The sequence below is a fragment of the Mobula birostris genome, chromosome 2 (genome assembly GCF_030028105.1).
Source record: "Mobula birostris isolate sMobBir1 chromosome 2, sMobBir1.hap1, whole genome shotgun sequence".
NCBI classification, from domain to species: Eukaryota; Metazoa; Chordata; class Chondrichthyes; order Myliobatiformes; family Myliobatidae; genus Mobula; species Mobula birostris.
This window is the reverse complement of record NC_092371.1, coordinates 41,812,840-42,343,078: the sequence shown is the minus strand read 5'-3', so window position 1 is coordinate 42,343,078 and position 530,239 is coordinate 41,812,840. Positions and strand designations below refer to the sequence as shown.

The following is a 530,239-nucleotide window of genomic DNA, read 5'->3' as shown; positions in this document are numbered from 1 at the left end:
TTGCTTCTCATTTCAGTTTTTAAAGTCACAGTTGAAGTCATCAAATATAGAATCTATACCTTCATAAGATGATATTACACATATGGAGGGTGGTATTTTAAAGAAGGATGGAGCTCTACTAATACTTATATGCAATTTTTGTTTACTTTGGTAGGGTAAAAAAAGGAGTAGGTGTGATATGTGCAAGTGGTGCATGGCTGCAGTGAGGTAGGAAACAGTCTTTGCATTATCACTTTTGGATCAAATGCACTCAGACAAAAACAATAACTGTATTTTTCTTATGATGTTAAAGTATTCTAATAATGTGGAATTGCATCCAGTTTTTATTAAAGACCATAAGACCATTTTGATATGTGTCAATTCCAACTCATAAATATGACTGCATGGGAAAATAAAAAGTCACAATTACATCGTCACGCAAGTTGTGACTTAAGCACATCATTGTGACAAATTTTTGTATTCCAGCTGACATGCTCTTTGCCAAACTTGCGGACAAATGGTTGGATGATGCACAAGGTTTTCTAGTGAATTTCACTAGAATCCATTTTCGATATGCACATAAAAATTCATTAAGATAAATCTTGGAGCTTCATATGTTAAAATATATTTTTAGCAAATTCTGGAAGTGTATTCAGTTTTTTGGTTCAAATCACCAGGGATTCTATTTAGCCTGGGCTTTATTTCTGTGCACAATAAAGCATAGTAGAGGATAAATACATCAAAAGATCTTGGAGAATGTAAGAATGCACCTCAAAATGTTGCATATTGTAGATGATTAAGATACACATGGTTTGAAAATCAGTCTTCACTTTCATGTCAAAGTAGCCTTTCCGATATCTTCTGGTTTGGAGATGGCTTTCATTTTGACAACAGCAGATTACCAAGAATAAACTAGCTAGTGGCATGAGTAAACAACTAATCTCACATCCTTCACGAATTATTTTTCTCAAGCACAAAATGCTTTGTTTTCAGCTACTTCAGAAAACATTCTGTGTTCAGAATTGGTTATTAAGACATTTTTTGAAGAACACTCGTGAAATTTTAATAAAACCAAAATAAAATCCTTATGAAACATACAGAACTGCAATGCCATAATTAATTTGATATTTTAGAGTAGATATCGTACTACGTTTCAGTTTGGTTGTTTCCGTCAAAGATAAACACAAAAGCAGCTGAATGATGTCAGTAGTTAATCATGTTTCAACAGGAAATACAAACCCAAGCCCAAAAATGGACAGTATCAAGCCAAGTAAAATGTTTATCAAAGGCTGATAAATAACTTTTTAATACGCCATTTATTTAGAGGGTTATTGCAAGCCACAATGACATTCTACATAGCACAATATTTGAAAAATATACCACAAAGAAGGAAATCATTTTTTTTCAATACATGTAAGTTTGGCATTGGGTTTGACAGGGAAAATGAGAAGAGGAAACTGCAAAGTTCAAAATCCCTACAAATATTTGGCAGAAGAGGTTTGACTTTTGAAGAATGCTTTTCCCTCTCAGTCATGTCAAATGATGTTGAGAAAAATAGAAGTTTTCCACCAGACAAGGTTTAATTTTGTAGATATATCAGGCAGTGGATTTTATCTTTAAAATGTAACTGTAAAGACTTTGCAGGGAGTTTAACTTTTCCCAACCTAGTAGGAAGCACAGGACAAGAACATAGAACATAGAACATAGAATAGTACAGCACATTACAGGCCCTTCGGCCCACAATGTAATGCTGACCCTCAAACCCTGCCTCCCATATAACCCCCCACCTTAAATTCCTCCATATACCTGTCTAGTAGTCTCTTAAACTTCACGAGTGTATCTGCCTCCACCACTGACTCAGGCAGTGCATTCCATGCACCAACCACTCTCTGAGTAAAAATCCTTCCTCTAATATCCCCCTTGAACTTCCCACCCCTCAACTTAAAGCCATGTCCTTTTGTATTGAGCAGTGGTGCCCTGGGGAAGAGGCGCTGGCTATCCACTCTATCTATTCCTCTTATTATCTTGTACACCTCTATCATGTCTCCTCTTATCCTCCTTCTCCCCAAAGAGTAAAGCCCTAGCTCCCTTAATCTCTGATCATAATGCATACTCTCTAAACCAGGCATCATCCTGGTAAATATCCTCTGTACCCTTTCCAATGCTTCCACATCCTTCCTATAGTGAGGCGACTAGAACTGGACACAGTACTCCAAGTCTGGCCTAACCAGAGTTCTACAGAGCTGCATCATTACATCGCGACTCTTAAACTCTGTCCCTCGACTTATGAAAGCTAACACCCCATAAGCTTTTTTAACTACCCTATCTACCCGTGAGGCAACTTTCAGGGATCTGTGGACATGTACCCCGAGATCCCTCTGCTCCTCCACACTACCAAGTACCCTGCCATTTACTTTGTACTCTGCCTTGGAGTTTATCCTTCCAAAGTGTACCACCTCACACTTCTCCGGGTTGAACTCCATCTGCCACTCCTCAGCCCACTTCTGCATCCTATCAATGTCTCTCTGCAATCTTTGACAATCCTCTACACTATCTACAACACCACCAACCTTTGTGTCGTCTGCAAACTTGCCAACCCACCCTTCTACCCCCACATCCAGGTCTTAAATAAAAATCATGAAAAGTAGAGGTCCCAGAACAGATCCTTGTGGGACACCACTAGTCACAATCCTCCAATCTGAATGTACTCCCTCCACCATGACCCTCTGCCTTCTGCAGGCAAGCCAATTCTGAATCCAACTGGCCAAACTTCCCCGGATCCCATGCCTTCCAACTTTCTGAATAAGCCTACAGTGTGAAACCTTGTCAAGTGCCTTACTAAAATCCATATAGATCACATCCACTGCACTACCTTCATCTATATGCCTGGTCACCTTCTCAAAGAACTCTATCAGGCTTGTTAGACACGATCTGCCCTTCACAAAGCCATGCTGACTGTCCCTGATCAGACCATGATTCTCTAAATACCCATAGATCCTATCTCTAAGAATCTTTTCCAACAGCTTTCCCACCACAGATGTAAGGTTCACTGGTCTATAATTACCCGGACTATCGCTCCTACCTTTTTTGAACAAAAGAAAGTAATTTCTAAAATGAAAATTCAAAGTAACTTTATTATCAAAGTACGCATACGTTACTATATACTACGTTGACATTCATTTTCTTGCCCTTGAAAGTATGTCGTAGAATCAGTTCAGAATAATGGTGATTGAAGTTAGCCACACAGTTTCAGGAACCTAATGATTGTAGGGTAATATTCCCCTCATTCACACCTCTTCATCCAAAGGATGATAGATTGAGTTTGAACATACCTGGACAGGTTATGAATCAAAGCTCAAGATGAAGTTACATATCAATCATAAATGCATTGAATCATGGGATTTCATTCTAAATTCACTTTCTTAACTTTGTCTACGAGGTGTTGTCAGGTGCTGAGGTATAATTTCTATGCAATTATACATAAATGCTTATCCGGGGAAGTACTTAAGAGAGATAGAATGCTCAATTATTCCCAAGTCCTAGGAAATTGAAGCCAACTCAAATTCCCTTTAAACCCCTTTGAAATTCCATTAGGAAGATACATCCTCGATGAAATTTCTGAGAATTCACAATCCTCTGAGAGAGGAAAAAGTTTCACATCATCTGTCTTAAATGGATAACCCCTTAGTTTTCAACAGTAATCAACTGGTAAAATAATAGAAGGGTCTGTTAATACTAACATCAAGCAAAATTCCTCATCAACTCTCTCGATTTGGACAGCCAGAACCGTTTCATTCCAAAGTTTATCAAATCCTAACTAGAAATGGAGCAAATTTAATGTAGGTGAGTACTTTAAGACTGGCAATTAGTCTACACAAGTAAGATTACTTTGTTTTTCAATTCCAGCGACAAAGAGACTTATTCTTAGAGTGTATTTATTGTGGTTCAGAGTGGTACGCCACATTGGTTTAATAATGCACCTTACAAAGAGGTGATTGAGCATAGTTTCATAAGGAAGGTCCCTCTCATGACTAAATCCAGTTTTAACATAGCTTTTATGCTAAGGTGTAAGTATAGGAATTGAATTTATTAGGGTCTTACGCTAAGTTCAAGTTCCACTTGATGGTAATTTGATACAGGCTTGATTGTTTCAATGATTATTTCTATATGAAGTCATGCTCTTTGGGAAATTAGCTCAAATATATCCCTGCACAATTCACTAAGTGTTGCTGACATTTTCCCGGACTTGGATGTCTCCTACTAACGTCAGAGGTCACAAACGGTACACTTCCTTGGTCGCAAACTATGATCTTTATTGAACACTCACAGTAAGATTGGCAATACATCTTTCTATTTCGTTGCCTTGGGCTCTTTTCAAAGGATCTCCACTGATCATTTTTCTCAATAAATAAATGAACAAGTATAATGTTTTTTTGTATTATTTATTTAATTGGGTTCTCTTTATCTAGCTTAAGGACTTACATGAAGATCTGATCACATTTTAGGTCATATTTATGCAACAATAGAGAAAATCCTACAGGGTTTACCAACTTCCTGGCACCACTGTACTTCTGCTCCTGTTGGAGACCAACGTATTCATGCATGGTATCTCTCTACTGACGTAAAAGAGAAATCTGCCCACATGCAATGTCTCTCTACTTGTGGAGAACACAATCCCACAGTCCAAGGATGTCCCGGTTGGTGGGCTAATTGGTCATTGTGGGTTGGTTCATGGTTGGGCTGGGGTTGGGTTGGGGGAGTGCTGGGCAGTGTGGCTTGAAGGGCTGGAAGGGCCAATACTGCGCTGCATCTCAATCAATAATAAATACATTTCTCTTCAGTACTGAGGCAGCACAGGCCATCAGAGTTTGGGCTTCAATTATGACATCATCTGAATTAGAATCAGCTTTAATATCACCGACATATGATATGTAAAATTGGTAAAATATGGTATTTAAAATTATGATGGGGATAGATAGAGTTGACGGGGATAGATAGAGTTGACGTGGATAGGCTTTTTCCATTGAGAGTAGGGGAGATTCAAACAAGAGGACATGAGTTGAGAGTTAGGGGCAAAAGTTTAGGGGTAACATGAAGGGGAACTTCTTTACTCAGAGAGTGGTGGCTGTGTGGAACGAGCTTCCAGCAGAGGTGGTTGAGGCAGGTTCGACATTGCCATTTAAAGGAAAATTGGACAGCTATATGGACAGGAAAGGAATGGAGGGTTATGGGCTGAGTGCAGGTCGGTGGGACTAAGTGAGAGTAAGCATTTGGCACGGACTAGAAGGGCCGAGATGGCCTGTTTCCATGTTGTAATTGTGATATAACAGAGAGCTGCTCACAAGCAGCATCCCGTTGTTCCTGTAGAATCACAGGCTGCCTGTGGGTTGTATCCATTGAGGACAAAAGAGTTCACAATAGCATCTTGCTGCTCAATTAAAAACAGCAACCTGCTACATCTTCAACCTCAGTTAATGAAGCAATTGATAGAGGAGGACCTTGGCATCCTTCTTGACATCCTTCTTGACATCAATATTGTCATGCTACTGCAGAGGAGTCTAAATTGTCTATCTTCTTCCAGTTCCTTAGACTCTTGCTCTATCTCCCCCCTCTAAATGCTTCTCTCATCTGTCCTCTTTTCAACGCCTGTCCATCGACTTAACCAACCCCATCCCTAATCCCAACTGACTTCTTCAATTACCTCCAATCCCAATCAGCAATGGTGAGAGATTCTTAAGAAAAAGTCTTTGCATGTATTTGCTAATGGATCTCACATGCACAACGCCTTCAATGTTAGGGTGCTCACCTGTTTGCCCCGTAGCACTCACATCTACTGTGATGAAATGCTTTCAAAGGTTGGTCATTGCCTGGATCAACTCCTGCCTAAGCAAGGACCTGGACCTGCTGCGATTTGCATATCACCAAAATAGGTCTGCAACAGATGCAATCTCACTCACTCTCCACTCGACCTTGGATCACCTGGACAACAGCCATATCTATGTCAGGCTGCAGTTCATTGATTACTGCTCAGTGTTCAACACTATCGTACCCTCAGTAGTAATCAACAAGCTCCAAAACCTGGGCCTCTGTACTTACTACACTGCCAAAGATCACTATATGAGATCATTCTTACTCTATTATGAGTCAACATATAGATGAGGAAGCGATGACCCCCTCCTATTAGACTGTTTGTGGTAACCTATTCTTTATTCTTTCTACTTCTCTTCAAGCATTTATATCTGTGCACTTGTCATGCTACTATGATACTGTAATTTCTTTTGGGATCAATAAAGTATCTATCACTCTATTTGCAAATGGATTTTTGACTTCCTCATCTGGGGATCAAAGTCAGTGTGGATTGTTAAGTAACACCTCCTCACTGACAAACAACACTGGCGCACCTCAAGGATGTGTGCTTAGCCCACATCTCTACTCTCTCTACTCCCACAACTCTGTGGCTAGGCACAGCTTAAATGCCATCTATAAATTTGCTGATGACACAACTATTAGAACACAGAATATAGAAATCTACAGCACATTACAGACCCTTCAGCCCACAATGTTGTGCCGACCATGCAACCTACTCTAAACTGCCTAGAATTTCCCTACTGCACAGCCCTCTATTTTACTGAGCTCCACGTACCTATCTAAGAGTCTCTTAGAAGACCTATTGTATCTGCCTCTACCACCTTCTCTGGCATTGCATTCCATGCACCCACCACTCTCCATGTGGAAAAATGTACCTCTGATATCCCCCCTGCATTTACTTCCAAGCACATTAAAACCACACCCCCTCACATTAGCCATTTCAGCCCTGGGAAAAAGCCTCTGGCTATCCACACAATCAATGCCTCTCAACATCTTATACACCTCTATCAGGTCATCTCTCATCCTCCGTTGCTCAAAGGAGAAAAGGCCAAGTTTACTCAACCTATTCTCAGAAGGCACACTCTCCAATCCAGGCAACATCCTTGTAAATCTCCTCTGCACTCTCTCTATAGTATCCACATCCTTCCTGTAGTGAGGTGACCAGAAATGAACACAGTACTCCAAGTGGGGTCATTCTTTACATTCAAAGTTGATGCTTTCAGTATTGTTCAATTACATACCCACATATTAATCAATAGAACTGTTGTCACTCATGTGATCAGCTGGGGTGGTATCCAATTACAATAATTGCGGGACATCCTCATCCAACCCTGGCCCTCTCTCCAGTAGCAGGAAAATCTTACACTGTTATTCTTCCCCACTGAGCCTTTGCGTTGGCTGCACCAAACATATACTCCTGAAGCTTGGAATGTATCGGTCGGCAGCATACTTCCACGGACATTTTAATGTGCTGGCAGACCAAAGGGAGTCTTTCATCGACTTGTTGATCTACCAGCAGCACTTGATGTCCATCGTCGTGTGTCTCACCCGAGAAACAGCCCATAGTTCAGGGAGTCCTCTGTCACGCCGCTGCACGGGGTGAATCATGACACAGGCCCCTGCAACTTTCTCCACACACTCTTCACAAACCCACAGTCCACAAAGAGGTGAGATACTATCTCTTCTCCACTACAGTCATCCCGCAAGTTGTGGGGATGATGGTCTGGGCACCCGGGAAGGATCTGACTGGGAGGGCTACTCCCACCACTAGCCAGGCAAAGTCTTGGTGCCTGTTGGTGTGTTTGGTGATGAAGTATTCTGCCACATAGTCTGGACAGCCTGTTCGGGGAACCACTCCACTATGTCCACTGAGTCTTTCTCCCGTAGTGTCTTCAGGATGTTCCACAGTGACCACTGTCTAAAGGGGCAGAACAACATTTTACGGTACCAGTGACCTACCTGTAAGGGGTCTGTACATTTTCCCTGTGACTTCTTGGGTTTCCTTCAGGTGTTCCAGTTCCCTCTCACAGTCCAATGACGTACCAGTTAATAGGTTAATTAGTCATTGTAAATTGTCCTATGACTAGGCAAAGGTTAAAATGGGGGCTGCTGTGTGGTGCAGCTCGAAGGGCTGGAAGGGCCTTTTCTGTGCTGTATCTCAATAAATAATGGACTTGTGGCCAAAGGTGTTGGTCCGGTACATAATAAAGTGCATGAGTACCATTAACAAATAAACATTGCCTTCTGTGAACAGCACTGCTTTACTTCAAATATTAAAAGGTTTGTTTAGGCATCAAGGTACAATACTTACTCCTCTTGCTGTTCCACCGCAGCCAGTCTGTCTGCATCAGGATCTGTAGCCAACACAATCCGAGCCCCTTCTTTCTCTGCCAGCTTGATTGCAAGAACCAGCACACATTCTCCCATAGTAGTTAGAATTTTGAGATGGTGACGAGAAGGCATGCAGGAGTGAGATAGATCAGCTGGATCAGTGGTGTTGCTAACAGCAACCTTCACTCAACGTCAGTAATACCAAGGAATTGATTGTGGACTTCAGGAAGGGGACATCAAAAGAACACACACCAGTTCTCATTGAAGGATCAGCAGTGGAAAGCATAGCAGTTTCAAGATCCTGGCTGTTAACACCTCTGAAGATCTATCATATTGATACATTTTTAAAGAAGGCAGGACAGCAACTATATTTCATTTGGAGTTTGAGGAGATTTGGTATGTCACCAAAGACTCTCACAAATTTCTACAGATGTACTGTAGAGAACTAACTGGTTGCATCACCATCTACTATGGAGGGGCCACTACACAGGATCAGAAACAGCTACACACGGTTGCAAACTCAGCCAGATCCTTCTTGAGCACTACCCTCACCAGCATCAAGGACCCCTTCAAAAGTCGATGCCTCAAAAAGACACATCCATTATTAAGGGCTCCCATCACCCAGGACATGATCTATTTTCATTGCCACCATCAAAGTGGAGGTACAGGAGATAAGGACACACAATCAACATCTTAGGAACAGTTTCTTCCCCTCCTCCATCGGATTTCTGAATGGACAATGAACACATGCACATTTTTTTTTGCTCCTATGTTGCACTACATATTTTATTCTTGTATACTGTATCTATTTCTTATTGTAATTTATAGGTTTATTGTTATGTATTGCAATATACTGATGCCGCAAAATAACAAATTTCACAACATCTGCCAGTGATATTAAACCTGATTCTGATTCTAATTTTGGTGGAAGATTTGATTTGATAAATAAGAAACAGGGAGTGGGGAGGATAAAGGAGAAACATACAAACCTGGAATTTTTCAAAAACCTGGAACAAGCACCTAGCTCTCATATCTGGTATCCTCAAGTCCTAACTATTTTGTTTTATTCATTTTTTTTACAGGATGTGGGTATCGCCAGATAAGCCAGCATTTATTGCCCATCCCTAGTTGCCGTTGAGAAGGTGATGATGAGCTGCCTTCCTGAACCACTATAGTCCCTGAAGTGTAGATACATCCGCAGTGCTGTTAGGGAGGGAATTCCATGATTTTGACCCAGTGACACTGAAGGAACAGCAATATATTTCCAAGTCAGGATGGAGAGTGACTTGGAAGGGGATTTCCAAGTGGTGGTGCTCCCAGGTATCTGCTGTTCTCGTCCTTCCAGATGGTAGTGGCCATGGGTCAATAAGGTGCTGCCTTAGGATGAATAAAATGTCTGTAATGAATATAATCATAGTAAGTGCACTAGTTGTGATGCTCCAAGATTTCCTGAATTCCAAAAGGGGTTGTAAAACCACAAGTAGAATCCCTATCCCACTCTCACTCAAGAAAACAGGGAGATATAAAGCAAGAATCTATAGAATCTAACATCTGACATTGGGAATATGTTGGCATTTATTATTAAGGAATTAGCAGCAGGATAATTAGAAAACTGTATATACAATCAAGCATTGTCAACATGGTTTTATAGAAGGAAAATCATATTTGACAAATTTATTAGAGTTCTTTTAAAATGTAACAAGTGGATTGATTAACCTGGAACAAGTAGTTATACTTGGACTTGCAAAATGCATTTGATAAGAAGTCACTTAAAGGGTTATTACACAAGAGCATATGGTTTTGTTGGTAATATATTAGCATAAGGAGAGGATTAGCTAACAAACAGAAAGCAAAGGTCTGGGATAAGTGGATAATTTTTGAGTAAACAGGCTGCAATTAGTGGAATATTCATTATTAATTTATTACTTAGTGTTTACAGTAAAGGATTAGATAATGGGATCAAATGTATTGTAAAACTCAATAATCCAGCATACTCAAAACTCCAAACTGGCAGATTTTCCAGACGAATGGATGTTATTCCATTTACCACTCCATCCAATTAACATTCCATCCTATGCCATTCCAGTTTGCACTGTGTCCTGATGCAGGGTTTTGACCCAATGTCAACAATTCCTTTACTCTCACGGGCACTACACAACCCATTGAGTTCCTCCAGCAGACTGTTTTTTGCTCAAATTCCAGCAACTGCAGTCTCTTGGCACCATAACATTCCATCACCTTTTTAATTTGCTTTTTTTCCCCAGGATGTTACGTAGTAATATTATGAATTGTCTAGCGAATGCACTAAGTTTAAAGAAAGCACGAGGAGACAAACTCAGTGACTTTGAAGGGCGCATGAAAATGGAGCACTGGTGAATATCAAGGAGGTGCTGGAAATGGAAGCAAACGAGCTTCAAGGGAGTACTGGATTCAGCATTCGTGTGCCAGATGATGAACCATCAGGATTTCCAAACAATAAAGGATTATTAGATAGTGGATTATTGGAGTTTTATTTTACTGTGCCCACATTTTCTTCCAGTACAAACAGAGATGAAGAAGAAATTAAAAATGACAAAAGTATGCAGATCATTTAAATAAATATGAACATATGATATTATCCGCTTTGGCATGGCGAGAATAAAAAAAAAACCAGAACATTGCTTAAATGGAAAGACTCTGAGAGAATGCTATTTTATAGTGGGAATTTGGAGCATTTGTACATAAAATATCGAAAGCTAACAAGCATGGGATGCAAGTGATTATGATGACTAATTAAATGCTGAGTCTATTGCAAAGATAATGAAGTATAGAAACAGGGCATTCCACACAGAGTGTTGGTGGGGTGGCACCTAAGAAAACTGACAGGCTTGGTTTCATTATTTACTGAAGAATATTTCCACATTAGAAGCATTTCCAAGAATCTAATAGGTTGATGAAGAGTTGGCGTGTGAGGAACCATTGAACAAACTGGAGCTGCCTCATTGAAGATTGGGAGAATGAGATGTAATCTTATTGTACTATATAAGATGCTGAGGGACTTGATAAGGCAAATACAGAGATGATTGTTTTCCCCATCATGGGTCAATTTAGAACTAGCGAGTTTAGTTTCAAAATAAGAAGTAGCCTGTTTAAGATAGAAATGAGAATTTATCTCTCTCAGAAGTTCAAAGGTTTGAAGTAAGTTTATTCTCAAAGTATGTACAGTGTCTATAAAAAGTATTCACTGCCTTGGAAGTTTTCATGTTTTATTGTGTTACAACATCAAATCACTGTAGATTTAAGGTGGCTTTTTTCACACTGATCAACAGAAAAAGACTCTTTCACGTCAAAGTGAAAACAGATTTCTACAAAGTGATCTAGATCAATTACAAATATAAAACACAAAATAATTGATTGCATAATTACTCAACCCCTTCAAGTCAGTATTTAGTAATTGCACCTTACAGTCTTGAGACTGTGTAGATAGGTCTCTATCAGTTTTGCACATCTGGAAACTGTAATTTTTCCCCATTCTTCTTTAAAAAAACAGCTTGAGCTTTATCACATTGCATGGGGATCATGAGAGAACAACCATTTTCAAGTCCAGCTGCAAATTGTCAATTGGATTGAGGTCTGGATTCTGACTTGGCCACTCCAGGACACTAACTTTGTTGTTATTAAGCCATTCCAGCATAGCTTATCTTTGGGTTCATTGTCTTGCTGGAAAACAAACCTTCTCCCAAGTTGCAGTTCTCTTGCAGACTGCATCAAGTTTTCCTCCAGGATTTTGTTGTATTTTGCTACATTCATTTTATCCTCTACCTTCACAAGCCTACTGCAGTAAAGCATTCCCAGGCATGATGCAGCCACTACCATGCTTCACTGTAGGGATGGTGTGTTTTTGATGATGTGTGGTGTTTGGCTTACACCAAATATAGTGTTCAGTCTCATGGCCAAAAGGCTCAATTTTGGTTTCATCAGACCGTAGGACCTTCTTTCAGCTGACTTCAGAGTCTCCCACATGCCTTCTGGCAAACTCCAGCCAAGATTTCATGTGAGTTTTTTTCAACAGTGTCTTTCTCTTTGCCAACCCCCCAAAAAGCTGCGATTAGTGAAGCTCTCGGGCAACAGTTGTCGTATGCACAGTCTCTCCGATCTCAGCCGCAGAAGCTTGTAGCTCCTCTAGCATTGTCATAGGTCTCTTGGTGGCCTTCCTCATTAGTCTCCTTCAAACACATTCACTCAGTTTTTGAGAATGGCCTGCTCTAGGCAGATTTACATCTGTGCCATATTCTTTCCATTTCTTGATGATAGACTTAACTGTACTCCAAAGGATATTCAGTGACTTGGAAATTTTCTTGAATCCACCTCCTGACTTGTGCTTTTTGCGGAGTTGTTCAGAGCATTCTTTTGCCTTCATGGTGTGGTTTTTGCCAGGATACTAGCTCGCCGGCAGCTGGACCTTCTAGAAATAGATGTATTTTTACTACGATCATTTGAAACACTTTGATTGCACACAGGTGATCTCCATTTAACTAATTATGTGGCTTCTAAAACCAATTGGCTGCACCAGCGATGAGTTGGTGCCTCATATTAAAGAGGAATTTCTCGAGATCTGTTTTCACTTTGACACGGAGGAGTCTTTTTTTGTTGATCAGTGTCAAAAATACCAAATTAAATCCACTGTGATATAATGTTGTAAAGCAATAAAACATGGAAACTTCCAAGGAGGTGTGAATACTTTCTATAGGCTCTGTATATGTCACCATATATTCATCCTGATGTTCATTTTCTTGGAGCCCTCATTTTAACTACAAAGAAACAGAATAGAATTAATGAAAACCACACACTAGACAAACAACCAATGTGCAAAAGATACCAAACTGTGCAATACAAAAAGAAAGCAACAGTATATTTATAATAAGTAAATAAGCAATAAGTATCATGAACTTGAGATGAAGAGTCCTTGAGAGTGAGTCCTTAGGTTGTAGGGACAGTGCAGTGTTGGGCTGAATGAAGTTCAGTGATGTAATCCCTTTGGTTCAAGAGCTTAATATTTGAGGTGTAATAACTATTTCTGAACAATTGAGAAGCTATCATTTAACAATTATCTATCCCACAGAGCAATGGAAGTCAAATTATTAAATATATTCAAGGCTGAAATTTTCAATGGTCTTGATGAAAGTTTATAGGGAATGAGGAGGAAAGTAGAGCTGAAACTAAAATCAAATCAACCATGATCTTACTGAATGACAAGCCTGGTTGAGAGGTTGTATGATCTACTCATGTCCTTTATATTAAGTTCATAAAAGAACAAAACTAACTACAATGAGCTATTACGGGACTTGGCCTTGACAGGGAGAAGCCTGGTGGGAGATTTAAGTTAATGGGCAAACGACAAAGGAGAAAGATATAGGAGACGAGTTGAATTAAAGGACTCAATCCATGAGTTCCTGTTAAACATTGCTGGCAGTGGTTGGAACATCAAATTCTACTCCCAGTGATTTAACATTCTTTTACGATCCCTGCTTGGATCTTAGTCTTTTTCCTGCTCCAAAATTGTGATTCTGTAAACTCTTTATAATGGCACACCTCCTGCATTTACATGTCTTCTTGGTGCTTCTTAAAAGGCTACATATGTTTCCGACTCCATTTTGAACCTGACTTTACCATCTTTAAATTAATGCAGTTAACCTTTCTGCCTTTGAACAAAACTTATACAGACTGATCTTGTGAAAAATATGGGCTACAAACTTAATAGAACTTTATATTGATGTTAAGTCTAGTTTGCCTTAAAAAAATGTTTGTACTAGTTCTTGAAAATCACTGCAGAACTAACTCTGTCTCAAGTACAAAAAAATCAAACCAGTTTTTGAATCAGGTTTGCTCCAGACCATAGCTGAAGTGAATATCCTCTGTTTCTGTAACAATTGCACATTGGATCAAAGTCACCGCTTCATCCTTTGTGTGTTACACAGCTAATGTGTAACTGTAAGCTTGTTTATGCCACCCGGGCAGTAATAGAATGTTAACATTTTACACTGATACTCAAAATAATTATAAGAGGTTCAGAATTATTTGTAGTGTGGCTTCAGAAATGGCTAGCTCACAGAAGTCAGAGGGTATTAGCAGACAGATCGCATTCTGCCTGGAGGTCTTTGACAAGTGTTATTCCACAGGAATCTGTTCTGGGACCCCTGCTCTTTGTGTGATTTTTATAAATGACTTGGATGAGGAAATGGAAGAGTGGGTTAATAAGTTTGCAGATGACACAAAGGTTGGTGTAGTTGTGGAAACTGTGGAGAGTTGTAGGTTGCAACTGGACATTGACTGGACACAGAGCTGGGCTAAGAAGTGGCAGATAGAGTTCAATCCAGAAAAGTGTGAAGTGATGCACTTTGGAAGGTCAAAATTGAAGGTAAAGTACAGGGTGAATGGCAGGACTCATAGCAGTATGGTGGAACAGAGGGATCATGGGATACAAGTCCATAGCTCCTTCAGAATTGCCATCCCATGTTGGTAGTGTGGCTAAGAAGGAAAATGGTGTGTTGGCCTTCCTTAATTGGAAGATTGAGTTCTAGAGCCATAAGACAGTGATACAACTCTAGGAAACTCTGGTTGGAAGATTGAGTTCTAGAGCCATAAGACAGTGATACAACTCTAGGAAACTCTGGTTAGACCCTGCCTGGACTATTGTGTTCAGTTCTGTTCGCCTCATTACAGGAAGGATGTAGGGAGAGTGCAGAGAAGATTTATCAGGATGCAGCCTGGATTAGTGAACATCGCTTATGAGGAATGATTGAAAGATTTAGGGTTTTTATCCTTTGTAGCGAAGGCGGATGAAAGGTGACTTGAGAGAATTGTATGAGAGGCATAAATAGAGTGGATAGCCAGTGTCTTTTTCCACTCACCTTTTTAATGTGAGTGTAAGAAAGTTTAAGGGAAATATCAGAGGTAAGTGTTCTTCCACAGAGAGTGGTAAGTGGCAGGAATGCACTGCCAGGGGTAGTAGAAGACATTTAAGGGACTCTTAGATAAGTACATAGATGAAAGAAAAATGTAGAGTTATAGGCTATGTGGGAGGGAAGGGTTAGATTGACCATGGAGTAGGTTTTATGCAATAAATTGGTACAACATTGTGGTCTGAAGGGCCCATACTGTTCTGCACTGTCCTATGTTATCATCGTTGTCGTCGTTGCGGCTATCCCTCGAGGTCGAGGATGATGGTCTTCGTTCTGAAGAAGTGGCCCACAGAGCGAAGAGACCTGTGCATGTATTTATTTAACATGTACTTGGTGTTGCACTCCAAGAAGCACACGATACTTCACAAATCAACTAACTGATTCCAATAACGTGGAAACCATGGCGATTGGGGCTGATGGATTTGTTGCAGTCTTCATCCGCCTTCACAGCCGTTGAGTTCGAAGTAACTTCGTCCACCTGTTCCACCATTGAGGTCTTGGTTGGATTGTTCTTTGTCAGGGACCTCACCCTCGACCTTACCGCCATGGGTGACCCTACCAGGAGCATAGTTCCAGACGGCATCACTCTCGGGATCACAGGGCCACACAAGCTTCTCCACCACGACAAGGTGACAATCCTACGTTATAACTGTGACAATAATAATATACTCCAGAGCCCTCCACAAACTGGTGAATTGGTAATCTGGTTTAATATTGTCACATGTAGCAGGATACAGTTAAAAACTTGAATTGTATATTGTTCATACAAATCAATTCATTTTAACAGTATATTAAAGTTTAAGGCAAAACAATAAGAGAGTGCAGGAGTGAAGGTGCAGTACACATAGACAACAAGATGCAAGATTATAATGAGGTACATTTTGAGGGCTAGAGTTAATCTTATAAGACTAGGAAACTATTTAATAATCTTATAACACTTTTCTTGAGCCTAGTGGTACGTACTTTCACGCTTTTATTTCTTTTGCCCAATGGGAGAGAGAAGAGAGAAGGTCTGGAGTGAGTGGGATCCTTGATTGATCTGGCTGCTTGACGAAGGTAGTGAAAATTGTAGACAGACTGCATGGAGAGAAGGCTTATTTCTGTGACGTGTCCAGAACTCTACGCAGTTTCATACCGTCACGGGTAGGCAGCAGTTCACACACTAAGCTATGAGGCAGCTGGATAAGATGCTTTTGATAAAAATAGTGAGGGTCAAAGGGGAATTTCAAATATCTTTAGCCTCTTGAGGAAGTAATGGCACTGGTGAGTTCTCTTTGTTATTCTCCATTGTTTTGCTGATATTGACGAAGAGGTTGTTGTCAAGACAATATATCTCCTTTCTTTCATCTGATTCATCACTATTTGAGATATGGCCCACTACGGTGCTTTCATCATGCAAACCTGTACATGAAGTTAGAGTAGAATTTGTCCACAAGTATCTTCTTAACTTGTCCGGTCAAGCAAACCTTCAGAACACCTCTGCACCAACCACATATCATGAACATCATATCTTCAGGCTCAGGTCCTGAGCCTCATATCTTTCCAAAGACCCCTCAAATTTCTGCATTCTTCTATTCTGTTAAGAGCCTTCATGAAACCTATCTATTCTCAAGCCTCAGTTCACCTATCTACTTGCCTTTCCTTTAGCTCAGTTGCAATTTTGCCTCCATCAAACACTTTTTTATGTTCTCTACATAGAAAATATATTTATATTTGATTATTTTTAGCATTATTTAAGCACTGGCTTGCAGATATTAACTTAATTTCCCAATATATGGATTATATATGGATACCTCCATATGTAACTGGATCCTTGGTTTCTTCAACATGCAGACACTAGTCAGTATGGATTGGCAACATCTCCTGCATAATCACCACCAGCAGATGCACCACAAGGCAGTGTGCTTAGCCACCTGCTCAGTTCATTTTATACGTACAGCTCTAAGGCTAAGTATAGCTCCAATGCCATATTTAAGTTTATTGATGATACCACAGTTGTTGGCTAAATTAAAGGTGGAAATGAATTGGCATATAGGTGGGAGGTTGAAAATATGGTTGAATGATGTCACAACACCAACCCCCACACAACATCACCAAAACCAAAGAGCTGAGTTTTGACTACTGGAGGAAGAAACTGATAGTGTATGAGCCATTGCTCATTAGGTAATTGTAGGTGGTAAGTACCAGTAACTTTAAATTCCTGGGCATCATTATATCAGATGATCTGTACATAAATGCCATTTCAAAGACAGCATAGTACCACCTCTACTTGCTCAGAAGTGTGCGCAGATTTGGCATGTCATTTGAGATTTTGACTTCTGTGGATACATAGTGGAGTGTATATTGACTTGTTGCATCATAGTCTGGTATGGAAGTGCCAGTGCCCAAGAACAGAAACAAGAACATAAAAGCTACAAAATGTGATAGATACAGCCCAGTTTATCACCGGAAAAGCCCTCCACATCATTGAACACATCTAAAAAGTGCACCATCTTCTAAGCCATGCTCTCTTCTCACTGCTGCAATTGGGCAGGAGGTACAGAGGCCTTAGGTCCCATATCACCAGGATCAGGGACAGTTATTACCCTTCAGATATCTAACTTCTGAACCAGCTTGGATATCTTCTCTCTCCACAACACTGAACTGATCATAGAACACAAACTATGGGCTCACTTTCAAGGAGTCAGTACTATTTATTTATTATCACTGTATCTGTTTCCTTTTGTATTTGTATAGTTTGCCAGTTTTTGTAGGTTTGTAGCTTTTCATTGATTCTATTGTACCTCTTTGTTCTACTGTAAATGCTTGCAAGAAAATTAATCTCAGGGTAGTATTTAATGACACATACGTATTCTGATAATAAAATTACTTTGAACTAATCAGTCAACAATAACAAAAGCGGGAAACTATGCCAATTATTGAATCATGAATGTTATTGCATACTTAAGAATATTGTAAGGTTGTAAAACCATTGTGAAGTTGCAAATAAACACAGCCAATACAACTGCTAATATCGAACCTATGGTGACCTGCTCTACCTAGATTTATCCCTGCTATTTTGGTTATTAAATTTCTTGCTGGACATGTTGAAGTGCATGGAACTTTTGGCCCAGGTGTAAAAAGCAATAACAATGAAAAGACAAATGTTGGGACTATCTAGCAGGCGAGGTAGCACGTATGGAGCAAGAAACAGTTACCATTTCAGGATGGTACCTCCTGTACCTATTAAAGTGGCCAATGAGTGTATGTTTGTAGTATTCGGCGGCCATAGCCCATCCACCTCAAATTGAACATGTTCTTCTACAAACCATTGTTGCAACATGTTGTTACTTGAGTAATTGTTGGCTGCCTGTCAGTTGGAAGTAGTCTGGCCATTCTCCTCTTATCTCTCTTATTTACAAGGCATTTTTGCCCACACTGGATGTTTTTTTTGTGTGTGTTTTACGCCATTCTCTAAACGTTAGAGCAGGAATTCCCAACCTGTGGTCCACGGACCCTATGCTAAATGGTATTGGTCCATGGCATAAAACAAGTTTGTGAACTAATGCTGTAGAGACTGTTTTATATGAAAATCCCAGGAGATCAGCAGTTTCTGAGATACTCAGACCACCCCATCTGGCACCAACAATCATTCCACAGTCAAAGTCACTTAGATCTTAATTCTTCCCCTTTCTGATGTGTGGTCTGAACAACAAATGAACCATGCTTTTATGCACTGAGTTGCTGCCATGTGATTGGTTGATTAGATATTTGCATTAATGAGCAGGTGTACAGGTGTACCTAATAAAGTGGCCACTCAGTGTAGAAGACAGGCATACTCAAACTTGCAGACAGGGGGGCAGTGGTGGAGGGAATAAAAAGAATGTTGATGAAAAGGTGGAGATCAATAAGACAGACAACATATTGGAACTGACCAGGAAAATATGTTAAAGGCTGAGCCAGATGTAAGTTGTGGGAAGACAGAAAAGATTAAAACTAACCCTGCTGGGACTGTAAAATACAAAGTGTGCTGGTGGAAATCTGAAATGAAGAACAATGGAAAAGCCAAGGAAATCAAGCAGCATCTGTAGAGTGAGAAAAGTAAGTAATATCATATCTGGTTAGTGAACAAATCCAAAAAAAAAACAATACTAAAGAAATGAAATTCCCTTCTGGAAATAGTTAATTTTTAGAGACAGAGAACACTTCTGATGAGATGATGATGTGTGTGAAAGCAGCAGCCACTCTGGGGCCAATCAAAGGTGCTTTTTAAATTGTAAAATTTGTTTTTTAACAATTCAAAGAGCATTCTACTCCAAATACTTTGGGTACTGCAGTGCTACTCCATCAGTGAGCTGCTGGTTGATCAGAGTAGCTGGACTGGTGTCGGTGGCAGAGTGGGCCAAGGTGTCAAAAGGGTTGGCTGAGTTGTCCCAGGAGCTGGTCGGGATATCAACGGAGCCCATTGGGATATCAGAGGAGCCCCCCCCCCCCATGTGTCTGAGGAGCCATTTTGGGTGTGAAGGAGCTGACCTGGCTGAAGGCCTTGTTACTGCCTGCACGGAGGCATCAGAGTTGGTGCAATGTAACCATGGGAGACTATCTTGGACATTCCACTTGCGATTGTAGTGAGAACTAGACCTCCAGCCTCAGTCCTGCCTGCTGCTACTGACCAGGTGAGAGATGCAGAAGTGCTACAATGTGGTTGAGCTTGGCTGGGGACTGGCCTCTCCCGTCAGTGCTGCCCTCCCATGTTCGAGCGTGGAATGACAGCGTGTATCGCGTGCATCAGTACACTATCTGGAGATTGTAACATTGATTACTCGACATTGTCTTAGACAATATAAGTTTCTTTTTCAAGTGAATATAATTCTTTGCTCAATGCTACTTGCTATTTTGAATGTTTTGCACCTTGGCCCCAGAGGAACACTGTCTCATTCAGCTGTATCTGTGTATGGTTTGAATGATAATTAAATTTGATTTGATTTTTAATTTACTTGGATAGGATGTCTGATCTAGAGTTATCCCACATGCTCATAATTAACTTCCAAAAAGTTTGGCTTCATGAGTCCTGAACTCTGCCTGAAATGTTGAATGTTTATTCATTTCCATAGATGCTGCCAGACCAGCTGAGTTCCTCCAGCACTTTTGTGTGTGTTACTCTGGATTTTCAGCACCTACAGAATCTCTGGTGTTTACCCTGACACTCATATCACATTCTCCTCACAATCAGAAACAGCAACGTAAAAATTATTTGCTGCCACAATGCAGGCACTGTCAAGGACTTCCACTTGCTCAGGCCTCATTTAAACTGCAATCAAGATTTGAAACTTACAGTATATCATTGACCATCAAAGATTATGATTTGTTCCCAAGCTGCATAAAGAAGCAGCTTGGCAATTTTCTGTTCAATGCTATGCAAAATTTCTGGAAGCAAAGCAGTAGGCTGACCCTATAGTAGCATAATTCTGATCCAGTGTGTATGGTGGCTCTCTGAAATGTGTCACCATCAAGTTCTCTTCTTAATTAAAGAACAGGTCAGCACAAAAATCCTTTTGGCATATTGAGTCTTTGTCATCACTTTCAAAGAGTAGCTAATTAACTCCAATGTGTATTTTTTTCCCCTGATATATTTGTTTTTCTCTCTCAAGTATTTTTCCAGTTCCTATTTCAAGGCTACTATTGAATTTGTTTCTATTATTCTAACTGCCACATCAAATCTTAATTCCAGCTGCATAAAAAGGTGTTTCTGGTTCTTCTCCCAATCGCCTCAAATATCGTCCCTTTGAAATAGTTCCTTTTTTAAAATCTGTTTCATATGAATGCGTCACAAATTTTAACAGATGTATCAAATCTTATTTTAGCCACTGTATTCTCTGATAAATAAACCCTGTTTCTCCAGGCTGTCCATTTATCTGTAATCCCTCATTCCAGAAAGTCTGCAGCCTTTCCAAGCCTTCAAAAAATATATTGCCAAAATTAAACCCCACACACTAATTGAAGCCAAACCAGTGTTTACATGCAGTATGAGCAGAATTTTCTGCCTTTTGTACTTCATGCCTCTATTTATGTTGCTGAGAATTTTTTTGCCTTATAAACTGCTTTGCTAATATTTCCTGCATATTCAAAATTTAGGCACAAAACACTTCATATTTTCTTTTATCCCTTACCTCACCCCCATCATTTAGCATACACACTCTCATCTCATCCTTCCCATCAAAAAAGAATCACTTTATTGTTAACTCCATTGAATTTGCTGGTAAAATCTCTCACCATGTACTAATTTACCAAGTTATTAAATTTCATGGTCTTGTGCCAATTTTGAAATTGTGCTGGGGAATCCAATAATGTATATCAAAAACAAACATTCCAACGCATTATAGACCAGGTCAGACTTTACATATGTACTCCAGCCCAAAAGTAAACATGTATTCAAAACAATTTTAGGTTTTGTTTAACTATCAAAGCTGCATCTTTGCTGTTACTAAGTGTTTTATTCCATCAGATTCATTAATCTGATTGCATCAGCTTACTTTTAATAAGCTGAATAAATAAGACAATAAGACCATAAAATATAGGAGCGGAATTAGGAGATTTAGCCCATCAAGTCCACTCTGCCATTTCATCACGGCTTGTCCATTTTCCCTCTCAGCCGAATCTCCTGCCTTCTCCCTGAATCCTTTCATACACTGACTAATCAAGAATCTATCAACTTCTACCTTAAATTTAGCCAGTGATTTGCCCTCCACAGCCACCTGTGGCAAGATATTCTACAGAATCACCATTCCCTTGTTAAAGAAATTTCTCCTCATCTCAATTCTAAATGGACATCCCTCTATTCTGAGGCAGTGTCCTCTGGTCTTAGACTCCCCCACTATAGGAAATACCCTCTCCACATCCACTCTATCAAGGCTTTTCAACATTCAATAGGTTTCAATGAGTTTCCCCCTTCATTCTTCTGAACTCCAGAGTGTACAGGCCCAGAGCAATCAAACACTCCTCATACGACAAGCCTTTCAATCCCAGAATCATTTTCATGAACCCCCTTTAAATCTCTCCAATGTCAGCTCATCCTTTCTTAGATAAGGGGCCTAAAACTGCTTACAATACTCCAAGTGAGGCCTCACCAGTGCTTTATAAAGCACCAGTCTTAACATTACATCCTTGCTTATAAAATTGCTTATGACGTTCCCTCCTTATAAAATACTAGTCCTCTTGAAATGAATGCAAACAAAGTATTTGCCTTCCTCACCACAGACTCAACCTGAAAATTAACCTTAGGGAATCCTGCACAAGGACTCCAAAATCCCTTTCCATCTCAGATTTTTCAATTTTCTCTCCATTTAGAAAATAGTCCACACTTTTTTTTTCTTCTACCAAAGCGCATGACCATACACTTCCCAATTTTGTATTCCACTTGCCACTTCTTGGCCCATTCCCGTAATCTGTATAAGTCTTTCTGTAGCTTCTCTGCTTCCTCAATCTACCCCCCACCCCAGTTATCTTCGTATCATCTGCAAACTTAGCCACAAAGCCGTCATCCAAATCATTGATATTTAATGTAAAAAGGAGTGGTCCCTAAACAGACACATGTGGAACACCAGCAGTCACTGGCAGCTAGTCAGAAAAGGCTCCTTTATTCCCACTCTTTGCCTCCTGCCAATCAACTAATGCTCTATCCATGCCAGTATCTTTCTTCTAATACCATGGACACTTAATTTGCTTAGCAGCCTCATGCAGCACCTTGTCAAAGGCCTTCTGAAAACCCAAGTACACAACATCCATCAACTCTCTTGTCTATCCTGCTTATTAGTTCTTCAAAGAATTCTATCAGATTTGTCAGTCAAGATTTTCCCTTAAGGAAACCATGGTGACTTTGGCCTATTTTATCATGTGCCTCCAAGTACCCCAAAATACATCCTTAACAATCGACTCCAACATCTCCTCAATAACTGAGGTCAGACTAATTGGCCTATAATTTCCTTTCATCTGCCTCTCTCCCTTTTTGAAGAGATAGATTGACATTTGTGAATTTTAAGTCCTCCAGGACTAGGCCAGAATCCATTGATTCATGAAAGATCATTACTAATGCCTCCACAATCTCTTCAGCCATCTCTTTCATAACCCTGGGGTGTAGACCATCTGGTCCAGTACTTTGTTAAACTTTTCCATAAACTCCATATGTACTATATCAATGAGAGTAACATCATTGAGTAATTAATTTTAGTAGTGATATTAGTATATACTTTGTACATATTTTTGGCTTTCAGGTAAGAAGTTGCACAACCTGAGAGCATTTTATCCTTTTAACAAAAATTACAGTTAGCACGGTCTTCATTTATTCCCACAAGGGACTGAATTTTCTTTACAATCTACAGCCTACTTAACTAGGCAAGTTTACATATTTTCTGCAGACCCAGCTGAGAACCCACTCCACCTGAATTTGGCTTAATAGCTCTGTTGTATTTTTTGAGCCACCTGAAGAATTTCCCACAACTTTAAAACATACAAAATGCTACTGAACTATCACATGACTAGATATAGTTCCGTGAACAATTAAACAGAATATGTAAAAAGTAATAATGTTACAATATGAATTTTGCAGAAATCGTTCTGCTTACAAGTTGAAAACAGACTTCAAATGTCATAGTTACAATCATTCCTATGAGTTATGTGGCTCTTTCAAGTCTTTTTAAAAAAAAAAAAAATAAATCATTGAATTTGAACCAGCTAATTGAATTCAGGGCAGCTGACACTTTCATGTGGACTGAAATGAATTAGTTATGTTTTGTATAACAGATCTAGGAGACAAACATATACTTGAACCGATTCCAGAAGATACTTGTGCCTGAACTGAACAGTTCAAGCATATGTCCAAACTGAAACAACTGTAATATTTGTATCACCATAAAGTAGAACACTTCATTGCAAATGCAGCAGTTTGATTTTAACATTTTACATTGACAAGTCTTTTTGTTTCCTTTCCATGCCTTGTGGTGCGTTGGGTAGCAACTTGGCTGCTTCTTTAGCATTTATTTTTTACGAGGCTGAGCTGCGAGCTCGATGCTCAACCCGCCGTGGGTGGAAAGCGTGCAGGGAGCCGGCCAGATTTGATCCCGGGACCACTCGGTTCGAAGTCCTTTGCGGATGTCACTACACCACCTGCCAGCTTATTGGCAAGTTTAATGTGACCAAATTTTAGAAATAAAGTACATATATTTTTGTCATAGAGACCTTTTATATTCCAAGTCTACTCAGTAGTCATGTTTTTAATAAGACCTGAGAACAAACAGACATTAAGCCCTCTGCAGACCATCCTTAGTTGGAGGATTACACATAACAAATATGGCAGAAGTTGCCCAAAACAGTTCAACAATTGGCCAACAGCCAATGGATCCCTCAATGCCAGTACTACTAAGAGCATATAACATAAAGTAGAACCTAAATATTGGAAACATGGTCACAACATTAATGTTTGTAATAAGTACATCTATATGAAATTCAAAGTGATTTTACTTATCTAAGATTTAATTCACTGGAACTCCTGGATATTAATATTACTGCTTAGCATGAAACACATTTCTCAGTCCCTTATTTTTGAACAGTCATTGTTTTTATTTTAAAACAGTCAATTGATTGATTTCAATAACAGGGAAAAAAACAACATAACTGAAGCACCTTCAATTACTCCAAAAGACTGAGGTTTGGTAAAATACTGAAAGGCTTTTATTCGCTGTACAATACAACCTCCACAGTGAGTGTCTGCCCCCCGACTGAGGGGGAGGGGCAAGGCGAACACCTTTATACAGGACTCTGTGGGAGGAGCCACAGGGGCAGTCAGCAGAGGGATGTGTCCAGAGAGGTAACCGAGTTACAACATATATACATGGTTTACCACATTCACCCCTCCTTTTTTTAAAAAGAGTCCCGCGGGGTGAAGTGACTGACAATATTTACAAGAAGTATATTTACAGGTTAAGTCTATCAGGCGGTCGAGTCCGTCGCTGTGACCTACGTAGCACTGGTGATGGCGGTTGTGCTGGCTCCGGCCTGACTTCAGGTGCCAGCACGTTAGGCGTCGGTAATCCCTCGTGCGTGTGCGTCGCGCTCGGTATGGGAGAGTCGTGTGGCGTCTGTATAGGGTTTGGGGTGCACGGTGTCTTGTAGGTACATACATTGGTGGGTACGGGGTCAATAGTCACCATGGAGTGTTCAGGGTAGGGGCCCGGAGCTCCTGCGGGCGCCAGGTCGCGGATGGAGACCGTGTCCTCCCGCCCATCAGGTAAAACCACATAGGCATACTGAGGGTTCACATGAAGTAAGTGAACCCTCTCGACCATCGGGGAGTATTTATTGCTCCTCGCATGTTTCCGAAGCAGCACTGGCCCCGGGGACGTCAGCCAAGTTGGTAGGGTGGTCCCAGTGGTCGATTTTCGGGGAAAAGAGCCGCTCATGAGGGGTGGCATTGGTGGCTGTGCATAACAGAGAGCGGATGGAGTGGAGTGCCTCAGGAAGGACCTCCTGCCAGCGGGAGACCGGCAGTCCCTTTGACCTGAGGGCTAAGAGTGTGGCTTTCCACACTGTGCCATTCTCCTTCTCTACCTGTCCATTCCCCCGGGGATTATAGCTCGTGGTCCTACTGGTTGCAATTCCCCTTGCCAGTAGATATTGGCGCAGCTCGTCACTCATAAACGAGGACCCTCTGTCACTGTGGATATAGCATGGGTATCCGAACAGAGTGAAGAGCTTGCGCAGGGCTTTTATAACTGACGTGGTAGTGGTGTTGGGGCAGGGGATGGCGAAGGGGAACCGCGAGTACTCGTCAATTACGTTAAGAAAGTACACATTGCGGTCGGTGGAGGGAAGGGGGCCCTTAAAGTCAACACTCAATCACTCAAAGGGGCGGGTGGCCTTGATGAGTGGTGCCTTTTCGGGTCGGTAGAAGTGCGGTTTGCACTCTGCGCAGACTTGGCAGTCCCTGGTCATCATCCTGATCTCCTCAAGGGAGTAAGGCAGGTTTCGGGCTTTCACGAAGTGGAAAAGCCGGGTGACTTCCGGGTGGTAAAGGTCTACATGTAGGGCATATAGCCTGTCGATCTGCACGCTGGCACATGTTCCCCGGGATAGGGCATCGGAGGGCTCGCTGAGCTTCCCAGGCCTGTACATGATGTCATAGTTGTAGGTGGAGAGTTCGATTCTCCACCTCAGAATTTTATCATTTTTGATTTTGCTCTGCTGCTGATTATTAAACATGAACGCGACTGAGCGCTGGTCAGTTAGCAGGGTGAACCTTTTGCCGGTAAGATAGTGCCTCCAGTGCCTTATAGCTTCCACTATGGCCTGGGCATCTTTCTCTACCGCAGAGTGCCGAATTTCAGGGCCTTGAAGGGTACGGGAGAAGAACGCCACTGGTCTTCCTGCCTGGTTGAGGGTAGCAGCCAGCGCAAAGTCGGAGGCGTCACTCTCTACTTGGAAGGGAATGGCCTCATCCACCGCATGCATTGCTGCTTTGGCAATGTCCCCTTTTATGCGGTTGAAGGCCATGTGGGCCTCGGCAGAGAGGGGGAATGTGGTGGACTTGACCAGGGGTGGGCCTTGACTGCATAGTTAGAGACCCATTGGGTGTAAAATGAAAAGAAGCCCAGGCACCTTTTGAGGGCTCTGAGGGTATTGGGAAGAAGGAGTTCCAACAGGGGGTGCATACGGTCGGGGTCAGGGCCAATGACTCCATTCTCCACGACACACCCAAGGATAGCAAGTCAGGTGGTCCCAAATACACACTTATCCTTGTTATAGGTGAGGTTGAAAGATTTGGCCACTTGGAGAAATTTTTGGAGGTTGTTGTCGTGATCCTGCTGGTCGTGACCGCAGATGGTGATGTTATCCAGATATGGGAACGTGGCCTTCAGTTGGCACTGGTCCACCATCAGGTCCATTGCCCTCTGGAAGACAGATACACCATTCGTGACACCAAAGGGGATGCGCAGGAATTGATAAAGCCTGCCGTCCGCCTCGAAGGCAGTGTAGGGGCGGTCCTCCCGGCGGATGGGGAGCTGATGGTAAGCGGATTTTAGGTCTATGGTCGATTACACCTTCTACTGTGCTATCTGATTGACCATATCCGCGATGCGGGGTAGAGGGTACGCATCGAGCTGCATGAACCTATTGATGGTCTGCCTATAGTCCACGACCATCCTATTTTTCTCCCCGTTCCGAACAACCACCACCTGCACCCTCCAAGGACTTGTGCTTGCCTCAATGACCCCCCCTCCCTGAGCAGCTGCTGCACCTCCGACTTAATGAAAGCTCTGTCCCCCGCGCTGTACCTCCTGCTTTTAGTTGCCACGGGTTTACAGTCGGGGGTCAGGTTGGCAAACAGCGGTGGGGGAGGGATCCTGAGGGTGGAGAGGCCGTAAGTGGTGTCGGTAGTGTGGCAGTTGGCATGATGTTGGGTGGGATGCACGGGTCGGTGTGTGTGTGTGGTCAGTAGCGGGGTACGTGACATATCTCTACAAAACAGGGGATTTATGACAGTAATTGGCAGGAGGGGCCCATCATACTTCATTGTCACGCTTTTCAGGTGTCTCTGGAAGTCCAACCCCAACAGCACAGGGGCACACAGTTGAGGCAAGACCAGTAACTTAAAGTCCCGATATTCTGTGCACTGCACCACTAGCTTCGCTACACAACCCCCCCGGATGTCTGTTGTATGCGACCCGGAGGCCATGGTGACCCTCTGACTTACCGGCCGTATCATGAGTCCACAATGCTGCACCGTGGCCGGGTGGATAAAACTCTCCGTGCTGCCTGTGTCAAACAGGCAGCTTGTCCTGTGCCCCTCCACCAGGATGTCCATCATTGACCTTGCGAGCTGGAGGGGCGCGCTTTGGTCGAGGGTCACGGAAGCCAGGGTGGGGTCGCTGTCTTGGTCCGGCGCGGTGGGGTGGCCCGTGAGCACCCGTTGGTCGTAGGCGGTGGGAGGTGGCGCCGACCAAGATGGCCGCCCCCATGTCTCGCACGTGGTGGTGGCGTGCAGGGAAGATGGCGGCAGGCAAGATGGCGACCCCCATGTTTCGTACGTGGTGGCGGCGTGCAGGGAAGATGGCGGCCCCATGTCTCGCATGTGGTGGCAGTGTGCAGGGAAGATGGCGACCCCCACGTCTCGCACACGGCGCTGCTCGATCCCGCTCGCGGTTTTGACTTACAGACCTTGGTGAAGTGGCCCTTCTTTCCGCAGCTGGAACAGGTAGCTTGTCGGGCCACGCAGCGTTTCCGGGGGTGCTTCTCCAGTCCACAGAAGTAGCATTTCGCGGACTCACGACTGGCTGCAGCCGAGGTCGATTCGCCAGCGGGTTGCGGGGTCTGCGGCGCCCACGAGGCCATCGGGGGATCGCGTGCCTGGAGAGCCTCGGAGTTACGCAGAGCGGCCTCCAACGTATCAGCCAGCTCGATCGCCGAACTTAGGGTAAGATCGGCTTTTTCCAGCAGCCGCTGGCGCACGTACACTGACCTGGTCCCCGTGACGAAGGCGTCTCTCACTAGGAGTTCTGCATGCTGCGCCGCCGTCAGCTCCTGGCAATTGCAGACCCGCACGAGTGTCTGTAGGGCCCGGACAAACTCAGCACTCGATTCCCTGGACTGTTGTTGCCGTGTCGCTAAACGGTGCTGAGCATAGACGCTGTTTATCGGCCGCAGGTATTGTCTTTTGAATGCGTTCATCGCGCCATCATAGTTTGGCTGGTCTCTGATCAGCGAATAAACCCGTGGACTGACCCTGGAGAGTAGAACTCTGCACTTCGCTACGGGGTTGGTCGCTTTAATCTCCTCTAGATACGCTTCGAAGCAGGCCAGCCAGAGTTCGAAAGCATTTCCAGCGTCAGGCATTTGTGGATCGAGGTCTAATTTGTCTGGTCTCAGGGCCTGTTCCATGTTTTAAAATGTACAGTGAATAAAATTGAAGCACCTTCAATTACTCCAAAAGACTGAGGTTTGGTAAAATACTGAAAGGCTTTTTTTCGCTGTACAATACGACCTCCACAGTGAGTGTCTGCCCCCGGACTGAGGGGGAGGGGCAAGGCGAACACCTTTATACAGGACTCTGTGGGAGGAGCCACAGGGGCAGTCAGCAGAGGGGTGTGTCCAGACAGGCAACCGAGTTACAACATATATACATGGTTTACCACAATAACCATTTTTTCAATTCTTCGTAACTTTTTCAGTGCCTTATTCTAAGCTTTTTTTAAAACTTGTTTTTCATTCCTAACACAGTCAATACTTATTATCCTTCCTGAACGGTGCTTTGAAGTAAGGCAACACTGCTTCAAACTGGCAGCAACAATGGTGAGTCCAGATTTCAAACACCCAGACAAGGAACAGTGACAGATTTTCTTCCTCTTAGGACATTTCTTTTACCACTAATGGTGAAGGAAACTACAACAATCTCATAAATTGTCATTCTTACCTTTTCCAATACAGAATCTATTTAATCATATTTAATATAGGCATCCATTAGTCTCGTGAGACCATGGATTTGCGCCTTGAAAGGTTTCCAGGGCGCAGGCCTGAGCAAGGTTGTATGGAAGACTGGCAGTTGCCCATGCTGCAAGTTTTCCCTCTTCACGCCACTGATGTTGTCCAAGGGAAGGGAACTAGGGCTGATACAGCTTGGCACCGGTGTTGTCACAGAGCAATGTGTTGTGCCTTGCTCAAGGACTCAACATGCTGCCTCAGCTGAGGCTTGAACTAGCGACCTTCAGATCACTAGACCGACGCCTTAACCACTTGGCCATGTGCCAACACACTTAATATTTAATATACTTATGATATTATAGGAAGGGAAAAAATATCAGCCATGATTGAATGGTGGAGCAGACTTGATGGGCCAAATGGCCTAATCTTGCACCTATGTCTTATGGTCTAATCATTTAAATTTAAATTCCTTGTGTGCTTTGGTGTGATATAAGCTAATGTCCTTTGATACCAATGTTGTAAATCAAGCACTATGCTTCCTTAGATTGCCTTCCATTTCCAGTCTAGGTCAAAGAGAACAACTGGTACCTCAGGTTGGTTAGTGGAACATCATATTGTACAGCAATTAAAAAGACTGCAGAAAAGCTTAGCTTAATATTTAAGGGATTGCAATAGTCATGAAATGCATTGTAGAACAAAGTTATGCTAAATCTGTATGCAAGCATCAAAAGAGATTTAACTCAATTTCTGGAATTCATGCTGGATACTACACATAAACAAATAATTTAGTATTAGATATCTACTTTAAGGATTCTACAAAAGAAGGTCATGCCAGATGAGCTGGCAAAATGGATTCTTTATTGTTGAACTATGAACTGAGTGGTGGAGATTAGAGGATTATTGGTGGCTTCATTAGTAATTACATAATTGCATAAGGCTGACTGTGATAGACAGAGGGAAAAGGCATATAATAGACATGTCCCCTCCCCAAGGAGTTAAACCCATTCAAATGAATGGGGACTATGATAGGTGGACAACACCGGATGTTATTTAGCCCCTCATCCCAGGATATTACTGAAAGCCTGAGAAAATAATGGTGAATAAGGGCAGAGTGAGTGATCAGATAAGCCGCCAGCATGATCCATAAACCCACATTGCAGTTTCTTCCTTCAGGCAGTTAATCTGATCAACCATTCTAGTTACACCCACCCCCACCCCAACGCTCTATCTATAACCTCAGACACTGCAATGCACTGTAAACACTTTAAACCACTTTTATAATGATATTTACATTGTACATTTGTGCTGGTATTTATGCATATTTTATTCCATATTGATTTCTCATCCTCTGATGTTTTCATATAATTCTTTATAATTGTTTAATGTTGTTTGTGTTGCATGCTGTGCTAAAACACCAGAGCAAATTCCTAATACATGTAAATGTATACAGCAAATAAAGTTAATCCTTTATTAACTAGAGGAAGTGGGGTGTGAGGAAAAGAATTAGGCATTAAAATGCCATTACTTTCCATCATTTCAGCCCTGAGTCATTATTGATCGAGACTTTTAGTAAGTGAGTGATGGGCTTGTGGTATACTTAGTAGCGTTTGAGACTGGTGATGCAGTAGGTAGCATGCAGCAGTTAAGGAGGAATTCACTTATATTAACCTCATACATGACCTCACTGAAATTCTTTATTCATTGCAAGTTTGGTTCTTGAGTGCCTGTATTACTAAGAATGCTATCTTATCAATGGATCACTGCCTAGAACTTTTTAAAAATCTTCTAAAAATGAAAATACAATTGAAAATTGACAACACAGAATAAAATTTTGACTACTGGAAATTTCAACTGTGGCTTTTCAGCAGGATTTTCATATGCCTTATTACTTTTTCCTGTACATGACTCCTACAAATAATGTAACTCTCATATAACTTCAAAAATTCATCTCCTGCATAACTCTCACCCTCATTAATCTGAAAAAGGCTTCTTAGTTGCTCCCAGAACAATCAGTTATTACTAGTACCGTTCATCAGAAACCGTCACTCTTTTGCTCAGTGTGATACACTGACTTCCTGAAACTTTAATACAGCCTCACACATGCGCCTAACCACTCTAGAAGTTAAAATCATTGGCCTCTCTGCTCCTGCCTTCAGGATTATCACAAAATATTCCAACATCATCATTCTATGCATCTCAAAAATGGAAACTTTATAGAAGAATCTGTGTGTTCCACGGTGCACTTTGAATGTAATTAAAATGCAGCAGAGCACTCTGTTGGCCCAGCAGTGTACTTGACTGACCCTCCAAAGCCTGTTGCTGGGTTTTGTGGTGAGGTTAATAGCATACATTGTTGTAGAAGGTTAAGTGAATAATATTAGATGCACAATGAATGTGGTGATCATAAAGCAGCTGCCTGAGATGCCATCCTCCTCCAGTAGTTTTATTACACTAATATCACAATGTTAGAAGTTATTAAATTTTACTAGAAAAGATGCTGCAAGACCACACCAATCTTAGAAAGTTTTAACAACTGATGCAGTAAGGTGGTGTCTTCTTTAACATTGCATGGGCAAAACAATTGTTAGTATGTTTTTTTTCTTCTGTTTCTGTCTCTCTCACTCGTTTCCTCCTGATTTGCCATTGAATTAAGTATAACAATAGACAATTCCTGTTCAATTACTTTTGGATCCATTAAGATGCATAGCTATAATACTGTGCAAAAGTCTATAACACTTTGGATTTTCAATATAGTTTCAGAGACAGGGTGGCTTCCACAACACCCTGTTTACTATTTACTGCTCTTTATCATAAATTTTTTGATATTTAGAAACTTTTCATTTCATTATTCTTGAAAGCATCTTGACTTTACAGAATTTTTTTTTACACATGCCTAAGACTTTTGCACAGATACTAAGATATATAAGATATAGACCTGGACAACAGCAAAACATACCTGTATGTCAGGCTGCTATGATTGATTACAGCTCAGTGTATAACACTATCATCCCCTCAGTACTAATCAATAAGCTTCAAAACCTGGACTTCTGAGACAACAGACAGCATGGATCAGTAATAACACCTCCTCCTCAATGACAGTCAACAGTGGCACATCCCAAGGATACCTACTTAGCCCATGGCTCTAGTCTCTCAACACTCATTGTTGTGACTAGACACAGCTCAAACACTATCTATAAATTCACCGACGACACCACTGTTGATAGCAGAATGTCAGATGAAGTTCAAGGTGAATTGTCATTCAATCATACACAGGAATGTAGCAAAATGAAACAGCATTCCTCTGGGGCCAAGGGGCAATACATGGTACCATCAGTTACACACAGCACACAGCATGTATACCACATATAATCATGATAGCAGAAAAACATACAGTTACCAAAAAATATAATAAAATAATAATAACATAGCCCAAGTTCCTGAAGGTCATGGCTTGTAAATAGCCTCTGACAACCAAGTCCAGCTCCTGGCCTTCACGTGTGGCTTAGCTACTTAGCCCGATGGAACTGTTTCCACAGACAGGAGAAGGGGCAAAGGTGGGCTTCTGGCTCCTTAAAACCAGTCGCTTCAGGCAGATGGGGCTTGTCAACCATAATTAGCAGCACATCTAGGAGGAGAAAAACTCTGATCTCAAATCTCCACTGCCTTGCGGCTACATCCACTCATGGGGAGGGCTAAACCCTGAGGGGAAAAATCCAGAGAGGGAGTCCCAAAGGCAGTCCTACATTGAGTTCAATGCTGACTGGCCACTCCTGTGATTTGATTGGTACCAAACTATATTGGTCTTTGCTGTTCTTTTGGGTTCATCAGATGCGTGGAGAGGGGGAGCTTGCTACTTAGGCATATTGTACTGCTCCGGCTTGTGTATCTAGACAGCTGGGACACAGCATCCATGTTCAACCCTGACCAACAGAGGCCTCATTATGTTTATTGCAACTAATAGTAATTTTTGAATCTTGCACTATACTGCTGCTACAAAAAAAAACAAATTTCATTACATATGTCAGTGATGATAGATGTGATTCTGGCTGTGAGTGTTTACTCCGTTCCCACAAGTTTCGGGTCCATCATCAAATGGCACAAAACATCTTTAATTGTATCAATGTGATAATATTTAATAGATATCATTTTTTTTTGGTTTGTGTGTTAAAGTTGGTGACACTCTTGTTTCATTTACGTGGGTACAAATATCAAAACATAAACTTGCAAGAATTTAATGACCCTAGGAAAACTTGTGTTCGACTTTCACATGAAGTCCCCTGCATTCACCTCTCACAAAGATGACACGGATTGCATTTATCTTTTGTGACCATCTAGTTCCCAACATCCTGAGATAGCCCATCTGCTGCAGTTGCTCTTTGAGGCATCCAAGCAAAAAAAAACTGTGATGTAATCTATATTACCAGTAAGTTTATGCGAAACTTAAGTGGCAGTTGAAAAATACTCAATTCATTTTAAAAAAAACTAATATAATATAAAATTAAAACTAAACTTATGTAAATTAATAAATCATTAAAATAAAGTAAAATTAAATTGAAAAAAAGAACATGACTTATGTTGGTGAACATTGGTGGTTCCATTCAAATGATTGAGGCTGTGCTAGATACATGAGCTATCATTGGCATAAAGCTGATACCAGATAAGAAGTGTACCCAGCCTCAGAACTCCATACATAATGAAACATCCACACAATGTGAGTTTAGGGTTGGAGCAGGAAGTTAGACCTGCCCACAGATCACTTTAAATGTGTTCTACTTCTCCACATTGATATGCATAGAGGCAAAGCCCCCAGTATTCTGAAGGGTAGTCAGAGCTTCTGTACAGAACTATTGGCTCCATACCAGTTATCATTTATTTATTATCAAAGTATTAACAAAAAAAATTAAAGTCTGTCACGAGCCTTGTGGCCCATCAGGCCGGTGCTTATGCGGGTTTCCGTGACGTGAAGCGACTGAAAGTACAAGACTCCCCCCACCGCCCCAACCGGATAGGACACCAGCCTATCGCAAGGTTAACCCCCAGCATTTTTTTGCCGGTACCCATTCTCAGCTGGGTAGACTGGAGCATTGTGTGGTTAGTGCCTTGCTCAAGGACACACATGCTGCCCCGGACGAGGCTCAAACCCACGACCTTCAGATCGCTAGTTCAACGCCCTAACCACTTAGCCACTCGCCATACATTATCAAAGTATACAACTCAGACATTCTTCAATTCTCTGGGTAGTCATGAAATCAAGAAAGAAAAAGAAAAGAAAGGCAGCATGACCATTAACCCCCAAATCCCCCCTCCCACACAAAAACCAAGTAAAACCAATCCGGCACATTGACACCCCCCCCCCCCGCCAAATCCTCCTTCCTGCAAAAAAAACAAACAAAACAGATCAGGCACATCAACCCTCGAATCCCTCCACCCACACAAAAATATGAATAAAAACGGATGAGTCACATTTACCCCCGCCCTCTCCAATCCCTCCTCCCACACAAAAAAGTGAACAAAATTAATCTGGCACATCCAGTCCATAGATTTGTCTCTAAAGTTCTATCACTTACCAAATAGCTTCATAAATTCAATGTACCATACTTTTATACCAAGAACACGAAATGTCTATAAATTTGTGTGGGTTGGTGCATGATTGCTACTGATCCAAAAGCAGACCTATGCAAATACTCTCTAACTGAATTTATTATTGATAAACAAGATTTATAATTATCGATGAACTGCACAAGAATATGATTTGTGAATACACTGTAGTACTTTGAGCACACTTGGAGTACTGTGCTCAGTTCTGGTCGCCTCACTACAGGAAGGACGTGGAAACCATAGAAAGGGTGCAGAGGAGATTTACAAGGATGTTGCCTGGATTGGGGAGCATGCCTTATGAGAATAGGTTGAGTGAACTCGGCCTTTTCTCCTTGGAGCAACGGAGGATGAGAGGTAACCTGATAGAGATGTACTGTACAAGATAATGAGAGGCATTGATCGTGTGGATGGTCAGAGGCTTTTTCCCAGGGCTGAAATGGCTAGCATGAGAGGGCATATTTTTAAGATGCTTGGAAGTAGGTGCAGAGGAGATGTCAGGGGTAAGTTTTTTTTTTACGCAGTGAGTGGTGAGTGTGTGGAATGGGCTGCTGGCGGTGGTGGTGGAAATGGAAGTGATAGGGTCTTTTAAGAGAGACTCCTGGATGGATACATGGAGCTTAGAAAAATAGAGGGCTATGGGTAAGCCTAGGTAGTTCTAAGGTAAGGACATGTTCAGCACAGCTTTGTGGGCCGAAGGGCCTGTATTGTACTGTAGATTCTCTATGTTTCTACTTTGATTTGCAGTGGTCTTCTAATTATTTAAAAAAAAGTGTTTATGTGGGATTGCCTAGTAATAGAATTAGATTTGCAATCGATACACACAGACCAAATAATATTGTTTGTAGCATTGCTTTCCTAAGCTGGAAGATTCCTCATTTAATAATATCATCTTGGAGGAGTCTCATGTATATCTGAGAAAGAGAGAGCGGTAGGCTAGATGACAGGATGATCAGAACTCAGGTATGTTTACATATCTGGCCACTGATAATCCAACCCTGGCTAATATTTCCCCAAAGTCACTTAATCTTCTCTCCTCTATTTCTTGTCTAGCCAAAAAAAAAGCAACAATGAAGTGAAAAAGACAAAAAAAAATGGTTTTGAGCATCTTATATTTTAACTAAGTGGCATTGAACAAAACAGAAGATTATGAAATAAACTACTTGTTTTCATAAAAAGTTTTTTTTAAAACAATAACCAGGAAACTAAAAGAAAGATCTACTAATGAGAAACAAAATACTACAGATTCTGGAAATCTCTGAAAAAGTTTCATAAACATGAAATGTTAATTCACTTGCTCTTTCCAAAGCTGCTGCCAAACCTGCTGAGCATTTCTAGATTTCTGGGTCAGTTCTCTTAATATTTAAGGAGTTAACAAGAAATATTTGCTATAGCACTATCTCAGATGAACATTATTTGTACAATTTATCATCAGTACTTTATTGTTGTTATATAAGAAGTTTGTCGCTATTTGTTTACGCTCATGTACTCTCTGGCGCGGAACTCTAGCCACATCACACCCTCACCCATTCTACATAAAAGGTGTCTTCGCAAATTTTGCTTGTATAAATGCATGTGATAATTAACCACATCAGTATGCGCACAATGGTAAATTTTAGAACTGTTATTCACTTTCACATGCCAAATCACAGGTTCCTTCTAAGATTATATACAGGGAATATTTTACAACAATCTGCACTGCAATATCACCATCAGAGCACTTTATAGTACATCCTTCAGCATAAGCCAATATCAATAAACCCTAATGGAGATCTATTGAATGCAAATTTAATTGCTAGATTAGGAATGTAGCATTCTCATCTATCACTGACTCTCCATGCTTACACCCAATTGACTGTCCAGAGACTCTGACAAGGGACTTTTTAAAAATCCTTATTCTGTGGTGAAATGTCTCCAGCTGAGGTTGAGGTTGCTTAATCCCAATGTAACAGCTAACATAAAAGTACACTACCCTTTATCTGTGCCTCTCTAAACTATGGATCCTATGCATACTCATGACTGCCCCTGGGTTCAATCTGCCATTGATCCAGTGAGGCATGGCATCTGGTGATTCACCAGACATCTTTGCTCACAGCACATGCTCCGGAGGCCCTCCTGCAGACAACTTATGATGTCTGACCAAATCACCTTTCCTGACTGCAGTAACCCTGGTGCCTGCGATGACTTCCCTTTGAGGTAAAACCTTGCTGCCAAAACTTCAGCTTTCCTTATGCTCACAGCCTCTCCAACCACCTGGCCTAAGCAAGAAGATTTCAGCTCTTTTCGATTTGCTATCTGTAAGAGGTGTTTTTTTTTGCAATCTTTCGCACTTTACACAATCATAATAACCTTCCAGTTGACCAAACAAAATTTCAGTAGTTATTAATTAATTTTAGTTAAATTGAGTTTGCAGTGGGAGAGAGAGATTCAATATAACTGTACATTCATAATTTACATTTTCAGTGGAAATTACAAACCTACAATTTTCTAGTATCAGCTCCCTTTTCAACCTAAGCTAACTCCATTTTGGCATATGAAATGCCGTTGAAATAGAAGTTACTCAGCAATCTTTCTGAACACTTTTCCGTTTCCCAATTGGACTCCACTCTTAGACATCCCATGGAAGCTCGCTAGATTCCCTGGCATTTACCTCTTCTCTCAGTTCCTATGGGAAATTAGACATGGAATAGGATGTGTACACCTTATATATCTGCATGCAGGCTGCTCAGCTCAGGGATTGAAAAGGGAAAGTCGGAGAAGTAAATTTATTTTAAGACATTTTAATATTTTAATGTTTTAAACTATTTAAATGTTTTAATGTTTTAGATGATTTTTAAAGAAAGGATTTTTTAAATTTTTATTCATTTAATTTGAATTCTTGTGAATGAGAGAGACATACAGCTCAGGATGGTATGCACATTTTATTTCATTAAAGCCTTGAGGTTATGCACTTTTCAAGGTCCTGCTGCTTCTGATCTATTTTAACAAGCAAAATTAGCACTTCAGATTTAGTCAAAGTTAGTTCTAAGAAAAGCAAAATTGAATAAAGGAGGCAGATGCATGAGAAAATCTGCAGATACCAGAAATCCAATATCTTTGGAAAAGAATAAACAGTTGACATTTCGGTCTAAGACCCAAGCCTTGCCTGCTGAGCTTCTCCAGCTTTTTGTGTGTGTTGAAAGGAGGCAGATATATGTTTGGGCAAACTAGGTAATCTGATAGAAGGGTCTCGGCCCGAATCGTCGACTGTTCCTTTTCCTATAGATGGTCCCTGGCCTGTTGTGTTCTACCAGCATTTTGTTTATGTCATCTGATATCAGTTCATCGCCTGAACTCACTGCCATCAATGCCCACACACTTGCACTTTCTTTTTCAGGATATGTAGATCTGGAACAACCCAACACCCAAAAAGGGTTCAGTGAGGCAAAGAAGGTGTCAGGTACCAAAACCGAAGGTTTTACACTTGAAAATGTTCTGACTGATTTTGATCTTGGTGTCTGTCAAAGTTTTTAAAAACAATTTAGAATATTTTTGGCTCTGAGAGATAGTTAAATACCATTCAAATATACATTTAAATTATCTTTATTTAAAAATAAAGCTAATTTAAAACACAGGCTTAAAATACAGAATGAAATTAAGAAAACTTAAAATAAAGTAAATCACATCAAGATACCTACACTTACAGTACATTTTTTTTGCTAACACTGGCAAGTTATTTACAAATGCATAATATATTTGGCTTCTAAATAGTTGTCTTTTCCTAAATTTAAATTTATTTTTGCAATCTTCCATTTGGACCAGTAAACAACTTGCAACTATTTTCTGTTAAGCATTTTGGAGATACATAAAGTAGGAAAGTGATCAGCAAACAAAATCTGTTCCAATGCTACCCACGTAATTAAATGACCCACAGTGTTGTCATTTCAGACTGTAAACAGTAATTACGTGTGTAATTGTTTTCAAAGTTAAATTTATAGCTACACATTCATGCAAAACCATACCAGCCTTCCTCAAGAACTACGCATTTCATCTGAACAGAGGAAATTGGTATTTCCTCCCCTTGTACTAATTTCATCTTGCAGGTCTTAGAGTGTAGCGAGCCACATGACGTCTGATCCCCAGATGATGTCATGAGAAAATGATCTTCAGTAGATTTAACCACTTTCAAATAGTCACATACAAAAAGTCCATTAATACTGAGACAGGATGTACATTTGATAGATGCACTCGAACATCATAGCAGCATGTCTAATTTGCATATGTTGTTTTGTGGTTTGATGTTTATAACCTAATTTCACTCTTAATTTTTACCTCCACGAGCGCTACTTTTTCCTGGTTATTTTTAAATCTTGCTAAAGTCTTGGAGAATACTGAAATTACAACATTCACTGATGTATTTCCATACCACTTTTTTGTTAAAAGATGTTGCTGATGTATTTGTCAGGGCCACTTAACTAGGTCATACATCTCCTTTTTCAAAAACATATACCTTGTCAATTTATATGTGTGGGACGCCCTGAAACTCGGTGCAGCCACCACAAGTGCCCAGTGGGGAAGGATCACGGTATAGGTTTCTCCACCCGTGGGAGTGGGAGGGGTCGGGTGGCGGGGAGTGTACCCCTCAACAACGATGTGGTAAGGTGAACAACTGGAGTGCCACGTAGGTGGCCGTAAGTACAGATATGTACTGACTATAATGGGAACGTATGTGAAGGATGGAAAGTTATTGAATGGTGTATTGTATATAATTATATTTTTGAATAAAGTATATTTTGAAATATTAAAAAAATGTGTTTTGATGCCACATAAGTTACAGGGGAAAAGCAATAGCTGTAATCTCAATGTAACATTCTCAGTTCCAAACTGAAAAAGTTGTTGGTTTAGGCTTCATATAGTCCAGGCTGATCATTTTAAATAGCTCCCAAGAAGCATTGTATTAATTGATATGCTGTCTCCCCAAAGAAAATGCCTAAGGTGTACTATAAATTCTTTTTTCATACAATATCTTCACAAAAATTGCAGGTTGTTGGAATTACATTTTAGTTCTGTGTGTATACAGTGTATGTTGCCCATTACTTTAATGGTGAGTCCTTTCTTGATTCTTTGTTTACCATGTACTGTATATATTAAGTTTCAAAGAGTCATAGTCATACAATGTGAAAACAGGTCCTTTGGTCTAATTGATCCACACCGAATAAGGTTTTTACCTAGTCCTATTTACCTGTCCAAGTACCTTTCAAATGTAATCAATGTACCTGCCTCAACCACGTCCTTTAGTAACTCATTCCATATGCTGACTGCTCTCCAGGTGAAAAAATTGCCCTTCACCTTCCTGCTTCCTATTAAATCTCTCCCCCTCACCTTAAATCTATGCCCCTAATTCTTAATTCCATAACATTAGGAACAATACTGTGGCCATTCACTGTATCTATGTCTCGCATAATTTTACACATTTTTACAAGATCACCCCTCATTCTCATATGCTCCAATAAAAATAGTCCCCACCTGCTCAACCTCACTCCATAACTTAGTCCCTTGAGTCCTGGCGACATTATTGTAAATCTCCTCTGCACTTTCCAACTGGACAAGGTGACCAAAACTGAATTGTCTACCAACATCTTGTACAGCTGCAACATAACATCCAGTTACTATAATCAATGCCTGACTAATGAGGGCTAGCGTGCCAAAAGCCGCCTTTACCAGCATGTCTGTTTGTGACATCATTTTCGGGGAACCACATACATGTCTTCCTATGAACCCCTATTCTATAACACTCGCCAGGACCCTCCAAAATACAGTACCTTGCACTTATCCAATTTAAACTCCATTTGCCATTCCATGGCCCACTTACCCAACTGATCATAAGACCATAGGACACAGGAGCATAATTAGGCTATTAAGCCCATTGAGTCTGCTCTGCCATTTAGTCATGACTGATTTATTCTCCCTCTCTATCCTATTCCCCTGCCTTCTTCCTGTAACATTTAACACGCTTAATAATCGACAACCTATCAACATCCACTCCAAATATACCCAATGAATTGGTCTTCACAGCCACCTGTGGCAATGAATTCCACAGATTCACAATTGTCTAGCTAAAGAAGTACCTCCTCATCTCTATGCTAAAGGGGTGTCCTTTTATCTTGAGACTGTGTCCTCTGGTCCTAAACTATCCTACTATTGGAAATGTCCTTTCCATATCCACTCTATTCAGCCCTTTCAAGGTTCAAGATGCCCCTCATTCTTCCAAACTCCAGCAAGGACAGGCCTAGAGCCATGAAATGCTGCTCAAGAGTTACAAAATACACGTGGACTAAGATGTTAACTGTCCTGTGCTATCACCAGTGGGATCATCAGTTGATCTGCCACCTGTCTTCAGGAGTTTTGGCCCGCTCATGATCAAGACTCCCTCGAGGTGGTGGTGCAGCGGTGCTAAAGCACCACTTCCCACTGGTGAGCTTAAAAACTTGGCATCTGCCTCTATCAGAGTTGTTGGTCACTTCCATCCAACAGATAGTCTGCTCTTCAGGTGTCTCTGCAACTACTCAAACATTAACCCTTTCATTCCCAGGATCACTCTTGTAAACCTCCTCTAGACCCTCTCCAATACCAGCACATCCTTTTCTTAGATAAGGGGCTCAAAATTGCTCATAATACTCCAACAGTGGCCTGAATAGTGTCCTAAGTAGCCTTAAGATCCCTCGATAAATATTGAAACCCATCTTCACTATCAACAACACTACCTATCTTAATGACATCTGCGAATTTACTAAGCATGCCTTTCTAAGCAAGCATTGATATAGATGATAAATAGCAATGAACTTAGCAATGAACCCAAAAGAACATCACTAAACGTGGCCCTCCAGTTTGAATTGCAACCTTCCACTATTACTCCAGCTTGCTATAATTCAGAGTAAATTTTGCAACAGCTATTTGGTGTCACATTGCCTTGAATTCCACATGCAATGGGGGGAGTCTTCACTTCACAGTTGTGGATTTAGAAGAATGAGGAGGTATCTCATTGAAACCTACCAAATATTGAAAGGCCTAGATAATGTAGGCATGCAGAGGATGTTTCCAACAGTGGAAATGTCTAGGATCAAAGAGCAGAATAGAAGGATGTCCCTTTAGAAGAGAGATGAGGAAGAATTTCTTTAGCCCGAGTGTGGTAAATCTGTGGCTTTTTTTTTGTCACAGACAGCCATGACAACCAAGTCATTGAGTATATTTAAAGTGGAGATGGATAGGTTCTTGATTCGTAATGGCGTCAAAGGTTGTAGGAGAAGGCAGGAGAGTGGGATTGAGAAGGAAAATAAATCAGCCATGATCAAATGGTGGAGCAGACTCAATGAGCCAAATGGCCCAATACTGGTGCTATGCCTTATGGAAAAATCTGACGTGGCACATTTTCATGGTGTTCTAACAGGCTCATTCCATTGAAAATTTGACGGGAAAGATGGAAGGGAGTTGATTTTGCATATTCCAATCCCAGCCAATATTCCCCTTCATCTTGTCATATAAATATTATTCCAAGTAGTGAGGAAATTCCAGACCACTGGGTTTGCTCTGTGCTTTGGTGGCCATGAAGCTGTCAATTACTCCAAATAGTATTCTGCTTTTCCCTGAACCCCAATATTGGCACTAAGCATTTCCTACCTGCTATCAGAAGCTATAGGAAGCTGTTTCAAAGAATTGAATGTGGTTTTTTTTCACCTCCCCAAGTCATCTTGATATGTGTCATTCATGGATTTTGGTCCACTTCAAGCAAGAAAAATATCCTACGGAAGGCATTTTCTTGACAATAAAAACCTCGAGACATGTGAGGACAATCATACACAGGAAATACTCCAGCCCATTCTGTGAGTCAGCATTGCAATGCGATGTGCCTGTCTATGGTGGCATAGTCCTTCAAATACAATTTTTAAGATCAAAACTGGAAATCTAACATAAAAATTTTATGCAATGTGGACTGTGAAGTAAAAACTTGTTTTCTCTGAACTCAGATTGTGAGGGTACAACCATTCAATATTATGTTAATGATTACACTTACCCTTGCATTTCCTAGTGCTACAGAATGTAACTGCCAATCGTCCCCAGACTGAACAAACCAGATGACTCCATCCCCACCCCACCGGCCCACCACCTGCAGAGATTGTTACTGTAGTTTTATCAGGGAGCTGGCCTGCATGGAGTCATAGATTATTTACAATGCTGAAGGAAGTCATTCTACCCTTTGATTCTGCAAGAACACACTACTGGAGCAATTCACTCCTCAAAAGTGTTGTAATTCTTCTTCAGAATATATTTCCCCTATTCCCTCTTGAAGGCCATATTGCAATCAGCCTCCAACACAACTGCAGGCAGTGCATTCCAGATGCCAATCAAATGCTGCATAAAATAGGATTTTTCCTCATGTTTGTTTCATTTCTCTTCCCCTTTATTTTATACAAGTGTCCTCTAATCCCCAGCCCCTCCCCCAACAGGATCAGCCTACCACTATCCACTCTGTCTAGACCTCTCATCATTTTATATCCTTCTAGTGCTCTCAGTCACCTCTCTAACAAAAGCAGTTCCAGCCTCCCTATAATCTATCGTTGTAAATAGTCACTTGTCCCAGAACTATTCTTGTAAAAACTTTGCTGGATCCTTTTTAATAACTTTAGGCTTTCCCATAATGAAGCAACCAGAATTGAACAGAATCCTTCAGTTAACATCAGACTGGAATTGTTTTGAAAGTCACTCTGACTAACCTATTTTTTTTATCTACCACATCTCTATCAATGAAGCTGAGAATTGTGTGTGTCTTTTAATCATTTTCTCAACCTCTTCTGCTGCTTTCAATGATTTGTGTATAAATATCTCCAAGTTTTTCAAATTCAGCACCTTTCAAATCCTTGGAGGAAGAATTCAAGGTAACAAGAGCCAGAGAAGTGCTACAGTATAGGGACTCAAGTGACCCGAAGGTGGCTAGAACAGGGATCCAAGTGAGGACTGGCAGGAAGTGGAGAGCAGAGGAAGCAGTTCAGGAAGCAGAGGCAAGGCTGCATCACAGGAGGCTGGTGGGAGTGGTCACACGAGGCCGAGCTGGGCTAGGATCCTTTCCAACTCCCCAAATGGACACCAGAGGGAAGGAAAGGTGTCGTCTAGTTCAGGAGGAGGTGAGAGCAGTAGTGGAGGAGACAAGGACCTGCAAGGCAGCGGGAATGAAGCAACGGAGCTTGGACAAGATGGGAGAATGCAGTTGAGAGGAAAGTGACCTGGGCTGATCTTCGGAAAGCCGAACCACACTACATCCAATTTCTCATCCAGGCAGTGTGCGATGTGCTTCCAAGCCTATCAAATCTGCACACATGGGGCAAGGCAGAGTCATCTGCGTGCCCACTGTGCTCCAAGTGAGGAACCCTGGAGCACGTCCTCAGTGGCTGCGCAAGGGCACTTGGTGAGGGACGGTACCAATGGAGGCATGATCAGGTCCTGAAGACCATCGCTAAAGCCATCAGCGCAGGAGTTGAATGGGTGCAGTGGTCCGGACCCTCCAAGCAGGCTATTGCCTTTGTCAGAGCTGGGGAGCAGCCAATACCTGCCAAAAGAACATCTGCAGGCATCCTGACCTCTGCAAGGGACTGGCAGCTGTTGGTGGACCTTGAACAGCAGCTGAAGTTCCCCAACCATATCACAGACACCACCCTGCGACCAGACATTGTCCTTGTGTCTGAGTCTACTAAGCAAGCGGTGCTGCTGGAGCTGACAGTCCCATGGGAAGATCGCTTGGAAGAGGCCTTTGAAAGGAAGCTCGCCAAGTACGCAGGACCGGTCAGCAACTGTCAGCAGGCTGGATGGAGAGCGAGGTGTCTCCCAGTGGAGGCTGGTTGTAGGGGATTCACAGCTCGTTCCTTAGCTAGACACTTCAGAGAGGAAGAGGAGAGCCATCCGCAGTACCACCAATGCGGCAGCGAGGGCCTCAAGATGGCTGTGGCTCAAAAGAGGGGAGCCATGGAGTCATAAGTAGCTAGCCATCTGGACACAAGCTGGGGTCTGATCAGCCCCGGCTGGGTCACCTGGAGGAGGTTATATGATGTTGAAAGACCCGAAACACCCGATGATTCCAGGAGTATCACTGAAGATGTGTCCAGAGGCATCAGTAGATGTATGTACACAGTTAACTTCGCACTGAAGTGCATCACTTCACATTTCCCCACATTAAACTTTATCTGTCATGTGTCTGCTCATTCCTCATATACTGTTGTAAATTAGAACTATAGCAAACATTAACAAAAATGATTACTGAGATGAGCAACCACAGCATTGCTATTTGCAAAACTGGAAATTGTGGTTTGCACCACTCATGGCTTAGCTATTAGTACTATTTTTTTAAAAATGCTAAACTCTTGACACTGTTTTCTGAGAATGCTTTCCTCGAATCAAAGTTCAAAGTAAATTTTATTATCAATGTTAATATATATCATCATATACAAACCTGAGGTTTATTTTCTTGTGGGCATACTCAGCAAATCTGTAGAATAGTAATAATAACAGGATTAATGAAAGATCAACCAGAACGGAGCATTTTTTGTGGATGTGCTCCATGGTTGGGAGGGATTTACTCATGACGTACAGGGCCGAATCCACTACCTTTTGTAGGATTTTCCGTTCAAAGGCATTGGCGTTCCCATATCAGGCCATAATGCAGCCAGACAGCACACTTTCTACCATACATCTATAGCAATTTGCCAAGGTTTTTGATGACATGCCAAATCTCCACAGACTCCTGAGGAAGTAGAGGCTCCTTAATTATGTATCTTCACACTGACTATATGGGTTACCATTGTGATGCTTCAGTTTACAATAAAAAAATTATCCAAGAGGATTAATCTGGTTAGCAACCAGTGTGGATGAAGGGTCTTGGCTCAAATTGCTAACAGTTTATTCCCTTCCATAGATGGAACCTGACCTGTTGAGTTCCTCCAACATTTTGTGGTTGTTGCCCTGGATTTCCAGCATCTGTCGAATCACTTGTGTTTAATAACCAATGCAATCCCTGAGGCATTCAATAATTTGCTTCCATTTTCTACTGATATCATCATGGTTGTCAGTCAAATTCGCCACCACTAAATTTACTTGCTTACAACTTTGAGTCCATTTAGCCCATAAGATCCATGTTAGCTCCCAACTGGGCAATCTTGTAAATTTGATTACTCCCTCCTTATCTCCCAGTAGCTCTGCAACTTATGCTCTCTTGCATGCTCATCAACACCTCTGAGTTTATTTTTTGCCATTCTCCTACACTTTGGTGTTAATTTACAATAACCAACAAACCAATCAGCACTAGTGTGAGAGAAAATGGATATCTGGAGAAAATCCAGATATGGGAAACATGCATACTTCCAAACAAACAGCATCTGATATCAGGATCAAACCTTTGATGTGTATAAGACCCTTCACAAAGAAGTTCAAACAAAAATGTTTTGTCAACAATCCCATGCCATTGCACTGCTAATGGAAGGAGACAGTTAATGGGAGAAGATCAGGGGATAGACATGGGACCAGGGAGGGAAATGGGAATCAAAGGATAGAGATTGAAATGTGGCATAGAGAAGTCTAGAGAATGGAGAGGAACAAGAGAGAGAGGATTGGGGAGAAATAGAAAACATCATGATAACATACAGGAACAGCAGTTTGAGGGAAGGTAAGATGCAGTAGAGAGGATGAGTATGGTCAAGACAAGATTAGGGAGAGGATAACAGGGTAGAGATAGTTTGGCTGGGGTGTGTGATAGGGTCATTGAGGGGACAAATTCATGTTTGAGAGATGAAGTGGATGAAACTGAAAATTGGTCCAGGGTTGAGTTGATAATTTTCAAATGGCACAGCAATTGCAAGATAGGTCAGAATTTGTGGAATTACCGATTGGATTGTGAGTTTCATTCCTGACTCTGACAATCCCCGTGTGAAGTTTCCATGTTCTCCCTGTGACCATGTGGATTTCCTCCAGTGCTCCAGTTCCCTCCCATATTCCAAAAGGTGCTGGTTGGTAGATGAATTAGCCATTGTAAATTGCCCAGGGTGTGTGTGGAAGTGGTAGAATATGAGGTGATTCGAAGGAAATGTTTGATAATAGCTGGCATGGACTTGATGAGTTGAAGGACATTTCTTCCATGCTTTCATGAGCCAACACCTGTAACTGAAAATTTTTGGTCACCCCACTTCTGAACTCACCTAATCCAAATATGGAAGGCCTGTTTGGTTAGCTAACAGATATAGGACCCATGCGTACACAGTTCCAGTACAGGCACTCTAGAGGAGCTCATTTCTCAAAACTCTTTTTGAAGCCAGCAAAGTACTGGACCCTGTTTGGTTATCCATCAAAGCTTTCAAGGTCTATAAATGTTTCTGAAAACTCTTGTTTCTCAGAATCATACTAAACTTACTAAAATGACTAAAGTATTAAAAACTTCTCAAAAAATAAATTTAAAGTTCTATTAGCAATCATTATTTTTTAAATAATTAAAACAAAGTAAAGAAATTAAAAGAAAGAAATTCCCACATCCTTTTATTCAATTGAATTAAGTGGGGCCTATGGTGACAGTATATTGAAATATATAGACTATAAGATATAGGAGCAGAACTAGGTCATTCACCCAATCAAGTCTGCTCCACCATTCAATCATGGCTGATTTATTATCCATCTTAACTCCACTCTCCTGCCTTCTTCACATAACCTTTGACACCCTTACTAATCTAGACTCTATCAACCTCTGCTTTAAATATGCCCAATGACTTGGACTCCATAGCTGTCTTGCCAATGAATTCCAAAGATCACCGCCCTTTGGCAGTTGAAATTCCTCTTCATATCCGTTCTAAAGTGACATCTTTCTATTCTGAGGCTGTATCCTCTGGTCTAGGACTCCCCTTCTATAGGAAACACCCTTTCCATGTCCATGTTATCTTAGCACTTTAATATTCAATAGGTTTCAATGAGATTCCCCCTCATTCTTCTAAACTCCAGTGCGTAAAGTCTAGAGCCATCAAACACTCCATACTCTTCACTACAATATATTCCATCTACCACTTTTTTTGCCCAATTCTCCTAATCTGTCTAAGTCCTTCTTCAGACTCCCTGTTTCTTCAATACTACCTACCCCTCTACCTATGTTCATGTCATCAGCAAACATGGTCACAAAGCTACCAATTCCATCATCCAAACCATTGACATATAACCGTGAAAAGAAGCAACCTCTGCAGATCACCATGAGTCACCAGCAGCCAATCAGAAAAGGCTCCCTTTATTCCCACTCTTTGCCTCCTACCAATCAGCTTCTATATAGTACAACAATTGAAAAGTAATTTCAGGATTTCCATGTTTGACTATGCATGTTTAGAAGCCTGAATCTTGCTGACGTTTAAGTGGGTTGTATACATACATCTACTGATGCTTCTGGACACATCTTCAGTGATGTTCCTGGAATCACCAGTTGTTTAGGGTCTTTCAACATCATACAACCTCCTTCAGGTGACCCAGCCGGGACTGATCAGACCCCAGCTTGTGTCCAGATGGCTAATGATGGAAGTATGAAGCTGCTATATTTGTCAACTAATTCAGTACCACAACATTTCTTCTCCAGCTTCCTTGTCTGTAATCCTTTACTTTCTCAGAATCAGACCTCTTTGGTGAAGAAGAATCTGTTGGAAAAATAACATGGTGACTCTTCAAATACCAAAATGATTCAGCCCCACAGTAAGATGCTTAAAAATCACCAAGGATATTTTATTCATCCTTTTAGCATATACTTATTAATTCAAACAGTGGCATTTACCTTTGCATCAAATCATGAGTAAGGTTCATTCTAAAGATTCTTGTGGTATATATAATACAGGTTAAGTACATCTTATCCAAAATGCTTGGCATCAGAAATGTATCAGATTTCAGATTTTGGAGCTTATAAAGAGTTAGCCTGGGACTACCATCATTTCCAGCCCTGAATTTATGTACGACTGGAAAACAGTCTTTGCCTCACAACTGTTCATCACGTATACGCAGCTGTTCAGGGTATTTGATTTTCATCATTGATGATCTAGGCAAACTCATCAATGAATTTTTCTCCTGCTTTGTGATTAGCAGATGCTTTGTCACTGCAAATCTTTAAAAATTTAATGCCGTGTCTTTTCTTAAATTTCTGCAAGGAGCCTGCTGAATATTCACAATTACCTTCAGTTTTCAGTTCATCATGATAGACCTTTGTTTCATGATCAACATACTGTTAAGCAGCACACGTTCAATCCGACACTGGCAAATCCACTCTTTCAATACATGATTGAGATCTTATCTTTGCTTTATGTTTTTCTATTTTTCATTACATATGTGAGGCCACTCCTCAGAGCTGCCCGTGGTGCACAGAGAGTTGTGCATCACCTAGGAACCTTCCCAGCACCTTGAGGAATTCTCAATTTGTGATGTTATATCATGCTCAAAAATTTTTTGGATTTCAGACCTTTTCAGGTTTTGGAATTACAGGTAAGCAGTACTCAACTAGTCATAAAAAACAATGGTTGAGTTACGAAAGAGAGCATCACATGATTACCTACTGCTCCGGATGCAATACTGCTAATCAAAAGTTCTAGAGAGGCAGTCTGTGAGGAGCCATCAAATAAAGAGGGCACATTTAATTTGAATTCTTTGTACCTCCTATTTGTTTATCTGTAATGCGATGCTTTTGCATGCTAGGAAACCAAATCCAAATAATTTATACCCAGTAATACTCTACGTAAAGGTAGAGATTAATCAAGGACAGTCTGCATGGATTTCTTAAGGGAAGACTGTGACTGGTTACTTTTTTGAGAAGATATTACAAAGAGTTAATGAAGGGAAGTGGATTTAATGTTGTCTACATGGATTTTACCTACCTACTGCCTGTTACACTACTGGCATTTAGGGCAGCAATGAAGGTCATCCATCTCTGGCAGTGTTCAGGGCTTCCTTCATTATGTCAGTAGCTCGGTTTTCACTACTGTCAGTCATGCAGGTTCCAGGTGGAGACTCAGGAATACTGTTGCATTCAGACATAGAAGGATTCTTCACTGCTGTATCTGTAATAGTTTTGTTTTACTAGTCAGGGTCATTAGCCCAGAGCTGAAGCCCAAACCTGGAGGACCGGTGGACCACTCTTAGTCTGGCCTCTAGCCTTTGACCTGTTTGACATGAGTGACACTACCAAGAGCCAAAGCATAAAGCCCTGACTCCAGTCAGCATAATTCAATGGGTCATTGAGGCATGCAAGCCTCCAAACCATGGCAAGGTTGTGGTCCTCTTGGAGGACATGGATTTTAGCAAGGCATTTAATAAAAGCCAACACGGTAGATTGATGAAGAAACTAAAAGACCCTGAGATAAAGAGTGACTAGTTGGACTAAAATTTGGCTAGGTGGGAGAAAGCAAAGCATATAAGACCATAAGACCATGAGACAAAGGAGCAGAAGTCGGCCATTTGGTCCATCGAGTCTGCTCCACCATTTTATCATGAGCTGATCCATTCTCCCATTTAGTCCCACTCCCCCGCCTTCTCAGAACAATCTTTGATGCCCTGGCTACTCAGATACCTATCAATCTCTGCCTTAAATATACCCAATGACTTGGCCTCCACTGCTGCCTGTGGCAACAAATTCCATCGATTCACCACCCTCTGGTTAAAAAAATTTCTTCACATTTCTGTTCTGAATGGGTGCCCTTCAATCCTTAAGTCATGCCCTCTCGTACTAGACTCCCTCATCATGGGAAACAACTTTGCCACATCCACTCTGTCCGTGCCTTTCAACATTCGAAATGTTTCTATGAGGTCTCCCCTCATTCTTCTAAAAGCCAAGGAATACAGTCCAAGAGCGGACAAACGTTCCTCATATGTTAACCCTCTCATTCCTGGAATCATTCTAGTGAATCTTCTCTGTACTCTCTCCAACGTCAGCACATCCTTTCTTAAATAAGGAGACCAAAACTGCCCACAGTACTCCAAGTGAGGTCTCACCAGTGCCTTATAGAGCCTCAACATCACATCCCTGCTACTATACTCTATTCCTCTATAAATGAATGCCAACATTGCATTTGCCTTCTTCACTGCCGACTCAACCTGGAGGATAACCTTAAGGGTATCCTGTATGAGGACTCCCAAGTCCCATTGCATCTCAGAACTTTGAATTCTTTCCCCACTTAAATAATAGTCTGCCTGTTTATTTCTTCTGCCAAAGTGCATAACCATACACTTTCCAACATTGTATTTCATTTGCCACTTTGCCCATTCTTCAAATCTATTCAAGGCTCTCTGCAGACTCTCCGTTTCCTCAGCACTACTGGCCCCTCCACCTATCTTCGTATCATCAGCAAACTTAGCCACAAAGCCATCTATTCCATAATCCAAATCGTTGATGTACAATGTAAAAAGAAGCGGCCCCAACACGGATCCCTGTGGAACACCACTGGTAACCGGCAGCCAACCAGAATAGGATCCCTTTATTCCCACTCTCTGTTTCCTGCCAATCAGCCAACGCTCTTTCCACGTATGTAACTTTCCTGTAATTCCATGGGCTCTTATCTTGTTAAGTAGCCTCATGTTTGACACCTTGTCAAAGGCCTTCTGAAAATCCAAATATACAACATCTACTGCATCTCCCTTGTCTAGCCTACTAGTAATTTCCTTAAAAAATTGTAATAGATTTGTCAGGCAGGATTTTCCTTTAAGGAATCCATGCTGAGTTCTGCCTATCTTGTCATATGCCTCCAGGTACTCTGTAACCTCATCCTTGACAATCGACTCCAACAACTTTCCAACCACCGACGTCAAGCTAACAGGTCTATAATTTCCTTTTTGCTTCCTTGCCCCCTTCTTAAATAGCGGAGTGACATTTGCAATCTTCCAGTCCTCCAGAGCCATGCCAGAATCTATAGACTTTTGAAAGATCATCGCTAATGCCTCCGCAATCTCCACAGCTACTTCCTTCAGAACACGCGGGTGCATTCCATCTGGTCTGGGAGATTTAACTACCTTTAGATTATTCAGCTTCCTGAGTACTTTCTCTGTCGTAATTGTGACTGCGCACACTTCTCTTCCCTGCCACCCTTGAGTGTCCGGTATACTGCTGATGTCTTCCTCAGTGAAGACCGATGCAAAATACTCATTCAGTTCCTCTGCCATCTCCTTATCTCCCATTACAATTTTTCCAGCATCATTTTCTATCGGTCCTATATCTACTCTCACCTGTCTTTTACTCTTTATATACTTGAAAATGCTTTTAGTATCCTCTTTGATATTATTTGCCAGTTTCCTTTCATAGTTAATCTTTTCCCTCTTAATGACCTTCTTAGTTTCCTTTTGTAAGGTTTTAATAACTTCCCAATCCTCTGTCTTCCCACTAATTTTTGCTTCCTTGTATGCCCTCTCCTTTGCTTTAACTTTGGCTTTGACTTCTCTTGTCAACCACGGTTGCATCCTTTTTCCATTCGAAAATTTCTTCTTTTTTGGGATATACCTGTCTTGCAGCTTCCTCACTTCTCGCATAAACTCCAGCCACTGCTGCTCTGCTGTCTTCCCCGCCAGTGTCCCTTTCCAGTCGACGTTAGCCATTTCCTCTCTCATTCCACTGTAATTTCCTTTAATCCACTGAAATACCGACACATCAGATTTCGGCTTCTCTTTTTCAAATTTCACAGTGAACTCAATCATGTTATCATTACTGCCTCCTAAGGGTTCCTTCACCTCAATCTCTCTGATCACCTCCGGTTCATTGCACAATACCCAATCCAGTACAGCCGATCCCCTAGTGGGCACAACAACATGATCTAAAAAGCCATCTCGCAGACATTCTACAAATTCTCTCTCTTGAGATCCGGTGCCGACCTGATTTTCTCAATCCACTCGCATGTTAAAATCCCCCACAATTATCATAACACTGCCCTTCTGACAAGCCTTTTCTATTTCCTCTTGTAATTTGTAGTCCACATCACTGCAGCTGTTTGGAGGCCTATAAATAACTGCCATCAGGATCCTTTTACCCCTGCGATTTCTTAGCTCAACCCATAAAGATTCTGCACCTTCCGATCCTATATCACCTCTTTCTAATGATTTAATATCATTTTTTACCAATAAAGCCACGCCTCCCCCTCTGTCTACCTTCCTATCCTTCCGATATATTGGATGGGAGAATTAAACCTTGGATTTTGCAAACTGTTGATCCTTTCTATCTGTGTTTAATTACACAGTCTCAGCATGAAGTACAAAGAAATGGTTGTGTTTTTATTATTATTACCAAATTCAAAATAAGAATCATTCAAAATGTGCTCAGAATCATATGCCTATAAAGAGAAAATATATATAGTATTCTTTAAAAGGAAATTTAACATTGGGGCAATGTAAAAATCAATGCTACAGAGTAATAGTACACAATAGTTTTGTGAGTCAGGGCCATACTGACCATTTTTTAGTCATGCATATCTGGATGTTCATATGTTATATCAATATGTGAAGATAGAAATGATACTGTTTATTAATGGACACGATTGTCTTTACATGTGACTAAAAATATAAATACCAAATTAGACTTGGAGGAAGGTGAATAATGGCATTCCATTGAAACTGGCAATAGGGTGATTGTTTATTTTTTTACCTAGAGGCCATCACTGCATTACAAACACCTGACATGGATAGTCCTGGGTATGAACAAACTTCCCTAATATTAACACATTCAAGTCTGATGTATATACCTACATGTATTCTTGCAAATAGTAGAACTAGTCTCTGGCTGCTGTTGCGTGACTGAAAACACCAGAGCAAATTACTGGTAGATACAAAGCAATTTCTTTATTCGACCATACAGAAGGTACATATGGAGACGCTTTTGGTGGAAAGGTCTGCTGGCCCAATGTGGGGCTCAATATTTATTTGCTAAACACAAAGGACCATATTTACCAAGTAAAGACAATGCCTTTTTTGAAACTACATACAAACGTCACACCCTCTGATTTGCATCCATCCCACAGACACCAGCAGCGTCTGGACTAGGATTCTCTGCTTTTAGGAATGCATTGTCCCAAACTGAATCCACAATATATTATCAAGGAACAGAAGATTGGTAGCCAAAGCGATTTGCTAAATGTAAATGACCTAAACCCCAAAATCACTCTAGCACTCATTATTTCCACTTTTAGTTATTATTCTTTATCATCAATCTTAGACCATAATACTATAAGAGAGAGCAGCAGAATTAGGCCATTCTGCCCATTAAGGCTGCTCCGCCATTTCATCATGGCTGATCCATTTTCCGTCTCAACCCCATTCTCCAGCCTTCTCCCCATAACCTCTCATGCCCTGACTAATCAGAACCTATCGACCTCCACCTTAAATACATCCAATCTAAGATGCTTCCTCAGCTTTTGTGGCAACAAATTCCACGGTTCACTACCTTCTAGCTGAAGAAGTTCCTCCTCATCACCGTTCTAAATGGGCACCCCTCTAATCTGATGCTGTTGCCTCTGGTCCTAGACTCCTCCACTATAGGAAACATCCTTTCCACATCCACTCAGTCTAGGCTTTTCAAATTCAATAGGTTTCAATGAGATACCCTCTCATTCTTCTAAATTCCAGTGAGTACAGGCACAGAACCATTAAATGCTCCGCATAAAATAACCTTTTCATTCCCGGAATCATTCTTGTGAACCCTCCAAACCCTCCACCAATGTCAGCAAATCCTTTCTTAGATAAAGGGCCCAAAACTGCTCATAATATTCCAAGTGAGGCCTCAGCATTACATCCTTGCTTTTATATTCTTATCCTTTCAAAATGAATATTAGCATTGCATTTGCCTTTCTTACCACTCACTCAACCTGCAAATTAAACTTTAGGGAATCTTACATGAGGACTCTCAAGACCCTTTGCACCTTGGACTTTTGACTTTTCTGTCCATTTAGAAAGAAATCTTCACTTTTGTTCCTCCTACCAAAGTGCATGACCATACACTTTCTGACACTATATTGGAAATCAGGGAGGGAGGAGAAGATGGCGACGCGACGCAGCATGCGCGGCCGTTCCGAATGAATATCGATATGTGTTAACTAGGGGGCCGTGCATCAATCCAGATTTGATGGGGAAAGCTGTGAAAGCGCAGAGGAACATCTGGAGTAACTTCTGAAATGCCTGCTTCGCTGCCGCTGCTACTGTGCGATCGAGAATCTCTGGAGATATAGGCCCCAAATCCTCGGCTTTGCGTATCACCTGTTGCTGGGGCCGCGGTCGAATTGCTCGGTAGAGATGGTGCTCGGTGCATCGGTGTCGGAAGTGGTTCGAGGCTTGGAGTTTTTCGGGTCGGACTGTGGTCGGATGCTTCCAGGATGCTGCATCAGCAAGTTGGCACTGGAGGTTTACCGTCTGTGTGAGATGATAGGACTTCGAAAAACTCTGAGACTTTTACTGTGCCATGGTTTGTTCTTATCAAATTACGGTATTGCTTTGCACTGTTGTAACTATATGTTATAATTATGTGGTTTTTGCTAGTTTTTAAGTCGGTTTGTCATCTGGTTTCGTGATATCAATCTGGAAGACATTTTTATCATTTCTTAATGCATGCATTACTAACTGACAATAAAAGGGGACTGCATGTCCTCATAATCATATTCCATTGCCACTTCTTTCTCCATTCTCCTAATCTGTCTCAGTCCTCCTGTGACCTCCCTGCTTCCTCAACTCTACCTGCCCCTCTACCTGTCTTTGTATCACCCACAAACCTGGTCATAAAGCCATCAATTCCATCATCCAAATCATTGACATATAACATAAAAAGGAGCAGTCCCAACAAAGACACCTGCAGAGCACCACACATCACCAGCAGCCAGCCAGGAAAGGCTACATTTATTCCCACTTTTTGCCTCCCAAGAATCAGCCAATCCTCTTTCCATGCTAGATCTTTCCTGTAATACCATGGGCTCTTACCTCGTACAGCAGCCTCATGTGCAACATCTTGTCAAAGGCCATATGAAGATCCAAGTACACAACTTGCACAGACTCTCCTTTGTCTATCTGACTTGTTATTTCCCCAAAGAATTCCAACAAAGTATATGCTTTTGATGCCATTAATGTCACAAGTGCGAAGCATGGGTGGACCCAAAAGCAGGACATAAACATGTTTTGTAGCGTTAACAAGAATAGAGTTTATTAATCATTACTAGGAAAGCAGGGAAGCAAGGATTGTTCAGAGGGAAATCAAGGAGTGAGCAAAGCAGAAGTGAGAATAATCGTGGCTAGACTCGGACTAGGACTTGGAACTCGGAACATGGAACTTGGGGCCCGGACTTGGAACTCAGAACATCAGAGTCTGGACTTTTCTTAGACACAGGACACAGAACACTGAGATGGGGCTCCTCCTTGGACACCGGACATAGAGTCAGGACTCTTCTTTTAGACACAGGACGCTGAACACTGAGAGACAGGATTCCCCAACTTAGAGTATCAGAAAACAGCCAAACCTACTCAGTGGAGACGAGAACATGAAGAGACAGTTCCCCACTCAGGGTAGCGGCAAACGGCCGGATCTACCCAGCAGAGACAAGGACACGTGGAGATAATTCCTAACTCAGAGTAGCGGCAAAATGTCAGACCTGCTCAGCAGAGACGAGGTCACGAAGAGACGGTACCACACAACAATAGACCTTGACACGAAATGGCTCCAAGTAGAGGCAAGCCCTTGACACGGCCCACGAATTATAGACAGCGGCTCTAGTCACACTCCAGTGGATAAACATGATGGACCCCCTCTGGCGAGGTAGCTTAGCGGCTCAATCGGGCAAGGTAACTTAGCAGGCTGGCTCTGGCGAGGAGAGGTGGCTTACTGGCACTCACTTCAGGGAGAAGACTTGAGTAGCTCCGGCGATGTAACTTGGCTCATTCCAGCAGGGTGACTTGCTCGCCTTGCTTCAGTGATGTCCGATGATGATCTAGCGCCGAGTAGCTGTAAGCCCGACACTAAATACTGCCCGTCCAGCTGAGACTCAAGTGCCTTTAATTACAGAGCCCAAGAAACACGGGGAAACAATGAATTAAGGAAAACAAGGAGTTAACGGTCCTGATCGTGACACAAAGTAAATTTAAAGGAACCCAGGGAGTAACCGATCAGAACCGTGACAAGTAATTAAAATACAGCGGACATATGGTTACCACAGTGAGTGATTTATGTTTATTTTCTAACATGGACTTAAGGTGAGAGGGAAGATACTTGACAAGAAACTGATGGGAAACCTTTTCACTCAAGGAGTGGTCAGTATATGGAATGAGCTGCCAGAGGAAGTGGTTGAAGCAGGTATATTTACCACTGGTTCATAACCTAGGGATATACTATTCATTGAATGATCTAGGCTTAGTGTCCAAGCCACAATTTCTAAGATTAGCAGTACAGTGAATATATTGGTGGAATGGGCAGATGCATGGATAGATTAACATGGAGAAATGTGACATGATGCATTTTGGTGAGACAAGGAAAGGCACTACATAGGAAAGTAGATTGTTCATAAAGGGAGTGCAGGAGCACAAGCACCTAGCAGCAACTGCACAAATGATTGGATGTGGCAGAGCAGATTAAGAAAGCTGTTAATAAGATTCTTTAACAACAGAAACGGAGGGTAAGAAAGCAGGGAAGTTATGCCACTGTTATGAAATGCTGCTCTGATACCAGCTAGAGTATTATGTTCATTTCTTGTCAATTACATTACAAAAAGGATGTAAAAACATTAGTGAGTACCAAAAAAAGATTTTCAAGAATGATTCCTGGAATGAGGTCTGGTTAGAGAGATTGGGTATACTTAGACATTTTTTTGTGGAGACTAAACAGAGATTCAAAGAATCAAAATCTAATCTGGTTTATTATCACCGGCATGTATCATGAAATTTGCTAACTTAGCAGCAGCAGTCCAATGCAATACATGATAATATAGAAAGAAGAAAATAAATAAATGAACAATTCAATTCATTTATTAATAGATTAATAATCATGCAAAAACAGAAATAATATATTTTAAAAAGTGAGGTAGTGTTCATGAGTGCAATGTCTATTTAGGAATCATATGGCAGAGGGGAAGAAGCTGTTCCTGAATTGCTGAGTGTGTGCCTTCAGGCTTCTGTACCTCCTTTCTGATAGTAACAATGAGAAGAGGGCATGCCCTGGATGATGGGGTCCTTAATAATGGACGTTGCTTCTTTGGGGCACCGCTCCTTGCAGATGTCTTGGGTAGTACAGAGGCTAGTACCCAAGATGGGGCTGACGAATTTTATGACTTTCTGCAGCTTCTTTTGATCCTGTACAGTAGCATCCCGCGCCCCCCCTCCCCCCGCCAGCCCACTATACCAGAGAATGATCCAGTCCGTCAGAATGCTCTCCACGGTACATCAATAGAAATTTTTAGCAACACACATAAAAGTTGCTGGTGAACGCTGCAGGCCAGGCAATATCTCTAGGAAGAGGTACAGTCGACGTTTCGGGCCGAGACCATTCGTCAGGACTAACTGAAAGAAGAGCTAGTAGGAGATTTGAAAGTGGGAGGGGGAGGGGAAGATCCAAATGATAGGAGAAGACAGGAGAGGGAGGGACGGAGCCAAGAGCTGGACAGTTGATTGGCAAAAGGGATCTGAGAGGATCATGGGACAGGAGGCCCAGGGAGAAAGAAAGGGGGAGGGGTAAAGCCCAGAGGATGGGCAAGGAGTATAGTGAGAGGGACAGAGGGAGAAAAAGGAGAGAGAGAAAAAAAAGTATACATATATATATAATAAGTAAATAAATAACGGATGGGGTATGAGGGGGAGGAGGGGCATTAACGGAAGTTAGAGAAGTCAATGTTCATGCCATCAGGTTGGAGGCTACCTAGACGGAATATAAGGTGTTGTTCCTCCAACCTGAGTGTGCTTTATCTTTACAGTAGAGGAGGCCGTAGATAGACATGTCAGAATGGGAATGGAACATGGAATTAAAATGTGTGGCCACTGGGAGATCCTGCTTTCTCTGACAGACAGAGCGTAAGTGTTCAGTGAAACGATCTCCCAGTCTGCGTTGAGTCTCGCCAATATATAGGAGGCCGCATCGGGAGCACCGGACACAGTATATCACCCCAGCCGACTCACAGGTGAAGTGTCGCCTCACCTGGAAGGACTGTCTGGGGCCCTGTATGGTGGTGAGGGAGGAAGTGTAAGGGCACGTGTAGCACTTGTTCCGCTTACAAGGATAAGTGCCAGGAGGGAGATCGGTGGGAAGGAATGGGGGAGACGAATGGACAAGGGAGTTGCGTAGGGAGCGATCCCTGCGGAAAGCAGAGGGGTGGGGGAGGGAAAGATGTGCTTAGTGGTGGGATCCCATTGGAGGTGGCGGAAGTTATGGAGAATAATATGTTGGACCTGGAGGCTGGTGGGGTGGTAGGTGAGGACCAGGGGATCCCTATTCCTAGTGGGGTGGCAGGAGGATGGGGTGAGAGCAGATGTGTGTGAAATAGGAGAGATGCGTTTGAGAGCAGAGTTGATGGTGGAGGAAGGGAAGCCTCTTCCTTTAAAAAAGGACATCTCCTTCGTCCTGGAACGAAAAGCCTCATCCTGAGAGCAGATGCGGCGGAGACGGAGTAATTGCGAGAAGGGGATGGCATTTTTGCAAGAGACAGGGTGAGAAGAGGAATAGTCCAGATAGCTGTGAGAGTCTGTAGGCTTATAGTAGACATATAAGCTGTCTCCAGAGATAGAGACAGAAAGATCTAGAAAGGGGAGGGAGGTGTCGGAAATGGACCGGGTAAACCTGAGGGCAGGGTGAAAGTTGGAGGCAAGGTTAATGAAGTAAACGAGCTGAGCATGCGTGCAGGAAGCAGTACCAATGCAGTCGTCGATGTAGCGAAGGAAAAGTGGGGGACAGATACCAGTATAGGTTTGGAACATGGATTGTTCCACAAAGCCAACAAAAAGGCGGGCATAACTGGGACCCAAACGGGTGCCCATGGCTACACCTTTAGTTTGGAGGAAGTGGGAGGAGCCAAAGGAGAAATTATTAAGAGTAAGGACTAATTCCGCTAGACGGAGCAGAGCGGCGGTAGAGGGGAACTTGGTTAGGTCTGGAATCCAAAAAGAAGAGGAGAGCTTTGAGACCTTCCTGATGGGAGATATAAGTATATAGGGACCGGACATCCATGGTGAAAATAAAGTGGTGGGAGCCAGGGAACTTAAAATCATCAAAAAGTTTCAGAGCGTGAGAAGTGTCATGAACATAGGTAGGAAGGGATTGAACAAGGGGGGATAAAACAGTGTCGAGGTATGCAGAAATGAGTTTGGTGGGGCAGGAGCAAGCTGAGACAATGAGACTACCTGGACAGGCAGGTTTGTGGATCTTGGGTAAGAGGTAGAAACGGGAAGTGTGGGGTATAGGAACTACAAGGTTGGTAGCAGTGGATGGGAGATCCTCTGAGCGGATAAAGTTGGTGATGGTGTGGGAGACAACGGCCTGGTGCTCCTTAGTGGGGTCATAATCGAGGGGTACATAAGAGGAGGTATTCCCGAGTTGTCGCTGTGCCTCGGCGAGGTAGAGGTCAGTACGCCAAACTACAACAGCACCCGCCCTTATCAGCGGGTTTTATAGTAAGGTTAGGATTAGTGCGGAGGGAGTGAAGAGCAGAGCGTTCGGAAGGAGTGAGGTTGGAATGGGAACAAGGTGCGGTGAAGTCGAGACGGTTGATGGCCCGTCGGCAGTTAGCAATAAAGAGATCCAGAGCGGGCAGAAGACCAGAGCGGGGTGTCCATGAAGAGGAGGGTTGAAGATGGGAGAAGGGGTCATCACTGGGGGTGGGAGAGTCCTTGCCAAAGAAGTAGGCTCGAAGACGGAGCCGGCGGAAGAAGAGTTCAGCGTCATGGCGAATGCAGAAGTCACTGAGGTGTGGGCGAAAAGGGACAAAGCTGAAGCCCTTACTGAGGGCTCTGCCTCAGAGAGTGGAAGGTCGGAGGGGATGGTAAAGACCCAGCACGGATGAGAAGTGGGATCAAAAGGGGGAGAGGGAGGGAGACTGGTAGTGTCAGTGGAGAGGGGAGGGTTGGGGTGAGAGGAAAATGGAGCCTCTGAGGGCCCAGGAGCTGACGGTGGATCTGAGGGAGACGGGGTTGCAGAGTAGTGGTGGTGAAAAGGGAGACGGGAGTCACAATAGCAGCACATAAAGACCAGGCCTGGAATTCAACGCTGGAGTCGCAGTTGGTGGTTGCGCAATCGCTGTGAAGGTGTCCATGGTCATTGCTGGGGTCCAGGTTTTGAGTATGCCCTGGGATGCTGGAGTCGGCGAGATGAGTGTGCCCTGGGGTCCTTTTTCTCCCTCTGTCCCTCTCACTATACTCCTTGCCCATCCTCTGGGCTTTACCCTTCCCCCTTTCTTCCTCCCTAGTCCTCCCATCCCATGATCCTCTCATATCCCTTTTGCCAATCAACTCTCCAGCTCCTGGCTCCATCCCTCCCCCTCCTGTCTTCTCCTATCATTTTGGATCTCCCCCCCCTCCTGCTTTCAAATTTCTTACTAGCTCTTCTTTCAGTTAGTCCTGACGAAGGGTCTCGGCACGAAACGTCGACTGTACTTCTTCCTAGAGATGCTGCCTGGCCTGCTGCGTTCACCAGCAACTTTTATGTGTGTTGCTTGAAATTCCAGCATCTGCAGATTTCCTCGTGTTTGCGAATAGAAATTTTTAAGTGTTTTAGTTGACAAACCAAATCTCTTCAAGAGATCCTCAGAGATCTTGACACCCAGGAACTTGAGATTACTCTCTCTCTCTCTCCACTCCTGATCCCTCTGTGAGGATTGGTTTGTGTTCCCTCGTCTTACCTTTCCTGAAGTCTATAATCAGCTCTTTAACCTTACTGACATTGAGTGTAAGTATCATAGAATCATAGTCATACAGCCCTTTGGCCAAAATGGTCCATGCTGACCAAGATTCCCACCTAAGCTAGTCCCATTTGCTACTTTTGGCCTATATCCTTCTACCTTTACTGTCTAAGTACCTGTTCAAGTACTTTTTAAATGTGGTAAATGTATGTGCCTCAGCCACTTCCTCTGGCAGTTCATTCCATATACTGACCATTTCTTGGGTGAAAAAGTTTCCCATGAGTTTCTTGGTAAGTACTCTGCCTCTCACCTTAAACCTACGCCCTTGGTTCTTGATTTCCCAACCCTGGAAAACAGACTATACATATTCACCTCTATAAGATCACCCCTCATTCCCCTATGCTCCAATTAAATCATATAAAATGATAAGTGATCTGGAGAGAGTGGATAGTGTGAGCTGTCCTTTTTGGTGAAGGAGTTAAGAACTAGTGGTGGTGGATTAAGAATAACATGAAGAAAAGCATTTTTTTTAAAGCACAGCGTCTGAAATATACTGAGTGCAAATGTGCAGGAGGCGGGCTTCATTGTGATCTTCAAGGGGGGAAATTAGTAAATAGGTGACCAAAAAATATTTGCAAGCCCATGATGAAAGGGCCCTGAGCTGCAGCAAGAGTAGTGCTGGCTGGGAGTTTGCGTTATTATGATGGGATAAATGGTCTTCTTCTGTGTTATACCCATTTTGTGATTCTATGAACAACTTCTGATTCAGGAAGAAACACAGATATACAATTTAATCCTCTCACTTCCCCTCCCCTCTGATGAGTACACAAAGTAGCTTCAATGCACTCACATATTTTTGCTTTCATTTACCAGAAGTAGAGAATTAAGCCTGAATGACTGAAGGCTGCATGTTCACTCATTGGATGTTGTGCATTTAGCAAATATGACCATGTTACATTATATCACATAAAGGATGTCAAAGTTAGTGACAGTAGTAAATGGATACACAAGGAAGTTCATGCAACATAAAGGATGGATGGTAAATATAATTGGTGTAAGCAGTGATAGATGGAGATGGATAAATTTGTGGAGAACTTGTTAAATTTGCATAATTTTTCTATTGTGAATGATATGTTTCTGATTATCTGGATTATCCTTAAATATCCGTACCCAGCACCACAGAACACCACAGCACAGAAACAAGCCCTTTGTCCCATCCGTTCTGTGCCTAACTAATAATCTGCCTAGTCCCATCAACCTGTATCCAGACCATGGCCTTCCATGCCTCTCCCATTCATATACCTACCCACATTTCTCTAAACCATTGAAATCAAACCTGAATCCACCACTTCTGCTGGCAGCTCATTCCACACCCTCACCACCCTCTAACTGAGGAGGTACCCTCTCATGCTCCCCTTAAACATTTCACCTTTCACTCTTAACCCATGACCTCTAGTAGTAGTCTCACCCAATCCCAATAAAAAAATGACTGCTTGCATTTACCCCATCTATACCCTTCATAATTTTGCATACCTCCATCAAATCTCCCCTCCTTCTTTTACATTCTAAAATCCTTACCTATTCAAACTCTTCCTGTAATTGAGGTCCTCAAATCCTGGATATGTCCTTGTAAATTTTATCTGCATTCTTGAAATCTTATTGACATCTTTACTGTAGCTAGAGAAATAATGTATGAGATCATGAAAGGGCAACGTAACTTCATTGGACATGTGATTAGGAAAGAGGAGTTAGAATGCACGGAAATTATGGGAAAGATTGAAGGGAAGAAAGCAAGAGGAAGACAAAGACAAATGGTGATGGAGACAGTAGTCTGAGAACTGGAAATGAATACCAATGAATTGATCCACTTGACGCGAAACAGGAGTGTGTGGGCCATGGCAGTCAAAATGCAAACTGGGCATGGCACCTGATGATGATGATGATGACTGTAGCTAGGCAACCAAAACTGCACACAATACTCAGAATTAGGCCTCACCAACATCTTATATATCTTCAACATAAAATCTCAACTCCTGTAATTCAACACCTCGATTTATGAAGGCCCATGTGCCAAAAGCTTTCTTTATGACCCTATATACCTGTGACACTTTCAAAGAAATATGGATCTGTATTCCCAGATCCCTCTGTTTTACTGCACTCCTCAATGCCCCACCTTACAGTGCCATGTTAGTCCTACCATGGCTTGTCCTCCCAAAGTGCATCACACTTCTATGCATCAAGTTCCATCTGCCATTTTTCAGCCCATTTGTCCAGTTGGTCCAGATCCCACTGTAAGCTTTTATAGACTTTCTCATGTCCACTACACCCCCAATTTTGATGTCATTCACAAACTTGCTGATCCAGTTAACCACATTATCATCCAGATCAATGAACAACAGAGCCACCACTCATCCTGTGGCATGCCACTAGTCATAGGACTCCAGACAGAGAAGCAACCATCTACTACCATCTACTACCACTTCCTGTCTTCTCCCGCAAAGCCAATGTCTAATCCAAATTACTACCTTATCTTGAATGCCAATCGACTGAACCTTCTGGACCAGCCTCCCATGTGTGACCTTGTCAAAGGGCTTGCTAATGTCCATATAGACAGTATCTTCTGCCTTTCCTTCATCAAGCTTCCAGGTAACATCCTCAAAAAACTCCATAAGATTGGTTAAACATTGCCTACTGTGCACAAAACCATGCTGATTACATCTATTGAGTCCCTGTCTATCCATAAAATGATATAACTAGCTCTTTAGAATACCTTTCAGTAATTTACCAACTGCTGATATCAGGCTTGCCACCCTATAATTTCCTGGCTTATTCTTAGGGCCTTTCTTAAACAATAGAACAACATTAGCTATCCTCCAATCCTTCCGCACCTCACCAGTGGCTAAAGATTTTGTTGCACTATTACAGACTGTTAGATATGATGTTTTGGCCATCACTGAAGGATGGTTGTAGTTGTGAGCTGAATGTCCAAGGTTACACATTGTATCTGGCGGTTAGGAAGGTCGGCAGAGGAGTTGGCGTGGTTCTGCTGGTAAAGAATGGCATCAAATCAGTAGAAAGATGTGAGATAGGATCAGAAGTTGTTGAATCCTGGTGGGTTCAGTTAAGAAACTACAAGGGTAAAAGGACCCTGATGGTAGTTATATACAGGCCTTTCAACAGTAGCTGGGATTTGGACCACAGATTACAATGGAAAATAGAAAAGGCGTGTCAAAAGGGCAATGTTATGATAGTCATAGGATAGTTCTACATGCAGGTCATTTGGGAAAATCAGGTTGGAAATGTATCTCAAGAGAGTGAGTTTGTTGAATGTCTATGAGGTGGCTTTGTAGAGCAGTTTGTCTTTGAGCCTATAGGTGGATCAGTTAAACTGGATTGCGTGTTATGTAATGAGCCAGAGGTGATTAGGGAGCTTAAGGTAAAGAACTCTTAGGAAACTGTGACCACAATATGATTGAGTTCAACCTGAAATCTGATAGGGAGAAAGTCTGATGTCACAGTATGTCATGGTCCAGTCAATGAAGTCCACATTCCGGTTCACGGTCCGGTCTGTGGACTCAGGACTCCAGGTCCTCCAGCCATTCCTTGTTTGAGTTAATCATAGGTACCTGATTCCCTTGGGGTTGGAGTATAAGTAGCCTTGGGGTTGAGTGTGAACTGCTGGTTTGTTTTGTCAAGATCCTCTGGGAGCAACCTGCCAGTGGAAGGCTAGAGCAGCCAATTGCCATCTTTAGGCCGCGTTGGGGAACCATCCCCTCATGGAGCCTTGCTGTCAGTAGTTGGAGCTGTCTTTGCGGTATGGATTCGGCTGTTTCCCGGGCCAGCTGAGTGGCTGCCTGCTACTCTGAGCTAGGTAGGGATCCGGCTGTTTCCATAGCCAGCTGAGGTTGCTGGCGGAACTGAGACTCGAAGCTACCCCGGAGTAGAGATGGATCTGTCTGTCGTTCTTTGGTGTTGTTTCTTGTCCTTGCCTCCGTGGGGTACGCCAGGCCATTTTGCCATCGCCCTGCGGGGGGCGGGGGGGTCTTGTCTTGTCTTGTCTTGTGCTTGTCTCCGTGGGGTAAGTCAGGCCGTTTTGCCGTTGCCCTGTGGGGGGATTTGTCTTGTCTTGTCCTCGCCTCTGTTGGGTAAGCCTGGCTGTTCTGCTGTTACCTGACGGAGGGACCTGTCCCACCTTGGTGTGGAGATGAAGTCCTGGTTCTATGTTAATGTTCGGTTCCCAGTCTGTCTCTGAGCTCCAAGAACCCAAGGCTCAAGGATCCCACAGCCAAGCTCAAGAACCCAAGACCCTAGCCTGCAGCCAAGCTCAAGATCCCGAGACCCCAGCCTGCAACCATGTCATGTCCTTGCCTGGTTCCGGGGTCCGAGCCCAAGGCAAGATCCAGGTTCTGGGTCCTTGACCTGTGTCAGGCCCGGAGTCCAAGCCTTGTCTCCTAGTCCTTGTCCCGCTTTCCCTAGCCGAAGTCTGCGTTCTTGTCCTTGCTCGTTGCCTGAAACCTGTCACGTCCCTACTCTAGTCAAGTCCTGTTCCTTGTACTTCAGTGTCTGTGTCTTGCATTTGGGTCCATTCCCAGCACCCCACTGTCACACAGTATTGAATTGAATTGACTTTATTACTTACATCCTTCATGTACAAGAGGAGTAAACATCTTTATGTTACACCTCCATCCAAATATGCAATGTGCAATTTGTAGTCATTTATAATAATTATTATGTACAGCAGGATAGTCAATATAAGATAGAACAACAGTTGCATCAGCATGCATTAATCAGTCTGATGGTCTGGTGGAAGAAGCTGTCCTGAAGCCTGTTGGTCCTGGTTTTTATGCTGCGGTAATGTTTCCCAAATGGTAGCAGCTGTAACAGTTTGTGGTTGGGGTGACTTGGGTCTCCATTGATCCTTTAGGCCCTTTTTACACACCTGTCACTGTAAATGTCCTGAATAGTGGGAAGTTCACATCTACAAATGCGCTGGGCTTTCCATACCACTCTCTGCAGAGTCCTGCGATTGAGTGAAGTACAGTTCCCATACCAGGCAGTGATGTAGCCAGTCAGGGTGCTCTCAATTGTGTCCCTGTAGAAATTGTGTCCCTTAGGATTTGGGGGCCCATACCAAACTTCTTCAACCGTCTGAGGTGAAAGAGGCGCTGTTGTGCCTTTTTCACCTCACAGCAGGTATGGAGTACAGACCACATGGAGTAAAATGTACTTCAGTGGAGTCAGGAAATTACAGTGGTATGAGAGAGGAGTTGGCCAAAGTAAATTTGAAGGAGATGCTGACAGGAATGACAGCAGAACAACAATGGCATGAGTTTCTAGGAAAAATGAGGAAGGTGCAGGATAGATGTATTCCAAAAACAAAGAAATACACAAATGGCAAAATAGTACAACTGTGGCTGACAAGGGAAGTCAAAGCCAATGTAAAAGAAAAAAGTGGGAAGACAGAGAATTGGGAAGCTTTTAAAACCCTACAGAGAGCAACTAAAAGAATCATTAGGACGGAAAAGATGTAAAATCTTTTATTATCCACTTTGATATTTTATATTTCAAGTATGTAGAAAATAAAACAGAGATGAGAGTGGATATAGGACTGTGAGAAAATGAGGTCAGAATAATTCCAATAAGGGACAAGAAGATAGCAGATGAACTAAATGAGTATTTTGCATCAGTCTTCACTGTGGAAGATACTAGTGTGTCAGATATTGAAGGGTGTGAGGGAAGAGAAGTGAATCCAGTTACTATTACAAGGGAGAAGGTGCTCAAAAAGCTGAAAGATCTAAGGGTACATAGGTCACCCTGGTCAGATGAACTCCACTCTAGAGTTCTGAAAGGTAGCAGTAGAGATTATGGAGGGATTAGTAATGATTTTTCAAAAATCGTTGGACTCTGCCAGAGGACTGGAAAATTGCAAATGTCACTCCACTCCTTAAGAAAGGAGGAAAGCAGCAGAAAGGAAATTATAGACCAGTTAGCCTGACCTCAGTGGTTGGGAAGATATTGGAGTCAATAGTTAAGGATGAGGTTATGGAGTACTTGGTGACACAGGACAAGATAGGACGAAGTCAACTTGGTTTCCTTAAGAGAAAATTTTGCCTGACGAACCTGTTGGAATTCTTTGAGGAGATTACAAGTAGGATAGATAAAGGGGAGGCAGTAGACATTGTATATTTGGACTTTTAAGAAAGCCCTTGACAAGGTGCCACACATGAAGGCGCTTACCAAGTTATGAGCCCATGGCGTTATAGGAAAGTTACTGTCATGGTTAGAGCATTGGCTGATTGGTAGGAGGCAGCAAGTGGGAATAAAAGGATCCTTTTTTGGTTGGCTGTCAGTGACCAGTGGTGTTCCGCAGGGGTCGGTGTTGGGACCATTTCTTTATATGCTGTATTTCAATGATTTAGGTCAAGGGTCCCCAACCTTTTCTGCACTGCAGACCGGTTTAATATTGACAATATTCTTGCGGACCGGCCACGGGCACCTGTGTGCGCATGCATGACGTGCGTATGTGATGTGCGCATGCGCGTACGTGCCAATTTTTCTCACACAAATCAGTTTTGCCTTCATTTTCTCGACTATACTGTACATACATTATTTCTACTTTATATAGGCTGTGTAATTATCATATAATTCCTGCTTTTACTATGTTAATGTTATTTATTTTCGGTTTTATGTGTTATTTGGTATGATTTGTTAGGTTATTTTTTGGGTCTGGGAATGCTCAAGAATTTTTCCTATATAAATTAATGGTAATTGCTTCTTCGTTTCATGCTATTTCAGCACAAAAGGTTTCATAGGAACGCTTTACCTTAGCGGGGGAAATACGGGACAAACCAATTTAACCCAATATACGGGATGTCCCGGCAAATACGGGACAGTTGGCAACCCTATGTTCAAGTTCAACAGTGCGTGACAGGGAGTGAGGAAAGGTGCAGCTGACTCATATCGTTTCCTCACGGCCCAGTAGCACATGCTTTGCGGCCCAGTACCAGTCCGCGGCCTGGTGGTTGGGGACCGCTGTTATAGGTGATAGAATAGATGGCTTTGTGCCAAGTTTGCAGATGATATGAAGATGATGGAGGGCAGGTAGTGATGAAGAAACAGGTAGGCTGAAGAAGGACTTACACAGATTAGGAGAATGTGCAAGAGAGTGGAAAAGTAAATATAATGTTGGAAAATGCATGGTTATGCACTTTGGTAGAAGAAATAAATGTGCAGACTATTTTCTAAACGTGGAGAAACTCCAAAAATCTGAGATGCAAAGGGACTTGGGAGTCCTTGTGCAGAACACCCTGAAGGATAACTTGTAGGTAGAGTCTGTGGTAAGACAAGTGCAATGTTAGCATTCATTTCAAGAGGTCTAGAATACAAGAGCAGGGATATGATGTTGAAGCTTTATAAGGCAGTGGTGAGGCCTCACCTTGAGCATTGTGAACAGTTTTGGGTTCCTCATCTAAGAAAAGATTGCTGGCATTGTAGAGGGTTCAGAGGAAGTTCACAAGGATGACTCCAGGAATGAAAGGGTTATCATACGAGGAAAGTTTGATTGCTCTGGGTCTGGGCTCGCTGGAATTTAGAAGGAAGAATGCTAACATTGCACTTGTCTTACCACAGACTCTACCTACAAGTTATCCTTCAGGGTGTTCTGCATTGAAACCTTTCGAATGTTGAAAGGCCTAGACAGAGTAGATGGGAAAGGATGTTCCCTTCGAGGGGGAGTCTAGGACAAGAGGGCACAGCCTCAGGATAGAGGGGCATCCATTTAAAACAGAGATGCAGCGAAATTACTTTAGCCGGGGTTGGTGAGTTTGTGAAATTTATTACCATGGCAGCTGAGGAGGCCAGAATGTTGGGGTACTTAAGGCAGAGCTTGATATGTTCTTGATTGGATATGACATCAAAGGTTACAGGGAAAAGGTTGTGGAGTAGGGCTGAGGAGGGGAAAAATGAATCAGTCATGCTTGAATGGCGGAGCAGACTCGATTGGCCAAATGCCCTAATTCTGCTCCCATGTCTTGTGGTCTAAAGTCATTTTAAATATGTATCTCTGCTAGGGCTCCTGTAATTTCAGCACCAGCCTCCCACACAGTCCAAGGGAACATCTTGTCAGGCCCTGGAGATATATCCACCCTAATTTGCCACCTAGACAGCAAAGACCTCCTCCTCTGTAATCTGTATACAGTCCATGCCATCACTGCTACTTTGTCTCATTTCTATAGATTCTGCGTCCGTCTCCTGAGTAAATACAAATGCAAAAAAATCCATTTAAGATCTTCTCCATCTCTTTTGGCCCAATAAATAGAGGACCAATTTGTTTCTTGCTATCCTAATATAACTGTAGAAGACTTTTGGATTCTCCTTCAGCTTGTGTGCTAGACTAACTTCATGCTTGCTTTTAGCTCTCCTGATTTCGTCCTTGAGTGTCCTCTTACATTTCTTATACTCCCCGAGTACCATATCTTCTTCTGTCTGCCTTTATCTGCTATGGACCTCCTTCTTTCCCTAAACTAGGTCCTCAATATCTCTCAATTACCAAGGTTCCCTTAACCAGTTATCCTTTCATTTTGTTCTGACAGGAACACACAGACCTTTAAAATTTCATTTTTTAAAAGTCTGCCACTTACCAAGCACACCTTTGCCAGAAGACAGCCTGTCTCAGTCCACACTTGCCAGATCCTTTCTGATATCATCAAAATTGGCCTTCCTCCAATTTAGAATCTCAACCTGAGGACTAGGCCTATCCTTCTCCATAACAAATTTGCATTATAAGGCATATATTTATCTATGTGTATTCTGGATACCGCAGAAAGGAGTTGAGTCAGCAGGTTGTTTTGTGAACTAATGCCTTGCCACATTCATTAACTCTGTGCCAGCTTCTGTCGAAACTACAGCTAATAAAACCTGCCTATAGTGTAAAATATCCATCCCTCTATATATTCTAATTATTGCTGTACTTTACATTTACTTTTAACATGACTTATCAGCCACTGAGCCATACTGAAAAGAAAACTTACAGTTTTCGCTGCTAACCTAGACCAGCCTCAGGTGGCAGTCTTTGGGGAAAGAGAAGACCGATGGATCTCCAGCATTTTGCCATTATTCTGTGAATTTTTTCTCGATATCGGATATAGGCAGGATTTAGCTCACAGCTGATCCTTCTCTGAGATCATCACATTATTAACAGGCACATAATGAGATGTTAGAAAACCCAAAATATGCATGCAACTACATTCAAGGATACTTCAATGTCTTCAAAGTAGAACAAATGAGGAGAAAATTCACGAGCTTTAACAAGAAAAATATATTTACGTACACTACATGTTCCACTGCTTTAACAACTGTTTTTTCATATTGGGAAAGAATGATGAAATTATCAAGGCCAATCAGATGAATTTTCTTCAAATTCTCAAATAAATTTTCAGCCTTCCAACTGAACATATGAAACACTACACCAAAAAATTGTAACTTTGTGATTGTGGGATCTAAGTCAAGCTTACAGTATTCTTCAAAAATTTAACCAAAAGATACATGGTTAAAATATGTATGATATGCTGGTAAAGTAGTTTTCTTACCCACAGAGATCCTACATCAATCATTCATGAGAATACCTACATACTGAGTTATAGCTGTTTTGTGATGTCTCATTACTAGTTATGAATTTCCACTTCCTGATGTTTTAAAACACCTTCATTAAACTATTAGCAGTTCTGAAAAGATGCTTCTCCATCCCTATGGTCCATAAATGTGCAGCATACCTCCTTCTAATCATCTTCAGGATAAAAGTATAAAGATAATTCACAATATTCAAAATTAACAGTACTTATTCCTCTAGTGATTTCATTTTTCTCTTAAGATTCAGAGAAGTGGTAAGTGATTGCTGATAATTACTGCCCATAAAAATGGTTGATTCATTGTAATTCTTTAATTGACAAGAAGCTGAAGTTGGTTGCATGAATTTTCAATTTATCATTTTTTTATTGTTTAGATTTGCCACAAACCATGTGTACCATAATGAACAGCTACATCGCATTGGTATTAGAGCATCAGACGCAAAATGCTAGAGGAACTCAGCAGGGCAGGCAGCATCTATGGAGGGAAATAAACAGTAAATGTTTTGCACTTCACTGGGACTCATCAGGGTCTTCATCAGGTCTTGGCCCAAAACAATGACCAATCCCCTGCATAGATATTGTTTGAACTGTTGAGTTCTTCCAGCATTCTGGGTGTGTTGCTCAAGATTTCCAGCATCTCTTGTGATATTGGTATTGGAATTTCTTGTTTCTTTCTTTCTCTTTTTCATTTTTGGATATATTTTAATTAGCCAATTTGATTAAATTGTCAAGCAGACCATCTCATGGGCATTGGTGCTACCAAAAGTTTATTCAACTCACTTTCTAATTGAACTTTGTATTCAGATGAGGCAACATTCTTGTTAGCATAACAATAAAGTTTTGCCATATAATCCAGCTTTATTTCCATAATTATCTACAATAATAATAGAGTATTTTTAAAGTACAGGACTTTAATTGAAATATACTTTAGGATATATTTAATGAAATTGGCAGCTAACTTCAAAATATAATGGACTGAAGTTCTATACTCAGGCCCAAAAGGAGTAAAATTCCATGACAGATGTTTGTTCATTTGTGACATCATGAGTAAGCACCAGTTCTACATTGACTCATTCATGCTAAACACCAGAGTAGGCCTGGAGCCAGTTTCCAACCAACGTCACACCCCACATCGGAACGCAATGTTCTGGCAAAAAAGCAAAAGCTTTTGCTGGCAAACAAAAACAAGCAAAAACAAGTCCAGAGAATCTTGAGTGGAGGTTGAAGCTAAGTAGCTTTAAATTATTTCATCAGGCTTTCATCATGCCATCCTCTTCTTTCCACAACTGCCTTTGACTGGAAGCACCGGCATGTACAAGTACAAAAACACATTTTAATGGGAACTTGGGCAGATCAGTTTCATTCCCTAACATGATCACTTAATTAGAGTCAGCTGGACGAGTATGGTCAGATGATCAGTACAAAGCTGACTCACTGAGGGAGGAAAATCCCACTGTTACACCAGATCACTCACAGAAACTTTCCTTTCATGACTTGTATTTTAATTCAGAAAACTGGGAATGATAGACTACATATACTGTATTTCCACAAATATTTTCAACTGAGGAACGTCTTTAAGAAATATTTAGAAGATTCTTGCTTTATTAACATCTGGTTGCCCAGTTAAATGTTTATTATCAATAATAACATCGCTCTTTTCAGTGTCTCTCAAATGAAAATTGATCCCCCAACCTATCCTCCCCAAAAGACCTGTATAAAAGGATGGTAATTTTTCATCTTTCTGTCAAATGCACTCCATGCCACCAAACTGATTGCCTGAAACTCTCTATGTCCCACCCTGTAACTGCTTCCTCAAGACCTAGGCCCAGATCCTGAACCTCAATATCTCTATATAGACCTGAGATCTATCTGCCTGAAATGCACCTCCCCAGTGATGCTTAATTATGCACTCCCTCCACCATCACCATAAAAGAAGCATTATCTCCACTCCCAGAACTGACCCAATCACTCGATCACTGCCCCTGATGAAACGGCCTTCTGCGATCTTTAGCCCACCCTGAGAGTCAATACATCCACCACCACAATCCCTGGTACTCCTCCACCCTTCCATGGTAAGCCCTCACCATAGTCTTCACTGTAGCCCAGTACTCAAAAGTCCATCCCAATCCTCAGCGATCCATCAAGATCCTTGGAATATTTAACATTCCCTCTAACCATTATCTTCAATAATACCATCACTCTTGGCATTTGTTGACCTATCCTTTCATATCTTTGCCACCCCAAAAATCTTGGCAAGTCTCCATTTATGGTATCCTCTGCTCAGTCCTCAGCACCTTTAACTCCAATCCTCATTCTTCTGCATTCTTGGTCCCTGGCCCTAGAGCCTAACATGTCCATGTCCACATATCCCTAATTAGCTTAGACTTTGTGCCCTACTATACCAGTCACAGTCCCATATTGTTCAATGTTCTTTCCTCTTCCATCCCAAGACTTCAATCTTTCCAGGATTCCACGCTGGACTCTTCCCTTGGCTGATCACAGGTCTGAATCAGTTCAGGGCTCTCTCCTCAACTTAGCCTCAGGACCTTAGTAGTCCAGACATTGCCTGCCTCCCTTCTGCTTCTGCTTCTGTTCATCTCTGTTAGTTCTGATCACCCCTCTCTCCCTGCAACTTTGTAGTGGGAATATTTAGTGGGGACTTATCACCAGAACAGTTATTGGTGCCTTGTTACAATGACAAACCATTTGGGAGCTCTAAAATTTCCGGACAACTGCAGTATATTGTGATTATTAGCCCATACAGTGCATTTTATACAAACTGAACATTTCAGTTAACATTGTTTGGTAGACACATGTGTAATATTCTCTATAATGAAAGAATTTTGTTTTCCTTGTATTAATAACAAAACGGCAATACCTGTATAGTCAATGTCAAGCTGAGGATTGATGGGGGTAAACATTCCTTCGGCTTACTTAGATGGTCCATAGCGCCATCTAGAGGATTTCTGAAAGAACATTGTGTTAGGATGGTCACGTGTGAGCTTCAATTGCCTCTTGGCATTTTGGGTTATTAACTTGACTCCCACTCCTAATCATTATACAACCAGTCAAACCAGAAAAGGTGTGTGCGTGTATGGCAGCTGTCAGGTAAAGAATAAAAGCCAACTCAGCTATAATGAAGTGCTTAACTTACGGTTAATTATTTCCCTGAGAGCATAATCAGAAATATGACCTCAGACAAATTACATGAGAGTCAGCAGTACCTATGGCCATAGACCCTTCTGGAGTCATCTAAAAAGAACTGAGAAAGTACCAAGGAAAATAAACATCTTGTATGTTCCAATGAATGCTCAAAACAAGGTAAATGAAATTAGTAAATTGGTTTATTTTTGTTATGTGTACACAGTACAGTAAAGTACTTGTCGTACATACTGTCTATACAAATCAATTCATTACAACCATGCATGGAATTAGAAGGTAACCAAAAATGGAGTACAGAATGAAAACACAGTTACAGTGAAAGTGCAGCGCAGGTAGGCAATAAGGCACAAGGTCATAGTGAGGTACACTGAAGCCAAGAACCTACTTTTTTGGACTAGTAGACCGTTCAATAGTCTTACAACATCAGGATAGAAGCTGTCCTTGGGTCTGGTGATACTTGCTTTCAGGCTTTTGTATCTTCTGCCCGATGGGAGAGAGAAGAGAGGAGAGAAGAGAGAATGTCTAGGGTGGTTGGGACCTCAGAGTATGGTTTCTCTGAATATGCTGACTGCTTTACAGAGTCAACAAGGAGAGTAGCCAAAGTCTACTGAGAGAAGACTAGTTTCCATGAGGAACTGAGCTGTGTCCACAACTTTCTGTAGTTTTTTGCGGTCACGGACAGAGCAGTTGACATCAAGCTGTGATGCTTCTGAATCACTGGATGTTTTCTAGAGTGCATCAATAAAAATTGTTGAGGATCAGAGGGTACATGGCAAATTTCTTTATACTACTGAAGAGATAGAGGCAATAGTGAGCTTTCTTGGCTGCGGTGTCAACATCATTGGACTAGGAAAGGCAAGGTGATGCTCACCCCTAAGGACTTGAAGCCCTCAACCCTCTTGACTTCAGCACAGTTGATGTAGACAGGAGCATGTGCTATGTCTCGCTTCCTAAAGTCAATGAGAAGCTCTTTTGTTTTGCTAACAATGAGGAAAAGGTTGTTTCATGACACCATGTCACTAGGATCTCTACCTCCAAGCTGTACTAGGATTCATTGTTATTCAAGATACAACCCACTCTGATGGTATCACCTGCAAACATGTAGATGTAGTTGTAGCAGAATGCAACCATGCAGTTGTGAGTATATAGGGAGCCAAGCAAGAGGCTGAGGATACAGCCTTGTGGGGCACCCGAGTTGAAGATAATTGTAGCAGAGATTTTACTGCCTATCTTTACTGATTGTGGTCCATTGGTCAGGATGTCAAGAATCCAAATGCAAAGGGAGGTACTGAGTCCTAGATCTAGGTGTTTGGAGATGAGTTTGTTTGGAATTATAGTATTGAAGGTAATCCTGTAGTCAATAAACAATAATCTGACACCAGTGTGTTTACTGTCCAAATGTTCCGGAAGTGGGTGTAGGGCTATGGAGATTTTATCTACCATAGTCCTGTTTCAACGGTACATGAATGACAGAGGATCAAGGTTGTCAGGGAGGTGGGAGTTAATGCATGTCATGAACAGTCTTTCAAAGAGCTTCATGATGGTGGATGTCAGAGCCAGTGGGCTGCAGTCATTAGAGTACATTACTTTGTCTTACTTAGGCACCAGGGTGATAGTGATCTTCTTAAAGCAAGTAGGGACCTCAGACTGAACCAAGGAGAGGTTAAAAATGTCTGAAAAAACCCCTGCCAGCTAATCTGCTCAGGATCTAAGGATGCGACCTGGGATTCCATTTGAGCCAGATGCTTTCCATGGGTTCACTCGGCGGAAGACTGATCTTACATCTGAAACGGTGACTTTGTGTTCAATTCCAGTGGAGGCAGTAGGAAGGGTGGTGATATTCCAATCCTCATCTAGTCAAGACATGCAAAAAATGTGTTAAGCTGATCGGAAAGGGATGAGCTTTGTTGGCTATGCTGCCTCACTTTGTTTTCAATAGGTTTCAATGGGTTTCAATAGGTACATTTAATGTCAGAGAAATATATATACGATATATATCCTGAAATTCTTTTTCTTCGCAAACATTCACAAAAACAGAGTGCCCCAAAGAATGAATGACATTTAAATTCTAGAATCCCAAAGCACCCACCCCAACTCCCCCCACCACGCACAAGCAGCAGCAAAGCAATGACCACTCTCCCACCAGCAAAAAAAGCATCAGCACCCCCCCACCAAGCACTCGAGTGTGCAGCAAAGCATCAATAAAGACACAGACTCGCAGTATCCCAAAGGCTACTCATTCACCCGGTATTCGACTTACCACAGGCTCTCTCTCCCTCTCCCTGAAAGGGAAAAGGAGGTATTACCATTTCACAGCACGTGGGGAGACATAACAAAACAACTCACTGATTTATGGTGTTAAAGATCTGTTGTGTCGCTTTTTCCAAGCTCTGTGCCCAAAGAACTCGGGTCCATGAGCACACAGCCAGCTCGCCGCTTTCAATCTTCTGTATACTCCCATGACACATCAGGCCACAGCACTGGCCTCGAATCAACCCGTCTCCAGAGCCATGAAAATCCAACACCCTGAAGGTGCACTAGTCTTCCAGGCTATGTCCTTAGCGTATCAAAAAGCAGCTGGTTGTGAGGCCCTGAGAGCAGGTCCCATTTCTGCAAAGAACCAAAGTCAGTGTGTAACTCCAGGTCAGGGTCTTCAAAAGAACCTTGAAAGGGAAAAAAGGAGATACGTATCAAAGATAGAAATAAATCTGTTTCCAAAGATTGTAGCTTGTTGTAGCATATAAGCCCTGTCATGGCTAGTCTAGGACTCAATTTCGGACTGGTGTTATCTCTTGGCAACCTCGAAGCCTTTTAATGGAGGTCATATCTCAATTTTTTGTAAAGGTCAGGGTCACTTGATTTGAATGCTGCAGTTCTAGACCAGTAGGGAGCAGATCTACTGGTTCATCCATGGCTGCAGGCTTGGAAACACCTGGATTGTCTTCTTTGGTGTAGTCTCCACATACTTGCTGATAAAGTCTGAGTCTTTGTACATTCACCAATTTACGGACTTATACTGTCGCAAAGATCAGCACCATACTGGATATTCATGTTTCAGCTTATTCGTTTGCAGGGAGAAGCAGCTCAGCTTGGTGGTCTGATTTACTAAAGTGTGATCAAGGAGTGACTTGGTAGGCATACCTGCTGGATGTACAGCAGTAGGCAAGGTGGTATAGGTCCTGGAGGGACAAGGGATGTGCTGGTGTGTTTTGGTAACTCACTCTTAAAGTTGGCCTGATTGAGATGACCAGAAATGATGAAGAGGGCCTCAGGCTATCCTTTTTCAAAGCTGTTGATCATAGAGAATAGCTTACTGAGTGAAAGTCTCATGTCTATCTGGATAGGATGTAGACTGCCATCAGCACAGCTAAAGTGAATTCCCATGGTAGTTAGCATGGGCAGTATTTCACCATTAGATATTTCAAGCTGGGTGAGCTAGAACTTTCCAGGACCATAACATCTAAGCACTACATGGTGTTGATTAGGAAGCAGACCCTTCCACCTTTAATTTTGCCCAAGTACGCTGTAGAATCCATCTGGTGAATTGAGAGACCCTCGGGTTGTCTGGCACGTTCAGGTGAAGCAGATGCAAGCAATGTTTTTTGGTGAGACATAGCATACAGCAGCCCTTCAGTTCTCTTATGACAACTGCACAACTGCGGAATTAGAAGAATAAAGATAGATAGATAGATAGATAAATATACTTTATTGATCCCGAGGGAAATTGGGTTTCGTTACAGCCGTACCAACCAAGAATAGAGCATAAATATAGCAATACAAAAACCACAAACAATCAAACAAGAATATACAAACTATGCCAGATAAATAAGTCCAGGACCAGCCTATTAGCTCAGGGTGTCTGACCCTCCACAGGAGGAGCTGCAAAGTTCAATGGCCACAGGCAGGAACAACCTCCCATGACGCCCAGTGTTGTATCTCAGTGGAATATGGCCAGAGTCCAACAGCAAAAAGTTCAATATCCGGTCTATGAACATGTTCTTCAATCGTAATATAACCAGGATTGCACCATCCATTGTTAACCAGAACAGTAAGCCCTCAACTCCTTTAAGCGTACTGCTCTCAGTGCACTTCCGGTCAGCCTGAACGGTCTGGAAGCCATCCATGGAAAAGTTTTGATCAGATATGTCAAATACACCATATTTAAGCAGATGTTGTGGCTTCTGTATATGTGTAAATCCCCCTGCGTGTGTGTGTGTGTGTGTGTGTGTGTGTGTGTGTGTGTGCGTGTGTGTGTGTGTGTGTGTGTGTGTGTGTGTGTATGTTTATGAATTGGAGAAAATGCTGCATTTCAATCCCACTATATGAAAATGTAAGAATCATAAGGAATGATGGGAATTGCTGACAATGGTATCTACGTCAATGGACAAAAATCTATGTTAACTAGATCTGAAGTATCACAGTGATTAGGCAAATCCACATCAATTGAGAAAGTCAGCAAATCTTGATCAACTGAACAAGCAAAATTCAAAAATGAAACAGCGCGATTTGTACATTTTTCATTATGTTGAATATATGCATTTCTAATATTGTCAAGATTTCCCATGATTATTTTTTAATGGAGAATTTCAGTGGTGCCATGATTCTCAACTCTCAATTGAAATGTTGTCACATTCCCAAGATACAATCTTAATTCCATTGTGTAATGAGAAGATGTTGCATTGTCAGTGATGTTTAAATGGACACCAGCCCAACATCTTCAAATAAGATGTTGTAGTGATATCTGTTTCCTCTTTCGGAGAAATATAGAAAGAACCCACGGCCACATTTTCAAAGACTGGAAGGGAGCACCCTCTAGTGTTCTGGATAATTACTTTACCCAGCTTCACAGAAGAAATCAGATGATTTTATCTATATCATTTTGCTGTTTGAAACCCTGCAACATTTATCCCGTTAACATTTTAACCGTAGTTCGTTGGCTGTAAACCTTGGCTTTGGGGTGTCTTGGAATGCTGATAAGTAGCGTAGATGCAAGTCTTTCATGTATATTGTTAGTTAATTTCTATGTTGTTAAAATGACTTATATGTTTTATATATTGACTTGAAGGTACTTGTCTTACAAATAATTTTTACACATTCACAGTTCATCAGAAGTTTTCTGATGACTCTGCCATAGTTGGATGCATCAGCAAGGGAGATGAGGCTGAGTACAGGGCTACGGTAGGAAACTTTGTCACATGGTGTGAGCAGAATTATCTGCAGCTTAATGTGAAAAAGACTAAGGAGCTGGTGGTGGACCTGAGGAGGGCTAAGGCACCGGTGACCCCTGTTTCCATCCAGGGGGTCAGTGTGGACATGGTGGAGGATTACAAATAACTGGGAATACGAATTAACAATAAACTGGACTGGTCAAAGAACACTGAGGCTGTCTACAAGAAGGGTCAGAGCCGTCTCTATTTCCTGAGGAGACTGAGGTCCTTTAACATCTGCCAGACGATGCTGAGGATGTTCTACGAGTCTGTGGTGGCCAGTGCTATCATGTTTGCTGTTGTGTGCTGAGGCAGCAGGCTGAGGGTAGCAGACACCAACAGAATCAACAAACTCATTTGTAGGGCCAGTGATGTTGTGGGGATGGAACTGGACTCTCTGATCATGGTGTCTGAAAAGAGGATGCTGTCCCAGTTGCATGTCTTCTTGGACAATGTCTCCCATCCACTACATAATGTACTGGTTGGGCACAGGAGTACATTCAGCCGGAGACTCATTCCACCGAGATGCAACACTGAGCGTCATAGGAAGTCATTCCTGCTTGTGGCCATCAAACTTTACAACTCCTCCTTTGGAGGGTCAGACGCCCTGAGCCAATAAGCTGGTCCTGGACTTACTTCCATCTGGCATAATTTACATATATTATTTAATTATTTATGGTTTTATATTGCTATATTTATATTCTATTCTTGGTTGGTGCAACTGTAACGAAACCCAATTTCCCTTGGGATCAATGAAGTATGTCTATGACTATACACTGTATACTTTCATCAACAACCCTCATTAGAAGGAGTGGTGTTCCTCTGTTCTTCCCTGAAATCATTCTGATATTTTGTCATGCTATTTATCCTCATTTTCTTCAGTTACCCTGACAAATTTCTTTTCCATGCAATATGATTTATAGTACCTCTCTAACCAACATTATCAATTGCAAGCCTGATGTGGTGACATTGGGCCAAATAATAGAACTTAATTATTTGCTATGGGCAATAATTCTGACCAACAATTCCAAACCCTTCTAGAGCAACAGCATTAACTGTCTGAAAGACTAGTATAGGACAGTGCTGGACCTCAACTGAAGGTAAATAAGCAGGTAATATTGAAAGCGTGATTCAAATTCAATTTTCAACATAAAGAACATCAAATCCTACTTCAATCCATTAGTTTAATTCACATTAAGTAATTTGAAACTTCCTAAGGAACAAATCTGAATTAGTATGGTGTTGAAATAACTTAAGAATAACCTTGAGAGCAACAGACTCTATACGGTCATGTCATTAAAGACATCCAATTATTGCAAATTAGCAATCAGCAACTTCCATCAAAGGCATACATCTTTCCTTTTATGGATATAATGCACAGTTTGTGAGTGGACCTCATCAAGATCCAGAATCCTTCATGAATCCCCTGTCCCCATAGATAGTTCTCAGTCACCTCGTACCCAACTCTCAATCTCAGAACACCACAGCTCTTGAAGCTCCTCCAAGGTGGATACAACTTGTATTCACTGCTTGTGCCATTATGAAGATGCTTTTGTATGTCTTCCGGCAGCGTATGTAGGGGAACACTTTGGATCTTGTGATCATAATTCTATTAGTTTCAGAATAACTATGCAGAATAGGACTGGTCCTCAGGTTGAGGTTCTAAATTTGAGAATAATCAATTTGGATGGCATCAAAATGGACCTGATATGGATTGAGATAGGTTGTTTTCTGGCAAAGGGATGCTTGGTAAGTAGAAGGCCTTCAAGAGTGAAAGGCTGAGAGTTCAGAATGTGTATTTCCTGTTAGAATAAAAGGCAAAGCCAACAGATTTAGGGAACCTTAGTTCTCGAGAGGTATATAAGAAGAAGGAGGTGCATAGCAAGTATATGCAGCAAGGTAAAAATGAGGTGACTGAGGTGTATAAAAAATGCAAGAGAACCTTCAAGAGTGAAATCAGGAGGGCTAAAAAGAAGGCAAGAGATTACTCTGGCAAACAAGGTGAAGGAGAATCTCAAGGGCTTCCACAGATCTATTAAGAGCTAAAGGATAGCAAAGGACAAAACTGGTCCACTTGAAGATCAGTGTAGTCATCTGTGCATGGAGCTGAAAAGAGATGGAGGAGATCATAAATGGATTTTTTTGCACCTATATTAACTCGGTAGGCAGACACAGAGTCTACAGAACTGAGGAAAAATAGCAGCGATGTCATGGACAGTATCCAGATGCAGTGGAGGAGGTGCTTGCTGTCTTGAGGCAAATTAGGATGATAAAAGGTGTCCCCTCAGATCATGTGGGAGGCTAGAGCAGAAATTGCAGTGGCCCTGGCAGATGTAGTGAAAACAACCTTAACAATGTGTGAGGTGCCAAAGGACTGCACGATAGCTAACATTGTTCCATTATTCAAGAAAGGCTCTAATAATAATTTGGGAAATTATAGGCCAGTGAGCCTGAGCCTGATGTCAGTCGTGGGTAAATTATTGGAAGGTATTCTAAGGGACAAGGTATGTAAATACTTGGATAGATAGAGTCTGATTAGGGATAGTCAACAGGGCTTTGTGTATGGTAGGTCGTGTCTAGCCAATCTTTTGGTTAATTGAGAAGGTTACCAAGAAAATTGATGAAACATAGAAACACAGAAAATAGGTGCAAGAGTAGGCCATTCAGCCCTTTGAGCCTGCACCGCCATTCAGTATGATCATGGCTGATCATCCAACTCAGAACCCTGTACCTGCCTTCTCTCCATACCCCCGATCCCTTTAGCCACAAGGGCCATATGTACCTCCCTCTTAAATATAGCCAATCAACTGTTTCCTGTGGCAGAGAATTCCACAGATTCACCACTCTCTGTGTGAAGAAGTTTTTCCTCATCTCGGTCCTAAAAGGCTTCCCCTTTATCCTCAAACTGTGACCCCTCGTTCTGGACTTCCCTAACATCAGGAACAATCTTCCTGCATCTAGCCTGTCCAATCCCTTTAGAATTTTATAAGTTTCAATCAGATCTCCCCCTCAATCTTCTAAATTCCAGCGAGTAGAAGCCTAGTCAATCCAGTCTTTCATCATATGAAAGTCCTGTCATCCCAGGAATCAATCTGGTGAACCTTCTTTGTACTCCCTCCATGGTAAGATTGTCTTTCATCAGATTAGGGGACCAAAACTGCACACAATACTCCAGGTGTAGTCTCACCAAAGCCTTGTATAACTGCAGTAGTACCTCCCTGCTCCTGTACTCGAATCCTCTTGCTATGAATGCCAGCATACCATTCGCCTTTTTCACCGCCTGCTGTGCCTGCATGCCCACTTTCAATGACTGGTGTACAATGACACCCATGTCTCGTTGCACCTCCCCTTTTCCTAATCGGCCACCATTCAGATAATAATCTGTTTTCCTGTTCTTGCCACCAAAGTGGATAACCTCACATTTATCCACATTAAATTGCATCTGCCATGAATTTGCCCACTCACCTAACCTATCCAAGTCACCCTGCATCCTCTTAGCATCTTCCTCACAGCTAACACTACTGCCCAGCTTCGTGTCTTCCGCAAACTTGGAGATGGGGCATTTAATTCCCTTGTCTAAGTCATTAATAAATATTGTAGACAACTGAGGTCCCAGCACTGAGCATTGCGTTACCCCACTAGTCACGGCCTGCCATTCTGAAAAGGTCCCGTTTATTCCCACTCTTTGCTTCCTGTATGCCAACCAATTCTCTATCACATCAATACCATACTCCCAATACCGTGTGCTTTAAGTTTGCACACTAATCTCCTGTGTGGGACCTTGTCAAAAGCTTTTTGAAAATCCAAATATACCACATCCACTGGTTCTCCCCTATCCACTCTACTAGTTACATCCTCAAAAAATTCTACGAGATTCGTCAGACATGATTTTCCTTTCACAAATCCATGCTGATTTTGTCTGATGATTTCACCACTTTCCAAATGTGCTGTTATCACATCTTTGATAACTGACTCTAGCATTTTCCCCACCATCGATGTCAGGCTTGCCAGTCTATAATTCCCCGGTTTCTCTCTCCCTCCTTTAAAAAGCGGGGTTACATTAGCCACCCTCCAATCCTCAGGAACTAATCCAGAATCTAAAGAGTTTTGAAAAATTATCACTAATGCATTCACTATTTCTTGGGCTACTTCCTTAAGCACTCTGGGAAGCAGACCATCTGGCCCTGGGGATTTATCTGCCCTTAATCCCTTCAATTTACCTAACACCACTTTCCTACTAACATATATTTCCCTCAGTTCCTCCATCTCACTAGACCCTCGGTCCCCTACTCTTTCTGGAAGATTATTTATGTCCTCCTTAGTGAAGACAGAACCAAAGTAGTTATTCAATTGGTCTGCCATGTCCTTGTTCCCCATGATCAATTCACCTGTTTCTGACTGTAAGGGACCTACATTTGTCTTAACCAAGCTTTTTCTTTTCACGTATCTATAAAAGCTTTTACAGTCAGTTTTTATGTTCCCTGCCAGCTTTCTCTCATAATTTTTTTTCCCTTTCCTAATTAAGCCTTTTGTCCTCCTCTGCTGGACTCTGAATTTCTCCCAGTCCTCAGGTGTGCCGCTTTTTCTGGCTAATTTGTATGTTTCTTCTTTGGAATTGATACTATCCCTCATTTCCCTTTTCAGTCACGGGTTCACTACCTTCCCTGGTTTATTCTTTTGCCAAAATGGGATGAACAATTGTTGTAGTTCATCCATGCGATCTTTAAATGCTTCCCATTGCATATCCACCGTCAATCCTTTAAGTATCATTTGCCATTCTATCTTAGCTAATTCACGTCTCATACCCTCAAAGTTACCCTTCTTTAAGTTCAGAACCTTTGTTTCTGAATTAACTATGTCACTCTCCATCTTAATGAAGAATTCCACCATATTATGGTCACTCTTACACAAGGGGCCTCTCATGACAAGATTGCTAATTAACCCTTCCTCATTGCTCAATACCCAGTCTAGAATGGCCTGCTCTCTAGTTGGTTCCTTGACACGTTGGTTCAGAAAACTATCCCACATATATTCCAAGAAATCCTTTTCCTCAGCACCCTTACCAACTTGGTTCACCCAATCTATATGTAGATTGAAGTCACCCATTATAACTGCTGTTCCTTTATTGCACACATTTCTAATTTCTTGTTTAATGCTATCCCCAAACTCACTACTACTGTTAGGTGGCCTGTACACAACTCCCACCAGCGTTTTTTTGCCCCTTAGTGTTATGCAGCTCTACCCATATCAATTCCACATCCTCCTGGCTAATGTCCTTCCTTTCTATTGCATTAGTCTCCTCTCTAACCAGCAATGCCACCCCACCTCCTTTTCTTTCATGTCTATCCCTCCTGAATATTAATATCCCTGAATGTTGAGCTCCCATCCTTGGTCACCCTGGAGCCATGTCTCTGTGATCCCAACTATATCATATTCATTAATAACTATCTGCACATTCAATTCATCTACCTTGTTACGAATGCTCCTTGCATTGACACACAAAGCCTTCAGGCTTGCTTTTACAACACTCTTAGCCCTTATACAATCATGTTGAAAAGTGGCCCATTTTGATTTTTACCCTGGATTTTCCAGCCTGCCACTTTTACTTTTCACCTTACTATTTTTTGCTTTTACCCTCATTTTACACCCCTCTGTCTCTCTGCACTTGTTCCCATCTCCCTGCCACATTAGTTTAAATCCTCCTGAACAACAGTAGCAAACGCCTTCCCTAGGACATTGGTTCCAGTCTAGCCCAGGTGCAGACCGTCCTGTTTGTACCAGTCCCACCTCCTCCAGAACTGGTTCCAATGCCCCAGAAATTTGAATCCCTCTCCCTTGCACCATTTTTCAAGCCACGTATTCATCTGAAATATCCTCCTATTTCTACTCTGACTAGCACGTGGCACTGGTAGTAATCCAGAGATTATTACCTTTGTGGTCCTACTTTTTAGTTTATCTCCTAACTCCCTAAATTCACCTTGTAGGGCCTCATCCCATTTTTTACCTATATTGTTGGTACCTATGTGCACCACGGCCACTGGCTGTTCACCCTCCCACTCCAGAATGCCCTGCAGCCGCTCAGAGACATCCTTGACCCTTGCACCAGGGAGGCAACATACCATCCTGGAGTCTCGTTTGCGGCCGCAGAAACGCCTATCTATTCCCCTTACAATCGAATCCCCTATCACTATAGCTCTTCCATTCCTTTTCCTTCCCTCCTGTGCCGCAAAGCCACCCATGGTGCCATGAACTCGGCTGCTGTTACCTTCCCCTGATGAGACATCTCCCCCAACAGTATCCAAAACAGTGTATCTGTTTAGGAGGGAGATGACCTCAGGGGACTCCTGCAATACCTGCCTACTGCTACGCTGTCTAGTGGCCACCCGTTCCCTTTCTGCCTGTGTAGCCTTTAGCTGCGGTGTGGCCAACTCACTGAACGTGCTATTCACGACTTGCTCAGCATCGCGGATGCTCCAGTATGAATCCAATCGCAGCTCCAGCTGCTCAATGCGATCTGCCAGAAGCTGCAGCTGGACACATTTCCAGCACACATAGTTGTCAGGGACACTGGAAGTATCCCTGATTTCCCACATGCTGCAGGAGGAACAAACCACGATGCCAATCTCAGCTGTCATGACCTACCCAATACTCTACAGCCTCGCCGCCTTTTTTGCTTCAAATAAAACACTGCTGCAGACCGTTCTCCTTTTAAAGGAACTTACCTAGCTTTACCTCACTTGGAGTGAAGCTTGTCCTCAGCTTCTGCTCACTGAAGCCTCTCGAGACAAAGCCTTCCTACTCTGTCTCCCTCTACTCCGTCGCCCGCTACAACATTGCCCGCTCCATCAAACTGCCCTCTTTTAAATACTCCCGCTGCCTCCTGGGCTGACTTACATGCGCTTGCGCAGTCCTGCCTCAATCAACCGCCGAGAAAAATGGCCGACTTCCACAAACTGCTGTAAGTGAAGGAAAGGCAGTGGACCTTGTCTACATGGACTTTGACAAGACCTTTGACAAAGTCCCACATGGAAGTCCAGCCCACTAAGTGCAGATTCTTGGAATTCAGGATGAAATACTAAATTGGATTCAACATTGGCTTAGTGGAAGAAGCCAGAGAGCATTGTAGATGGTTGCCTCTCTGACTGGAGGCCTATGACTAGTGGTGTGACACAGGGATCCATGCTGGGTCCATTGTTATATGTCATGTATACTCAGTAGCCACTTTATTAGGTAACACCTGTACTCTTGTAAATATTTAATCAGCCAATCATGTGGTAGCAACTCTATTCATAAAAGCATGTGTACATGGTCAAGAGGTTCAGATGTTGTTCAGACCAAACATCAGAATGGGGGAAGAAATGTGATCTAAGTGACTTCAACCATGGGATGATTGTTGGTGCCAGACAGGATGGTTTGAGTATCTAAGAAATTGTTGATCTCCTGGGATTTTCACAAACAACAAACTGTATTGTTTACAGAGAGTGGTACGAAAAAAAACAAACAAAAAAAAATCCAGTGAGTGGCAGTGAGAGATGGCAGAGCAGAATGGTTAGACTGGTTCAAGCTGACAGGAAGGCAAAAGAAACTCAAATAACCATACGTTACAACATTGGTGTGCGGTAGAGCATACAAAATGTCAAACCTTGACGTGGATGGGCCACAGCAGTGGAAGACCACAGACATATACTCAGTGGCCACTTTACTAGGTACAGGAGGTACCTAATAGCCACTGAGTGTAGACCTATAAACACTGAATAAGAGATGTCATTATTTATGCTACACTGCAACTACCTTGAAGCCTGAATTCAGTAACAGAGCAGTTCAGTGGATTTTTCAAGACAAAGTTCATAACCCACTCTTTACTAAAACTAAAGGTTAAGGCCATATACTTTGGAACGTTTAAGCAATGTAGCATGTTACTGTGGCATCACAGGATATGCTTCCTTTTAACAATGATCACAATGAAGCTACATGGTGAAACGAATGAACTCAAAATTAATATGGAACGTGCATCAACTGTCCTTTACTTGCATATGTCATTATTTTCAAATTGGACATCCAAAGTTTCTATTGTATTCCTGCTTTTGATCATATGGGATTGTGCCTAGTTCTGGAACCCAAAGTGAAGCATGCAATTTCAATTTTAGTTTCTATTTGTGATATTTCTATTTCATTGTCACTCGTTACTTCTTTTCCATTGAAGTAGAGAAGTCCTGATCCTTCACTGAGCTGTATTTCCAGCAGCACTACAATTAAAAGTACTGCATGGACCCGGAGACCACTCATGAGCAACAGAAGATGGAGAACTGAAAAGCAAAACAAAGGAAGGAACAGTCATCTTTTGGTGTTCTCCCAGCAATATTTGGGTCCTTTTATTAGTTGACCTTTTACCTCAACAGTCATATAACATGAATGATCCCAGTTTAATATGCCTTCATTTAAATATTAAATACTAGCTCATTTGTCACATTCATTGAAATGTGTCATCTGTGTCGATGACCAACACAGTCTGAGGATGTGCTGGGGGCAGCCTGCAAGTGTCACCATGCTTCTGGTACCCATATAAATTGTTTCCTCCCTTCTTGCGTGTTTCTCCTTCTTTACTGGCTGATCTTCTTCTCAACATGTTTGCCATTATTGTGCTCCTGCTCTAGGCTGTGCAGAGAATATTTCTTAGGAATTTCTTAGGATCAAGGATAACTTACTTCCACTCCAGTTTTGTGGAATATGAGGTCAGAACCACAGAGTCTTCCACAAATGGTGTAAGAGTGATGGGATGGGTCATCTGTGAGATGGTCTAATCTTTCTACTATTTATGTGGGCTTTTGTATACTTCCAATGCAAACCCACAAGTTCCTTATTACCATGCTGAGAGCACATTCTCTGCTCTGAGTGGACATGGGTAAGGATTTTCAAGGGTCAGTGGAGATGTTGAGAGCTATTCCAAGATGCTCTGTGCATATATTTGAAGCTTTTCTTCTACTTGTCTGTTTATCCTCACTACAACAGAGTTCAGAGTACACTGTCTATTAGTGTGGTGCAGGGAATGTGAAGGACAATGCCTGTCCAATGGAGCTGACTGTAATGCTGGGGACATTGGTCTGAATGTTGACGTTGGGTTGCTTACCAGTCCAGAGAATTTATAGGATTTCTCAGAAACTGTGGTTGGTGGTATTTTTCCAGCAGCTTGAGGTCCTAATAGGGTAATTAATATGAACAGCTCAATTATAGTATCACCATGAGGTACAATCTCCCAAATCCATTTGAACACCACTTTTATTGTCTCCTCTCATCCCCAGTTTGAGGGAAGAGACCCACTTCCTCCCAAATGGTGATAAATCACCTTTCATAAATACTCAGACACTCTGCAAAATCCTGAAATTCCTTTAAATCTTGATCCCTTCTGCAAGCACTGAAACCACTCCATAATCATACCTTGTCATGAATGTCAACACCCACTTACCACCCTCTTTCAACAGAGAAAGCAAGGTGATTGCAATGGGAAATCTAATGTGACATTTGCCATACAAATAGTCAAGAGACGCATACCCGATTTTGTAAAAGCAATGACAATGCTGTTGCAGTGCTCAGTTTTTGTGGAATGGGAGACTTTTACTCAATCTTGTTTGTGACAGAGAATCCTTCCATCAGTAGCACAGAATGATGCAAACCTTCATCTCAGAAATAATGCTATTTCTCTGGTTCTGTGCATATCAGGTAAAAAGGTCCCCTATTCTGCAAAACAAGTGGCAAATATCATTCAGCAAAATCTTGCTTTACAATATGAACTCATGAAGACACCTTACTATAAACACAAGCCTGATCCAGTTTTAGAGTCACAGTCCTGCAAATTAAATTACGACCAATCCATTGTTAGAGATAGGACAATCCATAATAACTGTCTGGATATAAATTACAGGATGAACAAGCAGAATAACTTACTTAATAGATATAGCCATTCCATACAAACATAGCAAACAGAAACCATTAAGTGAAAAACACCAGAAATATACTGAATCAAAAGAGGAGATTGAAAGACTATGGAAAATAAACAGGGTATACATTGTAATATCTATATATAGTAATATCTACAACTGTATCATCCCAAAGTCACAACACAATAATATTAAACAATTAGGCCTACACAAGAATATTTATGTAAATCTCCAGAAAGCCACAATACTAATTACTACTAGAATAAAGTTCCTAGCAATTGGGAAATGAGTGTGCTTACTTATGCCCATACCTCAAATTATATTGGCTTGAGCAGAAAAAAAAACAAAAATATAACAATAATAATAATAGCTTATTTATAGGAGCACTTTTCATACAAACAGTATAGTTCAAAGTGCTTTACAATGAAAATAAAAGACAAAATGTATTTAACAACAAGGTTAAATACATAGGTTTTGAGCTCGTGTTTAAAAGACATAGACTGCCATTTAACTGAGTAACAAATTATGTATTTAAATGAAATTCAGGACAAATTAGAACACTATCAAAACTACTACAGTCCTATAAAACTGTGTAATAGTTCCTAATGGTTATCAAAAGAGGAATTAATGCAGTGTATGCTGCCTTTCTTTTGATTGACTCCAAATGAACAAAACCAGCAGACACTAGTGCAGATAATAGACTGGCTTCAAACAATGCTTTTGATGACTGCATGCTCAAAATCTTCATTTCATTGTAATATTCAAGATGATTGTTGATACCTCCAAAGTCTCCATGGTCCTTAAATTGTTGAAGTAGTGAAATCATTTCATTTTTACTCGCAGCCATTTCAAACATTTCCAAGCCTGAACGCTTGAAACTGTAGTGAATATAACAGTTCTGAATTGTCTTACTACTTATTATTCGCCATCAATTACAAAAATCACTGCTTTTTGGACACAAACAGATTCAAGTGATGCTATTTAAAACCTGTTCGCTCTAAGCTGTTTAGTGTCCTAAATACACAAAGGGAATCCCAGTTATATTCTCCTTTTTTGTTTGTTCTTTCAGAGTTGTCCCAAATCAACAGCTGCCCTGATTATCTGATGGCCCAATTAACCAGAATCCACTGTACTTGTGGTTTCTTAGATCCATCTCGTTTCTATTACTCGTACTTGGCATTGTCAATAATTATCTGATGTTTATGTGAATCTGTTCTTTAGGGGTGTCTTTTCCATCACTTGTACTAGACATAGCAAGCACATTTCATGATTAATTCAGACTCATGAATTGATTCTGTGTTGTCAGGATATTATACAATTCCATTTTTACTTGCATTCATAAGTCTAAGTATTGTAATTAGAAGGCTGAAGTATGTATTCAGTATGACATTTTTTTTTCTTCTCTTAAACACATGCAAAACAGATTTGGCCTCTTTCAAAATAAAAACAGTTCCTCCTGCATCTTGTGTTTGTTCATCTGGATTTCCAACATTTTCAGCATCTGCAGAATCTTTTGTGTTTAGTATTAATTTTATCTGAAATCACTACCTTCAAATATCCTTTAAAAATAGGGCATGTCAGAGGCTCGGGAATAAATATTATATAATTCAAGAAATTTTGATAAATCATATCTCCTTTAGCTTCTTGGAGTACATAATGCATCTTCAGCTGAAATTGCTAACAGCCTGCATTAAAAAAATCCAGGGTAAGTTTTTTTGAGTACCAAGGTCTTTATATTAAAACTTCAATAAAGGCATGAAAACTTGGAGACAAATACTTGAATCAACAAATGAAATTACTTAATCATGAAGTATGTAAATAAATTATTTTAGCATGGAAAAATGTATACATATACTTAGAAAAAAGTACTACTCTTTAACTGCTCAACACTCTCAGTAGGTGAAAATTTCATCTGCTAGAATTACTATCCATCATGATATTGGCCCAGGTATTTTTCACACACTATTTAGCCTTGCAGAAGATACGATATTTGATAATGTTTTGCACCGCTATCAATGTCATCAGTGTAAGAGATTCCCTTTTCCATCTTTAATCTTATAAACTAGAATTTATTTGGGTGCAGCTTATTCACTTTCAAGATTCACTGACAGTTTAGCTGCAAGTATGTTCCATTACTTTGCAGCAGCTTTTGTAATTTAAACCAGACATTTAGATATTTGGTCTGCCATCTGTGGTTAAGCCACTAAAACAACATACCAATCTGACTAACTCTGCTGACCCACAGTGACTTGTGTTGCATTCAATAGCTAAAATACTCATGCAGGTAGGATCAGTAGACACTGCAGTAGGCGCCAAGTTTTAACTGGAGGAGTCAATATTGTGGAGACCAATGACCAAAATGTGCTAGAAATCTGCCCCAGGAGCCAAATGCATGTCCATGTTGGATTAGGGTCCAGATTGCTGATTTTATTGTTTTTTTTCTTGCATAGTTTTAACTTTCTTTACACTTAATTTTATGTTTGTATAATCACCTGGTTGTGAACTTTTAACAACTTGTAATATACATGGTCCTATACTACTGTAGTTTACTTGACTGCAAAACTGGAAGTGTAACTCAGTCAGTACCTGTCCAACTTTTGTATCGAAACTGATTTCTGGTTTGCAGTATTAAATAAAAACATACGCTTAAATTCTTTTGTTACTTCTTCTACTTGCCTTGCTTGTTGGTACAGGCTGACTTTCTCTGACCTGTACATGATGAACATCTAATGAAACAGCTGTAACTATAAGATTTTCATCTTTCATGACTTCTAAAGAACCTTCCGAACAACATCATCTCCAAATCTAACATTCATGAAAGAAGACATTATTTCCAGCGTATCATTAGAAACACTATTTCTTTAAAGATCTCTCTGATAATGAGTTTTCAAAGCTATTTACAATGGTGATATGTGACCTGCTTACGGGCGACCTTAAGCTACATTTCTCATGCTGGAATGGTTACCTCCAACAACATCAAGGTCAAATTTGTCACTGGAATATTCAAAACAGCAGATGTGACTTGCAATATGCTGCTCACTGCTGCATCAAAGAAGAGACACGGGTGATTTGATTTCAGTAAGAAACAGATCACTTTTTCACCAATGGGAGTTACAAAATGGAGACAAAAGAGGCTACAGATGCTGGAATCTGGACAGCTCACAAAAGGCTGGAGTCACTCAGCAGGTCAAGCAACATTTATGGAGAAAAATGGACAGTTGACATTTCAGATTGAGACCTTTCATCTGGAGTGAAAGACAGAGGGGAAATTTTCTGTAAAAAAAAAGGTAGGGGGAAAGGATGAAGCAAGAGTTAGAAGGCAGAAGGGGGAGAGGGTAAGTGGTACTAGTGCCCGAAGGTGGGAGGTAATCGGTAAAAGAGACAAAAGGCTTTCCAGGACTTGCTAGCTTCTCATAATTGCAAACAGCCACTGAATGCACCCATATGCCCAGAACAATTCCATTCAATACACCCAACTTTTTTTATCACAGGAAATGCTTTTGCTCACACAACATGCAGGCCTTGGTGGATCTTCATAAGCTGTTACTTGTAGTCAGTTCAAAGTATCTTGGCAGGACTCACAATGAACCCATCCTTAGGAAAAGCGAGCTCTAACTCAGAAGGGAAGATGCCACAAATCCAGAAATGGTGTTGGAGTTGAAAATTGTTCTTCTTTCTACAGAAGCTACCTGACTTACTGAGTGTTCCAGCTCCTTCTGCTTTTATGTACCATTTGTAACTTGGCTTCATTCATTTGGTGAGAATTACCACCTGCCAGTAGATGGCAATAGATACACAAAGCAAATTCAATAATACCTACATCAAAATATAAATTAAACTGAATTTCTATTTTGTATCACAATTCTGATGTTCCTAATTATTCCTTTGATAGTACAGTCAATTTCTATCAAATTGTAAAGAAAGCTTTTGGTACATTGATGTTTAAAAATCAATGTATTGAGTATAGAAGTTGAAATGTTATGGACATTGGTGAGGCCTAGATTGGAGTATTGTGTACTGTTTTGGTCACCTACCTACAGGAAAAATGTCAATAAGATTGAAAGAGTGCAGAGAAAATTTACAAGGATGTTGCCAGGACTTGAGGGCCTGTATTACAAGGAAAAGTTGAATAAGTTAGAATTTTATTCCCTAGAGTGTAAAAGAATGAGGGGGATTTCTATTCGATAGAGGTATGCAAAGTTTTGAGGAGTATGGATAGGCCAAATGCAAGTACCTAAGAAAAGTAAGATAATAGCCTTAATGACTTTTGATTATGAAGTGCTTTGAAAGACTACAGTCTTCAACCTTGAAGCAACCTTGAGACAACCTTGACCCACTGCAATTCACCTACCACTGAAACAGATCTATGGCCCTGGCCCTTCTCTCATCTCTGGAGCATCTGGACAATAAGGACACCCATGTTAGACTATAATTTATTGACTACAGCTTCAACTTCAATAGTATAATTTCAAGCAAACTCAACTCCAAACACCTAGACCTGAGACTCAACACCTCCCTTTGTAATTAGATTGTTGACTATCTGATCAATAGACCACAATCAGTAAAGATAGGCAACAACACCTCTGCCATGATTATCCGCAATGGTGTCCCACAAGGCTGCACCCTCAGCCCCCGTTCTATTCCCTATACACTTGTGATTGCATGGCCAGATTCTGCTCTAATTCCAAATATAGGCTTGCAGATACTACCATGATAAGTCATGTCTCAAATAATAATAACTCGGAGTACCAGAAGAAAATAGCAAGCCTAGTGACATGATATCATGACAACAACCTATTCCTGAATGTCAACAAAACAACAGAGCTAGTCATTGACTTCAGGAAGGGGAGTAGTGCATGTGCAGGTATTTACTTCAATGGTGCTGAGGTTGAGAGCTTTAAATTCTCACCAGCAGCCTAGTCCAACCACATTGACATCATGACCAAGAAAGTTCACTAGCACCTCTACTTCATATGGCATATCCCATGTGATCCTCACCAATTTTTATCAATACACCATAGAGAGCATCCTATCTGGATGCATTAATATCCAGATGGAGTAACTTAGTCATAAACATGAGAAGGTCTACAGATGCTAGAAATCCAAAGCAACACACACAAAATGCTGGAGGAACTCAGCAGTTCAGAGAGCATCGATGGAAATGAATAGATAGTCGATGTTTTGGGCTGAGACCCTTCTTCAGGACTGAGAAGGGCAGGGGATGATCACAGAATAAAAAGGTGGAGAATGGTTTGTACCTCTCACAGTCCAACCCTACATCCCCGTTGTGAGAGGTGGAAATGGGCAAGGCTATCCAACAGGGCTCTGGTTAAGATGTATAGACCAATCCCCTGTACAATGGATATAATGGATTGCAGAAACATTGATGAACTTCAACATACCATTGACTTTGGACGTTGGAAACAGGAGGTCATCAATGGGCAATGCTCCACTGGGAGCTGCTGGCCTAAGAAGGAAAAGAATTAGTTTGGTATGACAACTGCTCTGCACGTGACTGTAAGAAATTACAGAGAGTTGCGGGCACAGCTCAGTACATCATGGAAACACATCCACGGACTCTGTCTACACTTCTTGCTGCTTCAATAATCAAAGACTTCACCAAATCTGGATATTCTCTTTTCTTTCTCCTCTAGTTGGACAGAAAATACAAAAGCCTGAAGCACATACCACCAGACTCAAGGACAAGCTTCTATTCAATTGTTATAAGACTATTATACAGTTCCGTACAACAACAAGATGGATTCACCTCACAGTCGACCTTGTTATGATTTTGCACTTCATTGCCTAATTGCACTGCATTTTCTGTGTAACTGTAACACTTTATTCTCCCTTTTTATTGTTTTATCTTGTACTGCCTCAATGCACTGTTGTAATGAATTGATCCGTATGAAAAAGATGCAGGACAGATTTTTCACTATTTTTCAATAATAGATTTACCAATCTAAAAAATTCTTGCAGGAAAATTAATTGTGTTCATAAATACATTTGTGAAAACAACCTACCAGTCTCTTAGAGTCATGGGACACTACAGCACCAAAACAGACCTTTGGCCCATCTATTCTGTGCCAAACTTTGCCTAGTCCCACCAACCTGCACCCGGATAATAGCCCTCCATACTCATCCCGTCCATGTACAATACTGTGCAAAAGTCTTGGCACATACAGTATATATGGAAATCAATTTCTCGAACTTCCAGTAATGTCCCCCCTTTTTTTTCACCTTTCCCCATCCCCGTTCCCTCTCTCACTTTATCTCCTTGCCCCCCTATTGCATCCCCCCTTTCTTTCTTCCATGGCCTTCTGTCCTCTTCTATCAGACCCTCTCCAGCCCTGTATCTCTTTCACCAATCAACTTCCCAGTACTTTACTTCACCCTCCCCTTCAGGTTTCACTTACCACCCTATGTTTCTCTCTCCCTCCCCCCACCTTTTAAATCCACTCCTCTGCTTTTTTTCTCTAGTCCTGCCAAAGGATCTTGGCCTAAAATGTTGACTGTACTTTTTTTTCCATAGACGCTGGCTGGCCTGCTGAGTTCCTCCAGCATTTGTGTGTGTTGCACATATATATCGCTAGGTTGCCTAAGACTTTTACATAGGACTGCAATAATTTTATGTATTGCACTGTACTGCTGCCAGAAAATGAAACCTCATGACAAATATGAGTGAAATAAACCTGATTCTGATATGGGTCTCTACAGACACTCTCCTGAGGTTATGGCCTGCTCCAGCTGCAGTGATGCCTGGCTTCATGTCTTTGTAAAACTTCAGTTCTGAATGCTATTTGCTTACATTATTGTCTGTATGATTTCTTTTTCTCTCTGAACACTGTGTGTTTGACCGTCTTTTTTTAAAAGGATTCTTTGGAGTTTCTTTGTTTTGTGGCTGCCGGTAAGGAGACAAATCTCAAGGTTATATAATGTATACATAGTTTGATAATAAATGTACTTTGAACTTCTGTGGACTGGGAGTGGAAATGGGGTAGGGAGAGGGGAATCATGGTTGGGAAAAGGGGAAGGGAGAGGAGAGGGAGCAGAAAACAGCAAAGAGACATTCTGTAATGATTGATAAACCAGTTTAGTTGGATTCAAATGACTTTACCAGGTGTCTCAGTGCTGGGTTGGCTTCCACTTGTGCCACCTCCCACCACTGGAAGCTCTCTGCCACCTGTCCCACCCCACCCCCGGGCATTCCACCTTTGCAATTCCCAACATCCTTTGAATATTATTAGAATCACAGAGCCCAGCAACACTGAAACAGGCCCTTCGGCCCTTCTAGTCAATGCCAACCTGTTTTTGTTTTTACTGCCTAGTTCCAACTACGTGCACCATAGCCTCCATACACCTCCCATCCATGTTATCACCCAAATTTCTCTTTAGTGTCTCAATCGAACCCACATCCACCACTTTCACTGGCAGCTGATTCCACACTCCCACCAACCTCTGAGTGAAGAATTCCCCTTCAGACTCCCCTAAAATAATTCACTTTCACCCTGAACTTATGTCCAATGTGGGGGTGAGTGGGAGGATGGGGTGGAGAGGGAAGACAGTAAGGGGAGGGGGTGGTTAACTGCAGAAAGGGAAACAGAGCAGAGAGTTTATACTTAATGTCTTTCAGGAAAAGTACTCGTTTGAACTTACTTGCTGCAAACCTACTATCCGTACCCTGTACATTCTCAACCAAATTATTGATCTAGATGACAAGTAGCAATGTTCAAAGTTCAAAGCAAATTTTATTATCAGAGTTCATATACGTCACCACATACAACCCTGAGATTCGTTTTCCTATAGGAACACTTAGCAAATCTATAGAATAGTGACAGGATCAGTGAAAGATCAAGTAGAGCATAGAATTCAATAAACTGTGTAAATGCAAATATAATTAAATATCAATGAATAATGATAGCAATGGGGTGTAACCTTGGGAAACCCCACTAGGCACGGGCCTTGAGTAAAAATAACCAGCCTCCCACCATCACTCTCTGCTTCCTACCATCAAGCCAACTGTGCATCCAGTTAGCCAGCTCTCCCTGGATCCCACATGATCTAACTGTCCACAGCAACTTACCATGCTAAACCTTATCAAAGGCCTCACTGATGCCCATATCGGCCAGAATCCTGGGACAGAGGTGTCACTGATCAGAGGGCATAGATTTAAACAGAGGACAAAGGGGTTTAGAGGGATCTGAGGAAGAGATTTTTCACTCAGATGGTAATTGAAATCTGGAACACACTGTCCGAGGTGGTGATGGAGGCAGGTCCCTTCACAACATTTACAAAGTGGGTGAGCATTGAAACTGCTGAGATACAGTCGGCTATGAACCAAGTGCTGATAAATGGGACCAGTGTCGACAGTGAATGGATGGTCAGAACAGGTACGGCCGTCCAAAGGCCTGTTTCCGTGCTGTGTGATCCGACACTCCAGACATGACAAATTAACGATGGTGGCACCGCAAGGCATTGATTTCAAAATTCCACACCCCTCTCCAATCTGAAATTGGACCAGACTGAACCCCTTTGTCACCACTGTAAATAACTTTGCTCCTGTTAGATTTACAAGTTCATTTTCTGCTCCACATTGACGAATACAGTACTGTGGAAAAATCTTAATAACTCTCTCCAAATATCTCTCAAATGTTGTAATCAAACCTATATCCACCACTTCTGCTGGCAGCACATCCCACGCTCTCAGCACCCTCAGAGTGAAGAAGTTCCTCTTCATTTTCCCCTAAAATATTTCACCTGTCACTTTTAACCTATGACCTCTACTTCTAGTCTCACCCAACCTCAGTGGAAAAAGCTTGCTTATATTTACCCTATCTATACCCCTATCAAATCTCCCCTCATTCTCCTATGCTCAAGGGAGTAAAATCCTAATCTATTCAAACTTTCCCTAAAACTCAGGTCCTTGTCCCAGAAACATCATTATAAATTTTCTCTGCACTCTTTCAATCTTGTTGATATCTTTCCTGTAGATTGGTGACCAGAACTGTAGACAATACTCCAAATTAGGCTTCAATAATGTCTTATACAACTTCAACATAACATCCCAACAACTGTACTCAATACTTTGATTTATGAATGCCAATGCATTAAAAGGTCTCTTTATGGCCCTCTTCACCTGTGATGCTCTTTTCAAGGAATTATGGATCAGTATTCCCAGACCCCTCAGTTCTACTACACTCCTCAGTGCCCTACCACTTACCATATAAGATTGACCCTGTTTTGTCCTCCCAAAGTGCAACACCTCACACTTCTCTGCATTAAATTCTAGCTGCCATTTTTCCAGCTGGTCCAGAACCTGTTACAGGCTTTGATAGTCTGCCTTGCTGTCCACTACGCCACAAACTTCGTATCATCCACAACTTTGGTGAGCTAGTTTAGTACATTACCACCCAGATCAGCAATATACGTGACCAACAACAATAGACCCAGCAGCGATCCCTGCAGCACATCACCAGTCACAGGCTAGTGGTCAGAGGCAACCATCTACCACCATTCTCTGGCTTCTCCCATGAAACCAATGCTTAAACCAAGGATGTTCTCCTGGCTGAGGTCTACATTATGAAAGTTCAGAGTCTTGGGTAAGAATTTAGGATTGAGAAAAAGAGAAAACTTCTTCTTCCAGAGGATGTTGAACCAATGGAAATCACAAACATAGAAGACACTGTATGTATTTATGAACAAATATTACTACATGGAAATGCATTAAAAGGCATGAAAAAGAGAGGTAATGTAATTTTGATAAAGATAACCATAAATCTTATTGAATATAACAGCAAACTTGAAGTTTTGAATGACCAATTCCCGCTCCTATATACTATGTTTCCCTTCATGAAAAGGTTGTGACTTCTCATCAATTCCAAGAATTCCACTAGCACTTTGACATATAGCTGGGGTAATATCTGCCTACTCAGTTGGATGTGAATCATCCTATTCACCATTTAACTAATAAGAAGGGATCAGAATCAAGATTTATCCTTCAGTTAATGATTTTTTACGACTTTTGTGTATTCTGAGAAACTCTTGTTACTGGCTTTAAAGCTGTAAACCTACTATTTCCTGCAAATTGGTTTTATTTCCAATTTGCAGCATCTGCAAAATTCTTTCGTGTCTTGTGTACAAATTGTCTATCTTGTCTGTCTGCAAAAGAAGAGTCAGTATTTCATAAATAATTCATTGTGCAGCATTTGTCAGTTTTCCGATGAAGTAAAAAATGTGACATGAATGCAAACTACTTCATACACATGCTTCTGATAATAATTACTTGTCAGATTCATAAATCAGGCTCCAAGTTTCTGTGGATTATTTTCAAAGTCATGAGAACATGGTGATCATCCAACATGATATCTAATGCACGATAAATTAATGTAATTATTATTTGATCAAAACACTAGCCCTTTCACAAATAGGATTTGTATGCAATTTTTAGTTGTGGATTTGGACTTCAGTCAAAGAAGATATTAACCAAAATTAGAGTACAATTCATTGGGCTAGCATCCTGACAAGCTAAGAGGATTGGTTAAAGGACAGAAAACAGAGGGTCGGAATTAATAGTTTTTAGGTCAGGAGGCTCCAAGAGATGGGATGCTGCAGGGGGCAGTGTAGGCTGTGAGCATGATGCATAGAATTTAGAGGGATATAGCAGAGCTAAATGTGTTAGCAGATATTTGATGGAATACAATATGGTAAAATGTAATGTAAATCTACTTCAGTTGAAAAGAAATATAAAGTTTTTTTACATATAGCAAGATATTTAATGGTGTTGTTGCTCAGAATGACCTGTGCATCTTTGTATACAAATTACTGAAAAGTAATATTTAAATTTAGCAGATAATTGGGAATGTAAATAGAATAATAGCTTTTATTGTGAGCATCTGGATAAAAAAAACAGAGATATTGCTTCAACTACATAGAGCCCCGGTGTGGCTACGTCCAGAATGTTGTGCAGAGATCTTCCCTCCTTGGACTCACTTTACACCACACGCTGTTGGAGCAGTGCTGCCAGGATAATCAAGGACACGACCCACCCAGCCAACACACTTTTCGTCCTTCTTCCCTCGGGAGAAGGCTCAGGAGTTTGAGGACTCGTATAGCCAAATTTGGGAACAGCTTCTTTCCAACTGTGATAAGACTCCCGAATGGATCCTGACCCAGATCTGGGCTGTACCCGAACCTGCCTCCCAGTTTTTTTTTGCACTACCTTACTTTCTCTTTTCTATTTTCTATTTATGATTTATAATTTAAATTTTTAATATTTACTATTGATTTGTACTCCAGGGAGCGCGAAGCGCAGAATCAAATATCGCTGTGATGATTGTACGTTCTAGTATCAATTGTTAGGCGACAATAAAGCATAAAGATGGTCTTCCTATCTTAGGAAGGATAAACTTGCAGCAGAGTGAGTATAGCAAAGGTTTGCCACATTAGTTGCTGGGTGGATTTTGCATACGGTAGGTGATAAAGCAGACTGTCTGTCTTCATTAGAATTTAGAAGAATAACAGATAATTTTATTAAATATAAAATATTTTTGAGGATTGACAGTGTAGATGTTGATCTTTCCCTTGGCTGAGGTGTCTAGAATGAGAGTCACAGTTTCAAGATAATGGGTCAGCCAAATGTGACAAGAATGACCTCCTCACAAAAGTACAGAATGTGAAAGGTAAGACACAAGGCTGAAGTAGTCACAACCATATTTCAGCTAGATATGCTAAATAACAGATTTGATGAGCTTCCTTCTAAGCGTCTGGTCAATTCAATTCACCTCAAGAAATGGCTAAGTACAAAAGCTATAGGACCCGATGACATCCCAACTGTAACACTGAAGACTTGAGCTCGAGAACTAGCAACATCTCATGTTAAGCTATTTCAGTAACGTTGTTACAATGACATTTATCAAAAAATATGAATAAATGTCCACAAAACAAAAAGTAGAAAAAAATCAATTTTAACTAAATTTCACCCAATATTTACTCTTAATCATCAGCAAAGTGAAGGAAGTTGTCAATGCCAGTATTAAAGTGACCCTTTTTCAATTATAGTCTTAAGATTGGGCAATAAATCCTGGCTTCACCACAAAAATGAATAAAATATTTCTTGCAAAAAAGGGCTGTGGAGAATCATTTGCAGAGTATATTCCAGACAGGTATCAACACGTTTTTTGGATTTTAACAGGATCAAGGATATGGGATTTGCGCAGGAAATTGACTGATGTAAGATCAACAGTAACTTTTGAATGGCAGAGTAGACACAAGGGGCCGAGGATCTTATTCTAGCTTCTATTTCTGATGCTCCTTGGTTTGCCCTGTCATGAACACTATATTTGTTCAAAAAAATCTCAAATTGTAACAGCAGTGAAGTAACAAATTATTTGTATATTAAGGCAAGACATTTCCAGTTATTACAGCAGTTCTTTAAGTTGCACAATTTACAACATTTTTACACCTTTGAAAACTTACTGGCTAGTTTTTGACTTCAACCATTTCATGGAGGGCCTAATTCAATGATTTGGGTAAGAAGATTAATTTTGCTTATGGTAATGTCAGCTTGAATACATGAGGGGAGGGGGGAAGTGGGCAGTGAAGAAATTGTTGGCATTTCTCTGAATGTCGTGAGAATCTTCTTCCCCTCTGCCATCTGATTCCTAAATGGACATTGAACTCTTGAACACTACGTCACTTTCTTAATATGTATTATTTCTGTTTTTTTGCACAATTTTTAATCTATTCAATATATGTATACTGCAAACACGAGAAAATCTGCAGGTGCTAGAAATTCAAGCGGCACACACAAAATGCTGGTGGAACGCAGCAGGCCAGGCAGCATCTATAGGAAGTACAGTCAACTTTACGGGTAAAGACCCTTCGTCAGGACTAATGGAAAAAAGAGATAGTAAGAGATTTGAGAGGGGGAGGGGGAGACTCAAAATGATAGGAGAAGATAGGAGGGGGAGGGATGAAGCCAAGAGCTGGGAAGTTGATTGGCAAAAGGCATACAAGGCTGGAGAAGTGGGAGTATCATGGGACGGAAGATCTTGGAAGAAAGAAAGGTGGGGGGAGCACCAGAAGAAGATGGAGACAGGCAAGGAGTTATTGTGAGAGGGAAAGACAGAAATAAATAAATAAATAAATTAAGGAACACATATCAAAGTTGCTGGTGAACACAACAGGCCAGGCAGCATCTCTAGGAAGAGGTACAGTCAACGTTTCGGGCCGAGACGTCGACTGTACCTCTTCCTAGAGATGCTGATGAAGGGTCTCGGCCCGAAACGTCGACTGTACCTCTTCCTAGAGATGCTGACGAGGGGTCTCGGCCCGAAACATCGACTGTACCTCTTCCTAGAGATGCTGCCTGGCCTGCTGCGTTCACCAGCAACTTTGATGTGTATTGCTTGAATTTCCAGCATCTGCAGAATTCCTCGTGTTTGAATAAATAAATTAGGGATAGAGTAAGAAGGGAAGGAGGGGCATTAACTGAATTTAGAGAAATTGATGTTCATGCCATCTGGTTGGAGGCTACCCAGACGAAATATAAAGTGTTGTTCCTCCAACCTGAGTGTGGCTTCATCTCAACAGTAGAGGAGGCCATGGATTTCTCTAACTTCTGTTAATGCCCCTCCTCCCCTTCTTACCCCATCCCTATTTATTTATTTCTCTCTTTCCCTCTCATGATAACTCGTTGCCTGTTCTCCATCTTCCTCCACCCTCCCCCTTTCTTTCTTCCAAGGCTTTCCATCCCATGATACTCCCCCTTCTCCAGCCTTGTATGCCTTTTGCCAATCAACTTCCCAGCTCTTGGCTTCATCCCCCCCCACCATCATTTCGGATCCCCCCTCCCCCTCTCAAATCTCTTACTATCTCTTTTTCCAGTTAGTCCTGACCAAGGGTCTTGATCTGAAACGTTGACTGTACTTCTTCCTATAGATGCTGCCTGGCCTGCTGCATTCCACCAGCATTTTGTGTGTGTTGTATGTATACTGTAATTGAATTATTATTATTTTTCATCTATATTATGTATTGCACTGAACTGCTGCTGCTCAGTTAACAAACTTCATGACACATGCCGGTGATAATAAACCTGATCCAGACCCAAAATGTTCACAATTCATTTCCTCTGAAAGATGCCTCTAGACCCACTGAGTTCCTTCAGCACTTTTTGTTCCAGTTTACACCACCTTCAATTTCAGGTTTTAGTTTTTTTTTGGGCGGAGGTAGTAAATTGTTTTTAACAATCTTATTTGAAAGCTGTCAAGCTGAAATAGAAACTTTGCATTTTACTTTTTGCCTCATTAAAATCTAAGAGTTTTGAGAATACGGTATTCAGCCATCCGTAAAGAACTCAGACTTCAATTGGTTGTGTTAGCTTGGACAAAGGTATTATTTCATAAAGCCGAATATTTCAGAAAGATATTTGGATATATTATCACCAATGGCTACGTCTTTCCGTCTCTGCCGTGAGTTGGACTGTGGTCGGATGCCGTGAGTCGGATCGGGTTGGGCAATTCACTCTTCACAGTCACCTTGACTCATAAACATCTCCTCCACCCTATCTTTGGAGCTTTGCATTTCTGGACGGCTGGATGTGCCGAACCATCAAGTCACCTCAGTGTCGGACTTCACTTCGAGACCGGCGAATGACCCCGTGCACAGCACAGCCAATCAGCGCCTGCACCCGTATCTCGTTCAGCTTTCTGCCCACAGCAATCGACCCTGGCAACAGAAATAGAACTACAGCTCCCGGCAGCCCCCACGAAACGTAGTCTATCACGTCTAGTCCGAGGGAAAACCGATTTCATTATTTTACCACTAGAAGCCCTGGGTGATAAAATCTATATTTGTGGGTTAAAACTAAAGTCTGGTTTCGTTGTTCCGCGAAGCGTCCTGTAATCTGAGAAAGTGACTATAATTTGGAGCAGGCCATGCAGACGCAGAAGGGCCATTTTACTGCGTGCGCTGATTGGTGGGCGGGCTATTTCCGGCCGGCGGGTCGGGGTGCCTCTGATGTCAGCAAGTTGAGATGAGGAGGTAGGAGAGAGAAAAAATACAGCGTCAGTGAGGCCCACAGGGGAAGGTACAGCGTAGCTACATCAGTCATGGAGCAGGAGTTCACGGAGATCGACAAAAACGGAAGCTGGTCGGCGCTTTATCAGGTGAGGGCGTTACGTGGGGCTGGGGCTGGGGCTTGAGTACGAAGACGGGCTGGTCACCCTTGATCCTCAGCTCTCGGGTGGTAGGTTCCCTGTAAAGAAGGACAGGCCGGGGGTCCGGAGTGCAAGCCGCGCCTCGGTGCCGTTACTGCAGGCGGATGCTAAAAGCATTATCTCCCGCCTGTATGTGTTTTGTGCAAGAGTGAGATGCTTGCGGATTGTTGAGGTCTCGTCCAATTAATTACCGCTGTTAGCAGCCACTTCTGCAAATTATTCAATAACCATTGCAACAAGAAGCTGCCACTGTTTCTTTGGTGATTCGCTGACTCGCACTGTTAATTTCTGACAAGCGGACTTGGATGTACTTACCGTTTGCCGAATCGCGACAATAGTTTTGCCTTTTGCATACTGAGTAAAGGATCACGAACTGTAACAATTGTTCTCTTGCTGCCTCAAACTTTTACCGCTGTATAACATCAGAGTTCATTTTTAACCGAATATTTTGCGATGATTGGTGTTGTATAAAGCAAGATAAAAGTTTTAAAATTTCTAATCGAATTTTGCCCTACAGCATCAGGGGTCGTCTCCACGACACACACGTTACTTTCCCGGTGACACTTGCCTTACTTTTTTATGTGAAACCGACCGCTGAGCTACAAAAATTTAATTGCTTTTCGTGAAAATGGAGTAATTGTTTAAATCTAATGTAAGACATAACGGTTTCCTGTTTCTGTAAGGTTCAAACTGGAAGAATAAATATCTAGGAAAATTGTACTTAATACGCAAGGCCCCAGAATTCACACTTGCCTCTATCTTGACTTTACTATATGTGCCTCTATGTATGTACGGGTCAGTATATTTAGAGCAATGATATTTAGAATTTTGCAGATATGCTGTGTTTCAGAGCAGTATCTAAGAGCTTTAATATATTTTCTGAAGTTGTTAATATAACATTCCAAAACTTTGTTCTATTTTCTGACACGAAGATACATGTACTTGTGATAATGATACTGAAAAATAGATTTAATGCCCTGAATTTTGGTGTAATTTGGACCATAAACTTCATAAGTTAAAATGGACCAAGAAATTTCATAACTCCTTGTTTTTGGAGGGGGGTATTTTTTTGTTTGCAGGCATCACCAATAACCTTCATTTGTTAAATCGATTTATAATATCTTAAACTGCTTTGCAGATGTATGAGCAAACATGGTGGGCCAAACGCAGATGTAATAAGCATTAATAATTATATTATTTACACTTAGATTATTTAGTTTAATAAACCTAAGACTATAGGAATAGTTAACAATATTTTCATGTACAGTGAAGGCTGGTAGCATGAGAAGAGATTAAACTTCTGTGAATTTTAGACAATAGTAGCATCTAGTAAGTCAATGAGAAATAGACAAGTATGTATTATTAAGAACTGAGGAAAGTTATAGAATCCAGTGAATCTGATTTCAGTGTCTTAGTTCCTTCCCTAACTATGGATTCATTAACAATTTCAATGCCAGATGAAGAAAGATGGTACATTCCAAAAGTCATTCTTTTTAAACAAAAAAGTGATATTTAATATATTCCTTTTTATAAGGTATATTTGTATTTTTTTTTCCTTGCAACATAGGAGGAGAGCATTTGGCCCATTAATCCCATTTCACTGTATATTTTCATATACATAGTAACAAATTTATCTATTAATCTTGCACCAATTTGGGTTGTGGGAGGGCAACCCATCTACTCACAGGTGAAGCGTGCAAACTTCCTATAGAGCTGGAGTTCTGTGGAGCAGCACTACACACTGTTCTACTGTGCTACCCTTGTTTCTTAGTTCTTGAAGATTTTCCCATACCAATTGTCTGGATTAATTCCAGCAGTTACATTACCTTTGGAATTGTGTAATCGTTAAGAGAAATGCAAAGTTTAAAATTTTATTTTGGAGTAAAACATCCTGGTAACAAATGTTTTTGTTCTTCCTTCTGCCCAATTCTAGTCAAATCCACTAATATATTTCATGATTAGCTGATAAATGTATTGAGTCAACCAGGTGCTGTCTAACTATTTAGCAATAAAACATCTTCATTTCTGTAACATTTAACATGGTTAATATAGTGATGTCATTTTAAAAAGGACAAGAACTTCAGAAAAAAGAATAATCAAAATGGGTTCACAATAAATTTATGCGGAAGAGGATTTGGTAAAATGTCAATAGATAATAGGATTAAAAATATGACAAATTTGAGCAGATTACTCATTACGTATCTGCCCCACTTACCATTCATTTTTTTAAAACTTTACTTTGGTATGTTTTTATGTGCCTTTATTGGGTGGGTATACTTCACACACCCTGCATCATAGCTCTATCTGCAGTTTTTAATGGTGGCCAAGACCCTATGTAACCTGCTTAAATCCATCATGTTTACAAACTTGTTTGTATTCTCTGCACTAATTTTATTGTGAGACCACCTTGATTATACCATTTTCCCAAACTCTCGTACTTTCTAAAGTTCTTTTGAATTTTGCTATTTTTAATTAGCTTTCACTTCAAAAAAAATTCTAATAGTCTTACCCAGGAGAGGAGTTTTTATTAGTAGCATTATTTATTGTTGGATGATATAGGAAATTGCATTTTTTTTCTAAGTGAAACAGGACAATTTTAGCATTGCAACACGAGCTGTCATTCTGTACTCTTTCAACCATTTGTTAATATAGATAACAAAATGCTTGGCTAATTTGTTTACAGCAGGAACTTGCCTGAACAGCATTCAGTGTGAGAGCTTGTCCAAAACTGCATTGACTAAGTCGCTTTGCCTTATCTAAATGTAGTTTGTTCAGAGAAAAAAAATCAATAATAGCAGATTAATCTAGGAAGCCTGTGAATGTCAAGCCATGATAGCTGAAAGGAAATCAAAATTTGGTGATGAGCAGCGATGTTACATGTAACACTTTGTGAAAAAAGATGGTAACATGTTTACTTTTAATTGTGACCAAAAACAGTTCTTCACATTGTGTTTATTCTAACCATGTGAATGAAACATATTAGTGCATTTTAATATATTTGTACATTATTGATCCCGGGGGAAAACCATTTTCCCCCGGGATCAATAAAGTATGACTGTTAACATCGTGGGGCCCTATTCTTGCGTTTCTGTTGCCACCTCAAATTGTAACAGATAGTCCTGGAATCATTTTCTTATTCACAGTTCATTATGGGTATGTTTTTCATCCAGATCATTCTCAAAAGCCAAGAGTTTATTTTGTTTGTCTTTTAGGTCTGTTAGGTAGGTTAACATTTTGCTATTTTTCTGAGTAAACTAGATTTTTTTTTCAAAAGGAACTCCAGAGTTGTGTCCTGATGGCAGTGTATATCTAAGTGTATTCACCTAGAAGCACAGCTTTTTGTTGAGACTGGCTAACTTCTATGTCTTCATTTGACTCTATCATGGAAATCAATTCCTTTCCTAAAGGTCAAATAAAACTCAAACATAAAAAATGCCATTCCAATCAGTAGCTATGGTTCCTACATGTAGATCTGAATTCACAATTTCTATGCAAAGGACACGCGTAGTGGTGAAGAATGGTGGGAATATACCCATAAATCCCGGAATTTGTATCTCTCCTGTGGGTTCTAGAGTGGGAGATGGTCAGAGGGAGGTAATGATCCTTGGGGAGAAACTTGGCCTTGAAAACATAAACTTGGGGGTTTCAAGAGCCAAATGTTGGCTAGCCTTCACAAAGATAGTGGACTTGGGTAACATATGCCTGCATTTGGTATGTTATAGCAATTTGCTTTTTTTCTAATATAGCAAACATCTGAAGTCAGAATGGAGGCAATAACTAAATGTTGTAATGCAAGGCTAAAAAGGGGTTGAAGAGGTGTCCTGGAAAAAAGGGGCTAGGATGCTGCAGAGATTTGGAATGGGAATTCTAGAATTTGAGGGTTGGGAAGTTGAAGGTAAGGCCGTCCATGGTGAAAGTATTTAAATATGAGCATGGTCATAGAGGGTGGCTGCAGAAGATAATAGACAAGGAAGAGCAAGCTATGGCAGGAAGATCTGTTTGCTGACTTCAGCTCCAGAGACCTGGGTTCAATCCTCACTTCAAGTGCTGTATATCTGAAATTTTCATGTTCCCCTTGTAACTGTGTTTTTCCTAGCTGCTCTGGTTTACTTTCCATGTCCACTGCAAATTCCCCTATCTGAAGGTGAATGGTAGAAGCTGCAGGGAATTGGTGACATTATGGTGAGAATTTACCAAAAAAAATCAGTATAAATGGTGGTTGATTGGTGGCATGGACTCAGTGGGTTGAAGAGCCTGTTTCTGTACTGTCATTTTGACACAAAGGAATTTGAAAATGAGTGAGTTTTAAAAATTTGAGGTGCAAGTTAATTGGGAGCAAATCTGTTGTGGTATGATTTTTGTCTTGAACATGTATTGGGGTTATTAGTCTAAGCCTTTAGATTACTTATCCATTTTAACTATAGTGCTAATGTTCCCATGGCATCCCTCCCCCAGCCATGTTTGTTCCATAATTCATTGTCAAAAGAAGGAAATCTACTGAGTTAATACTCACCTGTGCTACCACTTTGCAATGTTTACTGGGTATTCTGGTACACTTATTCAAAAGTGATAGCACAAACAAACATTAATTCTTGTCTATTGAAGCCATAATGGTAGTTATTAATGCCCTAAATATCTCTTAATCTGTTGCAGCATGTTTGAAACATCAGTCCCAGCAAATTGTATTTTGGCAGTCTTTTGTTTACCCAAAATTTCAACTGAATTTACTTAGATATTTCTGGAAAAGGCAAGTTGCTCATCTCTTCACTTGTGCAAAAACTTGGGAAAATGTTAATTCAAAATAAGTACCTTCGCTCTTACCCCATTTGACTTTTGCTTCCTTCCCCCTCATTTAGTGATGTGAAACTTTGTTTTTAAAGTGTTAATGCTCACATGAAAGTTCTGTGCTTTTTTTTTCCAAATCTTTCCCTTTCAGTTTATACTTCATTTTAGGATTTCATGTTTGCACAGTATGTGACACAAGTTTCTTATTTTAATCCTTATTTGCGGAGGCAATTGTTTTTTGTGCTGATCCCATATCCCTTATAGTAAAAAAGATATTAGTCCTTATCTTGAATATACTCCATGACTGAGCTGGTATGTGCCCCTTGGGTAGTGATTCCTATCCTGTTTGTCATTATAGGTGCTCTCTCTTACACCAAATTTGAAGATAGAATGTAATATTAATGGTGAGACTCTTTGCAGTGTGGAGGATCAGCAAGATCTTGGGGTCCATGTCCATAGGACACTCAAAGCTGTTGCACAGGTTGACAGTGTTGTTAAGAAAACATATCATGTGTTGACCTTCCTCAACTGTGGGATTGAGTTCATGAGCTGTAATGTTACAGCTATATAGGACCTTATTTAGACCCCACTTGGAGTGCTGTGTTCAGTTCTGGTCACCTAACTACAGGAAGGATGTAGATACAATAGAGAGAGTGCAGAGGAGATTTACAAGGATGTTGCCTGGATTGGAGTGCATGCGTTATGAGAATAGGTTGCGTGAACGTGGCCTTCTTTTCTTGGAGTGACGGTGGATCTTACAATAGAGGTTTATGAGAAGACGAGAGCTATTGATTGTGTGGCTAGCCAGAGGCTTTTTCCGAGGGTTGAAATGGCTAACATGAGGAATCATAGTTTTAAGGTGCTTGGAAGTGGTATAAGGGGGATGTCAGAGGTAAGTTTTTCACACACTGTGTGAAGTGCACTGCCAATGACAGTGGTAAAGGCAGACACAATAGGGTCTTTTAAGAGACTCTTGGATAGGTACATGGAGCTTAGAAAAATGGAGGGCTACGCAATAGGGAAATTGTAGGCAGTTTCTGGAGTAGGTTATGTGGTCAGCACAACATTGTAGGCTAAGTTGCCTGTAATGTGCTGTAGATTCTGTTCTATGTTCAAACAGGATGCCACCAACTCAGTAGTTATCCTGTCAAGCCCATTAAGAATTTTATTCATTTCTTCCTTCTTTCTTTTTCAATCTTTTTTATTGAGGTTCAAATTGATAAGCATAACAATGATAATGATACAAAGAGATTGGGATTACATTAATAACGGTTAATGTATACAAACACAGACTCCAAGTAACATATTTAATTTAAGCCTCCCAATCTCTTAATAACTGAACATGAAAAAGATTCAAAAAAAGTTTTTACCTCCTACACTTTAAAAAAAAACAAAACAAAGATTGGGCTGCCATATTTCATCAGTTAAGATCATTATTTGTCATTAACTCTGCTCCTCTATACACAAACAAAAAATATTAAAAAGGATTCGGAAAAGGTCAACTTACATCATATGAAAATGTTGAATAAATGGCCTCCAAGTTTCTTCAAATTTAACCGAAGGATCAGTGGTACCACTCCTAATTTTTTCCAAGTTTAAGCATGTTTTAGTTTGGGGAAAACCATTGAAATGTAGTAGGGGGATTTGAATCTTTCCATTTAAATAAAATGAATCTTCTGGCTATTAATGTAACAAATGCAATCAAACGACAAGCTGAAGGGGATAAATGACTAAAGTCTATCATTGGTAATCCAAACATTGCAGTAATAGGATGAGGTTGTAAACCAATACGCAAAACTACTGAAATAATATCAAACAACAGGAATTCTGCAGATGCTGGAAACTCAAGCAACACACATCAAAGTTGCTGGTGAACGCAGCAGGCCAGGCAGCATCTCTAGGAAGAGGTACAGTCGACGTTTCAGGCCGAGACCCTTCGTCAGGACTACCTGAAGGAAGAGTGAGTAAGAGATTTGAAAGGGGGAGGGGGAGATCCAAAATGATAGGAGAAGACAGGAGGGGGAGGGATGGAGCCAAGAGCTGGACAGGTGATTGGCAAAAGGGGATACGAGAGGATCATGGGACAGGAGGTCCGGGAAGAAAGACAAGGGGGGGGGGGCGGGGACCCAGAGGATGGGCAAGAGGTATATTCAGAGGGACAGAGGGAGAAAAAGGAGAGTGAGAGAAAGAATGTGTGCATAAAAATAAGTAACAGATGGGGTACGAGGGGGAGATGGGGTCCTCTACTGTAAAGATGAAGCCACACTCAGGTTGGAGGAACAACACCTTATATTCCGTCTGGGTAGCCTCCAACCTGATGGCATGAACATTGACTTCTCTAACTTCTGTTAATGCTCCACCTCCCCCTCGTACCCCATCTGTTACTTATTTTTATACACACATTCTTTCACTCTCCTTTTTCTCCCTCTGTCCCTCTGAATATACCTCTTGCCCATCCTCTGGGTCCCCCCCCCCCGTCTTTCTTCCCGGACCTCCTGTCCCATGATCCTCTCGTATCCCCTTTTGCCAATCACCTGTCCAGCTCTTGGCTCCATCCCTCCCCCTCCTGTCTTCTCCTATCATTTTGGATCTCCCCCTCCCCCTCCAACTTTCAAATCCCTTACTCACTCTTCCTTCAGTTAGTCCTGACGAAGGGTCTCGGCCTGAAACGTCGACTGCACCTCTTCCTAGAGATGCTGCCTGGCCTGCTGCGTTCACCAGCAACTTTGATGTGTGTTGAAATAATATCAAAAACGTCTTTCCAATATTTTTTCCAAAAGAGGACAAGACCAGAACATATGTGTCGAGGAAGCTACCTCAGAATTACATCTGTCACAGACAGGATTTGTATGACCATAAAAATGAGTTAACTTACCTTTGGACTATGAACCACCTTAAATTGAATCAAAGTGTGTCTAGCACACATTGAAGAAGTGTTAACTAGTTGGAAAATTTTCTCCGATTTCTCTGTGGGTTCTCTTTCCCATTCATTCTTAAGTTTATCAGACATACCTAAATGTATTTTTGTAAGTAAATCATAAACAATTGCTATTAAACTCTTCTGATACGGGTTTAAACTTAAAATATTTTCTGTAATTAATTTCATTTATTCATTTCAATGAAATCATCCTTCACTTTTATAAATGAGATATTGGCCTGCTTGGTTTCTCCTCATAACAAACTGCAGTCTGAAAAACCATTCTGATGAATCTTCTCTGCATTCTCCACAAGTATGGTTTTTTTTTCTTGGATAGGAGACCAGACCTATAAGCAGTATTCCAGAATGTAATGTTTCTATCATTGTACTCAAATACACTTGCAGTAAATACATACTTTTTCCCTTTTCAGGATTGCTTACTGAATTTGTATATTTTGTGCTTTCTGTACCTTTTAATCTCTCACCATTCAAAAAAGACCTCTGCTTTTCTGTTTTCTCCAGCAAAGTGAATGACCTTGCATTTCTCCATTTTGATTAATATGGCTCATTAAAATAACTTTTTACTGAGAACATTTAGATATAGAAAACATACATAGAAAATAGGTGCAGGAGTAGGCCATTCGGCCCTTCGAGCCTGCACTGCCATTTATTATGATCATGGCTGATCATCCAACTCAGAACCCCACCCCAGCCTTCCCTCCATACCCGCCGACCCCCGTAGCCACAAGGGCCATATCTTACTCCCTCTTAAATATAGCCAATGAACTGGCCTCAACTGTTTCCTGTGGCAGAGAATTCCACAGATTCACCACTCTCTGTGTGAAGAAGTTTTTCCTAATCTCGGTCCTAAAAGACTTCCCCTCTATCCTCAAACTGTGGCCCCTCGTTCTGGAATTACGTTCTGAATATAATTACATTTGGGTAGATTTGGGGAAATCCGTGATGCCAGAGATGACACACCTCATTTAAAGATTTTTTTGTTTAATTTTGTTTGTTATGAAGACTTACTGTTTTTGATTGAAGTATATTTTAATTGGGTTTGCTATGTTTCTCTGGTCCAAAGCCAAAAGGAAGCTGTTGCTTGGCATTACAAGAAAGCTGTATGCTACCTTAGGTATGCTGTCAAGTGTTTTTGGGGAAGGGGGGGAGAAAAGGTATTTGTTTCTGTTGTATTGGAGAAGGGACAGATGCTAAATAAATACATTTTACTCACTTTCTAGCCCTCCATGCCTTCCAAAGTAACTGTTTTTCCAGGCTTTGGGGTGGGGAAAGTAACAGGCCAGATGGTCTGCTCCTGCTTTTATTTCATATGTTCCTAAGTAAGAACTCAAATGCAGCATTAGTGACTAAATTTTGTAATGAGTAAATCCTACAATTTTTAACAATGAGGTTATTTATTGTCATTCATTCAAGTTCTTCATCATACTTTAGTTGACATCTTGAGTAATGATTTGATGCTTTGAACATTCCCCCCCCCCTCCAAAAGTAATTGTAAAATTTACAAATGGGGACACTTTTGTGTTCATTTGCTGTAGTACTTTGGATTGCCATGGCCCCTTTAGAGATTTGTACATCGCTTCTCTGCAGGTGACTTTGGTACTACTTGGGAGTGAAGAAAGCTTTTTATACATTGGTCTTCATCAGTCATTAGGGCATTAAATATAGATATTAGGAAGTCATAGTGCATTTGTACAGGACACTGAGGCTGCACAAAGTATTGTGTTCACTTTTGGTCACCCTGCTATAAGATATGTTATTCAACTGGAAAAAGTGCAGAAAAGAGTTACAAAGATGTTTCCAGGACTTGGGTTGAGTCTTAGGGAGAGATTGTTCAGGTTAGGACTTCATTCCTTGAGATGTAGGGGACTGAAAAGTGATCTTTTTATATATAGAGATGCATTAAATCATGGTAGAGCATGGGAGAATCAAGGAACTAGAGGGCAGAGGTTTCAGGTGAAAAAGGAAAAATTTAATAGGAGCAACCTTTTTTACACAAAGAATGAAATCTATATGGAATAAGCTATGTTCTAAATAAGAAATTTTCGAACGAAAGAAGGGCACTACCGTGGCTGACAAGTGAAGTCAAAGCCAAAGTAAAAGCAAAAGAGAGGGCATGCAAAGAAGCCAAAGCTAGTGGGAAGATGGAGGATTGGGAAGCTTTTAAAAACTTGCAGAAGGAAACTAAGAAGGAAAGGATGAATTATGAAAGGAAGCTGGTGACTAATATCAAAGAAGATACGAAAAGCTTTTTTAAGTATATAAAAGGTAAGAGAGTTGAGGGTAGATGTAGGACCAATAGAAAATGATGTTGGAGATATTGTAATGAGAGATGCAGAGATGGCAGAGGAACTGAATGCATATTTTACATCGATCTTCACAGTGGAAGACATCTGCAGTATACCAGACATTCAAGAGTGTCAGGGAAGTGAAGTATGTGCAGTGAAAATTACGACTGAGAAGGTGCTCAGGAAGCTTAATGGTCTGAGGGTAGATAAATCTCCTGGACCTGATGGAATGCATCCTCGTGTTCTGAAGGAAGTAGCTGGAGATATTACGGAGACATTAACAATGATCTTTTTGTTTGCACTCTGACTACATCTTCACCTGTTGGCATGCCTGTATGTTCCTTTTGCATGCTGTGGAGCAACCAATGTGCTTTTGTACTGAGGCGTTGGCAGTCCATTCAAGTAATGTTAAGGCAGTCATTTATTTCTCTAAGTAAAACTATACTGGCGTACATTTGAGGAAGAAAACTAAATTTTGTGTTGTGTGGGATCCTGAATACTGAGCTCTGCCTATAGAGAATGATCTGTTGTGATTTTTTTTTGATACATGAATGTTCTTGCTGAACTAAACAGTGAAGTCTGAACAAAGAATTTAGTTGGAAAAAGTTTTGGTTAAAGGTGAGCCACAAGTTTAGGAATTGTGAATAACCATGAATTTTAATAAACATTTTGGAGTGGTAAAGTGGAGTGAAATTTTGAATGTGAAAAATAACTTCCATCTGATAAGGCCTGAAGTTAACTTTAAAGTGCAAATTGCTGCTTTAGCTATTTTAGAACCTCAAAAATATATGCCTTTTTTAAAATTCATTGTAATCTGGCTGACATTTTAACTAGGCTTCTGTTACGGATAAGGGAAGAGAGGAAGGCTGTAGCCTTTATCCTTTTTGTTGGTTGTCATGTGCACGGATACTACTTTGAGATTAATTGTTGCCTCTTTCCCATTTCAGCTGTAAGTTTCTTTGAGCACTACTTTTTAATAAAACTACGACTAAAGAAAGGGTATATCGCTGTTGACTCTTGGCAATTTTTATCAATGCACCATAGAAAGCATGCTATCTGGAGCTAGCAGCCAAATTGTGTGAATGGGATAGGTCAATGTTTGTTTTATTATGCATTGAGGGAGTTATTTGGCCCCTACTCAGTAACCCACTGTTGCATGTAGAGAACTTCACAGGAGATATGGTCCAGATGTCATATAGCTGTTCTGTTACTCATCAACCTAAAACATTTCTTCACAAATGCTGCCTGACTTGTATATATCTGACATTTTTGTTAATTTTCCTTTGTTTTTGCTTGTTACACATAGTCTTGACATTCCTGATTATGATACTATACCACTACTTAAGGGGAAGTGGCAACCCAAGTAAAAATTTAGATTATGTAACTGGGAAAAGGTCGTAATGTTACAGCCTTTCATCCCTGCCAGGTGTTAATTTTTGCTCATTGGCAAATGCTTTGCAATAATCTTGTGAAAGAGTGTTCTTCTCCACCCCATAATCTTGCACATTTCTGACATTTTGGTATTTTTAATTTTAAGTGTGGACTGTTTGGGAAATGTTTCTTCAATTTGCAATATTACTTTTCACTTGAACAGATTTTGTGCATTCTCATTCTCTCATCACACAGAAGTTACACTGTACTAAGTCTAATTTTTTTGTACATGTTGACAATTTATTTTGGTTTTGGATGACTATGTCACAGTAGATGGTTGTAACATCACTGATTTTGTTTTTGTTTATTTTTACCGCTTCATTTCTGATTCCTGTGCACTAAATTGCTCTTTTTCCATTGCTGACGCACTATATTCATTTGTTGATGCATGCATTACAAGAAAGTCTGACATTTATGTACTATCCCTCATAAATTGTTGGGAAGATGATGCCGAGCTTTCACAAAGTTACAATGAAGTTTGGCGGTGAGTTCAGGATTTTAATCATGCAGTGTTGAAAGACTGCATTCAGCAGTGTGCTTGAATACCCATGTTCTTATCTTTAATTCAGAGAAACAGTGCAGAATAGGCCCTTCCAGCCCTATGAGCTGCACTGCCCAACAAACCACACATTCAACCCTAGCAGGAAAATTTACAATGATCTACAAACCTGTATGTTTTTGGACAGTGGGAGGAAACTGAAGCACCCAGAGGAAACCCGTGCATATCACGGGGAGGATGTACAAACTCCTTAAGAAGTTGGAATTGATCTCTAAACTACGTCCTGAACTGTAATAGCATTGCGCTAACCGCTACACTACTGTGGTGCCTGTCTACGTTCTTCTAGTTAGTAGAAATAACAGGTTTTGCAGGAGCTATTGAAGAAGCTATGTTGAAATACTGCATTTCATCTTGTGGTTGTGTACTGCTAATGCTTAGGAAGATGGATTAGTTGCCAGTCAAGAGGGCTTTGTTCTTGATAATATGAAACTTAGTGTTTTTGGATTGTATTCCATCATACTCTTGATTTGTACCTTGTGGATGATGGAATGTCTTCAGGAAAGTCGTACATTTGACAAAATGGACAGCTTCCAACCTTTCTTTACACAGTTTTGTATATCTGGTTCATTTAAAAGAGATCATATGCCAGTTAACCTGACTTCAGTGCTGATAAGATCTTACAGTCCATTATTAAGGATGACATTTCAGAGTACTTGGAGGCACATGGGAAAATAAGCCAAGATCAACATGCTTTCCTTAAGGGGCAACCTGACAAGTCTGTTGGAATTCTGAGGAGGTAACAAGAAAGATTGACAAATGAAAGTCAGTGGATGTTGTTCACGAGGATTTCTAGAAGGCCTTTGACAAGGTGCTGCAGATAAGACTGCTAAACAAGTTAAAAATCTATGTTACAGGGAAGGTACTGGCATGGATAGAAGATTGCCTCCTGTCAGTCAGCCAAAGAGTGGGAATAAAGGGGGGCTCTTTTAGTTGGCTGCCACTAGTGGTGTTTCTCAAGGGACTGTATTGAGCCCACTATTTTCTATTAATTCGTAGCTTTGTGATAAGGTTTGTGGGTAGTACAAAGATGGGTAATACAGCTGGTGTTAAGGAAAGAGGAGTCTGCAGAAGAACTTGGGTGGGTTTGGAGAATGGATAAAGAAGAGGCTGATTGAATGCGGTGTAGGGAAGTGTATGGTCATCATGGTCATAAACTTTTTGGTAAAAAGGAATAAAGCCCGGCTATTTTCTAAATGAGCAGAGAATTCAGAAATCAGATGCAAAGGGACTTGGGAGTACTAGTGTAGGATTCCCTAAAGGTTAACTTGCAGGTTGAGTTGGCAGTAAGGAAGGCAAATGTAATGTTAATATTTTGAGAGGACTGGAATATAGATGTAATGCTCAATCTTTATAGGGTGGTGGTCAAATCATATTTAGAGTATTCTTAGCAGCTTTGGGCCCTATATCTGAGAGACCCCAGAGGAGGTATATGAGAATGATTTCAGTGATAAAAGGTTAAAGGAGGAGGAGCATTTGTTCGTACTTGGCCCGTACTCCATAAAGTTTAGAAGGATTTGGGAGGTGGAAAATCTAATTGAAACCCACCAAATATTGAATGGCATGTATAGAGTGGACGTAAAGAGGATGTTTCTGGTATTTGAAGAATCTAGGTTCTGAGGAACAGGGGCATAGCCTCAGAATAAAAGGATGACCCTTTAGAAAAAAGTGAAGAAAAGTTTCTTTAGCCAGTAGGTTGTGGATCTGCGGCATTTGTTGTCACAGATGACTGTGGAGGCTAAGTGATTGGGTATATTTAAGGCGGAGGTTCATGGATTCTCAATTAGTAATGGCGTCAAAGGTTACAGAGGGAAGGAAGGAGAATCGAATTGAAGGGGAATAATTAGCCACGATTGAATGGCTGAGCAAATGGCCAAATCCTCCTCCTGTGTGTTACAGTCTTTAAAAGTTGTTGTCAGTAGTAAACTCCAGGATGTTCGAAAGGAATTCTACGATGCAGTAAAATAAATGTGAAGGTATGATGGTTTTGACTGACTATTCTTATCTGAAATTGTTGTAATTTGCCATTTGTTTGGAATGAATGTGATCATTGGCTTCTTTGTGAATATTCAAGGTATACTGCACATAATCCATGATAGCATCATTACCTGAGGAGTTGCAATTGGATCTCTTTTGGATCCTATAGTGATTGTAAAACCAGTTGTACTCAAACATTTTCATTTCTTAAGGCTATGAAAAATTCTGAATAGTTCAAAATGAAAAAAATAGTTCAAGAATTTCACTTTCATTTGCATGTTATGTTTCTGTATCATCAATTACTTGAAGAACCAGGCAGGCATTTCCTCAGGAGCATTCAGTTGGTGTTGTTTGACAGGTTCCAGAGATTGGAAAAAATTGATTTGAAGAGATTGCTTTGAAGAGGTTGCAGATTTAAATCGGCAATATTAACTGTCAAATATTTAGTAGACAGAAAGGTTGTTGTGCAATTTTGTTTTAAATGAGAGTTTATGTATGACATTAACAAATTATTTAGTACTTTGGATGTTAAATTGGGTACAAATGGTTTGAAAGCTACATTCTTTCATGCCTTGAATCTCTGGCAATTTAATGTGAATTCACATGAAAAGTCAACAATACAAGTTGCAGTTAATCTGTTCGATGAAGTAGTTTAATGCTCAGGAATGAACAGGGACGAGTTGCTACATGAGGCACTGTGCCTTTGTTCTGAGGTGTGAGCAAGTCCCTAGCCTTGGAATGACTGAGCATTGGTCAGGTAGTAAAAATGCAATGTTTGTATTGCACTGACGCAAATGGATTTTTGAAGGAAGAACTGAAATAGAAATTGAGAACATTTGTTCCTCCCAGTGTTCTAATTATCGCACGTGTTTAGGCATGGAATATTCAGAATTCATTTTGTTTTTAGTTCCATGTCTTTAGGTGCAGTTTTAATTCCATCTTTTTCTTGAAAATACCAAATTTGAATAACACATGTAGTCAAATGTTAAATGCGTTTTAAAATATGTATTGTGGATTTATCTACTGTTAATGTGTAGTTACATAGCCAAATATTATTAGAATACATCTGAACTTTGTTCCTTTGGTATAATAGTCTAAATCTGCCTAATAAGTTCAGTTATGTCCAGAACTCAGCTTACCAGGCACCCTTTTTGTATAAATTGATGTGTCTACTTTCTTAATATTTAGATATTCTTGCATAGGTGTGATGCTATAGTGTGCTTTGGTTTTTGAATCAGATGTAACTCATTGGAATTTAGAATAATGAAGTATTATGTTATTGAGACTTAAGATCCTTTGGAGACTTGACAAGATAGTTACTGGGAGAATGTTTCCTTCCCTCATCAGAGTCTAAGACCAGAGGGCATAGTTTCAGAAAAGGGCATATCCATGTAAGATTGTAAAATTTTCCTCCTCAAAGTACATGTTTTTTTTTGAATTCCTTGTACTCTAGAAAGCAATGAAGGCTGAATCCCGAATAAATTCAAAGTTGAGATGCAAATTTTTATAATCAGTAGGAGAGTGGAGGTTTTTGGGGTTGGGGCAAGAAAGGACGAGGAAGGTTGGGCCAGCCACAATCTTATTGAATGGTGTTTCAGGCTTGAGGTTAAATGGTCTACCTCATTTCCTTTTTCTATGGTTCTGTGGTGAATCTGAAGTTGGAGGCATGATGTCTGAGTATGAGAATGCATGGACAAGGACTGGGGGCAGCCTGACCTGGGGTTGAAGGCTGATCTTGGTGGGTGGGAGGGATGGGAAAGGGGCTTGTTTTGCTGTTTGTCATGTTTTGTTCTATGGAACATTATGGGTATGCTGTTAGCACGAGAATATATGGTGACAGTTGTGGGCTGCCCCACATTCATCCTTGGATGTGTTGGTTGTTAATGCAAACAATATATTTCACAGTATGTTTCGATACTTGTGATATATAAATCTATGGTCTTGTTGTCTTAACTCAATCTACTGCTTCTGAACTCCTAGTTGATGAACTCTATGCTGAACTCTCTATATTGATTCTGAAATGCCACATGATGTATGATTCAACTATTTGGTATATTTTTCAGACAATGACTATAGTTGCAACAGTATTTTAATGATTTGATTCAGCCAGTATTGTAAAGACAACTAAACCCAAGTTACCTAGCTGTAATACCACAGATTTTGTAGGTCAATTATTCATTTGATAAAAATGTTCTTTATTACATATTTTAGTCTGCCATAATTATTTAATCATATGGGAGCTAGAAAGGTTGAACAGGGGTGTGCTTGTGTAAGACATTGAATTTAAATTTTTATAGACGTCCTTAAGTTTTTCTAGAGGGTTAATAGATCATAGAACAAAGCAATACAAGAAAAGGCTCTTTGACCTTCAATTGGTTCGAAACAACATTAAATTAGTGAACAAATGGGGATTTGATGCCCACTCTTGGGGAGAGTAGCAACAGTACTGAATTTCTTCCATTTGCAGACAATTTCTCTTACTGTGGACTGTTGAACACATGGGTCTTTAGAAATCCTTTGCCTTTTCCAGCTTCATGCATCTCTACAATTCTTCTAAGGTCCTCTTGAAAGTACAGATGTTTGTAGTTTTGATCAACGCATGGTGCACATAAATAGATCTTTCTTGAGAAGTGTGGGCTCTGACTTTTTTTATGGGGCCGGGCATCTCTACAGCCCACGCCTCCAATCTCCTTTCATTGATTTGAATACCCGACTCCGAATAGCTTTTGTTGAAGGCATTTCCCCAGAGGCTGACATAACTTTTCCAAAAAATAGTTGTAATATTGGATCATTTTGCTGGATAAATAAATGAACAAGTGTAATGTCTTTCTGTTACTTAATTGGGTTCTGGTTATCTAGTTTTAGGACTTGCATGAAGATCTGATCACATTTCAAGTCATATTTATGCAGAAGCAGAGAAAATTCTACAGGGTTCACAAACTTTCTAGTAGCACAGAATGTCCTGCTGTATTCTTTGTCAGTGATCTATGCTATCCATAACAATACCAATCTTTGTATCATCTGCAAACTAGTGTGACGTAGTTTCATGTAAGTCGAGCTGTATTACACTAAGTAAATAACTGCTTCATTTTCTTAAGAAATTGATGGTTGTGTTGATGTAAAATGGTAAAGGTGGCTTGGACCTACTTTAGAATGAACATTATAGATTCAAGCCCCACCATGGGAGCAAAATACCACATGTTCTGGAAGTTTTTCTTAAAAAATGCATAGATAGTGTTTGGATAGAAAATGTTGAAGTAATAATAACATTAGTGAAGTCTTTTCCCTCTGTTAGCTAATGGACTGCTCTATATTCTGATTATTTATTTGAATACATTGTATTTTCATTCTGTCTGCATCTTAAGTTAACGTGTTTTAATTCTAAGAACAGGAGGGCTTTTCCTGGTATATTGTCTAATCCCTCACATAGATTATCTTGATTTATATCATTTACTTTTCTTTTGAGTCCCTTTTAGGAGTTTAAATTGGCTGTTGATTTCTCTGCATTATTTTAATAATTGCATGTAGCATAAATTTTTTCGGTTGGATTTTTTGTTTGAACTTGGCAGTACCCTGTAAGTGTATAAAATAAAGACATGTATTTAATCTTTGTTCATCTTAGTTTTTATAGTTTGATATCTTTCAAGCTGTACCAGATTTTATAATAGCTTTTCTAAGGAAAGTGTAGTATAGCAGCAAAGTGATATTTTTGTTCTTTTTTTTGGTTCCAGTTAATTGTGCTGATACTTTTTGCCATGAGCCCTAGTTATCCCTGCCTTTTCATTGGCCATGTAAAACAGTCCATGTTCCAAGCCTTCCCCGATAATGCTCCCCAACTCGTCCTATAGTGATTACTGCTTCTGCACTCATGCTGAGCTCATCAATTTTGCCTCCAACTTCTACCCTGTTGTTAAATTCACAGTCCATTTCTGACACCTCTCACCCCTTTCTCGCTGTATCTCCATCTCTGGAGACACTGTCTACTGACATTTTTTTTTAACTTTACCTCTTCCCACCCTGTCTCCTGTAAAAATGCTATTCCCTTTTCTCAGTTCCTTTGTCTCCACTGCATCTGTTTCCTGGATAAGGCTTTCCTTTCTAGGACATCAGAAATGTCATCCTCCTCCTCCTCCAAAGAATGGGGTTTCTCTTCCTCCACCATAGATCCTGCCCTTACCTGCATCTCCTCCATTTTCTGGGCATCTGCACTCACTCCATTTTCCCACTGCCTTAACAGGGATCAAATTCCTCTTTTCCTTGCCTACCAACCCATGAGCCTCCACATCCAACACATCATTCACTGCAACTTCCACCATCATCAACGGATCCTACCACCAAAAACTACTTTACCTCTTCTCTCCCCCCTCCCCCCACAGGGATTAATTTCCTTCATGATTCCCTTGTCCATTTGTCGTCCTCACTAAGCTCCCTTCTGGCACATATCCCTGCAAGCAACAGAAATACTGCACCTGCCCACTCACCACCCCCGTTACCCCTGTTCCTGGCTGCAAACAGTCTTCTAGGTGAGGCAGCATTTCACCTGCGAATCTGTTGGGGTCGTCTGCTCTATTCTGATGCAGCCTCCTCAACATTGGTGAGACCCAACATAAAATTGTGGGACAACTTTGTCAAGCACCTCCGCTCTATCCGCCAAAAGCAGAATTTCCGGTGGCCAATCTTTGTAGTTCCTATTCCCATTCTGACATGTTGGTCCATGGCCTGCTGTTTCGCCATGATGAGGCTTCTTTCAGGGTGGAGGAGCAACACTTTGTATTCCATCTAGCTCCTCTCCAACCTGATGTCATGAATATTGATTTCTCTTTCTGCTAATATTTTGTTGTTGTTCCCCTCACTCTTCTCCTCTTCTCCCCCCCCCCCATTCTCATATGTGACCTGTATTTGGTGTGTTGCTCTGGATTTCCAGCTTCTGCAGAATGCCTTGTGTTTGATATTGTTGCACTTGGTCTTATATGAATGAGCATCTGAGCACAAGTGTGTGAGAATCAACATTTTCCCATTTTTTTTATTCCCAGTATAAGCTTCTAATCGTTCTCTGTATTGCTCTTAGGGGAATGTCTATGAGCCTTCAGTTTCTCTTGGAGTTGTAAACATTAACCCTGGAATGGAGGTGGCACTTTTCAGTGGGGTGACGGTTCATGCTTTTTACTTGAAGCTGATGCATTTTAGAATATAATGTTTGATTCTTGAAACCTCTATTGGTAGACCTTGCCTAATTTTTGGTATTTTGCTTGAAATAGTTGAGTTGAATTAGTGTAGCAGTACCTCATCAGAGAAGTCCCAGTCTCTTTAAAATATAATTTGGAATTTGAGACCAAGTAAAGTACTTGGATCAAGCAGGGTTTTACATGGACATGACTGATGAGGGGAGTGGGGTCGTGAAAGATGAAGCATGTGGAAGTTGAGATAAAATGTCTATTGTCTCTTGGTACCACCTGAACAACTTTATAATGAGTTGGGTGTTCTGTATCTAATTTTTTTTTCTTTCAGATAATTTTGTTTTCTTGCTTTTTGGTTTAATTTGTTGAATGATTAAGAACAAGACAGTTTATTTGTGAATTGTGCATTTATGATTAAGCAAATTGGTAACATGAGAAATTAAAAGTGAAATATAGCATGCCTTTATACCTGGATTTATGCACATCTTGTTTTTGCATTAAGCTGCACAGTAGCACTCCGTTGTTGAGGTTTTGCTGAATTTGCTTGTCTTGGTGAGTGAAAGCTATGTAATATTCTTTCATAACTGAATTACCTGGTGTGGAAGCATGCACTATATATTTAGATTATGACTTGGTAAAAAGCTTAATGTAAATTATAAACACGAGATTCTGCATATGCTGGAAATCCAAAACAACACATGCAAAATGTTGGAGGAACTTAGCAGGTCAAGCAGAATGACTGTTTTATTCATGGAAATGAATAAACAATCGACGTTTCAGATGAAGGCGTTTCAGATGAAGGCCTTTCTTCCACTTTGAAGAATAGTGTAGAAGATTGACCCAAATATGTTATTTTAAGTGAATTAACTGTACTTCCTTTCAATGACAAACATATCTAGAAATAATCTTTTCTGTATTTGCACAATGGCATACTAAAGGATAGTAGTTGTTTCACTGGTGCCATTTCCTCCTACATGTGTTTTTGACACTGCTGTTTTTGTACCATTGCAGTGCAAATTCAAATTATGAAGTAATTTAGTACTGAGCTCCCAATAAATTAATTACAATTTTGAATGTCATGCCAGGACCACTCTACATCCTTCCTGGAGTTGGTGGTGGATCTGTTCAGCCACATGCATTATCCTGCCAATACAAAATGGTTTTCATTGCATTGACATTTTTCAGTTTGTTACATAAACGGCAACAATGAATATCAATCGAGACAGGTAAAAACAACCAAACATTTATTAAACACGTATAAACGATAAGGGAAAAATAACAAAGGAAAACTTTAACCGGAAGTTAACAGATATGCACCCATTCACCAATTCGCCAGTCAGCTCTGGTTCTTAAAGCATTAAATGCGAAAACAGTACTTAAAGCGATACAGTCAGATATAGTTCTTAAAGCGATAACTTCGGAAGTCCAACAGTTTTACACATTCAATTGGGAGAGACTTCTCTGGAGAAGGATTTCTTCACAGACGCACCTTTACTGCTGGTTCTGTCCACAGGATTCACGATGCTGAAAATAAACAGTTTAAATCAACTGACCTTAAATTCCTTTAGAGAGAGAGAGCACCTTTTTGCATGAACTCCTTGCTCTTTCTGGCAAGAGTTATCTCGATGTAGGTACTCCTCCAACGAAGACTCAATAGGGTCGATTGTTTATTAAACTGCCAAACGATGCCGACTTCTCTTGATCCTTCGATTAAATTCTTCACTCTCCCTTCAACTGTTGGAATTGAGTAAATTGGCACATCCAGCCACAAATTTCTAGTCCAAATAATAATGTATTTTGCAACAGAACGCACAACCGTTTTACAGATGAAACTGCGTCACAAAAACAAACACGCAACAGAAACGGAGATACCGCACGTTCTACCTGGAAATCTACAAACTCAAAAACCCTACTGCGTCACCTGAGTCGACCCTTATATAGTCACGGGGCACATGTCATCACGTGACCTCACATTGGTGGGAAAATCACATCAGGTGACCTCCAAAAGACCATTACATCATTCTCACTAAAAAAAAATAGATCTCCTTGAGCATGTAACAAGTTCCTCTGTCTTGAAGTATAGTGTTTAAAAGTCATTATCTGGTTTTGAATAGATATACTGTATGAAACTGAGATGTAGAATTCTTATAACTGTTGTTTCAAAATCCAAACAGTGATATCAGCAAAACAGTTTATATATTTTAAAAAAAGGCATAGAATACCTAGAATGATTTCAAGGATGAAGGAATTCAGTTACACGGGTAGTTTGGGAAAGTTTGATTTGATCCCTTCAACGGAGTTTGCATTTGCTGTTTAGGAGGGTTTAGTTAGTTCAGCAGTGGGGTGAGAACTTAATGGTTGAATCAGTAGGAAAAATAACTAAACTGGAAATGGATGATAGGGTTTTAGATGAAGATGTATTAAGGAGGACAAAGAAAAAGGAAAAAGCAAAAGATCCAGGGCAGTAACAGAGGTATATTTTGATAATCAGTATCAGAAAGGGGCAGAGTGTACAAGAACAAGAAGTTCAGGTCATTCCAAGGATTTTACTCCAAAGAAAATGGAAGTAACTATTTGGTTTATTATGCATGTATGAGAATGTAAGCTATAGCAAATAAGGTTGGTGAACTACAGGCGGAGATAACCAGCTAGGAATATGATATAAGGATATAATGGAATATAACAAAAACCTGGCTCCAATAGGGGGAGGCTGTGCATTGATGTTCCTCAATGCAGTATTCAGGAGGGCTAGGAAAGAGAAGGAGGGGAGGGAGTAGTAGAACTGATTAAAGATGATATTTCAATGTTGGAGAGAGAGGATTTTGCAAAGGGATCAAAGGGTTGGGTATGGTGGTGGGGGAGGGAGGGGCTGGAAATGACACTTCCAAACTTTGAATAAAGCTGAACGGAAGTAATTGAGTCATCAAGGCGAGATGGAATTTTGATTAAAGTACAAGAGATATTGTAGATACACTGACTGTAATTATCACTCCCTTTCTCAAAGAAGAGAGCAAGGATTGTCACCTGGAGGAAAATGAATTAATTGATGTAAGCCAACGTGATTTCAGGGTAAATCAAGTTTAACCCATTTGATAGAATGTTTCAGAGTAACTTGATCATTGTAATACGAAATTGTTTGCATTGGTAGAAGAGTCAAAAGCCGAAGTGCTTGGAATGAAAATGGTTGGTAAAAGAAATAAAGGTGACATTAGGAAAAAAACTTAACTCTGCAGCATGTGGTTAGTCTAGTATGCACTGGCAATACAAATTTGTTCCGCAGAAGCTGTCTTGCATCATTTTTCAATATGTATTGGTGAAATCCTCTGTTCTCTTCTCCTTTGTGTGCTTGTCATTTGAACCAGAATCAGAATTGGGTTTAATATCACTGGCATATGTTGTGAAATTTGTTTTGAGGCAGAAGTACATTGTAATACATAACAAAAACAAATTACAGTAAGTAGTGCAAAAAGAGGAAAAATACTGTAGTAGTGTTCATGGCTTTGTTGTCCGTTCAGGAAATAGGATGACTGAGGGGGGAAAAAGCTGTTCCTGAAATGTTGATGTATGTTTTCAGGCTCCTGTACCACCATCTTGATGGTAACAATGAGAAGAGGACATGTTCTGGGGGATTGAGGTCCTTAATGACGCATGCTGCCTTTTATGAGACATCACCATTTGAAGTTGTCCGGTATGCTGGGGAGGACAGTGCCCATGGTGGAGCTGGCTGAGTTTATAACTTTCTGCATTTTTTTTTTCTGGTCCTGTGCAGTGGCACTTCCATAGCAGATGGTGATGCAACCAGTTGGAATGCTCTCCACAGTATGTCTGTAGAAATTTGCGAGTGTCTTTAGTGATATACCAATTCTCCTCAAAATCCTAATAAAATATAGCTGCCGTCATGCCTCCTTTCTAATTGCATCAGTATGTTGGGCCCAGGAGAGATCCTCAGATGTTGACACCGAGGAACTTGAAGCTGTTCACCCTTTCCCTCAATGAAGACTGGTTTGTGTTCCCTCAACTTCCCCTTCCTGAAGTCCACAATTAATTCCGCAGTCTCACTGATGTTGAGTGCAAGGTTGTTGTTGTGACACTACTCAACCAGCAAATCTATCTTACTCCTGTACACCACCTCGTCACCATCTGAAATTTTGCCAACAATAGTTGTCATAGGCATAGCTCAAAGGTCATCTTTAAATTAGCCAAACCATCCAAGAGTAGACTGTGGGCTTGGCACGTATCCTTGAGGAGTGCCAGTGTTGATTGTTAATGAGGAGGAGATGTTATTTCCGACCAGCACAGACTGTGGTCTCCCAGTGAGGAAGTCTAGGATCCAGTTATAGAAAGAGGTACTGAGGCCCAGGCTTTGGAGCTTGCTGATTAGACTGTGAGTATGGTTTATGTTGAATCTTGAGTTGTAGTCAATAAATAGCAGCCTGACGTAGGTATTACTGTTGTCTAGGTAACCCAAGGCAGAGTGAGTGAGACTGCATCCACTGTAGACCTATTGTGGTGATAGGCAATTTGCAGCAGATCCAGGTTCTTCTTTAGGCAGAAGTAGTTGTAGATGTGAGTGCTGCCGAGCTCACCCTGCTCTTCTTGGGCACTGGTATGATTGTCAACCTTTTGAAGCAGGTGGGAATCTCCAACTGCAGCAGTGGGAGATTGAAGGTATCCTTGAACATCTTCAATCTTGGTTGGCACAGGTTTTCAGAGCTCTATCAGGTATACCATCAGGATCTGACACCTTGCAGGGGTTCACCTTGAAAGATGTTCTTACATCAGCCTTCAAAACACAGATAACAGGGTCACCAGATGCTGCAGGGATCCGCACAGGTGTAGTTTTATTATCCCCTTCAAAGCTGCACAAAAAGTGTTGAGCTCTTCTGGGACTGGAGCGTCACAACCCTTCATAATGTTAGGTTACACTTTGTAGGAAGTAATGTCCTGAAAATCCTCTCGGAGCTTGCACGCATCCAATTCCTTCTCTAACCTCAATCAGAATTGTTAATTCACCCTTAAAATAACACTTCTCTAGGCCATACCTGGGCTACTTGTATAGATCTGGATCACTGGTCTTGAATGCCGCAGATCAAGCCCTCAGAAGACTGAGTCTTCTGGTTCACTCTTTTGGTTTAGGTATGTCTGTTATGTTCTTGAAAGGACTCAGTCATCTACACAGGTCCTGATGTAGTCAGTGACAGCTGTGGCGTATTCATTCAGACTCAAAGGTGACTCCCTGAATATTGTCCAGTCCACCAACTCAAAGCAATCCTGTAAACACTTCTCTGCCTCCCTTGACCATATCTTCTTTGTCCTCACCAGGGGGCTACACTCTTTAGTCTCTTGACTATACACTGGGAGTAGAAGTACAGCCAGGTGATCAGACTTTCCCAAGTGTGGGTGTGAGATGGCACAGTAAGTGTTTTTGGTGGTGTAACAGTGGTCAAGTGTGTTGACTCCTCTTATTCCACAGGTGATACGTTGATGGTAGTTATTCAAAGGCTACTTCAAGCTGGCTTGGTTGAAATTCCCCCACAATGATAGGGAAGGCATCAGCGTGTGCAGTTTCATACCTGTTGATGACATTGCTCAGATCCTCCAGTGCCTGCCTAACGATGGCCTGAGGTAGAATGTACACTGCTACCAGGATGATGGCAGAAAACTCTCATGGCAGGTGAAATAGATGAAAGTTGCCTCTGAGTTCCTGGTCAGGTGAGCAGGATTGAATGAGAAGCATTCCCTCTAATAGGAAGTTTCACCTTATCGCCATTTTATGGCTAGAGAAATGTAGATTTCTTGGTGACAGTCTTGTATTGATGACCATTGCCTGTACCATAGAACCATAGAAACTACAGCACAGAAACAGGCCCTTTGGCCCTTCTTGGCTGTGCCGAACCATTTTCTGCCTAGTCCCACTGACCTGCACACGGACCATATCCCTCCATACACCTCCCATCCATGTATCTGTCCAATTTATTCTTAAATGTTAAAAAAGAACCCGCATTTACCACCTCGTCTGGCAGCTCATTCCATACTCCCACCACTCTCTGTGTGAAGAAGCCCCCCCTAATGTTCCCTTTAAACTTTTTCCCCCCTCACCCTAAACCCATGTCCTCTGGTTTTTTTCTCCCCTTGCCTCAGTGGAAAAAGCCTGCTTGCATTTACTCTATCTATACCCATCATAATTTTATATACCTCTATCAAATCTCCCCTCATTCTTCTACGCTCCAGGGAATAAAGTCCTAACCTATTCAACCTTTCTCTGTAACTGAGTTTCTCAAGTCCCGGCAACATCCTTGTAAACCTTCTCTGCACTCTTTCAACCTTATTTATATCCTTCCTGTAATTTGGTGACCAAAACTGAACACAATACTCGAGATTCGGCCTCACCAATGCCTTATACAACCTCATCATAACATTCCAGCTCTTATACTCAATACTTCGATTAATAAAGGCCAATGTACCAAAAGCTCTCTTTATGACCCTATCTACCTGTGACACCACTTTTAGGGAATTTTGTATCTGTATTCCCAGATCCCTCTGTTCCACTGCACTCCTCAGTGCCTTACCATTAACCCTGTATGTTCTACGTTGGTTTGTCCTTCCAACGTGCAATACCTCACACTTGTCAGTATTAAACTCCATCTGCCATTTTTCAGCCCATTTTTCCAGCTGGTCCAAGTCCCTCTGCAGGCTCTGAAAACCTTCCTCACTGTCTACTACACCTCCAATCTTTGTATCGTCAGCAAACATGCTGATCCAATTTACCACATTATCATCCAGATCATTGATATAGATGACAAATAACAATGGACCCAGCACTGATCCCTGTGGCACACCACTAGTCACAGGCCTCCACTCAGAGAAGCAATCTTCTACCACCACTCTCTGGCTTCTTCCATCGAGCCAATGTCCAATCCAATTTACCACCTCTCCATGTATACCTAGCGACTGAATTTTCCTAACTAACCTCCCATGCGGGACCTTGTCAAAGGCCTTACTGAAGTCCATGTAGACAATATCCACTGCCTTCCCTTCATCCACTTTCCTGGTAACCTCCTCGAAAAACTCCAACAGATTGGTCAAACATGACCTACCACGCACAAAGCCATGTTGACTCTCCCTAATAAGCCCCTGTCTATCCAAATGCTTGTAGATTCTGTCTCTTAGTACTCCCTCCAATGTACTTCTCACATTTTATTTGTATCCATTATTATTAAAAACCTTCACATTCTGTTGTCACCTCATATCCTTTCTTGATATGTATATCCACACATTTATGGTGGTATCATTGTAATCTCTGCATGGTCTCATTCCCCTTCACACTATGGTGACCAGAACTGTGTGTTGTATATAAAATGGTTCAAGCACTGTTTTATACAAGTTTAGCATTACTGCCACATTGCAATTCTGTTGCTCCAGAAACAAACCCTCCTTTTTGGCTTGCTGTGTGCTGAAATAAACTTTCATTCTATAATACAATTTTTAGGGATTGGTAAGGGCCTATATAAATTGTCAGATGAAATTTTAAAAGGCCATTGGTGATTTGAGTGTTTATACTAAGGCGCCTTTGTCCTTTCCACCATCTAGACTGGCAAATTCAGTGACAACCCCGAACTTCCTCTGAAAATGTACTACCTCGCATTTTTGTGTTGAATATCCTTGCAATTATTTTCCCATGCTACTAGTCTACTAATGGCTTACTGTAGTTTGCTGCAGTCCTCAGTATTATTTATTTTTCATCACCCTTAAGATTAAAATTGTTTTAGATAACATCATTTCAATTAATGTAATTTGTGATCAGTCTTGGTCCTAGCAATGATATCTCTTGAATACTGGTATCCACCTTTGTAAAGCTACCCTTTTTCCTCTGTGTTGAATCCGGACAATAACCCATTCTGCTACATGCTGTCCCTGACCTTGTTCACAATGGGGTATCTTATTGAAGGCCTTTCAAAAGAGTACTTGTACAGACCTTTCCACAGATGTTACCTGACCCAAATGTTTCCAACATTTTCTGTTTTTATTTTGGTTTATAATTCTCTAGCTTGGTTTAAGATGAAGACTAGCTTTATTTGTCACATGCACGTCAGAACAATTTGCATCCCTGCCTGACACATTCTACAAGTGTCACTGTGCTTCTAGCACCAACGTAGCATGTCCACAAATTACTAACCCTTCCTAACCCATACATTTTGGGAATGTGGGAGGAAACTGGAGCATCCAGAAGAAACCCATGGGGTAGTGGGGAGAACGTACAAACTCCTTACGTACAGGGGCTAGCACTGTAAAGTGTCATGCTAGTCATTACGCTACCATCATATTCTGCTTATCTTTTGCTAAATGTTAATAGAGTTTGTGCTGGCTCCTTAACAAAATATTTTGTGCACTTTAATTTTTCTGTGCTGACTGTGTTGTAAATTTTCTAGAAACAAGTCACTTCAACTTTCTAGGTGAATTACAATTTCTCATTTTGAATACACATTGAATTTCCACCTCCCCATAAAAATAAAATGTATCTTTGTCGGATGTTGGACACTAGCCGTTTTGCTTCAGATCTTCCCTAACATGCAAGATGGAGTATTCTAGTTACATATTCAGGATGCATAGCCTCAGAGCTTAAAACATTAGCTGATGAGAAGGAGAATTATCCATTCAGTGCCTAAATTGTTCAAGAGGCACTTGGATCTTGAAGTCATAAACAAATGGCAACACATTAGTACTGTTTTGTGTTATATATAATTCTTTATATGCTAAGAATATGTCTTTTGTTTTTAAACTATTGGTTGTAAGTCTTGTGTCTCCCAGTGTAAACCTGTATGACAAATATATTGAAAAAGACCCCTGCAAGCAGCCAAAGTACTACATCTGCCCATGCACCTCTTCCTTCACCTCCATTCAGGGCCACAAACAGTCCTTCAGGTGAGGCAACACTTCAGCTGCAAATTTACTGGGGTTGTCTTTTGTGTCCGGTTCTTCTGATGTGGCCTCCTCTACATTGGTGAGACCCATTTTAAATTGGGAGGCTGCTTTGTCGAGCACCTGTGCTCCAGCTACCAACAGTGGAACTTCCGGGTGGTCAAAGATTTTAATTCTGATTCTCATTCCCTTTCTGACTTGTCAGTCCATGTCCTCCTCTTGTGCTAGGATGAGCCCACCCTCAGGGTGGATAAGCAACACCTTGTATTCCAATTGGGTATATTCCTTCTTCCTTCTCTTTAGATTCCTTCCTCTTCAGCCCTTTATCTTTCCTACCCACCTGGCTTCACCTATCACGTAGCTATCCCCTGTCCCTAGCTTTTTATTCTGGCATCTTCCCCCTAAAAAAGGGTCTTGGCCTGTAACGTCAACTGGTTTGTGTGTTTTGAAACAAAACAATTTTCATTATTGATATTGATATAGGCTCTTTGGGGTTAAATAATTACCTGGGAAAGAACATAATTCAAATTATTGACTTGAAGTGAGGTGCAGGGCATAAAATTTGATACAAATGATATTAGTTGAGAAATTTTGGGAGCTGAGAGTAATTTTGCTAATATTTTTCTTAACTGTACTCTATGAAAAGTTGAAGGGGAAAAATAAAGCATATAATCCGTATATGGGGAAAGTTGGATTGCCTACCTGTTCTTTGATAACGATCTCTTTCACAAACAGGATATAGTCTGTTTAAAACTTGTAACAGGAAACTGGGTTGATGGCAAGGAAATTAGATTGATGGCAACACAAGTATTTAAAACCCACTGACCTCCAAATGTTCTCTGTGCACTTACTGTGTGGTGCTTATGCATGCATGGGTTGATCGGAGATCCCCCATGAGTATGTTTAGCTGTTTGCTTTTAATAATATTAGGTTCTAATTTTTGAGTATTAGTTGTACCAGAGAATATTTATTGATTGTTTTGTTTGAAGTAATGATGGCTGGAAATTGGTTTCGTCGTTACTGGCTAGATGCAAGCATTGTGACCTCTAGGATAGCCTGCCCAGAAGTGCTGCTATTTCTAGAGTATGGACGATCACAAAAAGCTCTTTGTGAACAGGTAGACAATCCAACTTTCTCTAGAGGCAGTTTACGTGCTTGATTTTTTTCCCTTCATCTTTCCATCCGATAGCCTTTGCTGTATCCAATGATCTGTCATGTACATTGTTTTCATTCATGCTGCACTAACCAGCACGACCAAGGATCCAAATCTCAAGAGCATCTGACCCGTTACCACAACAGAACAGGAAGTATGATATGCAAGCACCAGCAACCCTAATGCACATGCGCAGAAATGAAAATCAAGACCTGCTTTTTTGGAAATCCTGACACAAACTTGCTATCACATGGAATGAATTCCATTGGGTAAATGTAGTGGCAATCGCAAGACATAGCTGAGATGAATTGTCCACCCAGCGCTTCAGACTGAAAGTACTTTTGAATGTTACAGCCTATCTTGAGCTTTGGAATACAGAAGATTGAGGCGAGATTTGATAGAAGTATACAACATTGGGGGGTACAAATGGGGTAAATGCAAGCAGGCTTTTTCCACTAGGTTGGGTGGGACTGCAACTAGAGGTTATGGGTTAAGGATGAAAGGTAAAAACTTTAAGGGGAAAATGAGGGGAGACTTCTTCACTGAGAGTATGGAACAAGCTGCCCGTGCAAGTGGTGCATGCAAGCTTGATTTCAACATTTAAGAGAAGTTTGGATGGTAGGAGTATAGAGGGCTATGTACCTGGTGTAGGTTGATGGGAGTAGACAGTTTAAAAGGTTCGGCATGGAATAGATGGGCCAAAGGCCTATTTCTGTGCTGTACTTTTCCCTATTTACGTGTGATTTCTGAGAGTGGAAATGTTCTTCAAGATTATTTAACAAAAGTTGAAATTGTTATTTTTAATTTAAATTTATTTTATTAGGAATATATTTTAACTAATAAGTAAAAGCTAAACTGCAGCTTCACTTCTATTCAATTTTCTATGCAATTCCATTCAATTGTATGGTATTCTGCTAGAAATGCCACCAATTGCCAGGTATGAAGTGTATCCAGCCCTTTAGCTCAGAGCAAAGAAGGGAAATTTTGCCCTGTGATGCATGCAAGTTCAGAAATTAGAAAAAACGTCGTCTCTTATAATGCTGGTAACTAGTGGTTCTCTCTGGAACTTGTTAAAAGGTAATGTAATCCAGAGCATTATCTTGATGGATATCCTGTTTTGGGAACAGTATACGTCTCTGTGATGGTCATTCCCTTTGCCAACTTGCCGTTCTATCTTTTAAACCTTTAGTTAAAAATAACCTGTTCAGTGTAATTACAGTTCACTCCTGTATCTCTAAGTCATTTTGCTGCCCCTTGAGGAGTTCTTATCACTGAGAAATTATTTTTGGAAGGTCAAAGTGTAAAAATGCACTAAAAGATACTTATGTAGAAGAGCTAATGAACCATAAAATTTGAAGGAAACTTTTTGTATTTCTTGAAACTTTAATTTTATAACATTTCATTAATTTTTAATGATGCAGCTTGGCAATTTCAATAATAGAAAATACATTCTACTACAGGTTGAGAGCATCCCTTATCTGAAATGCTTGTGGCCAGAAGTGCTTCAGAATTCAGATTTTGGAATATTTGCATCTCTATAATGAGATACCTTGGGGGTGGGACCCAAATCTAAACTCGCAATCCTTTTAAATTACATATACATAACCAAGCAGAGTTCACTGCCAAGAAGGCCCACCAGCGCCTTTACTTCCTGAGAAAACTAAAGAAATTTGGCCTGTCCCCTAAAACCCTCGCTAATTTTTATAGATGCACTGTAGAAAGCATTCTTCTAGGCTGCATCACAACCTGGTATGGAAGTTGTCCTGTCCAAGACCGAAAGAAGCTGCAGAAGATCGTGAACACAGCGCAGCACATCACACAAACCAATCTTCCGTCCTTGGACTCACTTTACACCGCACGCTGTCGGAGCAGTGCTGCCAGGATAATCAAGGACACGACCCAACCAGCCAACACACTTTTCATCCCTCTGAGCTTGAAGACTCATACAGCCAGATTTGCGAACAGCTTCTTTCCAACTGTGATAAGACTGCTTAACGGATCCTGACCCGGATCTGGGCCGTACCCTCCAAATATCTGGACCTGCCTCTCGGTTTTTTTTTCACTACCTTACTTTCCATTTTTCAATTTTCTATTTATGATTTATAATTTAAATTTTTATATTTACTAATTTTTACCATTTTTAATATTTGTAATCCAGGGAGCGCAGAATCAAATATCGCTGTGATGATTGTACCTTCTAGTATCAATTGTTTGGCGACAATAATGTATAAAGTACAACTCAGAGCGAGTAGCTGCAGTTAGAGCACAGAGTGGCCTGATGGAGCTAGGTCCTCCATAGACTGTCGGAATTGAATAACCGTCCCCAGCCGCATCTATTACCGAGTTTCAGTCCTTTGGCTTTATATCCGCCATCAATTTCAAACAACTGTCTGTATCACAGCAACTATGATGGTGGGGGGGTTGTATAATATTTTTAATAGTTGTGCATGAAACAATTATCTTAGATTTTCAATTCAACATGATAAATCTTGTTTGTTTCATGTTCAGGATCTTCATTTTTCACTTTATGCAGTGTTTTTCTATTTTTCATCAATCTCTGTTCAAGTCAAGTCAAGTGGCTTTTATTGTCATTTCAACCATAACTGCTGGTACAGTACACAGTAAAAACGAAACAACGTTCCTCCAGGATCATGGTGCTACCTGAAACAACACAAAACTACATTAGACTTCAGACCTACACGGGACTGCATAAAGTGCACAAAACACTGCAAGACAGTACGATAATTAATGAACAAGACAATAGGCACAGTAAAGGACAAATTACAATATAATGATGTAAATGTAAACAATGTTTTAGCAGGAATTGAGAAAGAAATGAGTAAAAATTGCAAAGGGAGTGCAGTGGTGTTCATTATGTATGCAAAGTTACTTCTCAGAACTGTCTGGTGTGCAGAGACCTGTGCATTGCCTGGAAACCTTCCCAGCACCTTGTAGAATTTTCTATTTGTGACGTCATATCAGCACTCAAAAGATTTTTGAATTTTGGATGTTTTCAGATTTTGTAATTTCAGATAATGGGTACTCAACCCATGCTACTAGACCATGTACATTAATTCATTTTGAGCATCTGTGTGGAAGTTCAAAGGTCTTTCTATCTGTTTCAAGGCAAATCTAGGTATTTGTCAACACAAAATGCCAGAGGAACTCAGCAGGCCAGCAAGCATCTATGGAAAAGAGTTCAGTCAAGGTTTCGGGCCAAGACCCTTTGGCAAGTGATGGCCGGAAACGTTGACTGTACTTTTTTCCATAGATGCTACCTAGCCGGCTGAGTTCCTCCAGCATTTTGCGTATGTTGCTTGGATTGTCAGCATCTGAAGATTTTCTTTTGTTTGTGCTAGGCATTTATCATTTGGATTCTAATTCACCAAGTCCCCACATGTTGAATTTCTCATTTGCTTTTAACATTTTGAATAGAGTAGCGTAATCAATACCATCAGTAACACTTAAATGATAATTTCTAAATTTCCATGTTATTCATCCAATGTGAGCAATGAGCATTTTTTTAAAATAACTTTTGTCTTGCAATTCAGTTGTTTCATGTTTAGTTCTTGCTCAGTATAAGTTGATACAGTGATGCTGGTCAATGGCGGTTTGTGCAATTAGGGCAAAAGGAACCATGGTATTTTAGAAAGATACTAAATGGCATAATATTTCATTGTTTTTATCATAGGTGTAAAAACGATGAAAACACAAGCTCTGCAGAGCATCCATTTTTCAAATGGGTTATTTTTGTTGACATTACACTTGAATGCCCTTAACACTCTGTAGATCTTAAAAGAACAATGCTCTTATTTCTGCATTTTTTATGCAATATTAAATGCGTTCTGCGTATCTGCCAGTTTTGTGCTTGAAACAAGATGCTTATGAAAGCCTTTTTATCGGTCAGTCAAAATAAAGCTTGTTTTTGAGAATTCGGGAATTCAGATGCTGCATTAAGATTCTTAAAGCTATCAAATTGTCAGACAATGGAGGTACAGATGTTACTGTACCAATATTTAATATTTTGGTTCTTCTGAACTTGGCAGATGTTTTTGAAATGCCAGAGGCTCTAAAAGGTTCCTAGTACTTTAATTATAAGGGTGTGATCTTTACTTTGCTCTTGCCAAAGGATTCTGACTAATATGATCTGCCCATTCATGTCCTAGATATTAATGTACAGATTCTGAATATAGTCTAGCATAAGGGTGGGGAAGGCAAATGAGCCTTCATTGTGCATATGAAGGCACATATGCATTTTGTTAATAAAAATTGTGCTTTAATGGATATATCTTAACTTTTATATTCAATAAGTTGTTTCTGAAGACTGCAGTGTAGATCAGTAGATCAAACCTGAAAATGTTGTTACTGTTCAGACAGATCAGTGCCATGAATCAGTTGTATTCAGTTTTCAATAAAACTCCATTAATCTAGCACACTCAGGACTTTTGGTATTGCTTGATTTTCATATGTACTAAGATATAATGCAAAGCTTGTCTTGCATACTGTTCATACAGATTAAGTTATTAGAGTGCCAACATGAGAACACCTGCAGATACTGGAAATCTAAGCAACACACAAATGCTGGAAGAACTCAGCAGGCCAGGCAGCATCTATGGAAAAGAGTAAACAGTTGTTGTTTCGAGCCAAGACCCTTCCAGAATTTTGAGTGTATTACAGAGTGCATTGAGGTTGAATAAGGTAAAACAATACTGCAGATTTAAGTGTAAAAGCTACTGGAACAAGTGCAGTGTAGGTCAGTGATAAAGTGCAAGATCATAACTGGGTAGATTGAGATCAAAAGTCCATCTTATTGTATAAGAGGTTTGTTCTAGAGTCTGGTAAGTGGATAATAAGCTGTCCTTGTGTCTGGTGGTACTTGCTTTCAAGCTTTTATATCTTCTGGCCAATGGGACAAGAGGGAATTTCCAGGGTGGGTGGGGTTTTGATTTGCTGGCTGCTTTACTGAGAGGGCAACAAATGTAGGCAGAGTCCATGGAGGGGAGGTAGGTTCCTGTGATGTGCTGAGCTATGCCTGTAACTCTGCAGTTTCTTGTGATCACATACAGAGCAGTTGCCATAACAAGCTGTTAGTCATTTATATAGAATGCTTTCTACAGTGCATCATTTAAAAATCAGTAAGGGTCAACAGGGACGTGCCAAATTTCTTTAGCCTCCTGAGGAAGTAAAAGAATCAGTAAGCATTCTTGACTGAAAGATCAGTGTGGTTTGTCCAACACAGGCTATTGCTTATGTTCACACCTGGAAACTTGAAGCTGTCAACCTTCACAACCTCTATGCCATTGGATGTAGACAGGATTATGTGCACTGCACTCCCAACCCCCCCCCCACCCCCAGGGATCAGTCCTTTTATTGACATGAAGGGAAAGGTTTAACACTAGGCCAGTAGAATTTCTGGACTATTGGATGCTATTCTTTAATAATATGTTACACTTTTTAATTCAATTTTTTGATGTTTTATTACAGTATTGTACAACAATTTCCACTGAATTATTTCAAAGGAACAAGGGAAACTGTCAGTTTTGAAGAGGTGGAGTTGGGTGAGCCAGATACTGAACCAGTGGGTTTTCCAAATGAATGGTTCATGGACTATTGGAGTTTGTTTAACTTCTGTGCTAGTGACATCTTTTAAAATTCCATTTGTAAGATTATACAAATTCAGGAGTTTTGATTTGCAGTTTGCTCAGCGATCTGATCTGACACAGAGTTTTGTCTGATATATGGTCTTTACAGATAAAAGTGGTGTTCCCCCAGGTAGCTACCTACAGGGTGCTGCTTTTTACTATTGCCTTTAAATTTTTATTCATTTTTCTTGATTTTGCTTAAATGGCAATCTAGCTGTCTGTTCCTAATTTCTATCCATAACATCTTGATTTTGAAATGATACTCACTTAGCAAATGTACCATGTTAGTTCCTTGTCTTTAAATATTGCTGTCAACTAATGGAGAAAATTTATGCAGAATGAGTTCTTAATTTAAAGAAGAGCCTTGCTATTTAAAGATGAAATAAAAACATTCCATAATCAGTCATTTCTTCTATTGGGTGAAAAAGTCTTCATAGAACAATATAGATCTTTTGAAAAATGTTTGATATAGTAAACAGAATAAGAACTCAGGTCATACTCATTTTTGGATTTTTTTTCTGTTCTTCAAAAGATTCAAGAAAACTCTTTTGTTGCAGTCATCCTCAGAAATGGCTATCCATTTATGCTGTCTCACCATCGTTGGTATCATTCACATTTGCCAAGATCTCTCTCATTAATTGTGATGTAATCCAAGCACTGATCCTTGTTTCATTGAAAAACTGCACTTTGTTCCCAGTCACTCCTATCTTGAAGCTTGCTAGCAATCCATTGTTGACAGTCTCTGTCCTAACTCATTGTCTGTTATGGGGTTTGAAAATCTAAATGACATGTACTGCATTATGCTTGTTTATTCTCTTTTGTCTCCTAGGAAAATTCAGTTCGGCTGTCCGTGCAAATCATACTCATTTTTGGAATTTTTTCTGTTCTTCAATAGAAATTGTGTATCTATGTTTAATTTGGATGTTAAGATGACTAGTCTGTAATCCTCAGAATACTGTCTATCCCTTTTCTGAAATATCAACATTATTCTAACTATCTGCCAGTCCTCTGACAGTATACCTTTTCCTAATCCATTATTAATATATAAAATGCCTCCATGTAGTTCATTAGGGCAATTTGTTTCCAAACGAAAGATCTTTCCAATTGCTGTGAGATCGTACCTTGGCATATTGAATACCATGAGTCTTTTCAACACACACAACATGCTGGAGGAAGTCAGCAGGCCAGGCAGCGTCTATGGTCAACATTTTGGGCCAAGACCCTTCGGCAGGACTGGAGAAATGAAGATGAGTAGATTTAAAAGGTGTGGTAGGTGAGAGAGAAACACAAGACGATAGGTGAAGCCAGGAGGTTGAAGGATGAAGTTAAGAGCTAGGAAGTTGATTGGTGAATGAGATACAGAGCTGGAGAAAGGGGAGTCTGATAGAGGACAGAAAGCCATGGAGGAAAGAAGAGGAGGCAGGAGCTCCAAAGGGAGGCGATGGGCAGGCAAGGAGATAAGGTAAAAGGGGGAAAAGGGAATGGGGAATGGTGAGGGGGGAGGGGAGTGATGTTAATGCCATCAGGTTGAAGACTACCAGAGGGAATATAAGGTGTTGTTCCTCCAACCTGAGTGTGACCTCATTACGACAGTAGAGGAGGCCATGGATTAACGTATTGGAACGGGAAGTGGAATGTTACGTACCCCGTAACTGAGTTGCCAAACCAGCAGAAATGGACCACTTAGTTGGAGTCTGGTTTACTAGAAACTAATAAAGTTTTATTAAAGAAATACGTGACACAGTACTCTAATCGTACGGATATAAATGCAACAGGTTAGCAATGATAAAACACACGTACACAGAACTAGGGTAATAGGAATCAATCAAGCTCTATCGCAGTCTAGGGGTAAAATGATCAGTCTCAAGTGACGCAGAGTTCAGTTCAGCTTAGTACAGTTCACAGTAATCGCTGCTGTGCTGTTGGGGAGAGAGAGAGAATATGCAAATCTGACTCAGCAGACCTTTGATGTTCTTCACAGTTGGCTTTCGAGCGGACCCTTTTATGTCTTCTGTGGTCACCGACTGTGACCCCTCCATTCCGGATACGACTGTTCTTCCACGGTGAACCCGACACCCAGGCAAGGGCGGACACACACACCAGGTTCCCGCGACCAGACCTCCAAACTCCCACCAACTTGTGGGAGCACACCGCTCTTCCAGGGTCTCGTTATCTCGTGATCTCATGGTGTGTCGTGCCTTAGCGAACCTGTTCTTTTTATCCCCTTACTGGGGTATCACCTGTCCATCAAACTTCAAACAGTTCAGGTTCAAAGCAACCAGTCAGTACTCGGAACTGTGTCTCTTTTCATTATCTCTCTCCTCTCTCGTTAACATTTTGAACGTTTCTCCATTTGTCTCTCTTGTCTCTCTCATCAGCATCAATCTTCTGATAACTTGGTGCGTCGTCACACCCCTATCCTTCAAAGAATTTTTATCGGGGTAAAAATTATGGGCATGAATACATTATTAGATACACACTAATATACAGGGTCATCAGCTGTTCGGCTAATACAGAGAACTTTAAGTTTTCAACACCTTGATAGACAGTCAGCAATCACATTTTCCGTTCCTTTTATATGTTTTATTTTGATATCAAATTCCTGTAAGACCAGGCTCCAACTTAGCAACCTTTTGTTTTTATCCTTCATAGTGGCCAAAAACACTAATGGGTTGTGATCAGTGTAAATTACCGGTGGTTTCCGTGCCGGACAAATATAAACCTCAAAATGTTGTAATGCTAGTATGATGGCCAGTAACTCTTTCTCCACAGTGGAATAATTTCTCTGATGGATATTAAATTTCTTAGAAAAATAAGCTACTGGGTGGTCAACCCCCTCTTTGTCTGTTTGCAACAGCACCGCCCCAGCTGCTTCGTCGCTAGCATCTGTTGCTAGGGAGAAGGGTTTTGAAAAGTCAGGCACATTCAGCACAGGATGGTGACACAGAATCGCCTTCAAACTCTCAAAGGCTTGTTGACAAAGGTCGTTCCACACAAACTTCACATTCTTTGCTCTGTGGGATGGGGATAGCCTGCATCGGTGCCAGCTGCCCCTATCCGACCACAGATCCCAGATAAGTGACCTTTGCGTGGCCGAACTCACTTTTTGTGAGGTTCACTGTCAGGTTGGCTTCCGACAGCCTCTTAAACAGCTCCTCTGCAGCCACAATGTGCTCCTCCCATGTGTCACTCCAAACCACTAAATCGTCAATATACGCTTCTGTGTTCCTTAACCCTTTTATCACTGAATTAATCATCCTCTGGGAGGTCCCTGGGGCATTTTTCACGCCAAAAGGTAAAACATTATACTCATATAACCCAGAGGGAGTGACAAATGCTGAGATTTCTCTAGCCCGGTCGGTTAAAGGAACACACCAGTGCCCTTTCAGCAAATGGATCTTTGTGATGTACTCTATCGATGCAATCGTCTACCCTTGGGATGGGATAAGCATCAGTTTTTGTGATGGCATTCACTTTTCTGTAATCTGTACAGAATCGGATGCTCCCATCGACTTTTGGGACAACCACACGGGGATGCCCATTCCGATTTGGATGGCTTAATAATATCTGTGGGTAGCATGTGCTCAATTTCTTTCTCCACTAGCTTGCCCTTTTCCAAGTTCATCCTATAAGGGTGTTGTTTAATAGGCTGGTCTGAGGTGACAACAACATCATGCACCATCCCTTTGCATCGCCTTGGGACACGGGACATGCATCTGCGTGCCGGTTAATTAGCTTTATCAGCGGCTTGCTCTGTTCAGGGGGTTAGGTGAGAGACCTTATCGACAAAATTGGCCAAAACAATGGAGTTCTCCAATCGGGTTGGCACCATATTTATCTTTTCAAGATGGGTTTTCCCTGTATCAGGTGGCACCCTAGCCTCATTAATTTTTGTGATAACACCAACTAGATCTGCTTTCTGATCGTGGTATGCTTTTAACATGTTAATGTGTACCAACTGTGTGGGTTTACGCCTGTCTGACGTTTCGATAACATAATTCAAAGGGTCTATCTTTTTACTTTGTACAGACCGTGGGATCTCGCCTGGAGGGGGTTGGTTACCACTGGGAACAGAACTAAGACCCGATTGCCCACTTGGAACACTTGTTCGCGGGCACGTCTATCATAACATTGTTTCATTTTAGTTTGGGAGTATCGCAGATTTTCTTTGGCAAGGTCACAGATCCTTTTAAGCCTCTCACGAAATTTTAAAACATAATCAATCACATTAACTTGGACTGCCGGATTGGACCATTGCTCTTTCAGTAAGGTCAGGGGTCCTCTGGGCCGATGACTGAAGACGAGCTCGAATGGGCTGAACCCCAATGACTCTTGAACCGTGTCCCTCATGGCAAATAGCAAAAGGGGCAAAGCATCATCCCAGCCCCTAGCATTCTCTTGACTGTAAATTTTAATCATAGTCTTTAATGTTGCGTGGAATCGTTCCAACGCCCCTTGGGACTCTGGGTGGTACGTGGAGGCCAAAATCTGCTTTGCTCCCATCTCATCCAACATCCGTTGGAATGTGTGAGATGTGAAGACACTCCCCTGATCTGACTGGATTTCCCTGGGCAGCCCCACCATAGTGAAAAATTTCACAAGTGCCTTTGCCACTGCGGGAGCCTTGATGCTTGCCAGGGGCACCGCCTCTGGAAACCTGGTGGCGGCGCACATCATAATCATCACATACTCTCGCCCACTCGCAGTTCTGGGCAGGGGACTGACAAAATCCACAATTATTCGGGAAAAAGGTTCCCTGAAAGCGGGTATCGGTCGAAGAGGCGCTTTAGGCAGGACCTGATTTGGCTTTCCTACCACCTGACATAAATGACATCGCCTACAATATTCAACAATATCCTTCCTCATGTTCGGCCAGTAGAACTCTCATAATTCTATCGACTGTCTTCCTCACCCCAAAATGTCCACCGAGGGGTATCTTGTGGGCCAGGTTAAAAATCTCGCCCCTATAAATTTTTGGCACTACCACCTGGTGTACCACCCTCCATTCCTCATCTGCGGGCACGGTATGTGGTCTCCATTTCCTCATTAGTACTCCCTCCTTCACATAATAGCCCACTGGCTCCCCTTTTAATTCTGCTTCGGAGAGAGCTGTCCCCGCCAAGACCATCAGCTCCTCGTCTTGTTCCTGTGCCTGTATAAGTTCCTTCCTTGCTAATAAGTCTACCTGAACTTCCGTTTCACTACGCTGCTTCTCACTTTCTAACGCCTCCTGGTATAAGGCTGGTAAAAACGTCTCAGCTAAATCTATATTCGCTTCGGCAGCCTTTCTGGACATGCGCCGAGTCATTGTGCAAACGGGATAAACCTGTGAGTCCATGGGCGGGGCCTCAATGCTGGCAGGCTGGCTTGTTAATCTTACTGCTGGGTACACCTCTCCGCCGGCGAGGTCATTACCGAGTAAGACCTCCACGTCTTTCATCGGTGGTTCAGGCCTCACCCCGATTGTGACCAGTCCGGAGACCAAGTCGCTTTTTAGGTGTATCTGGTGCAAAGGTACTGCTTCAGTCCCTTTCCCAATGCCTTTTATCACACTGACCTCCACAGTCTCGGTCTCTGAACTAAAGTCTAAAACACTCCTTAAGATCAGTGACTGATAAGCTCCAGTGTCTCTCCAGATCCGCACTGGAACTGGGTTTGACCCCTCCTTCACCGACACCAATCCGGCCAAAATAAACTTCTCGCGCCCTTCCTGAACTCTGTCAGACCTCTTTTCCCCTAGCGGTTTGTTTGCTGGCTCAATACAGCCAGTCGGAGTCCTTTTTCCTTTCCCTGTCTCCTTCTTTGGGGCAAAGCACCTGGATGCAAAGTGACCGGCTTTCCCACAATTATAGCATACGACCCCAGGAGACTCCCTACCAAACTGCTTCCCGCCTTCCTTATCCTTCTCACTAGTGCCTGGCTTACTTTCTGGCTTTTCCAGCGAACTCTCTCCGCCCTCTCGACTACCCTTGTGGTAGCTTTTACTCGGGGTAAACTTCGCTTTGTGTGTCAACACGTACTCATCCACTAACTTAGCAGTTGTGGCTAAGGTTTCTGCCTCTCTCTCATCTGGGTAGGGCCACACAACCTTTAAACTGCTCAATCAGTATTAGCTGTAGCAGTCTGTCATAATCCCCATTGACCCCTTTCTAGGCACACCAACGCTCACAATACATCTGCATCTCACGGGCAAACTCTAAATACACTGCTTCCTCGCATTCCGGAACCTCTGCCGGTATGCCTCCGGGACCAACTCATAAATCCTGAGTACCGCCTCCTTCACCACATCATACCTCTGGGCATCGTCTGCGGACAATGCCGAGTAAGCTTGTTGAGATTTTCCTTTAAGTACGCTCTGAAGAAAACAGCCCACTTATCCCTCGGCCAGTCTTGACTTGCAGCGATTTTTTCAAAATGTAGTAAGTACTGATCAACATCGGCCTCCTCAAATGGGGGAACCAGCCTAACCTCCTGGGTCGCCCTGAACCTTCCACCTTGGTTCGGCATGGGCCCCTGCGCTAGCCTCATCCTTAACTTCTCCAGCTCAAATTCCTTTTCCCTCTGTTTCTCTCTCGCTTCTCGCTCAACTGCCTGTCCCCCTCGTCTCGCCCTAACTGCCTGTCCCCCTCGTCTCGCCCTAACTGCCTGTCCCTCTCTCTTGTTCCAGCTGTTTTACCCGGAACTCGTGCTCAAGTCTCAATTTTTCAATCTGCAGCTGTACTGTTTCTCCACCAGGTTTGCCCATAGATACCACCTCCAGCTCCCCTTGGGGAAACACACCTTTTGATACGTAATGCTCAAAGATAGCTCTGTGCATCTCCACTCTCCTCATTGTCGACTTCCCTTAAAAAGATTCAACAGTTTAGCCACAGTTGCCAGTTCTGATTTCCTGGCATCCTCTAATGCCTCCAAGGTTGGTGCCTTTAGAAATTCCTCAATCTCCATTTCTGCTGTTTGTCCTTTCTTTCTTTCGGGAATTTTAACACAATCAATTTACCCAGTCCCAAATTTAGCGTTCAAAATCGCAGACGAGATCCCCACTTATGTTACGTACCCCGTAACTGAGTTGCCAAGCCAGCAGAAATGGACCACTTAGTTGGAGTCTGGTTTACTAGAAACTAATAAAAGTTTTATTAAAGAAATAGGTAACACAGTACTCTAATCGTACGGATATAAATGCAACAGGTTAGCAATGATAAAACACACATGTACACAGAACGAGGGTAGTAGGAATCAATCAAACTCTATCGCAGTCTAGGGGAAAAATGATCAGTCTCAAGTGACGCAGAGTTCAGTTCAGCTTAGTACAGTTCGCAGTAATTGCTGTTGTGCTGTTGGGGGGAGAGAGAGAACATGCAAATCTGACTCAACAGACCTTTGATGTTCTTCGCAGTTGGCTTTCGAGCGGACCCTTTTATGTCTTCTATGGTCACCGACTGTGACCCCTCCATTCCGGATACGACCGTTCTTCCGCGGTGAACCCGGCACCCAGACAAGGGTGGACACACACACACCAGGTTCCCACCGATCGTCCCTTTTCACCCTGTGCATCTGTGGTCGGTTCCCGCGACCAGACCTCTAAACTCCCACCAACTTGTGGGGGCACACTGCTCTTCCAGGGTCTCATTATCTCGTGATCTCGTGGTGTCTTGTGCCTTAGCGAACCTGCTCTTTTTATCCCCCTGCTGGGGTATCGCCTGTCCATCAAACTTCAAACAGTTCAGGTTCAAAACAACCAGTCTGTCAATACTCGGAACTGTGTCTCTTTTCATTATCTCTCTCCTCTCTCATTAACATTTTGAACGTTTCTCCATTTGTCTCTCTTATCTCTCTCATCAGCATCAATCTTGTGATAACTTGGTTTGTCGTCACAGGAATTAAAATGGGTGGCCACTGGGAGATTCTGTTTCTTCTGATGGACAAGGTGTAGGTGCTCAGTGAAGTGGTCTCCCAATCTATGTCGGGTCTCACCAATATACAGGAGGCCACACCTGGAGCACCAGATACAGTATATGACCCCAACAGACTCACAGGTGAAGTGTCACCTCACCTGGAAGGACTGTTTGAGGCCCTGAAGGGTAGTGAGGGAGGAGGTGTAGGGGCAGGTGTGGCACTTGTTCCACTTGCAAGAATTAGTGCCAGGAGGGAGATCAGTGGGGAGGAACGAATGGACAAGGGAGTCACGTCGGGAGCGATCTCTGTGGAAAGCAGAAAGTGGGGTGGTGGAGGGAGGAAGATGTGCTTGGTGGTGGGATCCCATTGGAATTAGCGGAAGTTCTGGAGAATTATGTGCTGGATGCAGAGGCTGGTGGGTTGGTTGGTGACGACAAGTGAACCCTATCCCTGGTAGGGTGGCAGGAGGATGGAGTGAGACCAGACCTACATGAAATGGAAGCGATGCGGTTGAGGGCAGCGTTGATGTTGGAAGAAGGGAAGCCCCTTTCTTTGAAAAAGAACATCTCCTTCATTCTGGAATGAAAAGCCTCATCCTGAAAGCAGGTGCGGTGGAGATGGAGGAATTGAGAGAAGGGTATGGCGTTTTTACAAGTAACAGGGTATAAAGGGGTATTATCCAGGTAGCTGTTAAGAGTCCATGGGTTTGTAATAGACATCACTAGATAAGCTGTCTCCAGAGATAGACAGTGACATCGAGAGAGGCGGGGGGGTGGGGGGTGGTGGCAGGTGTCGGAAATTGAGGCTGGGTGGAAGGCTGGGGACAAAGTTGATGAAGTCAATAAGCTCCGCATGGGTGCAGGAAGCAGCACTAATGCAGTCGTCGGTGTATCATAGGAGAGTTGGGGTCACTGTCTCTGGACACAGCTTATCTACTGCTGTCTATTATAAACCCACAGACTCTCAAAGCTACCTGAACTATACCTCTTCCCACCGTGTTACTTGTAAAAATGCCATCCCCTTTCAATTCCTTCATCTCCGCCGCATCTGCTCTCAGGATGGGGCTTTTCATTCCAGAACGAAGGAGATGTGCTCCTTTTTCAAAGAAAGGGACTTCCTCCTCCACCATCAACGCTGCCCTCAACTGCATCTCTTCCATTTCACGCATGTCTTCTTTCACCCCATCCTCCCGCTACCTACCAGCGATAAGGTTCCTTTTGTGCTCACCTACCACACCACCGGCCTCTGTGCCCAGCACGTAATTCTCTGGAACATCCACCATCTCCAACGGGATCCCACCACCAAGCACATCATTCCCTCCTCGCCTGAAACGTCGACTACACCTCTTCCTAGAGATGCTGCCTGGCCTGCTGCGTTCACCAGCAACTTTTATGTGTGTTGCTTGAATTTCCAGCATCTGCAGAATTCCTGTTGATTCCCTCCTCTTACTTTCTTTCTTTCCACAGGGATCACTCCCTAGGTGACTCCCTTGTAAATTCGTCCCTCCCCACTGATCTCCCTCCTGGTACCTATCCTTGCAAGCAGAGCAACTGCCATATCTGCCCCTAGACCACCTCCCTCACTACCATTCAGGGCCCCAAATAGTCCTTCCAGGTGAGGTGACTCTTCACTTGTGAGTCTTTTGGGGTCATGTACTGTCTCTGGTGCTCCCAGTGTGGTCTCCTGTATATCAGTGAGACCCGACATAGATTAAGAAACTGCTTCGCCAAGCACATAAGCTCCGTCTGCCAGAAGAAGCGGACCCAGTGGCTATTCTCATTCAGATATGTCAATCCATGGTCGCCTTTACTGTCGTGACGAGGCCACACTTGGATTGGAGGAACAACACCTTGTATTCTGTCTGGGTAGCCTGCAACCTGACAGCATGAACATTTTGAACTTACGATAATGGTCCCCCACTTCTCCTTCCCCTCCCCCCCCACTCCCCCCCACCTTGTCTCTTTGCCTGCCCATCGCCTCTCTCTGGTGCTCCTCCCCCATTTTCTTTCTTCCATGGCCTTCTATTCTGTCCTATCAGACTCCCCCCTTCTCCAGCCCAGTATCTCTTTATTTCATCCGTCCCCCTCCCAGTTTCACCTATCACCTTGTGTTTCTCTCTCCTCTCCTTTTAAATCTACGCGTCTTTTTTTTCTCCAATTTTGCCAGAGGGTCTCAGCTTAAAATGTCAACTGTACTTTTTGCCATAGATGCTGCCTGGCCTGCTGAGTTTCTCCATTTTGTGTGTGTTGCTTTGATTTCCAGCATCGTCAGATTTTCTCTTGTTTACTGTAAGTCTTTTGAGATTTTTGTTCTTAGCTGCAGAGCATGTTATCATTCCTTTATTATGAGTCCCATACTTCTAGTTTGCAATCAAACACCCACACCCTCCCTCACCTAGTTTAAAATGTGACTATTTGTTGCCTCTTTGACTTCCTGTTATTTGTGAATGGTCTCCCTGCTTTGGTACATGTGTTTGGATTGTTGATAACTGCTTTATGTGTAATCAGCTTCCTTCTCATTATGTTTTGCCAGTCCCTTCAGAACATGTCTGCAGTTAATAGGAGTAAAACTATTTCAGTGGGGCATTTTTTTAATACACTTCTATTTTAAAAGGAGCAGGCATCACTTAAATTGAAGGAATTTTTGCTTTTTTTAAAAATTGCCAGTAGATGGATGCAGGAACTTGCTGCACACTCTTCCAGTCTCATGCTGATGTAGCCAGAAGGTCATCTAGGATGTTACACGTATTGCCTGATCAATATGCATGATCATCCAAAATTGCTTGCAGATTAAATCTTTGAAGTTTATCAGTTACTGTTGACATTGGAATTGTGATTTTTTTTAAAAATCCGGACTTGGAACTGGGTTGGAACTTACACCTCTATTTGAATTTTTTGTAGCAGGTGGAGATTTCATCCAACTGATTTAGATTGAAGTCTCACTATGGAGGTAGAATATCATTAAATGCTTGGCTTGGGGAAAAAATCATCATTTTGGACAAGGTAGCTAAATACAGTAGTTAATGAGCTAAGTAAATCGCTGAAGTCAGTGTCATTATGCAAACTAGTTAGAGCAGCAACTGTCCTTTTGAAATGTCAGCATTACAGCATCACTCAGAATGTCATTGGTTTCTCTGATTATCTTGAACAAACCTCACTTCAGAAGAACAAACAAAAATATTCGAACATTTCTAAATGCCTGATTTATCTTTTTTTAAAAAAAACCCTGAGACCATAACAGGACGTAGGAAATGAGAATTTTCAGAGAAATACCTCAAGTACGTTTCCGTATATTTTTAGATACTGCACAGCTATAGAAAGTTGTAACATACAGAAATTTTAACAAGTAATTGTGACGAGTTGCACCACTGTCTTGTTTTACCAGTAATAACATGAATATTTTTGAGCCATCAAAATGGGTTTAGTTTCCTACGCTTGCCTGCTGCATTTACACTGTCTTACAAGCAAGTCTTTAAATATTGTAGGCAGTTGATCTGTATTTTAAAAAAAATAGAAAAATTGGGCTTTAAATGTTAAAGTTAAATAATATTCCTGGAATATTTTTTGTCAGTTCATTCTATAAATAAGGGAGCAAATTGAAGGTTTAAAATTTGATATACAGTATGTGCACAGCATAAACCACAATTTTATATTTTAAGGGAACACTTTTAGTTGTGCAGTTCATTTGATTTTGCTGCTCTGAGGCTTCTAGACGTGTGCACCAATTTGGCAATTAGCAAGTGTCATTTGCTGCAAGTGTGAAATGATGTATCCTTTCCCAAAATGTATATCTTCCTCAAATTTCCAACATGATAGTTCCTGCGTTCCAAAGGATTCTGCAAATATCCAGATCCTTACAAATAGTGCAGGTAGAAAAAATATTTTCAGAGTCAAATGAAATTTTTAAGTTTTTTTTGTATCGTGAGAAATAGTTGTGACCGTTTCTGGCAGATGGCCCACTTGAGCTGATAACTTTCAGCCTTTGGAACTAGTATTATGTCCCAGGTTTTAGCATATTGAGCTTGAAAGTCCACAATTAAATTCATCAGTGTAACCCACACAAATTTACAAGCATCTACTGTGGAATTGCCACACAGATCACATGTAAGTTCAGACTTGGAAAAGAATCTGAGGTTAGGTTTGAATTCCTGTGAATTAGGCAAGGAGAGGGCAAATTGTCAATCATTTTGCTGTTTCTCAAAATCACTGAAATTATTAAAAATAATTTAATTTTCTGTTTATTAAAAAGTATTGCAGGTTTTATTGAAAACTTTGGCCAATCGTTCTTTGTCCTCATTAAGTCCCATGTTGATGGCATTTCCTGTACGTGCTACAAATCCAATTGCTACTGTGATCTCTGTCCAAATTTGTGTGGACACGCAGTGAGATGGAATGCATCCACTAGATGAATCTAGCTGGTCCTATATTGTGAAGGCTGTCGGGTTACTGCATGATCCCGTCCATTCAATACACAAATAGGAACCTGCAAGGTATCAGCTAAGGAGGTGTTGTCTACCCTGTTATACCATTCAGTGAGTGGAGTAGATAGTTTCTGGGAACTAAAGTGCAATCATGTAAGATTGTTTACATAAACTTCAAAACATGCGTATTATTCAGTAGTACAAGGAAATGATTTAGATGAATTTGAGAGAAATCTTAGTCAACATAAGCAGATGGGAATAAATAGTTGCACTGATGAATAGTAGTGGGAAGTGGTACCAGGTGAAGTATACTGTATTTGTGGAGAAAGAGTAAGTGAGGTTAAAATTTGGAGCCAGTGGTTGTCTGATCTAAGAAAAGTGAACATGGTGGTGAGAGTACGAGAGGCCTTTTATAAGTTGGACTGCCAAGAGCAGCGGTCCCCAACCACTGGGCCGCGGACCAGTACCAGGCCGCGAGGAAACGATATGAGTCAGCTGCACCTTTCCTCATTCCCTGTCACGCACTGTTGAACTTGAACATAGGGTTGCCAACTGTCCCATATTTGCCGGAACATCCGTATATTGGGCTAAATTGGTTTGTCCCATACGTATTTTCCCCGCTAAGGTAGAGCATTCCTATGAAACCTTTCGTGCTGAAATGGCGTAAAGCAAAGAAGCAATTACCATTAATTTATATGGGAAAAATTTTTGAGCATTCCCAGACCCAAAAAATAACCTACCAAATCATACCAAATAACACATAAAACTGAAAATAACACTAACATATAGTAAAAGCAGGAATGATATGATAAATACACAGCCTATATAAAGTAGAAATAATGTATGTACAGTGTAGTCGGGAAGATTAAGCCAAATACGATTTGTGGAAAAAAAAATCGGCACGTATGCGCATGGGCACGTCACATATGCGCAATGTCACGTATGCGCACATGGGTGCCTGCACAGGCTTCATGGTCATGGTAGTCTTTCCTGGGGTAAACGCAAGTGTCCCGGGATTTGACTGCTAATTTTGCCCCTTATTTGGGAGAGAGAAAGTTGACAACCCTAACTTTAAAAGACATGCTGAGGTGAGTTTAACCCTACATGAACACCCCCCCCCCCCCCCCCAGTCGGCTGGTCCATGGTGCAAAAGGTTGGGGACCCCTGGCCAAGAATGAATAACGTGGAGTCAAAGATGATAAGAAAAGGAAACTATTTTGAATACGTAAAAGGATGAAGCAAAAAATATCTGGAACTGAAAGAGAAAACTGAATTCTAGGCAATGTTGGGAGATCATTCTTGGAGTTTCAAGTAACAAACGATTGAAGGCTTGGCTCATGCTTGGAGTTTGAATGGAAAGGTGTTCTAGAAAGTGGTCACTCATTCTACTTTTAGCCTTAGTATTTATAGGGTACCACACAGTGATCATTGAATGCCACATAATAACTTTAAGAAAAGTGTAAGTAAGTTACTGCTTCAGCTCTGAAATATGCTTTGAGTGCTGTGGATAGTTTGTGAGAAGAAAGATGGTTAAAGGGCAGGTATTGCAACTCCATTTGTGTGGAGATTTGGTATTGGTAGTAATGAAAGAGCAACCCAAGAGTATTCTGGAGCTATCAGATCCCTTGGAATACAGGACATGTTATGCTGGAAATTAAAAGGATGAGCCATTGAATATGAGGGTGAGGTCTGACAACTTCTGGGAGCCTTGACTCTGTCAATGTTGGTGATAAGCCAATCATCTAAATTTATTTTATTTAGTGATACAGCATGGAGTGGGTCCTTCTGGCTGTTTGAGCCATGCTGTCCCAGCAACCCCAGAATGCCTATTGTTCCCTGGTTACGATCATCCTTGGATTGTGGGAGGAAACCAGAGGACCTGGAAATAAACCACATATTCCACGAGGACATGTACAGGGATTTCATACAGAATGTTGTTGGAATTGAACTTCGGAATGCCCTGAACTCTAATAGACTCGTGCTATGCTACCGTGGCACCCCATTTATAGATGGAAGGTATATAAAGTTGGAGAAGACTCCAAAGTGGACCATTGCATAACAGGATTAAGTTCTCTAGATCTGGGCAAGAGCAGGAGGCAGGAATAATGTATTAATCAGTAACTGGAGGTAGTGAACCTGAACAGGACTTTTTTTATAAAAAAAAAATCATCCACCAATTTGAAAAAGAGACAGGACTCCAACCTGAGGAGTTTTTAATAACACCAGCCACGGGACTGGAATCACTTGTAGACACTACGAAATCAGGATTAAGTTGCTGCCCCTGAAAGTCTTCTGTGATTCTGTTTGATTTTTGCATGTGGTCAGCAAACTTTATGTTTTTGAATGTTAGATTTCCAGAATACTGGTATTTTGTCTTGTCACTAGATTACTGGTCCAGTCACTGGCAGTTGTCCACCATGTTCGCTGATGGCAGGAAACCTGTGCGAGAGAGTTTTTAATGTAGAAAAGCTGTTGCACTAGGGCAGTTGCCCTCTCTCGACTGTGGAAGTCCAAGTCCAGTGGTACAAACAAACTGGGCTCTTGCTTGGTTGTCGTGGATGACCATGACATCTTCTGTGTTTTGTCATGCCCTTTGCTCTCCAAGGAGTATTGCAGGACTGCTTTCCAGACCGTTAGATCTCACTGTAGATCTCATCTGCCCAGACCACTGGAGCTGACTTCGCAAGCTAGGACAGGCATTTCCCAAAATCACCATGGTATGAGGCCACCAACTACCCTTGGCTGATTTAGTCCATTTGTTGAAGCTGTGCATGTGTGGCTGCTGTCACATACAAATGGCTATTTGGAGCCACAGGTGAAAGTTGAGTGTCCGGTGGGGACCAAGAGTGAATGAGCTGACCCAGAATTGATACCACAAGTCCCTTCACCAGAGTTGCTGCCCTCCCTGGGCACCCCATACACCCTAAGTCCAGCCATCACAATCACTGAACTAACCTTGAGAGTGACAAAACTAATTTTTGAACAAAAAATTGTGCTTTGAAGTAAAAAAACATTAAAGGTTGTGAGATAAGTTAAGAAATCTGGTTTCCTGTTGGGGAAGATTAATGAAAAGACGATTAATTTAAGAAAGTGCCAATTAAGTTCAAAGTTGTTTTTTGGTGTGTGCCTGCGTGCGTGCGTGTGCGTCTGCGTGTCCATGCGAGCGTCTGTGATGATGTCTTTTTCATGGCTTTTACAAGGCGCTGAGAGAGACTGTGTGGCGTGCCACTCCTCACACAGTCATTTTCTCAGTATTTTCCCTTTATTTTACGAGGTTGAAATCTGGCACAGATGGAAAGTGTACCCTGGGGGCAGACCCGACTAGTTTTGAACCCGGGAACCTCAGCTCCCGGGTCTGGTGCCAATGTCGTTGCGCCACCAGCCAGCCCAAGTTCAAAGTTCTAAGTAAATTTATTAAAGTACATGTATGTCACCATCTGAGGTCCATTTTTTCTGTGAGCATACCCAGCAAATCTATAGAATAGTACCTATAACAGGATCAATGAAAGATTCACCAGAGTGTAGAAGACAACCAACTGTGTAAATGCAAATATAAATAAATAGTAATAAATAACAATAGCATGACATTACAATAAAAAGAGCCCATAATATGAGATCATTGGTTGTGGGAACATCTCAATGGATGGGCAAGTGATGTAGCTTTTGTTCAAGAGCCTGATGTTTGAGCAGTTATAACTGTTCTTGAACCTGGTGGTGTTAGTCTCGAGGTTCTTGTACCTTTTCCCTGATGGCAGCAGCAAGAAAAGAGCATAGCTTGGGTGGTGGGGTTTGCTGATGATAGATGCTTCTTCCCTACGATGGTATTTCATGTAGAGGTGCTCAATAGTTGGGAGGGCTTTGCCTATGATGTACTGGGCTGAATCCACTGCCATTTCTAGGATTTTCCATACAAAGGCATTGGTGTTTCCATACCAGGCTGTGAATATATTCTCTACTACACACCTATAGAAGTTTGTCAAAGTTTTTGATGTCATGTCAAATCTCTGCAGACTCCTAAGGAAGTAGAGGTGATGCAGTGCTTACTTCACAATTGTACTTGCATGCTGGGTTCAGGACCAATCTTCTGAAATAGTAACACCCAGGAATTTAAAATTATTGATCATCTCTGCCTCTGAACCTCTGAGAACTGGCTCATGGACCTCTAGCTTCCTTCTCCTGAAGTATACAATCAGTTTCTTGGTCTTGCTGACATTGTGTGAGAGGTTGTTGTTATGACACCCCTCAGCCAAATTTTCATTCTCCTTCCTATATGTTTATTCATCACCACCTTTGATTTGGTCCACAACAGCAGTGTCAACAGCAAACTTGAATATGGCATTGGAGTTGTGCTTAGCCACACAGTCATAAGTGTAAAGTGAGTAGGGCTGGGGGCTAAGCACACAGCTCTGTTGTGCACCTGTGCTGATGGAGATTGTGGAGGTGATGTTGCCGATCCCAATTGACTGGATTCTACAAGTGAGAAAATCCAAGATCCAATTGCACAAGAAGGTATTGAGCCCAAGGTCTTGGAGCTTATTGATAAGTTTTGAGGGGATTATGGTATTGAATGCTGAGCTGTAGTGAATAAAGAGCATCCTGCTTATGCACCTCTGCTGTCCAGATATTCTGGGATTGAGTGAACAGCCAATAAGATGGTATTTGCTACAGACCTATTGTTCCGGTAGGCAAATTGTAGCAGATCTTAGTCATCTCTCAGGCAGGAGCTAATATGTTTCATCACCATCCTCTCAAAATACTTCTTTACTGTGGATATAAATGAAACTGGGCGATGGTCATTGAGGCAGGTCACCACGCTCTTCTTGGGCACCAGCATAGTTGAAGCCTGCTTGAAGTAAGTGGCTACCATACACTGCCAAAGCAAGTGGTTAAAGATCTCAGTGAACACACCAGCCAGTTGGTCAGCGCAGGTCATTAGTATGTAGCCAGGTACCCTGTCAGATCCAGATGGGTTATAGCAGCATAGTTTTTTCAAATTTCTACATGTACTGTAGTTGTAGCATTGAATCTGCTGTGAAGTGCAGATTAAACTCTGCTTGTTTTGGGTTGGTCTAATCATTGTTTTAACCATTTCACAACTATTTATATTTATTGTAATAAATCCAGGTGCATATCTCTACAGAATTTGCCCACTATTGTGGAGTTAACCTCTTTTGCATTAAACTCTATAACAGTGAAATGCCTGTGTCTCTTCTATTCACTTAGAGCATACATTCTTGAATTACTGTTTTACTATTTGTCTTTCCATTTTTCCAAGTTCACCAGCCTCTCTCACTTCTTCCTTTGCCACCCCTTCCCACCTTCCATTATCACCACCACTAACATAGAAATCTATGCCACTATGCCAGAAATCCAAGTGTCTAGGGACAGAAGTGAGTGTAGTTTCTATTACTAAGGAAAATGTGCTTGGAAAGCTGAAAGATCTGAAGGTAGGTAAGTCACCTAGACCAGATAGATTACATCCCAAGGTTCTTAGCTGAAGAGATTGTGGAGGCATTAAATATTGAGTTTTTAAGGATCTGGAATGGTTCTGGAGGACTGGAAAATTGCAAATGTCATTCCACTCTCAAGAAACGGTGGTGGGGAAAATGTTGGAGTCCATTATTAACGATGATTTTTCAGTGTACCTAGAAGCACATGATAAAATTGGCCAAAAGCTTGAGGAGAAATCCTGCCTCACAAATCTGTTGGAATTCTTTGAGGAAATAACAGGCAGATGAACGAAGGAGAGTCAATGGATGTTGTTTACTTGGATTTTCAGAAGGCCTTTGACAAGATGCCACACATAAGGTTGGTTAACAAGTTGAGCCCATGGTATTGCAGGTAAGATAAAGAGAAGATTGGCTGACTGGCCACAGGCAAACAGTGGAAATAAAGGGGGCCTTTTCTCATTGGCTGCCAGTGACTAATGGTGTTCCACAGGGGTCAGTGTTAGGAATACTTTTCACGTTATATGTCAATAATTTGACAGAATTGATGGCTTTGTGGTTAAGTTTATGGATGATACAAAGACAAGTGGAGGGGCAAGTAGTGTTGCAAGTAGGAAGCAGGAAGTCTGCAGAAGGACTTAGTTAGATTAGGAGAATGTGGCAAAGATGTGGCAGATGGAATATAGTGTGCGGAAGTATCTAATGCACTTGGGAGAAGGAATAAAAAGACTGTTTTCTAACGGGTGAGAATTTAGAAATTGGGAGTCCTCATGCAAAATTCACTAAATATTAACTTGCAAAATGAGCTGATGGTAAGGAAGGCAAGTGCAATATTAGCATTCATTTCAAGAGGACTAGAATATGAAAACAAGGATGTAATGCCGAAGAACTGGTCAGATGGCAGATGAAATATTGTGAGCAGTTTGGGGCCCTTATCTCAAAAGATATGCTGGCATCGGAAACAGTCTAGGGAGGTTCATGAGAATGATCCTGTGAATGAAAGTATATGGGGGGGGGGGGTTCATGGCTTTGGGCCTTCATTTGCTGAAGTTTAGAAGAATTTGGGGGAGGAGAGAGGGGCAGGGGGAATTCCACTGAAACCTATCAAATTTAGAAACGCCTAGATAGAGTGGACCTGGAGAGTATATTTCCTGTAGATGGGAAGTCTAGGACCAGAAGGCACAATCAGAATAAAAGGGTGTCCCTTTAGAACAGAGATGAGAAGGAATTTCTTTGTCAGAGGGTGAAAAATCTAGGGAATTCATTGTCACAGATGGCTGTTGAGGCCAAGTCATTGTGTATATTTAAAGCAGAGGTTGTTAGGTTTTCATTAGAAAGGGCATCAGAGCTTATGGGGAGGGAGTCAGGAGAATGGAGTAGAGAGGGTTAATAAATTAGCCATGATGGAATGACAGAGAGAACTCGATGGGCAAATGGCTTGATTCTTCTCCATGTCTTACTATGGTCTTATTTTCTAATTCTGTGCTATGATAAATTTAAAATCTAAGTGTTAGATGAAATAACCGACAATACATCAATTTAAACAAGAGAACAAGGAATCATATTCTCCAAATACTAGTCTATATATTAATACATCCACAATCACATTTCCTTGAGGACAAAGTATGAAACACAAGGTTTTTGCAATTATACTTGATCAAGTGCTAGAGTCTTTAGCTGTGTTTGTTTTATGGAAGGGTGGTTGTCATTACTTAGGCATCAGTGTTCCTTTATACCAGCTGTTCTTCAGGGAGTTATCTTTGACCCAGTTGTGTTCAGTTCTTTCATCAATAATCTGCTTACTAATGTCATCCCTTTATCAAATCAGAGAATAGACAGTTATTCATTGATTTCATTCATTCTATTGGAACTTTTCTGAAAATGAGTTGTCCGTGATCTAAATGTCTGGCAATGGCCATTTTGAAGAAGAGGGTATATAATTACCTCCTGAACGTAAAAACAAATTTGAAGATTCATAACATCCATTGACATATTGTAGCAACTCCCTGAGCAGACATATAGGTTTAATTGATGTCATTAAAGTAAATATTAGTTCTTAATTTTTCAGGCAGTTTATTTTATTTCATGTCATTCAATCACTGAGGAGATATTTGTCCATCAGTTGAACAGCAATAGAATATTTTCTGGTTTTATGAATGCATTTGATTCACTCTTGGTGGCACAAAATGCACTCTGCAGCACGAAACCTCTTCACAGGCACATTTGATGACAATGGGCATTTTATTTTCTTTTTCATAATGTGAGCAGTGCAATTTGTTTCTAACAAAGTCTACTTTAGTCAGTTTGTACATGATCTATCGCAGATGCATAGGAATGAGGTTTCAGAGCTTAAGGCATACTTTTACTGGGCTTAACTGGGAACTTTTGTTAGTTAGAACATATAGAACATTATAGCACTGTACTTTAGCCCACATTTTGCTGACTTTTTTAACCTACACTAGATCAAACTAACCTTTCCCTCCTGCATAGCTCTTCATTTTTCTGTCACCCATGTACCTATCTAAGAGTTTCTTAAATGCCCCTAATGTATCTGCCACTAGCACCACTACTAGCGGGGTGTTCTATGTAGCCACCACCCTCTGTCTTCTATGTACAAGCCGATTCTGTATCCACACAGCTAGGGTTCCCTGGATCCCATGCCTCTTGACTTTCTGAATGAGCTTGCCTTCGGGACCCTTGTACTGAGAATCATTTTAGTTTTTTGAGCTACTTGCTTATTTGCAAAATTAACTCTTAATATATTGTAAATTAGAATCCAGGGAAAGCAAAAATGTATATATTGTTATTATCTTCAACTTATTATGAGCCTAGTAAAAATGCTGCCGCGTTAACTTATGGTAGAAAAACAATAATATTTACACTGGTGAGAATAGCACAGGTGTTTGATGCTTAGAATGTGCAGAGTTAACCATTTATATTAAATTATGCAAATAAACCATCCTAAATGCCCTTAGGAATACAATTGAACATCTGGACCAGCTAGTACATCAGCTAGTACAGTAGATATGTTTAACTTTATATCATTCAAAATACATGTGACTTCATTAGCTTTGTATGATTTTAACTTTATTACTAACTTAAGGAGTGATGTTTGTTTTTTTTTTGTTAACCATTATTTCTGGCAAAACCTATTATGCTTTCTTGGAAATGACTGAACAGCTAAAAGTATGCGTAAATAACACCTATCGTGGCAGCAGTTCACAGGTTGTTCCATGGAAATATCATGTATTACATTTTAATTTTGTTCAGCTAGCTAGTACTAGTTCAATAATTGTTTTAGTCTATTATGGCAAATTGAATTAATATCTATGAATAAAGTTCAAGCTGTTAAATTCTTTGTTGCAGTTGTTGAATAAAGTTCATTGATTATTTCATGAAGATTATACTCCATCTGGAGATTTTTTTAAAAAAGCATTTGAAGGTACTATAATAAGGGAAGAATACTGGTCCTTATGTTTCTCAGGCTATATCACATTGGGGCTGGGTAGAGGTTTTTTTAATCAATTCAGCTCTCGTAGTCTGTGGGGAATTTTTGTTATTGGCAGTGGTAATCCTGCCTAGTTGTTCTACTCCCGTCTGAGGAATGTGCTGGCCTCTGTTTAGCTTTTACCAACATAGGAGAACTGTGTTGTAGTATAGAACAGGACCCGGCCATTTATTTGCTGTAGATGTAAGAGTTGCTCAAGGTGACTTTTGGAAGCTTGATTTTTATGAAGACGGTCACTTGAATGCATTGATATGTGCGGATTGTTCAGTCAGGTTTGGAAAATTTATTATCAATTCTTCTAAAATTGTTGTCCTGTGCTCTTTGGGGGGGGGGGGGATGATGTAACTCCTTTATAATCCCATAATACTGTTGAATTGAATTGTGCTTTCTTTCATTTTAGCCAAGGACAGTGAACCATTTCATTTGCAGTAATTCAAGCAGCAGTCTATTACCACAGTCCTGAGGACAGTAAATGCTTATCCTGTCTATTGCAAGGTCCCATAAATGAGGTTTTCTAAAAATCAAGAGACACAGTTTGCTCTAACAAATCTGAAATTGTATAGGTTTAGTCCCCCTCTAATTGTCTGGGTTTAGCCCCCCCTTGCATACATGTGGTTTTTCTTCAATGAGTAATACTTAAGCTCATCATTCTCAGTAAACTTGGTTTCCTTCCAAATTTATTTGTATTTATTATCAAAGTTCTAAGTAATTTTTATTATCAAAGTACATGTATATCACCATATACAACCCTGAGATTCATTTTGTAGACATACTCAATAAATTCATAAAATAATAACCATAACAGAATCAATAAAAGACCATTTAACTAGGGCATTCATCCAGAGTGCAGAAGACAACAAATTGTGCAAATACAAAAAGAAATAATAATAAATAAGCAATGTATAGAGAACATGAGGTGAGCCCTTTGGTTATGGAAACATTTCAGTGATGGGGCAGTAAAGTGAAGACATTTACAAAAAGCTTTAATCTCTTGGAAATTCTTTCCTTTCACCTCCTTTATAATTTCTTATATTATTATTGCTTTAGGGAATTGCATTTATTTTTGCTAATCTTGCTACATAGTTGTAGAAGCTATTAAGATCTTTGTCTCACTAATTTACTGTAACATGTCTCCATCAATTTTTTAACCACTTGGTGCTTAAACCTCCTGATTCCAGGCCTGCTGATCATTTTGAAATTTTTATAAGGCTCTTCTATTAAAATAAATAAAATACTAATCTCCTTAGTCCACCCTGTTTGAATCATTTTTCACATGGAGTTTATATTTTTCTCCATGGAATTTTCATTTGAAATTGCTGAAATAGTTCTTTAAATGCTTGCCATTATTTATCTACTGGAAAACATCTTTATCTCTTCCCAATCTCCATGCACTCCCAGCATAATTGTATTTATTTAGGATTAAGACTTTATCTTGTAACTGATTCTTATCTTGACTGGCTAAGATTTTTCATTAACTCTATCTCAGTACACCATATAGCTTGATGATGCATTATTCCTGAAAATTGTCCTCCAAGCTTTTGGCTAGTTTAATTTGCTGAGTCTCCATGAAGATTAAATTCCTCTGATTATAACATTACCTTTTTGCTGCAACTTTTTCTTAATTTCTCTCCAATGTTGTTGCTGTTGTTAGAGGACTTGTAAAGAAGTTCAGTTATTTTTGTCTCATTTTCTTCCCTCTCCACCCATACTGATTGTACTTTCTGTCCTTTTGTGCCAAAATTGTTCCTTTCCGCTTTTTGTAATGCTTTATTACCGATGTTTTCTTAAACAACTCTTCTTCATTTTGTGCTTTCTGGATGTCAAGTACTTAATTCCGATCTTCATCATAGTATATTTGTGGATACCTCTTAAAACATTCTCAAGGTTATTCCCCATCTGGTTTTGCTAATTTTAATCCTAAGGGCCTCTGTCTCTTGATGGATGCTTGTTCCTAGTTCCAGCTATAACATTGGTTCCTATGTGATAGGAGTATTCACTATATTTGAACATTATTGTATTCTCCAAGATTTCCTGACGTAAAGAACCATATCAATGCCCCAAATATATTCTAGTCTACCACCCTTTCCTCTCTTCTCCCTCCCAGCCACTCCCACCCCCCACCTGTCTTTTTCCATGAAACTCTGGCCTATCAGCATTTCCAAACCTTTAATTCAAAGTAGCCTCATTCTGTGCCTGTCTATTCCCAAATCCAAGTCATTACCTGACCGCTGCTTAAATCAGCTTGCCTGCTGCACCATAGTGACTGCAGCTGACTTGAGCTCAATGACAATTGATCTAGTTCGTCAGATGTAGCGAATTACCATATCTAACAAACTGCTTTTGTAACAGAACATAAACATAGTGATTCTGTAGATGCTTTAAACCAGAGTATCAATTACAAAATGCTAGAGGAACTCAAAAATCAGGATCTTGACCTGAAAGTAGATTTGTTTATTCCTTTCCGTGGATCTGCCTGACTTTCTGAGATCCTCCAGCATTTTGTATGTGCTATTAAAGCAAAAATGAGGCACCATCATGTTCCCTCTGCCCTGGGAGAGGGTTCCTGGAACGCTTCCTCAGCAACTACCCAAAAGCCTTTGGAGAAGGTTGCTACCTCAGGCGTCATGACCAGGCGCTGAAGGCAGTGGCAGAAGGTATGTCCTCAGTCATTAACAACAGTAAGCACCTCCACCAACCCAGAAAGTCCAGTAGCCTTTGTCAAAGCTGGAGACCAACCACAGCCTAAGCCCAGATCACCAGCAGGCTTGCTCATCGCGGTGTCTGATTGGCAACTGCAACTCTATGTTGGCAAGCAATTAAAATTCCCTGACTTCATCGCATTCTCATCACTGAGGCCTGACCATGGTCATTCTGTCAGAAACCTCAAAGCAGGCGGTCATGGTGGAACTGATGGTGGAACACCGGATTGGGGAGGCGTTTGAGCCAAATACCATGAGCTGGTAGACTAGTGCCAGACACGGGGATGGAGGATGTTATGCAAACCTATAGAGTTACGTGCTGAGGTTTTGCTGGCTGCTTGCTGTGCAGAACCTACTGTCTCCTTAGCATTACAGGGGCTGCAAAGAAAAGAGCTATCTGGACTGTCATAGAGGCTGCTGAGCGAACCTCCAGATGGCTATGGTTCAAAAGGTGTAATGCTGCTGGGACACAAGCCAGGACCTGATCAACCCTGGCCCCTGGCTGGGTCACTTGGGCAAGGATGTCTGATGTTTAAAGATCCTAAATACCCGATGTTACATCACTGTGTCCCAGCACATCCTAGGATGTATCTCAGCATTAGTGGCTATGGATTTTGGGATCTTTCTGATTTCTCCAAACATTCATACATAGTACTATCTAACTATGTCCTACTTTTGTTAGAAAAGCTTGCTTTACATATTGAATAAATTGAGGCTTCAATTAACTTTTTAATCTCACTTAATGTTATTTATTATGTATTTAACTTTAACCAGTTTATCCACGAAGATTTGTTTAAATCACTAATAACTATCCTTCATTCTGCTGTAAATTATTTTTCAAAAAGTGCTAATGAACTAAACTCTAGGCTTTTAGCCATTAAATATAAATATTGAAAGCACATTTCATTAAAATTGCACTTCATTCCAATTCACTTTATGACCATTAAGGTTATTTATTGGTTTACATGTCTAAGTATGTTTTGTTCATATCGGAAACAAATGTTGGGCAATGAATACACAAACAGTAGTGCATCTGTTGTGAAAGATTAAATACAGTGATGGAAGAAGAAATTCCTTGTTGATCTGGTACTGTATATTAAGCACGTAACAAGACAAAATGTTTTGCTAAGAATTGCAAGGAAAAGACTTTATTTCCAATAAACTAAATCTATTGCTTTGAATTTGAAGTGTAATAATTAATATTACTTGGCTTTAGCCCTTGAGATTAATCATCATTGATAATGTATTTCATCCTGTGTCTAGAAACTTCAGACCCTGAGACACCAAAGTTTTGAAGAGTAGATTTTCTATACAGCCTTCTGGAATCTGTAATTAGCAGTGATGGGAATTTTGAAGGAAGGGATTCCCTGGATATGTTTCATAATGTAAACAAAGTGTGGGCAATATTTTGAATTTTCTTTGGCACCATTTCGTTAGTTTTCCTTTGACTGTTTTCTTAATAAAACAAATTACTGGCATTAAAAGCCAGCAAACATTGAAAATATGCAGTAATCCAGCATCATGTGTAGTAAGAAAAACAGCTAATTTTTCAGGTCAAACCCCTTTGTCAGTACTGTTTCCATTTGTAAAATCAAATATTGTTGGCATGTACCTGCTTCATTTACAGTAATTCCCATTTTGCAATTTCAGGATATTCGACATCAAGCCAGTGACTTCCCCTGTAAAATAGCCAAGCTTCCAGAAAATAGAAATCGGAACAGATATAGAGATGTCAGTCCATGTAAGTGTTGGGAAAGGAATCTTAATTGCTAAAAAATGTATACATGTAAAAATGATTAAGTTCCTGTATGTTGGTGTTATTGCAATAATTAGGTACACAGCCTTACAGTAAGTGAGTTTCCACTAGACTTGTCCAAGATTTCGATTTTTGAAATTCTTAGGAAAGAGTCATTGCTTTGGTCAGTTGCACTGTCCATTGTAAACATGAGGATGACATGATTGCTTGGCAAGGGATTGGAATCCATCATTCATCGGTAAATTGCTGATTTTGGCAATGAAAGTCGAGCAATCTGACTATTTTGCTTATAATAAATGCAAAATGTTGGACTTGTAGATGTTTTTTTTTCTGGGCCATTGATACAGACACATGAGTTCAAATCACCCATAGCAGCTAGGGAATTCAAATAATAAGATAGTTATGAAGGCTTATTGTGTGTTGGCCTTCATTAGTTGGAAGATTGAGTTCAAAACCTGCTAGATAATGTTGCAGCTCTATAAATCTGGTTTGACCACATTTGGAGTATCGTGTTCAATTCCAGCAGCCTCATTATAGAGAGGATGTGAAAGCTTTACAGAGAGTGCAGAGCAGATTTACCACATGGATGGAACAAAATGGTGGGCTGTGTGAGAGGGAATGCTGAGATTGATATTAGAGTAGGTTAATGAGTCAACATACAAATGTGGGCGGAAGGGCTTGTACTGCACTGTGCTGTTCTACACTCAGGATTTTAAAGAGCTGAGAAGTAGAATGCCCAGAATGCTGGGAAGACTTTGTATATTGGACAGCATCTTTGAAGAGATGAGCAAATCTCAACAAAGTGTTAGTTTCCCCCTCAGTAACCACAAAATACCAGATTGTAATAATCCATTAGTTCCACTAATAATGCAAAATTTGAATGGGAAGTAGTTTAAGTTAAGTTGAACACATCCAGAATTACATATATGAATGCAGTCAAGAAATGACATGGGTTTAAAGCTCAGCTGAGAGTTGATTCTCTAAATGTTGAGTAATCTAGCAGATTTTAGTAATCAAATTTGAGATTTGTCTTGATAATGAATTAAGTGGCCATATGTTACTCTTACCAGGCACATACATTTTTCTTAGATAAAATTGTAGGCTATCTGATCTCTCCTTTATTTTCCTTTCCAATTACTGAGATTCAACTAATATTAGCATTCCTGTTGTTTCAGGTATTGTACACAAGATTATGGATTTTTCTGAGTTCAGAATCGGAATAAAGATTTAATATCACTGGCATATGTTGTGAAATTTGTTTTGTGGCAGCGGTATATTGCAAAACATTTCTTAAAAAAAACTATAAATTACCATAAGTGTTAAGAAGGCTGTTTAAAAAATGTGTTTTATTAGTCAAGGCACTGAGTTCAAAGTCAAGAGGTTAGGTTGCAACTTTATAGAACTTTGATTAGGCCACATCTGGAGTATTGTGTACAGTTCTGGTTGCTCCACCATGGGAAAGATGCTGAAGGTGCAGAAGAGGTTTATTAGGATGGTGCCTGGTTTAGAGGGCATGTGTTATCATGAGAGGCTGGACAAACTTGTGTTGCTTTTTTTGGAGCAGCAGAGGCTTGGGAGGAGATCTGATAGGGTTTATAGTTTATGAAAAGCATAGATAGAGTAGACAGGGTGTATCTTGTTCCCAGGGTTGAAATGTCTAATACCAGAGGGCATGCATTGAAGGTGCAAGGGGATAGGTTCAAATGCAATGTGAGGGTAAGATTTTTTTTTTAGCTCAGTCGTGGATGCATGGACTGCGCTGCCTTAGATATGAGCATTGTGTAGGTAGGACTGCTTAGTTTTTGTTTTTTTTAAAATGTACTTTTAAGCTGGTTTGGCACAACATTGTGGGCTGAAGGACTGTTCCTGTGCTGTGCAAGTATTACAAAAAGAGAGGTAGTGTTGTAGGTTCACTGTCCGTTCAGAACTCTGACGGCAGAGGGGAAGAAACTGTTCCGGAAATGGTGAGTGTGTGTCTTTAGGCTCTTTTATCCCACAACCTTGATGGTAGCAATGAGAAAAGGGCATGCCCCCAGTGATGGGGCTCCTTGATGAACGCCGCCTTTTTGAGACATCGCCATTTGAAGGTGTCCTTGATGCTGGGGAGGCTAGTGCCCATGATGGGGGTTGCTGAGTTTACAGCTTTCTGCAGCTTTTTCTGATCCTGTGTAGTGACCCCTGCACATCAGACGGTGATGCAACCAGTAAGAATGTACGCCACGGTACATCAGTAGAAATTTGTGAGAGTCTTTGGGGACTTACCAAGTCTCCTCAAACTCCTAATGAAATATAGTTGCCTTCATGCAGCCTTTGTAATTTCATCAATACGTTGAGCACATGATAGATCTTCAGAGATGTTGACACCCTTTCCACTGTTGTTCCCTTGATGAAGACTAAGGTGTGCTTCCTGGACCACTTCTTCCTGAAGTCCACAACCAATTCCTTGGGGCATTTGACTTTGCCATCTAATTCCTTCTCTTGCATCCAAATTCAGTGACTGTAACTATTTGCAAACGTTTTAATCACGTTAGAAATATACATGTGGCAAACTAAGGGGAAAGTTGAAGAGTAAAGCTTTATTAGAAACTTGTTCAATTGAAGAGGATTTTAAATGCAAGACACTGGAATTTGCAATAATTTAGAGGTAAGAACAAAGGTGCAGTAAAAAGAAATTAGATAAGTTTGTGGCTTGTATTCAACAATATACAAGAGGCTGGTTATGGAGGGAACAGACTTTTTAACAGGTGATGAACTAAGTTGGGTGAATGTGGACCTATCTGTAGGTCTAACAGAAGACATTTTGATTCCAAGCTCATCAGAGAATTGGTTGGATTATAGCCTCTGGGGCATTGGGAACAGATATGGAGGCAAACTAAGGAAAGGTAAAAACAATAGGGTTATTGTCATGGGGGACTTTAACTTGCCCAATATAAACTGGGACCTTCTGAGAGCAAAAGGTTTGGATGGGGCAGAATACGTTAGGTGCGTCCTGGAGGTGTGTTAAATGAATATGTAGATAGTCCAATAAGAGGAGAGTTGTACTGGAGCTGGTGTTGGGTAATGACCCTGGCCAGGTGACTGACCTTTCAGTGGATGAACAGTTAGGGAACAGTGACCACAACTCAAGTTTTAAGATGGCTACTGATAAGATAAGTAAGGGCCTTGTGGGAGAGCATTAAATTGGAGCAGGGCAAATTACGAGAGCATTAGGCAAGAACAAGGGAGAGTTAATTGGGAACAGCTGTTTTTGTACAAGTTGACGTCTGAAATATGGAAGGTTGTTTAAAGACCAGCTGCACAGAGTGCAGGGCAGGTATATTCCAGTAAGACAACCTTGGATGTTGAGAGTGGTGATGAATTTAGTCAAAAACAAGAAGTATGTTTGATTCTAGCTTCCTAAGCTTTACAGAGCCCTTAAGAATTATAACAAAGCCAGAAAAGAACTTGAAGGGAAACTAGGAAAGCCAGGAGGAACCATGAAAAGTCTTTAGCAATTGGGATTGAAGAGAATCCCAAGGCATGCTATGCATACATCAAGAGCAAGAGGATAACTAGGGAGAGGAGAGGCCCAACACCGATAAAGGGGGAAACGTTCACTTGGATGCTGAGGTCCTTAAAGCGTACTTTACAATAGTATTTACCAAGGAGAGGAACGTGGAGGATGGGGAAATCAGTATTGAGGCCATTGAAATGCTAATACATTTCAAAATAAAGGAAGAGATGGTGTTAAGTCTCTTAAAGAGCATTAAGCCAGATGTCCCCAGGGCCTGATGGGATATACACCCGGTTATTGAGAGAGGGAAGAGAAGAGATTAATGGGGCATTGAGCAATGTTGTTCCATTATTGAAGATGGGAACCAGGGATAACCTGGAAGCTATAGACCAGTGAGTTGCATTGTCAGTGGTAAGGAAGTTACTGGTGAAAATTAGGGGTAGGATTTATGAGCATTTGGAAAACTGTAGACTAATTAGGAAGAGCTCATCCAGAACACTTAAGATACATATGATCCATGGTGAATTGGCCATTTGGATCCAGAACTGGCTTACCCGTAGAAGACGGGGCGGTGGCTGAAGGGACATGTTCTATCTGGATATCTGCTTCGTGGTGTTTCTCGATGGTTTATACTGGGACCTCTGCTGTTTGTGATGTATATAAATGACTTGGGTGAAAACATAGTTAGTATGCTTGTAGAAGATTGATGGTGTTGTGGCTAGTGTAGAAGACTGGCAAGGAATACAATGGGATATAGATCAGTTGCAGATATGGGCAGTGAAATGGCAGATGGATTTTAACCCACCCACGAGTGAGGTGTTGCACCTTTGTAGGTCAAATGTAAAGAGGCAGTACACTAAGGACAAGATCCAGTGTTGATGAGAAGAGGTTGTCCAAGGTTGTTCAGGGAGCTGTGAACTTGGACTCCAAAGTGGCTACACAAGTTGATAGGGTAGTTAGGAAACCATATAGCATACTGCCTTTAGTAATTGAGGCATTCAGTTCAAAAGTCAAAGTTATGCTGCAGCTTTATAAAATTCTAGTTGGGCTGTATCTGGAGTATTGCACACAGTTCTGGTTGCCTCATTATAGGAAGATTTTGGAGAGAGTTCGGAAGAGGTTTACCTGGATGTTGCTTGAATGAGAGGGCATGTGCTGTATCGAGCGGTTGAACAAATTTGAGTTCTTTGGAGCGGCTGAGCGGAGATCTGATAAGTGATCATAAGATTATGAGAGCCACAGATAGAGGAGACAGACAATATCTTTTTTTCAAGAGTTGAAATGTCTAATACCAGAGGGCATGCATTTAAGGTGAGGGGGGGTATTTTCAGAGCAGATGTGAGGTGAAAGTTTTTTTACACAAAATGATGGGTGCCTGGAATGCACTGCTGGGGTGGTGGTAGAGGCAGAAACATTAGGAACTTTCAGGAGATGTTCAGATAGGTACATGAGAAAAACAGAAGGATATGGACATTGTGTAGGCAGAAGAGTTTAGTTAAATTAGCTATTTGATTACTAAAATTAGTTCGATACAATATTGTGGGCCTGTGCTATACAGTTATATGTTCTGTTATCAAAAGGTTGAAGAATTGGATTGATGTTAGGGGTGGCAAGGGGAAGGAACTTTAGTAGTGTCTTATGTCCTGCCTGCTACTAGTTCTGAGAAAAGTGCTTAAATGAGAGAATGCGTAAGCTGCTGTATCTAAAAGCAACCTTGCTTAACAGATGTCCAGACATCTTGGTAATAGGACCATAAAACATAGGCTAAATGGGCTAATTCTGCTCCTATCAAGTCTGCTCCGCCATTCCATCATGGCTGATCCCAGATCCCACTCAACCTCATATGCCTGCCTTCTTGTCATAACCTTTGATACCCTGACTATCAATCTTTGCTTTAAATATACCCACGGCCTTGGCCTCCACAGGTGTCTGAGGCAGAGTGTTCCACATATTCGCTATTCTCTGGCTAAGAAAAAATCTCCTTACCTCTGTTCTAAAGGGTCACCCCTCAATTTTGAGGCTGTTCCCTCTAATTCTGGACACCCTCATCATAGGAAACATTCTTTCCACATTGACCTGATTTCACATTCAGTAGGCTTCAATGAGATCTGCCCCCCCACTTCTAAATTCTTGTGAGAAATTTTTCAGTTTTAATTTATATAGCATAAATGAACCAATTACAAAAAACTAACTGAACTTACAAATGAGCATCGTGTTCTACACTATCATGATTGTTCTCACAGAAATTTAAATATTTTCATGAAAACATGGAAGTCCTTTTTGTGACACTGTTTTACCATCACCTGCCATCAATCCATGTTTAACCACCCTCCATGAAACAACACAACCTGCATTCAGTGTAGGGAACAAAAGCATTGAATTATAATTAGTGCATGTAAGATTTAAAAAAAAATTCTCAGAACAAAATGCAAGTATCCCATTCAATTATTTTCTCAACTTTTTGCAAGGTACCTTATTGCATCTATTTAGAAACTCCAACTGTACTGCATTTGCCCTTAGTTTCATAGTGAAATAATGAGGTTCTGTTGTATCCAGTAAAGTTTTTTGAGTGAATTTTAGTCCCATAGAAAGGGCCTTTTGCATCGTTGGATCACTCCAGCTACATCCCCGCACCAAACTGACACTCTTCCTCTTGCCTGATGCTCATACCCCTGCATCACTCCACTTTGTTTTGAGTTCTAGCCGCTTCCAAATACCTATTCTTGGCCTGATCCTTGAATCACATCAAACACTTGTACTGGTTAGCTGTCATTTTATTATATTACTGAGGATTTTTTTTTAAAAATTGAATAAAAATGAGCAATGGAATATATTTGGTAAAATAGCTGTAAGTATCTGAATGCCAATAAGGGACATTATAGAAGAGAATGAAAGTAGGACACTAGACAGATACTCAAAGTATATGTAAGAATACTGGGATAAATCGTGACAAATTAGATTGCAAAGTATGAGAACCAGATGAAAAAATAATGCATAAGATTTCCAGAGATGACCTAATTAATGAATAGATTGTTGCAGGAAAATAAAACTGTTCATATAGGCAGAGTTATAGACATGTCAGAAATTGATCTGTGATTTTGCCACAACCCACATTTTTTTGGTTAGTAACTTTTATTTTTGCAGCCAACCTGTAACTACAATCTGGCTTTAAGTACAAACCACAGAAAATTAAAACGTTTCAAATGTAGGATAAATTTAAATATTAATGGTAAGGCTCAGTTCAACAAGCACAAAAGCCAACTCAAAATGAAACAAAATCAGAATCTGATGTGTAATGTAACAATATCAATATTAACAGGATCTAAAATTCACTTTGTTAGAGTAACATTGAATTAGATTGTAAATTTGAGGTAAAGGTGGAAACTTTAATCTAGAGGACATATTTTGCATTAGACTACAAAATCGATTAAATTCAGATACACAAGAAGTTTCTGCCACTATTTATACAAAATATTGCACTTCTCTTTTCACAAAACTACACCCAACTGGCTAAAAAGAGAAGTGTCAGTTTCATCATATCTCTGAGTTTTTTGAATATATTATGTTAAATTTACAGCAGTGTTTCTTGGCCTGCAGAAAAATTGCAATTTATATTTATGCCTTTGATATGAATGAAACTGAAATTCATAAACGAGGGATTTAACTACTTAATTTTGTATGGAACCTGATTTTTCTTTCATTTTGTATCTTGTGACTAAACCACTACAACGTACAAGCTATTTCAAGCTTTGTCTTGAAATAGCTTGTCTGTTCATATTGTTCCAGGCAAAATACTTGTTTCTAACGCATGGCATTCAATAAAGTAAATATTTATCAAACTGTTGTTTAAGAGATGTACCCTTTTGTTACAAATAGTACTTCCAAAAATATATGTAAATATAAAATGCTCATTGTTTTTGTTTCAAGTCGATCATAGTCGAATTAGGCTGCAGCGAGGTGATAATGACTATGTCAATGCAAGCTTGATTAAAATGGAAGAGGCTCAAAGAAGTTACATTCTGACTCAGGTAAGCATTTTTTAAGAATATTGCATGATTGAAAAATTTATAGATGATGTTTTGTAGCAGAAATTTGTAACAAATTTTGTAGCAACCCCTTCCTTCCTATTAGTAGTTTGCCAGTGAATCAAGCTTGTATGTTTGACATGTATTCATGGATGTCCATTTCTTGCATTTAGTGGAGGCAAAGAGATGCTCAGTGTTTTAGGCTGAGACCTTGCATCAGAACTGTGTAGAGCAGGGGTGTCAAACTACCGGCCCGCGGGCCACATCCAGCTCGTGAAGGGGTCCAATCCAGCCCGCAAGATGACTTGGAGGGGAAAAAAAAGTATATTCACGACCGTTTATTATGTATCTGTACGGCAGCTGCTCTCTCTCTCCCACCACTGTCTCTGCCGCCTGCTGCATTGGTTGCTTGTGTGTACTTAGAAAGCAATAGGTGGCAGGTAACCACCCGCTGTGCATAAGCACCTACCACCCTGCACTGAAGACCACTAGGGCTCCACTTACGTTGTCAGACACAGTATAAACACACAGAGTACTCAGGTAAGTAACACCTGTAGCAAGGCTGAGACTGTTTGCTGCTGTGGTTCAAAATGCTTTACAAGAAAAGTTGACATCGAAGGTCGGATATTCAGCGATAAATGGAAAGATCATTTTTTCTTTGAGGTCAATGGCAAACCTGTGTGTCTGATATGCTCTCAACAAGTGTCTGTGGCAAAAGAGTACAATATCAAACGACACTGTGAGATGTCACACGGAGAAAAGTATGACAAGTACGCAGGATGACTCAATGCAAAAGGTAAGCGAGCTTGAAGCAGCTCTGAAAAAACAGCAATCATTGTTCACCAAAAGTCGAGACTCACGATGGAGCTGTCAAGGCCAGCTATATTATCGCCAACAAAATAGCTGCTGCGTTGAAGCCATACTCGGAGAGGGAATTCATCAAAGCATGCATGCTGACGGCGACTGAGCTAGTGTTCCCTGAGAAGAGACAGGCTTTTGGTAATATCAGCTTGTCAAGAAATACTGTGGCAGAGAGAATCGAGGATATTGCAGGGGATTTGAACAGTCAACTAAAAGACAAAGTGAGGTCATTTATTGCCTTCTCTATTGCAATTGACGAGAGCACCGACGTGACTGATGTAGCTCAATTGGGAATATTTATTCATGGTGTTGATGCATCTTTGACCGTCACCGAGGAGATTGTGGAGATGGTGCCCATGCAATGGCAAACGACGTTTTCTCCAGCCTCGTCAAGGCCTTGGACAGACTGGGGGTTGACTGGAGTCACGCTGTCAGCATGGCAACAGATGGCGCACCGTCCATGGTCGGGGGAAAATGGCAGGTGTTGTTGAGAAACTCAGAGAGAAAGTTCAAACAGAGAATCCAGAGCAGGAATTCTGGAATTTTCATTGTATTATACACCAAGAGGTGTTATGTAGCAGGAGCCTGAAAATGGACAATGTCATGGATGTAGTAACCAAAACGGTTAATTTTATTAGAGCCAAGGGACTTGACCATCGGCGATTTGACACTCTTTTGTCCGAAAGTAATATTGGACACGGCCTACCCTACCACACTGAAGTCCGCTGGTTGAGCAGAGGGGTTGTGCTCAAACGTTTTTTTCAATTATCGTGTGGAAATTGGACTATTCCTGAACGAGAAAGGGAAGCCAGTGGCAGAGTTGGATGACCCAGACTGGCTTCATGATCTTTCATTTTTAGTGGATATAACAGAGCACTTAAATGTGCTTAATGTTAACATGCAAGGCCACAACAAACTTGTTACAGAATACTACGACAGCATTCGTGCCTTTCAAATTAAATTAGGCCTGTGGGAGATGCAGCTACCCCGGAGCAACCCAGCTCATTTCCCCTCTTTGCAGTCTGTGCGTGTCGCTCATGGGAATAATGACAACATGGACAGGTACAAGGTCAAAATATCACGGCTCAAAAGTGAGATTCAGAATCGTTTCCAAGTCTTCACTCAGCTCGAGAAGGAATTCTCACTATTTTGCTCGCCGTTTGCTGTCAACGCAGCATCAGATGTAGCGGATGAACTCCAAATGGAACTAATTGAAATTCAGTGTAACTCAGCTTTGAAATATAAATTTGAGACTGTGGGTCTGGACTCATTCTATCAATACCTGGGACTGATGTACCCCAGGGTGACAGACTTAGCCTCAGAGATCCTTTGCATGTTCAGGACAACATATCTCTGTGAGCAGGCGTTCTCCATAATGAACATTAACAAATCCAAACTGCGCTCGCAGCTGACACACAGACTTCGTAATGACATTATGAAAATCACAACTGCCCAGAAACTGGTCCCTGATGTTGACAGGCTGGTTAAAGACAAGAAATGTCAGGTGTCTGGAAGCAGCAAGTGAAAAATGAGTGACACTGTTCAATGCACTGCGACATGTAAGAAAAATACGTTATGAAATATGGAGTATCATAATATTGTGATTCATTCATTTTCTGAGTATTCTATTGTAAATATAATCACTTCAATAAAAATTAGAGGCTAACTGTGTTCATTGTCTGAGTTTGACGGCTGGAAGCAGGCTAATGAAAATTAGGTGCAGTTGTGTAGCGTACATTTACAACTTGTTTCATTAGGTCTACATTTGTGTCTGCTAATGTTCGATTTCAAAGGGTCTATTAATGGAAAGGGTGTGGCTTCCAAAATAGCATTGTTCTTTTTCTCTCTCATCACAACTTTCTTGTAGCCTATGACTGTAAGTTAATACCAATCATAAAAATAATGCTTGCTAGGCAATCTTTATAAGAAACGAAATTCGTAAAGTGAAACACTTTGTAGTTATAGCGGAGACTGAGACACATGAGCAGGTTGAAAAAAATGAAGGCAACAAAAGCTGTGGGAACACGCGCACAACTGATCCGGCCCACATGAAGTCACATTTTGCCCAATCCAGCCCGTGACCTAAAATGAGTTTGACACCCCTGGTGTAGAGCGAAGGTGGCCAATGAAGTGAGAGGTAGGTGGGATCAGATAAGAGAGAGATGATGGACAGGTCAGAGAAAGAGTAGGAAAGAAGATCTGAGGAAGAACTAGGTTGGAGAGGATATAATCCTTTGTAATAAGGGATTGAAAAGAATAAGTAAAGGAGAGAGACTGGTGGGAGCAAGGAAGGAACATAGGATGTGGGTGACCCAAAGATAAAAAATTTTTAATATTCATACCATTGGAACACACATTTCCTCCATTCCCTGCATTTCTGTTCTCAACCCACAAGTCCCCCCCACCACATCCTAACCCCATTAGCTGCAACACATCTGTTCATTACCTCTCTCACCACCATTCAGTGGTCTAAAGAGTTCTTCCAGATGAGGAATTCACTTGCACCTCCTCCCAACCTGATCTATTGTATTTTTCCCCACAATGTAGCCCTCTCTACATCAGCAAGACAAAGCATAGACTAGATCTCCTTCCACATGAGAAGCCTACAAGCCAATGATATGAACATTGAGTTTTCCAATTTCAGGTAATCCTATGATCCTTTCTCACTCCCAACTGTCCACCAAGGACTGTTCTTCCTGTGTTCAGTATTTCCATCCCTTAACCCCACCTCTGTTATCAAATCTCCCTTCTCCACCTGGTTTGAGGTGACTGTTAACCATTTACCTATCTACCTGGGTTTCTTCCACCATGTTTCACATTTCCCATTTCCCATTTATTCAGCCTCCCAACATGATGGCATCTGCCCATCATCTCTCCCAAATCTATCAACTGTTATCTATTGGCCTTGATCTCTAACCGCCACCACCGCCCCCCCCACCCCCAGTTCTATTGCCCATTATTCCTTCCTCGTCTCATTCCACCTATCATTTACTGGGTTTTGTCTTGCGCCTCCATCTCACTGTTACATCTCCCCTCTACATTCTCAATGCTGATGCCTCTTTTGCCTCCACTAGCCATCATTTAGTTAATTAAACAATGGTAAGATCTAGCCCAGAACTTTGGTCACTTTTGTTGCCTTTCTCCTGCAAGGAAGAAGCATTTAACCCACCCTTTCAATGTAACTTGCTTTAAGCATTGCCAAAAATAAAAACATCTTGTTTGCATGCACTCTCTATACATTGTGTTACCAGAGAATTGAAAGTGACCAAAATTTCTGCCTTTTTTTTTATTATAGGAACTGAATCTGAAGACAAAAACAAAGTGAATTTGATTTGTTAGGATTGTCTCTTGGTTCAAGTGATTAAAACACCCTTAATATATTTAAGCATTTACTGTATAGACATGTAGAGTGACAACATGTATAAAATTATTGCAGTCTTTTGTGCTGCCACAAATAAGTAAAGTAGCTATTATTGTTCAGCCTAATATTAAATTATGTATCTGGTTTTCTTATACACCTGAGATGATAAATTTCAGGACATTAGTAGTTTAGATTCTTTGTCTTAGTTGTATTCATAACCATCAACATTACAGATTTAAATCAAATACTTCTAAAAATTAAAATTTGATTTCATGTTTTCATTGTGCAACTGTGTTCCGTAAGTACTACCAGATTTTCTTATGTTCTTTTTCCTAGTTTATATGAAAGAAAAAGGTATAGGAATTTATCTGATTTGGTTGTTAAGCATCTGCTACCAGAATAATATGCCCCAGTTTTCTCCATCAATACAATAATGAGTCAACAATGCTGAGAGTATTATACCCAAAATCTCAAGTTGATTTTTCAGCTTTTTTAAAGATTGATCATCTTTTGTTATTATCATAAGATTGTAGTAAATCATCCTGTTGGACATTTTGAAGTAATGTTCTTGCATCATTATTCACATTGCCTGCCTGGAGAGTTGTTCAGTAGTCACTTGAAGTTTGCATGCTCTTAATAGTTTTAATGGTGTGGTTAAACCTTGCTGTTTAATGGTGCAGCCCACAACATATTTGTCACTGTTTAATTGGCATGAATTTATTCTTTTTCTAAAAGGAAAATAGCATTTATTTATACAAACGTTCACAAACTCAATATCCTAACACATTTAGTCGCCAATTAAGTACTTTTTGGCCTGATTAGGCATATAGTGTATTACAAAGAAATGTAATAAGTTTGTTAATAGCAGACTGTTGGCATAGACACTGAAAACAGTTCTTTTTGTGCCTAGAGATATATTTTACCCTCTTGGAAGCATGTAGATAGATCCACGTTTCATGTAACTGAACACTCCAGCAATGCCACACTGAAGTTTCAGGGTGGATTTCATGCCCAAGTTGCTGGTCTGGAAATTCAGCCTGCAACTTCTGAAACAAAAAGACCACCACTAATAGGATGTAACCTGGTATTTGTTGATCCTTGATATAGTTTTTTTTAAAAAAGACTGGTAACCTCTGAAGAGCTTTTCTTCACATAACATCCATTACACAGTCTTTCTGTTCTGGTAATTCTATGCCACTGCATGGAATAAATAAAAATAACTAAAATTGTGGGTCCCAAAATAATGATGTAATTTTGATCAAGAGAAAATCTGCAAATGCTGGAAATTCGAGTAACACGCACAAAGTGCTAAAGGAGCACAGCAGGCCAGGCAAAATCCAGGAAGAGTACAGTTGACGTTTCAAGCTGAAACCGTACAGCAGGTAGGGGATTTAGTCACTGCTGAAGGGTTTTGGCCCAAAAGGTCAACCATACATTTTTCCTAGATGCTGCCTGACCTGTTGAGCTCTCCAGCATTTTGTGTGTGTTGTATGTAATTCTGATTCTCTCTTTTCTTGTTTTAAAGACTATCCTGTAAATTGACTCTGTATGGTTCTTTTGTCTTTTCTTTCCATGTACTGTTGCTCTCTACACCCAACCCACCCCATTTTTTGTTGTCTTCTAAAGTTTCTAAGTATTACTTTCTAAAGCTTGAGTTAAAATTAGTTTGAGTTTCTAAAGAGCATAATGAATTTTGATAACTTTCTGTTACATCCTTCATTAGCAGAGGATACCATTATTCTGCAAAAAAAAACCTGATCTGTTGTTTTTACAGGGTCCTCTTCCCAATACTTGTGGCCATTTCTGGGAAATGGTTTGGGAACAGAAGTCTAGGGGAGTGGTCATGCTCAACAGATTAATAGAGAAAGGATCAGTAAGTAGTTAAATATATCTGCATTGATTTTATAAAGCATTTTGTGGAACAGCCGAAATTGTGAATTCTTCGAAAGTAAGATGTGGAGTTTTCCATTTATCATGGAAGAAGCTGTTATGCAGTAAAACATTGTTTCTGGTTAATTTAAACATCAGTTTTAAAATAATTGAAACATAATGTACTATCTTGGTTAATAATTATTCAATCGTGACTTAATAAGCTACTTTAGACCATGATATAGGAAGTTAAAAGAACTACTTTTCCAAGCCATGTGATTATTAATAGGCCTTGATTCATGAATATGACTACATTTCAGTTCAGCTGCCTGAAAAAATAACTTCCTTCAGAAATTATTTTCTAGTTTAAAAATCTGTATTTTAAAATGATATTGCAGAAGTACTTGTGCTAAATTTTCCATTTCCAAGATCTCTGGGTATACTTGACTTGGAAGTATACTGTCATTCCTTCCTTATGGCTAATGTCTAAATCCTAAAGCTCCCTACCAAACAGTACTGTGGAAATTCCATTTCCAGAAAATAAATTGGTACTGTTGATCCAGCAATATGATCTAGAATTTTATGGCAGCTGGGAAATTAAAATTCAAGCAATGTAGTAAACATGGAATTAAACAACAAATCTATTATTAATAACGGAAATTAAAGAATTGCAAATTTCAAATGAAATGATAGTTGGTACCAATCAGAGTCAGGGAACCTTAATGGGAAGAGAAATGGAGCTAACATACAGGTCAAAAATCCTTTGTCAGAAGTTGTGCTGGGAACTGGGAGTAGTATAGTATAATTGCCCACCATTGAGAACATCTACCATAAACGCTGCCTGGGCAGGGCGAAAAGCATTATCAGGGATGCAAATCACCCTAACCATGGACTGCTTACTCTCCTCCCATCCGGTAGGCACTACAGGAGCCTCCGCTCCCGCACCAGCAGGCACAGGAAGAACTTCTTCCCTGAGGCTGTGACACTGCTGAACCTCTCAGCACAGCGCTAAGCAGTATTGCATCCGTATTGTACTGTCTCAGTACTTCTATATTTGTGTGCTGTAGCACTTTTTTATTCGCAGTTATTTTGTAAATAACACTATTCTTTGCATTTCTGGTCAGATGCTAAATGCATTTCATTGGCTTTGTATCTGTACTCGGCACAATGACAATAAAGTTGAATCTAACCTAATCTATAGACAGATACCTGATGGTTAACACTGGATGCTTTTCTAAGCATTTTGGTCATCTGTTTAAACTACATAAACAATTTTGGCATTGAACCTTTAGTAGAACGTGGGGCTTGTATTACTTTAAAATTAATGTAATGAATTACATACTTTTCTGTTGAATTGTTTGTTTAGGGTGCTCGTGCATAGTGCTATGTAACAAACGAGAAAATCTGCAGATGTTGGAAATCCAAGCAACACACAAAATGCTAGAGGAACTCAGCAGGCCAAGCAGTATCTATAGAAAAGAGTATAGTTGACGTTTCGGGCTAAAACGTCAACTCTACTCTTTTCTATAGATGCTGCTTGGCCTGCTGAGTTCCTCCAGCATGTTGTGTGTGTTGCATAGCGCTATACAAGTTTGTTGGTCTGTCAGTACATTGTCATAAGGCAGTCTACTTAAATGACTTTTTTATCATGCACTCAATGTTTCTTTTACAATGAACATTAAATTTTATTGCTTGTTTTTCATCTCCACATTTACTGTCTTTAGTCTATTTCATAAATGAGTATCGCTCTTATGTAGATACTGGTCCGCTTAATTCCTTTTTCCCCTTTTCATTGTTAGATTGGTAGTCAATTATCTAAAGAAACCTGGCCAATATTTGGTTACAAATTTTGTTTCGGCTTCATTAAAGACTCCAGAGGTATGAAATCAGGCCCCAGTGTCTTTTCCATTTGAGTAGCAAGATTTTTATCCAGGCTCTAGTTAGTGGCATTCATCTTCTCATCAATCCTGACCAGATTTCCAGTCCCTACTGCTGAAAAGTATCCCTACAGCAGGATGCTACCTCCACTGTACTTTACAGTAGGGGTGATGACACCTGGCTGATGTGCAGTATTGGATTTATGCCACACATACTGCTTAGTGTTAGGCCAGAAAGTTCCACCTTAGTGTCATCTGACCACAAGATCATCTTCCACTCCTTTACTGTATTTTTAAGTGACGCTTTGTAAAGTCTTTATGGGCAAGTATAGCTTTTTTGTAAGGCCAGGGCTTCTTCCTTATCACTTATCTATAAATATCTTTTTTGTGCAAGCCTTGGAGACAAGGGAGCCTTGAGCTTCATCTCCAATTGCAGCCGTTGACTTCTGCAGCTCACTCAGTGACTGTTGGTGTCACAGTAGCCTCTCTTAAAAGTGCCATTCTTCTCTGGTGACTAAGTTTAGAGGGGCAGCCTGACCTAAGCAGTGTGGCTGTGGTATATTTTTACCACTTGTTGATGATCGACTACACTGAGCTCCAGTGTATACTCACTGCCTTTGAGATGGCTTGTACGCTTCCCCAGTTTTGTGTTTCTCTATTATTATTTCCATGACTGAGCTTTAATGCTTTTTTTGTCTTCATTTTGGTTTTGTTGTTTGAAAATTTACCGTACTGTTTGACCTTACAGAGAGGGGTGATTCAGGTGATCCTCCAATTTTGGAGGAGTTGGCAAGGTAATGTGCAGTATTGATCCTGAGGGAAGTTAGTGTAATAATTTCAAAGAGGGTGAATACTTTCTCAGCCTCACAATTTTAGTTTTAACTTTTTAGTAAATTGTTGACAGGTCTTGGAATTCTTTTGATTTGACTCAAAAATCCTATGAGACAGTAAAATATGAATATAGTTGTAGGAGCTGAATACTTTTTCACAGCACTTATTTCCAGCCTGAAATAAAAATATTGAATGTCAGAGCTAGTGTCGGCAGTACAACTTTGCTTTGTTGAAATATAATATTGTTATATTGGTTCACTTTTTTTTTTGAGTAGAAAGTTTGAATGTTAGCACTAGGTCATTATAATTTATCCAAATGTCTCCTAATTCTAGGTAAAATGTGCACAGTACTGGCCAAGTAAGGAAGAAGCAGACATGATATTTCCAGACACACAGTTCAAGTTAACGTTGATTTCTGAAGACGTAAAATCATACTACACAGTACGACAGTTGGAGGTTGAAAACCTTGCAGTAAGTGCATCTGCAAAGTTTGAATCATTGTTTTGATAACTTTATCATTTGAATTTCTTTGCAGTAAATAGTATTAACTGAATTTTCACTACAAAATTTTAATGAATGGGAAAGATGAAGAAGATTGAACATTTGTAATGTCTTCATAAATGTATTGTTTAAAGATGTCCAAAAGTACATTTAATAAAATTTACTCAAAACTAAGCTTTAAAGGGGTTCTGTGCTTACTAATACAAATGCATTTTTCAAAGATAGCACAGGAGAAAAGTAAGGCAAATGAGAGGCAGTGGATGTCATTTACTTGGATTTTCAGAAGGCACTTGATTAGGTGCCACACATGAAGCTGCTTAACAAGATAAAATCCTGTGGTGTTACAGGAAAGATACTGACAAGGATAGAGGAATGGCTGACAAGCAGGAGGCAGCGAGTGGGAATAAAAGGGGCCTTTTCTGATTGGCTGCCAGTGACTAGTGGTGTTCCTCAGAGGTCAGTATTGGGACCGCTACTTTTCACATTGTTTGTCAATGATTTAGATAATGGAATTGATGGCTTTGTGGCAAAGTTTGCAGATGATATGAAGGTAGGTGGAGGGGTAGGTAGTGCTGAGGAAGCAATGCCATTGCAGCAGGTCTTAGACAAATTAGAGGAATGGGCAAAAAGTGCCAGATGGTATAGTGTTGGGAAATGTACGAGAATACATTTTGGTAAAAGTGCAAACTATTATCTAGATGTGGAGAAGGTTCAAGCATCAAGAATGCAGAGGGACTTGGGAATCCTCGTGCAAGACTTCCAGAAGGTTAACTTACAGGTTGAGTCGGTAGTAAAGAGGGCCAGTGCAATGTTGGCATTTATTTCAAGGAGAATAGAATGTAAAAGCAAGGAGATAATGCTGAGCCTTTATAAGACACTAGTCAGCCACACTTAGAGTATTGTCAACAGTTTTGGGCCCCATATCTCAGAAAGGATGTGTTGTTATTGGAGAGAGTCCAGAGGAGGTTAACAAGGATGGTTCTGGGAATGAAGGGGTTAACATATGAGGAGCGTTTAGCAACCTTGGGCCTGTACTCACTGGAATTTAGAAGAATATAGAGGGGATCTCATCGAAACCTACTATGTTGAAAGAACTAGATAGGGTGCATGTGGAGAGGCGGAAGTTGATTGTTTCCTGATCAGTCAGGGTATCAAAGGACATGGCGGGAAGGCGAGTGTATGGGGTTGAGTGGGATCCGGGATCAACCATGATGGAATGGTGGAGTAGACTTGATAGGCTGATTGGCCTGATTCTGCTCCTACGTCTTATGGTCTAATGTTTTTGTAAGTTATTTAACCAAGGAATTAAATGCATGGATTTTCATAAATATTTACAATATTAATCAGCCATCCAATTCTTTTTGCCTGTAATGTGTGAGGAGCTGACAAAACATCTCACACGACATTTGGCTATGCTTTATGTTCTGAATCTCTGCACATGTTTAAACATGCCCACCTTTATCTACAAACGGTAGATAAAACTTTATTACAATTGAAAAGTGAACTTTAAAAAGAACTTTTCACTGTAGAACTTATCCTATACTGTAATAGGACAATTAAATGATACTCATTCTAATTTAAAAATCATTTATTATTTTAACTGTAGTTGTATTCACAAAGCTGTGTGGTATTTCTGTTAATTTTTCATCTCCCCAAAATACAGTGGGAGGGAGATGGGAAGAAGATTCAGAATCTGAAGTAACGGCGAATTTTTGAACTTTTTTTTTATACAAGTTTTCAATGCCAAGTATCTTAACTGTTCCTTGAAAGTTAAAGCAAAACAAATTTATCTGCAGATGTTTCTGGTGCATTGAGCCAATTGTTGCTTTCAGATTTTCAGACCAAACCAAGTCAAAAAGTATTTCTTTAAATTATTTTTTTAATTCATCATGGCTGGCAAGATGTAGACTAAACTTTCATGGGTATTCTATTTTCAAAAACATACAAATAAATTTAAAGGAACAGAATTGGGCCTTGGCTGACACAAGAGTAATGTACTTCAAGTTTATCATTTTTCAGATTTCAAAGTAAATTTATTGAAGTATATACATGTCACCATATACAACCCTGCAATTCATTTTTTGGCGGGGATTCATAGTAAATACAAGAAACGCAATAGAATCAATGAAAGACCACATTCTACAGTACAGAAACAACCAATGTGCAAAAGACAAACTGCAAATCAAAAAATGGAAACAATTAAATTAGCATGCAATAATATTTGAGGTCATGAGATGGAGTCCTTTAAAGTCCGTAAGTTGTGGGAACCGTTCATTGATGGGGCATGCTATGTGAAGTGAAGTTACCTCCTCTGGTTAAAGAATCTGATTGTTCTTTGAATAGTCTTATCCTTTACATTTCTCAGAACAATTTCTTTCCATTTTAATTTAGCATCTCATACAAATTTGATATTGACTATGCAATATTCCATCACAAAGAGGTGGGAAGAGAATTTGTTTTGCATGTTGTTTGAAAGAGGAATTGTTCTTAATTCCGATTTTTCAGATCTGTGTAAGCAGAATATTTTGTATGAATATCATAGCTTTCAAGCCAAACCTCCTTAGTCCCTCTGCACTTCAGAGTTTTTTTGCAATACTGGCATTCATCAACCATGGGATAGAGTTCAAGAGCCGTGAGGTAATGTTGCAATTATATAAGACCCTGGTCAGACCCCACTTGGAGTACTGTGCTCAGTTCTTGTCACCTCACTACAGGAAGGATATGGATACTATAGAAAGTGTGCAGAGGGGATTTACAAGAATGTTGCCTAGACTGGAGAGCATACCTTAGAATAGGTTGCATGAACTTGTCCTTTTCTCCCTTGAGTGACAGAGGATGAGAGGTGACTTGATAAAGATGTATATGATGAGAGGCAATGATTGTGTGGATTGCCAGAGGCTTTTGCCCCAGGGCTGAAATGGTTAACACAAGGGGGCATAGTTTTAAGGTGCTTGGAAGTGGGTACAGCGGAGATGTCAGGGATAAGTTTTTCTGTTTTACACACAATGGTGGGTGTGTGGTATGCACTGCCAGTGACAGTGGTAGGGGCAAATACAATAGAATCTTTTAAGAAACTCTTGGATAAGTACATGGAGCTTAGAAAAATTGAGGGCTGCGCAGTAGGGAAATTCTAGGCAGCTTCTAGAGTAGGTTACACGGTTGGCACAACATTGTGGGCCGAAGGGTTTTTACTGCTTTTGATAAAATTGTCCCTTTTAATGTAGCAATATGAACTGGCACAACAAATAGAACAAATGCTAATTTGGCTTTAAAGACTTGTTTTTAGGAAAGGATGTTTGTCACATTTTTATTTTAATAAAAAGTCATATGAAACCTTTTGCTCCTCTTCCCCTAGTCTCAATCCCCAATCACTGATTGCAGGTTTTATTTTTGTAACTTTGTATATGAAGCTGGCATTCATTGAACTATTTTTCTACAGTTTAAAAACTTTCTGGAATTGGTGTGATGTGTAGAGATTGGTGCTTGCATCTTCCTGTGGTGTTTACTGGTTTGCATACACAGTTGTGTGAAGCTTTCTCAATTTAGATTAGATTATGAGGAGACACAGTCCTCTTTTATTGTCATTTAGTAATGCATGCATTAAGAAATGGTACAATGTTCCTCCAGAATCTTGTAACAGAAACACAAGACAAACCAAGACTAAAAAAACTGACCAAAACCACATAGTTACAACAGTGCAAAGCAATACCATAATTTGATAAAGAACAGACCATGGGCACGGTAAAAAAAAAGTCTCAAAGTCTCTTGAAAGTCCCATCATCTCACACAGATGGTAGAAGGAAGAGAAACTCTCTTCCTGCCATAAGCTTCCAGCGCTGCAAACTTGCCGATGCAGCACCCTGGAAGCACCCGACCGCAGCCGTCTCGAGTCCGTCCGAAAACTTCGAGCCTCTGACACCGAGCACCATCTCTGCCGAGCGCTTCGACCCTGGCCCTGGCAACAGGCAGTAGGCAAAGCCGAGGATTTGGGGCCTTCCCCTCCGGAGATTCTCGATCGCACAGTAGCAACGGCAGCAAAGCAGGCATTTCAGAAGTTTCTCCAGATGTTCCTCCATGCTTCTCAAGTCTGTCTCCATCAAATCAGGATTGTGCACGGTACCTATTCAACAAATACGATGTCATTTCGGAGCAGCCACGCGCGCTGCGTCGCACCGCCATCTTCTCCTCCCCTCCCCTTTATAATGTATGTATTTGAAATGTTTTGTGTAATGTGCAATACAAATAAAATTTCACACAGTATTAAAAGTTGAAACACAGTTTAAACTTATTCACAGTATGAATATCTCTGGTATGTTACTCTACAGATGTGGAGTATAGAGTACACATAGGGTTTTTTTTTTACTTACAAGACCACTGTCCCTGAATTGGGGGTAGGAGGATCTGAATTTTCTCTCTAGGTATTATATATTAATTAATAAAAATTAAAGAGCATTAGTTTTCACAAGATAGGTAAACAAAATTATATATAATTGTTAGTTCACTTGACATGATAAAGCATATTTAAAACCAGTAAGGATATGTGCATGTACTTTAATGTAAGGTTCTTTCTGAGCCATTTCTATGCATTGATATATTTATTCCTCTATTATCTCTCTTCTAATTTAGACCAAAGAAACCAGGGAAATTTTGCACTTTCATTATACCACATGGCCTGATTTTGGAGTTCCAGAATCTCCTGCTTCATTCCTTAACTTCCTTTTCAAAGTGAGGGAATCAGGCTCGCTGAATCCAGATCATGGACCTATTGTGGTCCATTGCAGTGCAGGGATAGGAAGATCTGGCACTTTCTCACTGGTCGATACATGTCTTCTGCTGGTATGTAATATGCATAATGTTACTTTGCTTTTCTTTCAGAGTTTATCAAAATGAGCTTAAAATACAGCAATATTATAAATGGTTGAAGGTGAGTTTGTGTGTACAATGTTGTTATTGTCTGAATGTCAGTGGTACATTATTGCACATGGTGAAGTAAGTTTACTAGTCCAGGGGTCCCCAACCTATTTTGCACCACAGACTGGTTTAATACTGACAATATTCTTGTGGACCGGCCGACCCAGGGGTGGGGGGCGGGGGGGCGTAGGGTTGCCAACGGACAAGAGCAGCAGTCAAATACTTTGTGTTTACCAGAGAAAGACTACAATGACCATGAAGCCTCGCGCGGGCACCTGTGTGCGCATGCGTGTACGTGCAGATTTTTTTCTACAAATCGTTTTTGGCGATTCCGTCTGGGGGGAGGGGTGTTGATCACAACCGGAATATAGGTGATAAGTGGCTAATACACTCAATTTCATTTCTAAAAGGGTTAATCTAACAAATTTAATATTAAACACACCGCATATTTTCCTTGCATTAATATAGTGATAAGTCAATTATCAGGGGAGGATAGGGGAGCTTGAAGTAAGTGTTGAGCAAACTTCCAGTAGAAGTGGTAGAGACAGGTTCAATATTATCATTTAAAGTTAAACTGGACAGCTATATGGACAGAAAAGGAATGGAGGGTTATGGGCTGAGTGCAGGTCGGTGGGACTAGGTGAGAGTAGTGTTCGGCTCGGACTAGAAGGGCCGAGATGGCCTGTTTCTGTGCTGTAATTGTTATATAGTTATATAAGTCACTTATAAGTCAATAGCATCATAACATTTTAAGTAAAGTTTGGATATTAAATACACAGTGCATATTTTCGCCGTATGAACACATAAAAATCATTGCAACAGACCAATATCGCTGAATCAGTGGGAGCCTTGGGCTTGTTTTTCTACAACAACACAATCCTATTGAGGGGTGATGGGAGACAACGATACTCGAAAGGGGTTCCTTATGTCCAGTCTATTCTGCAAGTTAGTTTTCGTTTCATTCATTGCAGAGATATTTTGGAAATGGAAGCAACGTTTTCAGTGCTTTTGTGGCTATCTCAGGATATTTAGCCTTGACTTTGATCCAGAATGCCGGCAGAGATGTTATGTCAAACATACTTTTCAACTTGCTGTCATATGCAAGCTCGAGGAGTTGATCTCCTTCCCGCGCTGACATGGATGACGTGCGGGTAATGACCTCGCATGCGTTCAAGCTCAATAGTGGGCGTGACAGGGAATGAGAAAAGGTGCCGCTGACTCATATCGCCAAATCATATCATTTCCTCGCGGCCCAGTAGCACATGCTTTGCGGCCTGGTAGCGGTCCGTGGCCCGGTGGTTGGGGACCGCTGTACTAGTCAAATGATAAACTTTTCTTCCTGGCCAAACAGTTGATATGAACAAAACCAGCTGATTTCCCAGTAGTACGTTATATATGCATAAACTCAGAAAAAATTTAATATTATCAACCATTAAAAGCTCTTAAACCTTAAGAGGATCAGGAGGAAAATGCCAGTAGCAGTTATTTTGTTTGAAAATCTATTACCACTAAAGGTAATTCATCTAATTTGTTCATGAACCTGATACTGGAAAAGATAATGGTTGTCTTTTGTACAAGAATGATTCTGGAAATGAAAGGGCTAACGTGAGGAACAGTTGATGGCTCTGGTCTTGTACCTGCAACAGTTTAGAGGAGTGAGGGAGGATCTCATTATGAAACCTAACAAATATTGAGATGACTAGATAGAGTCGACATGGAGAGGATGTTTCTAGGAGTGAGTGCATCTCGGGTCAGAGAGTTCTGCCTTTAGAATAGATGAGGAATTTCTTTAGCCAGAGGATGATGAATTTATGGAATTAATTGACACAGACAGATGTGGGGGGCCAAGTTATTAGGTATATTTCAAGTGGAGGTTGATAAGTTTTTGATTAGTAATGGTTTCCAAGGTTACAGGGAGAAGGCAAAAGAGTGGGATTGTGAGGGAAACTAAATTAGTCGTGATTGAATGGTGAAGCCCAGTCAATGTGCTGAATAGCATAATTCTGCTTCTAGGCTTTATGGTCTTGTACCTCTGATGTTTGGACTAACAGCAGGTACGCCAGGGCTCTGTAAGACTACCACTGATTCTGTCTCCATAAAATCCTCTAAGTTTACTGGAATAATAATAAAAGCTTCAACTGTGTTCTTCTGAACCAAATCCCTAGCATCAAGACCTTAATTATGCTAATGCATTCTGTTGGGAAGATTCTCAGAATAGAAATCCTATTGCATGTTCTGTTACGGGATTCAGTAATGTGCTTTCTTCAACGAAATGCAACATCCCTGCTGATTCCTGGCAATCTCTGGCCCGTAACTGCTTGGAACAGGGGACAAGTGTTTGGAATTTGTTGAACCTCAGGGCATGCATTGGGAGCGAATAGAAGATCTGCACGAATAGCAGAAGTACACTATCAAATAATCCCATCTTTTTTTCCTATGGCACTGCTCATCCATCTGAGGAAGAACATCTGGTTCCCACTTTGACTTTGCATTTGTAATGTTGAGTGAAGCAAATTGTCCTCAATTTCAGGACTGCAAAGAAGATGATGTTTCCAGCTTAATGACTATTTCTAGAGTATTCGCATTTTGTCACATTTTGTGACTAGGTAATGCTTTGTAAGTCTTTAAAGCACAGCTTGAAAGTTACAAACATTTTAATGAACTTGCAGTAGGAATTTGAATGATTCTTATTGAACAAATGAGCAACTTCCTAATACCATAGGACATGTATATGGGACCTTGCATCATTAATAAAATTTTGTATCATAAGCATGGACCAGTCACCAGTAAACTGGGTTATTCTCCTGATTTCAGTTACTACATGGAGTGCTTAATGTGTGCTCAGTATAGTTAAAGAGAACTAGTTTTAAAATTAAGATTTATTTAAAGATTGTGAAAATTATACAGATGTAATTATGAGGGTATTGATAGATACAGCTGTTATTGATTGTCCAGATGTTCATTATTGGGTGTTTGATCCTGTTGTTATCTTAGTCTCCATCCCTTGCATTTTATTCTCAGTCTCCTTTGTATTCTTATCCCCTGCTCCTCTTAACACTCTCTTTCCTGTTCTATTCCATCTCCCACCAAACTTGAATGCTATAGAAACAAACTGATTACTCTAATTCTCTAATTTTTTTGTCTTTAATATCAATTTTTCTTTTTTGACAGATGGATAAACGGAAAGAACCTTTATCTGTGGATGTTAAACAAGTTTTATTAGAGATGAGAAAATATCGTATGGGTCTTATTCAAACAGCCGATCAAATGCGTTTCTCCTACATGGCTATTATTGAAGGGGCAAAATTCATCATGGGAGACCCTTCTGTACAAGTGAGCACTCCAGTTTTGTTTATTAACTTGACTTGTTATCAAAGAGCTTGCATTAATTTAGAAACTTGGAGATCCTCAACAATTTTAAATAACACTTCATAAATTACCGCAGCCAATGTACAGGAATTTCCTACAAATGACATGAAACAATTTACAATTTTTATTCATCTAACAACAATTTTGGCTGTTCTTGAATATTCCCATGGAATATTGCAGCTGAATAAACTGATGAAAATTTTACGTTAATAAGCTACTTGAAAGTCAACATCTTTGATAATGTACACTCTGTTCAGTGCATTGAGATATGCTTGGGTCTCGAGTGGATATTGCAAAAGTAGTTTGATAAGCCTGCAAAAGTACTCAAACTCTTAGTATTGGTGAGAACTTTGACCAGTTTTATGTTTTCCAGCAATACATGCATGTAAATTTTTGGTTTGGTTAACTTACCTGAGTGAGAAGCTTGTGAGTTCACATTTTAGTTTGGAGTTCTAAGCACAATAATCCAAGTTGACATCCATGTCAGTACTGGCTAGGTGTTGCAACACTACAGTAAATGTTTCCTTACAGGTAAAGCATCTTATGGAGAACCTTTCTACCCCTTGGACGACATGTTATTAAATAAAGCGTTATTTCCTTTTACTTGTGCGTTATTTGTCCCTGGCTACATGGTTATTTGAGGGTCATTGGTGTATTCTGTTTAACTGCTGGGGCCTCTCCATTTGTCAAGTGCATTTTAAAAGCACTTTTGACTATAAATTTAAGATTGTACAAAGTATCCTGGAAGCACTGTCTGAAGCTGAGTAAATGAAGTGTCTACTTTCACTCAGCATTAGCTTCTGGTGCAGTAGAAGTGAAACCTCACCAAATGGCTTTCAGTTAAACTTATTACAAATTTAACAAGGAATATTGAATGTATGTTTCCTTTTTCATGCAGTTGTAGTGGTTTTAAAATAATTTTGAAGTCCATGCTGCTTTTCTGAATTGCTTGGATACGACAAAGCTATTTCATGATTTCACTTAAGTGCTGTACTCTAAATCTCATTCAGGCATGATTGATTGACATAAGAATTCTTATTTTGTAAGCATAGTTAATTTGTAATTGGAGTTTGTAAGGGTTACAAGTTAAACTTTGTCAAGGAAAGACTAATCACAGTTCAAACTGATGCTTCATTTTCATCACTGTCATCTTTATCTCATTCATATGGTCCACCAATGTTACAGTGAGAAAAATAGAGGGAAGAAAATTATTTGAGTAGTTAGCTGACTTAAATATCTTGTAAAACTTTCCTCTGTTTTTAAGGAACAATGGAAGGAGCTTTCCAATGAAGACCTTGCGCCACCAGAGCATAGTCCTCCACCTCCAAGGCCTCCAAAACGTGCAACAGAAACGGCCAATGGAAAAACACCAGATCAGAGGATATGTTTTCTAGTCCCAGATGAAAGAACATGTGAACAAAAGATGGAAGAGATCCCCGATGGCAAAATAAACCAACTTATAAAGTCGCAAGCAGAAAGGTATTTGTAATGATGTTTTGTCTCTCCTGAATTGTAAAGCAGTTTAAAATTGTTCCAGTGGTTAACAGTTTCCCTTCCAGGAATGATAGCATGCTCTTAAATACTGTTTCACATTTTACTCAAATTTGTTAATATCCAAGGATGCATCTTAAATTGAAAGGGCAGTCAGATAGGCAGAGGAGATGGGGTGGTTCTGTTGGTGAAAAAAAATGAAATTAAATCCTTAGAAAGAGGTTACGTAAGATAGGAAGATGCAGAATCCTTGTGTGTAGAGTTGAGGAACTGCAAGGGTGAAAGGATACTGATGGGAGTTATATATAGGCCTCCAAAAAGTAGGATGTGGAGTATAAATTGCATTGGGAAATGGAAGAGGCATGTAAAAAGGGCAGTGCTACGATAGTCATGGGGGATTTCAAAATGCAGAATCCCGAGAGAAGGAATTTGTAGAATGCCTACGAGACGTTTGTTTGTTTTTTTTTCTTTTACAGCATCTTGTGTTTGAGCCCACTAGGGAAAAGGGAAAATCTGAGTTGGGTGTTATGTAATGAACTGGATTTGATTAGGGAACTTAATGTGAGGTTATCCATTTGGGTGGTAAGAACGGGAAGGCAGATTATTATCTAAATGGAGTCAAGTTAGGAAAAGGGGAAGCACAACGAGATCTAGGTGTTCTTGTACATCAGTCACTGAAAGCAAGCATGCAAGTACAGCAGGCAGTGAAGAAAGCTAATGGCATGCTGGCCTTCATAACAAGGGGAATTGAGTATAAGAGCAAAGGGGTCCTTCTGCAGCTGTACAGGGCCCTGGTGAGACCACACCTGGAGTACTATGTGCAGTTTTGGTCTCCAGATTTGAGGAAGGACATTCTTGCTATTGAGGGAGTGCAGCGTGGGTTCACAAGGTTAATTCCCGGGATGGCGGGACTGTCATATGTCGAAAGATTGGAGCGACTGGGCTTGTATACTCTGGAATTTAGAAGGCTGAGAGGGGATCTTATTGAAACATATAAGATTATTAAGGGATTGGACACGCTGGAGGCAGGAAGCATGTTCCCGCTGATGGGTGAGTCCAGAACCAGAGGCCACAGTTTAAGAATTAGGGGTAGGCCATTTAGAACGGAGTTGAGGAAAAACTTTTTCACCCAGAGAGTGGTGGATATATGGAATGCTCTGCCCTAGAAGGCTGTGGAGGCCAAGTCTCTGGATGCTTTCAAAAAAAGAGATGGATAGAGCTCTTAAAGATAGTGGAATCAAAGGTTATGGGGATAAGGCAGGAGCTGGATACTGATTGTGGATGATCAGCCATGATCACAGTGAATGGCGGTGCTGGCTCAAAGGGCCGAACAGTCTACTCCTGCACCTATTGTCTATTGTCTAAATGAACCCTTATGAGGCAATAATCATAATATGATAAAATTCACCATGCAGTTTGAGAGGGAGAAGCTAAAATCAGATGTATCAGTATTACAGTGGAATAAAGCAAACTACAGAGGCATGAGAGAGGAGCTGCCAGAGTTGATTGGAAAGGGACACTAGAAGGGATGATGACAGAACAGCAATGGCTGGAGTTTCTGGGAGCAATTCAGAACGCAAAGGATAGACACAAACCAAAGTAGTATTCTAAAAGGGAAGATGTGACTACTGTGGCAGACCAGGGAAGTCAGAGAAAGCATAAAAACAAAAGAGAGACCACATAATATAGCAAAAATAAGGTGGGCAGCTGGAGAATTGGAAAGCTTTCAATAAATCATTAGAAGACAATAAAAAAAACACTAAGGAGAGAAAAGATGAAAAGCTAGCCAATAATATAAGAGGATACGAACAGTTTTTTCAGATATATAAAAGGTAAAAGAAGGGAAAGAGGACATTAGGCTGCTAGAAAATGACACTTGAGATGTAGTAATGCCAGACAAACTAAATGAGTATTTTGAGTTGGTCTTCACTATGGAAGGCAGCAGCAAGGGTGTAGTTGCTATTACTAAGGAGAAGTTGCTTGGGAAGCTGAAAGATCTGAAAGTGGGCTACAAGGATGGACTGCACCCCAGGGTTCTGAAAGACAGATTAAGTGATCTTGGAGATATTAGTAGTGATCTTTTAAGAATCACTAGTTTGGAATAGTCAAAAAGGATTGAAAAGTTGCAAGTGACACTCCACTCTTTAAGAAGGGAGGAAAGCAAAAGATAGGAAATTATAGGCTAGTTAACCTGACTTCAGTGGCTGCTAAGATGTTGGAGTCTATTATTAAGAATAGAGTTTCGAGCCACTGGAGGCACATGATAAAATAAGCCAAAGTTAGCATGGTTTCTTTGAGGGGAAATCTTGCCTGTTAAATCTGTTAGAATTATTTGAGGAAATAACAAGCAGGATAGACAAATGAGACTCGGTGGGTGTTGTTTATTTAGATTTTCAGAAAGCCTTTGACAAGTGCCACACTTGAAGTTGCTAAACAAGATAAGTGCCCATGGTTTTACAGGAAAGATACTAACATGGACAAAAGATTGACTGGCAGGATGCAAATAGTGGGGACCTTTTCTGCTTGACTCCAGACTTCTAAAGTACAAGCTGGCACCTTGAAATAATTGTATTAGGGATTTCAATTGTAACAACAAAAATCATTTTATATTTTTGGAAGCATCTACTCCCAGTCAAAATGCAGGCTGTTAAATTGGGAGATTTGTTGAAAATATTTACTAGGTATCCTAATTGAAAAGATTTTGCATTCTTTGAACAAACTAATTTAGAGTAAAAATAGAAAAAAAACAATGCTGGAAGAACTTAGTGGGTCAAGCAGCATCTGTGGAAGCAAAAGGTGTAAATCAATATACAACAGGACTGAGGGAACAAGGAAGATTGTTGGTATGATGCAGGGCATAAAGAGTGGGATAGAGGCTTCTAAGTGATGCATCTCAGCTTCTCAAGTTGAAGCTCCCTGTTCTAGAGCTTTTGAAATGTCCTATTTCCAAAAGTTGGAATCCCAGGCAGAACACCAACAGCTTTCCTTCGTACTCACCATTCACCCTTCCATCCTTGCCATCCAATGCATCCTCTGCCATTTCAACTAGCTGAATTGAAATCACACAACCAGTCCCATTTTTCTTTCCCTGGCATTACTGCTTTCTGAATGGGACTCCTGGTCTGGTCTGGTCTGCTCTTCCCTCCCTAACCCCTGTCACTTTCCCCTATACCTGAAGGCATTATAATGCCTGTCACTTCACCCCCAGCCCTTCCAGATAAGTCGTGAGATTCGCTCGTCTTCCAAGTTGGTCTGCTACATTTAGTGCTTGTGTTGTAGCATCCTCTGCACTGGTGAAGCCAAGCATGGATTAGGTACCTACACTGAACAACATCTCATATTCCACTGGGATAGCTTAGAACCCCTTGACAGAAATATAGAATTTTTCCATTTTTGAGTAACCCATGTGTGATTCCTTCCTCCCACATGTGTGCTCATCTTTTTTTTCCTTTTGTTTATCCTTCCAAGCCCCTTTCCATATGGTTTCACCTATCACCTACCAGCTACCCATATGCCCAGTCATTCCTCTTCCCCGCAATCTGAGAAAGTGATAGGTGTTTGGCCTTTCATCAGGACCGAACAAACCTAATAATCAAATGTGTTTTAAGTTCCAAAAGAAAGGGACAAGATGAACAGGGTGGGAATGCCTGTAGTTGTTCAGAGACCAAGAGGATCAATGATAAAGTGGTTGTGCTGGCCTGAGAGAAGGTAATGAAGGCTTGTTTATTAGAGATATGATTGGAGATTTAAATAGAAAGATTCAAATAAAAATGGAGAAAAGGGATGGAAAAGATAAAAACAGTACTGGATCCATAAGCAATGCTCTGAAGAAGCAAAATACTGAAGGGGTGGGGAGGAAGCAGATTGCTGAAAATACTTAGCAGTTCAGGCAGTATTTCTGAAATTGGGAGGGTTGAAGTTTCGGTCGATCACTTTTCTTAGCAACTGGCCAGTTCTGAATAGACTGGTCACCCTTTGTTGACCTCATCACTAAGTCATGTGAACAGTGGAAGATTGAATGCTGTTACATGGGTGTCTGTTGGACTTTGGAATAGAAGAGGTCAAGGAGAAGAGAGGTCTGAGTGGTGTGGAAAAATCAAGTGGAAAGGCAACTGGAAGTTAGGGGTTACCTTTGCAGACTGAACAGAATCCACAAACCTGCCTGTCCTGGCCGACCTATTGTCTCAGCTTGCTCCTGCCCCACCGAACTCGTTTCTGCATACCTCAACGCGGTTTTATCCCCCTTTGTTCAATCCCTTCCTACCTATGTTCGTGACACTTCTCACGCTCTTAAACTTTTCGATGATTTTAAGTTCCCTGGCCCCCACTGCTTTATTTTCACCATGGATGTCCAGTCCTTATATACTTCCATCCCCCATCAGGAAGGTCTCAAAGCTCTACGCTTCTTTTTGGATCCCAGACCTAATCAGTTCCCCTCTACCACCACTCTGCTCCGTCTAACAGAATTAGTCCTTACTCTTAATAATTTCTCCTTTGACTCCTCCCACTTCCTCCAAACTAAAGGTGTAGCTATGGGCACCTGTATGGGTCCTAGCTATGCCTGCCTTTTTGTTGGCTTCATGGAACAATCTATGTTCCATGCCTATCCTGGTATCTGTCCCTCACTTTTCCTTCGCTACATCGACGACTGCATTGGCGCTGCTTCCTGCACGCATGCAGAGCTCGTTGACTTTATTAACTTTGCCTCCAACTTTCACCCTGCCCTCAAGTTTACCTGGTGCATTTCCGACACCTCCCTCCCCTTTCTAGATCTTTCTGTCTCTGTCTCTGGAGACAGCTTATCCACTGATGTCTACTATAAGCCTACTGACTCTCACAGCTATCTGGACTATTCCTCTTCTCACCCTGTCTCTTGCAAAAATGCCATCCCCTTCTCACAATTCCTCCGTCTCTGCCGCATCTGCTCTCAGGATGAGGCTTTTCATTCTAGGACGAGGGAGATGTCTTCCTTTTTTAAAGAAAGGGGCTCCCCTTCCTCCACTATCAACTCTGCTCTTAAACGCATCTCCCCCATTTCACGTACATCTGCTCTCACTCCATCCTTCCGCCACCCCACTAGGAATACGGTTCCCCTGGTCCTCACCTACCATCCCACCAGCCTCCGGGTCCAACGTATTATTCTCCGTAAATTCCGCCACCTCCAACGGGATCCCACCACTAAGCACATCTTTCCCTCCCCCCCCCTTCTCTGCATTCTGCAGGGATCGCTCCCTACGCGACTCCCTTGTCCATTCGTCCCCCCCATCCCTCCCCACTAATCTTCTTCCTGGCACTTATCCGTGTAAGCGGAACAAGTGCTACACATGCCCTTACACTTCGTCCCTTACCACCATTCAGGGCCCCAAACAGTCCTTCCAGGTGAGGCAACACTTCACCTGTGAGTCGGCTGAGGTGATGTACTGCGTCCGGTGCTCCCGATGTGGCCTTTTATATATTGGCAAGACCCAACGCAGACTGGGAGACCGCTTTGCTGAACACCTACGCTCTGTCCGCCAGAGAAAGCAGGATCTCCCAGTGGCCACACATTTTAATTCCACATCCCATTCCCATTCTGACATGTCTATCCACGGCCTCCTCTACTGTAAAGATGAAGCCACACTCAGGTTAGAGGAACAACACCTTATATTCCGTCTGGGTAGCCTCCAACCTGATGGCATGAACATCGACTTCTCTAACTTCCGCTAATGCCCCACCTCCCCCTCGTACCCCATCTGTTACTTATTTTTATGCACACATTCTTTCTCTCACTCTCCTTTTTCTCCCTCTGTCCCTCTGAATCTACCCCTTGCTCATCCTCTGGGTCCCCCCCCCCCCTTGTCTTTCTTCCCGGACCTCCTGTCTCATGATCCTCTCGTATCCCTTTTGCCAATCACCTGTCCAGCTCTTGGCTCCATCCCTCCCCCTCCTGTCTTCTCCTATCATTTTGGATCTCCCCCTCCCCCTCCCACTTCCAAATCTCTTACTAGCTCTTCCTTCAGTTAGTCCTGACGAAGGGTCTCGGCCTGAAACGTCGACTGCACCTCTTCCTAGAGATGCTGCCTGGCCTGCTGCGTTCACCAGCAACTTTTATGTGTGTTGCTTGAACAGAAGTGTTATTTGAAATAGTCACCCACTTTTGACTATAGTGCAGAAGAAGCAACATCACATCCACTGTGTGTGATTGGAATTGATTTATTATTGTCATATGTACGGAGATAGTGAAAAGCTTGTCTTGCATGCAGTTCAGACAGATCAGATCATTACACAGTGCATTGAGGGAGAACAAGTAAAGCAGTAACAATGCAGAATAAAGTGTAACAGCTAAAGAGAAAGTGCAGTGCAGGTAACAAAGGTGCAAGATCACAAGGTGGATTGTGAGGTTTAAATTGAATTGACTGCATTTCTTACATACTTCACATACATGAGTAAAAATCTTTGTTACGTCTTTGTCTAAATGTGCAATGTGCAATCATAGTCATTTATAATAAGTAGAACAGTCATGTAATACAGAGTACACGCAAATCAGCGTGAGTTAATCAGTCTGATGGCATGGTGGAAGAAGCTGTCCTGGAGCCTGTTGGTCCTGGCTTTTATGCTGCAGTACCATTTCCCAGATGGTAGCAGCTGGAATAGATTGTGGTTGGGGTGACTCAGGACCCCAGTGATCCTATGGGCCCTTTTTACACATCTGTCCTTGTAATTCTCCTGAATCATGGGAAGTTCACAACTACAGATGTGCTGGGCTGTCTGCACCACACTCTGCAGAGTTCTGCAATTAAGAGAGGTACAGTTCCCATACCAGGCAGTGATGCAGCCAGTTAGGATGCTCTCAATTGTGCCCCTGTAGAAAGTTCTTAGGATTTGGGGACTCGTACCAAATTTCCTCAACTGTCTGAGGTGAAAGAGGTGCTGTTGTGCCTTTTTCACCACACAGCTGGTGTGTACAGACCACGTGAGGTCCTTGGTAATGTGGATGCCGAGGAACTAAAAGCTGTTTACTGTCTCAATTCCTCCTGTAATCCACAACTAGCTCCTTTGTTTTTGTGACATTGAGGAAGGGATTGTTTTCTTGACACCTCTGTGTTAGAGAGATGATTTCTTCCCTGTTGGCCACCTCATTATTTTGAGATAAGGCCAATCAATGTAGTGTTGTTGGCAAATTTAATTAGCAGATTACAGCTGTGGGTGGTGACACAGTCATGGGTATACAGGGAGTAAAGGAGGGGACTTAGTACATAGCCCTGAGGGGCTCCTTTATTGAGATTAAAAGGGGCAGAGGTGAGGGAGCCCACTCTTACCACCTGCTGGTGATCTGACAGGAAGTCCAGGATACAACTGCACAAGGCAGGGTCAAGGCCAAGGTCTCTGAGCTTCTTGTCGATGGAACTGTGGTGTTGTGGATGGAACTATGGTGTTGAATGCTGAACTGTAGTCCAAGAACAGCATTCTCACATAAGCATCCTTCTCCAGATGTTAATGATGGTATGTAGAGCAGTGGTCCAACTTGTCATACTAGGGAACTTTTTTAAAAGTCTAATAACAATGAATAGAAGCTGTCCTTGAGCCTGGTTGTATGTGCTTTCAGGCTTTTGTAGCTCCTGCCCAGTAGGAAAGGAGAGAAGAGAGAATGTCCACGGTGAGTGGGGTCCTTGATTACGCAGATAGTCCAGAGAGGGAAGCTGATGTACAAACTTTGAAAAGTTCCAAGTGAATCATTGCTTGACCTGAAAACACATTTGTGCCCCAGGATGGTGTGAATTGAAAAGATAGAAAGGTAGATGTTTTTCTTATATAAGTATATAAGTAATCATGACAAGGATGCAGGTGTTAATGGGTATTGAAGTGTGAGCTAGAAAGTGGATGGGCTGTTTCGTAATTCATAGTAATTTTATATCTTTGTATTTTACTGTTTCTGCAAAACAACAAATTTCCTGAGATACAGTGATAATAAATTGGATTCAAAATAGCAGCTGAACTTGATGGATAAAGGTTCAGCAGGACATCATGGGCCAGAGGGACTGTGTATGTTCTATAATCTGTGTGTTAGTTGCAGTAATGATGCCTTTTTTGCTTTACAGTTCAGAACCAGAACTTCGTAAGAGGCACATTGGAGAGAATGCATCTATGCCCATACAGACAAATGAACAGGATAATCTACAAAAAAGTGAAAAGGATGAGGAAGTGGTGAAGGAAGAGCATTCATCGTTACATTGGAAACCTTTTATGGTTAATGTATGTGTACTTGCTGCTCTGACAGCTGGGGCTTACTTCTGCTATAGGGCATGCTTCCATTGACAACTACTCTAGAGGATAATGTATTATACAGTAAATCTTGTTTCAAAAAGCAAAAGTGTCCATGTCTTAAGAAGCAAACAATTTATAAGACTGGAGCTTATAAGGATAAGATGATGATGCACTAGGGTTTGTTATAATCCCTTGGTCCCAGGAGAAAAACATTCAAATCTCAGGGCCTTGAATATTCAGGAGAAAGCAGTAGAAATGCCAAATAAAATGGGTTAGGGTGTTTGCGTGTGTGTTTTTATGTGTGTCTGTGTAGGACCAGCTGGGTGGTGGTGTACTTTGAGTTCTTTTGATGTTCACTTCAGAGGTGTATTCAGAAGGCATTCTTCAGCCCAGTATACTTATTTCATAATTGCAATGTTAATGGTAATTGTCATTGGTTCAATTGGGGGAAAAATGTCCAATATTATATTCTTGGAAAATAAAATGTAGCATTTGTGTTAAACTTCTGCATTCTTTACAGATACACTGCAATAGTTAAAAAGTATATTTTTTTATACCATGTTTGGATTTGCCTGCTACAAAATTGCATTTATCTCAGCAAAATTGTGACATTACTTGTTACTTCTGTCAGAACAGTTCTGCTAAGAGGCTTCCACCACTGCTCAGGGTATTCTAGCAAATGGTCCTTATCAACTGTGTCTATTAACCATTTTCTATTAAACTTGCAATATTGCTTGCTCAAAGCATTTGAAAGCAAATTAAATTAACCGGCTTCTAGTCTTATTCAGCTACCAGAAAGTAGGGAGGTGTAATACAACAAAATGCAAAACATTTCCACCAGCATTTTTTACAGCAGTGCCACACAAAACTTAGACCATCAAGTCTGCAACACAAGCGTTTTTTCACTCCATATTTATTTGTAACAGGTATAGCTGCATTTCACGTTTTTTTTTTAAACCAGTGTATTGAAAGATAGCATTTTTAATCGGAGCTTTGTATCAAGGGCTCATAGAAAAGTCAAATGATATACCTCATATCAGTACTGGAAGCTGAGCTCCACCTGCCCCGTGAAATACAGGGTCCCAGTACTTAATCTGAGGGAAAACTGTAAGTAGTCAATATATAGTTCTGTTGTCTTGAGAAAATATAAAAATTAACCATTTTTGGATCATGTATATCAAAATATGGGGAAACATAATATATTATAATAGAAAATTAAGAGTGTGTAAGCTATAGAATTGCTTTGTTGAATAATTGTCAATGGTCTGGATGTCCATTGTTTGTGGCAGTTGGACATTGAACACCATTCTGACTGAATGCATGTAGATTCCAGTACCATCATTAAAGTAAATATGAAATCGCTTGGAAGATGAAAGATGTGCATCTTAATTACTACTGTGAACATGAGCAGCATATGCTGAATATTAATTGCATGGTTATTCTGGTTGGTAATGATGCCAGTGGTTATGAGACAGACACTGAAAAGTTAATTTTGTGTTTGATTGCCATGGTGGATGTTTGTATAAAAGCTAGAGTATTTGAATCCACCATGACATGCGTATTAGTGTAATTGAGATGTTTGTCACATTTCAAATACATAATGTATAGTTCAGGCATTCCTAAATTGACCAGTGGGCATGTTCACATCTCACTTTTTGACTTGTGCAGACCATATTGCTACAAGCCTAGAGGGAACCTTGGAGGTAAATTTCTTAATGCAGTGATTTCAGAAATAAAACCCTTAAATCTGATTTCTTCTGTTGTTTACATTCCCAAGCTTTTGCCTGAGGCATTGTGGTAATATTTCAGTTGGCTTTATTTCAATCTGAATCCCTCAGTGCTGAAATATTACCACTCCAGTTCAATGTACAAGAAGTGAGCAGTGAATGAACCCTGTATTGCAGAATTTTAAACTTAAAATACCCATGTATAATGTTTTGTGTATGTACAGTAACATTCAAAAACATGATTTGGTATACCTTTGAAATGACACACTGCTAAATGGTCGCTTTAATGTAAACAAACTATTAAGCTGCTCTGCTATATGCCTTAATTAAAATTCTCCTTGGCTCTTGTTAAAGATGGTCATACCAATAAAATAATTGAACAGATAAGTAGATTGTGGTATTAAACACCTTGCACATTCTGGTATTATTAACAGATTGAGGACCATTAATAAAGTGCAAGTCTTCTACAGAACAAAACCTGGTGAACATCAGTTGTTCAGAAGTGTTTTAGCTATGTTGTATTTACATTTGGAATGGAAGTATAGTGCACAATATAGCTTTTAGACCCATTTGGTATCAGGATATAATATAGTATATAGAGTATCTTGTGTTAATGTAATATGTACAGTATATACTATATAGTATACAAGTTCCCAAATTTGTTGCTCCTTGTACTATGCTTCTAGTTCAAAAAGAGAGGATTCAGAGATGGGCTTTGTAGTCTGAGTAGTTCCTAGCCACTTTTCTATTGGTACTAAAATCTGAAATAATGGGAATTGATCAGAAAAATGAGTATGAAATGTATGTTGCCTTTAGTTTGGTGATCAGTGTTTTTTTTTAAATTCAGTGGGGCCACCACTTCTGTGAGGTGAATATTGTCGATGCTATATTATAAAATCATGCATCAGCATTCCTTTATTAGTGTGATAGGTACCTCAGTGTAATTAATGTGATAATCTAATCTAAATTCCATGAGATTTTCAGATGAATGGAAACAATTTCCTCACTTTTTATTGTATTCCACACATTTTATTTTATTCTTGCCAGTTTAGTTGGTCTTTAGAAGATTAATTTCAATTTGCCTTTCCTGTGAAGTGGCATCAATCTAATCAAGTAGTAGTTTTGCAACAAATATATTTTTAGTGTGGAATGTAATTTTTTGTTGCTTGCTCCACATCCACATAGTTTCCAGTGGAAAATTAGTGTGCTCAAAGTAGAGGTGACTTGTATGCCTTAAAGCTTGGAAAGCATATGTGGCTATATTTCTGATACGTCTGGTAAATGTAACTAGTTCAAGTTAACAGTAACAACAATATTGGATAGCTTTCATTTATGAGTGTTGCCTATGGTGTTTTTTATTCATAATATATAATTAGATTTTATTTTCTATTTTTTTAATGGCTTTGTTAAGGGAAAATCTGTTCAGTATTTTATTTGTATGGCCTTAAAGATAAAACAGTTCTCATGACCAATGGTATTAAGAACCCTTTTGGTAGGAGCAGATGGCTGCAAATACTTTTTTTTTTCTCTTGTTGTCTTCCCAGAAATGTGATATTTTTTTTAATGGTTAGCTACAAATTCTATAGGATCACGCTAGTTTCCATAAATTTCAGGGATGTGTCTGACTTGACTGGAATTATTTTGTTTTTATTGAATACTTTTGGACCAAATATGTACAAAATTTTATTTAGAATGCCAACTCATTTTTGATGTGTGAATCTGGAGCACACAGTTTGTTTTTATAAAATTTCCATTGAATTCTAGGTTTTAATTTAAAATTACAAATTAATTGCTTGCACTAAGTGTTTATCAACAGCATAACTTCAAACAATTCAGTAAAACAAAAGTTTGATCATTGAATGTTTCCTCCTAAGTGCACTGTCAAACGACATACAATCCAAAATGATTTACTCTGAGGATTATGAAATGCAAACTGTGCACCATTTTTAGTTTGTAAATTACAGGTAATGCACTTGGGAGTTAAATGTTGCACTTTTCTGTACCTGAATCTTTTTAAAAAAAAAAGTTGAGATATACTGATTTTTTTTTTACTTGAGCTGGTGTTCCTACTTGTTCTTACATGTTTTTAACATGTTCCTACTTAACTGTTTTCACATTTTTTAGCTTTCTTGTCACAAATAGTAAACGGCTTTGTGTATTTTACTTTTTGTATAGTATCTTGTAGACTAAGAATAACTGTGTTGCTATTTTCTAGGCAGCATTAGCTGTTCTTGCATGTATTATGATTTTCTACGGTTTTATATTGTTAAACCATTTATCTAAGAAGCAGAGTCTGGGGCTTTCAAGCACTCAGACTTTTGCAGAACTATTTTCAATTTTACAAGCTGGCTTACAAGTGCACCATAAATCAGAATTTCAAAATAAAACCAATTTGAAAGTAAATCGCTTGTTTTCTCCTGATGTTTGATATTCATATGCAAATCTCAAAACCTATGGTTGCAAGTTTAGAATCATGGTCAGGTCAGCCAATCTTAATGCAATCCAAAATAAAGCTGATTTTGGGTGTGTTGTTTTTTGCTAATGATTTTCTTCACTGTTATCCAATTTTAAATCAAAAATTGTAAAAAGTTTGTATTCTTCTGGTAAATAATTGAGCAAATTTGTCAAAATAACAATTGCATCGTTTTCCACCAGTTACCATGTCTTCATCAGTGTCCACTTAAACAGCCACTACGTCCTGATTGCTACCTCATCTGAAATAAACTGTGCAAAGTTGCCTTCTGTTTGTTCAAACTGTTTTAAAAAAAAATAATTGATTCAGATGTTGAAAACCTGAAATGAAGCAGAAAATAATTTTTAACAACTGGTCAGGCAGCATCTGTGCAAGGAGAAATGGATCAGTATTTTGGGGCTGTGACCATATGTCAGAACTGGGGAAAGGGTGAAATACAAATCAGATGTTAGTAATGGAGAGGAGAGCTGTGAAGGACTAAGAAAATGTGTCTAAAAGATTATTTGAAATAGCATGAAGGCAGTTACCAGCACATTAATCTGATTTGTGCAATGTATTAAATGCAAATTCTTAGGATGTACCCAGCAGGCTGGAGCAGATTAAGAAAAACTGAGTGCCATACAACCTCTGCCTCAGGAAAATTCCAATTTTAGTCGAACTTACAGATAAATTAACCATTAACTCAAGGTTTAAGCAGTCAGATTTCAATTGCTGGTGAAACTTGAATATTTAAGAATTTGAGCAGCTATTTCATTTAATACAGCATCTTCCTTCAGTTTAATATTTTTGCCCCATGTCTGCTTAACCACTAAATAAAATTAGTGTAACACACACAAAATACTGGAGGGACTCAGCAGGCCAGGCAGCATCTATGGAAAAAAGTACAGTCAACGTTTCGGGCTTGTGTTTCATGTCTTACTATCTCAATTGAGACTAGATTATGGTGTCTTTGAGATGCACTGAAATGAGACATGTCATAGACAGCTCAACTAAAGGGCAGTTAAAAGCAATCAAGTGAATGCCTCACCTTTCCTTATGGATGTGGATGCTATTGACTTCAGCTCATGTGCTGTAATTTTGTCAATTTTTTTCAATTCGTGTGGAGAATATCGAATATTTTTTTTCTTGTCACAACATGTTCTCTTTGGATTATCATTTAACATCAAAACTTTTAATTGGTGAATTAAAGAAATGCTTTCATCCACAAGACCAGTGAATATTTGGCCTCAAAACAAAAACTGATCTGTGTTAAGCCAAATAGTTGCTTTAAAATGTGTTGGCAGGATGTTATGGGAGGTAGTTGGTGTTCTTTTGTGCATGTGCACTCAGTTTTAATTTGTAAGAAACTTGATGTAGGAAAAATCTGTTAAAATGTGAAAATTAATGTTGAAATTCTTCCGTTACTAAATGTGGTTTAGAAAATCAGTTTGCCATCGAAGGAACTCAAGCATCTCATCTTATCATATTTGTGAGCACAAAGGAAAAACTGAGCAAAACCAGCTAATCTTCACCTCAAGCAACACACATAAATGTTGCTGGTGAACACAGCAGGCCAGGCAGCATCTCTAGGAAGCAGTACAGTCAACGTTTTGGGCCGAGACCCTTCGTCAGGACTAACGAAGGATTGGTCCTGACGAAGGGTCTTGGCCCAAAACGTCAACTGTACCTCTTCCCAGAGATGCTGCCTGGCCGCCTGCATTCACCAGCAACGTTTATGTGTGTTGCTTGAATTTCCAGCATCGGCAGATTTTCTCATGTTCGCGTTTTTAATCTTCACCTCATTGTTCTGTTAAGAGATTAAACTAATTACTAGGATTTATTTTTAAGAGTCAACAATTTAAATCCATGATGTCATAGTTTCTATTAGTTCAATAGTTTTAGAAAAACTGTAAATATGGTAGGTGAGATTACAGGACAGGTATAACTTTTAACTTCTAGGTATAACTTAAAATCGTAAGTCATGTAAGAATCAAGATCTTCCAGATATTTAAAAAAAAATAAATATTTTGATCCTGCCTACCACTGCTATTTATATGGGATGGAGAGAGGGGAAGAAAAATATCTACAATAAGATTAAACATAAGATTAACAGTTTAAGAAATTTGAAGCTTAACTGCAATGTTCAAAATGTCACAATGAAATTTTATTGCCTTCAAATTTTGCAAATCTTTTGATATGTTTGAGTCTCCTAAACCTTTATTGTAACTGCATAAAGGATAATTAATGTTAATCAAATTCTGCATAAAAAATATCAAATTTATATACAGGTCTTGATACAAATCAAAGCAGTTTTGAAAGGCCGTTCAGGCAAGGAAGTTAGTTTTTTCAGAATATACTGTGGCATTGTTGGCTGCTAGACCAAGATATAAGGCCTAAACCTCATTTCTCAATCTAGAGTTGAATAACAAACTCGAAGGATGTGGGTGAAAAATTATATTTATAAGTAGATTTGAATCCTAATGGATTCATACAATGCTACATGTTTGGTCTGTGGTTCTTTTTCACTTCCTTTTTTCATTTTTCTAACTGAAAATGTAAAGATCTCCACGTTTGGATTGTAAACTGCAGCTGATTTTTGTTGGATCCTTGCAGTGTGGACATGCACTCAGCCAACACCGTAAAACCATCCATGTCAGTACAATGACATGCTCTAGTCATTTTGTGCCCTTCAAAAGTGTTTTAACTGAATAATTTGCAACCAGCAAGGGAGTCTGGTAACACCTGTCATTATGGTTTTACTTAATGCAACTGTGGTTACAAAATGATGGTTTGTTCCAAATACTTCAAACATTTATTAAAGAATCTAAGAGTTAGGTAGTCTACAGAATATTTGCACATTTGATCAATAGTAAAAGCAAGTCCAGCTTTTTCATGTGATCTAAATATAGCCATTTTCTTGCACATTAATATTCTGGACCTTGGTGAATAACCACTTAATAAAATCTTTATACAATATAATCACTAAGTAAGCACAGTTATTAAACAATGTATATTAACAAGGTTTAAAAATTCAATGTTCAGAGAATAGTAATTTGAGTGGTTGAGTTTTGCTTCAGTCCTTCATACCAAAGTTGGTCAGCTGCCTCATAGGCTAAACGACCTTTTTCACCTGCATGATAAAATAAGCAAGATGTTAAGAGTTCTTGTTGTCAAAATAATTTAGTTTAAATTCATGCAGTTTGACTTTTTCTTTTTTTTCCAGTTGTAAAATTTTGGACTTTTACAAAATTGCATTTGTAAGATTTGGCCTGGAAACCAGCCCTTCGGCCCACCAAGTCTGCACAGGTCAACCATCCACATGCGCTCATCTTGCATCATTTTATTCTCCTGGCGTAATAACATAAAGGTCGCTGTAACACTGTACAGTGTTAGGGATGAGATGATTGGTGTTCATTTCCCACCACTGCCTGTAAGGAGTTTGTATATTCTTTCTGCAACTGCATGTGGGTTTCCTCCAGGTGCTCCAGTTTCCTCCCACATTATAAAGACATACAAATTAGAGTTAGTAAGTTGTGGGCATGCTATGCTGGTATTGGAAACATGGCAACCCTTAAATACTACCTCCAGCATATCCTAGGAATGTGTTGGACATTGACACAAATGATGTATTTCACTGAATGTTTTGATGCAATTATGAATAAAGTTAATCTCTTCTCTATAGCCCTATCAACCACCCCAAGCTTCTACCACTCACCTTTTCATAAGAAACAATTTATTGTGGTTAATTAACCTACCAGCCTGCCTGATTTTTGTTGTATGTAGAATGAAACTGGAGCACCCAGAGTAAACCTGTAAGAGCACAGAGAAGGAATGCAACACCTAAAGTTATGATTGAACTTGGACCTCTGGCACTGAAGTGGAGGCCCCATTCCATGAACACTGTGCTGTCCCATATTTGGTTTTCTAACACAGTAAACTGCCATGTTGGTGTAGCAGTTAGCTCAATATTGTTACAGTTCGGGGCTTCCAAGTTCAATTCTGGGGCCCTCTAAGGAAGTTTGTACATTCTTCCCATGTGTGCTTCAGTTTCCTCCCACAGTCCAAAGATTAGTAGGTTGATTGGTCATTGTAAATTGTCCTGTGATTAAACTAAGGTAGGTGGGTTGCAGGGCAGCACAGCTTTTTGAGAGGGAAGAAACTGTTCCGTGCCATATCTCTAAATTTAAAAAAAATAATAAATTTTCAAAAATCATTATTAAATTAATTCTCCTATCCAGTTACATAACCCTGCAGCAGAGGTAAGTTTAATTTAATTTTTTTTTTAAATAAGTAACAAATGTGGGCAGGAGCAGAGTTCAGATAATTTCAAAGCTTTAATAAGGACACCAGAATGCATGACTACCAACTATGGAATAATTAAAACCAGCTGCACAGATGTCTCCCAAGTTCAAAGTTGATAAGGCCATGGAAACTTTAAATCTTCAGAACTTTTGAATTCAAATTTTTGCATATTTGGAAATAACCAGATAATATAGAGATTGGCTAATACATGGATTCATAAGACAGAAGCAGGATAAGCCATTTGGGCCATTGAGTCTGCTCCACCATTCCATCATGGCTGATTTTATTATCATTCTCAACCCTTTTCACTGTCTTCTGTCCGTAACTTTTAATGCCCTAAACCGCCTTCTATTCACCAGTCGTACTGCTTCATTTTGCATTGTAAAATGCTGTGCTAAAATCCATATAGAGTACATCAAATGCACTGCCATTGTTACTCATTCTTGCTACCTCAAAAAAAAAATCAATTAGACTCTTCCCTTAACAAATCCATGCTGACTGTAACTGATTATTCTCTGGATAAATGGTTTATGTTTCTCAGATTGAATTCCAATAACTTAAATAAATGTGCCTCAATTTATTCTTTCCAGCCTTTTGAACATCAGCATAATGCTTGTTAGCATCACTTCTGCAGCCTTGGAGGGGTGAAACCTGATAAATAGATTCTGTCTTTCCTCCCTTACTGCTTTTAATCAATCACAATTCAATTTATTTGCTTTTTAATGTTTAATACTTCCCTCAAGACAATGAAGACTAGGACATTATTAGACGGAGGAAACGGTCCAAGTTAAACCGGAGTTTGGAATTACAAAAGGTGAATGTTAATTACTGAGGCTGTGGGAGGAGTTTGAAGATGGCTTTAAAGATAATTATAAAATTGGGCAGCAAAGAATAGGATTTTGAATAAATTGTAGGGTGGAGCAGGATGAGAAGATTAAAAGAAGAGATGCAAGGGGGTCGAATTAAAAGGATTTGAGGACAACGGGAATGGCAGAATTCGAGAGATCTTTCTCTGGAAATATGTGATAACGACTATACATGTTTATTTGGTTCAGCAATAATAGTATGCAAAAATGTTATCAATATATTAATATGCATGTCTCACTTGCAAATCTCTGCAGTAGACCAACTGGAAAAGGGCTGATTTGAATTTCTGAAGGTACCATGTTCTATTCCAGCACAGGTCAGTTTGCACAACCTGAATCAGACTCTGAATGGAGAACAGGAAATTTGGCCCTAACTCATTATCAAGCTGTCTCAACTGACTATCTCAATGTGGATGCTATTGTTCATTGACTGTCTTTCTGAGAGAATAACACTATAAAGCTATGGTAAATGTTACCATTTCAGTGATGCATTATAAAGGTTAAACACCATTACCAAATGACAGAAGGGTTTCTCTTGCTGCATTGTGAACTTGTGCTGCTTGAGAGTGGCATAAGCTGCTGATCTGTTCAATGCTTTCCACAGCCTAGAAGGAAAATTAAAAACAAGATTTGTATTTGGTGTAATCTATTAAACTTTAGAGCATAACTAATGCATACATACAACCTGAGCACTTCCCAAATTTTGTATTCCGACCATAGCAGCTTGATAATGCAGACCATGGTTTTCGGCCATCTATTAGTCCTTTCATAGTGAGAAAGTGCAATGTTGCCATTCAATTGCTTGGGCTGAAACTAAAAATCTAATTTGCTAATAATGCCCACACAAGAATTAAGTGCTACAAATAATTACCATGAGATTCCATATAACTTTAGTAGCTTCATCAAATTGTTCATTATATTTTAATCAAGATTTGAAATAGAAATTTGTTGTCCTTATACTGTATTTGGCAAGTCATATGTGGAAAAAGTGTTGAAAGCTGAAATTGAGTATCCATTGCTTATTCATGTGATAGCTTTACATTTAGACAGATTTGTAGAATGGGCAAAGAAGTGGCAGATGGAATACAGTGTCAGGAAGTGTATGGTCATGCACTTTGATGGAAGAGATGGAAAGGTTGACTATTTTCTAAATGGAGAGAAAATACAAAAAACTGAGGTTGAAAGGGACTTGGGAGTCCTTGTGCAGGATTCCCTAAAGGTTCATTTGCAGGTTGAGTCTGTGGTGAGGAAGGCAAATGTGATGTTAACATTCATTTCAAGAGGACTAGAATATAAAAGCAAGGATGTAATGTTGAGATTTTATAAAGCACTGCTGAGGCCTCACTTGGAGTATTGTGAGCAGATTTGGGCCCCTCATCAAAGGATGTACTGAAACTGGAGAGGATTCAAAGGAGGTTCACAAAAATGATTCCAGATTTGAACGGTTCCAGATATGAAGTGCATTTGATGGCTCTGGGCCTGTATTCACTGGAAGTCTGAAGAATGAGGGGTAAACTTCATTGAAACCTATCGAATGATGAAAGGCCTTGATAGAGTGAATGTGGAGAGGATGTTTCCTATGTTGGGAGATTCTAAAACTAGAGGACGTGGCCTCAGAATAGAGGGGTATTCTTTTAGAACAAAGATGAAGGAGGAATGTCTTTAGCCAGAGAGTGGCAAATCTGTGGAATGCATTGCCACAGGCAGCTGTGGAGGCTAAGTCTTTATGTATATTTAAGGCAGAGGTTGATAGATTCTTGATTGGTCAGGGCATGAAGGGGAATAGGGAGCAGACAGGAGACTGGGGCTGAGAGGGAAAATGAATCAGCCATGGTGGAATCGCAGAGCGGACTCAATAGGGCAAATTGCCTAATACTACTCCTACGTCTTATGGTTTTATTTAATAAGAACCTTTTTAATACCATGGGTATAAAATTTGAAGTATTATTGCCTGGGTTTTTCCTGCCCTCATCCTGCCAATTGCCTGTTAGTATGGAGGTGTACTCTTGTCTCCCACCTCTTTCCTTAGTAAGTACTCATTAGACCTAATGAAATTATGGTGATTCAGAGATGGTAGAACTTGTAGTTTTATTCATTTTCAGGATATGGGCATCACAGGCAAGTCAATCATTTGTGGTACATCCCAAAATTTACTTGAAAGTTGTGGCCACTGTCTTGTGGCACTCTTTTTGATGTAGGTGCTATCGAAAAACAAACAAACTGAAACATAATGATTTTATTGGGTACCAAACAAAATCATTGACCATTTCATTGACACTTTCACATTATAACAAACTTTACAAAATCTATGATACCATATCTCTACCATTAGTCAGAGATTAATTCCCAGAAGAGACCCATGACCCTATCTTCCTTGTGCAATTTGGGCTGGGATGAGTGGAAGTGATCAGGAAGTATGCCTGGCAGCAGTGGAAGTGCTATAATTACACCTAATAAATTATCACCCACTAACAAATGTGTATTACAAGATTAAGATTAAAAGTATAGCTTCAGTGAAATCTTAGTTGTTCATAGCTGCATATAGACAGCATTTAGTACCTTTCCTTAACTGTCGTTGATGTAGTGATGAGCTGCCTCATTGGCAGATGCTGTCCATGTGGTGAACATGTTCTCATACGAACTGAGACGTGCAATCTTGACAGGAAATATAGGAGGAACAGCAATATTTCAACATAGAGTGATATGTAAGTGCAAAGGCCTGTGATTGCTTGCCTTGGAAATGCCTCTGGAAATTATCATTGCTGATGAAGAAACATAGGTGCATTCTTGCAATATGTCACAAACAATAGTTGACTGTTGAATTTACATTTCTACTGTGGCCTTGTAGGTGGAAAGTTTCAAAATCAAACCTTTCATCCAACATCTCGGCCTCCTCCATTGTCAGATCAACAGTTCTAACTAATTCAGAGGTAGCTGTATACTGAATAAGAGGAGGAGTGATCTTAAGAAGGTTTGTCAAGTTCAAACTTCATTAGTCCTCTGCCATCCACATACGGCTAATATTGGATCACTACTATGGCCTTGGCTGAGGGATCAATCATTATCTATAGTATATACCAATTGGAAGCAACACTGTAGCAAAGACATAATATTCACTGGCTGAAGCACTTTAGTTCCAGGCATTGCTGTTTAGTTGAACTGGGAAGGAGAGAACTGCCATCCTTGCTTGTGGCAACTGGTAAGAAAACTAACAGAAGTGATAAGTATTCTTAACCTTCGTCTCAGTGTCCTACTTATTGCAGATATATTTCCCAGTATCCTCATTGGTGGATGCAACAAATACAGCTTTCACACCCATCCTGAGTGACACTACTGCTATGCCAAAAGGGATGAATTTAGAACCTGCCAAGCGACTCAAGTCTTCCATGAGGTGTTAAAGGGCCATTACCAGCAGCGCACATTGGGGCGCTGCAGTAGTGCGGCAGTTGGCATGACACTATTACTGCTCAGGTGTCGGAGTTCAATTCTGACGCTGCCTGTAAGGAGGTTGTACATCCTCCCCCATGAATGCATGGGTTTTTCAGATGATCTGGTTTCCTCCCCCATTCCAAAGATATACTGTTTAATTGGTCATTGTAAATTGTCCTGTGATTATGCTAGAGCTCAATAGGTGGGTTGCTGGGCAGTGAGACTCACTGGGCCAGAAGGGTCAGTTCCACATTGTATCTCTAAATAAATAAAAATCGGCATCTCTGTTTTGAAGGGAAATGCCTTTATTGTAAGGCTGGCCCATCAAATCCTAGACTCTCCTACTAATAGAAACATCAACTCGATGTCCACTCAATCCGGGCCTTTTAGTATTTAGTAGGTTTCAATGGGATGCCCTTCTCATCCTTCTGAATTCCAATGAGTACAGGCTCAAAGCTATCAAACACCTGATAGGTTAAGCATTTCATTCCCGGGATCATTCTTGGGAACCTCCTCTGGATCCTCTGCAGGATCAACACATTGTTCCAAAATGAATGCTAACATTGTATTTGCCGCCTTTACTACCCACTCAACCTGCTAGTTAACTTTGATGGAACCCTGCATCAGGACTCCCAAGTCCATTTGCACCTCTGATTTCCAAATTCTCTACCCATTTAGAAAATAGTCTACACCTTTATTCTTTCTATCAATGTATAACCCACAATTCCCAATGCTGCAGTCCATCTGCCATGTCTTTATCCACTCTCCTCTCCTGTCCAAGTCATTCTGCAGATTGCCTGCCTCCATAACACTCACTACCCTCCTCCTAGCTTGGTATCCTCTTTGACCTTAACCACAATGTCATCAGTTCCTTTGTTCAGATGAGTAACCTGTGAAGTTGTGGTCTCAACTGTGACTCCAGCAGAACTCTACTAGACATCGGCAGACATCCTGACAAGGACCCCTTTATTTATCCCTCCTGCCAGTCAGTTCATCTTCTATCTATTCCGGTACTTTGCCTCTGTTGGACTCTGGTGTTTTAATCCAAGGTTCCTTTAGAAGTCAGGAAAGAGGCACAAAACTTGTTGCTTCATGATCATTTTATTAAGAGTTGAAAGAACAGGAAAACTTGAATAGACAGTGACAGGGAAAGCTAAGATTAAAGAAGCAAAGAAGGTTAAGATGATGCTGCTTTATGTTTAGTTTTTTTATACCCATAGAGATGAGAAAAATTCCATTCAAATCTATAGATGAGATTTAATCAATTAGAAAACGCTTATTTAATACTGCAGTCGCAAGTTGACCAATCAGAAAATTCTTACTTATTTAGTGCAGCTAAAAGAAGCTTCCAGAGCTTTCCTGACTTGTACTTTGTATAGCTTCTAGAGGCATATTAAACTGTTATGTGCATATAAGACTACTTAAAATGTAAGCAGATAATTAATTGTGAAACTGAAAAAAAAATAATTAAGGAGTCTAATCCAAAAGTTAAAAGATCCAACCTCCAACCCCATGGACTCCTGGTGAGTGTCAAGCCTCGTGGAAATGATACACAAGGCTACATCAGTGCTAAAGAAGAGAAACAGCATGCTAAAGCAAGAGATTACCAATCCCAAATCAACAGATCAGATTTATGATCAGCAGTGCTATTATAAACGATGATGATTGCAGTGAATAATTCAAGAATTTAATGAGAGGAGAAGGTCCTAAGAGCTTCCAGATCCTCAATGAAGGACAATGTTGATGCATTTCCAACTATCCAGCCAGTGCCAGTATTTGGATGTGCCCTTCTCTTGAGATTCCCACCATTACAGAATGGGATTCTCAATCAATTTGATGCACTTTGTAAAATCTGAAAATGGCTAAACATACAAAGACAGGGAGCGTTTTTGTAACACCCTAATTGTAGAGCTGAAGGATTGTATATTATAATTAGCTGCATCTCCATTAAGCTGTTCATCAACTTGACAGAGGAAAATAAGCAGGTTTGTCCTTAACAAAAGAAACAGGACAAATTCAAATTCACCTGTATATTCTCCACTCTGTAAGATCATACGGCACAGGAGCAGAATCAGGCCATTCAGGCTATTGAGTTTCCTCTGCCATCCCATTATGGCTGATCTATTATCCTCCTCAACCATATTCTAGTGCCTTCTCTCCATAACCTTTGCCACCCTTTCTAATCAAGAATCTAACAATCTCCGCTTTAAATATACTCAATGACTTGGCATCTGAAGCCATTTGTGGCAAAGAATTCCACAGATTCACCACCCTCTGGCTAAAGAAATTCCTTCTCATCTCTATTCTAAAGGGATGTCCCTTTATTCTGAGGATGTGCACTCTGGTCCTACTATATTCTCCTACTATAGGAAACATCCTCTCCCCATCCACTCTATCTAGGTGTTTCAATATTCAATGTTCTTCTAAACTACAGCAAGTACAAGAATAAGCCCAGAGCCATCAAACACCCTTCATATGTTCATCGTTTCATTCCTGAAGTAATTCTTGTGATCCTCCTCTGGGCCCTCATAAAACCAACAATCTTTTCTTAGATAAGGGGCGAAAGCTGCTCACGATACTCCTACAGCAGCAGGACCAATGCCTTATAAAGACTTATCATTACATCCTTGCTTTTATCATTCTAGTTTTCTCAAAAAGAATGGTAAAATTGTATTTGCCTTGCAAATTAATCTTTAGGAAATCTTGCACAAGGATTTCTTGCACAAGAACTTTCTCCTATTAAGAACATAGTCTACACCTATATTACTTCTCCCAAAATGCATGACCATACACTTCCCTGCAATATATTTCATCTATCACTTCTAGAAGTCGTCTCCACACCAACCCCTACGGAACACCACTAACAACTGGCAGCCAACCAGACCACGTCCCCTTTATTACCACTCGTTGCCTCCTGCCAGACAGCCAATCTTCTAACCATGCTAGCATCATTCTTGTAATACCATGGGCTCTTATCTTGTTAAGCAGCCTCATTTGTGGCACATGGTCAAAGACCTTCTAAAAATCCAAGCAAACAACATCCACTGACTCTTCTTTATCTATCCTGCTTGGTATTTCCTCAAAGAATTTCAACAGATTTGTCAGGCAAGATTTCCCTTGAAGGAAACCACGCTGACTTTGGCTTACTTTATCATGTGCCTCCAAGTATCCCGCAACCTCATCCTTAATAACTCTGTCTTCCTAACCACTGAAGTCAGGCTAGCTTTCTTAACATTTCCTTTCTTTTGCCTTCCTCCCTTCTTAGAGTTTGGAGTGATATTTGCACTTACACATCTGGTCCTGGTGACCTATCTATCTACCTCCAGCCCTTTCAGCTTCCCATGAACCTTCTTATTAATAACAACTACACTCACTTCTGCCCTCTGACACTCTCGAATATTGTGAAAATTACACCAACTTCTACCCCCAACACTTTCAAATTTCTGGCATGCTGCTGGTGTCTTCCAAGGTGAAGATTGTCCGCCATTTCTTTGTTCCCTATTACCACCTTACTAGCATCATTTTTCAGTAGTTTGATGTCTACTTTCACCTTTCTTTTACTCTGAAAATACTTCGTCTTTTTTGCTATTTTAGTTGACTTTTGTTGGTTTTTAAAAACTTCCCACTGATTTTTGAAATATATGCGCTCTCTTTTGCTTTTATGCTGTCTTTGACTTCCCTTGTCTGACACATTTGCCTCATCTTCTCTTTAGAATACTTCTTCTATAGGATGTATCAATCCTGCACCTTCCAAATTGCTCCCAGAAACTCCAGCCATTGCTGCTCTGCTGTCATCCCTGCTAGTGTCCCCTTCCATTCAACTTTGGCCAACTCTTCTCTCATGCCTCTGTAATTTCCTTTATTCCACTATAATACCAATACATCTGATTTTAGCTTCTCCCTGCAAAGTGAAGAAATGTGTTATCGATGTGCTGTCCTCAGTAGTATTTTTGTACTGTTGCTCTTTTTAAAATTCAAGCCCTTAAATTGACAATACTGACTTTAAAAAAAGTCAGTACTGTATATTAAAACTTTACTTCAAGCAAAACCAGAAGAAACAGTAGCAGGAATAGATGATTCTGCCCCTCGAGCCTGTACTGCCATTCAATATGATTATTGCTGATCTAATAATGACCTTGACACTGCTCTCCTGCTGACTTTACTACCTGTAATGCCACTTTCCCAGATCCCTCTGTTCTATACATTCCTCAGTACCCTACCGCTTACCGTGTAAGTTGTACCCTTCTTACATCATCTGCTTTATCTTAGGAATCAACCTACTGAACCTGTTCTGTGCTGCTGGCAAGGCAAGGAAATCAATCCTTAATTATGGTGTCACAGTCACACATGTTACTCTTACGGCAATTTCAGCAGCACCCTGTATGAGAATGTTCTTACTTGTAAACTCTATTATTTACAACATTCCATCGGCTTCTAAAATACCTGTTCTTCCTGACTTTTTTCTATTTCATGTACAAGGACACCCAGATCCCTTTGCACCACATTTTATAGTCTCTTAGTTTTAATAATAATTTGCTTTTCTTCAATCTTCTAAACTTCACATTTTCCTCCATTATATCTCTTGTCTATTTACTTAACCTTTTCATATCCTTTTGCAGGCTTTATATCCTTCTCACAGTTTGAAACCCCACCTGGATTTATGGTTTATGATTGCCAGAGATATTTTAATGCCACTGGTACTAGCACAAGATCCCAATTTACCTTCAGCTGCTTAAGTGCCAGGCAGGCAGCTCTTTGTTGTTGTACGTCTCTTTCTTGCAAGATTTCTGTGTAGTAGGCCAAAGCCTAAGAAATATACAATTAATTAGTCAGTTATAAGTTATTAAAATTACAATTAGGTTAATTATGTTGAATCCACAGCGCAGATACACACTAAGAATTATTGTAAGAGAAACAGAGTTAGTAGTTCAGGTGCAAGGCTCTTCCTCAGAACTGGTAAAAAGAGAAAACAGGTTGAGTTTTAACTGGGCAGGAGGTAGGGAAAGAAAGATCTCAATTCACTTCTGCAGGAATGGACAAACACATATACTTTAGGGCAAAAACTTGAATCTGTGTATGCATAACCTCACATTTATCAGGTAAGCTGCTGGGAAAGCCTACGTCTCTGATGCATTCATTTGTACAATTCCAGAGGTACCGGTAAACCACACACCAAGCACTGTGATTTATAGGCATTGAGATTAACAGATTGAAAAAAACTGGGTAGCAGATCGAATTAGACTGAGGAAGCTTTTTGTCAAATCAGGTACAAATGGAAACTAAAGAGACAAAGATAATAGATAAAGAGTGAAAAAAAAAGAAGTGACAAGTTTAATATTTCAAAACTATTAGGAATGACACTAGAAATAATAGTTTTCATGGCAAAAGTGATTGATTAGCTGCCAGTATCAATCATATCAACGAAAATGTGCTTGTATATAATTGTCTGTGGTGAATGTAGTGGGCAAAGAATGTGAAAAAGCAGTAACATCATAAAAAAACTTGCAAAAGCTTTTTTGCCAAGCTGTCAAAATATTGGCAGAAGAGCGAGCAGCAATGGATATTCATTAAAAGTTACTTGCTAATTTCTACATGATTAACTAGATGTATTATTTAGTTGCTCTCCACTATTTCAGTAGAACCTGACCCATGTGTTAGTTCTAATGATATTGAAAGCTTCCGTTTCTTTCCTAATCCACTGTCATACCTTAATGGGGGATGTGACTAATATATCATTTTATCACCACATCCTTTTAATACTGCTTAATCCTATCTTGTTCCTTTAGTCTATCGCTTTGAAGCATTTTACTTATTTAAAATTATCTGTGCAAATGTATTTTTTAATTTTCTGATTTCTTTTATATTTTGTTAGCCACCCATTAAGACAGGAACTTTTTATTTCATGTGGAGGTTAAAGTGTGCAAATAGTTACATTATGAGTATACATTCAAGGCATAAATCTGTGTGGATCAAATCTTAATTCTACAGTATTCATGATTTGCTATTTTACTTAACAACATTCAATAATCAGGCTAAATCACAAAAAAGTATTTTAAGACTTCTTTATTCATAGCATGAGGATAATAATGCTTACCTTTGTTCTAAATACGTTGTTTGCTAAAGCACTTCGAAGAAAGGACGTCGCAGTTTGAGCAACTTTGGGGTTCTCATCCAACTGAAGAAAACTGATGGACTGTAATGTTTGACGCAGAGGTTGCAGTTCTGACACCAGCTTTTCTTTTAACTTTTTCAGTGCTTTATATTTGTGTGTAGAATGTAGTGCTTCAGGCAGAAATACTAGAAGTATAAACAGCCAAAGAAGCAATATGTAAATACAGTTTTTTAAAAAAATATATAAAACCTTTAAGTATTCTGGCTATTGTTACGTGCAATTTACCAGAAGTTTATTTTATTTATTTACTGAGATATAGTGTGGAGTAGGCCCTTCTGGCCCTTCGAGCCATGCTGACCAGCATTCACCCATTTAATCCTAGCCTAATCACAAGACAATTTACAATGAACAATTAACTGACCATCCAGTATGTCTTTGGACTATGGGAAGAAACTGGAGGGCCCAGAGAAAATCCACACGGTCATTGGGAGAAAGTACAAACTTCTTACAAGCAGCGGCAGGAATTGAACCCAGGTCACCTGTACTGTAAAGCGTTTTACTAACCACCACACTACTGCGCTGCCCCACGGTAGTTCTTATTTTGGCTCATTCATTTTTATTTTCACCACTGGGAATGTCATTTTATCAATGACAGCCCATTTCCAATCGTGTGATAATTCCTAAAATCAAAGATATGGGCTATACCAATTCCTCCTGAGAGTTTGGTAATCACATTCCAATGTTTCTGTCCACATATACCAAAACTTACAATAACATAGCATCATTAATATAGAAGAATGTGCCATGATGCTTCAGACCACTGCCATTTGACGGTAAAAGTATCCTAATTTAAAGAAGGGAATGTTAAATTGAGTGACCAAATGTCTGAAGTCAAAAGCTTTGAGTGACTGCACAATGTGGAAATGGATCAAAATGGGGACTATAAACACAACTATTACTAAATATATTGGCCTGGAGCTTCTGCTAACTTGTATTGTTTTCTTCTGGTGCAGTTTGCCTGAAATCAACACATTCAGTACAAAAAATCATGGAATTTCAAGTGTGATTAATGTGTAACCCAAATTGAATTTTCATATCTTTTCCACTAGTTTGAAACACAACTGCTCTGGAAGTTAGTCAGTCTTATGAGTGTTCGTTCATGGCGTTAATTTGTGAGACTGTGAAGACAATTTAAGCTATTTATGGTTTGAATTAAAGCAAATTATACAGAGTTTTGAATTTATTATTAACATTTACCCAACATAATAAGTTTTATTAAGACTGGTATACTCATCAAATATTTTAAAATGATTTTCTGTTATTTAAAACCAAGACACTCACATATAATGGATTGGAGAAATGTAATTGCTTAGTTTTATAAATTTAATTTCTGTAGCGTTAAAACAAACATCCATAATTCCTTGAAAGTAGTGTCACAGGTAGATAGGGTCATAAAGAGAGCTTTTGGCACATTGGCCTTCATAGATCGAAGTATTGAGTACAAGAGTTAGAATAATATATAAGGTGTTAGTGAGGTCTATTGTTTGCAGTTCTGGTAACCTGCCTACAGAAAGGATATCATTAAGATTGAAAGAGTACAGATAAATTTTACAAAGATATTGCTCAAAGTTGAGGACCTGAGTCACAGGGAAAGGTTGAAGAGGTTGGGGGGATTATTCCCTGAACCATAAGAAAATGAGGGGAGATTTAATATGAGGTATACAAAATTATGAGGGGTATAGATTGGGTAAATGGAAGCAATCTTTTTTTTCCACTGAAGTTAGGTGAGACTAGAAATAGGGATCATAGGCCAAGGGTGAAAAGTGAAATATTTAAGGGGCACATGAGGGGGAACTTCTTTGCCCAGAGGGTGGTGAGAGTACGGAATGAGCTTCCAACGGAAGTGGAGAATGCAGGTTCAATTTCAGCATTTTAGAGAAATTTGGGTAAGTATGTGGAAGAGAGGGGTACAGAGGACTATGGTTCAGGAGCAGGTCAATGGGCAGAATAATAGTTCGGCACAGACTAGATGGGCTGAGGGTTGTTTCTCTGTGTTGTAGTGCTCTATGACTCCATGATTCCACATGTCAACACACATCTAAATGTATGCACCACAGAAAGCATTCTGTCCAGATGGTCAACGGCTCGGTATAGTGTCTGCTCTGCATGTGACCACAAAGAACTGCAGAGAGTTGTGAACACAGCTCAGCACATCACAGAAAGCAGCCTCACATTTATGGACTCTGCCTATACTTCCCACTGACTCAGCAAAGCAGTCAATATCATCAAAGATCCCACTAAACCTGAATATTCTCTCTTCTCCCCTCTCCCACCAGGTAGAAGACATAAAAGCCAGAATGCACTACCACCAGGCTCAAGGACAGCTTCTAGCCAACTGTTATCAAACTCTTGAACTGATCTTTTGTTCGATAAAAATGGACTCTTGACCTCACAATCTATCTTATTATGATCTTGCAATTTATTGTTTACCTGCACTGCACTTTTTCCTGTACGTTTTATGCTTTATTCTGTGTTGTAATTGTTTTACCTTGTTCCACCTCAATGCACTATGCAATGATTTCATCTGTATGGACAGTATGCAAGACAAGCTGTTCAAGTATCTTCATACATGTGACAACAATATACCAATACCAATACCAAAGCTGTACTGGTCACATGAAGTTATACTGATCACCATTCAGTGTTGATCCCAATGGAGAATAACATTATCTATCTCCAAGAATTTTGTTCTAAAGACTGAGTTTGTTTCAGCTTTCCCTAATTTCTTTTAATTTAACACCACCTATACAAATGCAGTAAAGTTACTTCTACTATTCTGAGACAATCTATGTTAATGTCTCAAATATCAATTGTAGATCATTAGATTCCTTTTAATTGCCAAATCTTAAAGTACTGATCATCCTAAAACTTGCATGTATAATCAATCGGAGGATCAGAGGTGGAGAAGGTTAATAAATTTAAATTTCTGGGTGTCACTATCTCAGAGGACTTGTCCTGGGCCCAAAAATATAAATATAATTGCAAAGAAAGCACAACGCCACCTCTGCTTCTTCAGGAGTCTGCGACATTCAGTGTGTCATCAAAAACTTTGGCAAACTTATAAGGATGTCTGGTGGAAAGTGTGCTGACTGGCTGCATTATGGCCTGGTATGGGAACACCAATATCCTTAAGTGAAAAATCCTACAAAAAGTAGTGAATGCAGCCCAGTACGTCACGGGTAAAACCCTCCCAACTACTAGGCACATCTACATGAACCATTGCTGCAGAAAAGCAGCATCCATCATCAAAGATTCTCGCTACCCAAGCTATGCTCTTTTCTCGCTGGTGCCATCAGGTAGAAGGTACAAGTGCCTCAGGACTCGCACCACCAAGTTCAAGAACAGTTACTACCTCTCAACCATTAGGCATTTGAACATTTATTTTACTTCTGGTGTTCTCACAACTGATGGTCTCACTTCAAGGACATTTTATCTCGTTATTTCATGCTCGTTATTTATTGCCATTTATTTATATTTGAATTTGCACAGTTTATTGTCATTGATCCTGTTTACGGTCACTATTCTATAGATTTGCTAGGTAGCTCGCAGAATCTGAGGGTTGGATGTGGTGACATGCATGTACTCTGATAAGAAATTTTACTTTACACTTTGAACTTTGCAGCCACATCTTTCATATAAATTATCTCATTACAGAGTTGTAGGGTTTAGCTTGTATATTTACACATTTGAACAAATATAAAACTTGTTTGTGTTATTCAGACTAACAAGCACAAAATGCTGGAGGAACACAGCAGATCAGGCAGGATCTATGGAAAGGAATAAAGAGACAGCATTTTCGGCTGAGACTGTTCAGTCAGCATTTTGTGTGTATTACTCTGTATTTCCCGCGACTGCATCTGTTGTGTTTATATTTGTGTTATTCACCTGGTTAATGCTAAGAAAGATCGAAACACCATACAATATTTGTACAGTGCCTGAAATTGATCAATGTAAAAACAATATGAGAAAATTAACATTTTTTTAATTTTGTTCATTTGTAAACATTCAGTTTCTCCTGTTGTGGTTTTCACACCTCTGTGCCACAGATTGTATATGATTAGGTTTCACTGAGTTGCAAATATCTTGTAAAATAAAAATGATGCCATGTGTAGTATCTGAGTTCTGAGCCAACCTAGATAACATTGTTGGTTTTAACTGAAAAAGACAGTTTTTGGTTGAATTCATTACTATAATTCAGAGATCACCAAATAGGTATGCCAAGAACATAACCCATAAAAACACTGAACAACTGATAACACTAGTCAGATAACACAGAACGGAAGTTTAACATTCAATGATATTCAATGTGGTATCTTTTAGAATTCTGTCTCAATCTACCAAAGTTTGTTTATGAGTTTATAACTTGGCCCAAGTGCTACTACATTGTGGCTGTAAAACACATGCTCTATTTATACACATTTGCTCCAGCTGCCTACTGTCTTCAACAAGTTGCTAGTTCTGTGTCAATGGGGTTACTGCTTTAGTTCATGATTTTGTCTTGTCACTTGATCAGTCACACACTCTAATTCCTGTACAGGGAAATAACATTTCCTCTTACCTTCCTTTGCAAGGCTAATCAGATGAGTTCCAACCTGAGTAATATAGTACTTTTTAACATAGTTGAAAAACTGGAAGACTGTCACCGATTCCTCTGCAACATTAGGGCAAGGCAGTAATTCACAACAGCTGACAATCTGGTGCAGAAGTGTTCTGAATACTTGTAAAAACATGAGAATGATTAACATTAAATTTATTAACATGTTTCAATAGAATACAAAATGAAAATGAATCATAAAAAGTGAAAGCATAAGACTGACTAAATTAATGTGGAATATGTCTTCATAAAGCAAATGGATATTATTTACTTGGATTTCCAGAGGACATTTGATAAGGTGCCGCATAAAAGACTTATCCATGAGGTAAGGATGCAGAGGTGTTACTCTGGTTGGCAATCAGTGGTGAGCGGTGTGCCAAAGGGGTCGGTGCTGGGCCCGCAACTGTTCACGATATACATTAACGATCTGGAAGAGGCGAGCAAGTGTAGCGTATCTAAGTTTGCTGATGATACTAAATTGAGTGGAAAAGCATATTGTGCAGAAGATATGGAGAATCTGCAGAGAGTTATAGATAGGTTAAGTGAGTGGGCAAGGGTCTAGCAGATGGAATACAATGTTGGTAAATGTGAGGCCATCCACTTTGGAAGGAAAATGGAAGAGCAGATTATTATTTAAATAGTAAGAAATTGCAGCATGCTGCTGTGCAGAGAGACTTGGGAGTGCTTGTGCATGAATCAAAAAAGGTTGGTTTGCAGGTGCAGCAGGCAAATGGGATGTTAGCCTTCATTGCTAGAAGGATTGAATTTAAGAGCAGGGAGGTTATGCTGCAACTGTACAGGGTACTGGTGAGGCTGCACCAGATAGGTGGAGGCAAGTCCATGGCCAGATCAGCCATGACCTTTTTGAATAGTGGAGCAGGCTTGACGGGCCAGATAGCCTACTCCTGCTCCTATTTTTTTATGTTCTAATTGATGAGGGATCAAAATCCAAATGTGTTGTCATGATTCCTACACAAGGCTCTATATAATACCGTAAAATCAATGCAGTCAGCTGCTTCTGCAAATCTGAACTCTACTAAAGAGAGAAGATTAATCAGTGACCTGAGACAAGAGTAGGTCAGTTTTCTGAATGTGGAGAGATTGCATTTGTTTAATTTTACCATATGATTGGAGACCTTAGCTACTTGTGTTTTTTTAAAATGACATATAATCTAATTATCCAATACAGACTATTCAATACTAGTCTTGGACATTGACATATCCCTTGGCTTAATTCTGGATTAAGGCTTGGGTTAAGGTGTTTCAAAAAATCTGTGGAGTTTAAGAGTTCTGTGTCCCAGAGGACTGTTTAGTTGGCAATATTCATGACATTATCCCCTAAGAGACATAGGGATGGCATTGTAGTGGCTTGATAGAACTGAGCAAGAAGAAAATAACCCATAATAAAGAATGCAGAAGCCACAAAAATACAAATGATCTATTTATCTATTTATTTCCTCATTAATTTAAACCTCTCCAAAATAGCTCACAATTATCCTTACTGCTGTTTACATTGCATCCAAATTGGGCTACAGCTAACTGGAGCAGCCGCATATTTAGGCCAAGACTCTTAAAGAACAAAACTACTCAAGAAAATTGCAGGGATTCCCTTCATTTATTTGGAACACTCTGCTCCTTAGCTGGGGCAAGAGACTGTTGCTGAACAGTTTCTAACTAGTATGAGTCTCATGCATTTGCACAGCAACTAGACACCGCACCATACTTAGAAAGACCAGTTCTGTGTGTTTGCGTACAAGAAGCAGTGATTTTTGTCATTGATAGTTGGAGATAAATGAGCAGTAAGATAATCCAGAATGTTTTGCTCACTGTGCTTTCAAGCATTCAAACTTGCAGATGCCAGAAACGGCCAGGTGTAAAAATGAAACAATTTCACTACTTCAGCAAGTGACGAACTATGAAGAATTTGAAAGTATTGACAATCATCTTGAATTTTACAATATAAATAAAAATTTGGAGGATACAATAATCGAAAGTATTGTATGAAGGTAATCCATTATACGTACTAGGTATCTGTGCTGATGTTGTTGATTTACGGTCAAATCAAAGGAACAAGGCATGCCAAAGGGTCTTGGCCTGAAACATCAACTGTACTCTTTTCCATAGATGTTACCTGGCCTGCTGAGTTTCTCCAGCATTTTTGTGTCAGTGTACACTGGATTATTTCCTCCATCAATAACTGTTAGGAACTAATACACAATTTTATAGTACTGTAGTAGTATTGTCAGTGTTCTAATTTGTTCTGTTTTTATTTAAATACATAATTAGTTACTCAGTTAAATGGTAGTTTGTTTTTTTATATTTTGTTATATATTTCCATGAAACTTTGGCTAGCTGGAGAGCTGCTTAATTGGGCCAAAATGTACTGGTCCCAATTTGTTCCAATTAACTGGAATCCAAATATATTGTTAATGTAATCAAACATAACACATTTCTAGTCTCACTAAATGTAAAATTCTCGGCTGTACATAATATGGTGGTGGTATATATTCTGCAGCTTTTGCAATTTCTCCCAAAGCCATTAGAAAGATGCAGCAACTCCAACATAACAGTACAGTTTGTTGAGTCAAAAGAATTGCACGAGAAAACATCCCACACTTACAATCCCTGCACGCTGCCTATTTCACTGAATAGCTTCTTCAAGCCTAAGATGCTGAGAGGATATTTCTCATTTAGAACTGGGGACATAGTTTCAGCATAGGAGATTACCACCTCAGATACAGGTGAAGAAAATTTATTGTGAATCTTTTGAATTCTCTAGCCCAGAGAGCCATCAAGAATGTTTAAGGCATAAATCAACAGGCAGTTGAAGTAGAAGGGAGCAAGAGATATGGGAAAAGAGTGGGAAACTTTATTGAGATCAAGGCTAGATCAACCATGATCTTATTGGATGTCAGGGGATCATCTGGTTGAATTCAACTTCTGTTTTCATGTTTGTAATTTCAGCTTCAACTTGTAATGTTGAGTACATGTTTCAACCTTTAATTAGTGCCCTGTAAAATGTTTAAAGGATTAGCAATATTTTTGCTTTTATCATGCAGATCTGCTGTCTACAAGATGATTTTCAGCTGCTTAGCATTTCCATAATTATCAGATTATATTACATGAGGAGCCATACATCCAGGCTTATCAAGAGTACATAAACTGTTGACAAAAAGAAGTTAGAATGGGGAGAATTTTAGGATATTTTTGCACTCAAATAATAGCTGAAAGTCATTAAGTGATCACAGAAATTGGAACAAAGCTTACTATTTGGTCCAAGTTATGTTTCATAAATACTGGTATTCATTTCTAAGATTAACCAATTTTTATGTATCTCATCCAGCTCAATTGTTTGCCGAAAATCCAGGACATGTTCCAGCATGCATGGAAGTGGTCGAGACAGGCATTGAAGTGGTTGAGACAGATAGTAGCATTGAAGAAGCACTTGGACAGGTGCATGGAGGGGTGGGGCCCTGAGGCAGCTTGATCAATGCAGGAAATTGGGACTATCTGGGTGGACCTTGTAGTTGTTGTGAATTCATTGGTCCAAAGGGCCTGTAGCCTTGCTGTATTGCTCTGTGCTCTATAACTAGAGGAATCAAGGAATATTGGGACAGAGCAGGAAAATCAGCACTAACAGAACAGATAGAGGGGCTGAATGGCCCTAATCTTATATTTCTTATTAAATTATTCACATAGCATTCATTAAGATTACAAAATGTATATTTTGAAAAATCCCACATAGATAATCAACCAGGCATGTTATACTGTATGTAGCTTACCTCTCTCCGTCTGTCCTGGGTATTTTGCAGCCACTTTCTGTGTATAACTATTTCTCAGCTGTGTGAGGAACTGTTCAGCTGATAAATATAAAATACATCCTCCTTCTGTACATTTACCCCAAAATGACAGGACTGATTTGATATTCTTTGATTTTGGAATGACTGAAACAACAGAAGTTAGAAATAGAATTATAAGTAATTTTGAGAATAATTTAAAACATCTCAATTTGCTCTTTTTGTGTTTTACTAATTCCAGCAATGATATTACTTCATATTGATAATTTGTTTCTCTAATCAACAAGCATAACCATCCTTAATATTTAAAACTGGAAGCAAATTATCAGGGATTTCAACTTTTTAAGAAAGTTAATAGAGCTAAAGGGGAAATAGTTTTTTTACATTCTAAAATGTCTCCTGCAATTAAGTGATCTTATACCATTTATTGCAACAGTTCATCCGTTATGTAATAGCTCAAGAATTATAAACCACTCACAAGTGGTTTTCATAATTCATCATCATCATTACGTGTTATGTCAAAGACGTAGGTGATCATGCTCCCCTACGTCACTGTGGAGATCTGTTTCCTCTTCGACATGAAAGAGTCTTTTCCTGTTGATCAGTGTCAAAAAGCCAAATTAAATTCAATGTAATTCAATGTTGTAAAACTTATAACATGAAAATTTCTGGGGGGGGGTGGGGGGCGCAGAGTGAGTACTTTTTATAGGCGCTGTAGCTACTCACGCTCCAAATCAGTGTTTAGTAGAGGCTGAAATTGTCCTGGATCACACTATGCAGGCAACGATCACCTCAGCTGTCAGAGGATTTCACACAGTATGTAAGCAGCCATCCAAGAGAAGAGTGTAGGAGTCTTGAAACCAGTACTCACAAGGTGCACTTGAAAACTTAGGAGACAGAGAAAAGGGAGGGCGCAGTATTGATCAGGGAAGATATTATGGAGCTGGAGCTGGATGAACTTCGGATCATTCGGGAGTCAGAGGCAGAAATAGAGAGGAGTTACAGGGAGATAGTGACCCCTAAGAGTCAGGAGACAGATAGCTGGGTGACTGTCAGGAGAGGGAAGGGGAATAGAAAGAATGAGCAGAGCACCCCTGTGGCCGTTCCCACCAATAATGAGTACACCGTTTTAGATACTGTTGATGGGGACGACCTCCCAGGGACAAGTTGCAGTGGTTGCGTCTCTGGCACCGAGATGGGACCCTTAACTCAGGAGGGAAGGAGGGAAAAGAGGAGAGCAGTAGTGACAGGGGATTCGATAGTTAGGGGGACAGATAAGAGGTTCTGTGGAAGAGATCGAGAATCCCGGATAGTCTGTTGCCTCCCTGGTGCCAAAGTCCGTGAATCCCGGATGGTCTGTTGCCTCTCTGGTGCTATGGTCCGCGATATCTCGGATCGAGTTCTCGGTGTTCTCAAGGGGGAGGGTGAGCAGCTGGATGTCGTGGTCCATGTAGGGACCAATGACATGAGTAGGAAGAGAGAGGAGGTCCTGAAAGGTCAGTTTAGGGAGTTAGGCGCCAAGTTAAAGGACAGGACCTCCAGGATAGCAATCTCAGGATTGCTACCAGTGTCACATGCAGACGGGTTTAGAAATAGTAAGATAGTGCAGGTCAACACGTAGCTGAAGACATGGTGCAGGAGGGTGGGTTTCAGATTTATAGATAATTGGGCAGTTTTCCAGGGAAGGTGGGACCTGTTCCAGCGGGACGGTTTACATCTGAACTGGAGGGGGACAGATATTCTTGCAGGTAGGTTTGCTAGAGAGGCTCCAGTGGATTTAAACTAGATACAAGGGGGGAGGGGAACCAAAGTGTAGGAACAGATGTAGGGAAGAAGGAAGAAAAAGAAAATAGTAAAGTTGTTTACACCGTTAGTGATAAACAGAGAGTAAGAGGTGGAAAATTTCTTAAATGCATTTATTTTAATGCTAGGAGCATTATAAGAAAGGTGGATGAGGTTAAAGCATGGATTGATACCTGGAAGTATGATGTGGTAGCTATTAGTGAAACATGGTTACAGGAGGGGTGTGATTGGCAACTAAATATTCCTGGATTTAATTGCTTCAGGTGTGATAGAATCGGAGGGACAAGAGGGGGAGGTGTTGCATTGATTGTCAGAGAAAATATTATATGGTGCTCTGGCAGGATAGATTAGAGGGCTCGTCTAGGGAGGGTATTTGGGTGGAATTGAGGAATGGGAAAGGTGTAGTAACACTTATAGGGGTGTATTATAGACCACCAAATGGGGAGCAAGAAATGGAGGAGCAAATTTGTAAGGAGGTAGCAGATATTTGTAGCAAGCACAAGGTTGTGATTGTGGGAGATTTTAATTTTCCACACGTAGACTGGGAAGCCCCTACTGTAAAAGGGCTGGAGGGTTTGAAGTTTGTAAAATGTGTGCAGGATAGTTTTTTGCAGCAATACATAGAGGTACCAACTAGAGAAGGGGCAGTATTGGATCTCTTGTTAGGGAATGAGATAGGTCAGGTGACGGAGGTATGTGTTGGGGAGCACTTCGGGTCCAGTGATCACAATGTCATTAGTTTCAATATAATTATGGAGGAGGATAGGTCTGAACCCAGGGCTGAGATTTTTGATTGGAGAAAGGTTAACTTTGAGGAGATGCGAAAGGATTTAGAAGGAGTGGATTGGGACAAATTGTTTATGGAAAGGATATAATAGAGAAATGGAGGTCATTTAAGGGTGACATTTTGAGGGTACAGAATCTTTATGTTCCTGTCAGGTTGAAGGGAAAGGTTAAAAGTTTGAGAGAACCATGGTTTTCAAGGGATATTGGAAACGGTTCGGAAAAAAGAGAAATATCTACAATAAATATAGGCAGCGTGAAGTAAATAAGATGCTCGAGGAATATAAAGAATGTAAAAAGAATCTTAAGAAAGAAATTAGAAAAGCTAAAAGAAGATATGAGGCAAACACGAGGAATTCTGCAGATGCTGGAAATTCAAGCAACACACATCAAAGTTGCTGGTGAACGCAGCAGGCCAGGCAGCAACTCTAGGAAGAGGTACAGTCGACGTTTCAGGCCAAGACCCTTCGTCAGGACTAACTGAAGGAAGAGCAAGTAAGAGATTTGAAAGTGGGAGGGGAGGGGGAGATCCAAAATGATAGGAGAAGACAGAAGGGGGAGGGATGGAGCCAAGAGCTGGACAGGTGATTGGCAAAAGGGATATGAGAGGATCATGGGACAGGAGGCCCAGGGAGAAGGAAAAGGGGGAGGTGGGGAAAAACCCAGAGTATGGGCAAGGGGTATAGTCAGAGGGACAGAGGGAGAAAAAGGAGAGTGAGAGAAAGAATTAGTGTATATAAATAAATAATGGATGGGGTACGAGGGGGAGGTGGGGCATTAGCGAATGTTAAAGAAGTTAATGTTCATGCCATCAGGTTGGAGGCCACCCAGACGGAATATAAGGTGTTGTTCCCCCAACCTGAGTGTGGCTTCATCTTTACAGTAGAAGAGGCCGTGGATAAATATGTCAGAATGGGAATGGGATATGGAATTAAAATGTGTGGCCACTGGGAGATCCTGCTTTCTCTGGCGGACAGAGCGTAGGTGTTCAGCAAAATGGTCTCCCAGTCTGCGTCAGGTCTTGCCAATATATAGAAGGACACATCGGGAGCACCGGACGCAGTATATCACCCCAGCCGACTCACAGGTGAAGTGTTGCCTCACCTGGAAGGACTGTCTGGGGCCCTGAGTGGTGGTAAGGGAGGAAGTGTAAGGGCATGTGTAGCACTTGTTCCGCTTACAAGGATAAGTGCCAGGAGGGAGATCAGTGGGGAGGGATGGGGGGACGAATGGATATGAGATATGAGGTTGCTTTGGCAAGTAAGGTGAAAATAAATCCCAAGCGTTTCTACCATTATATTAATAGCAAAAGGATAGTGAGGGATAAAATTGGTTCCTTAGAGAATCAGAGTGGACAACTATGTGTGGAGCCAAAAGAGATGGGGGAGATTCTGAACAATTTCTTTTCTTCGGTATTACTAAGGAGAAGGATATTGAATTGTGTAAGATAAGGGAAACAGGTAGGGAAGTTATGGAAACTATGATGATTAAAAAAGAAGTACTGGAGCTTTTAAGGAATATAAAAGTGGATAAGTCTCCGGGTCCTGACAGGATATTCCCGAGGACATTGAGGGAAGTTAGTGTGGAAATAGTAGGGGCTCTGACAGAAATATTTCAAATGTCATTAGAAACAGGGATGGTGCTGGAGGATTGACATATTGCTCATGTTGTTCCATTGTTTAAAAAGGGTTCTAAGAGTAAACCTAGCAATTATCGGCCTGTGAGTTTGACGTCAGTGATGGGTAAATTGGTGGAAAGTATTCTTAGAGATGGTATATATAATTATCTGGATAGACAGGGTCTGATTAGGAACAGTCAACATGGATTTGTGCATGGAAGGTCATGTTTGACAAATATTGAATTTTTGAAGAGGTTACTAAGAAAGTTGATGAGGGTAAAGCGGTGGATGTTGTCTTTATGGACTTCAGTAAGGCCTTTGACAAGATTCCACAAGGAAGGTTGGTTAGGAAGGTTCAATCGTTAGGTATTAATATTGAAGTAGTAAAATGGATTCAGCAGTGGCTGGATGGGAGACACCAGAGAGTGGTGGTGGATAACTGTTCGTCAGAGTGGAGGCCGGTGACTAGTGGTGTGCCTCAGGGATCTGTACTGGGTCCAATGTTGTTTGTCATATACGTTAATGATCTGGATGATGGGATGGTAAATTGGATGAGTAAGTATGCAGATGATACTAAGATAGGTGGAGTTGTGGATAATGAAGTAGGTTTTCAAAGCTTGCAGAGAGATTTAGGCCAGTTAGAAGAATGGGCTGAAAGATAGCAGATGGAGTTTAATGTTGATAAATGTAAGGTGCTACATTTTGGTAGGACTAATCAAAATAGGACATACGTGGTAAATGGTAGGGCACTGAAGAATGCAATAGAACAGAGGGATCTAGGAATAATGGTGCATAGTTCCCTGAATTCAATAGACTGTTGCCTGGGTTTCATCTCCTAAGTTACAGAGAAAGGTTGAACAAGTTGGGTCTTTATTCTTTGGAACGTAGAAGGTTGAGGGGGGACTTGATAGAGGTATTTAAAATTATGAGGGGTATAGATAGAGTTGAAGTGGATAAGCTTTTTCCATTGAGAGTGGGGGAAATTCAAACAAGGGGACATGAGTTGAGAGTTAAAGGGCAAAAGTTTAGGGGTAACATGAGGGGGAACTTCTTCACTCAGAGAGTGGCAGCTGTGTGGAGTGAGCCTCCAGCAGAAGTAGTTGAGGCAGGTTTGATGTTGTCGTTTAAAGTTAAATTGGACAGCTATATGGACAGGAAAGGAATCGAGGGTTATCGGCTAAGTGCAGGTCGGTGGGACTAGGTGAGAGTAAGAGTTCGGCACGGACTAGAAGGGCTGAGATGGCCTGTTTCCATGCTGTAATTGTTATATGGTTATATGGTTATGATGCTGGCGAAGAAGGATGTTCTTGAGCAGTAAAGACCAAACTGATTAGGTAAGAGTTAAGAAACAAGAGATGCGCTGTTACTCTGTTGGATATATTTGAAAGACCACCAAACTCTGGGGAGGAGGCAGAAATCTACAGCGGAATCACTCTGAGGTGGAAGAAGTGTAGAAGAAAGCTAATCAGCCCAAAATATTAAGTCTATATCTCTTTCTACAGATGTTCACAAATGTTGTTTGACCTCTTGAATTTTCCAGAGCTTTGCACTTTTATTTTAATAAACACAAAATTGTTGATTACTGCAGATTACCATTCGTCAAGGCATCTGTTCCTCTCTTTTGAATAGATTAGCTGTTACTGTGTGATATCTAACCTTGTGCAGATTCAAACGTTCAAAGTTCAAAGTAAAATTTTTTATCAGAGTACATACATATTACCACATACAGCCCTGCAATTATTCTTCTGTGGGCATAATTAGCAAATCTATAGAACAGTAACTGTAAACTGCAAACATTAGGAACTGTTAACTGCAAACAAACTGTGCAAATGCAGAGATAAATAAGTAGTAATAAATAACAGGCATGAAATAACAATATGTCAGAGTTCTTAAATGAGTGTAGCTATACCCTTTTGTTCAAGAGCCTGCTGGTTGAGGGGTAGTAACTAATCTTGAGTTCTGAGGGACCTGTGCCTTCAAACTGATGGCAGCAGCAAAAAAAGAGCATGGCCTGGGTAGAGAGGATCTTTGACAATGGATGCTGCTTTTCTTCTGCAATGTTTCATGTAGATGTGCCCAATGGTTGGGAGGGTTTTACCCATGATGTACTGGGCCAAATCCATTACCTTTTGTAGGACTTCCCACTCAAAGGCATTGGTGTTCCCATATCAGGCCATAATGCAGCCAGTCAGCGCACTTTCTATAGAAGTTTGCCAAAGTTTTTCTTCGAATCTCCACAGACTACTGAGGAAGTAGAGGCACTGTTGTGCTTCCTTTGCTATTATATTTATATGATGGGTCCAGGACAGGTCCTCTGAAATAGTGACACTCAGGAATTTAAAGTTACTTACCCTCTCCATCCCTGATCCTCCAATAATTATTGGTTCATGAACCTCTGATTTCCCTGTCCTGAAGTTTACAATCAGATCCTTGGTCTTACTGACATTGAGTGAGAGGTTGTTATTATTACACCACTCAGCCAAGTTTTCAGTCTCCCTCCTGTATGCTGATTCATCACCCCTTTTGATGCAGCCCATAACAATGGTGTCATCAGCAAACTTGTATATGACGTCGGAGCTGTACTTAGCTACACAGTCATAGGGTAAAGCAAGTAGAGCAGGGGGCTAAGTACACATCCCTGCAGTGCTTCTGTGCTGATGGAGACTGGAGGAGATGTTTTTGCCAATCCAAACTGACTGGGGTCTACAAGTGAGGAAATCCTGGATCCAATTGCACAAGGAGGTATTGAGGCCCAGGTCTTGGTATTTACTGATAAGTTCTGAGGGAATGATGGTGTTAAATGCCAAGCTGTAATCAAGAAAGAGCATCCTGATGTATGCATCTTTGCTCTCCAGATGATCCAGTTTGTGTGAAGAGCCAATGAGATGGTATCCATTGTAATCCTGTTGTTTCATTAGGAGAATTGGGACGGTTCCAAGTCATCACTCAGCCAGGAACCAATATGTTTCAACAACAGCATCTTAAAATACTTCACTGTGGATGTAAATGCCATTGGGAGATATCCGTTGAGCAGGTTACCACACTCTTCTTGGACACTGGCATGATTGAAGCATGCTTGAAGCAGGTGAGTACCACACACTGCCAGTGTGGGAGGTTGAAGATATCCATGCATACACAAGCCAGTTGGTTGGCAGAGGTCTTCAGTACTCGGCCAGGCAGTCTGTCCAGACCGGATGATTTCCTTGGATTCACTCTCTTGAAGGCAACCCACACATCATCTTCAGATACTGAGACTAAAGGATCATTGGCAGACGTGGGGGTGTGCGATGTTTCTTCCCTGTTCTGGTGGTCAAAGCAAGCATAGGAGGCATTGAGCTCATTTGGAAGCGAAGCTCTGCTGTCTCCTATGTTGTAAGATTTAGCTTTATTGGAGGTTATGATATTCAAACCCTGCCACAGCTGTTGAGCATCCCTCGTTGATTCTAGTCTAGTCTGGAATCTTCACTTTGCCTGAGAGATGGCTTTTCAGAGATCATACCTGCACCTCTTGAAGCATTCTTGATCTCCAGATTTGAATGCCTCTGATCTGGCTCTCAGCAGGTTCTGGATTTTACTATTCATCCAGGGCTTCTGATTGGGGAAAACTCTGAAGGATTTCGTGGGGACACCCTCATCCACAGCTGTTTTAATAAAGTCTGTAACGATCCTATTGGGGTCATTCAGGTTCTCAGATGGTTTCTTGAACACGGCCCAGTCCATTGATTCAAGGCAATCCTATAACCATTCCTCTGCCTTGCATGAACACCTATTAGTTGTCTTGCTCTCTGGAGCTTTGCTTGTTTTGGCTCTGTTTGTATGCAGGTAGCAGAAGTAGAACCAAATGATCTGACTTGATAAAATATGGTCTCAGAAAGGAGTGACAGCCATTCTTTATTGTGGTGTAGCAGTGGTCTAGTGTGTTGAGACCTCTGGTGAAACAGGTTACATGCTGGTGATAACTGGATAGGGATTTCTTCAAATCGACCTTGTTAAAGCCACCAACTACAATTGAAAGGTTCCTTAAGGTTGTTGTAGCCGGGAGAGTTAATGGGGACAACCTCCCACTACCTATTAAATGCTCCCAATGACATGTGCCTTAAATAGCCTCTGACAACCAAGCCCAGCTCCTAGCCCGCACGTGTGGCTTAGCTACTGAAGTATCTGGAGCTGGAGTCCCTAAGGCAGTCCTACATTGAGTTCAACGCTGACTGGCAACTCCTGCAACTTTGCTGGTACAAGCTGTTTTGATCTCTGCCGTTCCTTTGGGTTCATCAGATGCATGGAGAGGGGGAGTTTGCTTCATGGGCGACAGCTTGGTCTCCATATCATACAGCCCAGGCTTGTGTATCTAGACAGCTAGGACACAATATCCATGGTTGACTCTAACCAAAAGAGGCCTCAGACTCAGAGATAATTTGAAATATGTCAGGATAGGCTGTTTCTTGTTTGCAGACAGCATCGTGCTTGTGAGCGCTTGTTTATCATCAGCCACTGGTGGTATGTAAACAGTGGTCAGAATCACGTATGAGAACTCCCAAGGGAAATAGAATGGTCTACATTTAATTGTTAGTTGGTCTAAGTCAGGGGAACAAGTAGTCAAAATAACCCCAACACCCATGCACCAATGAGAATTGACTAAAAAGCATATGCCACAACCTCTTTCATAGAAACACGGAAAACCTACAGCACAATACAGGCCCTTCGGCCCACAAAGCTGCGCCGAACATGTCCTTACCTTAGAAATTACCTAGGGTTACCCATAGCCCTCTATTTTTCTGAGCTCCATGTACCTATCCAGGAGTCTCTTTACAGGCCCTATCATATCCACATCCACCACCATCGCCGGCAGCCCATTCCACGCACTCACCACTCTCTGCATAAAAAACTTACCCCTGACATCTCATCTGTACCTGCTTCCAAGCACCTTAAAATTGTGCCCTCTCGTGTTAGCCATTTCAGCCCTGGGAAAAAGCCTCTGACTATCCACACGATCAATGCCTCTCATCATCTGATACACCTCTATCAGGTCACCTCTCATCCTCCGTCACTCCAAGGAGAAAAGGCTGAGTTCACTCAACCTATTCTCATAAGGCATGCTCCCCAATCCAGGCAACATCCTTGCAAATCTCCTCTGCACCCTTTCTATGGTTTCCACATCCTTCCTATAGTGAAGCGACCAGAATTGAGCACAGTACTCCAAGTGGCGTCTGACCAGATATAGCTGCAACATTACCTCTCAGCTCCTAAACTCAATCCCACGAATCCTTACCAGAATTCGAGGTTTGATCTATTCTGAGATTCGAAGAATAGGTTTCCGACACATTTAGGTATATGTATTACATGCATTTAACGTCTGCTTATTCAAAAGAAAAAAAATCCTCATATTCATTTAGTTCCTGGATCACCTTGATTGTGTCATAACTTTTTCAAGCATGAAAAATCTGTAATGTAAACTACACACAAAATGCTGGAGGAATTCAGCATGTCAGGCAGCACCAATGAGGGGAATAAACTGTCAATGTTATAGGCCGAGACCCTCCATCTGGACTGTCAACTGCTCATTCCCCTGCATTGATTATGCTGCCTAACTTGTTGAGTTATTCCAGCATTTTGTACTTCTCAAGATTTCCAGCATCTGTAATTTGCAAAATCTTTTGTGTGTTTGTGTGTGTGTGTGTGTGTGTGTGTGTGTGTAAATGTAAGTTATATTTATTTATTATTAATTCATCCTGGAGTTATTACTACAACTGAAGGTATACTGTTCACCTGTAATTTTCAACATGAATAAACAGAAGTTAAATTGAGATAAGATGAGCTATGTTGAATAATGTTGGCATTTTTGATTATGCTACTCAGCCAACCAATTCAAGATACACAACAACAAGACAAGTCATTAAATATAATTTTAGAATGACATTTTGGCATGTGATATCATACAATAACAAATAAGGGCTGTTGTGAACATGCACAATAAATTTTATAAAATATAAGGAAGTCTTTTATCTTATAACCTGTGGAAACTTTACAACAAAAATAAAAAGGGAAATTAATCCAAAATATTATAATTATAATTTTGGTGAAGCTTTCTAATCTTGATATCCTTCCTACTTGTCAATACATTCTAAGCATCATTGCAAGCGATATGTCATCGAACCAATTGTTCTGAGTCTTCCTCTCCTTAGCTCAGTGATGATATATTCTACACAATTGTGATAATTTTCCACAAACCTTCTTCCACTGATTTAATATTTTCTGACTTCTCATAACAGAATGGAGCTAGGGCTTCCAACACCTGGATCTGCTGAGAGAGTTCCTCTAATATACAGTTCTCAATGACCAATACAGAATCAATTGATGAAAACCTCTGAAATGGAAATAAAATTATTCGTGAGGTTTAGGAACCAAGATATTATGAGGATCACATTTAAAAAGAATATGCAAGGTACACCAAATATGACGACAGGCAAAATGTACATAGTAAAATACACCCTTGTAAACAGTATTCTCATCCAGCTCATCAACTTCATTAAATATTGTTACATCATTCATACTAGCCTAACAGTGTAGTTAAAGGGTTAATAGAATTCATGTGAAATAAGATCAAGAATAAGCCATACTGCCATCAAGCCTGCTCTGTCATACAATGACATGTCTTTTACATCAAATTCACATTTTTCATCACACCCACACCCACATCCTTCCTTTTGCTCAAGTTCAAGGCTCTAAGGAGCAGAACCCTCCGTCCTTGCATATGCCTTAAGTGGCACATCAAGCCAAGTGCTGAACTATGGTGTTTACTAACTATTTTTCTTGTCTATTTTGAAAACTTTCAGATGAACGTATGAAAGTAGATTGTTGAAGCATCGTTTTTGGATGAATTAGTCTTTACAATATAAAGACACAGCTGGATGACATTAAATAAAAGCAAAAGAGAGAACTGAATTCTCTAAAGCTGTCCCTGAAGTGAACTATCTTCACTTCCTTCCCACTAGTGTCAGTGGTAAGGAAGCCAAATGAATTAATTTCAAGAAGACTAGAATATAAAAGCAAGGGTATAATTCTGAGGCTTTATAAAGTGCTAGTCAATCCATACTTGGAGTTTTTAAGCAGTTTTGGACTCCTTATCTAAGAAAAGATGTACTGGTCCAGAAGAGGTTCATGAAAATTATCCTGGGAAAGAAGGGGTTAATGTATGAAGAGCTTTTGATGGCTGTTGACCTGTACTCACTGAAATTTAGAAGAATGAGGGGGATATCTTATTGAATATTGAAAGATGCAAATAAAGAGGATGTGGAGAGGTTGTTTCCAGTAGTGGGAGAGTCTAGGATCAGACAGCACTGCCTCAGAATACAAAGACTTTCCTTTAGAATAGGGATGAGGAGGTATTAATTTAGCCAGAAGGTGGTAAATCTGTGGAGTTCATTGCCACAGACAGCTATGGAGGCCAAGTCATTATCTATATTTAAAGTGGAGTTTGATAGGTTCTTAATTAGTCAGGGTATCAGAGGTTATGGAGAGAAAGCAAGAGAAGGGGGTTGAAAGGGATGATAAGTCAGCTATGGTGGAATGGCAGATCAGACTCAAAGGGCCAATTGGCATTATATCTGCTCCTATGTCTTATGGTCTTATCCCAAATACAGAGATGCAGATTATTTCATGTTGTCCTTGCTTCAAACAACTATTGATGGTTTGGACAAATAATTATCATTATAGCTGGTCATGTGAGCTATCCCAAACACAGAATAGGCTATGTACTTCGCTTGTCTCTGCCTCTAACACTCATTGGACAAATAGTTATCAGTGTAACTGGTAAGATAGCAAATAAACAGAAATTGACTTCACAGAGACCTATCTGGCCTCACATTATATTACAAAGCTTGGAAAGAGTTGATACTCAGAAAAATCTCTAATTCACCACAAGCAGCATTTTCTTTCTAAAATTCCCTCTGCTTTCTCTGTCCTGAATTGGGAAGATAGAACGGCACAGCTAATGGATCCACAGTGGATTTTTATTTATTGTTGGCAAAATTTGCATTTAAACAAAATGAGAAGAAATCAGAATTGTTGTGCTCATTCTGATTACATGCAGATCACTGATAGGCTGGACATTCAGGGAAATTACACGTGTAAAGCAGTGTGCCTCCAGTAAAATTTGTAATTGGTTTATTATTGTCACATGTGCTGAGTGAGGTACATTTTCGCTTGCCGTCATATAGATTGTTTTAAAAACATAACTGCATAGAGGTAGTAAAAAGAGGAAAGCAATAACAGAATGCAGAATTACAGTTATAGAGAAAGTGCAATACAGGAAGACAAAAAGGTACAAGTACCATGACGTGGTAGTTTGTGAGATCAAGAGCACCTTTAACATACAAAAGGTTCATTCAAGTGTCTTATAACAACAGGATAGAAGTATATTTTCCTGCTAATATATTTCCTGTTACATCATTCACCATTGGTTCCTTTTACCCTGACAAGAGAATTCATATTTGAATACATAGATTGCATTTTCACTGAACTCTCAAACACCCATGTCAGCAATAACAAATATCCTACAGTAATTCTCAGAGGAATAATGATCCAAAGCTATCCTGCCAAGGGAGAGATTGGGAATCATGACCAAATGCTGAATTAAAGTCAAGATTTTAGAAAGGGTTTTAAATGAGATGACAGAGGAAGTGAGGCAAAGTGTATAGGGACAGAATTCAGACTACAATGTTGAAACTATCACCACTGGATCAAAGAAAGAATCTGTGCATAGAAGGCCTGAACTGGAAAATTACTCATATGAAAAGCTCTTTAAACTTCAAAATGGAAGCTTACATTTGATGCAGTGGAGTTACAAAACCGATGTTGGTCTACAGGAGCTCGTGTGATGAGGGAATAGGAGTTCATTCATAACAGCATAGAATTACTAATGAATTGGTTGAACAGACAAGATGGAGCTTTGGTGGAGAGAGAATTACTGTGACAAGTTCACCAAGGATGGTTCAATATAAAATGTAGTGGGCCAAAGACTGAGGATAAAATGAAGCTATAAGCAGTAGTGAGGTGGGGTTGTGAAGCTAATGAGGAATGAAGGATTGGAAGCTCTGTTTGGTTACAAGTAGATTGTCAGTGTTGTAAATTAACATTCAGTCTGAAGTGGTAGCCAGAGGGGGGTGGGGGATGGAATCAGGAGAAAAAGATATTGAATTTGCGGCGGAGATTGAAAACTGACTTAAGAATTTAAATACTTAATGTAAGGAAACAATACTTCTTTCAAGATAGCAACTGACTTAAAGCAAGAAAGGTGATAGTGGATGTCATCAACGTGCATGCAGAAGGTGAACCCACAGTTGTGGATTTTGTCATTCCAGATATATGTAACCAGGTGACCATCGGATCTTATTCAGTATTGTTAAAAGTGTACTTAGGCATCCATCCGGGTAACGCTAGAATAGTTCTCTATGCCTTTAAGGGAGACGGTGATGTCATTACGCATGCGCGGGATAGTGGGGAGACCATTTTGCTTTCTGCTGAAGACGTGGTAGGGTGTTGGAATTGGGTTCCTCCCGGAGTGTGCTGGGCATGGTGAGGAAAGGTGAGCATTAATTGACAACAATATCCATGTGCATTTGTTTATGCTTGTTGGCGGATCGAGAATATCAGTAATTTGACATGTTTTACATATGGCTGCTTTAGATTTCCACGAGTGAAGGAACCAACGCTGGGTAGCGTGGCTTATACGAAGTTCCTCACCATCCAAGTAGGTCAGTCTTCCTGCAATTTAACTACCAGGCAATACCTTGTAAAAGTTGTGCCAAAGTGTACCTTTTGTCTAACTTTATTGTATCAGAACTGATTGTGCATGTAACCGCGTAACGTGAATGTTTAGTCTCCATTTGGAAGTTCAGCACGTGTGTACGTCTTAGATGAGATGTATTCGCTTAGATTTTTCGCTGTTATGTATAAGATGCAGGGTGGGTGGGATTCTAATGTTGTTTGTACAGTATTGTGTTCCTTCAGGATTGTCACTACTTTATTAGTTCTGGTATTTTTTATACTGCTTACGCAATTCTGTCCATACACAAGGGTGTGGATCAAAAGTTAAGATTGTAGTGGCAAGAACTGGTTGTAAATTTGTTCGTTTTGTTTCGCGACCCTCTTCTGGCACTTAAACATGTAAAACAGATACAGGAATTAAAACTCTAGCAACTGAATTAAATGAAGAAAGGTGATAGTGGATGTCATCAACATGCATGTGGAAGATGAACGCACAGTTGTGGATTTTGTCATTCCAGATATATAACACTAAAAAAATGAAGTGGATGGAGAATCCTAAGGAAATGCAACGGGACTCGGGAGTCCTCATACAGGATTCCCTTAAAATTAACCTCCAGGTTGAGTCGGTAGTGAAAAAGGCGAATGCAATGTTGGCATTCATTTCTAGAGGAATAGAGTATAGGAGCAGGGATGTGATGTTGAGGCTCTATAAGGCACTGGTGAGACCTCACTTGGAGTACTGTGGGCAGTTTTGGTCTCTTTATTTAAGAAAGGATGTGCTGACGTTGGAGAGGGTACAGAGAAGATTCACTAGAATGATTCCGGGAATGAGAGGGTTAACATATGAGGAACGTTTGTCCGCTCTTGGACTGTATTCCTTGGAGTTTAGAAGAATGAGGGGAGACCTCATAGAAACATTTCGAATGTTAAAAGGCATGGACAGAGTGGATGTGGCAAAGTTGTTTCCCATGATGGGGGAGTCTAGTACGAGAGGGCATGACTTCAGGATTGAAGGGCGCCCTTTCAGAACAGAAATGCGAAAAAATTTTTTTAGTCAGAGGGTGGTGAATCTATGGAATTTGTTGCCACGGGCAGCAGTGGAGGCCAAGTCATTGGGTGTCTTTAAGGCAGAGATTGATAGGTATCTCAGTAGCCAGGGCATCAAAGGTTATGGTGAGAAGGCGGGGCAGTGGGACTAAATAGGATAAAATGGATCAGCTCATGATAAAATGGTGGAGCAGACTCGATGGGCCGAATGGCCTACTTCTGCTCCTTTGCCTTATGGTCTTATGGAAATGCACTGAGTAAAGTACTCTGTTTCAAGATAGGAATACATAGGAGTATGTTCTTGAAAAATAAATTCTGTGACAGGAAATATTATAGCATATCTCAACACTCTGAATAACCATTTTATGAATTCTTTTAGAGTGAATTTTCAAAATCTGAACATCATAATGCTGGGATTACTTGTACGATGAATAATACCTGTAGAAGCCTCTTGCATATCTGCAGATGTGTTAAAAGGATGTTATCAAGACACTGGTTCCTTGATGTTAGGGGAAATGATCCTGCTGCAGTAATTCCTAAATCTCCACTCTTGGTAAACTGACAAACATTACCTTTATTGTATGTGCCATATCTGTAAAACAGGGGAGTATAAATGAAAAATAAATTGTAACAAACACTTCTCACAGCAATCAAGCAATTAAATTTTAGAATTTAATTAAAAATAAGATCATAAGATATAAGAGCAGAATTAGGCCATTTAGCCCATCAAGTCTGCTCTGCAATTTTCCTCTCAGCCCCAATTCTCCCTGTATCCCTTCATGCCCTATCAACCTCTGCCTTAAATACACATACAGACTTGGCCTCCACAGCTGCCTATGGCAAAGAATTCCACAGATTCACCACTCCCTGGCTGAAGAAATTCCTCCTGAACTCTGTAGTAAAAGGACGTCCCTTTATTCTGAGGCTGTGTCGTCTGGTCTTAGACTCTCCCACCATAGAAAACATCCTCTCAACGTCCACTCTATCAAGGCCTTTCAGCACTTGATAGGTTTCAATGAGGTCAACCCTCATTCTTTTAAATTCTAATGAATACAGGCCCAGAGCCATCACATGCTCTTCATGTGACAAGCCACTCAATCCTGGAATGATTCATGAATCTCACAGCATTCAAGATATTTTAGAATTTAATTAAAAATAAGGAAATCCTAGTTGGGACTAAAACATAAGAATATATTTAAAAGCATATAATTGCAGTAAAAAACATTGCGGCCTAATTCATGTGAATCAAATATACAGCATTCAGTAATGCTCCAGTTGTCCATCTAATCGTCTTACTAATTTGGTTTTCTTGACCAGTTATACTTTTTTTCAATTTAATTTCACTTTAAGTCCTAAATTATTGATCTAGTTTTGGACCAGAGATAATTATTGTAATTTTATTTTCTTTTTTAGAGGTACATGGCACAGGAATTTGGTCCACACGGTCCATGCCACCCACCAAGTAATCATCTATACCAATAGCATTTACGTGCCTTGGTGATTGAAACAGCTCATCCAGATAACTTTTTGGATGTTGTGACATGTGTGCCTCTTCAATTTTTTCCTTCAACCCTTGATTCTTTCTCAACTATCTGTAATTAGTTCTTGAAAAGAACATAGAACAGTGCAGCACAGGAAAAGGCCCATCAGGCTAAAAATCTGCGCCAAACACAATGCTGCATTAATCTAACACTCTTCCATCTGCACCTGACCCACATCCCTCCATTCATTGTATATTCAAATGTCTATCTGTTTCTTAAACATCTCTATCATATCTGCTTCTACCACTCCCCTTGAAGCCTATTTCAAGTATTTACCACTCTCTATGCAAAACAAAACCTGCCTCACATATCTCCTTTAAACTTTCCTTCTTTCATCTTAAAGCATATCCTCTAGTACTTGACACTTCTACCCTGGGAGAAATATTCTGACTGTTCATCTATGCCTATTATAATCTTATAAATTTCTATCGGGTCTCTCCTCAGCCTCTGACTCCCCCCCAAGAGAAAGCAATTCAAGTTTGTCCCACCTTTTCATATGAATCATAACCCCTAGTCCAAGCAACATCCTGATAAACGTCTTCTGCACTCTCCCTGAAGCCTCCAATTTCTTCCTGTACCTGATATCACCTTCTTCCTTGTACTAATGTTCCAATGTTTGAGTATGATTATCCAGAAAGTACCATGTTATTTATTCTTTTCACTCTGATGTTAGATGCCCTGTTTCTCTCACTATGACTAGGGGTACTCTGCCAATTTTTTTTTTTGGCTGAACAGTACAGAGGAAAGCCTAAATAAATATACTCTGTCATAAGAAATACTAGCCCACTCTAATTCTTGCTACTGTACTTTCATTATAATCCTAAATTTAGGTTTCTTGTTACCTGTAGAAATAATGATTTTCATACTTGTCTTCTCATAATTGTAGCCTCTCTTCATAAGTTGACTGATTAAACCTTGGTTTCATCCTGTTGGACTTATATTCTACCCCTTCCAAGGCCCACTATCTCATGGAGCACACACAAAATGCTGGAGTTACTCAGCAAGTCATGTAGCATCAATGGAGGGGAATAAACAGTTGATGTTTTGGGCTGAGACCCTTCATCAAGATCATCTCACCTACGTTTTAGTGCCTCTCACCAATTATACCCCTTAAGTTTTCGTGCTTTTGGATGAGCAGGGCTCCAGACATCTGAAGCATTGCTTCCTCAATTTCACATTCAGCCTCCTTGATGAGAAAAGCCAAAATACCATTTCCCTTTCAGATGATCACTTCAGCCTCTGTACTATTTTTAGTAATCTGCATATATGTACACCTACATTGTGTGGCACCTCCTCAGCTCTTAGCACCTCACCACAATCTGTTTTTCTTGGTTCCAAAGAGACTGATCTAAACATAAGTTTATATCAAGTGTAATTTTGTTCACATACTGCACTTGATTTACCATGCTCCATTGCAAGTTCTTATATCCTTATTCATAATTCACTCTGCCTCCTAACTTAATGTATTTGCAAACTAGGACATGAACTCAAATCATTTATATATTTGTGAAAGCCCAAGGCCTTCTAAGTAAAGCTACTGATCATGTCAATCCAAAATCACACAGAGATATAATGGAAAAAAAAAACTGCTTTCTTTATTGTGCAAACATAAAAAAAACTAAAATAAAACCTTATACCTCCAACTGAGGTAACCAGGACTTGTACTAATGTAAAATTATGCATCTGTGAGGTAAAATAAGATAAACAAAAGGCTAAATAACCTTGGTATTCAATTTTATGTTGACTAAAACATACTTGCTTAGAAATAATTTGGCACAATTTGATATCACAGAATAGTTCTATTGTTCATGGGCATGTCACTTCAAATTTCAGAGCTGATAGTCAATTAGGCACATCCCTTCACCTCATCTGCAGCATGTTCAGGAGTGAAGAGGGCCAGCAATTAGAGCTCAGGCCTTGAGAATGACTAGACATCAGGGACTGCTGGTGACCTGCTAAGTTAGAGTGATGGTGTGTAGTCAGAGATTGGGAGCCAATGGGCAGAGGGAGCCGAGAAGGTTCCACTGTTGGGAGGAGGGCAAAGAAGCAACCTTGAGATTTTGAAGGTTGAGGCTAAATAGTGCATGGATATGTGGTCAGGTATTGAGGGGATTACTAGTCAGTGCAGTCTGATAGAGCAGTTAAGGTTTCCAGGGGAATTTTAAGTTATAATAAAATATTAAATGGACTGGAATAATAACACCGGTTTGAAACCTTTTCCATGATGCCCCTTGATATAGCTAGAAGTGACCGACTGCAATTGTTCCTTCGAACAAAGTGATATTAATTTACCAGGAAAGGTGAATGGCTAATCCAGCAAGCGCACAGTAATGTAATGGTGGGTTTGCAAGAAGTTCATGAATAGAGTTGTAGAATTTGACATGGAAGTTAACAAATTTCACAACACTTGTCGGTGATAATAAACCTGATTCTGATTCTGGAAAACATCATAATTGCAATCATCTTTGGAACTAAGCGTGTTTCCACCATGTGGTCGAACTGAATAACATCATGCAACAATTCCTTGACCTTAAAGCACAGTTGTCAACTTTATTGTTACTTACTTTACATGCTTCATCCTAACACTCCCATTGCATGAAAGATTATCTTCAAGTGAGTCAGCATTTAGGAAATTGAAGCTTTCTAGGACTGTTTCAACACTTAGACTGATAGTAGATGCATTTTTGCTCTCTGTAACTTCTTTCTGTTTATAAAAAAGAATGCAGACTTTAATACAAAAGTGTTCCAATTGTTCAGTCCAATCTTTAAGAGTTACTGAAAATAATGGGATATACTACTTGTTTATAAATAGCTTCCACATTATATAGTAATGACACCATAAATTCTATTCATTTCTAAGTTCTTTTTAGAGGACTGGGCTGCATTTTTCAATTGTATTTATTTGTCTACAACCGGTAATTTTCAAAATATTTACTCTCTTATCTGACGAATTTAGCAAATTTATTCTCAAGCTTCATTAAGGTTATTAATGCCAAGGGTAGTAGGGTGAAAAGCTCCTATTAAATATTCCCAATGACGTGCATCACTAATAGCCTCTGACAAGCAGGTACAGCTCCTGACCTTTGCATATGGCTGAGCAACTAATCCTGGTGGAACTGTTTCTACTGACAGGAGAAGGGACGTCACCTTAAAACTTATCACTTCAGGCAAATGGAGCTTGTCAGCCGTGGTTGGCAGCTCATCTAGGAGAAGGAAAGCTCTGATCTCAAACCTCCACTGCTTTGAAGCTGTACCCGCTCACGGGGAAGACTTTGTGTGTAAACCCCGAGGAAAAACCTGGAGCTGGAGTCTCTAAGGCAGTCCTACATTGAATTCAATACTGACTGGCAATACCTGCCATGCCACTGGTGCCAAATTGTATCAGTCTCTGCTGTTCCTTTAGATTCATCAGCTGCAGGGAGAGGGGGAGCCAGCTGCATGGACAGCAACTTGCTCTCCATGTAGCACTGCTCTGGCTTGCATATCATGTAGACAGCTGGGATGCAACAGCTATGGCCAACCCTGATCAACGGAGGCCCTCGATAAGTTCAGAGTATAAAATACTCAAATTACAGTAAGAATTATAACGTAGTTTGGAAAACATATTGCATGTAATAAATAAAATGGTCTTTAAAGAAGAATCAAGATAAAGGTAGCGAAGGTGAAATAGTGCAAAGTATTAATGACCAGAAAGTACTTGATACCAAATTTGTATTTGTATTTTTTTCAGACTTTTGACAATATTTCTACCTTACTAAGGAGCTGATCATTGGAGACAAGGATAACGTTGCCAGTCACTAATTAAACCATTTATATGTTTCCTAAATACATTCGTAAGGCCAGTGATGTTGTAGGGATGGAACTGGACTCTCTGACGGCGGTGTCTGAAAAGAGGATGCTGTCCAAGTTGCATGCCATCTTGGACAATGTCTCCCAACCACTACATAATGTACTGGGTGGGCACAGGAGTACATTCAGCCAGAGACTCATTCCACCGAGATGCAACACAGCATCATAGGAAGTCATTCCTGCCTGTGGCCATCAAACTTTACAACTCCTCCCTTGGAGGGTCAGATACCCTGAGCCAATAGGTTGGTCCTGGACTTATTTCCTGGCATAATTTACATATTAGTATTTAACTATTTATGGTTTTATTACTATTTAATTATTTATGGTGCAACTGTAACGAAAACCAATTTCCCCCAGGATCAATAGACTATGACTATGACTATGTATAATATTGAAAATACAAGAATTTAATAATTATACAATGTTCACCTATTGGCTGTATTGACAATATAATTTCCTGCCAGAATTTCTGTATTACCTGTCAATGTTTGCATTTTTTCCTGTAGAAATCAGTGATCTCAAACATTCCTCAAAAAACATGATAAGTGTGATGCTCGTTATCGCACCAATTTTCATTTTCGGCAAAGAGCCTTAAATTAGGGGCACACCTAAAGGCTAATCTTGTTTCCATGGGATCTTGCTAGGTACAAACGAGTGCAACAAAGTAGGGAGAGACCTGATCAGAGACAAGGAATCCCAGCCTGAGAATTACTTCATTTAGAACCTGGCAGAACATTTATAATTTGGTACACTGAGTCAGGCCAGATGTCCTGGAGCAGAAGAATAGGTTAAGAAGCCTTACCATTCAGTACATGCCCTTTCTCTTTTCTACCATCAGGGAAGAGATACACAAGCATGAAGACTCACACTAAATGATTTCGAAACAACTTCACTGCCTCCACTATCAGATTTTTGAATGCTTTATCATGTAAGTAATAATAAACCTGATTCTGATCTGCTGAGTATTTCCATCCTTTCAGTTGTTTTTCATTAAATAAAACTCAGATTTGACAATAAAATATGCTTAAAGTAAGTTAGATTATCTCTTTACAGTATCTGCAAAATATTAAATGGTTAAAGAATATAAAATAAAAAATCCCAAGCACTTGCAAGCTAAGTTAAATACCATTCAACAGATTTAAGTTTAGAGCTGCCATAATTGATTAGAACCCAGCTATGGGTAAATAGCCCTACTGCCTTGTGGGCAGCCTCGGGACAGACAATGGGAGTAAACCCAGACAGAAAATCATTAAACATCCTTCCAGCAGCCCCTGCAGCTAAGCTGGTGCCAAACGTATTGCTTCATAAGCTTTCCTTTGGACTACACTGGCTAGGCCGAGAGGGGGATCTTGATGACTAGGCATCTCAGGATCTCCATACTTTCCACTCAGACTTGTGATGATAATCATCATCACCCGTTGTCCTTCGAGACAGATGGATGCCAACAAACAAATGAATTGATTAGAGAATTACAGATGGGTACTCATGAACAAATAACATTGTTTCGTCACAAATCCTGATGGTTATAAAAGACCAAGAGTGGGATGCTTTAGAATGTAAACTCGAGAGAATAAGTGAAAACCTTCCAAGTTTATGCTTAATATATTAAAATATATACCTTTTCACTGCGAGCTCATGAGAATATTGTTTTTCTTTATAACTCAGAGATGAAGGTAACACTTGGAGGAAAATAAAATCATACTTACTAAATTGCTTTAGAAGTAGATTACTTTGGTTTCAACTTTGGCCTGTATAACATAGGCATTTACAGAGCAGAAATGAATCCATATACACTGACCAAAGCACATTATCATCAAGAAATATTAATTTACTTATTGACAGAAATCACTACCATAATATTGAATTCTGGACAAATCAGGCCATTAAATTACTGGGAGATGCAAGTATCTTTGGTCTCCAATCATTTAGAATTCTTGTCTGTTGCACCATAATACCCAAGCGATTTGATATTTCTGACTCTTCTGTCACAGTTGTCCACCACTTCCTCACAATGAGATTCTTACAGACTGAAATAATTTGAGTGTGTTTTATTTTATCTCATTCTGTTCACTTCTCAAATTTCAAGACATGGAAACAAAATCTTGAAAACTATATTCAAATTACACTGATTTCTCAGAACTTTCTGTTCCTAATTGGTCGATGACTTAATTTCACATAACACAGAACATCAAACACTACAGCGGAGTACAGGCCCTTCAGCCCATGATGCTGTGCCGACCCTTTAACCTACTCTAAGATCAACCTAACCCTTCACTCCAATTTTCTACCAGTGGCTGTTTACGCTTTTATGTTTAAAAAGATTACCATTTTGTATTTATTTAATCTAAATATATCTTTTCGGATGCATGTTTTCCTGAAATACTGGCCCCAATATTTGAACTTATTATTAATATACTTGTTTTAATCACTCTACCTTAAGAATATCTCCTAAGTGCAGAACCTGTCGCTCTAGATTTTGTAATTCTTTGTGGTTTCTGTGATCTGTCCTTAGAGTAATCAATATTTCTTGAAGGATGATTCCAATATCTACTGAAATGTAATCTGTCTTGGAATTTTCAGAACAGACTGAAGTGTTTTTTTTGTGTTTACAGGATGTCGTTGATCTCTGTGAACTGAATAGATCTGTAGGTTCTGTGCTCCAGACTCGACAAGTTGACTCCTGTCCAGCAGGTTTCTCAGTGGGCCACTGAAACCTCGGCTGTGGTCCTACGTGAAAAATGGATTCTGTCAAAGCTGAACAACTTTGAAATCGTCTGGCTTGTAGTGAATCATTCTGAAACTCCCTTTGATCAGGAGGTTTTGGTTCTGCATGTGTTGATTGCAGAGTTTTTTCTGTAAAAAGACCATCCTGGAAGCTTTGGGAGAATTCCCTGTGTGCTTCTTGGAAAGCTAATGAATCATGCCTATTGTCACTGGCTCCTTGTTTATCTATATTTGCATAATTATAAAATTTTTCATTTTCAGGCACAGATGACAAATGTGTATTGTGGAAGCAATTTCCTGAGTGATTAAAAATGAAAGTTCCTTTTGTTTCCTGATGTAATGTAGGCAGTTTGTCCTCTTGTCCAATGTTTCTCTTGCAACAGAATAGAAAACAGAAAATTAATACATCCATTCATAATGAAAGTATTAAGATACAACAAAGTTATTACTGAGATGTATATATTTACTATAAAGATTCTTTTCAGCTTGTCAATTTGATAAAAACCTATGATAATAGAATCTACATTTAAAAGTCAACACCTGGCATCCATTTCCTTTTTGGATTAATTTTAATTTTCCATTCTGACTGCCAAAGGTTAGAGAAGTGAACTACAATAAAATATCCTTGTAGTGATACTTACAGAGAAGTACTTGTCCTTGAAGCTGGGGGTGCTGGGAGGTGTCCAGTTGTACACAGAGCCTTTACGACTTGGCCAAGAGAATTTGGATACTGAGCCAGATGTTACTGATATCTCATCAGCATCAAATGGACTATGGCGAAGTAATGAGTAAAAGTAAAATTAAAAACAGTAAATAAATAAAACCCCAACATAGTTTCTGAATATGTCTGGAAACAAAACACTACATTATGTCAGATTATATTTTTTCTGCATTTGTTCATTTAGATAGGTCATAAGATATAGGAGCAGAATTAGGCATTCAGCTCATCGTATATGCTTTTCCAATCAATCATGGCTGATTTTGTTTATCAAACTCATTCTCCTGCCTTCTCTCTGTAACCCTTAACCCCTTAGTCCCCTTACCAATAAAGAATTAGTCAATCTCTGCCTTAAATAACTTGTTGCAATGACTTGTCCTCCACAGCTCTTTACAACAGACTAGGTAATCTTTAACATATGGCAGAGTTGTACAGAAGAATGTAACATTATATTCACAAATATGAACAGCAAGCATGAGCTTCTTTATTATTCCTTAAGGGATGTTTCATATTGCAAACAATATAAGACCTTAAGTGCGTTCCTAAATGCAGGAAGTGTGAAAATATAGAGGATACACCTCCAAAATGAGATTTTGTTTCTCATCTGATTTTGGGTCTGTTCCATTGTGTGGTATAAGACGTACAACAGCTTGGAACTTTCAATTCATTCATGAAGAAATAACTGTATTAACATGTTAAAGATTTATTTTATTAGCTCACTGAAAAATGCACCAAGTTCATGAATAATCTGCTCCAGTTTGACATTTTATTGATATTTATTTTATTTAGTGATACAGTCCAGAGAAGGGCCTTCTGGCCCTTTAAGCCATGTTGCCCCAGTAACCCACCATCCTGATTAGCCCTTATCTAACCTAATGAGCTGTAATAGCATCACCCCAACCACTACTTCTATCAGTACATGACATGTATGCAGCACAGCTCCCAATTAAAGCCTACAGTAGAAGCAGTGCAGGGATAGGGAATAGATTTAACGGTTGTAGTACAGCTACTAGGACTTGATGTTTCAATCGCTATGGTAAGTCGGCACTCTCGATGTTGGCAGTGGGCTTGGAGTGGTGACAAGGAGGGAGGGTAGGTACGTCATCAAGGTCATCAGGTGGGCACCTTCCTTCTTTGACATTTCGTTGATAAGCCCACAACGTCTCCAGAGGGCTCAACGGTGCTACCTGGCATCCCAGATACATCCCTCTCAGTTCCATACCCTCCTGTCTTCAATTTGCAGCCCAGTTGTTGTCTTTCCTTTTAATCCAAATCCAATTGCTGCTTTCGACAAGGACTTGATTGCTTGTTGGAGGGAGTGACCCCTCACCCCCATCTTCTTCAATAGACTGGTCGTAGATGTAGCAACGAATCCACTGCATCCCACCTCTACAGGGAAAATCTTGGTCTTCCAGCCATTTTGGGCAGCTTCAGTTGCCAGTTCAGAGTACTTGGTCTTTTTCCTCTCATAAGCTTCTTCGACACCATCTTCCCATGGTACTGTCAATTCCACAACAAATGCCGGCTTGGCTGTTGTGGACCACAGGACCATGTCTGGCTGGAGTATTGTAGCCGCGATGTCTGGGGGAAACACAAGCTTTTTTTCCAAGTCCACGTCCATTTTCCAATCCCGAGCAACCTGCAGAATGCTTACACCTTTTGATGTTGTATGGTACTCTGGAGGTTGGCCTGCTGGTACAAAGCGTATGATGTGGATATTTCCTGCCGATGTTTGTGGGAAAGCACTTGTGGTGATTCATGTCTGTTCCAAGATTGATGCCAGCTGTATGAGAACTTGGTTATGCTGCCAAGTGTACCGCCCCAGGTGAGGCTTGTGGTGCATCCTGTTAAAATGTGCCTTAGTAATCCAGGTGCTTGACAAAGGGAGCAAGCGGGGTCTTCTCCCCACCACTGGTTCAGGTTCTGGGGTGTGGGTAGGAAGTCATAAGTGGCTCTGATGACAAAACTTAGCTGAGATCCTTCCACCTCCCAGATGTCACGCCAGCTAAGTTCCTGCTTTTCCAGGCTCTCCCAATTAGTCCCTTGGCCCTGCTCGGCCCTGGTGTTTCGCTCTGCCTCCTCCTGTCTTCTCAACTCATCCACCACGAGCCGTCTCTTCTGCACTGATGTTGCCTTGTGCCATTGAGGAGTTTTTGGGACGGGCGCGAGACCAGCTGTCCCAGGTTGGATTTGGCCAACCACATCCTTGAAGCAAAGAGCAGACTTAGCACTCTGAACTGCTTCAGATGGTGTCCACTTCCTCCCCGTTGCCACACGGGGGGGAGGCGCTGTTCGAATAACAGTATCTTCAGATTCAGTGAGGAACATGACCAACCTTGCTTTGGTGTATTTGAATTCTTCCAAAGACTTGCAATTGGTAATTCCAATTTGCCGTTCCTGTACAGTCCTACAGGACTTAAGCATCGTGGAAGTCCAAGCCACTGTTTTACATGTGCGCTGATCACTCTTTCGAGCTTTTCAACCTTGCTGATGGGGATTTCATACACTGTTAAAGGTCACATGAGTCTTAGGAGTATGCTGAACTGGAAGCACCACAGCTAGAGTTTTCCTGGCAGCAAGGTCTTACTGATGTGAGCTACGTACATGATGGTATCTTTCTTGGGTTGTTTAAGCTGCTCAGTGTCCTTGAGCTTAGCATCATACCATCGGCCCAAGGCTTCACTGGCATTTCTGAAACAGTTGGGACAGGTGTTCCATCAATATAAATTCTTTTATCCATGACGACCTTTGACAATGGAGATGCTTCCGCACTTGCTGGGCTTGATCTTCATCCTCACCCATGTGATATTTTGATGAAGCTTTTCCAGAAGTCTCTTGGTGCAGGGGACAGATGTTGCCAGTATTGTTATATCGTCCATATAGGCTCGTATCGGTGGTAACCGTTGACCAAACTGTAGCCCTTTTCCTCCCGCAACCCATTTTGAGGCTCTGATGAAGTTGAAATTCAGTTGAAATTGGACCCTTCTTGTTCATCTCACCCCAGCTGTTTAAAGACCACAAATAGAAACCAGAAAGCAAGCTGCATCTCTAGTAGACAATGTGTTTCCCTGTGATTAAACTTTGAGAGAACAACTAAAATTAGTAAGCACTTCCTCTGAATGTCATAATTAGTTCATGTAAAACATGCATTATCATACTTGTTGATAACTACCTACTGCTAGGAAATAGTAGAGCCTCTGATCACCATCTGAAACAGCACACGAGAGGTGCAATTATTAAAAATTAGGTTATGACATTAAAAAGATATTTCAAAATGAAAAAGTTTAGATAGAAGGTAATATTAACATTTTTTAAAAATATCATTGATTTCAACATATAAAAGTTTGCCTTATGTTATTAAGAGGATTTTAGAATAATCTTAAAATGACCACAACTATTTACCACTGTCTCCAGTTATCAAAATGAACTGTTTAGTGAAGGGAGTTGAAAAGGATGGGCAAAGTTTACAGCTGAACCTTACAATCTTATTTCCTAGTGAGATTGCTTATCTGCAATGTAACAGAAAGAATTACTTATCAGTAGTGCCTGACAAATCTTGTTAGAATTCTTCAAGGAAGTAACAAGCAGGGTGGACAAAGGAGAGCTGGTGGATGTCATTTATTTAGAATTTCAGAAGGCATTTGCAAAAATGCCTCTCATGAGGCTGCCTAACAAGATAAAATCCTATGGTGTTACAGGAAATATATTGGCATGGAATGAGGAATGGCTGACAGGCAGGAGACAGCAAGTGAGAATAAAGGGAGCCTTTTCTGGTTGGCTGCCAGTGACTAGCGGTGTTCCTCAGGCATCAAGTATTAGGGCCGCTACTTTTCACATTGTTTGTCAAAGATTACTTATCAGTAGTAATATATCAGCAGATATATATATATATATACCACATTGACTTTTTCTTGGATATGAATGACCACAAAATAAGACAATGAACAACAAATGCTAGATAAATAGATAATGAAAGTCTATAAAGTTACGAAATGCTTAAAAATCCTGCAGGTGCCTCAAAAGCATATTCCCCAAGTAAGGAAAATCTAATTCAAATCTGAAGGCAGATTTTGATTTGCTGCAACAAAATAGAACATTAATATATGCATGCACCTAACTAGATGGCTCCAGTCAGTGCAATACTGGGTGACCAATAATGCTTGGCTTGAAATTAGATTGGAATTGGAATTGGTTGGTTATTGTCACATGTACCGAGGTACAGTAAAGAGGCTGTCTTGCGTTCCGTTCAAACAGATTCAATTATTACATAGTGCGTTGGGGTAGTACAAAGTAGAACAACAACAGAATGCAGCGAGTGTGTAACAGCTACAGAGAAAGTGCAGTGCAGATAGACATTAAGGTGCAAGATCATAACAAGGTAAATTGTGAGGTCCAGAATCCATCTTACCATACTAAGGAACCATTTAATAGTCTTGGAATAGCGAGGCAGAAGCTGTCTTTGAGCCTGGGGATTCATATTTTCAGGCTTTTGTATCATTTGCTCAATGGGAGAGGGGAGAAGGAAGAGTGTCCGGAGCAGGTGGAGTCTTTGATTATGCTGGCTGCTTTACTGTGGCAACAAGAAGTATAGACAGAGTTCATGGAAGAGAGAGTGGTTTCTGTGATGCACTGAGCTGTGTTTCTTCTAGTCAAGGGCAGAGCAGTTGCCATACCAAGTTGCGATGCATCTGGATAGATGAATGATGCATCAATTAAAATTAGTGAGTGTCGACAAAGACGTGCCAAATTTCGTAAGCTTCATTAGGAAATAGATACACTCCAGTCAAGATGGCGCCTGCATACAATGCTCCTTTGGGCGGCATCTCTTGGATAGATCACGGAAACAGTTTTTTCATTTCCTTTATGTTTTTTACGTTTGTTTCTCTTTTTGGTTGTTCTTCTAGAACTGTTGGAGCCTATATTTTGTTGTTTGAATATCGTTTGGGTGCTTCAGCGGTCTGCAGTCTCCGAGATTCCGGGAGGCAGAGGTAGCATGAGCGAACCTTGTGGTGGAAGGCTGCAGGATGGTGCACGAGCCAATGTTTGACACCATTTCACCGATTATAGTTTCTATTGTTCACTGATTAAAGTGATCAGGGTGATTGAAACATTGAAGTGAGTGCCGAAGTTTGGAAAAAAGTACAGGCGACATTTAGGGCCAAAACCCTTCGGTAGGATTGGAGAAAAAAGGCTGAGGAGCAGATTTCTCTTCAGTCCTGTCAAAGAGTTTCGGCCCAAAACATTGACTGTGCTTTTTTTCCATAGATGCTGCCTGGCCTGCTGAGTTCCTCCAGCATTTTATGTGTGTTGCTCAGATTTCTAGCGTCTGCAGATTTTCTCTTGTTTGCAGAAGTTTGGAGATCATTTGGGTATTCCAGTACTATGCAGTCTCCAAGAGACAGAGACAGTGTGCGTGAATCTCGTGGTGGGCAAGCTGCAGGACGGGGCGCAAGCTGACCTTTGGTTCCATTTCGCCAATTAAAGTTTCCATTGTTCACTGACTAAAGCGACGAGGACGATTGAAGCATCGAAGCGAGTGCAGAGGGTGAGCACTGGCAGCCTGTCTTTTGATTACTCTGCTGTGCTACCAGAGAGGAGAGAGCCTGCCCTCTGTTGCCCAGGTTTTTTCTCTGTTTTGTATGTGGACTTGGACTACAAAATCTTGTTTACAGTTTTATAGTTTTTATAATCTGCGGTTTTTCACGCAATCTTCTCAATTTTTTGCGCAGGGAGAGGGATTTGGGGTCAATGTGCTTGATCTGCCTTTGGATTTTGTGCTGGAGGAGGGATTTGGGGGTCGATATGCCTAATCCGTTTTGTTCAGTTTTTGTGCAGGAGCAGGGATATGTGGGTCAATGTGCTTCATATGTTTTGTTCGTTTTTCCTGTCCAGGAAGAGGGATTCGGGGGTTGATGTGCCTGATCTGGTTTGCTCGGTTTTTGTGCGTAGGATGGATTTGGAGGTTGATGTGCCTGTTCTGTTTTTGTTCATTTTTTTTACAGGGAGGTGGGATTTGGGGGTTGTGGATTCTGCTTATTTTCTTTTTTTTTTCTTGGCTTCATGACTCCTGGAGAATTGAAAAAATTCAGAGTTGTATACTTTGATAATAAAACAAACCTTTGAACCTTGAACCATTGGTGAGCTTCCTTGGCTGTGGCATTTATTGGACCAGAAAAGGCTATAGGTGATGTTTACTCCCAGCAACTCCAAGCTCTCAACTCCCTCAACTTCAGCACTGTAAATGTAGAGAGGCATTGTGCACCACCCCACTTAAGTGAGTGAACATTTTTTTGTTTTGTTGGCATCACACTTACTGCTAAGCTCTTTATCTCTTTCCTGTACTCTATCAGGCCCACTATGGTGGTATCATGTGTATGCATACAGAGAGCAAGGTAGATGGCTGAGAGAGAAAGCCATTGCGAAAAGTAGTTCGAGAAGTTTTCAATCACATTTGATGGGTGAATGGATAGACTTGAAAGAGGTTGGAGTCTATGACATCTGTGGCGATAATTATATTTAATGACCCCAAAGAAGCATACTCTTCTGCTGATCTTACTTGGGACTTAAGATGCATTTGGGATCTTGAATTAGAGGAACTGGATTGACATGAATCTATGAATCTGTTACATTATGCTTTTACACCAGAATGGAAATTTAAGTTATCTTTTCCTGTTCCGGGATAATGCACAATTGTATCCTAGACAGTCCAGAATCAGAATCAGCTTTAATATCACTGGCATACGTGATAAAAAATGTTGTTTTGTGGCAGCAGTACATTGCAATACATAAAATAATTATAGATTACAATAAGAAGGATATATAACATTTTGAAATGAAATACAGTAATTAATGCAAAAAGGGATAACAAAAGAATACTGAAGTTGTATTCATTGCCCATTCAGAGACCTGATGGCAGAGGGGAAGAAGCTGTTCCTGAAATGTTGAGTGTGCATCTTCAGGCTTCTGTACCTCCTCCTTGATGTAGCAATAAGAAGAGAGCATGCCCTGGGGGGATGGGCGTTCTTAATGATGGATGTCACCTTTTGATGTCCTTGAAGCTGGCAGGCTAGTGCCCATGATGGAATTAGCTGAGTATACATCTTTCTGCAGCTTTTTCTTATCCTGTGTAATATCCTTTCCATACCAGATAGTGATACAACTCTCCATGGTACATCTGTAGAAATTTGAGAGACTCTTTGGTGACACACCAAGTCTCCTCAAACTCTTAATGAGATATAGCCACTGTTATACCTTTTTTGTAATTCCATCAATATGTTGGGCCCAGGTTAGATCCTCAGAGATTCTGACAACCGGGAACTTGAACTTGCTCACTGTTTCCACTACTAATCCCTTGATGAGGACTGGTGTGTGTTTGTTTAACTTCCCCTTTCTGAGGTCCACAATCAGTTCCTTGGTCTTACTGACATTGAGTGCACGGATGTTGTTGCAACTCCACTCAACCAGCTGATCTATCTCACTCCTGTATGCCTCCTTGTCACCATCTGAAATTCTGCCAACAATAGTTGTTTCACAGGCAAATGTTGGATGGCATTTGAGTTGTTCCTAGCCACACAGTTGTGGGTGTAGAGAGTAGAGCAGTGGGCTAAGCACACATTCTTGAGATGTGCCAGTGTTGATTGTCAGCGAGGAAGAGATGTTATTTCTGCTCTGCGCTTACAGCGGTCTCCCAGTGAGGAAGTCAGGGATCCAGTTGCAGAGGCCCAGGATTTGGAGCTTGTTGATTAGAACTGAGAGTATGAATGGGTTGAGCACTGAGCTGTAATCAATAAACAGGAGCCTGCCATGGGTATTGTTATTGTCCAGGTGATCCGCAGCCGAGTGGAGGGCCAGTGAGATTTCATCCTTTGTAGACTTACTGTGGTGATGGACAAATTGCAGTGGGTCCAGGTCCTCACTTAGGCAGGAGCTGATTCTAGCCACGACCAACCTCAAAAAGCACTTCATCACAGTAAATGTGAGAGCCACTGGGTGATAGTCATTGAGGCAGCTCATGCAGCTCTTCTGGGGCACTGGTATGATTGCCACCCTGTGACTGGTTCTTTTGCTGGCACATTAGTGGTATATTCTAACTTTTGATTGAACATGTTTATGTTTAAGTCCTCCATACAAACTAAGAATTCACACCAACAGCTCCTTATAGCTGCCATACCAGAATCCTACTTCTGTTAATTCAAAATCAATTCAACATTAACTAATTAGACTCAGTATCTCAATCAGTATTATTTTATTGAAGAAAAAAACTCAAAGTGTTCTGACTCTTTGATGCTTAGGCAATATTACTTTTCTTTACATATGCATATAACAGTATTGCACTACCAAGTGATGATGCTGATTGAAATGAAACTTCCACTCACAAACTTGTGCATGAAGTACTGTTGTAACAAAATGTTACCTTAAGGTGGCAATATTGATCTGAAACTCCTCTGGGCAACTATATCAAATTAGGAAAAGGAGTACTCTTATACCGGGAATGAAAAATATCTTAAAGGTACATAAATGTTTGCTAGCTGCAATGTTGTTTCTACAATATTTATAAAGACAGTATACCACGTTGCAAGTTAGAAATAACGATACCTCAGACTGACCTTTAAAGGCAATATAGACTGACAAGATTTATTTTAATAGAAATATATAGTTCCATTTGCCCTAAACACTTAGATTCAACTAATAAGCAAAGAATCGTTGATTCAAAAGCATCATTATTGTTTTCTTCCAATATGTAAATACTGATCAATTTGTTCGTAAATTCTTGCCCTGGCTCCTTATCTTGCTTTGTCTTGGATTCATCCAAGTATAATTATGTGAAGTTTGAAAGATGGATCAAAGCGTAAAGTCTAGGACATATCATTCAATTGGGTAATTTTGTTGTAGAATGCAGGGAAAGAAATAACTATCACTTCATTTTCCCCGACGTGAGTAAATATCTTATGACAAATACCCAACTTCAGGGTAAACATTTTATATTTGTCTGGAATGTTTCTAAATACAGTGACCAAAATACGATTCCTTCATGGTAAATCGTTAGACAACAACTAGAAACTGATGCAAATTCTTAGAATGCTGTTTACAGCAGCAATTTATGTTTTGCAGTCCAATTAACATAATAAGTGTTCTGGAATCTAAGAGAAAAGATAAAGTCTGTTGAAACAAAGGAGGGGAAAAGCGATATACAAGGAAATAATTAGAAGAGTGGAGGAAACACACACAAGATGCTGGTGGCCTTCTGTGTTCCACCAGCACCTTGCATGTGTTGTTTGAATTTCCAGCATCTGCAGATTTCCTCGTGTTTGTGAGAAGAGTGGAGAACTTTGGTTTGTAAAGAAAGAAGAGAGAATCAAGACCATAATGGTTTATAAAAATGAAATTATTAAAGTTAAATTCAAAATATCAGAGGATAGAATGGACATAAATGCAATGTAGTATTTTAGTATTAAATCACTTTCATGTGACGTATTTGAGCTGAAACCCAGTTGGGAACATTTTCAAGACATTCACTTTTATAGATATACAATAAATACCAGTCCATTGCAATAAAAATTATTTAGTAACTTCAAGATCTCAAATGTGCAATTAAAATGAACGGAGTACAGAAATGAAATTTTCACACAGGAAAACCTGGCAAATAAATCACTGCAATTTGGCAACTTTATTTTAACATTGGCATAGGACTGGGAGTAAGTTACTGACTGTCTTCTGGATTAACTAACTCATAAATTTAGTATCCTGAAGATTATGCTGCAGGAAAATCAAAGGCCATTAAAAGAGTTAATCAGAAAAGTAAGCAATCTTTTTCTAATATAAAAACCTTTGAAATTTTTTGGTGCATTTGAGACTGAAAACATGAAGGATATTGCTTCCAGAATTAGAGCATGAATACAGTTCTGTTCCAAATTAGTTGATTCTGGCTACACTCAGCTCCCATTGAAATGATTTGGTTTTAGGGGATGCCTAAATAAACACGCTCAAGATGACATGGACTCAAAGTACTAAAACATTTATTTCATGGAGGTCACACAGGTTTCACTTCCAGCAGAGAGCAATGGTTACATCTGCCAACCATATGTATCATAATCACAGATTCCATTGTACAGAGCTAATGCAACTTAAGGGTTTTGTATCAATTTTTAGATGTATTTATTTAGGCTCCTTTCTTTTTCCTTGCTCTTAAACCCTGACAGGGAGGTTGAACAACCATCAGGCCTCTGTCATTGTACTTTGGAACCCAGTCCTAAAGGTGAAAAGCCAAGTGGATTTTTCTGTCGATCCAAATTTTCTTTTCTCCCATGAGAGGTGACTTTAACCTCACTGAACAATTCATCAATAGCATGTGTGAAATTAGTCAGCACAAGCAACCTTCCTGGAACTTCACAGCACATTTTAAACTCTAAAAGAACACCATGCTCCAGACCCATTCCCAGTGGAATCTGAATTTATGGGGGTTATTGATCCTCTTGCTTAAACAGATTGCCCAAATAAATCAAAGGCCAATTTAAAAAATGTAGACTTTCTACTAATTTGGCATAACCCCCTGAATCTGATAGAGAACAAAAGAAAAATATTGGAGATATTGAAAATACTTAACAGGCTGAGCAGCGTCTATGGAGTGAGAAAGAGTCAGCATTTCATGTCAGTAACTTCAGAAATCAACTTGATAGCAAGCGTACTGGCCCCAGATAACCAAGTGTAAATGGTAATTAATAATCCCAGTTATGAATTTGACCAAGAACTGATATATTAGCACCATTGTACATCGTATTTATGGGGAGTTTAACAGAAAACAGGGGACAAGGAGGAAATATGTCATCAGACGTTAGGCTAAGAAGAAAAGAAAGAAGAGAAACTCAATAAAATCAATCTCTGTGAGTGGGAAAAGAGTGGAGAAGAACTGAGAAGAAAGCAGAAGAAGATAAAGATGAAAATTGGTGAAAGAAAGAAAAGGATGCCACAAAGCAAAATTTTTTAAGATGTTGCAATTTATAAATGAAAGCAATAATGATAAAAGCTATCAAAAATAAATCCTTTAGGAAGTTCAAGCAGAGGGGTATGAAGATCAAGAACTGCTAGAAGTGAGAAATAAAAGTTTAAGTAGTTCCAAAAGAAAAAAAAACAAATCAAAGGTGTGGTGTGTGGTTGTAGGATGTAACCACTATCCCTAATGATCAAAATTAGTCATTACATCAAAAATGAGAGCCATCAATCAATGCAAGTCAGCCATGCAATTACCACAGCAGTAGATGTTAGTTAATGTGTAATAATGTAAAGTTACGTTCATATTTTAGGCTATAGTTCTCCCTTACCCTATAAGCAAAATATAAACGTTTCAGTATATGATAACAAGTCATTTGGAAATGCAGCATTGTAACATCACATAACATCCTGATTGATAAGTTACAGAACGTGGGCCTCTGTACCTCCCTCTGCATTTGGATCCTCAACTTCCTAACCAGAAGACCACTATCTCTGTGGATTAGAGACATTATCTCCTCCTCACTGACGATTAACACTGGCACACCTCAGGGGTGTGTGCTTAGCCCACTGCTCTAGTCTCTTTACACCCATGACTGTGTGGCTAGGCAAAGCTCAAATACCATCTATAAAATTGCTGATGATACAACCATTAGTGGTAGAATCTCAGATGAGAGAGTGTACAGGAGCTAGATATACCAACTAGTGAAGTGGTGTCACAGCAACAACCTGGCACTCAACGTCAGTAAGACAAAAAAGCTGATTGTGGACTTCAGGAAGAGTAAGATGAAGGAACACATACCAATACTCATAGAGGAATCAGAAATGGAGAGAATGAGCAGTTTCATGTTCCTGGGTGTCAAGATCTCTGGGGATCTAACCTGGTCCCAACATATCGATGCAGCTATAAAGAAGGCAAGACAGTGACTACACTTCATTAGGAGTCTGAAGAGATTGGGTATGTCAACAAAAACACTCAAAAACTCTACAGATGTAATGTGGAGAGCAGTCTGACAGGCTACATCATTGTCTGGTATTGGGGTTGGGTGGGCTACTGCACAGGACCGAAAGAAGCTGCAGATGGTTATAAATCTAGTCAGATCCATCTTGGGCCTACAAAGTACCCAGGACATCTTCAAGGAGTGGAGACTCAGAAAAGCAGCATTCATTATTAAGGGACCCCAGCACCCAGGGCATGCCCTTTTCTCACTGTTACCATCAGGAAAGAGGTACAGAGGCACACACTCAGCGATTCAGGAACAGCTTCTTCCCCTCTGCCATACGATTCGTAAATGGACATCGAACCCGTGAATACTACCTCACTTTTTAATATATATTATTTCTGTTTTTGCACCATTTTTAATCTATTCAATATGCGTATATTGTGATTGATTGATTGATCTATATCATGTATTGCATTGAACTGCTGCTGCTAAGTTAACAAATTTCACCACACATGCCGGTGATAATAAACCTGATTCTGATTCTGATTCTGATGAGTAGACTTCATCTAAAGTTATGTAACTTTGAATACATTTACTATTGATGGCTTCATCTGCCTCTACTGAGTGAAAAATCTTCAAAACCAATGTTTTGACAAGCAGTTCTTCTAAACCATTCGGGTAAAGACAGCATAATTTTTTAGTGTTCAGAACTGAAACCATTAGTTTTGATGAGTATTCAATTTCACATAACAACCTTTTGAAAGAGAGGGTTGCTGTGGGATGAGAACAGGACAAATTCATTGAGAGCAAGAGGGAGAGAGTTAGACAGATACACAGAAGAAAGACAGTGACAAAAGGAGGCGAAAGAGAAGGAGAGAGCAGAAGATGGTGATAATGGAGAGAGATAGAGATACATATAAAGACAAAAAAGAGGGAGTGGGGAGGGAGAGAATAAGGGGCAGGTGGAGAGATGCAGTGAAAATGCAATCACTGAAATGTACAGAATCTCAATCAGACACAATTCTGCTCTGGAAGTCAGTTTGATTCACTATTGGTTCTCTAAAAACAGGCTCAGGGTAGTACCTATGGAGCTATGGACAGCTCCATAGCTGGTAGAATTGGTCATAACTTGAAGTGAAGCCTGTCTTAGTGAGGCACAGCCTTGATAGACATTACTTTACTTTATTGTCGCCAAACAATTGATACTAGAGTGTACAATTGTCACAGCGATACTTGATTCTGCACTTTGCGCTCCCTGGAGTACAAATCGACAGTAAATGGTAAAAATTTAAATTATATATCATAAATAGAAAATAGAAAAGGGAAAGTAAGGTAGTGCAAAAATCTGAGAGGCAGGTCCAGATATTTGGAGGGTACGGCCCAGATCCGGGTCAGGATCCGTTCAGCAGTCTTATCACAGTTGGAAAGAAGCTGTTCCCAAATCTAGCCATACGAGTCTTTAAGCTCCTGAGCCTTCTCCCAGAGGGAAGAGGGACGAAAAGTGTGTTGGCTGGGTGGGCCGTGTCCTTGATTATCCTGGCAGCACTGCTCTGACAGCGTGCAGTGTAAAGTGAGTCCAAGGACGGAAGATTGGTTTATGTGAAATGCTGGGCTGTGTTCACGATCTTCTGCAGCTTCTTCCGGTCTTGGACAGGACAACTTCCACACCAGGTTGTGATGCACCCTAGAAGAATGCTTTCTACAGTGCATCTGTAAAAATTAGTGAGGGTTTTAGGGGACAGGCCAAATTTCTTTAGCTTTCTCAGGAAGTAAAGACGCTGGTGGGCCTTCTTGGCAGTGGACTCTCCTTGGTTGGACCAAGTCAGGTCATTTGTGATATTGACCCCGAGGAACTTAAAGCTTTTGACCTGTTCCACTTGCACACCACTGATGTAAATGAGGTCGTGTGGTCCACTACTCCTTCTGGAAGTCAACAATCAATTCCCTTGTCTTGCTGACGTTGAGGGATAGGTTATTGTCTTCGCGCCATGCCACCAGGTTCTTAATTTCCTCTCTGTACTCAAACTCATCATTATCCGAGATACAGCCTACAATTGTTGTGTCATCAGCAAACTTGTATATTGAGTTTGATGGAAACTTGGCTACACAATCATGGGTGTACAGTGAGTACAGCAGGGGGCTGAGTACACAGCCTTGTGGGGCACCGGTGCTCAGAGTTATTGTAGAGGAGAGCTTGTCCCCTATTTTTACAGCCTGGGTCCTGTCTGTGAAGAAGTTGAAGATCCAGCTGCAGATCTGAGTGCTAAGGCCCAGGTTCCGGAGCTTAGGAATCAGTTTATTTGGAATGATGGTATTAAAGGCAGAGATGTAGTCAATGAAAAGGAGCCTTATATGTGTCGTTATTCTTCAGGTGTTTTAAGGAGGAATGTAGGGCCAGAGATATGGCATCTGCCATTGACCAGTTGCTCTGGTAGGCGAATTGCAAAGCATCGAGGTTGACCGGTAGGCTGTGGTTGATGTGTGCCATAACCAATCGCTCAAAGCACTTCATAGCAATCAACGTCAGAGCCACAGGTCAATAGTCATTCAGGCATGCTACCTTGCTCTTCTTCGGCACCGGGATTATCGTTGCCTTCTTAAAACATGAGGGGATCTTAGACTGAAGCAAGGAGCAGTTGAAGATGTCAGCAAACGCTTGCAAAGGCCCGGTGAACCTGTCCCGGGACGCCATCTGGGCCCGTTGCCTTCCTTGGATTTATCTTCAGGGAAGGCCCTTCTAACGTCCTCCTCAGTGACAATGAATCTCGATGCCACCAGGTCCGGTTCACCCAGAGGGAGCGGGACGCTCCTCTTCTGTTCAAATCTTGCGTGGAACACGTTAAGTTCATCAGGAAGAGAAGCACCACAGTTATTGATATTCCCAGCCTTTTCTTTGCACCTAGTGATCTCATTTAGACCCTGCCATAGTCTACTGGCATCCCTCTGGTTAACCTGGCTTTCCAACTTCACTCGATATTGCCTCTTGGCGCCCTTAATGGCTTTCCGGAGTTCACGCCTGGATTCCGTGTAGCGACTGGTATCCCGGGACGTAAAAGCCGCAGCTCTAGCCTTCAAAAGGGACTGGATCTCATAATTCATCCAAGGTTTCCGATTAGGGAATACCTGGATCATCTTGTGAGACACACAATCCTCTGTGCATTTCCAGATAAAGTCCATGACAGATGAGGCATACTCATCGAGGTTAGCTGCCGAGTCCTTGAATACTAACCAGTCCACCGATTCAAAGCAGTCACGGAGGACCTCATCCGTTTCCTCCGTCCAACGTGACACCACTTTTGACACCGTGACCTCTCGCTTCAGTTTCTGTTTGTAAGCCAGGAGGAGGAGTATGGCCTGATGGTCCGATTTTCCAAAGTGAGGTTGTGGGGCGGAACGGTAGGCATCCTTGACTGCTGTGTAGCAATGGTCAAGTATATTCGGGCCTCTAGTGGGGCAGGAGACATGTTGGTATAACTTTGGCAGCGCCTTTCTGAGGTTGGCCTGGTTAAAGTCTCTGGCCGTAATGAGCAAAGCCTCCGGATACCTGGCCTCAGGCTCACTGATGTTGGCATACAGTATGTTCAGAGCACACTCCACGTCCGCCTGGGGGTGAATGTAGACTGCTGTCAGTATGATGGAGGTGAATTCCCATGGCAGATAGTAGGGAGGACATTTCACTTCACCATTATTTTGCAATGTCTAGATATGAGTGTGTGTCCTTGTAAACTCTAAATGGAAAAGGTTTGCAATCGTGAGTTCTTCGGTGTGTATATCTCCTGCCATATATCTCTACCGCAACACACAAAAAATGCTAGAGTAACTCAGCTGGTCAGGCAGTATCCATGGAAATGAGTAAATATTGATGTTTCAGGCCGAGACCCTTACTCAGGACTGAAAAGGAAGGGGGAAGAATAAAAAGGTGGAGGGAACAGAAGGAGGCTAGCTAGAAGGTGATAGTTGAAGCCAGCTGGAATGGAAAGGTAAAAGGCTGGAGAGGAATGAACCTGATAGGAGAGGAGAGTGGGCCATAGGTGAAAAAGGAGGAGGAGGGGACCTAGGGGGAAATGATAGGCAGATAAAAGAGGTGAGAAGAGCTAAAAGGCCAGACTGGGGTAAAGAGGAAGAGGGAATGGGGAGGGATTTTTTTTTACCAGAAGAAGAAATCGATATTCATGCCATCTGGTTGTAGGCTACCCAGATGCAATGTTAGGTTTTGCTTCTCCATCCTGAGGGTAGCCTCATCTTGGCACAAGAGGAGACCATGGGTCAACATTTGGGAATCAGAATTAAAACGTTTAGCCACCGGGAAGTTCCACTTTTGGTGGATGGAGCAGAGGTGCTCAATGAAGCACTCCCCTAATTTATGACAGGTATGACCAGTGTAGAGGAGATGCATCGGGCACAATAGAGGACCCCAGCAGATTCAGTGTTGCCTCACCTAGAAGGACTGTATGGGGCCCTGAATGGGCGTGAGAGAGGAGGTTTATGGACAGGTGCAGGAATCAGTGCCAGAAGGGAGATTAGTGGGAAGGTATGAATGGACAAGAGAATTGTGGAGGGAGAGATAACTACGGAAAGTGGGGTTTGGGGGAGGGGTAGATAAAAATATGTTTGCTATGTTTAGTGGTAGGATCGCTTTGGAGATAGCGAAAGTTGTGAACCCTTTCTGATGTCATCCAGCAAGAAGGGTTTGAGGTGTGGATAAGAATCCAAATGTGCAAAGATTGTAGTAAAAAAAGAAATCCCAAAGTAAGAATAAGAGAATGATTGAGAGAGCTAGGATTAAGAGACTGAGAACATGATGGAATCATTGGCAAATGGGAATGTGAAAGAGGTGATTGCTCTGCAGAGAGTAGTGGGTATATTGGTGGGGGAGAGGGTGCTGTGGAGCAGCATTAAACATGAAATTGGAGATACATCTAACTAAGCAATCATAGGTGATAATTTCCTGGAATGTGTGTGAGATTTTTTTTAGACCAGAATCCAACTTTGGAACTAGCCACTTCAGACTGGGTGCTAGGTAAAGACAAGGCACTTAATAATCTTGTTTTGTTGGATCTTTCAATGATCATAAAATAATAAAATTCTTCACCAAGATGGACAGTGAAGCAGTTTAATCCATAAGCAGGTCCCTAAATCTAAACAGAAGAAACATATGAAGAGTGAATTAGATATACTAGAATGGGAAGCTTCTTTGAAAGGCATGATAGTGGATAGGCAATGCAAAAATGTGAAGAAAAATACATGAACTACTGTATTTATATATTCTATTCCGGCACAAAGACACAAAAGGAAAATCATGGCTAACAGAAGGTCAGAATAAGGAGAATAAAATAAAGAGCAAGTCCGAGGACTGGGAGCAGATGAGAAATCAGTGCAAATGGACAGCCAGACTGATTAAAGTTAGAGCATCAGGGTAATGTGCAAAAGGAACATAAAGGAGATTATAATAAGAAAAAGGTTAGTGAGGATATACTTACAGTAGATCCTTTAAAGAGAGAATGGACCTAATTTATAATTGGAAAAAATAAATGTCAGCACAATTAAACAAATGGTCTGTGTTCAAGGAAGAGGGGAGATAAGTGGAAATGCAAAGGAATAACTGAAAAGGAGGAAGAAAAGGAAATTATTATTAGTTTTAATAAAAAGTGCTGGAAGAAGTAATGGGACTAAAAGCTGACAATGACCTACATCCCAGAATACAAAAAGAGGTGGCCATGGAAATAGCTGAAGTGTCGTCTGCCATTCTACTCTGTTTTGCGAAACGTCTGGTGTTCAGGAATGGTGCAGAGAGAACTTTGTGAATAGCTGAAACATGATGATGGTGGTGGAGACACCTGTGAGAAGGTAAAGCACATTTTCCACCCACTTCCCTGCTCCCTGTCACTCCCAATTAAGGTGATGTCCATGCCTGTTTCTTAATGACATGAAGAAGCAAGAAATGGCTGTCTGTCAGGATGTGTATCACCAAGGAACAGCAAGTGCCTGGTCTATTGGACTGCCTGTAACCAACTTGCATGTTAAATAGCTAGCTGATTTCAAAATAGTGAGCTGGTAAGTTTTGGAGGTTTGCGACTAGACAAAACAAAGCAGCCCACTTGGGCGTTACTCCATCTGCCAGGAAACATTCTCTTCTTCTCCCTTACACACAGTGGCTGCATTGGTGCCCGTGGTCAAGCCTTTGATAGCTGCTGACAGAGAACTGAGGCAGGTGGGTGAATGAATCAATTTCTCTTGACTTTTGGGGAATGGGCATCACTTCAAAATGAACAAAATTTAACATTTTTCAATAGTTTAACTTCATCTGCAATGTCATTGCCCACTTCACCATGTTATGTGGCTAAAGTCTGTAACCGTCCTCTTTGCTGTTCTCTGCCTTTTGGGGTTTTGTCACAAATTGAAATCCTAAGTCAATAAGGTACATCAAACTGAGCCCCACTGGCTGTACTTGCTTTTATTAATTGTTTCACTTTGCCTGAGAATCAAATGCATCTCAGATTAAGTCCTCAGTATTCTTAAGTGGGAGGGTGAACAGTCATATTACATACCACACAACAGTCCGAGGGATTTAGAGGAACAAATTTGTAGAGAGGTCACAGATTATTGCAAGATACAAGGTTGTTATAGCAGATGATTTTAACTTTCCACATATTGATTAGGACTCCCATACTATAAAAGGACTAGATAGGATAGATTTGTCAAATGTGTTCAGGAAAGCTTCCTTAATCAGTACATAGAAGTCCCAATGAGAGAGTGTGCAATCTCTGTACTGTTCTATGTTCTATGTTCTAATTGATCTGCTATTAGGAAATGAAGCAGGGCAGGTGACAGGTTTATGCAGGGGAAAACTTTGCATCTAGTGATCATAATGTCATTAATTTCAAAGTAAATATGCAAAAAGATGGGTCTGGTCCGTGGGTTGACATTCTAAATTGGAGAAAGGCCAATTTTGTTGGTATCAGAAAGGATCTGGCAAGTGTGAATTGGGACAGGTTGTTTTCTGGCAAATGTGTACTTGGTAAGTGGGAGGCCTTCAAAAGTTAAATTTTGAGAGTACAAAGCTTGTATATGCCTGTCAGAATAAAAGGTAACAATTGAGAGTGTCGGGAGCCTTGGTTTTCAGGAGATGTTGATGCCCTGGTTAACAATAACGAGAAGGTATAATGCAGATATACATGGTAGGAACAAATGAGGTACTTCGGAGTATAAGAAATGCCAGAAAACACTTAGAAAGAAATCAGGAGGGCTAAAAGAAGGCATGAGGTTGGCCTAGCAGATGAGGTTAAGGAGAATCCCAAAAGGTTCTACAGATTAGTTAAGAGCAGAAAGATTGCAAGGGACAAAATTGGTCCTCTGGATGAATCCAAAAAAGATGGGGGAGATCTTAAATAATTTTTTCTGCATCTGCATTGTCTTAACAGACTGACACAGAGTCTACAGAAGTGAGACAGCACAGCACCAATTTCAACAGATTACAGAGGAGGAAGTGTTTGTCCAATGTTTAGAGGGTAAACAGGAAGGCAGCCAATACAGTCCCCTGTGGGGCCCCAGTGCTATTTATATCTATGTCTGATACACAGCTCTGAAGCCACACGAACTGTGATCTGCTAGTCAGGTAGTCCATTTCCCAGGATATAATAGAAGTGCCAACCTGCATTGAATGGAACCTACCGCCCAGCAATGAGGGCTATATGGCATTGAAGGCACCCGAGAAATCAAAAAACATGATCCTTACAATGCTGCCCTGCTTATCCAAATGGGGGTAGGCTCCATTCAGCAGGTAGATGACAGCATTGTCAACTCCAATGTGCTCCTGGTAGAAAAACTGAGGGGATCAAGGGCTGATGGTTGATGGCAGTAACTAGTGGGGTATTGCAGGGATCAGTGCTGGCTCTCGGCTATTCGATGTAATCTAAATGAAGAAGACCAATATAACACTTCTAATGTTGCCAACAACATGAAACTGGGTTGGAATGCAGATTGTAAGGAGGATGCAAAAATGATTTTGACATGTTAACTGAGTGAGCAAACACATGGTAGATGCAATACTACTACTACGTCGACTCAGGCCTAGGGGGCCGGCGTCGGGCAATATTACATAAATACATGATGCAATATTACATAAATAAATTTGAACTTATCTATTTTGATGGGGAAAATTGAGGTGCTATTTATGTCATGATAGATAGGGCAACATTGATGTACAAAAGAGATTGCAGTGCAGCAGACAATTAATGAAGAAAATGGCATGTTAACCTTCAAAGCAAGAAATTTTGAGCACAGGAGTAAAGATGTCTTCCCAGAATTACACAGGGCCTTGGTGAAAACTCACATAGAGTATTGTGTGCAGTTTTGACCACCTCACATATAAATGGAATGAAATTGAGGTTCAACAGACTGATGACAGAGAAGGCAGGATTATTATATGAAGAGAGATTGAGTTGACCAAGCTGCATTAACCAGAATTCAGAAGCATGGGAAGAGATCTTACTGAAATATATATAAAACTCTAACAGAGCTTGACAGACAGAATGCAGGGATCATAGTCTCCAGGTACAGATTATGATATATAGGACTAAGAAGAATATATGTAGAATATACAAATCTACAGCACATTACAGGCCCTTCGGCCCACAATGTTGTGTCGACCATGCAACCTACCATAGAGACTGCCTAGAATTTCCCTACAGCATAGCCCTCTATTTTTCTAAGCTCCATGTACCTATCTAAGAGGCTCTTAAAAGACCCTATTGTATCTACTTCCACCACCACCACCGGCAGTGCATTCCACGCACCCACCACTCTCTGTATGAAACACTTACCCTTGACATCCCCTTGGTACCAATTTCCAAGCACCTTAAAACTACGCCCCCTCATGTTAGCCATTTTAGCCCTGGGAAAAAGCCTCTAGCTATCCACACGATCAATGCCCCTCATCATTTTATACACCTCTATCAGGTCAATGCTCAGCTTTCATCATTCCAAGGAGAAAAGGCCAAGTTCACTCAACCTATTCTCATAAGGTATGCCCACCAATCCAGGCAATATCCTTGTAAATCTCCCCTGCACTCTCTCTATAGTATCTACATCCTTCGTGTAGTGAGGTGACCAGAACTGAACATGGTACTCCAAGTGTGATCTGACCAAGATCTTATATAGTTGTAACATTACCTCACGGCTCTTGAACTCAATCACATGGTTGATGAATGTCAACACACCATACACTTTCTTAACAACACTGTCAATCTGTGCAGCAGCTTCGAGTGTCCTATGAACACGGACCCCAAGATCTCTCTGATATTCCACACTGCCAAGAGTCTAACCATTAACATTATATTCTGTCTTCAAATCTGACCTACCAAAATGAACCACTTTGCACTTATCTGATTTGAAGTCCATCTGGCACTTCTCAGCCCAGTTTTGCATCCTACCGATGTCCTGCTGTAACCTCTGATAACCCTCCAGACTATCCACAACACCCCCAACCTTTGTGTCATCAGCAAATTTACTAACCCACCCTTCTACTTATTCATCCAGGTCGTTTATAAAAATCACAAAGATGAGGGGGTCCCCCACCTTGAAATTAATGACACTTTTAGGGAATTTTATTCTAAATTGTATAATTCTGACTCTGTTAGTGATAATATTGCAATGAATAATTTTTTAGTTCAATTAAGTATTTCAGATCTTTCGATAGATGATCGTACGCAATTGGATCAACCCATTTCCCAGGAGGAAATTGCTCAGACTATTCGAGAATTGCATTCTGGGAAATCCCCAGGACCCCATGGATTCTCTGGAGAGTTTTATAAGGCTTTCTCCTCCTTGCTTATACCACATTTATGTTCTACCCTTACAGATTCCTTTAAGGTAGGAAGATTACCACAGAGTTGGAATAAACAGGACCTTTTCAGAATGGCAGGCAGTGACTAGCGGGGTACCGCAAGGCTCTGTGCTGGGACCCCAGTTGTTTACAATATATATTAATGACTTAGATGAGGGAATTAAATGCAGCATCTCCAAGTTTGCGGATGCCACGAAGCTGGGCGGCAGTGTTAGCTGTGAGGAGGATGCAGGGTGACTTGGATATGTTAGGTGAGTGGGCAAGTTCATGGCTGATGCAATTTAATGTGGATAAATGTGAGGTTATCCACTTTGGTGGCAAAAACAGGAAAACAGATTATTATTTGAATGGTGGCCGATTAGGAAAAGGGGAGGTGCAACGACACCTGGGTGTCATTATACACCAGTCATTGAAAGTGGGCATGCAGGTACAGCAGGCGGTGAAAAAGGCGAATGGTATGCTGGCATTCATAGCAAGAGGATTCGAGTACAGGAGCAGGGAGGTACTACTGCAGTTGTACAAGGCCTTGGTGAGACCACAGCTGGAGCATTGTGTGCAGTTTTGGTCCCCTAATCTGAGGAAAGACATCCTTGCCATAGAGGGAGTACAAAGAAAGTTCACCAGATTGATTCCTGGGATGGCAGGACTTTCATACGATGAAAGACTGGATCGACTAGGCTTATACTCGTTTGAATTTAGAAGATTGAGGGGGGATCTTTTTGAAATGTTTAACATCCTAAAGGGATTGGACAGGTTAGATGCAGGAAGATTGTTCCCGATGTTGGGGAAGTCCAGAACGAGGGGTCACAGTTTGAGGATAAAGGGGAAGCCTTTTAGGACTGAGATGAGGAAAAACTTCTTCACACACAGAGTGGTGAATCTGTGGAATTCTCTGCCACAGGAAACAGTTGAGGCCAGTTCATTGGCTATATTTAAGAGGGAGTTAGATATGGCCCTTGTGGCTAAAGGAATCAGGGGGTATGGAGGGAAGATTGGTACAGGGTTCTGAGTTGGATGATCAGCCATGTTCATACTGAATGGCGGTGCTGGTTCGAAGGGCTGAATGGCCTACTCCTGCACCTATTTTCTATGTTTCTATATCTTTTTACAAAGCTTCCATCTCGCTCATTCTCAAAAAGAATAAGAATCCTGCTGAATGTCCTTCGTATAGACCTATCTCTTTACTCAATTTTGATTCTAAAATCTTATCTGAAGTGTTGGCTCGCAGACTTGAAAATATTATATCTTCTATAGTTTTGAATGATCAGACAGGATTTATTAAAAATCAATATTCTCATTTTAATATACGGCATTTGTTAAATGTTATGTACTCTCCATCTAAGGAAATATCAGAATGTGTGATATCTTTGGATGCGGAGAAGGCTTTTGACAGAGTTGAATGGAACTATCTATTTACATCCTTAGAAAAATTTAATTTTGGACCTAATTTTATTCATTGGATTAAATTACTCTATCTATCTCCCTCCGCTCGGGTTCTTACTAATTTTCAGAATTCTAAACCCTTTAAACTCCAACGTGGAACTAGACAAGGTTGTCCTTTGAGCCCTCTGCTTTTTGATTTGGTATTAGAACCGTTAGCAATTGCTCTTCAAGAGCCTAAAGAGATTACTGGTACTTTAAGGAGAGGTACTATTCATAAAGTGTCGCTCTAAACTGATGACTTATTGCTTTTTATATCTAATGTTACAATCTCCTTACCATTTGTGTTCCATTTACTGACTAATTTTAGTCAGTTCTCAGGATATAAATTAAATTTACAGAAGAGTGAACTGTTTCCTTTAAACAATTTAATACCAACTGATATTAACCTTCCTTTTAAAATTTTAAGAAAACAATCTATGTATTTAGGAGTAAGAGTTACTAAGAACTATAAAGATTTATTTAAGGAAACTTTTTTAAGTTTATTGAATTATGTTGAGAAAAACTTTCTAATTGGTCGCCTCTCTCTTTATCACTGATTGGCTGGATCAGTTCTATTAAAATGAATATCTTACCTAAATTTATATATCTATTTCAAGCTGTGCCTGTTTTTATTCCTAAGTCTTTTTTTGACTCTTTGGATTCAATTCTTTCTTCCTATATATGGAAGAATAAAAAACCTCGTATAAATAAAGTTCACCTTCAAAAAACCAAACAGAACAGAGGATTTGCCTTACCCAATTTTAGGTTATATTACTGGGCAGTTAATGTACGAAATATTACGTTCTGGATATATTACATTAACCATGAGAGTTGCCCTATATGGGTTTCTTTGGAAGTCAACTCTGTTATAAAATTTTCCATTATTTCTTTACTTGGATTCTTGGTTCCTTTATCTTTAAATAAGCTAACTGACAGGGTGGTTAAACATACATTGAGGATTTGGTTACAGCTTAGAAAACATTTTGGTTTATTGAGATTCTCCCTCTCAAGTCCCATATTTTCTAATTGTTTTTTAAAACCATCTTTAATTGACTTATCTTTTAAACAATGGGATAGATTGGGTATTAAACGATTTCAGTATTTGTTTGATGGAGGGAATCTCTCTTCTTTTGTGCAACTTTCGACGAAATTTAACCTTTCCAATACTCACTTTTTTCGATACTTACAGATTAGAGATTTTTTGAGATCTTAATTACATACATTTCCTACTAGTCCAGATAAGAATATAATAGATACAATTTTTAATCTGAAACCCTTTGATAATGGTTCAATATCTTACACTTATGATCTACTGTTGGGATTGAAAAAGACCTCTTTAGATAAAGTTAAAGGAGATTGGGAAAAGGATTTACAGACTTTCATATCTGAAGAGAGCCGGAAGATTATTATAAAATTGATTAATTCTTCATCATTATGTGCTCATCATTCTTTATTACAATTCAAAGTGGTACATAGAGTTCATATGTCTAAAGACAAGCTCTCTCATTTCTATGCAGATATTTCCCCTTACTGTGATAGATGTACTAATGGAGTGGCCACACTAATTCATATGTTTTGGACATGTCCGAGCCTTGAAAAATTCTGGAAAAATGTATTTCAAACTTTTTCTGCACTTTTCAATGTCAGCTTTAAGCCCAATCCTTTGACTGCTATGTTTGGTATTGTTGAGGATAGTGCTACAAAATTGAAGCTATCTACTTTGCGGGTATTGGCCTTTATGTCTCTCATGGCCAGGAGGGTGATCTTGCTCAAGTGGAAGGAGGCCGCCCCGCCCACTCATGTTCAATGGCTATCTGATGTTATGTTGTGCCTTGATCTAGAGAAGATTCGTTGTTCGATATCTGATTCTAAACATGATTTTCTAATGTTATGGGAACCCTTTCTGAATTATTTTCATAATCTTTGAACTGTTATTAAAGTATGGATCTGAGCCATTATTATTATAATATCACATGGTAAGGTATTTTTCTTTTTTCTTCTTTTTTTTTTACCAACCAGCTCATTTTGGTAGTGGGGGTAGATTTTTTTTAATAAATACAATTATTTTATTTTATTTCATTTCATAATTCAATCTTTTTTCTACGTGATTGATTTGGAATGTGGGATATTGTGATCATATTACTGTGATTTCAATGTAATGTAATTCGTGTTATTTACTTGTATCCTTATGAATTTTGTATTTGTATTCATGCAATTTATAATATCAATAAAAATATTGAAAGAGAAGAGGAGGGGTCCCAGAACAGAACCCTGTGGAACACCACTGGTCACCGACCACTATGCAGAATACAAAAACAATCTACAACCACCCTTTGCCTTCTGTGGGCAAGCCATTTCTGGATCCACAAAGCAAGGCCTCCTTGGATCCCATGCCTCCTTACTTCTGAAGGAGCCTTACATGGGAAACCTTGTCAAGAGGCTCAATCTCCTCCCTCGCTTCCCACAGTGGCCTGGGGTATATCTCATCTAGTCCCAGTGACTTATCTAACAATGCTTTTCAAAAGCTCCAGCACATCCTCTTTCTTAATGTCTATATGCTCAAGTGTTTCAGTCCACTGTAAGTCATCCCCACAATTGCCAAGGCATTTTTCCCTGATGAGCACTGAAGCAATGTTTTCATTAAGTACTTCTGCTACCTCCTCTGACTCCTTACACACGTTTCCACTATCGTATCTGATTGGTCCTATTCTCATATGGCTCATCCTCTTGCTCTTCACATACTTGTAGAATGCCCTGGGGCTTTCCTTAATCCTGCTCACCAAGGTCTTCTTATGGCCCCTTCTGGCTCTTCTAATTCCATTCTTAAACTCCTTTCTAGCAACCTTGCAATTTTCTAGAGCTCCAACAGTACCTAGTTTCTTGAACCTTTCGTAAGCTTTTCTTTTCTTCTTAACTAGATTTTCTACATCGTTTGTACACCATGGTTCTTTACCCCTACCATCCTTTCCCTGCCTCGATTGAACATACCTATACAGAATGCCATGCAAATGTTCCCTGAACATTTGACACATTTCTGCCACGCATTTCCTTGAGAACATCTGCTCCCAATTTATGCTCCTAAGTTCCTGCCTAATAGCATCATATTTACCCTACCCCAATTAAATGTTTTCCCAAACTGTCTGCTCCTTTCCCTCTCCAGCACAATGGTCACCACCTCCAAAATGCTCTCCCACTGAGAGATCCGACACCTGACCAGGTTCATTTCCCAATACCAGATCAAGTACAGCGTCTCTTTCTAGTTGGCTCGTCTACAGATTGTGTCAGGAAATCTTCCTGAACATACCTAACAAACTCCACCCCATCTAAATCCCTTGTGCTAAGGAAATGCTAATCAATATATTACTAAAGTTATAATCTCCCATCACAACAACCCTATAATTATTGCACCGTTCCAGAATCTACCTCCCTATCTGCTCCTTGATATCCCTGTTATATTGGGGGGTCTATAAAAAACACCCAGTAGAGTTATTGCCCCTTTCCTGTGTCTGACTTCCACACACACTGACTCAGTAGACTATCCCCCCACGACTTCCTCCTTTTCTGCAGCCGTGACACTATCCCTAGTTAGCAATACCACACCCCCACCTCATTTACCTCCCTCTCTGAAACATCTAAACCCTGGCATACTCAGCAAGTGAGACATCCAAGTCTCTGAAATGGCCACAAATCATAGTTCCACGTATTGATCCATGCTCTAAGTTCATCCGCCTTGTTTATGATACTCCTTGCATTAAAATAGACACATCTCAAATCATCAGGCTGAGTGCATCTGTGCTCTAACATCTGCCTGTCCTTCCTCAAAAACTCCCTACAAACTGTCTCTATTTGTGCTCTAACCTCCCCACCCTCTGCCTCTTCACTTCGGTTCCCACCCTGCTGCAAATCTAGTTTAAACCCTTCCCAACAGCATTAGCAAACGTCCCCACCAAGATATTGGTCCCCCTTGGATTCAGGTGCAACCCATCCTTTTTGTACAGGTCACACCTGCCCCAGAAAAAACCCAATGATCCAAAAATTGGAATAACTGCCCCCTGCTCCAGTCAGTCAACCACACATTTATTCTCCACCTCACTCTATTTGTAACCCTGGTTTATTAAACCCAAAGATGTAATGTTAGAAAGTTCCACCTGTGGAGGGATGAAAACGAGGTTTACCAATTTTTTTTAAAAAAGAGAATTTGAACAAAACGCTATGCAAGGGTGGGGTGGCTGGACACAGGACGGACAAGGAGAGAAACGCAGCAACAATTAGAAGCTGAAGACATGAACTGTTAAGAGTGGAATTAGTAGTGAGTAGTTTTACCCTACTAACTTGAAAACCTCAGGGTGAAACCCCTGGAGGAGAGACGATAGTGATAAAAGATTTATTGAAGCTACAGCTATAACGAGGCAATAGCAGCCAAGACCAGTGTCCAAAATTCCTACCATGCAGTCGGGAATTAGTTCTGCAAAATCATACCAAGGTATTTGGTCAAGTTTTTGTACAAGTTTGTGAATTGACTTTCTGTGGATGATAAACTATTTCATTCAATGAACCAAGAAATAAGATGGTGAGCCACCCAAGATAAAAAATCAGTGCGGGAACGAAATGTGTAATGATGCAGAGGATTTAATATGGTTGGATGTCTAAGTTTATTTTCATTCGAAGAATCCGAATTTGATTTTCTGCAAGAACTGATTATTTTTGCAAAGACTTTGATAAGTTGCTGAATGAAATTTACTTTGTTTAAAAGTTGTGATTTTGGAGAATTGTCGTGAAAGGTGTTAAACTGTGTGTATTTAATTTTTGAATTTGAATTTAAACCTGTAGATATACTGCCTGGAACTGAAACTGAAGTTAACTATAATACTTGAGAATAGGAATTATATTTGGTTTTCTAACTAACTGGGGATAAGTAAAAAGGAAAGTTTAGTCTGTAAGCTTTTAGATAGGTAATAGCACTAGACCTAATTAGTTAGGTTAGAGTAATAAAGGAAGCTCACTGATTCTAATTATAAAGGAATTTGTTGTGGTTTGATATCTAAGATTTGGAACCAAAATAGAATGTTTGAATTTTGAATTGTTCTTGCTCATGTAACTACATAGCTTGTACATATTTTTTTCTTATAAACGAGCCTTACTTTCAGAAGTGTATGTTTTCTATTCACTGCCTCCAATACCTAGAGCTTCTGATTGCCTAATAGATTTTCTCAAAAGACTGCGATGATTAGTCACATGTGATAAGACTGTTGCCACACAGGTGTTACATATTCCTGTACTCACTTTCTTCCTATGAGAAGAAAGTTTTTCACTCAGAGGGTGGTGAACTGAAGAAATTCTCCACTACAGAAAGTTAAGGATGCTAAATCACTGAATACATTAATGAGAAACATAGGTTTTTAGATACTAAGTGTTTGATGGGTACAGGAGGGAAGTAGGAAAATGGCATAGAGATAGTAAACAAATTACGATAGTATTAAATGGCAAACCAGGCTGGAAGAGTTCTTATGGGTTTTTTTTTTACATAGCTATGACAGTCATGTTCGAGGAAAGTGTTGTTTAACTACAAACTGAAAAGCTAAAAGCAAGTCTTACACTATTCCAAGCATCCTAACAGAAAGGATGGGCAAGTTTCCCATGAGGACTGGAAATGATTACACTTATGCTTTACTCAAGGATAAGCCTATTTTCAAGTTCATAGCACAAGTTCTTTTCTTCAGAGCTATGAGAACAATTTTCTTGGCAATAAGTAATTTCCATTATGAGTCATATGCTAAGGATGGCAAGTCACAAATTCAGAGTTTTATTTTACTTAGTACTCTGGTAGAATGGAAATATTGTAGGGTTTAATTCCTGTGATGTGACCTGAATCTGGAGATGCACTCTTGGTCTACAGTACATAGAATATTCAATGACTTAATCTTAGACTTAAAGTAATAGGAAGAGATTTTTTTAAAAATATTAATTGCACATTGTATTACACACATCCCATATCCTTCCACATTGTGTATCACACACTGGGCTCATTTGTACCTTAGAGTATTTGTTTATGGATCATTGGTGGTAAATTTACATGAAGTATGCAAAAGTGTGGCTCCTTTTCCTAATTTGTTTACATATTTTATGTGTCTGCATGAAATCCACACATTCTACTTCACATTGACTCTATTTGGCTTAAAATGTGTAAATGACCAGGCATCTAACTGTGCTGGGGAGCAGTGTGAGTGGGAGTATGTAGGTATGTGTGTGTGTTCATACACACAAATATTTACATATTATTTTAGTTAGTTGATTTTCTCATACATCTGTGAGGCATTACTTGAATGTTTTCAGTTACAATTTTCAAAATAGTCCAGTATTTATTTCATTTTGTACCTGGAAACCTGTTTGCAAGCACATTTATCTCAGCATCTGGTGAAGCATCATATTTGTAAATGGGGATTTTCACTGTGCAAAATGGATAACTGATTCATGATAATATATTCATGATAACAGAATAAATTGTCCTTGTAGAGTTTGAGACTCAAAATGGTTCGAACTCACAACCATTTATGTTATGTGTTGCATTTCTATCAGTCGTCATCTTAAATTTCTTGTCAGGAAAAACCCATTAAAGGTGAAACTCATCTTCAGTAAATCATTTATCAAAGAAACTTCTGGCTCAATAATGTTTTAAAATATAATTCCAAGGTAGGAATGCCATGAGAGAGCAAACTTTATTAATTAAATTGTATCTGCATCTAAACAGTAACTTGGTTTACCAAAGCACCATGTTCTCTTTAAAAATATTAAATCAATACTTACTCCCACGTGACTTCCAGCTGAAGTTTAATAGTGCCTAGGTCAGTAATATCCACAATCATTATCTGGGGCTGTGCTGTAAAAAAATCTGCACTTTCACAAGTAACGCTTCCAACCAAAACAGTCATCAGCCCTTTCATTTCAGCAACCTATACAGAAAAAAATCTGTTTATGTTTCATTTTCCAATATTCATAGTTTCACTTGTATGAATAAGAAATATGATTACGTTAGTCAAGAATTTCATTTTACGTACATATTACACATTAGGACCAGCAAGAGTGGTTAACCCTTCAATATAATTGTCTAAGCCCATATGCAGAACAGAATGTATTCTGTCTAATGTAACAACTTAGTCAACATTACTAGCATTAAATTAAAAAGTGTTATTGAAAACTAAATATAATAAGGAGTTATCAAAACAATAAAACTGAGAAGAAGCAATTGATTGGGTATACAAGGTATACAGAGCTGATTAAATAATTTTAAAGAACCATGTTCACGGATATATAGAGCACTTATGATATTTAACTTTCAAACAGTGGATGAATTCACGTAAGTATCATTGTTCATGATTTTCCTACTTGTGTCCATTCTGGATTATGTTTATTTAATTCACAATCTTATGACTAATGTGTGAAATTTCCAATTCCAAGATGTTTTCATAAACAATAGTTTCAATGTTCCATCTGGTCATCTAGTTTCTGTATAAACATTGGGATCAATCCCATATGCCTGTTATATTTTCTGGTACATAACCTATCTAATTTCCTCATAAAAATTGTTTCTGCTTCCAACACTCTTACAAGGAATGCCCACAGATTTCCTCACAACTTTGCTGAAGGTTTTGCCCAGGAGTTTACATTTGTGCCCCTCGGCAGTGAATCATCCACTAATGGGAACATTTCCCCTCTAGTTACCCAATCTATTGCAGTTATGTTCTTAAGTATCTCCATCGAATCATCTTTCAATCTTTTTTCTTTGAGAAAAACAACCCCAGCTTTTACAATCTCAGCTAGCAGTTGAAAATTTTCATCCCTTTCATTGTTCTCAGCAATCTTGCAAAGAGTCTGTTTAAGACCAGAATTGAAAGCAATAAGGTTGTTGGAATCTACTCAGCGTTCAATCAAGCCAGACAAGCATGATTTTCCTTTAACAAAGCCGAGGTAGATCTTATTTATCATAACTTTTATGCTTTTACACTCAATGCCTCTATTTATGAAGTTTAGGATACTTTATGTTTTACATTCTCAATGTGCCAGACACTTCCAAGAATTCATTCACTTGTTTGCCTCAGTTCCTCTGTTTCTGTATTCCCTTAAGATTGCAAATTAAATATAAACTGGCTCTTACTCTTTCCACCAAAATGTATCGACTCAAATTTCTGTATTAAATTTCATCTGCTATTTGGGTGTTCATTCTGCCAGTCTTAACATGTTTTCTTTTAATTTATTACTATTGTTGTTCTTTGCCAATTCTGCAAGCTTTATTTTAGAAAATCTATATCATCCTTCTCTGCTTTCCGCTTAAAGCTATTTTCCTATTCATATTGCTACTGATCCTTTAATTCCTTGGGCCTAACCAGCCTTATGTAGCTTTACAATTGTCATCTAAAAATTAATGCAAATTACATTCCCATCATCAAACTTTTCTGTTAGTTCAGCAAGAATTTCAATAAGGCCAGTCAAACACAATCTTCCTTCAACAAATAAACTTATGCTAGTCCTAATTTACAAAATGAAACCCTTCCAAGTGCCTATTAAGATTTTCACTGATATTGTATCTGAAAATATTCCATTAACTGTTTTTGTATTTCTTTTAGTTTTTCCAAGTCTACCACCTTATAATATGGTAATGTTTCCTTTTCTGTTACTAGCTAACGTTCCCACTGCTTTTACAACTTATTGCTATTTTCCCTTACAATTGATTGGTGTCCACCATTTTGCTAATTCATATACCAAACTGGAAAACATAATGTCATGTCTAAAACTGTTATGCCAACACCCCAAAAAGAAAACTGAAGTTACATGAAAGACACAGTACATGTGAATCAAAACATTCATATTCAGAATGGTGTTATGAATTATTATTTAATCAAGGCTAAGTAAAGAACCAGATAATGAATTAATGCTAAGGTTATACTTGCCACCACATAGAACATCCACGCATAAAGTGCTGACACATAGCAAAATAAAATGTTGTGGTCAGTAGGCCCTTCATCATATCATACTCAAGAATTGCTAATTATCTAGATGTAATTACAGGTACTAATTAGCAAAATCCCAGGGGGATTTACAGCCATTAAAATAATGCTATGGATCGCAGTGCTCATCAATGACTTTTTATTGCCAGTATTATCCCATATAACTAACGCCAACTCAGAATTTCCACCCATGCATGTAGACATAGAACACCACTGGAAAGCCACTGCAGTCCGGGGATAGAGTTCAGTGGGGTAGTGGATAGTTATGAAGATTTCCTGTCACCTAGGGATGAACCCTGCCCACCCCCACAAAAGAATTTGCACCATATTGGGAAAGCTAGAGAGAATGTTTTATTTATTTAAATGGAAGGCCATTGTGGGGGACTTTAGTAAGCAGGTGTTACTTTAGAATGGTGTTGTAAAGAGTTCTCAGATTTTTTTCTTCCACTCTTTTTTGCTTTTATATTTTTTATTATTCTAATACTTAACAGTTGGTAATAAATTTGATTTTTTTCTCTACTTCTGACACATTCTTTTGCAGTTCTGTAAGTTTTTATGACATGAATGATCTTGTTACAAATGATCTGACCAGCTATCCCATTCAAATTTCCACTTGGATCATGTATGGGAGCTGAATACTGACCATAAGTTTGGCCCATTGCTTTTAATCACCATTATTTACTGTTTTACTGCACCATACTTATGGCTGAATTGCACAATGCATAATTATGGACACCAGTTTAATAAATGGGAGATAATTTGGTCAGATATTTTGCAACTTATTGACATTTGGTTGGAATTCTTGGGAACCGAAGCACATGGCTGCTTGCCAAAGAATTAGTTGTTTTTGAATAATAAACCTAATCTTGAAGTTTGTAAAGAATTCTGAAAGAAGTGAATTGGCCTTACATTCCATTGATCTGCAGCTTTAATCTAATGTATAAAGTATATTATTTTTACTACAGTTTCTAATCAGTGCTTTCCAAGTTATGTGTCCTCCACTGGAGGGACTTTTGTGCGCTACAAGTATTCCTTCAGTAAACTGAATGTGCCCACTCACTCAGCAGGATGAAACCTGACCTCCAAGGTATTAGAGACATGAGTGGTGAGTAAAAAATAAAACTCCCAGAAGTATAGTGGGGAGAAATCATCTGACACAGGCAATTTACCAGATAAAGAGGGACCTATATCTGTAGCTGTAGTCTGCTTTACCTAAGCTATAAGTTAACAATGCTAACATATTTTAATAAAATGTATATATTTTTTCACTAAGTTTGCAACTAAGTACCTTGATTTCAATATCTTCATTAAGGTGAGGTATGAAGACCACCTCTTCTTCATCCCATGTTTGTCTGTCGTCAGCATTGATTTTTCCTTTTAACTTCCATCTCTGTCGACCATACCGAAACAATACCTATGTCAAAATCAAGAGGATTCTATTTTTAGAAAGTGATTTTCCTTGGCGGCACAGAATCTTCCTTTCAAAACCCTATGAAAGGTTTGATTATAGTCAAAATAAATTTCTAATCAAAGTACATATATGTCAGCATATGCTGTACAACACTAAGATTTATTTTCTTTCAAGCAATTGCAATAAATATAAGAAATACAATAGAATCAAAGACCGCACCCAATAAGATGGGCCAAAAAACAATGTGAGAAAGGCATCAGACTGTGCAAATACAAAAAGAAAGGAAAAAATAATAACAATAATAATGATAATAACAATAAATAAGCACATAATAAATATCGCAAACATGAGATGAAGAGTCCTCAAGGTGAGTCCATAAGTTGTGGGAACAATTCAGTGATAGGCCGAGAGAAACTGGGTGAAGTTATCCCCTTTGGTTCAAGAGCCTGATGGTTGAGGGGTAATAACTGTTCCAAAACCTGGTGTTGTAGGTCCTGAGGCTCCTGTTCCTTCTTTCTGATGGCAGCAGCAAGAAGAGAGCATTGTCTGAATGGTGGGGGTCCCTAATGATGGATGCTACTTTCCTGCAACAGCGCTCCATGTAGATGTGCTCAATGGTGGGGTGGGGGGGGGGGGGCTTTACCTGTGATGGACTGGACCATATCCACTACTTTTTGTAGACTTTTCCATACAAGGTCATCAGTGTTTCCATACAAGGCTGTGATGCAACCAGTCAACATACTCTTCACCACATATCTATAGAAGTCTGTCAAAGTTTTAGATGACACGTCTAATCTTTGCAAACTTCTATGAAGGTAGATGCATTGCCAAGCTTTCTTTGTAATTGCATTTACGTACTAGACTCAGGAAAGATCCTCTGAAATGATAACATTCAGGAATTTAAAGTTGATGACCCTCTCCAGTGCCTGATAAGGACTGGCTCATGGACCTTCAGTTTCCTCCTCCTGAAGTCAATATTCATTTCCTTGATCTTGCTGATTTTGAGTGGAAGGTTGTTGTTGTGGCACAATTCAACCATATTTTCCATCTCCTTCCTATATTCTGATTTATTATCAAAAAACTTAAGTATGGCTTTGGAGATACGCTTAGCCTCACAGTCATAAGTATAAAGCAAGTAGAGCGGGGGGCTAAGCACACAGTCTTGTGGTGCACCTGTGCTGATGGAGAATGTGGAGGAGATGTTGTTGCCAATCTGAACTGTTGTAGAACAAATCTAAGGTGGTGATGAATCAGTATATGGAAGGGAGATTGAAAATCTGGCTGAGTGGTGCCGCAACTGCAAGCCATTACTCAATATCAGCAAGACCAAGGAGCTGATAATTGACTAAACTGGAGGTCCATGAGCCAGTCCTCACTGGGGGAATCAGAGGTGGAGAGACTTCAAGTTTCTCAGTGTTATCATTTCAGAAGACCTGCCCAGGGCCCAGAACATATGTGTAATTATGAAGAAAGAACAGCAGCATCTCTACTTTCTTAGGAGTTTGTGAAGATTCGGCATGACATTTAAAACGTTGACAAAATTCTATATATGTGTGATGGAGAGTGTACTAATTGGCTGCATCACAGCCTGGTATGAAAACATCAATGCACTTGAATGAAAAATCCTTCAAAAAATAGCCGATATGACCCAGTCCATCAATGGGTAAAGTCCTACCCACCAATGAGCACATCTGCACGGAGCATTGTCAAAGACAAACAGCATCCATCATCAGGGAACCCCACCACTCAGGTCATCTTCTCTTCTTACTGCTGCCATATACAGCATTATTAGAATCAAGAAGCTACTGGAGGTTTAGGACTCACATCACCAAATTCAGGAACAGTTACTACTCCTCAACTATCAGGCTTTTGAACCAAAGGGGATAACTTCACTTAACTTCACTTAACTCTTCACTGAAATGTTCCCGTATCCTATAGACTCACTTTCAAGGATAATCTATCTCATGTTCTTGATATTTATTGCTCATTTATTTTTTTCTTCATGTATTTGCACATTTCTTTGTCTTTTGCATGTTAGTTGTATGCCCAGTTGGTGCATTCTTTCATTGATTCAATATGGGTATTGGATTTATTGAGTGTGCCCACAAGAAAATGAATCTCAGGGTGGAATATGGTGACATACATGTACTTTGATAATAAGTTTACTTTGAATTTCAAAGTGACTTGGATTTATAATTACTAGATGCAATTATGGAATGGTCTAGCTTGCTGTATGAAGTTTGATACCCAATTTTAAATAGAGCAGCATCTGAATTAACAGATTTTTAAATATAAATTCTACAAAAGCCTCCTAAGTGGCTCAGCAAAATCCCCCTGTATGTGGTTCAACAGCTCAGATTGGGAAAGTCAGTGTCTGTTTTTCCAGTCAGTATCAAATTAACTAAGGGATCTTACAGATGACTTACAGTAGCTTCAATGCAATTGGATCAACTAGCAGAGGCTGAACCCTTTTCCTGACCATTATCTATCATGTGTTGTACATAATTGATGTCATACTTCAAAACTACATGTCAGATAAGATGTTGGAGCATGCCTAACACCTGTGGTTTTATGAGTGGCACATCAACAGAAAAAAATGAAAGGTAAATTTCTATCAATTTACCTTAAATAAAACTGAGCTAAAAATTACATACAAAATATGGGGAGCTTTATCTTTTGAGTAGATTCCCAGTTGCAAAAATATCATTTCTTCTTCCTAGAAAGCAATCATCCCAAAACTGGATTATAGCTTCATTTCCTGACGAAGGGTCTCAGCCTGAAACGTCGACTGTACCTCTTCCTAGGGATGCTGCCTGGCCTGCTGCGTTCACCAGCAACTTTGATGTGTGTTGCTTGAATTTCCAGCATCTGCAGAATTCCTCGTGTATAGCTTCATTTAGTGTTTTGCAAATCATTCTAATTAACCTATTAGTTTCACATCCTGTAAAAATAATCTACCTTCCTGGCTGTGTCTCAGAGGTGAAGTGGTATGATTTATGAAGATATTAAAGAAAATTACCCATACTTTTGTGCTGAAGGCAAATCATAGAAGGAAGATGGCTTGCTTCTGGCTATGCTCATTGTCTGCACAACCTTTGTGTATCTATTTTTCAGGAATACCCCATACGATGGATAATCAACATTCATGCACTTACGACAAAACCAAGAAATGAAGCAGATACAGGGCAACACATGAAATTCAGATCAGCACTGTTACAGTCAGGGAAAAACACTCCTGAGAAATGTGAGAAACTTGAGAACTATACAATCGAACAACTAACTTTAGTTGACATAGACCCATTTGAGATGACCACCACAAAAAGGTCGATGCTCACAGTATGTTGTAGTTTACAAGATGCACCATCCTTTACAGGACTCAAAAAAGCATATGACGTTTTTGAATCCAAAACAGAGAAGCTTAAGGTTGCAAAGAAACTGAGAAACTGCAGTTTAAATAACATTCAAATTCCTCACGTTCAGAAATTGTTGAGTTTTATTCACCATTTCAAGTGAAAACTTCACTTATATCAATTTTACCCTGACGAGTTGCAGCTTTTGAATTTCTTTAGGAAGAGGGCCGCAGAGTTGTGATAAGGGTTGGAAGAGTCTGGGAGGGATTGGTGGGTGTGGGTGAGAGGTAGAATGAGGGGATTACATCAACTGCAGCAGATAACTCAGAATGTTTGTGCGACAAAGGAATAAGCTGTACTCCAAAATTACATTCATGGCTTTCAAGAGAAATTTTTCTGTTAACAAAAGGTAAATTGCATTTTTCTTGCTAGTTCTGCATTGCTAAGGAGAAAAGACAGGAATATGTTTTTCAAGCATTTGGAATGCATATCAGGTATAAACTAACTAATTCAAGATCAAGCTCAGGAATCTGAAAATACCACTTGTATAACAACAAATCAAGCTGTGCAGATCAGCAAGATGTGGTCTAAGATAGGTCGGGCACCCCTGTAACAATCCAGCACAAGTGATCCTATTTTGAGGTTTTAAGGGAACACCTTTCTACCACACAATGTCATCAATTCATAAAAGGTCCATAAAAGTGCTGCTGGGAATTGATGGCTTCCTCCTAAAAATAGTCAAATGATTACGAATACGAGAAAATCTGCAGATGCTGGAAATCCGAGTAACACAGACAAAATGCTGGAGGAACTCAGCAGGCGAGGGAGCATTCATGGAAAAGAGTACAGGCCCAAATCGTCGACTGTACTTTTTTCCTAGATGCTGCCTGGCCTGCTGAGTTCCTCCAGCATTTTGTTTGTGTTAGCCAAATAACTAGCTTAATTGTGTTGCAGCTCACAAATGAATCTTGCTGCACTGGAACAGAAGGTTAATTATTACCCTCACTTTCACCCCTCCCAGTCCTTTCCAAACCTTATCATGACACTGTAGCCTCCTTCCTAAAGAATTACAAAAGCTGCAATTTGTCAGGGCAGAATTTTGAGATACGATGGAAGGGACAAGGAACAATGACAAGATACTAGAGTATATGATGCACAACAATCTCAATTCAAATCTCTCTGTTTGGAACTGCTGTAAATGAGGATATTTATTCAATTTCACTGTCTTCAATACCATGCAGTAGAGTTTTAATCTTGCTTAATATCTGCTACTCCCACATAAACACAATATATTTTTTTGGGTTGTTGCTTTACAGGGACTTTAAGATGGCTTGATTTAATTAAGAACTACTTATGCATCATGCTTAATTCTGATTTAGTGAAATGTCATAGATATGTATGATATTTTTATAGATATGTAAAAAGGAAAAGACTGGTAAAGACAAATGTAGGTCCCCTACAGACAGAAACAGGTGAATTGATTATGGGGAGCAAGGACATGGCAGACCAATTGAATAATTACTTTGGTTCTGTCTTCACTAAGGAGGACATAAATAATCTTCCAGAAATAGTAGGGGACAGAGGGTCCAGTGAGATGGAGGAACTGAGCGAAATACATGTTAGTAGGGAAGTGGTGTTAGGTAAATTGAAGGGATTAAAGGCAGATAAATCCCCAGGGCCAGATGGTCTGCATCCCAGAGTGCTTAAGGAAGTAGCCCAAGAAATAATGGATGCATTAGTGATAATTTTTCAAAACTCGTTAGATTCTGGACTAGTTCCTGAGGATTGGAGGGTGGCTAATGTAACCCCACTTTTTAAAAAAGGAGGGAAAGAGAAACTGGGGAATTATAGACTGGTTAGCCTAACGTTGGTGGTGGGGAAACTGCTGGAGTCAGTTATCAAAGATGTGATAACAACACATTTGGAAAGCGGTGAAATCATCGGACAAAGTCAGCATGGATTTGTGAAAGGAAAATCATGTCTGACGAATCTCATAGAATTTTTTTGAGGATGTAACTAGTAGAGTGGATAGGGGAGAACCAGTGGATGTGGTATATTTGGATTTTCAAAAGGCTTTTGACAAGGTCCCACACAGGAGATTAGTGTGCAAACTTAAAGCACACGGTATTGGGGGTAAGGTATTGATGTGGATAGAGAATTGGTTAGCAGACAGGAAGCAAAGAGTGGGAATAAACGGGACCTTTTCAGAATGGCAGGCAGTGACTAGTGGGGTACCGCAAGGCTCAGTGCTGGGACCCCAGTTGTTTACAATATATATTAATGACTTGGATGAGGGAATTAAATGCAGCATCTCCAAGTTTGCAGATGACATGAAGCTGGGCGGCAGTGTTAGCTGTGAGGAGGATGCTAAGAGGATGCACGGTGACTTGGATAGGTTGGGTGAGTGGGCAAATTCATGGCAGATGCAACTTAATGTGGATAAATGTGAAGTTATCCACTTTGGTGGCAAAAATAGGAAAACAGATTATTATCTAAATGGTGGCCGATTAGGAAAAGGGGAGGCGCAACGAGACCTGGGTGTCATTATACACCAGTCATTGAAAGTGGGCATGCAGGTACAGCAGGCGGTGAGGAAGGCGAATGGTATGCTGGCATTTATAGCGAGAGGATTCGAGTACAGGAGCAGGGAGGTACTACTGCAGTTGTACAATGTCTTGGTGAGACCACACCTGGAGTATTGTGTGCAGTTTTGGTCCCCTAATCTGAGGAAAGACATCCTTGCCATAGAGGGAGTACAAAGAGGGTTCACCAGATTGATTCCTGGGATGGCAGGGCTTTCATATGAAGAAAGACTGGATGAACTGGGCTTGTACTCGTTGGAATTTAGAAGATTGAGGGGGGATCTGATTGAAACGTATAAAATCCTAAAGGGATTGGACAGGCTAGATGCAGGAAGATTGTTCCCGATGTTGGGGAAGTCCAGAACGAGGGGTCACGGTTTGAGGATAAAGGGGAAGCCTTTTAGGACCGAGATGAGGAAAAACTTCTTCACACAGAGAGTGGTGAATCTGTGGAATTCTCTGCCACTGGAAACAGTTGAGGCCAGTTCATTGGCTATATTTAAGAGGGAGTTAGATACGGCCCTTGTGGCTATGGCGGTCAGGAGGTATGGAGGGAAGGCTGGTGCAGGGTTCTGAGTTGGATGATCAGCCATGATCATAATAAATGGCGGTGCAGGCATGTTTCTATATTTCTATGTTTCTATGTCATATTGCATAGATGCTTAATAGGTACAATTAAAGTTGACAGTGCTCTCTTAAATTTACCCTTTCAAAAATAATAATCATTTAGGTATTTATTATAATATATTTCTGTTCAGAATAATTTTATATAACCAATTCATCAAAAATTCCACTTACTATGAAGATAAATTATTCTCCCAGCGCTCCCCTATAAATAATGGTGTAATTGAAGAGAAGCTGGCTTGAATAGTAACCTAGAAACTTAATTTTCTTGGAACAATGTCAAAAAAGGCATAAAAGGCACACATTAGCATGTACTGTACAAACAGAATTCAGATAATTCAGCCACTAATATAATTTTCAAGAAATATGCTTGTGTATTTTTCACAAAATTTAAAAATACATCTAGTAATAATTTTTAATTTATTCCAGGAACTGAATGAAAAATAGCCTGTTTTGCAAATGACATTGGTTCACTTTGTAGCATTTTGAGTCCTTATACCTAAATACCCATAAATAGTTAAGGATCCAATTATAAACCTTCATAGAAATCTAATGGGCACGGCTAAAACATTAACTGAGTATTTTGCAGCTGTCTTCACAAATGAAATCGAGGTTTGAAAAACTAAAAGAAGACATTTGAACAGAATGATAATAGGTAGAGAAGTCAATCTAAAAATAATATTAAATGGTAAACATGAGAAAACCTGCAGATGCTGGAAATCCAAGAAACACACACAAAATGCTGGTGAAAATGCCAGGCAGCATCTATGGAAAAGAGTAACCAGTTGACGTTTCACCTCCCTCAGGTGCTCCTCCCCCCCCCACTCTTTCTTCCATGGTCTTCTAGCCTCTCCTATTAAATTCCCCCTTCTCCAGCCCTGTACCTCTTTCACCAATAGACTTCTAAGCTCTTTACTTCACCCCTCCCCCTCCTGGTTTCACCTATCACCTTGTGATTGTCCCTCCCCTCCCCCACTTTTTAACTCTTCTCCTCAACTCTTTTTCTCCAGTCCTGATGAAGGGTCTCACTCGGAAACGTCGACTGTACCCTTTTTCATAGATGCCTCCTGGCCTGTTGAGTTCTCCCTGAATTTTGTGTGTGTTGCTAATATTAAATGGTGCTAGATTACATGGTCCGAATGGAATACATCAATGATGCTGGTTAAAACAAAGGCTAAAAATTGCAGAGGTCTTGGTCAGGAATATCAGTAGGAACTTTAAAGACGAATTAAGTGGATAAAGAGAACGACTGCCTAAAGTGAATGATGGAGAGAAGTATTCTCACAACGTTGAAGTACTTAGAAGAGCACCTGATACACAATAACTAACAGCTGGATGCTAGAAAATGGGATCTTGCCAGCATGGTCATGATGGGCTGAAGGTCTGTTTTCTATTATGTGTAACTCAATAACCGTACAAGACCACATAGTTAGCCCCGAACACAGTACACTTGTGACCAATAAATGCAATAGAAATTCCACTCCTCAAAGAACTGACTTTCACTTGGAATGGCATTTCTTAATCAGAACTATGTGGAATTGTTCAAAGCAAATCACTTTTTGATGAAGTGATGGAAGGGATTGAACAACGTTTTGCATGTATTAATGTTTGGAAGACAATTAACAAAGCACTGTATAAAAGGCTTAATTGAAGGTTTGAGTCCTATGGAATTGAACGAAAATGATAGAATGGATATAGATTAATCAATAATCAAGTGCAAAAAAAGTTAGTGAAAGACGGATGTATTTCATTCTTTGAGGTGAATCTTGTAGTCTTCCTGAAAGGTCAATTTTTGGAAATCTAGAAGTAGCATAATAAACTCTGTGGATGGCCTAGTACCAGGATAAGAAATACAGAGTGTTGAAGAAAACAGAGACAGGAAAAATAGAAAATGTTTTGATATGAAAGCAGGTTTGTGATTTAGTGTGTAATTGTTAACACCCAAGTTACTGAGAAAAGTGCAGTATCACCTAATCAGGGAATATTCATTGTGGAGCTGAAGTGAAGAATGGTACTAACTAAGAAAGATAAAGATGACATGATTACTAACCAAATGTAGAGGACAACTGGATTTTTCAAGCCAGAGCCCCACCTTGAGTATATAAATGAATAAAAACATATTAAATGCACTTGTGGAATGCAAAGTTCAGTTGGGGCTTCTTCCTGTTTATTCACCAGGCTGTTGTTTGACTGCATAGGATTATCAAAGACAGAGGAGCAGCAATTATCAACACCATATGCATGCGAGACAAAATCTGTGAGGATTGACTCTCCAAGACCAGGGAACATCCTGATGAAGGCTTCAAGCCCAAAAAGTCAGCTGTTCATTTTGCTCCATAGATGATGCCTAACCTGCTGAGTTCCTCCAGCTATTTGTGTGCGTTGCTTCAGGTAATATATGTAACTTCAAATTAACAGAGGGGTTATACAAATAAAGTAACTAGTTTGACGATTCTGAGTTCTCAATTATTTAAAAACATTTGGAGGAACTTGCTACAAAGGAATTCCATGAATATTTGTGGGAGAGCTCATATGAAAGAGAGTGTCCTACGAATCTGAATGTGTACTTCTGCTTTTTCAGTACCTCTGAAAAATGTTCTTTTTCCCTGAGTGGAATGGGATTGCAAGCATTTCCTGGTTGAACGATACCAGTCTGGAAATTTTACCAGAACAATGGCTGATCGTGTTGGACTATTCTATTTATTATAAGTGATTATAAATTACTATGATTGCACATTGCACATTTAGATGGAGATGGAACGTAAAGACTTTTACTCATGTACATGTAAATAAAGTAAAAATACAAGAGAATGTTAAAAATATCATGGACCACACACACATCAAATCAAGAAGTTCTCAGAAGAGCCCAAGCAGTTCGCTCACTCATACCAACAATAAGAGAAAGACAACTCAGATTCCTGGGACCCATCATGCGGAAAGATGAACTAGAAAAACTCATACTCTCTGGAAAGATTGAGGGGAGTAAACCTAGAGGAAGACCTCGGCTTATGTACATCAAAAGCATAGCCAGGTGGCTACACATCGAGGAAATGGAAGTCATCCAAAAAACGAAGGGTAGATCTATATGGAAAACCATGGTCACCAAAGTCCGCATTGGATATGGTACCCAGACAGACAGACATGTGAAGGATGTAAGAAATAAAGTCAATTCAATTCAACTTCAGCTCTTGAACAATGCAAATGGTATCTGAATAGCATGTACTTTCTCATAAATCAGATATGGAGTGACTGTTGAAACAGGAGCATGCTGCCTCAGTTAGCGTATGGGGCATAAAACTACCTGTGACTTTTGCCTCCTGTCCATGAAGCAAAAATGTGCAGAGTCATAGAATCCTTCAACCCAAATGGTCCATGCCAACCAAGATTCCCATCCAAGCTAGGCTATTTTGCATGCACTTGGCAGTATAATTATGTTTACATTGATAGAGGGGGCTTTACAATCATATTCAGAGTTGAGAAGTTTCATCAGTTTCTTTTAGGGAGAAATGTTAACCTTGTAAAAGAATTACAAACTCCTTTTCACCATTTGGAACAACAAAATGATTGGAAATCAGAAAGCTGCATTCACTGGAAATTTGAAATAAATCAGGAAATGCTGGTAAACTGCAGCAAGTCACGCAGCATAGATGGAATGACAAACAATTAACATTTCTTCTCTGGGATCCTTCCAAACTGATAGTTTTCTTTATGATGATAGCCTTGCATATGTGGGAATAACTAATTAATATGGCAAAACATATCTGATAAATATCATCTGTCAAAGCTAAAAATTTCAGCAATTGGTTACATTTCCTGCTCCAGGAAGATGCAGAATTCTATCTTCGTGCTTGAAGTCATTGATGAGTTTTTTTTTGTAGAAATAGCACAAAGCACCCAGAGAGTGGCCTCTTTAAACAGATGTGCAACCTTACCTCTAGTTACTTGATTTCTTCATATAAACGCTTTCCTCCTCAATTGCAACTGACATTTTCTAAAACCAACAGTAAAAACTGTCAACCCATCAAGACTGTTTAAGTTACCTAATCATTCCCACTGCCTTATGAAGGTACATATTCAACGATGGCAATGTTGATGAAGAAAGGGAAGAGAGAAGTGGTCTAGTGTTCTCTATAAAGTACAAGTACTGTGATCATCCTGCACACAAGACACTACAAAAAGAAATTTTGTAGAGGTCATCCAAGTTTGGGGTCCAAATGGAGACAACAAGTAACATATGCACATTGAGCAAAAAATACCTACACTTTATGCATGCAGGCCAGCTGTTAATTCACCATTAACTATTTATTACTATTTTCTATTATTATTCTATTACTATTTATTATTTCTATGACTATTACTATTACTATTTCTATTACTATTTATTATTTATGGTGCAACTGTAACGAAAACCAATTTCCCCCAGGATCAATAAAGTATGACTATGACTATGACTATGACCAAAACTGAAGGCAACATTGAGGTTGATGTAGAATCAGATATGAAAAAGATCTAATACAATCACTAACCATGTAAAATAAGACACAGTGCTGTGAACCAAAGCATACAGGAGAAGCAACACCTTGAATTCTGCAGGAGCGCAGAATTGCTCCAAAAGAGGACCTGCAGTCATCTGCAGCTGAGTGGGTATACAGGCTGCTATTATGAGTGCCAGGTGATTTCATTCCTGATGCCACAGCCGCCTGGTCAGCCCAGCACCTCAACAGCATTCCATTCTCCTCAATAAATTTAATACCTTTTCACTTATTCCTACCTCCTATCATGGCATACAACACTCTTGGGTTCCTATTGCCCTTCATTAAACCTTATTTGTTTTCATCCGCCATGATGCACACCAACATCCCCTTAGGCTCCCTTACGATGGCCCATTCCACATCCCCTTAGGCTCCCTTACGATGGCCCATTCCATGTTTTAGAATGGGGAGAAAAGACTTTATCATAGATAAGAAAGGAAAACCTGAACATATTCCGGTAGATCGCCTTAAACCAGCCCATCAAGACTTGGAGTATTCTGCTGCCGTGCCCCTGGCATCACAACATGACCATTAGTGTGTCAACGCACCTCTGGATGAACCAGAGGCACCTGTGGTTCCTCCACCCATGGAATACAGGATACGAGCCGGGTGGCTCCTCGGAGCTCCAGACAGGCTACACAATGCCATTTTTAGTGAATTCTGGGGAGACTTGTATAGGGTAACGTAACTGGGAGAAAAGTATGTAATTCACAACCACCCGCATTGAGTTTAAAAGGCTGGTCTGACGTGATGATGGTATTACGTAAAGAATTTTAGCGCTTTTGTGCTTATGTTTTGGAGTTCAATAAAATGTGTTACGATTTTTTTTAAACATTAACTGCTTCCCTTCATTTTATTTGCAAAAACCTACAGATCAATTTTTAAGAAAGGAAAATCAGTGTGGTGTACATTTAGCATTTGAATAGCTCTGTAATTGAGTAAATATCCAGCATTATAATTAGCATAACAGGGTCATGTGACATACAACATGATGATGTCACAATGAGTATAAACAGATATGTGTCATGGCTTTCTCATGGAACAGCAAATCCAGTTTTGTGAATGAATCAACTGTTCAGTAAAACCAAATCTGATCATTTGAGTAAACTGGAGACACAAGAGACAGCAGATGCTGGAATCTGGAGCTACACACAAAGTGCAGGAGAAACTCAGCTAATCAGGCAGCATCTATGGAGGGAAATGAATGGTTTACAGACCATATGGAGGGTTTTGACCAGAAATACTGGCTGTCCATTTCCCTCCATGGGTGTTGCCTGAACCACTGAGTTTCTCCAATGCTTTGGGGGTTGCATTTGAGTAACTTGTATAGATGACCACCAAACCAATCTAAGAAGCCCATGACCAAATACACTGTTGCAGCAAAAAATTGGTCCAAAATCAAAACAAAACAATTGGCACCATCCTATGAACCCAGATGGAGTTGTTATACTTGCATGACATATCAACAGCTCTAATGATTGCTCCAAAGAGTCAAATGTCTTATTCCAATCTTTTTTTTAGCAATTAGCAAACATACAATTAAGCATTACTGAGCATTATCTCAGTAGTCAGCAAAGATATGACCTCCGTGGACCCAAGCTACAAACTGCCACAAAATAAGTATGAATACGTAGTTTATCCCCTTTGTTTTTACCCCCCCCCCACTAATGAGACTATTACTATAATACACATACTAAACACACAACACACAATACCTACACTGAAGTACCTTTCTAAAGAAAAGCAGTCTGTGTTAAAGAGATGTTACAGTAATGGTCAGACATTGAACTATTTCATCAATAAGTTGACCCTAATGGAACCTTTATCGAGGGTGGAATACATCACAGCAAATTTAATAAAAACAAAGAATTTTCATAGGAAGAAACCCATTACCAACTTCAACACAAGAAGACAGCGTGGATAAAAAGCACACACAAATTTTCATTAGTACTGTTTTACTTTCAACCATTGATTTCTTAGTAGAATAAGTTATTTGAGCAATATCAATAGACAATAGACAATAAACAATAGGTGCAGGAGTAGGCCATTCAGCCCTTCGAGCCAGCACCATCATTCACTGTGATCATGGCTGATCATCCACAATCAGTACCCTTTTCCTGCCTTCTCCCCATATCCCTTCACTCCGCTATCTTTAAGAGCTCCATCTAACTCTTTTTTGAAAGAATCCAGAGAATTGGCCTCCACTGCCTTCTGAGGCAGAGCATTCCACAGAACCACAACCCTCTGTGTGAAAAAGTTTTTCGTGGAGAAAACTGTTAGAAGTCTGGTGATATTAAATCTCACCTCATAATGATCTCCGGGACATAAGCGAGCAAAACCAATCAAACCTAGAAATTGACAAAGAGGAGATTAAAGTCAAAGGCACTACTAAGCAAATGTGCAAAGGGCAGTACTTATCACAATGCACTATCATGAAATAACAAATGAAATGCCCAGGTTTGCATTTTGACAGAAGAATTTATGATCCCAGGACATTAAAAATGCTTTACAACTAATGAAATACTATTAAAGTGAATTCACTGTTGCAATACATTGAAATATGATAGTAAATGTGTACATAATAGCACAATATGTGTACACAACACACATGAACACATTCGTCCACAACTTCCTTTCAGAACCTTCTGATATTCTTCCATCAGAACCAGAATCAGTTTTAATATTATTAGCACATGTCGCCAACAGGAAAGGATGTTTGTTATACGATCCAGTGTTTTCTGAGTAATCTCATTCCCCTTTTTAGTTCACTAGAATATATTATCTCCTCTCTAACTTTCAATCCACCCATTTACCTATATAATCGGTAATTCACAGTAGTCACCCTACACTTGGAGAAACCCTCACAGTAGTTCCACCCTACACTTGGAAAAACGGAAAGAAAGCTGAGCACCATGAAGAAATTCTCAGTTAGAGGAGAGTGTGAAGCTTCACCACAGACAGCAACAGAAGTTGGAAAGAGACAAGGCTTATGCAGCTGAGGCAGCAGCAATAACTTGTGCATTACATTGCCATTTATAACATTAAACCATCATTTGTATATCTCTCCAAAAGCCAGAACATTTTATCTCCTCTGCGTGATCCTGCATCACACAGCAGAACAATAAATGACCAGAAAGTCGGCTTTAGTTGAGTGTTAAATATTTTTAGCCAAGATATCAGAAGGGAAAGCCTGGACATTCTCAAATGGGATCTTTTATGACCCTGCAAGGTCAGACAGAATGTCTTTCTAACCACTAAGTACCAAAGTACCCAGAAAACTTATTCAAAGATAAGAGGAGTACTTTGGAGCAAAAGATGGCAAAGTTGGGGGTGGGAGGGGGGTGGTTGGAGAAACAGAGGTTTTTTTCCAGTCCCAAAAAAAATAAACTGCTGGAAGAACCAACAGATCAACAGCATCTGTGGAGGCAAAGGGATAGTCAACCACTTGAGGTGGGACTACGCAACAGGACTGAGAGTGCAGAGGGAAGATGACCAGTTTAAAGAGGTGAGGGTGGGGTAAGTCTTAGATGGTAAGGAAAGACGTTAATAATTAAGTCAGTTATCTTTCATATGAACAGAGATATAGTGTCTTAGAAGCAAAATTTCAAGAAGAAAGTGGTTGATTACCAAATGATGCTGTTCTGGATTTTCCTGCTGAGGTGACAGTGAAAGAAAATGGCCAAGACAACAAAGAAAAACAGACACAAAGTTGCAAAACCAATTTCATTCAATTGAAGTTTAACATTTACCTTTCATTCTGATGTGAAATTCACCAAGGAGAATCTCCAGTGTCCTCTCTATCACACACATATCCTGAAGGAAGGTGAACAATAGAAAGTTTCCACATTATTGATAGAATAATAGAATAGTTATATCACAATAATAACTAATAATTGCATCATTCCCCACCCCCCTCCCACCAAATACACAAGAAGATTATCAAACAAAATGTGAAATTGATTCAATCTGGGCTGAATAGCCAAGCAGATTTTAAAATGTGCCTTAAAAGAGGTGAGAGAGATAGAGAATTTGGAAGAAACTTCAAGAGTTTGGTACTAACATGTATGAAAGCACAGCCACTCATGAAAAAGAACTGGAAAAGTCTGACTTGGAGGCACACAGAGACCCAGAGGGAGGCATAAGACCAAGAGTGAGAATAATAAATCTTGGCAGTCTGTATTGCGGACTGATGTTTGTTCCTGGTAATACGTGAAGAGTACTTGGTGACCATTAGGATATACAGTATCTCGTAGCTTTGGCAGTCAGTTATAGATACAGAGAATGTAAAACTAAGCCATACAGGAACATATTAGCGGTGGAAGTACGCTGAGTTAAACTTGTGGAATTTTCAATATTCTTCAATTCCTAACAAAGGATTATTGTAACTAATTTATGGCAAACCAAAAGGAAACCACTTAGCACACTAAGTCCAAACAATCCCTTCCCCCACATATTTCCTTGTAATATATTCTCTCTCACCTGACCATCAAATCCCCTTTGACTTTCTGCCACTTATACACACTGGGGATGATTTACAATTGCCAATTAACCAACCCGCATAACTTTGGGATGTGAGAGGAAACAGAAGCACCTGTGGGAAAGGGAGAACGTGTAAATTCTGTACAGACGGTACTGGAGATCAAGACAGAACCCAGGCCACTGGAGCTGGGAGGCAGACACCAACATTAACTGTTGCACCACCATGTCACCTGATCAGCTATTCACAGAAAATCTATCTGTAGAATATAATTATTATAGTGTTTTTTTAAATACACAGTGCTGTGTTTTCTTCCACAAGAACCCATTGATTAATCGTCTATCTTCTTGCAGTAAGTACATTTTTACTCGGTAAATTACAACATTCTTTAACAGACCAGATGTTAAAAACATTTAGGCAAAACTATTACTGTTGGTTGTACTGAAACACATATTTTATCCAGGGAACTGGAACAGCTTAAAAAAAAGCAGTCTCTGGTGTGCTGTCTTGCTTGTTTTAAAGTAAAAACTTCATTGGTCAGATGGAACGCTATATGGTAGATTTATTTCAGTAGGGAAGGTTATTATAGTACAAATTAAAATTAACTATTGGAATTAAACTGAATTGGGTAAGTATACGATGACAGTAGTATGCATACAATTGGTTATAAACTGTGTCAATTATTTCAGCATATCACTCATAGAACATATACCAGTACAGGAATGGGCCCTTTGGCCCACAAAGTTGTGCCAAACCAATTAAATTAGTAATCAAATGGCCACCTAAACTAATCTTTTCTGCCTACACAATGAGCATAACCTTCCATTTCCCTCACATTCATCTCTTAAAACTCCCTAATGTGTCTGCCTTGGCCACCACCACAGGCAGTATGCCTTCAAGGATAATATCGTAAGAACATGAAAATAAACATTGTAGCCATTAGGCACCTTATGTCTGCTATTCAATAAGATTGTGATCGACTTTAGCAATACTGCTTTAGCACTAAAGTTATAGAACATAAAACACTACATCACAGTAGAGGCTTTTTGGCCCACAGTGTTATGCCAACCTTTTAGCCCTTCCCTCCATTTTATCTGCCTCTACCACCACCCCCACCCCCACCTGTGTTTCATGCACTTATGGCACCAGAGCAAATTGCAACCTGCTTCCCTTTCATTGCAGCCTTGTATCCCAGATTTTGTACAGATGGTCATCTGGGGCTCCATTTACAACCTGTTCCATCTACTTTGTTTCTTGTCCTTTAATTTAAGCTAATGATATTGTTAAGAGAGGCACAGACTAATAATAGGGCAACCACAATATGGTGGTACCTAAATCCTATAAGGTTGTTAATTCTTGGGGTATATATACAGTTATTCTTGAAATAACAATGACCTTTATTAACATGTTAAGTGTCAATATGGCAAGAATACAGTAAAGCACTCTACTAATCTGGAGCTGTTCCATGTGTATGTCGAAGAAGACAGTCATTGATACTTGACAAATGAATATCCAGAAGGGATTCTATTCATTTCCTTCACATGCTGAGTAAAATACTGCTATATCATGCATATGGCTTATATGTGACTGAATTTTCCTGCAAGCACTTAAATAAAATCATTGCCAAATCAACAAATTCAGAACCAGGAGTTACTTGAAGCATCATTTGAGGATAATTTGGAACTATCTAATTTTTGTACCACTTAAATAGTTTTAAGTTCTGAAATTCAATCTGCAGATTCAGAATGTTAAACTTCCACTTGATGGACCTTCTTAACCCTTTGTTTTCACATTTATTCCTAGTGTCACTGGTGAAGTAAAATGATTTGTCTAATTCTGATGTAGGGACCTCAGTCTGAAACATTACCTTGGTTTCTATTTCCACAGATGATCGCTGGACAGCAGAGTTTTTCCAGCCACTTCTGTTTTTATTTTGATGTTCAGGTTTTAAGTTTAATGCTTTTGTAAGTTATTTGGCAGATAATCTGATATTGGCACTTCAAATAAACTGGCAAGTAAATTGTTTTAAATTCATAGCAGTTTCTATCTTTCCTAAGAAGCTTACTTTCAATAAGTGGAATTAGAAAAAAAAATCCCTCAAACTAAAATAGAGCAATAGATTACAAACAAGAGAAAATCTGCAGATGCTGGAAATCCAAGCAACACACACAAAATGGAAGAACTCAGTAGGCCAGGCAGCATCTAGGAAGTGAGTACAGTCAATGTTTCGGGTCAAAACCATTCAGCAGGACCGTCCAGCATTTTGAATATAGAGCATTAGATCAATTGCTAATCCAAAGTACAACGCCTTTACAATCTGCTTAATACATAAATTCGAGCCTTTTTTTTAAACAGAGTCACATTTACCAGATAAAAAAGTAATGAATTTTAAAGTTACATTGATGGAATACCTCTGTACATAACTTGTAGTTCCTGTTAATCTCCAGTAGTGTTTCCCGTGATCCTTTGGTAGAAGGAGACACTGAGTAAGCTCTTCTCATGTTGTTGGCTCCATTGCGTAGACGCCATTGGATGAAGTAGGACTCATACAATTCTTCTATCTGTAGGATAATTGACCACATCAGTTCCATAATCAGAAACACTCTATGAAGATACTCTTCAAAGCTTTGATTTTTTTTAAACTTTCCATTATTTTCCATTGTATAGCACGGACTGAGCTTTCAAGTTGAATATGCTACAAGTAATTTGCTGAAAACACTGATTAATCACAATTCCTTTTGCTTTACCTATTGGCCTGTATTTTAGTTTTTACTTTCAAATTTATGGTATATCTAATACCCTTTTGAAAATTACTATTGAATCTACTTTTATTACACTTTTCACAATCTCCCGGATGTTAGGGAGACTAAAGAAGATAAGTTGGTGTTGGAAATAAGTTAAGTGGATATTTAATGGATAAATTCAAACTTACAAGGACATTTAATTAACTAAGCAGAGTAGATGGGTATTAAAGTGAACATTTCTGGAAAACCAGCATTGGTTACTGTGCTTGAATAATCCTTAACTGCAACCTCATCAGGTCATGAAAGAGATAGCAGAAAGCAGATGAAAACAGATTGGTTCTAGATGTTTGACCAAAAATCTAGAGATTATTGAAATTGGAGAAAATAAATCCAGCTAATTAAGTATTCCTGGAATATAAATCCATTACCATAACTGGACTGTCATTAAAAAACCCTTTGATTCATCACCATCCCTTAGGAAGGGAAATCTGCCATCCTTATCCTTTTCATTCCCCAGCAATGCAATTAACTCTAAAACTGACCAGTGATGGTCTTGCAAGCCATCATTCAAAGATAATTAGGAATGAGCAATTTATATCTACATTTTGTGAATGAAAGATTAAAGTTACGCCATGAAGGCTTTTATAAACGTTGGCAATTTTTTCTGCAGTCGAACCCTCTACAGCTGGGGTTCCACGAGAGATTGTGGTTAAAATAACATTGTTTTTGAACTTCATGCAATGCGTGATGCTAGCGCTCGAGGTGGTGGGCAGTGACCGAACATATCTGTTACCAATTTCATAAGCGGTCTCTCAGCCCTGCAGGGCAGTGTGGAGTTGGACCATGTTTATTTGGTTGGGTCCATACTCAGTTTTTAATGTGAGATGGGGAGGCGGTTGATAATTGGTGAGATAATAGACAATAGGTGTAGGAGTAGGCCATTCAGCCCTTCGAACCAGCATCGCCATTCACTGTGATCATGGCTGATCATCCACAATCAGTACCCCGTTCCTGCCTTCTCCCTATATCCCTTGACTCCACTATCTTTAAGAGCTCTATCTAACTCTTTCTTGAAAGCATCCAGAGAATTGGCCTCCACTGCCTTCTGAGTTGGAGCATTCCACAGATCCACAACTCTCTGGGTGAAAAAGTTTTTCCTCAACTCCGTTCTAAATGGCCTACCCCTTATTCTTAAACTGTGGCCTCTAGTTCTGGACTCCCCCAACATTGGGAACATGTTTCCTGCCTCTAGCGTGAGTGCTGTATTGCATGGAGGGGAGGACCATAGGCTGAGGAGGAGCATGAAGTGCATTTTCCAAGCATTAAATAGATTTGGCCAATTTTATTTTTTATTAACCCCTCTGTTTTACGGACATATCTGACAGTCCAATGTCTAATGATACAATCTTCTGAGTAATTTCACAGCACTAGTACAACAACGGGCCCAAAAGATTCCATCTTTATAATGAAAGCTACTGATCAATGGGTTTTACGTGGACTGGTGATCCAAATTGTCCTATTCCATTGTGCCATTTTGCTCCGGCAAAATTGAAAAGACACTTAACTACAAATCACAGCCATATGATACATAAAAGTGATGATTATTTTAAATGTCTATTAGAATCTCTAAACAGAGTCAAGCTTCTGATAATAAAATCACAGTTCTAAAGTTCCAGGGAGCAAGTAATTTAGTAGCAGAATTTACTACCCAGAAACGGAAAAGTCATACAGCTGGTGAGAACCTAATAATGCCAGCATGTACAGATGAAGTACGGGACATTGAAAAGGTTTCACGCTCAATGATGATGATGATGATTGGTTCTTCGCTTGCAAAGATCAGGAGGTAAGAAGAGTCCTCAGGAGCGACGGCACAATCACTGGTGACTGTAGAGGCCAATTCTGGATCCGCAAACTCTGGAGCAGTAGGGACACAGGAACAGCTGGGATGCAGGCATTTGGGTAGTGGGATCCTTCCTGCATCACCGTTTCTCTTCAGCAGTCGTTCTAATGGATTCCACAATATTCTTGGCTGCTCCATAAATAAGTGTTCTCCAGCAGTCTCTGTCATAAGCCAGCTGCTGCCACTCATTGATATTGATATTTGCCTGTGAGAGCTGCTGCTTAAGTTGGTCTTTGTACCTCTTGCACGGGGCACCACGATTTCTCTTACCCTGAGAGAGTCCTCCATAGAGTACTGCTTTCAGTAACCTGGAGTTGTCCATGTGAGATATGTGGCCTGGTCAGTGGAGCTGCCTGAGCAGCAATGTGGCTTCAATGCTTGGAAGTTGAGCTATCTCCAGGACCTTGTTGCTGGAGACATGATCCTGCCAGCTAATACTCATAATGGAGTGGAAGCAACACTGATGGAATTGCTTGAGCAACCGGATTTGCTTGTAGTACAAGACCCAGGCTTCAGAGCTGTATAGCAGTGCTGTAACGATGACAGCCCTGTACACTTGTATTTTTGTGGACAGACACAGCTGGAGGTTCTGCCACACATGTTTATGGAGGCGCCCAAAGGCACTGCTGTCTCTGGCAAGACGATTGTCAACGTCCCTAACTGCCGAAGCGTCGTTGGAGAGGACGCTGCCCAGGTGGTGAACTGATCAACCATGGTGAGAGGATTGTCATCAATGGTGATACAAGGTGGGTTGTAAATGCCACAAAGGGGCTTCTGATAGAGGATCATTGTTTTCTTCAGACTGACCGTTAACCTGCAAGCCCTTGTGGCCTTGGCAAACTGAGAGGGAAGTCTGTAGCGTGTCCTCTGTGTGCGTGAGAAGAGCACAGTTGTCCGCATATGTTAGTTTGAGAATGGGCTTTTTAATGGTTCTTGTTCAGGCAAGAAGGTGGCCACTCTCAAGCAGTACGATAAGTCGATGTATTGATGACCTGTCTCATGAATGCTGAACAGATTTTGTGTGCTACACTGAAACCCAACAGCCTCTCTATCCAGGTTGATGAGTCAACAGATTTCACCAATAAATGTCATGTTGTAGCACTTGTAAAATTTGTAAATGATGGTGAAATTCAAGAAAACTTTTTCTATTGCAAAGAACTGCCCAAAACAAGCAAAGGCCAAGATATATTTAATGTTTTATCTGAAATCAAAAGGTCTGTCTTGGAGGAACTGTGTTGGCATCTGTACTGATGGTGTCCCATCAATCGTTGGGTCCGTGACAGGGTTTGTTTCTCTTGTAAAAAAATAAAATCCTGATGTTGTCATAACACACTGCCTTCTTCACAGAGAGTTGCTAATGTCAAAAACTCATGGAGAAGAAATGAAAAGGTTCTGGATGATGCTGCAAAAGTAGTTAATTTTATTAAACAAAGACCAGTTCACTCAAGATTGTTTTAAAAAACGGTGTGAAAACCTGGACAAAGAGCACATCAATCTCCTGCTGCATACAGAAATCTGGTGGAGGAAGAGTTCTCAACAGGGTGTTTGTGCTAAAAGGTTAAGTGCAGCCGTATTTTCAAGAAAATAGTAGGCCTGATTTTGCTAAGTGCTTTGAAGATGAAGAATGGCTGCAGAAACTAGCCTACTTAGTAGACATTTTTCATCATATGAACCAGTGGAACAAGTCTCTGCAAGGCCCTAGAGAAAATATTTTGACCTCAAGTGACAAGATTCTTAGATTTAACAAGAAACTGAACCTTTGGAAAAATAATGTTGCAAAAGGAAATCTTGAAATGTTTCCACTGCTGTTTGGGCTTGAGAATGAGGAAGGACATGAAAAGTCTCGAGTCTTATTGAAAACCACCTGGAAGAACTTCAGAACCAAATTTTTCCTCCTTTTGAACACCAGTGTATGACTGGGTGAGGGACCCTTCCTCTGAATCTTCTGCTCAGCCTGAGAACTTGACTTTGAGAGAAGAGGAAGAACTTTATGAGCTGCACTCTGATCATACACACAAGATGAGATTTACTGACCTGCCCCTGGGCAAGTTCTGGATTTCTGTGAACATTTTGCTGTAGTTTTCAACTTCTTACATATGTGAGTAAGCTTTTTTTTCCTTCTTTAACAAGCGTCAAGAGCAAGGATAAAGATTGCCTCTTTTCAGTTGAAGGTGAAACCTGTGTGTGCTTATCTCAAGTTCAACCCAGAATTGAGTATTTGTGCAACAAAAAAAAACAGTTTTCACCTGCTAGGCCTATATTTCAGCCTGATCATGTCACTTAGTAAGAAAATGATTTTTCAAAGTCTTATATAAAATTGTGTCTTAGGCTATATTTTCATTTGTATTGCTTTGGCTTATGATTTTTTTACTAACTTTGCTACTGATCATTGACAATAAATTTTTCATGTTGTAAATAGCATTAATTAAAATCAAAATTAAATAAAGCATCTGCTGTGTTCTGTATCTCCCAGCTCCAGCATGTTGTTGGTTTTTATGTTCTCTCTAGATACCCTCATTCATCTCTCTCTACAAACACTGCTTCAAACAACTTAGCAAAAACTTACTAAATGGTCCCAGAAGCAATTATGTCACCTAGTAAACTTAGTCCTGCGTCTTATCAGAGATGTTCTTTTCTTTTGTCCTTCCTTCCCTTGCTGTCAGAGTAAGCAGGCTTGTTTAGTTGCTTTCCAGTTCTGACGAGGGGTTATTGGCCTGAAACACTAAATTTCCGGTATTTTTTCTGTTTTTATGTAGATATTTGCAATCTGAAATATATTTTGCTTTATATTACATTGTCAGGTGAACCCTTAGCTAATGAATTTTTAACACTATATATTAATAGTAAAACCATTAAATTTGAATTTTAAATTAATTAGAAACATTATTTGCAAAAGCAAGTCATGATAATCATTCTAGGAAATAACTAATTAGTTTGTTTGGAACACTGTTAAAGATTTGCTTACATACTGTTTGTCTTTGGTCAATAGAGTTCACTGCCAATTGCAAACTTCCCTAAAGAGGTGATGTGGAGCTGTGGTCTAGTGATTGTTTTTGTGTAAGAATGGTTTGCTAATATATTTCAGAGGACATTAAGAGTTAATTATTTTGTAGTCATCACTGTGAAATTTTGGGACTGAAGCTTCCAAAGGCAATAATGATAATATTGTAACACCTTAAAATGTTAATTTTATTTGTCATGGGCATCAAAGTATACAGTGAAATACGTCATTTGCGTCAAATCATATCAGCAAGGATTGTGCTGCACAGCCACAAGTGATGCCACACTTCTGGGGCCAACAGTGTGTGCTCACAACCCACTGACTTTAACCATACTGTACATCTTTGGAGTATGGGAGGAAACCGGAACACCCAGATACACACACCATCTCATGGAGAACATGCAATCTTCTTACCGACAGCAGCCAGAATTGAACCCTAATCTTACAGGTGGTGCTGTGAAGCATTGCACTAACTGCTATACTACTGGGCTGCCAAAACTATTTTATACTTAGCTTCCATACTATTTTATACTTAATTTTAATGATATTAAAACTCTTCTGTAGAAGTTCAAGCTGAAATTAATATTTTGTGACATGGCTTCCATGCTAATATTGTGACAACATTCCAGAAATTCAGCTCAGTAAAACATTTCAAAATGTTATGGTCCAGTGTTTTTTAACAAGTTGGCAAAAACATAGATTTTAAATGATGTTATCAATAGATAACTTGATTAATAACTTGTGATTGTATAACAATAGCTTTAGTTACCTTTCATATTTTAAAATTCTACATCTAAGTTAATGAACTAAAGTGACTTATGATTTACCAAGCTGAATTTACTACTCCCAATGCATTTTATTTCATCAAATGTAAAACAGCATTTAGGTGAAAATCAAACAGCTGCTTTTATTATCCACATGAGGCTATTTAAATTGCCTCTTATTTTTAAAAAATTTCTTTATTGGTAACGTGCAAAATCTTACCCTGCTGATGTGAAATTCCAATTTCCTGATGTATCTCTCAGTACTTCTAATTTGCTGAAACATAATTGATTAAAGATTAAAATATAAAGATTAGCTTTTTTTGTACATCAAAATATACAGGTGAACTGTGCTATTGCTCCAAATCAAATCAGTGAGGATTGTGCTGGGCAGCCCGCAAGTGTCGCCACTCTTCCAGCACCAACATAGCATCCCCACAACTCACTAATCCTAACCGCACATCTTTAGAATGTGGGAGGGAACCAGAGCTTCAGAGGAAACCCATGCATTCACCGGGAGAATGTACAAACTCCTTACAGACAGTGGTGGGAATCAAACCCCAATCTTACAGATGGCACTGTAAAGTGACGCGCTAACCTCTACTCTACCGTGCCACACATTTTCATTAGTGGTCAAAGCCAAATGATTAATACCAGTATCTGCAGGAATAATGTAAATCCTACATTACAGTGCTGCCACCAATAATTCGTCCTTTCAATGCCCATCGGTGCATTCATGACGTCAGGGCTGCAGAAGGACCTTTGGAGTCCACAAGAATCCCTGGTTTGGTTTTCAGATAAATTGACGTGCAACATAATCAATTTTCAAGCAGGCAACCTGCTAAATAAAGAAAGCAGAATCTTACACAAGTGGTAGTGACTGCAGTTTTCACACAGTAAGTGATCGTACATTCTTTGAGTTTGTATTTTGTATGGGACAAGAGATGTCGAAGCGCTTCTCCTGGTTCCACATGAAAATACTGCAATTGCTTATAAATAATGTTTAAGCTCCTGCAGAAGTAGACTCTGCAGCCACTAATCGAGGCCATTGATCTATGTGTTGCAGCTTCTATTTAAATCTCAGAATACCGTACACTTCTCCACATTAACTTCATACAAACTGAGCAGTTACATCAGCCTTGTGAGCTATTTTAGTTAGACTCAAAATTCCACCTGCACCAATATTATGAATTGAAAATATTCTTACCTTATCTAGGTCATATAAAAAAGCCTGAGATAATAAGCAGAAGGAAAATACATTAGTGTTATAATTTCTGGTTTAAGTAAATTTCTTTCAAAAAACAGGCATTATTGAAGTTTCTTTTGACATGTTACAGACACATAACTGGAAGCAGAGTGAAGAGGATTGATACCCGTCTATCCTGTATTATAGGTGTTGCAGTATAACTTTTATGGACAATGGTCTCAGAAACTTGGTAGTATTCCAAGATTATGAACAATTGAATTCAGTGCACAGCTGTAGGTAACTAGAATAGTCAGTTACAAGAAGGGACATGCTCAGTGTTTTAAATGTAGCAGGACACAAAAAACATTCATATTAATACTATGCATGTGTTTCCCCAATGTGATAAAACGGTCGGCAAGAGGACCACAATCCACCTACCTCTTTACCCCACACATAGCTCTAGTCATGAGAGTAAGTAAATTGCAATGAGCTTGATGATAATGGATAGCATTCCTAACATTTTTATTTATGACTGGAACTAGGTCTACAAAATGATGTTCTTTTCTTTCTTGATGATATAACAAGCAAATTCGTTGCACAAAGTAACTTTATGAAGAATAATAATTCTTCAGAGCTGCAGTGCGAAAACATAGTTTTAAAATGGATCTTGATCATTTTAAAATACATTTTACCCTACATGAAGAAACTTGATTCCAGCACATGAATCATCACAGTATTAGAGAATTAAACACCAGGATATTTCTTGGATGACACCAAGAAATGCTTTACTTTGAGTTTCCCATTTAGTTTTCTGGAAAAGAAACCAGAGGTACTTACAACATTCTAGGCAACCAAATTTTGAGAAAGCATTTTAACTTTGTTTCAAGGGTTGTGACTGATTTATCCCTGTTGAACATGAATTGTATTAAATGCACTGCTCTATCATCCAAGGCCCCACCTCTCTTCTCCAAATACTGTACTGGCCCTGCCAATGAAGCCTGTGGCCTAAGCAGTAAAATATAATGTGATGCATATTTTAGTGCTTTAGTTTTCTGAAAACAAAATGAATATTCAAAAATCAGATTACAAAAATGGCGCAGCATCAGGCTAGCTGTGCTGCTCTAAATCCAAATTCAATGAATAGTAATTAATGTTGCTTTAGTTTGCATACCAATCTGGAGTTCCTTTTCATGTCTTTTTGTTGCATGGTCAGCAAATCCAATTCATTTCGGTATGATTGAAGATAGTTGCTGCAATAAAATAAAGTAACCATTAAATATGGAACAAGAGAAGATCTGCAGATTAAATATAACCATTAAATATAACATTTTTCAAAGATGAAGCTTTGCTTCTTTCTAGGGTTGCCAACTTTCTCACTCCCAAATAAGGGACAAAGGTAGCAGTCAAATACGGGACACTTGTGTTTGCCCCGAGAAAGACTACCATAACCATGAAGCCTTGTGCGGGCACCCGTGTGTGCATGCGTGACATGCCGATTTCTTTCTACAAATTGGTTTTGGCTTAATCTTCCCGATTCTGTTAAGTGAAATTACACTGTACATACATTATTTATACTTTATAGAGGCTGTGTATTTATATCGTTCCTGCTTTTACTATAAGTTACTGTTATTTTAGGTTTTTATGTGTTATTTGGTATGATTTGGTAGGTTATTTTTTGGGTCTTGGAATGCTCAAAAATTTTTCCCATATAAATTAATGGTAATTGCTTCTTCGCTTTACGCCATTTCGGCTTACGAACGGTTTCATAGGAACGCTCTACCTTAGCGGGGGAAATACAGGACAAAGGTGGTCCCGTATGGGACAAACCTATTTAGTCCAATATACGGGATGTCCCGGCTAATACGGGACAAATGGCAACCCTACTTCTATCTGATGGATCTGATCTCTGCATTAACAGAAACGTACAGCTGCATGGCTAACTTCCAGTAATACCCAGTTATGAACAGGTAAGTGAATTCGCAGACTAGACTTCTAAGGCCACATGTTAAAAGTTTAACCACATGTTAAATCTTCAGACATACTTGCTCAGTCACCAGTTCAGTTATTGTTCAACTGTTAGCTACATTTGCCGATTTTGATACAAAAAAATATTTACTGGCCATCCCCAGGTTGTGAATGTCTGACACAATTGAATGAATTGTTATAATATTAGTAAATTCAAAAGTCTGGCATGCATACTACATTTGTTCCTCCAAATAGCAGAATAGTTTCCTTTCTCTTTCCACTTTTAGCAATCATTCTTACTTATCAGTCCTCTGTGGCTTTGATACCATTCATTATCATACTGTGAAAGTATGGATCCTTATCAAATGAGTTGTATTATTTTCTCACTTATGAACAAAATAGTCCAATCAACATCTGTAAAAATGGAATTTGTTCATTTCCCAAGGATGACCTGTACTTGGTAAAGTTAGTAGTAACACTTGATTGTAGACTTAGTTTCTGAGACGGCTGTATGTTTAGGACACCCTCCAGATGTAAAATTAGAGATGTTGTATTAAACTAAGACCTTGTTTATCCTCTCAAATAGTCGTAAGAAACCCACCGAATTAATTGTGAAGAAATGAAGGCGTCTGAGGAGATTTAGTATGTCACCAAATACTCTTGCAAATCCCTACAGAAGTACAGTGGAGAGAGTCTGACTCGTTGTATCACAGCCTGGTGTAGAGGTTCCAGTCCACAGAATGACAAGAAACTGTGCAGAGTGCTGTAGACTCAGCCAGCTCCATCATGGGCACAACTCTCCCAACCACCAGGGACATCTTCAAGAGATGTTGCCTCAAAAAGGCGGCATCCTTCATTAAGATCCCTCACTATCTGGAACATGTCCTCTTCCCACTACTTCTATCAGGGAGGAGTCTGACACTTACATTCAATGTTTTAAGAACAACTTTCTTTACTCCACCATCAGATTGGAGTCATTATCTACTGAAGGGAGGAATTCATGAGAATTACAAGCCATATTGTGCAGAGACTGCAGCAGATGCTAGTTATCTTTGGTGAGGATAGAGAGAGGCTAGTGAGAGGCATAATAGAGGAGGAGAATTAGGGTGGCATTAGTCAGCAAATATTGATATGAAGACTGTCTCCTCCAAACTGTTGCTTGGCACTAAGAATTGCTGTGGAGCGATTATTAATCTGAAGAGGTATCACTTTGCCTAACTGTACTAGATCACACTATAGTTTATATAGATCAGTAATGCCAAATTGAGTACATTCCTCTTTACATAGAAACATGTTTTTAAAGGTTCTCACTTCAGGCCTTTCCTTAATGATTTGCATATTTTCTCCACACGAATTGGCTGTGGCTCCAAAGTGCTAGAGTTTTTTGGCGACGTCACTAGCCTCTTTGTTGATTTTACTGAAGAATTTCTTGATAATGGAGAACTTCTACTGACAAAAGAAGCCCTGCAAAAGAAGATAATAACTTTGGTAATTCAATGTAAATATCACCTCTGGATATCAGTAGCTTTCATTCCATTAACAATATCACACAACTAGAACTGAACATTATCAAGGAAAGATGGAACATGAGGAACAAACTATTACTCTCTCCATAAGCAAACACTCTGGGAAGTTTCTGCTTGGTTTTGTAATAAATATAATAATACAAAGCTCCGTGTTAATTTATTTTTAATTTATTCATGCAGGCATAAATGAAAAAACATTTATTATTCATTGCTAATTACCTCAAATGTGCCTGAGGCATTCATTCGGGCAAGTGGGTAGCTGCCATCACATCCTGACAAGGTGGACAGCAAGTCTTACTTGCTAGCTTTGGTACTTATGCGGTTTAGTTGGCACTTACCATCTATCGCCCCATATCTGAATGTTATACATTCCTTTCTACACTCAGTCGCCTAAATAACACATCATGTAAACTACCAAAAAAATGCAGGCAATCAGTAGGTTTAACCCGTTGAATTAGATAGATATTTTTTATCTATTTTTAAAATTTTTAAATAAAGTAGGAACCAACTACAATGCCACCATTTTAAATCCTGCAGCCATATCTATTGGGAAAACATTTGAATGAATGAAAGGACATTTTCTCCGCGACACACACAGAATGCCGGAGGAACTTAGCAGGCCAGGCAGCATCTACAGAAAAAAGTACAAGTGACATTTCAGGCCGAGACCCTTCAACAGGGCTGAAGGAAAAAGCTAAGGAATCAATTTAAAAGGTGGAGGGGAGGGAGAGAGAAACACAAAGTGATAGGTGAAACCAGGAGAGGGAGGGGTGAAGTAAAGAGCTGGGAAGTTGGTTGGTGAAAGAGATACAGGACTGGAGAAAGGGGAGTCTGATAGGAGAGGAGAGAAGGCCATGAAAGAAAGAAAAGGGGAGAGGTGCACCAGAGGGAGGTGGTGGGCAGACAAGGGGGTAAGGTGAGAAAGGGAAGAGGGAATGGGGAATGGTGAAGAACAGGAGGGTGGGGCATTACCGGATGTTTGAGAAATCAATGTTCATGCCATCAGATTAGGGGTTACCCAGACTGAATATAAACTGTTGTTCCTCCAACCTGAGTGTGGCCTTATCACGACAGTAGACGAGGCCATGGACTGGCATGTCAGAATGGGAATGGGAAGTGGAATTAAAATGGGTAGCCAATGGGAAATCCTGTTTCTTCTGGTGGACCGAGCGTAGGTGGTCGGCAAAGCGGTCTCCCAATCTACCTCAGGTCTCACTGATATACAGGAGGTTACACAGGGAGCACCAGACACAGTATATGACCCCAACAGACTCACAGGTGAAGTGTCACCTCACCTGGAGGGACTGTTTGGGGCCCTGAATAGTAGTGAGGGAGGGGATGTATGGGCAGGTGCAAGGTCAGGTGTAACACTTGTTCTGCTTGCAAGGATAAGTGCCAGGAGGGAGGGACAAAGGACAAGGGAGATTGGACTAATCTTTGCATTTCCCTTCTTTGCTCTCTTCTATTTCAAGTCCGCCTCTTCATTCTCTCTGATATTCTACCCTCCGCCGCCACTTGTTTGTCGATCTAAACATTTCTATTCTTTTTAAGATCAAACTTTCCAGTACTATTTTCACATAAAAGATGGCACAGGGAATAACTTAGCTTCATCCATTTAAAAGCATGGTTGGAGTGCAGAAAAGCCTTGGGCAATCCACCTTTAGATGTGTCCACCTCAGAAAAATGGGAAATGCCATGAATTCTTTGTTTATCTTGCATTGTACAAGCCACATGGACTTCATAAGGGAAAAGATAGCAGAGTTTTTTTTTGACTTGGGAAAAAAAAATCACCAAAAGAATCTATCTTTGAAATATCTTTGACTTCTACTACTTAGGTTTCAGATTAAGATTCAGCATTGAATTTTTCAATGATCAATAGGAAATTAAATTTGGAACAATTTTCATTGCCATTTCAACAACATCCACCGACTATTACAGCTGCTGAATACCTAGAAACAGGTTCCACAGTTAATATATGCACCTCATAAATCTATTGACTGCATTTTTTTCAATAACCTGAAAGTGATCTTGATTATTAATCTAAAGGAGTAACCTGAAAGCTATTAACTAATCCATCTTGCTTATTGTAGTTACATATTATTAAACTTTTTTTTGTTTCTGTTTTGCACTTTCCTCTTCCTTTCCTGTCTTCCTGCATCTTATTCTTCACTGCTGTGGAAAATTCAGAAAGAATCACCAAATGTACCATGATGAAACAAGAACATTTCAAAATTTGTAAATATAAGAATTGAATTGTATGTATGTTTTGATGGCCTGAATTCCTCTAATGTTTACAATTTTTCACAGTTGACATATTACAGAATGTAATTGTGGATCTGAAATCTGATTGGAACCATATGCATATGTTGAAATTTAGAACCAAAATGGTAACATTTCACACTAATGAATCATCTCTTTCAGGGCTGGAGTCTCTGCATCACATCCAAAAATTCCCCAACAATTCCTTAGGAAACTGTTAAAAGAAAAACATGCCTCACAAATCTCATGCTCTGCTGATTTGTTTCTGCTTAAAAATAAAATCTGTGCATCTGCACAGAATACCAAATAAAATAATAAACATTAGAGGAATTCAGGAATTTTTGAAAACAAGTAAAAGTAAACAACTTGTTTTTCAGAATTGAAGCATTTTTGTAAACTGGATTGTCCTTTGACAGTTATATTTATCATTCCAGTTTTCCAATATTTTTCTTCTCTCTCTGGCAGCCTCCAAGAAAATTATTCTCCCACATAAATGGTAGCAATTTCTCACCCACATTTATTTAAATTTACTGGCAATAAACTGACCATATAGCATTATGGAGGAGCTAGTTGAAAAAAAAGTAATTAAACCCTGCCAACTAATCACATGCTGAATATAAAGACAACAGGGTCCAAACTAACTTGCATGTGGACACATGGAGTAAGAAGGCACTGTGGAGTGAACCTTAGCTGGGTGCTTACAGGACTCTTTCTTTAAGTGCACAATCTGCAAGGACTCCACCAGACGCACAATTCCCATTCTTTAAGCACAGTTATCACAGTTTATTTTAAGTGTTGCTTGAGAATTGTGATCTTAGTTTGCTGGGGCTCTTAAAGTACCAGTTTCCAAACGCAACCACTACCTCAAATAGTGAGGTTGAAATGGAATGACGGAATCGGAAGTTGCTGATGGGAGACGGAGCGTGTGTACACTGATCTTAGACAATCGATTGCAGCAGTGGTGTGGACATCTGGGGAAACATAGATGTACTTCAGCATGTCCAGAAAATAAGATGGCCTTATTTTGAACATGTCTGTGAGGATTTCATTGTTGACTTTTGCAGGGCACTTCCTGGTAATGGTCAACTTTTGGTGTAAACTACCTCGTAATGGTTAATATAAGGAAAAGCCTTCTAATTCAGACTTGAGCAGGCCTTCATTGTCTTTTTTTCCCATTTAAGGCCCATTCAGTTTCTTCAATACACATTGATCCTCCAACTTAACAGATGCCGAGCCAAATGCATATGGAATCCGAGTTAACTTCACTACTTTGCATCCACCAGCCTCTAGAACTTTGTTGCACATAGAAAAATCACTACCAATTTCCAATTATGCATCATGGTGCAGAGAAATGTTTTTTTCTTGTTCTACAGATGGATTTATTCCACAGTACATAAAATGCAGGCAGCTTGGTTACTGAACTTCCAGGAGTGTGTTACTCAGGCACTTTAGTGGTGCTCTTTAGTGCAGTGACCAGATGTCCAGTACTGTCTGCATATTCTTGTACACTTTCCCTGTGATTAGATGGGCTCCAATTTCTTTCCCCATCCTAACAACACACTGGTTGCTAGCTCTATTGACTAGTGTAAATTACACCATACATAAGTGGTTGGTGGCAAATCAGGAAGTCGTTATTGGGCATAATGTGTGACATAATGGTCTCCAGTGAAATATGTGGAGAAATGGGATTGATGAGATTGTTCTAACAGCCAGCAGAGGATTGATGAGCCAACTGGCCCCTTTATTTGTCATAAGGAAATATGAAATACGATCATTCATGTGGAAAATTTATTTTCTCATTGTAGTTTTTGTGATGCATCCTAAAATATAGAACCATAGAACCACAGAACGTTACAGCACAGAAACAGGCCTTTTAAACTCCATCTTCCATTTTTCAGCCCATTTTTCCGCTGGTCCAAATCCCTCTGCAAACTTTGAAAACGTTCCTCACTGTCCACTACAACTCAAATCTTTGTATCATCAGCAAATTTGCTGATCCAACTTACAACATTATCATCCAGATTATTGATATAGATGACAAATAACAATGGACCCAGCACTGATCCTTGTGACACACCACTAGTCACAGGCCACCACTCAGAGAAGCAATCCTCCAATACCACTTGGGCCAATGTCTAATCCAATTTATTACCTCTCCATGTATAGCCCCCCACTAATGCTCCCTTTAAACTTTTCCCCCCTCACCGTTAACCCATGTCCTCTGGTTTTTTTCTCCCCTAGCCTCAGTGGAAAAAGCCTGCTTGCATTCACTCTATCTATACCCATCATAATTTTATATACCTCTATCAAATCTCCCCTTATTCTTCTACGCTCCAGGGAATAAAGTCCTAACCTATTCAACCTTTCTCTGTAACTGAGTTTCTCAAGTCCCGGCAACATCCTTGTAAACCTTCTCTGTACTCTTTCAACCTTATTTATATCCTTCCTGTAATTTGGTGATCAAAACTGCACACAATACTCTAAATTCGGCCTCACCTATGCCTTATACAACCTCACCATAACATTCCAACTCTTATACTCAATACTTTGATTTATAAAGGTCAATGTACCAAAAGCTCTCTTTACAACCCTATCTACCTGTGATGCCACTTTTAGGGAATCTTGTATCTGTATTCCCAGGTCCCTCTGTTCTACTGCACTCCTCAGTGCCCTACCATTTACCTTGTATGTTCTACCTTGTTTTGTCCTTCCAAAGTGCAATACCTCACACTTGTCTGTATTAAACTCCATCTGCCATTTTTCAGCCCATTTTTCGGCTGGTCCAAATCCCTCTGCAAGCTTCAAAAACCTTCCTCACTGTCCACTACACCTCCAATCTTTGTATCATCAGCAAATTTGCTGATCCAACTTACAACATTATCATCCAGATCATTGATATAGATGACAAATAACAATGGACCCAGCACTGATCCCTGTGGCACACCACTAGTCACAGGCCTCCACTCAGAGAAGCAATCCTCCAATACCACTTGGGCCAATGTCTAATCCAATTTATTACCTCTCCATGTATACCTAGCGACTGAATCTTCCTAACTAACCTCCCATGCAGGACCTTGTCAAAGGCCTTACTGAAGTCCCTGTAGACAACACCCACTGCCTTCCCTTCATCCACTTTCCTGGTAACATCCCCAAAAAACTCTAATAGATTTGTTAAACATGACCTACCACACACAAAGCTATGTTGACTCTCCCTAATAAGTCCCTGTCTATTGAAATACTTGTAGATCCTATCTCTTAGTACTCCTTCCAATAATTTACCTACTACCAACGTCAAAATTACCAGCCTATAATTTCCCGAATTACTTTTAGAGACTTTTTTAAACAACGGAACAAGATGAGCTATTCTCCAATCCTCCAGCACCTCACCCGTAGATACCGACATTTTAAATATATCTGCCAGGGCCCCTGCAATTTCAACACTAGTCTCCTTCAAAGTCCGAGGGAATACCCTATAAGGTCCTGGGGATTTATCTACTCTGATTTGCCTCAAAATAGCAAGCACCTCCTCCTCTTCAATCTGTATAGGTTCCATGCCCTCACTACTTGTTTGCCTGATTTCCATTGACTCCATGCCAATTTCCTTATTAAATACAGACGCAAAAAACCCATTTAAGATCTCCCCCGTTTCTTTTGGTTCCATACATAGCCGACCACTCTGATCTTCAAGAGGACCAATTTTATCCCTTACTATCCTCTTGCTCTTAATATACCTGTAGAAGCTCTTTGGATTATCCTTCACATTCCCTGCCAAAGCAACCTCATGTCTTCTTTTAGCCCTCCTGATTTCTTTCTTAAGTGTTTTTTTTTGCATTTTTTATACTCCTCAAGCACCTTATTTGCTCCCTGTTTTCTATACATGTCATACATCTCTCTCTTCTTCTTTATCAGAGTTCCAATATCCCTTGAGAACCAAGGTTCCTTATTCTTATTCACTTTGCCTTTAATCCTGACAGGAACATACAAACTCTGCACTCTCAAAATTTCTCCTTTGAAGGCCTCCCACTTACCAATCACATCCTTGCCAGAGAACAACCTGTCCCAATCCATGCTTTTTAGATCCTTTCTCATTTCTTCAAATTTGGTCTTTTTCCAGTTTAGAACCTCAACCCGAGGACCAGATCTATCCTCATCCATGATCAAGTTGAAACTAATGGTGTTATGATCACTGGAACCAAGGTGTTCCCCCACACACACTTCCGTCACCTGTCCTAACTCGTTTCCTAATAGGAGATCTAATATTGCATCCTTTCTAGTTGGTAGCTCTATATATTGATTTAGAAAACTTTCCTGAACACATTTTACAAACTCTAACCCGTCTAGACCTTTAACAGTATGGGAGTCCCAATCAATATTTTGTTTATTTAGCTGAAACATTTGCAATTTTGCACTATCATTCCTGATGCATCTGCAAAGCAACTGATATTTGTTTGGCGACAGGGAGTGGTGATACCATGCTGTTTGCTGATAAGGATATTAAATTTGAGGCATTTGAGGGAGTTAATATCGACCAGCAAATGCAGATGTTAATACATATAACATTGTAGTTGCTCTTGCATTTCTAAGGCATACTTTAAAATTAAATGATAAGAGTAACTAAATGCAAGCTTATCCTTCTTGTCCTAAATCGTAGTAATGACAGATTTTTTTCATTTAAAACAGTCAGTTTAATATTAACTTACAATTTAATATACACAAACTTATATTTTACCATGTAACACAACTAGTAAAAATTTTAAAATATTGAAGTTATAATGAAATCTAAACAGCTCAGATAATGCCCAATTGTTTTAGAATAAAACCAGAACTATTTATTGATTCTTTCAAAGCCAGAGGGCAAATTCCTTACTAGCTAAACTATGTGGGGGTATCACAGTAAAGCTTGTTACTACCTCTCAGTCAGCCATTCTATAAAGTTGTTTTTGCATTGTCCAATATTAAACAGTAGCAGATCACATTAGCTGAAATTAAACCTAGATGCTATTTCCTGTAATTTTAACACTTGTTTCAGTTTAGTTTAAAATCAGATTAAGCCCCGAAGCAACACAAGTGATATATGTATGAAATGCTCATAGCTTAGTGCCTGTTTCATGACTGACGACAGGCAAACTAGAAACTAAACAAATGGCAGAAATGTCTTGGCCTATATCATTCAGCTGTTATGGAAAAACAAACAGCACAAAAGGAATTTTTCATCATATTCAAAGGTAAACCCAAACTATGTGAGAAAACATACTTTGCAAAAGGGGAATTCAATTAATAGGAATGGTTAAAAACCACTTTAAGGACTGGAAATAAGTTCATGTCTATCATCTGCTACTTCTTCAGTAGCTGTTCAACCATAAGTGGGATGATGTGGGAATTGTATGTACTGTACACAGTAGTCAATCAGACAGCATGATTTCAAACAAAGTACTCAGGAATTTTGACCAGCAAATGCTACATCTAGCAAAGAGCCCTTAAATTTATTCTTCTGTTATCAAGTTTGTTTTGTTGGTTTGAATTAAATCTGAGCAACAAAAAAACTTTATATCTTAAGAAGGACCTTTACTGATTTAAGCAAGAATGTAAGTCTAGAATTTCCTGGCTCCAGCAATCACTCCTGCTTGCCTCTCACATACTTGCTAAGCCTGCATTTATTTTATTCAGATCCCCAATGAAAACTTCCTTCCAGAGGCCATCTGATCTTACTTGGCAAAGCAAACACAGATATAATTCCCATCACGTGGTAGACAGAAAATAAGCTATGCATTGAGAAAAATAGTTCTCACAGCTGAGCTGAGCCCTACCTCTGACTTAGTAGATTCTCAAAACTTTCAAGAAGTTTTGAATGTTTATGAATATCTTTGACATTCAGAAATATTCAAAATGATTTAACAACTAATCAAGTTATAGAAAGATTAAAATGATAACATCAAACACTAAAAACAATGAAATGATTCCTTAATATTTTTTAAAATATGAAATTAAACAAAGATAAATAAAGTAATCTCTCTTCATAAATTGTGTGATTTCAGTGGCCAATATACAGTATCTTCGCTGTGATATTCTAGTAGACCAACTTCAATATACTTTCCATAAAGAGAAGCCAAACACGTTTTTACAGAATTCTGTGGCCTGGACACTTGTTTCAAACCTGAAATCATTTTCTGATCTGTTTTTACTTCAGATTTCCAGCAGCTGCAGTACTTGCCTTTACAATTACTGCAAGGCTTATTAACCTTGGTTACTAAAGTTTCATGCTAAACCCAAATGTTGATGCACTTCAGCATTTTTATTCCCAGCCTATTGACAATAGAGGTCTTAAGACATGTTCAGTTAAATGGTGTTGAGCATACTGCTCACTTTTAACAACATGTGCACAAAATTGTTCCCCTTATATAAGGCCTGAGAATAGTCACATACAGAAGATGGCCTTAACTAATAGGCCTGCTTCAGTGTTACTTACAAGGAGCCCAATCTTATTTGTTTCTGTTGGGAAATTGAATTATCTATTTTATACTATAAGACATTGGAGTAGAATTAGGCTATTCAGCCAATCGAGTATGATCCGCCACTCCATCATGGCTGATTTATTATCCTTCTTAACCGCATACTCCTGCTTAAAACTGCTCACAACACTCTGTGTGGGCTGACCAATGTCTTATAAAACGTCAGTATTATATCCTTGCTTTTATATACTAGTCCTCTTGAAATGAACTCTAACACTGCATTTGCCTTCCTTAACACCAACTCAACCTGCAGGTTAACCTTTATGGAATCCTGCACTAGGACTCCCTAGTCCCTTTGCAACTCCAATTTCTGAATTTGCTCCTGTTAACATAATAGTCTACACTTTTATATCTTCTAACAAAGAGCATGACCATACACTTCCCTACACTATATTCCAGCTGCCACTATCTTGACCATTCTCCTAATGTGTCTAAGTCCTTCTGCAGACTTTCTGTACCTGCCCCTTCACCTATATTGTATAATCTGCAAACCTGCCCACAAAGCCATCAACTCTACATTTCAAATCATTGACATATAATGTAAAATGAAGCAGTCCCAACACTGACCCTCACAGAACACCACTCATCACCGGTAGCCAGCTAGAAAAGGCCCCCTTTATTCCCACTCTTTGCCTCCTGCCAGTCAGCCAATCTTCTATCCATGCTAGTATTTCTCCTGTAATATCATGGGCTCTTATCTTGTTTAGCAGCCTCAAGTGCCTCACCTTGTCAAAGGCCTTCTGAAAATCCAAGCAAGCAACATCTACTGGCTCTCCTTTGCCTGTTCTGTCTGTTATTTCCTCAAAGATTTTCAACAGATTTGTTGAAGATTTCCTCATAAAGAAACCATATGGACTTTAGCCAGGAGGATGTGGAATCCATATGGGTAGAGCTGCATAACACTAAGGGGCAGAAAACGCTGGTGGGAGTTGTGTACAGGCCACCTAACAGTAGTAGTGAGGTTGGAGGTTGGGGATGGCATTAAACAGGAAATTAGAATTGCATGCAATAAAGGAACAGCAGTTATAATGGGTGATTTCAATCTACATATAGATTTGGTGAACCAAATTGGTAAGGGTGCTGAGGAAGAGGATTTCTTGGAATGTATGCGGGATGGTTTTTTGAACCAACATGTCGAGGAAACAACTAGAGAGCAGGCCATTCTAGATTGGGTATTGAGCAATCAGGAAGGGTTAATTAGCAATCTTGTCGTGAGAGGCCCCTTGGGTAAGAGTGACCATAATATGGTGGAATTCTTCATTAAGATGGAGAGTGACATAGTTAGTTCAGAAACAAAGGTTCTGAACTTAAAGAGGGGTAACTTTGAAGGTATGAGATGTGAATTAGCTAAGATAGACTGGCAAATGATACTTAAAGGATTGACGGTGGATATGCAATGGCAAGCATTTAAAGATCGCATGGATGAACTACAAAAATTGTTCATCCCAGTTTGGCAAAAGAATAAATCAGGGAAGGTAGTGCACCCGCGGCTGACAAGAGAAATTAGGGATAGTATCAATTCCAAAGAAGAAACATACAAATTAACCAGAAAAAGCAGCACACCTGAGGACTGGGAGAAATTCAGAGTCCAGCGGAGGAGGACAAAGGGTTTAATTAGGAAAGGGTAAAAAGATTATGAGAGAAAACTGGCAGGGAACATAAAAACTGACTGTAAAAGCTTTTATAGATATGTGAAAAGAAAAAGATTGGTTAGATTGGTTAAGACAAATGTAGGTCCCTTATAGACAGAAACAGGTGAATTGATTATGGGGAACAAGGACATGGCATTCCAATTGAATAATTACTTTGGTTCTGTCTTCACTAAGGAGGACATAAATAATCTTCCAGAAATAGTAGGGGACAGAGGGTCCAGTGAGATGGAGGAACTGAGGGAAATACATGTTAGTAGGGAAGTGGTGTTAGGTAAATTGAAGGGATTAAAGGCAGATAAATCCCCAGGGCCATAAGGTCTGCTTCCCAGAGTGCTTAAGGAAGTAGCCCAAGAAATAATGGATGCATTAGTGATAATTTTTCAAAACTCTTTAGATTCTGGACTAGTTCCTGAGGATTGGAGGGTGGCTAATGTAACCCCACTTTTTAAAAAAGGAGAGAGAGAGAAACCGGGGAATTATAGACTAGTTAGCCTAACATCGGTGGTGGGGAAAATGCTAGCGTCAGTCATCAAAGATGTGATAACAGCACATTTGGAAAGCGGTGAAATCATCGGATAAAGTCAGCATGGATTTGTGAAAGGAAAATCGTGTCTGATGAATCTCATTGAATTTTTTGAGGATGTAACTAGTAGAGTGAATTGGGGAGAACCAGTGGATGTAGTATATTTAGATTTTCAAAAGGCTTTTGACAAGGTCCCACACAGGAGATTAGTGTGCAAACTTAAAGCACAGGGTATTGGGGGTATGGTATTGATGTGGAGAGAATTGGTTGGCATACAGGAAGCAAAGAGTGGGAATAAACGGGACCTTTTCAGAATGGCAGGCAGTGACTAGTGAGGTACCGCAAGGCTCAGTGCTGGGACCCCAGAGGTTTACGATATATATTAATGACTTAGATGAGGGAATTAAAAGCAGCACCTCCAAGTTTGCGGATGACACGAAGCTGGGCGGCAGTGTTAGCTGTGAGGAGGATGCTAAGAGGATGCAGGGTGACTTGGATAGGTTAGATGAGTGGGCAAATTCATGGCAGATGCAATTTAATGTGGATAAATGTGAGGTTATCCACTTTGGTGGCAAGAACAGGAAAACAGATTATTATCTGAATGGTGGCCAACTAGGAAAAGGGGAGGTGCAACGAGAACTGGGTGTCATTATACACGAGTCATTGAAAGTGGGCATGCAGGTACAGCAGGCGGTGAAAAAGGTGAATGGTATGCTGGCATTCATAGCAAGAGGATTCGAGTACAGGAGCAGGGAGGTACTACTGCAGTTGTACAAGGCCTTGGTGAGGCCACACCTGGAGTATTGTGTGCAGTTTTGGTCCCCTAATCTGAGGAAAGACATTCTTGCCATAGAGGAAGTACAAAGAAGGTTCACCAGATTGATTCCTGGGATGGCAGAACTTTGATTCCTGGGATGGCAGAACTTTCATACGATGAAAGACTGGATCGACTAGGCTTATACTCGTTGGAATTTAGAAGATTGAGGAGGTATCTGATTGAATCGGATAAAATCCTAAAGGGATTGGACAGGCTAGATGCAGGAAGATTGTTCCCGATTTTGGGGAAGTCCAGAACGAGGGGTCACAGTTTGAGGATAAGGGGGAAGCCTTTTAGGACCGAGATTAGGAAAAACTTCTTCACACTGAGAGTGGTGAATCTGTGGAATTCTCTACCACAGGAAACTGTTGAGGCCAGTTCATTGGCTATATTTAAGATGGAGTTAGATATGGCCCTTGTGGCTAAAGGGATCAGGGGGTATGGAGAGAAGGCAGGTACTGGGTTCTGAGTTGGATGATCAGCCATGATCATACTGAATGGCGGTGCAGGCTCGAAGGGCCAAATGGCCTACTCCTGCACCTATTTTCTATGTTTCTATGATTTCATTTTATCATGTGCTTTCAAAGTAGCCCGAAACCTTCAACATCTTTCCAGCCACAGAAGTCAGGCTAACTGGTCCATAATTCTTCCAGAACGATTTCTTTAAATTTAATCCATGTTCTCACCATCAATAAACAGCTCTCTCACTAATATGCCCCTTCATGCTGATGTTCTCTATTCCTACCAGTTATTTCCTCAACTAAATTTAGCCATTATCTTTGCAATCTTGCTTTGACCCCAGAATTATTTGTCTCAGCTACTCTCCACCCCAAATCTGATCAATCCTCTGATCATCTCTTTCGCCATTCACCTATAGCAGAAAACTTCTGTGCAATCATCTGCCCAGCAGCTCTCCTCTCAAGACTCTTCTCACCCAACTTCCTCTAAACTTCACTCCCTGGAATGGAAGGAGATATTGGACAAGGGGCCTTTAAGCATGTTTAATTGTAAAATGCTAGTTCAGCTACACACCACCTTGGGCCTTGTGTGCAATTCCCCTCATGCTGGACCTCACACAAAACTAGTCTGGTAACCGTCTGCAATGCCACTTTAATGATGCACAGTTTCAAGCTCAATATGTTTTTAGCTGTTTTATAATACTCGATTATACTTACTGGGCTCTTCTACTTGTCAGTGAACCAAATCCAGTGAACGAACGACTGCGATTGAGCCCACTAGAATCAGCAGGAGAGGCAAAGTGCAGTTTCACAGACATTGTCCTTGGGGACTTGGGGGTGGTCCCTATTGATAGGTAAGAAAAGTACATCAACTATAAGACAGCACAAACTAATACCTAAGAATCAAAAACAGAATCAGGTCTAATATCTCTGGCATATGTTGTGAAATTCATAGTTTTACGGCAGTATTACAGTGTGATGTATTATAGTAAGATATCCATAAATTGCAATAAGTAATATATATAATTAAATTAAGTAAGCAGTGCAAACAGAGAGCACAAAAAATAGTGTTCTGGTGTTAATGGGTTCATTGTTCATTCAGAAATCCGATGGCAAAGGGAAAAAAGCTGTTCCTAAAGCATTGAGTGTGTGTCTTCAGGCTCTGTACCTCCTGCCTGATAGTAGCAATGAGAAGTGGGCATGTCCTGGGTGAGGGGGGTCCCTAATGATGGATGACACCTTTTTGAGGCTCATCTTTGGAAGATGTCCTTGATGCTGGGGAGGCTAGTGTCCATGATGGAGCTGGCCAAGTCTGTAACTTTCTGCAGCTTTCTCCATTCCCATGTAGTGGCCCCCTCCATACCAGATAGTGATGCAACCAGTAAGAATGCTCTACATGGTACACCTGTAGAAATTTGCTGGAGTCTTTGCTGATGTACAAAGTCTCCTCAACCCCTAATGAAATATAGCCATTGTTGTGCCTGCTTTGTAATTGCATCAATATGTTGAGCCCAGGATAGATCCTTCAGATTTGTTGGACAGCCAAGAACTTGAAAATGCTCACCCTTTCCACTGATGTTCGCTCAATGAGGACTGGTGTGTGTTCCTTCGACTTGCCCTTCCTGAAGTCCACAATCAATTCCTTGGTCTTACTGACGTTGAGTACAAGGCTGTTACTGCAGCTGATCTATCTCACACCTGTACGCCTCCTCATCACCATCTGAAATTCTGCCGAAAGTAATTGTGTCATCAGCAATGGCTCTTGAGCTGTGCCTAGCCACACAGTTATGGGTGTAGGGAGAGTAGACAGTGAGAAAAGCAAGCATCCTTGAGGAGTGACAATGGAAGAGATTTTTGAAATGGTGAAGCTTTAAAGAAAATTACACAAGCAAAACTATCTTTCTTTTCTGCTTCTTCCAAAAGTAGAAAAACACAACTTAACATCCATAATATAGTATAAGACAGAAATATTATTACTGAAGCAATGTTGATTTCTGTATAATGGGGCTTCTTAATGTGAAAATATTGAAAAAAAATCATAAACTAACCATGCCGTAATAAAGTACAATGTTAAAATGGGATACTTCTGTTTCTAAGTATTTTTTTCTTTCACGAAACAATAATAGTTACAGATATAGTCTAAATAATATGGGATAAAGAAACTAGTGATGGTGAAGATAAGGTCAAATATCACACTTCTTTAAATTTTTGAAAACTTGACTTTTCCTGTTGTGTGTGCACCCTCCTAAAGTAAACATTGTTTTTTAAAGAATCTAATCAGATATTCACGGAAATAAATAATTCTAAGATTTATTAAGTATATAAAATAAGGTGCGGAAAAGTTCCATTTTGTTTAAACTATTTGGCTTCAATAAAAATCTCAATATTGCTGCTGTATAAGTACAAATACATGAAATAACATGTTACAAATACAGTGGCACAGTCGGATGCAAACATGCGGTAGAAAGAATAAAAGAACGCAAAGTTTTATAAGCCCTGCAATTCCAACTAAAATGATGGTACTCAGCCCAATTGCAGAATGCTTCAAGTTTTCTCACACTTGTTCATTTCTGGGTTGAGGTCTAATTACCCTTGAAACAGTCCTTCTGGCTCAGTAATGTTGGACAGGATTTTCCAGGATACAGACTCACTGATGATGTAGGACCACCGATATATTTCAAAGTCAAGATGGTGTGCAACCTAGAGGGAAATCTGTAGGTGGTAGTATACCAATGAACCCACAGCTCCTGTTCTTCTTGATGGTGTTGGCCAGAAAGAACAGCAGTCTACAAATCAGTGAATTTGAATGAATGAAGACAGTGGAAGCACACAGACTAATTGTCTTTGTTCTTGCTCTGTGCCTGGGGATGAAGGCTGCCATTTTGTGAAGACACTCTGCTCTCCATTTTGTGAACTTGAAGTGCTTGGCTTGATCAGTGTTTTAACGAAGACGCTGAGATGCTCCACGGTATCTGCTGGACTAGAGATCACTTCCAAGTAAGATGTTACTTGTGAGATGTTCCTTGGTTGGATATAATATGCAGGTTTGTGAATGTTGAGGCTGGTGCCTGCCTGGAGTGATTCAAACTGGTTGCTGATTGAGAACAAAGAGCCATAAATTATCACCGTCGGAAGAGGGCAATAACTAGATGCTGGCTTGGAGTGTTCAAGGCAGACACATGACCTGTGGCCTAAGACACTGGAATGCAATATTTAAATTGATAAGGAATGGACACTTTGTTTGTGCTGGCAGCCGTAACTTTGAAGAATGACCATCGTAGATACAGATGTCAGTGACCCTACGTGGAACACGTGGTAAGTGGATTGGGACTATGAGGAATGCATGGCCAGCGTAGATTCCTTTGTTTGGGTAATACCTTCGCTATTCTTTTGACTTTTCAGGAGAATCAGGGAAACTTCGTGGGTGTGCACACAAAGTACTTAGTATATGAATTCACGTACTAGTTAGTTTAAACAATAAAGGTACTTCTCAGTACTTCTCTGTGCCTCTCTGATCATTATTACAAGGAGTGATTCTTAGAACAATGGCAGGTTTATGAATTTGAGAAGTGTGGTTACAGTGGTCTGAGCAAATAATTGGAAGTGCACTTTGTAGAAGTGCACACTGCGCTCATAAGGTTTCAGTAATGGAGGGAATGGATGTTGAGGCAAATGGATGAAGCAAATAAAGATGGTGAATATTAGGATACTGCCTGGGACATCCTGCAGTGATATGCTGGGGCTGCAATGATTGACTTCCTTCAACCATAATTGTGTTCCTTTATGCAATGTATAACTCCTACTATTGGAGTGTTTATCTTTTGATTGAATTGGTTTGCATTGACTTTCCATTACTTAAATTCTTCACATACATGAGGAGTAAAAATCTTTACGTTATGCTCCATCTAAATGTGCAATGCGCAATTTGTAGTAATTTATAATAAATAGTATGTACAACAAATCAGTCAATATAAAATAGAAATACAATTGTATCAGCATAAATTAATCAGTCTGATGGCCTGGTGGAAGAAGCTGTCCCGGAGCCTGTTGGTCCTGGCTTTTATGCTGCAGTACTGTTTCCCGAATGGTAGCAGCTGGAACAGTTTGTGGTTGGGGTGACTCGGGTTCACAATGATCCTTCAGGCCCTTTTTACACACCTGTCTTTGTAAATGTCCTGAATAATGGGAAGTTCACATCATGAAGGAAATCTGGAAGTCGAACCTGAACAGACGGCTTAAAAAGAGGATCTTCATAGCAGTCATAGAGTCCATTCTCATATACAGATGTGAGACGTGGACACTCAAAAGTCTCTCGATGGTTGCTATACATGAATGCTCCGGATGGCTCTTGACATGAGTTGGCAACAGCACTTGATGAACGTCGAGCTCTATGACGACCTACCGATGCTCACCACTAAAATCGAGGTGAGAAGACTGCAACTAGCGGGGCACTGTCTACGACACCTGGAGCTACCTGCCAGCCTAGTCATCATATGGGAGCCCAAGCATGGGAAGATGAACCCTGGGCACCCTCCCAAGACTATGGTCAACACGCTGCTAGAAGACAGCGGCACGGCTAATGTAGATGAACTGAACACACTGATGAGGGAGAGGGAGAAGTGGAGAGTCCGTCATCGTGCCCAACGCCGGCCCCCTAAGTCTGAGTCAACGTAGTAGTAGTCACATCTACAGATGTTCTGGGCTGTCTGCATCACTCTCTGCAGAGTCCTGTGATTGAGAGAAGTACAGTTCCCATACCAGGCAGTGTTATAGCCAGTCAGGATGCTCTCAATTGTGCGCCTATAGAAAGTCCTTACAATTTAGGGGCTATACCAAACTTCTTCAACCATCTAAGGTGAAAGAGGAGCTGTTGTACCTTTTTCACCACACATCTGATATGTACAGACCATGTGAGATCCTCGGTGATGTTTATGCCAAGGAACATAAAGCTGCTCACCCTCTCAACCCTAGATCCACTGATGTCAATAGGGGTTAGCCTGTCTATTCCTCCTGTAGTCCACAACCAGCTCCTTTTGCCTTTTGACTTGTGCTCTACCAGGGATTCACGTGATCAAACCAAGTGCTGTCATACTTGAGCAAACACGAGGAATACAGCAGATGCTGGAAATTCAAGCAACACACATCAAGGGTGCTGATGAACGCAGCAGGCCAGGCAGCATCTCTAGGAAGAGGTACCGTTGACGTTTTGGGCTGAGACCCTTCGTCAGGTCTCGGCCCGAAACATCGACTGGACCCCTTCCTGGAGATGCTGTCATACTTGTCTCTCTTCTGGAGCTAGGTATTTTGTCCAGGTTGTTTTCAAGTCTGTGATGAGGTCTGGACATAAACAGACCTGGTAAAACTTAAACAGGACCTCAGTGGGTAGGTTATCAGTGAGGAAGTGGCAATTATTACCATCACTGTTGATAGTTTCCATCACTTTGCTGAGGTTAAGAGCAGTTTGACTGAGTTGTTATTAGATGATTGGACTGGTTAGCATACTTAGAAAAGGCGTTTCCTTAGGTAAAACTGATGTAATAGTATGTGATGTTTTGGTTTGGGTATTTCCAGATTTCAATCACCCAGCTTACATCCAAAATAGTCATCGGAGACCATGCTGTAATCGATTAACATGGCAGAGAGACAGAGATGAATTCCCAGGCATTCATCTCCTTAAGAGCCCTTCATTCCCATTGCTGACCAATCAGTGTCCACCTTTACTCAATAGATTTCATTAAAACAATTGAAAACAAGTAAGGGCAGAAACGTAACATCCCTTGCTGAACAGATGGCATTCATCTCTATAAATGGAGGATTTAAAACTGGAACAAGTTCAATTTCTCAGTGTTACTTGCAGTATGCTGGAATGTTTTTTCTCTTGAATGGTTCCTAATTCACAGTCAAGATACTTATAAATATCAAAAGATATATATGCCACATTACTTTTCACTGGTTAAAAACTCCCATTGACAAATTGTAAGGAATCACATCTTGCAAATAAACATGAAAAAGTATTAGAATATTTTCCCCTCTATCTGCCATTCCATTTTTAAAAATTCATTAAATCTCCCCTCTACCGCTGTTTTAAGGATTTAGCAGAGATCTCTTTTTTTGTCACTCCTAGCTCAATGCTCAAAGACTCAAAACACTAAACCTGATACAAAACTTCAGAATTGCCAGAGTGAAAGCAATAGAATGCTGACTCTTGTTATGATTCAGTAGCAGGAAATGGAACACAGCTTCAAACAGGAACACAGGAGTTTGGCCTGACCAATCCAATGGTTTCTTCTGTCTACCTGAAGCTGCTGAGGATCTGGTTTGGAAGAGGATGATTTTACAGATGAATGAGTGGCTGAGGAAGTGGTGCAGGGGGCAAGGTTTCAGATTTCTGGAGAAGGTATTATCTGTACAAAATGGACAGGTTACACCTAAACCTGAGGGGGACCAAGATCCTTGCGGGCAGATCTGCTCGATCTGTTGGGGAGGGTTTAAACTAAGTTGGCAGGAAGATAGGAACTGGAGTGATAGGGCTGAGAATGGGGCAGTTATTATACAAGTTGATGCAGTGTGTAGTAAGACTGTGAGGATGGACAGACACATGATGGGGCAAAGTTGCAGTCAGTGTGTTGAGGCAAAGTGTAACATGGGGACAAAGTTGACAATGGTGATGAATACAGGACTAAAGGTGCTACATTTGAATGCATGCAGCATATGGAATAAAGTAGATGATCTTGTAGCGTAGTTACAGATTGGCTGGTATGAAGTTGTGAGCATTACTGAGACAAGGCTGGAGAAAGATCCTAGTTGTGAGCTAACCTCCAAGGATACACATTGTATTGAAATGTCAGGGAAGTATACAGAGGGGGTGGGTAGTCCTGTTGGTAAAATATGAAATCAAATCCTTAGAGAGGGGTGACAGAGGATCAGGTGTAGAATTCTCGTGGGTAGAGTTAAGAAACTGCAAGGGTAAAAAACCCTGATGGGAGATACATATATAGGCCCACAACAGTAGTCAGGATGTGGGATATAACTTTCAATGGGAAATAGAAAAGGTATGTTAGAAGGGCAATATTACGATGGTAATGGGGGATTTCAATATGCAGGTAGATATAAAATCAGTTAGTGCTGGATTCCAAGAGAGGGAATTTGTAGAATACCTATGAGATGGCTTTTTAGAACAGATTGTGTTTGAGCCCACTAGGGGAAAGGCAATTCTGGACTGGGTGTTGTGACAGGAACCAGATTTGATTAGGGAGCTTATGTAAAGGAACCTTCGGGAGCTAGTGATCATAATATGATAGAATTCACCCTGCAGTTTGAAAGGGAGAAGAAAATGTCAGATATGTCAGTATTACTGTGGAGTACTGTAAAGGGAATTACAGAAGCATGAGAGAGGAGCTGGCCAAAGTTGACTGGGAAGGGCACAAGACAGATACATCCCAAGATGAAGAAGTATTCTTGAGGGAGAATGAGGCAACTGTGTGTGACAAACAAAATCAAAGACAGCTTAAAAGCAAAAGAGAGGGCATATAACACAGAAAAAATTAATGGACAGTCAGGGGATTGAGAAACTTTTAAAAATCAAGTAAGTACAAGTAAAAAAAGCCACAAGGAGAGAAAAGATGAAATATGAAGGTAGGCTACCCAAAGTATCAAAGGGAATACCAAATGTTTTTTTTAAGATATAAAAAGAACAAAAGGGGGGCAAGAGTGGACATTGGACCACAGGAAATCAATGCTGCAGAGGTAGTAATGGAGGGCAAAATAGTGACGGATGATCTGAATAAGTATTTTGCATCAGTCTTCACAGTGGAAGACACTAGCAGTATACCAGAAATTCGAGAATGTCAGTGGGCAAAAGTGAGTGTAGTTGCTATTACTAAGAAGAAGGTGCTTGGGAAGCTGAAATATCTGAAGGTAAATATGTTACATCGACAAGATGGACTACACCCCAAGGTTCTGAAAGAGTTACCTGAAGAGATTGTGGAAGCATTAGTAATGATCTTTCAAGAACAACTAGATTAGGGCTAGGGTTCCACAGACTGGAAAATTGCAACAGTCACTCCACCCTTTAGGGGAGGGAGGCAGAAGAGAGGAAATTATAGGCCAGTTAGCCTGATTTCAGTGGTTGAAAGATGTTGGAGTCCATTATTAAGGATAAGGTTTCAGGGTACTTGGAGGTGCATGATAAAGTAAGCCAAAGTCAGCATGGTTTCCTTAACGGAAGATCTTGCCTAACAAATCTGTTGGAGTTCTTGGAGGAAATAACAGATAGGATCAACAAAAGAGAGTCAGGGAGTTGTTTACTTGAATTTTCAGAAGGCCTTTGACAAGGTGCTACACATGAGGTTGCTAAACAAGATAAAAGCCTATGGTATTATAAGAAAGGTAGTAGCATGGATTGAAAAATTACTGACTGGAAGAAGGCAAAAGGTTGGAATAAAAGGGGCCTACTCTGTTTGGATGCCAGTGACAAGTGATGTTCCTCAGGGATCGGTATTGTGACTACTTGTTTCATGTTATACATCAATGATTTGAACGACAGAGTTGATAGCTTTGTGGTCAAGTTTGCAGACAATAGGAAGATAGCGCTGAGAAAACAAGGAGCCTGCTGAAGGACTTAGAAAGAATGGGAAAATAGGCAAGAAGTGGCAGGTAGAATATAGTGTAGAGAAGTTTATGGTCATGCACTTTGGTAGAAAGAATAAATGTGCAGACTATTTTCTGAATGAGGATAATTCAGAACTCAGAGGTGCAAAGGGACTGGGGAGTTCTTGTGTGGATTGTCTGAAGGTTAACTTGCAGGTTGAGTCAACGGTAAGGAAGGCAAATGCAATGTTAACATTCATTTCGAGAGGACTAGAATATAACTGCAGAGATGTGATGCTGAGGCTTTATAATGCACTGGTCAGGCCCCACTTGGAGTATTATGAGCTGGCTTCGGTCCATTATCTAAGAAAAGATGTGCTGGCATTGGAGAATGTCCAGAGGAAGTTCATGAGAATAATCACAGGAATGAAAGGGTTAATGTTTGAGGAGTCCATGATGTCTCTGGGCCTGTTTTCGCTGAAGTTTAGAAGAATGAGGGGGGATTGTATTCAGGCCTAAACAGAGGGAAAAGATGAATGATGAAAGCAAGCTAGCAAACAATATCAAGGTGAACAGTAAAAGCTTTTCCAAGTATATAAACAATAAAAAAGAGATGAGAATTGATATAGGACCAGTAGAAAATGTGGCCAGAGAAATAATAATGGGGGACAAGGAGATGGCAGATGAACTAAGTAAGTATTTTGCATGTCTTCACTGTGGAAGGCACTAGCAGTGTGCCAGGCGCTAAAGGATGTGAAGGAAGACAAGTGAGTGCAGTTACTGTTACATGGGAGAAGGTGCTCAAAAAGCTGAAAGACCTAAAGTTACACAAGTCACCTGGACCAGATGAACTGCACCCCAGGGCTCTGAAAGAGGTTGCAGCAAAGATTGTGGTGGCATTCAAAATGATCTTTCAAGAATCATTGGACTCTGGCATGGTGCCAGAAGACTGGAAAATTGAAAATGTCACTGCACTCTTTAAGAAAGGAGGGAAACAACAGAAAGGAAATTAGCCTGACATCAGTGGTTGGGAAGATGTTGGAGGCAATTGTTAAGGATGAGGTTATGGAGTACTTAGTGACACAGGACAGGATAGGACAAAGTCAGCATGCTTTCTTTAAAGGAAAATCATGCCTGATAAACCTGTTGGAATTCTTTGAGGAGATTGCAAGTAGGATAGATAAAGGGGATGCAGTGGTTGTTGTATTTTTGGATTTTCAGAAGGCCTTTGACAAGGTGCAACACATGAGGATGCTTACCAAGTTAAGAGCCCATGGTATTCCAGGAAAGTTACTAGCATGGCTAGGGCATTGGCTAATTGGTAAGAGGCAGCAAGTGGGAATAAAAGGATCCTTTTCTGGTTGGTTGTCAGTGACCAGTGGTGTTCTGCACAGGTCGGTATTGGGACCACTTCTTTTTATGCTGTATATCAATGATTTAGATGATGGAATAGAAATAGATAGCTTTGTTGCCAAGTTTGCAGATGATATGAAGATTGGTGGAGGGGCAGGTAGTGTTGAGGAAACAGGAAGGTTGCAGAAATTCTTAGACAGATTAGGAGAATGGGCAAGAAAAAGGAAACTAAAATACGTTGTTGGAAAATGCACGGTCATGCGCATTGATAGTAGAAATAAATGTGCAGACAATTTTCTAAATGGGGAGAAATCTAAAAATCTGAGATGCAAAGGGACTTGGGAGTCCTTCTGGCTAACACCCTAAAGGTTAACTTGCAGGATGAGTCAGTGGTGAGGAAGGCAAATGAAGTGTTAGCATTTGTTTCAAGAGGTCTAGAATATAAGAGCAGGGATGTGATGCTGAGGCTTTATAAGGCACTGGTGAGGCCTCATCTTGAGTATTGTGAACAGTTTTTGGCTCCTTATCTAAGAAAAGATGTGCTGGCATTGGAGGGGGTTCAGAGGAGTTTCACAAGGATGATTCTGGGAATGAAAGGATTTTCATTTCAGGTATGTTTGATGGCTCTGGGCCTGTACTTGCTGGAATTCAGAAGGATGAGTGATCTCATTGAAAACTTTTGAATGTTGAAACGCCAAGACAGAGTAGATGTGGAAAGCATGTTTCTCATGGTGGGGAAGTCTAGGACAAGAGGGCACAGCCTCAGGATAGAGGGGCATCTATTTAAAACAGAGATGCAGAGAAATTTCTTTAGCCAGATGGTGGCGAATTTGTTACCAGAGACAGCTGTGGAGGCCAGGTCGTTGGGTGTATTTAAGGCAGAGATTGATAGGCTCTTGATTAGCCATGGCAACAAAGGTTGAGGGGAGAAGGCTGTGGAGTGGGACTGAGGTGTGGAAATAAAAGGATCAGCCATGTTTGAATGGCGGAACAGACTTGATAGGCCAAATGGCCTAATTCTGCTCCTATGTCTTATGGGATGTGGAGAGCATGTTTCTTATAGTGGATAAGTCCAGAGCCAAAGGGAACAGCCTTAGACTAGAGGGATGTACATTTTGAACAGAGATGAAAATAAATTTCTTTAGCTAGAGAGTGGTGAATTTGTGGGATTCTTTGCCATGGTCAGATGGTCAGCTGTGGAGATCAAGTCACTGAATATATTTAAAGCAGAGATTGATATGCTTTGTTTAGTCAGGTTGTCAAAGGTTAAAGGAAGAAGGGAGGAGAATGGAGTTGAGAGGGATAATAAATCAGCTGTGTTGGAATTGCAGAGCAGAGCTGGTGAACTGAGTGGCCTAATTCTACTCCTAAGTCTTATAGTCTTACTCGTGGCTGTATCAGGCAATGTGCTATCAAAAGTACATGAGCACCATTGATGTGCTGAGTTTCCACCTGTCTCTGGTATTGCAGAAGATAGGTCTGGCCCCATAGCCATGCAGCATCTCAGTCCGTTGGACTTTGCCATCCTAGCTGTCCTTTGGGGAAGAATTCTTCCAAGTGCACACCTTTGACCACAAATCTATCAGGCAGTGACGAAGCAGGGAATACACTGCAGACATTGTGGAACAAGGAACTATGTATTCTGTGGGTTTGTTCTCTGAGCAAATGTCCCAGTCATTTGGCAGACTGCCTCATTGCCAGGTCTGACCAAAAAGAAACAAGACCTCACATGGCTGGTAGTGAGAGGTGCCTTCCCAGTCAGAGCTTTCTCTGACAGAAAACACCATCCCCAATGTACACTGCCCTCAGAACGGCTGTGGTGGGGAAGAAGTGGTCGTCCAACTCTTTGCTAAGAGACAGATGGAAAGGTCTGTGTCCTGGTTCATCCCCAGCAGCTGTGAAGCAGACGATGTGCTGATCTACGGGCTGTTACCAAGATCACACACTGAGACAGACGTCAAGTGCTGCTGGAAAATCATCAACTCACTGAAGGACTCCCTTTGGTCGATCTGAAACTTGTTGGTCTTCTGGCACAGCGAGAGATCTGATGGGATGCTGCCAACTGGCACATTCCAGACTACAGGAGTAAATGCTGAGGGATGTACTGAAGCTCAGTGCAGCCAATGCAAAGGTTCTACGGGAAAGGACAATTCCCTCCATACCACACATATGGGTGGGGTAGCCCCTTGAAGATTGACAGGGGTATTAGCTCAGGGAGTCACGCGAGTGGCAATGGTGCTGTTTGTTTGTGTTTGCTTGTCTGAACACAAAGACCATGAATGTAAAAGTGTTTTTTGCACTGTTTTTTTCTTTGAATTTGGTTCCTTAAAGTTGTTAAAGCTGAGGATGGTAGTGGGATAAGCTCTCACTACCTATTAAATGCTCTCTATGGTGTCTCAAATAGCCTCTGACAAACAAGTCCATTTCTTTGCCTTCACATCTGGCTTAGCTTCGAAGTCCGGCGGAACCATTTCTACTGACAGGAGAGGAGCAAAGGCAGATTTCTGACTGGTGTCTTAAAACCAGTCAATTTGTGCAGATGGGGCTCATCAGCCATGATTGGCAGCTCAACTAAGAGAAGGAAAACTCCGATCTCAAACCTCCTCTGCCATGGGGCTTTACCAATTCATGTGGAAGACTTTGGGAGTAAACGCCATGGAGTTGGAGTCTCTAAGGCAGTCATACATTGAGTTCAACACCAACTAGCAACTTAAGCAAAGCCATAGGTTGCCAAAGTATGTCGGTCTCTCCTCTTCCTTTGGATTTATCAGCTGCGTGGAGAGGGGAAGCCTGCCACATGGACTACAGCTTGCTGTCCATATGGTACTGCTCTGCTGTGTACTGGCTTGCGTCTTATGGAGACAACTGGGACACAACCTCCATGGTCGACCCTGACAAACAGTAGGCCTTTTTCCTTTGAATAATCATATAGTTCTGCATTTAATAAAGTCTATTATTGAAAGTTTAAAAAACTGCACTCTTTTATAAGTGATAATGCAGAGTCCTATGCTGACCACCATCTGATAAACATATGGTAATGATCGTTTCCTTGGAAAAGCTCTTCCACAAGAGGCAGGTAATGCAGCAACATCCAGCCGACTGTGACATCACATGGCAATGGGGCCAGACCTATCCTTCACAATACCAGGGACTGGTAGAATTTCAGCATGTAGTGACACTTTGTGTCTAACTATTTTGTATCAATGCACAGCTCAATATAATAGTTTTTCATCAGGATGAGGCAACGTTGGGTACACTTTTGCCTCCATCCTGTGGGGACTTGGCATCTTTACCTATCAGACCTGCTCAGTCTTGGGCCCGTCGGATGAACTGGAAGACAGCACAGATGATTACCATGGCAGAACAGGGAACAGGACAGTCTTGCACTGAGAACAGTAGTCCTCAGAGCACATCACATTTGATGAACATGTTCTTCCCAACTATTAACAGAGAGTGCCTTATCCTTAGAATAAACTTTTGTTTACCTTCCCAATCTGTTCCAGCCAATTCTTGTTGCACAACTCAATCACTCTGTACCGGATCCCCAACACTGTCAGGTAGTGAAGCATTCATTGCATCAGTCCAGCCAGTTGCCAAAGAGCACAGCCTCACTCTTACAACAGTTGACTCTGGCTGCCAATGCCAGCTCAAACTGGTCGCAGGTACTGATCAATCTGCAAACTGACTGTTGATCAATGGACACTGTGGGGTGGTTTTCTGAATGAACTGTTCAAATCATCTGGCAGAATGCCACATCACCAGCACTCACAAACAAGCACCAAGACCTCGCTTAGCTGGTGTAGAGAGGGGCTCTGAAAGTCAGACCTTCCTGTACAGATGACATTATCATCCCCAATGCACGCTATCCTTGGGATGACTGCAGTGGGGAACAGGCAGTCACCCACTTTGCAGATTGTGATTAGCTAAGAGTGCGTGGAGAATCAGGCATAGGTCTTTGTGTCAGTTTATCTGCAACATCTATTTAACAGAAAACTCACTGATCTATGGGCTGTTCCTAGGGACACACCAAGAAAGGCATTGAGTCCTGCTGGAACATCATCAACTCAGTGAAATGTACCTCATGTTTTTAAATGTACCATTTATTGTGCCCAAAACCTGTTTGTCTTCCACAACAGTGAGATGTCTGAAAGGGGATGCTGCAGACTCCAGTGTGCAGGACTACATCCAGAGGGATCCATGGAAGCGTGGTGCAGCTAATGCAAAGGCTCTATGGGGAAGGACAAACTTTTGTAGATTTGGGGATAAAAGATAGGGCAAATACATGATTGGCATAAACAATGATTTTTTTTTAAGTCTGCAGGTTTTGGAAATCTGAAATAAGAGGAACAAATGTTAGAAATACACAGTAGATCAAACAGCATCTGTGTTCCTTTGGGAGATTTCAGGAATGCTTTATTGATTATTTACCAAAAAAGAGTAGGGAGCAGATGGTTCTCCAGGTAGTCCTTTTTCTTACTTAATAACAAGGTTCCAAGGTTATCAAGCCGAGAATTGGTAGTGGGGACAAGCTGCCACTACCTAAAAGTGCTCCTCACGGCATGCACTTCAAATAGCCTCTGACAACCAAGTCCAACTCCTTGCCTTCTCATGTGGCTTAGCCTCTAAGCCCGGCAGAACTGTTTCTACTGACAGGAGAAGGGGCGAAGGCGGGTCCTGGCAATTTAAAACCAGTGCTTTGGATAGATGGAACTCGTCAGCTTGGGAAGGCAGTCCACCTAAGAGAGGAAAAATTCTGATTTCAAACCTCCGCTGCCTTGCGGCCATACCCACTCATGGGAAAGGCTTTGGGAGTAAACCCTGAGGACATATCCAGAGCTGGAGTCTCTAAGGCAGTCTGACGTTGCCTTCAACCTCGTTCTGGCAACTCCTGCGACGACACTGGTGCCAAACTGTATCGGCCCTTACCCTTCCCTTGGACAACATTGGTGTCATGGAGAGGGGAGACTTGCTGCATTGGCAACTGCCAGTTTTCCATACAACCTTGCCCAGGCCTGCGCCCTGGAGAGGACAATCTGAAGCAAGACTTTCCAGGTGCAGATCCATGGTCTTGCGAGACTAACGGATGCCACCTCTATAACATAGTAAGAGACCATTCAGCCCATGTGGTCCAGGTTAGCTCTCAGAACAGCAATCCTTCAGTCCCAACTACACCTCCCCTCTCCACACCCCCCCAACCCTATACACACACACACTTAGTGTATGTCTCTGTCTCTCTCAAACACCCATCAGTCCCCTTTAATTGTTCATCTACACTCATAGGTCATTTACAGTAGCCAAAGGTGGACATGATGGTGCTGATTGGTGGGTTAACTGGCTACTGCAAATTCCTCCTGATATATGAGTGTGGCAGAAGATTCAAGGAGAGTTGAGAGGAATGTGAGAGAAGATGGGCCAAAGGAAATGAGGGAATGAATTAATGGGATTACTCTAAGTACTGGCCTTTTCAATGTCATGAGGAATAGAATATGCAACCATTAATCATGTCAGCATGCCTTTGGGAACACCCAAAAGAAACCCTTGTGATTATAAAGTGCAAACATCACACTGACAGCAGCCGAGGTCAGAAACGGAGCTCAGGCGAGGCAGCTGTATTAACTGTTCCACCTTTTCAAATCCTTCTTAAGTTCTTTACTATACATCTTGATTTTCTTTGGCTGATACATGTTAAACTATAATTAAGTTCTGATAAGTTAAATTAAAATTAAAATACATCTATTTCATAACCACAATCAGGGTTATGGTTTAATATTACTGGATTCAAACTGATGCAGAAGTACAGAAATTGCAGGGGGCCTAGCAGAGATAATTAAAACATCTTTAGCCACCAGTGTGGTGCCGGAGGAATGGAGGATAGCTAATATTGTTCTGTTGCTTAAGAAAGGCTTTAAGAATAAGCCAGGAAATTATAGGCTGGTGAGCTTTGCACCAGTAGTGGGAATGCTATTCGAATGTATTTTAAGTGACCACATATAAATGTCTGGGGAGACAGGTGCTGGTTAGGGATAGTCAATATAGCTTTGTGCATGATAAGTTGTGTCTAACCTATCTTATTTTTCGACAAGTAACCAGGAAAGTTGATGAAGGCAAGACAGTGGATGTTGCCTACATGGACTTTAGTAAGGCCTTTGACAAGGTCCTGCATGAGAGGTTGATCAAGAAGGGTCAGTGTCTTGGCATTCAAGATGAGGTCATCATCATCATCAGGTGCCATGCCCAGTCTGAGCTTTGACTGCTTTGGCCCACACACTCCTGTTTCGGGTCAAGTGGATCACTTCATTGGTATTCATTTCCAGTTCTCTGGTTACTGTCTCCATCATCATTTGTCTTTGTCTTCCTCTTGTTTTCTTCCCTTCAATCTTTCCCATAATTACTGTGCATTCTAACTCCTCTTTCCTAATCACGTGTTCAATGAAGTTACGTTGCCTTTTCATGATCTCATACATTATTTCTGTTTTCGTGTTTGCTCTGTTCATGACATCCTCATTAGATATCCGTTTCGTCCATGATATTCTTTGCATCCTCCTCAAAAACCACATCTTTGCTGCTTCAATTCATTTCCTCATGCTACTAGATATTGTCCGACATTCTGAGCCATATAACATAACTGGATAAACATAACACTTTAGTACTCTGAGGCGGGTTGTCATGCCTAGTTTAGTATTGGTCAGTATATTCTTCATTCTTGTAAAGATGTCTTTTGCCATCCCTATTCTTCTTTTGATGTCCATGTCGCCCATCTGATGTCACCCAGCTTCCTAAGTAGCAAAATGTTCTGTACTTCTTTTACGTCTTCCCTGTTTATTCTCAGCCTGCAGATAGGATTCTCCTTCTTTTTGGATATCACCATACATTCTGTCTTTTTGCAATTGACCCATTTTTTGCACTTTCTTCAACAATTATATCGATTAAGTTTTGTAGTTCTTCCTCCATACTTGCAATTAACACAGTGTCATCTGCGTATCTGAAATTATTGATGATTTCACCGCTAACTTTGATTCCCAAGATGTCTCTTATTTTTTATAATATTGTTTCACTGTACACATTAAATAAATCAGGGGAGAAAACACACCCTTGTCTAACGCCTCTCTTGATTTTCATAAACTGACTCACTTCTCCATCTATTCTTACAGCGGCAGTTTGTTCCCAGTACAGATTTCTGATTAGGCAGAGGTCTTTCGAATCTAGATCTAGAGTTTTCTGTAATATTTCAAATAACTTACTGTGCTTATCAAATGCTTTTGTGTAGTCAATAAAACAAACAAACAAATCTTTCTGCACTTGAATAGCTCGTTCTGATAGTATCCTTAACATCAATATCACGTTTCTTGTACCTTTGTCTTTCACAAAACCACATTGTTCTTTACCTATTTCAGCTTGTATCTTACTTTTAGCTCCTGTCATCAAAATTCTTAGAAGTATCTTGGTGATATGACTCATTAAACTTATGGTCCTATATAATTCACATTCTATTGCTCCAGGTTTCTTAGGAAGAGTGATAAATACTGATATTTCATCTCTTCTGGTATTATTCCAGTCTCATAAATGTCGTTGATTAAATCAGTAAGTTTTTCATTCCATAATCTTCAAGGTAGTGTGGGCATGTGGCCAAGTGGTTAAGGCATTGGACTAGCTACCTGAAGGTCGTGAGTTCGAGCCCCAGCCGAGGGAACGTGAGGGAACGTGAGCCAGTCCTTGAGCAAGGCACTTAATCACACATTGCTCAGCGATGACACTGGTGCCAAGCTGTATGGGTCCTAATGCCCCTCCCTTGGACAATATTGGTGTTGTGGAGAAGGGAGACTTGCAGCATGGGCAACTGCTGGTCTTCCATACAACCTTGCCCAGGCCTGCGCCCTGGAGAGTGAAGACTTTCCAGGCGCAGATCCATGGTCTCGCAAGACTAACAGATGCCTTTAATCTTCAAGAGCAATAATTTGTTCTATTACTAATTCATCAGGACCTGCTGCCTTTCCTTTCTTCATCTTATTTATTGCATTACAAACTTCAGATTTTAAAATACTTGGACCTTCAATGTTTTTCTTAATTTCTGGTTTTTCGCCTGATCATCTTCAAACAATTCCTGAATATACTCAGTCCATCTGTTCATAATCTCATTTTTTCCCAATTCCAGGAACATCCTTGCAAATTTTTCCTGCCCAATGTCCTAAAACACTTTTTGCCATGTTTACATCCATAAGGATTCCTACTCCATTAATATGGGATGTTCCACAAGAATAAATTAGTGTTTTATTTCTATTCTGACATGTTTCAGCACCTATCCAACGAACTTCGCTAATTCCCATGATGTTAATCTTTAGTCTTTCTATTTCATTTATCACATTGTCCAATCTTCCTGCTTGATACAGGGTTCTTACATTCCAAGTGGCAATAATTTTCTTTTGTGTTACTTTAATTTTATGAGTAGTAGCTTGATGATGGTCGGGGATCCCCTGCTGCCCAGAATCAACCCTACAGAGCGAAGCATCTTCAGAATTGTCTTGAAGATCCTCTTGATGCTGTTGTTGTGTGATACATTTTGTGAGTTTGACCATGGTTTTCTTAGCAAATAGATTCTAGAAACCCTAGTATCTAGCAACGGTGGTTTGCTATTGCCAACCGTTGGGCGAACTATAGAAAACCCCATTTCTCTTCCCAAATGTTCATCCGTCTGTACTATAGCTGTTGACATTTGAGGTCCTAGCTCATCCGCCTTCTCCGTCATAAGTTCAGTTACTGAACCTGCCGGATCTGCCGTTGGCCTTCGCTCGTATCCTGAGCAGGAAGCCTTGCAGGTGTGCACTGTTCCGGGTCAGAGTGGCCCTGGGAGCAATGAATAACAAAGGGGTAACTCCATTTTCCCCAAAGCTCTGAAAGTCCCCAATCAGAGCCTCATCCCTGGTTGCAGTTTAGAGTCATACCCAGGACTCCAAGATGAGGTAGTAAATTGGATTAGACATTAGGTTTATGGAAAAAGCCAGAGAGTGCAACTGTGCCTGTGACTAGTGGAGTCCCACAGGGATTGATGCTGGCTGTTTGTCATCTACATCAGTGACCTGGATGATAATGTGATAAACTGGATCCGCAGATTTGAATAGCACCAAGATTGGGAACGTAGTGGATAGTGAGGAAGGCTCAAAGCTTGCAGTGGGATCTGGACCACCTGGTGAAATGGACTAGAAATGGCAGATGGAATTTAGTGCAGACAAGTGTGAGTCTTAGGGCAGCTCTCTTAAATTAGACAACATCCCTTAAATGTTACGAGAAGATTTTGAAGTGTTAGCTGGTCTAGAAGTGCCATTCATCATTCAGTATGTGCTGTGTTGTATGATGTGGGCCATCATGGTCTATGTCCATAATTGTTCTTGGCAAATTTTTCTACAGTAGAGGTTTACTATTGGCTTCTCCTGTGCAGTGTCTTTATAAGATGGGTGACACCAGCCATTTTCAATACTCTTCAGAGATTTTCTGCCTGGCGTCTGTGGTTGCATGACCAGGACTTGTGATATGCACCAGCTGACTCATACGACTATCCACCATCTGCTCCCATAGTTTCATATGATCCTGATCGGGGGCTGAGCAGATGTTACACCTTGCCCTAGGGTGACCTGCAAGTTAGCAGAGGGAAGGAGTGCCTTACACCTCCTTTGGAAGAGACGTTTCTCCACACCGCCACCCCAGGAGAGACATTAGAGAGTCTGAATTTAATGCCAAGGTTAATTCTAGCTAGTTCATTTGATTTAAATTTTATTCTGGTGCAAATGAATGGCTTTTTCAACTGCTTTACATAAATTAACAATCAACCACTTTGCTGTGGTTGTGAATCATAAGGACGGGAGATTACTCTTATCAGCCTCCACTCCAACTGACTTTAATTGCACAATTTTAATCTCCCCTAAGATTAGACCACTAAATAGTTTTCATAAACATGCTTCCTCAATTTTCAGTATGAAGTTATCAACATTAGTTTGTAAGGTCAGGGCAGGAAAGACCATAACAGCTTTCACAACAACAATTTTACTAATGAAATGCTATTTTTAGTAGATTGTTAGAAGGACGGGCTGTCACTGCAATTGGATGGTATGGGGATCTGAACTCCATTTCATAATGTTCATTTTTGGATCTGGGCATCACTAGCAAGGCTAGCATTTCCTGTCCATTCCAAACAGCCTTTGAGAAGATAGCAGGAAGATATCTTCTTGAACTTCTGCAATCATCCAAATGAAGGCATTCTCACATTGCTATACAGGTGGGAAATCTAGGAATTCAGACCCTGTGGCAATAAAAGATTGACAACGTATTTGCAAGACAGACTGGTGTGCGACTTGGAAAGGAACTTGCAGCTGACAGTGTTCCCATGCACTGCTGCCCTAGCTCTAGTAGGGGACACAGATGTAAAAGGTTCTATTGGAGTAGCCTGGGTACTCCAATGTATTTTGTAGATGGCATAAACTCCAGCTGTTGTACAGAGGGAATGAATGTTCAGAATAGATAGCGAGGTGCGATACAAATGAATTTGCTTTGATTTGGATGATTTTGATCTTTCTGAAGGTGTTTGGTGTTTCATTCATTTAGGCAAATCGAGGGTTCCTTCATGTTATATTTGAATGCATGCAGCAAAATGGACAATCTTGAAATTCAGCAACAGATTGGCAAGTATGATGTTGGGCCTTCTCTGAAACTTGGCTAAAGAATGGCTGCCACTGGGAGCTGAACGTCCAAGGATATACGGTGTATTGGAAAGATAGGTTAGTAAGCAGAGGGGGGTGGTGTGGACCTGTGTATAAGAAATAATATTACATCATTAGAAAAGGATGACATAGGATCGGAAGGCATAGAGTCTCTATGGGTTGAGTTAAGAAATGGCAAGGGTAAAAGGACTCTAATGGCAGTTGTATACAGGCCTCCAAACAGCAGCCAAGATGTGGATTACAAATTACAGCGAGAGATAGAAAAGGCATGTCAGAAGGGCGATGTCATGATAATTGTTGGGGATTTTAACATGAAAGTGGATTGGGAAAACCAGGCCAGTACTGGACCTCAAGAGAGAGAATTTGTAGATCGTCTAAGGGATGGCTTTGTGGAACAGCTTGTTGTTGAGCCCACTGGATCGGCTGTACTGGATTGGGTGTTGATGCAATGATCTGGAGGTGATAAGAGAGCTTAAAGTTAAGGAACCCTTAGGGAACAGTGATCACAATATGATCAAGTTCACTTTGCAATTTGAGAAGGAGAAACTGAATTCCAATGTATCAGTATTTCAGTGGAATAAAGGAAATTACAATGACATGAGAGAGGAACTGGCCAAGGTTGACTGGAAAGAGACACTAGCAGGAAGGACAGCATAGCAGTAATAGTTGGAGTTTCTGCGAAAAATGAGGGAAGTGCAAGACAGAATTACTCCAAATAAGAAGAAATTTTCAAAGGGAAGAAGGACACTACTGTGGCTGACAGTGAAGTCAGAGCCAAAGTAAAAGCAAAAGAGAGGGCATACAAGGAAGCCAGAGCCAGTGGGAAGTAAGAGGATTGGGAAGCTTATAAAAACTTGCAGAAGGAAACTAAGGTCATTAGGAAAGAAAAGATGAATTATGAAAGGAAGCTGGTGACTAATATCAAAGAAGATACTAAAAGCTTTTTTGAATATATAAAGGGTAAAAGAGAGTTGAGGGTAGCTATAGGACCAATAGAAAATTACGCTGTAATGAGAGACGCAGAGATGGCAGAGGAACTGAATGCGTATTTTGCATCAGTCTTCACAGTGGAAGACAACTGCAGTATACTGGACATTTAAGAGTGTCAGGGAAGTGAAGTATGCGCAACGAAAATTATAATTGAGAAGGTGCTCAGGAAGTTTAATGGTCTGAGGGTGGATAAATCTCCTGGACCTGATGGAATGCACCGTTGGGTTCTGAAGGAAGTAGCTGGGGAGATTGCAGAAGCATTAACAATGATCTTTCAAGAATCAATAGATTCTGGCATTGTATTGGGAGACTGCAAATTGCAAATGTTACTCTGCTATTTAAGAAGGGTGGGAGGCAGAAGAAAGGAAACTATAGACCTGTTAGCCTGACATCAGTGGTTGGGAAGTTGTTGGAATTGATTGTTAGGGATGAGATTACAGAGTACCTGGAGGCACATGACAAGATAGGCCAAAGCCAACATGTTCCTGAAAGGAAAATCCTGCCTGACAAACCTACTGCAATTTTTTGAGGAAATTACAAGCAGGGTAGACAAAGGAGATGCAGTAGGTGTGCTGTACTTGGATTTTCAGAAGGCCTTTGATAAGGTGCCACATAGAAGGCTGCTCAGCAAGATAAGAGACCATGGAATTACAGGGGAGTTACTAGCACAGGTGGAGCATTGGCTGATTGGCAGAAAACAGAGAGTGGGAATAAAGGGATCCTATTCTGCTGGCTACTGGTTACCAGTGGAGTTCCACAGGGCTCAGTGTTGGGACCGCTGCTTTTTATGATGTATGTCAATGATTTGGACTATGGGATTAATGGATTTTTGGCTAAATTTGCTGATGACACAAAGATAGGTGGAGGAGCACGTAGTGTTGCGAAAACAGACAGCCTGCAGAGAGACTTAGATAGTTTAGGGGATAGGCAAAGAAGTGGCAAATGAAATACAATGTTGGAAAGTGTATGGTCATGCACTTTGGTGGAAGAAATAAACGGGCAGACTATTATTTAGATGAAGAGAGAATTCAAAATGCAGAGATGTAAAGGGACTTGGGAGTCCTTGTGCAGGATACCCTAAAGGTTAACCTCAAGGTTGAGTCGGTGGTGAAGAAGGCAATTGCAATGTTGGCATACATTTCTAGAGGTATAGAATATAAGAGCAGGGATGTGATGTTGAGGCTCTCTCAGGCACTCATGAGACCACAGAGCATTGTGAGCAGTTTTGGGCTCCTTATTTTTCAAAGGATTTCCTGACATTGGAGAGGGTTCGAAGAAGATTCACAAAAATGATTCCAGGAATGAAATGGTTACTGTATGTGGAACGTCTGGCAGCTCTTGGGCTGTATTCTCTGGAGTTCCGCAGAATGAGGGGGAATCTCATAGAAACATTCCGAATGTTAAAAGGCCTGAACAGATTAGATATGGAACGACCTCAGGATTGAAGGATATCCATTTAGAACAGAGGTGCAGAGAAATTAATTTATTCAGAGGGTGATAAATCTGTGGAATTTATTGCCACGAGCGGCTGTGGAAGCCAAGTCATTGGGTACATTTAAGGCAGAGATAGATAGGTTCTTGATTAGCCAGGGCATCAAAGGGTATAGGGAGAAGCCATGGGAGAGGGGATGATTGGAAGAATTGGATCAGCCCATGATTGAATGTCGGAGCAGATTTGATGGGCCGAATGGCCTACTTCAGCTCCTATATCTTCTGGTCTTGTGGTCTATGGTTTTCAAACTCCTGACTTGAAGGTCTTTATGCCTGTGTAGAAAATCTAACATCTAACACACTCTTGTAGCTAACTGATTGGTTCAGTTGAGTCTCTGGTCAATCCTGACTCCCAGGATATTGATGGTGGGTTCTTGGAAATGGTTATGTCATTCATTATTAAGAATAGGTGATTACATTCTCTATTCTTGGAGATGGTCATTGACTTTTGTGGCAAGAATGTGACTTGCTACCTCTAGGCATATTTTTAAATGCTGTCTAGTCCTTGCTGTATGCTTCACTTCTGAGGAACAGTGAATGCTACTGAACATTGCACAACTATTTGCAATTTTTTCCACTCGTTTTGATGGAAGAAAAATCATTGATGAAGCAGCCGAAGATGGTTGCACAGCAACTCCTACAGTAATATCCTGTGGTGATTGACCTCCAAAATTAACAAACAACTTCCTTTACATCAACACACACAAAAAACGCTGGTGAACGCAGCAGGCCAGGCAGCATCTATTGGAAGAGGTACAGTCGACGTTTCAGGCCAAGACCTAAACATCGACTGTACCTCTTCTAATAGATGCTGCCTGGCCTGCTGCGTTCACCAGCATTTTTTGTGTGTGTTGCTGGAATTTCCAGCATCTGCAGATTTCCTCGTGTTTGAACATCCTTTATATGACATGTAGCTACAACTAATGGAGCGTTTCCATTTTGAACCTTTTTGAATTCAGCTTAATGTGAATATGATGACATATTCAGTCAAATGCTCCCTTGGAGGACAGTTATTGTCTTCTCTTGCCTAAAACTCGGCAATTTTATTGATGTTTGATCCATCAGTAAAGGTTCTGTATTTCAAGGCTCTGAAAAGTGTGAAAATTAAATACAGAACAGCATCATGTTTAGCAACCATCAAGCTAGTTCTCCAAAGTCTCAAAGGACCATTATAAAACTGGGTGGCTTTTCCAAATGAGTACTTTTGAATCAATGTGCTTTAATTTACTTTCATATTCTGCCTGCCTTTTTTCTGCTTGATAAGTCCACCCTTACAGCATTCAAAATCTGACTCGGAGGCAGCCGTTGGTTGTATTTTAGTGGCTACCTGATCAGGATCTCTTATGTGAGATGGAATTTTTAGGAAACCCAGTCAGAACATAGAACAGTATAGCACAGTTCATGCCCTTTAGCCCACAATATTTTGCCAATCCTTCGACTTACTCCAAAATCAATCTAACTCTTCGCACCCACATAGCCCTCAATTTTCATTTCATTTATGTGCCTACTTAAGAGTCTCTTAAATGTTCCTAATATATTGGCCTCTACTACTCCCCCAGCAGTGTATTCTCTTCTACACCCTCTCTGAAGCTTCCACATCCTTTCTATAATGAGATTACCAGAACTGAGCATAATACTCCAAGTGTGGCTTCACCAGAGCTTTATAGACCTGCAACATTACCTCGTGGCTCTTGAACACACTTAATGAAGGCCAACATACCATAGCCCTGGTTAATTATTATATCAACTTAAGCTGCATCTTTGAGAGATCTATGGATATGGACATCGAGATATCTCTGTTCTCCACACAGTTAAGAATCCTGCCATTTACCCTATATTCCACCTTGATGTTCAACCTTTTCAAGAGTTGCACTTTTCTGAATTGAACTCCATCTGCCATTTCTCAGCCCAGTTCTGAATCCTATCAATGTCTCATTGTAACTGACGGTGAACTTCTACACTACCCACCAACATTCATATCTTTTACAACCAACCCTTCTACTTCCTCATCCAAATACTTAGAAAAATTACAAAGATCAGATCCTTGCAAAACACTACTGGTCACCACCTCCAGGCAGAATACACTCCATCCACTACCATCCTGTGCTTTCTGTGGGCAATCAGTTCTGAATCCATGTAGCCAAGTTTCCTCGGATCCTGTGCCTGTTTACTTTCTGAATGAGGGTATGGTGGTGAACTTACTGTAACGCCCTGGGGAAGGTTTCACTGCTAATGTAATGGTTTTTCTGTAGCAGCAGTGTTTGGGTTATGACTAGAGATAACAAGGGCTTTGGAATGTCCCGCCATCCAATGAAGGGAGTGTTTTTTTTTTCTTGTTGTGTGCCTGAGAGCAAGTTGTTCAAGGTATTTTGTTCAGCAGAAGATGGAGAGAGGAGATGCCAGAATGGAGAGATCGTAGACTACAGGATGGAGTGGACTTGGAACGGGGCCAAGAGTCGGTCAGAGGAAATCAATGGAGAACGAATGGACGGGAAAACTGTGAGCTCTAACGTGCACATTAGACTGTTTCATTAAAATGGGCCTTTTTTCTTTTTGTTTTCTTTACTAACCCTATAGTCAAGTTAAGAATTATAAAGCTCAATTGTTTAATTCCATATGATGTGCTGTCTCTGATATTTTGTGGCATTGATTCATAACAGGGTAACACATCATGCAGCATCCACACAAACAAGATTTCGCAAGTTTGGCAGGGCCAGAGACTGTCTTCCCCTAGGCTAACGCAGCCAGCCAAACCTGACGGTTACAATTGTGGGGGCTCGTCTGGGATTGATTTTGTTGGATGCTGTGTGATTGACCTGAGCATTGAACTAGTGGGTTGGGTGTTTAAGTCTGTGCTGGTATGGATACTGCCAGGGTGGAGCAGTGGTTTGTCTCCACGGGGTTACCAGTAACTAATGCGTGCGCGTAGATTGGGGTAAATATTCATACTCTGGATAAATTGTTTATTCGTCTGTAAAGTACTGTTAAAGTTGTCAGCAAAGTTATGATTGGAGGACAGAGATTTGATAAAATGATGGGCACAGACCTTGTTTTACTGCAGACTAGTGCTTACGTAACGTCAGTGTAGTTGCTACTATCGGTGCCCCAGGTGAGGTGGGGGGCCATGAACTTTCCATACTTTCAGGGTGGAGGAGAGTGTAGTGGAGCGGACCGAATCACCAGTCGAGTTTCCCGTAGCTGGGGACAGATACTTCAAAGACAGGGTTCTATCATTTCTGAGGAGTGAGGGGAAGGAGTGGTCAGATTTGGAATGTCTAATTTGTCCCCATCCCACAGGGAAGAGTGAGAATTATGAGGTAGTATCTGCCCTTACCTCTCTGGTGAATAAATGGCAAAATGTCGAGGTCCAAAGTCCCAGCTATGGTAGCAACACCCACCCCTAAAGGGGAAGAGGAGTATGAGACTTGGGCAGAGCAGACCTCTCAGTTGTTAGATGAGCGGCATTGCTCTGATGACATAAAGTGACAGAGATTGATTGAAAGTTTGAGTGGGTGGGCTGCTGATGTTGTGAGAGCCTTGAAGTCCTGGTACCCCCTAGCTAATGTTGCCGATTACATGGGAGCACTGGAAAATTCATTTGGCATGACAGGAAGCCCAATGGAGCTCCTGACGGGGTTTCAGAACATGCATCTGGAGAAGGGGGAGAAGCTTTCTACCTACATCTTTTGGCTAGAGAGGCAGCTAAATTGCTTGTGGTCCAGAGGGGCCATTCAGACGGCTGAGGTATGTTATATGAACACGGGTTTCATTTACTGTGGACGCCACTTTAAGTGCCTGGACGAGGCGGGAGTATGATGTCAGGATAACAAAATGCGGACAGACTGCTGAGGAGGGGGGGGCGCAGAGAGAGAGAGATACTCTAATAATCCTCCAGCTCTTCACATATGTGCAGAATGCCTTCAGGTTTCCCTTAATCCTACTCACCAAGGCCTTCTCATGTCCCCTTCTCGATCTACAAAGTCTGTTGTTAAGCTCCTTCTGACTACCTTATAACTTTCAAGAGCCTTGTTTCATCCTTTCTTCCTCAACCTTGAATATGCTTCTTTCTGCATGGTTATTGGTCCCCCTCAAATTCCATCCCTTTTGTACAGGTCATACCTTCTCCAGAAGAGATCCCAATGATTCACAAATCTGAAACTTTGCACTCTATACCAATTCTTCAGCCACACAATTATCTGCCATATCATCCTATTCTTATCCTCATGAACACATGGTATAGGCAGCAATCTAGAGATTACCACCCTTGAGGTCCTGCTTTTCAGCTCTCTATACTCTACCTTCAGAACCTTATCCCTTTTTTTTTATTTATGTTATTAGTACCAATATGTACCATGACTTCTGGCTGCTCACACTCCCTCTTAAGAATGCTGCGGACCCAAACCGAGACATCTCTGACCCTGCACCTGGGAAGTAGCATACCATCCGTGAGTTCCTTTCATGTCCACAAAATCTGTCTATTCCCCTAACTATTAAATCCACATATTGAATGACATACTACTTAGAAACTCTCTTAGTTTAGAAAATAAACTGAGACTCCTCCTAAAATGTCACTTTAAACTATTATAACCAGAACAATAATGCCAATATATTGTCTAGAACAAGATGATCTTAAACAGATATTCATTTTAAGCAATCTGCAGGAGACTGCTGCCTTAAATCATGGCTGAAAATGCACACCTCATTGCCAGTGACCAAAGTAGCTTTGATTTTAAAATAGCAAAAAACAATAGTCAAGGTTCTCTACCCTGTCTGTTGTAAAATTAATTTTGTGGAATGCACATCCATCGATAAAACTGTCCAAATTTCATTAACACTACGTTCAATGGAAATGAAAGCCAGCTGCTAATTATACAGGTCCTCCACAGGTTACATATGCCTGACATACATACAGACCATTCATTCAAACAAGTGTCTAGGAAACTAGTGGCATTTGCACACTGCTGTGGAGCTGCAGGCATTTCTACCATCTGGGAACGCAATTCACAGTCACATTTCCAGCCTCCAAACTCTCTAGGTTACAAACAGTTCAGAGGAATGGAACCCTGCCATAACCTAGGGAGGACCTGTTAACAGCCAGCCAAACCACATCAGCTTTAAACCCAGGTTGCCAAGTTTTCCAGTTCCTTTTAAAACTGCACTGAAGTTCTGGGATGAATGCAAGTGCAGTACTTGGAATCTTTGGTTAATTTTGTTTTAGTTTATCCATGCTTAGCTGTGAAGAGTAAAGAGCCACGATCATGTATTATTAGTCTTTGAGTCATACAGCATAGAAATAAACTCTTCAGTCCAGCACATCCACACTGACCTTTTTGTCCACCTATATTAATCCCAGTTGCCTGCATTAGGATGATATCCTTCTATGCCTTGCTATTTTGTGTCCAAATGCCTCTTAAACTTAGTAATTGTCTATGATTCCACCATCTCCTCTGGAAGAGCATTCCAGATTATCAACCACTCTCCGTATAAAAACTTACCCTTCAGATCCCCTTTTCAACTCCTTCCTCTCACCTGAAACCAATGTGCAACACACACAAAAAGTGCTGGTGAACGCAGCAGGCCAGGCAGCATCTCTAGGAAGAGGTACAGTCGACGTTTCGAGCCGAGACCCTTCGTCAGGACTAACTGAAAGTAGAGACAGCAAGATATTTGAAAGTGGGAGGGGGAGGGGGAGATCAGAAATGATAGGAGAAGACAGGAGGGGGAGGGTGGAGCTAAGAGCTGGAAAGTTGATTGGCAAAAGGGAGATGAGGCCTAAAGCCAACTGGAGTACTGCGAAGCCTCTTCCGGTGATGCCTACACTGAAGAAGTTTAAATCTTCTCTTCAACGGGAGTTTAGTGAAACCATCTCTCACTGCTCCCCCATCTATAATTTCTTTGGCCTTTCAACTTTTTGACCACATTTTGATTCAGACTCGCTATTAGAGTTATATATCCTTCCTTGGAACGTGTCTCTGTCACCAACCTACTCCAGTTGGCTTTAGGCCTCATATCCCTTTTGCCAATCAACTTTCCAGTTCTTAGCTCCATCCCTCCCTCTCCTGTCTTCTCCTATCATTTCAGATCTCCCCCTCCCACTTTCAAATCTCTTATTATGTCTTCTTTCAGTTAGTCCTGACGAAAGGTCCCGGCCCAAAACCTCGACTGTACCTCTTCCTATAGATGCCGCCTGGCCTGCTGAGTTCACCAGCATTTTTTGTGTGTGTTGCTTGAATTTCCAGCATCTGCAGATTTCCTCGTGAAACCTATGTGCTCTTCTTTTAATACCCATATCATGGGGAAAAGGGTTTTACTATCTACCCGACCTAGGCTTCTCATACACTTTTTACAGGTCACCCCTCAGCATCCTTTGCTCAAGGGAAAACAAACTCCACAACTAAAGTCCTCCATCCCAGGCAACATCCCAGTGAGTCTTCTCTGCACTCGCCAGCACAGTCACATTCTTCCTATCATGTGATGACCAGAACTCTACACAAAATTCCAAGTGCGGCCTCACCAGCATATTGTAAATTTACAACGTTATGCCCCAATTATTATATATTATGCACGCACTTGTATTGCTGTTGGCTCCTTCTCTCTTCTTATCCTTTATCCAAATTAGTTCCTGCTGTTCAGATTTCATTGCGTCCAACATTTTTAAACCATAACTCCTGCTTGCTTTCTTCAAATATTTAAGTCCTAAGGTTGTCCAATTTAGCCTTGCTCAGTACTGACTTCTATTCTGCCTGAGATCAATAAGTTTATAATTAATTCAGTAAAATAGTCTTATTTGTTCTTATAGCACAGAAATGCTCTTGTCTAGGAGAGACGAAACAGACTTGTTTCAAAATAGAATGGTGCTGAGCAAAGTGAAATAAAGAAAACAGGTACTGTATGTCAATAGAATGAACATTTGTTCGAGCAAGATTCAGCAGCACATGACAAGAGGAGTGAAAAAAGAATGAAGAGGAGGGCTGAAAGTTATCCTCCATGCTGTCTGCACCTTCACCCAGCCTGGATCCATCTGTTTTTTCTTTGTCTGGCTCTACTCATAATCCACCTGCCTCTAACTCTTAATTCTACCCCTCTTCTTTGGTTGAACATGGATTACAAACTGCAATTGGTAAGGGTCATGATTGTGTTCAGTATGTCATGATGCCTCAGGAGCTGCAGCAATGGATTAAATGAATGTTACTTAAAGGGAAATCAACTGAGATTGGTTCCAGGCTATGAGCTGGGATATGCTCATCTGAGTCAATTAAGTAACAAGTATTGTGAAGACCAGCACATGCACAGGGTCCTTAGTAAGAGAATATGTGAAATACATTTAAGACATGGAAATCAAATCCTGATTTGAACACATTGCAAAAAAACCATAAATAATAGGAATATGAGTTGCTGGTTGTTCCACCATTTATTAGGATTATACCTACTATTCTATCTCAATTCATTTTTCAGCACTATCCCTATATTGAGTCCCTTAGTTTTCGGAAATCTATTTCTTATCTCAATAAATGGAATGTCTGAGTCTCCATACCTCTCTGGACAGAGAATTCTAAAGGTTCATGACTCCCAGAATGAAGAAATTTCTCCTTACCTTAGTCCTGCATATTTGGCCATTTATTTTGAAACTGTGTCCTCTACTCCCAGATTCATTAGCCAAAGGAAACATCCTCCCTACATCCAGCCTGTCAAGAATTTTGTTTGTTTTGATGAAATCTCCACTCATTGTCCTACACGCTAGAGAATATAAACCCATTCTACTCAACCAAACCTGTAACCAGTTTATAAGATCTTTGCCGTATTCCCTTTATGGATGTTTTTTCTTAAGTAAGGAGAGTGAAAGTGTACTCAATTTCTATTCTGACATCTTCTCCCTTCTTTCTCAGTCCTGTAGAAGGGCCTTGGCCTGAAACCTTGACAGTTTATTCATTTCCATAGATGCTGTCTGACCTGCTGAGTTCCTCCAGCATTTTGTGTGTGTTACTCAAAATTATATATGCGTTTTCAGCAAGGCCTTGTATAGTTACAGAAAGACTTTTTTTTTCCTGTATTTCAATCCCCACTTAATTTGGGCTAAAGTGCAGCAATTTTTATGGAAGAATACCTGGGTTCCTTTGAACATCAGCACAACTAAACATCCCATCATAGAACGCTCAGTCTTTCTGTTATGCTCACTAGAGTGGCTTCACATTATATTATATTAATTTTGCACCATTCTCACCCGTACATCTTGCCATTATCCCTTTGAAGCCTATGTCCTCCTTCATAATTACAATCCTACCTAGTTTATTGTCATGAGCAACCATGATCTTTGAGCTCCTTAATGAAATCATTGATATAGATCATGAATAGCTACAATGCAAGAATCAATACCTGCAGTACTCTACTGGACACTGCCTGCCAATCGGCAGAGGACTGGCTTAATTCCATGGTGTGCATTCTGTGCGATAACGAATTCACTGTCCCCGTCAGTAGATTAGCCCATTCCATGTTCTCTGACTTTGTTAAACAGACTTCTGTCCAGTACCTTTGAATACCTTCCCAGAATCCTTTGGTTCCCCTTTATTTATTTTACTAACCATATTCTCAGAGAATTGCAACAGAGCAGTCAAACATGTTTTTACTTATATTAATCCATGCCAACTCTGTGAGCCAAACAAGTTGGCAGTTTCCAGTTAACTTTTCCACTCCTTTCATAACTTATCATCCACTTTATAATAACAAATTTGATTTGTCCCATTGATATGAAGAATAAAGTCTGTATTACCCCTGTTGCACACACCTCTTAGTTTCTGGATTTATTATAATATTATAACAACTGTTTAATAGCCTGTCATGTTTTCTGCCTGTTGCTATTTCTTAGGTCAACCCAAATTGATTCTTGTTCTACATCATGATCTGTTATATCAACATTATTTCTCACCACTGCACTGATTTTCTCCCTTATTAATGGAGCTACATTACCTCTTTTCCTTTTTCTGTCTTTCCTGAATTTGGACGACATTGAACTAGCTTGATCTTTGTTGTAATCACTGAGCAGACATTTTTTTTACTGACTTATATCTGTCTGAGCCGTTAATTCATCTACAGTATTTTGCGCCTTTAATTTGATCATTTAAAATCTGACTCCACATTTGTTTCTTGATTTTGTTTTCGCTATCTACTTATATTGCTTCCTAGTTTTCTAACATGCCATTCTCTTTTTTTTTATACATAAGACCATAAAACATAGCAGCAGAATGAGGCAATTCAGCCCATCGAGTCTGCTCCGCATTTCCATCGTGGCTGATTCCAGATCCCACTCAACACAATGCACTTTCCTTCTCACCATACCCTTTGATGCCCTGGCCAATCAGGAAACGATCAACTTCCGCCTTAAATATACCCACAGACTTGGCATCCACAACAGTCTGTGGCACAGCATTCCAGAGATTTACTACTCTCTGACTAAAATAATTCCTCCTTACCTCTATTCTAAAGGGTCACCCCTCTAGTTCTGGATACCCCCACCAGAGGAAATATCCTCTCCACCCTATCTATCCTTTCAACATTCAGTAGGTTTCAATGAGATCCCCCGCCCCCCATATTCTTCTAAATTCCAGTGAGTACAGGCCCTAAGCTGCCAATACACATATGTTAACCCCTTCATTTCCAGAATCATCCTTCTGAACCTCCTCTGGACTCTCTCCAATGACAACACATTTTTTCTGAGGTATGGGGCCCAAACCTGTTGACAATACTCTAAGTGAGCCCTGATTAGTGTCTTACAAAGCCTCAGCATTATCTTCTTGCTTTTATATTCTATTCCCTTGAAATAAATGCCAACATTGCATTTGCTTTCTTTACCACAGACTCAACCTGTAAATTAACTTTCTAGGAATCTTGCATGAGGACTCCTAAATCCCTCTGCATCTCTGATGTTTGAACCTTCTCTCCATTTAGATAATAGTCCGCACTATTGTTCCTTTTACCAAAATGCATTATCATACATTTCCCAACACCGTATTCCATCTGCCATCTTTTTGCCCATTCTTCCAATTTGTCGAAATCCTGCGGAAATCATATTGCTTCCTTAACACTCCCTACCTCTCCATATATCTTCGTATCATTTGCAAACTTTGCCACAAAGCCATCAATTCCATTTTCTAAATCATTGACAAACTATGTGAAAAGCAGTGGTTCCAATACTGACCCCTGAGGAACACCACAGGCCACACTTAGAATATTGTCAACAACTTTGGGCCCTATATCTCAGACCCTTTTATTCCCGCTCGCTGCCTCCTGTCAGCCATTCTACTAACCATGCCAGTATCTTTCCTCTAATGCCATAGGATTCTATCTTGTTAAACAGCCTCATATGTGGTACCTCATCAAATACCTTCTGAAAATCCAAGTAAAGGACATCCACTGCCTCTCTTTTGTCCACCCTGCTTATTACTTCCTCAAAGAACTCTAACAGATTTCCTTTTACAGAAACCATGCTGACTTTGACTTATTTCATAGTCATAGTCATAGTCATAGTTATACTTTATTGATCCCGGGGGAAATTGGTTTTCGTTACAGTTGCACCATAAATCATAAATAGTAATAGTAATAGTAATATTACTATTAGTAAATAGTAATAGTCATGGAAATAATAACTAGTAATAGAATAGTAATAGAAAAATAGTAATAAATAGTTAAATAGTAATATGTAAATTATACCAGTAAATTATGAAATAAGTCCGGGACCAGCCTATCGGCTCAGGGTGTCTGACCCTCCAAGGGAGGAGTTGTAAAGTTTGATGGCCACAGGCAGGAATGACTTCCTATGACGCTCTGTGCTGCATCTCGGAGGAATGAGTCTCTGGCTGAATGTACTCCTGTGCCCACCCAGTACATTATGTAGTGGATGGGAGACATTGACCAAGATGGCATGCAACTTAGACAGCATCCTCTTTTCAGACACCACCGTGAGAGAGTCCAGTTCCATTCCCACAACATTACTGACCTTACAAATGAGTTTGTTGATTCTGTTGGTGTCTGCTGCCCCAGCACACAACAGCAAACATGATAGCACTGGCCACCACAGACTTGTAGAACATCCTCAGCATCATCCGGCAGATGTTAAAGGACCTCAATCTCCTCAGGAAATAGAGACGTCTCTGACCCTTCTTGTAGACAGCCTCAGTGTTCTTAGACCAGTCCAGTTTATTGTCAATTCGTATCCCCAGGTATTTGTAATCCTCCATGTCCACACTGACCCCCTGGATGGAAACAAGGGTCACCGGTACCTTAGCTCTCCTCAGGTCTACCACCAGCTCCTTAGTCTTTTTCACATTAAGCTGCAGATAATTCTGCTCACACCATATGACAAAGTTTCCTACCGTAGCCCTGTACTGAACCTCATCTCCCTTGCTGATGCATCCAACTATGGCAGAGTCATCCGAAAACTTCTGAAGATGACAAGACTCTGTGCAGTAGTTGAAGTCCGAGCTGTAAATGGTGAAGGGAAAGGGAGACAGGACAGTCCCTTGTGGAGCCCCAGTGCTGCTGATCACTCTGTCGGACACACAGTGTTGCAAGCACATGTACTGTGGTCTGCCAGTCAGGTAATCAAGAATCCACGATACCAGGGAAGCATCCACCTGCATCGCTGTCAGCTTCTCCCCTAGCAGAGCAGGGCGGATGGTGTTGAAGTCAAAAAACATGACCCTCACAGTGCTCACTGGCTTGTCCAGGTGGGCGTAGACACGGTTCAGCAGGTAGACGATGGCATCCTCAACTCCTAGTCGGGGCTGGTAGGCGAACTGGAGGGGATCTAAGTGTGGCCTGACCATAGGCCGGAGCAGCTCCAGGACAAGTCTCTCCAGGGTCTTCATGATGTGAGAGGTCAATGCCACCAGTCTGTAGTCATTGAGACTGATGGGGTGCAGCGACTTTGGCACAGGGACGAGGACATCATTCGTCTCCAACTAATGAGGCTCGAAACCTCATTCATAATAATAGACTCCAACACTTCCCCAACTACTGAAGTTAGGCGAACTGGCCTACGATTTCCTTTCTTTCGGCTTCCTCCCTTCTTAAAGAATGGAGTGTCATTTGCAATCTTCCTGAAATTTCTTTGAAGTTCCCATCTATCTGCCAAACTTATTGAAATGCTTTGCAATAGCACAAAGATATTGGTACCAGATCTGTCAAGGTACAACTATCTAATATATCCCACCTGTCCTAGAAATGGTTTTAATAACTCAGAAATCTGAGACCCTCCTATACTATCCCTTCACCCATGCAATCACCTGCTCTACTCTCGTACCTCTGTACCAACCATCTCATGGTACTGAGAGTAGCTCTGAGATTACAACCTTTGAACATCTCAGCCTCACTGTTACAATAGAGTGACACAAGACACTAGTCTGACTTTGAAGCACAGAGCTCGAACTGCTGCAGATACTTCTTATACAGCTAAGTTTCAGGTCGTGGATGAAATTCACACCATGCTCTGTACACAAATTAAACTTTTCCCGTTTGAACATTGCTGAAATTTATGAAGACACAGCACTCTGTTCAACTCAGTAGTTGATTCCACTTTGCAGAACTATCCTGCTATGTCATTGTAGAGATGTCATCCTCACTTAAAACTAACGGTATCGGAAGTCTCACCATCCACCTACCACACTTGCACCAAAGTCACTTTGTTGAATTCAAAGCCAGTGTTGTGATTTTTTTCTATGGATTCAGCTCACTGAAGACTGTTTACTCACCTGCACTCTGAAGACAGTCTTCTAGAAACTACTCTGTGGTTTCTGAGCCTCTAAGGAACACCAGATACCCAACTGATTTGACCAGGTTTCAACTGAGGCAACCCAATTAAAATACCCTGATCTTTTTTATGGTTTATTAAAATAACATTGTATTGTGGATAAAAAAAAACATTTTGTTGTGCAATTCTCTTTCTAAATGCCTAAAAAAATAACAATTGATCAGCAATGATTATGCCTCAGGGTGTATTTCAGTCTACCCATTGTGGTGCACGTGGTTTTCAGACCAGTGTTCCCCCTTTTGGTTACAGTTAGAGGATCAAATAATCTTGGAGAATGACCGAGAGCAGCTCTAGTCTACAGTTCAGCTTCAGACAGCACATTCTTCGCATTAAAAGCAAAGAGTAAGGATTTCAGGTTGTATACTATATACACTCTCTGACACTAAATTGAACCATTGAAAAGCAGCATCTCTGCAATGATATTAGCAAAGTGTCCGTAGTAGGATCACAAATACTGTCATCCTGAGTACTGCAAATTCCTGTGCAAAAAAAAAACACATTTACCATTCTCTCAAGCTTTAGCAAGAACTCATTATTGGAATAGCTGTTAAACTTCTTTCATATTTCTGGATACCATTGTTTTCATGGGAGCACTCTGATACTCTCTGAACAATGATATCCAGAAACATGAAAGCTTGATTTTTGGATGTGCCTATTTCTATGCTGAACACCATGATCTGGGCAAAGTCAAGTGCAACCTTCAAGCTGGACTTTCTGAATGTGCATGCTTTCTTCCTGACAGGTTGAATGCAGAAGAGAAAAGATGGAGAGACCTATGTGGGAGTTCAATGGGGATAATAAATGATGTGACAACTAAAGGTCACTATCCAGTAAAGCAATTTCAGTTGTTCTCTAAATTTCTGAGTTAGCCATTGTACTGACAAGAACTTTACTATCTGACTCTCAAAATGGAAGTTTCACAAACATACTGAATTATAATATACCTGATATATTCACTCTACTTTTCAGCAGAGAGCACATTTCTATTTCATTGTAACATACCTGCGAACATCTGCACAGCTTGTCTTGAGCTATGAGTAGAACAAACTGAATATGAAATTTTTGAAGATCTGCTTCTTTTTCTTGGCAGGTAATTCATTTTGACATATGGAATCAATTTAGACTCACGCCCCACAAATTCTTTGAACCCTTTTCTCAAATTTGTGGGATTTTAATGTGAGTGATTGGTTGCAGAGGAGCCAAAAAATCCAGTGAGTTTCAAAACTATTTTTTTTACCTTTTATGAGTTTTAAAATATTGATTAGTCCCAAATTTTTTACATTGTATGATTTTAAAATTTTATTCCTGTCCTATATCAGTTTATGACTGAGTAAATGAAAAATTCACAATTGTTTCAAACTATTCAATTAATTTGAACTTTTATATTATATTAAGCTATTATATCCTCAGCATCATAAGGGCCAGGGACACCACAGTAATGCTGTGGTTACCTTTAATATATTTGTATTTTTGTAGCATAACCTATAAATCTCCTATTATGATACTAGTGCAGGACCTTTGATAAAGACTGATCTACCGAAGCTCAAGGGCTCTTATCAAACATTCCTAAACCTCCCATGCTACATTCTTCCTAACATAATTTGGCTAAACAGCACTGTGTTCTTTAGATCCAGATAGATGCAGATCCATCAAATAATTGATTTCGAGGGGAGTGACTGGAAAGTACTGCAATCTATCTCCTTAATCAGTGATTTATTTATGATCATTTCTAAGAAGAACTTAAATAAATATTGAGCAAAAAGATCATGGATGAAATTCACACAAAGTGTTCTACACACTAATTAGACTTTTCCCATTTGAACATTGCTTAAACTTATAAAGACACGGCACTCTGTTCAATTCAGTAGTAGACATTTTAGGGTGAACGTCAAACTGTCAAGCTCTAGTTCCTTCATGGAAGAGTTCTTACAATTGAATGATGTTCATTACGTGTTACACTTATCATTATTAATTATTTTTGTTCTTTTCTCTCAATTTCCTCTTCTCTTTGAAACTTAATAGCTCGCACGAACAGTGCAATCACCATGTATGACTATCTCTGATATATTGCTTCAGATTGTCATTTACATACATATCTGGTGTGTGTAGCTAGTGCTACTTCTTCTTAGATAATTCCTTAATGTTGAAGATGACTTGCTTATGTTCCAGTTCCACGATCTAACCAATAAATTTTGCATGGCAAAGGAGCTAATTTTCAAACATAATGAGAAACCTTAACCTACTGAGACCACACTTCAGATTCAAGATCAATCATAGAAACATAGAAAACCTACAGCACAATACAGGCTCTTCGGCCCACAAAGCTGTGCCGAACATGTCCTTACATTAGAACTACCGAGGCTTACCCATAGCCCTCTATTTTTTTAAGCTCCATGTACCTCCATGTATCCAGGAGCGTTTCCACCTCCACTACCACCACCAGCAGCCCATTCCACACACTCACCACTCTCTACGTTAAAAAACTTACCCCTGACATCTCCTCTGTACCTACTTCCAAGCACCTTAAAACTATGCCCTCTCATATTCGCCATTTCAGCCATGGGAAGAAGCCTCTGACTATCCACACGATCAATGCCTCTCATTATCTTGTACACCTCTATCAGGTCACCTCTCATCTTCCATCACTCCAAGGAAAAAAGGCCAAGTTCACTCAAGCTATTCTCATAAGGCATGCTCCCCAATCCAGGCAACATCCTTGTAAATCTCCTCTGCACCCTTTCTATGGTTTCCACGTGCTTCCTGTAGTGAAGTGACCAGACTGAGCACAGTACTCCAAGTGGGATCTGATCAGGGTCCTATATAGCTGCAACATTACTAATCAAACCTCAGTGGTTGAAATGAAGTGCAGATGACAGTTACATTGTCACACAGTCAGAGGCTATGCCTCTGGTCATTGTCAACAAATTTACTGAAGCATACGACAGAATGATGGGCCTTATACTTGCTTATTATATGTTTACATAATAAAGAAGTTCGTTTCCCGGTGTGCAATGTGGGCAGTTGACCCGGAACTGGAAGTGATGTTGGTGAAAGGGTGACACATGCTCTAGGCAGGATGAGTGTCCCGAGTAAAATGTGGTTGAGTAGAAGTCATTCTGTAATCAAAATAGTTCTAGCATTTCTACCCACACAAGTTTGTCTTTTATCAAGAACAATCAGAGCATAGTGTCAGAGGTCAACACAGTGCGTAAATATGAAGCGGAACTAAACACAGTAAGTGACTAAGAAAGAGAAGCTAAGTTCTGATGGAGAGAAGCTGCCAGCAAGAGAGCATGCTGTCTCAAAGTTCTGCAAGAAATTGAGATTACAGCCAACAGAAGGAGCTCTGTGAATTGAGACATGGTCAATTGTGTGAAGACTCACTGATCACATGGATGTAGTCCAGGGCTCCATTAGGAGGCACGTGGAGTGAATTATGGTCACACAACATGAACAGAGATTGAACACAGCAAATGAAAGATGCACATCTGTGGAAATAAATAGCAGACCAAAAGGGATCATTAAACCACCACAGAGGTGAATTGAAAGAAGATGAATGAACAAGGGACTATTTGCTTCTTACAATTGAAATCTTTGTTAGAACACATTAGAATCAGAATCAGGTTTATTATCACTGGCATGTGATGTGAAATTTGTTAACTTAGCAGCAGCAGTTCAATGCAATACATAATATTGAAGAGGAAAAAAATAAATAAATAAATCAATTACAGTATACATATATTGAATAGATTTAAAAAATACAAAAAAACAGAAATACTGTATATTAAAAAAAGTGAGGTAGTGTCCAAGGGTTTAATGTCCATTTAGGAATTGGATTTCAGAGGGGAAGAAGCTGTTCCTGAATCGCTGAGTGTGTGCCTTCAGGCTTCTGTACCTCCTACTTGATGGTAACAGTAAGAAAAGGGCATGCCCTGGGTGCTGGAGGCCCTTTCTGAGACACCTCTCCCTGAAGATGTCCTGGGTACTTTGTAGGCCAGTACCTAAGATGGAGCTGACTAGATTTACAACCCTCTGCAGCTTCTTTCAGTCCTGTGTAGTAGCCCCCCATACCAGACAGTGATGAGCCTGTTAGAATGCTCTCCATGGTACATCTATAGAAGTTTTTGAAAGTATTTGTTGACATGCCAAATCTCTTCAAACTCCTAATGAAGTATAGCCGTCTTTATAACTCCATCGATATGTTGGGACCAGGTTAGATCCTCAGAGATCTTGACACCCAGGAGCTTGAAACTGCTCACTCTCTCCACTTCTGATCCCCCTATGAGGATTGATATGTGTTCCTTCGTCTTACTCTTCCTGAAGTCCACAATCAGCTCTTTTGTCTTACTGACTGTTTGCCAGGTTTTTGCTGCGGTACTACTCCACTAGTTGGCATATCTCACTCCTGTACGCCCACTCATCACCACCTGAGATTCTACCAACAATATTTGTATCATCAGCAAATTTATAGATGGTATTTAAGCTATGCCTAGCCACACAGTGGGCTAAGCACACACCCCTGAGGTGCACCAGTGTTGATCGTCAGCGAGGAGGATATGTTATCACCAATACACACAGATTGTCTTCCAGTTAGGAAGTTGAGGATCCAATTGCAGAGGGAGGTACAGAGGCCCAGTTATTACAACTTCTCAATCATGGTATTACGGTATTAAATTCTGAGCTATAGTCGATGAACAGCATCCTGATGTAGGTGTTTGTGTTGTCCAGGTGGTCTAAAGCTGTGTGGAGAGCCATTGAGATTGCGTCTGCCATTGGCCTATTGTGGCGATAGGCAAATTACAGTGGGTCTTGGTCCTTGCTGAGGCAGCAGTCCAGTCTAGTCATGACCAATCTCTCGAAGCATTTCATCACTGTCGGTGTGAGTGCTATCGGGCGTAGTCATTAAGGCAGCTCATATTATTCTTCTTAGGCTCTGGTATAATTGTTGCCTTTTTGAAGCAAGTGGGAACTTCCACCCGTAGCAGTGAGAGGTTGAAAATGTACTTGAATACTCCCACTAATTGGTTGGCAGAGGTTTTCAGAGCCTTATCAGGTACTCCATTGGGACCTTCTGCCTTGCAAGGGTTCACTCTTTAAAGACAGCCTAACATCAGCCTCTGAGACGGAGATCACAGGGTCATCTGGTGCAGCAGCGGTCTGCACAACTGCAATTGCGTTCTCCCTTTCAAAGCGTGCATAGAAGGTATTGAGTTCATCTGGTAGTGAAGCATTGCTGCCATTCATGCTATTGGGTTTCACTTTGTAGGAAGTAATGTCTTGCAAACCCTGCCAGAGTTATTGTTTATGAGGACATGCAGGTTTATGAGGACATGCTATTGTGTTTGTTTTCTTTAAAGGAGGAGCATGTGTTACTATGTGTGTACATAATGAAGAACTTCAGTTCCTAGTGTGCAATGCGGGCAGTTGACCCGGAACAGGAAGGGATGCTGGTGAAAGGGTAACACACGCTGTTGGCAGCTGGAGTGTCCCGAGTAATGTGTGGTTGAGCTGAAGCCATTCTGTAAATAAAAATAGTTCTAGCATTTTTACCCACACAAGTTTGTCTTTTATCAAGAACAAACATTCAATATCCACAACGCCCTGCCTTTTGACAACAAAAAGGTTTACACTGAGACCCTAGAAAGTCTGGACTGCCTCCCATTTCTCTGGAGCTGTCTCTCAGTGAACACGGACGTCAATGATAAAATTCAGCACTGCCATCAATGCACCAGCACAGCCCTTAGTCAACTGAGGAAGAAGATGGTCGATGATCAAGATTTCAGACTTGGCACAAAACTCACAACCTACTGACCAGCCATAATCCCTGCCTTCTTAAAAGCTTTTGAAATTTAGACCTCCAGGCACTTGATGCCATTGGACCCAACATTATAATGTCGATTTCACTGGCTTCAAGGCTCAGTATATGACTCAATATCACAAGAGGTAAGCTCGCTTAAGGCAAGCATGCATTACTTAAGGTCAGTTTGCTGCTCTTAAAGAACAGGTGAAGAACATTGTGGAACACAGTTTGACAGGAATGAAAAGCATTGGAATAATAGTAATGTGAGAAATAGAAGGCTCCACAGCTATCTCACATTGTTCTGGAGGTCTCAGTGGAGGAAATGGAAAATTAGAGAATTGAATATACCTGTTTGCAGGGCTTTCTAGAACAAAACTGTGAAGGCCGCAGGAAGAAAGTTGTGTCAGTCAATGTCAGGCCTCAATCACTTAGATCATTTGTTCCCATTGCCAACTGCACCTCTAGTTCGAAATATCATAGTTACTACATATAACTGCAAAGGATTATACACTCAGTAGCCACTTTATTAGGTACACCTGTACACCTGCTCATTAACCTAATGAGCCAATCATGTAGCAGCAACTCAATGCATTAAAGCATGTAGATATGGTCAAGATATTCAGTTGTTGTTCAGACCAAACACCAGAATGGGGAAGAAATATGATCTAAGTGACATTGTGGAATGATTGCTGGTACCAGAGAGGGTGATCTGAGTACCTGCTGGTCTTTTGGGATTTTCAAGCACAACAGTCTCTACAGTTTATAGAGAATGGTGTGAAAAACAAAAAAGCATCCAGTGAGCATCAGATCTGTGGGCAAAAACTCCTCGTTAATGAGAAATCATAGGAGAACGGCCAGACTGATTCAAGTTGATAAGAAGGCGATAGTTACTCAAACAACCATGCATTACAACAGTAGCTTGCAGAAAGCCATCTTTTAGGAGATACCTAATAAACTGGCCACTGAGTATAAAGCCCCAGAACCATATAGCATGGGTAAAAAGACATTTCAACCCACTGGAGTCATCCTCTCCTTCAAACATCAACATGCATTACTCCCATATTATTTTCCTCACATACCCATCAACAATCCCACATTCTACTGCTCATATGCACACTAATAAAAGGCTTATCTAGATTGGTAACATTTTATGTGTGTTAAGTTTGAATATAGATCAAAGGAATACCTTCCCCTTAAAATATGCCATAGCAACTTAAAAGGGAGAAAGAAGAAGCCATTTAAATTTATTCTTTCACTTTTTTCATTTCTATTAGGATGTCCTAAACTACTATATAGCCATTGACTTACTTTGAAAATACTATCACTAATTGAATGTAAAATGTCCGTACAGAAACATCACATAGACATTCAATCAACAAAAAAATTCTGAATGTAAAATCCAATTTTTTTTGTTAATGGTTCGACATTTTCATTTCAGCTGACTGCTCCACAAGACCATTCCATATTTTGATCGTACTACACTAAATAAAAAGGATTTTTTTATATATTGCCCAAAATTTGCCTTTTACTGGTTTGAATATATGCTCTTTCTTATTCAATCTCAAGACTTCCATACACAGTAAAGCCTAAAACACGTATGTCTGCCACTTCAAAACTTCTGACTGACAGTAATGCAAAAACATCAATACTATTACATATGTTCAAAGGCTAAATGCAGTAATGGATGATTTCTCCCTCAAGGATTAGGTGGGGGAGCGAGAGAAATTCAACTAAATGTTGATCTACTGATTGCAGTTCAGCATTTCCTGCAGTTTGGAGATAAGAAAATAAGAAATAGGATCAGGAGGCCAACCGGCCTGTCAAGGCAACTCCGCTTTATTAAGATCAAGTCTGATCTTCCATCTCACTCCCATTTTAGAGCAATATCTCCATATCCTTCGATTCTCATAGTGCCAGAAATTTATTGAAAACTGTTTTGAATAAATACAATGGCTGTGCTTTGATAGCTTTCCAAGAGAGAGAATTTGATGCTTTCTATCTGGACATCCAGATCTCTGGATGCTTTCAAGAAAGAGTTAGATAGAGCTCTTAATGATAGCGGATTCAAGGGATATGGGGAGAAGGCAGGAACGGAGTACTGATTGTGGTTGATCAGCCATGATCACAGTGAATGGCAGTGCTGGCTCAAAGGGCCGAATGGCCTACTCCTGCACCTATTGTCTATTGACTATTGAAATATTCACAACCTTCTGAGTGAAGAAATTTATCCTTAGCTGAGTCTTAAAAGGCTGTTTGCTTATTCTCAAACTGTGCCTCCTGGTCTGAGATTCCTAAGTCAGGAATCTTTCTTCCTGCATCTAGCCTGCTGGAATGTCATGTTTTACTGAGATCTCTTTTTCTTCTTCTAAAATATAAAGAATGCAATCACAGTTTACTTAGTTTCTCCTCACACAGCAAATCTGCCATTCACAGTACTGGTCCAGAGAATCTTAGTGACACTTAAAAAGTGACCAATAAAAAGAAGTTAGGTTTAAGGGGAGTGGCCATTGTGACAGTGTGCCAGTGTCCGTGTGGGGAGTTAAGCCTTTGGCTCATTGAAGCTTCAATGAAATCTTATTTTCATTATTTATTCTTTCTTTCTTGTTGCACATTTAGAGCAGTGGCAATGCCAGTGAGGATACTGGAATGCTCCTCTTGCAGGATGTGGGAAGGCAGGGAAACCTCCAGTGTCCCTGACAACTACAACTGCAAGATGTGCATTCAGCTGCAGCTTCTCACAGACTGTGTTAAGAAATTGGAGCAGGAAATGAATGAACTCTAGAGAGGGAGGTAGTTACACCCAAGGTGCAGGACACAGGTAACTCGGTGACTAACAGGAGGGAGAAAGGGGATAGGCAGCTAGTGCAGAGCACCCCTTTGGTCATTTCCTTCAACAACAGGTATAACAATTTGGATACTTCTGAGGGGATGACCTAGCAGAGGAAACCCACCATAGTCAGGTCTCTGGCATTAAATCTGGCTCTGTGGCTCAGTAAGGAAGGGAGAAGAGGTGAGATGCAGTGATAGGGAATTCATTGGTTAGGGGAACAAGAGGAGGTGTTGTGGATAAGAATGAAGTTCCCGGCTGGTTCGTTGCATCCTGGGTGCCAGGGTAGGGACATCTCTGATAAAGTCCATAAAGTGGGAAGGTGAGCAGCAAGGGTCGTGGTCCACATCAGTACAAAAGGGCAGTGATGCATGACGAGGTGCTACAAAATGAGTCCGGGTGGTTAGGTGCTAAGTTAAAGGACAAGATGCCTAGGATTGTGATCTCCGGATTGCTACCTGTGCCACATGTTAGTGAGGCAAGAAAGAGGAAGATCCTACAGTTTAACACGTTGATAAGGAGTTGGCACAGGAGGGAGGACTTCAGGTTTTTGGTGGGCTCTCTTTCAGTGAATCCAGCATTTTGTCGATCATTAATGATAGGCCAATAGGTTGGTAGTTGTGTATTTTTGTTTTCCCTCTCCTTTCTTGAAGGGTAGAGTCATATTTGCTCCCCACCAATGCACAAGAAATCTATAGAGCCATGGAAGCTCATAACCAGAGCATACACTATCTCTTAAGCTGTGAACTCATCTCCAGAGTTCTGGCATGTAGATCTCTTACACAATCTTGGATGTTTTGGGGGTTTGTTAGCTTTCGAACTGAGCAAGTTACCAAAATTATTTTGTGTCTCATACTTAGATCCATCAGTTTTCCTTTCTTGCTAAATTCTTGTTTCTCTAATATATACACACAATCTTCCTCTATGAAGACCAACAGAACAACTGTTTAAAACCTCTTAAAAGCTTCCATAGTCTGTTTTTATATCTTTAGCCTAACTAGGCCTTGCCTTCCCTAACTAATTTCTTAACCTTCCTCTGCTGAGTTCTAAAATGTAACCGATTATACTGTTATTTCTTCAAACTTATAAACTTTATCTGATTTATAACTAATTTTAATTTCTTCGGTCATCCATAGAAAACCACTTTTCTGATGGGTCTTTGTGTCTTAATGAATTTTATTTCTGAACTTGTTTACTGTTTTTTAGAAGTTCAACAGTGCCTGTTTACCATCAATCCTTTCAATGTATTCACCCTATCAGCCACAGACAAATTTCCCTCTCGTAACTTGTTTAGATTTAAGATCTTAGTTTTATATCGAAGAACATCACATTCAATGTCAAATTCTATCACATTATGGTCCTTCTTTCCCAAATACACTTGTCAACAAGATTAACAATCAACCTTTTATCGTTATACAGAAGTTTTCCTTGAAGCAGGCTTCCCCCTGCTACCTTACCCCTCATCTGGTTTCACCTGCCAGTTTGTACTTCCTCCCCTCCCCCACCTGCTTATTCTAGTTTCCTCCTCCTTCCGTTCCTGATGAAGCGTCTCGGCCCGAGACATCGACTGTTTACTCCTCTCCATAGATGCTGCCTGATTTGTAGATTTCCTCCAACAGATTCTATGTATTGCTTGAGATTTCCAGTATTTGTTTCTCTTATAGTTTCCACAATGTTTTGATCTTGAAAAGTATTCTGTATATTCCATTTTCCATGTTATTGTAATGTATGTTATCTGTCCCATCAACATGTAGGATATAGTCTGCCATAGTTGTTGTATTTCTCTGTTGCATTCACCTTTCATTTACAGACTAATGCCTCTCCCATTATTACTAATACTATTTGGTGGCAAAAATATAACTATTACCAATATTGTCTGTCCTTTGCAATTTCTTAGCACGGTCAAATTGATTCTACATTATAACATGTCTCAGCAAGATCATTTCCCACCACAGCACAGTTTTTCTGTCTCATTAACAGAAGTACATCATTCCCTATTCCCACTTTCCCACCCTTCCAAAATGTTAATTATCCTGGAAATCTGTGATGATGTTTTTGTAATGGGAATAATATTATATCCACTTACTTCCATTTGTGCCATTAATTCATTTGACTTGGTGCGAAAGCTACAGGCTTTCATTTTATCACTTTAACCCCCTTTGCTGTCAATATATTTAAGACCAGATCATAAGACCTTAAGACATTGCAGAAGAATTAGGCCATTTGGCCCACCGAGCTGCTCTGTCATTCCATCATGGTTGATTTATTATCCCTCTCAACCTCATTCCCTTGCCTTCTCCCTGTGACCTTTGACACCTGACTAATCAAGAACCTATCAAAATCTGCTTTAAATACACTTAATGATCTGGCCTTCACAGCTGTCTGTGGCAATGAATTCCATAGATTCACCACCCTCTGGCTAAAGAAATCCCTTCTTATCTCTGTTTTAAATGAAATTCTCTCTATTCTAAGGCTGTGCTCTCTGATCCTAGACTCACCCACTACAGGAAACATTCTCCCAATGTCCACTCTATTTTGGACTTTCAATATTTGATCTACTTCAATGAGATTCCCCCTTCATTCTCCTAACCTCCAGTAAGTACAAGCCCAGAGCCACAAAACACTCCTCATATGTTAATCCCCTCATTCCTGGAATCATTCACATGAACCTCCTCAGGATCCTCTGCAATGCTGGCATATCTTTTGTTAGGTAATGGTGCCAAAACTGCTTACAATACTCCAAATGCGGTCTGACGAGTGCCTTATCAAACCTCAGCATCACTTCCGTGCTTTTACATTCTAGTCTTCTCAAAATTAATGCTAATATTGGATTTGCCTTCTTTACCACCAACTCAACCTGCAAGTTAATCTTTAGATAATCATGTACAAGGACTCTCAAGTCACATTGCACCTCCAGCTAGCTTACTTCAAATTTTATCTTTCCTCTCCTTATGTTTTTTAGTTGTCTTCCGTGTTTTTTAAAAGTTTCCCAGTCCTCTAACTTCCCACTAATTTTTTGCTCTCTCTTTTGCTTTTATGTTGTTTTTGACTTCCCTTGTCAGCCACAGTTACGCCATTCTCCTTTTAGAATACTTCTTATTCTCTGGGATGTACCTATACACCTTCCAACTTGCTCCCAGAAACTTCATCCATTGCTGATCCGCCCCATCTCTGCTAGTTCCCCTTCCAATCAAATTTGGCCAGCTCCTTTTTCTTGTTTCTGTTAAAACCCTTTACTCAACTGTAGTATCTGACTTTATCTGATTTTAGTCTCTCCCTTTCAAATTGCAGGGTGAATTCTATCATATTATGATCACTATCTCCTAAAGGTTCCCTTACCTTAAACTCCCTAAACAAATCAGGTTCATTACACATCCAGAATTGCTTTTTTTCCTAGTAGACTTAACCACAAGCTACTCTAAAAAGCCATCTTGTAGGCATTGTACAAATTCCCTCTCCTGGGATCCAGCACCAACTTAATTTTCCCAATCTACCTGCACATTGAAATCCCCCATGACCATTGTAACACTGCCCTTTTTACATGTTTTTTCTATCTTCCATTGTAATTTATGTCCCACATCCTGGCTACTGTTCAGAGGTTGTTGTGTATCGAATATAACTTCCTCTTTCCTACCATGTCTCTTAATATTCAAAAATACAACTTAATTAATCTATTTTTGTCATAACTGTAATCTCAGAAAATAACAATGTTTAATTCATTCATTCTGAGCAAAGTTCAGAATACAATCTCAGAATACAATGCTGTCTCTTTTCTATATGATGCTGATGGCAAAAAATTGCCGACCACCTTCAGAAATTGCTTTTTCTTTCCAAGCAACAAGTTGTGGCTTGAATTGCTGTTTGGAGGGCAAACAGCCCTGCAGGCAAAGTTTCAAACCGAATACAGTCATTACAGTTCAAGATCTTCCCAGTACTGATTCTTATATTTTTATAGCTGGAGTTTAGTACATATGGTGACATTTATTTTGGTCAACTATGCGGCAAGAGATTCCTCTAAACTCATTTTTACCATTCTGGCATTAATCCTCTGTAATGTCAACAAATTTGGAGTTCGCCAAGTTCTGCACTCCACATTAACCAGAATATGTAATGTAGAATCACATAATGTGGCTTAGAAATAGGGAACAGAACTTAATGGTTATAGAGGAAAACTGCAATTACTCATTGCTTTTTGTACATTTAAACGGAAAGCCATTCTATATGCTTTAACACAGAAGTAGGATAATACAATATCAATGGTTTCTAATAAAACCTTAACCTTCTGCTCCTTGGCTGATTAACTATAAAAAAAACACCAGATTCTGATAAATTAGAGTCATATTGTTACACATAACAAGAATTCTTCAAACATTCTAAGTTTTGAAACACATTCACACAGATCATGATCTACCATATACAAGTAAATAAAAATCTTACCAGAAGAAATAGCAAAGCTCAAATAGTTGATTTCCAAAAAAATTGTTGTCCCTTTAGAACTTATAAATTGCCTATTGTTTTGATCCAGTTTGTCACATTGATTTAATTACTTCAGTATTTCCTGACTTGACTAGGCTCTATCGTCTTTTTTCCTGGACTGTTGTAAACTCTGCTATAAACCCTGAGATCCCCTGTGAGAGTTACTTACGATGAAGTTTAACACAAACTGTTAACTTTTCAATTCCCTATGGTAAATTAATTCAACTGGCAGAATGCCACTGATGATGTTTGCTAGGAACATTGCATTCCTGTGTAAGATAGTTTGTAGAAACTGTTTCATAAATACAAAGTCTTAACAAATAGGCAATGGAATCAAAGTTCCTTTTAGTTAGCTACATTTTTAACTTTTGAGTTAACTATTGTTAGCCAATCCAAATTTTTGGTTGAACATCTAATAAATTGCATCAGTTACGGTATATTCTAATACACTGTTTGAATTGATGAGAAGTAGTTTTACTATGGAAACTTTAGTGTACTCTGGAAGAAAAAATATTTAAGTAAACAGTGTGAGGCCATCATAAAAACATAAAAGTAGAAGTAAGTATCTTTTCAATCTGCATCCAATGTAATTGTGAACCTTTTTCATACTACTTTGAACATTCATTAACACCTTCAATGCAATGAACTATTTGATTGCAAACTTGAATATACTCATCCATTAACAATCTATGCTTCTCTCTACAGAACCTTTCAAAGATTTAGAATTCTCTAAATGGAGAATTTTTTTCTTCCTCATTGTCACACATTACAAGCTCCTGACTCCAAGATTGTGAGAACTAGTTGTAACTTCTATAGATACAGGAAGCAGACTTTAAGCATCCACATTGTTCCCTGTAAAGATTTTATTTGTGGCATTGAGATAATCTCTCATTCATCTAAATTCCAATAAATGTCTGCCTATTCTAGTTAATCTTATCTCATTGAATAGCTGGTTCCTTCCAGAATTCAGTTCAATGGTGCAACCTCTATGAATATATTCATCTTGGATAAGTTGGATGGACTTTATGGTCAATATGGACTGGTTGGGCCAAAGGGTCTGTATATGTGCTCTACTGGTCTATGAATCTGTATGAGACTAAAATACTGCCATGGTCTCCAGGTGGGAGAAAACACCAAGCATGCAAGTTAAATTGAAACAGGTAGGTATTATCCTTCTCACAAAGAAGACCTCAAATCTTAATTTAAGGCCACTTCAGTGAGGGTGGCCTACACTTTAGCCCTCAATGGACTCTATCTACACTTGCAACTTCCTCAGTAAAGCAGCTAGCATAATCAAATACCCCACCCTCTCTGGACATTTCTCTCTTCTCCCCTATCCCATCATCATCATTATGTGCCATATCAGTATGATGGAGATGAATATGTTCCCATGACCATGATTGTTCTTGGCAAATTTTTCTACAGATGTGGTTTTCCATTGCCTTCTTTTGGGCAGTGTCTTTGTGAAATGGGTGACACCAGCCATTATCAATACTCTTCAGAGATTGGCTGCCTGGTGTTAGTGGTGGCATAACCAGGACTTGAGATATGCACCACCTGCTCCCATGGCTTCACGTGACCCTGATTGGGTGGGGGGTAAGAAGGTGTTACACCTTGCCCAGGGGTGAGGGAAGGAGCACCTTACACTTCCTTTGATTGAGACACATCTGCACCCCGCCACCCTTCCCTTCTCCCATCAAGCATAAAATACAAAAGACTTACCACCAGGTTCAAGGGTAAATTTGATCCTGCTGCTATCAGACTCTTGAACAGATCTCCTGCATGATGAAATAGACTCTTGACCACACAATCTACCCCATTATGGTCTGACAATTTATTCTTTACCTACACTGCACTTTCTATGTAGCTGTTACACTTTATTCTGCATTATTATCGTTTTAACTTGTTCTGCCTCAAAGCACTGTGTAATAATTCCGATCTATATGAACAGTCAGCAATCAAACATTTCATTGTATCTTGATACATGTGATAACAATAAACCAATATCAATACTGTTCCAGAGCTTTAGATTAATTTTGTGTTAGTAATGTTGCCTTATTTGTTTCATGTAACTTGAAGGCACACTGGATACCTTTGTATACCCATGCACATGTAGTAATGTTCATCAAAAACCTGGAATACATTTTCATGAGCACACAGCCTGTATCTAAAGGAGAAGACTGCTTTTTGCAGTCTGACTTTAGATTAAATCCCTTAGAGTGGTAATTGAAAATCTTGCACTACTTAAATAGTTTCAGCTCCTGTGTAATAAAACCTAACATATTATTTGTCTTTCTAATTGCTTGCAGAACCTGCTAATTTAGTCTCATTTATATTTGGAAGATACTTTTAACATTTTAAATTCCAACATTTAACAATTTTCAGCATATTTTATATATCTTGGTTATCCATACATCCAACTGAAGTGATCAATTTTACATCTCTATATTGTTGCCTGAACACTAACACATCAGCTCATTTTCTCACTTTATCAACAGCAAACCTATTGTAGATGTGTAACACCGTAAACATTCATCTAAGTCAGTAATGTAGATTGCAAGTATCCAAAGCATTAATTGCTACCGTTCTGCAAATGACTCAGTAATTCCTAATCTCTACACTCAAGGGCTACTTCATTAGGTACATCTGTACACCTGCTCGTTAATGCAAATATCTAATCAGCTAATCACGTGGCAGCAACTCAATGCATAAAAGCATGCTTACATGGTCAAGAGGTTCAGTTGTTGTTCAGGCCGAACATCAGAATGGGAGGAAATGTGATCTAAGTGACTTTGACAATGGAATAATTGTTTGTCCCAGACAGGATGGTTTCAGTATCTCAGAAGATGCTGATCTCCTTGGAGTTTCATGCACAACAGTCTATAGAGTTCACAGAGAATGGTGCAAAAAACAAAAACAAAATCCAGTGAGTGGCAGTTCTATAGGAAATAACACCTTGTTAATGAGAGTAATCATAGGGGAATGGCCAGATTGGATCACACTGACAGGAAGGTGACAGTAACTCAAATAACCACACATTGTAACAGTGGTGTGCAGAAGAGCATCTCTGAACACACAGCACATCAAACCTTTATGTGGATGGGCTACAGCAGCTGAGGACCACAAACATACACTGCGTGTATTTTCAGATGGTGTCCAACACTCCAACCATGCTAGGTGATTACCCCTTTCATAACCAAATACTGTAAATTCTAGTTTGCTATTTATTGAATACCTTCTGACAATCCAAAAATGCTCTGATTCTCTATTTATCTCCCTCATTAGATGCATGATTAAAAAAATCTAGTACTTATAATTCATCAAACATGATTTCCATTACTTGACAATGCACTGAATCCACAAACTGTGTGAAGCACATCTTAAATCCTTCTCTTTGGATTAGATAGGAACTTTTTCAAGACCAATTTTAATATTTTAATGTTAACATAATGGCAATCATCTTGTTACCTATCTAATGTTAATATCTAACAACTTACTTTCTAAGTGGAAAGGACCAGTGGACTAAGTCCATGGCAGCTGACAACCAGCGATTTGTTTTCCAATGGACTAGTGCCTGTAGTGTAATGAAGTCTTAGCAGCGGTAAACGCACTTCTAAGTGATAAAGCAATGGCCATTTCTTTCTATGTAGCTCTGATAAAAATCTTTACCATATAAAATCAACTAGTTTATGTATACCTTATGTGTAAGGCACATTCCCTATTTATATATTTTATTACCTAAAATGAATTTACTTATGTGCATTGTGTCTGCAAATGAATAATTTAAATTGCTTATGTTGCATCTTTAACTCTAATGTTGAATTTAAGGTAAATACTTGTCTATTTTTATGATATGCAAAATATTGGTCTTATACATTCATTTAAAATGAACTTTTACTCTGAAGATGTGTACTCATCCCACCGTATTCTGCAATGGATCACTAGGCTCAGAGTTAATTGTTCTACTATTCCAAAAACTGTTCTAAGGCCAGCACCTGAGTCTTTCATTGCAAACTTCATTATCAAGTATTTGAAATTTTTAGTCACTACCACAAGGTTGTCGTGAGGAGAAGATGGCAGCGCGCCGCGCGTGCGCAGCCCTCTGGTGAAAAATGATGTTGTACCTGTTAATTATGGGCTGTGGACAATTATGATTTGATGGAAAATGGACGTGAAAGCACAGAGGAACATCTGGAGAAATTTCTGAAACGCCTGTCCGCTGCTGTCATTACTGTGTGGTTGGGAATCTTTCAGAGGGTAGGCCTCAAAATCCCCGGCCTTGCCTGCTTTTGGCGACCGAGAAGGAGGTCGAATCATTTGGCAGAGATGCCGCTCAGTATTCGGTTTTGGAGAGCTGATCAGAACTCGACGTTTTCGGATGACTCAGAGCCGGATTATGGTCGGCATGGCAGGGAGAGTTTTTCTTCCTTCTCCCGTCTGCATGAAATGTGGGACATTTGAGAAACTTTGAACTTTACTGTGCTCACGGACTTCTTTATCAAGTTATGGTATTGTTACACTGTTTGTAACTATATGTATAATTATGTGGTTTTGTCAGTTTTTTCAGTCTTGGTTTGTCCTGTGTTTTGTGATATCACACCGGAGGAAATAATGTATCATTTCTTAAAGCATGCATTACTAAATGACAATAAAAGAGGACTATGTGTCTTCATAATCTAATCTAAGAAGAGAGGAAGAAAAATATTTATGTGTGTCTATGTTATTTCAGCTATGTTGGTGGAGGGAGCGTAGATGCTCGGTGAAGTGGTCTCCCAATCTACATTAGGTCTCACCAATATACAAGAGGCCACAGCAGGAGCACCAAACACAGTATATGACACCAACAGACTCACAGGTGAAGTGTCGCCTCACCTGGAAAAACTGTTTGGGGCTCTGAATAATAGTGATGGAGAAGGTATAGGGGCAGGTGTAACGCTTGTTCCGCCAGAACCAGCAGGATCTCCCAGTAGCCACGCATTTTAATTCCACTTCCCATTCCCTTTCTGATATGTCCATCCATGGCCTCCTCCACTGTTGGGATAAGGCCACACTTAGGTTGGAGGAACACCACCATTTGGGTAGCCTCCAATTTGATGACACGAACGTCAATTTCTCAAATTTCCAGTAATGCCTCCCCCCTTTCACCATTTCCCATCCCCTTGTACCTCTCTCATGTTATCTCCTTGACTACCCATCATCTTCCTCTGGTGCTCACCCCCGCCCCCCAACTTTTTTCTTTCTTTCATGGCCTTCTGTCTTTTTCACCAATCAACTTTCTAGCTCTTTGCTTCATCCCACCCCTTCTTTTTCACCTATTGCCTGGTGTTTCTCTCTCCCCTCCCCCCACCTTTCAAATCTACTCAGCTTTCTTTCTCCAGTCCTGCTGAAGGGTTTCAGCCCAAAACGTTGGCTGTACTTTTTTCCATTGCTGCTGCCTGGCCTGCTGAGTTCCTCCAGCATTTTGTGTGTGTTGCTTGTCTTTCCAGCATCTGCAGATTTTCTCTTGTTTGTGATTCCAAAACAGATGATCTGTTCTGAACCCCGTCATGGGAAGACATTATCAAATGGAGAATGGAAAAGGTTTAAGGATGTGTTCAAAGCCTTCTCGAAGAACTGCAGCATTCCTGCTGACTCCTGGGAATCTCTAGTTCATGGAAACTCAAAGCAGAGAAGCAATGTTTGGGAATTTTTTTAGAATCTTAAGGCCAGATATCTGTAATAGACCGATGAACTGTATAACCAGCAAACCACTCACAAAATTCCCACCTGTCCATGCCATGACTTGTTTGCAGAAGAATTTGTAGTTTCCACTTTAGCCTCAATAGTTACCTCAGAACCAACAAAACTGGAATGGAAACAAGGTATCCTCAATCTTGATGAACTAGTTAAGAAGAAAGCTGAATGAGCTTAACATCACATATGGCTTCTCTTTTTCTGAACAGTGGACTGAAGTCACACTGAATTATGTGCAGCCATAATACTTTCTAAACAATAATGTAGAAGTCTACTGGATAGGTGTTACAGAAGAATATGAGCAAATAATCAAAAACAAAATTCAGTGAACAACTGAGGGAGTGCTTCTCAGTAAGAGGAGCAGTCCTCTGAATATACCAATATCTTGCTAGCCTACTCAAGTCAACAGAAAAGATCCTATGGCATTATTTGAACTGCAGGAAAATTTATACAGTGACCCTGACAATTTTAGTCCTAAACTAACAAAACAAAAATGGATTAGCTGGTTCTATCTCACCACTGTGTCTATTTGGATGCTTAATTTGCTTGTATAATTATTAAGTGCAAATAAATACATAGTACTGCGCATAACAGATAGTTTTTTTTTACCGATTCAATTTTCAATTCCAACAGAAATCTCATTAATTAAAGCTCCTTTTGGATGGAAAATTGTATAAAAAGGCATCTTTCTGACACACAATGCCACTTTGGTATTTATAAATATAAAATGAATGACTAGTGATTAACAAGTTATTTCCTTTTCTCAAATAATCTTGCTGATGGAGAATTGTAGGTCATTGTCCAGATAGTCATTACATGCTAAACTTCACATTCAAAGCAGAGCCATAGTATCTCTTATTAATTGTGTGTTACTGACCCTTAAACTATAAACAAAGTAATGCTTACAGAATGCAATGCATCATTTATTTTATTTAGAGATACTGCTCAGAAAAGGCCCTTCCAGCCCAATGAGCTGCACTGCTCAGAAACCCACCTATTTAACCTTAGCCTCATCACAATTAACCAACTAACTGGTACATCTTTGGATTGTAAGAGGAAACTGGAGCACCCAGATGAAACCCACATGGACACAGAAAGAACGTACAAACTTTCTTACAGAGGGTGCCGGAATTGAACTCTGATTGACGTGTTTGTAGAGTCTATTCATTTTGATAATAATCCATATTTTGATTCTTCTTACCAAGGTTCAAAATCTTACACTTTCCCACTTGCCAAGTTTGGCAAACGAACTCCATTTGCCAAGTTTTTAACCCAATTTCTCACTCTATCTGTATCCCATTGCAGAATCACAATGTCCTTATCCCAACACACCACCTATTTTTGTACTACTGGCTAATGTGGAAAGAGCTTTTCTTTCCTCCTCCAGATTATTTAAGAAAACAGTAAACTACTGATGGCCAAGGTGCAGTCTCTGAGACACTCCACTAGTTATGTCCTTCCAGGATGAAAAGGGCCCATTTATTTTAACTTGGGTTTCTATGTGACTGTTAGTTTCAACCCATGCTAATCCCCAACAATTGAGGCTCTTATGTTATGCAATATAGTGTAGCAGTTTGTCAAATGCCATTTGAAAATCTAAAATAACTACATCTGCAGATTCCCCTCTATCAACTCTCTGTAATATTCTCAAATAGTTCAAACAAATTTGTCAAACATCGTTCAAATTTCATAAAACCATTTTGACTAGTTTCATCATATTCTGTTTTCCTAAATAATTTGCTGTTTTTTTCTGATTATTGACCATAGCGTTTAACAATAATAGATGTTAAAACAATTTCTCTATAGTTCCCTGCTTTTTTTGTCTTCCTTTTGACTTTCTAATCCTCTGATAACCTTTCTGAACTTCGTTCTGAAAAAAAAGATCAACCAACACATCCACCATTTCTGCAGCCTTTAAAACTTATGAGTACATACTATCAGATCCCAGCAATTTGTCTGCCTTCATTTCTGTGATTTTGTATAATACATTGTTTCTTGTGATTAACATTTTTACAAGTTCCTCCCTGTTATTTATTAACCCATCTGCTATCTTAGAGATATTTGCAATGTCCTTCATGGTGAAGACTCAGGCAAAATATTAACAAATCTGGCATTTCTTTTGTTCCCTGTTATTAATTTGCTGGCCTAATTCTCCAGAAGAACCATACCTACCTTAGTTGTTTTCTTCCTGTTTACAAAATCATTGAAACTTATACTGTTTGTTCTCAGAATCAGAATTTGTTGTATTAAACAGCAGTACATTGCAATACACAACAATAAAACTATAGGTTACAAGTAAGAAATATGTCTAAAAAACTAAATTAAATTAATAGCACAAAAATAAAGAAAAAATTACTTAAGTAATGTTCATGGGTTCATTGTCCATTCGGAAATCTGACAGTAGAGGGGAAGAGGTTCTTCTGAAACATTGGCTGCAATACCTCACCCTTGATGGTAGAAGAGGGCATGTCCTGCGGTAATGGGAGTCCTTAATGATGGATGCCACCTTTTAAAGCATTGCCTTTTGAAATTGTCCTGGATGCTGGGAAAGTTAGTACCCATGTTGGAGCTGATATTGTACTCGTTTTTTTTTTCTTTTTTTATGAACTTTTTCATCTTTCCTTGCTTTCACTTGAAAAGATCCTGCACATTGCTGTACATTTCCAGTCACTGGGAGTTTCTTCCTTCTACAGGCCTAGTACAATTAAAAGCAGATTTTTCACTGGGTAAAGGCTGCTGGCAGTCCACATAAGATCCAGGCCCATGCATTCTAACTGATAGATTTTATATTCAAAACTAATGTAATGTAAGGAAAAATAGAGCAAGAGAATGGTCTATATACATCTGAGAGCAAATTGCAAAGAAATTGAATTACTGAGTGTTCCAGAAGATGAAATGTAACCCTTCTTATGACCTATATGGATGATAGCTAAAGCCGTCAGAACAAAATGCTTTTAACATTTTAGATTAATGTGGTAATATTGTTATTTTTTTTAATTGATTATGATATACATCCAGTATATTTCTCCAGATCTGCTCAATGGAGAAAGCTAAAAAGAATTAAAGCTCAGGCAAGAAAATAATTTAAGTCAGAAACAACTATTATGTTATCATTATATTTACTCTCATTATTCAGTAATTGATGTCATATTGTTATTGGCTTTGTGATTTAAACCATTTGTGGAGAGGTTGGGATAACCATAGGTCATTAGCTGGCTCTTCATATGAGGAAGGAATTCTCTGAGAACCTGACCTCAGTGGTCGTTTTGGCACATGCAGAAAGATTTATGAAAATACAATCCACAGAGGAATTCCCAAATTTCCTGCTTGGTAACCTTACCCTTCCTTCCTTATCTCACAATCATCTCATTTTTCTAAGTATTATATCCAAGACATATAATTTAGTCTCTGAGGAAAAACATGCCTTTTTCTTCTTTTAATATATTCCTCAATTTGCATTACAGTATGCAAAGTATGTAAAAGACAGCCTGAGTAAAACTGCATCTATTAAGAAAAGTGCTGTTTTTAATTGATGTGCGACATGCTGGACAATTAGCTGGATTTTACAAACAGAATAATAAATAATTAAGGACTTGGTCTTACTAGCTTTGCATTACTGGTAACAAATACACTTATTAGATTGTGTGCAAATAAAGACAGAAATGCTGTCCGAATAGTAAATCAGTTGAGTTACATCAAATACAACAAAATAAATACATAGATTCACATGGGAGACAAAATTGCTGGAGGAACTCAGCTTGTCAGGCAGAAGATGTTTTTCGGCTGAGACCCTTTATCAGGAAAGAGGCATGAGCCAGAGTAAGGGATGTGTGGGGGGGGAGGAACTTGAGCTGGTGGGTAATAGGTGAATCTAAGTGTGAGGGAGAAGCTGAGTAAGCAGGAGAGGGAAAGAAATGGGAATAATGCAAGAAGTTGGTAAGTGACAGGAGGAAGAGGCAAAAACTGAATAAGCTGGAATCTGATAGGACAGGACAGCAGACCATAGGATAAAGGGAAGGAGGTGGGATCCATAGGGAAGAAGGTGTGGGTGATGGCTGGACATGAGGAAGGGAAAGGGGAAAAGGAAAAGGTAAATGAGCTAAAGGGATGGGGGGAAGGGGGGGGGTGAAAGAGAATGGTCTATATACATCTGAGACCAAATTGCAAATTTAATTACTGTACGTTCTGGAAGGTGAAATTTAACCCTTCATATGACCTTCATGGACGATAGCTAAAACTGTCAAAACAAAATACTTTTAACGTTTTAGATTAAAATGATGAATAATACTTGCATCTTGCCAATAAGATGACAAAGCCATGCCTACACCTGCCAGTTAGCTGCTATTGCTTCCAATTATGTACCATCTTATCAAAATAGGGATGCGTTCACTTGAGTGACATGCAATACTTTAGGGTGATCTGTCTGTTATGGTTGCTAAAGGTGTGATGGTACTTTAAAGTATGTGATAATTAGATATGCATGTTGATGGAAATATTACATCTTAAGTTTAGCTTTGGTGAGATATAATATTTGAAGATCTTGACCATATGCATAAATTTATTGAATTGAAGCACTGCATTCAAGATCTCAAGATTAATTCCTAGTATCAACCACTACTGCTGTCTTCTATGAGTTTGTCTCAAGGGACACCAGTATGGATGCAGGATATCTCCACAATTTTTCTTTTCTCAATTGACTACTGATGCACTTCAAAAAAAAAAGTGGAGCGTTTGCGTGCGCGTGTGCACTCTCTCTCTCTCTTTCTCTCTCTCTCTCTCTCTCTCTCTCTATATATATATATATATATAGTATTTTTTTCATTTTTTTTCTTGTTTTGATGTGGATGTCCAAGTTTTTGTTTTTCCACAATCTTTGTAAATAAAAACACCTCAATCTATTTTTGCGACTCAAGCCATCTTGTTATTTTTCTTAGACAGCTGACCCACAGTTTTTGTGATGCTCTACCATCAGGTCTTTTTTCACTAGAAGTTAGAGAAATTGATGACGTTGCTGTCAATTTAGAGATTACCAAAACAGAAAATGTGGTATTGCTCCTCGAATCTGATATGTGTCTAGCCTCAACTTGGCATTAGAGGAGGCTGTGGACCGACATGTTGGTGTGGGAATGAAAGTGGAATTAAAATGGCTGGCCTCCAGGAGATCCTGCCTGCTACAGCAGATGGAGCAAAGCTGCTCAAGGAAGTGATCCTCCATTTTGCATTGCGTCTCATTGGTGTAGAGGAGGCCACACCGTGAGCACCTGATGCAATAAATGACACCTATGGATTCACATGTGAAGTGCTGCCTCACCTGGAAGGACTGTTTGGGGCCTTGAATGGTGGTGAGGGAAGAGGTGTAGGTGTAGGTGTTACACTTAGCAATATTGCAGGGAATAGTGCCTGGAAGGGAATCAGTGAGGAGAGATGAGTACACATGGGAGTAATAGATTCATAAAGTTTTACAGAATGGAAATAGTCCCAATGGCTCAGCTCATCTAGGCTGACCAAGGTGCATCTCTAAGCTAACTTCTTTTGCCTATGTTTGGCCAAAATTCCTCTCAAGCTATTTGTCAAATTGTTATTTTTGTTAACACTGTGATTTTACCTGCCACTTTCATCTCCTCAGGCAGAGTGTTCATAAACCCACCGCACTCTTTTGCAAAATGTGCCCCTCCCCTGGATACACTTTAAATTATTCCCCTCTGGAATTAAACCTATGCTTTCTAATTTTACTTTTACCTATCCTGGACAAGAGAATAAGGTTAACTCATCTACGCCATTCATTATTTTATAAACCTCTAGAAAGGTCTTCCCTCAGTCTCATTCAATCTGGGAAAAACTGCATTTTTTATCTCATCTCTCCTCATAAATTCAAGCTCTCTGGTCCAGGGGGCATCTTCGTGAGTCTTTTTTGTACCCTCTTTAACTTACTTAAATCCTTCCCACAGTGTGGCAATCAGAACTGCACACGATATGCAAAGTAAGCAAGTTTTCCAGTTTTGCATACTGTGCCAATAGGGAAGAAATCACCGCTTTAAACAGTCATTTCTTCAATATCAGTTGTACGATAACAAATTAATTTTCTAAATGTTCTGCAACTCTTTTACTACAGACAATAATTGCTGCAGACTTAGATATATATCTTCATTCCGAGAGTAATTGAATTGAATAAACAAATCAAGAATTATACAACTTCAAACCATAAACAGAAAACATCTGTGTCTTCTGGCTGTTAAGGGTCAAAGGTATAATAAGACTAGCAGCAAGGAGCTTAAGAATGAAATTAGGAGAGGCAGAAGGGGCCATGAGAAGACTTTGGCAGACAGGATTAAGGAAAACCCCAAGGCATTCTACAAGTATGTGAAGAGCAAGAGGATAAGACGTGAAAGGATAGGACCAATCAACTGTGACAGTGGAAAAGTATGTATGGAACCGGAGGAGATAGCAGACATACTTAATGAGTACTTTGCTTCAGTATTTACTATGGAAAAGGATCTTGACAATTGCAATGAACTGAAAAGCTTGAGCAAGTAGATATTAAGAAAGAGGATGTGCTGGTGCTTTTGGAAAGCATCAAGTTGGATAAGTCACTGGGACCAGACGAGATGTACCCCAGGCTACTGTGGGAGGCAAGGGAAGAGATTGCTGAGCCTCTGGCAATGATCTTTGCATCATCAATGGGGACGGGAGAGGTTCTGGAGGATTGGAGGGTTGTGGATTTTGTTCCATTATTCAAGAAAGGGAGTAGAGATAGCCCAGGAAATTATAGACCAGCGAGTCTTACTTCAGTGGTTGGTAAGTTGAAGGAGAAGATCTTGAGAGGCGGATTTATGAACATTTGTAGGGGCATAATAGGATTAGGAATAGTCAGCATGGCTTTGTGAAAGGCAGATCATGCCTTACGAGCCTGATTGAATTTTTTGAGGATGTGACTAAACACATTGATGAAGGTAGAGCAGTAGATGTAGTGTGGATCCAGAACTGGCTTGAACACAGAAGGCAAAGAGTGGTTGTAGACAGGTCGTATTCTGCATGGAGGTTGGTCACCAGTGATGTGCCTTAGGGATCTGTTCTGGGATCTCTGCTCTTCATGATTTTTATAAATGACCTGGATGAAAAAGTGGATGGATGGATTAGTAAGTTTGCTGATGACACAAAGGTTGGGGGTGTTGTGGATAGTGTGGATAGTGTGGAGGGCTGTCAGAGGTTACAGCGGGACATTGATAGGATGCAAAACTGGGCTGAGAAGTGGCAGATGGAGTTCAACCCAGATAAGTGTGAGGTGGTTCATTTTGGTAGGTCAAATATGATGGCAGAATATAGTATTAATTGTAAGACTCTTAGCAGTCTGGAGGATCAGAGGAATCTTGGGGTCCGAGTCCATAGGACACTCAAAGCTGTTGTAGAGGTTGACGCTGTGGTTAAGAAAGCCTTCATTAATCATGGGATTGAATTTAGGAGCCGAGAGGTAATGTTACAGCTATATAGGACCCTGGTCAGACACCATTTGGAGTACTGTGCTCAATTCTGGTTGCCTCACTATAGGAAGGATGTGGAAACCCATAGAAATGGTGCAGAGGAGATTTACAAGGATGTTGCCTGGATTGGGGAGCATGCCTTATGAGAATAGGTTGAGTGAGCTCGGCCTTTTTTTCTTGGAGCAATGGAGGATGAGAGGTGACCTGATAGAAGTGTATAAGATGATGAAAGGCATTGATTGTGTGGATAGTCAGAGGCTTTTTCCCAGGGCTGAAATGGCTGCCACAAGAGGGCACAGGTTTAAGGTGCTTGGGAGTAGGTACAGAGGAGGTGTCAGGGGTAAGTTTTTTATGCAGAGATTGGTGAGTGCGTGGAATGGGCTGCCGGCAACGGTGCTGGATGCAGATACGATAGGGTCTTTTAAGAGACTCTTGAATAGGTACATGGAGCTCAGAAAAATAGAGCGCTGTGGGTAAGCCTAGTAATTTCTAAGGTAAGGACATGTTCAGCAGAGCTTTGAGAGCCGAAAGCCCTGTATTGTGCTGTAGGTTTTCTATGTTGCTATGTTTCTAAATCATTATAATATAGATCTATTGTCCTTTTGAGCAACTGCTCACAGCATCTTTGTCTTTTCTGAATTTACTTGCCCAAGTTGCATATTTTGGCTCTCTGAAATAAGGAAAACATAAGATCAAACTGCAGTGAAAGGTTAAGAGAGATGAGAAACATAAGAGGTGCATGTAAATCAGAAAACACTGCAAGATGAGTGACGTGCCATTCAGAAAGACAATTAGATATGGTGATATCCTCACTTCTGCAAGGATATCTAGAGGTTTCTAATTTGTCACTGGCCACAATGGTGGTGAATAATACTTGCATCTTGCCAATAAGATGACAAAGCCATGCCTACACCTACCAGTTAGCTGCTATTGCTTCCAATTGTGTACCATCTTATCAAAATAGGGATGCGTTCACTTGAGTGACATGCAATACTTTAGGGTGATCTGTCTGTCATGGTTGTTAAAGGTGTGATGGTACTTTGAAGTATGTGATAATTAGATATGCATGTTGATGGAAATGTTACATATTAAGTTTAGCTTTGGTGAGATATAATATTTGAAGATCTTGACCATGCACATAAATTTATTGAATTGGATCACTGCATTCAAGACCTCAAGATTGATTCCTAGTCTCAACCACTGCTGCTGTCTTCTATGTGTTTATCTCAAGGGAGGCCAGTATGGATACAGGATATCTCCACAATTTTTATTTTCTTAATTGACTACTGATGCACTTCAAAAAAAAAGTGAAGCCCCTGCTCTGCCATCAGGTCTAATTTTTTTAGAATTTCTCACAGGTCACCTTTGGTTCCAACATACTTGCCAATGTTAGTTACAATCACAAATGTAATTCCTGTTAAGGGGTGTCAGCTAGCTTTGAGTTGTGCAGACAGGAAGAGCGTTAGTGCCATCTTTAGAATGATTGGAAGAATTAAAACATTTCTAAGTGAGAGGGTGCTGCCAAAACAGAGGATGACCACACTGCAGATTTAAAAGTAGGTCAGAAAAAAAATCTTATGACATGACATACTAGGAACTTACAGAATATGCCTCGGAGTACTTTAGTGGAAGAAAGCACACCAACTTGAGATCACACAATGCAGCACAGACTTGATTTAACTCAGGCTAATATTAAAGTTGTACTACTGCTGAAGTATCAGCCAAGAAGCAGCAAAATCAGAAATGAATACATGCTGAATTCATTTTTAATGAACATGCAATGCAAGGTACTGTATTTGCTACCTATATTTTATGCAATAAATGTTAGTTAATTGCGCATCATGATCACTGTACCTTTAAGCATTGATTTCGTTCTGGAAACTACTCATTATTCAGAAATATCAACTTTAGCTGACAGTGCACAGTCATAAATTTTATTTGAAGTATTTGTGACTTTATCCAATGTTTAATAAAAACTTAAAACTTGAGCCAATTGATATTTAGTGGCTAGAAAGATGCAACTTGAAGTTTACTCATCAAATTTTAATTTTGGCAACAAATTGATGACATTTAATAAACAAAGAAGGTATTTGTCCATGGTAACCTGAGGCCATATTAGCTTTTTGAATGTTCATTATAATTATTTCAAAAGTATAAAAATTTGCAGTATCTATATAGTAATTTTCTCTGTAAGGTTATCAACCAGGCACTGAAAGTAAAGGTAATAATTGAATGATGTCTTAGTGTCACCAATAACATCAGGTTTAACTCAATATACTGTAGACATTGTGTAGTATTTTATTAGATTTGGACCAATAATAATGCTCCGTCACATATCTATACTTCTGTATATTTTCAGAAATATTATTGCAAAAGTGTTCACAACAGAAATATTTGGCACAGTGAATATCCACAAGTCCGGATTATAGAAAAGTTATTTTAAGTCAATAAAGTGCAAGATATTTTTGGCCTAATGTCTCACTTTAAATTTATAATATGTAAGAAACTCCTACTCTGCTCATATTGTTACTATAGCAATATGCCTTTCAAACTGATAGGATATAATGCAACCCTGCTATCTTGCATTCACAGGAAGTGAGTCATAGTGAGTTGAGACTGCATAGGCAAGATAAAAATCTTATACAACAGTCGGTAGCATGTTCCAAGATGATATTTAGTGACTCTGTTTAAAGGAATTGGCTGCAGGATCATTAGCCCACTGAAAGCATGGTACTGCACAGGGTACCCAAGATAGTTTGCCATTAATGTTTGATCCTGAGCATATACATCATACAGCTTTGGCATTTTGATGGAAAACAATCACAATTTCTTCCCATTAGTTCACATTAAGTTCAGGTAATTCCAGGAATCCAGTACTCATCTGCCTGAATCTAACTAAAAGTGCAATCATTTCTCTAAACAGGAGATGACTACTGAATTTAGTCTCTGTATAAGGTCACTGAGCAACACTGGGAGTACTCTCCACAACCACTGTGGCAGAGAGGTGGGAGCAAAGTATTCCTCTTTATTTAAACAGGCTCTGTAAACCTTTGTGGAATATGTGGACATCCATAGGGAAGGCATGTATAACAATGAGTACAAAACGCCATCAAGGGCCAAGATGATCTGCCAATTGACCAAGGAGGCCCTTCAGGAAGCATAATGACCTCACATTTATGATCAATGTCTTTAAGTAACGAAGTCTTTCTGTCAATATCGTCATTTCTTCATAAGTACAAGGGAAAGCAACATTTTTCTGTTGAGGTTGAGGTTTGTAAGCATCTACCTGTATATGGTACTTCCAAATGGAGCTTAAGACAAAGATATAATCTTTAACTTGTTTTGAGGGCAGGATGTAATGAATGGTGCATGGTTTGATCTACATCCATAAGCAGAGAAACATTCTATTTAGATTCTGTTCAGAACCATTTATGTCCTTGGAGGCAGGTGAAATACAGGTGTTAGCAGTTCCTCGCTTCAAATAGTTTTTTCAGACTAGAATTTATGCCACTAAAGCTCACTATTGAAATGAACAAGCACAGGACAGCAGGGGTGGAAGATGACAAATTTTCAGCAGCTTAAAGTATCTTACAGAATATCATAGCTAATATCATCAAAGACATTCCAGGCAACATAGTGACTTTCAAACATATCCATGTATACCCACACCCTTACTATTGCTCCCAATCCAATACTATAATGCTCTTCTCATACTTATAGAGTGCTGCAATCATGACAGCCAAATCATCTTTACAAGTTGTGATATAATCCAGAATATCTTTCCTCTCTCTTAAAAGTAAACATCATTCCTAACGGCAAACTAGAGGGGAAGGGAGGTGTGGACCAAATGAAACGAACATATAGATTTTATAACAAAGTAGGAGATCGACCAGAATCAGTAAATAAAATGGTACTTTCTGCTTCTTCTGCTACTTCTGGTCTTGTTTTAAGACTTATTATTTCTCAGTAGCCATATGAGCTATCACTAAAGATCATGAGCAATAATAAGATCTTTGCATATTTACTCCTACTTTTGCACAAAGGAATACCATTTATAACTGCAGATAGCAGCAAAAGACTAGAGAGGAAAGGACAGGATGGATAGTGCATCCTGTGCTAGGAGGCTCAATCATTTGAAGGGAAGTGTGCCCACAATCTTGGGCTTTGTTACCAATATAGTCATGTTTAATTCTTCCTCTCACGCCATACTTTCCTTTCATTCCATAATCACCTCTGCCTTATAATGTGAAGATGGCTCAAATGTGCTCCTCATATCAACAGTGCCCCACCACAACCATGTGCTGTGCCTTTTTCATTTCAGATACACAAGAAATACCAATCTAGGCAGTGAAGCCACAACAGTCAGGAAGGAACAGTTTGTGCTGGCCAGTGCTATCATGTTTGCTGTTGTGTGCTGGGGCAGCAGGCTGAGGGTAGCAGACACCAACAGAATCAACAAACTCATTTGTAAGGCCAGTGATGTTGTGGGGATGGAACTGGTCTCTCTGACGGTGGTGTCTGAAAAGAGGATGCTGTCCAAGTTGCATGCCATCTTAGACAATATCTCCCGTCCACTACATAATGTACTGGTTGGGCACAGGAGTACATTCAGCCAGAGACTCATTCCACTGAGATGCAACACAGAGCGTCATAGGAAGTCATTCCTGCCTGTGGCCATCAAACTTTACAACTCCTCCCTTGGAGGGTCAGACACCCCGAGCCAATAGGCTGGTCCTGGACCTATTTCCTGGCATAATTTACATATTACTTTTAACTATTTATGGTTTTATTACTATTTATTATTTATGGTGCAACTGTAACAAAAACCAATTTCCCCCAGGATCAATAAAGTATGACTATGACTATGACTATGAAAAAGACATTGTAGCATTCTACCTTAAACAGTCATCTCATAAGTAAGGTATTGGCACCTTGCATAAAAATGTAAGGATGTGACTAGATGTAGAGGTTTTATGCATTTTATTAATGGATTTGCCTGATAATATGTATATAACCCCCACATGTATTAAAAAAAAATGTAATGAATGAAACCAAATGTAGATTTTACAACAGTGCCAGATTCACTAGAATCACTAACTCAAATTTTACTTTCTGTACACATTATCATTCTGCTTTAAGACTCATCAGTTCTCAGAGGCCACACAAGGTATCTCCAAAGATACCAACATATCACTATGATTTGCTGAGCTGCTTACTGGCGAAACAACTCACTAGGAAGCCAATATCATGTGATCCTAACCCCACTTAGGACAAGCTATTATGAAAGCCATGGTTATAGAACATAGAACATAGAATTGTACAGCACAGTACAGGCCCTTTGGCCCACAATGTTGTGCTGACCCTCAAACCCTGCCTCCCATATAAGCCCCCACCTTAAATTCCTCCATATACCTGTCTAGCAGTCTCTTAATCTTCACTGGTGTATCTGCCTCCACCACTGACTCAGGCAGTGCATTCTACGCACCAACCACTCTCTGAGTAAAAAACTTTCCTCTAATATCCCCCTTGAACTTCCCACCCCTTACCTTAAAGCCATGTCCTCTTGTATTGAGCAGTGGTGCCCTGGGGAAGAGGCGCTGGCTATCCACTCTATCTATTCCTCTTATTATCTTGTACACCTCTATCATGTCTCCTCTCATCCTCCTTCTCTCCAAAGAGTAAAGCCCTAGCTCCCTTAATCTCTGATCATAATGCATACTTTCTAAACCAGGCAGCATCCTGGTAAATCTCCTCTGTACCCTTTCCAATGCTTCCACATCCTTCCTATAGTGAGGTGACCAGAACTGGACACAGTCCTCCAAGTGCGGCCTAACCAGAGTTTTATTGAGCTGCATCATTACATCGCGACTCTTAAACTCTATCCCTTGACTTATGAAAGCTAACACCCCATAAGCTTTCTTAACTACCCTATCCACCTGTGAGGCAACTTTCAGGGATCTGTGGACATGTACCCCCAGATCCCTCTGCTCCTCCACACTACCAAGTATCCTGCCATTTACTTTGTACTCTGCCTTGGAGTTTGTCCTTCCAAAGTGTACCACCTCACACTTCTCCGGGGTTGAACTCCATCTGCCACTTCTCAGCCCACTTCTGCATCCTATCAATGTCTCTCTGCAATCTTTGACAATCCTCTACACTATCTACAACACCACCAACCTTTGTGTCATCTGCAAACTTGCCAACCCACCCTTCTACCCCCACATCTGGGTCATTAATAAAAATCATGAAAAGTAGAGGTCCCAGCACAGATCCTTGTGGGACACCACTAGTCACAAACCTCCAATCTGAATGTATTCCCTCCACCATGACCCTCTGCCTTCTGCAGGCAAGCCAATTCTGAATCCACCTGGCCAAACTTCCCTGGATCCCATGCCTTCTAACTTTCTAAATAAGCCTACTGTGTGGAACCTTGTCAAATGCCTTATTAAAATCCATATAGATCACATCCACTGCACTACCTTCATCTATATGCCTGGTCACCTCCTCAAAGAACTCTATCAGGCTTGTTAGACATGATCTGCCCTTCACAAAGCCATGCTGACTGTCCCTGATCAGACCATGATTCTCTAAATGCCTATAGATCCTATCTCTAAGAATCTTTTACAACAGCTTTCCCACCACAGACGTAAGGCTCACTATTCTATAATTACCCGGACTATCCCTACTACCTTTTTTGAACAAGGGGACAATATTCGCCTCCCTCCAATCCTCCGGTACCATTCCCATGGACAACGAGGACATAAAGATCCTAGCCAGAGGCTCAGCAATCTCTTCTCTTGCCTCGTGGAGCAGCCTGGGGAATATTCCGTCAGGCCCCGGGAAGTTATCTGTCCTAATGTATTTTAACAACTCCAACACCTCCTCTCCCTTAATATCAACATGCTCCAGAACATCAACCTCACTCATATTGTCCTCACCATCATCAAGTTCCCTCTCATTGGTGAATACCGAAGAGAAGTATTCATTGAGGACCTCGCTCACTTCCACAGCGTCCAGTCACATCTTCCCACCTTTATCTCTAATCGGTCCTACCTTCACTCCTGTCATCCTTTTTTTCTTCACATAATTGAAGAATGCCTTGGGGTTTTCCTTTACCCTACTCGCCAAGGCCTTCTCATGCCCCCTTCTTGCTCTTCTCAGCCCCTTCTTAAGCTCCTTTCTTGCTTCCCTATATTCCTCAATAGACCCATCTGATCCTTGCTTCCTACACCTCATGTATGCTGCCTTCTTCCACCTGACTAGATTTTCCACCTCACTTGTCACCCATGGTTCCTTCACCCTACCATTCTTTATCTTCCTCACCAGGACAAATTTATCCCTAACATCCTGCAAGAGATGTCTAAACATCGACCACATGTCCATAGTACATTTCCCTGCAAAAACATCATCCCAATTCACACCCGCAAGTTCTAGCCTTATAGTCTCATAATTTGCCTTTCCCCAATTAAAAATTTTCCTGTCCTCTCTGATTCTATCCTTTTCTATGATAATGCTGAAGGCCAGGGAGTGGTGGTCACAGTTCCCCAGATGCTCACCCACTGAGAGATCTGTGACCTGACCCGGTTCATTACCTAGTACTAAATCTAGTATGGCATTCCCCCTGGTCGGCCTGTCCACATACTGTGACAGGAATCCGTCCTGGACACACTTAACAAACTCTGCCCCATCTAAACCCTTGGAACTAATCAGGTGCCAATCAATATTAGGGAAGTTAAAGTCACCCATGATAACAACCCTGTTACTTTTGCACCTTTCCAAAATCTGCCTCCCAATCTGCTCCTCTGTATCTCTGCTGCTACCAGGGGGCCTATAGAATACCCCCAATAGAGTAACTGCTCCCTTCCTCTTCCTGACTTCCACCCATACTGACTCAAAAGAGGATCCTGCTACATAACCCACCCTTTCTGTAGCTGTAATAGTATCCCTAACCAGTAATGCCACCACTCCTCCCCTTTTTCCACCCTCTCTCTCCCTTTTAAAGCACTGATTATCTTAAACCTTAATGAGTGCATTATGGGTTCAGGTGGTTCTGGCCCAGGAGACTTTTTCAGAATGACCAATGCAGGATAAAGTAACTTCCAGGTTTCCCAATGGCAGTGAAAACTTTGCTGGAGGATATAAAAATTAGGAATGATGTCCTTCATCTTCAGAAGACCCTCCAAATACACTTACAAAAGATAACAGAAAAATTGTTTGAGATCAATGGCAGGACATGCCAAGAATCTGGATGCAACGCTTTAAAAAATTTGATGATCTCAGATATCTGGTCAAAATAAATGCATTTTCAAAACCCATTTTCTCTCTAACCATACCACTATTCTCACATATCTCAATATCAATATTTGCCCTAGTACACAGCAGTTAACCAACCGTAGCTGCAAAATTGTCCAGACAGAATGCAGGACACTTCTCTGCAGGAAAAGTGGCATACAATCTGAGACAAATTAATGGGGAGAACAATAGTGCTACATGTTATTTGGACACCTTTGCTAAGGTTGTGGTCAGCAGCAGAACTGAAATCATCCAGAGTGGCCTTAACTTCATGCTCGAAAACTGTTTCTCCTTCTTGCCATCACCCCCCTAACTAATGGCCATTCTCCTCTGATTTACAAGTTGTATATGCTGCAAGTATGCATTTCTTAGTTCTCCCAACACTTCTGCATTTATCCTTGTGCAATGTTATAGGAACTTGGGTAGCTAGGAAGAAGCCATTTAACCATTCAAGCCTACTTCAGCAGTCAATATTGTGACTGATCTATAATCTTTTATTATATGTTAGCTAGAAAAGAGATTAAGAAGAGACTTAGGGAGGCTGGGGGCGGTGGTGGGGGATGAGAAGGCCTTGGCAAGTAGGATTAAGGAAAACACCAATGATTCTCCAGAAGGATGAGGAGAATGAGGGAAGAACCACTGAGTGATAAAGGGGAACTTTACAAATACAATAAATAAATACATAGATAGATAAATATTGACAACATAAGTTGTGCATTCCTTGAGAGTGAATCCATAGGTTGTAGAATCAGTTCAGAGTTAAGGTGAGTGAAATTATCCTTGCTGGTTAGGGAGCCTGATGGTCAAAGTATAATAACTGTTCCTGAACCCAGTGGCGTGGGACATAAAGCTCCTGTATCTCCTTCCCAAAGGCACCAGCGAGAAGAGAGCATGGCCTGGATGGTGCTTTCTTGTGACAGTGATCTAAGTAAGTGTTTTCAATGCTGGGGATGATTTCCCCATGATAGACCAGACTATATCCACCACTTTGTGGAGGCTTTTCCATTCTTGGGCATTGGTGTTTCAATACCAGGCCATGATGCAACCAATTGAAGTTTGTTCAAGTTTTAGATGACATGCCAGGTCTGCACAAGCTTCTAATTTAGTTTCTCGGGGTGGTGACAAAACAAATTGATGAAGGTGTAATGGTGGATATGGATTTAATTAAGACTTTTGACAAGGTTTTCCAATGTAAGCTTATACAAAAAGTCATGAGGCATGGCTCCATGGAAACTTGGCTGGGTGGATTGTTAAATAGCTGGCCCACAGAAGGCAGAGGATTGTAATACATGGAGCACATTCTGCCTGGAGGTTGGTGAGTAGTGATGTACTGGAGGGATCTATTCTGGGACCCCTGCTCTTTGTGATTTTTATAAATGACTTGAATAAGGAAATAGAGGGGTGAGATAGAAAGTTTGCAAAAGACACAAAGATTGAGGTGTTGTGGATAGTGTGGAAGTCATAGGTTACAATGATATATAGGCATGACACCAAGTTAGGAGGAGAAGTGGCAGATAGAGTTCTATCCATAAAGGTCTGAAATGATACACATCAGAAGATTGAATTTAAAGGCAGAATACAAGGTTAGTAGCAGGATTCTTAGTAGTACGGAGGGAAAAGGGGATTTTAGGGTCCAAGTCCATAGATCCCTCAAAGTTGAAAGGACAGTTAAGAAGGTGCAAGGTGTGTGAGTCTTCATTAGTCCAGGGATTAAGTTAACAAACTGAGGAGTAATATTGCTCTGTAAGACTGTGGTTTGCCTCATTATGAAAAGAAAATGAAAGCTTTAGAGATGGTGCAGATGGAATTTACTAGGAACCTGCCTGGATTGTGAACTATGTCTTATGAGGATAGGTTGAGAGAGCTAAGGCTTTTCTGTTATGGAATGACTGAGCAGCAGAAGTGACTTAATAAAAATGTATAAGATTATAAGAAGCATAGGGTATCCAACTTCTTTTTCCAGAGGCAGTGATGGTTAATAGTAGACAACATCTGTTTAATCTAAGTCAAGGAAAGTTCAGGGGAGATGTCAGAGTGTTTTTTATACACACTGAGTAGTGGATGCCTGGAATACACTGCCAGGGATAATGATAGAGGTTGTTACAATAGGGACATTTAAAAGGCTGTTAGAGAGGCAAATGGATGTACTGTAATAAAAATGGAGGGTTACGGGCTGTGTTGGAGGGAAGGATTAGATTCATTGTGGAGTAGATTTATAATGGTTGGCACAACATCATGAATGAGGGGCCTGAACTTTGCTTTACTGTTCTTTGTTCTAAATCAAGTTTGCCCGGTGATTGACATCATGACGTGTCACCTCTGAATATTTCCTGCAGAAAATTACTTAATACTTGCTAATATCCACAGAAAAGAGCATGATACTTTGACAGCATTTGAGAATACTGAAAGTATTCATAGGCCTCCATGAATGGCCTCCAAGATGCCACCAATCTAAATTTGTAGCTGACAAAAACTTAATTAATTAAAATTCTGATAAGAATAATCTTAGTTTAGCATATGCCTTCAGTGGGATAATGTTATAATTAAAGCAGATGAACATGATTTTTCAAAAAACTTCAGCAAAAGACAAAGAAAATTGTTGACATGAGGAAATCTACAGATGCTGGAAATTCAAGCAACGCACACAAAAAATGCTGGTGGAACGCAACAGGCCAGGCAGCATCTACAGGAAGAGGTACAGTCAACGTTTTGGGCCGGGACCTTCGTCAGGACTAACAGTTAGTCCTGACGAAGGTCCCGGCCCGAAACGTCAACTGTACCTCTTCCTATAGATGCTGTCTGACCTGCTGTGTTCCACCAGCATTTTTTGTATGTGTTGCAAAGAAAATTGTTTCTTATTTTGGGGTTACTGTACACAACTACAAACTATAAAAAGTAACAATGTACTTAAATCTGACAGTGCAGTTTGGTTTGTGTTTTACTATCACTTCATGTGGCATTTTATGCCCAGCACAGTGGAGAAATTGTTATGAGAACAAGATAATTTGTGCTTATAATGGAAGGGTTTGTATTAATTTTTTGCTGTCTTAACAGCCTTACTATAAATGGCCCAGGTTTTCTCTACTGTACAAAGTACAATATAATGTGCTTACAATTATATATATTACCAGCAATTTGTTTTTCATATGCAATACTGTAAAAGGATTAATACTAGTTAGCACTAGAATGAAAATCAAAATCCATTTTGAAATAAATCACAAATATTTTGCAATATTTTAGAATGATAAAATCTTGTAGCACAGAAGGAGGTTAACCTCTCCACTGTGCTAGTAGCGGGACATCGAAAGAGTTAACAAATTAGTCCAATTCCTGCTCTATTCCTGTCATTTTACACGTATGTACTTCCTTATTAACTATGCATTCAATTTTCAATTGAAAGTTACAACTGAATCTGCTTCCACCAGCTATTCAAGAAGTGCTTTCCAATATGTTTTAACATTCTTTATTTAAAACAAATGCATGTAACGTATTGGTGACCACTTTGGAGAACAAAATACTGCAGATAAAACTTGGACTCAGTGAAATTTAGAGTACAAGACTGATTCAGAATTTGTGAAACCATCCCTTGCTGCAGTTAAGATTCTTCTCTCATAGAAGAATTTTACATCATGTCATTTGGGAAGTGCACTGAAGTGTTTCAGACCAGTCACGTTCAAAACAGTTTTTGTATAGTGAAGAGAACGTACCGGATTATGGGATAAAAATGATTGAGTTTTAGAATAATTTACTTATCTTATACAGCTAATTACTTCTCTTGGTAATTTTATTAAAATTTTTCTTTGCTTACCTCTGTGTAATGTCCTGATGCCTTTATTCCTTCTGAGGTCACATGTGACTCAATACGTTTTGGGATATTTTTGAAATAATGTGGTGTTCACGAGAATTACATAAGGCACTGCATGCATGTTACTGATAACAATATATCTTAGGCGTGGTACTTGGAAAGATTATCAAAAAAGAAATTCTGAGAAGCAATAAAGAACTTTCTGTTCTGTGGTGCTTCGACATACTGTCACTGAACAGGATGGAGTTTAAACTCTATATTTCCATCTATTTCCTGCGGTGCAGTACAGCTAACTCTGGAACTGCTAAAGTAGTGCTTAAATTAACAGTATGCTGACTCTGTATAGTGTTTCCAGTATACTATCAGCTGCATGCCATAAATCAAACATCTGTTTTCATTTTTTAACCGGATCTTATGGTTTTCTCTTTTACCTGGGATACTCTGGAGAATCATAATAATTACTGCAAACATTATGTTTTATTAAACTTTGCTAGAAGTTACATATATGCAAGAAAAAAAATCCCTTGCTCTGGAGGTATCTGTTTAAATATTTGATGTTGAGTACTGTAAATTTGCAACATATCTGTAACAGTAAAGTTGGGGAAAACCATATGAAGCTTCTTTTCCAGAGCAGTCTAACTACAAACGTAGATACACACATACTAGACTACAACATTGTATCCTTATACATGTTGCTTTGTTCTCTGCTAGAGCGTCCCTTTACAAATGATACTTTCCCAAGAAAAAAATTTAATTCCTAAGGTCAGCTATTTTAAAATGTATATGTAGCTGCCCTAATGGAATAGTGGGTAAAGAGCAATAATATTGCAATACTAAAACTTCAGATCTAATTAAGTTGCAATCCTGTGGCCAACTGTGAGATCAGAGCATCAGGAACTATACATGCTCACAGAAAGTCTTGGTTCAGAATACTAAGAAAAAGAAATCTCAAAGGATTATCATTCTTGATCGTTATCTAATAATCCTCACTCTGGGACACTGTGTAGATTTGGTTTTAATACATAGTCACCGAATTACAGCATGCATTATTTATCAATGACATAATAAAAGACCTCTTCAGAGGGTTTGGGTGGTGAGCCAGGAGAGTTTAATCAAATGGCTGCTTGCTACTTTCCAGAATAGAATCAATGGGCAATTCATGCAAATCCAACTATAAGGTAGTATTTACTACTGATGTTACAGTGTTTGTTGCAGCCATCCAACCTACTGTCATGTAAGAAGATTGCTGTTGCCATGGCTATGGTTAACAGAATGCAGAAACACCACATTGACAAAGTAGCAGTTTTTCCATGGAACATGAACTTGTTGTCCTCTCCCAGGAACTTTATCTGCTACTCCTGCCACATTATCAGTCCCTTTACCTAGCAACCAAAGTCTGGATTGTCTCTACCAATGCCAAAATGAAATATTTCACTAACAGTCTCTTCTGAGTCAAAATTCTCAAGGCTGTCCTCCTAACCATCTGCTATCCCCTCCACTGAGAGGAGGTGGCCCTTCATCGTCCATGCTGCACTTGCAGGCAGGTTTAGTGTTAGGGCACCAGGAATGGGGAATGCTTTGTGAAAATCAGGCATAAGTGCAGCGCAGAGCGTAGCTGTATTTTAGTAATATAACATGATTTCATTTATAAATTTACTTTGGAATCATGACTATTGGGGGAGGGCATTTCCTTTAGTATTTTGGGCATGGCAATACTGTTGAAGTCATTTACAAACAGTAAGAGACAAAACTGTAGGTGAATGGGAATTACGTTTCACATGACTTCTGATGAATTCTTCCATGATTGCTTGAAACATGGGTCTCTCCTTGCTCTGTGATTTAAGCTGTGAATGCTCTAAATGGCATATTTCATTAAGGGGATCTGTAATGAAGTGCATATACCAGGTAGACTGCTCTTCATTTAGCCTCTGATAACTCTATTGGCATGAATCTGAAATCCATTAACACAAACTGATTTTTTAGGATAAGGAGAGCTTTGTTTTCATGTACTGCCCCAGCAAATAAGTCATACAATACCCCAAACGGTTTCTTAAACATTATGTAGGAATGTGGTCCTAACCATAGTTGGAATTTTGATAGATGTTGCATCAAAATGTTGATGGTAAATTTGGAATCTAGAATAAACAGGAAGTTACTTTCAGCACTCTGAAGCTTAATACTTTCTTTCTTTGACTAAGCCATTTTCATTGAAGCCAAAGCAGATGATCTGCATAAAATGTTCAATGTAGTTCACAATCTTCAACAGAGAAAAGCTTAAAGCATTAACAACTTGGGATAGATAAAGAAAATTATGAAAAGCCATGATAAAATACTGGTAGCATTTCTCCTTCAATTGATCCCAGTCTAATAAATTACATTCAATTGCATTGAATTTTTATTTAATTTGGAAATCTAAAATGCCATACATTTTAAAATTTTGATTATTTCTGTTTTATGTGCAATTATCACAATCCTTTTGCATATTTGAAAGTCTGACAGTTGTTTGTGTATCACCAAGAATTGTGGGTTTTTTAAAAAGATTATGAGGACACTCAGTCCTCATTTATTGTCATTTAGAAATGCATGTATTAAAAAATGATACAATGTTCCTCCAGAATGATATCACAAGAAAACACAGGACAAACCAAGACTAAAACTGACAAAACCACATAATTATAACATATAGTTACAACAGTGCAAAGCAATACCATAATTTGATAAAGAGCAGACCATGGGCATGGTAAAAAAAAAAGTCTTAGTGTCCCAATAGATTCATCATCTCACGCAGGTGGCAGAAGAGAGAAACTCTCCCTGCCATGAACCTCCAAGCGCCACCAACTTGCCGATGCAGCACCATTGGAAGCAGCGGACTCTGAGCCCGTCCAAAAACTTCGAGCCTCCGACCAGCCCCCCCGACACAACCTCTCCAAGCACCGTCCTCTGCCGAGCGCTTCAACCCTGCCCCAGCTGCCGAGCAACAAGCAAAGCCGAGAACTCGGGGCCTTCTCCTCCGGAAATTCTGGACCACACAGTAGCAACAGCAGCGAAGCAGGCATTTCAGAAGTTTCACCAGATGTTCCTCTGTGCTCTCACATCTGTCTCCATCAAATCAGGATTGTGCACGGCACCCTACTTGACAAATAACAGACATCACCACTGGAGTGGTCGCTGCGAGCTGCGTTGCGCCGCCATCTTCTCCTCCCTCCCTTATTTGTAAGGATATCAACACTCAGCATTATAATGTAGGAAATTTTACAGCAGATTCTAAAGCAAACACATGCATAACATGGAAACTTGTCACTCCTTACTGCTTCCCAGGGCGTATCACTACAGACATTGCCAAGGTAGTCAATACAGTACCAATAAACTGGGAAAAAAACTAACTTTTTACACATTATTATCACTTTAATACTAATGAAAAGGTTGCACCCAACTTCATTAAATTGAATTTTTTTTCTGGCTAGTGGTTCCAAATAGAACCATGGACATTTTATCTATTTATATGTGAGCAAGTTCAGGATTTTCATGCAGAGATCCCAAACATATTCAGTTTTTTGAACACTACATCTGTTAAATTTGCTTCATGAAGCTTGATCTTTAAGATACAGCATTTACACTCAGTAACCTGCTCATCAATTTCAGCAGGAATTGTGCAGCTGCAGGTTGCACACAAATCAATTGATATATAATTATTTCAATTTATAACATTAGAAAATAAACTGTGTTTGACCTTTTCACTTTTAAGAAAAATTTTAGCAATTTTTAGTTTTTGTTAACTATTCACAATGCTTGCAGTAATTTGTAATGTCTGTGAATGTCAGGAATACTATGAAAATCACCTTAGAGCTTCTGTAGAAAATAAACACACACAAAACGCTTGATCCTGAGCTTCAGAAGCTATATATATTGATTGGCAATCCCTCTTACACTGAAAATCTATTTTTTATGTCTAAATTCTCATTCTCACAGAATAATTACCTAAAAAGTGAATGGATTTTAAATAATAGAAGTAAGTTAGATGATTTTTTATTTTTTTATACGGCACAGAATAGGCCCTTCCAGCCCTCAAGCTGCGCCACCCAGCAACTCCCAATTTAATCCCGGCCTAATTACAGGACACTTTACAATGACCAGCCTACCAACCGGTGCATCTTTGGAGTGTGGAGGAAACCAGAGCGGCTGAAGGAAACCCACATGCACATGGGGAGAACATACAAACTCCTTTTAGGGAGTGGTGGGGATTGAACCCCAGTTACCTGTACTGTAAAGCGTTGTGCTAACCACTACACCAATTTAATACTGGTTGTGAACAAAGTAGTTATTCTAAGGCTGGCACCCTTTAGGAATTGCTTGCCTCTTAACTAACTGCTCCCTGATCTTCACATCTTGTGTTGTCCAAAAATAGATCTTGATTTGCACATGTTTGTTCAAGTGTGGCCTTTGGTACACAGTTTTGACTTGAAGCCAGTGAGGTTCCTTCCCCGTACTCAGTAGATGTCAAAGCTGTTAGTATGCTTTGAACCAATGAACATCTGTGCATATCGTTCATAGTCACAAAAATTCCATTGTACTCAAGACACATAATAAAACTCTTTAAAATATTAAAATACTGAAGAGAATATTTTCTTTTTTAAAAATTTAAACAATAGGTCCATATACTACATAACTGAAGTAAATAAAAATATAACTACTTACCCTTCTCCTGGGAACTCACATCTTCCATTCACTAGGTGAACTTTGCATGGAATCTTCAGTCAGATTTCCTAGCCCGCGAAGCCAGGAGTTCAGCAGAAGGTCACACTACCGCACTGGAGTAGCAGAGGGAGAGGCCTGCAGAAGATACCCCACTGGCCAAAGTTAACATTCTAAACTGGGGCTTCTGCAGGGCCACATGGGATATCCCATCATTAGAGCTTGCAATGGGTCAGGTGATCTGTTACATGTTTATTCAGAAGGTCCAAATGTAATTTATGAAAAGCAATGCATATTTTGTTTGAGCTCTTTGTGTATCAGGTGTATAAATGTGTAGAGTATCCAATGGACTTCATCAAAGACTAAGATCCCACTAAGCACTACAGCCTGGCTACTTGAACCATGCCAGTGCATTGAGCTTAGGAAAGATAGGTCTTTGCCCTCAGGTTCAATCAGGTCATTTCCTCATAAATTGAACATCTGCTGTTTTAATGTTTTTATAATAGATAAAAAATTATCATTTATCCTCATATACTATCTTACACCATCCAAGTCAGTGAGGAGGGGAAGTCTGGCATGTTTGGCACTTCGTTACCCTGCACCCACTATAGAGCAGCCGCTTGGACAAACAATTGCATGTATCTCAGCTGCTGCCAACGAAAGTTGATGCTAAAAGGACAAACGCTACAATTCAGACCCAGGATGACCGTGGGTCAGAGAGTAGGTGTGTTTGATTGTATAAATGGGAAAAGAATCAAACACTCCACATTAGGGATTTTCATAGGAAGCATATTTAAAAGATAGAACTCCTGTAGTGGAGAGTTGATCTTCACATCTTGTGTTGTCCAAAAATAGATCTTGATTTGCACATGTTTATCAGAGCTAGAAGGGTTTTAGCCCAAAACATCAACTGTACTTTTTTCTGTAGGTGCTGCCTGGCCTGCTGAGTTCCTCCAGCATTTTGTGTGTTGCCAAGATTGGGCATCAGAGGATTTCTAATGAACTAGGCTCAGACTGTACCTGAGTGGCTATAGTAGGGTTAATTTCAGGTCAGATTTAAATTTTATAGCAAGCAGGTTTCTATTGAATACCCACATTGTAGAAAGGTGATGCAGTAATATTTCTAGTTACACACAGAAAGGAATATGTGCTGTTAATCAGTGTCCAGCCTTTTTATTTCTCAACGCCTGACTCCCCCTACTGGATAACTGCTAGGAAGCCAGCACTATGATAACCCAAAACAAACACAATGAACTGCACACATCAATAAACCACTCCTCTTCTTGAACAAAGGTGCATAGATTAAATTACTCTTCAACACAGGAAATAAGAGTTACTAACTCTTGCACCAAAATAAACTGCTCAACACTATAATGAGTACAGAGGATTACTCTGCTCACTTCTGGAACTCGTTACCCAAATAACAATTCATAATCAGATATATCTTGTTTAAAGGTTACATCTCTCCAGTGGGTTCTGTGCAGGACCAACAGATACTGGACAGGCATGGTCAACTTAAGATGATACTATTGTGACAAATGAAGTTAGAAACTGTAGAGGACAAATTAGATTTGAACAAAGTGTGATGATAGGTTTAAAAAAACACCCCTGCATATGTCATTATGGTTACCTTAGGTGTTTTCCAGTACACAACAAAGAGCCGAGCCAACTTTTAGGAACAAGGAACAGACCAAAAATCTTGTTTTATCCAAACACTTTTGAATGTTCTGAGTGGCATAGTGGCACATATAGTTAAGTGCTGCCTCAAGAGAGCCAGAGAATTGAGTTCAATCGTGACTTCAGGTTCTAGTTGTGTGGAGTTTGCACATTTTCCTTGTGATCACATAGGTTTCCTCTGGATGTTCCAGTTTTCTAACATTCCAAAGATATGCCGATGTAGGTTAATTGGCTACTGTAAATTACCTTTAGTATGTAGGTGAGTGATACAATGTGGAGTATTGAAAGAGTATTATTGTAGGATTAGTGTAAATAAGTTGCTAATGACCAGAATGGACTTGGTGGACCAAGTGGCCTACTTTGCTGCTATACATCTCAATGACTATATGTCTACATTGCTTGTTCAGCTGTATCATATAGTAGGCAGAACATATGATGGACCTCATCGCATTTCAGGAAAAGCTCAAATTTGGTACGGCACACTAAAGTCATTGTCTGCAACATGCTTTGTTTGTAATCTTCAGTATGAGATACAAAGAGGCGCCTCGGAAGATGTACAGATTGTCAGTGATTATCAGTTGTGTGGGAAACACTTCGAGTCGTTTCAAGGTGACATCAGTGATAGCTAGTACATGCTGCTTGCCCTCTTCACCTTAGCCTACATGAAAGCAGTCCCTCCTGCAGTAGTTCTGAACTGGGAATGCAGCAGCGCAGAGATAGGGTGCTTTTGAGCAGCCTCACAGGGTGCACATTGATTCACAAAATTCTGTATGTCTTGAAATAAAAACAGGAAATGCTGGAAATACTCAGCAGGTCAGGTAGCATCTGTGGAGACATAAGTGGAGTTAATGTTTTATTCTGAAGACCCTTCATTAAAACCATTTAATACAGGCTACCAGAGGTAAACCTGGACCAATGGCTTCAGGTAACACATGCAGAATTCCAGCTTGGTGAATTCTGCAGGCATTATGACTTTGAAACCCCATAGAATCCAGTTTTGATTTGTGAACAACTGCTTCTTTTTGATCAAAGGGCAGACCCAATGTAAAATATCTCAGTAAGTTGTATCCAATACTTTTGAAAGGACATGGCTCTGTCTTGTTTCACCAGCACTTTCACTTGACAGAGGCTGGGTATGCACAATATGAAATATTGATCCGCATTGGCACTTCCTCTGGAGTTTTACGCAACACAGTAGTCAAGACAAATCATTGGCATTTGCATGGTCCTGATAATATCTGTACTCAATTTTGTAGTTGCAGGCAAAAAGGTCAAGGTCCAACATCGCACTCTTACTGCTGCAAAGATTAACACTGCTAACTTTGGACCAAGAGAGATTTGTTATCTGTCAGCACATTAAATTTTTGACCTTATAAATATTTATAAAATTTCATGGCCACAAAGATTATGCTTTGTACTTGTTTTTCAATTTGAAAGTAATTTCGTCCACTCGATGTCATGGATCAGGAGGTGCAAGTGATTGAGTGTCCTACATCTGAAAGTAATACATTCAAAATGACTGTACTAACTACATATGGGGGTGCATCATAAAAGGTCTCCAAGGCTTATCTAAATCATAGTCTAGCTATTCAGAAATTGCTGAAATGCCTCTTCACAATATGGAGACCAGTTCCATCTTGCCTCCACATGCAACAACTTATGCTGTGGCTATAGTAATGTTGATGAATTTGACAAGAAATTCCATCATAATTCAACAAACCAAAGAATTATATGAGCTTTGCCAAGTTACAATAGCATTCATTGTGCTCTAATTCCAGGCTTGCATGTCAATTCCACTTTCTTTTGGATACATTTTGCTGGCTTCACTCTGCCTCACAGCAATCTTGGCATTTTCTTCTCTAGGACTGTCAGATACAGTGTTGATGTAGGTGCTGAGACTAGGACAACATACAAAATCAAGTTCATGACATACTGGAAAATATCTAGAGAAGTTTAAACCCATTAAGTTTGGCTATGATATATGTACTGCCCTTTGTGGGTGTTAACAGTAAACACTCTCACTTATTGGGCGCATCTATATGAAACATTGCTGCAGAAAAGCACCATCCATCATCAAAGATCCTCACCACCCAGGCCATGCTCTTTTCTCACTGCTGTCATCATCCAGAAGGTACAGGTACCTCAGGACTCGCACACCAGGTTCAAGAACAGTTACGACCCCTCAACTGTCACCATCAGCCTCTTGAACAAAAGGGAATAACTACACTTAGTTAAGGACTCTGTTTGTAATTTCATGCTCATTATTTATTGCTATTTATTTATATCTGCATCTGCACAGTTTTTTACAGTTAACAATTCCTGATGTTCACAATGCTCATGTGAGAATGGTGTTTTTGTACTACAGTTCAGCATTCAACACCATAATTCCCCCCAGGCTCGACAAGAAGCTCAAAGACCTTGGCCTTCACCCTGCCTTGTGTAGCTGGATCTTGGACTTCCTGTCAGATTGCTGACAGGTGGTAAGAGAGGGCTCCCTCACCTTTGCCCCCTGACCCTCAACACAGATGCCTCTCAGGGCTGTGTCTTAAGCCCCCTTGTTTACTGTCTGTATACTCATGACTGTACCGCCACCCACAGCTCCAATATGCTAATTAAATTTGCTGACGACACTACATTGATTGGTCTAATTTCAAACAATAATGAGGCAGCCTACAGAGAGGAAGTCATCACCCTGGTACAGTGGTGTCAAAAAAACAACCTCTCCCTCAATGTCACAAAAATAAAGCTGGTTGTGGACTACAGGAGGAATGGAGTCAGGCTAACCCCTATAGCCATCAATGGATCTGAGGGTGAACAGCTTTAAGTTCCTCGGCATAAATATCACCAAGGATCTCACATGGTCTGTGCATACCGGCTGTGTGGTGAAAAAGGCACAACAGCGCCTCTTTCACCTCACACGGTTGAAGAAGTTTGGTATCCCCCCCCCCACTAAATTCTAATAACTTTCTACAGGGGCACAATTGAGAGCATCCTGATGGGCTGCATCACTGCCTGGTATGGGAACTGTACCTCCCTCAATCGCAGGACTTTGCAGAGAGTGGTGCGGACAGCCCAGCACATCTGTAGTTGTGAACTTCCCACTATTCAGGACATTTACAAAGACAGGTGTGTAAAAAGGACCTGAAGGATCATTGGAGACCAGAGTCACCCCAACCACAAACTGTTCCAGCTGCTTCTGGGAAACAGTACCACAGCATAAAAGCCAGGACCAACAGGCTCCGGAACAGCTTCTTCCACCAGGCCATCAGACTGCTTAATTCATGCTGATGCTACTGTATTTCTATGTTATATTGACTATCCTGTTGTACATATTATTTATTATAAATTACTATAATTGCACATTGCACATTTGAAAAGAGACGTAACGTAAAGATTTTTACTCCTCATGTATTTGAAGGATGTAAGTAATAAAGTCAATTCATTTCAATTTACAGTTACTGTTCTAAAGATTTGCCAAGTATGCCCTTAGAAAAAGAACCTCAGGGTTGTACGTGGTGACATGTAAGTATGCTGATAATAAGTTATACTTTGAACTTTGAACAGGTAAGGTAGACTTTGGGCTCTAGGTCCAAATCTTCCTAGTGGAGTTTACTGAAAAATCTTCCACCTACAAAGCTGACAAATGAATCCACTGCATTGTTTAATAGATTTGTTTCAGCCTTTTCACAGTGATTTGCCATGACCTTACAGTCCCCATAGAGCCCCACTCTTTTCAATGGCTTTGGTACAGCTACAATAGTAGCTGCCCACTCACTCCTTTCTATTGTGACACTGTACAATGTCGCTTCAGGCAATCTGGTTCATTCTCAACCATTTCCTTCAAGACGGAGAACACAGTTTCATATTAAAGAAAAAATGGAGTAGGGCTTTGCTTCCATGTTCATCTTTAACAATCTTTTCCTTTCATTACCTACTTTACTGTAGTGCACACTGTGCACATTTGTACTTCTCAGCAAGTCAAAGATCTTTTCCCTGTTCAATTTAATCTTTTTCAAACAGCTGTGTTGTCCCCTTCACTGCCACTGGATTTGAGTAAATCCACAGCAGGAATTCTCTCTCCTAAATATGACAAGAGGCAAATGTATGAAAGCTACAAGGGTCATATGTGTTCTATCTCAAGTGACACCGGTGCTGTTCCTCTAATTCAGTGTCTTTTTTTGTGTCAGTCACAAGCTGTGCACTTTGACATGCTCCCTTTTTCCATAATTTTGTTAGATTTTTAACAGAAATTTATTAGTGGTTTCCATCATAATGGTCATGTACTTGTTTGTGATGTGTGAGATTGTTTGAAGAGTCTGTTCTGAGCACCCTGTGGTTGCTAAGGAAATGAAGGAAGTCCACTGCATCTTTTGGCACTCTTGTTGTCTTAAGTTCCTTTATGGGCTCTTTGAACAGCACTTCAGGTTGAATCAGAATGGCATGTTAACTTCCAAGTATTCTTACAATCTCAAAGCCAACATAACCCAGGCTGACTTAAAATTAAAATCCTCTTGTGAAAACTACTGTTTGTGATAAGCTTCTTTATGGAAACTACAGAAAAAATGATGTCAGAGGAATGTACCAAAAGCACAGGGTCTTGATAGACACCTCAAAACATTGAAGTTGTCAGCAAAAGATTCTCATTCCTCTGGATGCCACCAACAAAATATAAAATTATCTGCAATGGGAATTCTCAAAGCATTTCATGCCTGGCCCAGTGTTTCAATATGTTTTGTGTAAGTAAAATCATCAACTTGAGAAGTCCGACAAGGAATATATCTTAAACATGAAAAAATTTGCAGATGCTGGAAATCCAAAGCAACACACACAAAATGCTGGAGAAACTCAGCAAGTCAGGAAGCATTTATGAAAATAAATAAACGGTTACCATTTCAGGCCAAGGCCCTTCTTCTGGATTGGAGAGAAAGACCGGAAAACCATAAGACACAGGAGCAGAATTAGGCCATTCAGCCCATTGAGTCTGCTCCACCATTTCATCATGGCTGATCCCAGATCCCACTCAACTCCATACACCTGTCTTCTTGCCATATTCTTTGATGTCCTAACCAATTAAGAAACTATCAACTTCCACTTTAAATATACCCCATGGACTTGGCTTCCACTGCAGTCTGTGGCAGAGAATTCCATAGATTCACTACTGTCTGGCTAAAAACAAAAATCCTCCTTACCTCTGTTCTAAAAGGTTGCCCCTCAGTTTTGAGGCTGTGCCAACTAGTTCTGGATATCCCCACCCAGGAAACATCTTCTCCATATCCACCTTACCTAGTTCTTTCAACTTTCGGTAGGTTTCAATGAGACCCCCCACCCCACCGCATTCTTCTAAATTCTAGTGAGTACAGGCCCAAAGCTGCCAAATGCTCCCTATATGTTAATCTCTTCATTCCCAGAATCATGCCCATGAACCTCTTCTGGACTCTGTCCAATGACAACACATCTTTTCTGAGATATGGGGCACAAAACTGTTGACAATACTCCAAGTGCGGCGCAATTAGTGTCATATAAAGACTCAGCATTATCTCTTTGTTTTTATATTCTATTCCCCTTAAAATAAATGCCAACATTACATTTTCCTCTGTTACCAGCGATTCAACCTGTAAATTAACCTTCTGGGAGTGCTGCATGAGGACTCCTAAGTCCCTCTGCACCTCTGATGTTCGATTTTTCTCACCATTTAGATAATAGTCTGCAATATTGTTCCTTTCACCAAAATGCATTATCATACATTTCCCAACACTATTCCATCTGCCACTTTTTTGCCTTTTCTTCCCATTTGTCTAAGTCCTACTGCAATTGTATTGCTTCCTCAGCACTATCTACCCCTCCACCTATCTTCATATCGTCTGTATACTTTGCCACAAAGCCATCAATTCCACTATCTAAGTCATTGACAAACAATGTGAAAAGTAGTGGTACCAATACTGACCTCTGGGGAACACCGTTAGTCACCAGCAGCCAATCAGAAAAGTCCTCTTTATTCCCACTCGCTGCCTCCTGCCTGTCAGCCATTCCTCTATCCATGCCGGTATCTTTGCTGTACTGCTATAGGATTTTATCTTGTTAAGCAGCCTCATGTGTGACACCTAATCAAATGTCTTTTTAAAATCCAAGTAAATAACATCCACTGTCTCTCCTTTGTCCACTGGGCTGCTTACTTCCTCAAAGAACTCTAACAGATTTGTCAGGCAAAATTTCCTTTTACAGAAACCATGCTGACTCTGAATTATTTTATCAGTAGTCTCCAAGTACCCTGAAACCTCAAATTTGCGGAATTTGTTACCACAGACAGATGTGGACGCCAGGTTGTTGGATGTATTTCAGGCAGAGATTGATAGGTTCTTGATTGGACGTGGCATCAAAGGTTACGGGGAGAAGGCCGGGGAATAGAGTTGAGGTGGGGAATAAAGAATCCGCCATGATTGAATGGCGGAGCAGACTCAATGAGCCAAATGGCCTAATTCTACTCCTATGTCTTATGGTCTAAATAGTAGATTCCAGCACTTCCCCAACCACTGAGGTTAAGCTAACTGGCCTATAATTTCCTTTCTTTTGCCTTCCTCCCTTCTTAAGAAGTGGAATGACATTTGCAGTTTTTCAGTCCTCTGGGACTATGCCAGAATCAAGTAATCCTTGAAAGATCAATTCAACCATTATCTTTTCAGCAACCTTTCTCAGTACTCTGGGATGTAGACCATCTGGTTCAGATGACTTATCCAGCTTAAGACCTTTCAGTTTGCTTGGTACTTTTTCCTTTGTAATTGGAATGGCACTCACTCCTGCTCCCTGATGCAAAGTACTCCTTAAGTTTATCTGTCATTTCTTTGTCCATTACTACCTCCCCAGCATCATTTTCCAGTGGTCCAATATCAACTCTCAACTCCCTTTTAATCTTTATATAACTGAAGAAACTTATAGTATCCTGCTTTATATAAACACCTAGTTTGCCCTCATACTTCATTTTTTCTCTTCTTATAGCCTTTTTAGTTGTCTTGTCAGATTTCAAAAGCTTCCTAATCATCTAACTTCCCACTCACTTTTGCTACCTTATATGCCCTTTCCTTGGCTTTTATGTAGTTCTTAAATTCCCTTGTCAGCCACGGTTCTCTACCCCCACCATTTGAGAACTCCTTCTTCTGTGGAGCATGTCTATCCTGCGCCTTGTAAACTATTCCCAGAAATTTCCCCCTATTCTGAAGGGGGAAGACACCAAAATAAAAAGTTGGGGAGAGGGGAAGGAGGATGGTTAGGAAAGGTAAAGGCTGGAGACAAAGGATCTGATAGGAGAGGAGAGTGGACTATAGGAGAAAGGGAAGGAGAAGGGAATGTTTTTATTGTGCGGAGAAATTGATATTCATGCCATCTGGTTGGAGGCTACCCAGACAGAATGTAAAGTGTTGCTCCTCCAGCCTGAGGATGGCCTCAGCTTGGCAGAAGAAGAGGCCATGGACCAAGATGTTGGAACAGGAATAAAAATCAGAGTGAAAACACCCGGCCACTGGGAAGTCCCACTTTTGGCAGATGGAGTGGAGGTGATCAATAAAGTAGTCCCCCAATTTACATTGAGTCTCATCAATGTAGAGGATGCCACATCAGGAGCACCGGTCCTGACACAAAAGCCAAACCCAGCAGATTCACAGGTATAGTGTTGCCTTGCCAGGAAAGACAGTTTCAGTCCCTGAATGGAGGTGAAGGTGGAGGTGTAGCACTTTGGCTGCTTGCAGGGACAAGTGCCAGGAGGGAGATTAGTGGGGAGGGACAAATGGACAAGGGAATCACAGAGGGAGTGATCCTTGCAGAAAGCCGGGGTGGGGGGGGGGGGGAAGTAAAGATATGTTTGGTGATAGGATCCCTTTGGAGATGGCAGAAGTTGCAGTGTTCATCCTCCACAACTTGAGAAGGTGGAGGCTCACAGGGTGATAGGTAAGGACAAGAGGAACTGTTAAGACGGCAGGAAGATAGGCTGAGCATGGATTTTCAGGAAATGGAGAAGATCCCGCTGAGGGCTGCATCTATGGTGGAGGAAGGGAAACTCCATTTGTTGAAGAAGGAGGACATCACAGATGTCCTGGAAAGGAAAGTCGCATCCTGGGAACAGATGCAGCAGAGATGAAGGAAGAGAGGAAAGGGAATAGCATTTTTACAGGAGACAGAGTGGGCAGAAGCATTGTCAAAATAACTGTGGGAATCGGTGGGTTTATAAAAGTTTGTCTCCAGAAAAGAAGACAGAGAGATTGAGAAAGGGGAGGGAGGTGTCAGAAATGGAGCAAATGAATTTAAGGCAAGGTGGAAGCTAGAGGCAAAGTTAATGAAATTTACATGCTCAGCAAGGGTGCATGAGGCAACACCTCTGCAATTGTTAATGTAGTGGACGAAGAGCTGGGGAGCATTATCGGAGAATGTTTGGAACATGAACTGTTCTACATAGCAACAAAGAGGCAGGTATAGCTGGGGCCCAAGTGGGTGTCCGTGGCTAGCCTTCGAGTCCAGAATAATTACTGCGGGTGAAGACCGGTTCTGCCAGATAGAGGAGGGTGTGGTGGAGAGGAACTGGTTGGTTCTTTCATTGAGAAAGAAACAGTGAGTTTTAAGGCCCTCTTGATGAGGCATAAAAGTGTATGGAGACTGGACATCCATGGTGAAAATGAGGTGGTCATGGCCAAGGAATTAAAAGTTACTGAGGAGATTGAGAGCATGAGAAGAGTCGTGGATGCAGGTGGGAAGGGACTGAATTAAGGGGGACAGAATGGAGTAGAGGTATGAGTTCAGTGGGGCAGGAGCAGGCAGAGACAATAGGCCTACCCAGACAGTCAGGTTTGTGGATCTTGGGTAGGAGGTAGAAGCACAAAGTGCAGGATATAGGAACTATGAGTTTGGTGGCAGTAGATGGGAGCTCTCCAGAGTTGATGAGGTCAGTGATGGTGTTGGACACAATTTTCTGATCGTCCGAAGTGGGTTTCTCTTTGAGGGGTAGGTAGGACATGTCTGAGAGTTGCTGCCTGGCCTCAGCAAGGTAGAGATCAGTCCCCACACTACAACAGCACCCCATTTGTCTACAGGTTTGATGGTAAGGTTGGAACTGGTGCATAGAGATGGGAGGGCAGTGCATTCAGAGGAGGTAAATTTCAAGAAGGAGAGAGGGGTGCTGAAGCTAAGATAGTTGATATCCCATGGGCAAGTCGAGATGAAAAGATCCAGAGCAGGCAAAGAACCAAAGCGCAAGAAGAGGAGGGTTGAAGAGGGGAGAAGGGGTCATCAGTGCAGGGTGTGGAATTCCTGCCAAGGAATATATCTGCTTTTCATCTCATCAGCAACATTATTTGCCATTAATTATCAATTAGAATGTTCCAAATAGGAATTGAAGCATTTAGATCCCTCATGTTGTGCTACATTTCCAGTTCATTTTGTTGCCACTTGCTCTGGGGTAGTTTATCCCAGCTGTACTGGTTTAAAAGTACTAAAAATACTGTTTGTTAAACACTCTAAAGCTATGTATCGGATATATGCAATATCCATTGTAAGTCATCTTTATCTCATGGGTCAGTAATAATCTATGTCAGAACAGAATATTACACAATACACTTTCTGTAGATGCTGGAAATCTTGAGCAACACACACAAAATGCTGGAGGAACTCAGCAAGTCAGGAAGCATCTATGGAGGGGAATAAAGGGTCGCTGCTTCAGGCTGAAATTTATCAGGCTGATAATTGGACTACATCCGACTCCAACGAAATACTCGGCGGGGGTACAGAGTACAGTATGTTTTCATGGAAACGTGGCTCACCGATGGAATCGCGGATGCCGCCATTCAGCTGTACGGGCTCGTCTTGTTTCGAGCAGACAGAGATGCAGCGCTTCCGGTAAGACTGGCAGTGGTGGCTTGTGTGTTTACATCAATACGGAATGGTGCAAGAACTCTGTGCTGGTTTCCAGATACTGCTCATCGCTAGTGGAGTTTGTGACAGTTAGATACAGATCACTTTATTTACCACAGGAATTCACCACTGTCCCTTATAGTCAGTGTCTACATTCCCCCAGCGCTAATGCTAAGGAGGCACTCTGTGAACTGTATGGGGCTATTAACTGCAGAACGCACACCCTGACGGACTGTTTATTGTCGCTGGAGATTTTAAAACACGTGAACCTCAAGTCAGTGCTCCCCAAACTCAATCAGTATGTGGACTTTGCAACGAGAGGGGAGAACGCGTTGGACCTCGTTTAAACAAACATTCCCGACGCGTACCAGGCGGAGCCCCGCCCTCCACCTCGGTTACTCAGACCACATCTCTGTTATGCTCATCCCAGCATACAGACCGCTCATCAGGCGCTCCAGACCAGCTCCGAAGTAGGTGAAAACCTGGCCAGCAGGAGCCATCTCTGCTCTTCAAGACTGCTTTGAGTACACTGACTGGCACATATTCAGGGAGGCTGCAACCGACGGCGACTCTACCAATTTAGAGGAGTAAACGGCATCAGTAACGAGCTACATCAGCAAGTGCATTGATGACATCACTGTGGCCAAGACCATCACTGTGGCCAAGACCATCACTACACGCGCTAACCAGAAGCCATGGATGACCGCGGAGGTGCGTGCGCTGCTGAGGACCCATGACTCCGCATTCAGAGCAGGCGACAAGGCAGCCCTAACAACAGCGAAGGCCAAACTGTCCCAGACCATCAGAGAGGCAAAGCATGCACAGGACCAGCGAATCCACAGCCACTTCCAGGCCAGCGGTGACACGCGGCGCATGTGGAAGGGCATTCAGGACATCACCAACTACAGGACAACACCACCTGCCTGTGCTGGTGATGCCTCCCTCCCAGATGCGTTGAACAACTTCTACACTCATTTTGAGGCAGAAAATGACATGGCGGTGAGGAAGACCATCCCTCCTCCAAATGACTAGGTACTGTGTCTTACCGTGGCCGATGTGAGGAGAACCCTGTGCAGGGTCAACCCACGGAAGGCTGCAGGACCAGACAATATTCCTGGCACAGCGCTTAGAGGATGTGCAGACCAGCTAGCAGAGATTCTCACTGACATCTTCCCAACATCTCCCTGAACAGCGTTGTCATTCCTACGTGCTTCAAGGCTGCCACCATCATCCCCGTGCCGAAGAAGTCTTCAGCATCCTGCCTCAACAACTACCATCCCGTTGCACTCACATCCATCATCATGAAGTGTTTCGAGAGGCTCGTCATGAGGCACATCAAGACCCTGCTGCCCCCCTCACTGGAGCCCTGCAGTTTGTGTACTGTCCCAACCGTTCAACAGATGATGCCATTGCCATCACCCTCCACCTGGCCCTAACCCACCTGGACAAAAAAGACACATACGTTCGAATGCTGTTCACAGATTTCAGTTCAGCATTCAACACAATTATTCCTCAGAAAATAATTAGAAAGCTGAGTCTACTGGGCCTGAACACCTCCCTCTGCAACTGGATCCTAGACTTCCCGACTGGGAGACCTCAGTCAGTCTGGATTGGAAGCAGATCTCCAACACCATCACAGTGAGTACGGGGGCCCCCCAGGGCTGTGTGCTCAGTCCACTGCTGTTCGCTCTGCTGACCCACGACTGTGCAGCAACACACAGCTTGAACCTCATCATCAAGTTTGCTGATGACACAACCGTGGTGGGTCTCATCAGCAAGAACGATGAGTCAGCATAAGAGAGGCGGTGCAGCGGCTAACAGACTGGTGCAGAGCCAACAACCTGTCTCTGAATGTGAACAAAACAAAAGAGATGGTTGTTGAATTCAGGAAGACATGGAGTGACCACTCTCCGCTGAACATTGATGGCTCCTCAGTAGAGATAGTGAAAAGCACCAAATTTCTTGGTGTTCACCTGGCGGACAATCTCACCTGGTCCCTCAACACCAGTTCCATAGCAAAGAAAGCCCAGCAGCGTCTCTACTTTCTGCGAAGGCTGAGATAAATCCATCTCCCACCCCCCATCCTCACCACATTCTAACATTCTACAGAGGTTGTATTGAGAGCATCCTGAGCAGCTGCATCACTGCCTGGTTCGGAAATTGCACCATCTCAGATCACAAGACCCTGCAGCGGATAGTGAGGTCAGCTGAGATCATCGGGGTCTCTCTCCCCGCCATTACAGACATTTACACCACATGCTGCATCCGTAAAGCAAACAGTATTATGAAGGACCCCACGCACCCCTCATACAAATTCTTGTCCCTCCTGCCATCTGGCAAAAGGCACCAAAGCATTCGGGCTCTCATGACCAGACTATGTAACAGTTTCTACCCCCAGCCATCAGACTCCTCAATACTCAGAGCCTGGACTGACACCAACCTACTGCCCTCTACTGTGCCTATTGTCTTATTTATTATTTATTGTAATGCCTGCACTGTTTTGTGCACTTTATGCAGTCCTGGGTAGGTCGGTAGTCTAGTGTAGTTTTTGTGTTGTTTTTACGTAGTTCAGTGTAGTTTTAGTATTGTTTCATGTAGCACCATGGTCCTGAAAAACATTGTCTCATTTTTACTGTGTACTGTACCAGCAGTTATGGTCGAAATGACAATAAAAAGTGACTTGACTTGACTTGACTTGATCAGGACTGGGAAGGAAGGGGACAGTAGCCAGAATAGGAAGATGGGGGAGGAGAGGGAGTACAAGCTAGCAGGTGATGGATGAAACCATCTGAGTATGAAGGTGGGTGAGTGGGGGAGAAGAGATGAACTATGAAGCTGGGAGGTGAAAGGTGGAAGAAGTAAATGGCTATAGAAGAGAGAATCTGATAGGAGAGGATTCTGGATATGGACAAAATGGAAGCAGGAGGGACACCAGAGGAAGATACTAGATAGGTGAGGAGAAGAAAAGGGGTGAGGGAGGAACGGACCAGGGTGAAATTGATATACATGTCACAATGTCGGAGGCTACCCGGAAAGAATATGAGGTGTTGCTCTACCAACCTGAGTGTAGTCTCATCATGGCAGTAGTGGAGGCCATTTAGTGATATGCTGGAATGGGAATGAAGAGATGAATTGAAATGAGTGGCCAGCGGGAAATCCCACCTTTTGTAGTCAATGCAGCAAAAGTGCTTAAAGAAGCAGCCCCAACCTATGCTGGGTTTCACTGATGTAGAAGAGGCTGCACCAGGAGCACCAGATACAGTAGAAAGATTTGCAGGTGAAGTGTCACCTCACCTGGAAGGACTGCTTGAAGCCCTGAATGGTGGTGAGATTGGAAGTGTAGGAGCAGGTGTAGCACCTGTCACACTTGCAGGGTTAAGTGCTAGGAAGGAAATCAATGGGGAGGGATGAGTGGACAAGGGAGTCAAGTACACAAAGCAGAGAATTGGGGAGAGGGAAAGATGTGCTTAGTGGTAGGATCCCATCATAGATGGCTGAACTTATGGAGAATTGTGTGCCGGATACGGAGGCTCATGGGATGATAGGTAAAGAAAAGGGGAATCCTTATGTGTAGAAGGAAGGAGATGTGGTTGAGGGTAGTATGATGGTGGTGGAAGGGAAGCCACATTCTTTGAAGAATGAGGACATCTCAGATGTAGAATGGAAAGACCCATCCTGAGAACAGATGTGGTGGAGACAGAGGAACTGAGAAATGGGATTTGCATTTTTACAAATGACAGGGTGAGAAGAGGTATCAAGATAGCTGTGAGAGCCAGTAGGTTTATAAAATATATAATTTGATAGTCTGTTTTCAGATTTGTAAATAGAAATGGAAATAGAGAGATTAAGAAAGTGTAGAGAGGTGTCAGAGATAGACTATGTAAATATGAAGGCAGTTCAGAAGTCGACAGGAAAGTTGAAGAAATTGATGAGTTCGAGATTGATACAGGTAGCAGCACTAATGCAGCCATTAATGTAGCATAGAAAGAATTGATAAGAGTTACCAGCATAGGCTTGGTACATAGACTGTTCCACATTGCCTCCAAAAAGGCAGGCATTGGTGTGGCCCATGAGGGAGCCTGTGGCTACACCGTGGATTGCAGAAAGTGTAAGGAAGCAAAAGAGAAATTTTTGAGGGTAAGAACCAGTTTTGCCAAATGGAGGTGGGTGGTGGTGGAAGGGAAATGATTAGTTCAGCTGTCCAGAGAGAAGTGGGGTGCTTTAAGGCCTTCCTAATGGGGATAGAGTATATAGGAACTGACCATCCATAGTGAAAATAAGGCAATCAGGGCCAGGGAACTGAAAGTAGCTGAAGTGATCAAGAGCATGTGAAATGTAATCGATGTAGGTAGGAGTTCAGTTAAACACATAAGTTGAGTGAGGCAAGAGCAAGCAAAAAGTAGGGGCTTACCCGGGCAGTCAGGTTTGTAGATCTTGGGTAGGAGATAGAAGGAAGCAGTGCAGGGTAAGGAAACGCTGAGGTTGGTGGCAGTGAATGGAAGATCTCCAGAGTCAGTGAGGTCAGCAATGGTGCAGGAGACAATGGCCTGATTCTCATTAGTGATGTCCTGTTCAATGGTTAAGTAAGAGGAAGTTTCTCAGAGTTACCATCTGGCCTCAGCAAGGTAGACATCAGTCCACCAGACTCACTTTTCGTCCCTCTTCCCTCCGGGAGAAGGCTCAGGAGCTTGAAGACTCATACGGCCAGATTTGGGGACAGCTTCTGTCCAACTGTGTAAGATTGCTGAACAGATCCTGACCCGGATCTAGGCCGTACCCTCCAAATATCCGCACCTGCCTCTCTGTTTTTTTGCACTACCTTACTTTCCATTTTTCTATTTTCTATTTATGATTTACAATTTAAATTTTTAGTATTATTTACTAATTTTTACTATTTTCAATATTTAATATTTGTAATCCAGGGAGTGGGAAGCCCAGAATCAAATATTGCTGTGATGATTGTACATTCGAGTATCAAATGTTTGGCGACAATAGTACCCCCTCCCTTTTCTGCAGGTTTGATGGTGAGGTTGGGATTGGTGTGGAGAGAGTGGAGAGCCATGCATTCAGAGGGAGTGAGGTTTGTACATCCTTATAGTGTAAAGGAAGACATGTTTTTCATCTTTTATTTTTGCCCTTTCTGACTCCCCCTACTGGCAAAGCAGCATACAACAAGTTGTTCAACTCAAATGGACTGGAGGTGACAGTATGAATAGCAAGGAAAAGAAAAGGTAGTAACTGTAAATTTGATGCAAATAAAATGGCCATCCTAAGAAGGGTTAAAGTGGAAGTACAAAATAGCATTCAATTCAACAATGGTTACTTTACAAATCTTAGTAGTTTTGACTAAGTGCAAGAGCCTGCTCAAAAATAAATTAATTTTATTAAATAAATACAAATAACTTCTTTTGTAAATCATCCTCAAAAGCAAAGAAAAAATTGAGGGCAAATGCTTGGAATGAGACCATATATTTGTGCAAGAATGTAATTCTGAAAGCAGAAATAGGATCTGATTCAAAACTCACTTAATGAAGTAATGGACAAGATGCACAATGATTTTAACCCTGTAACATTAGAGATTGTGCGAAGTTAAGTTTAGGACCGAAAATTAGAGATCAGGTGAGATGATTGATAATTATATTGTTGTTTCAAAAAATTCTACCACAATAATGCAAATTAAAAATGTTCTTGGATTTGGACTGTGAGATAAGTTTGTTGGTTAACTAAATGATAAGCACACTCTATCCAAGGTATTAAATACACCATAATTAAAAGGGCATACAAGATACTGACCTCAAAAAATGCAAAGGAATTTTAAAAGAACAGAATATTAGTATCCTCCAAGTGAACCACAATCTTGTTGTAGGGTTTGGAGGCTTGCGTGCCTCAATGACCTGGAGAGCTATGTTGGCTGGAGTCAGGGCTTTATTCTTTGGCTCTTGGTAGAAGCACCCATGTCAAACAGGTCAAAGGGTAGAGGCCAGACTGAGAGTAGTCCACTGGTCCTCCAGGTCCGGGGGTTCAGCTTAGGGCTAACAACCCTGACTAGTAAAGCAAAGTTGTTAGGGAAACGGCAATGAAGAGTCCTTCTACATCTGAGTGGGATGGGATTCCTGAGTCTCCACCCAGGACTTGCATAACTGACAGGAGTTAAAAATCAAGTGGAAGCTACTGACATGATGAAGGAAGCCCTAAACACCACCAGAGATGGAAGACCTTCATTGTTGCCCTAAATGACAGCAGTGTAATGGGCAGTAAGAATATTAGTATAAAGATGGTGTATGAATGGCAGGACCAATGGCAGGAGACCTGACAGCGAGTAGGCATCATATGAGTAATAGTGTCATGAAAGCAGGATCTGCGCTATCTCTCACCATTGTAATGTGATCATTTTGTGAATAATTGAACAAAAGTGAATCAATTCAGAACAGAATGATATTTCTTTTGTTGAAAACAATGCTGTGTGTTCAGGTTAAACAGAATATTGCAAACTAAAATGGTTTTGGACCAAAGAGGAGGAGAAGAACTAAAATGGAAAACTACCAAAAGGCCATTTCCTTAACTTCAGGTAGGATAAGCAATGCTAGAAGCATATTTAAATAGCCAAGATGCCAACAGATTAAAGAAAAGCTTTCAGTATTAGAGACTAATAATCAGGACATTTACGTGAAAAATGACTGTGTCCTATACTGTTAACTGGCTATGTTCTGAAGTTCAGAAAGATACCATTACCAATATGCACATTTAAGTTGATATATTTTGTGTTTGCATTATTATTATGACATTAAGATTATGTATGAGTATCAACAAACTCACGAGCTAGTTGACATACAAACTTCCACTTAGTGGCTACTTTATTAGTTAATCTCCTGTATCTAATAAAGTGGCCACTGAGTGTATGTTCGTGGTCTTCTGCTGCTGTAGCCCATCCGCTTTAAGGTTCGACTTGTTGCACACTGATACTCTTCTGCACGTTACTATTGTAACGCATGGTTCTTTGAATCAATGTTACCTTCCTGTCAGCTTGAACCAGTCTGACTGTACTCCCTCTCACCTCTCTCAGTAACAAGGCATTTTCACCCACAGAACTGCTGCTTACTGGACACTTTTTGTTTTTCCCACTTTTCCCTCAAAACTCAGAGCAATTTCTGAGATATTCAACCAACCCCGTATGGCACCAACAATCATTTCACAATGAAAGTACCTTAAATTACATTTCTTCCCCATTCTGATGTTTGCTCTGAACAACAACTGAACCTCTGGACCATATCTGCATGCTTTTATACATTGAGCTGCTGCCACATGATTGGCAGATTAGATATTTGCTTTAACAAGCAGATGTACAAGTATACCTAATGAAGTGTTATTTAAACTTAATAAACTTAGAGTTTCTCAGTCAAATTCCAAATTCTCTTTCACTGCTCCTTCTCTGTAACACCTGTTGCTCTCTGACTCTTCAATCATGTGCTCACCCAGATTGTCTGCCAGCTTGTATTCTTCCCTTTCACCCAACCTTCTTATTCTGGCTTTTCCCCCCCTTTCTTTCCAGTCCTAATGAAGGGTCTTGGTTCGAAACATCAACTGTTTATTCATCTCCACAGATCTGCCTGTCCATGTGAGTTCCTCCAGCATTTGTGTGCCGCTCTGGATTTCCAGCATCTGCAGAATCTCCTGTATTTAAAATTCTTTAGTGCAATTTGTCATAGAATTCTGAGAACATCACTGTAATTGTTATCCATCTCTCTTGACCTCTGATTCTGGGTTCTAAACTTAACTCTTCATAATCTCTGATGATGCAGGGATGAAATGGTTTTGCAGTTTTTCAATTAAGTATTCTAATCTGGCCCTGAGTATATTAGCACAATAGAATAAGTAGTTGTCCATAATGGGCAAAAGTCAAGGCTATCAATTATTGTAGCTGATTATATGAACAAACAGCTCAAGGATGAGAATAGTTGTAAGTGTTTACATATTATTTTCCGATTTTCTTACAACAAAGCAGGAAAGCTTTCAGCCACCCAGTTCTCTGCTGGCTCTCAGAGCAATATCATTCCCCCTATTTTCTCACACTTGCCTATCGACTCCACCCTGATTCTCCTGAACGAGGCATTACAATGAATTCCGGTAAACTGAGACACATTGGGAACAGTACATTTTGGCCCAATTAAGTGGCTGCCCCAATTAGCCAAAGTTTCATGGAAATAGTTTAAAAAGGTATATAAGAAGGCAAACTGTGTCACAAATTATATACTTAAATGAAATACAGAACAAATTAGAACACTATCAAAACTACTGCAGTACCATAAAGCTGTATATTAGTTCTCAATACGTATCAATGGAGCAATTCATCTGTGACACATTCTTGAACAAAATCAGCACAGACACCTTGTCTTCATACAATGCTGTCGACAATAAATCTTCATTTTCATTGTAATGTTCAAGATGATTGTCAATACCTTCAAATTCCTCATAGTTCCAGTAGTAATATCACTTAATTTTCACTCCCGGCCAATTCTGGCATCTCCAAGCCTGAATGTTTGAAGCGGCAGTGAGCAAAACAGTTCTGAGCTGTCTTACAGCTTATTTCTCGTCAACTACCAGTGGCATACATCATTGCTTTTTGAACACTAACTCTATTTAAAACTGTTCGCTTGAAACATGGTGTGTCAAACAGCCACACAAGTACATGCAACTGGTGCTAGTTAGAAATGGTTCAGCAACAGTCTCCTGCCCCAATTAAGTGACATAGTGTCTCAAATACATGAAGGAAATCCCTGCTATTTACTCAATTCGTTTTTGTGCTTTAAGAGCTGTCCCATATAAGTGGCTGCTCCGATTAACTGATGACCCAAATAACCAGAATCCATTGTATAGTAAATTTCACACATTCAGCACTGATTTCAAGATCACATACATGTCATTGGAGCCATACAAAGTCAGGACTACCTGCGACATTACAGCAACACTCTTTATAGAGGATGCTTTAGATAAACTATTTTAGCGTGATCATATAACAAATATGTTTCAAGAAGCTTCTGAAACTATTTGAAGATATGTTTAAGGAATCAGATAAAGGCATACAAAGACATCAAAGGGCACCCAGCCTATATAAGTACCAAACTAATGCCAAACCTATCCATTCCAGACTGGTACCTCCTTGCTCTAAAAGCCCTAATGGAAAATTAGCTAAACAAACTGAGGCTAAACTGTTACAAAATACTTGGGTGACACCCAAAATGGATAAGACAATGCCCAGTTCTCAACAGTCATATGCTGAAATGGCAGAAGCAAAAATCTCCTCTGATCTTCCTATTATTTTTCTATTCAGCTTAATATTGATTCAGAAAATTAACACGATTTGACGATTAATATCACAAGGGATTTTATTCATATGCTAAGCTACTCTCTAGCAAAAATTTTTCACCAACTATAGATAAGGTAATGCATATTAATTGAAAATGCCACAGAGGAAGAAAACTGGTGGAAGACGTGTGCTTTTCAAAACTATTACCCAATCAGCATTAGGTTTCTCCAATGTTGAGAAGAGCACATTGTGATAATTGGATACAGTGCACTACATTGGAAGAACTGCAAATGAGTCACTGAGTTTATAATAAAGTTCAATGTAAGCTTGAAGAACAATATCCTTTCTTCTATTTGGGTATGCTGTAGACAGAATAGGCCATTTTTCCTAAATACTTGTCTTGAAATATAAGTGGAGATTGAAAGGTCAATCCTTTGGGGACAGGAAGCATTGGTGAAAAAGATCACAGACAGGCAATCAAACATCAGTATGGAAAAAATAACAACCACAAGAGATTCTGCAGATGCTGAAAATCCAGGGTAACACATAAAATTGTGCCAGATCAAGTAACAGCATGCCTTCAACTTAACCTGTCATGGTTTGCTGATTTATTACTTAGAGCAAAGCTAAACTTTCACTAGCAGAGCAGAATCCATTAAATTTCCTTTCCATTCATAAAGCTCAGAGGATGCTATTTAGGCAAATGTGGCTACTCAATTTTTCTGCTCTTTCTTATGGTGCAGCAAGTCTTTCCCTTCATGTATCTAGCCAAGTGTTACTGCTGAACATCTGTTGATTCTGTTTCCTTCACACGTTCAAATAGAACAATCAAGATTGCTGTGCAAAACTAATTCCAATGTTACCTCAACTTCTTTAGCCAACCTTAAATTTGTCTGAACTGTGAAGATCAAAATTTATGCTACTGCCTGAAAGTAAACGTTGTGTGATAAATTGGATAATGCTAGAATAAGAACAACAAGCTGATGTGGCTTTGTTTATCAGATATACATATAAATGAAATTAAAAATGTTTTATCATACTCTTCATGAATAAAATATTCACCGAAATATCCCATTTTTTTTATCTCTCACAATACATCTTCAACAATATTCTACTGATTCCTAATGTTGTGTATTAGTACGTAGAAACATTAAAGTCTGCATTATAATAGAAATATTTTTCATTGCAATCTTTCTACTTTAGATAGTTTGATACAAAATAAAAGTTCCGTAAAAGAACAATCACACATAACAAGTACTAATTAACATATAGATAACTAACAATAGATAATAAGTAACTTTACCTTTATGGTGAACAAATGAAAGTGTAGAGTAAGTATCAAGTTACATAAACTCCAAGACTCTAACAAACAGCTCCTTCTAAGCTTTTCTTGAGGAAAACTTACAAGCTAGGATATCATGCTGTACCTTGAAGTTTACTCATTATGGTTGCTCGGCATTACTTCAGCAGAAGTGTGTTTACATTCCTAAGACTTTTTTAAACTCAAAGGACTTTTCCCCCCTGACCTAAATTTTCAGTCCTAAATGGAATTTCTTACCATTCTATAGTGAAGAAGATGGTAAATCTGTATACTGTAGTGCTATTTAACTAGTTTGCAGTAACTAACAAAACAATAACTGCTTTCTTTGCAAATTGTACCAAAAGTTTGTCACATGCTTACCACAAAAAGGCTGGAAAATGGAGAAATAAAGATACTGTTGTAGTAAGCAACAGAGATTTAAAATTAAGTTTAATTCTTTGAATACGAGCTTTGTTTTCCTTGCATGTGAACATACAACAGGCCTGCTCTAGTGCTTTCATTACAACATGACTGATATGTTTCTAGGCCAAACCTATCTGAATTTAAATTTAACTATCCACATTTGGTTCTATTTCTCTGATCTTATCTCTTCAGCTAATACAATAAAAATGCTTCAATCATAAATGACCTAGATTGTTTTAAGTAACAATGTGATGCTAGTCCAATTTCAGTAGACTTCTGGTTTTAATTATGACGATGAGTACAGGTACTTTGTTGATCTTTATCAAGTCTGAAGTAGAATATTGTAAGTATTAAAAACCACTTCATTTTTAATTTCTATGCAGCTTCCTGGAACTATATTTTATTATGAACATTTAATTGAATTATTTTTAAAGAGAAAAATATACATGACAAAGAATTTTTTTCTTAATTAGTCCTATTCAGCTAATGGAAGGAGCTGGCTGGTTCATTGTAACCTTGATGTCCTTCCACCCAAGTCAATCCCCCACTAAAGTCTGCTTTTAAAGATGTTGCCGGGACTGGAGGACCTGAGTTATAAGGAAAGATTGAATACGTTAGGAGTTTATTCCTTGGAACGGAGAAGATTGAGGGGTGATTTACTAGTATAAATGAGGGGTACAGATAGGGTAAATGCAAGCAGGCATTTTCCACTGAGGTTGGGTGGGACTACAACTAGAGGGCATGGGTTAAAGGTAAAAGGTGAAAGTTTAAGGGGAACATAAGGGGAAACTTCTTCACTCAGAGGGTATGAGAGTATGGATTGAGCTGCCAGTACAAGTGGTACATGCCAGCTTGATTTCAACGTTTCAGAGAAGTTTGAATAGATACATGCATGGTAGGAGTAAGGAGGTTCTGGTGCAGGTCAATAGGAGTAGACAGTTTAAATGGTTTGGTATGGACTAGATAGGCCAAAGGGCCTGTTTCTGTGCTGTGCTTTTCTATGACTCTAAATATGGTACAAGAGTAGTTTGGCTATTCATTCCCAGATTTTTTGTTATAATGCTAGCAAAATACAAATCACATAAAGATATGCAATAAAAGCTATTTACGGCCACAAAGAAAGGACATTATGATAATCCATCTGTTGCATAAATCAATGGAAGTTTAATGAATCTTAATTTTATTTTTATTTCAGTGCCAAATATTTGACAATTTATATCTGGCAAAAAAATTATTAAAAACTTAGATAGTCTGGGAATACAGGAGCACAACCTGGTGATCTAACACAACTGTAAACCAATGAAAATCAACTCATGGAAATGCAGTATCTCATCCAGTATAATAACAGCTTATACTTTCATCAAATTAGTTAACCAATGGAAATAAGAAGGACACCTTATTAAATACTTAAGGGAAACAGTGATATCCAGTAGTGAGCCACTGACCCCCAAATGAACAGTCTGTTGTTTCCACCCGAGGAAGCACAAGTCACAAGCAAGTCCAAAGGCAAGTGACAACTGTAGGAGGAAGGAAAGTTGTACAGACTATTATTCCTGTTTGTCAGATTCTAATCTTATGCCATTTATTTAGGCTGCAATAATAGTCGTACTGTGCTCTACAATAAATGCATTATTGCTGCCAGAGCTATTTACCAGCAAACCTCAATGCAGATGGTCTAATTCAAGTAACATATTGAACAACCTACTTGGTGCATTCCCCGCTACAGTGATGTAGACTGAGTACAAGGAATCAATCGTACCATGTAAACACAAAATAATCTGCAGATGCTGTGATCAAAGCAACACTTTCAGTACGCTGGATGAACTCAGCAGGTCAGGCAGCATCAGTTAGAGACGATGAGTCGACATTTCGGGCCGGAACCCTTCATCAGGACTGAAGAATGAAAGATGAGGAAGGATTTGAAGAATGTTTGTAGCTTCAGTTGAAAGACAGGAATTTGAAAGACAAAGGGGTGGGGGAGGGGAAGAATTGACATCATAGCCCTGAAAACAATGGGTAGTAGAAGAAGGAGGCGAAATCGTACCACGTATTTTGGAAGTTCTGATATTTGGGAAAAGCCCAGGCCTTCCGATTGAACCTTCCAGCCCATAAGCATTATACTTCATCAGATTAATGTATGTGTAGAGTGCAGTTGACATTGCAGATTTCCTCACCCTACCCTCTAATATAATGGAATGTAAAAAGATTTCAAAGCCACAGTGACATTTAAAGCCAATGGCAATACTATGCTTACCCCTGCTGTCCTGAAAGTCACCCTATTAAACAAGACATACAGATCTGGGTCTATCTCTGCTGAATCTCAATCTTTGTGTCTGTATTGTTGCTAATGTGTCAATTATTTGCATCATGGCCAGTAGGTGGTGGTAGAAGCTCTCCTCTCTCGATGTAGCCTTGCTTCCCTAGCATTTATCAAATTCCCAACATGCTCCTTTTCAACTGCAAAACTTATGCAGGAGTGTATAAGGGGATATGATGAGGTAAATTATACTAACTCCTAGGGATCACTGCATGAATGTAAAACGCTGAATTTAGGAGAATTAATGAGCTGGAACTGCAAATGAAATCATAGTTGTTTCTTTCAATAATTAAGTGAATAGAAATAATAACATATGGAAATGTAGCTTGGAAATATAGCAGATGTTATGAATATTTCCATCTCATTATAATTCTATTTGTTGTTCCAAATTCTAATAGTATGAGGATATCATTAACATAGCCTACAGAGATGATTTGCTACCGGTTACCATCCCTTTGAAAAGGTTTAATATAGCATCCTACACATAGAACATAGAAAACCTACAGCACAATACAAGCCCTTCGGCCCACAATGCTGTGCCAATATGTACTTACTTTAGAAATTACCTAGGGTTACCCATAGCCCTCTATTTTTCTAAGCTCCATGTACCTATCCAGGAGTCTCTTAAAAGACCCTATCGTATCCGCCTCCACCACCATCGCCAGCAACCCATTCCACGCACTCACCACTCTCTGCATAAAAAACTTTCCCCTGACATCTCCTCTGTACTTACTTCCAAGCACCTTAAAACTGTGCCCTCTTGTGTTAGCCATTTCAGCCCTGGGAAAAAGCCTCTGACTATCCACACAATCAATGCCTCTCACCATCTTAGACACCTCTATAAAGTCATCTCTCATCTTCCGCCGCTCCAAGGAGAAAAGGCCGTGTTCACTCAATCTATTCTCATAAGGTATGCTCCCCAATCCAGGCAATATCCTTGTAAATCTCCTCTGCACCCTTTCTATAGTTTCCACATCATTCCTGTAGTGAGGTGACCAGAACTGAGCACAGCACTGCAAATGGGGTCTGACCAGGGTCCTATATAACTGCAACATTGCCTCTCAGCTCTTAAACTCAATCCCAAGGTTGATGAAGGCCAATGCACCATATGCCTTCTCAACCACAGAGTCAATCTGCGCGGCAGCTTTGAGTGTCCTATGGACTTGGACCCCAAGATCCCTCTGATCCTCCATGTTGTCAAGAGTCTAAACATTAACACTATATTCTACCATCATATTTGACCTACCAAAATGAACAACCTCACACTTATCTGGGTTAAACCCCACCTGCCACTTCTCAGCCCAGTTTTGCATCCTATCAATGTCCCGCTGTAACCTCTGACAGCCCTCCACACTATCCACACTATCCACAACACCCCCAACCTTTGTGTCATCAACAAATTTACTAACCCATCCCTCCACTTCCTCATCCAGGTCATTTATAAAAATCATGAAGAGAAAGGGTCCCAGAACAGATTCCTGAGGCACACCACTGGTCACCAACCTCCATGCAGAATATGACCTGTCTACAACCAGTCTTTGCCTTCTGTGGGCAAGCCAATTCTGGATCCACAAAGCAAGGTCCCCTTGGATCCCATGCTTCTTTACTTTATCAATAAGCCTTGAATGGGGTACTTTATCAAATGCCTTGCTGAAATCCATATACACTACATCTACTGCTCTACCTTCATCAATGTGTTTGGTCACATGCTCAAAAAATTCAATCAGGCTCGTAAGGCACGACCTGCCTTTGACAAAGTCATGCTGACTATTCCTAATCATATTATGCCTCTCCAAATGTTCATAAATCGTGCCTCTCAGGATCTTTTCCATCAACTTACCAACCACAGAAGTAAGACACACTGGTCTATAATTTCCTGGGCTATATCTACTCCCTTTGCAACATCTGCAACCCTCCAGTCCTCCGGAACCTCTCCTGTCCCCATTGATGATGCAAAGATCATTGCCAGAGGCTGAGCAATCTCCTCCCTTGTCTCCCACAGTAGAAGTTGGTCTCTCCTGGTGTTACTCTTATATGTAAATGTAATGTGGAAAGTAGAGGTTGTAATATCTGCTGATTTCAGTACCAGGTGCAGATAGAAAATTTAGAAATGCAGTATTACATTACCAAAATGTATATAATTTCCACAAATCACTTGGATGAAATCATCAAAGATATGTTTGCTAATTTTACAGATAGTACACAAAGACAGTAGGAAATTAAACTTATATTCCAGAATATAAGGAAGCAACAAAGTGTTGTGAATGTTCTGACAAGTGGAGTGCAATGTAAGAAAATGTGAATTAGTTTATTTTTGACCAGACATGTAAAATGTACATTATCTAACCGGTATCCATTATACCAGTGCCTAAAAAGAATGTGACAATGTGCCTCAGTGACTATCATTCAGTACCACTTCCATCTACAGTGATGAAGTGCTTTGAGAGCTTGGTGATGAAACATATCAGTTCATGCCTGAGAAGCAACTGGATCCACTACAATTTGCCTACCATCACAACAGGTCCACAACTGGTACCATTTCACTGGCTCTTCACTCAATCCTGGAATAGCTGGACAGCGAAGATGCAATCATCAGGATGCTTTTCATCAACTACAGCTCGGCTTTCAATACTATCATCCCCTCAAACTTAATCAATAAGCTTCAGGACACTGGCCTCAATACCTCCTTGTGCAACTGGATACTTGATTTCCTCACTTGCAAACCAGTCAATTCACATTGGTAAAAGCATCTCCTCCACAATCTCCATCATCACAGGTGCACCACAAGACTGTATGCTTAGCCCCCTGCTCTACTCACTGTACACTTATGACTGAGGCTAAGAACAGCTCCAATGCCATATTTAAGTTGCTGACAACACCACAGTCATTGGCCGAATCAAAGATGGTGACAAATCAGCATAAAGGAGGGACATTGAAAATCTACAGAGTGGAGCCACAACAACAACCTCTCACTCAATGTTAGCAAAATAAAGGAGCTGATTATTGACTTCAGAAGGAGGAAACTGAAGGTCCATGAGCCAGTCCTCATCAGGGAATCAGCGGTGGAAAGGGTCAATAACTTTAAATTGCTCGGTGTTATCATTTCAGAGGATCTGTCCTGGGTTCAGCACGTAAATCCCATTCCAAGGAAAGCACAGCAGCACCTCTACTTCCCCAGAAGTTTGTGAAGATTCAGCATGACATTTAAAACTTTGACAAACTTCTGTGGATGTCGTGCTGGAGAGTATATTGACTGATTGCATCATGGCCTGGTATGGAAACACCAATGCCCTTGAACAGAAATTCCTATGAAAAGTAGTGGATATGACCCAGTCCATGATAGGTAAAGACCTCCCCACCATTGAGCACACCTACACGGAGCACTGTTAGAGGAAAACAGCATCCATCATCAGGGACCCCACCACCCAGGTCATGTTCTCTTCTTACTTCTGCCATCAGGGCTCAAGCCACCAGGTTCAGTGACAGTTATTACCCCTCAATCATCAGGCTCTTGAATCAGAGTGGATACTTCACTCACCCCAGCACTGAACTGTTCCCACAACCTACGGACTCACTTTCAGGGACTCTTCCTCTCATGTTCTCGATATTTTATATGGTGACATATATGTACTTTGATAATAAATTTACTTTGAACTTTGGTAGGTGGTTGCAGAAGAAACATGTTATCAAACAGTGTAAGAATACTGAGCTCTGAGATGCAGAGTGATTGGGATGTCCCATGTTTTGCATACATGTAGAGTATTAGGAAAGTTAACAGAATATTCTTAGTTATTGCAAGAGAAGTTGAAAATGAAAATAGAGCGATTATGATTCAGTTGTATTGGGCATTGGTTATACTACATCTGGATTGTTGTGTGCAACATTATTCTCCTTTTTTAAACAACTATTTTAATGTATCAGAAGCAGTTTGGAGAAGGCATGCAATGGGTGGGTTATCTCATGCAAAAAGGCTGATCCCCTAGTGTTTAGAAGTCTAAGAGGTGACATAATTGAAACATTGGAGATTCTAAACAGTATTCAAGGCGGATATGAAGACACAAAAGACAGCAAATACTGAAATCTCGAACAACAAACAATCTGCTGGAGGAACCCATCAAACAAATCCTACCGTGGATGCCGCATGACCTACTAAGTTTCTCCAAGGTATTTTTTATTGATGAAGATATGGAGACAATGCTTCTTTTCTTATGAAAGAATCTAAAGTTAAGGGTCTACTACTACAACAACAACTACGTCAACTCAGGCCTAGGGAGCTGGTGTTGGGCACAATGATGGACTCTCCACTTCTCCCTCTCCCTCATCAGTGTGTTTAGTTCATCTACATTAGCTGCGCCACTGTCTTCTAGGAGTGTGTTGACAATAGTCTTGGGAGGGTGCCCAGAGTTCATCCTCCCATGCTTAGGCTCCCATATAATGACTAGGCTGGCAGGTAGCTCGGGCTGGCGTAGACAGTGCCCCGCTAGTTGCAGTCTTCTCACCTGGATTTTATAGGTGAGCATCGGTAGGTCATCATAGAGCTCAACGTTCGTCATGTGCTGTTGCCAATTCACGTCGAGAGCCATCCGGAGCATTCGTGTATAGCAACCATCTAGAGACTTTCGCATAGTCTTGGTGAGTGTCCATGTCTCGCATCCGTACATGAGAATGGACTCTATGACTGCTATGAAGATCCTCTTTCTTAGCCCTCTGGTCAGGTTCGACTTCCAAATTTCCTTCATGTCGTTCATAGCCCTCCACGCCAGCGCCTTCTGTATCTTTATGTCCTTCTCTGAACTCATCATTCTTGACCCGAGGTACTTGAAGTCAAAGACTTTCTTAATGGTATCAAAGTCAAGGGTCACTATTTAAAAATAAGGCTTCACTCCTTTAAAAATCATTCATAAACATTTAAAAATAAGGTATTAAGATAGAAATTATGTGAATCTTTATAATTCTTTTCCTCAAGGAGTGGTGGATGCAATTTATTTGAATATTCCTAAAACTGAGTAGGTAGATTATTAATATGAGAGGGAACGTGCAATTAAACTCAGATTAGTGATGACCTTATTAAATGACAAATCAGGTTTGAGGGTTGTTACGTACCCAGTAACTGGCTTGCCAAACCAGCAGAAATGGATCACTCAGTTGGAGTCTGGATTACTAGAACTAAGTAAGTTTTATTAAAGAAACAAGCAACACAGTACTCTAATCAAAAAAGATGATAAATGCAACAGTTCAGCAATGATAAACACACATGTGCACAGAATTAAGATAACAGCATCAATCAAGCTCTATCGTTGTCTAGGGGTAAATGACCAATTTCAAAGTGACACAAAGTTCAGTCCAATTTAGTTCAGTTTGCAGTAATCGTTGCCATGGCGATGGACAACGTGGGGGGGGGAGAGAGAGAGAGAGAACGGGAACGACTGATCATTCAGAACGGCTTCCACTCACAGACCGGCGATATTGCTCACAAGCAGCAGCTCCCGGGCGGGTCCTTTGTGATGTCACCTGAGGTCACCGACTGTGACCCCTCCTCCAGATGCAGTCGATCCTCTGCAGTGAACCCGGCACCCAAGCGAGGGTGGACACACACCGGGTTCCCGCTGATCATACCTTTCCACCCTGTGCGTTTAAGGTCCGGTACTTCCCACCGACTCGTGAGAGGCGCACCGCTTCCAGGGTCTTGTTACCTCAGGTGTCGTGTGTGTCCTGCCTTAGCGAACCTGTCCCTTTTTATCCCCCTGCTGGGGTATCGCCTGTCCATCACTTCAAACAGTTCAGGGTTCAAAGGGGGAGCCGCTCCAGACAGCTTTCTCTCCCATCCCTTCATTACACATCTCCAGATCGCCTGTCCATCACTTCAAACAGTTCAGGGTTCAAAGGGGGGAGCCACTCCAGACAGCTCTCTCTCCCGTCCCTTCATTACACATCTCCAGATGCTGCTTCATTGTTCCTTATCTCTCCTTCCCCTGAGGACAGGTGGCAGACCAACTGCTGATGCCACTGATGCTAACCTAGGCCAGCAAACATCTTAATTTTATGTGTATTCTCGTCACAGGGTCAAATGGTCAAGTACAGCTCCTAATTCATATGTTTGTGCCTATCCTTTTATGCATTTTCTCTGAAGCAATAAGTGATATTACATCATATAACAACAATACCTGCTAATGATACAAATTTTAAAAGATGCAAGAACAGAAAAGCCTGGGTATACAAGTTCCTGGGGGCGCACCTGGATGACAGACTTGAGGGGAGCACCAACACAGAGGGTGTGTACAAGAAGGGCCAGGACCACTTCTACTTCCTGAGGAGACTGAGATCCTTTGGAGTATGCAGGCTTCTCCTTTACATGTTCTAACAATATGTTATCGCCAGTACAATCTTCTAAGCAGTGTTGTGCTGAGACAATGATATCAACACAGGTGATGCCAACAGGCTCAATAAACTGATTAGAAAGGCTGGCTCTGTTATAGGAGTCAAACTGGACACACCCGGGGCTTGGCTGACGATTTTCACCTTAGTTGGAGAGTGCACCCAGAGGCTTATAAGCACATGGACAAATTGATAAAGAACATAATCTTAGGAATCATTCTTTCTAAGAATCCTATAGGGGTACAACCAAGTAAAAATGGCACCCATTTGCTAGGAAGGTAATCTTATAGAGTTTTTCAAGGAAGTTACCAGTAGAAGGCAGTAGGTGTTGTCTACATGGACTTTGGCAAGGTCTTTGTCAACGTCCCCCATAGGAGGTTGGTGAGGAAGGTTCAGACTCTTGGCATTCATGAGAAAGTAGTAAATTGCATTCAACATTAGCTTTGCGGGAGAAGCCAGAGGGTGGAAGTTGATGGTTGCCTCTCTAACTGGAGGCCAGTGACTAGTGTGCCACAGGGATCAGTGCTGTGTCCATGGTTGTTTGTCATCTACATCAATGAACTGGATGATAATGTGGGAAACTGGATCAACAAATTTGTGGTTGACAAGGGTCTGGCAAATGGAACACAACATTGGTAAATGCAAAGTCATCCATTTTGGAAGGAAAAAATAAAGATCAGATTACTTAAATAGTGTAAGATTGCAACATGCTGTTATGCAGATGGACTTGGGTGTTCTGTGCATGAATTGCTGAAGGTTGGTTTGCTGGTGTAACAGGTTATCAAGAAGGCAAGTGGAATGATGGTCTTCATTGCTAGAGGGATTGAATTTAAGAGCGGTGAGGTTATGCTGAAACTGTACAAGATACTGGTGAGGCCACTCCTGGAGTACTGCGGGTAGTTCCGGTCTCCTTACTTGAGAAAGGAGATACTGGCTTTGGAGGATATTCAGAGGAGGTTCACCAGATTGATTCTGTACTTGAGGGGGTCAATTTGAGTTGCCTGGGACTATACCTGCTGAAATTCAGAAGAATGAGAGGTGATCTTATAGGGACATACAAGACCATAAGTCATAGGAGCAGAATTAGATCATTCAGCCTATCAAGTCTGCTCCGCCATTCCATCATGTCTGATCCCAAATCCCACTCAACCCCATACACTTGCCTTCTTACCATATCTTTTGATGCCCTGACTGATCAGAAAACTATCAACTTCTGCCTTGTCCAAATCATTGACAAGCAATGTGAAGAGTAATAGTCCCAATTCTGACCCCTGAGGAACACCACTAGTCACTGGCAGCCAACCAGAAAAGGCCCCACTCGCGGCCTCTTGCCTGTCAGCCATTCCTCTATCCATGCCAGTATCTTTCCTGTAATAGAAGTGTGAAAGGCACAGATAAGAAGCAGGAAATAGTTTCAATTGTAGGTGATACTAGAACAGGGGAGTATAGCCTCAAGATTTGGGGAATAGATTTAGGGCAGAGATGGAGAGAGACTACTTTTTCCCAGAGAGTAATGAACCTGTGAAATTCCATGTGCAAGGAAACAATAGAGGCTACCTCATTAAATATATTTAAGACACAGTTATATTTTTGCATATCAAGGAAACTAAGAGTCACAGGGAAAAGGCAGGTTGGTGGAGTTGAGTACATAGCCAGATCAGCCATGATCTTATTGAATGGCGGAGTAGGCTCGATGGGCCAGATGGCCTACTGCTGCTCCAATGTCTTATCTTCTCATCTAAGATTTATGGCATAGTGGACAGCAAGGCAGCCTATCAAAGCTGATAGCCTGATAAATAGGCTGAAAATTGCAGCGGGAATTCAATGCAGACAAGTGTGAGGTATTGTCCTTTGCGAGAACAACCAGAGCAGGACATACACAGTGTGTGTGATAGGGCACTGAGGAGTGCAGCAGAGCAGAGACATCTGGGAATACAGATCCATAATTCCATGAAAGTGTCATAAAAAGAGCTTTTGGCACATTAGCATTCATAAATCAAAGTATTGAGTATAGGAGTTGGGATATTATGCTTTAGCTGTATAAGGTGTTAGTGAGGCCTAATTTAGAGTTTAGTCTGCAGTTCCGAAGACCTATCTACAGGACAGATATCAATAAGATTGAAAGAGGTCAGAAAAAATTTACAAGGATGTTGCTTTGACTTGAGAACCTGAGTTACAGGAAAAGGTTGAATAGGTTAGGACTTTCTTCCCTGAAGTGTAGGAGAATGAGGGGAAATTTAATAGAGGTATACAAAATTATGAGTGGTATAGATAGGGTTAAAGCAAGTAGGCTTTTTCCACTGAGGTTGGATGAGACTGGAACTAGAAGTCATGGGTAAGGGCGAAAGATAAAATGTTTAAGGGGAACATGAGGGGGAATTTCTCCACTTAGAGGGTGGTGAGAGTGTAGAATGAGCTGCCAGCGCAAGTGGTGGATACAGATTCGATATCAACATTTAAGATACTTTGGATAAGTACATGAATGGGAGGGTTATAGAGGGGTTGATGAGATTAGGCAGAATAATAGTTCAGCATGGTGCAGGGCTTGTTTCTGTCCTGTAGTGTTCTATGACTCTATGACTCTAATGTCTCCTTGAGGAACGATAATGCATGAGTATACCATTTGGGGGATGCCTCATTACACACAAATCCCAGAACTTGCTCTATCTGCTTTTGTGGATTAAAATAAAATGTATCAATGGAATTATTTTGTTTTATATATATAATCTTAATGTTTGACACTCTGCATCAGGTTCTCATATAATTGCTGAAGTTCTGAATCAAGGAAGTATTTTATCCTCTTGTCATGAAATCTATTAAAATGCTGGCATATTTTTGTACATTAATTTGTCAATAGAAATATTAGTGCAAAACTGGGCTAAAATCAACCTGAAAGAAAACCCCAAATCCGGTCATCTGGATCGAAAGGGTAATCATGGAACAAGTGCTCATTACTGCCCTCTACTGGACAAAGTACAAAAAACCAACCAATTTAAATTTGCTTGATTATCGTTGGACTTGCAAAATCTTTCTTATCCACCGGATTCAGAACTACCAACATGACAGCAAGCCCTAGAGAACAGAGCTCCTTGTGGCCATCTTGATGTCAAACACTTAGTGGTCAAATCTAAAGAACTAAAATGCAAACTTTTCTTTTAATTTGACAACCACCTACAAAACAGAAGCAACACATCTTATCATTAATTAAACCTGTCTGCTACAGGCTTGTGTCTACCAGTTGTCAGCAGAAGATGGGAGTACTCTGCATTGTTCCGTGGTTAATTGACGTTCATGGCTTGTTCCTAGCCTCTAAATAAGTGGCTGAAATTGGCAGTAAAGATTATTTACAACAAGTTCCATTTTCTTTAATGCTGCATACTAGTGTGTTGCCCTACCAGAAAATAAAATATTGCAGGATAATCAACACACACGCATTGTCTGAGCTGTTTCTGGCATCACACAGGTAGAGATTCTGAAAAAAATTCTTGCCTACTTACGGTTTATAGATTATTTGTTAAAACTTCAACAGATGAACAGGTATTGAAAGTTTGCAAGTGTGAGAGCGGTTATAGTAACAGTAATTAACATTAACAATCTAATCTCTCTCCTTGTATCTTCAAAATTGGCAAAGTACATGAGGACTCTGTCTAACTTGAGTGGCTCTTGATCTGCTGTGGAGAGGCATAGTATTTTGAGCTGTTGTTGGGATTCTGATGAGATAAGGAGAAGGAATCAAGTCTAGCATGTTTCTCCCTTTCAGCTGCTAAAGGCCTGTAGGGGTATTTTTAAGTCTTTCATTTACATTGTGAATTCAGGGAGAATGCTAAGTAAAACATCTGATCTCATGCTGGTATTAAAAGGAGTTCCATCAGTTTCAATACTCCAACCTGCCCCATATAACTGTAATTTGTAAGCAGTGTCCCACAGTAAAAATGTATGAGTCTCCTAATAGTTCAGAGTTCCCAAACTCTTTGTCAACTTAACTGTAAACTTACTTGATTAGATTTTAAAAACATAATACATAAATTGATATTGCCAAGACTATATTGTCAAGGAACACATCTTATTTTAACAATTAAAGCCATAAAAAAGTGTTTAATACCATATTAAAGTTAGCAACAACTGCAAATTTAGTCAATTAAAATAAGCATGTATATTAAAGCAAAAGATGTTTATTCATCTTCAATGACATGGAATCAACATGATAATGTGGTTTTGATATTAAGTGACATAAAAGGTTTATAAAAGATAATATGAAAGGCAGATATATCACAGATTATATGTGATGTCATTGATTACCTGAACAAACTTGGACTGAATCATTTGCCCATGGTCCCATAATTTCCAGTAATTTTCAACATAAAATTGAATGTGCAACCACAGAAACAACATCTGACTAAATAAAGCAGAATTGGATTTAAACTAAGCATTGTGTATTTTCCTAACAGGAATACAGGTGTTCCCCACTTTTCAAACGTTCGCTTTACGAAACCTCACTGTTACGAAAGACCTACATTAGTACCCTGTTTTCGCTTTCAGAAGGTGTTTTCACTGTTATGAAAAAAAATCAGCGCTCGATAAAAGGCAGCACGCGCCCCGAGCAGCCGCTCTCCCCCGGATTCCGAACTGCATTCTCGCCGGCATTGCTTAAACACGAGCCTGTGAGCAGCCGTTTGCAAGATGAGTTCTATGGTGTCGGAAAAGCCTAAAAGAGCTCGTAAGGGTGTTAACACTTCGAGTAAAACTAGACATAATTAAGCGTTTTGATCGTGGTGAACGAAGTAAGAACTAAGTGAGTTTGGCTTGTGGAAGCTTACGAAGATGATGTTGAAGAGGTTATGGCATCCCATGACCAAGAACTGATAGATGAAGAGCTGATGCAATTGGAAGAGGAAAGGATAACAATCGAAACCGAATGCAGTAGCGAAAGTGAAGCAACTACGTGAGATTTTCGCTGCAATGATAAAGTACGACTTTAATTTTGAAAGGGTACGTAGGTTTAGGGGATATTTGCAAGATGGCTTGAGTCTTTACAAAGAACTGTATGATAGAAAAATGCGCAAGGCTCAGCAGTCAAGCAAGCCTTCCATATCAGCCACAGCAGATGATGAACCTCGACCTTCGACATCGAGGCGGGCAGTCATAGAAGAAGATGAACTGCCTGCTCTAATGGAAATAGACGACGAGATGACACCCCAGTGTCCCACCACCGCAACACCCAGGCCGCGGACAGATACTGTACCAATTCGCGGAGAATGCAACGGTAGCCAGGAGGCACACAGCACATCTTTAAGAAAAAAGCTGAAATAAACATGTTAATTAATTAGGTGCTGCCCCACACGTAAATGTCGGCCCAGGTAAAAGGCGATGCAATCGGCAATCGCCACTGATCTGGGCCGACAATTACGTGCCAGGCAACACCTAATTAATTAGCATGTTTATTTTGGCTTTTTTCTTAAAAGATGTGCTGTGGGCCTCCCAGCTACCGCTGCACCACTGCATGCTTTGCGGTTCGGTATCTGTTGGCGGCCTGGAGGGTGGGGGCCACTGCACCACCCAACCTGCGACGACTCAGTCTAACACACCATCATCAGTGTGCTCTGCGCTGTCTTCCCAATTCCCATAAGTGATACTACATTTCTACTTTATATAGGCTGTGTATTTTTACGTGTTATTTGGTATGATTTGACAGCTTCATAGCTTAAAGGTTACTGGAGTGCGCTTGCGCCGTGTTTTTGTCAACAGCGCTTGCGTGAGATTTTCTGCTGACGGCGCTTGCCTGAGATTTTCGCTACGGAGAACAGTTCAGTAATGATTGTGGAAAAATATTTCTACTTTATATTGGCTGTGTATTTATCACATCATTCCTGCTTTTACTATATGTTACTGTTATTTTAGGTTTTATGTGTTATTTGGCATGATTTGGTAGGTTATTTTTGGGTCTGCGAACACTCTCAAAATTTTCCCATGTAAATAAATGGTAATTGCTTCTTCGCTTTACGACATTTCGGCTTTCGAACCGTTTCATAGGAATGCTCTACCTTTGGATGGCGGGGGAAACCTGTATACAGAAGTTATCAATTCTGTGTTCTGAGTAAATAGGTGGCTGGTAGGAGACAGCAGTTGGGGCACAGGTAGTATTGGAAGGGAATTATATCAAAACTCCCTTGGACTAGGAGGCTGAGAAAAATCAGGCTGCACTATAAATTAGTGCATAGAAAATGGAGAATTTGGCCACCGCAGGAGGTTGTAGCCAGGTCAAGCCCTGTAACTTGGAGAGATGGCAATACAATGACATTGGGCAGTCAGTGGAGAGAGGAAAGGTCAATGTTGTCTGGAGTCATAAAACCGGAAAATTCTGGTAAAACTTATTTAGAGTTGCATATTGTTTCTAAAGAATGATAAAATAAAACTAACTAAGATAATATAAAATATCTCAAAGAGCATGGAAATTCTCACTGACACTAATTTCAGTTTTGCCACAACCAGTTATCTCCAGATTTCACCATAATCTTGGACAAAACATAGATCAAAGCATGAATTCCAAAAGAGAGCTGAGAGTCATTGTCTTTGATATCAAGGCAACACTTTACCAATATTTCAACAAGAAATTCTGGTAAAACTAAAGTCAATTGGCATCAGGGGTAAGTATTCCAATGATTGGAGTCATACCTCACAAAAAAAAGATTGCTATGGCTGTTAATAATCAATCATTCCTGTCACACTGCACCAAGCACAACTAGAAGACAAAGAGAAAAGCCAACATTCAGACTAGGATGCTGGAATATTCAGACTGTGCCAACTGGTATATCAGATGACCTTCGGGAGATCAGCGACACACATAAGACAGCAGTGATTAACAATGAACTGTCGAGACTCCAACTGGACATCGCAACGCTCCAGGAGACACGTCTTGCAGAATCGGGAACCCTACGTGAAAGAGACTATACCTTCTTCTGGCAGGGGAAGGTCTCAGACGAGACCAGAGAGCATGGTGTCAGCTTTGTCGTGAAGAACACGCAGCTGAAGATGGTAGAGCCTAGCAAGAAAAGGATGGAACGGATTTTCTCACTTTGACTCCACACATCTGACAGGCCTGTCAACCTTGTCAGCGTCTATGCCCAAACCTCTACTCTACACAAGACGCAATGGACAAGTTCTACGACCAGCTCTCAATGATGATACGGGAGATCCCAAGTCAGAAACAGTTGCTGCTACTTGGTGACTTCAACACCAGAGTGGGCGCCGACCACGACTCCTGGCCAAGCTGCCTGTGGCGGTATGGGATTGGCAGCATGAATGACAACGGGCATCGACTGCTCGAGCTTTGCATGATCCATGAATTGTGTGTCACCAACTCCTACTTCCAGACCAAAGCTCAGCACAAAGTGTCTTGGCGGCATCCTTGCTCCAAACACTGGCACCAGATAGACCTGATAATCACAAGACGCTGTCACCTGAGAAACGTGCTCATGACTCGCTTCTTTCAGAGTGCCGACTACGACACGGATCACTCTCTGGTTTGCTGCAAGATCAGACTTCGGCCGAAGAAGATGCACTGCGCCAAGCCTCCAGGCAAGCAGCACATCGATGCCAGTAAGACACAACACTCAGACAAAGCTGCAGAGTTTATCAAGTCACTGGAGGATGCTCTCCTTGCAGACTCACCAGTAGGAGATCCTCAGCAGAGATGGGACTGTCTCAGGGACACTATCCACAGCACTGCACTGAAGGCCTTCAGGAAGAAACGGGGCAAGACACAGGGCTGGTTTGAAGCGAGCTCAAGTAAGCTCACCGCTGTCATTGAGGTGAAGCGTGTTGCACTACTACAGCACAAACGCCACTCCACCCAGGCAACACTGCAAGCTCTAAGGACAGCAAGAAGCAAGGCCCTGGAAACAGCCAGACACTGTGCAAATGACTACTGGCTACAACTATGCGAAAGCATTCAGTCATCATTTGACACAGGCAACATCTGTGGAGTGTACGAGGGGATCAAGAAAGCCATCGGGCCAACCCAGAGCAAGACAGCACCATTGAAAACCATAACAGGCGAGACCATCAATGACAAAGGCAAGCAGATGGAGAGATGGATGGAGCATTACTCTGCACTCTTCTCCAGAGAAAACAGCATCTCAGACAGCGCGCTAGACGCAGTGGAATGCCTGCCTGTCATGGAAAAACTTGATGCACTGCCGACTGCTGAAGAGCTGAATAAAGCCATCGACAGCCTGCCCACTGGGAAGGCACCAGGATTGGCTGGCATTCCACCAGAGGCCATCAAATGCACAAAGGGCGTCCTGCTAAACCACCTGCATGAACTACTGTGCCAGTGCTGGACAGAGGGAGCAGTGCCGCAAGACATGAGAGACTGCAACATCGTCACCATATACAAGAACAAAGGGGACAGAAGTGACTGTAACAGCTACAGGGGAATCTCCTTGCTGAGCATCGTTGGGAAGGTCTTTGCCCGCGTGGTCCTGAACAGACTGCAGAAAATAGCTGAAAGGGTATATCCCGAGTTTCAGTGTGGTTTCAGGTCGGAACGCTCCACAATCGACATGATCTTCTCCCTTCGACAGCTACAAGAGAAATGCAGAGAGCAAAGACAACCACTCTACGTCGCTTTCATTGACCTTACGAAGGCCTTCGACCTTGTGAGCAGAGACGGCCTGTTCAAAATCCTCGCCATGATTGGTTGTCCCCCGAGGCTCCTCAGGATAGTTCAATCATTCCACACAGACATGAAGGGCGTCGTTCAGTTCGGCAGCTCTTCTTCAGAGGCCTTCAACATCTGCAGCGGTGTGAAGCAGGGCTGTGTGCTTGCCCCCACCCTGTTTGGCATCTTCTTCGTAGTCATGCTGAAGCACACCTTTGGAACATCAACTGATGGTGTCTACCTCCACACCAGATCAGACGGAAGGCTGTTCAGTCTGTCCCGGCTGAGGGCAAAAACCAAGGTTCGTGACGTACTCATCAGGGACATGTTGCTTGCAGACAATGCGGCACTGGCAACGCCACTCTGAAGAGCAACTGCAATACCTCATGGACAGCTTCTCAAGAGCCTGCCAGGACTTCAGCTTGACCATCAGCCTGAAGAAAACCAACGTGTTGGACCAAGGCGTTGAGCACCCCCCTGCCATTACCATCAACAACTACGAGCTGGAGGTAGTTCACGAGTTTACATACCTTAGCTCCACCATCACGGACAGCCTCTCCCTAGACCCCGAGATCAACAGACGGATCGGACGAGCAGCCTCAACATTCGCCAGGCTGACAAAGACAGTCTAGGAGAACAGAATGCTGACGACGCACACCAAAGTTGCAGTCTACAGGGCCTGCGACCTCAGCACACTGCTTTGCGCAGCTAGACCTGGAGCCTCTACTACAGACAAGAGTGGCGTCACAATGCCTTCCACCTTCGCAGCCTGAGACGCATCCTGGACATCACGTGGACTGACCGAGTCACCAACAATGAGGTCCTGGCCCACGCCCAGATACACAGCCTCTTCACCCTGCTCCAACAACGCCGTCTCCGCTGGCTGGGCCACGTACACCGCATGTCAGACGGGAGGATCCCGAAAGACCTGCTGTACGGGAAACTGGCCTCCGGCAAGAGAGCACAAGGGTGGCCCCATCTTCGTTTCAAAGATGTTTGCGAGAGAGACATGAAGTCACTGAAAATGAACGTCGAGAGGTGGGAGGACATCGCAAGCGATCACTCTCACTGGAGGCTGGAACTACGCAGAGGTCTAATAAGAGGAGAAGAGAAGCTGAGGCTTGCTGCTGAAGAAAAGCGCACTCATCGGAAAAACAGCACCAAGATAACACTGGAGAACAGCGCCTTCAAGTGCAGTCGCTGCAGCCGAGACTGTCACTCCCGTGTGGGCCTCTACAGCCACAACAGACGCTGCTCTAACATAGACTGAAGCAAGACTTTCCAGGCGCAGATCCATAGTCTCACGAGACTAACGAATGCCACCACCACCACCTGTGGGAAAACATTGTTGTAGGCATTTTTCAGGGTTAGGACAGTCTAATTACCTTCAGATGCTTTATCAATGTAAGGTTATCGTAAGGTAACACATGGAAATGTTTATTCTTGTTTGCAGAATGCTCAATTCCATTTGCAACTTCTCAACAAATGAAGCAAGCTTTACAGGAAAACTCAGCCAACATGCAGACATGAACTGGTAAGTAGCATGTAATATTCATGCTCCAAAAGTGCTAGCTAGTTCTATTTCTAACAAGAGAAAGTCAAACCTCCTGTGTACCTCATTCATTGGTATTTCCATTACTAAGTTCCTTAACTTTTAATGATATATATGTGCAATATCCTGGGATATTGACCAAAACTCAAACAGACCAGTGGTATAAATACCATGGCAACAAGAGAAAGTCAGAGGCTGGATATCCTGAAGCGAGTGACTCCACGACGTCATAGAGATATAACCTGGAAACAGGCCTTTTGGCCCATCAATCCCATACCTACTCCCAAATATTCATTTACACCACTCCTACATTAATCCCATTTTTTTCTCCTCATATTCCTATCATGTTCCCTCATGTCTACCACTGGCAGCAACTTACAACGGCCAGTTAACCTACCAATCTGCATGTCTTTGGTATACGGAAGGAAAGGAAAATGTGCAGAGGAAACGAATAAAAACATGCAAACATCACACAGATAGCACTTGGAGTCAGGATTGAATCTGGGTCTCTAGTGAGGCTCTATTAGCTTTCTTACTGTGCCACTCTAGTTATTTCACCATCTAAAACAGTAAATTAAGAGCATGATGTAGTACACTCTATTTTGCTTGTAGGAATAAACTCCAACAACACTCAAGAAGCCCAGCACTAACCACGTCAAGGAAGTCTTCTTGATTATTATTTATTAATTCTCTCTACCATAGGCACGCTATGGCTGCAGTGTGTATCATCTATACTGCAGTTACTCAGCTTAGCTATTTCTACAGTATTCTCAAACCAGTCTCCACTACTAAGATGGACAAAGGTTTTAGGGTATGGAGGAATACCATAATCTGGGTGCTTCCCTCTATGTTTTACATATCATGACTTGGAAACTTTGTCACCGTACGTTCATAAGGGCAGCATGGTATCATAGTGGTTTCCACATTGCTTTATAGTACAGGCAATCCGGGTTCAATTCCGGCCACTACCTGTAAGGAATCTGCATGTTCTCCCCATGACCACATGGGTTTCCTCCCAAAGCCCAAAGACCTACCGGTTGGTAGGTTAATTGGTCATTGTAAAATTGTACCATGATTAGGCTAGGGTTAAATTGGGGCATGGCTGGGCAGTGTGGCTTGAAGAGCCAGAAGGGCCTACTCAATGCTATATCTCAATAAATAATAAATAAGTAAATTATTGCTCAGTCCTAAAAATCCTTCTCCAACATCACTGCAGGAATATCTTCAACGAAAAAGCCTGCAACAGTACCAGAAAATGATTTATCTCCATCTTATCAAGGACAATAAATGCTGCTTAGGCATTAATTTTCAGTTCCAGGTTACTATTCAGGGAATGGATGAATAATAATCAAGAAGACTTCCTTGATGTGGCTAGTGTTGAGTTTCTGATTGTTGTTGGAGCTGTATTCCTCCAGGCAAGTAGAGAGTATTTCGTCATGCTACTGCCGGAACCCTGCAAAAGTAATAAATCATTCACTTTCTTCAAACTCCAAAAGCTGTGCCTTGAGGAGTACAGCTTACATATTCTGACTGCATGAGGAAAAGTGGAAATGTGCATATAAATGAAAGTTCCTATTCGCCAGGTTAGATAATGGTTGGAATATTGCCTGTCATTTAAAAAGCTTATACAAGCATTATCTTTTCTTATCAAAGTAATTGTTTCCAAATATATTACTTACACTCAGCTATTTTGCACTATTCATTTAATATAGCAAATTATAGTAATGTTTAAGTTTTGACTGTACTACTACCACAAACAATGATTAACGCAACCTGTGTCAGTGATAAAAAACTGATTCTGATTACTTACATAAATGTTTATTTCCAGATAATCTTGGTTTGCCTTCCTGAGTGTTCTCATCCAATTGTATCTACAGTTTTGTATAGAATAAAGGAAATAGAATCATAATGGCAAAGCTCAAGACCAAATCCCAAAAGAAGAGAACTTCCTGTTTGAAGTTTGTTGGAATCTACTAACTTCACTGCCAGGAAATTAATTGACTTGGGCTCTATTCTAATGTTCCATAACCAAAACTGCCTGCCTGCTGATTGGGGGAATCTCTGTAGTTTCACCCTCAGAAATCTTCCTAATGAGAAAACCAAAGGAAAATTCAAACATTTGAATTGCTCCATTTCAAATGAGATATAAATCCAAGACTGTCTTCTTACTTGGGTCTTGTGCTAGAATATAAACAGTGGAGTTCACTATTGGTCTTTTCACTTCAATCACTATTCCTATAGATAAAATGCATTGCCATCTATATATTAACTGTGCATAGAGCTTGTTGTGTATGTACTGGTATTTATGATCTCTTCAGTTAGACCAGTGATTACACTGTAAAAGCAATTGATGAACTACATTTTGGAACATCTACATATGTGATATATATATTACTATGCTAAATTCTTTATTTCTTAGTGTTTCTTGGCAGTATCCATCATCATGGCTGCTTACATCACCTTAACTTTTAATGATATATATGTGCAGTATGGATATTACCACAATCACAATATTCATTGTCTATTCCTAGTTTTGGAGAAGGTGATTATTAGCTGCCTCTATGAATTGTTGCTGATTGTGCTGTGAAAATCCTCCAAAAATATTATTCGACAGGAATTGTCAGAATTTTAACCAAGCAATGATGAAAGAACAATGATATACATTCACGTACAGATGACGTGCGACTTGGAGAGAAACTTGGAAATACAGAATCAAAGTTACAACAAAGGAGTACACCATTTAGTTTACTGAGCATGGGTCATTTGGAAAAGAGTTAGATTATGAGGACACTCAGTCCTCGTTTATTGTCATTTAGAAATGCATGCATTAAGAAATGATACAACATTCCTCCAGAGTGATATCACAAAAAAAAGGACAAACCAAAGACTAACACTGACAAGACCACATAATTATAACATATAGTTACAGCAGTGCAAAGCAATACCATAATTTGATAAAGAACAGACCATGGGAACGGTAAAAAAAAGTCTCAAAGTCCAATCGACTCCCGATAGTCCCCGATAGCAGGTGGCAGAAAGGAGAACCTCTCTCTGCCATAAACCTCCAGGCACCGACCACTGTCAATGCATTGGAAGCACCCAAACCTAGCTGACTCTGAGTCCGCCCGAAAACTTCGAGCCTCCGACCAGCCCTTCAACACCGAGCACCATCTCTGCCGAGCGCTTCGACCTCATCCCGGCCGCCAAGCAACAAGCAAAGCCGAGGATCTGGGGCCTTCCCCTCCGGAGATTCAGGATCACACAGTAACAGTGGATTACCTAATCTAATCCCACCTTCCAACCCTTGATAAGTGACCCTGAAGCTTCTTCAAAAATGGAGGCACTTTTTAAATGTGTTGTGGATTTCTGTCTCTTCAACCTTCCAGGTTGTGAGTTCCAGACCCTTACAATACTTTGGGTGAAAAAAAAAATCCTCATCACCCCTTTAACTAAAAATCTATACCTCCAAGTTTTTGATTTATCAGCTAAGGGAAACGGGCCCTTCCTTTATATTCTATCAAGGCACCTAATAGTTTTATATATTCTAATTAAGTCTCCCATCAGTCTCCTCTGTTCCAATGAAAACAAATCAATCTTTCATCATGGCTATGGTTTTTTCCAGTCCTGGCAACACCTTCTTGAAAACTCTCCGTACAAACTCAAGTGAAAATAAATTTTTCTTTGTAATGTAGTGACAAGAATTGGACATGATATTCAATCCGTGGCAGAGCAATCTTTGTTTACAGTTCTTTCATAATCCTCTTGGTCTATATCTCGACCAAAAAAGGAAAGCAACCCATGTGCCTCTTTCATCTTTCTTACCATCTTTGAGGATCCATGGGACACATACTCTCTCTGTTATTCAAGCTTCTCAAATTCTCCCATTTATGGAACTTGGAGACATTGTTTCCGTATGCATTCTGTTCTTGTTCTTCTTAGCTGTAGAAGCCACAAGGCTGGGAGATAAAATCCAAAACATTATAACGAGTTGCTGCAGTGCATTATTTATAATACAGGTTCTCCCCAGGTTATGGCAGCCTTTTTATATAAACAGCATGATGGATAGGAATGGATTTGTCTGCTGTGACGGGGCTGTAGGCATCTTCTGCTTTGTGGGAACTTGGGTATTTTCAGCTGCCTTCTTAACCCCAATGAGGACTGTGTTGAGCCAAGCCGAGTTAGGACCTCTGAGCACATTCACTTACTCAGTCACTGAGTCAGTGAAGTCAGTTTGGAGTCACTCCTCCTGCACCTGATCACTGTCCCAACACTATCTCATCACAACTGTTTCTGTGATCCTCTTCCGCACAGTTTTTGTTCATATCTGACTTTTAAACAATGTGGGTTATGAACAGTAACTTGGTGACTGTCAATAGTACAAAGATTTTTATTGCCTTGCACATCTTATTGCACACCTCATTAATTTGGAAACAGTCATCTTCTTTCCAATACTGCAAAATTATCCTCCAATACCCTCAAGATTTTTCATTTACACAGAATTTTCTGAAAGTAGGTATAGTAAACCCTCTGAGGAATTTTGATTGTCTGAAGACAGCAGCCATCAAAGTGGAAGTGGCAACTTCTCTTCCGCCACCTACATTTGGAAAAATTACCTTCTGTGCCACCTTCCCACGAACATCATGACATCTAGTAACATCATGTGTAAAATATTCTTTTTAAATGGATTATGTCTGAAAAGGTAGCATTAAATCGGGTATCTCTTTCTGAATGTCCCAGACACACAAAAAACGTGCCAAATCCTTCTGTCAAACTCTTGAGAGGTAACTCAGCACCTAACCAAAACTTATTTCAAAAAGATAGATCTTAACAAGGTTTTTAAAGATTAAGTGCTGTGTGGAAACAGACTGATAACAAGGTAGAGCAATATATCAGGTAGGTCAGAGTCCAAAGTCAAGATAGTAAAATCACCTATAAGCAATGATAGGGAGGAAAAGAATATAAAGACCACAATTAGAAGGCAAAAGAAGAGAATGCAAAGGAGGTAAACAGGCAGTACAGGTGGTGGTTGAGAAGTGTACAAATTAAAGCTCAATGCATTCTCTCCAACCCAACGCATTAAGAACATGGAGCTGAGAAAATATTTTAAATCTTCTAGATAGGCTACAAGAAGAACGTACACAATAAAAGGTAACATGCTTGAAACTCATATCTTAAAACCACAAACCAGATGTTCTGTGATGTGGTTATGCAAAGGTTCATGATCTAGCAAAAATATGTTTGGAGTCATCAAAACCTATTACTCTATGTGTAAATCGGATGTGGCCTCAAAGCAGAAAGTGGTAATATAAAGTTAACGTTTGGTGAAGTTTCCAAACGGATACAACTTTATTGTCAATCAACATTGAATAATTCCAAATTATTCTGTTCCAAAGGTAATAGTCTGTTGTGTAAATAAGGCCAGTAAAAGTAAAACTGCATTATATTTGAAACCTTCATAGAATTAAGAGTAAAATGTGAAAGTTAGAAGAAAACAAAAACTCAAGAAATAGGAGCAGGGGTAGGTGATCAGGATCTTTGGGACTGCTCTGTTATTCAATCAGATCAAAGTTGATATTCTATTTCAGTGCCATTTTACAGCACTTTCACCCACTTAGCAGTGTGGAGGAACACAGAGATCTTGGAGTCCACATCCAAAGTTGCTGCACAAGTTGATAGGGTGCTTAAGAAGGTGTACGATGTGTATTGGCCTTCATTAGTCGGGGAACTGAGTTCAAGAGCCACTACGTATTGCTCCAGATCTATAACATTCTGGTGGGACTGTACTTAGAATTCTGTATTCAGTTCTTGTTGCCTCATTATAGGAAAGGTGTAGAAGCTTTAGAGAGGCTGCAGAGGAGCCAGTATGGTGCCTAGATTAGTGAGGATACTTTATGAGGATAGGTTGAGCGAGGTAAGACTTTTCTCTTTGGAGCGAAGGAGGCCAAGAGATCTGATAGAGGTGTACTGTATAAAATAATAAGGGTATAGGTAGAGTGGACAGGTAGTGCCATTTTCCCAGGGTCAAAATGGCTAATATGAGAGGACATAATTTAAAGATGATTGGAGGAAAGTATAGGGAACAATATCAGAGGTAATTATTTTACACCGAGTGGTAAGTGCATATAATACGCTGGCAGGGGTGGTGGTAAAGGTAGATACAAAAGGGACATTTAAGAGACTCTTAGGCACATGGATGAAAGAAAAAATAAGGGCTATGTGGGAGGGAAGAGTTAGATCGGTCTTGAAGTAGGTTAAAAGGTCGATACAATAGGGCTGAACCACTCTAGGTTCTATAGCAGATTAATATTCTAGCTGGGACTAAGAATTACAGTAGCTATTGGACTGAAAAACAAAGAGTGAGAACAAATGGATCTTACTTGAGTTGACAGGCTAAGATTAGGAGGTTACTGCAGGGTCCCAGCTCCACATCCTATTATTAACCTATTAAACAACAATGAATATGCAGCATCTTACTGTTCCAAAATTCTGATAGTTTGGCATCTAGTTTACTCATTAATCCAGAAAAATAGTTAAGGCTCCAAATGTGTAGAGGGGCAGATATCTGCAGTGCAGCAGGAGCTGAGATTTGGACCATAGGCCAGGTATGTGAACCGAACCACGGGTATAATCAGGAACACCAGAGGTGAAGAATATGTCTAAGTTCTAATGAAGCTTTCTGATGATGTAGACATCAAGATGAATTGGGGTACAGAATATCTAAAAGTACCACACAAAATATTGTTTTGTAAAGTAAGGTTGGACAGGATAGAACATTGGTGAAAAGGGAGAAAACCGAGAAAAGATACAAACACCAGCAAGAGAAAATCTGCAGATGCTGGAAATCCAAGCAACACACGAACTGCTGGAGGAACTCAGCAGGCCAGGCAGCATCTATGAAATAGAGTAAGCAGTCAATGTTTCAAGTCAAGACCCTTCATCAGAACTGGAGAAAAAAGATGAAAAGTCAGAGTAAGAAGGTGTGGGAGGGGAGGAAGAAATACAAAATAGTAGGTAATAGTTGAAACCGGTGGGGGAGAGGGGTGAAGTAAAGAGCTGGGAAGTCATTTAGTGAAAGAGATAAAGGGCTAAAGAAGGGGGAATCTGATAGGAGAGGACAGAAGGCCATGGAAGAAAGGGAATGGGTAGGAGCACCAGAGGGAGGTGATGGGCAGGTAAGGAGCTAAAGAGAGAGAGAGGGAAACGGGATGGGGAATGGTGAGGGGGAGGGAGGAGGGCCATTACCAGAAGTTTGAGAAATCAGTGTTCAAGCCATCAGATTGGAGACTGCCCAGATGGATTATAGGTGTTGCTCCTCCAACCTGAGTGTGGCCTCATTGCAGCAGTAGAGGAGGCTATGGACTGACATGTTGGAATAGGACTGGGAAGTGGAATTAAAATGGGTGGCTACTGTGAGATCTTGCTTTTTCTGGCAGATGGGGCATAGGTGCTCGGAGAAGCAGTCTCACAATCTATGTCAGGTCTCACCAATATACAGGAGGCCACATTGAGAGCACCGGATACAGTAGATGACCCCAACAGACTCAAGTCCTGGAAGGACTGTTTGGGGTCTTTAATGGTAGTGAGGGATGAGGTGTAGGGGCAAGTGTAGCACTTGTTCTGCTTATAAGGATAAGTACCTGGAGGGACGTCAGTGGGGAGGGAAGAATAGACAAGGGAGTCACGTAGGGAGTGATCCCTGTGGAAAGTGGAAAGGGGATCCCATTGGAGATGGCAGAAGTTACAGAGAATAATACGTTGGACACGGAGACAAAAGTAAGATGATCAGGGCCAGGGAAGTTGAAATCATTGAAAAAAAATCAAGGGTGTGTGAAATGTCATGGATGTAGGTAGGAAGGGACTGAACTGGGGCGGGGGAGGTGCAGGGATAAAACTGAATCAAGGTATGCAGATGTAAGTTCAGTGGGGCAGGAACAAGCAGAAGAGATGGGCCTAACTGGACAGGCAGGTTTGTGGATCTTGGTTAGGAGGTAGAAATGGGAGGTGCAGGGTGAGGGAACAATGATGTTGATGGCAATGGATGGGCGATCCCCAGAGTTAATAAGGTCGGTGAAATAAGCACATATTTTTCAGTTTGAAAAGCTGTTACAGGTTGGGTATCACTAGATCTTGTTTCAATTACAGGCAACTTCCAATCTCCATACAGAATGAAAGATATATTCGCCTTGGACTCAGCACAGAGCAAATTCACTCCTGTAATTAAGGAGTTGACCTCTGAGGAAAGATTGAGTACATACATCAAAGATCATTGGAATTCAGGAGAATGAGAGGTGACCTCATTGAAACACGCAAAATTCTAGAGGAATTAATAGAATTAGAGGTCATAGCCACAGGCTCTAGAATCACCCTGTTAACATTGAGGATGATGTCTACCACAGAGGGCTTTGGATAAAAATCAATGAATATATTTAAGATTGAGTGCCAGCCTGAGATTTAAAATCAAGCATGGTCTTATTGAATGACAGATTGGCTCAACTAGATATGTAGCCTGCTTCTATACTTTTATGTTGACATTGACTCTGATTAAATCACCAGCCTTCCATGTTTCTCTAAAGTTTCTGGTCTTACAGTCCATCTTATTAAAATTATATAGTCTAGGCAATAAATTACTGATTCTCCTCTATACTCCTTGAAATCCTTAACATTACCTGATTTCAACAGGCAGTAACAAGTAAATCATATGCAACTGGACCTAGTGGGGAATGTCAAACAGGTTATTCAAAAGCTGCTTTTGAGCTTTGTGTGTTGCTACCTCACTTAATAGGACATTCTCACATACAAATCAAAGCCAATATTTAATCTAATTAAGAATGAAATGAGAACCATTACCTCTTGGGTTACACGTTCTTAACCTCTAGATGTTCAAACAAACTTCTCTGCCATATAAATGTTCTTTGCTCTGCAATGTCAATTATAGAATATCTAAAATGATCCAGAGTTCAGTTACCAAATCAGAAAAGAAAGCTTGAAAGGAAATCCTAACAAATACTATTTGAAATTAACAGGGGTCATTTTAAATTCAGGAATATCGTTGACCAGTTCAGTTTTCAAAGGTTACACCCGTTATTCTTAAATGTTTACTGATGAAGAAATAGTCCATAAATCTTGTTTTCATGCAGATTTAATTTTGCTCCCAAATCCAGTCATTTTGGGAAGCAATCCAGAATTCAATACTGATATTTCCTCAAATGCTCCAAGATGGCACTAATACCTTTTATTGAATGTGTGGTTCCTTGAACAGTTATCACAATGGGAATAATCAAATAATTTTTAGGTCTTTCAAATGATTGTAATGCCAAAATTCCACCAGGGGGTGCAGTTTGACAGGATTACTGCAAAAGAATGACAGTTAATTTTTTACATGTTGCGTTATTTTTGCAATAGCAATGTTATATTTACGAACATCAGTTACTTCTGGAACAAATGGGGTGTATTTTTGGTGGAAGCAGTCTAATCTGGAAAATCAATTAGTGCTCTTAGTTCTGAGTCACATTTTTAATGCAATTTCTGCACTAAACACACAGAATTATCAGAATCAGGTTTAATATTACTGGCATATGTCATGAAATTTGTTATTTTGCAGTAGCAATACAGTGCAATACATCATAATAAATAAAACTATAAATTACAATAAGAAACATATTAAAAAATGAATAAGTAGTGCAAAAAGAGAGCAAAGAAATGGTAGCGTACATGGGTTCATTGTCCATTCAGAAATCTGATGGCAGAGGGCAAGAACTATTAAGTTACAATAAGAAATAAGCAGGGCTAAAGTGAGGTAGTGTTTATGAAATCTGATGGCAGAGAACAGAAATCTGCCCTAAAATGTTGAGTGTCATAAGACTCATAAGACTCCTGTACCCCATCCCTGATGGTAAAGATGAGAAGGAATACCTTGGAAGGTGAGTGTCTTTAACGGTGGATGCTACATTTTCGAGGGGTCGCTTTTTGAAGATATCCTCAAAGTTGGGGAGGCTGGTGCCTACGTTGGAGCTGGCTGAGTTTGCAACCTTCTGCTGCATTTTCTCATCCTGTGCAGTCACCCATCCATACTAGAATGTGATGCAACCAGTTAGCGTTCTCTCCACAGTACAACAGTAGAAATTTGAGAGAGTCTTACAAAAGCTCCTCAAACTCCTGATGAAGTATAGCTGATGTTGTGCCTTCTTTGTAATATGTTGGGCCCTGGATAGATCTTCAGGGATGTTAACACACAGGAGCTTGAAACTGCTCACCATTTCTACTACTGAACCTTCGATGAGAACTGGTGTGTGTTCCCTCGACTTCCCCTTCCTGAAGTCCACAATCAATTCCTTGAACTTACTGATGTTGAATGCAAGGTTGTTGTTACGAGAATATAGAATTCTGTATTCCCTTCTTCAGGAGAGTAATGCCTGGGAAAGTAGGCCATATTTTTGAGATGCATTTGGCATTGCCTGCTCTCAGAAACATTAGCTCTATTCCCTCAGCAGATCCAAGACCTGAGCTAGAAACACCATTCAGACAGCTTCCCTTAATGTATCCTTGTCTGCAAGGTACCAGTACCATCCACCCTACCCATTCTTCTTAATACCAATCCCAATGTCTATCATATCACCAGTTGATCTCACCCCTATTTCCCCACTCATCGCCCTCATCCCCAATTTTACTATGGCTCCTTGACTGTCTGAATGACTGTCCCCAACAGTATAATTATCAAAACACTCCATAGCTCAAATACTAAACAGAACTGTGACTCTTAGATCCAAATGCTTACCTTCATCATCTTCCCACTCTTTCCCTCTGGTGTTATTTCAAGATTTAAATGTTCTCCAACTCACGCCCTGCCACTTTGATCTGACTTCTCCCACCACTTCCACTTCCCATCAAGTCTCCTAGATAACGAAAATCAGAAATGATTCTAAGCCTACCCAAGGGACCAATTCCAACTACCCATTTACCCTCTGGCTCCTTGAACCCAAGTCCCAACGAGAATACCGACACAGGCCACTGTGCAAGCCCCAGCTAATGACCAAGATCTTAATCACAAACAAGAGAAAATCTGCAGATGCTGGAAATCTGAACAACACACATAGAATGCTGGAGGTAGGCCAGGCAGCATCTATAGAAAAGAGTATAGTCAATATTTCAGACTGAGACCCTTCAGCAGGACAGGAGAAATAGGGAAGATTTAAAGTTCTTTAGGGTAGACATCCCTGGAAGAGACTTTGCAGTATAGTAATCCAATCACAATTAAGAGAGAATCTGCAGATGCTGGAAATCCAAGCAACACACACAAAATGCTGGAGGAACTCAACAAGCCAGGCAGCATCTATGGTAGTATTTCTCCAGTCCTGTTGAAGAGTCTCGGCCTGAAACGTTGACTGTACTCTTTTCCATAGATGCTGCCTGGCCTGCTGAGTTCCTCCAGCATTTTGTGTGTGTTACCAAGATCTTAATTCCCTATTTGGCCTCTGACGGAGGCGTTAACTTAACAATCATTCCCTGATGAAGGGACTAACTCAGCAACTACCCAATGACCAAGGTCCCTCCAAATCCATGTTCCCAACAGTCAGCCCAGTTTTTCCTAGGACTCAGGTCCAGTTTTGATTTTACTCAAGATTTTTCTTCATCGACTCTGCAAAGTGCAACAAATGAAGTAAAACATGTCCAGCAGCATCCAAGCCATTGAATTTCAAGCACTGCTTTATTTTTACATTGGTACAATGGCCAAAACAATTGCTAGAATGACAGACAATGGATGATTAGTGTGTCTTTCCTATCACCAATAAAGTTCCAAGCAGACCAAACTAAAAACATTTGTGTCTAATAATAATTAGGTGAGCTTAAAACCTAAATGAGTGTCTTTCAGATAAATCCATTGTAGGAATCCTTTGCGGATATAACGAGCTAGCATGCTGCATCACTGCGTTATATAGAAACTGCACTGTGGCGGACAGGAAGGCTCTACAACAGGTAACCAAAACTGCCCAATGCATCACTGGTACCAGCCTACCTGAACATATATACTCGAAAAGGGCCAGTGGCATCATGAAGGATCCCACCCACCCTACTCATGGACTGTTTGTCCCACTCCCATCAGGGAAGAGCCTATGTATCAATTATGCCAGAACCACCAGACACAGAAACAGTTACTTTCCCTAAGCAGTGAGACTGATCAACACCTCCACCCACTAAGCCACCCCTCCACACCCCCAACCACCAGTACCTAATCACATTTTCTGTCAGTCACCTTATGTACAGACACTCCTATACCTAGTGTCACTTTATGGAAATGCAATCAATGTATGTAAGCTATCTTATGTATTTATAGCAACACACATAAAAGTTGCTGGTGAACGCAGCAGGCCAGGCAACATCTCTAGGAAGAGGCACAGTCGACGTTTCGGGCCGAGACCCTTCGTCAGGACTAACTGAAAGAAGAGCCAGTAAGAAAACTTTTACGTGTGTTGCTTGAAATTCCAGCATCTGCAGATTTCCTCGTGTTTGCATTATGTATTTATATTTATTATTGTATTCTTTATCTGATTGTATTTTTTGTGCTGCATCTGATCCAGAATAACATCAGTTTCATTCTCCATTACACTTGTATTTGGGAAATGACTAAAAAATCTTGAATCTTGAATACTATTATTTTGAATTTGAATTGAATAGACTTCATTCTACAGAAAATAAACTATATGACTCTTTTGTGATAACTGAAGTACACTGACATACAGAACTTTATACTTCAGTTAATCAGCAACCACTTCATGAATAAAGAATTGATGTCTTAGCCCAAAACATCGACTCCTTATTCTTTAACATAAATGCTGCATTTTCTGTGTGTTACCCTAGATCTCCAGTATCTGCAGAATCTCTTGCATTTATGTAGAGGTAACATCAACTTACATACAAAGTTCAAATTAAATTTCTTATCAAAGTAGATATGAGTCACTATAAACAACACTGCGATTCATTTTCTTGCAGCCATACACAATCGAATCAATGTAAGATCGTACCCAACAGGACAGACAACAATCAGTGTGCAAAGGACAACAAACTGTGCAAATACAAATGAGAAAAATAATAATAAATAAATAAGCAATAAATATTGAGAACATGAGGTGAACAGCCTTTGAAAGTGAGACCATAGGTTCTGGGGAACAGATCAAAGATGGGGACAGTGAAGTTAAGGGAAGTTATCTCCTCTGGTTCAAAAGCCTGATGGTTGAGGGATAATAACTGTTCCTGAACCAGGTGGTGTGGGTCCTGAGGCTCCTTTACTTCCTTCTGATACTAGCATCGAGAAGAGAGCGTGGTCGAGACGGTGGGTGTCCTTGATGATGATTGCTGCTTTCCTGTGACAGCGCTCCTTGTATATGTGCTCAATGGTTGGGAGAGCTTTACCCATGAAGAATTGGTCCTTATCCACATCAAGGGCATTGGTGTTTGCATACCAGGTCATGATGCAACCAGTCAATAAATTCTCCATCACACATCTATAGAAGTCTGTCAAAACTTCAGATGTGATACCAAATCTTTGCAAACTTCTGAGGAATTAGAGGCGCCGCCATGCTTTCTTTGTAATTGCCCTTATGTGCTGGGCCCAGGATAGATCAAAGAACTTAAAGTTCCTGACCCTCTCCATCTCTAATCACCCAATGATGACTGGCTTATGGACCTCCAGTTTCCTGCTTCTGAAGTCAATAATCAGCTCTTTGGTCTTGCTGACATGAAGTGACAGGTTGTTGTTGTGGCACCATTCAGCCAGATTTTCAGTCTCCCTCCTATATGTTGATCCATTACCACCTTTGATTTAGCCTATGACAGTGGTTTCATCAGCAAACTAGAATATGGCATTGAGCTGTGCATAGCTTCACAGTTATAAGCATAAAGCAAGTAAAGCAGGGGACTAAGCACACAGCCTCATGATCCACCTGTGCTGATGGAGATTGTGGAGGAGATGTTGCTAAGCCGAACTGACTGGGCTCTGCAAGTGAGGAAATCGAGGAACCAATTGCACAAGGAGGTATGGAGACCAAGGTCTAGAAACTTATTAATTAGTTTTAAGTGGATGGTAGTCCGAATCAGAATCAGGTTTAACATCCCCAGCATATGTCGTGAAATTTGTTAACTTAGTAGCAGCAATACAATGCAATACATGATAATATACAAATGAAGAAAGAAGTAAATTACTATATATATAGTAATTATAGTACTACATATTTATATATAAAAAATAGTTAAATTAAAATTAGTGCAAAAACAGAAATACTAAAAAAGTGAGGAAGAGTTAATGGATTCAATGTCCATTTAGGAATCAGATGGCAGAGGGGAAGAGCTGTTCCTGAATCTCTGACTGTGTGCCTTCAGGCTTCTGTACCTCCTTTCTGATGGTAACAATGAGAAGAGGGCATGTATGTCCTCGGTGATGAGGTTCTTAGTAATAGACGCTGGCTTTCTGAGACACCACTCCTTTTGATGTCTTGGATATTACAGAGGCTAGAAGCCATGACTAATTTTACAACTTTCTGTAGCTTCTTTCGATCTTATCCAGTAGCCACCCTTCCACCCCTCCTTCCAGACAGTGATGTAGCCTATCAGAATGCTCTCCACGGTACATCTATAGACGTTTTTGAGAGTTTTAGATGACAGCCACATCTCCTCAAACTCCTAATGAAATATAGCTGCCGTCTTGCTGTCTTGACAGTGTTGAATGCTGCACTGTAGTTGATAAAGAGCATCTTGATTTATGCATCTTCGTCATCCGATGTTCCATGATTGAGTGACACGCCAATGAAATGGCATCTGCTGTGAAACTGTTGTGATGGTAAGCAAATTGGAGCAATTCCAAGTTGCTTCTCAGGAAGGAATTGATATTTGTCATCAAGCTCTCAAAGCACTTCATCACAGTGGATGTAAATGCTACTGAACAACAGTCATTGAGGCAGGTTACCACACAGGCACCAGTATAATTGATACCGGTTAGATAACATATATTTTGCACATTGCCATCAATTCTACGAAATATTTAAACACCTAAACAATGTCGTCTCAAAATTTATTCTCACTGCACAATGTTTTTCTGTACTCTGGAAAGGAATTTAATTGTAAGTATTTACTTTGCTGTTTTCCTTGAATACCAGATTTGTTCTTGGCCCTCCATGTGTTCTTCAATGCACATTTTCATAGTACTCGCACAAACTTCACTTACACTTCAAACTTCAGGAATTACGTGAGTTATTCAAATGAAAGCAAATTTCACAAAACATTGAGACAGCTTCTCGGCAACTTAATGGGACCAGTCTTATCAAATCTATATCAATGGATTCATTTACAGACAAGTGTTACTAAGGCTTTTACTTCTGCCTTATTCCTACTCCCAAACTCAAACAGTAAAACAACAGTCCAATTATATCCCGTCTTCCCTCCCAGAAGATGAGCCATTACTGTCACCAACAATTGAAGCCCAGACTCTTTCAGCTAATGATGACAGTGAGGTTTTGAAACTCTGGAATTCATTCTTGAGACTTTTGATTGTCTGAAAAATCTTCTATTCACAGGATTTTCATCAATATATTAATGTAAGTCATTGTTTTCAGTGTTAACTTACTTACTTACTTAAGCCCATAACCCCTACTGGGGCATAGACGACTGACAGCAGCTCACCAGAGTCCTCTGTCCTGGGCTGGTCTTTCAAGTTCTAGATGAAGACCCTTTCTCTTCCAGGGATGAGGTCCTTGGAGCTTCTACCGGTGTTTCTGTAGCTCTGGGCTTTTACGGGAAGAGTTGCTAGCTTCATGCTCAACCCTCATCCTTTCGCAGCTGGGCTTCGAATCGTCCATTGTGGGGTTAGTGACGAACTTGGTCAAGGTAATAGAAGTATTGATGAAACTAGTGCTACATGCATAGCTCTCAAAATAATCAAATACAAACTAAATATAAAGTATTTGTCATCATTAGTGTAGCAACAGAACAGTCACTGAAAGTAAAGTGTGTTTATTTTCCTTTCCTCGATCTTTTATAATTTCAATCAGTCTCTGTTATACTTCTGTTAAAAGTAAAACAATGAATACACATAAATAAGCAATAGGACTCATCCTTTTTCTTTTTTTAAAAAATAGTCCATAATTATTGGTACTAGTTCATTAATCAATGATAATCTCTGCTCAATGTTACCATGGCATGTGACAGAATTGTTTTAGAAGAGTACCTCCAATTTGGGCATATGTTCTCAAAAGGATTCCCCCATCCAGGTCTAGAAAGCTTCACACTCATATTTTTTCCCCACAGGATATTCAAAAAGCTTTCACCCCCACAGGGTTATTTAGTTACTGATGAAAATACTAAAGACTATATGTTACATTGTTTAATAGCATATCTTTGCACAATTGTCAATAAAAACAATTGCTTAACAATTTCCAAAGGGCTTCCATGGTAAGATTAGCCTATGTTCTTAAAAGGTAATGTTGCTCATGAATAACCTGTAACTCCATAGCAGCGGAGATGCTACAAGTGATTATTTAGTAGAAGGATGTTGCACATTAGATTGCTCTTCTACATAACTGGAGAGATGGCACAAAGGAGCAAATTACTTCTAAAAAAATGCAATGGCATACAAAAGCTTGACTCTCATCTGCAGAAGTAGTAGCATGCATCCTCTTTCTAATCACATATCTCCATCATCATGAGCAGAAACTTGCTTAGATTCCATAGAGTGTTGTCTCTGAGGAGAATGAAGACAGCATAGGCCAGCCATCTGATATTCAGAGTCTGTCAGCTGGCTCAGCTTTACGTCCGAAATTTAAACAAATGTGGTGCAGTCTGAGTGCCAGCTAGTCACTGCACCATTATTTTTGCAGTCCAGGGTCTAAAAACTGCAATTATCCTCCCCACCACCCACCTTTATGGTGGCACTAATTCACCTACCACTGTAACTTCCCAGACAGTATACTCATCCATGCCGCACAGCCAGCCATCCCAAACTGATTCTTCATTACATCTTTGACAGCAAACCAAAGCTGGCCTCATTGAAAATAAAAGATCATTGTAATCAACAAGGATGTGTATGTGAACTAAAAGGAAGAGGAAGCAGCTGCACAGCATCCACACAAGTGCCAATGTGATCTGTCGCTAGGACATCGCAACAGACTTCCAGGATTGAGAAATAGGAAAGGCAGTAGAGATGTAATTCTAGTGAAAAATATCCTCAAGGCATCGACACTATTCAGTTATATTTTCATTTAGGCAATTAACATAGTTAACTTCACAGAGACATAAATCACAACTGTATGCCAGCTGCTGGCATTGTTGTGCACCCTTCTATACTTTACCTAAAAAATTTGTAATAACGTGAATATCAGTTGGATGTGTTTGCGCTAAAACTGTATTTCAACTGGAAATTAAGCGATGTTTTCTCCTTAAAGTTTCATTGAAACACATGATTGTAAACTATTAAGATTTATGTCATTGACCCATTATTTACCGCCATAAATGCAAATGTCCCCAAATGCAATCTTGTAGTTATTATACCCAACTTGTTCTGTTCTAACAATACATATCATGGCCACTGCTGGGTAAAAGACAGCTGCAAGAGGTAAGAAGTACTGTGGGAGGTCACCTGCAAAAATCTTCATGTTGTACTTTCTCTAGGATGTCCCTTTGTGCAGGTGTTTGAAAGCAACAGGAGCATTATGTTTCTAATGCTGAGCCATTGTCAATTAAGCTCCATTGCTTACCTTACAATGGCTTAAAATGAACTTCAAATGCAATCTCTTGGGGATTTCTCCCACTGATGTCCAAGTTCCCCCTCATGATGCTCAGGCTCCGGGTGACCTTGCTCTTCTTCCTTTGGCAGCAGCCATGTCTTCACTTGGCAAGGTTATGAAGCAGATGATGATATGAGCATATACTTCCAAGGAAACATGCATTTTCCATTCTTGTACTTGTTTAGCTCTTGTTGTATCTGCTTTGAGGTGCTGAGGAATAGTATATCATTAGTGTGACTAACCAAGAAAATAGAAGGTAATTCTTAACCCTCATCCAAAATCTATCCCTTTAGTCAGTACTAACTTCTAAAAAATATTCAGCAGTACCGATTCACTCAGAATGAAAAAGTTATATGTACTTCCCAGAGAACAGTAATCATTATGAAGAAATTCTTCTTCTGATCCACAACAACATGAACATTGAGGGAGTGGAAACCCATATGAAAATGATATAGGCTATCAAGAGGAGTGCAGTTAAAGCCTTCCTTCAGATATGGGAAAACAGCAATGCTAGCAAATTCTACTGCTCTAAATGCCATCTGTTCCTCGATAAAATTATTTCTCTGCAAACACAACTGAAAAAGTTGCTCTATGAAGTTGAGAGACAAACTGATCTTGATCTCTGTGTTATGAGCAGTCCAGGCATTAAAGTGCGATTGAAGGTTGTTCTGCCAAAAGTAACATACATCAGTAATGAGAGCCTTAGACAAACTTGATTTGCAAATACTTTGATCAACAGAGAGGTCTAAATATTATGTAAATATTATGACAACATGGAAATTAGCTCCTTGTTCCAAAATCCAAATGTTTTATTTATCCATACTAAATTTAAATGTGGAGCATGACTACAGTATACGTGTAGTCAATTATCACTTAAACTTTCAGCAAGTCTCCTACCACAGCAAATTAGCACTGCCACCACACAATGTGAAGATGATAAAAGTGAGGTGAATGTTTCTTGCTCTACTCGAAGTACAAGATTCAAAGTAAATTTATTATCAAAGTACATATATGTTACCATATCCAATCCTGAGATTTGTTTTCTTGTGGGTATACTCAGTAAATCCAAAAATCATAATAGAGTCAATGAAACACCACACCCAATAGGGCAAACAACCGATGAGCAAAAAACAACTATCTGTGCAAATACAAAGGAGAAAAAAAAATAATAATAATAAATAAATAAACAGTACATATCAGTAACATGAGATGAAGAGTCCTTGAAAGTGAATCCATGGGTTTTGGAACAGTTCAGTGATGGGGCAAGAGAAGCTCAATGAATGTACCCCAACTGATTCAAGAGCCTAATAGTTGAAGGGGTAATAACTGTTCCTGAACCTGGTGATGTGAGTTCTGAGGCTCCTTTACTTTCTTCCTGATGGCAGAAGCAATAAGAGAGCATGGCCTGGATGGTGGAAGGTCCCTGATGATAGATGCTGCCTTCCTGTGACAGAACTCCGCTTTATACTTATGACTGTGAGGCTAAATACAGCTCTGATGCCATATTCAAGTTTACTGATGACAATACAGTACTGTCTTTGATGAATCAGCATGTAGGAGGGAGATTGAAAATCTAGCTGAATGATGCCACAACAACAACCTCTCACTCAATGTCAGCCAAACCAAAGAGCTGATTATTGACTGTAGGAGGAGGAAAAGAGAGGTCTATGACCCAGTCCTCATCGGAGATGGAGAGGGTCAGCAACTTTAAATTCCTTGACTTTATCGTTACAGGTGATCTGTCCTAGGTGCAGCATGTAAGTGCCATTACAATGAAGGCACGGCAATGCCTCTACTTTCTTAGGAGTTCAGCATGTCATCTAAAACGCTTGTGGAAAGTATACTGAGTGGTTGCATCACCGTCTGGTATGGAAGCACCAATGCCCTTGAATGGGTATTTTTTTGTAGTGAATACAGACCTGTCCATCACAAGTAAAGCTCTTCTCACCACTGAGCACATCTACAAGGAGCGCTAACACGGGAAAGCAGAATCCATCATCAAGGAGCCCCACCATCCAGCCCATGCTTTCTTCTCATTGCTGCCGTCAGGAAGAAGGTATAGGAGCTTTAGGTCCTACACCACCAGGTTCAGGAACAGTTATTAACCCTCAACCATCAGGCTTTATGGACTCACTTTCAAGGACTCCCGGTCTCATGTTCTCAGTATTTATTGCTTATTTATTTATTATTATTATTTTGTTTGATTTTTTTTCTTTTTTTGTATTTGCAGTTTGTTGTCTTTTGCATGTTAGTTGATTGGATGTTTGTCCATCTTATGTGCCCTTTTTCATTGATTCTATTGTGCTTCGTTGTACTTACTGTTAATGTCCACAAGAAAATGACAGGGTAGTATATGGTTACATATACATATACTTTGATAATAAATTTACTTTGAACTTTGAATTACTTTTCTTGTGATGTTGCAAAAAAACAGGAATATGCCTCTTAGTCTCTGGATACATTGCTTTTATAAGCTTACGGAAATAGGACCTTTACTGTGGAAGACTTTTGGGATAGACTCCCAACCACAGTCCTTCTTCCTTTGCTTCAGTTTCATCTAGCCAGGATAGACTGTTTTAAGGCTCTCCCACCTGCTACAGTCATGCTAAAAACAGTTCTAAAGTATTCTATTTAACAACTGAGGTGAAAAAAATCTGTGACTTGGTACCTGCAAATTGTAGTTCTGTGGAGCAAAAATAGCTTCCCTCCCGCTTAGTCCATAAGAACCTCAGGAATAATATCAGAGTGTTTGTGTAAAGAGACCAGATATCCTGTACATACCCCACAATTTCGTTCAGTGCTCAAATGGATGCCAATGTAACACAGCAGATATTAAACACGTGCTGCACAAAGATTGATCTGACTGCTTAAAACTATGCACTTTGAGTGAACAAACCATACAATTCAATATTAAAAAATCTTGGTATTCTCTTGCACATATGAAATGCTTTCTAATTTATGGACACTGGAGATGTATCGCATATTTTAAAAATTAGCAGGCAATTGATTTTGTAGTCTTCTGCTGGTCTACTCTGATTTACTCTAAGATTTGCACCATTCAAATCATGATGCTGCTTGACTGGCTGAGTTTCTCCAGCAGTTTGTCTTTGTGGCAACCATGTGCCCACTTACCTACATTGCATCACACTTTGTAATCAGACTGGTGGCAAACTTGGAAATATTATTCAGTTCCCTCATCCAAATCACTGATATGTATGCTATTGTGAATTAACTAGATCCCATGCACTGATCCCTGTAGTACCTGCCACCTTGAGAACGGGTGATTTATCTCATTCTGTTTCTTGCCTACCGATCAGTTTTCAACCCATGCCAGTATATTACTCTCTACTTCATATGCTTTTATGCCTACTGACCTTCCACTACTTTATTAAGGACCTTTTCAAAATCCAAAAAACACCTTTCCCTGAAATTCCCTCGTGTTTTTTTTTACTGGCTTGACAATTTTAAAAGCTAGATAAATACATGTAAAAACTGACTAATACAATCCATTTTAATTACGTTTATTAACAGCAATTTTGTCTAATGCAGTGATACACTAACTAAAATGATCTCATTGGTACATTAATATTTTCAGGTAGGTTTGTCATGCTGATAAGTACCGCCACGGGAGCGCAAGTTGTGAAACTATTGGTCTCGTACTGGCTGTCATTTTCAGGGTGGGCATTGATTTGAGATACCTGCTGCTGGCCAGGGCCAGGTCCGACATGGCAACCACCGCCCACACCTCACCAACGCCTCCGCGAGCTCGGCCAACGGAAGCGCGGGCACGAGCTGTGGCAAGCTGAGTTCAGGGGGCGCGCATGCACAGGTGAAACCGAGGCTGGGTTTCCGGGGAGGCTTACGTCATCGGGTAACAAAGTCCGGAGTTTGGTGCAGGTCGTCGGGAGGTGGTGGAGTCGGAGTTCGACACACACGTAGCCGCCATTAGTACGGACGGCAGCAGTGAGGGGGCGAGATCCCAGGAATTGGGCGCACGTCCGGGGTTCATCCTGGGTGTTCCCACGCATACCCCCCCCCCCCCCACCACTTAGCCTGAGTCGCTGTCCTTCGGAAACGAACGAACACCCGCTGCCGAAACGGCCGGGGAAACGTTGCTGCGAAAATGATCAAGACTCACCATCGTACGTCTTCCAAATGCCTGGAGACTGTAGAGGTGAAGAGCAAGGTGTGTGAGTGACCTGTACAGTGTCTGGCGAAATCGGGGCGGGTAAAGGAGTGGGGAAGGTTAGTGAAGCCGTCGATGCAAGAGTGGCGTTAGGTCCAAAATCCTCGTTAATACCCGTGTTGGCGCAGGATCTGTGACCAGTGCTGTCGCGGCCAGGGTTCAATCGGCTGGTCAGACGCAGGCCTGATTCATTTTCAGAGATTTTGGGCATTATTTCTTCATTCCACTTGTTTCACTATTCAGGTTCTGTAGGAAGTTAACTCAATCCAATGCATATCAAATTATTTCCTGCAGCGATTTTTTTGGTTGTAAATGTAATTTCTTTTAATTCTGCTAAGCAACTTGTGAAAAAAAAACTGTAAGACAGTAGTGTGGTTTGTAAATGCCAACCCAAAGCAATTAGTAAAGTAATTCAGATACTCGAAACTGAGAGTGTTCCCTGAAGGGTGGTGCGGCAAACCCATCTAAAATGGAAAGGTGATTATAATTATCTGGGTGCGCGTTAAAATTGACCCTGAAATTGCATAATATTAATCTGTTGCATAATTTCGCTAGTGACTTACTGCAAACTTTTTATTTGAACATCATTTTCAGTTGTAAGCTTTTTCAAAACAATTTGAATGTTGTAATTTGGCAGTTATCATGCAGCACAGGTTGAATACTGAAAAGTACACGACAATTCTCTAGACCGTTCCAGTTATTTTTTTCATGTGAATATGTTGATGATAAAATTATATGTACTATATTGTCCCCACATTGGAATTAGTATCTTAGGGGCTGATGTCCAGAACGAATATAGTTATGGTTTCAATCAATCGTGGTTACACATAACTTGACATGCTGTCCTGATGAAAGGCTTCAGCCTGAAACGTCAACAATTGACTGGCAGTTGCTAGTGGAACTGAGTTCCTTTAGTCTAGGAGGTCGTTAATTCACCGTATCACTTGTCAAGTTGAATATGTAAAGCAAAAACTTATGATTTTAAATTTAGCAAAAAGAAAATACAAAACTACCTTGATAAATTAGAACTGGAATCAAACCAAGCAGTGTTAATCCAACTTCTTTATGATGCTGCTTTTAGGCTTTCCAAGTTTCTGTTATGTTGCTAGTTAGGTGAACATATTGAGCTGACTTTTGCTCTGTTAAATCTCATCTTTGAATGAAGTTCTCAGTATAAGTTGCAGGTAACTTGTATTTGGTTTTACTTGCTGCAAACCTAGGATATTTATTCCTTTAAAATTCAAATAGTTTCTTTGAAGAACGTGTTAATGAAATAGTTAAATTTTGTGGTGGGAAATTGAATGCTTTGCATTCTTTATTTCAACTAAATTATGACACCATGCAGATTTGCAAAAACTATTCGCCTTGCTTGCATCAGAGCCTGCTCCTCGCTAATGTTAGATCAACCACTATAACTGGTTCTGATTCATGACAAATACCTTTTTTATAACTATTAAAGAGGAATTGTGGGTTTTCTGGATTTCTTTCAGTCCCATGTTTTTAGTTAGAATTTCACCTTTTGGGGGAAAATCACAGGAGTATGAAAATATATGAATCCATTCAAACTTGTTGAATTGTCTGCTTAAAGGAATATTGATTTGCAGTTGTTTGAAATTTATGAATTTAGTTAAAGCATTTATTTGTATTTTTAAAAAATTTCTTAACCACTGTCTTGAAAATGAGCAAAAGTTTGCTATCCTAAATGTCTCTATGAAACCTCTGTTAGGTACAAAGTAATGATGTGCAGGCTGGCCAAACAAGCAAGTGTGTATATATTCTTTTTAACTAAATGCATTCTACTGAATTCATTGGGATCCCTCTCTTGCAGATGGTATTTGTGATTTGTAACAATATTACTTTTAAAATGATGCAATTGGAATTTGATAGATTGTCTTCTGAAAATGGTCAAATTATATAGCTGAAAATGTTTGCTTTTTCTCCTCTCCCCCCCCCCCCCCCACCCTTCACTAACTTAGTTTGGGGCTGAATTTCGACGATTTTCTCTGGATCGATCAAAACCTGGAAAGTTTGAAGAGTTTTATGGATTATTACAGCATGTCCACCGAATTCCAAATGTTGATGTTTTGGTTGGATATGCTGACATTCATGGAGACTTGTTACCAATAAACAATGATGATAACTATCTGAAGGCAATCAAGACAGCAAACCCACTCCTCAGAGTATTTCTGCAAAGAAAGGGTAAGAAAACTTTTTATAAGATATGTATTATGTTTCTAGAGATAAATATGATCAAAATACAGAAACTAAAAAACTTTTAAATCATAGACATAAGAAAAAAATAGTCTTAAGTGTGTTTTGGGTGATGTATATTTCTGAGCGTTAACAAAGATGTACGAAATATTTCTGTTTTAATGCTCCTGCAAGCCTATGTATGCTGTGTTACGAAAATAGAATGTAAGATTTAATATATTCCTGTTTGGTAGCTTCTGTCATTGGGTGATTTGTGGTTTGACATTTTCTGTTGCCTCATTATTTGTAATCCTTTTAAATTGCATTTATGATTTCATTTCTATATTTGTGAGGCTGTAACGAGTTTGAAGGTTCCTATAGGCTGAAATGCTTGATCTTTGTTTAAACAAAAAAACACTAAAAGTCTTTAAGATATGATGAAAGTTCAATTTTGTACTTACTGTGGTATTATTAGCATTAATAGTATTTTAACAACCTGTCACGTCTTGTTAGTAGAATCTTATAGTATCTCATAAATTGCCCTAATTTATGGTGAAAACCTGCAGGTATATTGTTTTTTATTTTAATTGCATTTAGGCATCTTGTCCAATGGAGAAAATCCTAAAACTTCAACAAACTGTTCTCAGCTTTGCTGCTCTCCTTGACATGCATATGTGGGGGTGGGGGTGGGGGTGGGGGTGTACAGGTTTTGGTGTAGTTGTAGTGTCTTGTTGGGACAATGCTTGCAACATATTCTCTATTTCTAAGGATGGGTGTACCTGCCATGAATGTACTAGATTACTTTTTGAGTTGGTGGGAAGATGATGGTCTTCCAATGAAGAGATTGGGTTAGTTATTTGTATGGGTGAAAAGACATGGCACCACAGAATTGTAACAAGGTGTGTAGGATTTCTGCTAGCTCTGAATAAGTTTAATATCCTCATGTTGAGTTGTTGGCCTTGTACCCTTGGAACAGAACTTTATCTTAAGAAATGTAACACATCATATGTGTCCCAACCATTATGTCCATTTTAATTATATAATTGTAGTGTTCAGAATTCAGTAATGTTTGCCTTTAAAAATGCAGAATAAAAAATTGCACTGACTTGAATTGGATTTTTTTTTAGCAATATTAAGTATCTTCAGTGTTATATTTTCCAAGACAGAAGTTTCAGCTTTGATTTGGTTAGTGTAACCAAATGAAGGAGAGAAGGAAGCTGCTATTTTCATCCCCTAAGTTCAGAGTTCCAGTGCCTAGCTTGCCATCACCCTGGAAAAAAAACTTTAACATTTGGATAGTGGTCCAAAGGAGTTCAGTAGTGCCCCATTTTAGCAGCATATCTGTGGCAAACAGGTGTACTAAAGTTTTTTTTGCACTGTAAAATTTTGACATCAGGAGCAGAACCTGAGCGATGTCCTTGTTTATAAAATACTTCAAATATCATTTTTTATATATTCTAACTCTTTTATAAATAAACCAGGCACATTTTAACTGGTCAACCTGCCTTACAAGATTTTAAAGACTTTCCCTAAAGATACCTTAATGTTTTTGTTCACGTGTTATTAGTTGTATTTTCTTTCCTTATTGATACTTTCAAAGACCAACACTTCCCTTTCTTCCTTCAGTTCCACTTATTGTGGTCCTGTCTATCATGTAGTATCTTCTACGAATAGTTTCACTTCAACTACAAATTTTATTATGCCGTTCACCCAATCTGTATGATAGAATTTTTATTTCCATAAAAGGACTCTTGTTCATCCGTTCATCTTCATCTCCATCCCCAGGGACTTCCTGGGTGCAACATTTGACCCTATGCCTCTTGCCACCTGGTAGTCTGCAATCCAACAGCATGAGCATTGACGTAATCAATTTCAAGTAACCCATGCCTCCTCCGTTCCTTTCTCTCTCCTCTTGATCAGTCCAGCTTCCCTTTCCATACACATCCAGTTTCTTTCCCTTGTCCCTTCCCCCACTATTTGCCTTTCCTTTCTTATCGGATACCATAATTTGCAGTCCTTGGATTTTGCTATCACTTCTCAGCCTCTGTTGCTATCTTCACCCCTCCTTTTCTTTTCTCCCACATGGCTACATGTGCTCATTAGCCTCCTCTACACGTGAATAGACCTACCATTTGACAGTTTTTTGCTCTCCCCGGATCGCTTTACTCTCTTGGTCCTGAGGCAGTCTCAAATCAAACTTTAACTATCCTTTTGCCTCCATAGATGCTACTTGACCTGCTGAATTCCTCCGGTCTGTTTTTTGCTTCAGAACGCAGAACCTGTGGTCTCTTGCCCAGCCTTTTCTCTGTTTTTCGAGCAATTGCGCATTTGTAGTATTCATGACGTCAGCTAATAGCATTAATCAGGACACAAGGAAATCTGTAGTTGCTGGAAATTCAAGCAACACACACAGAAATTGCTGGTGAACGCTGCAGGTCAGGCAGCATCTATAAGAAGAGGTACAGTCAACGTTTCGGGCCAGGACCCTTCGTCAGGACTAACTGAAAGAAGAGGTAATAAGAGATTTGAAAATTGGAGGGGGAGATCCGAAATGATAGGAGAAGACAGGAAGGGAGGGGTGGATCTACGAGCTCGAGAAGGGAGAGGGTCATGGGATGGGAAGCCTGGGGAGAAAGGGAAGGGGGGAGGGGAGCCCAGAGGGTGGAGAGCAGGCATGGAGTTATAGTGAAAGGAACAGAGGGTGAAAAAGAGAGAAGAAAAAAGGGGGGGGGAATTAAAAAATATATAAAATAAATAAGGGATGGGGTGTGAAGGGGAGGAGAGGCATTAACGGAAGTTAGAGAAGTCAATATTCATGCCATCAGGTTGGAGGCTACCCAGACAGAATATAAGGTGTTGTTCCTCCAACCTGAGTGTGGCTTCATCTTGACAGTAGAGGAGGCCGTGGATAGACATATCAGAATGGGAATGGGACGTGGAATTAGAATGTGTGGGCTGTGGATAGACATATCAGAATTGGAAGCTGTTCTACACATTTTAATTCCACGTCCCATTCCCATTCTGATGTTCCTTCTCCACCCCTCCCCTCCTGCCTTCTCCTATCATTTCGGATCTCCCCTTCCCACTTTCAAGTCCCTTACTATCTCTTCTTTTAGTTAGTCCTGACGAAGGGTCCCGGCCCGAAACGTCGACTGTACCTCTTCCTATAGATGCTGCCTGGCCTGCTGCGTTCACCAGCACTTTTTGTGTGTAGCATTAATCAGGAATTTAGCTAAGGAAGACCAGTTTGTGATGATACTAGTTTGCTTTTCCACAAGGCATAGTGTGGCTGGCATTCAGATTTCTTATTGTGGTTTCAACCTTTTAAAACAAAAAGTGACAATATTTTTGTATAAATGGTGAAATATACAAAATTCAGCAAGCTATGATCTACTTCATATCCTGCTGCTGGCTGAGGGCTGTACTGTCTTACCAGGTCTAGTTTAAAATTAGATTAATGATCCTGAAGCTACATGCAAAGGGATTTGTGCATTGGAGTTAATGGAATAAACATCTTTTTCCCTAGTTTTAACTTGGCTGTTGTATGTGCTAAGAGAGGATGCGTCCCAGAGTATACCTATTATTCTGGTAAACTTATCTTTTGAAATAGCTTTCTTTCGACCTGGGAATCCAATTTTCATTGTGTCTTAAATGTAATGTTACATTTATCTTTTGCGGTGTTTTATTTCATTGGTTTCTTGTATATGAAGGAACGATGTATTAAATATGGTTTACTGCCCAAGTTCAAAAAGCATTCATGTTAGTTGGGTATCCTTTTGATTGTTTGCAGATGCATGTTAAGAAACGTTCCTTATGGCATTGGAAATGTACTTTATAAGGGACTGTTTTTGTTTTATTTAAAACAGTGGGTAACCTGGAATGTTAGGACTTGGATTTATGTTTAGCTTCTACTTTAGATCTTAATTACCTTTAGTCAATTATTCAAAATGTCCATTGTTTCAGTATGTGATAGATTGTAGATGGTGGATTTGGGACATGGGTTAACCGATTTTTTTTTGGTGGAACTCTTAAAGAACAAAAACTGATCAGGAAATCTACTGGGATTCCCTTCATTTATTTGGGAGACTAAGCCACTTAATTGGGGAAGGAGGATGTTGCCAAGGAAGTTCTAACTAGCATCAGTCGCGCACACTTGCATGGCCATTAGATAAAACACCATGCGTCAAGGCAAATAGTTTTCAAATAGCGACAGTTGTATGTGTTTGTGTTCAGAAAGTAGAGATTTTTGTCACTGATAATTGGTAAGAAATAAAGCAGTAAGGCAATTCAGAACTGTTTCACTGATTTCAAGCATTCAGGCTTGTAGGTGCCAGAAATGGCCAGGAGTGAAAATGAAACAATTTCACTACTTCAGCAAGTTAGGAACGATGAAGAATTTGAGAGTATCAGCAATCATCTTGAATATTACTTTTGGTTCCAACTGGATACTCAGTTCTCACCTATGGTATGGGTCACCAGTGCATCTCATAGTCTGGTGAGGTAGGAACTTGCCTGTCCTAGCGTGAAGTCAGCTCCAGCAGACTGGATGAATTAGATCTACAGTGAGATCCAATGGCCAAGAAGGCAGTACTGCAATGTTCAGTGGAGAGTGAAGGATGTGATGAGGCACAGAAGAAGTCATGGTCATCCACTACAACCAAGGAAGACCCCAGTTGTGATGATTACTCGTACCACTGGGTACGAAATCTAAGGTTAGGTGAGTGTATTTACCCCAGTGCAATGGCTTTTCCACTTTAAAAAGTCTCCTGCACGGGTTTCCTGTGATTGTTGGATACGACAGACAACCACCAGTAGTATTAATAGTGTTTTGTGTTTCATTTAAATATAATTTGTTACTCAGTTAAATGGTAATTTGTCTTATTTATACCTTTTTAACTACTTCCATGAAACTTCACTAATTGAGGCAGCCATTTAATTATGCCAAAATGTACTGGTCCCAATTAATCGGAATCCACTATATTTACATAGTTTTCATTTACACATTACAATTAATGTTCCTTTCGGTTCTTGGTCTATGGTTGCTGTTTGGTATCTTGATTAGTTTGTTATGTATGAATTTAGCTAGAATTTTAGTAAACCATTTACAATTATGAACATCGTACCTACATTGAATCCTGTGTTTACAGTATTTGTGCTATGTAGTGAGTTTGTTGACAGAAGTCTACTGTGGAGCATTGGCTGAGCCTTTACTATTTTTTTTTGAGTGCCACTAACTTTTTGTAGTCTTGTTGCCAGCTTGACTGAAATTGTGAACAAAAGCAATGATTAGTAAGTTTGGTGCCTATGAACAAATAGATAAAGGTTATGAAATAGTTATTACAGTTTAGTAGCATAACATTAGAACCTAAGTTGAGACCTTTGTGTATGTGTGCTGTCCTATGTAGCTCCTGAGATATAGACTGCCTGCAATGGATGTCTTAAGCACTGTATGATGTCTTTACAAAATCCTCCATCTCTACAAATAAGATAAGTGAATCACTGTCTTTTAGGCCAAAGTCTCCAGCACTGAAGCCTAATGACACTCATTTTCCTCTGATTAGGCAGACCATGTGTCTTGCATGCTGATACCAGTATCTCAAAACAATATCGCTCTGTTTTGAGCTCTGTCACCACAGGAGACCTTCATATGAACAAAATATAAAATTTAAGGTTATATTTGCTTCCTTGGCAAAAGTGTAATATACCCAGAGTTGTGGGAATTCCTGATACATAACTGCTCAAACTTTTGGATGAGAACAGGATGGCATTGAAAATTCTTGTCCACTCATTAGTATACTGTAAGAGGCAGGAGTGCACCAACGGCTCCTCCCCCTGTGGCAGTGTTTGTTAGTTGTACATTGACCTTACCGGCCTCCATAAAACCCACAATTCTGGAGTAGAAGCAAATCATCCTTTTTCCCTGGAGTTTTCTTGACAAAGAAGGTCTGGTGTAAGGCGCTAACAATGAACTATTGGTAATATGACAAGAATTATGTAGAAAGAATTTTCACTTCAATAGAAGACTAGATCTCAAACTGCAGATGAATCAATGTGACTACATTATTCAAGCTTTGGTTTGGGGGAGGGTGGATTGATTTCTGGCATTTGTTCTATGTAGTACTGCCAACTCTTTAGTGCTCTCTCTCCTCTCGCACTGATTCAGAAATGCAATTCACTTCAATGCAAGGGAGATGAAAGTTACAGTAATTGTGTATCTAATTGTAGGTTATTGTGTTCATTTTTATTACATTATCATTAAGTGGGGTTTGTAAGTGTTCGTTCAGGAAGTATTCAGTCTTCAAAATATTTTGAATTTAATGATTACTGAGGACCTTGTTTTCACTTTCAAGAAAGAGCAGCTAAGGAGAAACTCCTTGTATTTTGCACAAGGTTACAAGATATGGTGGAAGCAACTAAGTCAAAATTTTGTGCACTTGAATTTTAGTACCAAAAGAGGGTAATCTTTATCCTTTTAAAATGTTATTCCTGAGTTACATGTTGCATTGCTGATTCCAATGAAAAGGAAGAGTACTTGCATTTAAATGGTTATGGAGGCCTTCAGAATACCTGACTTCATTAGCTGATACATGGAATATAAGAGGAGGGTAGGTTGTGATAAGCATCTACAAAACTAGCTGGACCACGGTGATAGCACGGTGTATACTTCTGTTCACTTCACTACTGAAAGGTGTGCTATAACTAGTTCCTGAAGACTTTGTGGACAGGATGGTGATTTTTTTCGTTAGAAGTGATTAGCTTGGCTGAGGTTTTCTTTGGAACAAGGGATAAACAAGCACTATCTGAGAGACTACTAGATCTGACTATTTGTGTCATATTTAATTCAGGCCAATAATTTTAGTGTTTCATTTTCAAATATGTTTGAGATTATGATATTTATGATGAGTGGTGAAGTTATTCCATCATCCAGGGGGGAAAAAAGAGTAAGAATAAGCCTTTTTTAAAAAAAAAACTTCAAGGCAATCTGTTGAATATCGGCTGTGGGAGGCAAACTGACATGGACTGTTTAAAAGCAAAGTATGTTTAACCAATTTGATTTTTTTTTTGGAATAATGCACAGAGTGAGAGTAATGCAAGCTGTGTGGTGTTATGGATTTCCAGATGGTTTTGATAAGGTGCCATGTAATGGCTTTATTAATGAAGTTGAAGCACATTCATAGCACTGTATATTGGTTAATAATTACAGTCATGATGAACTAGTGATTTTTTTCTTTGGAATGGAGGAAGTTGAAAGCTTGTGTTTCTCAGAGATCCGTATTTGGGCCACTGTTTTAATCTTTGTTAATAATCCTAGGTTTGGGGTGTCTTAATTTTTTAATTTGTGATTGTAATAAAACTTGGTAGTAAATTGCAGCAGAATATAAATGTACTGCTGGGATGGGTGGATGTAAGGCATTCAGTTTTTAATGCAGAGAAAAATGGTGCTTTTCTCCTTGAGAAGGAGAGGCATACACAATTTTAGGCTTGATCAAATGAGACTCTGGGAGAAAAAAGGCCGTGAAGTTGTGCAGAATTGTAGTTGACTCTGTTCACCGCATTATGAAATATGTATGAAGCATTTAAGATGGTCCAGAACAGATTTACAAGAATATTTCCTGCATTGGACAACCAGAAGTACAAACAGATCAGAAAGGCCAGGGTGTTGTCTTCAGAGGGCTGATAGAGATTTAACATAGGGGTTCCCAACGTTTTTTATGTCATGTACCAATACCGTTAGGCAAGGAGTCCATGATGGGAACCACCGATAATGAAAGTGTATAAAATGATGAGGATCTTGAAGGAAAAGGATGTTGGCAGGCTGTTTCCATTGATGAGACTACAGATATATGGGTTTGGGTTTGCAAGGGTCTTTCAGGTTAGAGCAGAAAATGGTGAGTCATATCTTAACGTTGGCAGTTTATGGTGTACACACTACTAAGGGTGCAAAATGTTGTATGTTAGTGTTTCAAAACTTGTGCAAATTTGTACGATGCATGGAGTCTGCAAGAAAGGCCAACAGTTAGCATTAATTGGCAGAGCTGATGCTAAAGAGTGCAAAGCATAATCTGCAGAAAAATCTAGCCTCTGCATCCAACACATCATTCTCTGCAACATCCACCATCTTCAACAGGATCCTACGACCAAACACATCTTTACCTTCCTCCACCCACCATTCTCCACTTTCTGCAGGGATCCTGATTCCCTCGTCCATTCGTACCTCCTTACTAATGTCCCTCCTGGCACATAACCCTGTAAGTGACAGAAGTGCTATACCTGCCTGTTCACCTTCTCACATGCCTCCATTCAGGACTCCAAACAGTCCTTCCAGGTGATACAACACTTCACCTGTGAATCTCTTGGGGCCATCTATTGTACCTGGTGCTCTCGATGCGGCCTCTATCAGTGAGACCTGATGTAAATTGAGGGATTGCTTTGTCAAGCAGCTCCACTCCACCTGCCAAAAGCGGAATTTGCCAGTGGCCAATCATTTTAATTCCTATGCCATCCCTATTCTGACATGTTGGCCCAAGGTCGCCTCTTTTGCCATGATGAGGCCACTCTCAGGATGGAGGAGCAACACCTTGTATTCTGTCTAGGTAGCTGCCAACCTGATGGCATGAACATTAATTTCTCTTTTCAGTAATTTTTTCCCCTCACCCTTCCATCTTCTTCAATTCTTCACTGACCTCCTTACCTCTTCCCTTCACCTGCCTATCACCTCCCATTAGCACCCCTCCTCCTTTCATTTCTCCCATGGGCCACTGTCCTCCTATAAGATTCCTTCTCCCGCCCTTTCCCACCTTCCTGGCTTCACCTATCATCTTCCAGCGAGTGCTCTTTCCCCCTCCCCCTCCCCCCACCTTCTTCCCCTTTCAGCCTTCATTGCTGGGGGAGAAGCTCCATTCAGTGCAGGTTGGCACCTAGATTGTATCCTTGATAATGAATTACCTGACTAGCAAACCACAGATTGTGTGAATTCATAGCTGTGTGTCAGACATGGCTATAAACAGCACTGGAGCTCCTCATCAGCCTATACTGGTTCCCTTCCTGCTTACTCTGTATACCTTGGACTTTAGATTCAACACTGAGTCATGTCATCTGTAGGAATTCTCTGATGACTCAGTAATAGTTGGTGTATAAAGAGAGGACAGGAGGATGAATGCAGGGTCCCGGTGGAAGACTTTGTCAAATGGTTCAAGCTGAATCATCTACACGTCAGCATCAATAAGACAAAGGAGATGTTGCTGGACTTTAAGAAAACCAAACCTGCACGACTCCCTGTTACAATTGATGGTGAGAACCTACAAGTACCTAGGGGTGCACCTGGATGACAGACTTGAGTGGAACACCAATACAGAGGCTGTGTCCAAGATGGACCAGAGTCGCCTCTACTTCTTGGGGAGCCTCTGTTCTTTTGGAGTATGCAAGCCTCTCCTTCATATGTTCTACTAGTCCATTGTTGCCAATACAATCTTCTATGATGTGGTGTGCTGGGACCATGGCATCAACAAACTGATTGGAAAGGCTGGCTCTGTTATGGAGCCAATATGGACAGACTGGAAGCTGTGGTAAAACAAAGAATCTTTCTGAAAATCTTTGCAATTCTGGACAATGTTTCTCACCTTGTGCATGCCACCTTGGCTGAAAAGAGGAACAGTTTCAGTAAGAGTCTAAGATAACTGCGCTGCTCCAAAGAGTGCTACATGAGGTTATTCTTGCCCTTGGCCATTAGGCTCTATAATGAGTCAGCCTATGCTGGAGAAGTGATGACCACCTCCTGTTAGACTGTTATTAACCTCTGTTGACCAGAGCTCTGTTTAAGCTCTGTTCAGCTCTGTTTACCACACCCTACTATCATGTGCACCATTACTATATAGGTGTCCCCCGCTTTTCAAACATTCGCTTTACGAAACCTCATTGTTACAAAAGATCTACATTAGTACCCTATTTTTGCTTTCAGAAGGTGCTTTCACTGTTACGAAAAAAAAATTCAGCGTGCGATAAAAGACAGCGCGCCCTGAGCGGCCACTCTCCCCCGGATTCTCTCCGGCATTGCTTAAACACGAGCCTGTGAGCAGCCATTTGCAAGATGAGTTCTATGGTATCGGAAAAGCCTGAAAGAGCTCGTGAGGGTGTTACGCTTACAGTAAAACTAGACATAATTAAGCGTTTTGATCGTGGTGAACGAAGTAAGGACAACATGAGTTTGGTTTGTGGAAGTTGACGAAGATGATGTTGAAGAGGTTTTGGCATCCCATCACCAAGAACTGACAGATGAAGAGCTGATGCAATTGGAAGAAAAAAGGATAACAATCGAAACCGAATGAGTAATGATAAAGTACGACTTTAATTTTGAAAGGGTACATCGGTTTAGGGGATATTTGCAGGATGGTTTGAGTCCTTATTAAAGAACTGTCATAGAAAAATGTGTGAGGCTCAGCAGTCAAGCAAGCCTTCCACATCAGCCACAGCAGATGACGAACTTCGACATCGAGGCGGGCAGTCATAGGAGAAGATGAGCTGCCTGCTCTAATGGAAACAGGTGACGAGATGACACCCCAGTGACCCACCACCCCAACCCCCAGCCCACGGACAGATACCGATTTGTGGAGAGTGCAAAGGTAGCCAGGAGGCACACAGCACATCTTTAAGAAAAAAGCCGAAATAAACATGCTAATTAATTAGGTGCCGCCGACACGTAATTGACGGCCCAGATCAGAGACGACGCAATCGGACGGCGGGGGAAACCTGTATAATATTACAGTATTTGCACTGCCATCTTATCAGTGTGAACTTGGAAATCTTGTAATCTTTGACTTGGAAATCTTGTACATCTTCTTAAGGTAACTTATTTTTTATTCCTTCTTCTAATACTTGTATATCTGTGCATTTGTAATGCTATTTTGACACTGTAATTTTTTGGTGGTCCATAAAAGTAACTATCTTTCTTGTCCTGAAGAAGGATCTTGGTGCTAAACACATTTTGATTATTCACTTCCATTGATGCTGCTTGACCTGAGTTCAGTCAGCATTTTGTGTGTATTTCTCTAGATTTCAAGCATCTGCAGAATCTCGTGTGTTTATGATCTGCAGAGGAAGTCAGTAGCTTTATTGATAATTCTGGTAGCTTTACTTTACACACTGATTTTAGGCATGAGTGGGCTGTGCAGTGTGATATTTCATTTGACTGTATTCTATATGCTGTAAAGAAATGTTAACTTCAGGAGGACACAGAGCGACCACTCTCCGCTGAACATCGACGACTCCTCCGTAGAGATTGTTAAGAGTACCAAATTTCTTGGTGTTCACCTGGTCACCTGGTCCCTCAACACCAGCTCCATAGCAAAGAAAGCCCAGCAGTGTCTCAACTTTCTGGGAAGGCTGGGAAAAGTCCATCTCCCACCCCCCTCCCACCCCATCCTCACCACATTCTACAGAGGTTGTATTGAGAGCATCCTGAGCAGCTGCATCACTGGGTGGTTCGGAAATTGCACCATCCCGGATCACAAGACCCTGCAGTGGATAGTGTGGTCAGCTGGGAAGATTATCGGGGTTTCTCGTCCCGCCATTACAGACATTTAAACCACACGCTGTATCCGTAAAGCAAGCAGCATTATGAAGGACCCCATGCACCCCTCATACAAACTTTTCTCCCTCCTGCCATCTGGCAAAAGGCACCGAAGCATTCGGGCTTTCACGACCAGACTATGTAACAGTTTCTTCCCCCAAGCTATCAGACTCCTCAATACCCAGAGCCTGGACTGACACCAACCTACTGCCCTCTATTGTGCCTATTGTCTTGTTTATTATTTATTGTAATGCCTGCACTGTCTTGTGCACTTTTTGCAGTCCTGGGTAGGTCGGTAGTCTAGTGTAGTTTTTGTGTTGTTTTACGTAGTTCAGTGTAGTTTTAGTATTGTTTCATGTAGTACCATGGTCCTGAAAAACGTCTCATTTTTACTGTGTACTGTACCAGTAGTTATGGTCGAAATGACAATAAAAAGTAATGACTTGACTTGTGGACATTGAGTATATTTAAAGCAGTGGTTGAAAGGTTCTTGATTAGAAATGGTGTCAAAGGTTACGAGAAGGCAGAAGAATGAGGTTGAGAAGGATAACAAATCAGCCATGATGGAATGGCAGAGCAGACTCAGTGGGCCGAGTGGTTTAATTCTGCACCCATGTCTTTGATAAGGCTCTTCCCCATTTAAATTGCACTCGTGCTAAACCCAATTTCAACTACTTTTATTTGCATTGCTCTCCTGAACAGCCTCATCTACATCTGTTTGATGGATTAAATGCTACTGACTGTAGGATCCAGGCACCCTGTCAACACCTTGTGCAACTAGTTTCCAGCAATGGCTCACATTCATAAGGACAAAGTGCAGATTGCTCGCCAGGCCAGGACTTGCGCCAATTCACAGGCAGCTTCTCTATATCGACATGTAAGTCATTCACAACCAGAAGGGTAAGGGTTACAGCAGTTTCCTGGCAGAGCTGTACACAGCCTACAGAAATACAGGTGGATGCGTGTGATATGGTGAGCTGTGGCTTTTACTTGTGAGCATAATGAATCAGTGCTGCAAAGAAATTGTAGTGTAGCCTGCAAGCTGCTTAGTTCAAGAGCAATTAGAGATGGACAATAAACCCTCGCTAATCAGTAATGCCACATCATATGAAAGGATTTAAAAACAAGAAAAAATTCAGAATACTTCATTTGATAATCCAATTGTCAAACTCAAAAATAACACTCTCATCCTTGAAACAACATTACCCTTTAAAAACCACAACCAAAATTACCTGACATCTTAATTATAATCTCAAAGACCTATAACTAGTTGCCTGGGTAACAGCGACCATTGTCTAAAACAGTGATCCTAAGGTCACATTTCTATCAGTATTTCGCGAATCAGTGAACTTGACAAACAGACTAAAAAGGACATTTTTCAATTTTTCCCTCAATATACTTTAATATCCAGCAGAAATTTAAGTGTAAGCACGGCATTAAATGTTTAAAGATTTGTGGTGATAAGCATCTGCTGATCATGAAACAGCAGAGAAATTTATTCAGTTTGCCAAGATCTTTGATGAAACTCCTAACACTGATCAGCTACATCAGTAAATGTGCATGATGAACGAGTGTAAGACAAAAGTACTGCTTGCTGATAGCACATAAATTCAGATTTGGGAATGATGACGATGACAAACACCATGACTGTCCTTCATCTGGGCAGCCAAGGTAGTGATTGCTGTTAAAATATTAAATAAAACTACATTCAAGGTACATGTATAAGCTGTGTATATATAATATACAATAAATAGATTTTGTGTTTAGACCATCCCCAAGGTATTTTATTATATAGAATGCAAATATTCCAATCTGAAACACTTCTGGCTGGCCCAAACATTTTAGATAAGGGGTGGTCAACTTGTAGTCCAAAATTTGCTTTGAAGCGGCTATTACAGTCACCTGAAATAACTGAGTGTTAAGGTTCCCCTTTGTTCTAGTACAGTGGATTATGGTTAATTGTAACATATCCAGATCAGTACATATTGGCCTCATTAAGCGGCTGTCCCAATTAGCTGAAGTTTCATAGAAACAGTTAAATGGCAGTTTGTCTTTTTATCCCTTTTAACTGTTTCCATGAAAAAGGGATAAAAAGACAAACTGCCATTTAACTGAGTAACAAATTACATAATTAAATGCAGAATACTCCTACATTTTTATAAAACTATATTAGTTCCTAATAGTTATTGACAGAAGAATTCATCCAATGTACACTGCTGCTTTTGACTGTAAATGAACAAAATCAACACACACTGAATGCAGATAATGGACTGCCTTCATTGCCTTCCTGCATAAAGCCAAAATAAAAAAAAATATTAATTATCGCTGATTTTGAATCTGTGTTTGTTAGCCCAAACAGATAACATAACATAACAAGTGTGGTGAAGTGTCTAATGGTCACACAAGTGCATGTGACTGATGCTAGTTTAAAAATTGCTTGGCAACAGTTTTCTGTCCCAATTCAGTGGCAAGGTGTCCCAAGTAAACGAAGGGAATCCTGGCTATTTTCTCAATTAGTTTTTGTACTTCAAGAGTTATCCCAAATAAGCAACTGTCCCAATTAACCTGAATCCACTGTACTTCGAATTTTTTGCCAAAAAATGCTGAAGCGGTTAGAGTAAGCATAGACAAGAGAATTTTATCTGCTTGAAATCCTGAACAACACAAAAAGTGCTGGAGGAGGTCTGCAGGTCAGGCAATACCTGTGGAGGGAAAGAAACAGGCAACTCATGCCAAATGCTGGAGGAACTCAACAAGCTAGGCAACATCTATGGAAAAGAGTAAACAGTTAACTTTTCGGGCCAAGACCCTTCATCAGGACCTGTTTAGTGAATGGTAGGGGTGAACGGCATATTAAAGGTTGGGAACACTTCTCTACACCGTATTCCATCTGCCATTTCTTTGCCCATTCTTCCAATCTGTCCTGCAGACCTCCTGCTTCCTCAACGCTACCCGCTCCTCCACCTGTCTTTGTATCATCTGGAAACTTGGCCACAATGCCATCAATTCTATCATCCAAACAACTGTCATACAAGGTGAAAATAAGCAGTCCCAACACCAATCACTGTGAAACACCACTAGTCACTAACACCTAACCTGAAAAGGCCCCCCTTTATTCCCACTCTTTGCCTCCTGCTAGTCAGCCAATTGTCTGTCCATGCTAATAACTTTATTGTAATACAATAAGCTCTTTTTTTTGTTAAGCAGTGTCATGCGTGGCACCTTGTCAAAGGCTTCTGAAAATCCAAGTAAACAACATCCACTGACTGCTTTGTCTATATTGCTTGCTATTTCCTTGAAGAATTTCAACAGATTTGTCAGGCAAGATTTCCCCTTAAGGAAACCATGCTGATTTTGGGCTATTTTATCTTGTGCCCTCAAGTACACCAAAATCTCGTCATTAATGATGGACTCCAAAATCTTAGAATAGAAACATAGAAAACCTACAACACAATACAGGCCCTTCATCCTACAATGCTGTGCCAAATATACTTTAGAAATTACCTAGGGTTACCCATGGCCCTCTATTTTTCTAAGCTCCATGTACCTATCCAGGAGTTCCTTAAAAGACCCTATCGTATCTGCCTCCACCACCATTGCTGGCAGTCCATTCTATGCACTCACCACTCTCTGCGTTTTTTTTAAACTTACCCCTGACACCTCCTCTGCACTTACTTCCAAGCACCTTAAAACTGTGCCCTTTCGTGTTAGCTATTTCAGCCCTTGGAAAAAGCCTCTGACTATCCACACAATTTTCCCAACCACTGAAGTCAGGCTAACTGGTATATAATTTCCTTTCTTCTGTCTCCCTCACTTCCTAAAGAGTGGAGTGACATTTGCAGTCCTCTGAAGCCATTCTAGGATTTAGTGATTCTTGACCTTCCTCCACTATCCAATGAGATCAGACTCTCATTACAACAGCCATGGCTCTCTGGGAGAAAAATCTCTCTCCACTGATTCAGGCGGGTGGCCTCTACCTCTGAAAATATCAAGAATCAACTTTATTCGGCATATACGTTTGCTGTGATGTTTTGGTTAGGGTGTGTCGTGCAACAAAAAAAAATTCAACAATATATTATATAAAAGATAAAATTAGAGGCTAAAGTATGGATATGGAATAAAATGTGTAAATATATAAATAACAGCATGTATTTATAATGTAATCATTATAAAAATTGGCGTAGCGCACTGTGGGGTAATTGGATAGAAGGGTGTGGGGGTAGTAGCTCGAATGGGTGATCAGATTAATTGCCTCAGGTTGATGGTGTGAAGTTTCTGTTTTAATAGCCCTATGGTGCTTTTCATAAGGGAGAATATGCTCTTAATATTGGATTTCCTCCAGGTGGGGCGACATCTCAGCATCAACTATGTAACTCTGTCCAACTTCTAAACTCCCAGTCTTGTGCATTGAACCCTCTACCTCAGAACTGAGCCCAGGGAACTTTCTCTGCTCTGCATCTGATGAAGGTCAATTCCCCAAGAACAAGGCACCTTGACCCCTCCCCTCCCCTCCCCTCCCCTCCCCCCCCCACTTCTCACCCCTTCCTTCTCCCTCTAAGACACATTTTATAATCTCAATGACAGCATCTGTAGGATGAGAGATGACTTGATAGAGGTGCACAAGAGACTGGCTAATGGGATGGTGCATAATTTTAAGGTGACTGGAAGAAGGTATGGGGAGGGAGGACGTCAGATGTTTTTTTTTTACATAGGGCATGTTGGGTGCAGGGAACGCCCTGCCAGGGGTGCAGGTAGAGGCAGATAAGGGCATGTAAGAGACACTTTGATAGGCATGTGGATGATAGAAGAATGGAGGGCTATGGAGGAAGAAAGGATTAGATTTATCTTAGAGTAGGTTAAAAGGTCAGCACAACATCATGGGCTGAAGGGGCTGTACTACATTGTAATGTTCTATGGTCGAAACCCTGCTTTCTACTTTGGTCCATTGTTCTCTCCTATTAGATTACTTCTTCAGCCCTTTTACCTCTTCCACCTATCACCTCCCAGCTTCTTACATCAGCCCCCGCCCCATCCATACATTTTCTCCCCAACTACCTGGTCTCACTTATCACCTGCCAGCTTGTGTTCCTCCACTCCTGCTTCCACCCACTCACCTTATTCTGGCTACTGCTTCTTTCCTCTCTGGTACTAATGAAGGAACTCGGTCCAGAACATTGACTGTTTATTTCCCTCCTTCGATGCTGCCTTGCTACAAGTTTCTCTAAGTATTTATTGTACCTACATGTTAACTTTGGGATCCACATACAAAACTCACTAAGGACTCTGCATTACAAAATCTATTAATCTTTCTTAAAGCAATTCTGTATAAAAGTAGTTATTCTATACATCCACATTAAGTATGCACCTAGCCAGTTCTACAGTAGGTTATCTGTCTGCAAAATTAACTTTCCAGTATTTGTTTTCTGATTTTCGTATTCTATCTGCAGCCACTTTCTAACTTTTGGGGACTTCTGATCCAGCAAAGATGACTGTCACAAATACCAGAGGTTTCAATGGAAGGGACCTCTTTTACAATATCTTGCCAAAAGACTTTTGATTTTCGTAACTTTGGAATCTATGTTAATTGGTGATACATTTCATGAAATTGTAACTGACTGGTTTTCTTTATACACTTCATTCAGTTTGAAAGTGGAAACCAGCAGTTTGTTCTTTATCAAATCTACAAAGTGCACTTCTGTCTGCATTGCATTACTAGAATGGTAAACAGAAAACTGATTTGCTAGATTATGAGTGAATTTGTATGAAATGCTAACCTTGATATTCATTTTCTTGAAATGTATTCGCTTTACCATTTCAGCAGATATATTTGCTATTTTGGTAAATTTATCATGTATGGAAATGAGGTCTGCTATCGTAATTTCCATAAATACTAAAGGAATATCTGTTGATTTTGAACATAAAATGGTGTTTTTTGTTTTGCACTTTTTTTGCTATAGAGCATAATTTTGGTAAGAAATATCAATGTTTCAGTTTATAATTGACTTAATTTCATAATTTTATTTTTGTTTCCTGAGTGAAAATGAACCTTGTAGATCTCAAAGACTAGAATTTATCTTGCTAATGTACGCTAACATTTTCTGAAATTCTAAACTGAGGTTTGCTGAATCTAAATATAATGGATATGTAGTGGTCACTGAATTCGGCTACCTGTACTGTTAGTTTGCCAGCATCTCGTGATAGCATAGTAGCCAGTCAATATTGTTTTATGTGATCAATTGAGTTTTGGTGTATGTAATTTGTGCAACACTCTCTACAAGAATAAGGGCAGCAGGAGCAACTGTAACAGCTACTGTGGCATCTCTTTTCTCAGCGTTGTGGGGAAGTTTTTTGCTCGCGTCATCCTGAAGAGGCTCCAGCTGCTCGTAGAAAGGGTCTGTCCCAAGTCTCGGTGTAGGTTCAAAGCTGAGCAGTCCACTATTGACATGATCTTCTCCCTCAGGCAACTGCAAGAAAAGTGTAGAGAACAGCAGAAACCACTCTACATCGGCTTCGTCGATCTTACTAAGGCATTTGACCTTGTGAGCAGAAAGGGCCTCTTTGAGATCTTTGCCAAGATTGGTTGTCTCCCAGTCCTACTCCATATCATCAGGTCATTTCATGATGACATGAAGGGGACCATAGTGTTCAACGGCTCTAGATCAGAGTCCTGTAACAATCTCATTGGGGTAAAATGGGTGTGTCCTCATTACGACACTGTTAAGCATCTTCTTTGCAGTCCTGCTCAAATCCGCCTTTGAGGAGGCCACTGAGGGCATTTATCTCCATTCAAGATCAGACAGAAACCTGTTCAGCCTGTCAAGACTCAGAGCGAGGACCAAAGTGCAGATAAGGCTCCTCTGGAGACTTCCTGTTTGCCGATGATGCAGCTGTTGTAACTCACTCACAGCAGGAGCTGCATCTCTCATGACCCGCTTTGCGGAAGCCTGCAGAGAGTTCAGTCTGCGGAAGCCTGCAGAGAGTTCAGTCTGACTATCGGCCTGAAGAAGACACAGGTGATAGGGCAAGACATTGACGACAAGCCATCCGTTAACATTGTCAACTAGGAGCTGGAAGTCGTCCACGAACTCTCATACCTGGGCTCCACTATCTCGCATAACCAGCCACTCGAAAGTGAGATCAACAAGCACAACCTTCTCAAGGTTGACTAAGAGGGTCTGGGCCAATAACAGACTCACCATGAACACCAAAGTCCAGATGTACACAGCCTGTGTGCTGAGCATTTTATTCTACGTCAGTGAAACTTGGGCCCTGCACACAAAACAAGAGCAGCGACTCCACACTCTATATGCGCTGCCTCAGATGCATACTTGGTATCACCTGGGAAGACAAGGTTACCAACAACACAGTGCTAGGCCACGTCTTCCACATGGCAGATGGACGCATACCGAGGGACCTTTGGGGAGCTGGAATCTGGAAAGAGGCCAACCGGAAGACCCCCTGCGCTACAAGGACACCTGCAAGGCCTTGGTATTAGCACCAACATGTGGCAGTCACTGGGATCAGACAGGTGTCCCTGGAAGCAGGAGATGAAAAAGGTCTCTTGAGGTATAAGACCACTCTGATGCAGCAAGCAGAGAAAAAGAGAGCCCGCTGAAAGCTCCATGCCCAAGCCACCCAAGACATCAGAACTGCCTCAGCGTTCTCCTGTACACGGTGTGGCAAGGACTGTCACTCCCACATTGGACTCCACAGTCACAGCAGACGCTGCTTAACCCAGTCCACCAGAGGCACAAGCCCATGATCCCCTGGGATCGACGGATGCCTATATTACCATTTTGCAATTTTTTTGGGAGAAAATACTTCTATTGGTAAAGTCACCATAGTTTATTTTATCTGCTCTTTAAGCTGCCTTAACTTTTACTTACTAGACAATAGATCAGCATATTTCTTAATTTTTTTGGTGAATACTGGATGTCAATTTAACACTGATGTGAATCGTTGAGATCTTGTCATGCTTACACACAAATCTAGCTATTTTAAAATAATATGAAATTAAATATAAAGGACACGGTATGTAATTTTTGATGTAGATAATTTTTTAAATTATCTGTTGAATTTAATATTTTAGACATTTTGACATTGAGTATGGTAATTGAACTGCAAATATCAGTAGGTATATTTTACAAGAATACTTTTAAGGCATAATGTCAAGTGCTTTTGTTATTCTGCAATTGTATTTGAGAGGAAACGTATTTAAAAGTCACTATCCTAATGTGATTTCAGTGGATGAAAACTACTTAGACCAGAATGCCCAATTATCTTTCTAATCCTAGTTTGTCTTCTAGGTTTTTTTTTCAGTTGCAGACTTTGCTGAAAATCTACTTCAGCAAAGGTGATGAAAATACAACACAAGCTCACTCTGTTCTGAAAGTTCTTTATTGAATCAAGAACAAACCTACTTTTGAAATTGTAACGTTGGTTCCTAACCACTAGCAACTTTCTCCTAATATTGGCAATTCCAAGGTCACAAAGGATTTGCTTTTCTTTCTGTGAATTGAAGCTAGAGAGGAAGTACTTTTCAAGAATTAAATTTAGGTGGAATATTATTTTGCTTTGGAGAGTGCATTGATACAAATTATGGCAACATGTTGGAATAATTGACTTTTTCTAGTTTTTAAACTTAAAATCTGATCTCATCTGCCATTAAATCAGAGAGACTGCCCTTCCCTGCATAGACAGATTTAGGCTATTAGGCCATTGAATATTTCACATATGCAAGGTTGGCAAGCCATCACCCTGAAAGTATTTAGTATTTAATATTTTAACAGAATATTGCAGCATTAAGAAGTGCTGTTTATGCATCTGAAGCATTTCAGAGAAGGTATACTATATTATTATGCAGAATAGTTGGGTTTCCTTTTCTAGAAGGTTGGACAGGCTAATCCACTGGAGTTTGAAGAGTGAAGAGAGTAGAAGGATTCTTGGTAACTGGTGAAAAGTTAACAGGATTAGATAGAAGGATGGGCTTGAGGTTACATTGGATAAGCCATGCATCTACTAAATTGCAGAACAAGCTCAATGGGCAAATTGGCCTATTTTGTTCTATACATATGTAAGACACTGCCCTATTTGCATTCTCAGATATAAAAAATCAACTATCTTGATCATGAACAATATTGTTATCCCTGTATCTTGGCCCATATTTATCCATCTGTCCAAAAAAAAGATTTCACTGGTCGTTGTCACCTAACTTTTTAAAACAATTCCATTGCTTTAACTTTATAAGATTTCTCCTTTACAGTTAGCTGGGAATTTAATTGTTTTGCTACTGTCTGCAAAATCCAGATGTCATGGTCATTTCTCTGAAATTTGCTACAATGTATTACCAGTATTTTTGTACTTTTGTTAAAAATCGTCAGATTTCTATCATCTGCAGAACTTGACTAATGAATTCTAATTTCTTTATTGTGAGGATTTCCTCTGATAACACAAGACCAACTGGTCAGCTAAATTTCAGTATTTTGGGGTGAGAGTAGTTGGATCTGTGGATGATTTTGATCACTCTTTGTAATTTTTATTTCCCTCAGATGGCTTTCATTTAGAATAAGCTGATTGCATTTCTCATTTTCCTACTTTGTAGGCACGGAAGGAACAAAAAAAACTGAGCCGTTCTGGAGGTTAGAAAAAAGGATGTGCCACAGATTCACTGGTAGATGTAGAAGTGTAACACAGAAATGAGTCAGCAAACATGGAACATGTTTGTTTTATTGATGCTGTATAGTCCAGCAAAGCACTGATATGAAATGCTAAGTTCAGAAGGAACCAAAAATCATGGAATCTTGTGTTGGAAGATGCTTGAAGAAAATCCATTCAGATTTGATTATTCAGAGTCCAGCAGCAAATGGCCATTACTATTTAGGCATTATAGTATGTGATGTGTTCGAGAAGGATCCATAATAAAAGATATATAGTTCACTGCACTGATTACTGATAAAACCTACATAGTACTTGTTGACTTGTATTAGGCAGATTACTGATATCAAATATAATTACTGTGTACCTGGGGTTGCTCTTCGCTGAAAGTATGTGGTCATTGAATTTTTTTTTCTTTGTTCAATGAGATTATATTGTACCCATTCATTTATTATGTGATGGGTAAGAAAGAAATAGCTTGCTGTCCACCTTAAGGTTTAAGAAATGATCAGGAAGAAGGCATTAAACTGGAAATAAGTAGAACAAATTGGCATTTGTATTGTAAATATTAATGTACAGCACACTGAAAACATGGTGATAAATGACAAAGGAATGATCATTTTACATTGTACATCCTTGAATGCTGAAAAAACATGTTTAAAAACATCTACCAGTTAACTTGTATGTGTATCATCTCTTCATAGTTTATCTAGTCTGTTATAGAAATGAAATAACATGTTGATATAGTTGCTGGATATTATAAGTTAAATTTGTACTTTAAGGTTAAAAAATACTCTTTGGAATATGTTATTCCCACCCATTGGCACCAACTACTTGTGGACATCTATTTTCTTGAATCTGAAGTAAATGACCCCATGGAGCAGATGTATGTGATGTAGTTACTGTTTCAAGCATTATATCATTGATACTTCTAGAAGATTTAAAGTGTTTGGAACTTTGTGAAGAAAATCAAATTGTCTGTATATTAATTTTATTAACTCTAAAGAAGTGCAATTTAAAATTCTGCATGCACATTTTGTGTCTTTAGGTTTAAAAGCAATCTTGTAATTTAAACCAATTCTAATCCATTTTACCACATCCTACCAGTTTAAAATCTAACTCTGTGTTAAAAATTTAACACATCTGTTTTTATACTTGTGCCATAGAAGGAAGTTATACGGTCCATACCAGCTACTGGACCAAATCTATTTCCACTTAATTTCCTGTAACTTACTCTCTGTTACATGCCAGAAAAAAAAACTCCTCACCCCTTATACTGGGGATAATTTAAAATAGCTAATTAACCTAACTAGTACTTGGGAGGAAATGGGTGTATCCTGGGGAAACCCACAGTTACAAGGAAAACATGCAGATTCCACATGGGCTATATCACTTAGGCTATGTCAGAAGTCAACTAAATTTTGGTTGCTGAAGTTAAGCTGTTGTGCAGCCTACTATGTAGCTTTATAGAGTTTTTTTAAATTGTTACTGTTCTTGCCTTCATATTTGTATCATATATGGCTTCACAAAAGTTGCTTTTTCTTGATAACATTTAGTTAAATTATAAAATTGGACCATATTCACGAGTATATTTTTGATCAGAATAAACTGTCAAAAAGGTGGTCAATATATATGGCTATTTCATTTTCAGTGTTCATTTCCTCCAATCCTTTACTAACTAGATTGCATTTCAACAAGCATCTTTCTGAGCTACTTGTTCACCCTCTACTTGTTCAGTTTAAATATATGAATTTACTTCGTAGTCTTTAATTTAGAATCTGATTAATTGGTAGAGTTTATTGTATGTGGAATTGACTATAAAAGCAAGGTTTGGGAATATTCAATCAGATTACTACTAGAATTCTTGCTCTTGTGTTAGTAATGGGAAATAACATATATTAACCAAAAGTAAGTATAATTTCAGGTTTTCACATGTGGTGAGATCCTGCTTTGTGACACATTGCCATTGCAATTTTTATGGAGTAAAAGAGTCACAGAGCAAGACACAACAGAAACAGGCTGTTTGTCCCATCTAGTCCAAACCAACCTGTTATTCTGCCTAGTCCCATCGGCCCACATCTGGACCACAAGCCTTCATACTCTTCTCATCCATGTACGTATCCAAACTTTTCCCAACTATTGAAATCTAACCCTCATCAACCACTGCCTCTGGCAGCTTGTTTCACACTTCATCGCCCTCTGAATGAAGAAGCTCCCCCTAAACGTTTCACCTTTCACCCTTAACTGATGACCTCTAATTCTCATTTCATCCAACCTCAGTGGGGGGGGGGGGGTGCGGGGAGCCAGCTTGCATTAACTCTATCTATACCCCTCATAATTTTGTATACCTCTCCTTTGGAATTCTCGCTCTCTTCTCCCACGAAACCAATGTTGAATCCAATTTACTACCGCATCCTGAATGTCAACTGTCTGAACCTTCTGAACCTTCTTGACCGGCCTCCCGTATGGAACTTTGTCAGGGTCTTGCTAAAGTCCATATAGATATCATCCACTGCTTTCCCTTCAACTTTCCTGCTAACCTACTTAAAACTAGACAGAAACTACCACACACAAAGCAATGTTGACTAACTATGATCAAACCCTGTCTATCCAAATATTAAATCAAGTCCTTTAGAGTACCTTTTTAGTAATTTTCCCACTACTGATGTCAGGCTCACTGGCCTGTAATTTTCAGCTTATTCTTGGAATCTTTCTTATTAGCTATCCCCCAGTCCTCTAGCACTTCACCTGTGAGTAAGAATGTTTTAAGTACCTCTGCCAAAAATGCAATCTCTGCACTAGCCCCCCACAAGGTTGAAGGAAGCACCCTTGCCATCCCTGGTGACTTATTCACCCTAATTTACCTCAAAATCTATAATCAACAATTTCAAGTGTAATTACTAAATAGCTGCCATTTTACAGTTCTGACAGTGGGGCTTTGATCTGAAACATTGTACAGGTGTCCCCCGCTTTTCGAACGTTCGCTTTATGAAACCTCACTGTTACGAAAGACCTACATTAGTTACCTGTTTTTGCTAACAGGTGTTTTCACTGTTACGAAAAAAGGCAGCGCGCGCCCCGAGCAGCCACTCTCCCCCGGATTCGGAACTGCATTCTAGCCGGCATTGCTTAAACACATGCCTGTGAGCAGCCACTGGCAAGATGAGTTCTAAGATATAGGAAAAGCCTAAAAGAGCTCTATAGGGTGTTACGCCTAGCGTAAAACTAAACATAATTAAGCGTTTCAATCGTGGTGAACGAAGTAAGGACAAAGTGAGTTTGGCTTGTGGAAGTTGATGAAAATGATGTTGAAGACGTTTTGGCATCCCATGACCAAGAACTGATAGATGAAGAGCTGATGCAATTGGAAGAGAAAAGGATAACAATCGATACCAAATGCAGTAGCGAACAGACCGAAAGTGAAGTCGTCCAGGAACTGACTGTGAAGCAACTGCGTGAGATTTTCGCTGCAATGATAAAGTACGACTTTAATTTTGAAAGGGACGTCGGTTTAGGGCATATTTGCAGGATGGTTTGAGTGCTTACAAAGAACTGTATCATAGAAAAATGCGCGAGGCTAGCAGTCGAGCATACTATCATTTTTCAAGCCTTCCACATCAGTCACAGCAGATGGCAAGCCTCGACCTTCGACATTGAGGCGGGCAGTCATAGGAGAAGATGAGCTGCCTGCTCTAATGGAAACACGACGATGAGATGACACCCCAGTGTCCCACCACTCCAACCCCCGGGCCACAGACAGATACCGATTCGCGGAGAATGCAGCGGTAGCCAGGAGGCACACAGCACATCTTTAAGGAAAAAGCCAAAATAAACATGCTAATTAATTAGGTGTCGCCTGGCACGTAAATATCGGCCCAGATCAGAGGCGACGCAATCGCCTCTGATCTGGGCCGACAATTACGTGCCAAGCAGCACCTAATTAATTAGCTTCTTTACTTCAGCTTTTTTCTTAAAGATGTGCTGGCTGCGTCCTGGCTACCGCTGTACCCCTGCATGCTTTGCAGATCGGTATTGGTCGGCGGCCCAGAGGGTGGGGGGCCACTGCACCACCCCAGCCTCTGACCACTCAGCCGAACACACCATCATCAGTGTGCTCAATGTCTTCCCGATTCCCGTAAGTGATACTACACTGTACATACATTATTTTTACTTTATATAGGCTGTGTATTTTTACGTGTTATTTGGTATGATTTGGCAGCTTCATAGCTTAAAGGTTACTGGAGAGTGTTTCTGCCAACAGCGCTTGCGTGAGATTTTCGCTACGGAGAACAGTGCGGGCAATGATTGTGGGAAAGTATTTGTACTTTATATAGGCTGTGTATTTATCATACCATTCCTGCTTTTACTATGTTACTGTTATTTTAGGTTTTATGTGTTATTTGGCATGATTTGGTAGGTTATTTTTGGATCTGCGAACGCTCACAAATTTTTCCTATATAAACAAATGGTAATTGCTTCTTTGCCTTACGACGTTCCGGCTTACGAACCGTTTCATAGGAAGGCTCTACCTTCGGATGGCAGGGGAAACCTGTATTTATGCAGAATTTATGTTTCAAATCAAAGGGATAATAGGCCCAACCTGAGTATTTCCAATGCCTTCTATTTCTGTTTCCATTTATACTGTATTGTGTATGTACTTTACATTGATCCTTTTATCATTTCAGTTTATGGTGATCATCATCACCCCATTCATAACCATAACTATTTACTTTGATAATCTGCCCATCTGGAAAAAACCTCCTTAACTATTTTGAAAGTACTGTTTAACACCCTGCACCCTCCCCTCTCTTCCCTCCCCCCCACCCCATTTAGTTCACCGCCTATTCTCGGAAAAGTCATCGTGCTTGTTAAGTATGTAACTTGAGCTAGATGGATTTACTAAAGTTGTTAGCTTGACATTACTTTATTCTTTGTTCCTTAAGTGAAATCAGAAAATCTAAATGAACAGTTAGCTTGTATTGACATATTTCTAGAATATTCAGAATCAGGTTTATTATCACTGACATCATGAAATCTGTTGTTTTATGTAGCAGCCGCACATTGGAAAACAGAAAAGAAATCAAAGTTGCGTTAGAAATAAGTAGTGCAAAAGAAGAATAGTGAGGTAGTGTCTATAAAATCTGAAGGCTAAGAGGAAAAAGCTGACCCTAAAATGTTGAATGTGCATCTTAAGGCTCCTGTACCTCCTTCCTGATGGTAATAATGAGAAGAAGGCATGTCTTGGATGACGAGAGTACTTGGTGATGGATGCTGTCTTCTTGTGGCATTGACTTTTGAAACTGTCCTTTGTGGGGAGGTTTGGGCCCTTTTTTTGAGGCTGACTGAGTCTGCAACCCTCTGGGGCCCCTTGCAATCCTGTGCATAAATATAATGTTTATTAGTGATTTAAAGTGGCCTAAAGCAATGAATAAAGAGAACATTATTTTAAAATTATTTTGGTTTTGAATTGTGATATCCTTCCAAAAATGTGCCATTCATTGCAAGTAGAGGACAGTATTCTGTTGGAAGACTGAAATTTGCCAATAGGTTTAATGCTAACCAGAGAATTTTGGGGCTGACTATTCCACCAGATATAAAACCGATTGCAAAAAAAAAACACAATTTTTTTTCCCTAAAATTAAACATTTGACTTTTAATCACTTCTGTTAATCTAAGTGTTCTAGACAGAGTCTCAACCCAAAATGTTGATTGCCTGTTTCTCTCCATAGATGCTGCCTGACCTGCTGAGTTTCTCCAGCTTTTAGTACGCTGCTTCATATTCCAGCACTAGCAGTCTTTTGTTTTCATTTGTCTCGGTTAACTAGTAATCAAGTAACTGCCTTTAGAGCTTGATCACAGAATCACATCTAATCAGAAATATCAGTCTGCTTGGTGATAGCCGAAAGTTTGTGATTCAAACCTCACTATGGTCCTGAACTTTTATTTAGACTGATCTGAATGCCTGAAGGCATTGTATTTGGTCTGCCTCTTGCCACTTTTTCTTTCCCCAGAACTGTCTCTTGCTGGACCAACTTGTTAAAAATAGTGCTATCTAAATTTTTTGCAAGTTAAGCTTCCGAACCATTTTCTGTTTCCTTTATAAATGTTACCTAATTCTACTTTGGATTCATGGTACTCAGTATCCCGTCTGATGAATTGCTCATCTTTCCTCGTGTTCTGTCAATCACTCATCTTCTATTCCCCAGTGAACCATCTCTTTCCAACTTTGTTCTCAATTACATTGAACCAACACTTCAAATGCTAGATCCTCTTCTGTTAATTCTATGTTAATATTATGTAGCTATCTGAAACTGGATATTTGAAAGCATTCATGTAAATTAAAGGGGAGAGTCAGGGTGTGAACAGAGTGATGTTTCTCGAATGAAGATCTGTGTTATCAAAAACTTGCCGATTTGAGGTTTTAGTTGTGGCACTGAGGTCACATTCAGAATCCTAGTGCTTAACATTCTTGGAAGCAGTGTCCTTACAAAGGTACAAATGGCACAGGAATTTTGTATGGAAGTATAGTCAGTATGAAAAGAACAGTTTTAGTAGGTTATAGTGAGATTGATATGTCATGAAATTCAATTCAAGCCAGACTAGGGTCTTGAAATTTCTTTTGCTAATGATGATGTAACTGTTTCCAATAGAACAGATTATGGATTGCAGGTTAACTGCAGCCACCATTTAGTCTACGTAGATAGTATCAAAGGTATTTGTTAAGAAAACCTAGTACTATGCATTTGAGTATCTAAAGTTAAGGATATTTGTGTTTGGTTTCAAATAATGCTTCAATATTCACTCATGTTGATTAATTTTTTGTGTTTCAAAGACAGATTTTTGAATGAATATATGACATTCAAAATACTTTGTATTTTTGTCCCTTAAATTTTCTTTCCAAACTTTCTAATTGTGAGGCTTTTTTGTAAAGTAGCTATTTTTGCCTTCAGCAAATTGATTTAAGTTTTGGCAAAAATCATAAGACAATTGAATCAGAAATGAGAGGCTTCTACAAGTTAATTATCAGTGGAAGGTTGAATGAGTATTGAAAATGATTAGAAGCCGTTACTACTGTTATTTCAACATTTTAAGCTGATAGTCAATCAAAATAATTTCATGCTGTCATTAGCACTGGACCAAGCCATTTTGTGCCGATTTGTTTGCTTTTATGAAATGGAGCCCTTGCCCCACTACCACCTCAAAATGTATCTCTGCCACTTGAACTATCCTAGACACTCTTATTAGTAATGCCTCGTTGCATGCAAGTTCAAATGGATTCTCTGTTTCAACTTTTTGTCTTCAGCTTGCCAAATTCTGATTTGCTGTTTTTCTGAATTTTTGTTTTATTCTTGTCCATTAACTTCCTTTGAAACTTTCTGATACTTCTGTATCTGTCAACACAAATCTTTAAATGAAACAAGTACATGTGAAAATATCATCCATTTTGTGACTTCTGTTTGTTTCACTAATCAAAAAAATCATGGCTGATTTATTATCTAGCGGTAATTTTCTGTAGGGGGAAAATATAGAACCTTGATTTGTTTATCACTGTTTTGAATATACAGTATGTGACAACTTGAGATTCCACAGCTGTCTTGAATAGAGAATTCCAAAGATTCCCTTCTTTCTGAGTAAAGGAATCTTCTCAGCACAATCCTGAGTGGTCAGTCCCTTATTTTGACACTAAATTCTAGCCATCCCAGCTGGTGGAAACTTCTTTCCTGTATTTGCTCTGTAATGCTGTATAAGAATTTAGTGTATTTCAAAGAGATTTGCTGTCATTCTTCTGAATTTCAGGCAATGCAGGCCTAGTCTGATTAATCTTCCCCTGCACTACAAATTTCTGATCCTGGTAATCAAACTGATGAACCTTGATTATACATCTGCCTCAGATGAACAGTACTCCAGGCGCAATCTCCCCAGGGTTCTATATAATTGGAGCAAGACACTAGCATTCAAATCCTGTTGTGATAAAGGCAAGCGTGCTACTTGTTTCCCAATTGCTTGCTGTACCCACAGTTAACTCCCCACTTTCTGGCACAGCTTTGTGGGCTGAAGGGCCTGTTTTGTGCTGTGGGTTTTCTATGTTTTTTATTAAGACTTCAGTTTAAAAAATCTGTTCCTTTCTATATTTTTATTTTTCTAGCTTATCAGTCTCTCATATGGAAAGGTTGACATTTCCACATTATCACCTCTACATAGTTCTTGCCTATTCATTCAGCCTGTCCATATCCTTCACCTTTTACACAGCCCACATTGCCACCAAGATCTAAATGATACATCTTAATTCTTTCTCTAACCCCCCACCCCACCCCGGCAAACTCCCAGTGCTGTTTACTCATTAACCTGCATCATTGCATAAAAATTAGGCTAACTCACTGTTCCTACATCCAATTTGGATGTTTAATTTACAAGAGCACGTGGCCTTTAGAATGATATGTACCTCACTACACTTGTTTAATGAAGTTCAGTTGTCAATGTTAACACTATTCTGCAAGTTTATGAATATTTTACCCTTCTTAAACAAAAAATCATCTCCATTTGGTATTATTTGGAAATTCGCCGTGATGGGTTGTTTTATTTTGTCTAGTTCTGTTAAACCAGCATTGTTTTAACTTTTGATAAGAATTTAGCCTGGAGGAGTGATCTCCCTCTCCAATTACTGGCACAAGTAGGGTTGCCAGGAGCTTCATAGAAACTGCTGCTGGAGTGGCGAAGGCTTTCATACTGAGAATAGACAAAAATTTTCTTACCCCAGTGTCTCTGGCACTTGCTTTAGAATTGCAGTCTGTGGAAAAACAGATTTATGCTGCTGTCATAACTGCCTCTAGACCTTTGCCAACATACCAACAAATCTGAGTTGGTACCCATCTTGTTGTTCTCTAGTCCATGTTGGCAGTAAGCAGATGTTTGTGAACACGGATTTTTGAAGCCTTGACCATTATGATTAAGATATATTTTTGCAAGAGTTTAGCCAGTCTAAGCCTGCTGGATATAGAGCAGTTGTTAACTTCAGTTTTGCTTTCTGCTGCATAAATGTTTTATCTATTTCAGCTCAGTCTGCTTTTGTTTCAATTGTTACATTTTGTGGGGAAAGGAGTGAATCTTATTTCCAGGAAGAAATTATTGTAAATGGTGAGGAACTGCACCAGCAATGAGTTTGCATTACCAGTGATGAGCCCTGTCACATTCTCCCTTTTTCCCCCTTTACTTAGTTCAAATTGTGTTTCTGCTGTGTTTTTAGACTAAGCATTTTAATATTTCACTGTGGTACTCCATCATCTCTTTTCCCATGAGCTGCTATACAATTTAGCATTCTTATCACGTCTCTGCATTTCAAATGAACATTTTTTTTGGTCCTGCAACCCAAATATGATCAAGTCTCATTACCTTTTGTGTATTTAGTGGCTTGTGAGTAATTGAATTTCCAAATAAGAAGCAATGTTACATACACATTTTGAGTCACTGGAGCACAATTAGGTTGTGAATTTTAGTAAATTATTACTGCTCTATCTACAAACATGAATAGCCACCTGCTTAACATCATCCAGTGCAGACAGTTGAAGGGTCAAAAGTGGAAAGTTTTTTTTTAAATCTATTTGAATACCGCATGTATGTTTTCCCCACAGGCCATTTACTGCACTTGATTTGCTTATGTGTTTAAAATTGATAATTCAACCCAAATATTATCTACAGATGTGTAAGAGGATATTATGCATGAACCAAATGTAATATTAATGAAATTGATATTGTTGAAATATTGAATAGATCCCTTTCTTCACTGAGAAATAAATCCTATCTTATCTTTATGAGCATTCCAGGGTAATGAGTCATTCACTGGAATCTGGATAAGCATGTACCTGACTGAAACATTAAACCAGTATGGCATTCCTTTCTCCACCCACCAATGCCAAGCTGTAACAGCCTAAGTAGTTTGTATAGTTAACACACGTAGAAACTGAAACAATTTTAACTTGGAAACTACTTTGTTACTTGTATATGAATTCCAGTGATGCATGTTAAGTATTGCACATTATTACAAACTATACCTAGGTTGCAAAGGTCTCAATTATGGATAGGTACTCCTACATATGATCACCCACAATATGCCAGAACTAGTTTCCCCTCTTTCTTTCATATTAGTCTTGTGTGCTTTAGATATCCTTCATTGCATACCATGGAAGTATGATTACCATATCAAGTGATTTTTCTCTTGTGTGTATATTCCAACTGTTTGCTACAAGGGGTAGTGTGATCCTCACTCTAATGCTCATGCAAATGAGAATGACCAATGCCTTCAAGATGTGTTTGAACTTCAGGATAATTATCTCACTCCTTTGTTATTTTTATTGTATGATTGAGTACATCTTGTACATTATCCTTCATTTTATACTTGATAATAAGTGTCACTGGACTTTGACCATAGATGCAGCAGGCACCAATTTTGTATTTCCAGTGGAATTTTACAGGCTGAAGGTTCAGCAATTTCCTTGTCATCAAATCAAAACATCCCAGTACATTATGACCTTAATTAAAATAGTCTAATTATGCATCTGTTTTTCATAATTGAACTGGGATCTTCATGGCCCAAAATGTATCCTTTGAATCGTATGCTGAGTTAGGAAATACTACTGTATAAGTTTGCTCACAGTATAACATTCAACATGTAAACAATAAATTAATTTTTCATTTTCCACTCATTTGTACTCTAGGTAAATTCTAGTGGTTCCTCACTGTTGCTTTTTCCTTTTTCAATTTAATTGAAAAAGTGTACTTGCATTTAAAATCTAACCTGGCTGCACTGCATGCTTTCAGCAATGATTGCAGCAATTAACATTGGAGGCTATTTTAGTAAATATATTTAAGACGAGGTTGAATAGATTTTTGCATAGTAAGGGAGTTGAGGGTTTTGGAGAAAAGGCAGGTCGGTAGACATGAGTCCATGGTCAGTTCAGCCGACTCCTGCTCCTATTTTTTGTGTTCTTGTGTAACCAGACTTTCATCTTCAGTAGCTCTCCGCAATCAAGCAGGACAAAGAACCATACCATAGGCCTCTCATCTCCAAGTACCAGCTTTGGGAGTTGGGAATTTATTGCTATTCCTTTGGCACAGTGACATGGTGGTTAGGGAGCAGCATAGTAATGTAGAGTAACACTATTACAGTGCGAGCGTGCCAGCGACCCGAGTTAAATTCCTGCCGCGGCCTGTGAGGAGTTTGTACATTCGCCTCATGAGCCACGTAGGTTTTTTTCTGGGGGCCCTGGTTTCCTCCAGCATTCCAAAGGTGTAAGGATTAATAGGATAATTGGCCACATGGGTGGAATTAGGCAGCGTAGACTTGAGCTGGAAGGGCCTGTTACTCTCAGGAGGCATGGTAGCGTGACACTATATTATACAGCTCAGGGTTTCAGAGTTTGGATTTCATCCGAGTCATCTGTAAGGAGTTTGTATGTTCTCCCCTTGATAGTGTGGGTTTCCTCTGGTGCTGTGGTTGCTTCCCACAGTCCAAAGACATACCAGTTATTAGGTTAGTTAGTCATTGTAAATTGTCCTGTAATTAAGCTGGAGGGTTGCTGGGCGTGCGGCTTATTGGGCCAGTAGGGCCTGTTCTGTTCTGTATCTCTAAATAAATAATAAATGATGTAGTAAATGTTCTGGGGTTTTGGACACGTCATTATTGTATATGCACTATCAATGCACAGAGTTCTTACCACTATACTTCAGGGGAACTAGGTAGTCGCTAGTTTTGTGGATGTCATACATATTTCATGAATAAATTTGCAAAGGAGGAAGTAAAAACAAATAGTGTTAAACTATTTACTAACAGCTAACTTGTTTTTCCTGAGGCATAATCCTAAACTAAATATTGAGAATAATTATACAATATAATCCAGTGCTTCAATTCTGAATGTTTCTGTGAGTTATTTGCTACACTATTTTTAGGGCTTCAGGTGTGGACCTGAATATGTTTTTACGTCCTGTTGACCCTTCAAACTTGTATTGACAGAGTATAACATCAGATAGTGCCAATTTTTAACTGAAATTTATATAATCAAAAGGATTTTGCCTTGCTCATCTGAAATGGCATCAAGTTATCTACTTAAGTTGCAAAAGCCTTTATTTATTTCAAAATATATTGTCTACTTCCTCTTTGGACTGGCTGTGTTTCAGAAGAAATGGATTCCAATGTTTTGCAAGTTTGCATACAGATTTGTTACTTTGAACTCCCACACTTGCTCTCCACCCTCTCTTTAGACTTTTTTTTTGCATTACGAATAAACATTTTCTCTTCTGTTGCTTTAAATCCTATTTGTGTAAATCAGTGAGTTATTTTCCAAACTCATTTTGCCCTACAAGTTAATGTCAACAAAGTATTTCTACCCAAGTGTTTCTTTTCCCTCTGTAAGATCAACTTTTCCCTTTAAAAGCTAGCAACTTGCCATCCCCTATCCACACAAAAACACATTTCTCTCTCTTCACTTGCTTTCCTGAATGCAGTCTGTTGGGAATCCCAACCTATCTAACAGACAGTCAATCTTTCCTCCAGGAAACTGAAGCAAAACATTCTCTTGAGACACTGCCATTGATCTTGCAAAGCCAGATTATCATGATTTCATAACTGTCCACCCTATGCTTTTTAATCTTGAGTCCAGGAATCTATTTTGTTCTGATCCTTAAACTTGGACATATGCCACATAAATTGTATGATTTTTTTTCCTAATGGAGTAAAAGGAATTGCAGTTCCTTTCAGTTTTTATGCATAAGTATAAAGGAAAACAAAATAATTTTACTCCAGATCTGCTGCTGCACAAAAAAAGACACAATAAGATGAGGAATAAAATAATACAAAAAAACAATTAACATATATGTGTAAAATAGCTTATATATATTGATTGTATGTCTATAAAGTGACACTAGGCACAGGAGTGTCTGTATATAAAGTGACTGACAGGAAATGATAAAGTAACAGTGGTTGTGGATGTGGAGGGGTGAGTTAGTGGTGGTGGAGGTGTTACTCAGCCTTACTGCTTGGGGAAAGTAACTCTCTTTGAGTCTGGTGATCCTGGTCTGAATGCTATGTAGGCTCCCCTCTAGTGAGAGTGGGACAAGCAGTCGATGAGAAGGGTGGGTGGGATCCTTCATGATATCACTGGCCCTTTTCTGGCACCTTCCACTAAATATGTCCTTGATAGTGAGCAGGCTGGTGCCATTGATGCACTGGCCAATTTTGACTGCTCATTATAGAGCCTTGCTATCTTCTGCCGTGCAATTTCCATACCACGTAGGTACAAGTAGATTTACAGATAATTACTGTTCTCAGAGGCTTGTCTCTGATTCATTTTCAGGATCTGTGTGTTGCTGACAAGACCAATATTTATTACCATTCCTTAAATACTTTGAGGTACTATGGTTCTTGTGTTAAACTCTGCCCAGGATTTAGACCTCGAGGAGGTGGAGGGTATCCAGTATATTTGCAAGTAGTCGAGATTGTATGCATCATTAAGAGGAAATGGCAGAGAGTGTTCCCATTCACCAGCAGCCCTGTTCTTGGTGGCTGACATTCACCAATGGTCCTTGCTCTTGGTGAAGGATCCTGGGATTCAAACTGCAGTGTGTTTTGTTGATGGTACATTGCAAACACTGTTTGTCAATGCTATAGAGAACAAATGTTTAGTGGTTAATAAGATGCAATGGCTACTTCGTTCTGATAATATTAACTGCTTCAGAATTGGTGCTTCTCTCACCAGAGAAGTAGTGAGTATTCAGCCACAGTCCTGGTTTGGGTGTCAAGAGGTGAATCATGGGATGTTCAGCTTTTGACTTGTTCCAGTAGTCATAATATTTATGAGCTGGTCCAGCTGAGTTCATCATTGTTTTTCCCCTTTCATATTTATGGGGTTGACTTAGTGATTTTAAGCCATTAAATGTCAAATTATGTAGTCATTACCCAACATAAATGTTACTTGTTGTTTATCAGCCAATACCTGAATATTTCTTGATCTTACTGCATATACTGTTTCAATTTACTGAAGAGTTGCAAATAAAACATTATGCAATAACCAAAGAACATCCCCACTTCTGACCTTGTAATGCAAGGGGGTGTCGGGATCAATAAAGTATGACTATGACTATGAAAGGGTTTAAAAATCCTAGAATTTCTGCAGTGATTCCTTAATGCCTTCTGCCTTACAAGACTGTGTGGTGCACCGCTCCTCACACAGACAGTAGGTGGCCATTGACTCACAAAGAGTTCATCCGCCCTTTGACAGGTTTTGTTTTTAGTCCTGCTGGGTGCCTACACACCCTCCTCCCTGGTTAACTGAAGTGCACCAGAGGGTGTGCCGGTTCAATCGCCGACAACCCGACCTGAGACAGGTAGTACTGGGCTATGTGGCACCAGTAGCAAGGCAAGGCCCTGACCTGACCTGATTTGTTGTCCAACGCCGGCCCCCTAGGCCTGAGTCGACTAGGGGTTGTTAAATGGACACATTGGATTTTTCCTGCTCTTTGTGGTTATGACTCAGCTGGGAAGTCTTGCACATCGTCAGGTAGATCCCAGGATTGCATCTCTACTGAAACATCCTGGCTTTGAACACAGATGGTTCTTGAGTACAACTTGCAGCACTATAGCTGGTATATTAATATTGTTGTTGCTGTATTCAATGCTATCAGCTATTTCTTAATTAATTTTGAGTAAACCAAATTGGATGAATATTGCCTTTATGATGGTGGGGATGTTGGGAAGAAGACTAGGTAGATCAGCAACTTGACATTATTTTTAAATGAGCATGGATGTAAATGTTTCAGTCTTGTCTTAGTATTCAAGTGCCAGACCTTCCCATTATTAAGGATCACCATTCATAATGTCAAAGTGAAGTTGCAAGCACAAGTACATGTATGCACAGGTCCAATGAAAAACTTAACTGAAGCAGCATCAGATACACAATGCTCACAATAAAAACAAATATTATTTTTAAAATTTAAGAAAACAGAACAAAAAGTCCATTATAGTGCAAAATGATCATAGTGTTACTATATCGATGTGGTGATTAGGGTTGTGTAAATTGTTTCAAGAACTGGATGTTGTGTAGTGGTTTGGGACACCAGGCTTCAGTATCTCCTGTATGATAGCTGCTAGATGATGGCTGACCCAGGTGGTGGGGATCTTTACTTGTTGTGACCGTGAGCCAGAGTGTCATGTAGATATAACCAATGGCAGGGAAGAATGTACCAATGATATATTGGACTGAGTCCACTACTGTCTGCAGCTTCATGAATTCCTGCACATTTGAATTGCCATACCAGACCATGATGTAACCAGGATACTGTTAACAGTACATCTGTAGTGTTCGGAGACATCCTGAGACCTTTTTTAAAAAAAAAACTCTATAAAGAAGCTGATATTCTTTCCTTGTGGTTGATTTGTATGAGTTGGGCCCAGGGCAAGTCATATGATACATTAACACCTAGGAATTTAAAGCTGTTAACCCAATTCATCAGTGTAGGCTGGTGCATATTCGGCCTCCTTCCCCTTCCTGAAGTCAACAATCAGTTACTGACATTGAGCACAAGGCTGTTGCACCACTCAACCAGCTGTCTTATCTCACTATACAACTTTGATTTGTTTGTTGTGATTTTTTTAATATCTATTCCATGTATTTGTGTTTTAAATGCATGTAAACTTGTGTTACAGGACTTTTAAGTATGACTGCTGTAGTTTGTGCCCTTTGACGCTCATTGGTCCCTGGCTTGATAGTAAAGATAGAGGTGTGGGAAATGGGCCATGAACTTGCATCTTGTGGTGATCATTGCTCCTGCTGATGGTGCACAATGCTGTATGGATCTGCTGTTTCGAGGTGCCAGTTCTTTGTTAGCATAATTGCACGTGGTGAAGGAGTAGGGCATATTTGTCTTCGAAGTCACATAGAATAAAAAGGTTGGCAAGTCACGTTTCATATATATAATAATATAGAGTTTGGTTAGATGCGGTTTTGATTGCATCATTAACTGGAAGGATATGAGCATTGGAAAGGGTGTAAAGGATCCTGACTCTATTGGAATATATTAGCTATGAGGAAAGTTTGGACAAACTTTACCCTTACCTCCAACCCTTTCTTTTCCCATCCACCTGGCTTCACCTATCACCTAGCTCTCCCGCCAACTTTTTTTATTCTGGTGTCTTCCCCCTTACTTTCCAGTCCCTGGAGAAGGGTCTCAGCCTGAAACGTTAGCTGTTCGTTCATTTCCATGGATGCTGCCTCACCTGCTGAATTCTTCCAGTATTTTCTATGTGATGCTTTGGACATACTTGAATTACTTTTACTGGACCATTGGAGACTGAGGGGAAACATGAAACGTGTATAAAATTGAGGCACATGTAGGTGTCAGCTTAGCAGATAGCATAGCTTTGAAAAGATATTCAAGTTAAGTTCAATTATCATTCAATCATGCATGAATATAGTAAAACAAAACAGCATTCCTCAGGGCCAAGACGGACACACATTTTCCATAGCACATATGGTTACAATTTCAAAAAAACATACTCAAAGAAAAAAATATAGCCCAAATCCCTGAGTGGCATGACTGTAATCCTGGTCCAACGTGTTCTTCCACCAAGCAGACACTGGAGAGCAGCCAAACAGCCCCCACCCCCAACCCAGTACAGATTCTAGTTCACCCTGCAGGAGCTCTCCCACACCACCTCACAGTCTCCTGTCCTGGGTGGCTGTAACAGGCGGGGCCACGGCTTTGGCCTAGTACTCACCACAACTGAGGGAACACAGCTCCCCCACTATTGGTCTTGCAAACGAACCAGTGGACTGGACTTGCAGTATACTACATTACCAATGTCCAACAGAGTCTTGTGATCCCAATAAGTATGTCCAAGACAGACACTCATACCATGCACCATCTTGGCACAATGATACACAAGATGTCCTGGCAACAACACAATGATGCATAAGAAGTCCACTATTGAGCAACTCGCTGATGGGATAGTCCTTCAGTAATTGATGTACTTGGTATCCAGCAATGACTTGTGATCATTGTGAACAAATACACTTTTGATTGGACCCAGAGTGGCTACTGCAGCTGTGTGCACTGCCATCTTACCTGGCATGGTAGTGATAGGAATAGCATGGGTAGTTTAGTGGTTAACTTAATGCTATTACAATTTCAGTGATACGGGATCAATTCCACCACTGTCTGTAAGGAGTTTGTATGTTCTCCTCATGACTGTGTGTTTCCTGCAGGTGCTCCAGTTACCTCCCACAGGGAAAAGACATGCAGTTGAGATTAGTGAGTTGTGGGCATGCTATGTTGGTACTGGAAGCTTGGCGACACTTTTGGGCTGCTCAGCACAATACTTGCTGATTTCACTCAACACAAATAACACATTTCACTGGTTTTGATGTACATATGACAAAGATAATTTCCAGGTACAAAAGGCATCAGCGTATGTGGAGAAAGTGGGAATATGGTATTGGGATAAAGAATCAGCCGCAATCACATTAAACGGTGGCAAAACCTCAAAGGTTAAATACCCTATTACAATTATCCATGTTTTATATTTTAATATTCTGGTTATCTGGCACCTTTGAGAATTTGGTAGTGTTGTACTGACAGTTTTCTGGACTATTGGGTATTACTGCTAATAGCACTTGGTAAAATGTAAAAGCTGAAACTAGTATTTCTTTTCATTGAACCCAGTGAGTTTAAAGAGTAGAAAAATATACATGAGATTCTGCAGATGCTGGAAATCCAGTATAATCCACACTAAATGCTAAGGAACTCAGGTCAGGCAGGAGTCTGTGGAGAGGAATAAAGTGCTGACATTGCAGGCCAAAAGCGTTTAGCAGGACTGGGAAGGAAGGGGAAACAAATCAGAATATGAAGGTTGGATGGGTGTTGGGGAGGAGTATGAGCTAGAAGGTGATAGGTGAAGGAGAAGGTGGTTGGTGGGGAGGGTGATGAAATTTGAAGCAGGGAGGTCATTGGGGGGTGGAAGGATGGAGAGAAGGCTGAAGAAGGGATCTGATAGAGGAGAATAGACCATGGGAGAAAGGGTAGGAGGAGGGAAGTGATAGGCAGGTGAGGGGAAGAGAAGAGGTAAGAGGGGAGCCAGATTGAGGAATGGGAAATAGGGGGAGGGGTGAAATTACTGTAAATTAGAGAAATTGATGATCATGCTGTCAGATTGGAGACTACCCAGATGGAATATGAGGTATTGTGCCTTCAACCTGAGTGAGAAAAATATACCAGCTGCAGACCTACCCATGGAGCTAGGCTTGTGGTCTGGAACAGTTGCACATCTTGCCCACTCTCCAACCTCAGCCACATTCCAGACCCCAGTTGTAGGCTCAAACTCTAGTCACATTCTGGATCCCAGGCTTGTATTCCAGATAGGATCTATGCCATTTGAATAATTGGATGCTGGATTATCAGAAGGAAAGTCATTGTACTCAATTGGAGTACAACACATAGGAGTACTCCAACACAGTTTCAATTACCTGTTATTATAATAACATTTCCTACCAGTGTGTATATCTGTGATCGCTCTTGAATCCTTTATCATATTTGGTGAAGTATTTCTTAGACACAAAATGGAAATCACTTTACATCCAACACTCTCCTTCATAATTGGAAAGACTACTTAAGGGTCACTCCTCAATTTTCTGCTCTTCCCCACCCCCCAAAAAGAATCTATCCATTCAAGCTTCTCTGTAAGATTTCAAATGGCACACAGTATATTGTATATTTTAGTGAGGGGGAAGTGAGATTTTTCACTCCCGTAGAACATGCTGTACTTAGGTCTGATTTAAATTAGATCCATAATGTTTATAACCTGCCTGGTTCATTAATGTTCTTCAGGAAAGACAATAGACAATAGGTGCAGAAGTAGACCATTCGGCCCTTTGAGTCTGCACCGACATTCTGAGATCATGGCTGATCATCTACTATCAATACCCGGTTCCTGCCTTGTCCCCATAACCCTTGATTCCCCTATCCATAAGATACCTATCTAGCTCCTTCTTGAAAGCATCCAGAGAATTGGCCTCCACTACCTTCTGAGGCAGTGCGTTCCACACCTCCACAACTCTCTGGGAGAAGAAGTTCCTCCTCAACTCTGTCCTAAACGACCTACTCCTTATTCTTAAACCATGCCCTCTGGTACTGGACTGTCCCAGCATCTGGAACATATTTCCTGCCTCTGTCTTGTCCAATCCCTTAATAATCTTATATGTCTCAATCAGATCCCTCCTCAATCTCCTTAATTCCAGCATGTACAAGCCCAGTCTCTCTAACCTCTCTGCATAAGACAGTCCAGACATCCCAGGAATTAACCTAGTGAACCTACGCTGCACCTCCTCCACAGCCAGGATGTCCTTCCTTAACCCTGGAGACCAAAACTGCACACAATACTCCAGGTGTGGTCTCACCAGGGCCCTGTACAAATGCAAAAGGATTTCCTTGCTCTTGTACTCAATTCCCTTTGTAATAAAGGCCAACATTCCATTAGCCTTCTTCACTGCCTGCTGCACTTGCTCATTCACCTTCAGAGACTGATGAACAAGTACTCCTAGATCTCTTTGTATTTCTCCCTTACCTAACTCCACACCATTCAGATAATAATCTGCCTTCCTGTTCTTGCTCCCAAAGTGAATAACCTCACACTTACTCACATTAAACACCATCTGCCAAGTTTCTGCCCACTCACCCAGCCTATCCAAATCACCTTGAATTCTCCTAACATCCTCATCACATGTCACACTGCCACCCAGCTTAGTATCATCAGCAAACTTGCTGATGTTATTCACAATGCCTTCCTATAAATCATTGACGTAAATCGTAAACAGCTGTGGTCCCAATACCGAGCCCTGTGGCACCCCACTAGTCACCACCTGCCATTCCAAGAAACACCCATTCACTTGTACCCTTTGCTTTCTATCTGCCAACCAGTTTTCTATCCATGTCAATATCCTCCCCCCAATGCCATGAGCTCTGATTTTACCCACCAATCTCCTATGTGGTACCTTATCAAATGCCTTCTGAAAGTCAAGGTACACCACATCCACTGGATCTCCCACATCTATCTTCCTGGTTACATCCTCGAAAAACTCCAATAGATTAGTCAAGTCAATGATGAAAGAAATGACCATCCTTGCCCGAGGTGGGTTATAATAACTCGATTCGTGGCAGACTCTGAGCAACCTCCTCAATTTGGAGTCAATTAAAGATGAACAATAAATGCAGGCATTACCTGTGATGTCCACATTTTATTGGACTAAAAAAGGAAAATTTGATGAAGGGTCTCGGCCCGAAATGTCAACTGTACCTCTTCCTAGAGATGCTGCCTGGCCTGCTGGGTTCACCAGCAACTTTTATGTATGTTGCTTGAAATTCCAGCATCTGCAGATTTCCTCGTGTTTGAAATTTAATTGCTTAATTTTATTTGTCTTATTTAAACTATTGAAACATCCTTGAGCATCATAATTATACATTGTCAGGTATGGTGCCAAAGAAAAGGATTGTGTAGGCAATTTCTCTTGGTAATAAATGGCACTCATTGTACTAAAAGTTCTTGGGGGAGTACAGAAGCAAAATTTACCCCAAAAAAAAATTGTATTGGCAGTGTTTCAACGCAGTCATGGATCAAAAACTACTTCCACAAAAGGATGGGGGAAACTGGGTGACCAATTATTTTAACTTTGCTCAATCTTTATTTTTTTTCCATGATTTTATTTGAAATTTTTCAGAAATTGTTTAATATCTTGTATGTGTAACTAGAATGTTTTTTTATTTTGCAGAAGATGCTGACTATAGTGCCTTTGGTACAGACACTTTAACACGGAAAAAGAATGTCTTGTCAAATGTGCTGCGACCTGATATTAACCGAAAGAAACCAGCAATTGCAATCAGCTTACCACGTGATTTTCGTCCAGTGTCTTCTATCATTGATGTGGACATTCTTCCAGAAACCCATCGAAGAGTGCGGTTGTACAAGCATGGGTCTGATAAACCACTGGGATTCTATATCCGTGATGGCTCAAGTGTTCGAGTAACACCTCATGGGCTTGAAAAAGTCCCTGGAATTTTCATTTCTAGATTGGTGCAAGGAGGATTGGCGGAAAGCACTGGTCTGTTAGCTGTAAACGATGAAGTTCTTGAGGTGAATGGGATTGAGGTGTCAGGAAAAAGTCTTGATCAGGTGACCGATATGATGATAGCAAATAGCCATAATCTCATCATTACTGTGAAGCCAGCAAATCAAAGAAATAATGTTGTGAGAATTAGTCGGACTTCTGGTAGTTCAGGCCAGTCCACTGACAGCGGAACTAGTCATGTTGCTTATACGTCATCTCCACAAATTATGCAAAATTTCCATTCTGAAGAAGTGGACAGTGATGAGGAAACAGACATAGTCATCGAGGGCAGTGGTGAAGCAGAACACATTCCATTGGCAACGCCCACTAATACTAGTATAGCATCTTTAACAAAAAGTGACCATGATCATGGTTTAACTTCAAATGGTTCGGTTGCTGGAGTGAAGGAAAACGTGCATATACCATCAAATCCCATGAAAGTGGATCCTATCGAGAAAGAAAATGTGAACAGGCAAAGCATTGAAGAAGATGGCACTGTTATTACACTCTAAGTTTCTTGATCTGCACTCTGCTAGTGTTTTGTTAATGGTTGCCTCTTGTACAGCTGCTTAGTCATAATTGCAAATTGCTCACTTTTGAGAAATGAGCAACATGATCTATGTAGTTTATATCACCAGAAGAAGTACAGACTTAGTGGACAGAGTAGCAAGATCTTCACTGGCTGGACCCATTCCATTTGTATTTTTATATGTAGAGAGAATTATTCAAAAACAAACACCACTTTTAGAAAGGAGAAATAATACCACTCCATCCCAAAAAGATAAAACAAAAGAATGACCTTGTATTGCTCCAAGTCAAGGCAATATTTTCTCATTGTTGAAATAGATTAAGAATTAACTGTTGACTGTACAGTTATTGGAAGTGGTGGTCTAATTAATTTTCTTTACAATTGTAAACTTTGAAAAAAGTCAACACGATCACACCCTCTGCTCGTTTTATCCCTTTTCTTAAAAGACTTTGCATGTGTGCATGTAATTGGTAAGGTATCATTAGGCACTTTTTATAACTAGCACGTTTGACAAAGTGACTGCACAACAAGATGGGATTAAGTATAATTATAAATTTAGCCCTATTCTTACAATTACATAGTTGCTACTTAATTCTTTTTTAAAAAAATGCATGTTGCAGAATCTATTGTGCAAAATTCATTCTTTCAGGTTTTGTTTTGCTATTTCTAATTAGTAAGGATTAAATATACTGCTCAATATAAATTTAATAATCATGCTCAAAAGACAAACTAAAGTAATAATATCAGCATAGGAGTAATACATTAAAATTCATATTATAGTTCCATACACATTATGGATTAATATTAATTACCAGAATATCCCGAGCTAATTGTTCTCTTCGAACAATGTGTGAAGGGCTGATGTTATCATGAATTTGGTAATTTAGAGCCAGTGTACATAAACATAATGAAATTCTTTTGCTTTGTGCAAACATCATAAAGAGGAAAATCAAACAGACCTGTTGGTAGTCTGATTAGATCCAACTCAGGCATATGAGGCCAAATGGACTTCAGAAAATCCTTGGGTGATAAAAATTCTGGGGGGGGAAAATTGCCTTGTGCCAACAAAGGAATCATACGATCAACATGTATTTTGTTTGGGTCCAAAAAGCAATGTTACCAGTTTTCCTCTTTCTGATGTTTTGGTATGTACCAGGCCTCATCACATGAAAAACTAATGAATTATTTATTTTTATCCCAGCTCCCTGACTTGTTGCTGTACTACTCAGAATTTTAACTTTGAACTTCCTTAACTTATTGATTCATGCCTGAATATAAAAGGAAATGTGATTTGGAAGAATACATTCGCATTTTATGAGCCATTTTAGTAGATAGGTTTGGGGTTATTCAAATATGTTTTCACCTTCCTGATTCTTTCTCAGAGCTTTATAACCGATTTTCTTTTACATCAAACTATAGTGAAATTTTGTACTGTAATTTACAAACAGGAGTAGTACCTTACTTCTAACACAGGTAAGTTCACCTTGTTACTTATCAGAGAAATCTGGGAGTTGGAGGAGACAGTGTGTATGCAGAAGGTTTACTTGCTGACATTGGTTTCAATGTTGATATTTTATTGGTTTTACCATTCTAATTTGTATAGAAGTCCACGCAGTGATGCTTTCTGTAGAAATCTCTTGCAATATATCCTTGACTTGTGGGAATCAAGAATTGTGTTACCTAGGCAGACATCTTTCATCACAATCAATATACCTCCTTTAAAATGAAAAATTATCTCTTTTGAATTGAATAACAACCTTAATTCTTAAACCATTTTTACTTTTTACAAAAGTTTAGCTTTTTAAGGTAAAGTTTTGGCTTATTTTGAGTTTTTAAAAAGTTTATCTTGAACTTTATAATGTACTTTACATTTTGGAGTCAAGATATAAGCAAGCCTGTAAGAGAAACTGCTCCATTCTTCCTACAGTGGCACATTTAGCTGAATCCAGAAGCCATACTTGTAGGTGACAATTGGATTTGGAAGTACTTGCACTGGTCCTTCCAACATATAAGAGAACAAAATGTATTTTTAACAGAATGAACATTTTGATCTTACAAAATCAAAACCCCAAGGCTGCTGTAGATTCCTCAGTCAGGTGACATCAGTAGAAAGATGTTTGAACTTTTATCAGAACAGATTTAACATTTGAGCATCCTCAACTTTTTTTGGAAATAATCTAACTTTCCTAATATTTTAAATGTAAGCACACTGAACAAATATTCTAATCAATGTATACTGTGCATTTATGCTTTCATTTGAATGTATAGGATTGTTTTTTTTTAACAAGACTTTAGTGTTTTGAATTCATAGTTTCCAAAGTTATTTTTGTGGCCTTTACTTCATTAGTGAAGAACAATTAGTTTGAGCAATCAGTTTTTGTGTTATAACTGAAAATTTAGAAATGTCCCTTTTAGATATTATTGGATTAGTGTTGTCCCAGTGATTTCATGTTGTTGATTTGTTTGAAAAATGCTTATTTACTCTGCATTCTGTCATAATTTGGATATGTTCATTCTTCAAGGAGAGATGCTGAGTTAACACCAGGTCTCTTACAGAAGTGTGGGGGAAAGATGGTAGTTGGCTCTGCACACTCAGAAGCTGCTTAAATTAGGAAATCATTGCCAGAAAATAGGGAGCAGGATGCCCAGATGTCTTTTTACTTGGTACAAATTACATGGCAATTTAATTCTGTTGTACTGGTTCAAACTGCTGCTTATTTAGTGGAAACAAAAGTTGGCAATTGTGAGTTGCAGTCAAGAATCTACACATCAGTTACCATCCTGGTGCAAATAAGGCATTTACTATTTGTACATTATCCAATGACTTCTCTTTGCTTCGTACAGTCCATAGTTCACACCAACATAAATAAAATGCTGGAGGAACTCAGCTGCCTGACCTGGATGAAGGGTCTCAGCTTGAAATGTTGACTGTTTATTCCTGTTCATTGAAGCTGTTTGACTTAGTTCCTCCAGCATTTTGTGTATTGATCTGCTCTGGATTTCCAGCATTTGCAGAATATCTTGTTCACAATTCACACCATCTTGAAGAGACTGCAATTTATTTTTTTCCGGAATTTGGTGAATTTCAGTTGTTAATGATATAGTCATATATTATATCTGTTGACGGTTTGTAATTTGATTCATGAAGAGATGTTAAACTGAATCAAATGATCAATTGTTCTAACCATGTTTATCAAATTATAGTTGAAGGAATAAGGATTTATAATTTTTAATACACTGTCTCAATTATTAATCAAATGTAAATCCCAATGGAACTGAAATATATAAGTTTTTGTTTTATCTATTGAATCACTTTGTATATGGATCCATAGATTTCAAGAGATCTTGCTCTACTTTTTTTTCCCATTTTCACTTGCCCATAGAATAGTTTTTCCCCCAAATCTTTTTATAAGTAAGACATTTCATTATGCTTAAATTGAAAATTTTACTGATGTCATATTTCATTATCGAACTTTAAATCATTTAATGAGCGGGTGTGGGAGAGAGGCCCTCCATTGGTCAGGGTTGACCATGAATTACTGCCTCCTAGCCGTCTATCTGAGACGGTACACAAACCAGGGCAGTATGGTATCAAGAGCAAGCTGTTGCCCATGGAGGTGATGAATCCAAAAGAACGGCAGAGACTGATGCAGTTTAGCACCTGTGGCATCACGTGAGTTGCCATTCAGCATTGAACTAAATGTAGGATTGCCTTAGGAACTCCAGGTCCCGATTTTTCCTCACGGTTTACTCCTCAAGCCTTTCCCATGAGTGGGTATAACGCAAGGCAGTGAAGATTTGAGATCAGAGTTTTCCTTTTCCTGGGTGAGCTGCAAATCATGGCTGATGAGCCCCATCTCCCAACGCAACTGGTTTTAAGGTGCTAGTAACCGGCCTTTGTCCCTTGGCCTGTCAGTAGAAACTGTTCCACTGGGTTTAGTGGCTAAGCCTCACATGAAGGCCGGGAGCTAGACCTGGTTGTCAACAGCCATGACAACCATAAGAAATCCAGTCATTTGATTGGAACTCTTAATTTTTACATAGATTTGATAATTGACCACCAACAAATAAAGGAGATTACTACAGATTCTGGAAATTTGAAACATAAAGATCCTGTATATATTCGACTGTAAGAGAAATGAAGGCATTGTTTCAGGTCAACAGCCTTTCAGTAGAACTGTACTTTTTCCTTGGGTGAAAAGGCTAGGACCTGAAATATTAATGCTCTTTGTCCTTCTCCACAGTTGCTGCTTGACATACCGATTAATTCTGTAATTTTCTTTTACTTTAAAATAACTAGCTGAAAACTTGTTTACATTAAAGTATTGATATTTGAATAAATCAAACAGCTAAAACTCATGTAAGGATTTTATTTTAGTTTTTCTCAGTTACTTAACCATGCTAGTCAAAACAGTAGCCACTTTCTCAAAACAGCCCACAATACACTTAACACATTTTGCAAAACTTCCCATTCTAACTGCTAAATGCACTCAGCCAATCAAAACAGTAAACACTTGCAGCAAAAATGAATAATTAAATGAAATAAGCACACAGCATTACATCAGTAACACATGTAGGCAATCACTGGCAAGATGCTAACCATCCTGTCTGACGGATAACATTAACAGTGTAGTCAGCTGTATAGTATGATACTTGTTGATTACTGTGTACATATAATGCCAGAAATCAGGATATTTAGTCCATTATTGTAAAAATAATGATTATAGTTCCAATCAGGAGTATGAACATTGAAGGACAAAAGAATGAGATGCAAGAATGAACAAACATCTTCACTGCATTCTCAGCAGTTTACTATCTGTTGTTGCATGAAAAGCAAAAACAAAATTGCTCACACCTTTGCGGCAGGAGTGAGAGATCTCTGATAACAAAAATGTAAAGCAATAATAATCACCTTTGATCTTTTGTGTCCCTAATGTTGGACCACATGTTTTCATCAACATTGCATAGAATGTGCTCCCTTAGCAATGCAGCAGGGAAAACGCCTCCTGGAATACCTAATCCAGCCCTCGCAGTCTGACACGGTGATTATTGACAAACCGAATATCCATCAGCATTTGCTCATTAGGAAGCTTGTTATAGATCCTTCATCTCCAGGAGGGAAAAAACCTCAAAAGAATGATTGAGAAATAGGAAGTATGGTGGAAGGATTTTGATAGGTATGTGTGGTTGTGCCTGAAACTAGTCTGTCACTGCAGATGAGTGGTGGAAAGATGCAGTGTCCCACATGATGATGTAGTGTGGGCTATTGATCCTGGCATCTTGTTCTTCCTCGCACTCTAGTTGTCTAGAGCCCATTAAGGAATACGATGAAGTGTGGGGTTGTACGTCACTCAGTCATTGGGATGTATGCTTAAACACCGGTGTCAGATAGGGCTGCACACATGGTAATGTTTGAACCTCTCTGGCATGGTACCTAGACTTTTGCACCTTGCTCTACAACATTCCTCCCTCGCCTCCTTGTCTTGGATATACTGAAGCCAGCTCCATCAGTGTAGATCAGTGGTTCCCAACCTTTTTTATGCCATGGACCCCTACCATTAACCGAGGGGTCTGTGTACCCCAGGTTGGGAACCCCTGATGTAGGTTAATTTATGTGGTAACACATTGGACTCCAGCTCCATTACCCTCTGGAAATCACAATAATGACAATAGAGAAGACAAAGTCAGGAAGAGTGTATGATAAGGAACAGAGTAATTTACAAAGTCTACATATACAATGTTGACAACTTGTACATCAAGATTCTTCAGACCCTTAATCTTGTCACTGATTTTAATAAAAGGGCACTCTGTAGATCTGTTTCATTTTGATGTGGTTTCAACACCCTATCAATTGTTGATGTATTCTGAATGGATATTTGAGAATGTGGTACGATCTGCAATTACAGCTGTCTATTCATGCAAGCGTATGGCATTGTTCTCTAGAACCGTCTGAACGATTGCTACCTCTTGTTCAGCATTGAACACCTTGGCTCACCCACTAACTGGATGTCTATTTTCAGTTGAATGAAAACACAAGTATATTTCCACTGAAATACATTTACTATGGCACACTATTTGTAGAGGGGAAATTGCTGTTTCATACATGGTGTCAAACTTAGTTACATATCATACAGGTGTAAATTTGATATGTGGTGTCTTACCAATTCTCATTTCTGAATGTCCAAATAATTGATGCCACGCATGAATGTGACACATTAGGCTGCACCCTTAGACCAGCCTCACACATGCACAGGCCATAGTTTAGGACAATAGTTGCTGGTATGTCACGAGAGACCTCTTCCTCACAGTCCCCTCCCATCTCCTCTTTCAGCACACATCTGTACTCTTCCCCTTCCATATTAGGTGTGTGGATGTTCTTTCCTTTTCATTTTCTATTTTCAAATGATGCTACACCACCATATTATAGAAACATGTAAAGTTATGAAAGGGGTAGATAAGATAGAGGCAGGAAAGTTGTTTCCACTGGTAGGTGAGAGTAGAACTAGGGGACATAGCCTCAAGATTTGGTGGAGTAGATTTAGGATGGAGATGAGAAGGAACTGCTTTTCCCAGAGAGTGGTGAATCTGTAGAATTTTCTGCCAACTGAAGCCGTGGAGGCTACCTCAGTAAATGTATTTAAGTTGAGGTTGAATAGAATTTTGCATAGTAGGAGAATTTAAGGGTTATGGAGAAAAGGCAGGTAAGTGGAGAGGAGTCCATGGCCCGATCAGCCTTGATCTTATTGAATGGTGGAGCAGACTCAATGGGCCAAATAGCCTACTCCTGCTCCTATTTCTTATGTTCTTACCACCATCAATTCTTGCCACCACTTTTATGTGTGTCTGTATCTGCTGATTCGTGTATCAATAGATCTGCAATGATTTTTTAATTCCTTCCAAAATGGAGTCACCTCTGAATCAATGATTTGGGATTGATTGCTGCCAGCTTGGGCATTTGATAGTGTTTTGCTTGACCTGACACTAGCAATTAATTTATGTTTCTTCTCATGACTGCTGTGTCTAGTGTCTTGCAAAAAGTTTATTAGCAATTAAGACGGGCATACATGCAATGAGAAATAGTTGTGCTGAGGTGATTGCTGTTCTGCTCATATGGAGTTTAAGGTTGATCACATGCACTTCTGGCTTGATCAAGGTGTCTAGACAATTGAGAAACACTATAAGTGGGTCCATATCAAACTAAAGGAGAGCTTCATATGGTTGACTTTCATTGCAAAGGTTCCTAATGTCATCATGAAGTAATTATTAACATAATTAGAATGTTATGTCTTTAAAGTATTTCTAAAACTCCCATCAACTTGAATTTTTTTCAATAATATCATATAGATTTTATGAATATTGGATGTGACAAAGAGCTTTGATTTTGAACCAGTACCGATTTGACTTTCTGAATTACAGTAACATAGATTTCCTTTAATTGTACAGCTACCAGTGAGTTAGTTGCTGAAGTGTTTGTAGTGGAGAAGATGAAATGTGAGCATCTTTTGAAGCGAAAGAAATGGATTTATTCTTAATAACTGCGAGTTAAATTTTTATGATGACGAGACTCTAAACATTGCAGATATAATCTCACTGATATAGAATTGTAATGAGAATTTTGCAGCAGTTATTTAATTGCAGTGTTAGGGCACTCATGAAAAAAATCAGTTACTCAAATTACTCTATGCCATTTTAGATTAAATTATGATGCTTTTTGTTGTTCTGTGCTGTGAGGGATGATGTATAGGAGAGAAAACTGACAAAATAGATTTAATGATTCCACGATTGCAGTATTGTGCTTAATTATTGGTGGAGAAAAACTTTTAGTTTGTATAGGGAGGATAGCTAAATATTCATGTACTATCTAAAATACATGAATTACTCTAGAAAATTTGTAAGTACTGTATTATGTATTAGAAAAATCAGCTGAATCAATCGATATAATGCAACAATTTACCTACCCCCCCAGCTTATTCATTTGCACATGCATGATCATGTGCTTTTTGAATTAGTTTAAAATTGAAGGTTTATTTGCACCCAAAACAGTGAATGTGATTAAACAATCATTTTTAGCTTATACTGGACAAAATGCATGAAATGCACTTCCTTTGATTTAGAATTACACTGGACAACTTTCAGATTTTCTGATTCTTAATCTTTATAAATATTTTGGTTACTTTAATACACTGATCTTCACAAACTAATTGCATTTATAAAGCACACAGTTGAGTTGTATTGTTCAGAACACATTAATGCTCACTGGTTCATTAAATAACAGGGTAATAGATCAAATAATTTGCTATGGTACATTTTAGTTGTGCATGTACCCTCTGCTGGTTACTGGTAGTACTACATGTCTTATGACTGAAGTGCATTTCATTGTGGGCCATCGTAAGGTTTTGTATCTCAAACCACTGGAAGAGAAATGTGTAAATAAATGCTTTCTTAAGTAGTTATTTTATTATCGTGCAATTTGTAAGAGTAATTACTCAAATTGGAAAACAAATTGCAGATAATAAGCACATTTTAGTTTTAGTCTTGATTGTTTCATTTACTACCTCTTTGAACTATATACTTAAAAATACTGCACTCTGACATGATCTTGGCCAATTACATATCATTCCAAGTAGTTTGTATTCCATAGTGAAAATACAGCCACAAATTGCTTCTCTTTTTAAAAAAAAAACTATAGTTGAAAATTCTTTGAGTTTTAACTATTCTTTGTGAATAAAATGCTATTGATTTTTTACCACATTTTTATGAAAAAATTGTAAAGAATAGGCACAATTATCAGTATTTTCTTACCACTATACAATGTACATTTATATGATCACACTAAAGAGAAACTTTACAATGTAGAATTGAAGATTGTAGCCTCATGCTTAATATATTTGTATTGACTGGAGAAAGTAGAGGCTTCAATTTTTGTAGTTATTGTGAAGTCTGATTTCCTGTGCTATAGAAAGCATTGTGGTACTTTTTTTTTAAAAAAATTGCTTTTCCTTGGGATTATAAGACAATAGATAATCGTATGTTTTATGCAATTCATGAATTTCTTTACATACTTTGAATGATTCCAAAATCATTGAATGACACAACTGAGCAATTTAAAAATTAATAAATTGTAAGAGATAAGGAAAGGACTTGTGTTACTGATAGGTACTTGTACAAACTTGGATTTGCAGAGTTTGACAATTTTTAATTTTTTATGATCAGTATTTTAAATCTTGAAATTACTTGTAAACTGTGCTAGAAGACTATTCCTTAATCCAAATAATAAATGAGATATTGCACTTTAATTCCCTGTGCTAAACTTTTCACATAGCATTGACTTGGTACCAAATGCATTCTGTGGAAGTGGGAACAGAAAACTTGGCATGCATATTGTTGAATATAACAGTAAACATGATGAATAAACAAATTATTGTCTCATTTTGTAATTTTTTAAAAAACACTTTATAGAAAATGAATACAAGACATAACTTTTATCATTTGAAAGCATGTTATCTAGAAATGTCAAAGTCCACTATGGTGTGGCAACATGTAATGTACTGTAGGACTTCATGTAAGATAACTTGCACATTGTAAATACATTATATTAAATTGTACTTGATTTTGTATAGGCCATAATCTATCACAATACCATTCAAAGCTGGTTAATTGTAAACGTAAGCCTCCTATAGAAAATAGGTATAATTTCTATTTCTGTATTTCAGAGCAATGTGCTTGCATAAATTATATTTACCAGAAAACAAAACTTATTTTACTTATTGAAAAACTCCAGGGTGTGGATTAAAACTAGAAGGTAGAAGAAATTGTATGTGTTTTAAATTGCAAATCCCCTTTCATGGATTTGTACAATTGCTTTGCAGTTTGGAAAACAGAGAGCTAACAGATTCATATTAATGTACATATAAAGAATTCAAATTTCATAATCAGGGATATTTCAATATTAAATTTTGTTCCAGGAGGAACTCAGCATTGTGGCTTCAGTTTATTAACACAAATCTGCAGTTTGGGAAAATCATTAGGATCTTGAAGTTCTTGCTAAGTAGGGTAGTCAGCTCTTTGGATTCAGTAGCTCTCCAGCTTCCTCTTCTAAAATTGTAGGATGTAGATCATTGGGTTGTGATTTATCGGCTTTTATCCTTGCTGCCGATTTGTCATCTTGGTCAATACTGTGCAATGCCCGTTACTTAGTGGCTCAATGGAGAGTCAAACATTCTGTTAATCTTTGAAGTGATGTTCAAGGACAAGTAATCATTTTATTAGGGTGGAGGATGTTAGATGCAAAGTTTACTTTCCTTTCTTTTAGCTGATTTGGTGAGACTGTTCCTAAACATTAGAACATTGCTGCCTTCCACAAGTTTCTGGCGAACCACTCAAAGTTCTAAGTAAATGTATTATCAAAGTATGTATATGGCATCATATACTGGCTTAAGATTCATTTTCGTGCAGGCATTTACTGTAGAACAGAAATACAGTAGAATCGTTGAAAACCACACCGACTGTCTTCCTTTGCACATTGGTTGTGTCAAACTGCAAATTAAAGAATATTAATAAGTAAAAAAACATATATAGTTGATCCATGCCTTTTCTTATACACATCTGGTCCTCCTTTGCTCGAAAGAGGAAAGTACTAGCTTGCTCAATCTATCTTCATAAAATATGCTCTCCAATCTAGGTAGCATCCTGGCAAATCTCATCTGCACCCTCTGAAGTTTCCACATCCTTCCTATAATAGGGAAACCAGAAATGCACACATTATTCCAAGTGTGAGATAACCAAGGTTTTAGAGAGCTGCATCATTACCTGTGGCTCTTGAACTCAATCCCCACCCCTGCTGCCTAATGAAGGGCAACACACGACCCAATCACCTTGTATGGAAAATAAAGGATGTATGGATGTGAACCCCAAGAACCATCTATTCCTCAACGCTGCTAAGAATCCTCCAATTAATCCTATGTTCTGCCTTCCAAAATGAATCACTTCACACTTTTCCAGGTTGAATTCTGCTACTACATCTGTCCTAAGTTCCTGATTATGAGCATCATAACATCCTCTTCCACAGCTCAATACTCACCTATACTGTCTGCTTTTATTTATGTTGAAGGCTGTGATAAAGTTCAGGGGGTTGTCACTATCTCTGAAATGTTTACCCACTGAGAGTTATGATAGCTGGCCTGGTTCATTATCCAGCACCAGATCCAGTATGGCCTCTCTTCTAGTCAGCCCATGTACATATTATGTCATGAATCTTCCCGAACACACCTCAATTTGGTCACATCTAAACCTTTTGCATTAAAGAATTGTAAATTAATATTAGGGAAATTACAGTCCTAGAACACAGCAGACAAACAGGCCCTTTGGCCTATCTAGTTCATACTGAACCATTAATCTGCCTAGTCCCATTGACCAGCTCCTGGACCATAGCTCCCCATACCTTTTCCATCCATGAGCCAATCCAAATTTCTCTTAAATGTTGAAATTGAACCCACATCCACCACTTGTGCTAACACCTCGCTCCACACTCACCACCCTCTGAGTGCCCCTTAAATATTTCACCTTTCACTCTTAACCCATGATCTCTACACAACGTGCTGGAGGAACTCAGCAGGCTAGGCAGCATGTATGGGGCGGGGGGGGTGGGTAGTACAGTCGACATTTTGGGCCGAGACCCTTTGGCAGGACTGGAGGAAGAAGAGCTGAGGAGCAGGTTTGAAAGGTGGGGGGAGGGGAGAGAGAAATGCCAAGCGATAGGTGAAATTTGGAGGGGCAGGGATGAAGCAAAGAGTTAGGAAGTTGATTGGTGAAAGAGACAGAAGGCCATAGAAGAAAGAAAAAAAAAAGTGGGGAGGAGCACCAGAGGGAGGTGATGGGCGGGCAAGGAGATTACAAGAGAGGGACAAGGGGATGGGTAAATGGTGGAGGCATTACTGCAAGTTTGAGAAATCGATGTTCATGCCATCAGGTTGGAGGCTATCCAAAAGAAATATGAGGTGTTGTTCCTCTAACCTAAGTGTGGCTTTATCCCGACAGTGGAGGACACCATGGATGGACATAGTGGGATGAGAGTGGGACGTGGAATTAAAATGGGTGGCCACTGGGAGATCCTGCTTGTTCTGGTGGATGGTGCATAGATGCTTGGCTGGTGGGGTGGTGGCTGGTGGGGTCAAGTCTACTTCTCAGCTTTTTTTTCTCCAGTCCTGCTGAAGGGTTTCGGCCTGATACGTCAACTGTACTTTTTTCCATAAATGCTGCCTGGCCTGCTGAGTTTCCCCAGCATTTTGTGTGTGTTGCTCGAATTTCCAGCATCTGGAGATTTTCTCTTTTTTTCCTTAAGCATTTCACTTTTCATTCTTAACCCATGATCTCTAATAACACACACAAAGTGCTGGAGGAACTCAGCAGGCCAGGTCAAGAATAAACAGTTGATTTTTTGGGCTGAGACCCTTTATCAGGACTGGAAAAGAAGGGTATAACTCAGAGTAAGAAGGTGGGGGGATGGGGGAAGAAGTACAAGGTGGCAGATGATGGGTGAAACTGGGAGGGGGGAGGGAATAAAATAAAGAGCTGGGAAGTTGAAAAGAATAAAGGGCTGGAGAAGGGGGGATCTGATAAGAGAGGATAGAAGATCATGGAAAAAAGGGAAGGGCAAGGAGAACCAGAGGGAAGTTGTGGGCAGGTGAAGAGATAAGGTGAGAGGGGGAAACAGGAATTGTGAAGGGGGGGCAATTACCGAAAGTTCAAGAAATCAATGTTCATGCTATCAGGTTGGAGGCTACCCATACAGAGGTGTTGGTCCTTCAACTTGAGCATAGCCTCATCATGGCAGTAGGGGAAACTATGGACTGACATGCCAGAATGGGAGCTGAAATTGAAATGGGTGGCCACCGAGAGATCCCGCTGTTGGTGGCAGACAAAGCAGTCTCACAATCTACATCAGGTCTCACTGATATATAGCAGGTCATACTGGGAAAACCAGATACAATAGATGACCCCAACAGACTCGCAGGTGAAGTGTCGCCTCACCTAGAAGGACTGTTTGGGGCCCTGAATAGTAGTGAAGGATTGAGGTGTAGGGGCAGGGTAAGTACCAGGAGGGTGATCAGTGGGGAGGAACGAGTGGACAAGGGAGTCACGTAGGGATTGATCCCTGCGGAAAGCAGAAACTGGTGTGGTGGGGGGGGAGATGTGCTTGTTGGTGGGATCCTGTTGGAGATGGTGGAAGTTACAGAGAATTTTGTGCTGGTTGCAGAAGCTAGTGGTTGATAGGTGAGGACAAGAACCCTATCCCTAGTGTGGTGGCGGGAAGATGGTGTGAGGGTAGATTTGCGTGAAATGGAAGAGATGCTGGTGAGGGCAGCATTGATGGAGGAAGGGAAGTCCCTTTCTTTGAAGAAGAAAGATATCTTAGTTGTTCTGGAATGAAAAGCCTCCTCCTGAGAGCAGTATGGCGAAGATGAAGGAACTTCATAGCAGCAGGATCTTCATGAAGAAGTGGATGGCATTTTTACACGACAGAGTGGGAAGAGGTATAGTTCAGATAGCTGTGAATCAGTGGGTTTATAAAAGATATCAGTAGATAGACTGTCCCCAGAGATGGAAAAAGATCAAGAAAGAGGAGAGAGTTATTGAAAATAGGCTAAGTAAATTTGAGGACAGGGTGGAAGTTGGAGGTGAAGTTGATAAAATGGATAATCGCTGTATGGGTGTAGGAAGCAGCACCAATGTAATCTTCAATGTAATGTAGAAAGAGTTGGGGAGTGATGCTGGTGAATACATGGAACATGGACTGTCCCATGTAGCTGATGAAAAGACAAGCATAGGTGGGATCCATATGAGTGCCTATGGCTATACCTTTAGTTTGAAGGAAGTGGGAGGAGTCGAAGGAGAAATTATTGAGCGTGAGCACCAGTTCCACCAGACAAAGAGAGTGGTGGTGGAGGGGAACTGGTTGGGTTTGTTGTCCAGAAAGCAGAGAGCTCTAAGGCCTTTTTTCCATGGTCTTTTGTCTTCTATCAGATTCCCCCTTCTCCAGCCCTTTATCTCTTTCACTAATCAACTGCCCAGCTCTTTATTTCACCCCCTCTCCAGGTTTCATCTATCACCTGCCACCTTGTACTTCCTCCCCTCCCCCACCTCCTTACTCTGACTTCTCCCCTTCCTTTCAGTCCTGATGAAAGCTCTTGGCCTGAAACGCCAACTGTTTACTCTTTTCAATAGATGTTGCCTGGCCTGCTGAGTTCCTCCAGCATTTTGTGTGTGTTGCTTTGGATTTAAGAATTTAGAATTTATTTAAATCTTACATCCATCCCACAATGTGACGGAGTAAAAGTCTTTGTGTTATGACTCCATTGCAATGTACAGACACATGAATTTAAAAGTCTAATGGCTTGTAGAAAGAAGCTGTCCTGTAGCCTGTTGGTCCTGGCTTTTATGCTGCGGTAGTATTTACTAAACAAAAGCAGATGAAACAATTTATGGCTGGGGTAACTGGTGTCCCTGACGATCTTCCAGGCCTTCTTTTTGCACCTGCTGCTATAAATGTTCTCAACAGATCCACAGATGTGCTGGGCTGTCCATATCACACCCAGTGATCAAGGTTGGTGCAGTTCCCTTACCAGGCAGCGGTACAGTCAGTCAGTGCCCCTGCAGAAGGTCTTGAGGATTTGGGTGTCCATGCTGAACTTCTTCAGTCACGGGAGGCGGAAGAGACACCGTTGGGCTTGCTTTGCCACAAAGCCAGTGTATACATTCCTGGTGAGATCATCGGTGATGTGTATATGGAGGAACTTGAAATTGCTCACCTCTCAACTGCAGACCCATTAATGTTGATCAGAGTGAGCCTGTCTCCATTCCTCTTGTAATCCACAATCAGCTCTATTGTTTTTTGGGTATTGAGGGAGAGGTTGTTATCCTGGCCCCACTGTGTCAGGGTGTCTCATTCCTATTAGAAATAAGGCTGATCAAAGTCATGTCATCTGCAAATTTGATCAGCAGATTGGAGCTGAGTGTGGCAGTACAGTTGTGGGTGTAAAGGGAGTAGAGAAAGGGACTCAGTATACAACACTGGGGGGCACCTGTGTTTTGGGTCATGGGGCAGAGGTGAGGAAACCCATACTTACCACCTGTCGGTGGTCCGATAGGAAATCTAGGATCCAGCTGCACAAGGTGGGATGCAGGCCAAGGTTTTCCAGCACCTGAAGATTTTCTCATATCCATGATCTCTAGTGGTAGTTTTACCGACCTCAGCAGAAAAAGCCTGCTTGCATTTACCCTATCTATACCCCTCATAATTTTGTATACCTCTTCCTAATCTCCCCTCAATCTTTTACATTCCAGGGGATAATGTCCCAACTTGTTCAACCTTTCCCTGTAACTCATGTCCTCCAGTCCCAGCAACATCCTTGTAAAGTTTTTCTGCACTTTTTCAACTTATTTACAGTGCCTATAAAAATTATTCACCCTCCCCCCCCCCACCAGAAGTTTTCATGTTTTATTGTTTTACAGTTGATCACTGTGGATTTAATTTGTTTTGTTTTGACACTGATCAACAAAAAATCACTCTTTTGTGTCAAAGTGAAAATGGATCTCTACAAAGTGATGTAAATTAATTACAACTACAAAGCACAACATAATTGATTATACAAGGGGTGATTGTACGAGGAGATGAGTTATTAACTTCAAACTTTCTGCATAATCACTCAGAGTTGAACCACACGTGCCTGTAACAAGAGCTGTATAACTCATCTCCTTCTACCTTAGGCCACGAACTTATCAATCACCCCTGCTGTGGACCACTTTCCAGAGGTCCAAGACGCCAACTTCTACAAAGAAGGGATCCGTATGCTCTATGACCGCTGGACTAAGTGTGTAAACACAGGAGGGGACTACGTTGAAAAATAACTGTGCTGGGTTTTCTAAAATTGACCCCTTCTACCTTAGGCCACGAACTTATCAATGACCCCTCGTATAAGTATTCACCCACTGTAATATGAGACACAAATCAACACAGGTGCAACCAATTGGTTATAGGAGTCACAAATTTAGTTAAATGGAGATCGACCTGTGTGAAGTTGCATGCCATCTTGGACAATGTCTCCCATCCACTACATAATGTACTGGTTGGGCACAGGGGTACATTCAGCCAGAGACTCATTCCACCGAGATGCAACATAGAGCGTCACAGGAAGTCATTCCTGCCTGTGGCCATCAAACTTTACAACTCCTCCCTTGGAGGGTCAGACAACCTTGAGCCAATAGGCTGGTCCTGGACTTATTTCCTGGCATAATTTACATATTACTATTTAACTATTTATGGTTTTATTACTATTTAATTATTTATGGTGCAACTGTAACGAAAACCAATTTTCCCCCAGGATCAATAAAGTATGACTATGACTATGATTATGAAGTCGAGGTGTTTCAATT

General features: G+C 40.3%; 3 protein-coding genes across 9 annotated transcripts; 2 read left to right on the top strand and 1 right to left on the bottom strand.

Moving 5' to 3' along the window:
* The first annotated feature begins 104,929 nt into the window (after positions 1-104,929).
* On the top strand, positions 104,930-204,850 carry LOC140186124 (tyrosine-protein phosphatase non-receptor type 1-like). Its single transcript, XM_072240030.1, has 9 exons — positions 104,930-105,105; positions 165,637-165,727; positions 173,163-173,263; positions 179,257-179,355; positions 182,393-182,530; positions 187,187-187,396; positions 190,643-190,804; positions 192,105-192,319; positions 200,410-204,850. The coding sequence occupies exons 1-9, from the start codon at positions 105,049-105,051 to the stop codon at positions 200,624-200,626; spliced, it is 1,290 nt and encodes a 429-aa protein (XP_072096131.1). The 5' UTR covers positions 104,930-105,048; the 3' UTR covers positions 200,627-204,850.
* Positions 204,851-206,903: 2,053 nt separating this feature from the next.
* On the bottom strand, positions 206,904-400,669 carry ripor3 (RIPOR family member 3). 7 transcript variants are annotated; one of them, XM_072239980.1, is made up of 24 exons: positions 400,586-400,644; positions 377,999-378,154; positions 327,802-327,965; positions 326,955-327,081; positions 313,805-313,957; positions 311,700-311,778; positions 310,550-310,573; positions 309,566-309,619; positions 303,348-303,497; positions 300,209-300,272; positions 298,764-298,807; positions 285,249-285,374; positions 281,763-281,908; positions 251,686-251,815; positions 250,755-251,417; positions 247,036-247,175; positions 243,369-243,522; positions 238,347-238,482; positions 227,900-228,061; positions 224,082-224,240; positions 219,446-219,648; positions 218,074-218,157; positions 210,437-210,527; positions 206,904-207,884 (listed from the first exon to the last, which is right to left on the bottom strand). In XM_072239980.1, the coding sequence occupies exons 4-24, from the start codon at positions 327,053-327,055 to the stop codon at positions 207,793-207,795; spliced, it is 2,955 nt and encodes a 984-aa protein (XP_072096081.1). In that variant the 5' UTR covers positions 327,056-327,081; positions 327,802-327,965; positions 377,999-378,154; positions 400,586-400,644; the 3' UTR covers positions 206,904-207,792. The 7 variants fall into 7 exon arrangements, with proteins under 7 accessions (XP_072096081.1, XP_072096086.1, XP_072096074.1 ...); XM_072239985.1 differs by lacking the exon at positions 377,999-378,154 and adding an exon at positions 383,364-383,702 and having other exon boundaries at positions 400,586-400,624; XM_072239973.1 differs by lacking the exon at positions 377,999-378,154 and having other exon boundaries at positions 400,586-400,669.
* Positions 400,670-468,416: 67,747 nt separating this feature from the next.
* Positions 468,417-523,226, top strand: LOC140186069 (partitioning defective 6 homolog beta-like). Its single transcript, XM_072239921.1, has 3 exons — positions 468,417-468,726; positions 470,703-470,925; positions 512,944-523,226. Exons 1-3 carry the CDS (start codon positions 468,664-468,666, stop codon positions 513,789-513,791), a joined length of 1,134 nt encoding a protein of 377 aa, XP_072096022.1. The 5' UTR covers positions 468,417-468,663; the 3' UTR covers positions 513,792-523,226.
* The last annotated feature ends 7,013 nt before the right edge of the window (positions 523,227-530,239 follow it).

Bases quoted from the DNA above. Each gene is read 5' to 3' on its own strand.
- LOC140186124 (XM_072240030.1), top strand. From the start codon at position 105,049: ATGGAGCAGGAGTTCACGGAGATCGACAAAAACGGAAGCTGGTCGGCG. The intron at 182,531-187,186 runs GTAAGTGCATCT...CTTCTAATTTAG, and splicing joins TGGAGGTTGAAAACCTTGCA to ACCAAAGAAACCAGGGAAAT. The intron at 187,397-190,642 runs GTATGTAATATG...CTTTTTTGACAG, and splicing joins TCGATACATGTCTTCTGCTG to ATGGATAAACGGAAAGAACC.
- ripor3 (XM_072239973.1), bottom strand. From the start codon at position 327,055: ATGTCTGTGAAACTGCACTTTGCCTCTCCTGCTGATTCTAGTGGGCTC. The intron at 310,574-311,699 runs GTATGCAAACTA...TTATTATCTCAG, and splicing joins TGAAAAGGAACTCCAGATTG to GCTTTTTTATATGACCTAGA. The intron at 251,816-281,762 runs GTAAGTATTGAT...ACTTCGCCATAG, and splicing joins CAGCTGGAAGTCACGTGGGA to TCCATTTGATGCTGATGAGA.
- LOC140186069 (XM_072239921.1), top strand. From the start codon at position 468,664: ATGATCAAGACTCACCATCGTACGTCTTCCAAATGCCTGGAGACTGTA. The intron at 468,727-470,702 runs GTGTGTGAGTGA...TCACTAACTTAG, and splicing joins CTGTAGAGGTGAAGAGCAAG to TTTGGGGCTGAATTTCGACG. The intron at 470,926-512,943 runs GTAAGAAAACTT...TTTATTTTGCAG, and splicing joins AGTATTTCTGCAAAGAAAGG to AAGATGCTGACTATAGTGCC.